General features: G+C 52.6%; 13 protein-coding genes and 1 long non-coding RNA gene across 40 annotated transcripts; 7 read left to right on the top strand and 7 right to left on the bottom strand.

The window, feature by feature from the left end:
- Positions 1-1,952: 1,952 nt before the first annotated feature.
- Positions 1,953-16,878, bottom strand: LOC127034061 (uncharacterized). 2 transcript variants are annotated; one of them, XR_007769281.1, is made up of 2 exons: positions 16,787-16,878; positions 1,953-3,229 (listed from the first exon to the last, which is right to left on the bottom strand). It is a non-coding gene; the product is annotated as an uncharacterized LOC127034061 (long non-coding RNA). The 2 variants fall into 2 exon arrangements; XR_007769280.1 differs by having other exon boundaries at positions 16,791-16,856.
- A 90-nt stretch (positions 16,879-16,968) lies between these two features.
- EDC4 (enhancer of mRNA decapping 4) lies at positions 16,969-72,790 on the top strand. Of its 3 annotated transcripts, XM_050922326.1 has the most exons (30): positions 16,974-17,061; positions 20,903-20,961; positions 23,100-23,256; positions 24,488-24,599; positions 25,719-25,818; positions 26,961-27,150; positions 28,490-28,637; positions 34,374-34,478; positions 42,717-42,826; positions 43,456-43,539; positions 44,115-44,210; positions 46,285-46,387; positions 48,405-48,585; positions 49,077-49,149; positions 49,730-49,821; positions 50,470-50,666; positions 53,367-53,455; positions 54,493-54,646; positions 55,749-56,212; positions 57,699-57,800; positions 58,590-58,820; positions 60,153-60,189; positions 61,522-61,702; positions 63,544-63,699; positions 64,750-64,865; positions 67,004-67,169; positions 68,130-68,316; positions 69,289-69,508; positions 70,220-70,383; positions 71,825-72,790. In XM_050922326.1, the coding sequence occupies exons 2-30, from the start codon at positions 20,904-20,906 to the stop codon at positions 72,015-72,017; spliced, it is 4,266 nt and encodes a 1,421-aa protein (XP_050778283.1). In that variant the 5' UTR covers positions 16,974-17,061; position 20,903; the 3' UTR covers positions 72,018-72,790. The 3 variants fall into 3 exon arrangements, with proteins under 3 accessions (XP_050778284.1, XP_050778282.1, XP_050778283.1); XM_050922327.1 differs by lacking the exon at positions 20,903-20,961 and having other exon boundaries at positions 16,969-17,061; positions 58,590-58,742; XM_050922325.1 differs by lacking the exon at positions 20,903-20,961 and having other exon boundaries at positions 16,969-17,061.
- Positions 72,791-73,611: 821 nt separating this feature from the next.
- Positions 73,612-107,321, top strand: NRN1L (neuritin 1 like). The gene is made up of 3 exons (XM_050923373.1): positions 73,612-73,888; positions 104,879-105,041; positions 105,721-107,321. Exons 1-3 carry the CDS (start codon positions 73,612-73,614, stop codon positions 106,007-106,009), a joined length of 729 nt encoding a protein of 242 aa, XP_050779330.1. The 3' UTR covers positions 106,010-107,321.
- Positions 107,322-137,230: 29,909 nt separating this feature from the next.
- Positions 137,231-204,263, top strand: PSKH1 (protein serine kinase H1). 6 transcript variants are annotated; one of them, XM_050922423.1, is made up of 5 exons: positions 137,238-137,300; positions 145,376-145,484; positions 146,589-146,706; positions 147,012-148,046; positions 198,477-204,263. In XM_050922423.1, exons 4-5 carry the CDS (start codon positions 147,099-147,101, stop codon positions 198,792-198,794), a joined length of 1,266 nt encoding a protein of 421 aa, XP_050778380.1. In that variant the 5' UTR covers positions 137,238-137,300; positions 145,376-145,484; positions 146,589-146,706; positions 147,012-147,098; the 3' UTR covers positions 198,795-204,263. The 6 variants fall into 6 exon arrangements, 5 of the variants coding, with proteins under 5 accessions (XP_050778379.1, XP_050778380.1, XP_050778377.1 ...); XM_050922420.1 differs by lacking the exon at positions 146,589-146,706; XM_050922421.1 differs by lacking the exons at positions 137,238-137,300; positions 146,589-146,706 and adding an exon at positions 144,321-145,227.
- An 8,249-nt stretch (positions 204,264-212,512) lies between these two features.
- Positions 212,513-218,961, bottom strand: CTRL (chymotrypsin like). The gene is given in 7 exon segments (XM_050923372.1): positions 212,513-212,773; positions 212,776-212,873; positions 213,550-213,657; positions 213,868-214,049; positions 214,687-214,768; positions 215,462-215,541; positions 218,884-218,961. Coding segments are annotated over 7 exon segments (711 nt in total). The 3' UTR covers positions 212,513-212,690.
- A 6,546-nt stretch (positions 218,962-225,507) lies between these two features.
- Positions 225,508-249,303, bottom strand: EXOC3L1 (exocyst complex component 3 like 1). Of its 6 annotated transcripts, none has more exons than XM_050923385.1 (13): positions 249,110-249,302; positions 247,098-247,258; positions 242,559-242,778; positions 241,133-241,811; positions 240,826-240,943; positions 238,248-238,373; positions 236,642-236,742; positions 235,618-235,728; positions 235,150-235,291; positions 233,065-233,187; positions 231,606-231,792; positions 229,390-229,514; positions 225,510-227,470 (listed from the first exon to the last, which is right to left on the bottom strand). In XM_050923385.1, the coding sequence occupies exons 1-13, from the start codon at positions 249,153-249,155 to the stop codon at positions 227,219-227,221; spliced, it is 2,391 nt and encodes a 796-aa protein (XP_050779342.1). In that variant the 5' UTR covers positions 249,156-249,302; the 3' UTR covers positions 225,510-227,218. The 6 variants fall into 6 exon arrangements, with proteins under 6 accessions (XP_050779347.1, XP_050779342.1, XP_050779346.1 ...); XM_050923389.1 differs by having other exon boundaries at positions 231,637-231,792; positions 249,110-249,301; XM_050923387.1 differs by lacking the exon at positions 249,110-249,302 and adding an exon at positions 248,063-248,230.
- Positions 249,304-259,934: 10,631 nt separating this feature from the next.
- On the top strand, positions 259,935-278,200 carry E2F4 (E2F transcription factor 4). 3 transcript variants are annotated; one of them, XM_050923381.1, is made up of 10 exons: positions 259,935-260,111; positions 264,783-264,892; positions 265,618-265,806; positions 266,500-266,576; positions 269,743-269,804; positions 270,092-270,377; positions 271,023-271,196; positions 273,601-273,648; positions 276,385-276,429; positions 276,727-278,200. In XM_050923381.1, the coding sequence occupies exons 1-10, from the start codon at positions 259,986-259,988 to the stop codon at positions 276,840-276,842; spliced, it is 1,233 nt and encodes a 410-aa protein (XP_050779338.1). In that variant the 5' UTR covers positions 259,935-259,985; the 3' UTR covers positions 276,843-278,200. The 3 variants fall into 3 exon arrangements, with proteins under 3 accessions (XP_050779338.1, XP_050779339.1, XP_050779337.1); XM_050923382.1 differs by having other exon boundaries at positions 259,936-260,111; positions 265,618-265,779; positions 266,533-266,576; positions 271,005-271,196; XM_050923380.1 differs by having other exon boundaries at positions 259,936-260,111; positions 271,005-271,196.
- A 2,937-nt stretch (positions 278,201-281,137) lies between these two features.
- ELMO3 (engulfment and cell motility 3) lies at positions 281,138-301,248 on the top strand. 6 transcript variants are annotated; one of them, XM_050923161.1, is made up of 21 exons: positions 281,138-281,272; positions 283,904-284,035; positions 284,193-284,233; positions 284,666-284,738; positions 284,826-284,876; positions 285,286-285,455; positions 286,427-286,526; positions 286,618-286,769; positions 288,524-288,602; positions 289,620-289,670; positions 290,001-290,123; positions 291,193-291,324; positions 292,481-292,585; positions 293,605-293,713; positions 293,996-294,132; positions 295,468-295,631; positions 295,907-296,019; positions 297,053-297,157; positions 297,854-297,936; positions 298,597-298,677; positions 299,777-301,248. In XM_050923161.1, the coding sequence occupies exons 2-21, from the start codon at positions 283,958-283,960 to the stop codon at positions 299,987-299,989; spliced, it is 2,160 nt and encodes a 719-aa protein (XP_050779118.1). In that variant the 5' UTR covers positions 281,138-281,272; positions 283,904-283,957; the 3' UTR covers positions 299,990-301,248. The 6 variants fall into 6 exon arrangements, with proteins under 6 accessions (XP_050779118.1, XP_050779119.1, XP_050779121.1 ...); XM_050923162.1 differs by lacking the exons at positions 281,138-281,272; positions 289,620-289,670 and having other exon boundaries at positions 282,020-284,035; XM_050923164.1 differs by lacking the exons at positions 281,138-281,272; positions 283,904-284,035; positions 284,193-284,233; positions 284,666-284,738; positions 284,826-284,876 and having other exon boundaries at positions 285,363-285,459.
- Positions 301,249-301,419: 171 nt separating this feature from the next.
- Positions 301,420-311,431, bottom strand: LOC127034384 (F-box/LRR-repeat protein 20-like). 4 transcript variants are annotated; one of them, XM_050923170.1, is made up of 8 exons: positions 311,386-311,431; positions 310,178-310,319; positions 306,282-306,383; positions 304,424-305,407; positions 304,004-304,207; positions 303,512-303,724; positions 302,723-302,940; positions 301,420-302,612 (listed from the first exon to the last, which is right to left on the bottom strand). In XM_050923170.1, exons 2-8 carry the CDS (start codon positions 310,202-310,204, stop codon positions 302,444-302,446), a joined length of 1,917 nt encoding a protein of 638 aa, XP_050779127.1. In that variant the 5' UTR covers positions 310,205-310,319; positions 311,386-311,431; the 3' UTR covers positions 301,420-302,443. The 4 variants fall into 4 exon arrangements, with proteins under 4 accessions (XP_050779127.1, XP_050779126.1, XP_050779125.1 ...); XM_050923169.1 differs by lacking the exon at positions 311,386-311,431 and adding an exon at positions 311,079-311,095 and having other exon boundaries at positions 310,178-310,382; XM_050923168.1 differs by lacking the exon at positions 311,386-311,431 and adding an exon at positions 310,659-310,675 and having other exon boundaries at positions 310,178-310,382.
- A 58-nt stretch (positions 311,432-311,489) lies between these two features.
- Positions 311,490-320,547, top strand: TMEM208 (transmembrane protein 208). The gene is made up of 6 exons (XM_050923180.1): positions 311,490-311,596; positions 313,100-313,195; positions 314,206-314,265; positions 314,673-314,809; positions 318,506-318,590; positions 320,087-320,547. Exons 1-6 carry the CDS (start codon positions 311,591-311,593, stop codon positions 320,222-320,224), a joined length of 522 nt encoding a protein of 173 aa, XP_050779137.1. The 5' UTR covers positions 311,490-311,590; the 3' UTR covers positions 320,225-320,547.
- A 328-nt stretch (positions 320,548-320,875) lies between these two features.
- MATCAP1 (microtubule associated tyrosine carboxypeptidase 1) lies at positions 320,876-375,354 on the bottom strand. 4 transcript variants are annotated; one of them, XM_050923173.1, is made up of 8 exons: positions 375,295-375,349; positions 374,437-374,607; positions 372,436-373,074; positions 360,604-360,747; positions 334,987-335,119; positions 332,257-332,562; positions 329,139-329,236; positions 320,876-322,016 (listed from the first exon to the last, which is right to left on the bottom strand). In XM_050923173.1, exons 3-8 carry the CDS (start codon positions 373,003-373,005, stop codon positions 321,852-321,854), a joined length of 1,416 nt encoding a protein of 471 aa, XP_050779130.1. In that variant the 5' UTR covers positions 373,006-373,074; positions 374,437-374,607; positions 375,295-375,349; the 3' UTR covers positions 320,876-321,851. The 4 variants fall into 4 exon arrangements, with proteins under 4 accessions (XP_050779130.1, XP_050779129.1, XP_050779131.1 ...); XM_050923172.1 differs by lacking the exon at positions 374,437-374,607 and having other exon boundaries at positions 375,295-375,354; XM_050923174.1 differs by lacking the exons at positions 374,437-374,607; positions 375,295-375,349 and adding an exon at positions 373,221-373,979.
- Positions 375,355-379,964: 4,610 nt separating this feature from the next.
- Positions 379,965-395,486, bottom strand: LCAT (lecithin-cholesterol acyltransferase). Its single transcript, XM_050923371.1, has 6 exons — positions 395,387-395,486; positions 394,436-394,592; positions 387,291-387,406; positions 383,661-383,756; positions 382,998-383,222; positions 379,965-380,712 (listed from the first exon to the last, which is right to left on the bottom strand). Exons 1-6 carry the CDS (start codon positions 395,484-395,486, stop codon positions 380,075-380,077), a joined length of 1,332 nt encoding a protein of 443 aa, XP_050779328.1. The 3' UTR covers positions 379,965-380,074.
- Positions 395,487-417,141: 21,655 nt separating this feature from the next.
- On the bottom strand, positions 417,142-435,895 carry LOC127034382 (SNF-related serine/threonine-protein kinase-like). Its single transcript, XM_050923160.1, has 6 exons — positions 435,823-435,895; positions 431,789-432,418; positions 422,793-422,934; positions 422,115-422,327; positions 420,857-420,994; positions 417,142-420,269 (listed from the first exon to the last, which is right to left on the bottom strand). The coding sequence occupies exons 2-6, from the start codon at positions 432,375-432,377 to the stop codon at positions 419,120-419,122; spliced, it is 2,232 nt and encodes a 743-aa protein (XP_050779117.1). The 5' UTR covers positions 432,378-432,418; positions 435,823-435,895; the 3' UTR covers positions 417,142-419,119.
- A 42,823-nt stretch (positions 435,896-478,718) lies between these two features.
- On the top strand, positions 478,719-481,973 carry AGRP (agouti related neuropeptide). Its single transcript, XM_050923181.1, has 3 exons — positions 478,719-478,893; positions 480,293-480,387; positions 481,782-481,973. Exons 1-3 carry the CDS (start codon positions 478,719-478,721, stop codon positions 481,971-481,973), a joined length of 462 nt encoding a protein of 153 aa, XP_050779138.1.
- The last annotated feature ends 2,344 nt before the right edge of the window (positions 481,974-484,317 follow it).

Raw genomic sequence — 484,317 nt, 5'->3', positions numbered from 1 at the left:
ACTACTCTAGGTGGGGAGAAGGATACATTCTATAAACCCAAGATTCTCTTTCCAAAAAGTCTGTCTTGCCCTGCCCCCCCAGATGAGACTTTTGGGATCCTCTAATGGTACCATACTTAGCTGGAATGTCATGTTGGCCTTAATATTAGCAGTGTTAATAGCCATATTAAAAAGATGCCTTAAGAAAATTCCCCAGATGTGATTCTTACAGACAACCCATCTTGTCCTTATGGAACATCACATGTCGACTAGAAGGTGGGAAAAGGAAAAGCATCTTCCTTGTCCCTAAGAAGGGAATGACTGGCTTCTGTTCGCACTGAATCACTTGTTTTGAACATCTGCCTCCAACCCTGCAATAACTGGCTTTTATAGTTTAAGAACCTTCTTGGTGGCACATATGTACTGCAGTTGTAGCTGCCTTGGACAGCTATCTAGAATTGTCTTGGCTGAAGAAAATGGGTTCTAACCCTAACTCAAATTGGAGGGGAAGAATTTCTAAGCTAGTCTGCACCATAAACTTTAAACATCTTCAGTTGTGTGCAATAAGCAGTGTTCGACCACCTAGGTCTGTATTCGCTATTACGCCAGAGCTGCTGTCTTGTGAATGGTCTGGAAGACCATTGTGCTGCTCACTACAGAAACAGGGTGACGTCTTTATCTCTTGATGCTCTAACATTGCTTCAAATGTGACCCACCTTGGAATACCTCTGGGTCGTGAGTTTTCTGTCCACTCGATGAAAATGTGCCACGAGCAGTTATCTGGCTTATCAGAAGAAAATGGAAAAAACCTGCTCCAGTCATTGAATGGCACAGACCTTACAAAATGCTTTGTGGCAGGAAATCTATGTGCTTACAGAGGAAAACGTCTTTTAAAATTGTAAGGTGCAGCCTATGTACAGCAATAGCCTTGTGGGTCAATTTAAGTCAGGTGAAGAGGTGTGTGGAGTAAGACGATACATTCAGTATATGCTCTACTGTATGATGATGGCTTGTTGTGATTGTACCTGTGACCAATGTGTTAATAAAGGTTTTCTTTAACAAATGTTGCTTGCTTAGGCTCAAGCCAAGAAACCAGAGACTAGATTATGGCTGGGTCCTAACACTGGAAAAGCTAGACCGGGGAAGAGTTGAGAACAGCTCAGCTTTACTGGAGCATTCCTGCCATTAGGTGTGAAATATTTCAACCTACCAACTCAACTGCTAGAGGGGATGCAAACCTCCTCGCCGCTCAAACCAGTGCACTGCTGGCAAGCTGAGTTTATTGGGTTATGATGCTTAGCCCACTCTTAAGGGAAGTTTAGACTCCTCACCACAATGACATCTTACAGGCTGAAGCTCTTGTTACCAAAGATCTTGGATCTCCCTAACTGCGTTAGATGTGACTTCTCCTCCCGAATCCTATTTGCAGTGACAAGCAGCTGCTTTCAGATTACATTGTCTGTGTGAGCTTCCTCCAAAGGACAGTGTTCCATTATTTCTCACATCTACCAGCTTTCACATGCCACCTTAACAGTGATGGATCTTACAATTGGGGAGGGGGTCTTGTTAATCTGTGCTCAACTGACAATTGTTCAGCCACGGACTCACATTATCCAATCTCCAGTTGGTCCCAAAAGAGTGACTAGAATTGAGGCTGCCTTCGGTGTGACAGTGCAGCCAAAGTGCAATGCCATAACCTTGGGTTTAGGATGAAGAGTGCTGTCTGGTCCCATCATGGACAGGGAGAGGGACCTTACTTGGGAAAGCACTAAGCTGTGCTCTGCTTTGGTTGGCTGACAGGAGCCCCAAGCTGACCTCATGTGAAGAATTTATTTGACTTTGACCCAAGGAAAGCTTTTCACTCCTTCGTCTAAAGATAGTGTATTTGGGTGAAACAGCGTCTCTGGCAATGGTCATAGCCAAGGGAAAGTTTGAAGTAACATGATTCCCCGCAGCATTTTTTCTTTTTAAAAAAAAAAAAAAAAAAGCTCAAACCTCTCTAAACTAGTGAAGCAGTCTGTTCTCCGCTGACCTTTCACCTCACCATTTCTCCCTATTTGTACTGATCTGTGCCACCGTACTTGTGTGTGGTTCTATAGCCATCCTTTACCTCCTTCACCCCCAGACTGCTGCACTGTTGTTGTTGAACACAGGCCCTGAGAAGCTCAGTCTAAATAGAATGCTTTCCCTCCTCCAAGAGCAAATCAGACCCCTCCAAGCCAGGTTGTTGTCATGAGTTTCAGGCCCCGTGTCTTCCTTAGCCTGATCTGTCAAAATGAAGAGCACTTAACTGCTTCTGGCTGGCTCAAGGATACCCAGGTAAGTGAAGACTTGCACCATTGTTGCCTTCCCTGTTCTTTATAGCAGTTTCCCAGTTGGAAAGAGATTGGAGTAGTGCATGTACCTGAGACCACCACATTCCCTGCTAGCCCAGTGCAAGAAAGAAGGGGCCTGTTTGGGTCTGAAAGTAGCTTTTGTATTAGCTAAGTCCAGGCACCCAAGCTTAGTGTGAGGGAGTGATAAAAGTTTATGCTTGTGCCTGGAAAGGATCTAAAAGTGGTGGAAGCTGTTAGAGGCAGAGGCTCCACTACTTCTGTTTAACTGGGAGGGGGCAGCCTATTATAGCAAGAGGAAAAGATGGTTTAAGTGTCACCCATCCTGCTCCCTTCGCTTTTCTTTGAGAAAATTGCCCCGTTTCCTTCCATTCCTAGTGCAGAAGGAGTCTCCTAGTGTCTTCCTGGCCCCTAAACAGAGCCCCGGGCTTCACACCTGCCACAGGAAGACAGGAGCTGCGACAGTGCTTGTCCTTGAAGCTGCTTCCGGAGCTCTCCAACAGGATTCACCCTGTGCCTCCTTGGTGCATCTCTCTTGGTCCACAGCACACTTGCTCCTGTTCCCTGGGAATCATCAATCTGCCTGTCCTACTTCCTCCCAGCACCAACTTCACAGCTTTCGTACTGTGGCCCCTGCTGGAGTTACCACAGTAATGTTCTCAAATGACAGAGGGGAGAGGGAGCTGCAGAGGTGACTGTAAATAACTCTGAACTTTATCTGCTGCTCATTCTCCAGCAATACAGCCAGGCTCGCACAATAACATACCACTCTGTTTCTACACCCTACTTGCTTTCCACCTGCTGGCAACTGAAGAGAGCAGAGTTAGGGGCTGTGGAGGTGCTATTTGGAAGAGGTAGTGGAATGTGCCCAACCACAGGCAAAAGGCTTTTCCTTTCAGAGCAGTGGCTCAGTGTGCCTAGATTAGGAAGAGAGAACACGGTTAGGGTGGGGCTAACACACGTGTTAGGTGGCCTTTCCTTTTTCTCAGTGAAGCTGCAAATTAACACTTTTTACCTTGATTTAGCTAATCTAGGTGAACCTTGACCAGTGAAATCAAGACAAAAGGTGTTAAGATGGGTCTGCAGCAGAGAATTTCTCATAGTTAGGTCAAGGTAGAAAACATGGTGGCTAACCCTGAGACCTCTCTCTTTAGTTCAGCCAACTCCTATAGATATGTCTACACTGCGATAAAAAATCTGTGGCTGCCCAGGTCAATGGACTTGGGCTCACTTGTCTCGTCCTGCAGGGCTGTAACATTGCAGTGTGGACATTTGGGCTTAGACTGAAGCTTGTGCTCTTAGTCCCCAGGGAGTGGGGTGCCAGAGTGCAGGTTCCACTTAGTTTTAGAATCAGAATTTCAGGGTTGGAAGGGACCTCAGGAGGTCATCTACTCCCATCCCCTGCTCAAAGCAGGACCAATCCCCAACTGAATCATCCCAACCAGGGCTTTGTCAATCAAGCCTGACCTTAAAAACCTCTAAGGAAGGAGATTCCACCACCTCCCTAGGTAACCCATCACAGTGCTTCACCACCATCCTAGTGAAAACCTAAACCTCTTCCACTGCAACTTGAGACCATCTCCTTGTTCTGTCATCAGGTACCACTGAGAACGGTCTAGATCCATCCTCTTTGGAACCCCCTTTCAGGTAGTTGAGAGCAGCTATCAAATCCCCCCTCATTCTTCTCTTCTGCAGACTAAACAATCCTAGTTCCCTCAGCCTCTCCTCATAAGTCATGTGCTCCAGCTCCCTAATCATTTTGGCCCAATCTTCTAATTTGTCTAGGTCCCTCTGTATCTTATTCCTACCCTCCCGCATATCAACCACTCCTCCCAGTTTAGTGTCATCTGCAAACTTGCTGAGAGTGCAGTCCACGCCATCCTACAGATCATTAATGAAGATACTGAAAAAAATCAGCCCCAGGACCGACCCTTGGGGCACTCCACTTGAAACCGGCTGCCAACTAGATATGGAGCCATTGATCACTACCCGCTGAGCCTGACGATCTAGCCAGCTTTCTATCCACGTTATAGTCCATTCATCCAGCCCATACTTCTTTAACTTGCTGACAAGAATACTAAAGCTTTGCTAAAGTCAAGGAATAACACATCCACTGCTTTCCCCTCATCCACAGAGCCAGTTATCTCCTCATAGAAGGCAATGAGGTTAGTCAGGCATGACTTGCCCTTGGTGAATCCATGCTGACTGTTCCTGAACACTTTCCTCTCCTCAGAGTGCTTCAGAATTGATTCCTTGAGGCCCTGTGTAATAACCTTAGTCCCAGATTTGGACCTTAGCGTCCAAAATATGGGGGTTAGCATGAAAACCTCCAAGCTTAGTTACCAGCTTGGACCTGGTACCTGCTGCCACCACCCAAAAAATTAGAGTGTTTTGGGGCACTCTGGTCCCCCTGAAAAACCTTTCCTGGGGACCCCAAGACCCAAATCCCTTGAGTCTCACAACAAAGGGAAATAATCTTTTTTCCCTTCCCCCCTCCAGGTGCTCCTGGAGAGATACACAGACACAAGTTCTGTGAATCCAAACAGAGTGAATCTCCCTCTCTGTTCCCAATCCTGGAAACAAAAAGTACTTTCCTATTCCCCCAGAGGGAATGCAAAGTCAGGCTAGCAATCCAACACACAAATCTCCCCTGATTTCTTCCTCCCACCAATTCCCTGGTGAGTACAGACTCAATTTCCCTGCAGTAAAGAAAAACTCCAACAGGTCTTAAAAGAAAGCTTTATATAAAAAAGAAAGAAAAAATACAAATAGTCTCTCTGTATTAAGATGACACAATACAGGGCAATTTCTTAAAAGAATATTGAATAAACAGCCTTATTCAAAAAGAATACAAATCAAAGCACTCCAGCACTTATATTCATGCAAATACCAAAGAAAAGAAACCATATAACTTACTAGCTGATCTCTTTGTCCTTACACTTAGAAACAGAAGACTAGAAAGTAGAACTACTTCTCCAAAGCTCAGAGCAAGCAGGCAGCCAGAAACAAAGACCTTAGACACTCAATTCCCTCCACCCAAAGTTGAAAAAATCCGGTTTCCTGATTGGTCCTCTGGTCAGGTGCTTCAGGTGAAAGAGACATTAACCCTTAGCTATCTGTTTATGACACGCCCCCCAAATTGCAGACAGTGGGGAAGCTCACTGGCGGCGATTTCCTTCTAGAACTTGAAAATAAACAGATTAATACAACACATACACCTTTACATATACTCCTAAGTATATAACTAACAGACTTCTACATTTTAAGAACACTTTTTAACTACTGAATTGTGGGAAACTCTCACGGGAGAGTGCATGAGCAACTTTATTAGAAGCTCCTGTGATGTGTTGAGAATTAACATGGTACACTTTAGGCTTTAGTGAGGAATTGGGAAAGGCTATGAGGTAGTTTACAGCTCCCAGGCGCTCTTGGACCGTGAATGGCCCTTTCCATGATGCTTTCATCTTATGGGCCTGTTGCGCCTTCAAGACCATAACCTGGTCTCCTACCTTGAAGGACCGATCTCTGGCATGTCTGTCATACCAGGCCTTTTGCTCTTTTTGAGCATTCTTTAGGTTCTCTTTAGCAAGGGCTAAAGATTGTCGGAGGGTGCTTTGTAGGTTGCTTACAAAGTCCAGAATGTTAGTTCCTGGAGAAGGCGTAAACCCCTCCCATTGCTGCTTCACCAACTGTAATGGCCCCTTAACCTCGTGACCATACACAAGTTTAAATGGTGAAAACCCTAAACTGGGATGTGGTACAGCCCTGTAGGCAAACAGCAACTGCTGCAACACTAGGTCCCAATTATTGGAGAATTCGTTGATGAATTTTCGTATTATGGCCCCCAAAGTTCCATTGAACCTTTCCACCAGGCCATTGGTTTGATGGTGGTATGGGGTGGCAACCAAGTGATTCACCCCATGAGTTTCCCACAGTTTTTCCATGGTCCCTGCCAGGAAATTAGACCCTGAATCTGTAAGGATGTCGCAGGGCCAACCTACCCTGGCAAAGATGTCTGTTAGGGCCAGGCACACAGTGTTAGCCCTGGTGTTGCCTAGAGCTACTGCTTCTGGCCATCGGGTAGCAAAGTCCACTAAAGTTAGTACGTACTGCTTTCCTCTGGGTGTCTTTTTTGGGAAAGGACCCAGAATATCCACAGCTACTCGCTGAAATGGGACCTCAATTATGGGGAGTGGCTGGAGAGGGGCCTTGACCTGGTCTTGAGGCTTTCCCACTCTTTGGCATACCTCACAAGACCGGACATACTTGGCAACGTCCTTGCCCATCCCCTCCCAGTGGAAGGACTTCCCCAACCGGGCCTTGGTTCTGTTCACCCCAGCATGGCCACTGGGATGATCATGGGCTAAGCTTAAGAGCTTCCCCCGGTACTTAGTTGGAACCACCAACTGTTTTTGCGGCTGCCATTCTTCCCGGTGTCCACCAGAAAGAATTTCCTTGTACAAAAGTCCTTGGTCTATAACAAACCGGGATCGATTAGAAGAGCTGAGAGGCGGTGGGGTGCTCCGTGCCGCTGCCCAAGCTTTCTGAAGGCTGTCATCCGCTTCCTGCTCAGCCTGGAACTGTTCCCTTGAGGCTGGGGTCACCAGTTCTTCCTCAGACTGTGGACTTGGGCTTGGTCCCTCTGGAAGCGATGTAGGTGATGGGGTTGTTTCCGTTGCTGGTGTACCGCTCTCCGCTGGTGCACCTGAGGGTATTTCAGGCTCTGGCTGAGCCTTTTGGGTATGGCTGTCTTGTGCTTCTGCCAGTTTTGGCTCGCTGGCGCCCTCTGGCGTTGAGTTTGAAGATGTAGTTGCACTTGCTGGTGCTGGTTGCTGTTCCAGTTCCGGGCCTGGGACTGGAGATGCTGTGGCTGTTTTAGTGGTAGGCATGGAATCCGGGTCCACTACCTCTGTCTGGGTCTCTGGTAACACAGACGGGGCCTCTGTGGACGGTTCAGGAACAGGAATGGGTCTGGAAGCTTGCCTGGTTTGGCTACGTGTAACCATTCCCACTCTCTTGGCCCGCCTCACCTGGTTGGCCAAGTCTTCCCCCAGTAGCATGGGGATAGGATAATTGTCATAGACTGCAAAAGTCCACATTCCTGACCAGCCTTTGTACTGGACAGGCAGTTGAGCTGTAGGCAAGTCTACAGCTTGTGACATGAAGGGGTAAATTGTAACTTTGGCCTTTGGGTTGATGAATTTGGGGTCAACGAAGGATTGGTGGATAGCTGACACTTGTGCCCCCGTGTCTCTTCACGCAGTAACCTTCTTTCCGCCCACTCTCAAATTTTCCCTTCGCTCCAAGGGTATTTGAGAGGCATCCGGGCCTGGGGATCTTTGGTGTGATGGTGGTGTAATGAATTGCACTCGCATGGTGTTCTTGGGACACTTGGCCTTGATATGTCCCAGTTCATTACACTTAAAGCATCTTCCATCTGATGGGTCACTGGGCCGAGGTGAGTTACTGGAGACTGGTGAGGTTGAAGGGTAGGGTATCTGTGGCTTTACTTGGGTGGTATGTGGGGTCTTTGGCTGTCCTCGGTTGTAGGGTTTATGGTCTGTGTGCCCCTTGGGGTAATCGTTCCCCTTGACAGTAGCTTTCTTGCTTTCTGCCAGTTCCATCCATTTGGCTCCAATCTCCCCCGCCTCAGCGATATTCTTGGGGTTTCCATCTTGTATGTACCGTGTGATGTCTTCAGGAACACCATCCAAGAACTGCTCCATTTGTATGAGGAGGTTCAGTTCTTCCAAGGTTTGAATGTTGTTTCCTGTTAGCCAGGCCTCATAGTTTTTTGCAATGTAGTAGGCGTGTTTGGGAAATGACTCCTCTGGTTTCCACTTTTGGTTTCTGAAACGCCGACGGGCATGATCTGGGGTTATCCCCATCCTGTATCTGGCCTTGGTTAGAAAAAGTTTATAGTCATTCATTTGGTGCTTAGGCATTTCAGCTGCCACCTCTGCTAAAGGTCCACTGAGCTGTGACCTCAATTCTACCATGTACTGGTCTTCGGGAATGCTGTACCCAAGACAGGCTCTTTCAAAATTTTCTAAGAAGGCCTCGGTGTCATCACCTGCCTTGTAGGTGGGAAATTTCCTGTGCTGTGGAGCAATATTTGGCGCTGGGTTGTTAGGGTTGGCTGGCACATGCAGCCCAGCTTTTACCAACTCCAGTTCATGTTTTCTCTGTTTTTCCTTCTCTTCATTCTCTTTTTGTTGTTTTTCCATTTCTTTTTGTTGTTTTTCCATTTCTTTTTGGTGTTTTTTCCATTTCTCGGTGGTGGGCCAACTCTTCTTCTGCTTGTTTCCTTCGGTAGGCTATCTCTTCTTCTTCTAGTTTTCTTTTGTGTGCTGCCTCTTGGGCTGCCTGTTCTCTTTGGAAGGCTGCCTCTTTGATCTGTTCTTCTCTTTCTTTCATCTCCATCTCTTTTTGTTTTATTTCCAGTTGTCGCCTGTGTTCAGCTTCTTTGATTTGCTCTTCGGCGTCAATTTTTGCCTTAGAAGTCATGGTTCCTGTTTTCTTGTGTTGGGGTGCCCTCCGGTGTTTATCTTCTGAACTGCAGGTTCTCTGTTGCCTCCTGAAGTCTGCCTAGCAACAGTGCCTTTAGCTAATTTTCCTTTTCTCTCTCTAGCTAATGTTCAATGAAGGGAAACCAGAAAAACCACTTTATTTGCATGCCTATAAGTGCTGGTACTTGACTCCTAATGGGAGGGCTATTGCATGACAAAAGACCCTTAACATGCAAGCCACAAACTGCGAGAGAGAGCAGAAAAAAAAAATTCTCTCTGGTTCCCTTTTAAAACCAACTGTTTCTCTCTGCTAAAAAGCCCTTAGCAGAGAAAAGAAAAATATAATATTCCTACTGGCTTCTGGATTCTAGTCCCACCAGCTGCACACCATGTAATAACCTTAGTCCCAGATTTGGACCTTAGCGTCCAAAATATGGGGGTTAGCATGAAAACCTCCAAGCTTAGTTACCAGCTTGGACCTGGTACCTGCTGCCACCACCCAAAAAATTAGAGTGTTTTGGGGCACTCTGGTCCCCCTGAAAAACCTTTCCTGGGGACCCCAAGACCCAAATCCCTTGAGTCTCACAACAAAGGGAAATAATCCTTTTTCCCTTCCCCCCTCCAGGTGCTCCTGGAGAGATACACAGACACAAGTTCTGTGAATCCAAACAGAGTGAATCTCCCTCTCTGTTCCCAATCCTGGAAACAAAAAGTACTTTCCTATTCCCCCAGAGGGAATGCAAAGTCAGGCTAGCAATCCAACACACAAATCTCCCCTGATTTCTTCCTCCCACCAATTCCCTGGTGAGTACAGACTCAATTTCCCTGCAGTAAAGAAAAACTCCAACAGGTCTTAAAAGAAAGCTTTATATAAAAAAGAAAGAAAAAATACAAATAGTCTCTCTGTATTAAGATGACACAATACAGGGCAATTTCTTAAAAGAATATTGAATAAACAGCCTTATTCAAAAAGAATACAAATCAAAGCACTCCAGCACTTATATTCATGCAAATACCAAAGAAAAGAAACCATATAACTTACTAGCTGATCTCTTTGTCCTTACACTTAGAAACAGAAGACTAGAAAGTAGAACTACTTCTCCAAAGCTCAGAGCAAGCAGGCAGCCAGAAACAAAGACCTTAGACACTCAATTCCCTCCACCCAAAGTTGAAAAAATCCGGTTTCCTGATTGGTCCTCTGGTCAGGTGCTTCAGGTGAAAGAGACATTAACCCTTAGCTATCTGTTTATGACACGCCCCCCAAATTGCAGACAGTGGGGAAGCTCACTGGCGGCGATTTCCTTCTAGAACTTGAAAATAAACAGATTAATACAACACATACACCTTTACATATACTCCTAAGTATATAACTAACAGACTTCTACATTTTAAGAACACTTTTTAACTACTGAATTGTGGGAAACTCTCACGGGAGAGTGCATGAGCAACTTTATTAGAAGCTCCTGTGATGTGTTGAGAATTAACATGGTACACTTTAGGCTTTAGTGAGGAATTGGGAAAGGCTATGAGGTAGTTTACAGCTCCCAGGCGCTCTTGGACCGTGAATGGCCCTTTCCATGATGCTTTCATCTTATGGGCCTGTTGCGCCTTCAAGACCATAACCTGGTCTCCTACCTTGAAGGACCGATCTCTGGCATGTCTGTCATACCAGGCCTTTTGCTCTTTTTGAGCATTCTTTAGGTTCTCTTTAGCAAGGGCTAAAGATTGTCGGAGGGTGCTTTGTAGGTTGCTTACAAAGTCCAGAATGTTAGTTCCTGGAGAAGGCGTAAACCCCTCCCATTGCTGCTTCACCAACTGTAATGGCCCCTTAACCTCGTGACCATACACAAGTTTAAATGGTGAAAACCCTAAACTGGGATGTGGTACAGCCCTGTAGGCAAACAGCAACTGCTGCAACACTAGGTCCCAATTATTGGAGAATTCGTTGATGAATTTTCGTATTATGGCCCCCAAAGTTCCATTGAACCTTTCCACCAGGCCATTGGTTTGATGGTGGTATGGGGTGGCAACCAAGTGATTCACCCCATGAGTTTCCCACAGTTTTTCCATGGTCCCTGCCAGGAAATTAGACCCTGAATCTGTAAGGATGTCGCAGGGCCAACCTACCCTGGCAAAGATGTCTGTTAGGGCCAGGCACACAGTGTTAGCCCTGGTGTTGCCTAGAGCTACTGCTTCTGGCCATCGGGTAGCAAAGTCCACTAAAGTTAGTACGTACTGCTTTCCTCTGGGTGTCTTTTTTGGGAAAGGACCCAGAATATCCACAGCTACTCGCTGAAATGGGACCTCAATTATGGGGAGTGGCTGGAGAGGGGCCTTGACCTGGTCTTGAGGCTTTCCCACTCTTTGGCATACCTCACAAGACCGGACATACTTGGCAACGTCCTTGCCCATCCCCTCCCAGTGGAAGGACTTCCCCAACCGGGCCTTGGTTCTGTTCACCCCAGCATGGCCACTGGGATGATCATGGGCTAAGCTTAAGAGCTTCCCCCGGTACTTAGTTGGAACCACCAACTGTTTTTGCGGCTGCCATTCTTCCCGGTGTCCACCAGAAAGAATTTCCTTGTACAAAAGTCCTTGGTCTATAACAAACCGGGATCGATTAGAAGAGCTGAGAGGCGGTGGGGTGCTCCGTGCCGCTGCCCAAGCTTTCTGAAGGCTGTCATCCGCTTCCTGCTCAGCCTGGAACTGTTCCCTTGAGGCTGGGGTCACCAGTTCTTCCTCAGACTGTGGACTTGGGCTTGGTCCCTCTGGAAGCGATGTAGGTGATGGGGTTGTTTCCGTTGCTGGTGTACCGCTCTCCGCTGGTGCACCTGAGGGTATTTCAGGCTCTGGCTGAGCCTTTTGGGTATGGCTGTCTTGTGCTTCTGCCAGTTTTGGCTCGCTGGCGCCCTCTGGCGTTGAGTTTGAAGATGTAGTTGCACTTGCTGGTGCTGGTTGCTGTTCCAGTTCCGGGCCTGGGACTGGAGATGCTGTGGCTGTTTTAGTGGTAGGCATGGAATCCGGGTCCACTACCTCTGTCTGGGTCTCTGGTAACACAGACGGGGCCTCTGTGGACGGTTCAGGAACAGGAATGGGTCTGGAAGCTTGCCTGGTTTGGCTACGTGTAACCATTCCCACTCTCTTGGCCCGCCTCACCTGGTTGGCCAAGTCTTCCCCCAGTAGCATGGGGATAGGATAATTGTCATAGACTGCAAAAGTCCACATTCCTGACCAGCCTTTGTACTGGACAGGCAGTTGAGCTGTAGGCAAGTCTACAGCTTGTGACATGAAGGGGTAAATTGTAACTTTGGCCTTTGGGTTGATGAATTTGGGGTCAACGAAGGATTGGTGGATAGCTGACACTTGTGCCCCCGTGTCTCTTCACGCAGTAACCTTCTTTCCGCCCACTCTCAAATTTTCCCTTCGCTCCAAGGGTATTTGAGAGGCATCCGGGCCTGGGGATCTTTGGTGTGATGGTGGTGTAATGAATTGCACTCGCATGGTGTTCTTGGGACACTTGGCCTTGATATGTCCCAGTTCATTACACTTAAAGCATCTTCCATCTGATGGGTCACTGGGCCGAGGTGAGTTACTGGAGACTGGTGAGGTTGAAGGGTAGGGTATCTGTGGCTTTACTTGGGTGGTATGTGGGGTCTTTGGCTGTCCTCGGTTGTAGGGTTTATGGTCTGTGTGCCCCTTGGGGTAATCGTTCCCCTTGACAGTAGCTTTCTTGCTTTCTGCCAGTTCCATCCATTTGGCTCCAATCTCCCCCGCCTCAGCGATATTCTTGGGGTTTCCATCTTGTATGTACCGTGTGATGTCTTCAGGAACACCATCCAAGAACTGCTCCATTTGTATGAGGAGGTTCAGTTCTTCCAAGGTTTGAATGTTGTTTCCTGTTAGCCAGGCCTCATAGTTTTTTGCAATGTAGTAGGCGTGTTTGGGAAATGACTCCTCTGGTTTCCACTTTTGGTTTCTGAAACGCCGACGGGCATGATCTGGGGTTATCCCCATCCTGTATCTGGCCTTGGTTAGAAAAAGTTTATAGTCATTCATTTGGTGCTTAGGCATTTCAGCTGCCACCTCTGCTAAAGGTCCACTGAGCTGTGACCTCAATTCTACCATGTACTGGTCTTCGGGAATGCTGTACCCAAGACAGGCTCTTTCAAAATTTTCTAAGAAGGCCTCGGTGTCATCACCTGCCTTGTAGGTGGGAAATTTCCTGTGCTGTGGAGCAATATTTGGCGCTGGGTTGTTAGGGTTGGCTGGCACATGCAGCCCAGCTTTTACCAACTCCAGTTCATGTTTTCTCTGTTTTTCCTTCTCTTCATTCTCTTTTTGTTGTTTTTCCATTTCTTTTTGTTGTTTTTCCATTTCTTTTTGGTGTTTTTCCATTTCTCGGTGGTGGGCCAACTCTTCTTCTGCTTGTTTCCTTCGGTAGGCTATCTCTTCTTCTTCTAGTTTTCTTTTGTGTGCTGCCTCTTGGGCTGCCTGTTCTCTTTGGAAGGCTGCCTCTTTGATCTGTTCTTCTCTTTCTTTCATCTCCATCTCTTTTTGTTTTATTTCCAGTTGTCGCCTGTGTTCAGCTTCTTTGATTTGCTCTTCGGCGTCAATTTTTGCCTTAGAAGTCATGGTTCCTGTTTTCTTGTGTTGGGGTGCCCTCCGGTGTTTATCTTCTGAACTGCAGGTTCTCTGTTGCCTCCTGAAGTCTGCCTAGCAACAGTGCCTTTAGCTAATTTTCCTTTTCTCTCTCTAGCTAATGTTCAATGAAGGGAAACCAGAAAAACCACTTTATTTGCATGCCTATAAGTGCTGGTACTTGACTCCTAATGGGAGGGCTATTGCATGACAAAAGACCCTTAACATGCAAGCCACAAACTGCGAGAGAGAGCAGAAAAAAAAAATTCTCTCTGGTTCCCTTTTAAAACCAACTGTTTCTCTCTGCTAAAAAGCCCTTAGCAGAGAAAAGAAAAATATAATATTCCTACTGGCTTCTGGATTCTAGTCCCACCAGCTGCACACCATGTAATAACCTTAGTCCCAGATTTGGACCTTAGCGTCCAAAATATGGGGGTTAGCATGAAAACCTCCAAGCTTAGTTACCAGCTTGGACCTGGTACCTGCTGCCACCACCCAAAAAATTAGAGTGTTTTGGGGCACTCTGGTCCCCCTGAAAAACCTTTCCTGGGGACCCCAAGACCCAAATCCCTTGAGTCTCACAACAAAGGGAAATAATCCTTTTTCCCTTCCCCCCTCCAGGTGCTCCTGGAGAGATACACAGACACAAGTTCTGTGAATCCAAACAGAGTGAATCTCCCTCTCTGTTCCCAATCCTGGAAACAAAAAGTACTTTCCTATTCCCCCAGAGGGAATGCAAAGTCAGGCTAGCAATCCAACACACAAATCTCCCCTGATTTCTTCCTCCCACCAATTCCCTGGTGAGTACAGACTCAATTTCCCTGCAGTAAAGAAAAACTCCAACAGGTCTTAAAAGAAAGCTTTATATAAAAAAGAAAGAAAAAATACAAATAGTCTCTCTGTATTAAGATGACACAATACAGGGCAATTTCTTAAAAGAATATTGAATAAACAGCCTTATTCAAAAAGAATACAAATCAAAGCACTCCAGCACTTATATTCATGCAAATACCAAAGAAAAGAAACCATATAACTTACTAGCTGATCTCTTTGTCCTTACACTTAGAAACAGAAGACTAGAAAGTAGAACTACTTCTCCAAAGCTCAGAGCAAGCAGGCAGCCAGAAACAAAGACCTTAGACACTCAATTCCCTCCACCCAAAGTTGAAAAAATCCGGTTTCCTGATTGGTCCTCTGGTCAGGTGCTTCAGGTGAAAGAGACATTAACCCTTAGCTATCTGTTTATGACACCCTGCTCCATGATTTTTCCAGGGACTGAGATGAGCCTGACTGGACTGTAGTTCCCCGGATGATCCTCCTTCCCTTTTTTTAGATATGAGCACTACATTAGCCTTTTTCCTGTCGGCCGAGGCCTCACCCGATAGCCATGAGTTTTCAAAGATAATGGCCAATGGCTCTGCAATCACATCCGCCAACTCCTTTAGCACCCTTGGCTGCAGCGCACCCGGCCCCATGGACTTGTGCTCATGCAGTTTTTCTAAATAGTCCTGAACCACTTCTTTCTTCAGAGGGCTGGTCACCTCCTCCCCATGCTGTGCAGCCCAGTGCAGTAGTCTGGGAGCTGACCTTGTTCGTGAAGACAGAGGTGAAAAAAGCATTGAGTACATTAGCTTCTTCCACATCCTCTGTCACTAGGTTGCCTCCCTCATTCAGTAAGAGGCCCACACTTTCCCTGACCACCACCTTGTTGCTAACATACCTGTAGAAACCCTTCTTGTTACTCTTAACTTCCCTTGCCAGCTGCAACTCCAAGTATGATTTGGCCTTCCTGATGTCACTCCTGCATGCCTGAGCAATATTTTTATACTCCTCCCTGGTAATTTGTCCAGTCTTCCACTTCTTGTAAGCTTCTTTTTTGTGTTTAAGATCAGCAAGGATTTCACTGTTAAGCCAAGCTGGTTGCCTACCATATTAACTATGCTTTCTACACATCGGGATGGTTTGTTCCTGCAACCTCAATAAGGATTCTTTAAAATACACCCAGCTCTCCTGGACTCCTTTCCCCTTCATGTTATTCTCCCAGGGGATCCTGCCCATCAGTTCCTTGAGGGTGTCATAGTCTGCTTTTCTGAAGTTCAGGGTCTGTATTCTGCTTCTCTCCTTTCTTCCTTTTGTCAGGATCCTGAACTTGACCATCTCATGGTCACTGCCTCCCAGGTTCCCAACCACTTTTGCTTCCCCTAATTCTTCCCTGTTTGTGAGCAGCAGGTTGAGAAGAGCTCTGCCCCTAGTTAGTTCCTTCAGCACTTGCACCACGAAATTGTCCCCTACACTTTCCAAAAGCTTCCTGGATTGTCTGTGCACCGCTGTATTGCTCTCCCAGCAGATATCAGGGTGATTAAAGTCTCCCATAAGAACCAGGGCCTGTGATCTAGTAACTTCTGTTAGTTGCCTGAAGATAGCCTTGTCCTCCTCATTCCCCTGGTCTGGTGGTCGACAGCAGATTCCCACTATGACATCACTCTTGTTGCTCACACTTCTAAACTTAATCCAGAGATTTTCAGGTTTTTCTGCAGTTTCATATTGGAGCTCTGAGCAGTCACACTGCTCTCTTACATACAATGCAACTGGCCCAACACACGCATTTTCGGCCATGCCTGACCTTCCTGAACAGTTTATATCCATCCATGACAGTACTCCAGTCGTGTGTCTGATTGCACCAAGGCTCTGTTATTCCAATCACATTCCTTGACTGTGCCAACACTTCCAGTTCTCCCTGCTTGTTTCCCAGGCTTCTTGCATTTGTGTATAGGCACTTAAGATAACTTGCTGATTGTCCTGCTTTCTCAGTGTGAGGCAGGAGTCCTCCCCTCTTGCGCTCTCCTGCTTCCTCCTGGTATCCTATTTCCCTCAGGGCTTTGGTCTGGTCCCCGTGAACCTAGTTTAAAGCTCTGCAACCTGAGTCAGCTGCCCTAGGTCCCCCTGTGAGTTAGCTGCACAGGTGACCCCTCATAAGCAAGGAAATGATGCCAACTTTCTCTTTGAGGTGGTAGCAAAATCTCCACAAGGGTCTCAGGTGCTGCCTCTGCTGGTTCCTAGGACCCTTGACCTTGATTGGGCAGAGGCAATTCAGGCAATACCCCCTACCCCACAACAACAGCCCCAAGCCCACCCTGGCTAACAATCCCTCACCCCGCCCCATAACAACAGCCCCAAACCCAGCCTGGCTAACAATCCCCCCCCCCGCCCCATAACAATCCCCGCCCCGCCCCATAACAACAGCCCCAAGCTCACCCCGCCTCATAACAATCCCCCCGCCCTGCCCTGGCTAACAGTCCCTCCCCCCGCCCCGCCCCCCAGCAATACCTACTGACAGACACACACACACACCAGGCTCCGAAGCCGGCCGGCAGCAGGGCGGGGGGCCGGAATCTCGCCCACGGCCTCTGGTTCGATCGGAACGTGACCGGGGCTGGATTCCGGGGGCCGCGGTGGTGGCGGACCGGAAGCGGAAGTGGAGTCGGCGGGTCGGACCGGACTCGGGAGCGGAGCGGGGAGCGGGCCCATGGCCTCTGCCAGCATCGACATCGAGGACGCGACCCAGCACCTGAGGGACATCCTCAAGCTGGACCGGCCGGCAGGTGAGGGCCCGAGAACGTCCCGCCCGGCTGCTCCCACCTCTCGCCCGTGCCCCGCGGGGGCCGCGCCCTCCCTGCCCGCTTCTGTCCCGTGGGGCTCCCCCCCGTGCGCCCCCTCGCCCGTGTCCCCGCGGGGGCCGCGCCCTCCCTGCCCGCTTCTGTCCCGTGGGGCTCCCCCCCGTGCGCCCCCTCGCCCGTGTCCCCGCTGGGGCCGCGCCCTCCCTGCCCGCTTCTGTCCCGTGGGGCGCCCCCCCGTGCCCCCCTCCCCGTGTCCCCGCTGGGGCCGCGCCCTCCCTGCCCGTTTCTGTCCCGTGGGGCGCCCCCCCGTGCGCCCCCTCGCCCGTGTCCCCGCTGGGGCCGCGCCCTCCCTGCCCGCTTCTGTCCCGTGGGGTGCCTCCCTGTGCGCCCCCCTCCCCGTGTCCCCGCGGGGGCCGCGCCCTCCCTGTGCGCGTGTGTCCCTTGGGGTGCCCCCCCGTGCGCCCCCCCGCTCATGTCCCCGCTGGGGCAGCGCCCTCCCTGTGCGCGTGTGTCCCGTGGGGCGCCCCCCCGTGCTCCCCCCTGCCCTCCCTGTGCGCCCCCCCGTCCCTGTCCCCGCTGGGGCCACACCCTCCCTGCCTGCGTGTGTCCCGTGGGGCGCCTCTCCCCCCCGTTCGCCCGCCCGTGTCCCCGCTGGGGGCGCGCCCCGCCCGGCTGCCCGCTCGCCCCCCTCCTCCCCTGCGGTGTCCCCATTATGAATTTCTACTTTCTGCTCTTCTTCCTCCAGCCCCCGAGCTGTGCCCGTGGCACTGGGCTCTGCTTCCCCAGCAGTGTCGCTGTTGTGTGCTGCGATATGTGGGAATCACTCTGCAGCTATCCTGGGCCAGAAGCCGAGGGGTGGCTGGGGGGAGCCGGGCTGCTGCAGGGGCCAGGCGAGGTGGGGGAGCTCTCACCTCTTGGGAAAAGGGCAACACTGGTGGAAGAGGAGCTGGGTGGAAATTTAGTTTCCCCCCAACACAGTTTTCTTGTTGACTCTGCTTCCCTAATCTCACGTGCTTGTTCCTAGTGTGGGGGAAGACATTAGATCTTTTTCTTCCCGTGTCAGTTTGGCCATGTCACCCCTCTTTCTGAGTTGCTCCACTGGCTTCCTCTTCTCCATTACATCAAATGTAAGCTGCTTGTCTTCAGTCTCGAGGCCAGTCACAGTCAATCCCCACCCTACCAGTCATCTCTCAGTCAGTATCAAGCTGTCAATGCTCACCTCGGACACCCGTAATGCCAGCCTCCATTGTGCATGTGTTACATTTTCAGACACCTTCATGCTTTTTCCCATGCAGCCCCTCATCCTTAAGTGGTGCTTCCTGTAAACATCCATAGAGCTACCTTGTTCTCCTCCTTAACGCTTCTTAGTCACAAGGGCTACAGAGAACTTGGCAGCGGCTAAACTACTGATGTGCTGAAAACATTGTTTCTCATGCTGACCAATATTGTCTCATGTATTGTATCACCTGTTGTGTCTCATCTTATACTGCATTTGTAAGCTTCTTGGGGAAGGGGCTGTCTTATTCTTCTGTGCGTTGCACAGTTGGGTCCTGGCAGATGATGAAGGCTTCTAGATACTACAGTAATAAGATCCTAGTAGTTAATAGGATCTTAAATGTAACTCTGCAATTGCCAGAGCAGCAAAGCGCAAACGATTTCTAGCAGCACAGCTGAACTGTACCAAAATGTTCTCTTGCTATGTTGGAGCAGCCACACTGTACTCCGGGAGATGGCTCTGATGTGCCTTGGGTAGTATCTGGTGTCATGGCATTGAGGATGGGCTCACCCTTGGGTTCCTGACCTGCACTGCTCCACTCCTGGGGTGCCAAAGCATGGCCACAGAGTGCTCATTGCCCCCAGCATACAATGTGCCATCTTGATCCATGCAGAAGCCAGGGTTTCTGTCACCCTTGGCTCCATACTAACAAGGAGGTTGCCTTCAGTCTGCCTGCCTAAGGCCCCGGACTCCTGCTCAGTTGCCAACGTGGGTCTTGGCTGGGTATAGTGTGGGTGTGTGTTGACGCACTTGCTGTGTGTTAGGAGAGGCCACTGGAGCTGCCTTTGCAGCAACTGATGTGCTCGCAGCAGAGCCCTGTTGGAGCTGAGCTCCTCGCAGGTCTCCATGTGGCCCTTTGGCAGCTGTGAAAAAGGCTTTGCATTGTGGAAGTGCAGGTGCTGCCACCCACGGTAGTGACTCTGCATCCTGCTGGGTTTCTTAACAGTTTGAAACTTAAAATCTGTGAGTGAAACTGAGGAGCTGATTCAGCTTAATCCCACCAGCTCCTCAGCCTCTCCAGCTACGTTCTCTCTTCATTCTTCTGTTGGATGTGTAAGTGAAGAGGGATGATTTGGTAAATGGTTGGTAGCAGCTTCTGTTTTCGAATAGTCAGCTACCAGACAGGGCTTTCCTGTGACTGTGACACCCAACTGCCTAAGAGAGGATGTATGGGATAGATTCTAACGTCCACATCTAATTCCAGTGCGGGCAGTTGTATGAAGGTTGTAGTAGACACACAACCGTGGTCTGAATGAATAGACAATCCTGCTGGACTCGGTCTCTGCACGACACTTCCATTTAGTGGTATAGTGGTACTGCCCTCCTGATTTGTGCAGAGATGCTTCCTATTTCAACTAGCCTGATATGATCCAGAGTTTGCTTCTTAACCTCTACCCTTGGGCTGTAGAATCCTCTGCTGATTCATTCTCCTACTGTCCTCTCTAGTGATACGAGTGCTTGAGCTCCATCTCTTTGCTGTAGTGAGCAGGCAAGTGGAGGTTGTCTGGATGTGGAAGGGTGAGCAAGAGACTATAGAGCTCAGATTTAAGGTTGGCTTGAGCTTCTTAACTGAGGCCTGGTGTACATCAAAGGGAAAAGTCAATCTAAGCTATGCAATATGAGTTACGTGAATAGCATAATTCAAATCAACATAGCTTAGCTCTACCTACCGTGGGGTCTACACTATCCGTCATCAATGGGAGACAGTCTCCCCTTGATGCCCCTTACTCTTCTCAATTAGGTGTAGGAAAGGAGTAAAGGGTGAGCGATTAGCAGTCGATTTTAGTGGGTCTTCACTAGACCCACTAAATCGACCACCGATACATTGATCGCTGCAGCATCAAGTGTAGACAGGCCCTGAGAACTTCCTGGCTTATTTGTTTTTCCTTGTCACCCTTAAAGGTTTTGCTGTTGCAATTGTTTGAGAGTTTTTCTTACCAGTGTGATAATTTAGTTGGATTAGTAACCTAAAGAAACTCTGCAACAGAGCTACCTTGAGAATGAATAACCTCCCATGTTCTGGAATGGGAAGTGTTATCCCTTCTGATCCAAAAGTAATCCTCTGCAGCTGTCTCCACAGCCTGTTTTCTGTGAGGTATCAGTGACTTTCAGTAGGCCAACATTGCTCCATCAGCAACTCAGATGTCACTCATTTCTATACCTTCCCAGCTCAGCCACAGATGGTTGGGTCACGCTGGTAGCTGCTGCCTTGCCTTTGGGAGTGCTGTCTCTTCTCACCATCTCCTAGCCTAACTTGGTAGTGCTTGGAGTCTCTTGCCCGATGCGTGCCCACTGCTGCTAATGGTGCCAATGTGTTAATTAGTAGAGCTTTTGCTAGAGAGCTGGGCAGCATTCCTTGAATCCTCATCCAAACCACTGCTGGCAGGAGACGGCACACCAGCCCCATCACCCTGTTCAAATGACTGACTTAGTGTGACACTCTATTTCATACAAACCAGTGTTCCTTTGCGTGGGGCAGCAGGAACAGTCCTATGCGAGGAGGTGAGCCTAACACCTGGCTTATGATCAGCTGCTTTCCTTTCTCTGCAGGATGGTGGTGAATGTGCCTGTCTCGTGCTTTCTCCTTGAAGCCATGAGGAAGGACAGAGGTAGTTCAGGATAACTCTTGTTCCTGTTGATGTGGTTGTTAGTGACCCTGTTCCCCCCACATATGTCTGAGTGTACTGTCCCTGCAATGCAGTTGGCTCAGGCTAGGAATGAGGTGCAAGGGACTAAATGTGATCCTGTATGCCGATGTGCGGCAGTAGGTCATTGTGCCAGCCAGCCATGCCCCCATTGCTATATGATGCTCTTTCTCTCTTCCCCCGGGATTGCATTTTTCTGGCACCAGCAGCAAAGGTGCATGTGAACCTCGACTATCTCCGGGCATAGAGAGAGCAGAGAATTTACCTCCTTTGTAGCATCTCTTGCCACAGCAGATCACAGCTGTGCTGCACAGAGCATTTTTCTGCAGGGGCAACAAGGAATGGCAGAGTGAAACCAGCTAGGATTGCATCTGTTTCATGGTGCTGCTGGACAAGTCACAATAGATGCAGTCCTGACCCTATGGTAGGGAGTGCAGTGCATTCTTTGGCCTGGAGTCTCTGTATAGAGGATGAATGTAGCTGCCATCTGCTCCATGTAATGCTGATTAGCTTGGCCCCTGGGCTTCTCCTGAGGGGCCCAGACATCCCCACACTGTGATAATGCAGCCCTGCATGCCTGTTTCTGGGATGTTGAATGTGCAGTCTCTGATTCAGCTCCTCTTGTTACATGAAAGCATTCTTTTAAATAAACCTGGAGAATGAATTCTAGTCACAATTACTTCTGCTGGCAGCAGCATTAGCTGCATTCCCTGATATATTAAAGCAATTAACCATCCTGTTTGGTAACTGGAAAGTTTGTCTTGCTTTCTGAGGACGTGCTGTTTGTGGATGGAGTTATATTTGGGTTCATTACCTTTGCCAATAATAAAGGAGCATTAACCTGTGGTTGCAGGAGCAGCCATTTCACAACAAGACCATTGCAGCAGTTGTTGCCAGGGCAACAATAAACCAGGTTTCAGTTTTCTGGTTCAGTGAAAATTTCACACAGCTGTAATAAAGAAAGTTTGCTGAGGCAAGTGACTGTCAAGTGGCAAGGCACAGTGCCAGGTGGTTTTGGTGCTCGTTCATTTCTGCTTGGGATTGTTAACCCTTAGCCCTACTTACTTGAGTAACTTTGACATGGGAATGTGTCCCTGACATTGCTGGCCTTCTGAAGGCCTCCAGCAGGCCTGGTGACTGGCTGTTACAAAGTGGGGTGGAGTTCCTCTGATTGAAAGGCAACATGTTCCAGGCCAGGCATACAAAGTTAAGGCCATATACATGCCTTGATTCAAAACAGAGCACCTGCTCATAACAGAGGGAGGTTTGCACAAAGGGTCGAGGTGCAGTACGAGCCTTCTGCGCCTAGTAAACTCGGGAAATATCATAGATACTTGGAGGCCAACTGCTATTTCTGCTGTTTGTGTTGGCAGTTGCACATGGGATTAGCTGATGTGGATGCAACAGCTGCAGAAGTTATCGGCACGTACTAGGTGCACGGTTGCGAACCCACATTATTTGATGATCTCTCTTTTAGTTTCATTAGGCTTCAGTCCCTCGCCAGTTGAGATGAATGTGGTAGCTCACATCTGTTGTTTCAGGCTGCCTGCAGACTCAGGAATTTACCACACATCAGTTACTTGGGTCATTTTTGGAAGGCTTCCTTTGCAGCCATAATGACTAGAGACCTGTTTTTCAATGTGATGCTGGCTAAATGGCTTGAGCTGGCTGCATTTGGTCCACAGGCAGGCATTTGACACCACTGCTGTGTTGGGCATTCGGTAACTTGAGTTTGATGGATTTCTTGGTTATATCCATTGACTTCTCCTTTTTGTTCACTGAGAAGATTTATCCTGATGGGAGAAGAGCTAAAGGACCTCTACACCAGTGTGTGGCACATGTTCTCTTGGAACATGGTGTTCTCTCCTACTGAGTCAGCACACCCCAGCAGGTAGGGCAGTGGCACCTGATGTAGGGTATTTCACACTGCTACTCCAGTGGGGTAGCCATGTTAGTCTGGATCTGTAAAAAGCAGCAGTGAGTCCTGTGGCACCTTAAAGACTAACAGATGTATTGGAGCATAAGATTTCATGGGTGAATACCCACTTCGTCAGATGCATGCTACTTCTGGATTAAATATTGCGCATGTTGTTTTCATTTAGGTTCAGTGAATGAAAACCAGAGGCCACCCAACTCGTTCAACGGGGACTTGAATGGACTGCTGGTGCCAGACCCCGTTGCAGCTGGAGATGGAGCTCCCTTGGCTAAGCCAATGCTCCGAACTGTTCCTCTGGGAACCCTGCAGGAGAAGCAAGTCATGTAAGTGTTCCCCAGGGAGGGTGGAGGCTGAGCACAGGGCATCGATAAGGGGAAGCTCAGTCTGAACTTGGTTCTGAGGAGAGTGGACAAACCTGGTTCTTAGCTGTGAAAATGAGGTTGAGGTTGTGAGCAATTCAGCAGCCAATCCTGTCCCTTCGGATGACCTGGGTCCATGTTTTTACTTGCCAGTGGGGAAAGGAGGAGTTCTGATGCTGAGTAATTCTGATGACAGGCCTGGAGCAGTAGGGCCTGCTGCATAGCAGGAATGAGGAGCATTGGTAGAGCTGTGTGGGGGAAGAAGGAGCAGGGTGTGCCGCATGTCAGGATTAAGGAGCATCAGCAGAGCGCTGTGATGAGTTCAGGACTTGTGTGGTGGGGGTGCCGGGGATCACCCATCTGCACTGGCAAAGGTATAGATGGAAACTTGCCCATATATGGAGACTTCAGCTACCTCATGCCCTCTGTCACTTGCATTATTAACTCTGAATTTTTCAGACTCTGCCTTCAGATATCATGCAGCAGAAGAACAGGTCAAGTGACTACCTGACCCTCCACTAAATAAGAGAATAGTTAGGTGTATCTGTGAACATACACAGATGTGTGTTAATTAGATAGAAGGGCGTGTCCGTGCATAGTGGATCCAAGGCTATTTCTCCAAAACATGAGTGACACAAGAAGTGCTCCTGGGAGCAACCCATTTGTCTGTCTACACACTCTAGTTCCCTGCCTTCTGCATTGACTCCTCAGCATTAGGCTTTCTCGCCTGACGAACTTACAGTTTGCATTTCTGAAGACCAGCTGTTGCCAAGTGCCTTGTTTCTGAGCTGTTGCTGGGGAATTGCCTAGCAGCATGTTTCACTGGCAGGATTAGTTGCTTGGTTGGCATTGAGCCAGCTGCATCTCAGAGGTATTTGGAGTGTGGCCCAAAGTAGCTCAGAGTAAATCTATCATTTGGAACAGGAGAACGGGTAACTTGGCTTTGAGAGAACTCTCTGAGGGACATGAGGAGGAGCAAGCCAGGCCTCTGTGCTTGATTCTGCCAAAGAGCAATCTTTTACAAGAATGAATGGCCCTCTTTGGTACTGGTCTTCAGCATGCACCCTGGAAGCTGCCCAGAAGTCTCTCTGAGTTATGGATTAAAATGGCTACCAGCAATACCTATCCTGGGTTCCCCTCTCACGGTCCCAGAGAGGCCGGGTGTGTGAGCTGAGCTCTTTATTTCTCTTAAAAGCTGCCTTTCTGGAGATGACAGCTCCACCTGCGTGGTGATATCGGCAAAAGACGTGGAGATTGTGGCCAGCAGTGACTCTAGCATCACCAGTAAGGCCAGAGGGAGCAACAAGGTAAAGGGGAGGGTTTATCTAACCTATGTTCCTCATCCCCGCAGTATCTGTGCACCCTCCATGGAGTGACAGACAGAAATGCCTCTCTTTCTGCCTGGCTTGGAGGAAGGTAACAGCTTGCTTGGTTATAAGGGTGATTGAAGAACTTACTAAAGGAAGCTGAGTCAGATGAGGTTTGCATGTAACCCTGACTGTGCTGGGACCTGTGCTCCTGTGTTTCTCTTTCAGGACTTAGTTCTATAGTCAGGAGCTAGCTGAAGTGCCCTTTCCTGCACTCACAAGCCTTTACCTATTGGCCAGTGGTTTCCTTGGTCCAGTGAAATGTAGCTGCTGTGGGAGGTCACGGAGGGAGAAGTTGCCTCTTGGATAGCTAGGGCCACTCCCAGGGAGGCTTTTGAATGAACTCTGTGCTGAGGGCAGAGCACCAGCATTTATTTGTGGCCACCTGTGTTGCTCAGCAGAAGCTTTGCATCGCTCAGCTTTTCCAGAGCCTGTGGCTTCATGTCTAGCTATTAGCTGCAGTGATGGAGCATATGAGTCCCCTTGGCCACCTCCGGTGTGACAGGATGGGAAGGAATCTGCCAGGCAATCTCACATGGAAGTGGGTGTGTTTGTTGCTCTGACTCTCCTAGTCCTTCTTAGTTCTTTACTTTGCACCTCCTGCAAGGATGGCACTTACCAAGTTGGGCCAGGGCCCTGTGTGAGCCCTTCCCGGATCCCCAAGAAGGGAATCCTGAAGCCACGGTGAAGCTGCCCTCACCCCAGGGACTGAATGGTGCCTTTATCCCAAACACCCTTTCTGCTGACTTTTAAGTGGGATCCCAGACTTGGCCTCAATCCCTGTGCTAGCATCTTTCCACACTAGAGAATCGTAGTGGCAGTTGCCCCAGTGCAAACAGCATTCCTCCCTGCAGGAGCAGGGATGCTTCAGCAGCTTCACTAGCAGTCTCTTCCTATACGCAGGGCTGTAGTGCGCCTGCTTCGCTCTGAAATCCCACTGTGGACTAGCCGACTGCCAGCCAGAGCATTACCCTTCTCTTTTGTTTGGTGTCTTTATTGCAGGTATTTCTGTTTCTTTCACTTTTCCTTAGCTGCTCTTTATTTCTTTCCTCCATCTAGGTAAAAATACAGCCAGTAGCCAGGTATGACTGGGAGCAGAAATACTACTATGGCAACCTGATAGCTGTATCAAACTCCTACCTGGCATATGCCATTAGAGGTGAGGACCAGTTCCTGCTGCTTTGTGTGTGTGATTTGTGTTGGGCTCCTCCTGTGTATTTCAGTTGTTACCAGTGCAACCAAACACTGGGTGTGGAGCTCACCATTTCTGGTTCCAATGTTGGGGCCATTATTGTTGGTTAAGTGGATTTGGGAGTAGGGATGGGGCTGGAGCAACAGGAATGGGTGGATTGAAACACTAAAAGTTGGGTACAGCCCCTGGGGCAGGAAGAGTCATTGGAGTTAGAAATGTGAGACCGGAAAAAGCCCAGGTAGAGGCAGGGAGCAGTGAGGGTGAAGCTGAGAGATTGTACTGGGATTAGCTGTGTCCCTAAGAGTGGACACTTTCCCAGGAAAAGGGGAGGAGGTGGGATACGCCCCGCAGAAGGGGTGCATTGAAACCACAAGATTCAGTAAGGCTTGGGAATAGCGTAGGGAGTTGCACACTTCCAGGCTAGCATGAAGGGAAACTAGGACATGTGTATATGAGTTAGTCACTACAGATGCTGCTCCTGTCACTCTGTTCCCCCTGGGGTAAGATCTGGATCCTGTTTGTTCTGGAGGTGGGGCTCGATGAAACTGAACAGAGTCAGTAAGCCATTCCAGAGCTGGGAGTCCATAGAAACATAATTCTATCCCACTGGAAGTTGGTCACTCCTCCAGGGTAGCCCTTCTGCTGTAAACAAACCTTTCTCCCTGGATAAGAACGGATACTCCCTGAGGACAGAGAGCAGCACAGACACATAGGATGAATTGATTTGCTTAAATTAAGAGCAGTCGTGTCATTTAAGATAAACTTTAGAAGAAACAAGCTCACAAAAAAGTGGCACAGTGCGGGAGTTTGGTACTGGTGCAGTTTATAAGCAAAGATCAGCTTCTGCGGGACATGTAGAACAGGCTTCTGATCATAGCTGATCATCTGCAAGAGTGACATCTCGTTGGGCCTGCTCTGTGGCCTCTTTCTCTGCCTCCACCCATCACTTGTTGGGATCGGCATGCGGACGGGACTCGGCAGTGCCTCGATACGGTTTGAGGGCCAGCAGGGATGCTGAAAACTGGAAGGTAGCTGCTGAGGCCAGAGGAAATCCTGTGAAGAAAGAGCTGACAAGCGTTGACTCCTCTCCTTTGTGTTCTCCTTTATAGGTGCCAGTAATGGCTCTGCTATGGTGCGGGTGCTGAGCATCAGCACTGCCGAGCGGACGTTGCTGAAAGGATTCACGGGCGGCGTGGCAGACTTGGCTTTCGCCCATCTCAACTCCAACCAGCTGGCCTGCCTGGATGAGGCTGGCAACCTCTTTGTCTGGTGCCTGGCCATGGACAATGGGAAAATCCAGTATCTTATCGGAATAAACTCTGTGGCAGTATTTGTGTAGCAGCAACACACTGATGGAACAGCAAAGCCAGGCTCAGTTTCAGGGCCTTTACAAAGGGACTTTTTATCTGGTTTCCCTGTGTATTTATCTCCTCTTTCCCTTAGAGCTTGGCAGGCAAGGAGCCTGGGTAGTCTTGCTCCTCCCATTAAGGATCACATGACAGTGGCCAGCCAGTGAATGAGAAATGATAGGTAGAGCAGAGAGAGGCCCCAAAATGCCTTGAAAGTGAAGATGAGCAGCATATGTTTGAGCCAATGAAGAGGGGGCCAGTGGTGAGATGCAAAGAGACGGGTGATATGTTTATGGCAGCATTCTGAATGGGTCTGAGCAGGGCAGGGTTGCATTTGTCAAGGCCAGAGGAAAGGATGCTGCAATAATCAAGATACAAGATGATGAGACTAGACAAGAGATTGAGCTGTGTGTTCAGACAGGAGTAACTGGCAAGGAGGGGTTTCACCCAGGAGCCCCATGGACTCCTGGCTCGCCCAGGCCTACTGTTCTGTGTTGCCATCTGGATCACGTTACAAGTACACTGGCCTACATCTGTCTGGCTCTATCTATATTTTTCCGCTTCCATGACTCTGGGAAAGAGCGCTGGGATGCAGTTACCCCAAAGCCCATCTTTACTGCTTTTTTTGGTCTGCTTGAAGTGAGTCACTGGATTTTAGTGTTGTGAACCTCTTCCTTTCCTGACAGAGTTACTTCTCCAGTGTTCCTGGGAAGCACGTTACTTTATACATCAGGTCACAATTTTCCAGCCTTATCATTGATGTATATAACTACTTCAAAATGAGGAGTGAGGGTGACCTGTGTCATATTGTGATTATTTAAAGTTCTGTGTGTGGGTATATGAATTGGATCACTCTGTGTGATTGGGGTGGCCTTCATGCATCTCTTGCCATTGTTTTTTTCAAGTAATACCACAGTGCTGGCTGAAATATTAAAACCAGAGTCAACTCAGATTCCAGCCCTACAAAACAAAAAAAGCTTAGAATTTTTCTGATAACATGCAAATGTGACCCTAATCAGTTTCTCTGCTGTGTCTGTTCATTCTTATATGCAGACAATAAGTGAAATTTACAAGGATCTAAGTGTCACTTGTGAATGTCACTTTCATGCCAGTCGAGGTAAGGTGACCTGCCTCTCTCAGCAAGGTCCTTGTAACTGGTTTCTGTGTATAGTAATTCAGAACTAAAAAGCACTAATTGTTTTAGACATCACAAGGATCCATCCTAAGAGGATTATATCTGAACTCTAGTAACAGCCAGAACTGTGTGTTTTCCTTAACGTGGTGATTAGAGAGGAGATCTTGGTGAACATAAAACGACCTGAGGGCACCCCGCTGAACAGCTTCCGGAGAATCATATGGTGCCCCTTCATCCCAGATGAGAATGAGGAGAGCGGTGAAGAGGGCAGCCAGACATTGGCGTTGCTGCACGAGGACAGGGTAAGAAGGCCTGTGGGTCTTTCTTGAAACGTTATCCCCTATTGTAATCCCAAGAGAGACTGTAATCCTCCTCTGGGTACCTGGATTGAAATATGGGTATGGTCACATGATGGGAATGTAATGGTTACGGACTACGCTGAATAGCAGAACCCTCCCATGTTAATGAACCATGTGTTCAGGAGAGGCATGAGGCTGGATTGGCAATGAGGGTGCTGCAGGTGTGTGGTAAGGTATATTGGTAACGCCGTATGCCTCTTCCTGATTTCTAGCCAGTGTTGTTAAACATTCACTGTTGTGAACATAAAACAGAACTCAGACTGTGGTGCCTTTGTAAAATAAAAGGGGCCTTCTGCTGAATTCTTCCTTTCCTGTCACTTTGATTGCAGTAAGCAGATGCTCTTGCTGACACAGCCTTCATAGTGCATATGGTACTGTTCATAATAATAAAAATGTTGGAAACCACAATTATATTGAGCACCTAAAGTGTTCTCTGAGGTGTGCAGGTATGGAAGCCCACGGCCCCTTCCCCCAGGAGCAAAGTCAGAGGGGGCAGAAGTGACTTTAGTCGGACATGCCTGACTCATATGAGGTCCTTGTGTTCCAGGTTCGTTGCTGAAGCGAAGTGAGTATGACGTGGTAGACAAACCGGACTGCTCCTGTTTAGGATCATGCTGGTTTCTAAATTAACTGTGGCCTCTGAGAGTATTGCTGTGGACAGTTCTGTGAAAACCTTTGCTCGGCATGCAGTCACAGTCAAAAAGCAAATGGGTTTAAGCTGTGTCTAGAAAAGGCTAGAGAGTAGTACAGAAAATATGCCACTCTTCAGATCAGGGGTAAAGCCTCTCCTTCAATAGGAAATGTTCAATTCTCAACACTTATTTCCAAAAAGGAAATATCAGAAACAGAGAGGGGAACTCAGATTAGATGCATGAAAGATTTCCACAAGAGGGAGACCGAATACCAAACCATTTAGTTTAGAAAGCTGAATAAGTGAGCCCAAGACCACATTCAAAGAGCCTTGAAACTGCAAAGCAAAGTGTTCAAAAGTCAGGAAATGCCCAGACTAACTTTCCCCTCTGACTGTGGGTTAGCATGACACAGTAAATTACGTGATCTACATTTCTCTGCCTGCTGAGTCCCCAGATCAGACAGTGAAGGAGGCTGGAGCCGTCAGCACCCCTTGTGCACAGCAGAAAGTGAGCAGCGTGTGGTGAATGAGGAAGGATGATCTTGTGGATGAGGCCCTGCAATGAATCTCAGAAGATATGGCTTCAGTTCACACCTCAGATCTGGGCCAGATGCTTAATCTCTCTGGACAAGAGTTTCAAAAGTATCCAGTCATTTGGCGTGCCTGCTTTCTTAAGTGCTTTAAGACACCTTGGAAGGACTTGATTTTCAGAAAGTCCTGCACACCAGCCATTTGAAAATCAGGCCCTTTTAAAGTGTGTCAAGTTAGACACCCAAAACTTGAGGCTCCCCTAATCGCAGCAGGTCACTTCTGAAAATCTTGGCCTCTGGGCCTCAGTTTCCCATCTGTAAATAGGGATGACACTTTCCTGCCTCACAGAAGCATTGAGAATAAATTCACTATGTGCTTGTTGAGAGGCCCTCAAGCACTGCAGTGACGAGGTTCATCGGACTCTCATTCAGGGAGGTGCTTGAATGGTGTGAAGTGTGAAATTAAACATGGAGTCATTGTGCGGAGCACTGCCTGTTCTGCGCCCTGAACCAGGTGGGGGCCTCGTTGGAACAGTACGTGATCTGTCTTGTAGTGCATATGCATAAGGGGGCAGAAGTAAGTTTGCTTGAGCAACCTCAATTTGGACATTTCTTACCTATTTATTGTTCACTTTGCAGCCTTTGTGTTTTTCTAATGGAGTTGTTTAAATGGAACTTGATTGAGGGCTTTTTTTTTAAAAGGAAAAGCAAATGCTCAGACATATTTCCTGGACAGCACTAGAATGCTGTGTGCTACACAGTCTCTGCCAATGACATGGAAGGAGACAGGACTCCCTTGGAGACTTTCCTTCATTCCATATGAATGCTCATCTGCTACAGGGAACATAAGAACGGCCATATTAGGTCAGACTAGAGATTCACTAACCCTGTCTTTCAACAGTGGCTGATGCCCGATGCTTCAGAGGGAATGAACAGAGCAGGACAATTATTGAGTGATCCATCACCTGTCATCCAATCCCAGCATCTGGCAGCCAGAGGCTTAGGGACATCTGGAGCATGGGGTTGTGTCCCTGGACATCTTGGCTAATAGCCATTGATGGACCTATCCTACATTAACTTAATCTGTTTTGTTTTTTTTAACCCAGTTATACTTTTGGCCTTCACAACATCCCCTGGCAACAAGTTCCACAGGTTAACTGTGTTATGTGAAGAAGTACTTCCTTTTGTTTGTTTTTAAACCTGCTGCCTGTTAATTTCATTGCGTGACCCCTACTTCTTGTGTTATGTGAAGAAGTAAATGACACTTCCTTATTCACTTTCTCCACACCCAGGTCTATAGGACCATGACTGATCATATCCCCTCTTTGTTCATCTTGGAAAAGAGATGACGATCATGGTTTTTTAAATCTCTCCTCATATGGAAGCTGTTCCCTACCCCAATAATTTTTGTTGTTCATCTCTGTTCCTTTTCCAATTCTAATCTGTCTTTTCTGAGATGGGGCAACCAGAACTGCACACAGCATTCAGGGTGGGGTGGGATGTACCATGGATTTATATAGTGGCATTATAATAATTTCTGTCTTATCTAGCCCTTTCCTAATGGTTCCTAACATTCCATTAGCCTTTTTGGCTGCTGCTGCACATTGAGTGCATGTTTTCAGATAACTATTCACAATGATGCCAAGATCTTTCTTGAGTTGTAACAGATGATTTAGATCCCATCATTTTGTACGTATAGTTGGGATTATGTTTGCATTTATCAACACTGAATTTCATCTACCATTTTGTTGCCCAGTTTTTTGAGCTCCCTTTGTAACTCTTCGCAATCAGCTTTGGACTTAACTGTCTTGAGTAATTTTGTATCATCTATGAACTTTGCCACCTCACTGTTTACCCCTTTTTCCAGCTTATTTATGAATATGTTGAAAAGGACTGGTCACATTACAGATCCCTGGGGGACCCCACTATTTACCTCTCTCCATTGCAAAAACTGACCATTTATTTCTCCCCTTTTTCTGCCTTTTAACCAGTTACTGATCCATGAGGGGACCTTCCCTCTTATCCCATGGCAGCTCACTTTGCTTAAGAGCCTTTAGTTGAGGGACCTTGTCAAAAGCTTTCTGAAAGTCCAAGTACACTATATCCACTGGATTCCCCCTTGTCCACATGTTTGTTTGAATAAGGCTTGACTGAACCGTCTGGTACAGGGGGTTCAAACATCATAGTGGATCACATTTTAAGAGAGTCAGTTTTGTATGACTCCCTCCAGTCCATCACAGGGTCATCCAGCCACTTCTCACTCCTGCTGGGGATGGAACTACAGCAACTGTGGCAACTACAGCAATTGCTTACATGGGAAACAAATATCAGGAAATACATAGTGTAGTTTAGTGAATGGAAACGGAGAGAGCTCGGACCATGTGACCAGAGAGCTCTCCATGGCCCACAGTTTGGGAACAGTTTAAGCAGGTATTACCATCAAAACTGGTGAACAGAGCACATGGGAGGAGTTGTTCATTAGATGATTGTTACCGAGGTTTGGATGAAATACACGTTTACTGTGCGAAGTGTCACTGTCCCAGATCTGTCCTGGGCATTTCTCGTGCTCCCATCAGCATGGTACCTAGATGCCAATGGGAAAGGTCTGAATGGAGATGCTTGCTTAGTAACTCTAGTGGGACTCTAAGAATAATGTTCATCAGCGTTGCATCATCTTTTCTAGGTTGCTACTGAATACCATGTGCTGCTTCACATTAGTCTCACTTTCAAGAGAGGCAAATGGAATGCTGTGTCAAAAATAAGATTCAGGTCTGAGGGATACTCACCAAAGCAGACATTAAAGGCTTGTCTGTACAAACACTTAGCTCCTAGCAAGCTGGGGGGTGAATCTACCCTGCACTAGTCTGGTGCAGACTGTCCGTGTGTACCCCACTGATGTATATTAACAGTTTGTTATTGTGCTTTGATCTCGGTCTCTTTGAAACAGGACTAGATCGACACGCATTCACCAACTGTTTGTGTACATCAGCAGGGTCCACATGGCCTGTTAGTCTATGTCAGACTAGTGCATGTTACAGTCGCACCCCCGCTTACTGCAAACTAAGTGTTCATATAGAGAAGCCCTTAGAGTGGATTCCTTGGATAGGAGTCTCATCTCCAGTCTGCTGCTAGGCAGGGACTATGCTCAGCATTGATATAATAGAGGGAGTAACCCGCACATCAGTGAAATGCGCAGATGGCACAGAATGGGAAGAAGCTGTGAACCAGAAGTATGGCAGAAAACTAATCTAGGGCTAGCAAGACTGGAAACATAGGCAGAAATTAATGTGAGACACAAGTGGGTGGGGGAATGCAGCTAATACATCAAGGGAAAAATAAACAAACCTCCTCTCGGGAGGAATCCCTCTGGAAAGCAGCAACACCAAAGGGCCCTTAAGATGGCAGAGGGCAGCAAGCAAAACACGGATTTGCAATGTGGTAGGACAACGAAAAAGTGAATGTGGCTTTGGCCTGTATGCACAGAGGCATCGTGATGCTGTCCTTTAAAACAGTTAAATCCATAGAGCTTAGCAGCGAAGACAATGTAATAGTTGAGGGGTGGGAATGCCAAGGAAGGAGAATGAGTGACCCGTGGAGTATAATAACAACGGGATTAAGTTAAGGGGAAAATAAAGGCTTTGTATCTGGAGAAACATTTCACTAGCGGGAAGTGATCAGGCTACAAAGGAAAGGAGTGGGAATCCACCACTTGGGACACTCCTAGTGCCAACTATAAAATGTACAGTAGGGAATAATCCTGGTGGGCTGGATGGGATGGACTAGGCCAGTCTTTCTCTGATCCCTGTGCTTTGGTCTCCGCTTTTCCCACTTAGCATGGTGGTTAACTAAAAGAACCCTCCTTAAGCACTCAAGTCGGTTATGCACCTAGTTTAGCTGTTCTCCAGGTTCTTCAGTCACTGCAGTAATGAGAAATCCGAAAAGGAACTGAATGCCTGGCTACTGGGGCTTCACTGTATCCAAATCTGCCCCCATGCACAGTGCTGAGGAGGAGCAATCTACCCATGAACGCAGGGCACTCAGAAAACTGGGTGCTTGAGTCTGATGTTGTCTTACTCACCACAGATGTCAGGACAGAGGGCACCATCTAACCTATGTAAGGGATACCTGTGCTGAGGATTGTCCTCTTACCCTGCACGCTCTTCAGAGCCCCTGCACTAGGCTGATAGGTTCTTCTGACTGACACTCCCCAGGCATTACGCACAGCACAGCGCAGGGATATCGGTCCAAACTTGGATTCCCCTACATGACAAGGCTTTTGTTGGCCCTAGGCCTCTGAGGCAGCTGCATGAGGCCGGATGCATCATTGCTGTGCCCTAAAGCTGTTTTGTGTTTGTGTAGCTCCGATGGAATATATTGCATGTGGCCCAGTGCTGCACTGGCCAGAGGTGGCAGCTGGACGAGAGGGTTCATGGCAGCTGTGACTGTGTTAGGAGCCGGGGAGGTCTCAGGCACTGGCCTGCAGGCATGCACATGTATTCATTTCTCCTTGTTCTCCAGGCAGAGATTTGGGATCTGGATATTATCCGAGCCAACAACAGTTCCTGGCCGGTGGAGGTGACTAACATCAAAGAGGGCTTCATTGTGGTGAAAGGCCACAGCACGGTAAGAGCACTGCTGCCTGTTATCTAGAGCCCTCTGGTGGATGATCTTCTCAGAAAAGCAGTGTGGGGACAGGTGAGTCACTGACACACCAAAGCCGATTGCTGGGGCACTCGGCATGTCATTTTTGGTGTCTGTGGCATATCTTGAACCCTTAGCTCCCTTGACTTTCTGTTCTAAAGAGTTGGACTGTTACCCACCTTAAGTAAAGATGGTGCCGCCTGTTAGGATTTAGATATTCAGGCCTTTCTGCAAAGGCCAGCTGTGCGGACTGTTGGTGAGGGGGACTTACAGGCTGCCACTCACCTATTCAATGCGATGCATCCGAGTCACGGTACCAAGATGTTAGGGGGCTTATTTTTTCACCCTCCTACTTCCCTGGTCCTTCTCGCATGAACAGAGAGCAACAATACCCCAAGTCCAAAGGCGCAAACAATTTGATGTTTATTGGGGTGAACCTCCAGCAAGCATGATTTCAGTTTCCTTCCTTAGTGTCTCCCTTCCCAGCTTTGATACCACAGAGCCTTGCCTGTGTCCCTGTTTCTCTTCCCATCCCCTGTTCCCATTTCCCCCTTTAGCAAAACATGACCCCAGTTCCCCCATCCCCAGTCCCTGTTCCCATTTCCCTCTCCCTGATTGACTGCAGACTGTATCATAAAACCTGAGTTTTGCTTAGCTATTCCTTAACCAATCATTTTACTGAAATTTAACTAACCAGTCCTAACATATTGTAACATGCTTATTTAACCAATTATATCCCACCACCTTAATTGGTTTACACCCAACAAAATTAATTATACAGCAGACACAAACAATCACAGAACCAGACACAGACCATGCAAATCAACATACAAAACAATACACAAGTGAGGATTTCACAACTACATCTATGCAGACATAAGGGTTTTCCAGCTGTCTATTGATAAGTGAGTTCTTGCCAGACAGGCTGCTATCAAACTAAGTTTCCTTTTACATCTTCTATGCTCTTCCCTTTCTCTGGAGGTGATAGAAATATCAGGACAATATTGTATTCCTAACAACCCAGTAGCACCTTATTTCAATGTAACTAGTTTAAAATGTAAGGATTTGACCATATACTTCCCAGCTTATGGCTGCCTTTGCTGCTTAGCCGAGGAACCAGACCTCATACTGTTACAGTAACAGAAGGCCATTACAAAAACAAACAGTAACTTTTAATTCTTTCTTCTATACCTCTTAACTAGCTAAATAATAAAAATATACCTAAATTCTTAAAAAATAGGCCTTTGCGAACAGGCCTAAATATTTATATCCTAACACCGCCCTGAGCTGCTGTCAGTGGCTTAATGTTGAATGAACGTCCCTGCCATTGCCAAGCTGCTGAGTCATCTGTCTGGCATTCCTGAACATTGCAGCATAAATACCTGCGTTCATATCACTTGTTGAAATCAAAGGCAAGCAGGGCTGTGATCATGTCTTTAGCTCCTTATGCCCATGGGTCCTCGTATGCATTGCCTGCGGAGCTGGTAAGAGCAGGCACTTCCAGGAGACAGACACCTGCTGTGTCCCTCATAATGGAGAGGCCGGGCTGTCACTTCTACAGTCTGTCATGCAGGATAAGCTCATTTGCACCTCGAGGGTAGGAGTCACTAAGCAATATGGTGGGGACGCCATTGTTCCTTGAAACACAACGGTGTTTAGTGGCTCAGCCATTTTCAGGAGAATCAGATTGTCCTGCAGTTTCTGCTTACGGCCTTAGTGGGCAGTTCTGCAAACATCAGAGAGTGGCAGGTGAGCCTACATCTCAAAGCAACCCTAATTTTTGTTGCAGCCAAACCAGCCAAAAGCCACCTCTAGAGAAATGCTGTGTTGGCCCATAAATGTTTTGGCTGTTGGCGATAATCAAAGGCCAAATTACTTACCCAACCCAATGGCTCTTGTGGAGCATGATACTCGGTCCTTTTGTGTGGATCTCTGTGATTACCTTAGAAGTGTACGACCTATCAGGTAGCTGAGCTGCCCTAGGGGTGTAAAAAAAGCATTCAGGCTCTTTGGCTTTTGCCTTCTCAACAGCAGCATCTCTTCTGATGCTCTCACACCTACCCTTCACCTTCTCAGACAGAATGGGGTAACTATGACAACAGGAAGGATAAGAATGTACGTGTAGGAGAAGTTATGAACTCAGTTTAGCAGACTTCATTGTGTGTGGTCTTTGGGGACCCTTGTCCTACCATTACAAGGAGCTGAATGGGATTGAAGGATCTCTTTCATCTCTGACTTCTGTATCACATAGGGCTTAGTTCTCATTAAACTGCAATCAATTTCTGAAATTATAGGAATGCAGAGAACTAATTACACTGTAAGGGGATGCTGTCAATGTGTATAAGATGCATCATTCGTAAATGCGCATATATAAGATTTTCAAAGGTACCAGAATGACTTGGGAACCATTCCCATTGGAAGTCACTTAGGTGCTTTTGAAAAACCCATCTGTAGACAATGAGTGTAATTTAAGATTTACAGATCCTATTCGTGATATTTCTAAAGGCTTGTCTAAACACCAGGTACAGCTTTAGCGATACGGGAGTAGTTCTGCTGGTACAACAGCTAGTGTGGGTGAAGTTATACTGGGAAAGCTTATTCCTGAGAAGTAAAGACACCTTTATGCTATTATAATTGTGTCTACACTAGAGGTTGTAGCAGTAGACCTACATTTGTACAAAATCACACCTCTGTCCAATATTTGTACTGGAACAAAACCAGTGTATAGATTAGGCCTAAATATCAGTAAAAACATTTCAAGTGTCAAACAGGTGATTGTGTGAACCTTGGATGCATTAGATCCTGGCAAGGAGTAACAATGAATGAGTTTGGTTTCACTCTCCATAGTGAGTGAAAGATGAAAAGTAAATAAAATTGCATCACAAGGGGGAAGTAAATGAGAATTGTACAATTTCTTCTTCGAGGGATGGTCTTTGTGTGTATTCCACACGTGGGTACACATGCGCACCACATGCCTGAGCTCTTTAGAAAGCGTGTCTGCACATGAGCAGTTCTCCTTGTGCTCTGAACCAAGGGCGTAAGGGGTGGTGCGGACCGGTGCCTCTCCAGTTCCTTCTGACCACTGCATGGCCTGAGTCAGAACCTTCTGCATCCACAGCTGCTTATTTTGACTGCTTCAGTCTGTGAATATTGTAAATAGTTTTAGTATTCTTTTAGTCTTAAGTATGAGTGTACGTCCGTAGCTGGTTTTCCCCCCACTTCAGGCGAATGCTCCCCAGGAGACTAGAATTATGCCCAGAGTACCGTGGTTTAAGAATTGCATGTCCTGCCCCTGCTCCTTTTCAATGAGCAAGGAACACCAACGCTGCCTTTACTGACTAGGCTAGGCTCACATCTCAGCTAAGTGCAGCAAGTGCTGCTCATTCCATGAGGGTCAAGAGTGAAGACTTAGTAAACATCTGGCGAAGGCCATGAGACCCCACTTATATCTCAGCTGGGGAGTCACCCACCCACACACACACATCAGCCTCAATCAGCAGGCAATGCCCTTGAAAGCACAAGCTCAGGAGTTGAGGACAAGACTTCCAAGCCAAAGGAGATGGATTCTCATGACAGTAAGGGGCACTCTCACAAGCATAGAGACAAACCCTCTGCTTCTAGAGCTGGCCTGAAGAAATGAGATCCCTCCTCGACTCCGCAGAGTCAGGGGAGTCCTCATGCACGGGTCCTAAAGATTTAGCCCTGAGTAAATCTCAGCAGGAGAAAGTTGCGCGAAGGAGCACACATCCATTGGTTCTGGGTCCAATGTGCAAACTGAAGATCGACATGCACCGCTGGTCCCTTCAACATCCAGATCAGACTGTGCCAATATCATCATGGCCCCAGAGGGATCGAACTTCCACTGTGACCAGAGAAGCACAGGATCCAATGGCTCCACCAATTGACTCACCCTGTACACTGGGGCAGTCTGAGACCTACTTTTCCCCAGAGGACGTTTTTGCTCTCCCGTGTCCTCACTCCCATTTCCTTTCAGCTCCTCTTTATTCAGACGCACAGTTACGCTCATGGAAGAAGCCATTCTGAGGACCTAGAGCAGCTCTCCTTTCCCACCCACGAGCCTGAGTACCCAGCCATTGGCATTGTCAGTTTTGCCAGTAGCTTAGCTTTTTCATCTGATGAGTCGGAGGTTCCAGAAGAGCCCCTACCCTGCCATACAGAAACGGGGATGAACAGAAGCCTAAGAGTCAAGGATTCTGGTCGTCGATCAGATGACTTTGCAAGAGACAGATGATACCCAGTGCCATGGGATCCTCCTCAGCTGACTGATCCTTCACGCTGGCATTATTGGTTCCCGTAGGATCTCTACTCGAAGCAGCAGGGATCAGTACATGAGCCTTACTTGCCATTTCTTGGCCAGCACCAACCGGCCCCATCAGAGTATGCGGAAGACAAAGTTGAACCAGATCCGACTAGTCCAACTGTTCTGGGAGCAATTTCAACTTCCCCAGATGAGGCAGTTACCCCATCTCCATCTGACGCCTACAGGAAATACCAGGAGCTCCTACGAAGGGTGGTGTCTGAGCTCCAAATGCAGCTTGAAGAAGTTGAGGAGCCCCTACATAGATTGCTGGAAACCTTGCAATCCGCGGGTCCCAGTCAAGCAGCCCTCCCGGTCATGGATCCAGTTGGACCAGTGTGGCACACTTCTGTTTCCTGTGCTCCCACCCCAAAGAGGATTGAGAAGCTCTACTTTGTCCCATCTAAGTGGAGGCAGAGTTTCTATTCTCAGATTCTCTGGTGGCACAGGCAGTCAGCGAAAGATCCAGGCTGCAACACCCCAAAACTGCACCCTTGGACAAGCTGCCGTACAGCTCGACCTGCTAGGAAGAATGGTCTTCTCTGCCTTTCTCCGTTTTTAGAATTTCAAATGATCAGCCCCTTCTAGCTAAATACAACTTCAATGATTATGTGACGTTGTTGGATTTTAAGGAAATGCTCCCTCAGGAAGACAGAGCTCAGTTCCAGTCCTTGCTTGATGAAGGAAAATTAATGGCCAAAACACTCTACAGGCTGCAGTAGATGCTGTGGACACAGCGTCCAGAGAGATGGTTACAGCCATTGTCCCGAGGAAAGATTCCTGGTTACAATGCTCAGGTTTCCCTAGGAAGGTACAGAGTACCATTCGAGATCTGCCCAAGGATACAGTTAACCTGTTCAGTGATAAGATGGATGATTCCTTCCACTCTCTGAAGGACTTGACGACAATGTTTTCTTCTCTGGATATCTGTACTTGCTCTGAAGAAGCGGCATCACAGAGCAAGACACTTCAACAATTTTACCACCAGTGCTCCCAGGAATCATCAACCAAACAGTAGAGGGTTCAAAGGTCCAGGTATACTGCTCCTGCAACGTCTACTAACACAGCTCACTCTAACCCACAGCCAAGGATTTAATTTTGATGGGACTGTTGAGACCCACATCCTTTTACTGATGTCACATCATCCTATCCCTCCATTTTTTTGGAGGCTTCCTTATCCGATTTGCCACGCTGGAGGGCTTTAACAACAGACAAATGTGTGCTAGAAATTATTCGCTACCGGGCATCTGATTGAGTTTGTCAGCCCCTTTGTGATCCATTTTCAGGGACCAATGTCACAAGGAAATTCTGTGTCAAGAAGTGGACTCCCTTCTCCACCAGGGAGCTGAAGAAGGAGTTCCATCTCAACTTGAAGGGAGAAGATGTTACTCCCCATACTATTTAGTCCCCAAAAAGAATGGGGGATGGAGACCAGTTCTTGACTCATAGACAAGACCAGAAGGGACCATCGTGATATTCTAGTCTGACCTCCTGCACATTGCAGGCCACAGAACCTCATCCACCCACTGCTGAAATAGACTCCTAACCTCTATGACAACTAACTCTAATTGTCGAAAAATCTAAAATTCCACATGGTCACATTAGCATCAGTAATCCCCTCTCTGGAAGACGGCACCAGGTTCATGGCTCTTGACATGGAAGATGTATAATTTCACATAGATACTCACCCATCCCTCAGAAGGGTCCTCAAGTTCTTCCTTTGTCAAAACCATTATCAAGTCAGAGTCCTTCCATTCGGGCTAGCTACGACACCCAGAGTCTCTACAAAAGAAGGAATCAGACAAGGAATCTGTGTTTGCAGCTTAGATGAGGAGAAACTGGTTTACCATCTTCCCATTCCCAACTGGTTTCTGACAGGCAGATTGTACAAGGAAGTCCAGTTTATCAACCAATTCCTCCTCTAACTACTATTCTTAGGACGGAAGAATCCCATTCACTGATACAGACTAGGGACTGAATGGCTAAGAAGCAGTTCTGTAGAAAAGGACCTAGGGGTTCCAGTGGACGAGAAGCTGGATATGAGTCAGCAGTGTGCCCTTTTTGCCAAGAAGGCTAATGGCATTTTGGGCTGTATAAGTAGAGGCATTGCCAGCAGATCGAGGGACGTGATCATTCGCCTCTATTCGACATTGGTGAGGCCTCACCTGGAGTACTGTGTCCAGTTTTGGGCCCCACAGTACAAGAAGGATGTGGAAAAATTGGAAAGAGTCCAGTGGAGGGCAACAAAAATGATTAGGGGTCTGGAGCACATGACTTATGAGGAGAGGCTGAGGGAACCGGGATTGTTTAGTCTGCAGAAGAGAAGAGTGAGGGGGGATTTGATAGCTGCTTTCAACTACCTGAAAGGGGGTTCCAAAGAGGATGGATCTAGGCTGTTCTCAGTGGTACCTGATGACAGAACAAGGAGTTTCACATGAGTCAAATAATCCACTTGTCCATATTTTTTCTGAAACCATATGCTTCTGAGGAGGAGAGGACACTTCAGTCTCTGAACATCTGAAAAGCACTGGTCCTTTATCTTTAAAGAACAAAAGCACTTAGACACCTAGACTTTTTGTTACCATAACAGAGAGATCAAGGGTTCAAGCTGTATCTGTGCAGACTTTCTAAATGGATCTCTGGCTACATTATCCTTTGCTACCAACTAGCTCACATTCCTTGTCCCCCAGAGGGGGTGAGGGTCTATGCCACCTGAGCACAAGCAATCTCTGCTGCAGCGCTGCAAGTCATACCTCGACTGAAGATGTGTAGTGTGGCTACCTGGAGCTGCTTGCTCATCTTCACAGGCCATTATGCTTTGGTCCAGTCGTCTTTTACAGATATAGCTGTGGGGACAGCAGTGTTACAGTCAGCCGTCACTTCTGCCTCCTCACACCTACCTCCTATATCACTGCCCTTGCTAATCTCCCACATGTGGAATACACATAGGGACCATCATTCCAAGAAGAAATGGAGGTTGGTTACTTGTAACTGGAGGTTCTTCAAGCTGTGTGGTCACTGTATGTATTCCACTACCTGCCTTCTGTCCCTCTGCTGCAGATCATAACTGGATTTGCGGTGGGAGAAAGAACTGGAGAGGCATTGGTCTGCACTGCCCTTTATATCCTTGGTTCAGAGCATGAGGAGAACTGCACACGTGCAGACCAACGGACACTGCTTACTAAAAATCTCTGGACTTAGGCATATGGTGCACATGCATACCCATGTGTGGAATACAGATAGGGGCCACACATCTCAACAAACCTCCAGTTACAGGTAAGTGATGTATTTTCAGTGTCAGTAACACAGGGAAGTTTTTGTAATGAGTGTTTGAACATTTCCTCTGACTGTGTTCATTATAGGGAAGCTGCTTATCATGTTTTCGTTGGCAGTTTCCATCAGGCTAAGCGGCGAGTGCACTCTTTGGTGTAAAGCTTTAGGTTGGATCAGAATTACAGGTTGGGTTGGGACAATTTAATATTTTGGCTATTTAGTTCCAAAAACTTGTATATTTCTCTCCACTTAACTCTTGGCAGAAGCAGGAAATGCAAAGTTGATGCTGTCGTGTATAAGTTAATGATTGTAGAAGTAGAGATCACAAAGATTTGGAAATAAAATTAAATGTGCTCTTAATATGAATTTCTTAAGAAAGGAGTGACATCAAATGGGGGCCTCAGTTGCCTACCAGCACAACCCCAGCATATTTAATTCGCTGTCTGGAAAAGGGGATTAATACCTGGGGTGGAAACATGTTGATTCTTTGGTGGGGGCATAAATCCCTGGTTACTTTCACTCACGGGCTTCTCTTTAGCACCCTGTCCTATCACACTTTCTCTGTGTTTAAATTCTGGTTTTCTGAGGAGACATGGAATGACTGGTTTGCTTTCCTCTTCCCTCTTTAGTGCCTGAGCGAGGGAGCACTCTCTCCAGATGGGACTGTCTTGGCCACAGCAAGCCACGATGGCTATGTCAAATTCTGGCAGATCTACATAGAGGGGCAAGATGAGCCAAGGTAACTTAAGAAGCAGAAAAGAAGGGATGGGTCGTGGAACAGAGGACAACTGGAACTTCCCCTGGCTGAGATGGAGAAGTTCAGCTCTTGGGGATTCCTTGTCTGATTCCTTCTCAGACCATGAGGAGGACCTGTAGGATTAATGTCTATATAGCGCCCTAGCATTGCAGAGCATTTTAGAATTGCTGAGTGTTGTAGGATGTGCTCAGCGCTTCTAAAAATGGGGGAAGGGAGAGAATCAGTTTACTGCTGGTGAAAGATTCACTTGCTCTCCCTGGAGACAGACGTCCTTTCCATAGAACAGGAACGTCCTGGGCAGTGGCAGAGCAAACGTCCTTCTACTGAACTGCTGCCACAGGAATCCGAGAGGCGGAGCTCAATCTCCATTATCCATTCTGGTTCTGGATGCTCCATGCAGATGCCCATCATTGTGGTATATTTTTTGTGGCAAAGTCCCTTGTTCAGTGCCAACTGGACTTGTTTCACGCAGGTCAGCAAACTTGATCACTGCTAACTCGGGCTCAGTTCAAACCGGCGACTGAGTAATGAAGCCTGTGAATTGTTCAGAGCCCTTCTGTTTCTGCTAGTTTTGGTGTACTTGTACCCTCTTCTCTCTGGTTCTTTCCTAGGTGCCTGCATGAGTGGAAGCCCCATGACGGCAGGCCGCTCTCCTGCCTGCTTTTCTGTGATAATCACAAAAAACAAGACCCAGAGTAAGTCTTGGTCCTGGATTTTGAGCCATAGGGTGTCGCAAACCCTCAGCTCCATGGGTTTAAGACAGGATCCTTGTAATTGTATTTACACACACAGTACTCAGCTATTGTAGCAGCAAGCGGACCGTGTCCTGTATGGAATGAGTTGCTCTGCAACCTGGGAGTAGTTGGGGCTCAGTGAGGCAGTGCAAAATTGTCCTATTCCTAGAGTCGGTTCTTGGGTGTGGAGAACTCACCAACGAAAGTGCTTCTAGGTAGAATAATACGTTTAGGCTAGTGCTGTTGGTCAGCCTAGCCTGGCTTACAATGTCTCAAGCTTCTGTTGTAGTTCCTGCTTCTGACCCTTTCTGACATTTGGGTGGGGTCTTACTGATTCCCTGGAGAACAGGGCCTCAGAAGGTGTGCAAGGTTCTAGCCTGCCCATGGTACAGAAACAGCCCTGGGAGTGTGGGACATTACTGGCCAAGTTTAGCCACAGACAGCCTCTGAGCAGTGCTCCTGCAGGAGGTGCTTGCAGGGAGGGGCTTCGCCTTCTTACAGCATTCCTTCCCAAGACTTCTCTGGTGTGCCTTCAGGGTTCCTTTCTGGAGGTTTCTCATCACTGGTGCGGATCAGAACCGAGAGCTGAAGATGTGGTGCACCGTTTCTTGGACTTGTCTGCAAACTGTCCGGTGAGTGGTGATGCACCTAGACCTGCAAGCTAGGTCTCTGAGAGATGGGGCTTAGTCTGCAGATTCCACAGGTCCAAGCAGAACTCGGGGACCTATTAGGATCCTGGCAGTATAATTACTCTGCAGGGGAAGAGGCTGTCAGTGATCTACAGTGGAGTCTATTCTAGTCCCACCTGGAGCCTCTTCCTGTGTCAAATTAGCATAGTTACTGAAAGGAATGTGACAGCCTCTGCTAATGTCAGTACTGTGGTGAGCTCTGTGCCAAATGGATCTAGGTGTCCATTGCTGATAGCCGGGCTTGCGGGGTTTGACCCTGAACAGCTTTACTCGGTCAGCTTTGCTCAGGTCTGTAGTGTACAAACGTACCCAGGGTCCCAGGAAAGCATTCTGGAGCCAGCGCATTGTCTGTGTAAATAATGACTGCTCACTTTGTCCGGTGTGGCAAGAGTTCCAGCATCTCTTCCCCTCTCGCTTTGTCTGCTTAGTGTTTTGTGTTACTGGGGCAGCACAGGACTGCTCTGGGGAGCCAGTCAGCACTGAGAACAGTTGCCCAATCCTGTGTGCTCCACCCCCCCACAAAGCTTCTGTCATAACTTTAAAGGGAAGGAAACAGCCTTCCTGTGTACAATACTATAAAATCCCTCCTGGCCAGAGACACCAAAATCCTTTTACCTGTAAAGGGTTAAGAAGCTCAGGTAACCTGGCTGACACCTGACCCAAAGGACCAATAAGGGACAAGATACTTTCAAATCCTGGTGGAGGGAAGGCTTTTGTTTGTATTGAACGCTAGGGTACAGATGTGGGGACCTGCATGAGAACCTCTAAGCTTAATTACCAGCTTAGATCTGGTTTTACTGCCACCACCCAAATCCTTTAAGAGTTATTTGGGAAACTCTGTCTACCTTCCTCCCAGACTATCTCCCTCCCAGTAGTCTTGAGAGACTTCTCCACCAAGTTCCTGGTGAACACCGATCCAAACCCCTGGATCTTAAAACAAGGAGAAATTAACCATTCCCCCTTCTTTCCCCCCACCAATTCCTGGTGAGTGCAGATCCAACTCCCTTGGATCTTAAAACAAGGAAAAATCAATTAGGTTCTTAAAAAGAAGGCTTTTAATTAAAGAAAGAAAGGTAAAAATTATCTCTGTAAAATCAGGATGGAAAATAACTTTACAGGGTAATCAGACTCATAGAGCCCAGAGGAACCCCCTCTAGCCTTAGGTTCAAAGTTTCAGCAAACGGAGATAAATCCTTTTAGCAAAAAGGAACATTTAGAAGTTGAGAAAACAAAGAGAAACTAATACGCGTTGCCTGGCTGTTACTTACAAGTTTGAACTATGAGAGACTGGTTCAGAAAGATTTGGAGAGCCTGGATTGATGTCTAGTTCCTCTTAGTCCCAAGAGCGAAAAACCCCAAAACAAAGAGCACACAAACAAAAGCCTTCCCCCCCACCAAGATTTGAAAGTATCTTGTCCCCTTATTGGTCCTTTGGGTTAGGTGTCAGCCAGGTTACCTGAGCTTCTTAACCCTTTACAGGTAAAAGGATTTTGGTGTCTCTGGCCAGGAGGGATTTTATAGTATTGTACGCAGGAGGGCTGTTTCCTTCCCTTTATAGTTATGACAGCTTCTGTCTGCTGGGGGATCATGGGCCTTGGAAGCAGCTCCAGTGAATGCAGACGTGAGAGCCAGCTTTGGAATCTCCCTCCCGCAACCCACCGAGTAGAACACAGCTGAGTGCTGAATGGTGACCCTGTACTCCAGTAGTGGTGTGCTTTGCCCAGCTGGTCTCTCAACTGCTAGGCTGTGTTTTAGCACACGATCCCAGCATCCCTCCTCTTACTGGCCTGGCATCCCGGGTTTAAACACTTTAGGCCCATGGGATAAATTTTGTTCTGCCAGTTCCCCTCCCATGTTTGCATGGAGTTCCATCGCTTCGGTTTCTGGGGGCAGCGGAACATCTGACCGGCACTGTGCTAAGCTGCTCTTAGTCAAACTGCAATGCTGTGCCATAGAGGCTTTCTGTTGTGCTAATGGCTCTTGCCTTCTGTGTATTCTCTCCTGTTGCGGAACCCAGCTTTTCCCCTGACATCTTCAGTTCCAAGAGTGTTCCCCCGAGTCTGAAAGCCTGCCTGGACCTCTCTGCCGAATTCCTGATACTGAGCGACGTGCAGAGAAAAGTAGGTGGCTCCCACTTTACTGGCTGCTTCAGCCACCCTGGGTGGAGGGAGATCGGGTCTCCTGTGCCGCCACCACAACTGCAGCAGGGTTGGCTGCACTCACTGCTGAGAAGAGGCAAAGTTGGCCTGCACTATTTCATTTTAAGGTGGAGAATAGTTCTGCTGATGCTGATTGGGCCCAAAGGAGCCTTGAGCGAGGCACAGGATTAATGCGAGTGTTAAAGTAAAAATTCTCATTTGAAAAGGAAGCTGACCCACCAAGTGCTGTAATGTTTTGACTGAGCTCCTCAAAACTGGGTGACTCAGAGATACGCTTTTGCTCTGTCATTAACCCCTCCGCCCCAGGGTTCCTGTCTAGTGGCAGAGCTCTCAGCGTGAGGGATCAGATATACTCTGCTGTAACAGGGTGGAGGGAAAAACACTGGCTTTCCTTCATGTTTAAGCTCCTTGCTTTTCGGAGGACAGAGAGCAATGCTAAGTAACCACTGCTTGGCAGCAGCACAGCTGTCTCAGAGCAGAGACTCTGCTTTGCTTTGAGAGGTCTGTTGGTTCTCTCTGGTGGTTAGGGCGGCCTTGATATCTAGTGGGAAAGCCCCGCTGGTGCTGTAGCCCAGTACAGGGGCTCTCTTCTTCCCCTCTATGCATCCAGTTTGGGGCCCTGTGACAATCATGGATTTTTAAAAAACACTTTCAGCAGCTTTGCAGGTGAATGTTCGAGTTTCATAGAATATCAGGGTGGCCGAGTGCCCCCCAGACTGCTGCGATTTTTCCAACAGCCACCAGGTGGAAGCAGACATCCCTGCTAAGGCTGTAGCTGCCTGTGGGCAGTTAGTGGGCCGGTCCCATTCTGGAGGACAGTGGGGAGGTGGCAGGTCAGTTGTCTCATTACATGGTGCCAGCTGGTCCAAGCTGGGTCAGGGATCAGGGCCAGGCTAGCTCCATGCCCAGGCTGCCACTGCTGCTTCCTGTCCGGCTGGCAGGGAGAAAGGGGTGGCACTGACAATGTGGCATTTAAGAGCTCCCTCCTACCCCCCAGCACAACCCAGAGGAGACAGCACAGACTGTTGAGGAGCTGAGACCAGTATCCCTCCCCCCAGCCTGATCCCTCTGCCAGAGCAGGGCTCCCGCCCACAGCTGCTTGTGTGCAAGCAGCAGCTGGGGTGGCTATGGTGGGGAGATGGAGCTGCTCTTGCTCCCAGGGTGTCTACTCGGGGGCTGCTGTGGGGTGGGACAGGTTGGGGCTCCTAATCGCCACATTGTCAATGCTATCCCCTTTCCCCCCTGCCAGCCGGACAGGAAGTCTTAGGTGTGGCCTGGGTCAGAGCTCACTGCAGAGTGCCTTCAACTGGGCTGGCCCGTGCCATGTGGTGAGACATGTTTCCTCCTCCTGCCCAGGATAGCACCATGCTGCCCCCTCCTGACCCACCTGCCTGCTTCCACTTCCCCGCTGCTGGAAAAATCACAGAATTGGGCTAATTTTGTGATTTCTGTGCTGTCCGTGAAATTGTAACTTACGCAGAACTTGAGCTCTGATGTCCTGGGCTGGGGTAGCAAGCCTGGATGCACTCTGATCGTTTTGTTGAAGGCTGCTGGAATGGGAGGGAGGAGGCAGAATTTAGACGGTGGAACGTAAGGTTTTGTTAAGCTAATTAAAATGTAATACTTTGTCACTAACGATAGGTGACATTGGGATGCTGCATTGGCAGTTGGCAAAAATGGGACATATTGTAGCCAGATCTAGAGCCCATGGTGATGGGTGACAAACACCTAGACAGGTACCTCTCTAATAGAGAGGGGCAGCTCGTGGAGACTACACTTCCCAGCATACATTGCTCTTTGCCTGGCTCTGGTAAGCTGTGTGTGGCATTCTGGGAGGTTGTGTGGGAGCTGCTCTTGGGTACCAGAGGAAGGCTGGTGGTGGGTTCCTTGCAGAACTCTCTGACCACACCTGGCAGTCCGCTGCCAAAGCCCCAGCGACTTGGGTTGTTGCAGGGTGTTTCTGGTGCTCTGCTTCCAGGTCCTGTATGTGATGGAGCTTTTGCAGAACCAGGAGGAGGGCAGAGCTTACTTCAGTTCCATCTCGGAGTTCCTGCTCACCCACCCGGTCCTGAGCTTCGGCATCCAGGTCGTGAGCCGCTGCCGGCTGCGGCACACAGAGGTCCTCCCAGCTGAAGAGGAAAGCGACAGCCTCAGCACAGGTGAGCAGCGAGGGGCAGCCAGCCCTTGTTTCCGAGGAGGCTCTGGGGGCTGCTTCCTGGCGACACGGCCGGAATATATTGATGATGAGCTGGCAGTGCTGGAGAACAATACTGACCTGCTTAGAGCGGCCCAGACTTGAGGGGAGGAGTAGGAGCTCGTGGCCAGGGCACAGGGCTTAGGATCACTGGGTGACTGCTACTGGGATCCCTCCGGAGGCCTCCGTTTTGCCCTCTGGCATGGCACTCGGGGGGCGGAGGGGGCATTCCCACGGATCTGTGTGGTGTGAGCGCACCGGCAAGAGGTGGCTGTTCATAGCAGGGGCAGAGTCCAAAAGAGTGCAAGGGGATTTTAAGAGCCGTTTTACTGAGATCTGAATTAGCACAAGGGAGCGCTCCACCTCAGACCCTGTGCTTCCTGAGAGTTTGAGGCCTAAGAGCATGTGCAGCACCCCATGCTACAGCTCACTTCATCTTTCTTGTCTCTATTCCAGAAGGTGCTCAGGGGGCTGGGGCTGTCGAATTGGCGGCAGGTGTGCTGATCAAGCTCTTCTGCGTCCACACCAAGTGAGTATGCGTAGGGCTTGGTTTGGACAGCTGTCCTGCTTGTCTCAGTGCGCTCCTTCACTAGCTGTTCTCTGCTTGCGGGGGGATGTCCTCACCCACGGTTCCTGCACACATCCCCCAGTCCTGTCCCTCAGGATGAAACCCACCTGGAGCAGTCGACCCGGAGAGTATCCTTGGCATGGGAGGCCTCTAGCCTGACTGGGTAGTGTGTCCTAGGTCTCTTCCTTGCTCCATTTAAAATGCTTCCTGTGTCTTTTCCTCTGGACTCTCGAGCTCCGAGCCTTTGTGCAATGTGTCAGCAGCTGAACGTTTTTGCTGACTTGGGGGCCAGGACTGGTTGGATTAGTGCTGACTTGCCATGTGGCTGCCTGGGGCTTGAGTTTGGACAGCTTTCAGGTGTGGTCAGCCCAGGAAGGGCTGAGCTGAGGCAGGACAGCACTGACTGGGGAATCCCACTTGGTCCTTAATAGGCAGAAAATACTTAAGCGCTTTCCAGGACCAGCTCCAGGAAGGGGAATCGTTGCGATTTATGGCTCTGTGGCTGATGTGTGAACTAACCCAGCATTTTGGAATGTTACAGGGCCCTGCAGGATGTGCAGATTCGATTCCAACCTCTTCATAGTCCAGAGATGGCTGCACCGATCCCTCCCCACAGCTCCCATGAAGATTTCGGTAAGTCCCTGCTGTTGGGGGTTCTGGCCAGGACCATCTGGTGCTTTGAGCTTCCCAACATCATGTTTCCATCATTGCTGGCAGCCTCAGCAAGGTTGGAAGGGTTGTTTGGTGGGCTCCTGGCATCCTTTGGAGGATTGACTTTGTTACCCCGAGGGCATCCTGACTGCTGAGCTGGGCGCGGGAGGCCTGGCAGGTTAAAGAGCTGAGGCCGAGCACAGAGCATGTTGAGCGATGGAGGTGCTTTGTGCGCTCTGTAGTGCCCCCTCTGGCTGGTCCGGGACTTCCTCCTGGGGAAGCTGCACTCAGGCAGGACAGGTCTTGATGAGGAGGGCAGAGGAGAGATTGAAGGCTGGCCCCAGGTGCTTGTATTGCCCTGTATTGCTGCTGTGCCACTCAAACCCATTTGCAGGGAAGCTTGCATGTGGATCACATGCGCCCTCTTCTCTGGCAAAGGCCGTGAGTCTGTTCCTCCTCCATCAGGCTGCTTCCGTGCCATAACCGTGACAGCCGTGGGCTTTCCAGTTCAGTTCTTTGGCGTCTGGGCTGGCGGAAGTGGTATAACTCGTGCTTTGCAGGAATAAAACCCTCCCTGCCTGGCTCCTTTGGAAGCTCTCTAAGCTCTAATTTGTACATCTCTCTCTGAAGCATTTCCAGACCACCTGGCTGACCTGGGCGCAGAAGGGCTGGGATCGGAGAAGGGGTCCGTCCATGGCTCCCAACCAGACTTACGGCGCATTGCAGACCTGCCTGTGCCAGCGGATTTTCTTGCCCTCTCCAACGATGCCAAACCCAAGCTGATGACCCCGGATGCGTTCATGACCCCAAGCACATCTCTTCAGCAGGTAGCCGGTGTGATGGGTGGAGCCAGTGCAGAATGTAGGGGATGGTCTGGGATTTTGCGCTCTGAGGAATCCCACCTGGGCTGTGGTGACTCTGGTAGTCCAGATAATCTAGTGTACAAAGCATAGAAAGCGCTCAGAGCTCTTAGCCTTTTCTTACCCTTTGCAGCTGGCATATGGAAAGTCCACCAGGAAATCTTGGCTCCTAGGACCAAACAACCTGAATCCCAGAGGTTTCCTGCAAGGGTTCTTTTGGGGAGGAAACTGCAGTACTCCTGCTTCTCGCAGGATTGAGATGCAAATACAGTAATGAGGAAGGGAGCCCAGAGCTTAGCAGCGTGGGCTGTGGCACCTTTAAAATGCCAGGCTGATCCAAACTCATGCTGAGAGAGACCTGCAACAAGCAGCAGGAAAATGGGACCTGAGCATCCTTGGTGCAAGACCCGTCCCCAAACCAGTGAGCTGGCGGTGTGGCAGCATATTCTAACTTTGTGGGGTTTAGTTTGTGGGGTGGAGATCTCCCAAGGGCTGTGTGCAAAGACTGCCCCTCTCTGAAGTGGCCTAGGTGTGCTCCCCAGAGTGTCTTTATTGCTGCTGTCTGCTCAGAGAGGACTCTGTCTGCAGAGCTGGCTTGCTTTAGAGGTGCCGGGGAATCTGCACCATTGCCCAGCAGGCTTTTGGACGTGTTGAAGGTACGAGCCCATTTTTAGGACTCTTCTCTGGCCAAGTAGCAAGGAAAAGCCCCAAATTGCTAAATGGCTGAGAGTGCCCCAGCAGGCACAGCGTCACTCCCCCAACTCTTGGCAGTGCCCACAAGGCCAACCTAATTAGGGAGCATGACAGAGGGCACGTGTGCAGCCTAGGAAGCCACTGGAGAGTGCACAATTCAGTCAAATCATTTCTGTGCCTTTTCTTCTGGGTGAGGCAACTCAGGTTTTGCTTTCACTTCTGTGACGTGTCTCGTACCAGGGAATGAGCACTCCCCAGAACCGTGCTCCACAGTGATAGGCCTTTCCGTGCTCTCATCCCTAGCGGGGGGAGTCATCCCAGTGGTGGTTTGGTTTGCGAAGGTGGGGCTCTTGGGCTCAGCCTCTTGTCTTCAGCGATCCAAAACCGTGAATTTCCTCCATATGTCTGTGTATCGGAGCTTTGCTGGGACAGCAGGAGGAAACAGACTGGATCTGATGCTTTCCCTCAGTGCTCCATCACGTGTAGAACCAATGGCTCTGCAGCATGGGTCTGTTAGGTGTCTCTGGAGCATGCCCCACTGACACTTTGGGGTGCTGCTCTGTCTTGGTGCCAGATGTACTGCCTCATGCTGATGCATAAAGCTGGCTGTGAGGAGTGAGCTACAAGATTCTTCCCCATCTTCCTTCAAAAGCTCAGGAGATGTTTCCGAGGTCACTATGCATGTCACTGGGTGACCTGTCTGGTGCTGCGTGTTGTCCCCAGCGTTCAGACTGCAGTGAGGGCTGGCTGGTGGGATGCCAGCGTGACAATGGCTACATGGCACCGCTTGCCGCATTGAGCAGCTCGACCACTATGTTCTGGTTTTAGAAGTGTGGATTCTAACCTGTCTCATATGGAAGGTTTGTAGCTGTCTGTCTACACCTGGGCAGACCCTTGGAATGGTTCTGAAACCAAGGCCTGAAGCCACTCCTGGCCACTCTCCTAGTTAGAGTTTCAGAAGTTCGTTGTACTACCTCTAAACAGGGTAACTCTTGCAGGTTACCTCTTCCTCTTAATTTCTTGTCTGGAAGATTCCACGGTCCGTCCTTAGCATTTGGTTCAAACTTGTGAGTGAACTTACATCCATACTTAATCTATGTGGAAACAAATGGAGAAACAGCTTTTCTCTGGAGGAAAACCTGTTTTTCACCTTTGCTGATGACCAGTCCCTAGGCACAGACGTTAAGAACTTAATTTTCAGTATACATACATACGCCCAGTGTGAGACAGGGTTTTATGAGAGACCTCACATGACACACTTTGGTGAACTTGAATGAAAATACCAGATCCAGGGGATTCCTTATGCACCCCTTTTGCCTTCTGCCACTTGGACTCAAGAGGTCCCTTGGTCACACTGCGAACTGTAACAGCAATGGTCAGACATACCCATCCCATAGAAGGTGGCCAGCAGTCCCCCATCAGTCCACTTAAATGCTTCTCTCTACTTGTTGGCAGCACTTATCTAAGTCAAGGCCAAGCCACTTGGCTTCCATCCAGGTCTGTTCCTGTAGCAGGTGCGGGGAGAGCCCAGGGACTACGCTATCCAGGATGGACGAGGGGATGTAGATCTAAGTGTTGGGCACCTCCAAGTGGAACAGCTTAGCCCCTTCTCCACTAGCAGCTGCGTGTGTGTGAACTGGATGGGTGACAGGGCTGAGCCCTGCCAAACTCCACCTGTGAGTGCCCTGCAGCAGGGAAAGCAAGTGGCGTCTTTGAGAGGAAAGGAGCAACCCCCCAGAAGGGCCTTTCCATCTGATGCGCGGTTGGGTCTCCAAAATCTCATGCCCAGTTCTGTCAAAGGCCATTAAGGGGCCCGGTCCTTGACTGGTGCCCTAGGCACATCTGAAATCTTGGGAGAGTCTTTGTCACCCTCTGCACACTCCGTAGCGGGACTGTGGAGGGAGCCAGGAGTTGCTCAGGAAGAGGCCTAGCAGCAAAGTCTCCTCTCAAAGCATGATTCTGTGTTTGTGCTAGATTGCCATGTCGCCGGGAAGCAGCGTCAGTTCCCTGACTGCAGTCACAGCCATGAGCAGCGCTTCCGTCACTGACCCTGCTGTGCCCAGGTAAGTGGAGACAGAGTGCGTGTCCTACCCAGCCGAGTCGGGCCCCATCTGCAGAACAGGCTGGGGTTATAAATTGGTTCCAGTTGCGGGCGTCTGAGACACTCTATAGCAGCGCTGAGCGAACCTGCCTCCTTCCCCCTCAGGAGTCCAGGATGGCACAGAGGCAGCCTGCTCTGTCTCCTGCCTCGGAGTGGTTCTCCCATTGCACCGCTGCTCGGTTGCTTTCCCTGCTCCTCCAAAGAGGAGGATGTGGTTTGCGAGCAGTGAAGAGAGCAGACCCCAAGGACAGAGAGGCATTACTGGGAGGCTGAGGGACACTTAGACTGAATATCAGGCACAGCTTCCTGGTGGTGAAGAGTATAATAGGGTAGAAGCCTCAGTGCTTGGGAGAGGAGGGCAAGGACCAATCCTGTCGCGTCCTGTTCTCCTCCCCCAGAGATTGGCTAAACTAGAAGTTCATAGAATATCAGGGTTGGAAGGGACCTCAGGAGGTCATCTAGTCCAACCCCCTGCTCAAAGCAGGACCAATGCCCAACTAAATCATCCCAGCCAGGGCTTTGTCAAGCCGGACCTTAAAAACCTCCAAGGAAGGAGATTCCATCACCTCCCTCGGTAACCCATTCCAGTGCTTCACCACCCTCCTAGTGAAAACGTTTTTCCTAATATCCAACCTAAACCTTGCAACTTGAGACCATTGCTCCTTGTTCTGTCATCTGCCACCACTGAGAACAGTCTAGATCCATCCTCTTTGGGCCCCTCCCCTTCAGGATCTGACCCCCTGGATTCTAACAGATTCCCTCTAGCAAGGTTGTGAAGCTCTTCTGTTCAGTCCCTAGTCTAGGAAGAGTGGTCACTCCAAGGGAAGGTCTCCCATTGGGTAGTAGGAACCACAGACCTTCGAGGATGCTGGGTAAACCGGGGCCAGGCACTCCTCCATTGACCAAGTGCAGCAGGGATCTCAGTTCCTGAGCTCAGGGGCTTTGCCCGAACCAACCCTACGAAATCTGGTGCTCAGCTCGTTCCATCTCCCTGTATAGGCCATCTGAGGACCTGACTTTGAGCCCAAAGATGCAGTTGGACACCAGCCTCACGCTGAGCAGCAGTGGCAGCAGTCTCCAGACAAGTCCTAGGAACCATTCAGTCCTTATTCCTGGACTCCCTGACAAGCTGACCCCAAAGGCCCCTGTCCCGGTAAGGCTCCCAGCACTGTTGCCACCTTCACTTTTGGCACATGGTAACTTTCCCTTTCTTTCCATGATCCTCTGCCAGCTGGAATGCACCAGGGTGCCCCTGCTGGCCCATTCGAGTGGCTAACAGGTCTGGTTCCTGTTCTTGGCTGGAAGATGCTGCTGTGCCAGCGCGTGTCGTCTCAGATTGCCTGTCCGTAAAAGTTATGGCTTTAAATACGGGGGCAGCTCTAGCACAGGATCACTTCTCTTATTCCACCATCAGCGAAGTTAGGAGCAGTCACTCCCTGTGCTAGGAGACCCTGTCACTGGGTGGAAGGGAGTCAAGGAAGCCCCCTGGGGAAAGCTACCAGACACTCAGAGGAAACACAGATGGCTCTGACATTGTCCATTTCCTGTCCAGGATTACACTGAAATCTGAGCTGAGTCTGCTGCTGCCTGTGTTTTGGGCCTGCAATAAGAAGTTCCTCTTTTAAAATGTGTCTGTCCCTGCTTCTGTAGGAAAGACCCCATTAAATTGATTGTAGCCAGTAAAACAAATGGAAGGAGGAACATTTCCTCAAATCTCTTTCAGTTCTGGAGAGTTTAGATGTTACTTGTAACAATCAGCATGAAATCTTCAACTGGAAACAGGTGTTTTAAGATGATGCCCCTTTAGCTAGTGAGAGAAATGTGAAATCTTAGACCTGGTCCTGCGGGCACTAACATACGTGATTCACCTGTGCAGTTCCCTGGACCTCTGGGACTGGCGGTGTTATGTGCTGAAGTGTTTGCAAACCCTGACTCAGTGCAGTGACACCCTGGTTAGTGAATGCTGCTCCTGACGGAGTTACCAGCACACGGGGAGGACAAAGCTGTCCTGCTGGACAGCTGGTTCTGTGCTGGCGGGTAGTAGGGGTGCTGGAGCAACAAAGGATCAAAATGCAATCAGGCCCAGATATCTGGGGGCCTCCCCCATCTGCCTGGCTCCTGAGCAGCCCTGGAGGGGGTCTCGCTGCTCTCTCCCCTATAGGCTGGCTGGCATGAGGTGCTGATGGTCCTTGAGATGGCTTATGTGGTTTGGGTCTCTGCATTACAGTGAAAATTGGCTTGTTTATGTTGGTCAGGTCGCTCCAGCAAACCCCACTCTGGCTCTGGAGCTGCAGGAAGTGGAGCCCCTTGTGGTAGCCCAGGCCTCACCCACCCGTGAGCGCTCCCCGGACGTCATTTCCTCAGCCTCCACAGCCATGTCCCAGGATATCCCAGAGATCGCCTCTGAGACGCTGCAGCGCAGCTTTGCCGCAGCCCCGGCCGGGCTCCCTGCAGAAGTGCTGGAGCCCAACCACCATGCGGACAGCATGGCCTCAGCCGCCTCGGCCTTGCACTTACTGTCCCCGAGGAACCGGCACAGCTCCGAGCACAGCCAGCACTCCCTGGACATGGCCCCTGTGGAGGTGGACAGGCTGACCACACCCTCATTACTGGAGACTGCTTTAACTCAGGAAAATGCATCTTCCAACAGCGTCGTGAGCCAGCCATGGCCAGCGGCCCCCGACATCACCAGGGAAACCCGGAACAGCATAGCAGACAGGTAACCGGCTGGGCAAGCTTTGCTCTGCTTTACTTGGGGGCACGTTCTTAGCCACTTCCAGTTGGCATGTTGGTGGAAAATTGGTGTTTCAGGGCCTCGGCCGTCCCTCCTTTCAGAGCTCCAATAAGCTGCTTGTCTCTGCACCCTGACTTTGTAGGCTCAGCATCACTGTCCCTCACCTCCAGGCCAGTTTTAACATTCACCCCTACTCTGCAACAGGGACTCCAGGATAGCAGGGGTGCGCCTGTTTCTTGCCCACTCCGGCTCGAAGGAGCGCAGCAACTTAACCCTTTTTCTAGCTGCTAGCCCCGCACACTTACCCTGTGTTCTCAAAGTCAAGCGGAGGGCTTTCCATCTTGTGCATGACCAGCAGAATAAAGGTTGTGCAGGCCAAATTCTGCTCCTGGCAACACCTGTGCAGCCCTGTTGAGGGGGACCTGATTGGCATTCGGGAGCCAGTTCTGCCAGTGCACGAGATTGACGAGTCTCTCACCTGTGACTGGTCTGGTTCTGCAGAGCCAGCAGTAACAGAGGTGCCAAACAAACAGTCCCTGAAGCGAGTAGCTGTGATTGATGCAGGACTGAGAGTACGTCTGCCCAAGCTGGGAAGCATGGAGATGTAGCCCGAGAGAAGGGTTATGTGTAGCCATGTCTTGGAAACAAACTCTTCCAGCCCAAGCAGCTGGAGTTGTTCCCTGCAGGTCTGGAATGTCTGGGCTGGCCAGATCCTACCTCCTCTGGCAGGAGTGGAGCAGAAGGTCATGATTTGTCTCCAGGCCTCTCATAGATTGGGAGGCAGCACCTCCCAGGGCCAGCCCTGCAGCCTCCATCCTTCTGAACGAGGCCAGCACCGCTCCCCCGAGCTACAGGAGACACAGCCATCCTTCCACCCTGGAGCTCCACACTGCTCTCGTGTCCCATATATCGACTGTCTGGATCCAGGGTGCGAGTTTAGAAAAGTCTTGCTAGGGTGGCTGGTTCTCCTGGTCCCCAGCTCGAGGCCTTGTAACTTGCTGCATTCTACAGACACACCAGTGTCCAGGCAATGGCCTCTTGCTGTTACCACAGATACAGAGTCTGGGGATCTGAAATACTCCCCTGGGCAGGAGAAAATACAATGGCTGGGGGGCGCGCTCTACCGTAGTGCACCACCTGCATGTGGGGCAGAGCAGCGGGGCGTTCCTGCCAGCTGCTTCCTGTTCACCGGTGCCCGTCCTCCAGCCTAGGAGCTTGTGCAGTTTCTTACCAGCCTCAGACTGACCTGACCTCTACAGACCCGCCCACGCTCTGAAGGGAGGCGTGATCGCACCCAAGCATCTAACCCCCAGGCACCCACTATGCCAGGGCCCGGCTGTCGGACCCCACTGGTTCTGTGAACCCCCCAGCGGTGTGGGCTCAGAGCCCAGCCTGCTGTCAGCGGGCCCAATCCTGTGCAGTTAACCAGGCCGGGAGACGTTTTCATGATGGCGTTTCCCTTTCCCCCCAGCCCAAGGGATGACGTTGCAGAGAAGCACAAGAGCTCTTCCTATCACAGGCACAGCTACCACCTGCTGCAGCACGACAGCCAGGATGCCAGTGCAGAGCAAAGGTACCAGCACGCGCAGCCCGTTCGTGTCCCCAGCATGGACTCTGTGCCTCTGCCCTTGGCAAATCTTCATCTGCTTTGCCTCCTGCCCCCCAGCCCTGGCACGAGGAAGGCCGTGAAACCTGTCCTAGCCTCGCAAGATGCTATCACCAAGGTCGGAGTGCTCGCTGGGTTGCTCAGGGGAGCGTGGGCAGAGCGTGGCTCGTGTCGCTTGGTGCAGTCATCAGTGCTAACCACCTAATGGGCACTGTTTGGTGGAGCCCAGCCCTTGAATTTAAAGCAAAGTAGATCGAGTACCCTAGGGCAGTGCTGTGCTCTCCAAGATCCTGCCAGTCACCACCCGCCCTTTGGCCCCAGGGGCTGATCCTCCATGCTGAATTCTCACTGCCTTCAATGGGAGAGCTGCCGCCAGAGGACTGGCAGGGTCAGCCCCCCATCCATGCGGAGTTCAGTTACTGCCTGGACTCCCTGGGTTATGGCACCTTCAGTGTCTCAGCTTGAGAGAGGTGCTGTGCTTGGTCCCCTCCTGAGTCAGCAAATTCCACACTAGGAAGCACTCAGAGACGTCTGCAGCCCGGCCTAATGCAGAGACTGCAGGTCCCATCATGCCATGCTTCATCTTGATCTGAGCAGCCTGGTTCCTTGGGTCACGGTGGAGCGCTTCATGCTGGGCCCTGCGGACTCCTCTGGACTGACGATCTGGGCAGCTGTAGGGCAGGGTGGCTGAAGCCCCATCTTGCTGGCTCTCCCCGCTACTGCTAGCAACCTCCTCTCCCTGGTCTTCTTTTGCAGTGACCATGATGATGAAGTTGCAAGTTTGGCGTCTACATCAGGTGGGTTTGGTGCCAAAGCATCTGCACAGCGGCTGCCTGTGAAGGACTGGAAAGCCAAGGTGTCTCCTCGGGCTTCCCCCAAGCTCAAACGGAAGGGGAAGAAAGATGACGGGTATGCTGGGCTTCCAGGGCAGACAGCTGTGGGATTGGCAGCACAGGGTCACAACCTGAGAAACCCGCCATCCCTGGTGTAAGTGCTGCATTGCCCAGTCAGAGTTGGGCATGGGAGCAGGCTCTGTCCTGCCCTTCCAGTGGGGCTGCAGGCCCAGCACAGGCTTCAGAAGAACTTGTGCTGGGCAGGCTCATGACAATGAGATGGGAGGGGTACACAGCCTTGTTTCTACTCCTGTGCTGCCCCATGGCAGAGCCGTGCTGCCCCACTTCAGGGAAGGCCCCTTCGGGACAGTCATTCTCTGAATGTTTTCCAGCACTCAGCATGACAGAGCTCTGATCTGGGTGGCTTCTACGGCCAACCACAGTGGCCACATGCAGTAATGTCTGGCACCTGCCTGCTGCGTCTGTGTTTGAAACTTGAGCGTATGAATATGCTCTGGCTGAAACTTGACCAGCTGAAGGGTGATTGGGTAGCGCAGTCCAATGTGCTGCGTCCTGTGTACAGGAAAATCAGTGCAACCTCTGCAAGTGGCGTTCTACCCCTCTGCTTTCATATGACTCCATGGACTGGTTTGGCGCTGTCCTTGCGTATGTCGTGGCTGCAGACCACAGGCTGGGGCTTTAGATTGCTGGTTGCAGGAGAAGGAGGCAGCGAACAAGGAATCTCTGCTGAGAAATGCCATTTTCCTTCCATGCCCTAGTCCTCTTCAGACAGTTGTGGTGCTTGTGGGCCATCCAGGCTGTGAGCCGCCAGTGCATGCCTCCCTCCTGCCAGGTCTGGCTCAACACGGAGTCATGGGTTTGCAGGAGCCAAACCGGTCTCTCCTGCTTAACAAACCAAGTCCGTGTTTTCTTTGTTCAGTCCATATTGCAGCGTATGGCTCCAGACAGTCACTACAGGCACTCTTTGAGAACTTCAAAATGTGCATCTGATTATTTTTTTCAATAAGAAACAGAGAAAACTGCCCCCTTGATGTTTGGGCAGATAACTTCAGGGGAGTGATTTCTCTGCCCCCAAATTCAGTCAAGGCTGAACAGCTTAGGCTGTGCTCATGCTGTGTGACCATCAGGGGAACCAGTGACCTTCAGGCCAAAGGGCCAGGCCCAGTAGGTGCCCTGTGTCAAACCAGCCCATCTAGAGGAGCAGTGTAGGGAGTCCCTTGCGTGTTACTCACTAGGGGTGGTAATTCTTGGCTTTGATACAGTTCTGTGCCAACAGGAACTCTGTACCCTCCTGGTGCTCTTGTGTTGGTGGTGGAACGAGAGAAAAGGAGGGCGGATGGTGGGGTGGTGAGAGTTATAGGTGGAATCAAAAGCCCACACCCAGCTCAGTCTGTGCTGGTGAAAGACTCTGACCCCGGGCTGGGTGCAATTCACATGGTTATGGTAACTCTTCTTTCAATTCCAGGGATGTGACCCAGTCCCCGAGGTCATGTGATCGCCAGGTTAGTCCCAATGGGGATCCGATGCACCATCACCTGCTTGCTTGTTAGCCAGCTCACTGATGACTTAAAGGAAAGCCTGTCGCAGAGCCTGGGGCCTGTGCTGCACGCGCAGGCAGGGCGTGCCAGCTGTGCTTCGCTGCTCACTGAGGCCCTGCAGAACTTGCTTAACTGTCTGGCTTGCAGATGGTCTGAGAGGGGTGCCCAGACTTGGTGAAACTGGCGGCTTCCTTTGCAGCTTACCGCATCTGATTCGCATATACATGGTCCTCCTTTTTCTGGTCCCAACCTGCTCAGCCACAGCTCTGGTATTTGCTCCTGCATGAGATGAATAGAAATCACGTTGAGTGCGCCAGCAATGGGAAAAGGAGGCATTCCTAGCCCCATTAGGGAAGAGCAGCTCTGGCCTGGTGGAGCACCTTATCTCTGCTGGTAGCACCTCTGTGTCCAATGGAGAGCCTGCTGGGACCATGTTGTAGGACTCATTGGGATGCCCTTGGAGCACTGTGAGAGCTCAGCCAGCCTCTTGAGTGGGGTCTGCTGTCTGTAGTGCCAGGTTGGCCTTTCAGATGGCTTCCCTCTAGGTTAAAGCCTGGCTCCAGCTGATGGGGATGAAGCACCTCTGTAGATTCCAAGATCAGAAAGGACCAATGTGATCATCTAGTCTGACCTTCTGGATAATATGGACCAGAGAACTTCTCCAAAATAACTTCCCCTTCCTCCAGACATGGAGCTGGGCAGAGCCACTTCCCCTCCTGAGGTAGAGGAAGTGCCATGGTGCTGGCCTATGAATGGCACTGCACCCCCGAAACAATGCATTGCTCCATCATAAGTGCCTGAGGTCAGCTGTTTAAATCAGGGACTTTCCTCTTCTCTGCCAGCACAGACCTACATCCTCTAAGTCTTGTAGGCAGCTGCAAGGATCCTGCGAGAGGGGGCTAGGCTCTGGTTTGCACATCACCTTTGGGGAGCAAAGGCTTTGGAGTTAGACAGCCTGGTAAGGTCTGGGCAAGGTTCGCTCCCAATCAGCTCAATCTCTGAGGGAACCTGGGACGTGGTGTGTTTTGCTGTCTCATCAGTGTGCTCCTGTAAAGGCAAAATGCTGATCCTGTTGGAGATGAGGGGAATTTTGCCACTTGGCTTTCTTGAGGCCTGGGACTGGCCCTGAATCATATCCCGGTTGTGTTGAGCTTTGCTCCTTGGCTTAAGTGGTGGGTGAACTGGCCCTGGGTTTCCCTAGCAGGGCTCAGGCTCTCTGCTGACCTCTGATCTCAGTACCGATGCGGTGGACAATGGTGTCACAGCGTATCATTTGTCTGCCTTGTCTGCGAACAGGTGACTGCCGAGTGCCAGGATGAGCTGATGTCCCTGCTGCGGAGCCAACAGAGGGAGCTCACAGAGCTGAGACAGAACCAGATGGAACTAATGCAGAGACTCACTGACCACCTGGATGCTGTGCAGAGCTCCCTCATGGGTCACATGGAACGAGTGATTGATTCGCAGCAGGAACAAGAGCGTATCCTTCTGGCAAACCCTCCTGGGGCCAGCGTGCCACAGGGCCGGCCCTTCTGGGGAGAGCGGAGCTGCAGGAGAGACGTGTCTCCCATCAGTCCCAGCAGCCATATGTCTACACCATAAAACCACCTCAGAGTTCAGCAGTCGCTGCTCAAGGGTCCCAGGGCTGGGATGGGGGGGGTGCTGTGGGCCGAGGTTGGGGGGGCACTAGAAGAGCTGTGTGGAGTCCCAGGGCTGGGATGGGGGGGGATCCTGTGGGCTGGGATTGGGGGCACGAGAAGAGCTGTGTGGGGTCCCAGGGATGGGATGGGGGGCTGCTGGGGGCCAAGGTTGGGGGGGCACTAGAAGAGCTGTGTGGAGTCCCAGGGCTGGGATGGGGGGTATCCTGTGGGCTGGGATTGGGGGCACAAGAAGAGCTGTGTGGGGTCCCAGGGATGCGATGGGGGGCTGCTGGGGGCCAAGGTTGGGGGGGCACTAGAAGAGCTGTGTGGAGTCCCAGGGCTGGGATGGGGGGGTGCTGTGGGCCAAGTTTGGGGGTCACTAGAAGAGCTGTGTGGAGTCCCAGGGCTGGGATGGGGGGCTGCTGTGGGCCGAGGTTGGGGGGCACTAGAAGAGCTGTGTGGAGTCCCAGGGCTGGGATGGGGGGGTGCTGTGGGCTGAGGTTTGGGGGGCATTAGAAGAACTGTGTGGGGTCCCAGGGCTGGGATGGGATGGGGGGATGTTGTGCGGGGTCCCGGGGCGGGAATGGGGAGATGCTGTGTGGGGTCCCAGGGTTGGGTGGTGCGGGGTTGGGGGGCACCAGAAGAGCTGTGGGGGGGATGCTGTGCGGGGTTGGGGGGATGCTGTGCGGGGTCCCAGGGCTGGGGAGAGGGAATGCTGTGTGGGGCTGGGGTAGGGGGAGATGCTGTGCGGGGCTGGGGTAGGGGGAGATGCTGTGCGGGGCTGGGGGGATGCTGTGCGGGGTCCCAGGGCTGGGGCGAGGGAATGCTATGCGGGGCTGGGGTTGGGGGGGATGCTGTGCGGGGCTGTGGTAGGGGGAGATGCTGTGCGGGGTTGGGGGGATGCTGTGCGGGGCTGTGGTAGGGGGAGATGCTGTGCGGGGTTGGGGGGATGCTGTGCGGGGCTGTGGTAGGGGGAGATGCTGTGCGGGGTTGGGGGGATGCTGTGCGGGGCTGTGGTAGGGGGGGATGCTGTGCGGGGTTGGGGGGATGCTGTGCGGGGCTGTGGTAGGGGGGGATGCTGTGCGGGGCTGTGGTAGGGGGAGATGCTGTGCGGGGCTGTGGTAGGGGGAGATGCTGTGCGGGGTTGGGGGGATGCTGTGCGGGGCTGTGGTAGGGGGAGATGCTGTGCGGGGTTGGGGGGATGCTGTGCGGGGTCCCATGGCTGGGGCGAGGGAATGCTGTGCGGGGTTGGGGGGATGCTGTGCGGGGTCCCATGGCTGGGGCGAGGGAATGCTGTGCAGGGCTGGGGCAGGGGGAGATGCTGTGCGGGGTCCCAGGGCTGGGGCAGGGGGAGATGCTGTGCGGGGTTGCTGGCCAGCCTGCTCTGCACCTGGTTCAGGTTACTGCTCTTGATCCTTTCTGGAGAGCAAGAGGGAAACATCGTTGCTTTCTGTTTCCCTGAGCCCTCCGGTGACCTGTTTGCTGGCAGGTAGGGTTATAAGATCTAGCACGGCCGTATCCTGGAGTCCTCCATTACCGAAGGCCCAGGCTAGCTCTTCTGGAAGCCGCAGTGGTGCCGGAGATAGTGTGTCTGGCCAGTGCCCATCACCAGGGGGTAGGAGTGCCAGGATCGGAGAGGGCATCTCCTGGAGGCTGTTGCTCCTTAACATGTGACCTCCAGAGCGGAGGCTGGACCGAGCTCTGACAGAGGGGCAGCAGCGGAACGGGCAGCTCCAGGAGCATCTGTCCCAGCAGCTCTCGCAGTCCCTCTCCACTGCTGCGTGCAATCGCCTGGAGAGGACCATCCGCGAGGAGATGAAGAAGACAGTGCCCCAGTGTAAGTGCCAGTTCTGGGTAGTTTGTACAGCATAGGCCCAGCAGGTAGCTGGGAAGCCGCATGCCGCGGGGCGGCGATAGGTGGCGCAGGACTGTGGATGCGGCATGCTTAGCCCTGCCAGCCTCCTGGCATCACACATCTCTGGAGACGGGGAGCTGTGACAGGCTCACAGGAGCTCCTGAGGGAGAGATGTGCTGCTCAGGAAGGCATCTACATGCCGAGCGCTATCAAAGACAGCTATGGCACCATAGTATAGACACAAAGTAGAGCGAGGAGGGTTTTTGCATCGCCGTGGGAGCTTCGTCTCCCCAAGCGACGGTAACTAGGCTGACAGAAGCATTTGTCCATCAACCTAGCCCAGTGATGGGCAAACTATGGCCCAGAGGCCACAACTGGCCCTCGAGCTCCCTCTGGGCAATGAGGTCCAGGGCTTGCCCCGCTCTGGCACGTAGGGGCAGCCAGAGGGCTCTGCACGCTGCCCCCGCCCCAATGAGAGCTGCAGGGGCGGCGCTGCCTGGCCACACCTCTGCATAGGAGCTGCAGGAGGGACATGCTGCTGTTTCTGGGAACTGCTTGAGGTAAGCACTGCCTGGAGTCTGCACTCCGACCTCCTCCTGTGCCCCAGTCTCCTGCCCAAGCCCTGATCCCCCTCCTGCCCTCCGAACCCCTCAGTCCCAGCCTGGAGTGCCCTCCTGCACCCCCAACCCCTCATCCCCAGCCCCACCCCAGAGCCTGCACCCCCAGACGGAGTCCTGCTGCACCCCAACCCCCAATTTCATGAGCATTCATGGCCCTCCATACAATTTCCATACCCAGATATGGCCCTTGGTTTGCCCACTCCTGACCTAGCCACATAGGCAGCAGGCGGTAGGTTGGCAGAGCTGTGGTGCCCAAAGGCGGATTTTTCACACCCCTGAGGACAATGAGGTTTTGTGTGTAGACCAGGCCTGAGGTGATACTGGGTGCCATGGCCCCCTCCCATTGCCCAGCAAGGGAAAAGCCAAAGCGCTCGGATGAACCTAGGTCACCATTCCTTTGTGTCATGCCCAGGTATTTCCAAGAGCCTGGACCCTGTCACTGGCCAGCTGAGCAATACGATTGCTGCCAAGCTCACGGCTGTCGAGGGGACATTGAAGGAAAACGTCACCAAGCTAGTGAAATCAAAGGTAAGGCCCAGACCAACAACCGCCTGGCCATCCTGCATTCCCCTTCTGGGGTGAGCCACGCGCAGCGGACACATTACCTGCCCCTTGGTGGGGGCTGAACACGGCTTAGCTGCAAGTGTAGGCAGATGAGACCCCTTGTCAGAATTGTTGTGGAGCCAGGCCCCAGCTCCCGCCAGTCTCCGCTCCTTAGGCCTTGCTGTGCCTTGTTTCCTTGTCCAGGAGGGCTCTGTGTGTTTGAACGCACAGCCAGCGACCATTCCTGAACGTGCCTTCGCCTGCCCTGGGAGCTGAAACCAGGCTCAGCTGAAAACAAGCTGGGCCTCAGTGTTGGGAATAGCCCCAGTGCAGCCAGCCTGGGTCGGCAAGTCTGCTGCTCCTGCACTTCACCCCCAGCCAGTGGGAGCCGTTGGCATGTGCAGGTGACAGGTGGCCCGTTTGCTGTCCCTTCTAGCACCAAGGCTGCCTCTCAGCGTGAGCAGGGCAACAGGAAGCCGGATGGGAGAAGGGTGTTTGACACTTTGCGTTGTCATCTCTCTGTCCCTTCGCTCAGATCTAGCCGGGTGGAGAGTGGTGGTGATCCGGGGCCAGGGGAAGCTGCTCTGTCCCTCGTCACATGAGTGTTTGGGGGTGTTTTTCCCAGTGCGGTTTAGCTGTATTTTTCCAAGTGGAATCTCCTGTTTCCTGCTCGTGTGTTGAATCAGAGCCCCGTCCGCATCATTCCTCTCTGCTCACGAGCATTTCAGCCGCCTCCAGAGTGTCTGACAAGCTCGCAATGTCCTGTCAGACTAATCACTAATGAAGATGTTAAATTGGGAACTAACCCCACCTCCTGGGGTCCCCCAAGACTTGTCGCAGTGCCGTTTTATTCATTCATTCCCCCACCACACCACCGAAGTTCACACACTGCCATGATCCTTGGTTTATGGCTGTCCAGCCGCTTTCTGTCAGACTGTGTTGATCTGAGCCAGCGGTTCTCAAACTGGATTGAGCCAGGGCCAGTATTAGACTTGCTGGGACATGGGGCTTGGGCTCTGTTCCCCTCATCCCCCACCCAGGGCAGTGGGGCTCTGGCCCTGGCCCCCTCCCCCGGGGTCATGTAGTAATTGTGTTGTGAGACGGGGTCGCGATGCAATGAAGTTGAGAACCCCTGGTCTAAGCTAACTTGAGTGAATTCCCAGAGTCCTAGTTCATGCTGCTCCATGCTTGCACTCTCAATGGGCAGCGATTTTCCTCCTTCAGCGTTGCTCAGAGTGGGGTTGCTGTGTGTGTGGAAGATCACTGCTGTGTTTGCTCCTCTTCGCTCCTTCAGCTCTGTTCTCACTGCTGCTTGCCAGCTCTCTACAGCTTCCTGCCTCAGCTGGAGCTAGTGGGTTAAGGGGGAAGAACCCCGCCTTTGTAGCCCAGGGCAAAGGGATGTAGGCACATGTATGAGTAGGGGCATTGCCAGCAGATCGAGAGACATTATAATTCTCCTCTATTCGACATTGGTGAGGCCTCATCTGGAGTAGTGTGTCCAGTATTGGTCCCCCCACTACAAGAAGGATGTGGAAAAATTGGAAAGAGTCGAGCAGAGGACAACAAAAATGATTAGGGGGTTGGAGCACATGACTTATGAGGAGAGGCTGAGGGAACTGGGATTGTTTAGTCTGCAGAAGAGAAGAAATGGGAGGGGATTTGATAGCTGCTTTCAACTACCTGAAAGGGGGTTCCAAAGAGGACGGATCTAGACTGTTCTCAGTGGCAACAAATGACAGAACAAGGAATAATGGTCTCAAGTTGCAGTGGGGAAGGTTTAGGTTGGATAGTAGGAAATACTATTTCACTAGGAGGGTGGTGAAGCACTGGAATGGGTTCCCTAGGGAGGTGGTGGAATCTCTTTCCTTAGAGGTTTTTACCGTCAGGCTTGACAAAGCCCTGGCTGGGATGATTTAGTTGGGATTGGTCCTGCTTTGAGCAGGGGGTTGGACTAGATACCTCCTGAGATCCCTTCTAACCCTGATATTCTATGACAGGGGGTGGGGGGTTAACTGCTTCTGGTTGCCCAGGGGCTTGCAGATGTGCAGGGGGAGGCGAAGTGCCTCCATCCTAGGTGTGCAGCAGGAAAATGCTAAGCTCAGGGTCTCGTGTGTTCTTGCAAGAACCTGACAGATGCCATTGCGAGGGCAGCTGCGGATGCTCTGCAGGGGCCCATCCAGTCGGCGTACAGGGAGGCATTCCAGAGCGTCGTGTTGCCGGCGTTTGAGAAGAGCTGCCAGTCCATGTTCCAGCAAATCAACGACACCTTCAAGCAGGGGACACAGGAATGTGAGTCCTGTTGGAAACAGAGATCTGCCCTCATGTAGTGAGGATCCTCGTCAGAGAGCTTTATGGAGAATTACTGCTCCTCATGGCCGCTCCATGAGGAAGGGAAGTGTAATCCCGCTTCTACAGATGGGGAAACTGAGAAAGGGGTGAGGGGAGCTTGGAGAGAACATTAAGAGCTCAGATTAGATCTGGGTTGTGCCTGGCTCCCAGTCCCGTTCTCAGACTGCTGGACCTTGTCTTTAGTTCTGCCGGCAGATTAGCCCCACTGTACCAGCCATTTCTCTTGCTCGGCTGCAGGGCAGGACTGTGTCCACGCTAGACCCTGTCTGTCAGGATGCTGCAGGAGGAAGTGAGCTCCCCTGGGCACCCCAGGATGGCTGGGGGGACTGTGCAGCGTTTCACAAGGGGCTCTCGTCCCTGCCTATCTGCACCCCCCAGCGAGCTGAGCCCTGGAGCTTGCTCCGCGGCGTGCTCCTCCGACCCCAGCTCACAGGCAGTGCTTGACTCCAGCCATTCGCCCAGCAACACGTTCCCCAGGCTGGCAGGACCCCTCCCTTCCCTTGCGAGCTCTCAAAGGCTGCTGCTCCTTTGCAGAGCTGGCGTCCCCATTGCCTCTGATCAGACCATCCTCTGAACCACAAAATCAGTCACGAAATAGCCCCCTGATCTCTGCAGGCCTCCCCGCTCCAGCTTGGGAAATGTCCCCGGTGCCTGTCCTGTGGCCTTATTGGGCTGTAGTTTACACCCTGCCTTGCCCTGCCAGAACAACCCAGCAAAGCCCAGCCAGTCAGAACCTATGGGGTTCGCTGTTCTGCCAGGCACATGGCCCTTTGCTCCTGATGGGGAGGAGGCTGGCGTTCACGGATCACATGCAGGGTTTGGTAGCCCCCTGGTGGCTGGGCTCTGCTGGGCGTGGCCTGGGGATTGGCAGCCCTCTGAAGGACTGTTTGGCGGCTGCAGATATCCAGCAGCTCGAGACTCACATGAAGAACAAGAAGGCGCGAGAGCAGGAGGCCCGAGACTCCTTGCTGGGCCAGCTCCGGCAGCTGATCAGCACCTTCCAGAGCAGCACAGATCAGCTGGCCTCCACCATCACCACCAGCGTGCACACCGAGGTGCAGCATCAGCTGCACGTCATTGTGGGCAAGTAAGTCGGGCCTTGGTCGGGGGCTTCCTCTGGATTGGATGGGCAGGAGGAACAGGCAGGGGCAGTGGGGGAGGGATGTGCCGGAGAGCCGGCTTGTGGCTCACTCCGTAACCTGCAGCTGCTCTTTGTTCTGAACGGAGGCTTGGTCCCTGGCATGCACACACTGCCACTGGGGCACAGCCACTCCCTTCCACAAGGACTCTGATTTGACGCTGCTCTTCACAGCATCTCCGTGATGCGCCATGTCCTCAGCCAGCCTGAGGGATTCCTCTCTCCCTCCCCGTGCTGCAGCAGCGCGTGCCTTGGCATCTAGGGGGACCCCAGGAGTGAAGCAAACTTGAGGATCGGCTTGCCCAGCTGCGACTCTCGCTGTCGAGAGTCCTGGAGGGCAGTGTCCCTGCGTGTTTCCAGCCAGCACAGCACGTACCTTGCCCGAGAGTGGATTCTCCTGGGTTCCAGGAATCTCCGCTGGTCTGATGTGGCTGCAGCTGGCCAGAGTTTGGCCTTTTATGCCCATTTTGAGCTGGGGCCCGAGTCCCGGCAGACAAGTGTCCACACGCATCTCAGAGAGCACCCTCTGCATTGGCACTAACTCTCCCCTATCAAGGGCTTGAGTGGAGACTTGGCCCCCCAGCATCTAGCCCAGCTGTGTGTGGTGGGACTGCTTGGGCAGGGATCTCCACCGCCTGTTCAAACATCTGATCCCTAACGAATGCGTCTTCTGCAGATTCCTAGCCCCAGGGCACCTGTGCGGGGGCTCTGCCGAATTCCAGGGGCTGGGTACAGATTTGGTCCAGGTACTTCAGTGTCTGTGCCTGGGCATTGAAGCACTTCATGTTAACCCTTGGGGCTCACGCGAACGTAAACCGTGAAAAGCGCCTATGCTAATAGCTGGAGCCCTGCTTGACCAGTGTGAGAGCAGCGAAATCCCTGGCAGCTCCCTCCTGTTCTCATGCCTCCCTCTGTTTCTAGCATGCAGGACTCTATTCTGACCCAGGTGCAGAGGGTCATCAAGGGAGAGGTGAGCCTGGCCATGAAGGAGCAGCAAGCAGCCGTCACCTCAAGCATCGTGCAGGCGATGCGCTCCGCAGCAGGCACGCCCATCCCCTCTGCTCACCTGGACTTCCAGGCTCAGCAGACTCACGTCCTGCAGCTGCTGCAGCAGGGCCGCCTCAACCAGGCTTTCCAGCAGGTACGCAGGCTGACACGTAGGCCAGATCCTCCCAGAGGCACCAAGATGTGTCCCCTGGCTCTGCCCAGCTGAGATGCCCCCTTGTTCTGCTGTAGCTTCTCAGGAGCCAGGCTTTGCTAAGACTCCCTGGGGTCGGCAGCTCTGGCCACTGCAGCATTGTGGAACCGGTGCTTCCCATTCTGACAGCACTGGGGTGGGGCAGGCACTGAAGCCTTGTAGTGCTGTGTATTAAAGCAGTTGATGTACTTGACCCCTGTTACTCTGCCACTGAGCCAGCAGGGGGCGCAGAACTGTAGTGTACAGATTCCTCTCCTGGTCCCACGTGGGATCTGAGCACCATGCTACCCTGTGCCAGGCCCCACAGGTCTGGTTTTCCCCCGCCCCATGCTCTGAACAAATGCAGGCCATACTCGTGGTGTTCCTGGGAGCAAAGGGCTAAATGCATGGATGGTGGAAGCAGTGTGCCGAGCAAGCTCCCCACGCAGCGGTGCTGAGGCCTGCAGTCTCAATCTGCTGCTCCAGTCTTGGGGCTCCTGAGTGCCATGGGTGGTGCAAGGTCCTTTCAGCTGGTGTATTGAGTGTGCTGAGACCTCTGGGCAGGAAGGCTGGCGTTCAGCTGTGTCCCAACATGCAGCAGGGCCTTGTCCCTCCATTGTGGTGCTCCGCAGTCCCCCTCCACCCCACACATCTCTAAATATGTGTCTCTCGTAGGCTCTCACGGCAGCTGATCTGAACCTGGTCCTATATGTCTGTGAGACGGTGGATCCTCAGCAGGTGTTTGGACAGCACCCATGTCCGCTCTCCCAGCCCGTCCTCCTGTCTCTCATTCAGCAGCTCTCCTCGGATCTGGGCACCCGCACCGAACTGAAACTGAAGTGAGTGTCATTCCGCTTCGCCCTGCCCCACCCCTAGCGACAGGAATACCAGCGTGTGTCGGTTGTAGATCCGTACCAGGCAGTGCTCATTCTGAGGAACAACTCGAACTCCTCAGGCATGTCACTGGCTTCTCAGCTCAGGACGTGGTTGTGGACAGCTCAGCAAGAGGCTCTGCTCAGAGCACGGACACAGTGAAAACTAAGGGCTACTCAGCCATAGGGTTTGCTTTAGCTTCCATCACCGCTGTCCTAATTGCTGAGCTGGGCTGTTGGCTGAGGGTGTTGGCTGGGAGGCTCTAAGCCAGTGATGTGCCCTCCCCTCAAATCCTGTCCTCAGTCCTGGTCACCCCATGGGCTTAGCCCCAGCTTGGCAGTCTCCAGAGCCGGGCTCCTGGATTCTGGGGCACTTCACTGTCACAGCCTGGAGGTTCAGCGATAAGAAAATGTGGAGGTGTCGGTTGAACTGAATCCACTAATGAACAGGACACTCAGCACAGTTCGTCTGGGCTGATTTGATAGTTATTATAACTTTACGCTGCCCCGTGAGCATTAATTTCCATGTGCCGATGGTGCCTGGCGGAAGTTGTTGGAGGGAGGGTTGGTTGGTAGCAGTTTGGGACTGGGGGTGTTTTTACTGAAGTGCTCCACACTGAAGTCGTTAACACTTTCGTGTAAAACTGACATCTTCAGGTTTCAGAGTCAACGTCCCACTTAGCCTGAAGCAGTGACTCTCAGGGGTGGGAACTGGCTCTAGGACAGCAGAGATCCTGGAGCAGAGAGGAGCTGAGTCCATGACTGCAGAGCAGCAGGGCACATGGCCTGAAATAAAAGCACTTGAGAAGGGCAACAGAAACGTCTGGAAGCCTGGGAAGGCAAATTCCCCTAGGACTTGATAGAGGGACTTTGAAAAGGGAGATCTAGCCACTGATTCCCACAACAGTCCTAAGTTGGCCGCAATGGGAGCACACATTAAAGTGCTGTCTGGGTCGAGGTGATTTCCTGCCGTACGCTCAGATTTGATGATAGTCCTGCTGCCTATTTCCGGTTTAATCGGCTTTCACCCTTCGCTCCCTGTCTAGGGCTTGAGAGCTGGGTAGGCAACATGTTGCCCCAGTGCCAAATAAATCTCTCATTCTGCTTGATGCAGTGGAAACCACCACTGACAAAACCCTTTGTGCTTTATCGCCCCGGCACAATGTACAGCCCAGGCAGCAGTCTCACCTGTGAGTCAGAGCGACTGTGCTGCACATGGAGCGCTGGGAGCTGTCTGCCAGCTGCCCCGTCTGCTGAAGTGGGGGGCTGCCTTGGACGCCTTGCGAAGAGGCAGATCAGGAGCTGGCACCTGAGCCGGGGCAGGCACAACAGGAGGGGCCTGCACGTTCCCTGGCTGGGGCTGCGCACTACATGGAGTCATAACTTGGGCTTTCCTTTCTCCCCTCAGTTATCTGGAGGAGGCAGTGATGCACCTGGACCACAGCGACCCCATCACCCGAGACCACATGGGGTCGGTCATGAACCAGGTGCGGCAGAAGCTCTTCCAATTCCTGCAGGCGGAGCCCCATAACACCCTGAGCAAGCCGGCCCGTCGCCTCATGATCATGCTTCAGGGCTTGGTCACCCCCAGCATGACCTAACGGCGCCCGGCTGCCCTGCGGGGGTGCCCGGCTGCCCTGCGGGGGCGCCCGGCTGCCCTGCGGGGGCGGTACTTACTAACCGCATGTGGCTTGTGTTAAGAGCTCTTGCCAGGTAAATGTGTGGTGTCGCTAAGGCTAACGCCAGCTGTGTATAGCCCCAAATAATCACTCCACGCGCACTTGGCTTCTTTTCTTAAACAGCCTCTTCTGGGAGCGCTAAGCCTCAGCACCCACCCCCGTCTGTCCCCGAGTCGTCACCACCTGGTCACGCAGCAGCGCGACCATTCCATTTCTTCCCCTTTAGCTGGGCATTGGCTCCCAGGAGTGGAGGAGAGGGGAGCAGGGGTGGGGCTGTGAGCTGGGCACGCATTCCTCACTCCTGGGAGGCGGCCCCAGGCTGAAGTCCACGAGCTCACAGAATCCTTCCCAGCCAGATACGGAGGGGGTGGTTTCTGTTAGCCCCTGGGTACTGGCCTAGCAGCAAGAAGCCTGGCTAGTCCCCCATGCAGGGTGAGTCGGGCACCAGCAGGGGGCAGTGCATGCACATCTACATCGATTCTGAAGGGCAGGCCAAGCAGGGCTCTGGGGCAGGTTGGTCAGGGAGCATCATGCTGTGAGCCCCTCCAGGCTGTTCGTTCCGCACATCCATGGATCAGACCTTTCCTTTAGTTTGAATTTTACACCTGTTTTTTTCTTTTTATCTAAAATTTGAATCTTTCTTTTTTGAATAACATTAAGAAATGTTCAATAAACAACTTTTGGAGAAAAACTGAGCTGCTGGCTCTGGCTCTGTTCTCATCCCTTTGCACGGCGTCTCAGGGCAGCTGCTCCCCTGTTGAGTGGAGGGACTCTAAGGAGGGAGGCAGTGGGATCTAGTGGCTGCAATGCGGGAAAGGGGGCCAGGACTCCTGGGTTCTCTTCCTGGCTCTGCCTCCAACTTGCTGTTCAACTAGCTTTGACCTACCTGATCAAAGCCACTAGTGCGATGGGGACAAGACCTTGCTCCAAGGAGGCGGCCCATTGATTGCGATCTGTGAAGTGCCTGATAGCAACTGCGTCACTGTAATTTAGAGTTTGGCTGCTCTGGTGCTGCCCTGTGCTCAAGAACAGTGGCTGGGTCCAGGAACACTCTCTGGGGCAGGGCTGTGTCTCCGTCAGGCCCCTACAGTTGCGGAAGAGCAGTTCATCAGCCTTGGGGCTTGTCTATCCTTGAAGCAGCAGAGCTGCAGCATTTCAGTGTAGACGCTCCCTGTGCCAGTGGGCGGGAGAGGAGGCCTCTTCCGTCAGTGTAGTTAATCCACGTCCCCGAGAGGCAGTAGCTAGGTCAATGAGAATTCTTCCATCAATAGTGCTGTCTACACTAGGGATTAGGTCAGTTTAACTAAGCTGCTCCAGGGTGTGGATTGTTCACACCCCTGAGTGACATAGCTAGGTCAACCTAATGTTTAGTGTAGACCAGGCCTTAGTAATAATTTCATGAGGGTGAACATCTGTGTCCTGCACCCTGCCTCTGCCTGAACGCACCCCATAGCCAGCTGCAGGCGTGGGACGCCTCCTGGCTCGCTCTGGCTGGCCAGAACACAGTGGTCTGACAATGGTGCGCTGCAGCTCCATGCGGAGAATCCAGCCCAGTTTGGCTAATGTGTGGCAGCTAAACGCAGCCTCAATGCAGCCGCTCTTCCTGGTCAAGCTGATGGGAGCATTGCTGCATGGCAGAAACCTGCAACGCTTATGTAGGAACTGGAAGCAAGAGAAGTTAGTGCACAATGTGAACCCTGAAGCTGTAGCTGGAGACATGGAGCCAGCCCCACTGCAGGCGGGCGCAGTGGCAGCTGCCCCATCCGCCCTTGCTGTAAAATCTCTGCCGTTGGGTAAGACCTGACCCCTGCATTCCCCACAGCCAGCAGGAGTCTCCACATGGCAATCAGCTGGGGCAGGCCTGGCAATACTATTCCCGCTGCTCCAGGGCAGCCTCGATGGGGCTGCTGCTCGGGGGGTTCTTGCAGCTCGATAAATCAAAAAGGCTTTAAGGATTAAAATACTGCGCAAGAAACTCTTGGGCTCCCAGCTGGCTGTACACAGAACGCACAAAGAGCTGCGGCCTGGTCCCTCCAATCCCCAGAGCCAGAATGGGCTGGCCAGGTCACCTGGAGAGGGCCAGCAGGATCAAAACCCAGAGCAGCCTTGATCAGCTGTCGTGATGGGACTCCAGTGCCCCCTTCCACCCAGGTCGCTTGGAGTTAGTTTGTTACTACTGCCCAGGTCCCTACAATAACCCCCAGTCCGACTGGTCTGGTCTTCCTCTCCCTCCCCCGCATGGTTTGCACAGTCTGTCCCCTTAATCTCTTCCTAGCTGATACCCTCTAATCCTTTTATCAGCTGTGCCCTCCTTTCTTGGAGTCTCTTACATGTCAGTCTTTTTCTTTCCGGAGGGCTAGCGTTGCTGTGGGGTCTCCTCTTCCAGGCTGCAGAGAGGGGAGGCCGGGCCCTCTCCTGTTAAAACCCCGTCCTATGCAGCCCCACAGAGTGTGGGCATTGTTAGCTGTTGGACTGAGCTCGTCTCCAAGAGCTCTGTTGCCATTCCTGCTACTGGAGGTCCCTCCCAGGACAGATATGAATTAACTTCTTGCTGAGTTCCTCTTAACTTGTGCTTCATTTGCAAATTCCCTTCGTCTAACAAGGAAGGGGAAAGAAGGGTGGGTTTGAACTCGTAATTTCTTGAGTTGTAAGGAGAGGCCTGGACTTGACATGACCCACAGCCGCCTTAGCATAACCTGCAACCATCGTCTACGTTTAGCCGCCATGAATGGAAAACAAAAACTAGAGAGTCAGGTGATTTCGGCCTTGATGTAGGCAGACAGATAGCAATGTAGCAGCTGCAGCACTGCTAACAGGGATAGATAGATATTCACCAAGTCATGAGAATGGGAGCCTTGAGTGTCCAGCGTCATCTTGATGATAAAAAGCGCAAGGTTTTGCTGGTGCCAGAGGATCCCACTAACGAAGCGTAAAGATAAGTAGACCTTGAGAAGTTTTTGCTCATTTTGAAATCAACAAAAGGGAATGAGTAGGTGGTCTTAGGCACGTGAATCTGTGTAGTGACAATAATTGTTACGTGTTTAGCATCGCTGTGCTTTGAGTGAAATAATTGGTTATGACATAGATAAGCAAAATCCTCATTTTAACGATGTAATGAGGGTCAGGAAACAAGCTCATTGGACCTTTACCCCGGGATACAGCTCAAGACCAAAGTTGGTAGGATTTTTAACTCCTGCATCACTAGACTGTGTGGAAGCCAGAGTCCGGGACGAGATCAGATCCTGACTGCCCATTGGGAGACATCAGTCTGCTTTACTGGGCCAGGTGAGCGTTAGATACTTGGCATGTGTGTTCTCAATGGCTAATCAATACATGTTTAAGAATATTTACTGTGTGATAAAGGCTCCTTTATTGAGACAAGGTCCCGTTAACTTATAGAGAGCCATTGTACCCTGAGGGAGAGGAAAGAGCCCTAAATTGTGTGGGTAACTGTGCCAGTAACCAGCTGGCGAAAGCTTACTACATGAATGTGTGCTTCTTTAAAAAAAAAATCAGTAGTGAAAAAGTGAATAGTGACATGTACACTGTCATCCTTAAGTTTCAGAATTAACCTTTATTTAAAAGGAATAAGAACATTGCCTGAAAAGAGGAGGTGTGAAGTCAGCAAATGCTGCACTGATTTCCTTCCCAGCGTGACTTCCACACACAGACACTTCCTGTTTTCTTTATGAAAGCTTAGATTAGGGGGGCACGATTCTGCAATGAATTGCACAGCCCTGGCACTGGCTTGCCCTGCTCAGCCCATGCCCGAATGCTGCAGCAGAGCCTGGAGGCAGAAGGTGCTGTGCTTCATTTCTCCGTAGAGTGACGTTAAAGCGACAGAGTAATCCACTGCCCTGGCTACCACCACCACTTGCCACATTCCCCTGCTGCGAGGATCTGACTCCAGCCTCTGTGGAGTGCGGAGAGACAGCATGCAACATGCCAGAGAAACTTCAGGTCTCATCAGAGTCAAGATTCCTAAAGTTTAACCAAGTGTCTTGAATGTCAAGGTTTAATAGAGGCAAAAGCCGTTTCCTCCCTGTGACAGAAATGGCTGTTTCGTACAGGAGCTGTGGGAGTGCTCCCTGCACTACGGTTATGGATCAGTGTGGGCCAGGGATTGTATGTAATTCCATGGGGGAGGGAGGGGGTGACCATAGCCCTCTGGGGGCTAACACCAGTGTGTGTGTGGTGTGTGTGTGTGTGTGTGTGTAGGGGAGGGTAATTAGGCAAATTACCCTGGTTGATGGGGTCTATGTGTGAATGGCTCTGGACCAATTCTGTAAACTCTGCCACCCTCCCCTGAACCTGCTTAACAGACACAACTCGCTGGAGCTGGAGCTGGGGAATGAGCGGCCCCTTCTGTGCGTAGCTGGCCTGGGTTTGACAGGAAACCGGAGAGGCTCAGAGGCCAGCGACCAGGCTGAAGCGGAGCCCCGGGCCCGGGGAGCACGGGGGCGGGTTTTAAATCCCCTCCGGGTGTGTTTTCACCCTCTCGCTGCCCCAGAACCCCGGGCAGGCGGGATTCTCCAGCCAAGGGCAGGACTTTGGGATGCAGCGCGGCCGAACCGCGGAGCTCCTGTCCCAGGGGAGGGGCTGGAAGGACGGACACCGGCTGGGGTGCCCCGGGGGGGGGCTGATTCGCGGGGTGCGGGGCGGGTGCTGTGATCGCTTCGAACCCGGTTCTCCGGGGCGGGGCGGGGCCAGGGGCGGGGCGCTCCGCCTTGCCCGGGGAGGGGACCCGCCCGCTCCGCCGGGGGCGCTCAGTGGAGGCTGGCGGCTGCTCGGAGCCGGGCGCACGGGGATCGGGGCACCATGGGCTGCGGCTGCTGGAAGCTGCCTGCTTGGCTGGGGATGCTGCTGCTGCTGCACGTGGGTGAGTCCCGGGCCGCGGGCAGGGGCTCCCGGGGCAGTGCTGGCGGCGTGGGGCTTCCGGGGCGGCGTGGGGGCCCCCAGACGTGGGGCTCGGGCTGACCGCGGTGGGGTCCGCTCAGGCTGGGAGTCGGGGCGCGGCAGGGAGCCCCCGGCCCGAGAGGAGCCGCCAGCTGCTGCGGGGCTGGTCTGCGCGTACCGGGGGGACCCCTTGGGGAACCGCTGCCCGGTGCACACGGGGGCTCCGGGCCGGGCTAGGGGGGCTGCGAGCGGGGGAATTTCCTCGCTTCCCCGTAACCAGCTCGCGGCTCCGACCCGGTGCGAGCGCCCCGGGCTTTGCGCCTGGCTCGTGTCCGGCTCCGGAGCTCGCGGCTCTTGGCGCCTGAGAAACCAGGATCTGGGGGCTTCCCGGTCACTCTGCTCCCCCGGGGCCCCGGCCCGGCGCTGGGGGTGACCCTGGTCTGATCCCGCCCCCGCTGCGGTCCCAGCACTCCGGGGGCCCTGGGGGGTTCTCCCAGCTGGATCTCTGCCCGGATCGCAGGCTCCAGCCCTTCCCAGCTGACTGTCCCCGTTCAGGAGCTGGGTTTGTCCTGCTACCCCCAAGTTCCACCGCACTGCAAACTCCTCGCTCGCAGCATCAGACCTAAAAGCACAGAAGTATCACAGCGCTCGCTGGAAAATCGCTGACTCTCGTTGTTACCAGATCGTTATAAACTACACCAGCTGGAACCGAACCCTTGTACTTACATTGCGGTGCGCGGCACACAGAGCAGTGTCAACAGGCATCCTCTGGGTGAAATGTTCTTGTATCCTGGCTTCGCTAGTGCTTCTTGTGGAGCCTCTTGGAAAACGAGGCAAATCTCTAGCTGAGTTGCTGTGCCCTTGGAAGCCCCCTGCGTACCCCCAGGGCGCTGCGTGCTCTGCATACCCCCAGGGCGCTGCGTGCCCTGCGTACCCCCAGGGCACTGCATGCGCTGCGTACCCCCAGGGCACTGCGTACCCCCAGGGCGCTGCATGCTCTGCGTACCCCCAGGGCGCTGCGTACCCCCAGGGCGCTGCGTGCTCTGCATACCCCCAGGGCGCTGCGTGCCCTGTGTATCCCCAGGGCACTGCATGCGCTGCGTACCCCCAGGGCGCTGCGTACCCCCAGGGCACTGCATGCGCTGCATACCCCCAGGGCGCTGCGTGCCCTGTGTATCCCCAGAGCACTGCATGCTCTGCGTACCCCCAGGGCGCTGCGTACCCCCAGGGCGCTGCATGCTCTGCATACCCCCAGGGCGCTGCGTACCCCCAGGGCACTGCATGCTCTGCATACCCCCAGGGCGCTGCGTGCCCTGTGTATCCCCAGGGTGCTGTGTATCCCCAGGGCACTGCATGCTCTGCATACCCCCAGGCGCTGCGTGCCCTGTGTATCCCCAGGGTGCTGTGTATCCCCAGGGCACTGCATGCTCTGCATACCCCCAGGGCACTGCATACCCCCAGGGCGCTGCATGCTCTGCATACCCCCAGGGCGCTGCGTGCCCTGTGTATCCCCAGTGCACTGCATGCTCTGTGTACCCCCAGGGCACTGCGTACCCCCAGGGCGCTGCATGCTCTGCATACCCCCAGGGCGCTGCGTGCCCTGTGTATCCCCAGGGTGCTGCGTATCCCCAGAGCACTGCATGCTCTGCATACTCCCAGGGTGCTGCATACCCCCAGTTGAGAACCTCTGCTGTAGCCCAGCACTGCAATGCCTGCGTAGAAACGTGCCTTGTAACAACACTTTCCCCTCGGACTTCGGAGCACTTGACACTTTTGAAGCCAGCAGAGCCCAGAAGCCCAAAGGTTCAGCACCCCATTGCGCCAGGCGCTGTACCGAGTGTGGGAAAGGGACAGTCCCTGCCCCGCTAGGAGCTTCCAGGCTAGCCTGACACTGCACCTTTTCGTGGCGGCCCTGGAGGGGGAAACCTGGGCTTGTCCCTTTCTGCTTCCTTCTGGTGGAGAAATAAAGGCTGATGCTTGATGGGTTATTTTCCCTGTCTTGGAGACAAGGTGGGCAAGGTACTGTCTTGTATGGGAACAACTTCAGTGGGGGAGAGAGACCAGCTTTCCAGCTGCACTAACAGAGGTTAGTCCAATAAGAGATATTACCGCCCCCACCTTGTCTCTTATACCCTGGAACCTCACTTAGAGGCAACCTGACTTTCCTTGGAGGGCTGGACAAGGAGCTTTCTCAGCCCTTAACTGAAGGGGAGGCGTGAGGTGGCTTTAACCAAAGAGCTTTTCTCCCAAATGTTGGGCTGGGGATTGGGGTTAAATGGACATTAACCAGAACAAGAAGCTCAAAACAGACTGAATGAAAAATCCCTTCCTCTCTCAATGAACCTGGGTTTCCGTCGTTGGTATTTCTGACATCTGCCTCCCACTTTTCCGGGGAAAACAGAAGAGTTCTAATGGAAAAAGATGTAACAGTTCCCCCCTGTGTGCACCTGGCCTCTGTCCATTATTTCTTGTTTAGTTCAGGGCCTCCTTTATCCAGAGAGGGGAAGGGCCCAAACCTCCTTCACAGGTCCCTTTAACCCCAATGGCCCATCTCCTGTTCCCAGAGGAGGCCTGTAGGAAGCGGCCCCACTAAAAGGCCAGAGTTCAGTTGTTGGAGGTTCTCTTTGTGAAGTTTGGCCCAGGAAGGAGATGGACGTTATTGTTCCCCGGTGGGAACGTTGTAAGCTCCTGACAGGCGCTCTCCCTGCGTTGAGAGGGACACCAGGCTTGGCTTTGCCCTACCTAAGGGGCTGCGTAATGCAAGAGGCCTGCGAGGCCACAGGTCTGGTCTGTGGGAAGATTGTTTTGCATGACGATAAGTAGATCTTATTATGGATGGATTATTTGTTGGACATTCAGGTCTTATTCCTGGTAAGCATATTAAAAATACAAATAAAAATACCATGTTTATCAGGAGGCCGTTCCTGGCCAGAGATAGGGAGGAGGAAGGGATTAAGTGGCAGGAAGAGTCTTGGGCAGCTTCTACTCTGGCACTCTGCCCTCTCTGCTGGACCAGGGAACTTACTAGCGAGGTTCCTGACACAGGGGATGTCTCAGAGCTGCAGACTGAGGCAAACAGCCTGTCATAATTCCATCAGCAATGGTCAGGTGAGCTGGAATGTGACTGGTGTGTGTTCGAGGGGTCCCTGGGCTCTTGGCTGCCCAGCTCATGAACACAAATAAATTCCTGTCTCAACAATTGCCTGCTTCTGCTGCCTATTGGTGTGGTTGTATTCAGGTTTCTTTGTGTGTTGATTTCTCCCTTCCCACCGATGCTGGGAGCCAGGATAACAAACCAGAGGAATTGGAATTGCTCATTTATTAGCATAACTTTGATCTAGATGATACTGCTGTAACCTAGGGGGACGAGTCCTGTGATTGGAATATTAAAATCAGTGGAAGGATCAGGTGTGCAAAAGGGAAAGGAAGTGGCATTCTGTGTCCAAAATGGCATCACCTGTTTCCGAGTCACTGATAACCCAGAACAAAATGATCTCGAATGCTTACGGATCAATGTCCGAACAGATAATGTGTGAGATGGAGTATTTGGTGTCTGCTGCAGATGCCCATATCACGCTAGGGAGCAGGATGACCGGCTCCTTACGCACCTACCTACAATGTGTAGGAAAAGATACTGGATGATCATGGACCAGTTCAATCTGCATGATGCACACTGGAGATCTCATGCTGCCAGTACTAAAATATCCCTGGAATTTCTAAATATGATGGATGACAATTTCCTAACTCAAAAACTGTCGCATCCAGCACAGGGGAATTCTATAGTAGACTGCTTCTTGACAGATAAAGAGAAACTGATCACAGAACTAAAAATTAATGGTAGCTTAGGTACATGTGATCATGACTTGATCATATTTATAATGCACAAATAGAATGAAGTCCGGATGAGTGATATATGCTTGGTGCTTTAAAAGTCTCAAATTACAGGGCTGAAAACAATTTATGAGCCAAATCAGCTGAGAGGAAGAATTTAATCAGAAAAAAATGTGAATGATCATTGGGAATGGTTTAAGAATACTTATTAGATGCCCCAAAAGCCACAATTGAGGAATAAGGCCATATTCGTTAAACTGACTTGGTTTAGAGGAGAAGTGAAGACAGCTATAGAAAAAAAATCATATATAACAAATGCAAGAAAAAGGAAGTTGATAATAATGAATGTCAGAAGCTAGGAATTGTAGAAAATTGATAAGGGAAGCAAAGGGATTTTTGATTAAAAAACTAGAACAACATAAAATTAACATGGCCCACATTAAATGTATTAAAATCTGGCCAACTGAAAGGTCTCAAAATGTAATTGTAAATGGGGAATCATCATCAAGTGGATGTGTTTCTAGGAGGATCCTAAAGAGACTAGTTTTTAGCCCTATGCTATTTTAAATGTTTAATAATGATCTGGAAGAAAACATAAAATCAGCACTGATAAAATTTGCAGATGATACACAAATTGGGGATGTGGTAAATAATAAAGAGGACAGGTTGCTGATACAGAGAGGTGTGGATTGCTTGATAAGCTGGATCCAAGCAAACGACGTGTTTTAATATGGCTAAATGTAAATTTATACATTTAGGAACAAAGAATGTAGCCATATTTCCAAAATGGGGAAGTCTATCCTGGGAAGTAGTGACTTTGAAAAACATTTGGGGATTGTGGTGGATGATCAGCTGAACATGTGCTCCAAGTGTGACCCTGTGGCCGAAAGGACTAATACGACCCTGGGATGGAAAAATGGGATGGCTGAGGGGAAGCAGAGGGAAGATTTTACCTCTGTGTTTGGCACTGGTGCAACCGCTGCTCGAATTGTGTGTCCTGTTCTGGTGCCAAATAACTGAAGAAGGATGTTGATAAATTGGAGAGGGGTCAGAGAAGAGCCACGAGAATGATTAAAGGGTCAGAAACCTGCCTTGTCGTGATAGACAAAGAGCTCCATCTATCTAGCTTAGCAAAGAGAAGTGACTTGATCCCAATTTGTAAGTACCTACACAGGGCGTCAGTAGTTAATAACGGGCTCTTCATACCAGCAGGGAAAGGTCTAACACGACCCAATGGCTGGAAGTTGAAGCTAGACAAATTCAGCCTGGAACGAAGATGTAATTTTTAATGGTGAGAGTAATTAACTGTTGGAACAATTTACCAAGGGCCGTGGTGGATTCTCCATCAGTGACAATTTTTCCATCAGTATGGGCTGTTTCTCTCGGGATGATTTCGGGGCAGGTCTCTGGCCTGCGCTATACATGATGTCAGACTAGATGATCACAGCGTTCCCTTCTGGCCTTGGAATCATCTCTTTGAACCCCCCTCCAGCCGTCCACTCCCCCACACTCCCATCGCTGTGTTGTCCAGTGCTGTAGCTTGGCCCAGACGAGAGTTCTGATGACCTGTGGTCTCCTGGTTGCTTTCCCTAGGGCATGTGGCTGCTCTCCAGTGCCTTTGGCTTCATGCCCTTCCCATGCAAGTCGTGATTTCCTGAGACTCCTTTAAACACAAGACAGGTGAACACTCCCGAGCTTTCCCTGAGCGGCTTGGGGCCAGCTGGCTGGCCTGGGTGAGAGCATCGAGGGAAGATGGCTGCTTGACCACCAGTGTTATCTGGAAGTGTGAAAGGCCTGAGCTGTTTTGCTCTGTGGAGTCTCCTTTGTGGGCCAGGGTGGAGCTAGGATTGAGTTACCCCAGGGCAGGCGGAGAGTCTAGTGTGCAGTCTGGTTTGTTTTGCATGTCCAGGAGAGCACCCCTGGGCAGCCTGATGGCTTGCTGAGGAGGAGCTGTCCCGCCCTGCCAGGACGTGCTTATGGGGCAGACCCGGTGCCGACTGGGTTTGGGGTCAGTTTGCAGGCAGAGGAGAGAGGCAGGAACAGAGGATGTGCTGAAGTCCAGTCATGGGGCCAGGACAAGATGGCTGTCTTGACGTGAGGGTTAACCAGTGTGAGCCCCTCGCCTTGGGTATGGCAGCGGCTTGAGATTTCCGACAAATATGCTGCTTCTGCTGAGGTGCGTCCCAGCCTGTGCCTCATTCGGGCCCTGCATGCCCTGAGGCAGCTCCCCGGACCGAACACACAGCCAGCCCCTGAGCCCTTTTCTCTGCTCAGCTGCTGTGTGCCCGCCGGGCTCCGATCTCACACGCCTGGCTTCCTTTGTCCCCATCCTGGCCTGAGCAGCCTTTCTGAGCCGAGGGCTGAACCATTCTGTCCAGCCATGTGGAGACGAGGGCTGGCTAGGACAACTTGGTATAATAAGCATCACAGAAACCTGATGGACTGAGAGCAATCAATGGGACACAATCATTCCGGGGTACAAAATATATCGGAAGGACAGAACAGGTCGTGCAGGAGGGGGAGTGGCACTATATGTGAAAGAAAATGTAGATTCAAATGAAGTAAAAATCTTAAGCGAATCCACATGTTCCATAGAATCTCTATGGATAGAAATTTCATGCTCTAATAAAAATAAAACATTAGGGATCTATTATCGACCACCTGACCAGGACAGTGACAGTGATGATGAAATGCTAAGGGAAATCAGAGAGGCTATCAAAATTAAGAACCCAATAATAGTGAGAGATTTCAATTATCCCCATATTGACTGGGAACATTTCACTTCAGGACAAAATGCAGAGATAAAATTTCTCGATACTTTAAGTGACTGCTTCATGGAGCAGCTGGTACGGGAACCCACAAGGGGAGAGGCAACTCTAGATTTAATCCTGAGTGGAGCGCAGGAGCTGGTCCCAGAGGTAACTATAGCAGGACCTCTTGTAAATAGTGACCATAATACAATAGCATTCAACATCCCTGTGGTGGGAAGAACATTTCAACAGCCCAACACTGTGGCATTTAATTTCAAAAGGGGGAACTATGCAAAAATGAGGGGGTTAGTTAAACAGAAGTTAAAAGGTCCAGTGACTAAAGTGAAATCCCTGCAAGCTGCATGGGCGCTTTTTAAAGACACCATAATAGAGGTCCAACTTCAATGTATACCCCAAATTAAGAAACACAGTAAAAGAGCTAAAAAAGAGGCACCGTGGCTTAACAACCATGTAAAAGAAGCAATGAGAGATAAAAAGACTTCCTTTGAAAAGTGGAAGTCAAATCCTAATGAGGCAAATAGAAAGGAGCATAAACACTGCTAGCTTAAGTGCAAGAGTGTAATGAGAAAAGCCAAAGAGAGTTTGAAGAACGGCTAGCCAAAAACTCCAAAGGTAATAACAAAATGTTTTTTAAGTACATCAGAAGGAGGAAGCCTGCTAAATAACCAGTGGAGCCCCTTGATGATCAAGATACAAAAGGAGCACTTAAAGATGATAAAGTCATTGAGGAGAAACTAAATGGATTCTTTGCTTCAGCCTTCACGGCTCAGAATGTTAGGGAGATTCCCAAGCCTGAGTCAGCTTTTGTAGGTGACAAATCTGAGGAACTGTCACAGATTGAGGTGTCACTAGAGGAGGTTTTGGAATTAATTGATAAACTTAACAATAACAAGTCACTGGGACCAGATGGCATTCACCTAAGAGTTTTGAAAGTACTCAAATGTGAAGTTGCGGAACTATTAACTAAGATTTGTAACCTGTCCTTTAAATCGGCTTCATTACCCAATGACTGGAAGTTAGCTAATGTAACACTGTGACGTTATTGATATAAACTGGGACCATATAGAACATGGTTTGCAACCAAGGTCCTGTAGTGGCACCAAATCCTATGTAAAGGGGGTCATATAAGGTGTCTAAGACCAGGTTATGGGTTACTGGTTATGATTATGCTGTCTGTATGCATGTATCGTTATGTAGTTGAAGTTATAAGTATTGGCTGTATACTGTCTGCATTTCAAATTGGTGCTGCAGTTCTGGGAAACACCCCAGACAAGTTGGTGTTAGTTCTGCTTAGCCTGTTTGATGGCCCATTAAGGACCATCAGCTACACAACTGACCCATTGAGAGAAGGCAGATACGCCTTGTAACTCAGCAAAGTATGCAGGGACTTGCCCATGTGACTCCAAACTCCATTTTGCTATAACTTTCCACAGTAAGAACAAAGACTTGTTCTTACACCTGGAAAAGCCTATATAAGGCTGATGCCTCATCTCCATCTTGTCTTCAATCCTGCTTCCTACCTCTGGAGGGACTTTGCTACAAACTGAGGCTCTACACAAGGGACTGATGACCCATCCCAGCTGGGGATGTTCTCCAGAGACTTGATTTGAACCTGCAGTTTACTCCATCACTGCTACAAGCCTGAACTAAGAACTTTGCCATTACTGTATGTAATTGATTCCATTTAACCAATTCTAGCTCTCATCTTTATCTTTTTCCTTTTATGAATAAACCTTTAAATTTTAGATTCCAAAGGATTGGCAACAGCGTGATTGGTAGGTAAGATCTGATGTGTATATTGACCTGGGTCTGGGGCTTGGTCCTTTGGGATTGAGAGAACCTTTTTCTTTTACTGGGGTGTTGGTTTTCATAACCATTCATCCCCAGGATGGGTGGCACTGGTGGTGATACTGGGAGACTGGAGTGTCTAAGGAAATTGCTTGTGTGACTTGTGGTTAGCCAGTGGAGTGAAACCGAAGTCATTTTTGTCTGGCTGGTTTGGTTTGCCTTAGAGGTGGAAAAACCCCAGCCTTAGGCTGTGACTGCCCTGTTTGAGTAATTGGTCCTGAACTGGCACTCTCAGTTGGGTCCCGACAGAACCACATCGTCACAAACACCACTATTTAAAAAGGGCTCTAGAGGTCATCCTGGCAATTACAGACCGGTAAGTCTAACGTCGGTACTGGGCAAATTAGTCGAAACAATAGTTAAGAATAAAATTGTCAGACACATAGAAAAACATAAATTGTTGAGCAATGCTCAACATGGTTTCTGTAAAGGGAAATCATGTCTTACTAATCTATTAGAGTTCTTTGAAGGGGTCAACAAACATGTGGGCAGGGGGGATCCACTGGACATAGTATACTTAGATTTCCAGAAAGCCTTTGACAAGGTCCCTCACCAAATGCTCTTATGTAATTTAAGCTGTCAGGAATAAAAGGGAAGGTCCTTTCATGGACTGAGAACTGGTTAAAAGATGGGGAACAAAGGGTAGGAATTAATGGTAAATTCTCAGAATGGAGAGAGGTAACTAGTGGTGTTCCCCAAGGATCAGTCCTAGGACCAATCCTATTCAACTTATTCATAAATGATCTGGAGAAAGAGGTAAACAGTGAGGTGGCCAAGTTTGCAGATGATACTAAACTGCTCAAGATAGTTAAGACCAAAGCAACCTGTGAAGAACTGCAAAAAGATCTCACAAAACTAAGTGATTGGGCAACAAAATGGCAAATGAAATTAATGTGGATAAATGTAAAGTAATGCACATTGGAAAAAATAACCCCAACTATACATACAATATGATGGGGGCTAATTTAGCTACAACTAATCAGGAAGGAGATCTTGGAGTCATCGTGGATAGTTCTCTGAAGATGTCCACGCAGTGTGCAGAGGCAGTCAAAAAAGCAAACAGGATGTTAGGAATCATTAAAAAGGGGACAGAGAATAAGACGGAGAATATATTATTGCCCTTATATAAATCGACGATACACCCACATCTCGAATACTGTGTACAGATGTGGTCTCCTCACCTCAAAAAAGATATACTGACACTAGAAAAGGTTCAGAAAAAGGCAACTAAAATGATTAGGGGTTTGGAGAGGGTCCCATATGAGGGAAGATTAAAGAGGCTAGGACTCTTCAGCTTGGAAAAGAGGAGACTAAGGGGGGATATGATAGAGGTATATAAAATCATGAGTGATATGGAGAAAGTGGATAAGGAAAAGTTATTTACTTATTCCCATAATACAAGAACTAGGGGTCATGACATGAAATTAATGGGCAGCAGGTTTAAAACAAATAAAAGGAAGTTCGTCTTCACACAGCGCACAGTCAGCTTGTGGAACTCCTTACCTGAGGAGGTTGTGAAGACTGGGACTATAACAGCGTTTAAAAGAGAACTGGATAAATTCATGGAGGTTAAGTCTATAAATTGCTATTAGCCAGGATGGGTAAGGAATGGTGTCCCTAGCCTCTGTTTGTCAGAGAATGGAGGTGGATGGCAGGAGAGAGATCACTTGATCATTGCCTGTTAGGTTCACTCGCTCTGGGGCACCTGGCAGTGGCCACTGTCGGTAGAGAGATACTGGGCTAGATGGACCTTTGGTCTGACCCGTTACGGCCGTTCTTATGTTCTAACTTCACACCCCCTGCAGAAAGATCTCCGCTTGCTCCTGATCTTTTTATTGCGGGGGGTGATGTTGTTTAGATAAATAAAAACAACACTTGTTTGGAGCCAATGTGTGATTTCCCCCTCTGCGCCTGTGGAAAAGCCCCATGCAGTGGGGCAAGGGCGAGGGTCTGTGCCCCAGGGTTGCTGACTTTGTGCTGAATGAGGCAGGACTTTGCTGGGCCTTTCCTTCCTCTGGGAATCATCCAGGGCGTGGCTTTGCTTGGCAGCATTAGGGGCTCCTCGCGAATGGGACACGGGTAGGGCAGGTGGGATTAGGGGCTGGCCGGTCCCCAGGAGAGCAGAGATGAGGGGAAGCAGCTGGTGAGGTTCACAGGGGGTCTCTGTTTTTGTGGCTTGTTTAAATGTCTTGGTCATGGAGCGCCAAGATCTCAATAGCCCAGCCTGTGCCTCGCTGTGGTGCCCCCAGGGACCCAGCTCAGGCTTGGTAGCTTTATCTGATTCCAGCTCCCTGGGGTGCTGTCAAAACCTGGCTTTGGTCACCTGAACTCTGAGCAGATTTTCCATTGCGATTTCGTTGTAGGGGGAAAAGTCACCGCCTCTCCCCTTCCTGATTTGCCCCCCCCACCAGTTCACTGCCCCATCTCCCCTTCCCCTCCTGATCACCCCACCTCTGTGCACAGCTCTATTCTCCCTTTCCTCTCCCCCTCAATCTCCCATCAGGTTTGCTGTGACTTTCCCCATCCTGATAGAACAGCGCTGTTTTAATTGGGTGAGGGAGAACCCAAAACTGCCCCCCCAGAAGTGTCTCGGGACTGAAATCCGGCACCCAGGCTGCGAGCCACGTTCTAAGCAGGCTTTTTCCTCAAAGACACGTGTCGTCCACCATGGGAAGGTCAAGACACTGCAAGTTCCCAGCTGCTAGTGGTTAGTCCTCCTCCCATTCTCTTGTACCTGCCCTAAGGTGCTGCCAATTTTCCTGCTTAATGCCTGTGCCAACATCCCATCAGTTAGGAAGTTGAGACTGAGCCGGCCTGGATGTGCTAAAAGCTGCTCCATTGACTCTAATCTGGCTGGAGAGGAAGGGTCAGAGCTAAAACCTTAAACAACTCTGGCTGGACTTTTGGTGCTGCTTTCCATGACTCTACTTCCACGCTTTTCTGCCGCTCTGACGCAGTGGGCTGGGACGTGCTCCCCTGTGTGGGTGCAAACCTGGATCTTGCACTGTAAATGTTGGGGACAGGGAAGGAACCGAGCAGAGTTTCAGCCTCTCCTTCCTGTTCTGGGTTCCCCTGGTGCCCTTTGTGTCTGGCCTCAGTCGTGTGGGTTAAGGAAGGGAAAGATTCCACAGCTTTTCTCAGTCACGTCTCGGCTTTTTCCCTTGTGTGGCTCCTGGTCTTTACTGGTAGTTAGATGCAGTCAGTTTTCCATGGTGGCTGTAGCAGCTCGTGATCTGCCCTGTCCTTCTGAAACCTCCCCCAGTTCCTTTTGTGACTCTCGTGCCTCTCTGTTGGGTCCTTGGTTTTTATAGATTCAGAGATTCCAAGGCCAGAATGGACCATTGTGATCACTAGTCTGACCTCCTGTAGAGCACAGGCCAGAGACTGCCCCACGATCATTCCTAGAACAGATCCTTTAGAGAAACATCCAAGCTTGATTCTAAAATTGTCGGTGATGGAGAATCCCCCACGACCCCTGGTAAATTGTTCCAGTGGTTAATTACTCTCACCATTAAAAATTGACACCTTCTTTCCAGTGCGAATTTGTCTAGCTTCAACTTCCAGCCATTGGCTCATGTTAGATCTTTCCCTGCTAGACTGGGTACATAAAACTGTGATCAGGTCACCCCATATCTTTGTTAAGCTAAACAGATGGAGCTCCTTGAGTCTATCACTCTAGGGCAGGTTTTCCAATCCTTTAATCATTCTCGTGGCTCTTCTCTTAACCCTTTTCAGTTTATCAACATCCTTCTTCAGGTGGATACAGGATTCCAGCAGCAGTCACACCAATGCCAGATACAGAGGAAAAATAACAGCTCTACCTCTGTATCCTGCTGATGCATCCAGGATGGCATTCGCTCTTTTGGCCAGAGCATCGCACTGGGGGTCACATTCAGCTGATTATCCACCCTCACCCCCAGATCTCTGTCAGATCTGGCTGGCATTCTTTGTTCCTAGATGTACATTTACATTTAGCCATATTAAAATGTGCATTGTTTGCTTGTGCCCAGTTAACCAAGCTATCCATATCGCTCTGCATCGGGGACCTGTCCTCTTCATTATTTCCCACTCCCCCAATGTTTGTGTCATCTGCAAATATCATCAGTGATGATTTTATGTTTTCTTCCAGGTCATTAATAAAACTGTTAAATAGCGTAGGGCCAGGAACCCATCTCTGCACGACCCCACTGGAAACACACCCACTCGATGACGATTCCCCATTTTCAGTTACATTTTGAGACTGATCCGTCAGCCAGATTTTAATGCATTTAATGTGGACCATGTTAATTTTATATCGGTCTAGTTTTTTAATCAGAATGTCATATAGTATCAAGTCAAACACCTTCTCTAAATATATTACACCAACACTATTGCCTTTGTCAACCAAACTTCTAATGTCATAAAAGAAATATCAAGTTAATTTGGCAGGATCTATTTTCCATAAACCCATGTTGATTGGCACTAATTATATCACACTCCTTTCATTCTTTATTAATCAAGTCGAGTCCCATATCAGCTGACCAGGATCGGTGTCAGACCTAATATTGGCACAGCATTAGCTTTCTCTCAGCTGTGTGGATCAGCATCACCTGCATGCTCAGTGAGACCTGCTGATGGAGACGCCTGGACGCAAGTGGAGAGAGTCTTCCTGAGAGGCCCATCAAGCACCTTTGGGAAGCTGGGGCATCCCTTGCTCATCACCTTGTCAATCAACCAACCATAAGGCTGATGGTGAGTTCAGACACCTCTTGATCTCTCTCAATGCACTTTAGGACGGCTGGCAGCTGTTGCTTTCTCAATGAGGTTTAAGAAGAGTGCTGAGCCCCCGGATGTCTGCATGTGAAGGGTTTGCTCGTCTCTTGCTTCATTTTCACTGAGCAAATGGCAAAGACTTCACGGCCACACTGTTCTCTGCATTCCTGACTGGTATCGTCAGCGTGTTTTCAGTTGCAGAATCAACAGCATTATGTAGGAATGTCTTTTTCTCTGCATGGGATGCCAGTAGCCATCACTGCATCACTTCCCAGCTTCAGCCCTTGTGCGTTAATAGCAATGTTGATTCTTTCAATTTGCTTTTAATTTTTCCTCCAGTTTCTCACAACACTGAGTAGTGGATTCAGAGCTGCCTGGAGGAGGATATCCAGGACCGAGTGCTTGAGGTGTTTCTCTGTCTCACTCTTTGTGTGCTGGTTTGAAGGTTACTTTTAGAATAAAAAGCCTCAAGTGTGTCATCAAGTTCAAATCTCTGTTTTCACTTTTGAACGCGCAGCTGCCAATTGATCTCTGCCATTTTGGGGGTGAAAAGCACAGAGACCTCCTGAAACACACTGGTGCTGGAGGGCTACTTGAAGGCTTGGAGCAAAGGCCAATGTCTCAGGGACACGTTTTGATGACTGCCTTGAAAATCTCGCGTGCATGGTCATCAGGTTCATCTATGTTCTGCTTTTGCTTCAGTAGCAAAGATTCAGTCCAAGGCACGTTTGGTGGAGCCAAAAAGCCTAATTTTAGCAGACGGGGGTGAGTGTGGATCCCTTCACGCCTGTTCCATGGGAATAAGCTGCTCTCCCTGGCTCAGCTAGTTCGTCCTCCGTTTCCTGCCACTCCCTGCGACTTCAGCCAGGCTGAGGCTGGTGCATTCGTTGGTAATCACTGGATGCTGATTGGCTGTTTGATCACACTGACTGCGGTTAGGATGAAATAGCTTCCTGGTAAACCTGGCGCCGAAGGCCAACGAGTGATTGTCCAGCCAGGTTCCTGTGGAACTGCACGATCAGATCCCTGGCCACCTTCTACCAAACCTCTCTTGTGGGTCACAGCTCCACTCTCTGCCCCCAACTTTTCAACAGCCAGGTGATTCCCTGCGCTTGCCCCTCTCTCCAGTGGCTCCACCCGTCCCCTTCCTCTCTAGGCTTCCCATCAGTTTTGTCATCCACTTCTTACAGGAGGCACCTCAAGCCCCTGGCTTTTCTCATCACTTCCCTTTGAACTCCTCTGATCAGTTCGTCTCCATTCACCCAATGAAATACGCCCCCGTTCCTCGTGTGCAGCCGTTCAGGTGCCCGGGGTAGTCGTGGCAATGCTCTGGGGGCTGCTCACACCGCGAGAACCTGGAAACAGGGTAAGGCACTTCGCATGTCTGCCTGGGCATCTCCAGCCCTTAGCCTGGATGGCTGCTTGGAAAGTCAGAAGCTTCACTCGGCATGGTGGGCTTGCCAGAGCCCGGGTGAGGGTAAGTGGGGTTGTGCCATGCGTCCCCGATGAGAACTGTCCGTCCTGCCACCATCTGTGCATCTGTCTGTGGCCCAGTCACCCTCTGGTCTCCCCCACCAGCCCCGAGAGAGGAGTGTTGCATTTCGTTCGGCTGCGGCACAGCTGTGCCATGGAGCGCACCTGGGAGATGAACCTCTCTGAGCGTGGTCTAAGCTGGGGTTCATCAGCTGCTAGCTCCCTCTTCGCCCCGCACAGCAGGTTCCTCCCACGTGTCCATGGGCAGCAGTCCCACTTAGAACTGGGCACGTGTGTCTGGGGTCCCAGCTGGGAGCAGGGGGTGCAGGCCTGGCTCAGGGGCTCTCTGTGCAGGGCTGGCTCAGCCCAAGGGTTATTCTTGGATCCTTTATCCTGGCTGGTTGAGTGGCGAATGCTTGGAGTGATATTTGGCTCCCATTTGACTAATTAATGCCAAGGCCAGTGGAGGGGCTTCACTCCGGCTTTGCAGGGCCCTGGCTCCTCTGGCTTAGGCTGGACCTGCTCAGCAGTCAGTGCTCCAGGCCCCGCTGCAGGGAGTGTTCCCACTGGGTGCTCAGGACAGCCCCAGAGAAGGGGGCTGTGGGGCTGGGAGGTCACTGCCCCTCTCAGCCCGGCCCAGGCAGAAACGATGGGGAAAGCAGAGCAGGGTTGTGGTGATCAAGGATCCAGTTCTCTAGGGCGTCCCATCTCGGACCTGCCCTCTAGGTTACAGATGCTCCCCTACTTCCCCAGCTCCTTTAACAGCTCCTCCCTGCAGTTTGAGTGTCTGCTTCAGGTACCCAAGCCCAGCCGTTCACTCAGCACAGCCGCAGGGCAGAATGTAGGGGTGCTGTAGCCTAAGTGCCGGGTGCTTCTCCGGGATCTCTCCGGTGGGCTGGAGGAGCTACCTTCAACTACTCTCCTTCCCCCATGAGTGTGCAGAGGGCGCGCTCCACCTGGCAGAGAAATCCCAGTATGGATTTCTGTGCCACCTGCCGTCCACTTGCAGGTGACCTGGGACCCTGTTCCTGCACGAGTGCCCTTTTGCTGGGTGTCTGTTCACTCTCCCCAGCAGGGTTGGGGGCACGCAATGGAAGTGACAGCACCGTCCGCAGCTCTCAGCCCTCCCGGGGCAGTGCCATATGACAGGCCCCTGCTGTCATCTTGTTACTTACCGTGGTGGTACTTCATGGCAGCTTTTCCCCTCTTCTGTAACCAGCTTCCCATCCCTTCCCTGGCCGCCAATGAAAGGGGACGCTCCAGCATCCCACTGCCACTGGGGTGGGCTTGGCCAGATCTGGGCACTTCCATACGTGCTGCGGATAACGGCAAGCCAGGAATGTGATCCCGGAGGTGCAGCAGGTGGGAGCCACTGGTGACTGTTGAGCGTTTGTGTCTGCGTCTGGGAACTCTGTGTCCCGGACCAGGACAGTGCCACGTCTCTCTGTAGGCACCTGCTAGGCCCTCCAGGTTCTCTGTTCACCCCCTTTTTGTCTTCGCATTGCTCAGAGGTCAGTCCTCGGCTTGGAGGGCGAAGGACAGCAGCAGGCCCTGGTGTAGCTGATTCGGTGCCGTCCTTTGTGCCCCATTGCAGCTCTAGGGGGTGCTGTTCTGCAGTGGGAGGAGGTCTTTGTTATAAATCCGCAGGCGCTTAAGAGTCCAGGTGTTAATCCAGTATCCTGGCCACGGTCCAGTTGGATTGATTCCATTCTGCCTCCTCAGGTGGCCTTGTGTTCCCCCATCCTTTCCGGGTTTGTCTGCTCTGCCCCGAGGTGGCTGGCAGTGGCGGGCGTTTCCCACTCTGCCAAGTGTTTTGTGGAGGAAGGGCCGAGACTTTGCTTTCCCTTCCAACAGCAGTGGGAGGAAGCCCTGTAGCGGGAGACTCCAAGTCCTTTCCTCTTGGGAGAATGAATCAGGAGCTGACTCTGCTTATTGCTAAACCTGCAGGGGCCAGGCTGTGCTATTTGGAAAAGTCACTTTAAGTTTTACTAAACAAATAGAACGGCAGCTCCTCCCCACCACTCTCAGGTTAACGTACTTCCCAGTACGGTTCACAGCTGGGGTAGCGACCGGTTTGTGGTGTGTTGAATGCTGCAGGCTGGGAAGGGATCCCAGGGCCCCGCAGAGCAGGGAATCGGGGGACGAAGTGGGTGGGCACAGCAGAGCACGGCTGAGTGGGCCTCTGATCTGCCTCTGGTGCAGGTTTTCTGAGTGAGGCAGAGAGGGGACTCAGGGCGCCCAGCACCTGAGGCCTGAAAAGCAGCCACATGAGTGTCCTGGCTAGCTAAGGAGCTCTTCCTCATGCCGCAGGGGGCTCCAGCTGGCTCCGTGATGGGGTGTGACACTCCCCTCTGGCAGGGACCCTGTGCTACAGAGCCACCGTGGAGCGTGGCTGCCGCTGGCACCCCAGAGATGTTCCAAGCCAAGGGGCCTTGGAAATATTCTGGCTAATTGACCTGCCACCAAGTCAAGCATGTTTGACTTTTAAAAAGCAGCACTCGGGTGCTGCTGGGCGGGGCGCAGGGCCGTGACTTTCAGCACGCTGTCTCGTCTAGCGGGTGCCCACCCCCAGCCACACTCCCAGGGTGGGTGCGCCCAGCAGGTGGGCTCTGCGTTGACTCTGCCACGCAAGGTGCCAGCTGCGGCTCACCTGCCCCCTACCCTTGCATAGGTGCTGTGGGCCGGGCAGGTTTGAGGCACATCAGCCTGTCAGTTCCCTGAAGGACTTGCCCCTGCTGGCTGGGCTGGTGGGTGAATCATTTCCCCAGCTGATGCTATTTCTGCCACAAATACCCTGGGCTGCCCTTGCCTGAGGGGAGTGGGTGTCAGCACAGCTGCCCCCCTCCCCAAGTGCTGCTGGGATCTACTGGTCTGCCAGCGTGGGCAGGGTTAGCCGCGTCCAATGGCTGGGATATCAAAGTGTGCTAGACAGAGGGCAGCGCCCGTCGTGCCCCCTGGAAACCTCCCCAGAGACAAGCCTGGGATGCCAGCTGCCCTTAGCCTGCCTGCCAGGGCTCCTAGCCCCCTGGAGCAGGCACCTCCAGGGCCGATGCCCAGGCCAAGTGAGAACTTGGAGTGGAAGGGCTTGTTGGGTCCCATCAGGCCCTTCCCAGGGGCTAGTGCAGGATTGTTCCTCTTCTGTAGTGTGGCGAGGTTCCTACCCGTCCCACGAGGCACTACCAGAACTGGGATGTTTCTCTCCCCCAGCTGGGAAATAGCCATTGCTATGGGCTCTGGATCTTCCCAAGCCTGCCGTGGGTCCTAGCCCTGTGCCCTGGCACCAGGCCTGTCCCTCCGCGACACTAGCACCTGTCATAAACAGATAGCTAACGGTTAATGTCTCTTTCACCTGTAAAGGGTTAACAAACAATGACCTGCAACACCTGACCAGAGGACCAATCAGGAGACAAGATACTTTCAAATCTCGGTGGAGGGAAGCCTTTGTGTGTGTTTTGGGGTTTTGCTTTGTTCTCTCTGGACTCTGACAGTGACCGCATGTACCTACAGGCTCTCTAATCTTCTATTCCCATTTTGTGAGTAAAAAGGTAGAAAGGCGGTATAGTCTTTTTATTTCTTTTCCTTTATTTGCAATTGGGTAGTTTGCTGGAAGTATTTTAAATTGTATTTGCTGCGGGGAGGCTTCTTTTTAGTTTCTATAAGCTGACAGACCCTGTAACTTTTTACCATCTAAATTGCAGAGATAGACCTTTTACTTTTTTCTTTCTTTTTATTAAAAGTTTTGCTTTTAAGACCTGTCTGATTTTTTCCCCTTGTTGAGGCTCAAGGGAATTGAGTCTGTACTTAACAGGCAGGGAGGGGAGAAGGGGGAATCCCTTTGTTGTAGATTCACGGAACTTGAATCTGGATTGCCTCTGGGGGAAGGTATAATTCCTCTCTGTGTGGTGATTCAAGGAGTTGAATCACGGTGATCTCCTAGTGTACCCAGGGCAGGAAAGAGCTGGGAGGAAGAAAGGAGGGGGAAGGAAAATGGTTTATTCCCCTTTGTTGTGAGACTCAAGGAATTTGGGTCTTGGGGTCCCCAGGGAAAGTTTTGGGGGAGACCAAAGTCTATCAGGCACTCTACTCTAAGTCCTGGTTGGTGGCAGCACTACTGGATCTAAGCTGGTAATTAAGCTTAGGGGAATTCATGCTAGTACCCGTATTTTGGACGCTAAGGTTCAGATTTGGGAATTATACTATGACAGTACCTTTCACAGCCGTGCTGGCTTGAACTGACCCCCCATACTGCTGTTTGGCTGAGCTGTTCAAGGTCTCTGCCTTGCTTCCCCTAAGCCAGGACCTGCACTCCCAGCCACTGTGAGGTGAAGATGAACATAAGAACGGCCATGTTGGGTCAGACCAATGGTCCATCTGGCCCAGTATCCTGTCTTCCAACAGTGGGCGGTGCCAGGTGCCCCAGAGGGAATGAACAGAACAGGTAATCATCAAGTAATCCAGCCCCTGTTGCTCATTCCCAGCTTCTGGCAAACAGAGGCTAAGGACACCAACCCTGCCCATCCTGGCTAATAGCCATTGATGGACCCATCCTCCATGAATTTATCTAGTTCTTTTTTGAACCATGTTAGTGTCTTGGCCTTCACAACGTCCTCTGGCAAGGAGTTCCACAGGTTGACATGAATTGTGTGAAGAAATACTTCCTTTTGTTTCTTTTAAGCCTGCTACCTATTAATTTCATTTGGTGACCCCCTAGTTCTGTGTTGTGTTATGAGAAGGAGTAAACGAAACTTCCTTATTTACTTTCTCTGCACCAGTCATGATTTTATAGCCCTCTATCATATCCTGCCTTAGTCGTCTCTTTTCCAAGCTTAAAATTCCCAGTCTTATTAATCTCTCCTCCTGTGGAAGCTGTTCCATACCCCTAATAATTTTTGTTGCCCTTTCTGTACCTTTTCCAATTCCAATGTATCTTTTTTCAGATGGGTAGACCACATCTGCACACATATTTAAGATGTGGGCATACCCTGGATTTATACAGTGGCATTATGATATGTTCTGTCTTATTATCTATCCTTTTCCTAATGGTTCCTATCATTCTGTTTGCTTTTTTGGCTGCCCCTGCACGTTGAGTTGGTGTTTTCAGAGAGCTATCCACAGTGACTCCAAGATCTTTCTTGAGTGGTAAAAGCTAATTTAGATCCCATCATTTTATATGAATAGTTGGGATTATGTTTTCCAATGTGCATTACTTTGCATTTATCAACATTGAATTTCATCTGCCATTTTGTTGCCCAGTCAGCTAGTCTTGTGAGATCCCTTTGGAACGCTTCGCAGTCAGCTTTCGACTTACGTTATCTTGAGTAGTTTTGTATCATCTGCAAACTTTGCCTCACTATTCACCCCTTTTTCCAGATCATTTATGAATATATTGAACAGCACAGGTCCCAGTACAGACCCCTGGGGGACACCACTATTTACCTCTCTCCATTCTGAAAATGGACCATTTATTCCTACCCTTTGTTTCCTGTCTTTTAACCAGTTAATGATCCGTGAGAGGATCTTCCTCTTATCCCATGGCAGCTTACTTTGCTTAAGAGGGTGAAGGACCTTATCAAAGGCTTTTTGAAAACCTATGCACACGATATCCATTGGATCCCCCTCGTCCACATGTTTGATCCCCTCAAAGAATTCTAGTAGATTGGTGAGGCGTGATTTCCCTTTGCAAAAACCATGTTGACTCTTCTCCAGCAAATCGTGTTCATCTGTGTCTCTGATAATCCTTTCTTTGCTACAGTTTCAAATAATTTCCCTAGTACTGAAATTAGGTTTACCAGCCTGTAATTGCTGGGATCACCTCTGGAGCCTTTTGTAAAAATTGGTGTCACATTAGCTATTCTCCAGTCATTTGGTACAGAAGCTGATTTAAATGATAGGTTACAGACTACAGCTAATAGTTCTGCCTTTCACATTCGGGTTCCTTCAGAACTCTTGGGTGAATCCCACCTGGTCCTGGTGACTTATCACTGTTTAGTTCACCAATTTGTTCCAAAACCTCCTCTACTGATACCTCAACCGGGCCGTTTCCTTAGATTTGTCACCCAGAAAGAATAGTTCAGGTATGGGAATCTTCCACACATTCTCAGCTGTGAAGACCAATGCAAAGAATGGCAGAGGGGAGCATGGCCCTAGATGCCCAAGCGGAGCACGTGCTGTGTCATTGCCAGCCCCCCAGAGGCCGCTGATGCAAGGCCCTGTTTACATGTTGCTCTGAGTCCCAGGAGGTTTGACACAAGGTGCCGGCTTGGCTGAGGAGCTGAGGAAGTGCATCTGTGAGAGCTGCCAGCCCAGCTGCTTCGTGGAAGGAGTCAGGCTAAACACAGCCTGTGTGCCCTCTCGGGGATGGGCGGGAGGCACCTGCGGGGGCGCTGGAAACTGGAGCTCAGTGTGGGGAGCAGACCAGGGTGTAACATGGACCAATGGCTGGAAGGTGAAATGAGGCAAATTCCGACTGGAAATCGGGCTGACTTTGAGCAGTGGTGCATTGGCGTTAGTGGCCGTTGTGGAATCAGGGCTGGATCTCTTTCGGAAAGCCCTGCTCTAGTTCAGCAGGCGTTACACAGGGGGCCGGGCTGGATGGTCCCAGCGATGCTGCCTGGCTCAGACACTAGGCACGTGGGCTGCAGGCAGCCAGGCTGGAAAGGGAATGTGGGCAAGTGGTTACAGCACAGGAGTGGGACTCGGGAAACCTGGAGTCTGTCTGTGATCCGTTGTCATGGAGTCCCCGGGTGATGCTCTGGAACTGCTCCCCACAAAGCCAGGCAGAACTTTGGGGATCCTCCTCTCCCTCGGAGCAGACTGTCTTCAGAGCAAGAAGCTCACATGACTTCACCTCCTGGGTCTGACCTTGGAGCATTCAGCATATGCTCCTCCATGCACTTCCCACAGCGAGTCCGCCCAGGCAGGGTCCTGGGGAAGCCAGAGGGTCCTGCACCCCCACTCTGCAGTCAGACATGACTCTTAGCCACCCAGTAAAACAGAAGTTTTTTAGATGTCAGGAACACAGTCTAAAACAGAGCTTGTAGGTACAGAGAACAGGATCCCTCAGCCGGGTCCATTCTGGGTCCAGCAAGCCAGACACTCACGTCTGCCCTCAATTCCCATCCCCAGCCAGCCCCCTCCAGCCCCTCCTTTCTGGCCTTTGTCTCTTTCCTGGGCCAGGAGGTCACCTGATCTCTTTGTTCACCTTCAGCTATCCCCTTGCAAGGGGTGGAAGGGCCCCAGCCATTTGTTGCTAGGATACAGACTGTTGGCCATTTATGCATGCTGGAGACTTTTAATGCATAGGGGAAACTGAGGCACCCACACAGTATTCAGAGGAAACATTAAGAACAGTCCCGCTTGGTCACACCCATGTCAGATGAGTTCGTGGGGAGACTTGGGGTGTGTGCTGGGTAGCCAGCAGGGCCAGCCCCTGGTGTTTTGCTGGAAAATATTTGCTGTCCCCAAGTGGTCGAACGCAGAAGAGCCCAGCCCAAGCTGGCAGCCAGGGTGACCACCCAGTTGCCTGTGCCTCAGCTCATTGGTGACCCTGGGCTACAGCCCTGTGGGGAGGGACATGTGGACCCTGGCTTAGTCACGGATGCATGGGCAGAGCTGAATGACTGACAGGCAGCCCCACTGCACTGGGCTGCCCCCTCGAGTCCCGGCCACCAGCCGGCTCGCGCCAGCAGAGGAGCCTAAGCAAACATTAAGGTTGTGGGAACGTGGATCTGATTTTACACGGGTGGCCTGGTGGCAAGCTGCCAGCCTGACCCCAGTGCCTCCCTGGCAGGCTGCACCAGAGGAACATGCAGCCTGTTCCCAGAGCAGGGGCTGGCCATGTGCCCCAGCTAATGATCTGCTTTCTGCCCTCTTCTCTGGCCAGTTCCTCTGTGCTCACTTCCCAGTGGGCTCTGGGGACTCCAGCTCGGCAGCTCGGCAGCCCTGCCCGTGTGGAGGAGCTGGGCTGCGGGGGTGGCTATTGATGTGTTTGATCAGGCTGAATCAGGCTAGCGTCCTTAAATTTTAATCAGCTTCCTTCTCGTCGGCGCAGAGCTCTGCGGAGCTCCAAAGCAAGCACAGGGCCGGTGAACTGTACCCCGGGGCTGCCTGCTCTTTCTCCTGACTTGCTTGCTGCAGGGGTGTGTGCAGGGTGTGACTCCCCACTGAGCACCTCCTGCCGCCTTCGCCATGGGGAGGCTGCCTGCCAGCCACCACATCCCACACTGATTCTTCAGCGCTGCATCTGGCCTTATGGGGCGGGGGCTCTGCCTGCTGTGAAAGGGACACCGCTGGGCTGGGGTTACTGGTGTAGAGAGCCGGTGTGGGAGAGGCTAGACTCAGGCTCTGGGAATCCCTGCCCCGCTCTCCACACTGCTACCTGTAAGTGGACACGACCTAGGTGCCACTGTGGGAGCCCCACCCCCTACTGACATCACCATGAATCAGGAAAACAGCTCCCTCCCCCCCCAGTGGTTAACCTCCTTGTGTCTAGGACATTTAATACAACTTCCTTGTAATTTGGGCTGCTTGTTCCACAGTTGGGGCTTGGGTCCTGCGAGTATGTGGCAGCAGCTGGCTCACAAGCTGTCGTTGAATTCAGGGCTTTTGCTGGCCCTGGTGGGTTTGCATGGGAATGGGGCAGTGATGATCTGTCCTACGGAGGTGAAGCACGTCTCTCCCAGGGACCACAAGCAGAGAGCAGTCTGACCCTTGTCCTAGGGTAGAGCCCTGCAGCGGGATTGGGGTCCCACAGGACCCACTGCCATAATAGTGGGAGCAGGTAAAATGTACTTTGTTGCAGGCAGGATTGAGTGGACAAAAAACCCCACAGACTGATATTTTGCGAGAAAACAAAATGCAAGTGCAGGTACATCTGCTGTTTAAATTGACCTTATTATCAATCACTTAGTTTGAGCCTCTTTTTAAAATTTATTTCTATCAAAAACCTAGTTCAGTGAACAGTTTTCCTGTTAAATGTTTGTCAAAAAGCAATAAGAATCTTGACATATGAATGACTTGAATGGTATATTTCAAAGTTCTAGAAAGAGTGCTTAAGCAGTCATGACTGTCTGTCTGTATTCCTATGCTCACCCTTTTTACAAACCTATAATGGATTTTGTACAATGTCCAAAGTGAGGTATCATTTGAAAACTCATAATTTGCTGATCATTATTGTCTAGCAAAATGTGTGGCAACATAAAGTTGTAAGATTCTACTGTATGACATTACTGAGACATATTCCAAGTTTAGAAAAGCAGGCATAAACCTGTGCCTCAAAGGCAAACTGACACCTCAGCCAGGTGTCCACAAAATAAAAAATGAAGTATTGTCTGGTTAAGTGGCCATTCTTTGGCAGGAAAAAGGGTGTGAGTAAGAAATGTACATTTTTGGCAAAGAAAAACCTGGAGGTTCCCATCCCTTCAGACCTTCTGTCTCCTGAACCTTAGCTGAAGAGATTCTCAAAAAGAGAGCTATAAAAGGGAACAGATGCCCCCAAATGCTCCTCCCTTTCTCTCTGCTCATGGCATCAACAACACCTGAAGGACAAGAAAATTAACACTGAACTGGGGGTGGGGTCTTGGCTGAAAGGTTTCCAAGCAGTAAGCCTACTAGAGCATGTGGTGAGAGAAACCTTTGCTATGAATTCATTTAGCTTGTTAAGTTAGGTATTAGATGTGTTTTATCTTCTTATAACCAATCCTGATTTTTATGCCTCTTTACTTGTAACAGCTTAACATCTATCTGTGTTTGAGCTAAACCAGTGTGTGTTTGGATTGAAGTGTTTGCGAAACTCCATTTGCGATAACAAGGTTTATGCATATAATTTTCTATTAATGACATGACGGCCTTTCTATGAGCTCGTATTGTACTGCCCAGCACCCTCCTGGACAAGATGCACATTGTTGGGGGAAAGTCTGGGACTGGGAGTTTGCTGGTGTTGCCTGGCCATATAATTCAAAAGTGGGTTGGCTACAGCACTCAGACAGTATAGCTGGGAGTGATTTACATGCTGGATGGAGACCAGGAGCGATTGCTCTCAGCAAAGCAGGGTACAAGACCCCAGGTTGGGGAATTGAGGGGACACAACTGTCTATCAATCCAGACTGTAGCCTGGGGAATGTCACAGCAGTTTAAAAATTCCCTTTTTTTTTTGTTTTTTTAAACAACTTAATTTTTATAATCATTAACAAAAATCTGCACCTTTTAAGGCAAAATTGTAGTGCAGTTTGTTTTGACATTCCATGGGCTATACACACAACAGTAGTTTGTCATAGATCAAACTTCAGCAACGCAAAGCAATTTTTTTTGTTTTAATTTTTAAATAAAGGTTTTAATACTTAAATTTAAGCAAGGGATTGAAGGAGCTTTGATGTCTATTTAAAACAAGAGTTAAAGTATTTTGTACGTGATTTAGGCAAAATTTGTTTATTCTTTTCGTGGTAAAAATTGTCTGAATTCCATTTATATCGATAATCTATTAACCGACCATTGTGTTTTTAGTAGCATGGGAGAATCTGTCTCTTTTGGGGGAGCAGCGGTTTTTGCCAGTGGGAGTGGGAGAAGAATGCAAGAACCAACGCAGAGTGGGTGGGTGTTGTGGGGCAGGATTAAAAATGTTCCACGCAGGGCTCTGCCCTAGGGTAGCAGTGGCTGGAGTCACATGATCTGAGCTTTGGATAGAAATGGCCTTTTATATATAAAATGCTAGAAACTCGAGCAGGGAAAAGATCCACCCCTCGGGCAGCTCCTTGCAGCACAGTATCTCCAGGGTGTGCCCTGTCCTGGAAAGCCTGTCTCCCAGCCCAGCAGATCTTCTGCCAGGGACTGCTCCCTGACAGCCTATATTTTCCTTTGCTCATTCCAGCCCCAATCCCATAGCATGCCAATGAATCCCTCTCCTCTGTGTGGTGCCCCCCCAGGTGTTCCTAGGCTGTTCTCACCCTGCCCTCCATCACTGGTTAACCAACTGTTGCCGATTTAGCTCTGTTGCTTTCTCCTCCTCAGTTGATCTCAACCATTTGCTGAGCCTCAGGGGTCCTGGGAATGGAGGGGGTGGGGTACTGCCCCGCCCCAGGGAGTGGCACTGCCAGTGTCCCTTGGCACTAGTGAGTGTGTGAGGCCTGGGATCGCTCAGCCCGCGCCCCTCGATTAGCCCCATTGCAGGTGTGCCAAGACTTGGAGCAGTGACCTCATGCTAACCGTGCAGCGTCTTGCTCAGCTGGTGGCAAAGGCAGGGAGATTTGCCACAGACAATGGCAGTGCCTGCACCAGCCAAAGCAGTTATCACAGCCTCGGGCCCAGGTGTCCCCTGTACCTGTGCTGGAGAGTGGCCTGTGGGCATGGCACTGCGTGGCATTTGCTGGGCCAGTGAGCCGGGCCGGGAGTGGGCACGCAGGGGGTTAAGGCAGGTGCCACATCCCAGACCACTAGGAGAGGGTCCCAGATGGTCAGATGGCCCCCCTCTCCTCCAGCATCGGCAGGGCAATGCTGTGCCAGGCCTTGCCCTCTGGTTGATGGTGAAGGTTAAATCCGCCTTATCCTGCAAGATCCCATAAGGCATTTTCTGTGGGGCCGGGCACTGGGAGTCCTGGGGGGTTCCCCCCTGCCCCTGGCTTGTCTGTCATTAACCCAACTTTGTTGCTTTAATAAAGAATTGTGAGATTGTCCCGCTCCCCTCCCTGTGGGAGGGGCAGCCCTGTCAGGGTGCTGCTTCTGCTGATGCCTGGTCAGAGCTTCATAGATTCACAGAGCAGCCTGCCAGGTGCGTCCCAGGAGCTGCTTACATCAGGTGTGTGGAGGCCGGCCTCCTCCCTGTGTATGTGGGGAAGTTCTCGCATCGTGGCGTGATGCAGCACCACACGGCTGGCATTCCTGCTCCCAGCTGGGTGCACAGCAGGACACCCACAATGCTCTGGATTTGCATGAGGCACCAGTCTCCAGTAGTGCCAGGCCAGGCCTCTGGGTTGTACGCTCAGCAGCCAGCACTTCAAGCCAACACCAGGCAGCCTGGACAGAGCCACAGGGTCGGTCTGCCTGCCCAGTGGTAAAGCATTCCCCATCTCGTTCGTCCCAGCCGGTCCCAGCCCTTCTCCATCCCAAGGGATGCTACTGCCTGGACTTTCCCTGCAGGACCAGGCTCCAGCACGTGGGACATGGGCCAGGCTCATGGGGAGCCAAGGAGCCCACTCCTGGCTTCTTGCAGCCCCTATGGAGCACCGCTTTGCCCACTGCAGCTGCTGCCAGCACCCCGGCCCCAGCGTAGGGCTGAGAGGGACCATGTAGGATAAAGGAAACTAACTGCTGTGCATCCCTCTCCAGGCTGCCCAGAGCAACGGGGGCTCTGAGGGGAATTTTCCAGCCACCTGCCATGGGTGCCTCGCCCATGCCAGGAGCCCCCTTCCTGTGGGAAGCTGAATGGGGAGACACTCCTGAGCTCGGCAGCTTTGGGCTCAGCTCATTGGCCAGGAAGGAGGCTTGGGGAGCGAATGCAAACCCCAGACACAGACAGCTGTGCATGGGTGGGGTGTTGTCTGCAGCTCCAGCTGCTCCCGTGGATGCCAAGGCTGGAGTGTGACGTGGACTGAGCTGGTCAGCAGTGGCAGAGCCCCCTGCCCAGCAAATGTCCCCCTGCTCGGGGCATAGAGGCTACCCAGTAGTACTAGTCTCCAGGGCGTCTTGGTGCCTCCCTTTCTCCTCCCAGCATCTGGCAGTCAGAGGTCTAGGGACACCCAGAGCATGGGGTTGTGTCTCAGACCATCTTGGCTAACAGCAATTGCTGGACCTGTCCTCCAGGAACTTTGCTAGTTCTTTTCTGAACCCAGTCATACTTCTGGCTTTCACAACATTCCCTGGCAATGAGTTCCACAGGTTGACTCTGCGTTGTGTGGAGAAGTATTTCCTTTTGTTTGTTTTAAACCTGCTGCCTGTTAATTTCATTGAGTGACCACTGGTTCTTGTCTTGTGTGAAGGGGTAAATAACACTTCCCTATTCATTCTGCCCACATCAGCCATGATTTTATAGACCTCAATCATATCTCCCCTTAACCGTCTCTTTTCCAAGCTGAAAAGTCCCAGTCTTATTAATCTCTCTCATATGGAAGCTGTTCCATACCCCTGTGGGGCCTGGGGGAGCTGGGGCCGGGCTGCAGACCTGCCTGGTGAGAGCTGAGAGCTGGGGCAGGGGCTAATCAGTGACTCTTGTCCCCTGTGCAGCTGTGGCCGAGGATCTGGTGAGCACAGCTGGGAGGAGATGTGACACCATCTACAAAGGCTTTGCCGAATGCCTCATCAGCCTAGGGGACAGCATGGCCCAGAGTGTCCAGAAGCAGCAGGAGGACAGTGGGCAGGATGGGCAGGAGCTGGACACCATCTGCAGGTGAGAGAAGCAGCACCCCAGGCTCCCAGCAGCTGCCTCCCCAGCCAGTGGGGATTAGGTTGGGGGGGGGGGGGGAAAGGGGGCAGCACTGGTGCTCTCGGCAGAACCTTCAGGTCGAGGGGCCCAGGGGACAGGGGGCAGATTCCCAGCCTGGCTCCCGGGGTGTGTCCTGTCAGCAGTGGGTCTCGCTGTGCGGGAATCAGCCAGCTGACTGGTGCGTGGAGGTGGAGTCTGGGAGGGCTGATCTGCACAGGGCCACGTCTCATCCTGCTTGTCGGCCAGGGCGGGACTAGCCATGAGCATGGGGCTCGTTGCACAGGGAGGCTGGGCAGCTCTTTCTAAAAGGTCTGCACTAGCCCAAGCAACCTTGCCAGCCTGGCTAGGGACAGGGCAGGGAAGGGCTGGCTCAGGGCAGGGCAGGTTGGGGGCCAGGCTGGCTAGCGGCTGGGGAGTGCTGGCTAGGGGCAAGGTGGGGCAGGGAAGGGCAGGGCCAGGCTGGTTATGGGCAGGGAGGGGCCAGGCTGGCTAGGTGTGGGGCAGGGCCGGAGTGGGGCGGAGCAGGCATGGGCTAGCTATAGGCATGGGGGCCTGTCAGTCAGTGTAACACACAGGTCACAAGGCCTGATCGCCGTGGACCCTCCTGGCTTTTGTCTCTGACTCCTCCCTCTCCTCGGCCCAGGTCCTGGGACGACTTTCACACCTGTGCCAACAGGGTCTTGTCCCGCTGCCCTGATGAAGCTGCTGCCATCTGGGAGTCTCTGCGTCAGGAGTCCAGGAAGATCCAGTTCCAAGGGAACCTGCATGACCTGTGCAGCGCGCGAGCCAGGCCGCCCGGCAGCGTGCGGGGCTCAGCCGCGGATGAGACTAACAAGGAGACCCTGCGGGGCTCAGCTCGGCTCCCCCGGCCGAGCCTGCTGGCCACCCTGCCACTCCTGGTGCTCACATCACTCCTGGTGCCCTTCGTGTAGCCAGGGAGCCGTGGCCAGGCACCCCCTGCCGGCACCCGGCGCCAGGCACTCCCTGCCGGCACCTGACACAGGCTCACAGGGCTGGTACCAGCACTGCGAGAGAGATCAGGGTTTCGCTGTAAATCCCGTGCGCCAGGAGCTGTGGGCACCTGAGCCTGCTGCCCACCGGGTGTTTCCAGCCTCTTTCCAGCCAGCTGGGAACTATGGGGCAGCCAGAGGCCGAGTTCCCCTGGCACAACCTGGGGCCAGGGGCATCGTGTCCCATGGGGCAAATGAGGCTGGAGCCCCTGGGGTCCTGTATTTCCAGGGAGATCTGGACCACAGTGACTGAGCTCCCCCTACCCCATGGCCCTGTGCGCACAGCTCTCCCTGCAGGGACCAGCCTGACCCCGGCCCCACTTCCCTTGGCCCGGCCTGCACTGGCAGCTCTCCTGTGCCCCCTACCCCCACCCCAGGGAGTTGCTTTCCACCTGGGCCTGTCTCAGTGCCCAAGCTGGATCTTTGGAAAAAGGTTCGGCCCATGATTCCTCAGGCCAGCTGCCCCAATCCCACCCCTACAGCTCTGCAGGCTCCTCTGCCTCCTCGTCCCTGACAGAAGCCTGAACGTGGCTTTGTGGAGGAAGCTGAGCCTGGGAACCTTCCCCCTGGAGCTGCTGCTGCCTCCAGGGGAGACATCCCTCACCTCCTTCCCCTTGGCTGCGGTCCTGCCCTCTGCCGTGTGCTCTGCTCCGCTCCTCGCTGTGCTTTGCTGAGGGCACTGGCATGGAAACAGACCTGGCCTGTCCTGCTGCCACAAGCACTGGGTGCCATCTCAGCCTGCTTGGTAACGGCCATGACAGCCTCACCTGCAGTGCTGTGCCCCCGGTCAGGCCACAGCCGCGGACAGTGAGGGGGCAGGGCACCCCCGCACAGAGCTGACTCCTGCCCAGCTCGGCTCAGGTGTTGGCACTTGCAGATGGGCATTGGGGCTGCCCTGGCCAGGGGCACAGCCCGGCAGGGGACCTGCACTCACCATCCAGGAAGGTACCAGCATCCATGCCCATCACGTGCGCCTGGCCTTTGAGGCCTGGACCCTGGGCTTTCAGCACTGCTCAACGCCAGCCCCTCCCATTGACAGCTGGAGAGGGAGTTCTGCTCGCTGTTTCCCAGGAGGCCCCGGGAAGCTGTGTGCCCCGGGCTATGTGTGTGTGGGGGGGTTGGTTTTTACTGCCACACAAATATTCTTTAGTTGATTTAAACATGCAAAGAGTGACCAAGCCTATGTGAGTGTCAGGGCTGCCTGTCTCTGGAGGCCGGGCTTATATTCTCTGTCCTGGACCCATTCAGATGTATCTATATTTATATTAAAATGCACTTTTACATTTCGCTCCCTGTCTCTCCTGCAGTGATGTGTGTGGCTGCTACTTGCCTCTGATTCCCTGGCCCTGGGAGGAGTGGTCGCTGCTCTGAACTTAGCACAACTTTTGAAAACCTTTAGGGGCCTAAATACCTTTGGCAGCCCGGTCCTGGGGAGGCTGCCTCCAGGGAAGGTGGCCAATGCAGGAGACGGTCCCACCCTAGGAAGAATCTGCGTGGGAGTGGTGCCCGAGGCAGGTGGCAGGAGCTGCTGGAGAGGTGACCCAGCTTAGAAGGTGAAAGGAGCAGAGACCCCTGCTGATTAGCTGGAAGTGAGGCGATGCACCAGGCTTAGCCGTGGGGGAAAAGGGGGAGTAGGCCTGGCTTTGAGCGGCTAAAGCTGATAACTAGCGCTGTTGGTGACTCAGCCTGTTTGGGGCACTGGGGCCTGGAGAGGAAGCTGGCTTGGGAGTGTTGCAGGGCTGGGGGAAGTTCGTAGCACAGGGAGGACAAGGCCACGGTCCCTGAAGAATGGGCCCTGCCTTCTCCCTTCCCAGGGGTGGGAGCAGGGAGAGGGTGGTATCTACACCACCTGCCCTGGGGCTCCCAAAGAAGGCAGCGGTGGGGTGGTGACATCTCTAAGCCAGGTGGAGAGAAGTTCTTGGAGTGCAATTAATCAGGTCCCAGCAGCTTTCCATGCCCCAGGGAACCACATCCCAGAGCGTGGCTGCCCCTGGCGTCTGCCTCCTGCCCTCAAAGCTGGCATGCTGGAGCTCCGTGTGCCCTGCTGCCACCTCACTTCCCTCTCAGCAGCACTTGCTGTAAATGGCGGGTGCAAAGGGCCTGCACTGCACTGGCCCATCCAGCTGGCTCTGGGAGGTGGCAGGGCAGCTCCTGGACCGGGAGAGGGCTGCTCGCTGCAGGTGGGTCCATGAAGCCAGAAGTCCACCGCCCCCTTCCTGCCTGCCGTGCACCATGGGTTGGGGATGCCCCAAGCTGGCAGCGGCTGGGGTCCTGGTGGGAAGCAATGAAGGCATTCTGGGAACAGCTGGGCCCTGCTACGACAATTTCCCCTGCCGACACGAAAGGCGCCAAGTCTGAGGCTCTGTCGGGGGTGGCGAGCCCCCTGCTGCAGCACAGGAGCCCCCACCCAACAGCAGCCAGTGACCCTCTTGCAGGAAAACTTAGATGTGCTGCTGCTAAATGCCCAGGCCTGGAGCCCAGAGGGAGCACCAAGTGTCTGTGGCCAGGCTCTGTCTCTGCCATGTGGGCCCTCCTCTGCACGGGTGCCAACCTGCAGCTGCTTGATGGGTGTTCACCCCTGACAGTCCGGTGCTGGGTGCAGGGCCCTGGCTGCCCCTGGAGCTCGGCTGAGATCTGAGACTGGGTATCTGGGGAGGAGGGGAGGTCAGTGCCTGCCCTGTCTCTGCCATGTGGGCCTGCAGAACGAGAACCCCTGCTAACCCCAGCGGAGGGTCTCCGCTCCAGCCCCATCACTCCAGCGGCCATAGACATGCTGGTGCCCCTGGCCCTGCCTGGCAGGCTTTGGTCTGAGAGGAGCGGTGCTATAGGGGACAGAGTGAGCTCCTAGTCCGTATGTAGAGGTGGGCTGGAGTTTCTGGCTGCCTGGGGCAGGATGTTGTGAGCTGTGGGGTGGGGAGGAATCTCTGGCCCTTAGCCAGTCTGAGGTGGAGCCAGCTAGAAGCAAGTTGGGGGGCTAGTGGGGAGTGTCTCACAGCTCAGCACAAGTGTAACGGGTTGGTTGCCCACTCGGCGGTCACATGGCTCTGGCTTGGGCAGGTGCCAGGGCCGAGTTAAGGCTGGTTGTGGCATCTGAATTCTCTGATGCTGCAAATGGCAGGAACCTAGCATAGGCCAGTGCCCTAACCACTGTACTCTTCCCCGCCATCCACCCAGGGAGGGCCACCAGGACCTGGGACTGCAGCCTGGGTTCCAGTTGGAGCTAAGCCCCATTAGGGCGTGAAGTCCATCACTTGGGGCAGTGCAGGAGCCAGGTCCCAGTGATGGTGCTGGAGCGTGACCAGGGGGCAGGGAAAGCCAGCCAGGCCCCTTTACCTCTTCCCAGGCAGGAGCATGTTCTGGGCATACCATGGGCAGTCAGGGATTTGCACTGCAGCATGATTTCCCCTTAAAGGGTATTAAGGGCTTTGCCTGGATTTAGGCTCAGCTTTGCCAGTGCTGCTTGCCCATAATGTAATTAATCTGCCTTCTTGCTTACATGAGCCTGAGCCCTCAACCCAGCCCCCAATTAGCCCCTGGTGCCAGGGCTGCCCCCGCTTGCCCAGTGCCCGATACCCACCATGGCAGTGCCATCTGCAGTGACACACCTAGCCCCTCGGGGGCCAGGTAGACATGGGGACACCTGCTGCATGGTGGGAATCGGGGGACAAGCTGACCCTGATGGGGAACTGGGTGCAGCCAGTCCCAGGTGGGCACAGAACTCCACTGCTGATTTCCTTGGGTCTTGTGAGCCAGGGCGAGGCTCCCCCGACACCTGGGAACCCTGGCCTGAGCTCTGCAAGGGGAAAACGTAATCCCAACTATACATATACAACAACGGGGTCTAAATTAGCTGTTATCACTCAAGAAAGAGATCTGGAGTCATTGTGGATAGTTCTCTGAAAACATCCACTCAATGTGCAGCGGCAGCCAAAAAAAGTGAACAGAATGTTGGGCATCATTAAGAAAGGGATAGATAATAAGACAGAAAATATCATATTGCCTCTATATAAATCCATGGTACACCCACACCTTGAATGCTGTGTACTGATGTGGTCGCCTCATCTCAAAAAAGATATATTGGAATTGGAAAAGGTTCAGAAAAGGGCAACAAAAATTATTAGGGGTATAGAACAGCTTCCGTATGAGGAGAGATTAATAAGACTGGGACTTTTCAGCTTGGAAGAGAGGTGACTGGGGGGGATATGAGCTCTCTGTATAATCGTGACTGGTGTACAGAAAGTAAATAAGGAAGTTTTATTTACTCCTTCTCATAACATAAGAACAAGGGGTCACCAAATGAAATTAATAGGGAGCAGGTTTAAAACAAACACAAGAAAGTATTTTTTCACACAACGCATTGTCAACCTGTGGAACTCCTTGCTAGAGGGTGCTGTGAAGGCCAATTCTGTAACAGAGTTCAAAAGGGAGCTAGATAGATACATGGAGGATAGGTCCATCAATGACTATTAGCCAGGATGGGCAGGAATGGTGTCCCTGGCCTCTGTTTGCCAGAAGCTGGGATTGAGTGACAGGGCATAGCTCACTTGATGATAACCTGTCTGTTCATTCCCTTTGGGGCACCACCTGCCATTGGCCACTGTCAGAGGACAGGATATTGGGCTTGATGGGTCTTTGGTCTGACCCAGTATGGCCGTTCTTATGCCGCTGCAGTGGGGCCGGAGAGCGCTGGCTGTGGACAGCAGGGCCATGCTCCCCCAGCCTGGTTTCCCCTCCCCCCGCCTGACCCTGCAGGTCGCAGAGCTTAGCACTGGGGTGCCTCGGTGCCCTGTGTGCTCTGTGCAGGCCTGTCCTGGGCAGGTGTGAGCCCAATCTCGGGCACCCTCCCCAGTGCCACCCCTCCTGTTGACAGCTGAGGTGAGTTCCTGCTTCCCAGTCACAGGGAGCCCTTCCCCAGGGGACTGGGAGTGGGGAGTAAAGCAGTGGGGCTGCCTGCTCTGATTTCACAGCAACTTCGCCTATGGGGCAGGCCCAGCCTTTGCAGCGACCAGGCAGCTCCCTACTGCTCCCCTCATCCCTACCCCCATGGGCATCTGGGCACTAAGGTCAATCCTGGGGCTCTGTTCTCCAGGGCCTCTCTAGCCCCGTGCCCCATCACCGGGGAGCAAAGCACGAGGCCCACATTGCCGGCTTCCCCCGAGTGAGAGCTGCTGGCGTTCCCCAGACCCCAGCACAACCAGGGCCCAGCTGTGCAAGTCTGTGGCTCGCAGTTCCTGTTCCAGGCTCTCCCACCATCTGCCTAGGGAGACGAGCTCACCTGCGCCCCTGTTCCCAGCTGAGTGCTCTTGGCACTGCCGATGCCACACACCAGCCATTGCTGTGCCCGCCCGCAGGGCCCTGTCCCCCCCTGCAGCAGAGGGGGGCTAAGTGGGTCCCCGGGAGCAGTTTGTATCTGCCATCATTGCTGGCTGGTGAGTGGAGCCCCTGGCACTGCAACAACCCACTCTCCAGTAGCAGAGCCTTTCCCAAGGGGCAGGGTGTGAGCCCAGGGGCCTGGATAAATGCCAGCTTGGCCCTTACAGCTTGCCTGCAATTGCCCCCCTCCCTAGCTTGAGCAGTTGCCTTGCTTCACCGCCTACAAGCAGTGCAGCTGGCTTAGCGTGACAACTGCGCTCCACCCCAGAGGTGGCTGTATTTTAGCAGTGGGTGAAGTGTTGATTTGTATGCAGTGGGTAAAGCGCTGGGAGATTCATCGATTCCGAGGCCAGAAGGAGCTATTTAGTTCTAGGCTGACCCCTCCTGGATGACACAGGCCAAAATAATTCCTGGAGCAGAGGTTTGAAACAAACAAGCAATGCAGAAGCAGTGCAGCCTGGCTCGCAGAGCTTTGCACCTTGCCGCAGCCCAGAACAGGAGGAGGGCCCTTTGCATTTCCAGGCTAAGGCTGAGCTGTTGGGCCAGGAAGGCTCCTATAGGACTAGACGGGGGTGGGTGAGTCACCTGTGCCAATCTCATGAGGGTGGTTAAGGCAGTTTCATGTCAGACTCCTGGCCCCTGGCACGCTGGGGCGGGTTAATTAGCAAATGGCCAAGCTGAGCCCGGTGATGATGACTCACAAGCTGCATCTGGGAGCCGCAAAGACCCCTGCCCCATTGTGCTCTCAGGAGGGAGGAGATGAACGGGGTGTTCTGCTACCAGCCCTGGGCAGCGCGCCGTCTGCCATTGCTGGGCCTGGGCTTCGGCGCCCTGGGCACGTTCTGGGGAGCAGCCTGTGGGCTGTGCTGGGAGGCACTGGCCGTGGGGGAGAGCACAGAGCGGTGGCCCAAGTAATGCTGCTGCGAAGGGCTGACACCCAGCTGTGCCTCCCGTGCCAATGCAGCGTTAGCAGCTGCCGGGCTGGGCCTGGCCTGACTTTGGAGCTCAGGGATGTCTTCCCCCCCATTACAGTATTGTCTGAGCACATCCTAGCCATTCGTATCTTTAACTGCACGACGGCTCATGAGGCAAGGCAGGGCTGGTCTCCCTGTTGTACAGATGGGGAAACTGAGGCTCAGAGGGCTAAGGGCCTCACCCTAAGGCACACTGAGCCTTGAGCCCAGCACTGGGCCAGCCTTCCTCACTCTGGCCCAAGCTGAGGTGAGGGAGCTCAGGCACCAGCTGGCTGGTGTCACCTGGGCTTGGGCACTCTGTGCTTGTGAGCAGGCTTCTGAATGCGGTGCCAAGGCTGCGCCTGGGCCCAGGGGGTGCAGCTTAGCGCCTGTGCCATGAGCTCAGCATTTCCCCCACTGAACAGCACAAACAACAGCTGGGTCTCGCTGGAGCTGGAGCCCAGGGGCCTCTGTTTCCATCTCGTAACCCGCCCTGGGGACGCATCAAGCTGGTCACAGCTCAATTTAGCAGCCAGCTGTGTAGGGACTGTGCCCTGGGGAAAGGCGACAGCTCCAGGGCCAGCTAATACGCCATGCCAGTGAGCACAGCACGGGCCCAGCCACGGGCCGGGGAGAGAGCTCCTGGCTGAACAGGCATTAGCCAGCCTCCCTTAGCGACACGTGCTGCTGCCCATGCAGCCACTGACACAGGCAACAATCAGGACAGGAGTCATGGAGTCAGTGTACATGGGTCTCACTGAGGGAAGACACACACACACACACACACACACACAGACAGCTGCCCCACACAGCTTTGTTATTGTAGGGTCACTGGGCAGGGTAGGACTGTACATGCTGGTTTGTTGGTGTAGGTGCTCTCTCAGGAAGGCCGGGCTGTGCGCACCGGTTTGTTGTTGTAGGGTCTCTCAGGAAGGCCGGGCTGTGCGCACCGGTTTGTTATTGTAGGGTCTCTCAGGAAGGCCGGGCTGTGCGCACCAGTTTGTTATTGTAGGGTCTGTCAGGAAGGCAGGGCTGTGTGCTCTGGTTTGTTGTTGTAAGGTCTCAGGAAAACAGGGCTGTTCACACTGGTATGTTACAGTGAGTCTCCCCTGCACCCCACTCTGATCCTCGCCAAACACAGGCACCTTCTAACTATCCTGTAGGGACTTGCAGCCCCCTGTCTCTTGGCTCATGCAGTACCAGACCCACCGCTGTCCGGCCCTTCCCTCCTCTGCTGCCCCATGGTTTCCTCCTGGTAGCCCCTCCTCTGACTGGCCCCCGCTGCCCTCTAGAGCCCATCATGGATCCGTCCCCTCCCCTGGTCGCCCTGTCATTGGGCAGGCAGCCCAGACCCACTGAACCAAATGCTGCTGGCCCCTGGCCCCTTCCCTCGTGGGGGCAGGGAAGCGGGGTGTGAGGCTGGGTCACTTGTTCCTAGCACAGCCAGAAGCCAGTGAGAGCCATGGCTGGGAAGCCCCTGCAGAAGGGGCTCCCCTGGGGCCAGTCCCACCTCCTTTATTCTAATACCCTGATCCCCTGCAGGGTTGGGTAGCGCTAAGCCAGGGACAGGCAGGATTCCCTGGCCAGCGGTGACTCTCCCTCTCTTTTGACTCTGCCTGGGGCAGGGAAGGAGCTGGGAGGGGCGAAGCTCCCTGCAATGCCCAGCCACCTGCTGCCTGCCCCACAGGCTGGCACCCGGCCAGTTGGGTGGGAAGGGTGTTCCACGCATCCGTTCTGCTCTCCGCTCCTCCGGTGCCCCTTAAGGGCTGGGCTGCCCGCCTGGGACGAGCCCCCTCCCGCTCCAGCAGGCCCCTGTGCAGTCACTGTCGTTCTGGCAGCCGATGGGGAGGATAAGCTGCTGCTTCGTTCATTTACTGTGTCCGACAATCCTGTGTTTAAGGGTGAATTAGTGCTGGATCCCTGCAGGATTGGGCTAAGAGGATCAGCTGCTGGCTGCACGGGCTGCTCCCGGCCGCGGGTGGTTGTTTATCTGGGCCCCAGCTAGGCTGGAACAAGTGTGGCAGGGGGCTCAGCAGAGCAAGCCCAAGGAGCCACGCTGCCCAGGTCTCATGCCCCACAACGGAAGGCAGATAAGGTCTGGGACAGGTGGAGTTATGCTAATGAGATGGAGCAATGTGGGAGTGTGCAGCCCCCTGCCCCAAACAGCACGGAGCTCCCCAGCTGTGGTAGATTAGGGGAAGCGTTGGAGGGGAGCCCCGGGAGGGGTTTTGCTAACTTCCCTCTTCCAGCAGCACAGCAGGGCTCTGAAGCAGGTTCACACAAAACCAAACTGGGATGGGTGAGATGGGCTTTGTCACCCACCTGCCAAGGAGGAGGGTCCCACTATCCTGAGGCTGTCAGGTTGGGGGCAGGGGGATGCGCTGAAATGGGGCCTGGACCCTCAGGCTCCAGAATCCCTGGCTTAGCTGCTTGGCAGCCCCTCTAAGTAGCCATTCTGCAGGGTCTGAAAACTAGGGCCAAATCAAGAGAGACCAAAGACAGGCTCTGAAAAGAAGAGCATTCCTGGGCGCTGCCAGGCCAGGGCAGACACTAGTCTTATCTCCTGCCACAGACAGCACCAGTGAATACCCTTCAGTGGGCAGCTCTGATCAGTACTGTGCTAGGAAGAGCTCAATATCTAGACTGCTCGCTTCGGCATGCCACACATAACTGCTCCAGGCAGGGACCAAATAAGATGGAGCCTCATTATCATTTTCATGCTTTTCCCCCTCAAATTGCCTTTTAACTTAGGTGAAGGTGCACTGGGCTGGGAACCCAGAGGCCACCAGGAGACGGTGTGCTTCGATCAGAAATGCTGACGTGCAACTTTCTGACATTTCTGAGGGGGAACTTTTTATAATGTTTGGTTCCATGAAAAATTGGATATTTTTTCTCTCCATTCAGGATGAAAACAAACATTGAAGAGTTAGAATTTCCTACAGGATGGAAGGTCTGAGGTTCACTTCGCTCTAAGAGTGAACGAAATCTTTGGCGGTCTGGAAATAGCTCCATCGCAATAACAATGCTGCGTGTTATTGTCCCTGATGTCCGCAGCTGACCCATGCCTGCTGATAGGGACAGAGTGAGGGCAGCCGGATTCAGCCGTGTTACTGAGCATGCTCAGTCTGCATGAGCGTGCTCCATACAAGCCAAGAAGCATCACCTCTGCAAAACCAGACAGGACTGTAAATGGAAAGACCTAGCTGGCTGGCTAAGATGCATGTCTGCCCCATCACCCTACCAGCTGATCACCTCTGCCAAGTTAGTCCAATGGAAGATATTACCTCACCCACCTTGTCTCACATGGGCCCATGTGGCTTTCCCAAGGTCACACTGGAAGTCTGAGGCAGAACAGGTGGGAACTGAGCCCAGGTCACTTACAGCAGTTCCCTAACCATTGGGCCACCCTTCCTCTCTGGCTGAGCCCACCCCCCCACCATCAGCAGAGAGCAACCATTTTATCACGAGCACCACAGTAGTTGTATTTGTCCATAATGGCCTGAAGTCAGCGGATTAGTAGACACTCTCCGCTTGCGTTGGAAAAAAGAAGGAAACATCTTGCCCTCATGATTGCAGGGGGGGAAATCCCGGAAAACAGGCCCAGACTGTGACCTAAAGGCTCTGAAACCAGAAGACAAGGAACCAGAACCAAAAAGGTGGGATTTTTAGAAACCTCTGGATTTTTTAGCCAAGGTGATGATTTTTGGGGCCCCACACCCCTGGTCTCTGCCCGGTTGGGGTAGGCTGTCCTGGTAATGTCGGTGAGCAGCCCATGCACTCTCTCTTACGCTCCTAGCAGCTGGGCAACGCCCCTCAGCATCTCGCTGTCCCAAAGCGAATGATGTAAGAAGCCTGAACAGTGATGCAGGGTATACTGCGCCCTGGGATTCAACACTGGGGAATCTGAGCGAGTTGGCACTGAAGGGGCTGTGGCTGGGTCTATGTAACAGGAGACCTGAACTCCTCTGACTCCATTGTAAAAGTTGAAAAAAGGCTCCTGTGTAGGACGTGAATCTTACAAGAGCCAGGCTTGCTAATGGGGCCCCAGCGCTGGGGGACTAATTGTCCAGACAAAGCAGTTCCGCTTTGGGTTGGCTAGCTAGCTCTGCTGCTTTCAGAATCATTCGTGTAACGTGTACCCACTCGGTCGCACACTCCACTCTGCACACCAGGCTTTGCTTGTTACGGATCGGGACGCACTTAAACATCCTCAGGTTTTGATTAGTTTGAGTGGAATGGGCTGTGATCCATGTGTAGGAGTTACCGGGAACTGTTCTTGAGAGCGGCTGTAGTTGGATAGACATAACGAGAACGGTCCACTGATAGCTCTTGATTAAATAATATACGTAAGAGGGCATGCAGTGAGTGCAAACTCTGTCTCCATAGCAGATGTGCAGTGATGGCTGGAGTGAAAACTGGGGGCTGTCTCTTCCCTCATCTCGTTTATGACCTGACCATTAGACTAGCTGGCAAATTTGAGCACGGAGCAGTGACTTGCCCACAGCTAGAAATGGAGCCTCCTGGATTTTAAATGGTAAATTCTTCAGGGCAATGGGAGTGTCTTCCTGTGTCTGGACAGTAACCGGCACATTTTACTGGGCGCTCTAACATCAGTGATTATTTATAGCAGTCCTGGCTTCCTGTGCTGTGTGCAGTATTTAAACAACATACCCAAGCTGGCACGTGTGGGAAAAGCCAGGGCCCCGGAGGAAGCACTGAGCAATTAGTTTGCCCCTTCTTTCTCCAAGCCAGTGGGTTTCAAAGGGATTTGATCAGGGGACACTGTTGCATAAGTCCCAGGGCTGCCTCAGCCCTCCTGCCAGGGGAAAAGGTGAGGATTATGATGGAGCACTACTAGCTATGGTTGAAACCATCTTACTGTTCAACGGTCAGTTTTTCTAAGTACTCTCAAATCCACGTTTACTTGGATTTTCTTTAACTTTGCTGAGCCTCCTGGGGATCTAGGGTAGGGTTAGTGGCCCAAATTTGAGGCTATTTGAGCAAGAATTTCCTGAGATATAGGCCCCCCCCCCAAAATCACATGACAAAAATGTGATGGTTCTTACAAGGGTTTTTGTATAGATGTGTGGGGGTCAAACTGTGACTCTGATCTTGCCATACTGAGGCCACCTGCTCAGGTTTGAGCTCTGCGAGCAACTGACACCCATTGTCTCTTTGAGGAAGCCCTGTTTGAAAACTGGCTTGACAAATGTGACTTGAGCTAAGTTAACATGCTGGAGAAAATAATTTACACTGTGCAGTCGGGTCGGGGCTGTGTTGCAAGCCAGAGTGTTTGCAGACAAGCTGCGGTTAGAGGAAGTTGGGGGCTCAAGGTGACAAGTTATAGCCCTAGGAATTACCTGGATACTGTGAATTCAAACCCTGTACTTGGCAGCTTTTGGAGGTAGTGAGTTGTGCACTTAATTACTCTCTGCTGCAGCAGCTCCACCTGGGAGTTTTGCTCTGAGCGAGGTTCTGGTCTAAGAGTTGATATGTCAAAGTGCTCTAAAATTCACTTGCCGGCTCAGATTTTGCTTTAGAAGTGTTAAGGAAAATAGCATTAAATAAGGAGAAGGCATAAGACTACCCTAAGCAACATTATTAGGGTTATGGACTCATGATGTATGTTCCTCTCCTCAACAGTGGGACTGTGTGTGATCAAAGAAAAGCAAGTAGCTTTGACTCTCACCAATGTCAGCATGATCAAAGGGGCTACTGAGCACAAGGAAATGTGCCAACACTAGAGAACCCTGTTCTAATGACTGGCATAAGGTGAACATGATTCTGGCCGCAATCAGAACAGTGATGTTTATTTATCATGAAAAATAAACTCAGAAAACAAATTTAAGCTATCTACAATAATTCATCCAATCTACACAAGCCAAAGATTCACACAGTCCATTTTATCCCTCAAAATGCTGTCGTTTATTTAAATAAGTGGTCCAAAAACAGTGTCAGGCGTTGGACCAATTTTAGTCACAAGGCCCTTTTTATAGTTGTCAAAGGATATCGTTACATCTTTTGACCAGAGCAGTTACCCAAAATTTGGGATCTTGTGGGTTTTTCCTATTGGGGAAGAAATTGGTGATGGAGTCAGGTATTCTTTTGATACAATCCTGTTTATTTACAAAGTCCTGTTTCCCTGAACACAGTAGGAATCATAGACTCATAGACTCATAGGTCAGAAGGGACCAATATGATCATCTAGTCTGACCTCCTGCACAAGGCAGGCCACAGAACCCCACCCATCCAATTTTATAACAACCCCTAACCCAGGACCGAGTTATTGAAATCCTCAAAATTGGTTTGAAGACCTCAAGCTGCAGAGAATTCACCAGCAAGCGACCCGTGCCCCACGCTGCAGGGGAAGGCGAAAAACCTCCAGGGCCCCTGCCAATCCGCCCTGGAGGAAAATTCCTTCCCCGACCCCAAATATGGCCATCAGCTAAACCCTGAGCATGTGGGCAAGACTCACCAGCCAGCACCCAAGAAGGAATTCTCTGCAGTAACTCAGTTCCCATCCCATCCAACATCTCCCTGCAGACCATTGAGCAGACCTATCTGGTGGTAATCCAAGATCAATTGCCCAAATTAACGATCCTATCATAACATCCCCTCCATATACTTATCAAGCTTTGTCTTAAAGCCAGAAAAGTCTTTTGCCCCCACTACTTCCCTCGGAAGGCTGTTCCAGAACTTCACTCCCCTAATGGTTAGAAACCTTCATCTAATTTCAAGTCTAAACTTCCTAATATCCAGTTTATACCCATTTGTCCTCGTGCCTACATTAGTACTAAACTTAAATAATTCCTCTCCCTCCCTAACGTTAACCCCCTTGATATATTTATATAGAGCAAGCATATCCCCCCGCAGCCTTCTTTTGGCCAGGCTAAACAAGCCAAGCTCTTTGAGTCTCCTTTCATAAGGCAGTTTTTCCATTCCTCGGATCATCCTTGTAGCCCGTCTCTGAACCTGTTCCAGTTTGAATTCATCCTTCTTGAACATGGGACACCAGAACTGCACACAGTATTCCAGATGGGGTCTCACCAACGCCTTGTATAACGGTACTAACACCTCCTTATCCTTGCAGGAAATACCCCGCCTGATGCATCCCAAAATCACATTTGCTTTTTTAACAGCCGTATCACATTGGCGACTCATAGTCATCCTGCTATCAACCAGTACCCCAAGGTCCTTCTCCTCCTCCGTTGCTTCCAACTGATGCGCCCCCAACGTATATCCAAAATTCTTATTATTAATTCCTAAGTGCATGACCTTGCACTTTTCACTATTGTATTTCATCCTATTTCTATTACTCCAGTTTACAAGGTGGTTCAGATCTTCCTGAATAGTATCCCTGTCCTTCTCCGTGTTAGCAAATCAAACAGCAGGAGGTGGTTTCTTTGCTCAGAGTTCCAAACCTCTTTCCAGGCAGCACTCTGCCCAACTGCTCTCTCCTTCCTCCTGTCGGTTTGTCACAGGGCAGCCCTGGCTGAAACATAGACATCCACAGGGGCACTTGCCAGCTGCAGGGGGCAGAGTTAAAGCTGTGGGGGTGGGGATGAAGGCCCTGGTTTTCACTGTTGTAAGCTAGGTGCCCTTCGCATTCTGGAAGGGAAGAGGGTACTGCCCGTCAGTCTTAACTTGGAGCTAACCAAGTTGTGGCACAGGGAGCACAGTCTAGCTTTGTGTTGGCTGGTAGCGCTTTTCCCTTGACCCTCCCTTGGTTCTTGTCACGCAGACCGAAAGCAGAAGACCATAGTCCAAAGTGCAGGCAATGCGATGTTTGCTGTGTTACTCAAGCAAGCGTATCCACAGCTCTGTACACTGCACTTTTCCCTGTTCCCCTTCCTCTTTCCCGGCAGGCATAGTTATACTGTAGAACACACCCTGGGTCCCACCCCTGACAATTTGTGGCCATGTTCCATTTGAGGTCTGTAAGTCTGGGGGCTTCGGCACCACCTCTTTTGTACCCCCTGGGAGGGGTAAGGAATGAGGTTAGGTTTCGCCCAGGGTCCCCTTTTCTCTGGCTTTTTAGCATTTCTTATGCCTCCCACCCGTCCCCATTTGCCCCTCCTGACAGGTGGCTTGACCTTGTTTGAGATAGGAATCGAGGCCGTCTTCAAGTGCACGTGCATATATTAAACTCCCGCCATACCCAGCAACACCTTAACTCTCTTCCTTGTCTCTTCTCATGGTGCTGGAAACCCCGTCTGGCTGGGCAGAAGCAACACACAGCGTCTTTGTTCTTTCGTCACACATATTAGTCAGGATATAAAAGTATCAAAAATCACCTCCCAAATTCTCTCCCAGCCTAAGAGACAGGCTTATATGCTAGAACTGGCCCTTGGCTATTGGGTGGGATAGCAGTGTACAATCAATAGAGGCCATTTAAATGGTTCTAGATTCCCCTGGCTGGGGGATCCTGGGGGAGAGGCTGTGTTGGGGATAAGCTTGACTGGCAGCAGTGGGAGCTGTGTCAGAGAGGGGTGACATGCAGGGCTACTGCTAATCCCTATATCCTGGCCCTAGTTCCCTGATGAGGATGTCGGTTCAAACAGGTTAATACCCTATTCCATGGCAGGGGATCAGTCGCCAGCAGCTGCTAAAGGTGGAATTGCTTTGCTAATTGACCCCCTCGCAGCCCCATCAAATGGGCTCAGAAATCATGGGCTGCAGATCAGCAAATGCCCTGTGGGCCTCATCTCTGCTAATGTACAGAAAGGGCTGAAGCCCTCTGAGCTGTAGGGTCAGTGGATCTCCTCCTGGCCCTGCCTCTCCCTGCTCGTCAGTCCCTTTTCCCACCTCTAGGGGAGGCTAGTTATATATATTATATATTTACTGGTCATTTTGGATGGACTTTTCTGTTTTACCAAGACGACACCAGAACAATGCCGGGCTGGAGTTTCAAAACCGAAACATTTCTCCTGAACATGTGATTTGAAAAAACAAACAAAAAACAAACTCTGAAACAAAACAAGACTGGTGGGAAATTAAATAAAAAATCTCCAATATTTCTCTAAAAAAAAAATTGGCATTTTCCCACCAGCTCAGCTGCTAACTGTCCCCTCCTCCCTCAGCCTGCTGGGCAGGAGAAGGAGGGAGCTGAGGAACCACGGGTGGGGCTGGGAACCCAGTGGCAATGCCCATGGGGGCAGGAATACCCTAGTGCAAGGGGCTGAGGGAGCCAAGACACCTGAGCCAGGGGAGGCTGGGTGGAGTCTGTGCATGGGGAGCTCAGAGACCAAGAAGAGGGGGAGGCTGACAGCCTTTGCAGGTGCTGGGGTGACTGGGAGCTAGGTGGGGGCACGTGGGGCAAGAGACGAACCAGGACAAGTTGCAAGGCGACAGTGGGGTGAAGGAGAAAAGCAAGCACCAGTGCAGGGCAAAAACAGAACTATGTTTCCTCCTCTCCAGTGCCCTGTCTCCCGCAGCCCTGTCCTCATACTGGATGATGCTGTCAGGCCTCACACAAGGCATCTGCCCACCAGCCTTTCCCCTTAAATCTGCCCCTGACTTGAAATGCAGCCTGGCTTCCTCCCCAGGTCGAGGTAGGTACATGTCCTCCCTGCCTCAAACACCAGTGCAAAGCCCTGCTGGCTCGGAACCCCAGGCTGGTGTGGGGAGGGCATGGTGCTGCATGTGAAACCAGCTGTGGGTTCATCCCTCCTGGGCACTGGGCATCTCTGGGATGCGCGGCGTGTGGTGAAAGCCCCTCTCACTGGTTATGAAACTTTTGCGACCTACTTTACGCTCTCAGCTTTTGTTCTTAATGCCTAGAAATGGCTGCTCTCCAGATTTTGCCCATCAAGGCAAATTAATTGGAGTTGATCCTAATTTGCTCTCTGCTGTTCTTTGGGCAGAAGATTAAATGCTTTGCAGACATTATCTCCTTCTCTTTTTTCTAAGGCCCAAACCTGAATTTTATAGATGTACACACACACACCGAGGGTAAAGACGGGAGAGTTAAAAGGAGCTGACGCATAAAGTCACTTTTTGTAATCGCAGCGGGAAATCGGGGCTAGTCCACTGTCGGGAGGCTGGGAAGCAGATGGTGAGACTATTCTAGGCAGCTGTGTGACAGAGGCGGCCATCACAGCCATCACAGCCCTCCCCATCTTAGGTTGTCAAATTTGTAATCCTTCTTCTATTTGCCCAGGATTTCCTGCAGCTGGGCTGGGAGCTCTTGGGCAGTGGCTCTCAAACATTTGTACTGGTGGCCCCTTTCACATCACAAGTCTGAGTGCCACCCCCCCTTATACATTAAAAAACACTTGCTTATATATTTAACATCATTATAAATGCTGGAGGCAAAGCGGGGTTTGGGGTGGAGGCTGACAGCTCGCGACCCCTCCATGTAATAACCTCATGACCCCCTGAGGGCTGCCAACCCCCAGTTTGAGACCTCCTGCTCTAGGGCAGTGGTTCCCAAACTTTAACAACCTGTGAACCCCTTTCACTAAAATGTCAAATCTCATGACCCTCCTCCTAAAAAATGAATATTTCCAGGGATTTTCTTCTTACTTGAGTATAAATTATAAAAGCAGTGATCTTGAAAATATAAAATTTGTTTTGATGACATGCTTATTACATACTATTTATTATTATTATTTATCATTACGGTATTTTTATTACATTATGAAAACGGCAACACTCTTCCAAGATCTCACTTTTGTAGCTTGTACCACTTTGAATAAGCCTGTTACAAGACAAGGCTGCTGTTGTTCCATCAAGGAGTATCAGATGTGAAACCAGCAGGAAGGGAATTAAGAAGCCAACTCAAAGAGTTCCTCCTACACAAGCATTCAGGTCTTGAGCAGTCCAGGCAAACAATGCATGTTACAACAAAGCTTAAACTTCTTTGTTCTTCTTCATAATTTAAAAAACAAGACTAGCTGCCTATTTAATTTTAAAAACAGCAAAAAATATCCACCTCCTTTTTCATTTCTTATAAGGAGTCTTGAAGTTGAAATCTCCTCAGTGTGATAGATAGCCTTGCTTAGCTCTTGGAAGTCTAGGGGCTTCGGGATGCTGGCCCCATGGTGCCCGGGATCCGGGTCCCTAGGGACAGCTCTGTCTGCCATTAGGGAATTTTTTCCCAATAACCCCCTGTAACATTTCACGAACCCCTGCTCTAGGGGATGAAGCCCACGCATCACCCTCATGATAGGTACAGCACAGTCAGGGGCAGGGCAAGTTTCCCTTACATGGCCCCTACCATGTGCTTTGCCTCTCCCCGGAGGGACCTCCAGGTGGGGCAGCAGTCCAGTCTTCATGGCCTGACTGGTCTTTGTCAAGGGCCCTGCTAATGTCACCGTGATGAGGAGCTGCAATAGTCTTGGGAAAGACTCCTCTGCAGGCTGCTAAGCTGGCTCACCGCAATGCCCCGCCATGCCATTGTGTGCGAAGACCATCACGCTGGAAGGCAATGAGGCTCCACAACCTCCCCCAAATGGTTCCATGGCAAGCTGCAAAGGGTAGGACAGTAACCCCACATCTGACCATTGGGAGGCAAAGCGGCGAAGTCATCGTCAACCTGGCAAGGACTGGGGTCCCTGATCAGGAGACGAATGGCCCCAGAGCCTCTTGCTAATTGCCTGCGCCACCAAGGGCTCCTCTCGGAGCTTTGCTTTTGTCTACCAGGCAACCCACCCCTAGAAGAGCCATTGCAAAAAGGCAGAACTCCCACCAGTGTGTTTTCTGCACAGCTGTGATCCTGCTGTGCTAATTCAGTGCACTGGCTCCCATGGCATCTCCTTTCCCGTGGCACTGGGTGCAGGGAATGGGGCTGCTACACCCATGGCATGGTGGCTACCAGCACATTCAGGCAGGAATCTTGCTGGTCCTCCAGCATATGGAGAGATGCAGGCTACCCTTGCCGATGACAAAGTGTCATGGTGCGGAAGTAGCCCTGGAAAACTCCAGCAGGTTGGAGCTGGCCCTGTTCTGTGACTGCTCAGGGATCTCTGCTGTGCCTAAATCCCCACAGTTCCAAACATGGGCAGGGAACAGCTGATCCAGACTCACCTCCGGCTCAGGAGGTGACTCCCAGGCCCCCACACTGGCACCCAGTGACACTGTTCTAAGCTCGGCTTCTGGACTATTTCCCCACTCGGGCATGTGTAAAGTGGGATTGCTTTTTTTAAGCAGATTTAATTGAACATGAATCCATCCCTCTTGGCCGCCACCCCGTTGTGCAGGCGGTGACCTTGAGCTTGCTCATTACAGGGCTGTTTCCTACTGGCTGATGCACCTGGCCAGCACTGCGTTGCAGCGCAGCAGTGGGCGTCTCAGTGGTAGGAAATGGGATCCTGCAGGGCAGTCCCTTTGAGTCAGCCCAGGTTCCCTGACAGGTGTACGTCTCTATTCATCTGACCACACACCGTGGGCTCCATTTGCTCTTTCACTCCTGCTGCCCTCATACTGCGCCAGCAGAGTGAAGGGGGTCCCAGGGACTGCCTCCAGTTTACAGGGACTGCACTGTGGCTGTGCTATGCCAGCCCTCCTCGCAGCCTCGGGTGCAGCGGGAGTGGCAGCCGTGTGCTGTACTGCAGCTAGTGTACAACCACTAGGGGGCCACAGCAACCAGAGCGTGAACTAGCTGGGGCTGCTCTAAGTTACACTGGGGCAGGGCCTAGAAGGTCTTATGGCACAAGGGGCACAAACAAGGCTTAAAGCCACCTCTTCCTCATTCCCACTCTGAGCATAGGAACAGAACAGGAGCCGCAGGAGAACTGGGGGCTGATCATTCCTTAAACTTTTCAGGGAGGTGGGGTGTAGAGTGCTTTGACGTAATGTGGAATGCTAGCAAGTCACGCTGCTTATTTGTACCAGAGACACTTTAATATGCGTAGCCTCAGTGTGAGGCACAGATCTGATCAGCACAGAGCTAAGCGATCACCACCAGTGCTTTCCAGACTTGTGATTGACAGCCCCCTCAAGCAGCCCATTGACACAGCCCTAATAGATCTTCATTGGTGTGATGGAATACACCCCCGTATTCACACCATGCACACTACTGTAATAATCTTTGTACAAAAGTATTGTTCCAAAACCCACAGCCCTGACCAGGCAGGAGTCAGGTCTGTCCTAAACAAAGGAAGGAATGTGTGCTTGCCTTAATTGGCATTTAAGCAGTGTCATCAAGGAGGAAGGGAAAACAAAAGAAGTTCAAACAGATGAAAAAACAGCAGAGAACATCCTTCCACATAGACTTTGATTCCTGCGTCTCAGCTGGAAATGCTTTTAAAGAGAGGGACAACAACTATCAAAAGGAGGGACAAACACCTTAAGGCACCCCTTCCCCTCCCCATTCCCTGCACCTGAGAAGACAAAAAGAAACAGCTGTTGGACTCTGTGGGAGGGGTTCTGACTTGAAGGGTTTGGTCAGTAACCTTGCTGGAAGTATGTGGTGAGAAAATTTGCTTTGCAACTAAAATAGAGTCTTAAATAGATACTAGTAAGTGTTTTCTCTGTTTTTTTGTAACCATTTCTGACTTTTATGCCTCATTGTTTGTACTCACTGCTTTGTAATTAACAAACTTGTTTTACTGGTTTATCTAATCTAGTGTGTTTAAATTGAAGTGTCTGGGTAACTATTTAAGGTAATAAACTGGCATATTATTCCCCTAAAGGGATAATGGACTGAATATATTTGTACTGTCCAGGAGAAGGCTGGGCAGAGTAGGACATGCATTTCTCAGGGAAGATGTAGGCCTAAGCGTGTGTTGGCTTCACCTTGAAGAATAACTCAGGCTGGTGAGAGCCAGAGTGTAGCTGGGCAGACTGGCAGACACAGGATGTGACGTGCATGCTGGAAGCCTGTTTGAGAGCTACCCAGGTGGGAGCTACTTCAACAAGGCATTGTAAGGCTCCCAAGATTGCAGGGCAGGAGTGGCACAGCCTCCCCCACCACCGATCTGACTTGGACCCTGGTATGTCACACAAACAAGAACCACAGGATTTACCAGACTGGATCAGTTCATTGGTCCAGCTAGTTCTGTGTCCTTCCTCCAGCCTGATGCTTCAAAGACAAGCAGAAGCCTCTCACTTCATAACTGGCCAGCTGTGAAGTGCTGGATGTGAGTGAAAGAGGTTTTCCTGCCCCAGGAGTTCTGATTCGCCTTAGCCCAGATACCTACAAGTGTCCGTAATGGTCAGAACATTCCCAGCCCTATTCAAAATCCTGGCCCTGCATTTGACTCAGTCCCTGGGAGCAGTGTCCATAAACTGGTGATACAATTAATTCCATCGCATACCCCTTGTTTGTCCATCACGGAGCCCCAGCCTCTGCACTCAGGTGACAGCGGATGCTGCAAGTGGGTTGGTGGGCAGGGTGCAGGATTGGCTCCTGCATAAATCCCAGGTGGTCACAAGGGAGCCCAGCAGTGGTATTTGAGTAAACCCAAGCCAGGGGTCTATAACATGCAAGAGATCCCAAAAACCTGAGGTGCAACCCTTGTAGGAAATTAGGCATAACTGGGCAAAATGCCTAATGAAATGAGGATTACCTGGAACAGAAGACCTTGCACACTCTGTCCAACAAAGAAAGCAACCTGTAGCTCCAGCTCAGAGTGTGAGCTTCTGAGGGAAAGCAGGCACGCAGCCAGTTCCTCTGGGGCAGTGTGCTGGCAGACTGGCTCCTGCATACATAGACTCATAGAATATCAGGGTGGGAAGGGACCTCAGGAGGTCATCTAGTCCAACCCCCTGCTCAATGCAGGACTAATCCCCAACTAGCCCTCTTAAGGATTGAACTCACAACCCTGGGTTTAGCAGGCCAATGCTCAAACCACTGAGTTATCTCTCCCCCCATGTCTTGTTGTGCTCTCCTGGGTCAGACTCCTCTGATCCCCAGCAGGAGTGGGAGGGAGTCATTAATGGGAAAACATTCATGGGGTGGAGAGATTCTGGGACAAAGAGAACCCTTGTGAAACCCTGTGGGGTAAAACCCCATTCAATGCTGAAAGGATGTGAAACCTGGGTTAAGGGTCCAAATGTGAAGCCATTTTTTTTGCCTATGGCTCAGATCCCCAGCAGATACAGGAAGGATCGGGGTGGCTGGTAGCTGGGGTTCTTCTTCGAGTGCTTGTTCATGTCCATTCCAATCAGGTGTATGCAAGCGCATGTGCACGTTGGCCGGAAGATTTTTCCCTTAGCAGCATCTGTTGGGTCGGCGTGGTTGCCCCCTGGAGTCATGCCCTCATGACGCCTAATATAGAGCCCTGCTGACCCACCACCCTCTCAGTTCCTTCTTACCACCCGTGAAGGGCTCTGGAACTTCCCTTGGCTCTTTGCTCAGTAAGTTTCCTGTCTATTCCACTGTATATAGTTAGTTCTTAGTGTTGTTAGAGTTACTAGAGTTTAGTACAGTGTTTGTTGGGGGTTTTCCCCCCATTCCGGTTCCTGGTGCCTTTGGCATGCTGCGATCCCCGGGTTTCAAGAACTGTGTGGCCTGCACCAAGTGCATGCCAAAGAGTGACCAGCACTCATTGTGTCTACGGTGCCTAGGGGAGACCTCTCAGAAAGATCACTGTAAGATCTATCACAAGTTCCACCCAAGAACTCTTAAAGAAAGGGAACAACGGCTTAAGGTGATCTTCATGGAGGCAGCTCTATGCCCCCACTCCGACCCAGGCTCGGGAGATCCAAACCCTAATCCGTCGTCCTTAATGTGGAGTGCCCGGTGCCATCAGCAAGTTCAGCGCCGAGGAAAGACTTCTCCAGGGATGCTCGGCACCACTATGGCTCCTCACGGGGCCTGTCTGACAGCAGGCACCACTCCCACTCGCCAGTGCCTCAAAAGAAGAAGAAGCCGGATGATCATTCTCCTCCGGCTAAGCCATGAGATGTGCATCCCCAGGCAGGCCACACCTCTGGATCTCCTTCCAGGGCCATGTCGACTCCTGCCCAGGTGCGGCAGTTGAGTCTGGCCCCACCTCGATCACTGGCACCTACACAGCAGCTACAGCTCCCGTCCACGCCAGAGGCATACCAGGCTGCTTGGGACCTCCTCCATCTGACGGCACCATTCTTGCCTGCCAGGGAGGAACCCTCAGCGCCGATGGAGCCGTGTCCTCCAGTGCACTCTAAAGGGAAGCCAGCTATGATGTTGAGGCACTTCCCCTCACCTTGCCCATTGGCGCCTACCCGCTCTGACAGACAGCCTTCCCGGTCCCCAAGCTCTCGACATTCCAGGCATCGAGGATCGACTCCTCCATGGTCTTCAATGTCTGAGATCTTGGAGTCAGAGTCCGACTCCTATCGCTCTGGTAGGAGCAGAAGTCATAGGTCGAGGTCCGGTAGAGACAGAAGAGAGCCCAAGGCGTGACCTCTGCAGTGGCAGAATCCGCCTCAGTGGCCCTTCTGGACCCCCTGGGTTTTTCACCAAGGCCAGGGAGGAACCCAGGGCCCACGCTCAGCAGCATCTTCTCTTGTCTCCACCACTTTTGTGCCACCTTCCGCTGCACATCTGCTCTTGGCACCTATGGTCCCGACATCTTTGCTTCTGGTTCTATCGTCGACTCTGGCACCATGCTCGGCTCTGACCTCGATGCAGGCACCTATGTCTCCGGTATTGATGTCAGCACCGGGCCTCCCAACCCCAGCAGCTCCTGTCAGCATGCCGACACACTCCCTCAGGTGTGACTGATGCCGATGCCGACGCCTGTTCCAACACCTATGGCCCCGGCACCGTCAGCGGCACCACCTCCTCCAACATTGCCCTGGGAGTCACGTGACTCCTCGGGAGCAGATGGTAGAGAGCTTCCACTACCAGCACACGCTTCCTCCTCCTCGTTGCTGGACAAAGGGTTGGCGGGGACGGCCATAGCCCCTGTGTTAGAGGACAACATAGTCTTGCAGTAGTTGCTCTGCAGGGCTGCCCAGGGTCTGGGCATCAAGGCTGAGGAGGTGGTAGAGGAGGCAGATCCCATGGTGGACATCCTCGCACTCTCAAGACCTTCACGCCTAGCCTTGCCCCTTATAAAGACTGTTGTGGACACCACTAAGACCCTGTGGCAGACGCTGGCATCCTTGCCACCTACTGTCAAATGCAATGAACAGGCATATTTCGTGCCCTCCAGACAGTTCGAGCATCTGTACTCCCACCTGCCTCCAGACTTGCTGGTGGTCGATGTGGCTAACCAGTGGGAGAGACAGGGCTTCCAAGGTCCTTCCCCAAAGGATAGGGACACTAAACGCCTAGACCTTGTGGGTAGGAAGGTTTACTCAACTGGTGGTTTGCAGCTCTGTATCGCTAACCAACAGGCCATTGTGAGCAGGTACTCGTACAACACCTGTGCAGTAATGGCAAAGTTCATGGAGCTCGTCCCTTCAGATTTCCGGTCAGATTTCACAGCCTTGGTGGAGGAAGGGAAGCTAGTCTCTCGGGCCTCCTTGCAGGCAGCATTAGATGCTGCAGACACCACCACTAGAGTGATGGCAACGGGGTGGCTTTGAGGCATGGTACTTGGCTCTTGGGGTTACCCTACGAGGTCCAGCAAATAATTCAGGACCTCCTATTTGAGGGTGAGACTCTGTTTTCAGCGAAGACAAAGAAACGGCTCCACAGCCTAAAAGATTCCCGAGCCACCCTCAGATCTTTGGGCCTGCACACCCCCGCCATGCAGCGGAAACACTTCCTCCCCAACCTCCTCAAAGGTTCCAGCAGCAGAACCGCCAGGACAGTTCTCGGAGGAGGACAGGAGCAGCAGGAGGTGCGATCAAGGATGGTGTTCCAGACCAGAGACTGGATCTACCCTGCCATACCTTTTCCTCCCATCTATCCCCCTTCTACCGTGCATGGTCCTATATCACTTCAGACCAATTGGTACTTCACATGGTAGAGAGGGGATACTCCATCCAGTTCTGTGTCCTCCTGCCCTTCCACCCCCCTTCCCCATCCCTCCTCGGGGATCCTTCTCTTGAGCAGCTTCTCATTCAGGAGGTGCACTAGGAGCGTTGGAGGAGATCCCTCTGGAACACAGGGTCAAGGGCTTCTATTCCCGCTATTTCCTAATACCGAAAGCCAAAGGCGGCCTCAGGCCTATCCTGGACCTGCGTGACCTCAACATGTTTGTGAGGAAACTCAGGTTCTGCATGGTCTCCCTGGCCTCCATCATTCCTTCACTGGATCTAGCAGACTGGTATGCTGCCCTTGGCGTGAAGGACGAGTACTTTCACATCGCAATCATGCACAGCCACAGAAAGCAACACTTCAGGACTCTCCTAGACATTATTTCAGGGAGAGGGATAGCTCAGCGGTTTGAGCATTGGCCTGCTAAACCCAGGGTTCTGAGTTTAGTCCTTGAGGGGGCCATTTAGGGAACTAGGGTAAAAATCTGTTCTGGGGATTGATCCCGCTTTGAGCAGGGGGTTGGACTAGATGACCTCCTGAGGTTCCTTCCAACCCTGATATTCTATGAAAGTTCCTCAGGTTTGTGGTCAATGGTTCCCATTACCAATCTGCTGTCCTCTCGTTCGGCCTGTCAGTGGCACCTCAGGTATTCACCACATGCATGACAGTCATCGCCGCCTTTCTGCGGAGACATCAGGTTCAGGTGTTTCCGTACCTCGACGACTGGCTGATCAAAGGCTTCTCCAGGGTATAGGTGGAAGCTCAGGTTGCGTTTATCAGAGCCACCTTCAAAAACCATGGCCTGCTCTTGAACGAAGCAAAATCGACTCTGTCCCCCGGCCAGAGGATAGAGTTAATAGGGGTGGTACTGGACTCAACCCAAGCCAGGGCCTTCCTCCCACAGACAAGATTTCAGGCCCTCAGCAGCATGATTCTGTGACTCATGGAGTTCCCCATCACCACCGTGAGAAATTGCCTGAAGCTTCTCGGGCACATGGCAGCCTGTGCATATGTGGTATGACACACTAGTCTCAGGCTACGGCCGCTTCAGTTGTGGCTAGCGTCAGTACACCGACCTGCCTGGGACAGCTTGGACAGGATCATGATCCTGCCTCATCCTATCCTCGACTCACTCCAGTGGTGGACAGATGTTCAGCAGGTTTGCTTGAGGGTTTCCTTCACTGCCCCATAGCCATCTCTGGCGCTGGTGACAGACGTGTCAGATTTGGGATGGGGAGCTCATCTGGGGGACCGCAGGACTCGGGGCCTCGGGTCGCAAGCAGATCTCTGACTCCATATCAATGTCAGAGAGCTCAGAGCAGTGCGTCTAGCAGGTCAAATAGTCCGCCCCTATCTAACCAGATAATGTGTATCCAGATAATGTGTATTGGTCATGATGGACAATATGACTGCAGTGGTCTATATCAACAAACAGGAGGTGCACACTCCTCTCTCCTGTGCCAGAAAGCCTTCAGGTTATGGGACTTTTGTGTAGAACACTCAGTTGACCTACAGGTGTCGTACCTTCCCAGGGTCCAGAACGAGTTGGCAGACCACTTCAGCAGATCATTCTGCAGTCACAAGCGGTCTCTTCACCCGGACATTGCATGTTTGGTCTTCCAGAGGTGGGGATGTCCCCTGATAAACCTCTTCGCCACACGATGCAACAGGAAGTGTCAGCAGTTTTGCTCCTGCCAGAATCACAGCCCGGGTTCCACAGCAGACACATTTCTCCTCCATTGGTGGGGGGAGCTCTTCAACACGCCTTCCCACCTATACTGCTCATTCACAAGGTCCTGCTCAAGATCCGCAGAGATCATGCTTGGCTCATACTGATAGCACTGGCCTGGCCCGTCAGCGCTGGTGCACATCCCTCCTAGACATGTCCGTGAGAGCTCTGATTACCTTACCACTCTTCCCGGACCTTCTAACACAGGACCACGGACGTCTCCAACACCTGAACCTGCAGTCGCTCCATCTCACAGCATGGAAGCTCCATGGTTGAATCCATCTGAGCTTTCCTATTCCGACCAGGTCAGATAGGTCCTCCTTAGCAGTAGAAAACCCTCGATGAGGGCCACGTACCTTGCCAAGTGGAAGAGATTTCAATCTGGTTGGCACAGTGCGACTTGCCTCTGATGCTAGCCTCAGTGCCCCACATTTTGAACTATCTTCCACACCTGAAGCAGGAGGGTCTCCTGTTGCCTTCTATAAGAGTGCAGTTGGCTGCCATCTTGACTTTCCATCCAGGGGTACAGGGACGCTTGGTTTTTGCTAACCCCCTGGAGTCAGCCACTTCTTGAAGGGACTTGACAGGTTGTACCCACACATCCACCAACTGGTTCCTGCCTGGGACCTCAACTTGGTCCTCTCTCGAATCATGGGGCATCCTTTTGAGCCTTTAGCAACGTGTTTCCTGCTCTACCTCTCTTACAAGGTCATGTTCCTGGTGGTAATAACCTCAGCCCAGAGGATGTCTGAGCTCAGGGCCCTAACTTCAGAGCTGCCCTACACCATATTTTATAAGGACAAGGTTCAGCTCAGACTCCATCTGGTCTTCCTCCCGGAGGTGGTATCACAGTTCCACATCAACCAGGACATTTTCCTCCCAGTTTTCTACACTAAATCTCATTTGAGCATCAGGGAGCAAAGGCTCCACTCTCTGGACGTCAGCAGAGTGCTGGCTTTTTACATCTAAAGGATGAAACCGTTCAGAAAGTTGGTCCAGCTCTTTGTGACAGTGGCGGACAGGATGAAGGGTCAGCCAGTTTCAGCCCAATGCATTTCATCATAGATTGTGGCCTGTATTAGTGAGTGCTACAATCTAACGGGTTCCCGCGCCCCCGATAGCAGCTCACTCTACCAAGGCACAGGCTTCATCAATGGCATTCTTGGCTCAAGTTCCCACCCAGGAAATCTGCAGGGCAGCAACGTGGTCATCCATACACACTTTCACCGCATACGGTGCAATCACTCGGCAGGCCAGAGATGATGCGGCCTTCGGAAGAGTAGTACTCCAATCAGTGGACAGCTCTGACCCCACCTCCCTAACTTTTGCTTGGGAGTCAGGGGTGGCTGTAGACATTTCGCCACCTCAAGCAGGGCAGCATGCCATGGGAGGCGCTCTGCTGGTCGCCGGTCCCGCGGCTTCGGCGGACCTCCGGCAGGCATGCCTGCGGAAGGTCCCCCGGAGCCGCCTGCCACCCTCCCGGTGACCGGCAGAGCGCCCTCCGTGGCATGCCACCCCAAGCACGCGCTTGGCGTGCTGGGGCTGGAGCCACCCCTGCTGGGAGTCACCTGATTGGAATGGACTCGAAGAAGAAAAAACGGTTACTCACTTTTCTCTTAACTGTTGTTCTTTGAGATGTGTTGTTCACATCCATTACAATACCCACCCTCCTACCCCTCTGTTGGAGTAACTGGAAAGAAGGAACTGAGGGGATGGCCTGTCAGCAAGGCTCCATATTGAGTGCCATGAGGGCATAACTCCAGGGGGCACCGAGGCTGACCCGACAGATGCTGCTGCTAAGGGAAAAATCTTACGGCCAATGTACACATGCGCGTGCACACACCTGATTGGAATGGACATGAACAACACATCTCGAAGCACAACAGTTATGAGAAGTGAGTAACTGTTTTTTCTCCAAGATATCAGCTTTGATGTCCTTTTGGGCAATGACTGTATCCAATCCACATGGGAAATGTGTCACGCTGCCTCAGGTGTAACTTCTCTGATGCTGTGACTACAGCAGCAAGCTCACAGCCAACCCTCACTGGGGAAGCAGACAGAGAGCTAAGCCGCCTCCTTCCCCCCCGGTGACCGTGGGGAGCACAGGCAGGGAAGGAGAACTGCCAGACATGCACTCTATCCAGGGGTGAGAGAAGCCCCATAGAAGGGTAAAGCAGCTGGAAGGCTGTTACCAGTAACAGACATCCGGTCAGAGGTTGGCCACGGTCATGTGGGTTTCTCTTAACCAAGAGACGCAGAATCAGAACCCACTGGGAGTGGGGGAGACTCTGTCCTGGGGGTGAGGGCAACACATTAACCCCAAAAGGGGAAATGGTTTCCTTGCATATGCACAGCTCTGGGACTGAGACACAACTCCACAGGGAGCCTACCAATGTGGGGGGCAGCCTGCATCACCAGACCCTGGGACGCCAGAGTCCCAGAGATAAGGCTGGAGTGACTCACCTTGGGCAGGGGGACAAATATACACTCACCACCTCCCACCCAAATGCTCAGGAGGTCACTTCCTACCCCAAACAAGGGGTCAGGACACCCCAGGGTGCAGCCAAGATGTCTGACACATGGAGGAATGTGGGGTCACTGCCCTCATCACTCACTGGAAGATGGTCAGGACTTCATCCAGTTTCAAACTCAAAGGTTTTTGGGGTGGCAATAGGGTATGGGGCAGCATGAAAACTCTCCATGTGCCCCCTGCTAGTATCACCTCACAGACCAGACCTAAGGGAGGATGTGAAACTGCTCTGAACTGGATACTGGAAACTATAAATTTGGTTAATTAGAAACTGTGCTGTATGAATCTTGGAAGTGCCTGGTAGGATAGCTACCAAGATGAGAAATATCCTGTGGCAGCTATGGATAGCATGTGTGGGTTTGAACTTCCCCTGGTCACTAGTTAAAGTGACCCGCGTAGTTCAGTCTTGCAGGAGGAAGAGATGCGACAAAGTGGGAAAATTTTTATGAATCCTATGTGTGCCTCAGTTTCCCCCCATAACGTTATATTGCTACCCAATGAGGGGGAAAGGATTGTTTGTCTCAGGGCAGACTGAGACATAGGTGTGTCTGTTCATTCCACCCAGACAGGGATGTGACATAGTGATTCAGCAACTGGCTGAAACTGACTCAGATCAACAATGGGTCCAGCGAGACAATGCAAGCTCCAATGACTCATGAACTGACACTTAACATCAGGAAGCTACAGTGAAAGAGGGGGGTGGTTGACCTCAGCATGGCCCAGACTGGGAGAACAAAGGACAGACCCGTCCAGCAGAAAATAAAGAGGTGGCTTCTGGAGAAAGCTGAATTGAGGCTTGACTAGAATGGACGATGCTTTGACTTTTATTTCTCTGTGCTAACCTCACGATTTCCAACGCTGTGTTCCACCTAATAAACCCTGCTCTGTTCTGAAAAGGCTATTTAAGGTTTCACTGCAAATACTGGCTGGGGTGCTTAGTCCCTGAAGAGCACACAAGTGTCTACCAGGTGTCTATATTTGCTGGGCAGAGCTCAGCGCTGGACCCCAACAGCTCAGTCTAGGGGAGCGGTGAAGCTGTGTGCCTACCCTAACAGAACAGCAAGACCCTTTGGGGGTCTGGCACACTGAAGGGGTTCTTCAAAGATACTGTTCAATAGCTGGGATGTATCACTGGCCCCATGGATCTGAGACTTGGGCACTTTGCATGACTCCTCTCTTCCAGCAAGCTTTCTGGCAATGAGCTGCAGAACCCTGACGACGTTCTTTCCGGAGAGTCTTCAAGGCAATGACTGTCTTCCAGGGCATCTGTATCATGGTTAACACAATGAGGTCTCAGCCTCTGAGCACAGCCACAATATAAATCATACAATAAGGAGCCACCACACTGCATCTTCTGAGAAGTGTGTGATTTAAATCCTGGGGAAGAGAGAATCTGGCTCCTCTCCTAGCAGGCACTGAGGCTATCCCCTTTTACATACTAGCACCTAGAGATGACCATGATGGGGAGCTATAAAGCTAATAAATAAACAAACAACAATTATCAGCCAATCTTTGAAGGCCTTCCTTGGAGTTCATTTATTTTCTTGCCCAAACTCTCCCTGGTCTCACTGACTCAGGAAGGGGCTAAGCCAATGTGCACAGACCACAAAGGGAGTTGGACGGAGTCCTAACCAAGGCCTTTGGGATGTAGCTGAGTTGCTGAATATGGTCTGTGTTGGTTATATTCAAATTATCCACCAGTCTTAATTGAGGGCTGCAACAACTGTCTTTATTAGATACATATTGACAGTACATTTTAACTCAGATCAATCTAACCTAAAACCAGCTGCCTCCTCAAACTGTCAGCTCCTGAACTGGAGACTCCATTCTCTTAAAAAAATCACAGTAACACCACACCTTCCTTTTTTATTTGTTTACCACAAATTTATGTACTGGTATTGTCTTAATAGCTGTCTTTTAAATGTGGGTTGGGGGGGGGGGTTAAGGTTGTGTGGAGGGGTGAGTGTCAAGGCTGGGGAGTGTGTGTGGTGTCAGGATTTAAGGGTTGGGGATAGGGCTGTGTCAGGTTGGGGGGAGGGGGAAGAATCACGCCGGGCGGTGGTCTGTGTGAGGGCTGGTGGGGAAAGGAGGAGAGGTATGGCTGGCGGGGAATGCTCAGGGCTCAGGGGTGGGGGTTGGCCAAGACTCAGCAGGGCTCAGGGAGCTCTCCAGGCTCTGGTGTAGGGGCTCAGAGGGGGCAGGGGTGGGTGAGGCAGGTCAGGCCGGGGGGTGGCGGCTCAGGGAGGTATTGGGAAGTTGGAGGGTGGGGGGATCGAGTCACGCTGGGGCTCAGGACTCCGGCGGCGGTCGGTGTCGGGGCTGGAGGGAGCAGACTGGGGCTGGGGGCGGCCCCGGGCTGTCGGGCCTGGTGCTGGGGAGGTCAGGGCGGACTGGGGGGGTCTCGGGGCGGGCTCAGGCTCGGCCCCAGCACGGCGGGAACAGCAGCGCCCCGGAATCCGGCCCCGCGCATCGCCCCGGGAGTCCCGGAACCCGCCGGGGGGAGGAACCAGGCCGGGCTGGGCGCAGCGCTGCCGAAGGACCGGGGACACCGAGTGGTGCCAGTTCCGTCCCGTCGGCGGTTCCCATGGCAGCCAGGCTAACCTCTGACCTCTGCCCCATGAACCCCGGGGCCCGACCGTCCGCCAATCGCAGGGCGGGGCAGCAGGCCCGCCCCGTGGGCGCCCCCGGCGCGCAGTGGTGACGTCGCGATGACGCGGGCGGCGGGCCGTAGCCCCCAGCCTGGGCCGGAACCGCAGCCGCCGTGGGCTGAGGTGAGTGCGGGGCCCGCCCGGCCCCAGGGGCCGCCTCCCTCGGGGCCCCGCATCCACCTGCCTCAGGGAGCGCGCCGGGGCCCGCGCTCTGCCCGTGTCGCCCCTCAGCGGCGGCGCCGCGCCAGGCTCCCCCCCCCCCCGCACCGGCCCGGCCTGTCCTGTCAGCCTCGCCCCCCCCCCGGAGCTCCGGGGTCCGCCCAGGGCCGCGGCAGGAAAGCGCCTCCGGACTGCAGGCTCCTGAGCTTAGGGCTGGGAGGCAGAAGCCCCCTCTGTGGCTGCCTTCCCGGAAGGGTTTCCCTGGGAGTGCCCTGGGCGGGAGCACGTGGACAAACCCCGTGCAAAACCTGCTCGGATAGGGCCCCGCCATGCCCTGGCTGGTGGTTCAGGGCTCTGAGTGGTGCGAGCCGGCAATAGCCTAGGCGGTAGCAATGCAGCAGGACAGAGCCGGAGCATTGTCCATCTGATAAGTACTGTAGTTAAATCTCCCAACCGGTGCACTAATAGCAGGTGGGTAGCAGGGATAAAAAAACTTGTAATTGACAGGTTGACAGAGGAAACAGCAGAAGAATCTCATTTTGTTCCTATTTATTTGGGAGAGTTGTCCCTAGGTCCCAAAGATTCGTGATTTGTGTGGGGTAGAAATGACGTAGAAGTCAGTTCTTACTGTCTTTCTCTAATGGATGTTTGTGCAATGGGTCTGTTTTTATGTAATGCGGTAGATGGGGTGGAGGGCGGGAAGGGAAACAGGATGTCAGTGGGAGAGTTGCAAATCCAGACATAGCAACAATCAGTGTTTGAGGGTCGCTGTATCAAAATGAAATACTTTAACTATGTTCTTCTGTACGTGTCGTCTTTCATTTGGCTTAGGCACAACCTCCTTCCATCAGCATTCTCTGAACATTTTTAAGAAGTTCCTTCTCTTTTGATGTGTGAAAGAAACCCCTAGACTTTGTTTTTAAAGCATTTTTTAATAATCACTCGTTCAGTTAGTCCTGATACAGAAAGCAAGCATAGACATATCCTAGTATGGGACAATTTAAAATAAACACAGAAGCAGTGCTGGCTAACATAGCAATCTCTTAGTTCAATGGTTCTTGACCCAACACAGTTCAGTATAAAAGACAAGAGAAAATAAAACCATACTGATGAATTATGCAAATGATGCAAAGACTGGTGGGGTGGCACATAATGACAAGGGCCCAGCAGTCGTAAAGAAATACATTAAATGCAATCAAATATGATTTAATACAGCTAAATGCACGGTAATACACTTAGGAACAATGTATGGGGGCCGTACTTACAGGAAAGGGGATAGTTTTCTGGAATGCAGTGACTCTGGAAAGGATTTGGGATATTGCTGAATATAAGTAACTGAACGTGAGCTCCCAGTGTGATGCTATGGTAAAAAGGGTAAACACTACCCTTTGGTACAAACGGGGCAGTAGCAATGAGGATGGGTGGTGCTATTACCTGTTTATATTGCATACTGTGCTCAGTTCTAGTGTCCATACTTGAAAATGATATTGAAAAGCTGGAATGGTCTGTTCAGAGAACAGTCATAAAAATTTATGAGGTCTGGAAAACCCACCTTATAATGAGAGCCTTAAACAGATTGAATCTTCAGTAACCTAGGGTGCTCAGAGGCAACTCGATCAATATAAGTACTGACACGAGAAGCTCTGATATTGGGGGCCCTTTAATCTAACAGACACTGGCATAACAAAATCTGATGGCTAGAAGCTGATGTTAGAGGAAAAAATCAAAGTGGAAGTAAGATGCAATGTCTTAACGGTCAGAATAACAAATCACTGGCGCAGCTTCCCAAGGGAAATGTTAAATTCATCATTACTTGAATTCTTTAAATCAAGATGGGATGTTTTTTTAAAAGATAATACTATAGTTAACCACAGGTTACTCATCTCAGTAGCGTTCACTTACATAGAAGGGATGAATGGTGTCCTCAACTGCAGGAATTACTGGGTGAAATTGCACAGCCCTTGTTAGATAGAAGTCAGGATAGATTATCATAGTTGTCCCCTCTGGCTTTAAACAGCTGAGTCTGTTTAGTTAGTTTGGAATCTGACTTCCCTGACAAAGTTGCAAAAAACTTAAAGCCAACCTAATCTGAATGGTCTTTGGTTTCCCTTACCAGCACGAGGGTCATGGTCCATGGACTTTGCTGGCAGAAACCTTTATCTTTTTTGTCTGCTTTTAGCTAATATCTGATATATTTTCTAAGCCCTACACAGAGTTCTATATAGCATTATTTGGTCAGCTGAAGACGCGGCACTTCGGTGGGTTCCGGAGCGGAAGGACCCCCCTGCTGCGGGTCTTTGGGGCACTTTGGCGGCGGGTCCCGGAGTGGAAGGACCCCCCGCCGCCAATTTGCCGCTGAAGACCCGGAGCAGAAGCAGCTCTGGGGGCCCTGGCTCCGTGAGAGTTTTCCAGGGTCCCCAGAGCGAGTGAAGGACCCTGCTCCAGGGCCCTGGAAAAACTATCGTGGGGGCCCCTGTGGGACCTGGGGCAAATTGCCCCACTTGCCTTCCCTTCTGGGCGTCCCTGCTAAGCAAGCTTCCTATCCTAGCAACACCACACTCCAGTGTATGGACATCTATAACCAATGGTCTCTAGGGCCATTAACACACATGCCAAACAAGCAGGGCAACTTGTCAAGACCAGGAGCTGTCTCTGACATCTCCACTTCCAGCACATGCTGCACAACTTCAGACACTAACATGGAAGCTGAACTTTGCCCACTGGGAAGCCGCAGATAGAGGGTAAGGGAGGGCAGAACACAGAAGCACTTTTGCAGTGGAAGAAAGAGACAATAAAAAGTATGTGAACAGCACCTGTTTCACTTCTGTGTTTTCAGGTTGCATGAGATTTAGTGAGATGTCCCAGGCATGTGGATTTATGCCTAAGTCTTGTATATTTTGGGTCTTGTCTACCTTAGGTTGATGCATTTTGAGCCTGGAGTGTGGCTTACTTCATAAAGCACCATATACCTGTGCAGCAAAGATTATACTGAGATTATACTTCTAGAAGGATTTTCCATGAGTGAGAGATTTCCACAGATGTGTTCCTCATCACACCTGATCAACAGCACCTGGCCTTGCAGATGAACTTGTATGATGAAAGGATGATCCTTTGCTGTGTTAGTGTTTGTAGGCATTAAAGACCCTGATATTTCAAACTTTGATATTAGTGTATCACTGAAAAAGTGTGTGTGAATTTAAATTGCTTTACTCTGTTTCAAGATGTCTCTGATTTCATTTGTGTGACTGAAAGCCTTCAGTATAGCCTCAGTGTGGTTACCCAGTTGTCTCAATGTTTATCTTCTAGGGCACCCCCAAATAAATTATTAATCAATAGGGGTTGGCTTTGGAGATGTTGAGAACACTTAGTGAATCAATGGAAGTGGTGAGTCCTCAGTACGCTTGACAGTTACCCCACATGATCTTAATGGAGCTACTAGTCTGAGGAAAGCAGTTGCTAGCTTTTACAGCATTAAACTAATACCAGCTCATGCTAATTACAACTGTGGCTAAAACATGCAGCTACCACCCAAACTATGTGGATAGGCTGAATATGTGTTTACTACTCAAGGCACTCCAAATGCAACAGTTTCTTCTTGCTCGGCTCTGTATTCAATAATATATTCCACAGCACCATTTTCATGCAGACTATGGCACACAAGCAGTGGAGCGTGGGCTTAGACTAATAATTCTGACTAGAGCAGGGATATAGTCCTCCTCTCTTCTGGACTGTTCACTGAATTTCTCTGGATTGGACTGTCACATTGAAATGTATCAGAGGGGTAGCCGTGTTAGTCTGGATCTGTGAAAGCAGCAGAGAGTCCTGTGGCACCTAATAGACTAACAGACGTATTGGAGCCTGAGCTTTCGTGGATGAATACGACGAAGTGGGTATTCACCCACAAAAGCTCAAGCTCCAATACGTCTGTTAGTCTATAAGGTGCCGCAGGACTCTGCTGCTTTCACATTGAAACGTGCATCTAATGCGTTTTAATGCCCCTGGCTGTTCTTCACGTGCTCTAAGGGCACTTAGGCCTGACGATATTTTAAAAAATCCACCCCATGTTACTAATAATATCAGAGATTATTTAATATTCTTTCAGGTTGAACATTGGATTAGGCTATTTGTTAACTTTTGGACACTTCACTCACAATGACCAGTGAAACTCAGGAGGTCATTTTCACTTTTTCTGTAGCTGGTTTCCCTTTCTAGTTCTTGTGCCTAGGGCATGGCCTGTGTAGCTGACGTTCGAATATTGCCAGGGAAAGGTTAGATAGAAGGTGTTTTTTCGCTGATATTTTAATAAGTCTCCTAACATTAGATTTTTCTAGGCCTTTGGTTTCTTTTTCCAAACTGAATGTTGGACCTAAACTGCTTCCTTGTGTCTCTCTTAAAAATGTTCCTCTTTCTACCCATAATCCCCTTCTGAGTGAGGACTAATTGGGGCTCCAATTCATGCCAGCTGTGCTCCATAATTGGCTAGAGATTCCAGTGGGTGATGGTAGGAGGTGTGATCAGGCACAGAGGTGAACAGATTTCCTGTAGTCCCCTGTGCATGCTCAGGCACGCCACCACCAGACTTTGAGACAGCGTAGTAATTTTAAACCATCAGGCTAATTGCCAAAATGTGTGTAGGCAGCATCTCCAACTCCTAGCCAGTCATCTTGTTTTAATCTGCAAATGCCATAAAACCTTGCTGAAGTGCAGCAGATTTCACTGGTGTATTAGAATACAGTGTGGGGAGTGAAAGCTGCATTCCCCTGGGTGTATGGGAGCAGTTTCTGTTCCAACACAATGAATGGAACGAGTTCCAATTCACTGCAACTAAAACTTTCCCATGCTCCTGTGAAAAGGCAAAAGTGATGTTTGGTTCTTAAGAACGCAAAATAAAACACCTCTGATCACTAGATCTTGACTATTGGAATTGGAAAGTATTAAAACCTGCCATGGGATTTCCTGGGGTAGAGAGAGAGAGAGAATGGCTGAATGTCCCCCTGCATCCCCAATCCATCTTAACTGCTGATCTTAAAGATTGTTCCAGCGTAATAGTCTTCCACTAGGTGTTTGGAATAGCACTTAAAATACTTCTTAAAACCCATTTTCCACAGCACTCTCTCTCCTCTGTAGGGCTGGGTGACCCTTGCAAACTGGCACTGTAGCAGAGATGAGGTTTGAATGAGAGTTTATTCACTAATCTCCCCTCCAAGCACAGTTTGTGTCTTCAAACTCTAGTGTGTCCTGCCCTGCTATTTATGATGAGTCTTCCTGGGATCTGATGCTTTGAGGAACAAAGGTTACTTCTCACTTTATGTTAATTTAGTTGGTGAAATTAGTGCTCCTGAAAACAAATGGCTGACAGTAGTGGTTGGGCTTGGGCTGTGCAAGAGTTTCTCAAAGCTCTGCTACTGCGTCTCAGTCCTGATTTTCCATCCCATGGGGTTACTCATGTACCGCAGTCCTGAGCTGCAATGGTTACTACTTTTTCTAGTCCTACTCTCCTCTTTGCCCTACAGCTCTGTCAGTGCGCCTCAGAAGTGGCCTGTATCACACCCTACAGTTCCAGTTTTGGGCTTCCCATATGCAACTCGGCCAGTCCTCTTTAACCCTGAACTGTAGCTATTGCAGTCCTGTATTTCTGTAGATCAGAAACTGCCAAATTATGCAGTAGTTCTGAGCTGTGCAAATCGGGATTGAGATGGGGGATTGCTTAACTTGTGACCACAGCTTGAAGCCTAGCCTCTGTAGATGTTAAAGCTGGTTAATTTCTTGAACCCTATTATGTCTGTTTGTCAATGTCCTTTCACTGAGCTGGGACCGCTGGCTGCAGGGGGATGTTGGCAGAGGGAAGTTTGCTTTTCTTCTCAGAAGTGATTCCAGTTGTGGTCCAGTTGAGCCACCTGACTCTTCATTTGAATGCAGAAAGGACTTTTTAAATGTGATTTTAAGTGAATAGCAGTAGAAGGCATACACAGCCTAATGTCTCCCATGCTGTTAGCAACAGGGCAGCAGAAATATCTTCCTGCTTCCGAAAATGTCAATATGCTACATCAAACCATTAATCCTAAACCAGACTTGGAGGTGGGGTAGAAGGGAAAGACAGGTCTGATAAAGTGAATGCTTCATTTTAATTTGCAACAGACTTGGAAGCCACATGTATAGCGATTGCTTTGAATGGAACTCTGTAAGGCGATTTATTTAACAGTAAATCTGTTCCCCTATTTGGAGCAGGATCAATGTGTAGACATAAACTTATACATAGTTATGGATTTCATTTGAAATTGGTTCTTCCTTTGCCTACTTGTCAAGACTTATGTTCGGGATTCTCTGTTTCCTCTGTAAGAGCGGCTGCCTTTGTGAGCTCTTAAACCAGAGAATTTTCCTGCTCTCCCTGCTGTGCATCTGCTGATATGAACAGCAACAGGGCAAATGCTGGGTCACTACAAAAAGTAATTTTCTCTCTGTTGATATTCACTCATTCTTGTCAACTGTTGAGAATAGGCCACTTCCACCTTGATTGAATTGGCCTCGTTAGCACTGCCCCTCCCCCCCCCCCCCCCCCCGCTTGGTAGGCAACTCCCATCTTTTCATGTTCTGTAATATATATACTACTTACTCTATTTTTCACTTCAGGCATCTGATGAAATGGGCTGTAGCCCACAAAAGCTTATGCCCAAATAAATGTGTTAGTCTCTAAGGTGCCACAAGGACTCCTCGTTGTTAGGGCAAATGCAGAAGCAGTTAGAGAGCTAGCTCTTAGGCTTTGTTTTAACATGTAATTATTATATACTTACGTCTATGTAACTATGATCTTGTATCTTTTTTTCCAAAAGCTTTTAGGTCACCTTTAAAGGTAATTTGCAAAGGAGGAAACATGAGTATGTTTGTTTTTTTTATAATGGAGGGGGAAAGCCTGAAAGAGTTGTTTGGTTTTTTCTTTTTCTTTGTTCTTTTTCGTGCTTACACTTTGCATTAGAGATTCAAGTCTTGTCTACACTGGTACCTAGAAGAATCTGCAGAGGATGGGAGTACTATCCTATTAGTAAAATTATGACATCACACTCTTGATTGAGCAGGGAATAGATTTTAAAACTTTATATACAAACACCTGTTTGACTCTAGTTGCTAACTTGCTAACTGTTAGAACAGTGGTTCTCAACCAGGCATTTCATATACCCCTGGGGGTACAGAGAGATCTTCTGAGCATACATCAACTCTTCTAGATGTTTGCCAAGTTTTACAACAGGCTACATAAAAAGCACTAGTGAAGTCAGTACAAACTAAAATTTCATACAAACGACGACTTGTTTATACTGTTCTTTATATGATACACTGAAATATAAGTACAATATTTATATTCCAATTGATATATTTTATAATCCTGTGGTAAAAAGGAGCAAGTCAGCATTTTTTCAGTAATAGTGTGCTGTGACACTTTTGTATTTTTATGTCTGATTTTCTAAGCAAGTTGTTTTTAAGTGAGGTAAAACTTTGGAGTATGCAAGACAAATCAGACTTCTGAAAGGGGTACAGTATTCTGGAAAGATTGAGAGCCACTGTATTAGAAGGAAGGCTGAGAAAGCACCCTGTCTACTTCTCTGGGCCCATCAAGGAGTTCTCCAATAAACACAGAGAAGAGAAGACTCAATATTTCTAAAGTAAAAAAGAAGCAGAAGCTATATATTTTTGACATGAGGATGGAGATCTTTTAGGCCTTCTCTGTATATCACAAAATGGTACAAACTCATTTTGTTCTTTTTTTCAGATCAGCTTTTTAAGGACTCATCTACGTAGCTACTTTCACAGATTCATAGTTCCCAGCATGATAAGACTGCACACTTTTGTCTACTCTGCACAGGCAATGTGCAATGTAATTGTGTTAAGCTCTGGTTATGTGCGTGGAAACATCATCTTCCATATTTTCAGGAAACCTATTCAGAATTCCCTTCCCCTGAATGAGCCAGTCAAAAATCTAATACAAGGCAACACCTTTGTCTCTTTCCCAGTTGATCCATGTTCTTGTGTGTGTGTTTACTACACAGGGAAGTGATTTTTGTGTGTATGTAAAAGACCTGAATCATTTTGTAAATGGTCCTGCACCATAGAGGATGCACCTTCTGAACAGCAACTCATTGCGCCAGTTGGGTACAGGTGAGGCTGGAATCCTACACACAACATCTCATCAGCATTTGTTATTGAGACGCCATATGAGAGACTAGTGACAGAAGTGAATAATACAAATGCTCCACAGAAAACATTTCTCATTGGCTCTATCTTCTAAAATGGCTACACAAGTGCTTAAAAATCAGAGCATGGAGTAATGATGAATAGGTCAGTGATACATTAGGAGGAATTATCATGGGTTTTCCACAGGGGTCGTTCTAGGTCTGGTACTATTCAGTATGTTAGTTGAAGCCTTGGAGGTTGAAGCAGTCAATGTACTTACCATCCTTTAATCTGATACAAAGCTGAAAGGGATCACCAATACCTGGGAGGACAGAAACAGACTACATCGGCCTGGGTAAATGAGTGAAGTGGGCTGAAATGAGTCCCAGGAGATTCTATCAAGGGAAGAAAACAGTTGAGGTACAGAAGGGATAATCAAATTTGCTGTTATAGAATAGAGGATAATGGCTGGGCAGTTGTAGCGGAGAGTAGGTAATTGTTGAACCACATTTACTTTCATAGAATATCACATCTGAAACAAGCATGAGATTTCTTCCACACCATATAATGATGCGCATGTGTTAGCTGGAGGGCTGTATTCATATCTGGGCAGCAATTTTTAAAAAAAAACAACCAAGCATATCAGAGGAGACGAGCTAAAGTGATCAAAGATTTGGAAAATAAGAGCTGTTGGGAATGTTCAGCGGGTCTTGGCATGGAGAAAAGATAACTGCATAGAGACAATGACCTACTGGTAGAGTGATGTTATAAGAGGACAGGTATCAGCTATCACTAGTCAGTGAGGATGGAATGAAAAGTAACAGACTTAAGATACATTTTCCCAGTTAAATATGAGGAAAAAGTTTAGAAAGAGTTCAGTGAGAGAGAGCTTCCAAGGGAGGCTGTGGTGTTCCTGTAATCAGAGATTTGAGGTTACAAATAATATCCAGAAAGTAGGTTGATGGGTGCCTTACAAAAGCCTAAGCTAGACAAGAGAGGCTACCTTCCATTGTTGTTTGCAGTGTAGCCATGTTAGTCCCAGGATATTAGAGAGACCAGGTGGATGAGGTGATATCTTTTATTCTTCAGGTCCGAGGAAGAGCTGTGTTTAGCTGGAAAGCATCTCTCTTTCACCAATTCATTTTGGTCCAGTGAAAGATATTACCTCGCCCGCCTTGCCTCCTCTGAGAGGATACCATCCTATTAGGTATACTCTGCTCAGGCCTACCATAATGCTGGGAAATGTACTAACTAACTCTGACCCCAGTTGGGGTCTCCTCTGGGGCTTACTTCGGCCTGCTAATGTGTTTAACGTATAACTGCCTTATGCACACAGTGATTTTACCATGTTAGCTAATGCATCATAAGACCCACCTCATTTACTAGTGTGGCTGTATCCTTCATCTACAGCTGTGTCTTGAGCCAGGGGTCGCTTGCATGATGTTTGATGTTATAAATCTTCATTACTCTTAATTCCTACTTCTTAGCTCTCTTCTCTCTGTTTTTTGAAAGGTTCGAATGTGGGAGTTGTCCCAGATGTGGTTGCTGCTGATGTCGCCCTGGGAGAATGCCTTGATGGGTGATTAGCACCATTCAGTGATGGGCTGTGGGACAAGCAAAGTGCTTCCCGAGCCCCCCACGGACGTTCAGTTAGATCTGGTTAAAAAGGTTGAGCCTTACACTGGTCATAAAAATGACGTGTACAAGCACTTCATCAAGGATGATGGTGGAGCTGCTATCAAAGCCGGCTCCCCCTCGCCCCCTCGCCACACCAACCCCTATTCCAGTGGCCACCCACCTAACTACATGGAGCAGCCTGAGCCCCGCAAGAACAAAGTGGCTAAGTACCGTGCCAAATTTGATCCCAGGGTGACCGCCAAGTATGACATCAAAGCCCTGATTGGCCGAGGCAGCTTTAGTCGTGTTGTGCGGGTGGAACATAAGGCTTCCAAGCAGCCATATGCAATCAAGATGATAGAAACCAAGTATCGGGAAGGGAGGGAAGTGTGCGAATCAGAGCTATGTGTGTTGCGACGGGTCCGGCACACAAACATCATCCAGCTCATTGAGGTGTTTGAGACACAGGAGCGAGTCTACATGGTGATGGAGTTGGCCACTGGAGGGGAACTGTTTGATAGAATCATTGCCAAAGGCTCTTTTACTGAGAGGGATGCTACCCGAGTGCTGCAGATGGTGTTGGATGGGGTAAAGTACTTGCATACACTGGGCATCACGCACCGGGACTTAAAACCAGAGAATTTGCTGTATTACCATCCTGGAACGGATTCTAAAATCATGATCACAGACTTTGGGCTAGCCAGTGCTCGGAAGAAGGGAGATGACTGCCTAATGAAAACCACCTGTGGGACACCAGAGTATATTGCTCCAGAAATCCTGGTCAGGAAACCCTACACCAATTCTGTGGACATGTGGGCACTGGGTGTGATCTCCTACATCCTCCTGAGTGGAACTATGCCCTTTGAAGATGACAACCGAACCCGCTTGTACCGGCAGATCCTGAAAGGAAAGTACAGTTATTCAGGGGAGGTGAGTGAGGCAAAGGTCGAACCAAAGGGGACTCCAGACAGAGTCTGGACCATCAGTGCTGTGATGGGAGCCCTGTGATCATAGGCAGTGCAAGGTGACTGTCTTGAAAGGGGTTTCCTTTTGCCTTTGCCATGTTCAATAAGTGTTGCATAAGGTGACTTCTTTAACAGGTTCAGGTCAGATTTCTGTGCCACGACTGTGTAAGCTGTTCTGGACTAGCCATAGGTGAATTCAGGGCTGGGAATCTTACACAGGATAGTTCAGTGCTGGCTCTTTTTAGGAGTTGACATCGTTCTCCATTCCTGACCCATTAAAATCCCTCCTGTCCTGCAGGGACACTGAGGAACAGTGAGTTCTTTTTAAAAACAAAGCAAAACAGCCTCCCCGCCTCCACTCCCCCAAGACAGCACAGGAAGAACATTAACTGATTAGGACACTGGTTGGTATCTGAGTTTGGGTGGTGTGACCCAAAATGTGTTATGCTAATTTTGGACAGCAGAATTCTTATTTTGTGATGGAAACAAGACCAGGGTAAAATTTTCAGAAGTTCCTTTTCAAGAATGACTTAGGAACATAAGTCCTATTGGCTGTCACTGAAACAGAGTCTCCTTAGTCATTTTTGAAAATGGGACTTAAGCACCTAAATGATTTAAGAGCCTTTGGCAATTTTGTCCTAGAACCGTGTTAAGACTTTTTTAATGGTTGGCTTAGTGCTAGGCTCCATTAGATTTGGTACCTCACTTCTTTTACACACACCATCCTATGGCTTAAGAGGATAAACAAGATGTAGCAGGCACCTGTCTGCTTTTTGTTTCCGATACAAACTACATGTTTGTCTTGAAAGACTTGACTCTTGAAATTCCTAGAGTTCTCACGCAGTCTTTAGTTGCACTGTACAGCTGGTCACCTCTGGTTGGAGCCACAAAGGCCTTTGGGTGCCTAATTGCCACGTTAGGTGCTTAGTTTCAAAACTTGGATCCTTAGAACCCCATGCAGCTGCCACCTAACCCTGGAGGCATCGAAAGTCCCTGGGCGCTTAAGTTTCAGCTGGTGAGTATAGACAAAGCTCCCTTAGTCTGACACTGCTGAGCTGCTGGACCTCTTCTTTATGTCTGAGCCTCTGTGGAACCCTCAAATGCAGAATTCTGCCCCCTCTCTTCTCTGAGGGGCCTGATTTGGTCGGTGGGCTCAGAAGCTGCTTTAGAGCACACACAACACAGTTGAGGAGCAAGAGGTGATGTTGCTGTCTTTATCCAGTAGCACAGTGATTAGAGCTCTCACCTAGGCTGTGCAAGACCGCAGTTCAAATCCCTACTCTCCTGTATTCAGAGCACGGACTTGAACCCAGCTTTCCTGACACTCAGGTGAGTGCCTTAACCACTGGACTATAGGATTGTCACAGATCTGGTTGGGCTCTCACCAGACTGCTGTGAAGTTACCAAGGCCAGGCTCCCACCTGTGGGGCCCCACGTGTGTCTCTGGAGCTGAGCCGCTTGGGACTGGTGCAGAAGCCTGGCCAGTCTCAGACAGGTGTATGTGAGTGGGTGGGCAGTGTGGTGGGCTTGGCTGGGCCTCTCCATGCAAGTGGGTCCTGAGGGAGCCCAGCTGGGGCAGGCCCTGGCTTGGCTGATTGTGCCACTTCCGAGAGAGAGGAGTGATTCTTGCACCCGGGACCAGCCCTGGCTGCGCTGTTGGCTCAGCGTGGCAGACAAAGTCACCTCCCAGCAGGGTTTGTGAGTGCAGCCGGGAGGCAGGCTGTGGGGCAGTGGGGGTTCTGGGGAGATGCTGGGCTGTGAGGGGGCGGGGAAGATGTGTGTTGGGGCACTAGGGAGTGGAGGTTCTGAGGGGGTGCTGGGCAGTTGTGGTGGGGCTCTGGGCAGGGATGGTGATGTGCAGGGTTACTATGCACGTGTGGGGGGGGGTTGGAGGGGTGCTGGGCATACCCCCATTGCCCCTGGCTGGCCCCTCATTCTGGGGACTGACCTCCTCATTACATGATCCATTGCCTCCATGGGGGCCCATAAATATGTTTGGCCCCGGGACCACAAAAGGGTCATCTGCCCCTGATCATCCCAGGGGCATTCTGAGGTGAACATCTCAATCTCTCTCGTTGAAGCTGTCCCATTTATTATCAAATATTTCTTGGAGCAGAGACTGGAACCTGGTCTCCTAAGAGTGTGCTAGCCAATAGGTCAGGGGTTGGCAGCCTTTCAGAAGTGGTGAGCTGAGTCTTCATTTATTCACTCTCATTTAAGGTTTCACGTGCCAGTCATTCATTTTAACGCTTTTAGAAGGTCTCTCTCTATAAGTCTATAATATATAACTAAAATGTTGTATGTAAAGTAAACAAGGTTTTTAAAATGTTTAAGAAACTTCATTTAAAATTAAATTAAAATGCAGAGCCCCCCGGACTGGTGGCCAGGACCCGGGCAGAACCCCAGATGGGCAGTGGCTCACCTGCTGCTGGTCTGGGGTCCTGCCGGCTCTTGCCAGCCGGGGTCGCAGTCGCTGGCCCCTCAGCCCGCTGCTGGTCTGGGGTTCCGTCCGCTGGCTCCTGCCATCCGAGGTCCTGACCACTGGCCTCCCTCAGCCCGCTGCTGGCTTGGGTGAACGGAACCCCTGGCCAGCAGTGGGTTGAGCAGGGCCAGCAGCTGGGACCACGGCTGGCAGGAGCAGGCGGACAGAACCCCAGACCGGCAGTCTGGGCTGCTGCCGGTCTGGGGTTCAGTCTGCCACCCCGCTCAGCCCGCAGCCGGTCTGGGGTTCCGTCTGCCGGTTCCTGCCAGCCAGGGTCCTGGCCACCGGCCCTGCTCATCCCGCTGGCGACCTAGGGTTCCGTCCGTCAGTTCCTGCCAGCCAGGGTCCCGGCCACCGGTCCCATTCAGCCCACAGCCGGTCTAGGGTTCCGTTCCCCCTGGCAGGCAGCAGGCTGAGCGGGGCCAGCATCCGGAACCCTGGCTGGCAGCAGCGTGCCAGTAGAAATCGTCTCGCACTTCGCCTTTGGCACGCATGCTGCAGGTTGCTGACCCCTGCAGTAGGTGATAGTAATTCTCTCTTTCTGGCCCAGCAGAGTGGAACAGCTTCATCAAGTGAGAGTGAGACACCCACCCCACAATACCTTATAGCCCAGGGTTAGGGCACTCACCTGGGAAGGGAGAGACCTGGCTTCCAGTCTCTGTTCTGAATCTGGCAGAGGGGCAATTTGAACCCAGGTCTCCCACATGCTGGGTGAGTGCCCTAGCTATTGGTTAGGAGGAGGACACCACCGTCACCTTGTTCTTTTGCTTTTAAAAGGGCTAACCTGGCTTTGGTGCCACAGGAATGGGTTTGTGGCTATGAATCCCAAGCAGAGAGAGGTGCCTCCCTCCAGCTCAGAGTTCGGTGCCTAGCTCCCTTTGAGGCCCCACCCCTTCTCCTCGGCATATCCTGCTGACTAGCTTAGGTGTCTGTCTCCCCACTCAGCGTCCTGACTTCTGTGAATTCCGGCTTTAGGCATGCTATTCTCCCCAGGCATTGCATAGGAGCATGGGCACCTAACTTGGGGCTGTGGAGTCCACAAAAATAATTGGCAGATATTGCTGCACTGAGCCGTAGTCACCTTTATGGATCTAGCCCCTAGACTTTAGGTTCTGAGGACTTGATGGTTTCTAAACTTGGCTTGGCATTTTGTCTTTGAATCTCTGTCACTCTTCATGCTACGGTTATAGGGGGATGAGGGCACCCAGATTTGGAGGCAGTCTCACTGCCTACGTCCCTGTTTGAATTACCACTTCCTTTCTGAATACTTCCAGCTTAGACTTTCCTAATAGCATGACTTTGTGAAGAGGGACCGAGTGGGAAAGGAACCAAGTGCTAACACATGACTAAGTTTCTGAAGCAGGGAGTTGTGGAGTGACAGTAAAATAACAGTCTTAAAAACAGCACATCATCTCAATTGTTCTGTCATTTTTAGAAATGTGAGGGGAGTGTTGGCATTTCAGTGATGGATGGAGCGAGTCTCCTCATGTATTGCTCAGATTGTAAAATGTTTTGGGCTCCTTCAGAATAAAAGGTGCTATAGAAACATAAGTCATCCTCCCTAAGGATGCTTTGGAAGGTGTAAGCGTGTGTACACAGGCCCACACGCCAAAAATAAACTTTTATCCTGTCAAGGTGTGGTTCCCTAAACTGACCTGCAGCAGCCATATCACCTGGTGCTGTGATCTGGTCAGATCTTGCCAAGGTGGGTCAGAACTTGCATAGGCAACCTCCAGGGATGTGCTGATGGAAGTGTCATTGGTAAGTGGTACTCTTCCCTCTGGGTCACTAGAAGAACAGTCTGCCAGAATGGAGGAAGGCACTGGGCTTTCAGGGGTATCATTATTTCAGATGAGACCTAAAGCCAAGATTTTTACCTTTTGTGGTCATCAGAGAGCCTGTGATGGGGGGAGGGGGAGGGACAGGAGGCCCATTGCTTGGTGTATTTAAAACTAGATTGGACAAAACTTTTGAGAATGTCCTGTAGGGAGCAATCTGCCTTAGGCAGAGAATGCAGGGATGGACTAGACAGGAGCAACCAGTTTTTTCTCAATTCCGACTTCGAGACTCTGAAATGAGGGTGCATTTACCCAAAGGGGGAACTCTGAAGAGAGATCTTTATGGGTGTTTGCCAGAAGTTTATAGCTGGAGCTGTGCAGGAAAGACAAGTGTCAGTGGTGAGGGATGTTTGGGGGAGAGGAGGAAGCTGCATCCTAACCGCAATCTAGTCAGGTGGATAAAAATCGATGATTTTTTTTTAATTGGATTTTTCTGATTTAAATTTGATTTTTTTTAAATACAACTTAAATGCACTTTTAGAATCATATAATAGAATATCAGGGTTGGAAGGGATCTCAGGAGGTCATTTAGTCCAACCCCCTGCTCAAAGCAGGACCAATCCTCAACTAAATCATCCCAGCCAAGGCTTTGTCAAGCCTGACCTTAAAAACGTCTAAGGAAGGGAATTCCACCATCTCCCTAGGTAACCCATTCCAGTGCTTCACCATCCTCCTAATGAAAAAGTTGTTCCTAATATCCAACCTAAACCTACCCCACTGCAACTTGAGACCATTACTCCTTGTTCTGTCATCTGCTACCACTGAGAACAGTCTAGATCCATCCTCTGCAAACACTTGGAAGGTGGTAAGGTGATGGGGAATAGCCAGCATGGATTTGTAAAGAGCAAATCATGTCAAACCTATCTAATAGCTTTCTTTGATAGGATAATGAGTCTTGTGGATAAGAGAGAAGCAGTGGATGTGGTATACCTAGACTTTAGTAAGGCATGGTTTACTTTAAAAATATTTGAAGTTATGACAACCTGTGTTAAGGCCTACGTTTATAATCTATTAAAATAAATTAAATTAAAAAATATGGAGCAATACCTGCTTGCTGCCAAATCTTAAAGAAAGTCAAATCGCTGAACTGGTGGGAGTCACTGACTAAGCACCTGGAATCAGAATTTATTGATGTACTAAACCAGCTTTTGACAGTGGTAATCTTTTCTGCAAGTGCTGAGAAAATGTTTTCTTAATTTCAGTTTATTCACTAGTTCATTCAAAGGTATGAAACCAATTATAGTTGAAAAAGCAGAAAAACTTGTTTATTCATCGACTGGAAAACACGACGTGAAAGGATGAGATCTACTAGTTTGAAAATCTTGAAGGAGACAATCATTAGCTACAGATAATACTTCCTTTATTTAATAAATCAATTAGTTTTAAATGCAAACATGGTTTGATAAACTTTTTGGTACTTTCTTCTTGTGTATCAGCAAACGTTTATTAATTTTTAAAAAGTTGTTTTTGTGCCTTTTAACTGACTTCAAATTTCCCTCCAAATATAGCGTGACAAAATCACAAGTAAAAAAAAAACTCCTCTTCTAGTAAGAAAGAAATGCCTCATTTACTATTTTCTAGCATAATACAAAATGTAAAAATTAAGATAAGCTATATAATTTCTTAAATAAATGTGTATCACTACAGCATATTCTCCAGGTTAGCAAAAAGTTGCACCAAATTTAGTATATAGGCTATATTTTGTTGCAAATCATGTTTTAATGGTTATCAGCCAATGAGAATCAACTTTGCTTTAAAATAAATAACTAAAAGGTACAAATGCAAAACAAGGTTAAAATCAGTGATTTAAATCAAGGTTTATGCTTTCTGATTTAAATCTGTGACTTTGTTCACTTCAATATAAATCAATCCACCCTGATTGCAGTAGAATTTTGTTGACTGTGGCAAACACATGGGTTTGGTGAGAATTAGAAAAGGTTGAGACCTACTTTCTGAGATGTGGCTGGGCTCAGATTCCAAGCAGAGAACACAACACCATATTGAGAGAGGAATAAAAGCCAGAATGCATGCTGGCCTATGAAGTATTTCCATTTTCTTGACAAGAAATGATCTGACACTCAGCTAATGGAATTGCTGTCCGAAGGATAGCTACTTACCAGTGGAGCTCTATTCATGAAGCGGTGGGATCTGATTGAAGAGGCTATTAGCAGATCAATAGTAGAGATATCCCATAATAGCTCATTCAGGTACTACTGACATCATTACTCTAATTATCACTCCAGTCTCCTTTGACAGCTCCTAAACTGTTTGGAGTGATGGGAAGAGTAAGGCACGAAGATGAGAGGCTTTGGGAAAAGGAACTTGGCAAGCTTCTCTAATAATGCCAAATCTCTGAATAAGAGTTATTGAGCCCATTAAAGCTGGTTTGGTACAGGCTGCCCCATTAAACACTCAACCTGTCTCCATTTGCCTTATTAGGATGGTCTTGCTGACTAACCAGAAGACGTGAAATATGCCAAGGGGTTGACATACTGGAGGATCTCTATGTGGAGTAAAGAACAGGCAGTTTGTTACAGGGCTAGAATTTCATCCTGGGTTTCTGTGGTGATGACCTAAACCAGAAGAGCAAAGCTCAAGTCACTGGCATCCCCTGAGAGGAAATCAGAACTATGCTGTTCCAAATGTGGCCTTTTATGATGATGTACTGACCTCCCCAGTAGTGTTCAACTGCCCAGGATACTTACAGCAAAAAAAAGAACATGGTGTAGACCAGGCGTAGACCAGGCCTGGGAGTAGGACTCTGGCTCTCACACTGACTCTCTGAGATCTTGGGCAAACACTTAACTGCTGTATGCCTCAGTATTCTAACCTATCAATTATTTTACGTATTTCAATTGTGCTGTTTACTTTTCTATCTAATGTGCTGGGTTCATTTACACGTAAACTTAACAGCAGTTAAAAAAAACCACAAAAATATGGACATAAAACTGAGTGAGGGTTTCTGAATAGTGGTTTGTAAAGTGCTCTGAGAGCCTTGTGGGAGTGGTTCTAGAGAATGGCAAAGTGTTACTTGAATGGAAAAGTCCTCAGTTTCTTTCTGTGTTAAGCTTTGTTTCCTGTTCTTCATAAAGTCCAAGGTCAGAGGAGACCATTCTGATCATCTAGTCTGGCCTCCTGTATAACACAGGCCAGAGAACTTCCCACTAATAATTCTTAGAGCAGATCTCTTAGAAAAACATCCAAGCTTGATTTAAAAATTGTCTGTGATGGAGAATCCACCACAGCTCTTGGTAAGTTGTTCCAATGGTTAATTAATTACTCACTGTTAAAAATTGACACCTTATTTCCAGTCCGAATTTGTCTAGCTTCAGCTTAAGCCATTGGTTGTATTAGACCAGGGGTTCTCACACTGGAGGTTGGGACCCCTCAGGAGGTTGCGAGCTATCAGTCTCCACCCCAACCCTGCTTTGTCGCCAGCATTTATAATGGTGTTAAATATATAAACAACTCTTTTTACTTTATAAGGCGGGGGTGGGGTGGGGGAGTCACACTCAGAGGCTTGCTGTGTGAAAGGGGTCAGCCATACAGAAGTTTGAGGACCACTATATTAGACCTTTCTTTGCCAAATTGAAGAGCCCATTATTAACTATTGCTCCCTTCTCTTTGTTAAGTTACATAGACTCAAGAAGTTCAATCTGTCATTGTAAGGCATGTTTTCTAATTCTTTAATCATTCTTGTGGCTCTTCTCTGAACCCTCTTCAATATATTAACATCCTTCTTGAATTGCGGACACCGGAACTGAACACAGTATTCCAGCAGCAGTCACACCAGTGCTAAATGGAGGTAAAATAACCTCTCAGCTCCCACTTGAGATTCCCCTTTTCATGCTACAGCATCACACTGGGAGCTCATGTTCAGCTGACTATTCACCATGACCCCCCAGGTCTTTTCAGAGTCACTGCTTCCCAGGGTAGAGTCCCCTATTGTGTAAGTACTGCCTAGATTCTTTGTTCTTAAGATTTGTTCATTTACATTTAGCCCAATTAAAATCCATATTGTTTGCTTGCACCCACTTTACCAAACGATCCAGATCTCTCTGTTCTCTTCATTATTTAACATGCCCCCAATTTGTGTATCCTCTGCAAATTTTACCAGTGGTGGTTTTGTTTTTTCCAGGTCATGAATAAAAGCATTAACGAGTGCAGGGCCAAGAACTGATTCCCGAGGGACTCCACTAGAAACCCATCTGCTTGAGGATGATTCCCCACTTAGTTACATTTTGAGACTTGTCCGTTAGCCAGCTTTCAATCCATTTAATGTGGGCCATGTTCATTTGATACCTGTCTAGTTTTGTAATCAATGTCATGTGGTACCAAGTGAAACGCCTTACAGAAGTCTAAATATATTATATTAAAACTATAAACTTTATCATCTAAATGTGTAATATCAAAAAAGATATCAAGGTTGTTTGGCAGGATATATTTTCCATAAACCCATGTTGATAGGCATTCATTATATTACCCTTCTTGAATTCTTTATTAAGCAAGTCCTATATCAACCGCTCCATTATCTTGACCAGGATCAATGTCAGACTGACAGGCCTATAATTACTAAGGTCTTCCCATTTACCCTTTGAAATATTGGCAAAATAGTAACTTTATTCCAGTCTTCTGGAACTTCCCTAGCGTTTCAAGCCTTATTGAAAATTAGCATGAACAGTGCAGCAAATTCCTCAACCAGCTCTTTTAAAACTCTCAGATGCAAGTTATCTGGACCTGCTAATTTTAAAGATGTCTACCTTTAGTAGCTGTTGTGTTGCAGCCTCCTGAGATACTAGTGAAATGAAAGAGTGTTATCATATAACTACATCATCTGTGTTTTCCCCACCTAATACAGAAGGATTATATGTATTGAATACTTCTACCTTTTCTGCATTATTATTGATAATTTTACCATTTAATCTAGTAATGGACCAATACCATTGTTAGGATTCTTTTTGTTCCTAATATACCTAACACCTCCCCTCCCCCCCATTGTCCTTAACTCTCCTGTCCATAGCTTTCTCCTTGTGTTCTTTGCTTCCCTTATAATTTTTCTACAGTTCCCTGCTTCTGATTTATAATAATGACTAGCAACTTCCTCTTTCGTACATTTGTTATATATATTTGATAGTTGCTTTTGCTTCCCCTCTAAACCAGGTCTATTATTAACCAGTATGGCCTTCTTCAATTGTTGCTTTTTTGGGCATCTAGTAAAGTGTTCTTAACCAATTCCCAATTATCATTCTCATTTTCCTGAATCAATTCTCCCTCTCATCTGACTAAGTTCATGGTGTTTTTTGCTTTGTGAAATTGCCCCTATTAAAGCACCCTGATATATAGATCACTATTGTGGACTTTATTCTGTTTGCACACTATAACTGTAATCAAGTCATGATCACTTGTACCTAAGTAACCATTCATTTTTAGTTCTGCAGTCAGTTACCTTGTCTGTCGAGACCAGGTCTAATATAGAATTCCCTCGTGTTTGATGCAACACTTGTTGAGTTAGGGAATTGTCATCTCTAATATTTAGAAATTCCAAGAATGTTTTAGTACTGTCAGCATGAGACCTCTAGCATGCGTCACTCAAACTGAAGTCCCCCTTGATCTTAGAGATTTTTTTTACCTTCACATTAGAGGTAGGGTGCGTAAGGAGTTGGTCATCCTGTTCCCTTGTGTAATTTGGTGGTCTCTAGGAGACACCAACCAGTACACCATCTTGTGTTTTATCTCTTAGAACTTTGATCCAGAAGCATTCAAGTAAATTTTCTTCTGATTTACCACTGACTCAGAAACAAGTAATGCTATTTGTGACATGATGTGCCAGGTATCGGTATGTGGAGAGACTACTGCTGTCATAAGCTGGTAGCACGTCAACAAACTCTTGTTCCAGGAGCTTATCCAGTGATTCCATCAGTTCAGTGGTATGACTTTCTTTAAAACTTCAGCAGCAAACATGTGCTGCTTGAATATTATCTAATTCAAATGATTTTAATAATTATAGTAAGTCTAGGCCAGGGGTCAGCAACCTTTCAGAAGTGCTGTGCCAAGTCTTCATTCATTCACTCTAATTTCAGGTTTTGAGTGCCGGTAATACATTTTAACGTTTTTAGAAGGTCTGTTTCTATAAGTCTGTAATATATAACTAAACTACTGTTGTATGTAAAGTAAATAATGTTTTAAAAATGTTTAAGAAGCTTCCTTTAAAATTAAATAAAATGCAGAGCCCCCCGGACCGGTGGCCAGGACCCGGGCAGCGTGAGTGCCACTGAAAATCAGCTCGCATGCCGCCTTTGGCACCTGTGCCATAGGTTGCCTACCCCTGGTCTAGGTCTTAACATAGGTTTTCATACCTTCACATTTAATTTTAAAGAGGTCTATTTTTTAAAAAAAAAGTTTAATTTTAATTGATAAAATCCAATTTACATAAAAATATCCATGTTTTTTCTTTCTTTTTTTGAATCTACTTTTATCTATCCTGCATGGAAGGGAGGGTGCAGTATCCCGCATTTTAAAGATCTGTGCCTGACTGAATGTAGGCAAGCTGGTGATAGATCATCACTTACAATATGTGCCTGGAGCAGGAATGCCACACCACACCACACCAGCAGGCCCGCTTACATGTCTGTGGTTGCATAGGGACAGTTCCCCAGTGATGGAACAGAAAACTCTACTCTAGTGTGGTCTTTGGCTTGTTGATTGGGGGCAGTGTGGCTTTAAATGAGAAATCAATCCAGTGCTCTATTAGCTCACACAGGTTTAATTTCTTTAGGCATTTTTTTTTAAATAAAAACACAGCCCACACTTCCAGCATCCCCAGGGGTGCAGAAGAGGGAGAGAAACTGCAAACCTGTAGCATTCTCAACTCTGGGGAGATGTTTGCATAGCTCAGTGAGATTCCTCTCCTAATCATGGTCTAATGGTGGAGTCCTTAGAAAAGGCAGTACAAATGCAGGCAACATACATAGGCTTGGAGCTTAAAAGTTTGTGTTTCATAGGTTATAAAATTCCAGTTTCATTTCCTCTTCTATAGTTGTGTTCTGAGTGGGTGGAATAGATTGTCTAGGGGGAAAGTGAGTCTTGTTTGACGTTGCACATCTAGAAAGGAAAAACTGGTGGTGTCAGTTGTGCTGCATTTGAGATTTTTGCTCTTCTCTCTCTGTGGTGACTCACTCATACAATTTGAAACACAAGCATTGTACCCTCCAGTTAGCTTTCCTGGGTCATTTATTCAACCAGAGGCATTAGTGTGATGGCTACTTCCTGTCAGAACCCTCGCTGCTGGCCTGCTCCGCTCTTTTTTTTTGGTATGCTTCGGGATCTTTCTTGTTTGATACTCTTTGACTGCTCTTCCTATTAGGCTGGGTCTGCAGTAAGATTTTTTTTCCCCTGTTGCTACTACCATTGCAGCTTCATGGCTGGGAGCAAGGCTGGAGAGGGTCAGCATAGCCAAGGCTCCAGGTGTCCCTAACTTTCTTAGCACTGTCTTGTGTAACCCGGCTCAGAGCAGGTCTGCCTATGGACCTGTTAGCACAGCACATCTTTGCTTATCTTGTTCTCATGGCAGTGCTGTGCACCCTACCTATCAGACTCCTCTACTAACCTTGGGAATGGGATAGCTGTTCAAAGTCAGCCAATTACTAACCTCCCACCACAAAAAGCTGCATTGCTATGGTATGTTACTAGAATCTTGTAGGGCAGCTCCTTCTGTCTGTAAGGAGGGCCCCAGCAGAGTCTAATCTGAGACCATGTGAACTCTTAGGGTATGTCTACACTGCAGTTAAAAACCCCATGGCTGTCTCATGCCAGCTGACTTGGGCTTGGGTTAAGGGGCTGTTTAATTGCAGTGTAGATGTCCAGGCTGGAGCCTGGGCTCTAGGACTCTGCAAGATGGAAGAGTCCCAGAGCTCAGGTTGCACCCAAGCCTGAATGTCTACATCACAGTTAAACAGCCTCTTAGCCCAAGACCCACGAGCCCGAGTCAGCTGGCACTGGCCAGCTGTGGGTGTCTGTGATGCAGTAGGGACTGTCTGTGTGGGGAGCGGGAGAGCAGGGGAGGACTTTAGGGGATGGACGATGCCAGGGCCTGTAACCTGAGCTAGGTAAGGGAGGGGAAAGGTCAACACCTTTGCCCCGGGAAGGGGGACAAAGGAAGGGAGTGGCAGGAGGGAAGCAGTTTGAATTTGGGCTTGGGGCTGTGTGGGCGGAATTCAGGGTATCCTAGCTAGGATCCAAGCACCCTGAAAGCCCAGAAGGACTCGGTGGAGGGGTCCTGACTGTGCCTGCAAGCCCTGCTGTAACCTATGTTCCTGTTGTCCAATAAACCTTCTGTTTTACTGGCTGGCTAAGAGTCACTGTGGGTCCCAGGAAGAGGGGTGCAGGGCCGGACTCCCCCACACTCCGTGACAACTGGTGGCAGCGGCGGGAGATACTGCACCCCGTGGACGGCGCTTCCTGCAGTAAGTGACTGGGGAGCAGTAAAACGAAGGGGTGGTTAACCCCTGGGAGTGTGTGCCCAGTGAGAAGGACTTTGCAGTAACAGGGTCCCCCGGGGGATTGCAGCGAGCGGTCCCAGGGGCGGAGGAGTCTACAGCTCGACCCTGGCAGAGAGGTGGTGACCTCAAGAAGGGCTGGTGCACTAGGGGTCCCCCTGGAAACCGTGGGGAGCGGCGAGCACCCCGGCCTGTGAGTGGCCAGCAGGAAGATGTATGCCAAGCGGCGCAAGTGTGACCTGCTGGAGCTGTGTAAGCAGAGGGGGCTGCACCCAGGGAGGCTCAGCAAGGACCAGCTGATTGCCCAGCTGGAGCAGGGAGACCGCATGAATGAACGGAGCCGTGTCTCTGAGGGAAGCAGCCGGGCAGATGCAGCCAGGCACCAGTGTCTGTCCCCGCTGGGAGTGGTCAGCCGGCGGACGAGGGCTTCCCGAGACCCCCCCTTCCTAGGCCTAGGGGAAGGGCGGGGAGGAGCCCAGTGTATACCGAGGGCACCGTGACACCCCCGGCCAGCAGGGGAGCCTCACGGCGAAGCCCACCCCCCCGCAGGGGATCCTCCCGGCAACGCTCGGCATCCGTGGAGCGGAGGCGGCTGGAATATGAAAGGGAGCTGAGACGGGAAGAGCTCGAGTTAAAGAGGCGAGAGCTGGAGGAGAAGGCGAAACAGCGTGAACATGAGGAGAACCAGCGCCAGCGTGAGTGGGAGGAGAAGGAGAAACAGCGTAAACATGAGCTGGACCTGGCCCGGCTGAGGAGCAGTGAGGCCCCGGCTGCGGTGAGTGAGGGGGGACCCAAGCCTACAAAGAGCTTTGATAAGCACTTGCTGCCCCGGCGTAAGGAGGGGGAGGACATAGATACCTTCCTGACGGCCTTTGAGAATGCCTGCGAGCTGCACAGGGTTGACCCTGCAGACAGGATCGCAGTTCTCACCCCCTTACTGGACTCCACAGCCGTGGAGGTGTACAGCCGACTGAAAGGGGCGGAGGCAGGGGACTACGAACTGTTCAAACAGGCCCTGCTCCGCGAGTTTGGGCTGACTCCTGAGATGTACCGGAAAAAGTTCCGGAGCCAGCGTAAAACCCGTGAGGTCACATACCCACAACTGGTCAACCGGGGGCAGGGGTATGCCCGCAAGTGGACAGCTGGGGCCCAAACTAAAGAGGACCTGCTTGACCTATTCATACTGGAGCACCTGTACGAGCAGTGCCCGTCCGACCTGAGGCTGTGGTTGATGGACCAGAAGCCGGAGAACCCGCAGCATGCAGGCCAGCTGGCCGACCAATTTGTGGACAGTCGGGCAGGGGATGGCAGGAAGGAGTCTCGAAGGAGCAGGCCTGCCTCAACGCAGAGAGAGAGTCAACATGGGACCTCCCAAAGGGGGCCTATGGAGAACCCCCCCAAAAGGGGAACATCCAGCGGCAGGTCCCTCCGACCCACTCAAGGGGACCCACGAGATATGGGCTGCTATCGCTGTGGCCAACGAGGTCACATACGGGCCCAGTGCCCCAAGCTCAGGGACAGGCCAAGCAGACCCAACCCGCAGAGGGTGGACTGGGTAAAAACCCAATCGGAGGAGGGGCTACATTCCCAGGAAAGGGGGGTTGGCAACATACCACCTATGGATGCTCCCGGTTCCGGGTTTTTGGTTTACCGGGTGGGCGCGGGGCTGCCCCTCCGGAAAGAGTGCATTGTTTCCCTGGAAGTGGATGGGAGGAAGGTCACTGGGTACTGGGACACGGGTGCAGAGGTGACGCTGGCCCGGCCCGAGGTGGTGGCCTCAGATCAGATGGTGCCCGACACCTACCTGACCCTGATGGGCGTGGGCGGGACCCCATTCAAGGTACCCGTGGCAAGGGTACACCTGAAATGGGGGGCCAAGGAGGGCCCCAAGGATGTGGGGGTACACCAATATTTGCCCACTGACGTGTTAATGGGAGGGGACCTTGAAGACTGGCCTAGTAACACCCAGAGTGCCCTGGTCGTGACTCGTAGTCAGAGTCGGCAAATGGCACTGCTCCCCGACAACGGGGAAGGTACTCGACCTGAGGTGCAGGACCCTAACTCAGGGAGCGGGGAACGCCCAGGGGCACGGTGCAGAGAGGCTGCGGCCTCAGACCCAGCCAGCAAGAGAGAGCCGGTCCCCATTCCTGTCCCAGCTGCTGAGTTCCAGGCCGAGTTGCAGAAAGATCCCTCCTTGCGGAAGCACAGGGACCGGGCTGACCTTAGTGCAGTACAGACCATGAGGAGAGGTTGCAAGGAGAGGTTCCTGTGGGAGAAGGGGTTCCTGTACCGAGAATGGGCTCCCCCAGGGGAAGTAGAGTCATGGGGGATCAGGAGGCAGCTGGTGGTTCCCCAGAAGTTCCGTCACAAGCTGTTGTACCTGGCCTATGACATCCCTCTCGCAGGGCACCAGGGAATCCGGCGCACCAGGCAGAGGCTGCTACAGAACTTTTACTGGCCTGGGGTCTTTACCCATGTCCGACAGTACTGCCAATCCTGTGACCCCTGCCAGAGGGTGGGGAAGGCCCGGGACAAGGGGAAAGCGGCTTTGAGGCCTTTACCCATCATAGAAGAACCTTTCCAGAGGTGGCCATGGACATAGTGGGACCCCTCAGCAAGACGACCCAGTCAGGGAAGAAATACATCCTGGTGGTGGTGGATTTTGCCACTCGCTACCCCGAGGCGGTGGCCTTGTCCTCTATCGAAGCAGACACAGTGGCAGATGCGCTGCTGACAATTTTCAGCCGGGTGGAGTTCCCCAAGGAGGTCTTAACGGACCAGGGGTCCAACTTCATGTCGGCCCTGCTCCGGTCCTTATGGCAGAAATGTGGGGTCCAGCACAACTGGGCCTCAGCGTATCACCCCCAGTCCAACGGGCTGGTAGAAAGGTTCAACGGGACGCTGAAGATGATGCTAAAAACATTTATGAACCAGCATCCGCAAGATTGGGACAAGTACTTACCTCACCTGCTGTTTGCGTACAGGGAGGTACCCCAGGAATCTACCGGGTTTTCACCTTTCGAACTGTTGTATGGAAGGCGGGTGAGGGGGCCCCTAGACCTGATGAGGGACGAATGGGAGGGGAAGGCCGCTCCCGAGGGAGAGTCAGTGGTGGAGTATGTCCTGACCTTCCGGGAAAGACTGGCCGAGCTCATGGGCCTGGCCAGGGAGAATCTGGCCCGAGCCCAGAGGAGGCAGAAGGTCTGGTATGACCGCACAGCACGAGCCTGTGCCTTCGCCACCGGGGATCAGGTGATGGTTCTCATCCCCGTGAGGCGAAACAAACTCCAGGCCGCCTGGGAAGGGCCCTTCAAGGTTATCAAGCAACTGAATGAGGTAAACTATGTGGTGGAGCTGTCAAACCGGGCACATCACCGTCGGGTGTACCATGTGAACATGATGAAACCATACTATGACAGGGGGAATGTGGTGTTGGCCGTGTGTGGACATTGGGAGGGGCAGGGAGATGACCCCTTAGTGGATCTATTCCCTGGGACAAAAGCTGGTTCCCCCCTGGAGGCGATTCCCCTCTCTGAGCAACTGACCCCGGGCCAGCACGCTGAGATCAGAGGGGTGCTGCATCTGTACCGACAGCTGTTTTCCAACCAGCCTGGATGCACTAATTTGACTGTCCACCGGGTGGAGACCGGGTCACACCCCCCTATAAGATGCTCCCCTTTACGGGTCACTGGGAAAACTGCCCAGGATCTTGAAAGAGAGGTCAGGGACATGCTGGCTTTGGGGGTGATCCAGCCGTCTTCCAGCCCTTGGGCCTCGCCAGTAGTGCTGGTTCCCAAGAAGGATGGGTCAATCCGGTTCTGTGTGGACTATCGAAAGCTCAATGCCATCACCGTATCTGATGCCTACCCTATGCCCATGCCTGACGAGCTCCTAGACAAGCTGGGAGGTGCTCGGTACCTCACCACTATGGATCTTACCAAAGGCTACTGGCAAGTGCCGCTGGACGCAGATGCCAGGCTGAAATCGGCCTTTATCACCCCTCTGGGGCTCTATGAGTTTTTGACCCTGCCCTTCGACCTCAAGGGAGCGCCGGCCACCTTCCAGCGCCTGGTGGATCAGCTACTGAGGGGGATGGAGAGTTTTGCCGTGGCGTATATTGACGACATCTGCGTCTTCAGCCAGACCTGGGAGGACCACGTGTCCCAGGTTAAACAAGTCCTGGACCGACTCCGAAAGGCTGGGTTAACAGTAAAGGCTGAAAAGTGCAAGGTGGGGATGGCTGAAGTATCTTACCTGGGCCATCGGGTGGGGAGCGGCTGCCTGAAGCCGGAACCAGCCAAGGTGGAGGTGATCAGAGACTGGCCTGCTCCCCAAACCAAAAAACAGGTCCAGGCCTTTATTGGGATGGCGGGGTACTATCGAAGGTTCGTGCCCCACTTCAGTGCCATAGCCGGCCCCATCACTGAACTGTGCAAAAAAGGGAAGCCAGACCAGGTGATCTGGACTGAGCAGTGCCAGGAGGCTTTCCGGGCGCTGAAGGAGGCTCTGGTTAGCAACCCAGTTCTGGCAAACCCAGATTTTGACAAACCCTTTATGGTGTTCACCGATGCCTCAGACACGGGACTGGGGGCGGTGTTAATGCAGGAGGATGAAAAGGGGGAGAGACACCCCATCGTGTACCTGAGTAAGAAGCTGCTACCCCGGGAACAAAGCTACGCGGCCATCGAGAAGGAATGCCTGGCCATGGTGTGGGCCCTTAAGAAGCTAGAGCCATATCTCTTTGGGCGACACTTCACCGTGTACACCGACCACTCTCCCCTGACCTGGCTGCACCAGATGAAAGGAGCCAACGCAAAGCTCCTGAGGTGGAGCCTGCTCCTGCCGGACTATGACATGGACGTGGTCCATGTGAAGGGAAGTGCCAACTTGACAGCGGATGCGTTGTCCCGGAGAGGGGACCCTGAACTTCCCCAGGTCACTGGGCAGAGTGACCCCGCTCAGTTCAGTCTCGAAGGGGGGAGAGATGTGATGCAGTAGGGACTGTCTGTGTGGGGAGCGGGAGAGCAGGGGAGGACTTTAGGGGATGGACGATGCCAGGGCCTGTAACCTGAGCTAGGTAAGGGAGGGGAAAGGTCAACACCTTTGCCCGGGAAGGGGGACAAAGGAAGGGAGTGGCAGGAGGGAAGCAGTTTGAGTTTGGGCTTGGGGCTGTGTGGGCGGAATTCAGGGTATCCTAGCTAGGATCCAAGCACCCTGAAAGCCCAGAAGGACTCGGTGGAGGGGTCCTGACTGTGCCTGCAAGCCCTGCTGTAACCTGTGTTCCTGTTGTCCAATAAACCTTCTGTTTTACTGGCTGGCTAAGAGTCACTGTGGGTCCCAGGAAGAGGGGTGCAGGGCCGGACTCCCCCACACTCCGTGACAGTGTCTAACTGCAGTGTAGACTTACCCCAGCCTTGTTCTGAAAATACCTCTTGGGCTGCGTTTGGTTTGTTTGATTGTGCCAGCAAGGTGGCTGACCCATGCCCTCTGGCATTCCCATTCTGCGGTTTTCTCTTTGGAGAGGTGGATGGTTTTGACAAGTGAGTTATAAATGATTAGCTGAGCAGCCAATGGACTTTAAAGTATTTTCGGATGCGCCCTATAGCTTGCTTACTCTTTGTTCCCTGCTGAATTTCAGAGCAGCCATCGTGGAAAGGCTGGTTACTGCTTTACGTAACTCTCTTCTTTTGTCAGGCAGGTGTCCAGCGGTTCCGTGCAGAAATTGCATTTGGTCGGTTGGTCTGAAATAGAGCAGGTGACTGTCTTCACGTTCAGACCTAGAGAGGGGCTTGGCTTTTGATGGTAATACAATACATGTAGCTGCTGGTTTCACAGAGTTCAGATAGAGGCCATTGTCTCTGCATATCATCCTTCCTTCTAAATCTATCCCTGCCTCCTCTGGAAAATCCTCTGCTTCCTCTGATGACCCCCAGCCCCACATTATACCCTGACATTCTTCTTGTATACCACAGCAGATTCATCCTCTTCCTCGAGGCCCTACATATTCTCACTTCCACTTAGTTTGCTGCTCACTTCCTCCTTCCCTCAGGCCTGTTTCCTCTCAGTTCCCTTCATCTCCTCCTCTCACTCTTTCTTCATTACTCACACAGCCTGTACTCTTGCATCAGCTTTGCCACCTTTTATCCATGTTCAAATCCCTCCACTGAACCTGCTTCCTTTGAGAATCCTTCCTGTCCTGCTCTCTCCCTAGGGCTGCCCTGTCATCAGTTTTGTCTGTCTTTGCTTGTGAGCTCTGTGGGGTAGGGGCTTGGGCTTGTTTTTCTGGTGGTGCTCTCTCTCTGTATAGGCTGCGATATAGACTGTTGCAGGGCAATCAACATTAAAGTTTATCTAAACTGAATAAAATAAAGGCTTTGCTTGCTGTGATTGTTTCACATTAACTCTGTTCCAGTACCAACCCTTAGCTAAGACACAGGGCACTTATTTGTCCAGAGAGAGCCTGGCTCTGTTAGTGTGCGGATCCTGAAATGTTTTACAACAGCAACTAGAAATCAAATCAAATCAAGCCTGAAATGTACTTTCTAAACTCCTCCCATTATCACATCAAAGCAGAGGCTGCATTATCCTCCTTAATGGGTAGAAGGAACCTACTGTCATTGGTATTTCTTTTTAAAAATACTTTCTTCTCACTTGGGAAAGTGGCCCACCAATGTCTGCCCTCTCCATCTGTTTTCACCACTGTTGATGGCTTTGTGAATCACACCAGCTTTTATCCTCTGCTGAACAGCCCTCCTTAACAGCAGATGGCCTGAGAGTTAAACCACTTTGATATACAGTGTCCTTCCTAAGGTCCCTGGAACAGTGCTTGTTTGGCAGCATGATAGCTTGGCATGTCTGTTGGCAGGCGTCAGCTGGGGGTGGGACTTACATTATGTGCACATGTTTGAGCAGGGTAAGGAATAACTAAAAGAGGATAAAGGACAGAAGCTATGGTGTTTGCCTTCCTGCAGCATGTTACATTCAGGAACACAGTCTCAAGTGAGCCACAATAACATGAAAGTCCAGAACACAGCGCTGGTTACAAAATAGTTTTGCTGTGTATGACACATTGATACTGGACACTCTGAGGACTGAAAGTGTTATGTTTCTCCATGGAACAGGGACCACTTGGGTACTGGCCAGGCAAGTTTCTCCACCCTGCCAATATCCATGGTCAGTCCCCTGAATCATCTACAACCCCATAACACTCTGCAATAGAGTTGTTAATGGACTAAATTTGTTTGTGCTGGCTGCAGTGAGTTTTAACAGATGTCCATATTATTTATTCATTTGTATTACAGTAGAGCCTAGCAGAGCCAAGTGATGTGTGGATGTTTTCTTACTGAGCCCCACAGAGAGCAAGGCAAGTTACAGAAGGGCTGGCCAACGCCTTAATAAAAGGGGTAGGGAAGAGAAGCAAGTGTTTGGCCAGTAGTCACCTCATTGCCAGCTTGTTCTTCTATGAATATGTCTACTCTACCCTCGGCGGGTAGCGATTGGTTTATCGAGGATCGATATATCGCGTCTCATCTAGACACGATGTATCGATCCCTGAACGCGCCCCTGTCAACTCTGGAACTCCACCAGAGCGAGCAGCAGTAGCGGAGTCGACAGGGGGAGCCGCGGCCGTCGATCCCACGCCGTGAAGACAGGAGGTAAGTCGAAATAAGATACTTCGACTTCAGCTACGCTATTCATGTAGCTGAAGTTGCGTATCTTACATCGACCCTGCCCTCTAGTGGAGACCAGGCCTATGTCTCAACTGCTCTTATGCTCATTCCTCCCTGGCCAGCTCTGAGGGGAGAGTGAGGAAGTGGAAGGGCATGGCAGCCAGCAGCCGGGGATGGTAATGGAGGCTTTCTTGTGTGCCTTCCTGCTCTCTTGGAACTAATGAAGGAGCATGGCTTTGTAATGTATCAGGAGAAGAGCTGGCTTAACCCAGCCCCATAGAGCACAAGGTCTTAGAGTGCTTTGAAGACAGCTTGTTATTATAGGAGGTGGAGAAGGTGACTAGACGAGCAGCTATTCTGGATTTGATTCTGACGGCTAGTTGAGAATTTGAAGATGAAAGGCAGCTTGGGTGAAAGTGATCATGAAATGGTAGAGTTTGTGATTCTGAGGAATGGGAGGAGGGAAAACAGCAGCAGAAGTCAGTGGACTTCAGACAGGCAGACTGTAGCAAACTCAGAGAATTGGGAGGTGAGGTCCCATGGGGAGCAAGTCTAAGGGAAAAAGAGTTCAGGATTGTTGGCAGGGAGTCAAGAGAACAGCATCAAAAATAATAGGTTTAGAAAACCTAACTTATGAGGAAAGTTTAAAAAATTGGATATGTTTAGTCTTGAGAAAAGACAACTGAGAGGTGATCTGATAGGTCTTCAGATATGTTAAGGGCTGTTATAAAGAGGACAGTGATCAATTGTTTTCCATGTCTTGAGCATAAGCAGCCTGTTGACAGCAAGGACTGAGGCATTAGCCATTCTTACTCAGATATCTGAAGAGTTGGGTATGACTTTTTTTCACAGCCTTGAGTGGTGTAGCTAGGGCGAGCTAAGTTTTAGGTGTACACCAGGCGTGATTCTTTTCTGTTAGAATTAAGTCTCAAATGGCCGTCCCCTGGTTTACTTCCTCCGTCTTCAGAAACAAGAAGTTATCCCCAATACATTCCAAGAATTCATGGACGTTTTGTGTTTTGCTGTATTACTTTTCCAACAGATGTATAGATAGTTACTCCTCCATTACTGCCAGTCTTGTGTTTTGGACATTTGGACATAGAAACGCTTCATCTGTCCCTACAGTGACATCGCCTGTGTTCCTCCCTCCTTTAATCTTCACCCAGAGACATTTTCGTCTGCTCTGTCTCTCACCTCTTGTTGGACTTTGGCACAATCGTATGTGGTGGTGATGTGTAATAGAACAACTCTTCCCATTTTCCCCTGCCTGTCTTTCCTGAACAAGCTATACTAATATTACAATAGTGAACTGTGTTCCATCATGTCTCAGTGATGCCATTTAAGTCGCAATTTAGGTCATGTACTGATCCCCCCAGTTCTTCCTGTTTATTCCCCATACATCTTACATGTGTGTGTAGACATCTGAGATGTTGAGCAAGTTACTCCACTAATTTCCCTCTTGTTGCTCCTATGACCCTATAGCAATCCCCCCCCAGCCCGAAAGAGTCCCCCCTAAAGCCCATGGGGCCTTCTGTTAACTTTTCCTTGCTTGTCATGTTGATGTTGTCACCCCTCTTGTTAAATCACTCCAGTGGTACCCCCTTCTCTATACCATCAAACATAAGCTACTTGCCTTCACTTTCAAGTAGGGTGACCATATTTCCCAAAAGGAAAACGGGACACCACGTGAGGCAAGGCTGAGCTGTTCATCCGAGCCCCACAGTCTGCGCAGGTCTGGGCTTTCTCCCTCCCCCCTGGTGCGGGGCTGGCCCGAGCTGCTCCCCCAAGCTCTGCCTCCCTCTCCTCGGGTGGGGCTGGCGTCACTGCTTGCCCAAGCCCTGCCTGCCTCCTGTGCGAGGCTGGGGCTGGTGTCACTGCTCTCTGGAGTCCTGCCTTCCCTCCTGCATGGGGCTGGCATTGCCATTTGTCCCCCCCATTCCTCTGCACCCCATTTTTTGACAAAAGTGGACATTTGTCCTGTTTGCTCTTGTGAACTGATCAAGTTGGCAAGAGCAAATGGGACAAATCCCCACTCTTGCCAAGCATCAGAGGAGAAGCCGTGTTAGTCTGGTTCTGTAAAAGCAATGAAGTACTGTGGCACCTCATAGACTAACAGACGTATAGGAGCATGTGTCTGATGAAGTGGGTATTCACCCACGAAAGCTCATTCTCCGATACGTCTGTTAGTCTATAAGGTGCCACAGGACTCTTTGTCACTTTCGCCAGAAAAGTCAGGCTAGCCAGGACAGGGCTTAAAAAAGGGAGTGTCCTGGCCAAAACGGGATGTACGGTCACCCTACTTTCAAGGCCCTTCACAAATTATCCTCTCTCATTCACTATCAAAATGTTGACTCCCCCTTCCAGTCAATCCATGATGCCACAGCAGCCTCCATTGCCCACTTGGTAAATTTTCGAACAAGCACCTTCATACTTTTTTTCCATGCTGCCCCTCACATGTGAGAGGAGCTCCCTGTTAACATCTTCAAAGCTACCTCATTACCCTCCTTCCAACTGCCCTTTGCTGTGATACCTTCAAAGAACTTGACAACAGTTTAGACCCCCAGTGTGCTGAGAATACAGCTGATCTTGCTGACCAATATTATCCTTTATACTCATCCATCTGTATTGTATCCTTCTGTGTCTTGTCTTATATTTAGATTATAAATTATTTGGGGCAGGAACCATCTTTTTGTTCTAATTGCACAGCACCTAGTCTAAGGGGTCTTGGTTCATTACTAGGGCTCCTAGGTCCTATCATATAAATAATTATACAGGCTAGGTGTGCAGTTGTAGCCTTTGGCAATAGGGCACCAAATGCGTATTTCAAGTGTCACATTGGATGCTGCTGCCCCTTTCTGGCCACAATCTTTGCAAATCCCATTGTAAAGGACTCTGTTGTGCAGAAGAATGTATGCAAGCTTACTTGACAATTTCCTTTTTAATAGGAGGAATTTCCACAGATTGGTTCTCACTCAGAACACATTAAGCTTTTGCCCTGTATCTTAGGCTATGTCTTCACTACCCGCCGTATCGCCGTATCAGCAGGTAGCAATCGATTGCTCGGGGATTGATATATCGCATCTCATCTAGACGCGTTATATCGATCCCCAAACATGCTTATATCGATTCCAGAACTCCACCAACCCGAACGGAGTGGCGGAGTCGACATGGGGAGCCGTGGACATCGATCCCGCGCCGTGAGGACGGTGAGTAATTTGATCTTAGATACTTCGACTTCAGCTACGTTATTCACGTAGCTGAAGTTGCGTATCTGAGATCGAGTTTTCCCCCGTAGTGTAGACCAGCCCTCAGTAGCTGTCTTAACTGGTGACAGAATAGGTGCACTGCAGGAGCCTATTGCACTAGGGAATCTGAAGCAATCCTTGCTAGTAGCTTCCAAGCTAAAGAGAGGAGCTAGTTGGGAACAGCTATTGGAGTTAGCTCAAATTATCTTGGGCTAGGGGAGTGCCCCTCTTCCCTGCCAGTTACTGACATGTCTGCTTCTGCCTGTTGAGTTCTGAAAGGGCTCAGCACCCATTCTACAGGATCTGAGGACCTTGTGCCAGAAGAAGGGAGACTTTTTTTTTCTTCCAGGCAAGGGTAAATTTTCTTTCACCCCTTGAAAATTCAGAATGCTGTAGTCAGGCTGTTCTAACTCAACACAATGAAGACAGCAAGCAGAGGGCAGCCGAAAACCTTTGAAGCACCTCTGCACATTGCCCCCTGCCTTGAATGAGCGTACGGGCCTCTAGCCCACTGTTCCAGCCTTCAGTTCTTCATATGGAAAGAGATTGTTCTACGTGAGCTGCATTAGCCAGCGCAGCCACTGTACAATAGAGATCTCGGTTAAAGCCTAGAGGTGTGCAGAAATGCATACGTGGGTCTAAAAATCCTAGACAAACTTTTTGTGAGAGAAAGAAATTTTGTTTTTAAATACACGTGAGTCTCTCCTCCTGGAAAAGGAGAAATAAATTTACAGAGGAATGTGCTTTTATGTTTCAGATAATCATAAAAACGTGTAGTGGTTTTAATAAAGCCCTGAGAGCCTCAGTAAAGCTGTGAGCAGACCAAAGGCTCTCCTCTGAAGAGGCACAGTGTTCTTTGGAGAGCTGGAACATTCAGCTGGATTAAAATAGGCCTCTTGCAGCCTGGTGCGAAATGCTGAGGTCAGCCTGACAACCACACTATGCTCTGCTGCTCTTGAAACTTCTAGCCTCTGCTTTCTCTTTTCTTTTAATGCACTACCTCAGCGAAAGTGAGTGCAGATGAATTCAAGTTGTTCCGTGCACACTTGCTAGCTGAAATGCGTGGCCAGTTGTCTCCCACTGGAGGAACTGACATCTCAGACTCCCTAAGGCACATCATCCACTCATTACAAACTCAGAAAATCCTGTCACCTCTTGCCAGGTACACATTGTGACCTGGGGCCTATGGTGCGGAAAACATAGTGTATGTAAATAAATAATTCTCTCCTGCGTCAGTAAAAGGATATCTGCGCAGGCTTAAAACCAACGCATGCATTTGAAAAATCAATTCCCTTTCACTCGCTGCTGCTCGAGTTCAAGAGGCTTTTCTCTGAAAGAAGTGATACATCACAAGCACCTATTTTGGAATGTCCTCTCTATCCCCTTCACTTACTTCAGTAGGTGCTTATGCTGTGTCCAGTTCTGCAAGGTGAACTCAGAATCCTGAAGTTGGTAGTCAGCAGGGTAAGTGAAATAGGAATTGATTTTCCTGTGTTTTGCTGTAAATGGATCCTTCTTTTAATATACATACTCCCTGTTGCAAACATAGACTCTTAAATACGGTTTAGATTGTTTCAGTTCCCAGTTAAATGTGAAGGGCCAAACCCAATGGAGTCGAGCCACTTATGTCAGGACTGAAGTCAAGAGGCTTTTGCCCATTTTGGCCTGCAGTGTCTGTGGGTCAGAAAAGTGTGCTCGTCTCTAGGTGTCTTCTGAGATGGGTGTTGCATCTTAACAACATCTTGTGCCATTCTGAAGACCATTCTTAGTTTGTGTGCATGTACTGGTGTATTTCTTCCACTGTATTCAGCAGAGAAACAGTAGCCCAGGAATGAAGCTAATGTGATTCAAGAACATGTGATTCATTATTAGAACAAAGGAGAAGTGGGCAAGTTATTGAGGGTAAAAATACCAGGAGTATGTATTTGTGTGCAGCATCTTTCTTCCTGACCCCCTTGCCACAAGTATTAATACAGCTTTCCATACAGGTAACAACCATAGGTGCAAACTAAGGTGGCCACGAAGGAAACTGGGGACCAACAGCTGGGCATTTTCATTGCTTTTTGAGAGAATGATGGAGCTTGAGGGAAGCTAGGTGCTTATGGTACAGGATGTAATTGTTTGATGGTTGGAGGAGGGCAGAAATCATTAACCGAAGGAGAAGACATGGGCATTGACATAATGCTATAATGCACAGTATTACATTTTCATTTCTGCAACTCAGGGCCCTATAAAATCTTGTTAATGGCTGAGTAATACTGGTGAATTAGGGATCAAGGGACGCTGTCGAGGTAAAAACAAACCCCAAACACATTAACCTCTGCCCTCCTCATGTTATATCCTAAATTATTAACAGAAAGGATTTAAACGATCAACTTTCGGCTTTGTTTTGTTTGTCTCCTTTGCATTTCACTAGGCTGTTTCCCTTTTGTTTCTGGCTGGCTCACTTTCTGGTTCTTTTGCCCTGGCTCAATTCTGTTGTGTTTGGGTTTGAGTTTCCAGTACTGCAGCAGAGCTAGATTTTCACTAACTCACACATAGCAGTGTGCCCTGCCAGCATGTTTAGGGTCTGTCTTCATTGCAGCCACTTTAAAGTGTCTCTTACGTGGGATGTCCTAACGCAGCTTCTAGTGATGCATGCACGCATACAGTGGTGTTTCAGGCTAGCAGGCCTGCTTGGGAGCAGAGGCTAAAATCAGAATGCTGCTTTTGCTCAGGCTTGTAACCTGCCCACTTTGCAGTGAGGATGCAGGGTAAACGACTTGATTGCTGGTAGCTCTCTGGTATCTGGCCGTGCTTCCCCCCATGTGCCGAGGAGGACAGGCAGTTCCCTTACAGGTCACTGGGAAAGAATTATAGAGTGGCTCAGCTTACAATAGCTCTCAGAACCATGGAACTTCCCTTTTCTCTCCCTGCAAGTCCTAACACACACAGCGACTGGAGCACCGGTGAGGACACAGTAACTCTAGTTTGGCCGCTAGCACCTGGAGCTGAGTGCCAGTCACCCAGGTTAACTCTGCAGTGAAGATGTGGTATTCTGTTCACCTTAGCCTCTCTTGGACTCTGGAGAAGGGACTCCACCTATCTGCAGCTGGGGCAGGGAGGGGCTTGCAGTCCCTGAAGAGCAGTGTCTACCCAGTCACAGGAGGCTGAAGAGGAAGTCAGTCCATGTAGGAGGAGGAAGCTGCTGAAGAACCTGCATTCAAGGTCCCTGCCTCACCTAGAGTGAAAGGACAGAGATGAACAGTGTTCACACAGACATGTTCCTCCCGCTTTCTGAGGAAGATAACAAATCCCACGCAGGATCATGCTACTCGCTCCTGTGGGCCCGTCCTCACCCTGTGTATTCCAGCTTCGCTCTAGAGCAGAGGCACGTACAGGTTCATAGATTCTAGGACTGGAAGGGACCTCGAGAGGTCATCGAGTCCAGTCCCCTGCCCTCATGGCAGGACCAAATACTGTCTAGACCATCCCTGATAGACATTTATCTAACCTGCTCTTAAATATCTCCAGAGATGGAGATTCCACAATCTCCCTAGGCAATTTATTCCAGTGTTTAAGCACCCTGACAGTTAGGAACTTTTTCCTAATGTCCAACCTAAACCTGCCTTGCTGCAGTTTAAGCCCATTGCTTCTTGCTCTATCCTTAGAGGCTAAGATGAACAAGTTTTCTCCCTCCTCCTTATGACACCCTTTTAGATACCTGAAAACTGCTATCATGTCCCCTCTCAGTCTTCTCTTTTCCAAACTAAACAAACCCAATTCTTTCAGCCTTCCTTCATAGGTCATGTTCTCTAGACCTTTAATCATTCTTGTTGCTCTTCTCTGGATCCTCTCCAATTTCTCCACAGCTTTCTTGAAATACAGTGCCCAGAACTGGACACAATACTCCAGTTGAGGCCTAACCAGCGTAGAGTAGAGCGGAAGAATGACTTCTCGTGTCTTGCTCACAACACAGTTGTTAATGCATCCCAGAATCACATTTGCTTTTTTTGCAACAGCATCACACTGATGGCTCATATTTAGGTCCCCTCTAGTGCCCTGGTTAATAAGCCTTTATATAAGCGCACATTATTTTCAGGTTCTCCTATTCTAAATTGGAATTTTTTGCAGTATTTAATCAGAAGAGGGAAATAAGAATCCTTCCCCAGGGAGCAGGGCCATGGCAGCTGCAGAAAGGGTGCTGATGGGGGATGTGGGGATCCAGGACAGTGGTACAAGCATTGAAAGCTAGATTTTATGTCTATATATTGCTGCACACGAGGCAGTAGTGTACTTTGTAGTTTCGTAGCTGTGGAATTTTCTCCAGAATCCTTCGCCTTTGGGGCAGAATTGGGCTCTAGAAACCAAGCTTTTCTTTAAAGCAATGGTTCTCAAACTTATTTGATTGGGCCCCCCTTCTTTGTGTCTGTAGTCGTTTACACCTCTTCCCCCCTTGCCCCTCCCAGTACATGTACCGCCACCCAGCTCTGAAGACAGAGCGGAGGGCAGTGCGTGCTGGCTGGGTGCCCAGCTCTGAAGACAGAGCGGAGGGCAGTGCGTGCTGGCTGGGTGCCCAGCTCTGAAGGCAGTGCTGTGCCAGCAGTATACTCCTGAGGGCATTCTGCACTAAACAATTAAAAATTCTGCACACAATGTTTTAAAATTCTGCAAATTTTATTTGTCAAATAAATGTGGAGGCTCCAGTATGGCACTGGGGAGCATAGGTCACTTACTCCACAGAGGTGGGAGATGACTGCATTTCCCCCCACTCCCTGGGACACAGACTTAGCAGTGAGGCTGCATCCAATCATGGCACAGCGTAATGACCAGGCCTGCCCCAGAAACCGCCCCCAAGGTCCTGCCTCTCTGAGTCAGGTGCACCAGGTGTGGGCAGGCAGGCAGGCTCGGAAGGGCAGAATCCAAGTGTGGAGGGGCTTAGTGGGGTGGGGGGGAATCCAGGTGTGGGTTGAGGGTTCTGTGTGGGGCAGTCTGGGTGCGGATGGCTCAATGGGGGATCTGGGAGTGGGGGGATATGGATCCACAGGGGCTTGTTGGGGAGTTCTGGATGCAATGATAATGAGACTCTGTAGGGGGGTCCAGGTGAATGTGGTTGGGGCTCAATGGGGAGGGTCTGGGTAAGGCTTGGCGGGAAGGTCTCGGTATGAGGGGGTCTGGATGCCCAGGGGTTGGGTGGATGGGGGAGCAGCTCTCCTGTACAGGGATCCCTCCCCCTGGGGCTCAGGAAGTGGAGGGCTGTGGGTATTTGCAGAGCTTCCTGCAGCTGGGGGAGAAATCTGTGGGTGGGTCTGACCTGGCCCCTGATGCTGTGCAGGGGGAGAGGCAGTCCCATCCTTCCCAGCCCACCTGAGACTAGCAGCTGAACCTAGGAGCGAGCACCTGGTCTTCCCCAATCCCGCCCCCTGCCCCACAGTGATTTACCTTTCTGCTGGTTGCCCTGAGCACCGGAAACATATTGCTGGGAAGGGTCACATGACCGCTCTTGTGGCTTTCCTATCAGAAAGACATTTTTCTGCAGGGAAGCAAAGAAATCTGCAGGAGACACAAATTCTGCGCATATGCAAGGGTGCAGAATTCCTCCAGGAGTAGCAGTAGCACAGAAGTAAGAGTGGCAATGTGAAAAGTGATATTTGTCAATATCACTTTTCACAGCAGACTTAGCACCCCTTTGGCTGGACAAAACACCCTCTCTGTAGCCCCTCTTTTATATACTGATACAAACAGGTATGTTTTACCCCTCTGACATAGTTAGTTACCACCCTATACCTTGTACCTGTTGGTTCGATCAAAATATCTCCATCCGTTATCCTGTCATCCTAACCTTATCTTTAGGAGAGGTCAGTGTGCCCTTGTATCATCTTTGGGGAGTGTGTTTATACCATAACATTGTATCAGGGTGCTCTGGTACAGTAGAACCTTAGAGTTACTAACACCTCAGGAATGGAGGTTGTTCCTAACTCTGAACAAAACATTTTGGATGTTCTTTCAAAAGCTTACAGCTGAACGATGACTTAATACAGCTTTTAAACTATAGTATTCAGAAGAAAACTGCTGCTTTTAACCATCTTAATTTAAATGAAACAGTGCAGAAACAGTTTCCTTATCTTGTCAGATCTTTTTTTGAAACTTTCCCTTTATTTTGTAGTCGTTTACATTTAACACAGTACTGTACTGTATTTGCCATTTTTATTTTATTTTATTTTATTTTATTTTATTTTTGGTCTCTGCTGCCTGATCGCATACTTCTGGTTCCAAATGAGGTGTGTGGTTGTCTGGTCAGTTCGTAACTCTGGTGATTGTAACTCTGAGGTCCTGCTGTACTACCTTTCTCGAATGTGCTTATGTGAATACCGAGTGCCTAGTTCTTTAGCACTGCTTGTGTTTTTGCAGCGCCAGCCCAGTTTTTGCCAAGTTCATGTACCAGACAGTGAACCTGCAAGCAGGCATCTGCTTTGTAGCAGGGCCTGATATTTGCTCACTTTAGTTCAGGCCTTACGCCTTGTACCAGGCCCCATGCTTCAGGATCTCTCTGCTACAGGTATCACTGCGTCAGTTACGCTTGGGTGACATTGTCAAGCTCTTCTTTGCGACCATGAGGGCTAGAAATGTACTGAATGAAGGCTGGGATTCCGATTCCATCACATGGCTGTGGGCAATAGGGTTGCCAACCCTCCCAGTTTCACCAGGAGTCTCCTGGAATCAGGCCCTATCTCCTGGAGGCTATTGCAACCATACTGGGAGATTTTGGGTGCTGACAGTCTGTCAGTGCAGCGGGGCTAAGGCAGGCTTCCTGCCTGCTCTCGCTCCACTTCCAAAAGCAGCCAGTACCGTCCCTGCGGATCCTGAGGGGGCAGGGCGTCTCCGTGTGCTGCTCCTGCCCCGAGCCCTGACTTTGCAGCTCCCTTTGGCTGGGAACTGCAGCCAGTGGGAGCTGTGGGGGTGGTGCCTGTGGGCAGGGGCAGCGCGTGGAGATCCCCTGCTCTCCTCCCACCACACACACACACCTAGGAGCCGCTGCCAGAGGGTGCCAGTCGCTTTTGGAAGCTGGCCAAGGTATGCACCATCCTCTCCCTCATCCCCAAACCCCAGCCCAGAGCTCACACCCAAACTCCCTCCCATATCCCACACCCCAACGCCCTGCTCCAGGCTCAGCCCAGAGCCACCTCCTACATGCCAAACTCCTTGACCCCACCCCCTAGCTCAGAACTCACACTCCATCCCGCACAACCCCTTGACCCAGCCTGGTGAAAGTGAATGAGAGTGAGGGAGAATGAGCGACGGAGGGAGGGGGCTGGAGTGAGTGGGGATGGGGCCTCAGAAGGGGTGGGGCCTTGGAGAAGGGAGCAGGGCAAAGGTGTTTGGGTTTGTGCCATTAGACGGCAGCCCTACTGGGCAATGAGTCCCTAGGCACCTGCCTGTTGGGCATAGACCTTAGTGTGCCCATGGGGGGTTATTAGTAGTGCATAAGAGAGAACAGCTCTCCCCCACCCAAAAAAAAATCACTTACACCACTTTTTGTGTCACCTTGGGTTTTTCTTGGAGGTCTCTGATCCAAATACTGAACAAGCCAGACCCTGCTTAACTTGTGTGTAAAGATCCTTTCTAGCATGAGCTGAGTGCAGACACAAGGGAGCTGTTAGCCTTTATAATCTGTGGTGTTTTTAGGAGACTTCTCAACAAAGTGTCTGAGCTTTGGGAGAGGTTTCTTGGGGTTTCTGAGTGTGTGGTTTAGTAGCTGGTCCTTCCCTTTCTCTCCCTCCTCTACCCCTTTTACACACACCCCTTCCTGCTGCTCTGTGTGAGTGCCCAGCTGGGGATTCGAAACACCTTCCCAATTCACTCTTTATCTTGACTTAATTCTTCTATGGATTCTGCTGAAACCTGAGACTCTGCTATGACAAGAGATCAGCGCTGATTGGTGAAATGGGAGCAATGCAGACGTCTGTGGTGAGGCGCAGGCATCCTGCTGTTGGTTATTAGCCGTCCTGCTGTTATTGCTGCGTACACCAGCCTGCTCCTGTGGTTGTATGCCTGACTGTGTGTCTACAGCTTGTGAAGTTCCATCAGCATAATATGCTCCACACACTGAGTGCACCCCTATTTCAATGTATTTCGAATGATTAACTTTAGAGTTATCAGTATAGGGTAGGACTAAGCCACCCCTAAGAATTATCTGAGAGGGAAACGATTTGCCCTTTTCATACCGATTGTCCCTTCATCCCTGTCTGTAGAACGAACTTTCAAAGGAGATTAGATTAGTCCAGAATCTGACCCCGTTCAGGACATGCTTGCGCTACCCGCCACTGTCAGAAAGCCTGGTCGCCATGCTTAAAGATATGATTGCCCATTGCTTTATACTAGAAGCCCCTGTTTCCAATTGGTAACTTTGCCAAACTTCAGTGCTTCTAGTTGAACTTTTCCATGTTTGCTCCCTGCCTCATGCTGGTTTTGAAAGTTTCACAAAAAATGGTTCAGCTTGAACAAGGTTTGGAAAAAAGGCCAGTGTTAATTTCTCCCCCATTGCTTTGAAGAACTCTGCAACCTCCAGTGTTTGAAGCAGGAATTTGAAGTCTGACTGAGGCCAAGTCCTGGGGTCAGAGATGTGCCTTTTGCTTCCTCCATGAAAATCTACCCAGCTTTGACTGAGCTGTAAGTCTTTTGGAATCACCATTTGCATATGCACAGGGTCTGAAATCTGGGAGTATCCATCTGCACTAAGTATGTGCCAGCCCCACAGAAATCCCTGTTACACCAGCCTCGCTGAGCATGATCCCAGGCCCAGAGCTGGTACACCAAATGGGGGAAATGCCACAGCAGCTGCTGCTGGCTCTGTATACCCTGCCTCCCCCCATGGGCTAAACTAAGTGGGACTAGGGGGAGTGCAGCTTTGCTAAAAGTAGGGTGAGCTCCCGCCTCTGGCTTGGTGGTAGTGTTCCCCCACAGCTCCCCCATCCTTGGCTGATCCTGAGGGACCTAACCTTTCTGTTTGTCTGTTGACCCACGGGGGAAGGAGTTCTGGGCACCAAGCACAGACTGAGTTCCAGTCTCAGCTCCTCACTGACTGGTGTGAACGGTTGTGTGCACTTCGCAGCCATTATAAGTGAGCAGAGCATGCTGCCCCTGCCTCGGGAGGCAGGCATGTCGCAGTCTGTCCATTGTACAGGTGGGGTAACTGAGGGGTTGCACAAGGTCACTTCTGGCAGCTCTGGGAGTAGAAGCCGGAGCTGGATTCTAAGCATCTGAGAGGCTCAGTTGATGAGGTGGGGATGGGAAAAACCTTCTTTGTGCTTCCCAGAACCTGAGTTGCTCTTGGGGCCAGTGTGGCTCCCCTCAGAGTAAGTTAGCAGCCGCTCTGACTTATGGCAGCTTTACATAACTGGGGGCTTCTGCCACCCAGATCTCTGGGCGTTCCCATCAAGGCTGTTCTGCACCTGTATTGTCAAAAAGGGGTCAAATGGTAAGTTAGAATCTGCCCCAGGTCTCTCATATAGTGGATTCCAGTCTAATTAATTTTGCTGTGCTGCCTTGCAGAATGAATGTGCCAAAGCTATGTGCTTGGCTATGTTATCTGTAAACACTAGACCACAGTCCCTGCCAGAGCCAGAAAGGTTCCTGAGTCCCCATTTTGTGGTGTCTGACAAATATTCTGTGGCACATCTCCTTCTAGTGTCTTGTTCACTAAGAGGATAGCAGCCTACTACTGATACCAGTTGCTCCTTTAACTCAAGGTGCACAGGTCTGTGTTATGGATCTGAAAGTCAGGTGGTGATCCATGCAAGGGTCAGTATGGTTCTACATTGGGGTAAACTTTTTGACCCGAGGGCCACACATTGGTAGGGAAATTGTATGGCGGGCCATGAATGCTCATAAAATTGGGGGTTGGAGTGCTGGAGGGGGTGAGGGCTCTGGCTGGAGGTGCGGGCTCTGGGGTGCGGCCAGAAATTAGTTCAGGGTGCGGGAGGGGGCTCCAGCCTGGGGCTGGGAGGGAGTTTGGGTCGTGTGTGTGGGGCGGGGTGAGGGCTTTGGCTGGGAATGTGGGCTCTGAGATGGGGCTGGGGATGAGGGGTTGGGGGTGCAGGAGCGTGCTCTGGGCTGGGATTGAGGGGTTTGGAGGGCAGGAGGGGGATCAAGGAGGTTGGGGTGTGGGGGAGAGTGAGGGCTCCAGCTGGGGGTGTGGGCTCTGGGGTAAGGCCAGGGATGAGGGGTTGGAGGTGCAGGAGGGGGCTTCAGGCTGAGGGGTGAAGCTGAGGGGTTAGGAGTATGTGAGGGGGCTCCGGGTTGATGCAGGGGGTTAGGGTACGAGCTCTGGGGTGGGGGCTGGGGATGAGGGGTTGGGGGTGCAGGAGGGTGCTCAGGGCTCAGACTGAGGGGTTCGGAGGACAGGAGTGGGATCAGGGCTGGGGCCAGGGGCTGGGGCGCAGAAGGGAGTCAGGGGTGCAGGTTCTGGACAGTGCTTACCTCAAACAGCTCCCAGAAGCAGCAGCATGTCCCCCCTTCAGCTCCTACACGGAGGCACAGCCAGGCAGCTGCATGCTGACCCGTCTGCAGGCGTCGCCCCTGCAGCTCTCATTGGCTGTGGTTCCTGATCAGTGGAAGCTGTGGGGGCAATGCTTGGGGCGGGGGCAATGTATGGAGCCTCCTGACTGCCCCTATGTGTAGGAGCCAGAGGGGGGACATGCTGCTGCATCCAGGAGCTGCTCAGAGTCCTGACACATGCATAGCAGGGCAAGCCCCGGACCCTGGTCCCTGGCGGAAGCTTGAGGGCTGGACTAAAATGTCTGAAGGGCCAGTTGCGGCCCCCCTGGCCATAATTTGCCCACCCCTGTTCTACATGGTAGAACATCTGTTCTTCTTGGTTTGCTTTTTAAAAAATCTAGGAAATGACCTATAAAAACTACATTAAAAAGAACATTAAGGTTGCAAAGTCAAGCACTCAGAAGTTTGGAAATGCCAGAATTAAGGTTGCCCATGTGACCTTAACTCTGCTCCCTTGTGCATGTCCCAGGGGTGGCCAAACTGTGGCTCGCAGCTCTTTTACCATTCAAGTGCAGCTCACAGACCCCCCCCCTTCTCTATCTACCAGTCTGGGGGTGCGGGAGCTTGGGACCTCTGCCTTACAGTAGGGTGGTGAGACTAGGGGCTTCTGGCCAGTGGGGAGGAGGGTCTTGGGGCTCCAGCCCCGCGGGGTGCACCTGCCAGGGCTTGGGGCTTCAGGAGATGTGGGGCTGGAGTCCTGGCAGGTGCCTCCCATGGAGCTGAAGTCCCAAGCCCCGGCAGGCGTGCCCCAGCTCTCGAACTTCTGAAGAGTGACATATGCGGCTCGGAGGGTCAGTAAGTTTGGCCGCCCCTGGCATATGCAGTATGAGACCATCTTGAATTACAGGACCCCTGCCTCATTCAGTGCACAGGATGGACAGTATATGAGGCAGATGGTTGCAGTAAGAGAAAAGAGGCTTGCTTGTGTCTGAGGCACTAGAGTGGGACCTGGGACAGCTGGGATCTATTCTTGGTCGGCCACAGACTTCCCATATGATGTATTGTAATGCAGACCCCAAGGAGGGGCTGAATTATGACTTCACATAAAACCCTAATTCTGTCGTCTCCGAACTTTTGAGGGCCCGTCTTCCAACTTAAATGTCCTTTAGCTGCGGTACATTGTATATAGGTATAGATACGCCAAGCAGAGTTCCTCCAGGCAGGGCTGGGCGAGGAGTAGAATGTGAGGTTCACTAGGACGTCACTGTGTTGATCTAATTACCTAGGAAGTGCTCAGAGACTACAGTGATGGGTGCTAAAAGAGCTCGGTGGGCCCCGTTTCCTAGCTGTGGTGCTCATGTGGGTGGCATCACCTAAGTACTGACGCAGTGACTACTGTGAGCAGGTTGTGGAATCAAGGAAGTTTAGACGTGCGAGATAGGTGGGGAGGGGGAAATCAGGGTTAAGATGCTGATCATGGAAGAAGCACACTAAGAAGAAATAATAGGCCCTTCCTTCTACAGAACCTTTCAACTCAGAATTTCAGGTGGTAACTGAGCAGAACCCCTCTTTGTTTTTGTTTCGTTGTACAAGTGGGGAAACCAGACAGAGTATGGAACAGAACCCCAGGGTCCTGACCTAGTGCAGACAGCTGTAACGAGGAGCCTAGGCCACGCTGTCACTGGAGAGGGGGATTGCCTACCCTAAGGTAGCTGCTGCGTGAGAGATGCACAGCGTTAAGAGACTGGTTGGACCGGGTCCTGCAAACTGACACCCAGTAGCGTTTACTCAGGCTAGTAGTCCCAATGACTGGCAAGGGGCGGAGGGAAGATCCTAACTGTGTGCACTCGAAGCGGGAGTGTTTCTGCACTCCCCAAGGTCGGACCGTGTGATGCATTCAGATTTAGGTAAAGTGAATGCATTAGTTTTGTCACTCTCTCTGGCGCTGGTGCTACCAAGTTCTCTCTGTACAGCTCCTCCCAGAGACTCAGGATCGTTCACAGCAGTGAATGCCCCCCTAAGACCGTACTGCCTAGCCCCACAGATGAGTAGCTACCTGACAGAAGGGTGACAGGCTGTAGTTCTTCCAGAGGAGGTTTGAGTAGCTTCTAGATAAGACTGACTGGAATTCATTAACTTCCACAGGATTCATTGCAAGGGGAGCTGACTCACTTCTCAGACCGCGCACTGTCCATCCCTTCCTCGTTTCACCTTTGAATTAGTACGAGGCGGATGAGCAGCCCAGAGGCGCAGTGCTTGCTGGATGGGCTGGTGGTTAGGGCAGTAGTGTGGAGACTCGTGAGGAGTCTCCCTGTGTGATCTTGAGGTAGATAGCTAGTTTGTCCCAGTTCCCGGCTGCTAGGTGGGGACAACAGCTCTGCTGCACCTGCGTGGGGTTTTGTGGGGGTAACTACGCCAAAAGTTGTGAGGGGCGTAGCTCTAGCAAGGGCTGTAGCTGTAAATGTTGTCAGGAACTGGGATCCCTGTTAAGTCACTGGCTGCTCCCCTTGCTTGCCCTTTACAGACTCTCCCCAGCTCATTAGCCTTCTGTTTCTCAGCATCTGGTCTCTAGGGAATTAAATGTGTATAGCTGTTTCCAGGATTCCTACCCTTGAACCTTGTCCGGGTATGGAGTTACTTGAGTAGGGAGGTGCTTAAACCTAGAGGCCCCCTAGGGCTAACCACAACCTGCTCACATGTTTTTAACCATTTGTCCACACTGGGTTCTAAGCAGTGGTAAAAAAATAGGTTCACTGAAATGTGTGTGTTAACATGTTTCCTTTCCCCAGTGCCGACCGGCTGCAGCCCAGCTAGGAGAGTGCTGCAGGAGGGGTGGGGTGCTGGTCTGTTGAGTCTGGAGCAGTGGTGTGTGATTCTAGCTGGAATACTCTGTGCCTGTGCAAGGAGCGTCTGCTGACTGTTTCCATTTGAAAAATCTGGATTATAGGAGTTCATCGCACCAGATGGCTGCACATACTTAGAGGGCTGTGGATTATTAAAGGTCTATTGTGTATCCCTCCCTCCTCCCGGCATCATCAAATTACTATTGAATGCTTGGGAATCTGTGTGGCACAGTTTAGCACATTGCATCTTTTCATTTGGAAACATTTTTTTCCAAGCTTTTTGAACTGGTCCCTATTCTGATCACTCCTGTCATGCTGCAGTGGGCTAGGTAATGAATTGGCCTGAAGCACTAGCGTTTTGTCACAGGATGGCAGGACCGGGGCAGCAGGGGGTGCTGTGGGGCAGGATTGACATGCACTGGCAGAGCAAGGTGGCAGGATCGGGGCAGCAGGAGTACTGTGGGGCAGGATTGAGATTCACTGGCAGAGCAGGACTCTGAAGTAGCAGGGGTGCTGTGGGGCAGGATTGACATGCACTGGCAGAGCAGGGTAGCAGGACCAGAGCAGCAAAAATGAAACTTTTAAAACAATTCAAATGTGAAAAGTTATTTTCTTTCTGCTGTTTCTTTGGTGCAGTGATCTGAGGCCTAGTAAAGTGACTTCGGCCCTGGAATGATTTTACAGGGTTCAGGCTCACTAGAGAATGTGGAGTAAGGAACATTTTTAATTTGTTTATTTTGCAAATGCCCCATCCATGTCATCTATAGATCAACTGCCAAACACATTTTAATTTTTACAGTTAAAATGCAGTTTTCTTTTGAAAAGTAACTGTAAAATGGGTATTCACGTCCAGTAGACCTGCAGAGCCCCCCTCTCGCAAGACGGATGTCTGCTGGATGTAAATATTTGTACTGCTCTTTTCATGTTAGTGAGTCAGTGCAGATATGGTGAGCTGGATTGTACGTGCTGATAGAATTGTTAATGTATTGAAATGCTCACATTGACTGTATATCTCTGAAATCCTCTGAAAGATGGAAGCGTAGCAGAAATGCATCTGAGGGCAGCATGTGGGCATGAGAGAGAGTCTCCAGTGAGAGTCTCACACCCCAGGCTGAATTTGCAGGGCTGGTGGGGGGTGATGGCCCTTGTCTCACTTGTAATTAGAGCACGTTTGGTCTGGACTTTCTGGATCCTGGTGTGGCCAATTTTAGAGTCACTTTTCAGAGCACAAACTGCAGTTTGAAACTTCCTTACTCCCCTTTTTGTATGTTGTATCTTTGGCCTGTATGATGCCAAACTAAATGAAATCACATTTTCTGTGTGGTTATTTCTTTGTCCCAAGTGCCAGGTCTGATCCTGAGACAGGTTAGGATCCAAATAATGAGCATCCAAACAGGCATTGTAAGGTGCAGTTGGCCTGCTTTACTAGTAAGGCGGGAGAGTATGATGGAGCTCCCCTCACTCCTGCGTGAAGAGCCATGTCTGTCCCCTTTGCTATTTGAAAGGGTAAGGGGTAGCTGGAACTGAATGTAAAACTTGAGTTTAGTGACATCCTAAATCTGCGTTAAAAAAAATAAAGGGACGGCACCATCAAGTAATCTAGGCTCCAGACTTGACGATAGTTAAAAATGTTTTCCAAACCTGGATATAATAGAAATGTTTTAAAAAACTGTCATGGAAATTTTCTGTTTGGTTGCTTATCGTTTGGTTGCTAGATGTAAAGCTTCTCCTGTAATATTAGGAGCCCACCCACAATAATTTAGTGCTAGACTAGTAGGTGAGCGTAACATGGATTAGAAACTGACCATCTTTGTTTTGCTGCTGAGCTGAACAGAGTGATACAAAATACAACACCCAATGGCACAAAATGCAGCAGCCAATCTTATCACACCATGGTTGCCCCGAACACGTCACACCAGTGCACTGCTCTCTGCGCTGAATATAAAATCATGTTCAAGGTCCCTGCCGGCTAGTTAAAGCCCTCCAGGGGATTGACCCTAGCTACACCTCTACCTCGATATAACGCTGTTCTTGGGAGGCAAAAAATCTTATCGTGTTATAGGTGAAACTGTGTTATATCAAACTTGCTTTGATCCGCTGGAGTGCACAGCCCCACTGCCCCGGAGCACTGCTTTACCGCGTTTTATCCAAATTCGTGTTATATCAGGGTAGCGGGTGTACTTGTGAGCTCCTCTCCCTCCATGACCAGGGCTTTCCGCAGCAGCTCTCTTAGGTATGTTTAATTTTGTGGGAGGACTCTGGTATTGTGGTGCTAAGTGGCAAATGAATACCTACATAAAGTGATCTGTGATTGTGTTAATGCAGATCAACATTTTATTTTACACACGTGAAAGTCTGATCAGATTTATGCTAGCTCTGGCTTCAGTTTGGATTGAAAGAGAGTTGCTGTTTGTTGAAGCCAGGGAAAAAATAAATTTGAGCGTTTTCTTTTTGAGTGGCATGATCGGCATTAACTGTTGGAAATAAAGCATTGGCTTGAATTTGGTGCGATGCAAGTGCATGGTGAGGTGGAGGGGCATATCCCCCCGAATGCGGCCAGGTTTGGGGTGTTTCCTGAACTGTGGGACACAATATAACTACAGCTAGGTTTGTGGGAGGAGATGGACTCTGAAGATGCTCTGAATCTGAAAATGAGATAGATCTATTCTGAACATTGTAAAAGGGATTTAACATCTCTTTCCTGCTCTTTTGTTTTTCACAATGGAAGGACGCATTGAATAAAACCCTTCTCAACCCTCGAACTGGTTTTAAAAAGCCTTTTTGAGGGAATGAAATGTAGACTGACATTCCGCAGTGGAAAAGCAATAAGCCAGGCCAGAGTATGCATTAGTGTCTATTGAGGAGCTCTCTGGAGATTGAAAGCACAAGGTAATGCACCTGAGAAGTGCCCATGCTGGCCCGGCTTATTGCTATAATCTAAAACGGGAAGCTGGTGTGTGTGTGTGTGTGCGCGCGCGCCTGTGCAAAAACGTACATGATTTGCTACACAAAGGAAACTTGGCCATCTTTTCACAAGAATAGACAAAAGAAGCCACAATGAGCCATAACAACCATGTTTTGTCCATCTCTTTCTGTGGCTGAAGCAGAAAAATAGTCACCCTAACTGGCCTTCACTATTACTATAGAGGCATGGTCCTGCCTTTATATTAAGGTTGGGTCTGGTTTCTCACTTAAAGCACAGATTTAACTTCTTTGTTTTGTTTAAACAATATAGTGTAGCTTCCCAAAATTTACAGCATATAAATATTGAATAAATAATATTGTAAATATTGAATTTTCTGTGGATTTTCATCTAACTCTGTTAATTTGAGTTAAAATGCATTTTAAAATGAAAAATGTTAAGGAGTTTTTCATGATCTGATCCATTTTCAGATTCCATTTGCTAACATATGGCTGGTTTGATGCCATTCATGCTTTCCATATAAGGGCTCTGAAATGCCTGCAAATATAAATAGCAGTGAGTGGACTAGGTGAAATCTGACCTCCTAGCACTGTGTACCATCCCCTAGGCCAGGGGCCGGCAAACTTTCCGGCCTGAGGGGATGGCCTTTTTGTGCCTCACCAAACAGCCAGGCATGGCCTGGCTCGGCCCCTTATCTGACCCCCCCCCGCTTCTTGCCCCCTTATGGCCCCCCTGGGACTCCTGCCTCATCCAGCCCCTCCCCGCTCCCTGTCCCCTGATGCTGCCCCCCCTGGGACCCCTGCCCCTTCTACCCTCCCTCTCTCCCCCCCCCCCGCTCCCTGTCCCCTGATTGCCCCCAGAACCGCTGCGTGGAGACTTCTTTGATTTTTGTGGCTGAATTTAGTGATCACAGAAATGAAGGATTAATAGCAATGTCCAGAGACTGGCAGAATGGTGACAAGATTGTGTTATGCAAGTTTTCCCCACGGTTCTGCCATGGCACTTCAGTCCTGACCTGCAAAACACCAGGGTCTCCCTTGACCAGATACTGATATCGTGCCAACTGGTGTGGTACTTCTGTGAAATGAACAAACTTCATGAACAGACTTCTCCAGGGAGTAGGACCTGCGAAGATACTAAACTCATGTCACTTGTGGCCTCAGCGGTATATATTCTTATTTCTTTTTAAAGAAAGGAGTTTAATTAAATAAAATCAAAGATCTGTACAGTACAGCAGGTAAAACCTCCAGTAGCATAAACAGATCAATAACTGGTTTGTGTTTGCTGACCAGAAGAGATTTCTAATTACGAGTGTTCCATACTCCCTGTTAGTGATGGAAGTAGAATAATTGGAAGGATAAAAAATCCAATTTGCTTTTGTTTGGAGTTTGTTTTTGTTCAGTTTAATTTAACTGGCTTGGTGAAACAGGCTCTTCTGTTGCAGGTGAGCTTGGCTCCTTTTTAGTCCCAGTTCCGTATTCAAAGAGTGAGGTTGTTTACAGAGTTCTTCAATGAAATGGTAAAGGTTCAGGTATGTCATCTTCAAAAATGACATGAATTGACCCAATTTATGTTTGTTCCTGTTTTTTAGAATATGTTCTTCTGAGACACATCCCTAGTTCCCCCATTCTGCATTGGGCAATGCCTCTTAATTTGAATAATTCATTGGAGTTTAAACCCGCCTGAATAACAGAACACCTCTTAGGTCACCCCAGGTGACATGGACATGTGACTGTTAACAGTCCTGCATGAGAATTGACACTCAATGCATGACCTGAAGCTTTATATCCATGCAAGCGTCTGCTACATGTCAACCCCCAACCTTATTGCCCAAATGCATCTTCAATATATGTTTTTGAATTTACCTGTCCTGGAGATCTTGGAGTCATTGTGGATAGTTCTCTGAAATCATCTGCTCAATGTGCAGCGGCAGCCAAAAAAGCAAACAGAATGTTGGGAATCATCAAGAAAGGGATAAATAATAAGACAGAACATTTCATGTTGCCTCTATATAAATCCATGGTACACCCACACCTTGAATACTGTGTGCTGATGTGGTCGCCCCATCTAAAAAAGGACATATTGGAATTGGAAAAGGTTCAGAAAAGGGCAACAAAAATGATTAGGGCTATAGAACAGCTTCTGTATGAGGAGAGATTAATAAGACTGGGACTTTTCAGCTTGGAAAAGAGGCAACTAAGGGGGGATATGATAGAGGTCTATAAAATCATGAGTGGTATAGAGAAAGTAAATAAGGAAGTGTTATTTGTTCCTCCTCATAATATAAGAACAAGGGGCCACCAAATGAAATTAATAGGGAGCAGGTTTAAAACAAACACAAGAAAGTATTTTTTCACACAACGCATTGTCAACCTGTGGAACTCCTTGCTAGAGGGTGTTGTGAAGGCCAATTCTGTAACAGGGTTCAAAAGGGAGCTGGATAGATTCATGGAGGACAGGTCCATCAATGGCTATTAGCCAGGATGGGCAGGGATGGTGTCCCTGGCCTCTGTTTGCCAGAAGCTGGGATTGGGTGACGGGATGGATCGCTTGATGATAACCCATCTGTTCATTCCCTTTGGGGCACCTGCCGTTGGCCAGTGTCAGAGGACAGGATATTGGGCTTGATGGACCATTGGTCTGACCCAGTATGGCCGTTCTTATGTTCTATGTGACAAACCGGTGTTGGGCGGAAGGCTTACCATTAAAGCCTCCCAGCTGGAGGGAGGATGGCTGTGCTTCTTCAATGTCCAGGACTCTTGTCTTGGGGATCAGAGCAAATCTGTCTGCCAGGTGACCAGAGATGTGCCTTTAGATGGCAAGAGGCAGCTTGAATATGGCAGGCAACCTGTGAGCTCCAGGTACTTGTGTGTTTAACTCTGGTCTTGGGGGCCTCCTTCTTCGCTGCTGTACAGTCTCTTTGTGGGCTTCTGTTCTCTACTTCCCATCACAGTTTGTGAAAATGGTAAAAATGCCGAGGAAGATACAAGGGGAGTACTGAGTGGTAAGAGGAATTAGTTAATGCCTGTCCACATGAATTGCAATGGCTCGGACAAGAAAGTTTTCAGTCAGGAAGCCCTGCTGGGGCCACCTAGCGAAAATACATTGGGATTTAGAAAATAGTTAGCCTTTGCCATGGGGATGGAAGGAGCCTCAAAACGAAACTGTTCAAGAAAGCATCACTGCAAACAACTTGTATGCACAGGAAGCCGGAGCCCCTCCAGTCTTATGTGAAGTGTAACAACTAGTGATTGATTTCCCTCACTTTATAGATTTAAGTGTGGTACAGTTGTTGAAGATTTAGCACGATGGATGTATTTGCGATGAACTATAGCGGCTTGCTTAAAAGATGGGAGCAATATTTTCAGAGGCTATTAACTTTATTGGTTGTAAGCCTCCATTTAAAAGTGAGAGGATGAAAATCCTGTTGTTGTCAATGATATCTGCAACAGGCAGTGTTCACTAAGGTCAAAAGGCTTTACAGTAACTCCTTGCTTAACATTGTCATTCTGTTCCTGAAAAATGCGACTTTAAGCGAAACAATATTAAGCAAATCCAATTTCCCCATAAGAATTAATGTAAATAGGGGGAGTTAGGTTTCAGGAAATTTTCACCGGACAAAAAACTATATATTATATAGATATACACACAGTATATGTTTTAAACAAACAGTTTAGTACTGTTCACAGCTATGATGCCTGTGAAGCTTGGTTGAGGGGGTGGAAGAGGGAGGGCTATTTCCCAGGAAATGCCTTTCTGCTAAATGGTGAGCTAGCACTTGGCTGAACCTTCAAGGGTTAACACATTGTTGTTAATGTAGCCTCTCACACAAGGCAGCACAAATGGGGAGGGGAGACAACATAGCAGACAGAGACAGACACACACTGTGTGTGGGAGAGAGAGAGAGATGCGCACTGCCCCTTTAAGTAAGCTGACCCACTCCTAAGGGCAATGTTTTTTTAAGTGGATCAGGAAGTTGAGACAGCAGCTGCTGCCCCAAGCGCTCTGTTTTCCTCCCTCCCTGTCCCGTCCCTGCTCTATATGGAGAAGGGGTAAGCGGGGTGCAGGACCGGGGGAGGGGGACACCCTGATATTAGCGCCCCCCGTACCCTCCCTGCACAGTGAGCAGGAGTCTCTGGGAGCAGCTCCAAGGCAGAGGGCAGGAGCAGCATGTGGCAGTGGGGGGAGGAACAGCTGAACTGCTGATTGCTAGCCTGCTAGGCGGCTGCAGCACAGGAAACTTAGGGGTGCGGGGAGCTGAGGGGGGGCTGCCGGTCTACCCTGGTTCCAAGCCCCCACCAGCTAGCTGCAACAGGCCGCTCTTCCTGCAAGCAGTAGACAAAGCAGATGGCTGCCAAACAACGTTAGAAGGGAGCATTGCACAACTTTAAACAAGCATGTTCCCTAACTGATCAGCAACGAAACAACGTTAACCGGTACGACTTTAAGTGAGGAGTTACTGTACATGAATATGAACAAATTCCCCAGGAGAAACAAACAAAACTGAGGTCATATGATTCCTTGACTTTTGGTCTCCAGTCACCAGAGGGAATAGAGCTGTCCCAAGATAGATGATAAGGAATCACAATTACTAGTGACGTTGAAATAGGTAATGATGATAAAGATAAAGAGGGATTTTTTTTGTAAACTAACCAACTCTCCCTTCCCGCAACACTGCAGGGAAATGGTGCAACCACAAACCAGGTATATTTTTATCTCCATGTCCATTAACATTTGATAATAAGTTCAGTAAAGTGAGTGGCGTCAGACATGTCTGTCCCTAGCATCAGCACAACGTTGTTTGCAATGCATGACCTAAGTTGGAGCACACGGTGTGTTTGTCTTTAACTATAACTGTGTTATGGCAAAAGGTTCTAGGAAAAAATGCTCCATCTTGGAATGAGAAAGGAAAACATATAAACTTACTGGATATATTTGTATCAGAGGGGTAGCCGTGTTAGTCTGGATCTGTAAGAGCAGCAAAGAATCCTGTGGCACCTTATAGACTAACAGACGTTTTGGAGCATGAGCTTTCGTGGGTGAATACCCACTTCTTCAGATGCACCCACGAAAGCTCATGCTCCAAAACGTCTGTTAGTCTATAAGGTGCCACAGGATTCTTTGCTGAATATATTTGGTCATCCATAAGAATTCAAGAGAGAACAAATCGAGATTCCCATGGAAAATAACTGTCCCAATGAAGGACTCGGTCATTTGCCTGAGGACCTACATTTTTCAGTTGCTCCAAACTTTTCACCTTGTGAGCTTCTATATCAAGAAGCAAATGCAAGGTGTCTTCCTATTTCAGTGTGGATTCAGTTTTGTGAGTGCTAGGTAAATCTTAAATGTAAAATGAATCAACCATTTCTGTTATCGTCTCTTGGTATTTTGAGTCCAGCTGATATAAGGAAGTTTCTCTTATCAGGAAGACAATATTCTTTGGTTCACAATAGAAATTGTCTTTATAGCAGTCAGTCAAGACCAGGGATGCTAGAACTAGGAGTGCTGGGCGTGCGGCATCACCCCCTGGGTTGAAGGGGTTTCCATCATACACAGGGTTTACGGTTTTGTTCAATGGCTTTTAGTACCCCCACTATATACATTGTTCTACTGCCACTGGTCAAGATGGTTTCTTGGATGAGAGTCCTTCTTTTGGGTTTTTAAATATAGTGCTTTCCAGCCGTTGCTCATCAGCAACCACAGCTTCAGCCTCTTGGTTCAGAGGTTTTGTCAGTTGAATTGATAATTTCCCAAAACTTGAGCTTGGATTCTACACAGAACTATTGTGTCTGACAAAAGGATTTCTGGATATGCACAGGGTCTGGGGTTTTCCCCATCTCTGAATTAGGTACCAGATACTCATCAGGAGATTCTTTGTGATAAACCAGCATTAGCAAAGTTACCATTTTAACTCTGCTGGAATCTCACCAGGGACCTACATTTAGAAATGACACAAGCTTAAAAATTCTCCCCTTTTCCAAGGGAGACTGGAAGGAAGGAATCCTCCCGGGATATCAGTCAAGAAAATTTTAATTGGATCTGTGGAATCAGTGGCGGCAGCATCTAAATAATCAGCCATCTGTTAATCTAGTCCTAGACGACTCTGATGTTACATACACTTTCACCACAGTGCAGGAGTCCGAGATTTTTCTCCTTTATATTTTTGTCCCATTTTTAAGTAACACTAGCTGTATTTTTAGCCTTCCTGATCCTGGGCTGCTCTGGGAACTAGAGAGTTTCCTGGGAGCCTATGTTACGGCTCCATCCTCATAGGGCCCTGTGGGCTGCAGAACTGCCTGGAGTCTTTGCATGCTGGAACCCCCTATGCCAGGCTTGGGAGGGGATTTGCTAGGTAGCCTTATTGCTGTCTCCATCATGCCTGTAGGTAAACCGGTGCAACTTCTGTGTGTGGACAGGGCCTTAATTTCCCATTGGTAAAATGGGCCTAAGAACCCTTTCTCTCTCCCACCCTTGTCTGTCTTGTCTAGCTAGACTGCAAGCTGTTGGAGTCTCTTCTGTGTGCTTGGACAGTGCCTAGAGGCCCTTAAGTTGGGGACCAAATGGAACAAGAACAATAAATGGCTTTATTTAACCTTTTCTCTCCTGGACAAACCCCCAAAATGTCATGGTTTATGGACTATGACGTGGATATTATTTTGTGGTCGTCTCCTCCCCCTCCACCCAGCTAATGCTAAAATGAATTCTTTCTTATTGTTTGCTACCGGCTGGAGTTATGGCTGCTCCTGGCGCATGTCAAGGCAATCCCTGGTCCGTGTCAGGTCAGGTTGAAAAGCAGGATTGGAGGGGAAGCGCCTGTTGTAGGATGAAATTTTGTCTTCTCTTCTGGTGGTAGGAGCCAGAGTTGGTGGCTTCAGATGAGCAAACGAAGACCAAATCAGGGATGAGGCCTGAGGTTCAATGACTTTACATCCAATAAACTCATAGACTTTAAGGCCAGAAGGGACCATTATGATCGCCTAATCTGACCTCCCGCACAACACAGGCCACAGAATCTCACCCACCCACTCCTGTAATAGACCCCTAACTGCTGGCTGAGTTACTGACGTCCTCACATCATGATTTACGGACTTCAAGTTACAGCGAATCCACCATTTACATTAGTTCAAACCGGCAGGTGACCCATGCCTCCTGCTGCAGAGGAAGGGGTAAAACCCCTAAGGTCTCTCTGCCAGTTTGATCTGGGTGAAAATTCCTTCCTGACCCCAAATATGGTGATCAGTTATATCCTGAGCATGAGGGTGAAACCCTTCAGCCAGACACCAGGGAAATAATTCTGTGTAGTAACTCAGAGCTCTCCCAGTCTCTGACTGTTGGAGATGCTTGCTAAAAGCAGCTGCAGATGGGCTGTATGACATTCTAGGCACTCTCCTGAGGTCACACAGGGAATTGAATCCAAGTGTCCCAAGTTCCAGCCTAGCCCCCTGCTGTATCATCCTTTGCCCTCTGGTGATCCCTTCTGGCCTTAAACTCTCTATAAATCTCTGTTAGTTTCTCTGATTAGCTAATACTTAGGTTAGCCATAATCTGAAGGCTTTGTATCTTTCATGCGAGGGAGAGAGGATTGCTTTTGGCAGAGATAAATAACAGGCCTACGGAGTTTCAGGACATTTAAAATCTTTCTGACCATTTTGCCCAAGAAAGAGCATTCTGTCGGACTGTGTGCAATAAGTGGACTCCACATTTTCAAATAGCTGGGTTCTTCTTTCCTGCACAAGGAAAGAGCGAGAAGCAGAAGATAGATACATTGGTCATCTAGCAGACTTTACATTTACTTTTATTGTTTAATAGACGTATTAACACCAAGTAGTTACATGTCTGTGCATTGGCCTAGTTGTGATGACTGTATCTGAATCCTTGTCTAGCGCATTCCGTTACTCACATGCTAGGGATCTGGCCCGGTGTTTCTTGAATGCTGCTGTGTATTTATTCACCACATACTGTTTACAATACTACAGTGATGAAAGTAACAAAAACCCTGGGGTGGGGAGAGAGAGACAACCTGTGATTTCATAGATCTGCCATCGCGTTGATGGAATCGGCAGATCTCAGTTTTATCCCATATCATGTGTCGGCTACACTGCCTCCTCCACCTGATTTCTGCCATGACTTCTGCTCAGATTTTTTCCTTCCTCCTTCACCATCTGTCTCCTTAACCTTCCAGCACACAAGGAATTTTCAAAATTGTCCATTTTGTGCTGTTACCATATTTTGTCACACACAGAAATCTGAATACATAACGTAAAGCATTACAAACAAGAGTAGCTGCATGTGTTTGTGCTGCTGTAAACTTGCATGGCAGCACTTTCATGTGTTCCTGGGAAGGAGGGGGCGGGGTATTGGATTATTTACTGGGTTACACACTTTTCCTTCCAAATTGCAATGTTTAGTGGATGTGGGTTTTTTTACAAAAATTCCTCATATTTGCAGCATCAGCTGTTGACTTGAGAACACAATCTTTGGAATGTGTATATGATTTGTCAGCTAATATTGAGTTAATTAGTGACATACTTTGTCATCTAGACATAGTCAATCCCAGTAACGTGTTCAGATCACAGATAGCCTGAAGTCTTGTCTGTTTTATGCATGCACGGGAGTAAGACTAGGTCTCAGCTGAAGACCTGCCTTGTCTTGGCTTTGAATTTCATGTGGAGCTCAGCTCCTGTTCACTAGCTATGTTCTTCATGAGGGGGGAGCAGGAAAGGGATTGTGACTCTTGGCAAGGGTGTGTCCAAGTCACAATCCTTCTGGAGCAGGGCAGGCTACGTGTTCCTCTCCCCCTCTCCCCCCCGGGCTGTGCCTAAAGGTGCAGTCTTGCCCCCAGTGTGCATTTGGGGCTGGTTGCTGGCACGTAGTGGCATTTGGCACAGAAATAAAGCTGTGGGTAGGGAGCTGAGTCATTTCCCTGCTGGAGCTGTCCAGCATCTGAATAAACAAACATCTGAGTGACCTGAAAGGTATTATCATTCACACACATTCAAACCAGAGTAACGTACTCAAAGTAACAGGCATTTGTGTGACAGGGATTGGGGCGTCTTGGGTACGATCAGAAAAGTTTATTCTTAAAAACATGAACAAATATTTTTAATTTTGAAATTGTCATTTTAGAAGGTGACATCTAGGGAAATAAGTAATAACATCACTGGTACATAAGAAATTGGAGGTAACCTGCCTCAGCCTTACATTGCATGGCGGGGTGTGAGAAAGAGAGCGCGCACTAACATAGGCAGTATTAATACCCCCTCAGTTTTGATTTATGTCAGTCTCTCCTGAGATTTCTTAGTTACGCGACTGATGAGAAGAGCAGAGTGAGTTACGGGAACGTGCATTGACAGCCAATCGCATGTGCTACCTGTTTATGTTCCAGGAGGCGTGTTTTCGGCCTGTGACCAATATTGGTTTAATCAGCAAACACAGTCTGTTTTGTGCAGCAACTGAAAGAACTTCAGGTGGGAGCACAGTGGTATATGAAGGCTAGGCCATGGAATCAGGGGATAGGAACAATTGTGCATGCTTTAAATTGTAAACGGTTTAAATGGTGAAGTCCACATTACTAATACTCAAGCAGATACTTGCCATGGGTTATTCATTAACAGCTCATAGGCTGAAATTTGGTCTGATAAATTATTTATCCCCAGAACTGAAAAATGAACAAGTTTCTAGAAATCACGCGCTGCCAGTGGGCAGGAAAAAGGCTGTTTGTTGTTCACAACAAACAATTCAGCTGACCCTGCTGAGGAACATTTAATTAATGGGCTGTGTCAAGTGGGGAAGATGAATTTCAGGGGACTCTGCAGAATGGTGGGAGGCTTTTCTGAGAGTCTGTTGGAAGAGTGATACATCAGAGCAGATGGCTATTGTACGTTTGTCAGTTGTAAAGAAATTGTGCCCCCTGGCATACTGAAAGGATTGTGACCCTAGCCCAGAGCACTGCCACTGCTAAAGGGTCGCATCCTCTGCCCTAGCTCCACTGGGGTCGTAGTGATTCACATCACCTGAGAACTGGGCCCAAGTATGCGTTGTGTTGGTAAGGGCAGGGGAACAGAGTTCAGGATCTGGCAGGTGCTTCAGTCTTCGGGGCTCAGAGTCCAGCGGAGGAGGAGGAGGAGTGGTGATCTGCAGTGGACACCGGTAGCCCATTTGGCAGTGTCATTTGGTGGGGGCTGATGGAAGCCTCCTACGCTCTGTGGCCTGACACCGCACTAGTTATAACTTTGGGACTTGAGGATGGATGAGTGAGGGGAAGTGGGAGAAGGGAAGTGCCCTGGGGATGCCTACAAGTGAAATAAATCAGTGCCCGGCACTGCGGAGCATGGCTGGCTCTCTTTGGGCAGAGAGGGGTGTTGCATGTCTAACAAAGTCATGGCGAATATTGTTTTCTCATCGTTTGCTTTTAATTTTTCAGCCCTGGCCCAGCGTGTCCAATCTGGCCAAGGACTTCATTGATCGCCTGCTCACAGTGGATCCCAGTGACAGGATGACAGCTCTTCAAGCCTTAAAGCACCCCTGGGTAGTCAGCATGGCAGCCTCCTCATCCATGAAGAACCTGCACCGCTCCATCTCTCAGAACCTCCTCAAGAGGGCGTCCTCTCGCTGCCAAAGCACCAAATCGGCCCAGTCCACCCGTTCCAGCCGCTCCACCAAATCCAATAAGTCGCGGCGGGTGCGGGAACGGGAGCTGCGGGAGCTCAACCTGCGTTACCAGCAGCAATACAATGGCTGAGAACTCAACAGGAAACTGCCAGCTGTCTTTCCAGGTGCACTTCCTGTGCTGCAGGTGTGCAACGCTCCCACGCGGCGGGCAACACCCAGGCTTCTGCTGCAGGAGTGACCCTCCATGTGCACGAAGCTCGTGGAAAATGGAACCTTTGCTCCCAAGCCCCCAACAGTGGGCACTCCTCACTTGGGTGGGCTGCGTTTCGGAGCCTGATGCAGGAAGTGGAGCAGTGAAAGCCTTCCTTATGCTCATTCAGGTCCAGAGTGAAGGTCAAAGTTCAGGGCCTCAAGTAATCAGCAAATTAGGGAGCCACATGAAGAGAAGAGCCCCCTCCCCAGCCCAGGAGTTTGGCTTCCTTTAGTTATTTATTGATTCCAGAATGTTAAGTCCCGCTGCGCGCTTGGACAGTATTTATATTGGACTCCATTGATGCCGGTGGGAGTCACACTCACAGCTCGGGTTGGGATTGCTGTGTTTCAGCTGCATGAAGGAAATGCCAGGCAGGAGTCTTCAGTAAGGAGCATGAAGCAGAGAGGTTTCCCCCAAGGGCCCCGGTGACTGTGACAGCGTCACAGGTTACTCGTGCTGGTTAAGGATTGATTGAGGTATTGGCGCCCTGGAGCGCAGATGGTCTGCAGTCCCACTTCCCCTTTGCCCTGACTGAAGGTTCCTAACTGTGGGGAGGGGAGAGGATGCGAAACCTGCAGGAGCAAAACGCTTCGCAGGACACCTAAAACCATCTTTTCTAAAGCGAACCCCGTGGCTAGCCCTGGCCCCCACCCCTGTGCTAGCACTCAGGAAGATCTCCTCTGTCTCGGGAAGTGTAAGGCTTGTGAGCCAGTGCGGAGCAGCTGGGGCAGGCACAAAGGGCGGGTGCAGCGGTGTCAGGAGAGGCCACTTTGGACATATTTTGAGGCAAAAAGCATGAGGATAAATGGAAGCAGAGGTTGGTGCTGGCAGGGGCCCCTGTGATCTGGGCGTCCTCAGAGGCGAGCTGGCGTTCCTTCTTGCCGCTGGGTTTGAGGTTTTTGAATTCTTCACCCTAGTGTTGCACCATGGACCCAACAGACGAATGGTTCCAACTGTGCCACGTTACCAGGCCAAAACTGTGACTGCTCCAGCCATTACCCACTGCCTCCCATTTGGCCACCCACGCTGATTCTGCCAGCGCCTGGCCTGCTTGGCACCCCAGGCCTGCCTTTGGGATAGCTTCATGGCAGGTTACGGTGTGCATAAGGGAGTGGGATGGGGGCAGTCATGTTGCCACAGAAACTTCTTGTTAACACTGGGACGGGAGCCTTTCCTACTGGAGCATCGGCCCTGGTAATACATGCCAGGCCTAGAGAATCACTGCTCCAGGAGCTCCATCAGGGTCACTCGGCTCCTTGTTTTCCTCCGTGGACTTAAGGCAGAGTCATCTCTGCCGTGACCTTGTGCAGGATGTGTCATTCCCTGTGGCTAGGAGGCAATAAAACACTGATCTCCAGAGTCCCAGATTGGTGCCTTACCCACAAGCCCTTCCAACGGTTTTCTCTTCCCTTGTGTAGGATAAATGAAGCTGCAGATTGCCACATACTGACTTCTGGTCTAATCCAATGTGTTCCCTCCCCATCTCAGTTCCTGACTGAGCCAGAACCTGCGGGAACATCTGTCTCACCTTGGAGAGTCTTCCCTCAGGGTTGGTAGCCATTACTCTTCAGAATGCTGCAGTCGTAGAGCCCATCTCCTTGGCGATTGAGTTATCATGGGATGCGTCATCCGGAAATGTCCCGTGTGACGTCACTCATGGCAGATGTAGGGCCTAATGCGTTTTGGGAAACAAAATGCTTTTATAGAGGTCGTATCAGCTCTGCACAAAGTCAGTTCTTGGTGACTCAGCTTGAGGCTAACAAGGTCTGTCTGACTTTCGGGTGTGTGAGTGACATGCATGATGGTGTGACCTAGGCCTTGCATCTGTGATGCAGGCTGTGATCCTGAGGCCAACTGACCTCTCACTGGTTTGATTAGTGTCCACACTTCTTCTGGGCTTCTTGTAAGCAGAGCTCCAGTTCTCACCGATGCAACCTTGTCTCTTCTGTGGGAAACCTCCGAGTATTCTTGGGCACATGCAACAAGAGCAGTGCAGATCGTTGTGTTGGCCTTTCACCTCTTGGTTTCAGTTGGGCGGGTCACCCCCTCTTAGTTCTAACATGCTTATGCCCAGGCAGTAGCCATATGTAAGCAAAGAAGAGGATGGTGGAGATTTCCCGGAAGGAGAGGGAGTCCAAGCTCCTCTTGGAACCTCAGGCAATCTCCTGTCCTTTGTTTTGTTTTGTTTTGTTTACTTTGCCTTCCCAGTCCCCAGGAGAGGCAAGTGTCAGGAATTCGACTAGCTGAGTGCAGGTTACAAAAGTTGCTTGGGCTGGGTTGTCTCTGGAAATGTGCTGCAGTCGCAGATCGTTCTGCTAATGAGGCCAGTTAGTCTGCTGTGCTTTTGAGCAGCTGTGCACATGCCCTTGATCTGCTCTGCTGGAATTCTGCCTTGCGTGCTCTCTGGACTCTCTGCCTTTGTATATTTCACACAGACATCTCAACTCTCTCCATCTGACCTGAGACGCAGGAGTTTCTGCCTTCAGAAATTCCTCATTTGTGGATTTCACAGGTTAAACACTGCCCCCATTGCCCCACAATCTGCCTAGGAGTCCCTGTGTGCATTTTACCTGTCTCCCTCTTTTCCCTCTTAACTAGGATTCTTCAGATTTGGCCTAGTGTGAGGTTGGGGCACTTGCTCTGGTATTGAATAATCTCATAAATAATGCAGTGATTGTGTATCTGTGTCCTGGGTGAGCTCTGCATCTCGCTTGTCTGGGAGCTTTGTGGGACACATTATACCCAGAGAGAAATCTCCTGCTTAGTAAGTGAAAATTGTCCCTCTCCCCGCATTTGAGTGAAATATGACTGAAGTTAGAGTGACACCTAGTGGCAAATCGCAGTATATCATCTTGCAGAGAGAGAGAGCTCTTCTCATTTTGTTTCCTTATACAGTAACTCCTCACTTTATGTTGTAATAAATGCAACTCTAAGTGAAACAATGTTAAATGAATCCAATTGTCTCATAAGAGTTAATGTAAAAGGGGGGGGTTAGGTTCCAAGGTAATTTTTTGGGGGCAGACAAAAGGCATTACACTGTATACTGTACCGTGCCCCTGGCTTACCCCACAAGGCACAGCCTGCTACAGGCAAGGACACTAGGAAGCACCTTTGCAACAGAAGTGGCAACTTCCCCAGAGAACAAGCTCGGATTTTGCTGGGAATGCTCCAGGCCCACCTCTTCCCGCTGCTACTCCACCTCCTCTCCGGAGCATGCCACATCCCTCCCCAAGGCTGGCTATAAGGCAATTCCACCAATTCCCCCATTTTGGGCCTCACGCCTAAGAGGGCCCCGTGCCCAGTAAGAATCTCTTCTCTGGCTAGAGGCGCCTTTTTAATTTTTACTCACCTGGCAGTGCTCCGGGTCTTCGGCGGCACTTCGGCGGTGGGTCCTTCGCTTGCTCTGGAGCTTTGGCGGCACCTCGGCAGCAGGTCCTTCAGTGCCACTGAAGACCTGGAGCAAGTGAAGGATCTGCTGCCGCAGTGCCGCCAAAGACTTGGAGCACCGCCCGGTGAGTACAAGCCCCATGTGGGTTTTTTACATGTTTTTTTTATAGTCATCCCTGCCGGGGCCCCATCAAAACTGTTCGAATTGGGCCCCGCACTTCGTAAACAGCTGTATGATGGCTCTTAGGACTTTCTGGGAGGAGGAGCGGAGATGCAGCGCTTTCCCGCTCCTGCCTGACTCTCCCAGAAAATCATAAGCGTGAAGTACTGGGAGGGAGGAGGAGGAGCAGGGAAGCCCCAGGTCTCCACTCCTCTCCCACCCTCCCAGAAAATCCTAAGCACTGCTAAACAGCTGTTTGGTGGAGCTTAGGACTTTCTGGGAGGAGTGGGGAGACAGCGCTTCCCTGCTCCTGCCCCTCCCTCCCAACACTTCACGCTTAGGACTTTCTGGGAGGGAGGGGGAGGAGGTGGAGAAGCGGGACTTGTGCAATGCTTCCTTGTAAAGTTGCTGCTCTTCCACAGAATCTTACAAGCAGGCAGCCAAACCACGAGCATTGCACAACTTTAAACGAGCGTGTTCCCTAATTGAGCAGGGACGTGACATTGAAACAACGTAAAGTGGGACAACGTTAAATGAGGAGTTACTGTAGTTACAAGTGAGGTGTCTCCGTGTTTGGTATGCAGGGGACTTGGTGAGGTGGTGTGTGGGGGGGGTGTCCTCATCAAATCAGACAGAGCTTGTCAGAGCCATTGAATAATTCCTGTCTTCAGCGTGAGCACATCTCCTTTTTTATTCCTTTGGCGAAACTGCCTAGATGATATTGCCCAGTGGCCTGTCCCCTGGCGGGACGTTGTCCGTAGCAGAGCAGCGTGCTGGCCTGGTGAGGCAGGGGAACGATTCTTGGCCACACGTGGTTGAACCATTGGCACAGAAGTTGTGATACACCTTTTAGTTTGGAGTATTTCTGTCTGCCACTGGGCTCTCCTCAGATATCTGAGCAGAATCATTACAATTATGCAACTTGATGTCTCTGATAGCCACCCCAGCCTTTCCCTCTATCCACGTATGGGCCAGTGTTTGCTATCATAGGGTGGTGGTAGGCTTGTGGAGTCATGCAAATAGTGAAGGTAGCTAGCTGGTTATCTGAGAGGCTAATGCAGGGGGAGAAGGGCAGAGAGCCATTCGACTCCCTTTCCACCTCTGCCAGGAGAACGTTAGCTTGTGAATGTTGCGTTTGCATTTTGTACCTGAAAAGGTTTTTCTGCCCAACTGTGCCTTTTTCCCTGTGAGTAGAGGTGGCTGGATTATTCGTACAGATGGACAATCAGATGAATTTGTCCCTTCCATTCCCAAATCGTTGATTTTTTTTTTACAAATGTGCTTTCTGTAACTGCTCAGCAAACTGTTTGTGGGAATGAATTTTAGCCAACGGGTTGTTTGAAAACTTCACTTTGACAGCTTTGCTATTCATTATAGATTCATAGATTCATAGACTCTAGGAGTGGAAGGGACCTCGAGAGGTCATCGAGTCCAGTCCCCTGCCCTCATGGCAGGACCAAATACTGTCTAGACCATCCCTGACAGACATTTATCTAACCTACTCTTAAATATCTCCAGAGATGGAGATTCCACAACCTCCCTAGGCAATTTATTCCAGTGTTTAAGCACCCTGACAGTTAGGAACTTTTTCCTAATGTCCAACCTAAACCTGCCTTGCTGCAGTTTAAGCTCATTGCTTCTTGCTCTATCCTTAGAGGCTAAGGTGAACAAGTTTTCTCCCTTCTCCTTATGACACCCTTTTAGATACCTGAAAACTGCTATCATGTCCCCTCTCAGTCTTCTCTTTTCCAAACTAAACAAACCCAATTCTTTCAGCCTTCCTTCATAGGTCATGTTCCCTAGACCTTTAATCATTCTTGTTGCTCTTCTCTGGATCCTCTCCAATTTCTCCATAGCTTTCTTGAAATGCGGTGCCCAGAACTGGACACAATACTCCAACTGAGGCCTAACCAGCGTAGAGTAGAGCAGAAGAATGACTTCTCGTGTCTTGCTCACAACACAGTTGTTAATGCATCCCAGAATCACATTTGCTTTTTTTGCAACAGCATCACACTGTTGACTCATATTTAGCTTATGGTCCACTATGACCCCTCGATCTCTTTCTGCCATACTCCTTCCTAGACCGTCTCTTACCATTCTGTATGTGTGAAACTGATATGTTCCTTCCTAAGTGGAGCACTTTGCATTTGTCTTTATTAAACTTCATCCAGTTTACCTCAGACCATTTCTCCAATTTGTCCAGATCATTTTGAATTATGACTCTGTCCTCCTTGGTGTGTGATTGGTCACCTAAGTCACATGGCATTGTTGCGCCTCCTATAAGCAGGAGAGTAGTGCCTAGGGAATGACATGTTGCCTTCTCCTCATGTGGTTATGGGTATAGGTCTGAAGAGCAGCCACTCGCCACGTATGGGTGCAAAGAAATGTTCACACGGACAAAAGCAGGAAGCTGGCTGAATAGGACAAATGTTCAGTCTTGCATTGCCTACTAGTGACCCCCAGCATTCAGCTGGTTCTGCCCTGTGGCAGAAATCTCACGGGATGTGAGGAGAAAGCAGAGAGTAAACGGGCTGAGACTGGAAGCAATCACTTGGTGACCTAGTACATTGTCCTCCTGGGTCTAGCTCTCAAATTGCTGCTCTCCACCCTATTCCCTGGGCAAAATGTTCCTTTAAGGAGTGAATCGAAATACATGTGTCTGTCCATTGGAACTTAGCAATACTGTGTGAAATGGCATTTCAGCTTGCTTGCTCTTTTGCGGGAGGTGGATCTGACTTCGTAGAATGCTGTCCATTGGATCCTGCATATTTTGGAGCTTTAGTGGAAATAACAAAGGGCTTCCAAGGAGAACAGTAGGTGGGTTTCAAACAGAGGATGCAACTTTGGATCCCACTTTTGAATGTATTGGAGTTGGACTTTCTAAAAGCCTTTGACAACGCCCCTCACCAAAGGTTTTTAAGCAAACTACGCAGTCATGGCATAAGAAGGAAGGTCCTCTCATGGTTAAAAAATGTGAAACAAAGTGTTGGAATAAATAGTTTTCACACTGGAGAGAGGTAAAGAGCGGCATCCCCCAAGGATCTGTACTGGGACCCCCACTGTTCAAGACATTCATAAATGATCTGGAAAAGGGGGTGAATAGGGCGAAGGCAAAATTTGCAGATGATACAAAATTATTCGAAGAATTACTTGTGAAGGCTAAAATTATAACTGGGTTTAAAAAGTGGCTATTAGCCAAGATGGCCATGGTCAGCCATGATTAGTCTACTCCTGACGCCTCCCAATGCAACGCCAGACAGCTAAATGCCAAGCTGATGGGAAAGAGGCCAGTGGTGCTTCATGAAGTATTCCAAAATAGTGGTGATATCTTATGTCATGTTCAGATAGCAGTAGAACCCAGTGGCCCCAGTGAGATTTAGGGTCCCATTGTATTCGGAGCTATGCAAACACAGATGAAGGCATGGCCTCTGCTCCCACGAGCGAGCGTCACAGGTTTAAGAAGTAGGTGAGATCAGCTAGGGAGTGCTGGCCTGCTGCTTTGCGTGGTGACTTGAAAGCCAGCTGCAATGAAGTTCCCGCAACAGGTTTGGGAACAATCAGCCTGCAGACATTCTAATCCCTTTGGGCTGGGGGGTCTCCAGACATCGGGACATGTTTTCTCTAGTTCTTCTAATGTCTTCTCTGGTAACTTTCCTTGCTTCTTCCTTCCTTCCTCCCTTGTCCCACATTTTGGGCTCTGCGCTCTGCTGTGTGGGCGTTTGGTTGAAATACTGGTGCCCGACATACTGTATTAGGGCTGTCAGGTGGCTGAGGCTGAGCACACAAACATGCACTTCTCTAGTGACCTAGCATTTACGGGGAAAGATGTGAGTTTCTAATGTCCTCATGTGGCCCCCCCCAAATGATTGTGGCTGATCTGGGCAGGACAACGGGCTCGCTCTCTCTCTGATGCCTTCATCAGAATCTAGGCTAACAACGTGCATGAAGTGAGGCACTTGGAAATTATGGAGCGATCTTGAATTTACTGTTTCTGGGGCTCTGGGCTCACTAAGGAGACCCCATATCACTTACCGATTATTGAAAAGGGCTTCAAATCCCCAAGCACGGCTCCTTCCTTCCTTCTGGGGCGGCAGCTCACACTGCATGGTGGAGCCAGCTCCGAGGGTATTCCCATTAAAGCTGCCCTGTTGACTGCAGTTTTGCCATAGGTGCCAAGATATAGCTATAGGGGCAGATTGTTCCCTGTAGCCAGACTCTGCTCATGCCAGGGGAGGAGAGGTGGACAGAGCTCTGCTCTGCTGTGAAGGGGGGGAGTAGCTAGCATAGGAAGACGCTATGTCACCTCTGCCAGTTTCATGCTAGCAGAGGGTACCCTGCACAAGAGGAATTGCCTGCTGCTAATCTCTGGCCAGTACAGTCATTATGTGATGTCTGAGCTGCACAGTAACAGACTGGAGGATCTGGCCCAACATCTTGAAGAACCAGCCAGGCCACCCTTGGAGCCTCCATGCATTGCCCATTCAGGGGAGCACATGGACTCTCCTAGGGCATGCTGTCCTTATTAACGTTTACAGTAGGATGGGAAGGGCCAGGATCAGTAATGATTCTTGTATTGCTACCAAAGTGCCCATCCAGAGCATGAGCATCCCTGTCTCTGCTCACACCCACAGATCATCTCTCCTCTGATCCTGCCTTCTCTTTGTCCAGGACCTATGTGGTAGGAGGGAGATAGCTTCATGTCACAATATATAACCCCTCTTGTCCTTTATGCAAATCAACCACCCAACCCAGCCTGCATGATGTGGGTAATGCAGCCCTGCCATTACACTGGCTGAGGCCATATCACATCTTACATGACGTCTTTCTGCAAACTCTGACTTTTGATTGATAGCTCACATTCATCTGATTTGCTGTAATATTAAAAATCCTTAATAGTGTGTGACTAGAAGAGGCAGGAGCCAACAGTGGCTTCCTAGAGAATCAAACACTTGGAAAGCATTGCAGAAAATGCTCCTTACTGCATACTGAAAGGGCTGTTGCGTGTGCCCAGTGGGCGTGTATGTGTGTCACACATGCCTTTGCAGTTTTCAAATCTGTATCTCTTACAAAGCTATCACGAAGTGCCTGTGCTATTTGATGCCTCGTACCAGACTTTGTGTGGACTGTGTTTGATGCTTTCCCTCTCACAAGGCTTCTGGTGCTTCGTCCAAACTATTCATCTCCACCCCCAGAAAGCCTAGATAACTATGCAGCCCTTAAGCGCTACAGGGGTATGTCCCTGTGTGTCAGATGTGTGCATTACTAAGCAGGGGCATTGCCAAAGACGTGCAATAGGAAGGGTGTTCTCTGATGGTGCTGCGTGCCAAGAGCACAGCTTTGTCCCTTGCCGCTCTGACCACTCCTTTGGTGAACAGGGCCTGGGAGGAGAGGCCACTGCCTGCCTGACGATATTCCCATCTCCATCTGCCTTTCCCTCAGTCCTCCTATGCACAACATACTGTAGATTCTCTCCTCGGTACCAGACGAGCTGCTGGCTGTGTTCTGAGAACTTTGCACTGTGGTTGCCTTTTGACTTTGGAAGAAATCTGGGCCCAAATGTAGGTACCCGGTAGGCGGAGCACCTGCCATGAGCACACATGAAGATGCTGTGATCCTTCCTGTTACCTTTCATGACACACAGAAGCCCTCAGGACTGGAGGTCTTGATGCACTGGCTCCAATTTTGTTGCCAGGTCTTCTCTTGCTGTGTAGGAGCTGCTGAAGGTACTTGCATCATGTCCCACTTTGTCTCCTCTCAAAAGGCTGCGCTGTTTGTCTTGAGAAGTGTCCGGTTCTGTGATTTACCTTTGACTCCTTTTGTACACTAAGGAGTCTCTTGTAGAGTGAGATCTGATCCATGGTAATTAACCTGTAATGTTAAAATGAGTGTATAGTATTATTTATTTTGTGTATTCAGTCTGTTACATGTGTAAATGTATCCGGTGTATCCAATAAACCTTTTGTCCTTGTTCCCTGGCTGGGGCCTGCTCTCTGCCGGACACCCAAAGGAGGGGGCTTTTCTGGGGTTACAGTTGCTGAATGTATCTGGGGCTAAGAGCGATGCCCACCTGGGGCATTTCCCAGTGCTCCACTCCTCTCCCAAACACACCAGGTGCGGTAGTGAGTCAGGGACCCTTTACGAGGAGACCTTGCTCCTTCCCTTAAGGAAATGTTGCATTGTCCCCATTAAAATAATAGTGGTTGCCATTTCTGTAGGCTGTCTTCGGCCAAGGATCTGCAAGCACTTGGCAGCAGAGGGAAGGCCTGGAGACGTGAGATCTTCAAAGGGAGCTAGGCACCCATCTCTCACTGAAAGCCACTGGGAGCTGGGTCTCCTTCAACATACTCTTCATGTTGTGTAGGCAGGACCTAGGATCGTGTGTTTGCGGAAGCACCCAGCAGATCTTTGGTGCTCACCATTATTGCTAGTAGATAACCTGCTGTCCACACGCACCCCTCGCCAGCAGCACGAAGTCTTGGCTTACCCTTCCCGGCGGCATTGTCCCAAGCCAGCTGGAGCTGCCTAGGAGAGGGCTTTCTCTAATAGACAGAGCTCCCCTTCTTGCTTTGATCCCATTGCTCCTATGTCACCCTGACTGACTCCAAGGAGGCCAAAGGGTGGACACGCTGAGTTGGGGGCAGGTTCACCTCAGCCCTGAGCTGTAGCTTAGCCGCAGGTTGTGCTCTTTGTCTCTCCATCTCTCATCCCGCCAGACCCCGCCTCAGGGCAGCTGCTCTTTGGCGAGTTCCCTCCATTCTGTCGCTCCTGGCAAAGAGGACCTGGATGTGAACCCCCATTCCAGGTGGAGCTGCAGCACAGCCCTAGAGAAAGGTGCTGGCCCCGGCCTGACTGCCTACACAGCCCTCCCCGCACAGGCCTTTGCAAACTCCTGCCTCCATTACTCTCCATTAGTACCGGTGTCTCAGCCATTGCTGCTTGCTGGGACTGCCTCAGATCCATTAGCTGCCTTTCCCCAGGATGTCTCATTGGCTCGGTTCCTGCCCCTAGGTCCTGCTGGGTAGCTCTCTCGCCTGATTCTCTGTGCTCCGGAGATGTTAAAGGAACCAGTCCAAAGCTCACTCCCTGTGGTTGCCCCCAAAGCCTTCCTGTTGCTTTTTGCAGACAGACGCTTGGCTGCCCAAAGGCCTTGCCTGGTCCATGACAAGCTGGAAGCTGATGGGTTTCACAAGATGATGTGAGATCGCTGCAGTTCTTTGCTCATTTCCCAGGCTGGCCCCGATCCTGTGCTCCCACCCCTCTCACTCTATAGCTCTGCTAAACACAAGCAGTCATCTTGCTCTGGTCTGATGCTTCCATTCCCAGCAGGGAGCCCAGTGCGTAGTTACTAGCCCGCAGGGCAAGGACTTTCCCATGCTCCTCTGCACTGCTCTCGTTGCCCATTGGGGAAGGCCTGGCACCCCTGCCCCAAGCTGGGACACCCTGCCCTGCCCCAAGTTGCTGGGAGCTGGGTCCTGGCTCTGGTGTAAATAAATGCGCTGATGCCAGTAAGAGGAGACTCTAATAAGCAGACTCGGTATATCCTCTAGGGCTAACCCAGGCAAAGCAGCTGGGGGGCTCCTTGCTTATGCCTAGAAACCTTCACCCCTCAGAGTTCAAGCAGCATAGGAATGTTTGTATTCCCCCAGTGTGATGGGGCTTGGGCACGTCCCCTCTTCCAGGCTGTGGGGAAAGCAGTCAACAAAGTCTTTTGTGCAGTGTGTGTGTAGAGGGCATAAATGCCCTGGCCTGGGGGCTTTTGGGGGGCAGTTCTGTGTAAATACCTGGCCCAGGTGTGTGCGTGCTCTGTAAATACCCTGGCCTGGGCGTGTGTATGGGGGAGGCAGGGGATGGTGTGTAAACACCCTGCCCTGGGGTGTGTCCAGGGTTTCCTCTGGGGCTGGCTCTGGTCCCCCTGAGCCAGCTACAGGGGCAGGCTCTGAGAGCTGGGGCCCATCCCTGGTTTTGTTCAGGGCAGAGGCCTGTGATTTGGTGCCAGTGACACCAGGTTGGGGTCTTCTGGTGACTGTCACATGCCTGGTGCCCAGAGAACTGATGGGGCTGCAAGCAGCCAGTGTCACCTCCCCTGCAGGTGGGTGTCATTGTAAGTGGGGAGCTTGGTAAGGGATGTTATTTTGGGGGGAGAAGTGGGCACCCTTTTCCCCCTCCTGCATGGGAACAGGACTCCTGGGCAGCCCTAGGGGCAGGATGGAAGGGCACTGTTCCTCATCGGTGCTTCCACCTAGCCCCAACCTTTCCCTTGGCTAAACCCTCTCCACCCCAGCTCCAAGGCCCCCACTGTCTCGCTTCCTGCCTAATTCCTCTGAGTCACCCCCCTGGCCTGCACCCACTCCCACAGCCCTGCAGGCTCAGAGCACCCACCCCACGCTCGGCGTTCTACTGTGGTGACCACCAGCCCCCTCTCTTGGAAGCCACCTCCCCTGTCAGCTGGGACTGGAGAAGCCCATGGACTCTGGGAACCAGGGGCCTATGGAGAAACAGCCCCCTAAAACCTGCATTCCCTGCTCGGGACTGCAAGGCAGCAGGTGGCACTGCACGAGGTGCATAGCGCAGCTGGGTGGGGGTGCTGGTTGCCTGTACTGAGCCGATGCCCTGGGGCTGTCTGTACATGGCAGCTGAGTGGGATCCTGAACTCCTGTTTTATCTTTCTCCAGCGGGTCCATATGGGCTGAGCCGGAGCCAGGCTGGGCACTTCCTGGGAATCTACCTGGCACTGTGACCTCCCTGCCCTAGGCCCCCCACTTGTACCTGGGCTATGAGCGGAGTGGGGAGGGTGGCTCACGAGCCAGGCAGCAGCTCAGCAGGGCTGGGGCAAGGGTGCCCGGTACCGGAGAGGAGCCTAGAGGCTTGGTGGTCAGGGCTGGGGCAAGGCGGTCTGTGCAGCCCCCAATGCCCTAGGGGCAGCCTGGAGTTAAAGCCTCAGAGCCTGGCCCAGGGCCCACGTCCTTCATCCAGCTCTGCCCATGCACCCCCGCTTTGGTGCTCTGCTGCTCCCGGCTCGGCCTGCAGCTCAGCAGCTGCCAAAGTGACTGCCCCACCGAGTGTCCCCATCCCACCCTGGGCAGTGGGCAACGTAGCCTTTCCGGGGAGCCCGGCCTGCATGGACCATTCCTCTGAGCCCCTGGGGAAAACCCTGGGCTGGAGCTTCCCTGGCATGGCAGGGTGGGGGCAGAACAGGCCAGCAGGACGTGGGATGTGCCTCTGCAGGCTCCTAGGGGGTTAACTCTAGCATGAGTAGTGCCCATGGGGCTAGCATCTGTGGGGGCATCAGGAGGGCTCAGCTGATTGATGGACCCCCGGGGATGGGCAGGTGGGTGACTCCCTGGGACTGATGGACCCCCCCCCGGGATGGGCATGCGGGTGACATGCTGGGACCGATGGACCCCCCCGGGGATGGGCAGGTGGGCGACGCGCTGGAACTGATGGACCCCCAGGGATGGGCAGGCGGGTGACGCGCTGGGACCGACGGACCCCTGGGGACGGGCAGGCGGGTGACGCGCTGGGACCTACGGACCCCTGGGGATGGGCAGGCGGGTGACGCACTGGGACCGATGGACCCCTGGGGACGGGCAGGCGGGTGATGCGCTGGGACCTACGGACCCCTGGGGACGGGCAGGTGGGTGACGCGCTGGGACCTACGGACCCCTGGGGATGGGCAGGCGGGTGACGCACTGGGACCGATGGACCCCCGGGGACGGGCAGGCGGGCGACGTGCTGGGACCGACGGACCCCTGGGGACAGGCAGGCATCGCACTGGGACCGATGGACCCCCCCGGGGATGGGCAGGTGGGCGACGCGCTGGGACTGATGGACCCCCAGGGATGGGCAGGCAGGTGATGCGCTGGGACCGACGGATCCCCGGGGTGGGCGCCGTGCTGGGACTGTCAGAGAGGGCAGAGGATCAGGTCTCACCTGAACCCCCGCCCTAGCTGCCTCTCTTGCCCCAGGCTCCTCCCACACCTGGTCCCTCCCAGCACAGTGCTGGGCTCGGCGTGGGTAGCCAGGACCCCCCGGCGCTGCAGGGGCTGAGCACAGAGGAGCTGGACAAAACACCGGCTGCACAGACAGTTCCTTTATTCCTTTGTACAGGGCCTGCAGGGGGAAGTCCCGGGCTTTCAGTCCAGGGCCCCAAGCAGCTGCCCACAGGCCCAGGCCAGCACTGCTCACTCTCCCTGGCGCTCCACAGCAGCGTCTCTGCCAGCCGGGCACTAGTTGGAGGCCAGGACGTTGTCGATCCAGGTGCGGAAGGCGCTGACTCGGCCATACATGGCGGGTGTCCGGACGTTGCAGTGCTAGTTCCCCAGGAGACGATCCCGATCAGGGTCCAGGCCCCCCCTTTCAGGTACGTGAGGGGGCTGCCCGAGTCCCCCTGGCAAGAGAGCAGGGCTGACGCGGCACCATGCCAGGGCCCAGTGCAAGAGGGAGGCAGTGCCTGGGCACTGGCAGGGGGAGGGCTCCCTGGGGCACTAACTGAGTGGGGGTGAGGGGCTCTAGAGGGATCCTCCCTCTCTCTGGCCCAGCTGGCTGTGCCCCTCCCCACCCCCTCCTCTATCCACCCTACCCTGTGCCCCATCCCCTGCCTGTCCATCCTGCCCTGTGCCAGTCCCCCTCCTCTGCCCACCCTGCCCTGTGCCCCTTCCCCTCCCCCTCCTGCCCTGTGCCCCTCCCCTCCTCTGCCCACCCTGCCCTGTGCCCTTCCCACCTCCTCTATGCACCCTGCCTTGTGCCCCCCGCCAGTCCACCCTGCTCTGTGCCCCTCCCTGCTCCTCTGTGACCCTGCCTTGTGCCCCTCTGCCCGCCCACCCTCCCGCCCTCCCCATACCCCTCCCACCTCCTCTACCCACCCTTCCCTGTGTTCCTCCCCCTCCTGCTCTGTGCCCCTCCCCTCACCTGTCCACCCAGTGCCCCTCCCAATCTCTGCCCACTCTACCCTGTGCCCCTGCCTTGTGTCCCTCGCCTGCACATCCTGCTGTGTCCCTTCCCCTCCCCCGCCCTTCCTGCCCTGTGCCCGACACCCGTTGTGTGGGTGACATTACAGATCTTTCCCTGACAGGAGGAGGCGCCGGCCCCCCAGCACAGATCATGGAGCTGGTGATGCTGCTGCCTCAGTATTGCTGGCACTGGCTCACTATGACCAGGGGCAGGGCCACCTGCTGCAGCCAGACAGCTCCACTGCTCGCTGGGAAAGAAACCTCGGATCAGGGCCAAGGGTGGAGACCGACAGATGCAGCCAGCCACCCAGAGAAGTACTTGCTAGTTGCCTGCTGGTTGCATTGCTATGCACTGGCCTGGTGCCCCAGCGCTGGGCGCCGCATGGAGCCCATATGGGTGGGCGAGGTCCAGGCTGCCCCCCTCTCCCAGGGGCTGGCATCGCGCTGTGCGTACGTACTGGTGCCACTGGTCTGTCCCCAGCTGGTGGTGATGCAGGTGGGATTGGAGGCGAGCGACTCGCTGGCTGTGGCCAGGCAGACGGGGGACACGCGGGCTCCCAGCTGGGCGGGGGACGCGAGCTTCAGCAGGGTAATGTCATTCATGGTGTTGGCGTTCCAGTAGGGGTGGGTGATGGCCTGGATGGGGGAGGGAGGGACAAGCAGCCCTTAGCGCCGGGGGCGGGGGGCAGGCTGGTGTCACCCCAGGGGAGCGCGGCCTCGCCCTCGCAGCTCCCCTAGGTGTGATGCCATCCCGCCCCACTCGCTCGCTGGAGCCTGCCTGCCCTGGTGCTGCCCCAGTGCTGCCTGAGGGACAGGGCTGAGCTGGGCATGGGGCCTCCAGCCAGCTCCCCCCCTCACCTCACTAACTGTCCGCTCCAGGGGCAATGGCCTGGGGGAGCACAAGGGACTGGGCCACACTCCCCAAGGGCTCGCTCCAGGCGGGGGCCTCTATGGCTCCCATCGCCATGGGAACATGCCCATCTCCAGGAGGCGCAGGGCGCCTGACCCAGGGAGCCCTGGGCAGAGCTGGGCAAGGAACATGACTCTGCAGAGTCCCAGCCCAGCGGCTTGTCCCTACACCCATCCCTGCTGGGTGGAGAACGGGCCCCCATGCCCAGGGGTTTGCCTCTGCCAGCCCCTTCTCTTCCCCCAGCAGGGCACAGCCCCAGGCACAGAGCTGGGGTGCCTGTCCCCCACCCCTGGGCTCTGTGGGACTGCCCAGCATCTTCCCCCCTCTCTGCAATGCCTCGGATGGCGTTGGGGGGTGGCTCACCTTGGCAATGGACTTGACCAGGATTGGCTCAGCTCCGGAGCTCCTGTTGTATTCCCCAAGGATGGCAAAGTGAGTCCCGGCTCTGCAAGGGACAGAACCAGTGGGGCTGGGCACCTGGGCAGAGGGGGCCGAGCCCACCCCTGAGGATTCGCCCTAGGAGCCCTCACTAGCTCCAGGATCCCCTGTGCCCTCCAGTGGGCCACCTCTGCTTGCCCTGCCCCAGCCCAGCGGAGCTGCCCTGTGGCACCAGCAAAGTGTCTCCTCCTCTGAGCCCCAGAGGGGCCAGGCTCCAGCCAGAGGAGACGGCACCAGGGAGGCTCAGCAGGGGTGTTTGTGAACGGTGGGTGGAGCAGCAGCGTCCGGGTCTCGGGCCCTGGGTTGGCATCAGGGAACTGGCAGGAAGGGCTGGGGCAGGGGCAGCCCCAGAGCAGGGGGCAAGTCAGCTCTTTGGCTCCATTCTTCCCAGGAGAACAACCTCAGCACTGGGTAGCGGCCCCTCTCCCAACCTCCCCACTCCCCAGGTAATGCCCAGGATCTGGAACCCTCTGCTCACCTGGGGAGCAGAGCCATGATCTTACCCCTGTGCCCAGATCCCCCATGCCCTGGGCATGCTCTGCTCAACCCACAGTGCCCCGCTGCCATGCTGGGACTGGGTGTGGGGCAGCGCCAGGGGTGTCACTCAGTGGGGCTGTCCCTGTGCCCAGACAGAGCCGTGGCACCAGCCGATGCAGAGCGGCTCCTGCAACTGGCCTGGCCTGCGGCACCGTCTCCTTACCTGACTTAGCAGTGGGCAGCCGTCACCACCCAGTTCTGGTTGATCAGGGAGCCACCGCAGAAGTGGAAGCCATTTCTGTCCTGGAACGAGAATGGTGGGAGGAGAGGGAGTCTGTGACGGGCTGAGGGTCCTACCCTGGCATGTGCCCAGCGCTCCAGGCTTGGGGGACCCTGAGCTGCCTGCAGGTTGGCACTTAGCCTGCCATTGGCAGCCTCTGCTTCTGGGTAGCTGGCACCACCACAAGCCAAAATACCACCCAGATCCTCCTGTGCTCTGTGCCCTGCCCCTACTCCTGATCCGCAGGCTGGGAGCAGCGTCCGGCCCCTGGGTGTGGGGCCCAGCTCCCTCCATTATTCCTCCTTCCTGGCTGTCCCTGGGATCCTGGCCCGGTGCCACAGGGCATGGGGAGTCCCTGGAAATCCCACTTCAGCCATTACAGACCCCGCCAGGCCCAGAGCCACATGCCGGCTCAGCACTCATCAGTCCTAGCTGCACTGTCCCAGTCTGGCCGGGCGTGCCCAGCTGTAGTGCACAATGCAGTGGGTGCGCCAGTTGGGCCCCCACCCCGCATGCTTGGGGCTTTCCAAGCGATTGCCCTTGGACAGAGCGGGGGCTCTTCCCAGGCTTGGGCGCTGTGGGCCGTGCTCGTGTCTGCACGAGCCAAATTGCTTTGGATTTCTGCCTAAGCTGCGTACAGGGCAACGATTCCCCATGCACAGGCTGCTCCTGCTCCTCCTCCTCCTCCCGCTCCATGGGCCCTGGGCAGCACTTCTTAGCTCTCGTTCCAGGGGATGAACTGGCTTGTGGATTAGTCAGGCCATTGAACATGCACATCAGAATATCCCTAGGGGGGCCCAGCCAGTGCTGAGCCCGCGGCAGAGACCCTGACGGCTGGAATTTCCCACCCTGTGAACGTCTCTTATCTAGGGAGACCGTACGGCCCGTTTTGGCCGGGACAGTCCCTTTTTTAAGCCCTGTCCACGCCGTCCAAACCGTTTTTGGCAGAAGTGGGCACTGGTTCCATTTGCTCTCGGTGGGGAGGGCAGGGCTCAGGCAAGCAGCAATGCCAGCCCCATGTGGGATGGGGGACTCGGGCCCTCTGGGATCCTGGCTGGGTCAGAGCAGCGGTGCTAGTCTCCCCAGCCGTGGGGCTCAGTGCACAGTAGGCATTGCTGGCACAGCAGGAAGGCTGGTCCCCTTGCCAGCTGGCTGAGCAGAGCAAGGGAGCCCCTCTGGCAGTGTCCTCTCGGACAGCAGTGCTGCTGGGGGGGCCTCTGGCACCCAGGCAGTGCCAGGCTGAGGGCACTCAGTCTGTGTGAACAGGTGCTGCCCAGGCCCCTGACGCTAACAGAGCAGCAGTACCCAGCACTGCCCCATGGGGGTCCCACGGCGCTGTCTCCTCACCGCCCAAAGGGGCAGACTAGCCGTTTGCCCGCGGTGACGAACTGGGAAAGTTCTTGATGTTTCCTCTAAATACTGTGTTGGTGCCTCAGTGTCCCCTATGCAGTTCTTAAGTATCCAGGTGGTGGGATAAGGGTGTGTGATTGCTGAAGAGCAAAGGGCCAGTGCACCTAAATACCTGGCACTCCGTCTCCTAGCAACTGATGGCCTGGGCCCCTCCTCTGCAAAGGTGCCAGCTGAAGGTGTTGGAGACAAAGGGATCAGGTGACCTCCTGGCCCGGGAAAGGAGCTGAGCAGAGAGGAGGGGCTGGGGGGGGTTGTGAGTCTGGAGCTGGCTGGGGTCGAGGAGTGAAGGGCAGATGTGGGGGTCTGGCTCACTGTCCCCCAGAATGGACTCGGCCGAGGGGTCCGGTTTGCTGTATCTACAAGCTCTGTTTTAGACCCTGTTCCTGTCATCGAATAAACCTCTGAGAGTCACATCTGGCTGCAAAGTGGGGGTGCAGGACCCTGTGGCTTCCCCAGGACCCCGCTGGGGTGGACTCGCTGTGGGAAGCGCACGGAGGGGCAGAGGATGCTGAATGCTCCAAGGAGAGACCCAGGAGGTGAAGCTGTGTGAACTTCTTGCCCTGAACAAGTCTGCTCTGAGGTAGAGGAGGCTCCCCAAAGTCCTGCCTGGCTTGGTGGGGAGCAGTTCCAGAGCATCGCCCGGTCACTCCGTGACACCCGCGTAGCCCAGGGTCGGGGTCCCTCTTCAGTGGCTACACCCAGCTCCTTTAGCTTCCACCAGGTCCAAGCCGGAGAGGCCTAGCTGCAGGGTGCTTCCCCTGCACTCAGCCAGGCTCCAGCCGCAGCACCCGCTGATGGGCATCGCTTACCGGAGGCGCTTGCCAGGAGGGCCAGGCAGAGAGTCACGTGCAGGAAAGCCATGCTGGGTCAGTGCTCACAGCTGTGCCGGGCTGCCAGAACCACACGCTTTATACCTGCTGGGTGCCTTGTGACCGCCAGTCATGCCCAGAGCAGGGCTGGGCATCTGCCCCACCTGCTCCACCCAGGCCTTTAGCTGACAGGTCCCTGCCCCATGTGCGCTGCTAGGAGCCAGCATCGGCTGCCCCTTCCCAGCCCCACCCCCTGCCACCTGACATGGGGGTTGGGACACATTTGAAATGAGTTGGTGGAGTCTCGGCCTAGTCCTCAGTTTGGCACATGGGGTATGACTGGCAGAGTCTCACCAGGTGGGCCCAGGGCTGGACTAGCAGGGGACAGGCAGGGTTGGTCCAAGAGACGTTGGCAGAGACATGAGGGTGCCCAGGGCTGGACTAGCAAGGGGCTGGGACCAAGGGACAGCTGCAGATCTGTAGGTGTTGGGGCAGGGCTCATGCCTGGCCGAACTGCATGGGGGAGCCAGCCAGTCCCTGCCCTGACTGGGCCTGGCATATCGTCCTGGCACGAGCACAGATCTCCTCCACCAGGACAGTTACAACTCTGCGCACTTGGACACCCCCCTGCACCCGATTTGGCCCCTGGCAGGTGGAGAGTGGTGCAGAGCTTCTCTGGCACAGGACAGCTCAGAGCAGCCTTGGCGTTGGGCTGCTTTTCTCTGGCTCATGTCCAGTGCACCTGTGGGGGCCTCACACTGGCCAGCAGGAGCAGGTGGTGGTGGCACCTTCTTCCCAGGGGCTGCGAACTCTCAAGGCTGAGACAAATCTGCTGGGTTTGCATGCTCAGGGACCTGGTGTGTTGCTGGCAAAGCAGGCACCAGCTTATGCCAAAGTCCCCATGCCCAGTGGTGCATTAGCCACTGGGCCAATGGGGCCTGTGCCATGGGGCCTTGGCCAATTGGGGTGCCCTGGAAAAATGGGCACCCCCACACCCTGACCCACCCACCCACCTGGTGCTCCTGCCAGGGGGCGGGGTTGGGGCATGGGGACAGGGCAGGGGGACTGCTGGTAGAAGGGGTGAGAGGGGGCCCCCACTTGCTCTGGCCCAGGGCCCCACAAATCTCTAATATGCCCATGCCTCACCTGGCTAGTGACAAATCCAGCAGGCATCACGCCGATGGCATTGGCAGTATGAAAATGAGCGTTGAGTTCAGATGTCATCGAGGGCTTGTGAGTTGCTGCCTGCGTTAATTTCATGTAACCGCTGTAGCCCACACTGTGAGGTACTGCTGAGCATTTGCCCTGGGAGCCCCCGGAGCTGGGAGTCACCAGTCAGGAGAGAGACGTGAGTGAGTGTGAAATGCTGGCTGCCAACAAAAGGTCTGATCGTCTGCCCAGCCGAGCCGGCCCAGCGACACCAGACCAACTGTCGGGGAACATCAGTGGCCAAGAGACTCTGTAGACGGCTCTTGCCCCGTGCAGTGGAGATGTGCTAATGAATTATTCCGTGACAAGGGGAAACTAACTCGATGCTGCTTGGACTCTGGAGACCAGGGTTTCTAGGCATAAGCAAGAGATCCCCAGTGTTTAGCCTGGATCAGTCCTAAGAGACATACACAGCTTGCTTATTACAGAAGCTTTGTTATACCCTTTGCCAATTAAGAGTGTAACTCATTTGTGTGTGTATTTACCTGCTTTAACCTTGTAAAGACCTCTCGCATTTCCTTCCCCTCGTTAAGAACTCTGTCCATGGTTTGTTACAGGATTCGCTACAAGCCTTGTCTTTAGTGTCAGATCTAAGATGCGATTGTCCTGGGGTAAGTGGTGAGTCCTTTGGGACTGGAAGTAACCTGAGTATTGCTGTGATCTTTGGTGTAGGGGACCATCTCTCACAAAGGTGGGCTCACCCGGGTGACAAGACAGACCGAGTGCCCAAGTTAAGGCTGTTACGGTGCCTGAGACATTCGCACGTGATACCTGATTGGTGAAATCTAAGCACAGACCCCCCCAAGGCCCACACCCTGCTCAGCCTCCTCCCCCAGAAGCCCTGCCCACATTGCACCCCCAGCCCTGCTTGGCCCCCTTGCCCACGCCTTGCGCCTGTTCAGGCCCTTCCCCAGACGCTCTCCACCCACTGCTCACACCTCTGCACCTCCTCCCCCCAGACCTCTCTGCCCACCGGCCATGAGCCAGCCGGCTAGCCACTCATTCGGGCATTCCTCTCGCCCCAGCCCCCCTCGCCTGCCAGCCAGGCCAGCTGGCTGCTCACAAGCCTCTGCCCCCTCCCCTAGGTGCTCCCCGAGCCCAGCCACTCATGTGCTTGCCCTCGCCCGCCTGCTCGCCCGCCGCTCACATGCGCCTTTTCACCCTCCCCTGCGAGGCTCCCATGCGGGGCGGAGCTGGGATGGGAAGAGGACAAGTGGGACAGGGGTCTCGGGGGGGGAAGCGTGAGTGGGACCCCAGTCGGGGCTCCCACCCTTTTGGCGATGGCACGCTCCAAGGGCTGCGGGTGGGCTGCGGGCACGCTGTGTGGGGAGGCTTCGCCTTCCCTGACCTTTTATACCCACTGCCTGTGCATCGAACTGCCAGCCGGTGCGGGGTTTGTGCCCTGGCTCACAACAGCCTGCCCTGAGCAGGTGCTTGTGCTCGTGGGCCCCTGCAGGGCAGCGTGACAGCTGGGCCGGCTCAGCACAGGGTGTGACAGGCCCATTGCATGAAGTGAAGGTGTCCCCAGGCCGGCACCCACTGCACTCAGTGACTGTCACCCTGGGGGCATTCCAGGTTCCCACTGGGGCCAGGGCAACCAGCCCAAATGAAGGAACCGATCCAGTGCGCCAGGCCCTCTGCCATTGCTGGCGCCCTGGGCTGTTACCACGCGCTGGATGCAGCTCCCTTTGCTATTCCTCTGCCCCAAGCTGGCCCCCGATTTGTGGGCTTTGGGCAGGCCCAGGGCGGGGTAGAGCCCTGCTAGCACATGCAGGGGCTGTACTGAGAGGTCCCTTTCGCACAGCCCCTGCCAGGGTGCCCCAGGACCTGGAAGAAAACAAAATCATCACTGGTGAAGTGTCCAGATGACACAAACCCTGGGGGAGTGGCAAACAATGAAGAGGCCGGGGCACTGATTCACGCCAGTCTGGGTCGTCTGGGAGGCTGGGCGCAAGCAAACGGCTCAACGTGAACGTGTCCGTCTAGGAACAAAGGACATAGCCAGACCTACAGACAGGGGCATGTATCCTGGGTGCAGTGACTCTGACAAAGATTTGGGGCGGGGGGATGGGGGATAAGCTGTTGAGCAGGAGCTCCCAGGGGGATGCTGTGGGCAAAGCAGCCTTGGCTGCATGACCAGGGCCCTGTCAAGCAGGAGCAGGGCGGTTATTTTACCACTGTATTCGGGGCTGCTGGAACCCTACGGCCAGTTCTGGGGTCCCGATTCAAGAAGGAGGTTGATGAGGGGTGCCATTTCAGGAGGGCAGGGCACCTCCCACCCCCACCCCCCGAGTTGTGGACCTTGTTATAATTTTAAGAATAATTTTACAAAGTTTGCCAATGGATTTATCAGTGTGTCTGTAAAGGGCTGAGGGCTCCCTCCGGTGGCCATCGAGCGAGCCCCTGAGCTGGGCTCCAGCTGCTCTGTGTGTGTGTGTGGGGGGGGGGGGGGGGGGGGGTGTCACACAGCGCCTCCCCTGAGCTGCGCTCCAGCTGCTCTGTGTGTGTGTGTGTGGGGGGGTCACACAGTGCCTCCCCTGAGCTGGGCTCCAGCTGCTCTGTGTGTGTGTGTGGGGGGGGTCACACAGCGCCTCCCCTGAGCTGGGCTCCAGCTGCTCTGTGTGTGTGTGTGTGGGTTGGAGGGGGTCACACAGTGCCTCCCCTGAGCTCCTTTGATGTCGACAGCCCGTGGCGGGGGCTCCTCTGCCTGTCTCGCACACCCCGTTCTGGGCCTGGTGGGCGCTCTCTGCCATGCCTTGGCCTTGCACTACCCCAGGCTGCTACTTCGCTGGACTTTCCTGGGGAGGGGACGGGGGTAGATTGCTGGTCCCTGGATCCTGAGGCTTCTTCCTCCTCCAGGCTGCGGACTGCACCCCCCTTTCCCCACAAAAAGATTTGATCTAATGCTCTCAGACCCGTATCTGCCCAGTGGATCTATGTCACCTTTGGGGAGTTCATCGTATTTTTGAAAAGTTTTCTAATCTTTCCCAAAGGCTACTGCTCTCCGCCCTGCCATCACTAGACACCAGTGCTTTCCCGGATGTGATGTAGGATTCTTTCTATAATGCCCAGGACAGTGCCCCAAAGAAACGAAAAGGAAAAGACCAGAGTGGGTAAGTGATGCTCAGTGGGGTAGTTTGGAATCAGCCAGAGGGATTCTTTTCAGAGCTTCTCCACTTCTAGCTTCATCTCCAGTGTTTCAGCAACCAGAGCAAGAGCCACCTCCAGAAGCCCCTTCGCTGACGGTACCTATGCACAGGTATTGCCTGAGAATAACTTGTGATCAGGGCACCAGAACTGGGGGTGCCCGGGTCCATGGCCCCATCACTGTTCCTTTTTACCAGCTGTAAGGGCATGCGACAGGGGAGGGGGGCAGAGCAAAGCGAGTGGGGGGGACTCTTGGGGGGAAGAGGTGAGGTGGGGCCTCGGGAAGGGGCAGGGACTCAGGGAGAAGGAGCAGGACGAGGGGCAAGGGAGTGGCACAGGGGGCCATAGTTCAGGCACTGGTGGCGCTCCACTTTTATGGAACATTTGCCGCTCCTGCTTCTGCTGTGTGTGTTTAATAGGTACCGACATGGGGAAAAACATTAATAACGGGCTCTTCAGTTCAGCAGAGAAACGTCTAACACGAGCCGGGGCTGGACGCTGAAGCTAGACAAATTCAGCCTGGAAAGGAGGTGTCAATTAGTAACCGTGAGAGTAATTAACCGTTGGAACGATTTACCAAGTGTTGGGTTCTCCAGTCCGACCATTTTAAAATCAGGACTGGCTGTTTTTCTCAGAGCTTTGCCCAGGAGTTATAATGGGGCAGGACTCCGGCCTGGGCTCTGCAGGGTCACACTAGATGATCACAATGGTCCCTGCTGGCCTGGCAATCTCTGACAAACGGCCTGTTGATCTCCAGTGCAGCCAGTGGGTTTGCACCCTCTGATTGCTCTGTAAGCCCGTTTGCTGGCAGCTGTGCAGCCCTGCACCTGCCCCCTTCCCCAGCAGACAGCGGGATGCAGGGGCCTTCATGTGCTCCATTTCCGCCCCAAGATTTGGGGCTGATCTTCACACAGATTTGGTACCTAGACATTTAACCCTTTGGCTTTAGAAGGGAGTGACCCTGGAGCAGCCTCGGATCGCTGCGAAGCCGGGGGATGAGCTGTAGTTGCAACCCTGGGTCTCTCAATGCCTGGCAGGGATGGGATTTCAGCCCGCCCCACTGTCCTGCCTCCTGGGGTAGAGCAGCCAATCAGGGCTGCTTCAGGAGGCAGGCAGAGTTCTCTCTCCACCCCTCAGGAGCCCAGCAGCTAAGGGTGGAGCTGCCCCTTCTCCCCCTGTGAGCAATGGGGATGGGACGGCGCTTCCGCCCCTTCTCCCTCCCACCTACACGCACAAGCACAATCATGCACCAACCCCACCCACACACCTCCACCCCTGCACTTGTTGTTGTGTCTGCATGGATGGTAGGTCAGTGATGCTTCCCCATAGAAGGGAGGGCCCAAGACCCAGACCCATGAATGCGACTCACGTGTCTCTTGTGTCTAGTACAGAGTCAGACACCAAGATGAACTTTGTAAACGCTGAAAAAAGAAAAAGATTGACCAACCACACTGCTGTGAAAGCTTAGCAGCAGGCCATGTGCTTCGGAAACATGGGTTACCTCTTGCTAGCCCAATGGCCTTCGCGCTCTGGCTTTCTCTCCTCGGCCTTATGATGCCAGTTTAGCGAAAAATTAAGACTAAGGGTGCGGGATGAAGGTAATTTACCAGAAAAGTGTCTGTACCTAAAACACTCTTCTTCCACGTTAAGCTATGCGATGACACCATTTCCTGGCGGGTGGGGAAGCCGACCAGGCGGAGCAGGGTCAGGGTGTGTGAGGCAGGACGTAGCAAGGTTACGGGCTGGCTCTATTTCCATGTGACCATGAAGAGGACTGGAGAGCCTGGATAGTCTCTGACATGGCCTTTGAGCACCAGAGGTGGAGATAAAAGCCATGAGGCAGAGAACCAACATGATAGTGTCTGTACAGTACCCTGGCAGGTATAACCCACACCTCGGTGTAGTTCAATGCTTCATTTCAATACTTACCGGCATTCGAATCAGTTCTGGGTTGGGTAGTCTCCAGAGATTCAGGCTCATCCTCCAGCTCTGGAAGGACGTGGTCTGGGGACACTGTGGCTCTGTCTGGCTCAGGGTTCACCAGGCTCTGGGTCGCCCACATCCTGGCCTTGCGGTTCAGTCGGGGTAGCCACAACAAACGGCAGTGGTGGCACATTTACCAACGATACGGTCACGCTTCTCATAGTCAGAGCAGACCGAGGTCCCAATCTGTGCAATCAAATTGTGCTTGGCGTGTCTGCTGGCCAGCCAGATCTCCCTGGAGTGTCCCAGCTGCGTCCTTCCTGAGCACTGGAGATGATCCCTCTTGTGTCCCTGTGCCAAGATACTGATGGATGGATGGGCACTGTAATGAGTAGCCTCCTCCCAGGCCCCACAAGTGGCCCCTTGCCTCAGTTTCCTCTTGAGTAACCCAAAGGACTCCATTTCAGGCTTTGACTTCAACAAATATCCCTCCTGGGACCAGTTTATTACAAAAACCTTGTGCAAATAGTCTAACAAAAGTCCCAAACCGTAGGCCCTGTCAGCTCAATACCTATAATTCTTGTTCTCACCATGCCCCAGCGTCCTCCATAACAGCCAGGCTCCTTATCTGACCTCTTCCATTTTTCTCAGGTGCACTGACCATCTACACTAATATAGTCACCGCTTTGAGAAAATTGTGATACTTCTTGTACGACGTATGCCCTGTGAAGCATCGCTGGAAAAGCTATAATCTGCTGAGTATTAGTATCTTGTTATAATGTGTATTGACATTGTGGGTGGAGTTATTAAATGTTGCTATATGTTGTGAGTCTGAGACATGCCCATAAGTTCTCTCTTCAGGAATAACAAAGGAACTGTAAACAAAAGCCTCTGTGTGTCACTCCTGGAGACACCTCAGATGGGATGTATGCATTTCATATGAAGCCCTGAGGGCAAAGTGCAGACACCCTGGAACTGTCTGAGCCCATGACACAACCAAGATTTTTCCAGCCAGAAGGGTCAAGGTATAAAAAGGGAGAACAAAGGCCTCTCTCTCCTAACCCATCTCGGGACTGGTGAATTCGGATAGGGGAGATTTTGAACAAAAGGACTGAAATCCCCCAAAACCCTTTGGGCCACCCAGGGAGATGTATAGAAAACTAGCAGATTTCCCACCCCTGCTATCATTTTGGACTTACAAACTTGAATTCACCGGTAACGTGTTTTACCTGCTTTAACCTTTGACTAACTTTCCTTCCTTTTTCTTAGCTAATAAATCTCTAGCTAGTTCCCCAAAGAACTTGGCTGTCAGCGTTGTCTTTGGTGTGAGATTCTGAGCATCCATTGACGTGGGGTAAGTGACTGGCTCACCCCGATGGGTGCTCAACACCCCTCTGCCCCTGCCCCCCATCCCAACCCCTTCCCCAAAGACCCTGCCCCAACTCCACCCCTGCCCTGCTCCATTCCAACCCCTTTGCCAAAGTTCTCACCTCAACTCCGCCCCCTCCTTGCCCTATTCCGACTCCTTCCCCAAATCCCTGCCCCCGCCCCGCCTCCTCCCCTGAGGGGGTTATGTTCCCACTCCTCCTCCCTCCCTCCCAGAGCTTGCTATGCTGCCAAACAGCTGGGAGGGAGGCGGCGCGCTCAGGGGAGGAGGTGGCGGAGGAGGTGAGGTATGGGGGAGGGGAGCTTGGCTGCCGGTGGGTGCAGAGCACCCACTAATTTTTCCCCATGGGTGCTCCAGCCCCAGAGTCGGCGCCTCTGCTCCTGGCAATGGTATTTCAGCACCCTACGAAAACCCAACATGTCCATTGGGGAGAACTTCCTCCTTTTACTCCATGTAGTGGGGCTCCTTCCTTTTCCCTGCCCTGCCCCATTGCTGAGAGACACCTACCCTGACCGTGCTGAGTAGCAGCACGACATGTTATAGCCATGCTATTTCAGGATGGATCATCCAACCTCTGCACTAGGCTCTGATTACTGCCATTCCCATGATCCCGGGCACGGGAATAGCAGGGAGTGACGGGGGAAGAGAAGTGATGCGGGTGGGGCCTTGGGGAAAAGAGGTGGGGCAGGGGTGAGGCCTCAGGGAAGAGGTGGGGCAGGGGAGGTTCCGGCACGCCAGCTGGAGTGTCTGATTTAAATATTACAAAGTCGGCAACTCTAGCTGCAAGACTGTTTGGATTTGTCTATGTTATAATAACTAGGCCGGGAAGGAATCAATTTGAACTGGTAAATGTCAGTACACATTGATTTCACCCCACTCCAATGAAAAACATTTCCCTCGATAATCACTGAAATGCACTGATCGGCAAAGGAAGAACAACGCTGCTGAAGTTCTTCTTTGAGTTTGATTGAAAGGTCTTTACTGTGTATATTCTGGGATGTTGACGGGTTGTCTCATAATGGCATTAAAGCTTTAACTGGGGGAATCTCAACGTCCACTGTCACTAAATAATTGTTGTCTGACCCCTCCACTGTCTGACTCCCCCCTTCCCCCCTCATTTTCTGCAGCTGTGAACATTTAAATAGATCAAAATAAAAAAATGCTTCAACATCAATGTTATGCATCAGAATTATAAACCAGGAACTGAATTCTGCCCAGCCCAGTTAGACCCTGTCAGGCCCTGCTCTGAGCTGGCCTCCAGCACAGCTTGGGAACAGACTGCCCTGGGCACGCTCCAGTGCATGGGAGTGGGGAGGGGAGGGGAAGGGCAGTTGTGGCTGGACCTGGGGAAGGAATCCTGGGGAAATTCCCTTTCTGCTCCCATAGCTCTGTGACGCTGCCATGCTTGCCTGCCTTGGTTGGCCCATCCCCACTGCAGGCTCTGGGCTGCACATACCCTGGGAGGGCTGAGCAGAGGGGGCAGCTGGGAAGCAGCCTGGAGCAGAGGGCTGGAGACCCGAATGGACAGAGCTGAATCTGGTGGTTTAGTAGTTTAGGGCCAGACCTACAGCTGGGTTCAGCCCATCCAGGGTTATGTGGCCCAGGGATTAGTGGGCTGAGGGCTCCCTGGCGCCAGCAAAGCAGGTGCCAAGGTGTCGGCCACTGGGGAATGGGTGTGGAAGCCTCTCCTCTCCTCCTTGCACAGCAGGGCTGAAGCCCAGGCTTTCCCTGCCACGTCTCTGGAGCCCAGACAGTGCCTCATACACGGCAGAGACCCAGTGTCTCTGCCCAGCCCCACCCAGGGCCTCTCAGAGGTCAGTTATTCAGAGACACCACTGGCCAGGGCAGGCTGCAGACAGCCGGGCTGCGGCGTGCGTGTCTCAGGCACACTTGCCCTTGCGAAGGCAGAAGGGAAGCTCCGGAGCTGGGACCAGGATGTTGCTGAAGATGGGCTGGTAGTTTTCGGGCAGGGACTGTGGATTCTGTGCCATCATTTCCAGCACCACGTTCCGGACTTCCTTGGAGACGTCGCCCCGCAGATCCAGCAGGATGGAGATGTGCTCGTCGCTGTGGGGAACAGGAAACCAGAGACTGAGACACCGAACCCCTTACCTGCTGCTACCGCCTGGGCCCCGGGAGCTCACATGTGGGACCTCCTCTCAAACCCACACCTCTGAGGTCCCCCTGAAGTGACTGACAGCACGCTGCAGCACCTGGAGTGACGGGTACTGCACTGAGGGGAGAACCCCACAGCATCGTCTGTTTCCTCCAGGTGTCCTGTGCAGGGACCTACAAAATTCATGGCTGTGAAAAACATGTCACGGACGGTGAAATCTGGTTTCCCCCATGAAATCTGGCTACTGTAGGCAAGGGCGGATTTCCAGTAAGGCACAGTAGGCACATGCCTAGGGGTGCCAGCGTTCTAGGGGTGCCTAAAAGTGAAAAGTGGGTTAAAAGTTTCAGTTTTTATGGAAAACACAGAGGTCAGTGAAGGCGGGGGGGGGGGGGGGGGCGTGAGGCGCTGAAGATACTGTTCCTAGGGATGCATAAGGTGTAAATCTGGCCCTGATTGTAGCGGGGCCGTGGTATTGCCACCCTTACTTCTGTGCTGCCTTCAGAGCTGGGCAGCAGGAGAGCAGTGGCTGCTGGCCAGGCAGCCAGCCCAGAAGCCAGCAGCAGTGCAGAATAAGGCCGCCAGCAGCAGTGCAGAAGGCCGCCAGCAGCCAGCCCAGAAGCCAGCAGCAGAGTGGCCGCCAGCAGCAGTGCAGAATAAGGATGGCATGCGATGGTATCGCCACCTTTACTTCTGTGCTGCTGCTGGCGACGCCGCTGCCTTCAGAGCTGGGTTCTTGGCCAGCAGCTACCACTCTCCAGCCGCCCATTCTGAAGGCAGCACAGAAGTAAAGGTGGCAATACTGCAACCCCCCCCGCCCCTCACTAGCCTTGCAGCCCCCCATGTGACCCTCTTCTGGATCAGGCCCCTCATGGTTACAAACACTGTGACATTTACAATTTCAGTATCTCAAACCCTGAAATTCAAGTGTTTTGAAAGGCTCTGACCATGAAATTTACCAAAATGGACCATGACTTGGAAAGGCCCTAGTCATGCGGCTGCATCCCTCCTTCTGCGTCCGGTGTGCTGGGGCAGGCTGAGGTGCCCAGCCAGCAAAGCCACAAACCGAAGCTCGAGCATTTGTTGCTAAATAATAGACTTTTTGCAAAAGCAAAATCACCCTTTTTTCTTTCTTCCAAATGTTCTCATTTGGGCTGATTTGGAATATCGAATGTTGGCCATTTTGCTTCTCTCCTTTCAGCACTTTGGCCCCTGAGCACAAGTGAATGAAAGGAGGAGTGGGGCCTCTTCAGAGAAATGTCTTTTCTTTTCTTTTATCCCTCCATTTTTTGTTCGGTGCTGGGAGTTTTCAAACCGCCCTCGCCGCCACCAGAAGAGTCAGAGCGTAGCACAAGGAAAGAGAGGGTGAGATCCACCCCCCACCCCACCCGTGGCCACCAGTCATTGCTTTATCTCGCATGGGGCCAAAATGAACGAAAGGGGGCGGGGAGCCCAAAAGGTCAACATTTGGAAATAAAACCAAACTCTTGTGAAAATCATCGCATAACGGGCACCTGGCTCTGGGCTGGGCTCAGCAAAGGGGAAACAATCTCCCCAGGAGCCAGGGGCTGCTCTCTGCCAGTCTGTGCCGCTCCGATTCGGTGACTCTCTCTTCTGTGCTGCCCACAGGTGAGCCTGGGTGGAGTGGCCAGCGCCAGCCGGCCTGTCCGTAGCTGTGCTTAGAGGCTCTGTCCTGTGGCTATCAGGGATGAACAGGATTGCGAATACCTCTGGAGAGGTGCATGCCATGGGGTGGGGGTTCAGGCTTACATGGAGACAGCCTGTGTGAAGGCAGCTCCCCCTACTGGCAGGGCAGGACTGCCCCATGGCCGCCCCATGTAACGGACCTTTCCCGCCGCGCTAGGTATGTTACCTGATGTCGGGGTATTTCTTCATAAATCCCAGGACCTCCAGGCTGAGCAAGGCTGGGTCCTGGAGGCGGATGAGCTCCTGGAGGGCAATTATCACCTCGAGGGTCTGCTCGCTCTCGGCCAGGCCCTGCAGGAAGGAACCAGCCAGCACAGGGAGCATCAGGAGCAGGCCAGACACACAGCACCGCCCCAGGGAGCCACAGAGCAGCATTGTGCCAGCAGGCTGGCCCCCAGCACCGGCTGGAGAGAACTCACCAGACACGCTCAGCAGCCAGGCCTGATGCCCATGGATGCAGCTCAGTGTCTGTCATAGAGTCATAGACTCTAAGGTAGAAGGGACCATTATGATCGTCTAGTCTGACCTCCTGCACAACGCAGGCCACAGAACCACACCCACCCACTCCTGTAACAAACCCCTGACCTATGTCTGAATTACTGAAGTCCTCAAATCGTGGTTTAAAGACTTCAGGGTGCAGAGAATCCTCCAGCACTCTCTGGGCTGATGTGCCCACGCCTGACCCCCGCCCCACAGGCCTAAGAGAGGGGCGATCCAAACTCCTGCAGCCAGCTCTTGGCTCGGCCTAGCATTGAGGGGGCGCCTCCTAACCCGATCTGGGCAAAATGGTTAGCTGCCGAACAACGCAGGTTTGGATTCGTGAATCTGTGTCATGGTCACCGAAGAGTTTCGACTGAACCGAACCAGTGGAAAGGTTCCAGGCATGTCGAAAGGCAACGTTTCGACCCGATGAGAAAAACTGGTTTTGATTTCGGGCATTTGGATAGAAGGCAAAGGAAAGGAGGATGTGTGTCAAAAAACGGCCGGTGGGGGAGGCGGCCAGAGGTGACTGTATCAGCTTAAGCCTGGTGGGTAGCATGTGCCCCTAGCACATGGGAGATCCAGTTTCAGTTCCCTGAGGCAGGGTTTGAACTGGGGTCTGCCCGGTTGCAGGAGTGCCCTATCCAGTGGGCTATGGGATATTCTGCAGCAGGGCTGTCTCAAGCTGTGTTACTTTGTATATCTCAGTAGCACATGGAGCAGGGACTTGGGTCTCCCATATCCTAGATCAGGGCTGGGCAAACTTTTTGGCTCAAGGGCCACATCTGGGAATAGAAATTGTATGGCAGGCCATGAATGCTCACAAAATTGGGGCTGGGGTGTGGGAGGGGGTGAGGGCTCTGGTTGGGGGTGCGGGATCTGGGATGGGGCCAGAAATGAGGAGTTCAGAGTGTGGGAGGGGACTCCAGGCTGGGGTGGGGGAATAGGGTGCGGGGGGGCTGAGGGCTCTGGCTGGGGGTGCGGGCTCTGAGGTAGGGCTGGGGATGAGGAGTTTGGGGTGCAGGCGAGTGCTCCAGGCTGAGACCGAGGGGTTTGGAGGGCGGGAGGGGGATCAGGGCTGGGCAGGAGGTTGGGGGTGCAGGAAAGTGTGCAGGCTCAATCTTGGGGTGTGGCCTCTGGGGTGGGCCTAGGGGCGAGGAGTTTGGAGGATGTAGGGGAGTGAGGGCTCCAGCTGGGGATGCAGCTGAGGATGAGGGGTTTGGGGTGCAGGAGGGTGCTCCAGGCTGGGATTGAGGGGTTTGGAGGGTGGGAAGGGGATCAGAGCTGGGTCAGGGGGCTGGGGCGGGAGGGAGGCTCAGGGGTGCAGGGTCTGGGTGGCACATACCTCAAGCAGCTCCTGGAAGCAGCAGCATGTCCCTTCTCCGGCTCCTACGTGGAGGCGTGGCCAGGCGGCTCAGCACGCTGCCCCGTCCGCAGGCACCTCCCCTGCAGCTCTCATTGGCCGTGATTCCCGGCCAATGGGAGATGCGGGGCTGGTGCTTGGGGCGGGGGCAGCTTGTAGGAGCCAGAGGGAGGCTGTGCTGTTGCTTCCGGGAGCCACACATAGTGGACCCCAACCCTGCTCCCCGGCTGGAGCACCAGAGCGGGACAAGCCCCAGACCCCGCTCCCCAGCATAAGCTCAAGGGCTGGATTAAAATGGCTGGATCCAGCCTCTGGCCCATAGTTTGCCCACCCCGTCCTAGATCCACCAGGCGAGAATTGTTCTCACATGCTTTCCCTGGCCCCATGATCACCGCCTGCCAGTGTGAACGACTATGAATTGCAACTGGGGAGGGGAGCAGACAATTCCCTCTCCCTGTGTGGCTGAAATGTTTCTGTCTGCCTCCATCTCAGCTGGCAGCCATGACCGCCCACTGGCGGTACTGACCCACAGGCCTGACCTTGTGTCTCTGGGGCTGCAGCTTCCCTCACCAGGTTGTGGAAAAGCTCCTGCAGCTGGGAGGCATCCTGGAGCAGCTGGGTGGAGAGCTGGATCCGCTCCTCGGCGCTCCGGCACACCATCTTCTTCTCCATGAGTGCCCGCACGTAGTGATTCATGACCAGGTGCTCGCTCTCGGCCAGCAGGAACTAGACCCCGGCAGGAGGGGAGAGCGGGAGACAGAAAGACATGAAGGGGAGAGGGGGGACATGGGGCAACCCTAGCCAGCAGCAGCATGGACTGAGTGGGTTTCCTGCCAGGCAACATGGCAGCACAGGGCAGGGAGCCATGGCAGCCCCTAGCACCACTCAGCAGCACCTGCAGCAGCCTGGGTATCTCTGCGTGAGGAGGGCAGACAGGCCTGGCTCCGCGGGAGGGGAAGGGCTACATGTCTACAGCAGCTTGGCTGGGTGGCCTACAGGAGGGATGAAGCTGCAGGGTGATCCCGGCAGGAGGGGGAAGGAGTGCGTAGGGCACCCCCAGGGGTGGCGCTGGCAGCACTGGGGTGCGATTTGGGACAGGAATGGGTGGCTGAGCGCCGGGGGCGTCTCCTAGCAGTGAACCGAGCTGTCTCCCAAAGCTGAAGACCCGAGGAAGAGCTCTGGGGAGCTGGAGAGCTCATCTTGCTCACTTCCAGAAGCTAGTCTAATAAAAGATATGACCCCCCCAATCTCCCCAAGGCAGGTGCAACGCCCCATCAGCCGGGACAGGCCAGGAGCCCGGCAGGCCTCCTGAAGGTTACAGACAGCATCCATGTCTGCATCTGTGGGGCATGGGGAGAGAGAGCCCTCCAGCAGCTGGGCACTCTGGGGCCAGGAAGGAGCAGCTGGGGCAGGTTATTCCAGTGCTGCCCCTGCCCCCCACTTTCTCCCCTCCTCTCTCCAGCCCCAACCTGCTCCCCCCAGCCTCCTTGCTTTCACTGTCCAGCCCTGCTCCCTTCCCCGTGGCCGGGCTATGCCAGCTGACTCCATTACCCACGTGAGGCAGGGTCTGAGGGTGGAGGGCAGGGCTGGCTTGCTCTCCAGCCCTTCGCTCTGGGGCTACCCCTTGTGCCACTGCTGCTCCTGCCTGCGGAGAGCTGCTGCCTCCACGGTCACCTGCTCCTCGGAACGTAGCCAGGACGTAGGAATGTTCTACCTCGTCTAGCCCCCGCAGAGGGGCAGCTCCAGTCTGAAAACCAACTGCTCTGACCCCCAGGAGGCCAGTTCCTCCCCATCAGCATCTCCAGGTCCCACTGGCCCTGCTCCCACCCCACCAACAGGTACAGGGCTAATGCAGTCCCAGTGGGAGGCACCCTGCCTCCTGGAGTTCCCCAGTGTGCAGAGGGCATGCTCAGCACCCCGCCAAGGGGAGACAGCCACACCAACTCCACGCAAACGGCTCGACAAGGAGAGGCCCCCGGCGCCTCTGGAGCGCCATACCTTGAAGACGGGGTTCCTGACGTGGGAGAAGTCTCTCATGTACTTGTCGATCACCTCGCACATGCTGTTCACCAGCTGGGCCCCAGACAGCCACTTGCGGGACGGCAGCTGCACGTACAGGGGCTGAAACATACACAGCACCCACACGGCATCACGCGGAGGCTCAAGCCCATCCAGATCGGCTTGCTCCTGTTCCACTGGTATCTCGGTGGGGGGTTAAACAGCAGCTACTCAAGACAGGTACTTTTAAATCAGCAGGTCCAGATAACTTGCATCCAAGAGTTTTAAAGAGCTGGCCGAGGAGCTTGCTGGCCTGTTAGTGTCGTACCCCTCCCCCCTGCACTAGCAGGACCGAATGCTGCCCTGGGGAAAGAGACAGCCAAGGAGAGGGCAGCTCGATCCGGGAGCTGGGTACATGAGCAGCCCTATTAGAGCAGGGCCGGAGAGGGAAATAAAACCTCCGGCCACGCTGGAGAGAGTCTCGAGGCAAAAAGGAACGGCAATGGAACCGGTGCGAAGGGACCGAGCGGAAAGCTGTGCTGCCTGCAGACAGATCCTGGAAGCAGCAAACGAGACCCACCCACAAGGGCCCTAAAGGACATGGACAGACAGAGGGACCGTTTGAACGTCTATTGATGGATATAGTTCAAAGGTCCCTAAGGGAGATCAGGCGTCTCGATAAAATTGGGACCGTCCCGATATTTAGGTGTTTGTCGCGGTCTGGACACAATTTGTCCCGATATCTTGCTCCACCGGCAGCACTCGGCTTCTTTTTTCTCTCTGCCAGCGGAAACACTGGCCCCCACCCCCCCATGTGTCCTGATATTTTCTTGCTCTCACCTGGTCACCCTAAAGGTGCCTAATGGACACATGAGGGCCGGCGAGGTGAAGAGCCCCCGCCTGTGGATAAACTCAGTGGAAAGAGGTCCAGGCACAGGAATATCGAATCTATGGAGCACTTCAAGCCGAAGAGAAGCAAAAAACAGGCCAGGATTTACAGCCCTGGAGAAGAAAAGCTGATTCTGCTCCGAAGTGACACAGGCTATTGGTAAGAAATGGCTTTTGTTCTTGTTGACTGCACTGCATTTGGTACTAGCGGCACAGGGCGTACACAGAGGTTAACGAGTGGGTAACCTGTGCTGTAGTAAGGCTTTGCAATAGTCTATATTATTTATGCTCCTGGTACAAGATGGGAGTTTTCCCTTATAAAGTCCTAAGAATTTAAAAGGATCCCTTTTGTCTTGGTTGACTGCCTCTCCTCACAGCGCAGCCTAGCCTCGCCGGGTCTGTGGGGCAGCACATCCATGTCCATTTTCTGTAAGTTTGGAGCAGTGGGAACACTCCAGATGACTGGAAGAAAGCTATCGCTCTGCCCTATTTTAAAAAGGGTAAAGGGGCTGACCTGGGTTGCTATCGCCTGCCATCAATTGCTAGGCAAGATAATGGAGCAGCTGATACCAGACTCAGTAGGGAATGAAAGGAGGGTAATGTGATTAATACCAATCAACATGGGCTTCTGGAAAATTGATCCTATCAAAACTAACTTGAGCCCTTTTGTTGATGTGGTCACATGTTTGGTTGACGAGGGTAATGGCGGTGCCGTAATATACTTTGACTTTTTGAGGTGTTTGATGTGGTACTGCACAATGTTTGTTTAATAAACTAGCGCAGGGGTAGGCAACCTATGGCACGCGTGCCGAAGGCAGCATGTGAGCTGATTTTCAGTGGCACTCACCCTGCCCGAGGGGCTCTGCATTTTAATTTAATTCTAAATGAAGCTTCTTAAACTTTTTAAAAACCTTGTTTACTTTACATACAACAATAGTTTAGTTACATATTATAGGCTTAGGGAAAGAGACCTTCTAAAAACGTTTAAGTGTATTACGGCAACACAAAACCTTAAATGAGAGTGACTAAATTAAGACTCGGCACAGCATTTCTGCAAGGTCGCCGACCCCTGAACTAGAATGATCTAAAATGAACAGGGCCCACATTAACCCGGTTGAAAACTGGCTAACTCCTGCAGGGAATCACTTCTTGGCCCTACGCTGTTCCCGGCCTGCAGCCCCTCCTGGACGTGTGTACCTGCAAATCCAGCAGCAGCTCCTCCAGCAGCAGCCGGCAGGCCTTCTTCTGGGCCCTGTCCAGCGCAGTCTGCAGGGAGGAGGGGATTTCAGCGGGCTTGGCCAGAGATGCACTGCCAGGGTGCAGAGTGGAGATGGAAGAGCTGGAAGGAGAAAGAAGGAGCTGAGGGATGGACAGCTGGGGCAGAGGGCCTGGGAGAAGGGGAGCACGGTCTCTGGAGAAAAGGGAGAGGAGCTCTGGGGAACAGGGAGTGGAGGGCAGGGAATCAGGCCTAATGGTGAGGATATGGGCTCTGGGGAAGGGGTCAGAGCCAAGACGGGAGTGCAGGGGCTTTGGGGAAACAGTGGGTCTCGTGTCCTTGGGGGCGGGGGCTCTGGGGTAGCAGTGAGAGGAATCTGTGCCCAGCGTGGGGGCAGAGGGGGGGATTTGGGTCGTAGGGAAAGAGCTGCCAGTCCCCTGCCAGGTTACCTCAGCGCCATGTTGTTGTTGAGCAGGGCCAGCAGGTAGGAGATGTAATGCTTGGGCGTGGATCGGTCCTTCTGGTGCTCCTTCCCGCACTCCCCCAGGGCCTCTCGCAGGCTAGGACGCAGCACATGGGACCGTGAGGGCTGGCAGAGAGGGGACCGGCCCTGGAGCTGAGGGCACCAGAGACTCTCTCCATGGGAGCCCTCTGCCCCTGGCAGCAGCCGCTGGGGGCCCGGGTTTTCCTGGGTGAGTGAGGCTGTGAAATGGGCTCTGAGCCCTGCACAGAGCCCAGCGGCTGTGCAGATCAGCCTGGTGCCCCTCGGGCATTGCACAGCTTGGCATGTGCTCAGCCTGGGCGATCCAGACTCTGTGGTGCTGATGTCTGGAAGCTCCTGGCGCAGGGCATCCCAGTGCGGGGGGGGGGGGGGGGCTGGGCAGGCTGGAGCACAGGGCCCCGATCCTGAATCAGCTGGAGCAAGCGATGCTGCACAGTCACCAGGGAGCTGGGGGAGCAGGGGACGTATCCCGCTACAATGAGGGTCACATTTCCTCATTCCCAGCCTCACCCTGCCCCACCCACCCATGCAAGGGACAGGACACGCCATGGGGCACACCTAGGGCTCCTGACCCCCTCCCATGCAGCAGTCAGGCTGTCCCCGCTGTGCCCCACATAGCGCCAGCGCCTGCAGGAGAAGGCCAACAAGGTCCATGGAGGGAGAGGGAGAGGGGCTGCGGAGAGGTACCCAGGGGGAGGGTCCTTAGGGTCCTTAGGAGCCATGGCACGAGGCTGGGGGGACGTGGGCTGAGTACCCAGGAAAGGTGTGCTCAGTGAGGGCAAGATCCAAAGGCGGCCCCAGCCCCTGGGTGCCCGACCCTGGAATGGCCCAGCACTCCAAGACACTGCAGTACCCTGGCCTGCCCCCCACCCGAGATGGGCAGCATGGGATTCCGCCAGCCTTTGCCATCCTGTCCTGGAAGGCAGGCCTCAGGAAGTGGGGTGGGGGGGCACCCCAAGGACACCACTGACCTGATCAGAAAGGCCTCCAGCTCGTCCATGGCCATAGCGTAAACTTTCTGCTGCAGAGAGTCCGTGACCAGGGACGCCACCCGGATGTTCTCATCCAGCATCTGAGCAGGGAGAGCAGGAAGTGGGGTTACTGGCTCCCCCCACATCCCCAGCCGGGGCGCCGGCGCTGCTTGCTTGTCAGGCTGGACGCCTTGGCCCCCAGCCCTGGGCTGGCTGGCCTCACCCCTGTGCTGCCCCAGTGCCAGGCAGGGCAGAGGGCAGGGGAAGTTGATGCTGCTCAGATCCTCCAGGGATCTGAGAAGCCATGAGGGCAACCTCCCTAGCCCAGCACAGCCCAGCTACCGCAGGGGAGAACCCCCCAGCCCAATCAGTACAGGAGCGGCAGGACTGACCCTCCAGCAGAGTCACCTCCCGAGGGGGGAAAGGCAGGTCCTCCGGGGAGCCCAGAAATGGGCCAGCCCAGTGCAAGGTCTAGGGCACAAGCATGGAGGGAGGAGCAGGTGCCCCAGGGTTCCAGGTGACCCCTAGCGATACGGGCCCAAGGCACAGAACAGCTCTGCAGGCGGAAAGCCCGATGTGCCAAGAGCGCTTGGGTAATGAACAGCGGCTGGGGGCAGCACCCTGTGCCCTGCCCAGCTTCTCACAGGGCACTACCAGCTCCCTTGCCCTCCTCTGCCCCCTCATAGGGCACTCCCAGCCCCCTGCCCAACCCCGTCACAGGGCACTCCCAGACCCAATGCCCTGCCCAACCCTCTCACAGGGTATTCCCAGACCCCTGTCTGACCCCGTCACAGGGCACTCCCAGCCCCAATGCCCTGACCAACCTCCTCACAGGGCTCTCTCAGCCCCCTGCCCAACCCCCTCACAAGGCACTCCCAGCCCCAATGCCGTGCCTGACCCCCCTCACGGGGCACTCCCAGACCCCTGCCCCGCCCTGCCTGGCCTCACAGGATATTCCCACCCTGATGCCCTGCCCGACCCCTCACAGGACACTGCCAGGCCCCTTGCCCTCCTCTGCCCCCTCACAGGGCACTCCCAGCCCCCTGCCTGACCCCCTCATAGGGCACTCCCAACCCCCTGCCTGACCCCCTCACAAGGCAGTCCCAGCCCCGATGCTCTGCCCAACCCCCTCACAAGGCACTCCCAGCCCCTTGCCCCGCCCTGCCTGACCCCTCACAGGGCACTCCCAGCCCCCTGCCTGACCCCCTCATAGGGCACTCCCAACCCCCTGCCCGACCTCCTCACAAGGCAGTCCCAGCCCCGATGCCCTGCCCGACCCCCTCACAGGGCACTCCCACCCCGTCTGGCCCCCTCACAGGGCACTGCCAGGCCCCTTGCCCTCCTCTGCCCCCTCACAGGGCACTCCCAGCCCCCTGCCTGACCCCCTCACAGGGCACTCCCAGCCCCCTACCCCGCCCTGCCTGGTCTCACAGGGCATTCCCACCCCAATGCCCTGCCCGACCCCTCACAGGACACTCCCACCCCCTGCCTGGCCCCCTCACAAGGCACTCCCAGCCCCCTGCCCCGCCCTGCCCGACCCCTCACAGGACACTCCCACCCCCTGCCTGGCCCTCTCACAGGGCAGTCCCAGCCCCCTGCCCCCCACCTGCATGACGATGATGGGCAGGGCAGACTGGAAGAAGCCCAGATGGTCCATTTCTGGTTCCTCCTCTCGGAACCACTCCTTGAGCTCCACCTCCAGCGTGCGCCGCATCCACTCAGTCACGCTGGCCTGCCCGCCGGGAGGACAAAGAGGTGAGACGGGAGGCCAGGACCCTGCTCTGCTGCAGGATCTCTGAACGCCCTGGGGTGGCCACAGCCACCCTACTGCTGAGACTGCAACGGGGCTGATGTTTAAAGCCGAGCCGCTCTACAGACACGCGTGTACAGTGAGATGGGGCTGCAGACCAGGCTGCCCCCTCAGGGGCCAGGTGAACATTTGGGATTATTTGCTCAAGGGGCTCCTGAGATACGGCCCAGCCCCCTCTCCCCCAAACTGATCTGCTTTCTCATAAGCCTTGGTTTGCAGAGCTAGAGGAAAAGCTTCAGGCAGGAGCCACGTCCAGCTACACTTCCTGCACTGCCTCCGCAGAGCCCCCATGTCCGGGGCCAGGAACCGGCTCCCAGCGCCGTTCACTCAAAGCTATAGGATTCCCTGCTTGGTTCTAGGGAGTGGTGCACAGGGCTGCGGTGAGCCAGGCCTGGAGTGCCAGCGCAGGACAGCCGCCGGCCAGGAGGGCAGCCCAGCCTTGGCATCCCTAGCTAGGGTGGCCTGGCCATCCCTAGGCAAAGCATGGAGCAGCCTGAGCCCAAAGACGACGGCTGGCGACTGGCACGGGCCTCTCCTCACAGCCAGTGCTGTCTGGGTGCCAGTGCCTGTGGGGCACCCGGCTGGATTCAAAGCAGAAGGGCACGAAGCTCCCGGTGCCACACCTGGCAGAGCTCGCCGATGTGCCTCCCTGCGTGCCCTAGCACCTGCTAGTGGAGGTGTCTCCCACCACAGGGGCCTGTGCCCATGGGGGAAGCCAGGGGATGGGGGCACAGCAGGAGAGAAGAGGATGGCTCAGGCTGGCGGGTAGGACTGTCTCTCCAAGCAGCACTACCATGTGCTGCGAAAGGAAGGCATCCTGCTGACGTGGCGCTGAGGGAGCGGGCACAGGGCAGGCAAGGTCAAGGGCATGTTCTTTAGCTGGCCCGGCTCAGGGGGCAGCAACATTTGTCTCTGTTCCCCCGCAGTCGCTCTGGCCTAGGAGGGTGAGGCCGTGGGCTGGAGGGTGCGCAGGGCAGAGAAGCAGCTCCGGAGCAGGGCACAGCTGCAGTGACAGAGGGGCTGTGCCCACGGGGGGCAGCTGGGGACGAGGCCACAGTGGAAGCTAAGGAGGAAAACTCTCAGCAACGACAGCAGTTGCAGAAACTCCACGTTTGCCTTAGTTGAGAGCTGGCAGAACCCTCCTGAAGGATCACAAGAACTTGTGGTGGTGGGCAACGGCGCGAAACGAGCTGGAGCCTAAGTCCACCCAACCCAAGCGCCCGGTTCGTAGAACTCAAGGCCTGTGTCGCGCTCAGGCCTGGTAGACAAGAGAGCTGAGTAATCAATTAACCAAAATGGGCTTGTCGGAAATGAAGCCTAATTAGTGCACAGAATAATTCTGGGCTGGGCTGTTCCACCCACTGCTCCCTTGGGGGCCTCCGAAAGACGCTGGGGGGAAAGGGAGGGAGTGGGCTTCACCATCATGGCTGCCACCCCTGCTGTCTCCTGGGCTCCCGGGATCCATCGTGATGTAATTGTGCCGGGGTTCTGACCTGACCGGGCCAGAGGGAGGGACCCAGATCAATCCCGAACACCAGCTGGGAGGTGAGAGTTTGTCACCTCCCCCTCCCCTTTTCCTTCCCTCTTGAATTTCCTCTTCCCTACCTCTCTCCTCTTCCCTTCTGTCCCACAAGTATCTGGCTTAGTCGGCCGACGCGGTAGAGTTTGCAACACTGCTGTTAGCCAGGGACCAGGGAGGCAGTTAAAAGCAATGCCCTGCACAGCCCAGTGCTAATACCAGCTTGCCAGATCTCGGAGTGGCTGATCGGCCTGTGGGCTGGGCCCGTGTTTCTCCAGCAGCCAGGCTACCAGTGAGAATCGGCACCCGAGACACATGCTGCATTTTCTCTCTTTGCTGTTCTGTCCTCTCCCCTTTTGTGTGTCTTGCTTTGTCTTCTCGCAAACAGGATCGGACTTTACCAGCAGCAGCAACAGCTCCAGCCCATCCCTACTAACTTCTGCTCTTTGCCCCGGAAGGACAGTTATTCCCACCTTTCCACCCTTCCTTCTTGTCTGTCTCTTCAACCAAGGCTTACAACGGTTGTCACTGCTGAGTTTGCCGTGGGACTAAGCAGGCCGTGGTCTCTGTGTGCCAGCCCCCGAGCCTCATGTAACGTTATCTAAGACTAGATATTAACACAGCTGAACCCGGGGGCAGCGGAATGGGCTGTTCCTGCAGGGAGCTTGGCACGGGGCAGAGGGCAAATGAACGAGGGGGAGAGGCCCAGCAGAGCACACAGCGCTCTGTGTGGCGGGGGGCGGCGGGCGGGAGAGACACACTGTCATGACTTGACTCTCAGGTTTTGCTAGGCCCAAAATGGGTAACTAGCCCAGCGTGGGACACTTGCTAGCACATCCTCCCTAGCTCACTCACCTTGACTTTCCCCACATATTTCCTCTCCATCTGCTCCACCACCTCTGGGGACACCAGGGGGCCCAGAGTTGACACGTCCACCTCGGGGAGAAGGTCTGGGTGACCCATCATTTCCGGGCTGTGGGTAGGAACAAGAGGAGCCAGTGAATAACACCACATGCTCCAGGCGGATGGATGACTTCCAAATCAAACTTTCACATGCCCACGGGTGCGCACACACACACACACACACACACACACACACCCTCTCCGCCAGCCCAGGGCTCCTCACACACACGCTGAGCTCCCCTCGCAGCCTGGCACTGACCTCTGGTACACATGCAGAACCCAGCTGAGGAGCATGAAGATCTCTTGCTTGTCCAGGTCCCTGCTGAGGATGTCCTGCAGGTAGTCGGAGAGGCCCTGGTGGTACATGTGGGTGCAGATGCTGAGGATGTTGTAGTGAGGTGGGCAGCACTGTACCATCAGGTCTTTCACCACACGCAGCTCCACCAGGATGTTGCTCTGCAGCGTGGCCAGGTGCCGGCCCAGTCCCAGGCCCTTCACGTCCACATGAGCAGCCTTGAAGTGGGCAGCAGCGATGGTCTCCTGCATGACCTGGTAGAAGCGCTGCCTCCAGGCTTTGGGGCGCCCAGGGGCGGGGAAGCGGTTGGCATGGGGACCCAGCAGCAGGGCATCATCGACGCTCTCTTCTCTCTCAATGATCCGCACGGCGGAGACGAAGAGGGCTGGGTCTTCCCGCACCAGCCTCACGCCGCCGCCCACGATGCGCCACAGCTGCTGAGCCAGTGCGTCGCTCAGCTCCTGCAGGCCAGCGAAGAAGGACTCCACCACGCCCAGGGCCTGGTCGCTCGGGAGGCTACCGCTGCTGTGCAGCTGGGAGGTGATTTCCTCCCGCAGGCGCTCCAGCGCCATGAGCCCGGCGTGGGCCTCCAAGAGCTGCTGGCCGTGGAGGAGACGGAGGGACTGGGCAAGGAGCTCGTGTACTGCGCGGAGAGGAGAGATCCAACAGTCTGGACCCCACGGGAGCTGGCGCCCGGCTGCTCTGCATGGATGGCAGCAGGACTCAGCGCTGGGCACATGGGATCCCACGCTCAGCGCAGGTGAGGAGGAGAGACACCCTCTGAGCAGGCCCCCTGCAAACCTCCTGCGGCCCCCCACAGGCAGTGTTAGCTGCCTGCCTGTGCCCGGCACCACGCTGGGCAGCTGCTCAGGTGGTGGGGTGGGCACAGGACAGGACTGGCACTCCCTGAGCAGGGAGCTCCTGGCTAGAAAACCTGGGTCCTACTGTCGCCAGACAGGCAGCAGCACTCTCAGGACGTGCTTGGCCAAAAGGGCCCATGCCTGGGACTCTGTGGGAGCAAGACATGCCCCTGGCGGGCGCCGCTGTGCCCATGCCCCTCTCCTTGCCAATGGGGACTTTGTTCATAGACCCGCGTCCGTCTGCTGAGACCACGTGGCTACAAGGGCGTAGCCAGGCCTGCGCCGTTGTGGGGCAACTCTGCGGAGCCCTGGGAAGCCTTGGGCCTGGGGATGCCCTCGTGGGGCTGGGTGCTCTTGCTGTTAGGAGCAAGGCTGGGCCTTCCCTCCAGCCACCTGCCTGACAGCGGCCCAGGACCTGGCTCCTTCAGCCACCTGCGGGGCTCAAGGCAACAGGGCAGCCAGGCCCAGCGCCCGCGCAGGAGCTGTGCCGCACACCAGGGCACGCTGAGGCCTGGCTCGGTGCCCCTTACCTGAGGAGAGCTGGGGCAGCGCCCGCACGACGGCAGCCAGCTGCGCGTGCTCCGTCACCACAGCCCGCAGCGGCGCCAGCCTCTGGAAGCCCTCGGCACTGCCCAGGAGGTGCCATCGCACGGCACAGAGGTCCTGGCGCACACTCCGCACGTCCCCAGCCGCTGAGCGCAGCTGCTCCAGCCCGGCGCTCACCCCCTCGAGGTGGGACTGCACGGTCGACTGGCAACACACAGAGCAGGGATGGTGAGCGATGTCCAGCCCCAGAGATATGGGGAGAACCTACCCACCTCCACCATGCTCCCCCAGTGCCCCCTACACAGCCCCTCCAGACCTTCCATTCCCCTAACCTCACACTACACGTCCCTTCCAGACCCCCCGACCCCCCCACTCCCCTAACCCCACCCTACACAGCCCCTCCAGACTCCCCCACTCCTCTGACCCCTCCCTACACAGCCCCTCCAGACCCCCCACTCCCCTCACCCCACCCTACACAGCCCCTTGGACTAACCCCACCCTACACAGCCCCACCAGACCCCCCCACTCCCCTCACCCCACCCTACACAGCCCCACCAGATCCCCCACTCCCCTGACCCCACCCTACACAGCCCCTCCAGACCTCCCACTCCCCTAACCTCACGCTACACGTCCCCTCCAGACCCCCCGCCCCCCCCCACTCCCCTAACCTCACCCTACACAGCCCCTCCAGACTCCCCCACTCCCCTGACCCCTCCCTACACAGCCCCTCCAGACCCCCCACTCCCCTCACCCCACCCTACACAGCCCCTTGGACTAACCCCACCCTACACAGCCCCACCAGACCCCCCCACGCCCCTCACCCCACCCTACACAGCCCCACCAGATCCCCCACTCCCCTGACCCCACCCTACACAGCCCCTCCAGACCTCCCACTCCCCTAACCTCACGCTACACGTCCCCTCCAGACCCCCCCCCACTCCCCTAACCCCACCCTACACAGCCCCTCCAGACCTCCCACTCCCCTAACCTCACGCTACATGTCCCCTCCAGACCCCCCCGACCCCCCCACTCCCCTAACCCCATCCTACACAGCCCCTCCAGACCCCCCACTCCCCTGACCCCACCCTACTCAGCCCCTCCAGTCCTCCCACTCCCCTAACCTCACCCTACATGTCCCCTCCAGACCCCCCCACTCCCCTCACCCCACCCTACACAGCCCCACCAGATCCCCTACTCCCCTGACCCCACCCTACACAGCCCCTCCAGCCCTCCCACTCCCCTAACCTCACACTACACGTCCCCTCCAGACCCCCCCGACACCCCCACTCCCCTCACCCCACCCTACACAGCTCCTTGGACTAACCCCACCCTACACAGCCCCACCAGATCCACCACTCCCCTAACCCCACCCTACACAGCCCCTCTAGACCCTCCCACTCCCCTAACCCCACCCTACATTGCCCCTCCAGACCCCCCACTCCTCTAACCCCTCCCTACACAGCCCCTCCATACTAACCCCACCCTACACAACCCCACCAGATCCCCCACTCCCCTGACCCCACCCTACACAGCCGCTTCAGACTCCCCCCACTCCTCTCACCCCACCCTACACAGCCCCTCCAGACCCCCACTGCCCTGACCCCTCCCTACACAGCCCCTCCAGACCCCCCCACTCCCCTCACCCTACCCTACACAGCCCCTCCAGCCCTCCCACTCCCCTAACCTCACCCTACACGTCCCCTCCAGACCCCCCCGACACCCCCACTCCCCTCACCCCACCCTACACAGCTCCTTGGACTAACCCCACCCTACACAGCCCCACCAGTTCCCCCACTCCCCTGACCCCACCCTACATAGCCCCTCCAGATCCCCCACTCCTCTCACCCCACCCTACACAGCCCCTCCAGACCCCCCACTCCCCTCACCCCACCCTAGACAGCCCCTTTAGACCCTCCCACTCCCCTCACCCCACCCTACACAGCCGCTTCAGACTCCCTCCACTCCTCTCACCCCACCCTACACAGCCCCTCCAGACCCCCACTGCCCTGACCCCTCCCTACATAGCCCCTCCAGACTAACCCCACCCTACACAGCCCCACCAGACCCCCACTCTCCTGACCCCTCCCTACACAGCCCCTCCAGACCCGCCACTCCCTATGCAACCCCTCCAGACCCCCACTCTCCTGACTCCAGCCTACAAAGTCCCACTAGACCCCCCACTCCCCTGACCCCACCCTACACAGCTCCTTCAGACCCCCCCACTCCCCTCACCCCACCCTACACAGCCCCTACAGACCCCCACTGCCCTGACCCCTCCCTACATAGCCCCTCCAGACTAACCCCACCCTACACAGCCCCACCAGACCCTCACTCCCCCGACCCCTCCCTACACAGCTCCTCCAGACCTCCCCCACTCCCTACACAACCCCTCCAGACCCCCACTCCCCTGACCCCACCCTACACAGTCCAACTAGACCCCCCACTCCCCTGACCCCACCCTATACAGCCCCTCCAGACTCCCCGACTCCCCTCACCCCACCCTACATAGCCCCACCAGATCCCCCACTCCCCTGACCCCACCCTACACAGCCTCTCCAGACCCCCCACTCCCCTCACCTTACCCTACACAGCCCCTCCAGACCCCCCCACTCCCCTCACCCCACCCTATACAGCCCCTCCAGACCCCCACTCCCCTGACCCCTCCCTACATAGCCCCTCCAGATTAACCACACCCTACACAGCCCCTCCAAACCCCCCCACTCCCCTCACCCCACCCTATACAGCCCCTCCAGACCCCAACTCCCCTGACCCCTCCCTACATAGCCCCTCCAGACTAACCACACCCTACACAGCCCCACCAGACCCCTACTCCTCTGACCTCACCCTACACAGCCCCTTCAGACCCCCACTGCCCTGACCCCTCCCTACACAACCCCTCCAGACTCCCCCACTCCCTACACAACTCCTCCAGACCTCCACTCCCCTGACCCCACCCTACACAGTCCCACTAGACCCCCCACTCCCCTCACCCCACCCTACACAGCCCCTTCAGACCGCCCACTCCTCTAATCCCGCCCTACACAGCCCCTCCAGACCCCCTCTCTCCCCTCACCCCACCCTACACAGCCCCTCCAGACCCCCCTACTCCCCTAACCCCACCCTCCACAGCCCCTCCAGACTCCTCCGACCCCCCCACTCCCCTGACCCCACCCTACACAGCCCCTCCAGACCCCCTCACTCCCCTAACCCTCCCTACACAGCCCCTCCAGACCCCCTCACTCCCCTGACCCCACTCTACACAGCTCCTCCAGACCCCCTACTCCCCTGACCCCTCCCTTCACAGCCCCTCCAGACCCCTGCCAACCCATAATTGCTCTCTGATCCAGAGACTTCTTTATGGTAACTGGTAGTGGCAGTATAATGTGGGTGTGGGAAGCATGGGAGCAATACTGGTGGGGCAGCAAGTGTGGGGGGGTGGACTTAACACTGGGAGAGGGGAGTGTTGGCACAGGGAGGGTCAGTGTAATACCGGGGGAGGGGTCGGTGGGTGCAGGGAGGTTGGGAGTAATACCAAGGGAGGGGCAGGTAGCTGCGGTACTGTGTGGGAGGGGTATGTCCATGGGGAGGATGTGTTGGTGGGGTAAAGATGACGATTTGGGGGGCTGGGGAGTGGGCTGCCCCCTTCAGATGTTAATCGTGAGGTGCATGTCGTAGCCACAGCCGCCATGGCCCTGGGGGAGTTTGCCGTGTCATGGCAGCACCCAGAAATCCCACCCCATTCCGTACCCACTCTCTTCCGCATGGCTCCTGGGTTTAGACATTAGAGCCAGTCCAGCCAGGAGATTGTCTCCAAGAAGAGCAAAGAACAGCAGCTCCACGCCCCGGCATCCCCCTGCCCGCTGCCCCAGCACAGGAACTGCGGTGTTCCGCTGCCTTGGCACGGGCCCAGGGATGAAGCCTGGGTCTCTGCTCATTCTGGTGAGGAGCCGGTGGTGGCAGTGATGCTTATTAGTCAGTTGCCCCCTCCCCCACCCCTTTTTTCTTTTTACATTGCAAGGTTGAGCTCACAGGCCAGTAAGTCAAGTCACGGGCACGTGATCAGAAAGCCTTGGCCTCTGCCATGTCATTGTGATTCGGGACAGACGTGCGTTTTGGTCATGGCCCCAGTTCAGTGCTATCGCTGCAGCCTGCCCTTGCTGTGGTGGGAGAGGTTCCAGCCGGAGAGCAGCGGTCCTTTTCCTACAAGCTGCGACTTCTTCCAAAAATGCCTCTAACTTTAGGCCTGCAATTTCTCCCACTAAAGGCAAGTTTCCTGAAAGAACCAGAAAAAGCCCTGGGCTCGGTTCTGGGAAAGCTGAGCAGGGTCCTGGGGTGTTTTCGTGCTTTGTAATGGCTCCGGTATGTTTCTGTGCTCCCGCCATGAACAATTCCAACCTACCCTGCATAGCACCAGCTGAGAATTGGTTTCAAATGGACTAAGTATTGGTAAATGGCATAAGCTCCCCTGGGGTAAGGAATCCCAGGCCTCTCTGGGCCTAAGGCCCCCTGCAACGAGCACCCACCTTTAGCCGGGATTGGATCGAGCTGTTCCGCTGGGCTTCCCGGCTCCGGTAGTGTCCCAGACCCTCCAACTTGTCGGGGCGGTAAAACACCCCCGAGGCCCATTTCAAAGCAGCTCCTCTTGCTAGCTTCTCAGCCTTCTCCGCTTCTGGCCATTCCTCATCTAGGGGCAACATTATCAGTTAAGAAAACAAACCGGAGTCTCCTTCACAGACAGGAAGAGCATTTCCACTCCAGCTGCTTCCCCAGGACGGAGGCACAGGAAGCAGGGTGTGGATGTACACACGCCTGCACAAACGGACATGGGGACAGGGACAAACAGGCACACATGAGGCTGTGGGGACACACGGGCGCTCAGCTACTACCATGGTGAGAGACCTTATAAAATCCTAGAAAAATGAGCCTAAGGCCAGCCAGACGCACAGTAGGGGACGGGGACAGACAGGCACACGTGTGCACAGGCACACCCCAGAGGGTATGGGGACCTAGGGATGGACACATACACATGGGGACAGCCAGACGGAGTTGCTAAGTGTCCCTCCGCCTGCCTGTGGGCCCTACTCCACACAGCCCCTTCCTGGCTGCCCCAGAGCTCGTGCGCCCAGTATGATGGCTGCACAGAGCACGGAGGTGCCCCGTGCTGTGGCTTTGCCGTCTGGGAGCCGCCGATAGGGGCCTGCAAGCGAGGTAGTGACTCAGCAGGAAAGATACAGCCGCAGCTGGCAAGGACTAAGTGACCAAGCAGGGAACGGGGCAGGCTGGGGTCAGTCCAGTCCTACCCACTGGGCATGGAGCCTGCCCCTCCCCCGGCATCACCCACCGCTGCCTCTCCAGTAGCTGGTTATGGCCTCTCCCCTGAGCACCATGCCAGGGAGGGGCAGTTCAGCTGAGCTAGAAACTAGGAGTGCCCTGAACGCTGCCCCAGCTCCAGACACAGTGGGGGAGAAATGCAGGTCCCCGAACCAACCTAGAGGCATGTTGGAGGACGCCTGGCCCTGGGTGTCTCTTCAGGCTCTTAACAAGCCTGGTTCTGTGTGCCTGACTCAGACGGGATCTGTGAACCAGAGCCGCCCTCCCCAGGTCCTACGCCCCTCGTCTGCGGAGCAGCGCAGACCCAGCTGGGGACGCTGCCTGGCGCCTGGCCTCTCCCAGCACTGCTGCTCTCCTGGCCAGGCACTGATGATGCCATGGGTGTGCGAGGGGCTGGCACAAGGTTCTTCCCCAAACTCGGTGCTGCCTCTCCTGTCACTTCCATGCCCCCGCATTGCCAGCAGCTCCCCCCACGCAGCGGCCCGTGGGATTGGCAGTAATTATTGACACGGTGGCCACGCCTAGCGTCTGCCAGGGCAGGGCACCGCCAGGCCCAGGAGAGTGGCAGAACGGCAGCCCAAGGCCTGGGGGCAGGAGGAGATGGATTTGTGAGGAACGTGAGAGAGCTTTGGGACAAACTGGCTGACACGGGGCAGAGGTGGCGGCAGCTCGCTGCCAGGTGGGAGCGCTGCGCAGGCCGAGGGGTTATTCACAGGGTCGTTCACGGGGCTGTGATTAGGGGCAAGGGAGGACGCAGGCTGGCTACGGAGGAAAGCTGCTTGCCAGTGAGACTGTGGAGTCGCTTCCCAAGGGAGCCCCAGTCCTGGGATATTTAAATAACACCAGCCTAATGCCTTGACCTGCACTGTAGGAATAGATGCTTTGCCATATAAGCCCCCTGCTCCATTCCATCGCTCTCTTCCCAAGGGCAGGGCACAGGCAGCGATCCTAAACGTACCCAGATGGCAGGCAGGGGAGATGTACACCTCCCCCCCAGGGGCAGGGGATTACCCCCCATCCTCACTGCAAAGGGCAGGAGAGCCTACCCCACCCTGACTGGGAAAGGATCCTGGCCAGGGACAGATGACTGAGACCCCCCACCCCCAGACTTGGAGCCAGGTTTCCCCATGGTCACTCCAGTGCAGGGAGTCCCTGCGTGAGCCCTGCGCCCTGCTGCCCTCCCTCGAGCTGCAGTTCTCCTTACCTCTGGGGCTGCGGGAGTCCTCCTCCTGTTCTGCAGACATGCCCATGGCTCCAGCCGCTGTGTGCAGGGTTCAGAGGACAGGGCTGGGCTGAAGAGAGGAAGCACAGCCAGCAGTTTCCTTCAGTGATTCCACTCACAGCTCCTCAGGGGCTCATTGTGTTACTGCAGACACACTCAGGATGTCTGGGGGAGGCGGGGGGAGCGGGGAAGGGGGAGGCAGCTCATGCTCTTGACATTTTTCACTCTTTGTGAATGTAAATCGTTCCATGCACAGTGTCTCGCTGGGGGCAGACTGTGTGTGCATAGCTGTTTGTGCATGCCTGGGTGTACATGTCTTTGCATGGCAATGTGTGCCTGTCATGTGCACATGGCTATAGGGGTGCATGCTACATGTGCTTGGCTGTGTGTACATGTCTGGGTGTGCAGGGTGTTGTGGCTGCCTTTGCAGAGGCATGTTTCCCGTGATGTACCATGTGCACCTGTATATTTTTGTGCATGGATCCAGGTTCCTATGCGTGTAAGTCCGTGGTGGATGTCTCTCGAGATCTCTTATGCCTGCTATGTGCTGTTGCCATATGCTTGTGTATGTGGCTGCCTGACTGTACAACGTGTGCATCTGTCTGCGTGTGGCTGCCTCTGTTCATATCACATGTGCTGTGTGTCTTGGAGCGTGCCTGCGTTCCTACTCTATGGGCATGTGTCTGCGCCACTGGCTGCTTGTGTGTATATTGTAGTCCACCACAAAAACCTGCCTAGCATGGAGTTCAGGTTGCTGACATCCATCCCAAAATAACAGACAGACAGGGAATCCCAAGGTAAGGGGCTTTCAGCAGCTTGAGAAGTCACTTTGGGAACAGGAGCTGTTCCTAACCTGCTTTCTGAGTCCAAATCCACCCCCTTCCCAGGGTTTGGTTTTATGAACATGGAAATGAACAACAACACAAACTTCTCCCCAGGCTGGGATGCTCCTAGAGTTCCTCCCTCAATCAAAACTGCTAAGCCCGCACCCTAGATCCTCTTTTCCCACTGAGCCACTCCCATCTCCTGGATGGAGCAATGAGTCGCCTGCATCTGCAAGTCAGCAGGATTCATTTAACCCTTTCCCAGAACCCCTGCTAAGTGGGCACGATGTTTCAGGCAATTCTGGAGAATTACACCAAAATAATGGTGAAAAGCTATGGATACTACCACAAAATTATCACAGAAAGGGAAAGAAGAAATGCAGAAGGCCTATTGCAAATATGTACACAATGCCAACCAGAAATATCTGACTTTTACCCTTTTTGCATGAATTGTAAAGATACCTTCATACTTCAGAGATTGTATTTCGAGCTATCCCACTAAATACACAGCATCACCCAAACACAATACAGTATTCCTCTGGAACAAACAGCGCTTGTTAGGATAATTGACCAACTCTAAATGTGACACAGAAACTTGTCAACCAGACCTTGAAGTGCAATATTATTTTACAAAATATAAAACTGGGCACAGTTCCTAGATTCGTAGATCTTAGGAGCAGAAAGGATCACATGGGATCCCCTTGTTGTTCTTCCTGCATCACATAAGGCAAAAAAACCCCATAACTTGTAATTCCTGCATTAAGCCCAAGAATTTGTGGTCATCTCAGGAAGTCGATGAGGTTTAATGGCAATGTTTTCAGTGATGGAGAATCCACCCCTGAAATGGCAGGTAGTTCTAATTATTAATTCCCTTCGCTGTTCTGTGCCTTATGTCCAGTTTGAATTTGTCTAGGTTAACTTCCAGCCACTGGATTTCGTTCTGCATTTATCTGCTAGATTAATGAGCCCCCTGCTTTCAGAAATCTCCCCATGTAAGTACTGACAGACCATGAGCACGGCACCTCTTCATCTTCTTTTAGATACAATACATAGACCAAGCGCCTTAAGCCTCTCACTCTAATTATTCTTGCAACGTTTTCTGAACCCTTCTTGAAATATGGACACCAGAACTGGACACCATATTCCAGTAGTGGTCTCACCTGTGTTACGCACATATGTAATACCCCTGCTTGATATTCCTGTTCATACGTCCAAGAATCGCCTTAGTCCTTTTGGCCACAGCGTCACCCTGGGAGCTCATGCTTGATTGGTCTCCACCATGATCCCTAAGTCCTTTTCAGAGCCACTGCTTTCCAGGATACAGCCTCCCTTCCTGTAAGCATGGCTGGCATTCTTTGGTCCTACATGCTGGACTTTGCATTTGACTGTATGGAAATGTGTATGGTTTGATTGCACCCAGCTAAGCGAACCAGACCATGCTGTATGAAGGTTTACAGGTATAGCCATACTGGCAAACCCTCCTATAGCAGATGCACTTTATACCAGCAAAGGAATGCATTTGCTGATATAGTTCATACTTGTTCCCTGAGTGAGATAAATTTTAGACCAGTATAACTGTGCGGAAATATCGTAAAAAAAAAAAATCACGTGCTAACCAACAGTTCTATTCCGGCAAAAATTTTTAGTGCACATCTGGCCTTCCTGACCTGTCGTCCTCATTATCTACCATTCCAGCAAGCTTTGTGTAATCTGCAAACTTTATCAGCGACGAGTGTATATTTTCTTTTAAATAATTGATAAAAATAACAAATAGCATTGGGCTGAGAACTGATCCCTGAGGTTCTAAAAACTCTCACATTTGGTGAGGATTCCTTTGAACAATTCAAGTCTATCAGTTAGCAGGTTTCTAAGCCTTTTAATGGTTGCTATAATAGGTTTCATGTTATACTGGTTTTTAATCACAGTTGAAGGTATTTAAAATTTGATTTCTCCTTTGTATTTATGTGAGTGTAAGACTTAAAATAGTATGTATGAAAGGGGAAATGATTTCTAAAGTTTGTGAAAGAAAACTCAACTCAGGACTTTCTGTATTTTTATGTTTTGTGCTCGTTAGGAATTTTGGCCAAAGGGAATCACTAACCTCACTGGACACAACTTCATCCAAGGAGATGTACATAATGGATCTGGTATTTTTCATGTGCACACGCTGGATTTGCCCCGGGAAAAAAACTGTAAAAACGAAGAGTCTAGCTAGCCATAAATCTGTATTCAGCAAAAGAGTTTGCTTCATACAGGAGGCATTTATCAGAGTAAATCACACCCTGGAGCTCAACTTCCAAAACTTTGCCAGGTGCCAGATGTGCTCCAGGACCAAGAACTAACACAAGACCAAACATGAAATATCCAAGGTGGACATCATTAGCCCTAAGCCCAACCCAGAGGTGTCAAACCAAATATGCAGTGGCTGTGAGGTCACAAAAACCAATGCAGAGATGACAAAAGCTACCCTGGATCCACGGGGAAGACTTATTTGTGATCTTGGCAGCATGCACTTGTTTCAGTAAGCTTGGTTTGTCAAATACTTCCCAGTGACTGGAGCCAGATCTGGACTCTGAGGGGACTTGGTTATAAATACCCACTGAGAAGCAGTGGCGGATAAATGATTTGCTGCCCCTAGGCCCCATTTGAACTTGTTTTAGTTTTTTTACAAATACGTTTGAACTAAAATGAATCTAAATATAATTGAAATAATTGAACATTTACAAGTTTTATTATAAATAAAATTACAAGTACAGTGAACCCTCGCTTGAATGCGAGTCTATATAGCGCGATTTCGCTTATAGCCCAGGACTACGCATGGATCCAAAACTGAGAACTGCTTAATTTCTTCCTTCCAGTCATATTATTAACATTTAGGACTCTCGCGAGTATGTTTACTAAGTGGCATTGCGCCGTCATTGGCGGTTTCAATACGCGCTATGATTGGTAGAATCGCTACATCACTGATGCCGTGATTACAAAAATTCTGCTATTATAAATTTGCCACCCCTGCAAATTTGCCACCCCAGGCCTAGGCCTCGTCGGCCTAGGCGACGACACGCCGCTGCTGAGGAGCTGCGCAGGTATCACTGCTGCTTCCAGGCTCTGGGTCAGCCTGTGACAGACTAAGCTTTGCAGGGACTCAACCGTGAAGGTTGTTTTGCTTGGTACCAGCTAGAGCACAACAACGCTGAGGCAAAACACCTGCTCATTCTGGCAGCTGTGCTTAGTTGTCTAGAACAGAACACAGGCTAACGGTGCAGCTTTACCACCAACTATTGAATATCTGAGACACACCCTAGAGGCTTACGTGTTGCACGGCACCCAGATGCTGACAGGATTCCACTCTGGCTCAGGCACTCGAAAAAACTCCCTGAACTTTGATCATTTTTAAGTCCAATAAATTACTTTTTGGAAAGCCCTTTAACTAGGTCTTGCCAGTTACTCTGGGGAGACTGGCCCTGGAAATGGTCTCAGGAGCAGGGGTGTTTATGATAAATACAGATGACAGCTATTAGGTGATAATGTGTTGATCAACTGCAATACCCACAAGCACCCTGCCTAGCATGGGAAGCATCACAGAGCTTAATGGGGCTGTGAGATCACAGCTGATGGAAGATGGCCAGAAAAACCAAAGCATTTTGCCTCTAGGTATATAATGACTAGTGAAAAGAACCATGTACCAGGGCTGGGCTGGGAAAACAACGAAAACTATATTTCCAAATACTGGGCCAGATCTTCAGCTGGTGTACCTCAGAAAAGCTCCATTGATTCCAGTGTATTTATTTTATCTGAAAAATGTCCTGAGATCTATTTCTATTTGTGAATTCTCCCTCAGCCTGTATAAGACAGAGGCATAATTTACAAAAGTGTTAAATATTTTTTTAGGGCTTGTAGCGAGGCGGTGTGGCTCCCCTCCCCCACAGGGAGGGTCGAGCCCCATCAGTCATCCATGGGGGTGGGGCCGCCGAGCGGAAGCCCCGCCCCTCAGAGGGTCAGGCGGCGATCCGGAAGAATAAAAGCCGGGCCCCAGCCTTCAGTTGCGGGTCTGCCACCGGCAGGAGCAGACGTATCCGCCGACGCCTGTAACTGGGAGACTGCCCAAGCCAGAGGCCGAGACCAGGAGCCGCCAGAGCTGCCTCGCCCCTACTATGGCCCCGAGGAACCCCCAGACCAGGCTTGGCCCACCTTCCCCGAAACATTATGGGACCTGCCGCCCAGCCCAGATTGGGAGGAACCGATGGTCCTGGATGTCCCTGGAACGGAGGCCCCGGACCAGGTAGGAGTAGAGGGGGAGCTAGGAAGTAGCCTGGGGGCACCTGACTCCAGTCAGGCTGCAGAGCTAACCTTGCCAATGTCAGTGTGTTTCGGTCAGGATCCCCACTGACCACTGGTAGCGGTGACGGCCACTACCAGGGCCCCGGGCTGGAACGCAGAGGAGTGGGTGGGCCTGCATTCCCCCTGCCACCCGTATCCGGGTGGCAGACTCCCTCTGTCTCTGGCCTAAGGCCACTGCTCGGCCCTGCCCCAAAGGGCCAGAGCTAATTGTAACTGTGTTTGGTGCTCTGCCCTGCTCCAAAGGCCAGAGCTGATTGTACTGTGTTTGGTGCCCTGCCTGAACCAAGGGCTGAGCCCCTTCTAACTTTGCCACTGCTCTGCCCTGCTCCAAAGGGCCGAGCTAATTGTAACTGTGTTTGGTGCTCTGCCCTGCTCCAAAGGCCAGAGCTGATTGTACTGTGTTTGGTGCCCTGCCTGAACCAAGGGCTGGGCCCCTTCTAACTTTGCCACTGCTCTGCCCTGCTCCAAAGGGCCGAGCTAATTGTAACTGTGTTTGGTGCTCTGCCCTGCTCCAAAGGCCAGGGCTGATTGTACTGTGTTTGGTGCCCTGCCCGAACCACGGGCTGGGCCCCCTTTGACGTTGCCACTGCTCTGCCCTACCTCAAAGGACCAGAGCTGCTTGTTACTGTGTTTGGTGCCCCGCCCGAACCAAGGGCTGGGCCCCTTTTGACGTCGCCATTGCTCTGACCTGCCGAAAGGGCCAGAGCTGATTGTGATTGCAGGGACGACAGCGAGGCCGGTGTGGCTCCCCTCCCCCTCAGGGAGGGTCGAGCCGCGGTGGAACCTGTCCACAGGGCTGTCAAGCAATTAAAATAATTAACCATGCGATTAATTGCACTGTTAGTGAATAACTGAATACCATTTATTTCAATATTTTTGGATGTTTTCCACGTTTTCAAATATATTAATATCCATTACAGCACAGGATACAAAGTGTGCAGTGCTGACTTTGTATTTATTTTTATTACAAATATTTCCACTGTAAAAAACAAAAGAGAGAATAGTTTTCAATTCACCTAATACAAGTCCTATAGTGCAATCTATTTATCATGAAAGTTGAACTTACAAATGTAGAACTATGTGTTAAAAAAACCTGCATTAAAAAATAGAAGAATGTAAAATTTTAGAGCCTACAAGTCCACTTAGTCCTACTTCTTGTTCAGTCAATTGCTAAGACAAACAAGTTTGTTTATATTTGCAGGAGATAATGCTGCCTGCTTCTTGTTTACAATGTCACCTGAAAGTGAGAAAAGGTGTTTGCATGGCACTTTTGTAGCTGGTGTCGCAAGATATTTACATGCCAGATGCACTAAAGCAGGGGTCAGCAACCTGTCAGAAGTGGTGTGCCGAATCTTCATTTATCCACTCTAATTTAAGGTTTCGTGTGCCAGTCAGACATTTGAACGTTTTTAGAAGGTCTCTCTCTATAAGTCTATAGTATATAACTAAACTATTGTTGTATGTAAAGTAAATAAGGCTTTTAAAATGTTTAAGAAGCTTTATTTCAAATTAAATTAAAATGCAGAGCCCCCCAAACTGGTGGTCAGGACCCGGGCAGTGTGACTGCCACTGAAAATCAGCTCGCGTGCCGCCTTTGGCACCCATGCCATAGGTTGCCTACCCCTGCACTAAAGATTCATATGTCTCTTGATATTTTAACCACCATTCCAGAGGACATGCATCCATGCTGATGATGGGTTCTGCCTGATAACGATCCAAAGCAGTGCATACCGATGCATGTTCATTTTCATCATCTCAGTCAGATGCCACCAGCAGAAGGCTGATTTTCTCTTTTGGTGCTTTGGGTTCTGTAGTTTCCACATCAGAGTGTTGCTCTTTTAAGACTTCTGTAAGCATGCTCCACACCCCATCCCGATCAGATTTTGGAAGGCACTTCAGATTCTTACACCCTGGGTCAAGTGCTGTAGCTATCTTTAGAAATCTCACATTGGTACCTTCTTAATGTTTTGTCAAATCTGCAGTGAAAGTGTTCTTAAAATGAACAACATGTGCTGGGTCATCATCCGAGGCTGCTATAACATGAAATATATGGCAGAATGTGGGTAAAATAGAGCAGGAGACATACAATTCCCCCGCAAGGAGTTCACTCCTAAATTCCCTCTAAGCTGCAAGGGCGGGTGGCTATGCAGCAGCCTATTAAGCACCACGCAGGCACTCAGGGCTGCGGCGGGGAGAAATGCCTCTCCTCCAGCCCTGGACCTGCCACAGCCGGGGGAGAGGCACCTCTCCTGAAGCTCCCACACAACCCAGCCCAGGTGCTGCTGCAGGGAGAGAGAGATGGGGAGAGTCCTCTCTCCTTGCTGTAGCCCTAGGGCAGCCTGCACCCCAAACTCCTCATCCCTGGACTCAGGCCAGAGCCCACACCCCAGCCAGAGCCCTCACCCCCCCACACCCCAGCCCTCTGCCCCAGCCCTGAGCCCCCTCCTGTACTCTGAACCCCTTGACCCCACCACCGCCACATGGATTTTGTTATGTGCACCAATATGGAGGTGATGTATGACACATCACCTCCATATTGGTGCACATAACCAAATTCATTCTGCACATGCATGGGAAAAATTAGAGGGAATACTGGTTCAGTCACAAATTTAATTACCCCGTTACTTTTTTAATGAGCATCATCAGCATGGAAGCATGTTCTCTGGAATGGTGGCTAAAGCATAAACAGGCATGTGAATCTTTAGCGCATCTGGTACGTAAATACCTTGCAACACCGGCTACACCAATGCCATGTGAATGCCTGTTCTCACGTTTAGGTGACACTGTAAACAAGAAGTGGGCAGCATTATCTACTGCAAATATAAACAGACTTGTTTGTCTGAGTAATTGGCTGAACAAGAAATAGGACTGAGTGGACTTGCAGGTTCTAAAGTTTTACATTGCTTTGTTTTTGAGATCCGTTATGTAACCAAAAAAATCTACATTTGTAAGTTACACTTTCATGATAAAGAGAGTGTACTATGGTACTCGTATGAGGTGAATTGAAAAATACTATTTCTTTTGTTCATCATTTTTACAGAGCAAATATTTGTAAAAAAATAGAAAGTGAGCACTGTACATATTGTATTATGTGTTGTAATTGCAATAGATATATATGAAAATGTAGAAAATCATCCAAAAATATTTAATACATTTAAATTGGTATACTATTGTTTAACTGTGCGATTAATCACAATTTATTTTTTAATCGAGATTAACTTTTTTGAGTTAACCACGTGAGTTAACTGCAATTTATCAACAATTTTAATTTTTTTTTTTTACAAAATTGTCAAAATCAGGCTATTAATCTTCAATGAACATCATCTAGAAGAGCTCTAGAACAGTCAGGATTTTATGGTTTACCCTGTGAGAAATGGTAAGGTGTTTATAACAAGATGGGGAGGAGGAAGGAAGTAATTGATACACGTACTGGTTTGAATGTTCTCTGATGGGAGTTCTAACTTTATGGCAATACCACTCAGTACAGGACAAGGATCAACATGGGAATCAGAAAGAGGGGCTGGGATCACCCTGCCCTTCCTATATTTCTACATGGGTGGTAGGTCCTGGCCTAACTGAGAGAGGGTCCAGGGAGGCTTGGAGGAGAAGGGGGGGTCCTTGTGTGGCAAAAGCTGAGAACCACGGGACTGATGGACTACACTAGCTAGAAACCTTAGCAGAAAGTTTGGTATTTCTGTATTTGCAGGAATAATAAAGCACGGTAGTTTCATAAGAGCAAAATTCAAGGTTTGCATCTTTTTCTTCCAGACAAAACCCCGTGTGTTCAATATACCACACTGAATCCCTCTTAGGGCCTGGTCCAGTGTCCATCACCATCAGTGCAAAGACTTGATTCACTTCAGTGGGCTTTGGACTGATCCCTCACTGACTCCCACAGACACATACTCCTTCTCTCATGCTCCACCGCCACCCACATGGACCCTCCCTCTCCCAGATGCACAGGCCTTAGCTGCACTGGGGTATTTTGCTAAAATTTCTCACAGTCCTCACCACTGGTGGAAGAATTGGTGGGAGTGCTAGGCAGGGTGACCAGATGTCCTGTTTTTATAGGGACAGACCAGTTTTTTGGGACTTTTTCTTATATAGCCACCTATTACCCCCCACCTGCATCCTGTTTTTTCACAGTTGCTGTCTGTTCACCCTAGTACGAGGGTAGACAAGATATTGGTGGCTCCTGACATATTAAGCACTACATTGTGGTCTATATCTAAAATGCAGGTTGACCTAGCAACATTGCTCAGGGAAGTGAAACATTCACCCTGCAAGAGATGTAGTTAAGCCCCCAGTATAGCCACTGCTAGGCCAACGGAAGAATTCTTCCATAAACCTAACTACCACCTCTCGAAGGGGTGGGAAAACCCCCTTTTGTCACTGTAGCAAGTGTCTACACTACAGTGGCAAAGCTGCACAACTGCAGCAGTAGCTCTTACAGTGAAGTCATGTAGGCCTGCTCTAAGCAAGGTTAGATGACACGGTGATTGAAGTAATTCAGAGATTCCAAGGCCTGAAAGGACCATTGTGATCATTGTTTGATCTCCTGCATAGCTTCCCTGAATTAATCAGACAGAAGTGCCAGCAGTCCCTGGAGCCGTCTACACCAGCACTCTCACCGTCCTTAACAGCAGCCAAACTAAGCTAGAGGTAGCAACGGTGGAAAACTTTAGGAAGGAATTCCCCGTAACAGACACAGGCGTATTAGAAACACGCCCACATGCCTCTCGTCATCCCCAAACAGATCCTGCCATGGCGAGAGGTCCGTGGGGCCAGGACTCAGAAGTGCCGCTACACTAAATCTAGCCAGGCCTCGGGCTGGCAGGGAAAGACAGGCGAAATATCAGCGGTGCCAGCGATGAAACCTGTGAGATCAAAGATGGCACCGTGGGCTCCATCAATAAAGGGAAAGGAGAGTGGCTGATGTAAACATGCCGTGAGGGGTTATCGGAGCCAGAGTATATAGATGGGTGTCAATGCTACCAGCTAAGAGTGGGTTCCAATGGTTAGAGTGGGGGGCAGGGCTGGAAGTCAGGACTCCTGGGTTCTATCCCAGCTGGGGGGGAGGGGGGCTGGGAGTCAGGACTCCTGGGTTCTATCCCAGCTGGGGGGGGGGGGGAGGGGGGCTGGGAGTCAGGACTCCTGGGTTCTATCCCAGCTGGAGGGGGGCTGGGAGTCAGGACTCCTGGGTTCTATCCCAGCTGGGGGGGGGCTGGGTCTAGTGACACGCCGGCCGGCGCCAGGAGGCGCTCGGGCAGCCCGGGCACCGCTCCAGTGCCCCAGCGCAGGGGCAGCCCGGGGCGGGCCCCGCCGAGGTTTGCCCGCTGTGACCACAGGCGGCTCGGGAAGCGCCCGCGCACGGGGACCTCTCGCACGCGGGCGCCGGGCGCTGCGCCAGCTCCTGCTGCCGCGGAGAAACGGGGGCGGGGGGCCGCGGCTGCGAAGGCCGAGAGCCGCCGGGCTGGGTCCGGGCAGCGCCCCGCACGGGCGGGGTGAGACGAACCCGCAGCCCCGCGCGGAGCAAGGCCCGGCCCTCGCCATGGCAACGGGCTGGACCCGGCTCCCTAGGCCCCGCCCCCCCGCCGCGGGAGGCGGGTGTTCCGGACGGCTCCCGTCGTGCCCCGCGGGCGGAAGCGGAAGCGGATGCGGCCGGGCTGACCGGAGCGGCCGGCGCGGGGAGGCAGATGGCGGAGTCCGGGCCGCAGCCCCTGGGGGCCCCGAGCCGGCACGAGAAGAGCCTGGGGCTGCTCACCACCAAGTTCGTGTCGCTGCTGCAGGAGGCCAAGGACGGCGTGTTGGACCTCAAGCTGGTGCGGCCCGGCGGGCGGGCGGGCGGGCGGGCGGGAGGGAGGGGGCTATCCCGGGGGGCGGGAGAGCGGGGGGGAGGGGGCTATCCTGAGAGGGGGAGAGCGGGGAGCGGTGCTATCCTGGGGGGGGAGTGAGAGCGGGGGGAGGGGGGCTATCCTGGGGGGGAGTGAGAGCGGGGGGGAGGGGGGCTATCCTGAGAGGGGGAGTGAGAGCGGGGGGGAGGGGGGCTATCCTGAGAGGGGGAGAGCGGGGAGCGGTGCTATCCTGAGAGGGGGAGTGAGAGCGGGGGGGAGGGGGGCTATCCTGAGAGGGGGAGTGAGAGCGGGGGGGGAGGGGGGCTATCCTGAGAGGGGGAGTGAGAGCGGGGGGCTATCCTGAGAGGGGGAGAGCGGGGAGCGGTGCTATCCTGGGGGGAGTGAGAGTGGGGGGGAGGGGCTATTCTGGGGGTGAGAGCGGGAGGGAGGGGGGGCTACCCTGGGGGGAGTGAGAGCGGGGGGCTATCCTGAGAGGGGGAGAGAGAACGGGGGGGGCTATCCTGGGGGGAGTGAGAGCGGGGGGCTATCCTGAGAGGGGGAGAGAGAACGGGGGGGGCTACCCTGGGGGGAGTGAGAGCGGGAGGGAGGGAGGGTGCTATCCTGGGGGGGTGAGAGCGGAGGGAGGGGCTATCCTGGGGGGAGTGAGAGCGGAGGGAGGGGCTATCCTGGGGGGAGTGAGAGCGGGGGGCTATCCTGAGAGGGGGAGAGCAGGGAGCGGTGCTATCCTGGGGGGGCTAGCTGAGGGGTAACTCTCCATGGGGTGTTGAGGGGGTGGTCTGTAGGGGTTGGGTAGCTATTTGTGACCAGGCAGGGATATCAATCCATGGGGGGCATCCAGAGGGGGTAGGAGGATATCTGTCCATCAGGGGGTATCTGTCCATGGGAGGTTGCAGAGGGGTGGGGGTATCTGTAGGGTGTGAAGTGGTTACCTTAGTTGCCAAGTGGGGGCTGTGTAGGGCCCAAGCTGTTGTGAGGCCAGGCTGAGGTGTACCCTATGTCTCCCGTGGTTGGTGCCCTTGGGTGCTAGGCTGGAAGGATGTGCACTGGGGGAAGTAGTGATTAGTGCCATGGGGCTGGGTGCAGGGCTGTGGGCAGAAGGGAGGAGTGCAGGGCCTGGGTGGAGCCCTCAGTGTCAGCCATATTACTAGGGGGTATTTATAAATATGTAAGTTTACCTATCATAATTGCATAGTGACACAATGTGAAAGGAGTTGCCCCCACCCTTGCAAAGAGCCAAAACCCTGCCCCAGGAAAACTCTTCCAGTGTGCCCTGAAGGCCAACACACCTGGTTCGTGTCCCACCTACGAGGGAAGCAATTTCCAGAGCCAAGGGTCCCATCACTGAGAACATAAGATCCCAGACCAAATCTAGGACCTGCCGGCCCTAGCACAGCAGCTCATTTCAGGTTGCAATGCAGAGAAACAGCACTAAATTAAGCAGACCCCAACTTGAAACGGATACACAGATCAAAATCAACCCTTGTGTTGTATCTGGGACCTGACAGGAAACCAGTGCAATCTGCAGGTCGCAGGGAAAGCACTGCTAAGCAAGCAGGGCATGCACTTCTCCACCAGCTGAAGTTTCCAAATGATCTTTAGGGTTAGCCCCGGTAGGGCACTCTGTCTCCTCCGGCCTAGAGCTGATAAAGGCCTGGATGCTTGGGGAGTGGAGGAGCAGAGAGGAAATCAGACCATTTCTGGCTGAAGCATTAGAGATTACATGTAAGTGATGAGATGAACATGCATTTTCTCACATCACTGATACCAAGCTGCATGTTTATGCATCACAGAAGTGCACTGCACAGTCTGTCCCCAAAGCTATCTCACCCCACCATGTCCTAGATCACTAACGTGCAGCTCACAGCGCCCTGATGAGCAGCCTTTTCAACATATACGATTCTGGGGGGAAGAGAGGGAGTTTCAATATGAAAAAAGTTGCTTTGGATAAATTGAAGCTCAGGATGGGGCCTGGAGAGAGGTAGAATGGGGCAGGTGATTGGGGCTGCAAGGGACAGATTGGAGGGGGTTAAGCTGAATGTCCTTCTATGGTGCTGGGCTGCAGCCTGCCTCCTGAGCATCCTCTACCCCGGGAGCTGCTGCTTATCATGTTGGGATTTGTGTGTGTGGGGGGAAATAGGGTGCAGAAGTGACATTTGGGATGGGCATCTGCCTCCCAGAACTGTTGGCACCTATGAGAGGCTACCAGCATCCTCCAGGTCAGTAGAGGTGACGTCGTCTATCTCAGGTGGTGACCATGGGGAGAAGCTCCCAGCTGCATTGCTGTCCAGAGAACTAAGACAGTGGAATGCTCATTCTTCAGAACTGGGTCTCTCTCTGGGGGTTGCCTGTCTGTGTAGAGGCACTCTAGGAGCTGGATGTATCTCCCTGGGATCTGCAGTGCTGCAATTGCTGCTCTAGGCAGCAGGCATGGATGTAGGCATTCACTTGGGAGCCCAGGGTGGGATGACTGAAAACAGGAGGCTTACTAGATCTGGGAAGGGCTGTGGCCTGCTGGCTGAGTGCCGATAGAAGAAAGCACTTTTGCATCCAGGCATGACTAGGATGCAGCAGAACTCCTCTCAAGCTGGTCAGAATTTCTTTGATCAAAATGTGGGTTTTCTTTTGTTTTTTCTGGAACATGCTGATTGTCAAAAGTGAAACTTTTCACAGAACCTGTCCGTTTTGAGGAAACTTTTGTCAGGCAGGTTTTTCAGAACCAGTCCGAGAGAGAGACCTCAGCGTAGCCAATAGCATGCTGGTCAGAACTGAGGTGAATGCCTGAACCACTGGGCTATAGAGTCATTCTCTCTTTCTTTGGCCCAGTGAATAATTCATGGAGTTTAAGGGCGGAAGGAACCACTAGATCATTTCATCTGAGCCCTTTATAGCACAGGCCACCCAGCCCAAAATGGAACAGCTCCAACAGATCCTCTCTGCTGCTTCACCCTTCAGTCATATTTGGATCTTGCTCTCACTGAGGCTCCACTCATGGGCAGATAGTGGGAAGTCCAAGTGCCTGTACAGTCCAGGTCCAGTGAATAAGAGATGCAGAGTGACCTGTCTTGTGTATCCTGTTATCAAATACAGCCCAAAGGCTGTTGCTCGCTCGCTCGCTCCCCAGAATTCTGTGGTACCTCCATCAGGGAGCCCTTGAGACAGATCAACAATTACTCATTACTGCCTTTCTGACCTGGGAGGGAAGATAACCGAGCTAGGCAAACACAGCCATACCTACAGCAGAGGAGTCATCTGTGCCTTGTACTGTGTGGTATTGAAGGTAGCTTGTGGATGGAGAATTGGCATAGGCACTTTATCCTTGTCCATTGGAGATCTTTGTTCAAAGTAAGCAACACAGTCTCCATGTCATACCCAGTGCCTAAACCTAGGTCTTGTCTACACGTGAAAGTTCTACCAGTGCAACATGCATCAGTGGAGTTACACCCATATATATCGCACCAGCTGTGTGTGTTCACACTGGTGCCTTCTGTCTGGCTTCAGGTATATGCAGGAGGTGACCAAATATGTTTACGTTGTGTCAGAAAAGTGGTGTGTGTTTGCTTCAGCAATGGCTGGCAAATGGGAGTCATGCTTGTCAGCATCGTTGGAACAGACGTGTGGCTTCGGGAGCACTGCTGTTTAGAAAGGTGGCCAGACATGTCTGTTCTGCAATATCCAGTGCAGTGTGGCACTGGATTTGTTAGTACAGACAGGTTATGCGTCCACATTGGCCCAGCACCGATGTAATACCCACTTATGCGGGGTTACTTGGGATGGGAGCTGGAGTCAAGGGACTCGTGTTAATGGGCAGCAGTTCCTGCCAACCGAAGGACAGTTCCACCAGTGGAACCTTCTTGTGTGGACACTGGGCCCGACGTCCAAGGGAGTCAAGGAAATTGGAGGACTTTGGGTAGTACAAGAGCTGCCTCATCACAGCCTCCCTAATCTGCTTAAAAAAAGAATAGCCTGGGGCTGAAATTTTGAGAGCCAAAGGGTGGCTTTTTGTGCATGGGCTGAACAATGCCCATTTGAGAGATGCTGGCAGCTCACCTGAGGGAGGCGGTGACACTTTCCACCCAGCGTCATGGAAGTCAGGGGCAAAAGGCCTGTGGGACTGTCCAGCCCATCTCCCTGACAGTGCAGAACTGTTGCCTTTAGTAGACCCAGTTTCTTCTTTCTTTCCCACGCCTCCCCATTCCTGTCCTTCTTACCCTCTGGGTCTGAGCAGTCAAGAGCATGCATCCAGTTTGCAGGTCGTCACACAAAGCTTCCCTAGAACACAGATGTAACATGTATTCCCCTCCCTCCCAACATGGCATTGTCATGGAGATGAGCCATCTGCATGGAATCCAAAGGAGCTGGGGAGGTGTCTGGGTTTGGTCTGTGATTGACGAAGTGCTAGTGGGATGAGAAATTGGATTGTGGGGCAGATAGTCAGTAACTGTGGGGCAGATCAGTGATAGTTTTGATGTCCCTGGGAACGGTATCTGATCTGTAATTTGAGAAATGGGGGCACAAAGGAGATGCGGTTGGAAGCAGGGGGGGGCTGATCTGTAGTTGGGGTGATGTAATGTCCGTGGCCGTGGGGGGCAGAGCATAACTGGGAATTTCTGGAGTCAGCCGTCCACCTCTAACCCCCAGGCAGCGGATACCTTGGCGGTGCGGCAGAAACGGCGAATCTACGACATCACAAATGTTCTGGAGGGCATTGGGCTGATTGAGAAGAAATCCAAGAACAGTATCCAGTGGAAGTGAGTGACTGAGATGCTCTGAGCAGTGTGGGAAAATTCTGGGAGGAGGGTTCCTCTCAATGCTCCTTTCACTTTGAGGCCTTGCCCACAATCCACTCCCCGTTTTCCCCCTCTGAAGTTTCCCACCCTTGCTACTGCTGGCACACCTCCACCTGCGGCGGGAATGGTGGCAGAGGTAGCAGAGCCGGGACTTCAAGCTTTGGTTGGCATTCTGAGTGCAGTGTCTGCCAACTGGTCTGCACTAGCGCTCCCCTAGCTGAGCAGTGCCAGTAGCGACTGTGGGGAATTTGAGGCGGAAATGCTAGTATAGACGCGGGCCAGGAGCCATTTCTCCAGCGGCTGAGGTATGTAGCTGTTGCTTTGGGTGCTTGCAGGGGCTTTGACCAGAACAGATGCCTCCAACCCTTACCCTGGTGTTGAGAGAGGAAGGAGTCTGCCCCCAGTAGGAGGGTAGGTGTTGACCCTCTTGTACTGGAAGGAGGCTTTGGTGGGGAGATGGGAGGTCTGGGGCCTCTGACCCTGGTGTACGATGGGAGACGGTGAGGGGAGCTAGGGGCTCTAGCTGTGGTGCTGGTGAAGTGTGAAATAGCTGGACTCCAACCTGTGTGTCAGGAGAGAGCTGGGAGTGGCACCTCTTTCCAAGGCAGTGCAGTCGGTGCCCTCTGCAAATCGTATTTTCTCCCTTAATGAAGCTGGGCCACTCATTCCTCTCTTTGTCTGCGCAGAGGTGTGGGCCCGGGCTGTAACACTCGTGAGATAGCACACAAACTCATTGAGCTGAAGGCAGAGATAGAGGACCTGGAGCAGCGCGAACAGGAGCTGGAGCAGCAGAAGATGTGGGTCCAGCAGAGCATCAAAAACGTCACAGAAGACGTACAGAACAGCGGATATCCTTTCAGCACACCCAGCTCCCGGTTCAGTTCCTGCTGCTCTCCCTCTTCCTCCCCCAGGGCTGGCTGCAGGCTGGCTGGGCCTGAAGGGACGGTTGCCTCTCCCTCCAGTACTAATGAGCTTGCATTTCTATAGCACTTTCTCATCAAATCCTGCACAGCATCGCACAAATGTTACTTGCACAGCACTTAGCAGGATGGGCTCCTGGGAGTATGCTCATACAAATAATTAATAATAATAGCCAGCCCTGAATGCATCCACGTCTGTAACATGACCCAGCAGCATACAACAGCAAGTAAAGCAAACTATCCATATGCCACTGCAGGGAATGTGTGGGGAGGCAAGTGTAATCATCTGGGTTGGAATTTCACCAGGACTGCTCCACCTTTGGGGAAGATGTGTTGGGATGTTTAGAGAGCATTTCACCCAAAAGGCCCCACTTCTGGCCCTGTGGTGTCCCCTAGCACCATGTTGAGGCATCGCTTCAATACAGACTCAGGACAGAAATGCCTCTTTCTGAGTCATCAGTGCTACGTTCTCAAGCATGTAGCTGTTCTGGCAGGTTTCCTCTGAGTGCTAACCCTGCTGCAGGTAGACCTTCCCTCCAGACCACTTCAGAGGCTCTGGGGCAGGCATTTAGCTTCTAGGAATTCCATTATCTGCATGCAGGAAGGAGACACTACACCAGGTGCTCTTTGAATTCTGTGTGCCCACAGGAAGCTGCACCTTTTCTCCTTAACCGCGGGAACGTTAGCCTATGTGACGCACGAAGATATCTGCAAGTGCTTCACAGGTGAGGCGATGGTGCTGGGCCCCTACTGGTTTCCCATGGCCTGAGGCAGCAGACCTTCCTGGCTGTCCCAGCTGTGCTCCCCCATTTCCCAGGAGGGAGATGGCTGTAGATCCTAGCTGGTCCCCAAGATGTGCTCTCTGTGTCCTCCGTGACATGACAGTCCTGCATCTTCTCCCACAACCCCAGGAATCAGCTGCCACTAAATTCAAGCTGTATCATTGCAGTCAGAGGAGTCCCATCTGGGAATGGGACCGTTCTGTGCAAGGTGCAGACCACAGAATTCCCTAGAGCACACTTGCAGTAAGGGGCTGTCTGCTCTGTCCCTTTGTATCTGGGGCCATGTTATCCTATGGGGCAAGTTTTTAATTGCAGGATTTCAGCTTTCCTTGGCAGGTCATCCCTTCCTAGGGGAGCCGTAGCAGAGCCCTCCCCAGGGCTGAGATGTGCTGCTTTGCATATAATAATAATATAATTGGAGATATACCAATCTCCTAAAACTGGAAGGGACGTTGAAAGGTCATCGAGTCCAGCCCCAGCCTTCACTAGCAGGACCAAGTACTGATTTTTGCCCCAGATCCCTAAATGGCTCCCTCAAGGATTGAACTCACAGCCCTGGGTTTAGCAGGCCAATGCTCAAACCACTGAGCTATCCCCCCTGACTGAGAAGAGCCAGCATTCCTTTTTCTTTGCCTCATTTGTACAAATAAATGCCTTTATTTCAAAGGCCCTGGTCGATCCAAAGCCCTACATGATTTCGCCTCCCCCTGACTGTTTGCTCCTATTTCTTTCAGCACTCCTCCCCGTCCCTTTTCCTTAGTGCACTTCCATTGTCCTCCCCTCTCTCGACTCTGCGCCTGACCTCCTGTTGCTTCCTGGGCTTGCGGTGGTTTCTCTACCTACTCACCAAGCTTTCTCTCTTCTCCTCAAGAGCCACCTTCTTCCAGGAATCTTCTCTTGTTTTCCTTCCAGTAACTTGTGCACAGCAATCCTCCGCTTTCCTGCTGTGCCATGTCTGGTCTCTGTCTCCTTGTGTAAAGAACCAGGAAGATGTAAGGCACCAAATAACTTGTAATTGCATGGGAGGATGTGATGGAACAGAAGTAGACAAATGTTGTGTGGTAGCCATTATGTGTGGGAGGCAATTGGGGTGCAAGAGCCCAAGTCTAAAAGAGTTCAGAGGTTGCTTGTCACTCCTGCTCTTCAGAGCAGATTTACATCTGAAGCCAAACCTCACTCTGCAGTGGGAAGGCTTTGCAGCTGGACTCAAGGTCACGATTGTCTTTTTGGGAGCGGATCTGAATTATCCAGCTGTTTTAAGACAGACATCTCAGCCTGTCTCCTCGTGGTGTTACAGGGTGATCCCAGCTGGCCTCCCAGGGTGAAGCTGATCTGTGTGTAGCCAGAAAACATGCCTTGGGTAGGAGACCTGACTTTCCACTCTCGATGGTCTTTGGAGAGCTGCTTTGCTCTTGTATCGCAGCCTTGTACTTCAGGCTGAATTCCAACTTCCATTCCACCATGTCCCCTTTTTTCAGTAAATACCTTAGGGCCAAAGAGGGAAATTTCAGCCCACATCTCAAATGTGAATTTATTTTTAAAAACTGAATGAAAATAGGTTGCGCTGTTTCTTAGACTGAGTGGAAAAAATATTTATTTACCTTATGTCGCTATCTTAAAATTTTCACTCAGAAACTTGAAAAAGATCAAGGCACAAACATCAGACGTGACTTGTTTCTTGAGATTTAAAGATCAAGGCAAATTTGAAACATGTTTCAATAGTTGTAACATTGAACGTTTGGAATTTAAGCATCTACTTTAGGACTCTTCTTTTCATATTTTAATCTGTTGTATGCGGTAAAGATAAATTGCTGAAGATTCCCCACTTTACAAACGCCACAAGGATTGGCAATAACTTTAGTAAGCCATGTTGCTTTGGGCCAGGGAATTTACAAGGACAGCCGTTCGTTACCGGGCTGAGATCAAAGAATGTTCTCTCCCACTGTTCTTCCTTTCTAGTGACTTTTGGGATTTTCCTCCCTTTCACCTATTTTTATTAATAAACCATGTGACGTTAAAGGCAAAACACTAATTCATGCCATGTAAAGGCTGAGATGTCAGTCACACGGGGGCCAGCATGATACTTTTAGTCTTATTTTCTGTGTTCAATATGAACTAAGTGCACATCTTTGGAAAGAAAGGGGTTAAATGTCTAAGATTCTGCAAGGCGGTGGCATTCCTAGCTCAGCTCGGCACATGCTGGGCGTGGGCCCCTACTGCTCCCTTTGTGGTGTCCTTTCTTGCTAACTTCAGTAACTCACACAAACTTTGACCTGAACTTGGCTGTTTCTGGGGTCATTCCCTGCACAGGTCTCTGTCCCTGCACCTAGCTCCCTTTTCCTCTGGAGATGCTCAACCCCTCTTTTCTTGCTACTAGAGTCCTAGCACTCGACACGAGCTCTGAATCGCTGGCAGGGTCCTAGGACAGCTACCTGGAATCTGATCTCTCTCTCTCAAAGGATGAAAGCTTTGGAGTCAAGTGTCTGCGATCCTGTGTTGGCCCTGCTGACAGCTATTGCTAGACTCAGTGTCTGTCTGATTTCTGAGCTTCACTCACTGCCTGCCTGCCTGCTTGCCGTCCTGTTGGCCGTTTCATTAGTGGCTATGGGGCTTATTTAAAAACCAGCGCAAACAGCGTTAATCCACATATCTCCCTGTTCCTTTGGCTCAGCACTTGGTGACTTTGGAAACTGAACTGGGGCCTGGCGCAGAGAATAGCCCTTCCTTGGGAATCAGGCTGTGTTAGAGGGCTGAGCTGCAGTGGTGGGGAATCTCCAGGGAGGAGGAAGGACAAGCCATTCAGGATGCCCATACAAAGTGTTCTCAGATCATCCTGGTCCTGCCCTGGGAGGGACCTCCATGACATCTGAGTGCGTGCGCTCCTACCCGTAGCACTCTGTTTTCTGTGTTTAGTTTCCCTGGGGCCGTGTGTTGGGCCAGGGGTGCGTTGTGAAGGATGGATGGTGATTCCCCAGTAAGGCAGGGTGGCCAGTCCTGGTTGGTGAGAATGCCCAAGAGTTCTCCCTGGAGGGCCTGGGTGAATGACTGCTCACACTGGGCCCAGCAGCCAGAGACGTCCCTTCGAGTGCTGATCAGTCTGTTTTCACAGGAGACACCCTCCTAGCAATTCGAGCACCGTCAGGCACTCGGTTGGAGGTTCCCATTCCGGAGGTGGGTGCTGTGTTTGACCAGGCTGGGATGGAGATGGCCTGGGTTGGCTGGAGTTACTGGAAGGATGTGGGCATTGCTTGCTGTGCTGTTGGGGAAGGAGGATCACTCCGTTTGAGTGTGCTGGAGTACAGGTAGCTGTGGGAGGAGAGAGAGCAGCTATCTGAGGGAGGAGCTCCTGTAGCATGCTGAGCCATTCCAGAGCGCGGATCTTGCCCTGGGAAGCTAAAGTCCTGTTTTGAGGACTGCTGTTAATTGTATCTGGGTACTTTGCTTCCTGATTTCCTCAGGGCCTGAATGGACAGAAGAAATATCAGATCCATCTGAAAAGCACTAGTGGTCCAATTGATGTCCTCCTTGTAAACAAAGATGCTTTGAGCTCCCCCCCTGTGGTGCTCCCTGTCCCTCCCCCTGAAGACCTCATTCAATGCCAGCCAGTCGTGCCCGCTAAACCACAGAGATCGCCTGTTGCCCACTTCCAGGAGGCATCTGTCCCCAGCAGTACGCACCCGTCCACGCCCACGCCGACCAGCACTCAGGACCACAGCCCAGCTGCACAGAAAACAACGAGCCCAGGTGAGCAAGGAGTGGGATGGTGGCCGGGCGAGTGGGAAGGTACCAGCTAGCAATGAGGGAGGCTTTTTAGAAGCACTTGGAGTTCGTATGGGAATGCTTCCGAATGTCCAGATACAGCTAAACGTGGATCCCCCCCCCCCCCCCCCCCGGTCCCTGCCAGAGTTGTTCTCTAGTCCATTGGATCCTCCCTGCTCCTCCCTACACCTTCCATGGCTGTGGGCGTATATGGGAGCTGAAGTGCACTGACTGAGTCAGTCAATTCCAGCCTTTACCTCCTGTTCTGATTGGGGCCAGGCTGGCCGTCCCCTCACTGCAGTGACCCCTAGGCTGGGCTGGAGACAGTGCTCTCAGCCAGCAGGTGCTGGGGGCAGTAGGAGAGTTTAGATAGCGAGTCTGTGTGTGCTAGGGACTCAGGCTCGTCCAGGGAATTGAGAACCAGGCAGAAAGCCCTCTGTCTGTGGACATGCCAGTGTCTGTTGCACTTAGGCCAGGTTTGTTAACAAGGGGGCAGCGGCTGGATTTGCTGGGGGCTGTGGCTGCTGCTTTGGGATCATGTATTCTGGAGTCCCCTGAAATCCTTCCCCCTACTCCATCCCTCCCTCGTGTGTGTGTGTGTGTGTGTAACAGAATGCAGCGTTTCTGCAGCAGAGTCCAAGAGCAGCAGCGACTTCGACCCTCTCAGCTCAGTGGCCGCGCCAGCCAGCCAGCCACCGGTATTAGATACGCAGCCGCTCCAGTCATCTGCCTCGCTAGACAGCAGCTCCGTCCTGCCCAATCCCTCTACCTCCTTTGAGCCAATCAAGCCAGATCCCACAGAGAGTGAGTATAGCCTTGGGCTCCTGGGGGACTCTGCCGCAGGCGCTGCCCAGACAGGGCTGAGCTCTGCTTTGCTTTCTGCTGAGAGGCTTCAGTCAAGCCATGCAAGCTGGGATCTAAAGGAAGGGGCAGGCAGATCCCTGCACCCCCAGGGGCACTGTGTGCATGGCGGTGGCGAAGGTGAAAAAGCTGGCGGAGATGGTTCTCTGGTGAGATGCTGTTTACTGTCTGTGTTCTAACGCTGGTAGCAGACGCTCTGACCCAAGAGGTCCCTTCTGGACCCCCATCTATCCCTCCTGTTAACAGCCAGCGGTGCAGGGTTCTCCCCTAACAGTCCCTTCTGCAGTCCTGTGTCCAGTTGAGTGCCTCAGTCCTTTCAGCTGTTCCCTTGGGAGGGTTCTCCTGATAACTAGTCTCCCTCTCCGCTCTCAATTTCATCCCATTCCTCAGGGTTACAGTCAGACTGAGTCTCTCTGTAGGGACATGCATCTCAGGTATTCACACTGCTCTGCTGAGAGCCATGGCCCCAGGAGAGCAGCCTGCTCCGAGGTGGGACCTGCCAGCTGTTTCATGCAGTGTAAGCAGGAAGCGGAACCGTATCCCTCTAGGGACGTGAGAGAAGCCGAGCTGGACTACAGCCAGGCACCGCAAACAGCCTGGCTCTGTGGGGAAGGGCTCGGGGCTCTTTACTGGCAAGCGGCCAGGATGCTCGTCGTTTCCTTTCCAGAGCACAGCTCCCCTGCTGCCCTGTGTTGGCTCTGGAGTCACCCCAGGGGCAGAGACCCTGTGCTGAATTGCCAGCCCCTGGAAATTCCACAGGCTGAGCAGGCAGGGTTTGAAGAGGCAGGGGGAGGCGGCCCACGCTGTTGTACCTGAAGCAGGCTGAGAGGAGGCGATGGGGAGCTGGGAGAGGAGGGAGTGAGGCGGGAGAGCAGAGACACAGGTGGAGTGAGAGTCTCCACTGCTTCCATTGATGGGCCTGGTCAGGAGAGACAGGCCATTGCACGGACCCCGCCCGGTAGTGTTGGTATTCCATGCTGTGGCCAGAGGGGGTGGGGGGGCTAGTTGCGAGGGTGCTTGCCTGGGACTCTGGGGGTCCGGGTTCAGTTCCCTGCTACACTAAAATCTGCGCATGTGACCCTGAGCCAGTCACTCAGCCTCAGTTCCCACACCCGTGTGATAGCTCGGCCCTGCCGCGCTGGGGTTGAAGAGACGTTCGTTAAAGAATGCGAGGGGCTGTGGGGGGCTCGCGGAGTGGCCCGTAGATAGGACTGGGCCGCACGTGAGGTCCAGGAGCTCGAGAGGGACCAAGGGAGGGATTCCCAGGGTTGGGGTCGCACCATATTACCTGATGGCTCCACAGGCCACAGCTGTGGGAGCTCCTCAAGGTTTAGGCCTTGTTGACTTGGTCTTGCGGTGTGTCCTGGCGACTAATTGAAGTGCCAGTGGCTGTGGTGAAAGGACTAGGACGTAGGGCAGGAGGGCCAGGGGAGAACAGTATAACAGGGGAGAATGGGGAGGCTGAGATAAGGAATGGCTCCAGTGTCTGGCTGTGGAATAGTCTCCAGGGATCTGCTTGGTTTGCTGAAGGCCAGGCTGGACAGAGCACTAGGTGAGCAGAACTCTGTGCAGGGTGACCAGATGTCCTGATTTTATAGGGACAGTCCCAATTTTTGGGTCTTTTTCTTATATAGGCTCCTATTACCCCCCACCCCGTCCCGATTTTTCACACTTGCTTTCTGATCACCCTATCCGTGTGCTCCTCCTTCCTTTGACATAGACTTGTGCTCCCGAATCTGAGCTGATGTTTGGGGGGGAAAACACACTTCCCCTCCTGGTTGTGACGAGAGCCTTGAAAACATGACCCAGGTGTCATTGCTGCAGTTTTGTGTTCCTGAGTCTGCAGGCAGCCTGAAACAACAGCTCCGAGAGTAGTAAACCTCCAGCTTTTTAGTGGAAATGAAGCTGCTACAGAATTTTCAGCTGGCAGCACCAGCGTGGGCTGGAATGCCGGGTGCCTGGTGCCTACTTTAGGTGCAGCTGGTCATGTTGTCTGGCACCCTCACTGTATGGGAGGAAGCAAGCTGTCCAGGAAGGAGGGGGGCTAGCTCTTATGGGTCACGTCCCCTCTCGTTTCTCTGAGCCTGGGACCCTCCCTCTGTAGAGCCCCTGTTTCTGAGCAGGGGGTGGTGCCCCCCTCCAGGGACGTGGGTTGGTGGTTGCCTGGGTGTGTCATGCCCAGGTGTGGGGACTGGGATGAATGGGAGAACGTGTCCTGGGAAGTGTGCTGGGTCACAATGTGGGTGACTGAGGATGGGCGCCCTAGGCGGGGCCGGCGTGTGCTGTTGTGTTTCAGACCTTGCATGGCGCAGTGCCAACCAGTCTGGTTCATTGTCTGTCTTTACAGTGCTGGAACTTCCCAGAGAACTCTCGGAGATGTTTGAGCCAACACGAGGTACACTGATCATCCTCACCCCTGCTGCCCTCTGCCTGCCCTCCCTGTGCTCAGGGACGGGCTCTGTTCTCCCTTCCTTTCTCAGCTCTCTTCTGCTAGTCCTTAGCACTGGAAGGAGACCGTGCACAGGAGTCCTTTCCGGTTCCTCTAGGGACCTGGTTCTGTGAGGCACCTGCAGTCTCTATGCTTACTAGATGCTGAGCGACCTCTGGTGGAGGCTTCTGGGGTGACAACAATTAATCTGTTCAGACCCCGTCTATACTGGTGACCAGTGCTGCCAACAAATGGTTATTGCCAGCGCATCAGACATGGGCCCAATCTCCCCCACGACCCCCATACTAACATAAAATGGTGTCCTAGGCTCCCCTCCTGCCTGCCCCCGTCTGGTCTGTAGCATCCAGACTAAGGTGATAAGTCAGACCCTGCTGGTCTGGTTTCAGTTGTGCACACAGGGCTCGTGTGTACAAATAATCTGGAGTTGGGGACCGGCCTAGACTAGTCCCTGCTCTCTGCAGTCCCCCACGGTGCTTGTATTGGTTCTGCCAAAGACTGGCCATGGAGTTTGTGGCTCTCATCTCGCCCAGCTCAGAGGCTGCTCCGTTGGCACCATGGGTTAAAAAGCCTGGGGCCATTGGCTAGTCCCCCGCAACGCTGAGTGATGCAGCTGAGACAATGGTGCCAAGGGTGAGGAACGCCAAGGAAGTCAGGCTAATGTAGGCAACAGGGCTTCACATTGCTGGTTCTTCTCACTGGGGCTTCTCTCCTGAGCCCCTGGCATGGTGCTTCCTAGCCTTGCTGTGAAGATGCAGCTGGCCTGGCTGCCTCCAGAGAACAAGCTGAGCACACGCCGCTGCTTTGCAGCACTGGGGCACGTCCACAAGTGCAGCACATAGAGAGTGTCCGGCTGCCATTCGGCAGGTCACTGCACAAGAGCGGTCTCCATGAAGGGCTCCCCTCACCCTCCCGGGCCTGCTGGGTGGGCTTCAGTCACGTGTTGTGGGCTCCTAGAACAGACTCCGCTGGTGACCCATGAAACCCTCTGTGCTTTGGGCTCCCCTCGCCAGAGCATGCGTGCGTGACTCGGGTGAAATGCAACCAGGCAGCAAATCAGGCTGTGCCGTATGAACAGCTGTAGCACCCTAGCCTGTCCTTCCTAGCCTACTGCTGGCAGACAGTCACGCAGATGTGCTGTGCTGGTACACAGGGAGCGCCATGCCAGTGCCCGCAGGAGATAAATACTCCCTGTTCTGTGCGATGTTTACCATGATGTGGAGAGGGAATGCCCCAGATCCTGCAGGGAGGTTAAATGCAGCAGCAGGGGACAGGTGCAGTTGACCTCGGGGGCTGCTGGTGAGATGTCCATAGAACAGTCTCTTTGCACGAACCAGTTTGTGTTAAGGCATAGGGTTTGACCTGCGCCGTGACTATGGGACCCAGAGAGATGGGGCCTGCAGCAAATATCCCTCCGACCTTCGTGTCTCTGCGTTCTAACAGTACCGGGGCCTGGGTGCTGGGTTGGTGCTGATGGCTGGGGGGTTAAAGTTCCTGCCCACTGGCATGCAGAGGAAGGCCAGGAGGCCTCCTGTTTTTCATTTGATATGTGTAGCTTCATAGCTTACCATTTGGTTTTCACACATCCCACCAAGCAAGCAGGACCTCGGCAGTGCCCTTGTTACCGTTGCTGTAGGAGACTTAACGACACAGATTTTGTATTTAATTTCCCCTTTTTTAAGAAAAAAGAAAAAATCCTTCATGGTTTTGGTTTTGCAATTCCCTCTTCGCCATGCTGAATCGGCTGGGGGAGGGGCAGTGCTTTTGCGGCTGTTTGCAGACCATCTTCTGGGGAGTGGGGAAGCAACGCATCATGGGTGTGGCTGACCCGGAGTATTGATTGTCCTAGGGGCTAGTTGGTCAAATCTCTTTGTAGGTGCACATGAGCACAGCTTAGGTCCAAGCCTGTTCACATTTTGACGACTGTCTTAGTTAATGGAGAGAGAGACAGTGATCAGACGTGTTTTTTTAGTTGCTTTGTTTTTTTTAATCTCTCCCTCCCCGGTAAATCCCCTGCCCCAACACATGCAAGCAGTCACTTGTCCTCAGTGAGGACTGCGAACTTGCCAAGTTTCAGTGGGCCAATTTTAGTCACTTTTGCTGCAGTCTCTTTTTAAAGAAGTGTTTGGAATATGTTCAGGCTGGGGAAAATGTACATTACTGGTACTGGGCCGGCTGGGGCCGCTGTCGCAGGGACGAGGCTCAGTCCCTGACCTGGGCTGGCTGGGGGCTCTGTCGCGGGGACAAGGTTCAGTCCCCAACCTGGGCCGGCTGGGGCCGCTGTCGCAGGGACGAGGCTCAGTCCCTGACCTGGGCTGGCTGGGGGCTCTGTCGCGGGGACAAGGTTCAGTCCCCAACCTGGGCCGGCTGGGGCCGCTGTCGCAGGGACGAGGCGCAGTCCCCGACCTGGGCTGGCTGGGGGCTCTGTCGCAGGGTTTGTCATGCTGGAGCAGGCACAAGAATCTTGCAGGATTTTTTTGGCCCAGTTTCCCTCTGCCACAGAGTTAATGTCTCGAGTCCTGCCCTCCTGTTTGTCTGCTCCAGAGCTACCTGTAGTTCAGGTCTGGGACTTGGCTTCCGTGATACTGAGAGGAAAGAACTCGGGGGAGGGGAAGGGCATTGAGGAAGAACTAGACTAGGCGTTGGAAAGCAGAGTGCGCCCCTCACCCTGCTGTCTCCCCCCAGAATGTGTGAACTCCGAGCTGCTGGAAGAGCTGATGTCGTCCGAAGGTGAGTTGCGGGGGTTCGTTGCCTCTGAACTTTTTATTTTTGGGGTAGGGGGGCTGTCGTTTGTACGATGTCTGGCATTCCGGGGGCAGCCCCACACTGTCTGGCACTCAGTCCTGCCTCGCTTCAGGCAGAAGAACTCTTCAGACAAACTCTGCCCTCAGTTTCCTCCTGCGGACGAGGAGTGGGATGTGAGAGCTGAGGTCTCCCTGTGACGGGGCTTGGAGGCTCCAATCCAGGGGTGGTAGGTGGGATAGTTCCCAGGCTTGTAACAGTACGGCCCTGCTTTCTCTTCAACAGTATTTGCTCCCTTGCTCCGCCTCTCCCCTCCCCCCGGAGACCACGACTACATCTACAACCTGGATGAGAGCGAAGGCGTCTGCGACCTCTTCGACGTGCCTATCCTCAACCTCTGACTCCCCGGCGTGGCGGCCGGGCTGGTGAACGGACTGTTTTGTAGCTGGCTTTGGAAAGTCTCTTCGGATTCCTTTTGTGCTAGTGCTGGATGAGTCAGAGGGGCTCTTGGCAAGACATGGACTTGCGGACTGGGAGCCTCCCCGTAGCTTCTCTCTTCCCGTGTTGCACATGCCAGGTCCTTGAGTTACCTCACCCTACTACATCTCTGTCTCTCCACTGGATCCTAGGCCTCTTTTGAAAGGCTCCGTATTTGAATCTTCCCTGTACAGCTTTGCCCATGTGCCTCACAGAGCTTCCTTCCATCCGCATGCCTTGGATTTCCTGCACTTCCACAGGCACTTTGCATCTCCTAGGCATCAGCTGCCAGAGGGCATCTTAGTATGATGGTCAGTTAGCAAGCCCAGAAGTAGTTAGCTGAACCCATCAGTGGACGGCAGCCTTGGCCCCTCTCCGATTAGGGTGGGTGTGCTCGGCTGTGAAAATTGGCCCTGTGAGCTCTGGTCCTCAGTGACTCCAGCTAGTTCATTTGACAAGTGAAGAGCAATTGGCAGCTGCTAGCTGTGCTGCTCGGGCCCAGGAGCTGAGCTGAGTCATGCATTCCCCCTGCTCTCTCCCTGGTAGGGTTGGCGATCCTGCATCAGGCCTTGTTATTTAAACCTCTGTGCTGAAACATGAAGAGGCTCCATTTCCACTCCCTCTCCTGGAGCTGTGCTGAGGGGCTGTTTTTTCTGACATCTGGGAATCAATCTGTCCTCCTCACCTTGTGCTCAAGCCTGGGTTGGCGTGGCAGGAGGCAGAGGTGGACCCATTCGGTAGCACTTTGCCATGACAAGTTGCTTCTGTTTTGCTGAAGCACAGACAGCAATGTCCTCTGAGGCAGACCAAGCATCTGCTTCAGGGTGGGGTTTGCCAGTGCGTTAGGGGTTCTTCCCCTGTGGCCTGATGGCCTTTGCTTTCCTTCCTGATCTGGTGGCAGGGTGCTACCTGGTGTGATGCTCTCTCTGCGTCTCCCCTCTCCTGCCCAGTTTTTCCTCCTCCCTTGTTAACGGAAGGTCTTCTGTAATTTTTGGCGATTTGAGGCTCTCTCTGCCTTGCATGCCTCTGAATTTTGGTCATGGGAGTAGAAAACCCCTCTGCAGGTGGTGCAGTCAGTCTCTGGGTTTGCACTGTGTTTGCCAGGCTCCACCTCCCCTGATTCGGGATTTGAGAAAAATCTTAGCTTTGCACCTTTCTTGAACATCCGACTGCAGCAGCTCCCTTGCTTCTGCTGGCTGCAGAGCTGCTAGTGCTGGGGCTGGATCTAGAAGGGCCACTGCCTGTCCTCTTGCAGCTCTCAGCCACCCCCTCCGTCCCCCCCCCCCCCCCCCAAAAATAAAAAAAAAACAAAACAGAACAAAAACAAGACAGTTGACTGCTCCCATCAGCCGCCTGGTCTGTCTGTAGGATAGAGCCAGCTCTGACTGCTGCCCAGCGAGAGGGGAGGAGTCAAGAGATCCTGTGGGGAATGGTCCCTTGGAGAACAAGTACTGGAAACCCTAGAGGAGCAGGCAGGGGCCTGGGTGTCTCCTTTTCTGGTTCCACTGCCAGCAGTGAGCAGCTAGTACTGGAGACAGAGGGACAATAGGCCTCCAAATCCACATGCACCAGTTCCTAAACCTCTGTCCTCTCTTGCATGGGAGCTGCTTGGAACCTGGGGGGCCAGCGTGTGTGTTAGCCAAAGGCCATGGCCTTTATGAGTAGCTAGAGTTCTCTGTGTACTGCCTGGCCTTGCTCTCTCCTTGAAGCTGTTGATCTCTTGCCATCAGTTAGATGATGTTTGGAAAAGATATTTAGTGAGAATTTACAGTAACGAACTTGGATTCGTATATAAAGATTATTTTTATACCTTTTGCAGCGAAAGAAAATTGCCTGTAATATTTGTACAGTGTTCTCGGAGTGAATAAACTGAACCTTTCAGAGCCTCCTGTCAGCCCTTGAGCATGACCAAGCATTGTCCAGTTGGCCATTTCTTCACCCAGCTGCCCTGTGGGTGCTGCAGTGTGGTGCTGGGCCCGCACCCCTCGAGACAGTATGCCCTCACTTCCAGAGGGCTCCTGGACCTGCTGCTGTTCACCAGCGGCGGCCGGTCTATAGTTGGGATTAGTCTGAGCATTTTAGAGTTGTCAGTTTTGTGTGTTGGGACATATCCACCGGTCAGATAAGAAGTGAGGAAATCCTTGGCCTGGGGCCTGTGTCCCAGTTCTCTCCTGGAGCTCTGACCATTAGGGACAGGCCAGCAGGGCCATCTCCTGCGCATGTGCTTTGCCCCGTGCACCCGTGCGGAGGTGCTGTCTGCTCTGTGCCTGGCTGTGATGGCCTGCGGGAGGGGGCTCTAAAACGTGTTTAAGAGCAGCTTATCTGGATTTAGCGGCTCCTAGCTCTTAACCAGTTGAAGCCAGAGGTCACTGGCCTGCCTTATGCTGAAGAGCCGTGTGCAGGTAACTAACTGGGTATGGATCCGCCCTCCCTTCCGAGCTGAGAACAGTCCTGTGCCCTGGGGAACCTCAGCCCCCTTTCCCTGACTAGGCCTGAGCGCTGGGCAGCGGGAGCAGGTGGCCATGACAAAAGAGGGTCCTGACTTAGAACTACTCCTTCTGCCGCAAGGGGCTGGGGCAAGCACCCTCCTCACCTCCACCATGGCCTTTCCCTGGGGGAAAGTGGGGGAGGACTGAGCCCCAGACCAGCCCATGAGGGAGCCAGGGCTTGGGCTAAGTGCGAGGGCTGCCCCAGGATGCATGGAGATCTGCAGCTGAGAAGTGGTTTTACCCATGGAAGCTTATGCCCAAGTAAATCTGCTAGTCTTTGAGGTGCCACCAGACTCCTCATTGTTTTTAAGAAACAGCTGGATAATCACAGGCATTTGTGTACGTGTCAGTGTCGGCAAGATGGGGATTACTTACAGAAATACGGATTTTTAATACATTTTGAATTCCCCGGGGAAAGAGAGGGAATCATGTTACTAGAATCCAGAACAGTATTAGAGGAGTCTACATCCCTGTTGGAGATACAGATCCCTTGGGGGAGGTAACAGAAGTAGGAAAGCTCGTGCAGCCTACAGGCTCAGAAACAAAAGGGCAAAGTGCAAGAACCCAAAACGTTATTTATTTCATTTAATTACTTTCATTTCAGGTGCACAGCTCCTGAGATTTGCAGTCTTGTGGTTACTCTATTGTGGGGTTGTATATAGTAAAAATTACAGTAGAAATTTGCCATTGAGAAGCATCATATAAGATAATATAGGGGCCTTGAGGCAGGGCTGGCTTTATCATTTTTGCTGCCCTAAGCCAAAAAAAAAACCAAAAACTGCTCTGACTGGGTCAGCCCAAGAATGGCCAGAATACTGCCCCTTAGCACATGCCGCCCCAGGCAGGTGCTTCCTCTGCTGGTGCTGGGAGCTGGCCCTGCCTTTAGTGAATATTTGAGACCCAAGGTTTGTGCACCAATGAGGCTGTGACGAAGCTGGGGGGGGGGGGGTGCTGCTGGAGAGAAAGGTAACATTGGTGGATCAAAGGAAAGCGAAGGAGTTTCGGGAGGAACGGGGGAACTCAGCCTTAAAGTCACATGATCCCAGAGAATAAACTTCGATATTGGAAAAAGCAAACAAAATGTAGCATTAAAGATGCACGTTGCCCTGCGCGTAGGAAGTGCTGGACTTAGGGTGACCAGACAGCACGTGAAAAATCAGGATGGGGTGGGGGGTAATAGGAGCCTATATAAGAAAAAGACCCAAAATCGGGACTGTCCCTATAAAAGCGGGACATCTGGTCCCCCTAGCTGGAGCAGACCCAGGGAGCTGGGAGTGCCGGAGCTGGGCGAGACCAGGGGGTGCAGTTGTGCCTTGCCCCGCTGAGCCCCAGGGAGCTCGCCCCAGCTCCAGGCCCGGGGGCCGCGGCCCCGCTGGTCCGGCACACAGTGGGAGGCCCGGCTTCGGCAGCGTGCGGGCCTGTGGACACCCCCGCAGGCACGAGCCGGGAGTCCCGCTGGCCAGGCCGGGCTGCTCAGCGGCTGAAGACGGGCGAGTTACCGGCCGCGGTGACGGTGGCTCAGCGCTGCGCCAGGCCGCCCCTCGGAGCACGGCGGGGCGCGGGGCTGCCGGGACGGGGCGGGGTGTGCGAGCGGCGCGGGGCTGCCCGGGGGGCGGAGCGGCTCCTCCTGCGGGGGGGCCGGGGCCCCGCCCCCGCCCCCTAGTTCTGCAGCCGCTGCCGGCGGCGCAGTGTCCGGATCTGGGGTAACCCCCGGGTAACCCCCCCCCGCCCCCACAGCAGAGCTCGGCCCGGTTCGGCTGCCCGCGTCCCCCCCGCCGAGCGACTCCCGCCCCGCCCCGAAGGCGGAGACCCGCGGCACGACCCGGAACTGCAGGCGGCGGCGGGTCCGCGGGGTGCCCGGGCCGGTGAGTGCGGCGGGGCGGCCCCAGAGCCCTTCCCCGGGGGCCCATGCGGGTGGCCCAGGTGCTATGGTCCCAGGGGTGCGGTGACTCCCTCGGTGCTATTGCCCCGGGGTGGGGGTGGCCCGGGTGCCATGACCCCTGGTGTAGGGGTGGGCGGGGTGCTAGGTCCCAGGGGTGGGGTGGCCTGGCCTGGGTGCTAGCTCCTAGGGGTGGGGGTGGAGGTGGCCTGGATGCTATGACCCCTAGTGTAGAGGTGGGCTGGGTGCTAGGTCCCAGGGGTGGGGGTGGGCTAGGCGTTATGGCCCCAAGCGTGGGGGTGGGCCGGCTGCTAGGGCCCGGGGGTAGGCTGAGTTGGGTGGCCCTTGGCATCGGGCACACCAGCTGTTCCTTTCCTCCAGCTTCCTGCTCCATGGTGGGTCCCAGTGTCCCCTCCACTCCTCTCCCTTTCGGGGTTGGTGGGTGTAGCTGAGCTGGCACCCCGAGGCTCGGTTACCCTGCCTGGCTCTGCCTGGCCCAGGGCACACATGCTCTGGCAGGTTCAGCTGGCTCCGTGCCAGCCGTACACTCCCAGCCAGGTGTTGGAGCTAGCTGGGCCTGTCAGCCCCGTGACCCGTTCCTGCCGTGCCCTTTCCCTGCCCGCTGTGGTCGTGCTCTGCATTGCAAACATACCAGTTATTCAGCCAGAGCCGTAACTCGTTCCGAAAGGCCTGCAGGTGAGCGGCAGAGCTCACTGCAGAGCTCACTGCAGAGTGTCTGGCCCCACCAGACATTGGAAGGAGAACAAACCAACCTACCGCAGCCAGCGTGGTGCGAGGCCGACCATGGGCACGTTTAGGCCACGCCGTCAGGATAATATGGCCACCACCGGGGAGGAGACAACGCGGGCGACGTTACGCCGAACGCTGCAGAAAAGAAGCCACATCCATCAGCCATCCGCTCGGAAGCCTGGACGCGCCAGCAGGAGACCGAAACACATGGCGAATGCCGGCAGACGCTCTGAGGGCGTGGGAGGATTACCCCCCCCCAAACTCTAACCCCCTCCTCAGGCTGGCTGCTCGGCATCCGCGGGCTTGTGCTCTGTCGATTTAAACGCCGAAGGGGGTGTCTGCACAGGGACAAAGAACCCGCTGCTGGCCCTGGCTCAGCTGTGTAGATGCTTCAGCTGGTGCTCTGGGACCCTGCGAGTGTGGGGGAATAAGCAGACTAAGCAATTGCTTAGGGCCCTGAGCAGCTCTAGGGAGCCCCTGTTTGCTTTGGGGTGGTGGGGGGGAATATTCCTGCTTCGGGCCTGCAATGGGCCGGCCTGAGCCGGAACCACTGCACAGCAAATTTTAGCTTCACCTCCTGAGCCTGGCCCAGCTGCGGCCGAGCGGTGGGACTTTTAGCTCTGTGTGGACCTGTGCTAACGAGCTCTTTGCTGGAGAGGATTTTGCTATCTGGTCAAACCCCACAAAACCCCATCTATGGAACCCAGGCTTGGCGATTGGCAGAGGAATGACTAGTGGCGTGGGTTTGCAGAGCCCCGCTTGACAGTCGTCGTGGGTTCCTACTTCACTTTTGCTGTCGCTCTTCCTTTTTTCCCTTCCTGGCTGCCCTCCGCTTTTTCTTTCTCTTTCCTGAAATAGCTGGGGGTCTCTTTTCTTGCAGTCTTCAGAGCCAACTTCCTCTTTTCTCTGTCTCTGCCTCCTCCCTTCCCACTCCTACGCCTCCTGCCTTCTAGGTATTTTCTCTCTCCCTCTCACCCCCCTATCAAATCCTACCAGCCTCTCCTACCCCCTGGAGGTGTTAACAGAGCCCTGCTGAGCAGCTGACTAACTCTGCTGGCTGCAGGGTGATGGCAAAGCTGGGGGAGCTCTGATCAGGGCAGTTCTCTGCCCTCTCTCTGGCTTCTGCCTTTTCTGCTGCTTTACCACTTCTCCCGCCTCTCTCTTTGAGTTCCCTGCCACTGCCAGCCGGTTCTGGGGCATGCCAGGAGCTTTCCCAAGTGACCTCTGAATGAAACTGACCGGCTGCTTGAGGGCCAGTTTCTACTTGGCTGCCGCTTGTGGATTCTCTCAGGCACAGCTGAGGTGGGGGAGATGGAGGCATGTTTGCACTACTGAGCTGATGGCCCCCTGGGTGCGGTGTACGTCCATGGAAAGGGTTTTTCTGCCGGCGTAATGACTTGCCTCCCTGACCGACGGTAGCAGTGCCAACAGAATCTCTGTGCTCCTGCATGATCAAACACAGGCTTGGATTGCGCAGGAGTTGACGGGAGTCGCCCGAGAGAGCGTTCTCCCCCTGGCTGAATGGGGTTTTCAGGCTGTGTCCCTGGCCGTAACGGCACCTGATGGCCCTTAGCATCGGCTTCTGTGTGGAGCGCTGCTGGTGCCGCGTGTGCTGATGGCATGTGGCTGCTCGCATCTGACCGGGATCCCGCTGGTCTCCTGCCCAGTGAGCGGGACCTCTGAAGGACTGTAATTCTGTGGTGCATTTATTAGGACCTTGTTCATCTTCCCCCTGCCCATGTGCATTCCCAGTGGTGGTCATGGTGCCACCTGGCGCACTCGAGGGCGTGCCAGTCCCACGAGTGTGATGCAGGTGGGTGACTTCTGAGCGGTTGTCGCGACTGAGTGCCCCCCCTTTCTCTTTCAGGAGTTGCTGTGTGGGGCGGGGAAGGTTCCGCACAGGAGCTGGAGAACCAGGACCATGCCGCCCCCTAAAGACGTGGTGAAAATTGCCATTCAGATGATGGGAGCCATCCCGCAGCTCATCGAACTCAACCAGGTAATCTCCTGCCTCCTGGAAAGCCCAGCTGGCATAGTGGGGGGGTCCTGCTACTGGAGGGGCTGGCAGGGCTGTGTCTCATGCTGTGTGCTCGGTTCTGTGCCGGGGGGCGACGCCCGAGCCACGCTCCCCACACGCTGTTTCTCTTTGTTTTCAGACCAAGCCCCTGGCTGCGGTTGTGAAGGAGGTTTGTGACGTGTGAGTAACTCTCTTGTCTGCTCTCTAGCCGTGGCAGTTTGGGGGCTGCTGTCCTAGGCTGTGGTAAAAGTCACGTGGGCAGCTGTGGGGAGTCCATGGCTCTCCATCTGCCCTGGGGGGAGGACCCGAGTGTTCGAGAGCAGCCTCTGGCCCATGTCCCTGCCCTGGCGGTGCACCCGCCAGGGCAGATGGAGAGTCCAGAGCTGTGAAGGGCCTCAATAAATCTTAATCTGCCTCTGTTGGGGACCATCTCTGAGAATGAGCAGGCCCTCTGGGGGCTGTTCTCCCCTCCCCCAGCTTTTTGGCTAGTCCCTCTGCTCCCCACCCCAGAGCGTGTGCCCTTCCCTTGGCGCAGCTGTGTGGCACGCTGGGCAGCCGGCAGGCAATGAGCGTGGGCGGAAGGGGGGGATCTGACTCTCTCTCCCGCTGCAGGTGGAACCTGGGCAATGCCGAGCACTACGCCCTGCAGTATGTGGACGGGCAGCAGACGTACATCACTGAGTCGGTGAGTGGCCGGCAGTGCGTGAGGCCCTCGCTGGCCAGTTCCGACCTATGGATTCTTCATCCCGTGTCCTTGTCTGTCTCCTTGTAGAACCGTGCGGAGATTAAGAATGGGAGCATTCTGCGGCTGACCACTTCTCCAGTACGTCCCGCCCGTATCCTCCTCCCCTCTTTGTGACTGAAGAGTCAGAGCTAGACACGGATCCTGCTGCTGACTCACCATCGATCCCCCGTGCCTCGTTTTCCCCAGCAGTAATGTGGGGATAAGGATACTGACCTGTCTTAGTACAATTGCAGGGGGATTTGAGGTTTGACTAGTGTTTGTAAAGTGCTTTGAGATCCCTGGTGCCAAGCAGTTGCTATTGCTCAGGTCTGGCTTCCTGTTTCAGCTCCCGCCGTGGGACTGCTCTGGCCTGACCCTGCTATAGTGTAACCTCTTCACCCAGTCTCTCCTTATGGGATTGTCCTGGCCCAATTTCCCCCTTCACCCTGTTGGAATTCTGAATCCCTGATGTCCTCTCTCATGCGGTGGTCTGACGCTGGTCTGGCAGGATCAGGAGGCTGAGCGGCTGCACAGCGGGATCCGGAGTCACAACCTGGACGTGAAGGCAGACTCCCTGAAGAAGCTGGCGAACCTCTCCCGAGACATCACCTTTGCCCAGGAGTTCATCAATAGGAACGGCCTGAAACAGCTCTTCCTTATTGTGGAAGAAGGGAACGAGTGAGTGAGTTGCTTCTCTTTGCCCCTCCTAACATCCGATGAGTTCCCCTCTCTGCCCCCACGTACAAACGTGCCTGGCTTGTCCTTTCCCCAGCCCCCTCCCCGGCGAGGCTGTGCAGCCAGGGGAGGTAGGATGCCTTTGCAGTACGCGCTCTGCATGCATTGCATGCACCCTTGTGCTCTGGAAGTCTAGAGGACAGGCCTCTGCCTGGGGCCCTGGCAGGGCGGGACTTGCCCCTGGTAGGTTTGTCCATCCCAGATGTTCCATCCCTCCCCTGAGGAGACTGGATCTCACTGCCAGGAAATCTCCTGATGATCATCCTGCGTTGTTCTGCGCCCCATTGCTCTAGTCACTGCCTCCCACGTGTACCCCCCTAACTGATCCCTCGCCTTCCTTCAGTGTGACCCCCCAACCTGGATATTTGCTGTGTCCTTCTCCGTCATCGCTTGGCCAGGCCAGACAGACGTAGCTCTTCAGCTTCTTTCTCGGTCTCGGCTTCTCTTTCAGCAGGTGTCAGTGTTCCCTGGGGCCCTGCCGGGCAGCCTGCACTTTCCTGGCTCCACGCCGGGTGTCGTGTTGTCTGGCAGCGCTGCATGTGCGTGTCGTTAGACTCCATTGTAGAGCATGTGCCTGAGGCAGCAGAATTCAGGGTTACCCTGGATTTCCTTGACGCTTGTATGCTTAACTGTGCAACCTTAAAGTCCTGTGTCCTTGGCGCTTTCCGGGTCTCCAGACTCCTCCCTGGGCTAAGCCAGAGGCTGATTTCTTGTACCAAGTGTTCTCTCTCCATTGCTCATCCCCTGTCTCTTTCTCTCGCCCTCTCCCTGTTTTCTGTCTCTCTAGGTGTTTCTAATGTGCCCATCGCTGTGGTGTCTGGGTGGCTTTGTCACTGCTGCCCCGGCCTGTTGAGCGGCGTTTCTGTGGGGTTCCCGGGCCCCCTCTCACCATGTTTGCTGTTCTGTTGCTCCAGTATAGGGGAGATTCTAGCTCACACCCTGAAGGCCTTCATGGAGCTGATGGAGCACGATTTTGTCTCCTGGGAGACGCTGAGTCCGGCCTTCATCAAAAAAGTAGGTGCCTCCCCGGGGCCTTTGCGCCCCCCGCCGTGCCGTGGCGACTGAGCTCGGCGTCTCTGACCTCCCGTTGCTCCCGTTGTTACAGATAGTGAGGTACGTCAACACGGGTGGGATGGACGCCTCTGTCCAGCAGCTCTCCCTGTCCATCCTGGAGAACATGGTCCCGAGCAGCCGCCTCCTCTTTGAGCTGGTCAAACGTGAAGTGACCCTGGATCGCCTCCTCACCCACCTGCAGGTGTAAGTACAGCCCCAGGCACCGACTTTCAACGTTCACCCCCGCTTGGCCTTGAGGCCCCGCCCCCTCCCCTAAGGCTCCGCCCCGCCCTGCCTCTTCCTTGCCCTGCTCCTCCCCTTCTCCCCAGGGCCTCCCACCCGCCACCGAACAGCTGATTGGCAGTGGGCAGGAGGTGCTGGGTGGAGGGGGAGGAGCTGATGGGTGGGGGCTGCCGAACAGCTGATCAGTGGGTGGTTGCTGACCATGGAGCCGGCACCTATGAGTACAGCACAAGCCATGATCCCATCCTGCCTCTGCCGGCCTCCATCTCCTCAGCCTGCCCCACTTTCCTGGGGAGAGCAATCTGCAGCCTACTCCAGTTCCTTGCTCCTCTGCCTTCCTTCTCCACTATGATCTCAGCCCAGCCTGCTGGGCTACGGCCGGGCAATGCTCTCTAACCCCCCTCCCTCGTGGGGACTCGCCCCTTGGATGTTTGGTCCCCACGTCCCGGCTTAGCTACATGTAGTTCTATATCTCCGTCCGCCTGGCTCGCTCCGTGTCGCCTCCTCCGAGTTTTGCTGCTTCTCCAGGCTTCCCATCTAGCTCCAGTTGGGAACAAGCTCCCCAGTAGCCCCAGCATGCCGGCTGCACGTGCACTGTAGCCATTTAGAGACAGGCAGGCCTGTTTGCCCCTCTGCTCCGGCACATCGCAGAACCTCACTCCTTTGCTGGGTGTGCTCATTGCAAGGTCCCTCAGCACTGCCGCTCGCCGGCTTGCGCTCTCCCGTGGAATCTCTGGCGCCAGTAACACACTCAGCATTGGGGTGCTGTTGGAACTGCACCCCTGGCCGATCTCGGGGGGATCTGAGCTGGTGGAGCTGTGTGCCAGCTCTGAAATGAGCCGCAGCCTCTAGGCAGTTACAGCCCCCCAGGAGAGCAGAGTCTGGGGGTTCCAGCGGCGCAAGCTGGTCCTGACTTGTTCCTGCCCTCGGTCCAGCCAGGTCTGTAGCGAACACTCTCTGGTTTCTCCTTTATCCTCTTTTCTCCATTCCTGCCCCGGCCAGCTCGACTCCATGCGGCTCTGGGAACGCTGGGCGCGTGGCATCGCCCTCTCCTGCCCCCTGATGAGCCCAGCCAGCCTCCCCCGACACTGGCTGAGGGGGCAAGCCTGGCTGACATGACAGCTCCTTGCTCTGCTGTCCCTCGCCGGTTCTGGAACAGGCCCCTTCTGCATGGCTAGGCGGCAGGAAGTTCATGCCCTAGCGTCAGGGTGCGGGGAGCTCCCCCTCCTGCCTGGGTTTAAATCCCTCCTGATAAGCCCTGCCAGCATGGTGCAGGTGCTCGGCGCCCGTCTGCTGATGCACAGCCTGTCAAATGCAGGCGTTCGCCTCCCCCTGCCCACCCCAGGCCCCCTTCTCTCTGCACTGTCGGCTGGGTCGTGGGCCCAGCAGGGCTCTGCTCTGGCCTTCCCCACCCCAGTTCTCTCTCCAGGCCCCTGAATGCCCTTCAGTCTCTTCGTGCCCACTCTCTGCAGGGAGCCCGCTGCCCTTACGGTGCCTGCCTGTGCCCTGGCACCGGGCGCCAGTGGAACATCCCCTGATCTGTACCTGGCTCGCAGATGCCTCCGGCTGGCTTCCCTGCTGGGAGCTGCCAGCTATGTGCAGCCCGGTTACGTGGGGCTGGTGGGGACAGCTGGGCTGGGAGACAAGCTGGGGGTGGGCGGCTCAGGCCCACCCTCCGGGCTAGTCACGCTAGTGGTTCGTTTCCTTGCCCCTAGGACCAACCAGCAGCTGCAGCTCAAAGCCATGGCGCTGCTCATCGCCCTGCTGCTGAATGCCAGCGATGCGGAGAGGAGGGTAAGGTCCCCCAGAGCTGACCATGCCCCAGGGGGCACTGTGGGGCTTGGGGCAAGGAGGAATGCAGTCTGGGGGCAGTCACTGGTCTGCGAGCCCTCTGGGAAGGGCTGTTTGGGGCTGGGGTAGGGGAGGATGGAGGCTGCCTGTCCATGTTGGAAAAGACAGTGGTCAGGTCATGGGAGCTGTGCCAGGCTCGGCTTGCTGCCTGCCAGGGGTGTCGCCCTGCTGGGCTGCTCCACGAGGCGCTTTGCCTAGGTATGTCCCAGTGCTGCTAGTGCCAGCTCAGCTCCCTGGAGGGGGCGATGCTGGAGTCCTGGCATAGAGACGGGCCAGCGTTTTAACTGCCGTGGTGTCCGACCCCCCTCGGGCAGGTCGAGAAGACGCAGGGCATAACAGCAGTAGCTGGTGCCTGTCTGCACTAGGGCTCTGGCTGGCAGAGCTCCACGACCAATTGCAGCCCAGGGCGCTGGCTGCTTGCCTGGAGCATCCTGCTGAGTCGCACTGAGCTCCCAGCACCACAGCCCGGCCCCCCCCCCGGCTGCTACGGAAGGAGATGCATGTGGCCGAGGGGATGGACCAGGGCAGCTGGGCCTGGGCCTGGGCCTTTGCTCTGCCTGCCCCACCTTTCTCCTTTGAAGAGCTGCACTTCTGTTGCCCTGCGCGGTGCCGAGAATGCGGCAGGGACTAACTGGCCAGCTGCTTTATCGCCCTCTGTGCCCTGCGCAGAGCCCCGCACAGACAGCCCCCGCAGGGTCAGGCCTGGGCTGCCTGCCCTGTGCCCACCCCTGGGCTCTCTGGACTCTTCCCCCCTGAGCAGGAGGCGCCTGGGTGCTAGATCCTTTCGTTCCCTGCACGCCCGTGTAACGTTCGGAGCCTGGCTGTTCTCCCCCCTGCCCTGCCCCGGGAACTGGCCTCGCCTGGTGGGTTGGTGGGGAGAGCGGCTGTGGGGAGCTGGTGGGGCTGGGCTGGGCGGGGCTGGGCTGGGCGGCGCGTCTCACCCGCTCTCTCCCTTCCTAGGACATGATGGGCTATCTGGGTGAGAGGAACATCCGGCAGTTCATTCACAAGGTGGGGATGCAGAGAGCTCCTGGCCTCACGCCCCGCCCCGCCCCTGTGGTCTGCCCCCTTGCGGCTGGGCTGCCTGACCCCTAAGCCAGGTGTCTGTGCACCCAGAGCCTCCACCTGCAGAATTTCTGTCCCCTTCCCCAGCTTTGTGCCAGCCTCCTGCCAGTGCTGCTGTGCCCTCCCGCTCCTTGCCCTGGCACCTGGGTGCCTGCAGCTGTGTCTGTCCAGTGCTGGTCCCAGCAGCTCTGCACCCCGTCGCTCTCGCCCTGGGAGAGGGGCATGGAAAGCTGGGATCTGGCTGGGGTCAGTGACGGCCTTTGGGGGTTCCCGTAGAACATTATCCACGCCTCGGAGCCGATGGGGGATGAGATGGCCCATTATCTCTACGTGCTGCAATCCATCACCCTCAACCTGCTGGAGCGGAGGATGCGGACCCCCATGGACCCCTACTCGCAGGTCTGCCGGGCTCTTCTGCCCTTTATCCCCCGCGCGGGCCTGTCGGGTGAGCGCTCTCCCTCTCCTGGGTCTGCCCTGGGTGCTCTCCTCCCCGGAACTCCTCCGCAAAGTGTCCCCCTCCCACCTTTCCTGCCTCTGCCACTCCCCCTGCCCTAGAGAGCTGAGCCCCTAGGTGGCCCCGGCCTCTCTGCCATTACACCGCTCCTCTTTGCTTCCAGTCCTGCTGAGTGTTGGCTGGAGGGGATGGCGCTACCACCCCCTGCTGGTGGAGGGAGGCAGGTCGGTGCTATCCCAGGGGTGCCCAGGTCGCGTAGGGCTGCGTTTGGGTGCTCAGCACCCATGGCTGGAACTGGCCTTTCCAAGGACTCAGCTCCTGGTCTGATGAGTCTTGCCCACATGCTCAGGGTTTAGCTGATCACCATATTAGGGGTTGGGAAGGAATTTTCCTCCAGGGCAGATTGGCAGAGGCCCTGGAGGTTTTTCGCCTTCCTCTGCAGCGTGGGGCATGGGTCACTTGCTGGAGGATTCTCTGCACCTTGAAGTCTTTAAACCACGATTTGAGGACTTCAGTGGCTCAGACACAGGTTTGTGGGTGGGTGAGATTCTGTGGCCTGTATTGTGCAGGAAGTCAGACTAGATGATCATAATGGTCCCTTCTGACCTTAAAGTCTATGAGTCTATAACAGGGTTCGTAAAAGAACAAGCTAAGGATGAGGGGGGTGTCCCTCTGACTGCCAGATGCTGGGACTGGATGATGAGATGTCACTTGATAATTCCCTGTTCTGTTCATTTCCTTGGAAGCACCTGGCGTTGGCCACTGTTGGGAGACAGGACACTGGGCTTGATGGACCTTTGGTCTGACGCTGGGCCTCCCTCCCCTCTCCTGGGTTGGGACCCCGCAGAGCTCTGGTGGTGGTGTTTGCTAGCTGGGGGGCTGTGATCCCAGGGGCGCTAGATGGGGAGGCCTGGTGGGGCCCATTTATTTCCCAGCAGGGTCTGAGCTCTGCCTGTGGGATGGGGCTCGGGTCGGCTGGACTGAGGCATTGGCTGGGCCCTGCTCTCTCTGCAGGAGCAACGGGAGCTTCTCCAGTTCCTGCGTCACAGTGCCTTCGAGTTGGAGAGCGAGCCTTCTGCCGGCACCGTCAGCGCAGAGCGCCGGCGCTCTGTGTGTGTCACGGAGTTCCGCAAGCTGGGTTTCCAGGTGAGTCGCCGCCCAGCCCTTCTGCGGGGCAGGCTCCGAACCGCCCTGCCCCGAGAGCTGCAGGGGTCACGTCCTCCTCGGCTGGCGGCGGGCAGGAGCTAAGAGCGGGTTGTGGCTGTTTCTCCCCCAGCAGCCCCCACCTCTCTTGCTTTGGCAGGGGAACCGCGACCAGTGCTTGGCTTCTGGCGGCGTCGGGACTGCACCAGGGTGTGCTGGCCCCTTAAGGGAAGGCCTCGCCCCCTCCCACCCTGTTTTGGCCCTTCGGGTAGAGGCGCTGTGCGAGTGGAAGGTGGGGGCTGTGGGCAGGAAGCAGTGCATGCTGGGAAAGGGAGAGGGGTTTAAAAACTCACCTTCCTGCTCTGGGTGAGAAGGCGTCTAGAGAGCCCAGCAGCAGCGTGTCCTTCTCCCAGGCCCTTGCGCCTGGGTACAGGGTCTGACCCCAGCCCCTATAGAGGGCAGCTCACTGCCCACCCCTCGAGCGTGGGCTTGGGCCTGGACCAGGCACTGGCACGACTGTCCTCTCCAGACTCCGCTGTCCCTGCTGCCTAGGGCTACATCCTTCCCTGGGACACTTCAGCAGCGCCCTCCCAGCTCTAGTCCTGGCTCCATCTCCCTGACACTGGAGAGCCCCCCGGCAGGGGAGAACCCCTACCTGGACCGTGGCCTTGCACCACGTGAGATTGCAGGATCCTTTACATCAGCCAAGAGGTGCTGGAGGGCTGGGGCTCTGGGGCCAGCCTGGGCACCCGGCGCAGGCAGGAGAACATACAAATGACAGCTCCTCTCCATGTCTGAAAGCCTCGCTTCTGTGCGCTGCATGTATCCCAGCCCATCTGAGCTCAGCATGCCCCACCAGGGGCCTTCAGTATGCGCTGCTGGCTTGGGGAGCCTGTGCCCTGCCCAGGCTGTGCGTCCTCATGAAGAGATGGGAAAATCTCATTTGGTTCTCACTGAGCCGCCTGGCTTCATCTCAGCCCCTCGTTCTCCACTGCGCAGCACAGCGAGGTCTGTGGAGCCGTCAGGAGTCCGTGGGACAGTGACGGATACGAATCGACTGTCCGTATCGGCGTCCGCCACGGCAGCCCTCTCCTTTGCACTGAGGGCTTTTTGCCATTATGATCAGTCACGAAAGCTGCATCCGCTTGTGTCCTCCCAGAACTACAGTAACCCTGCCCAGGACCTGCACCTCGCGCCTCCGGGACTGCTGGCCCTGGACAACATGGTCTACTTCTCCAGACACTGCCCGAGCGCCTATAGCAGAGTGAGTGCGTGTTCCCGGCTCGCGAGCTGCGCCCCAGGCACAGCCCTGGGAGGTTTCTCCCATCTCGCCAGGTTTGCCTACATGTGGAGCTATTAAGAAATAGTTAATTCACTTTAAATTCCCTCCCTACCTTAATCTGAATTAACTTTCCAATGTAGACGAGCCTTTATTTCTCGTAGCTGGAGAGCCAACGCCCCCTAGCAGTAGGTCTGCCTGGGCCTTCCTATCCTAAGGCCGTATTGTCAGTTATTCGTAACATCCTCAGCTGTTCGGCCAACCTTCTCGCTGCTCTTTGTCCCTGCCTGAGGCTGGCTGGTTTGGGGAGGGGGGTGTTGAGCCAGGCTATTTTGGAGTGCAAGGAAAGCAGCAACTACACTTTGGGTACAGATGTTGGCGGTGCTTTTGTCCTGCTCTCGTGCTGAAGCAGGCTGGGCAGCTGAAATTTCCTGTGGCCCTTGGGCAACCAGTGGGGTTTTCAGCACTGCTAAAAACTGTCTCTGGTTTGGCCAAAATAGAATAGTGTAATTATCTTCACACGCATGGAGTAAGAGAGCTCAGGAGCCTGGGCTCATCAGGACACAGGGCGGGAAACGCGGGCAAATTCCCTGACGCAAAGCGCTGGGTTCTTTGCTTTGTGCTGTACAGGGGGTCAGACTAGCTGAGAACAAGGGTCCTTTCTGTGTGTCTGAAAAACCTACAAATAAATGCAGCTCGGGTCCTGATAGCAGCACACCATTCCCCTGGGCACTGAGCAGCGCTGGCGCTGGGGGCTGTGATGCAGTACAGATGGTACCGTAGCGCCTTGATTCTGGAGCTGGCCGAGATGCCAGTAAAAACATTGTGTCCCTGACCATGGTACAGCTATGGGAGCCTTTGGGCTTGGAGGGGGTATGTGGACCCTACCCGTCACTGCCCTCACTAGCCCTCAGAGCCGCCCCTGCCGGGAAGAGCTCTATGGCGGCTCTGCTGCCTGGGGGCGTGTGCGCTCGGGGAGCTGTGACGGGGCCTGTGTCTCTCAGTTTGTCCTTGAGAACAGCAGCCGTGACGATAAACACGAGTGCCCGTTTGCCCGGAGCAGCATCCAGCTCACCCTGGCCCTCTGCGAGATCCTGCATGTCGGGGAACCATGTGAGTGCGTGGCCCCTTGGGTCTGCTAACGTAGCCCATCCAGAGCCCCACGATGCCCAGCTGAGTTAGGGGGTGGGTGCAGCTGAAACCGGTGGGCATCACAGATCCTGGCTGGGTTAGGGGGTGGGCCCAGCTGAAACCTTGTGGGTGTCCTGGCTGCAGGGGGGATGAGTGCAGCCATACCCTGCGGGCATCATGGTCCCCGTTTCCGGGACCTCCTGGTTGTTGAGGTTTTCCAAAAGAGCAGGGAAACCTGATCCCATTGTGTCCTCCTTGCCTCAGGCTCGGAGACGGCCCAGGCCTTCTACCTCATGTTCTTCGGTCAGGACCACTTCTTCCAAGAGCTCTTCTGTATCTGCATCCAGCTGCAGAACAAGACCTGGAAGGAGATGCGTGCCACGCAGGAGGACTTCGACAAGGTGAGCCCCACGCTGCAGTGTAGCGGGGTGTCCAGGGTCTCACTGGGCAGATAGGATCTGGACAGATCTGCACTGTGGAGCGAGGTGGTACCATGTGCCCCGCAGGGGGCTGGGGGGGCTGTGGAGCGGGTCCCGTGCTGGTGGGACGGTTCTGTGTGCTCTGCAGGGGGAGTGGGGGGGGGGGGCTGTGGAGCGGGGTACCGTGCCGGCGGGACGGTTCCGTGTGCCCCGCAGGGGACATGGGGGGGGCTATGGAGCAGGGTACCGTGCCGGTGGGACGGTTCTGTGTGCCCCGCAGGGGGCATGAGTGGGGGCTGTGGAGCAGGGTACCGTGCTGGCGGGACGGTGCCGTGTGCCCCGTGGGGGACTGTGGACGGGGTCCCGTGCTGGCGGGGCAGTGCTGGGTGCCCCGCAGGGGGCAGGGAGGGCTGTGGAGCGGGGTCCCATGCTGGCGGGGTGGTGCCGTGTCTCCCGCAGGGGGCGTGGGGGGCAGTGGAGCGGGGTCCCGTGCTGGCGGGGTGGTGCCGTGTCTCCCGCAGGGGGCGTGGGGGGCAGTGGAGCGGTGTCCCGTGCTGGCGGGGTGGTGCCGTGTGCCCCGCAGGGGGCGTGGGGGGCTGTGGAGCGGGGTCCCGTGCTGGCGGGGTGGTGCCGTGTGCCCCGCAGGGGGCGTGGGGGGCTGTGGAATGGGGTCCCGTGCTGGCGGGGTGGTGCCGTGTGCCCCGCAGGGGGCGTGGGGGGCTGTGGAGCGGGGTCCCGTGCTGGCGGGGTGGTGCCGTGTCTCCCGCAGGGGGCGTGGGGGGCAGTGGAGCGGGGTCCCGTGCTGGCGGGGTGGTGCCGTGTGCCCCGCCGGGGGCAGGGAGGGCTGTGGAGCGGGGTCCCGTGCTGGCGGGGTGGTGCCATGTCTCCTGCAGGGGGCGTGGGGGGCAGTGGAGCGGGGTCCCGTGCTGGCGGGATGGTGCCGTGTGCCCCGCAGGGGGCGTGGGGGGCAGTGGAGCGGGGTCCCGTGCTGGTGGGATGGTGCCGTGTGCCCCGCAGGGGCGTGGGGGGCTGTGGAGCGGGGTCCCGTGCTGGCGGGGTGGTGCCGTGTGCCCCGCAGGGGGCGTGGGGGGCAGTGGAGCGGGGTCCCGTGCTGGCGGGGTGGTGCCGTGTGCCCCGCAGGGGGCATGGGGGGCTGTGGAGCGGGGTCCCGCGCTGGCGGGGTGGTGCCGTGTGCCCCGCAGGGGGCGTGGGGGGCGGTGGAGTGGGGTCCCGTGCTGGCGGGATGGTGCCGTGTGCCCCGCAGGGGGTGTGGGGGGCTGTGGAGCGGGGTCCCATGACAATGCCTTGTGCCCACAGGTGCTGCAGGTGGTCCGGGAGCAGATCACCCGGACCCTGTCCCTCAAACCCACCTCCCTGGAGCTGTTCAAGACCCGAGTGAATGCACTTAACTACAGCGAGATCCTGAGACTGCGGCAGACGGAGAGGATGCACCAGGAGGAGACGTTGGCCGTGCCCGTGCTGTGAGTGGGAGCGGGGCCGGGGCACAGGGAGAGGGATCCTGGCTCTGTAGTCGGGGCTGCAGAAGGAGCCCCCTACTCTGCCAGCTGGGCCCTTGGAAGTCTGGGGTCCCTGCTCTGAGCATTGGGGGGGGGGGGTCTGCAGTCCCTGCGCCGAGCGCTGCGGGGGCAGGGCGAGTCCCTGCGCTGAGCGCTGCGGGGGAGCCCTGCCCGTCCGCTGGGGCTCAGCGCTGCGCTCGGGGTGTACCTGCCCATGTTCTATCTCACCCGCTCCCCAGGGAACTGCGAGAGAGGCTCAAGCCTGAGCTCCTGCAGCTGATCCGCCAGCAGCGGCTCCTGCGGCTGTGTGAGGGGACCCTCTTCCGCAAGATCAGCAGCCGCCGCAGACAGGGTGAGGTTAGGGGCAGTGCCACGTCCTGGCACGCTGGGCCCTGACACCCGGGGGACGGAGGGGGTGTGGCGCTGTGGTTCCCAGCCTTTGGGGGGAGTGATGAGTGTCCCTCAGGTGGTGGGGGAGGGGTCCGAGGTGCCCCAGGTGGGCACGCCTGCGGGGGGCTCAGAGAGGGCACTGAAGTACATTCGCTAAACTCTGAAGACCAGCGTGTCTGAACTGGAGGAGCTAAGGGAGACGGAGAGGTACGTGAGGAGACCCCCTGGGACGGTCCCACCCCTGGGCTGGCAGCCCCTGTGCTGTTGAGGAGGATGAAAGTCTCAGGGTAGGAGAACTTCAAGCAGGAGGGTGAGAAACGATCCCAGACTTGGGACCCTCCCTCCAGATGTTGCCATAGTGTCCTCTTGCCCTGAGGATACCCCGCAGCAGCGCAGAAGTAAGGGCAGCGTGGTATGGGGAGGTCATCACAGCCTGAAATATTTCCAGAGGGGGGTCCCAGCAAAAAAGTTTGAGAATCCTGGATCTAGACAGACTTGCGTGCAGTGCTGGGGAGGAGCCGGTGGTCATGGTACGTGTCGGTACCAATGATACAGGGAAAGGTAGAGAGATCCTGGAGGTCAACTTCGGGTTGCTAGGTGAGAGACTACACTCCTGGGCCTCCATAGCAACATTGTCTGAAATGCTCCCAGTTCCATGCGCAGGGCCGGTTAGGCAGGCAGAACTGCAGGGCCTCAATGCGTGGATGAGACAATGGTGTAGAGAGGAGGGGTTTAGATTGATTAGCAACCAGGGAACCTTTTGAGAAAGGAGGAGCATATACAGAAGGATGGGCTCCACCTCAACCAAAACAGAACCAAAGTGCCAGCAGGTAAAACTAAAAAGGTCGTAGAACTGTTTTTAAACTGAGGGCTGGGGGAAAGCCAACACGTGTGGAGGAGCACACGGTTCGGACAGAGACACCCCTTAGGGGAGGAGGAGACGTCCATCTGTGGGTGAGCTGGGGGCCCTGATTGCCGCTCCCTTCCCGTTCCAGATAAGCTGTGGTACTGCCGCCTGTCCCCCAACCACAAGGTGCTGCACTACGGAGACGTGGAGCAGGGAGTGCAGAGCGCCCCCATCGAGAGCCTGCCGGAGAAGAGTACGTGACAGCCAAGAGGGGGGTCGTCCCTCAGAGGGGATGTGATCGCAGGGTGCCAAGTAACAAATGGGGGAGCGGCGATCGGGGGCTTCTGTTCTCTCCGTAACACAGAGCAAGGGATGCTTGGTGACGGTGGGAAATTCCAAACCGATGCTCTTCCCACGGGGCGGTTAGCCTCTGGAACTCATGGCCACAGGAAGCTGCTGAGGCCAAGAATTTAGGAAGATTCCCAGAGAGCGACTATGGAGTGGCCAGAACTGGCATCGTTCATGCCAACACTCAGCCTAGACAGGATATTAACTGTCCTGCTTTTGGGCTTCAGCTGGTCTCTGTTAGAGAGCGGGGGCAGAGTGTCCCCATCTGCTCCTGGGGTTTGGGCACTGCCCTCTGAAGCAGCTGGCGTTGGCTACTGAGAGAGATGGGACTCTGGGTAGATGGGCCTTGGCTCTGAGCCTGCCTGGTGGGGCCTGGGCTGCTGATTAACCCCATACTGCTGGCATGCACCCACCCTGCTCAGCACCCAAGGGGGCTGCCTTTCCTCCTGTGCTTGTCTTGCCAAGAGAGCTGTGCTGGGCTCCCTCGGGGCGAGTCTGCAAGGGCTTGGGCTGTCAGGGACTGGGTAGGGCTGTGAGGCAGGGGGTGGGGGGAGCATGCTGGGCTCTGCTGAGCGCCCCTGCCATGCCTCTGTCCCTCCAGTTCCCGTGGCTGACATCAAGGAGCTGCTGGTTGGCAGGGAGTGCCCGCACATGAAGGAGAAGGGCTCCGGGAAACACAACAAGGTCAGCAGCTGCTCCCTGCCCGGCCAGTCACCCCCCTATGCTGGGCTCTGTACAGGCATGTGTCTGTCCATGGGGTCCTGGAGGTGAGGCAGCCTGATGCCTCCCTCTGCTAGTTATCCACTGCACTGGTCCAGGGAAGGCAGAGAGAGCTGGGATCTGGGCAGGCGCATGCTGCAATGGCAGTGGTGAAGGGCCAGCAGCCGCCCTGCGTTGGCCACCGTCAGGGTCTTGCACCCCCTGGGCTGGCTGGCAGCACAGGACCCAGCGTGGAACCTGAACAGGGCAGAGCATGAGAGCCCAGCAAAGAGGCGCTGAGAACGAACACAGCTGGGTGCTCCCCCACGGCCCAGCGAGTTCACCGGCTCCTTGCCCCGGGTTTTCCCTGCCTGGAGATTGGGAGTCACTGACACCACGTGTACGTCTGGCAGCTCTCCAGGGGCTTGTCTACACAGGCATTACTGGGCAGCCAAATAGCACCCCAGCTTGCTGCACGGCATCGTCCCGGCATGGCAGCCCAGCCCTGCGATCTGTCAGCGCAGGGTACAGCCCTATCCGCTGCCTTCCCGGGCCTCGTGCTCTGCACAGCCCTTCCTGCCCTCGCTGCAGCCGCACCCAGGACTGGCTGCCGAGAGATTGAGACGTGCTGCCGTTTCCCCACAGGATGTCCTGGACTTGGCCTTCTCCATTAGCTACGACGTGGAGGAGTACTACCTGAACTTCATCGCCCCCACTCGCTATGAGGTGAGCCTCTGCCTGGGGTCCGTTGGGCCGGGTTCTAGCTCAGGCTCTGCCGTTGGCTTGGCGGTGATCTGGGCAGAGTCTCTGCCCCTTTGTCTGTTTCCCCATCTGTGAAAGAGGGAGGTGGCTCCCCCTTGGCACACCCGTCAGGCTCTGAGTGGAGGGTGCGTGGTAGGGATGGTGGGGTCCGTGCGGATGGACAGCAGGAAGCAAAGTGGGCCCAGAGCTTGTTCCCCAGAAACGGTGGTCTGAGCTGTAACTCTCTGGGTGAGCTGGCAGTGCCCACGCTGCTCAGGGCAGTCCCACCCCACTGCCGGGGTGCAGGCAGTCATGCCTTTGTACGTCGATGTGACTGTGCCTTGGGGAAGGCAGGTTCTGCAGTTCACTGCCCAGGCGTCCTCAGAGGCTCACAGACCAACCTGGATGAATGGGAAGTCAGTTTCCCTCAGCCTGGGACAGAAGTGAGGGCCCTTGGGGATGGGCTTGAACAGACATCCAAGGGCGAGGGGTGTTGTAGGATCAACGGGGGGGATGCGCATGGCTTAGATCAGATTGGGATGGGAACACGGCCTAGGCTGGGAGGAGATGGGCCTGGCCCTGCATCGGGAAGGGATGGAGGAAGAGTTGTGGTGATGGATGGCAGGGGAGTGTGGTGGATGGACGTGGAGCTAGGAGGAGGCGATTGAGATGCCAGATGCCTCTGAACGGGGGGAGGATGCATGGTGGACTGGGTGGAGAGACGAATGCAGTGAGGGGGGCGCACTGGGGGACAGGCATGGGAGGGGAACAAGGCCTTAGCACTGTCCCTGCCTGGACAAGACACTACACGCCGCTGGCAGTATTCCATGCAGGACTGAGGTTGAACCAGTGTGACTTTGCCACTAGCCAAGGGCCCGGGGGGTCAGACCTCCGCACAGATGCTGGGGGCCGGGGACTGAGCTGTGGCTGCACAAAGCCAGCTGCTGGAGCCCTCCCTGGCCTGCTGCTGCCCCCTGCCCTGTCTGAAGCATGTGGGCGAGGGGCACACCGGGGGTATGGGGCAGATTGGGGTGGGCGGGAGCGACTACCCCAAGGCTGAGGCCAGCTTTCGGTTACCCCTCAGTTCTGCCTGTGGACGGACGGCCTGAACGTGCTGCTGGGTCGGGAGATGACGAGCGAGCGAACCCAGAGCGAGCTCGACATCCTGCTCTCCATGGAGCTCAAGCTGCGCCTCCTGGACCTGGAGAACATTTCCATCCCTGACACCCCTCCCCCTGTCCCCAACCCCCCCAGCAATTTAAACTTCTGCTATGACTTCAGCCCCCATGAACAGTGAGGGCCTTCGCCCCGGCCATGGTGCTCTCGCTCCCCTGAGCCAGCCCCAGCTAGCGGTAAGTCTGGGCCAGAGGCTGCACTGGAAGGGGGAGGAAGGGAAAACCTGGCTCCCCACCGTGGCCCCTCTTGCTGGGCAGAGAGCGAGTGGGGGAGGAGACTCACTCTGACCTGGGCCCTGATCCCCTTTCCCCCCTTGTCCTGGTTCTGCCCCGGCGGAGCTGCTGAGCCTGCCCCTTCCCCCAGGGCAGCCTCCCACCGCTTCGACTTGCTGCCCTGACCGAGCGGGGCTCACCGCAGTGTCTCATTGCCCCTCACTGCACTGGTGCTGCTGCTGTTACTGCACCATGGGGGGTGGCCTGGGGCTCCCCGGTCCGCATGGCAGCCTGCTCCTGGGGGGTTGACAGAGCCTTTGGCTGGTGCCATCCTCCCACAGGAGTCCTCAGCTGCTGAGCTGGTACGATACGGGACACCTGGGCACGCCCCAGGGAAAGACGCCAAGGTGGCGCCTGAGAAGGTACGATCCTGTGCTGCCCCGCGCTCCCCCTGCCGCTCTCTGGGCACGGGAGGCACAGTGATAAGTGACAGCCTGGGCGGGGGGGGCTGGTGCCTCTCCCTGGCCCGGTACCTGCTGAGGCTCTCTCTGCTGCTGGCTCATCAGCCAGAGGCCTGGCTGACATTCAGCACCGCCTGAGGAAGCTAAAATGTCACACTGCAGGGTAGGGGCCAGCTGTTGCCCTGAGCTTTGACGTGGTGCTAGCAGCCCGTGTTATTCTTTATGGACAAGAGGGCGTTTGGGGGGAAATCTGCCTTCCAGCAGCTACGGTGTTAACGCTGCTGGGGCCAAATGGCTGAGCAATTCACTGAGTACAAGAAAGGGGAGTCCTGCCAGAGCCCCACCAGGCCTGTGGCGCAAGCTGCATGAGGTGAGCCGAGCTGCCCCTGGTCCCAGCCCAGCACTGTCTGTCTGGCCCCGGGATCCACTGCCCCCTTAGCCAGAATGCTGCACTTACTAACCGGCCAGCCTGCTTCCCTGGCCCCTCACCCTGCTCTGTACCGCTCCAGCCTGGGGCCTCTACTGAGAGGGACCCCATGGCACCAGCCCCCCTCCTCTGGTATGTGGCACTGTAATAATACTAAGGGGACCTGCCTGATTGTCTCAGCACTGGACCTGCACTGTCCCCTGCCCTGGGGCTGGAGAGGGCTGAGAACAGATCCCTTCCACCCCCCAGCGTTTGGGCAATAAACACTTGTATGGAGAAACCCACGGGCTGTTTTCTTAAGGGGGGGGAGTTTGGGGTTTCCAGCTCGATTCCTCTGGCCTCCCTGGGCTGGAGCCTGGTTACGGGCAGAAGCCGCGTCGCACCCCTCGCCCTCAGGCAGCACTGGCAGAGGGGGGGCTGGGCCATTGCACAATAGCACAGGGCAGGGGGCTGTTTGAATTCGAGGCTTTTATTAGAGCACTGGCCGCATCGCCGGGTAAAGGTGCCACACGCCGCTTTGGTGGAGTCTGACGCAGGGCGGGGTCCCAGGAGGGTCGTGGTGGGTGGTAAGGAACGCCTGAAACGGAGGCCAGTGTGCTCTGGAGGCAACTGATGGGGCCTTGCCTGCTGGCATGCTTGGGGCAGGCATAGGCTGGCAGCACCGAGCTTTGTCCTGGCACAGGAGAGGGAGTGGTGAGCCATCCCTGCCCCCTCGCTGCTGGAGGGGGAGAGCAGGCTGTGAGCCATCCCTGCCCCCTCACTGCTGGAGGGGGAGAGCGGGCAGTGAGACATCTCCCCTGCCACTCTGTCTCCCAGAGAGCAGGGGGTGGCTTAGGCAGTGAAGTTCCCCCCTCCCACCCTCTTTGCAGCACTAGGCTTAGTCCTGAGCTGCAGCCTGTGCTGGGGAGACGGGGCAGGGGGCTTGGACGAGTCGCTGGCCTCGGCCTCAATCACAGCCGACTGCATGGAACAGCAGCTCTTGCTGCCCAATGCTGCTGAGGAAGGAAGCACCCAACCCCTTCAAGGGGCTTTATCACCCTCTCCCCCTGGCGCTTTCGGCTTTTCCCACTGTCTCAGCCCTGCGTGACCAGCTGGGGACCCCTGGAACTCACTGTGGAGGTGCCAGGGCCCCAGTGGAGGCAGTCTGCAAACAGCCCTGCAGACCAGCATATCCCAAAGGCACCCTGGGGGCGTGCCGGGGAGGGAGCTCAGGGCCGGGCCTGGCCTGGGTCTCTGCACACCTGGACCTTGGCAGTGGCCCAGCTGCACTTGGTGTTGGACACTAGAACTCTGGCCAAGGGGTGTCACAGAACCACCACTCGCCCCCCAGCCCAGGCCAAGACACCGTGGAGTGTGTCCCCCAGCTGGGAGTGGGATGCAGCAGCGCACCCATGGGGAAAGGCCTGAGCTGCAGCATCAGCCGTTCTCCGAACTGCCCCAGACAGGAGGGATCTGAGCCTGCCGCTTGGCCACGCTCACAGGGTGAAGGAAAGGTCTGCTCCACCCACAAAGCGTGACTGGACACACGTCTGCAGGGGCAGCTGGGCCTGGAAAAGCGCAATATCAGCCATGCTGATCCCATGGCACATGGAGACATCCAGGCTCTTCAGCTGTCTGCACTCCCTGCTGATGGCCTCCAGTGTCCTGCAAAGGAGACAAGTCAGGACTCTCTTCCTCACTCCTCCCAGCCTGCAGCAGGCAGGGCGACTCCCCCCTTGAAGGCCAGCATCAGAGGAAGGCCTCGCGATACTTACTGGCCTGTGAGCTGGCTGCAGCCAGAGATGACCAAGTGCTGGAGTCTCCGTAGAGAGCTAGCGGCCTCTATGAAGCCTTTGTCAGTCAGCTTTCCACAGTGACTCATGGACAGCCGCTCCAGGCTCTGGCAACCCCTGGCCACCGCTACCAGGCTTGCGTCAGTGAGCTCCGGTAGCAAGCTGAGGGACAGCCGCCTCAGGGCTGGGAAGCGGATAACCTGGATGGACAGACGGATGAGAGCCCATCGGGCAGAGCCGGCCTGAACCTTTCCATAGTATTACAGCCATTGTGCCCACCTGAGTCCCAGCACATCTTCACCACCAGCTCCCGGCCTGGGCAAAGCTTGCACAGAAAACTTCAGAGCAGAAAAGTGTTTGGCAGGAGAGAAAAGGCGTCCTCAGCCCAGCTCCCACCCGAGCCGTGGCTCCAGGGAGCTCTGAGGAATGAGGTCTTACCCCCAATCTCTCTCTGGGTCAGTACCGCTGCTGGCAGGGCAGCTTCTAACCCAGTCAGCCTGGCGTCTGCCCGCTGCCCACCCAGCCGCACGGCAGCTCCCCAGCAGCACTCAAAGCTGGAGAAGCAGATCGGAGCCTGATTCCTCCACCTCGGCACCCTGCGTCACATGGGTGCCTGGTGGGCAGTGGTGACGCAATCTGGTGCCGAGAGGGAGCTGTTAGCACCCAGCAGCGTTTCACCTGGTACGTGCACAGGAACACGCAGCCCAGGAGGATTTCACTGGACAGCCACTGGGCTGGGCTAACCCCAATCCACGGCTGGGCTCTCCATACCTTGGTAATGCTGCAGTCAGTCAGCTTGCTGCAGGCCATGAGGTCGAGCTCTTGCAGCTGTTCTAGTGCCTGCAAGGAGGCCCGGTGCTGCTTCCGGGACTCGTTCGAGGCAGAGTCGCTGAGGACCTTGGGATCCTGCTCCAGGTTCTGCAGGGGCGGCAGGAAGAATCCCATGTTACCGAAATTCCTGCTGAACTGTGGCCCTGCGTCCTTCTGCCAAGAAAAGGGACACGTTGCTGAGCCCGGGAAGCTCTCGGCCTCCCATCCTCTGAGCTGTGTCAGGGCCTGGAGTCCCAGAGAGAAGGAACAGCCCCACAGACGTTCCCGTTCCATGCTGGCCCCCTGCAGGAACCTGAGCTGTGACTGCGCTGCCACCACCTCCATGCATCCTCGTGTCTGGGCACAGGCTGGCCCTTGGCAGCACTCAGAGAGCCCCTGCTGCCTTGGCTTTCACTCCATGGGCATCAGCCAGGCTCCGGAGCAGGCTCTCACCTCTCTGTGATGGTTACGCTCCTCTATGCCCAGGAGGCCCCAGTCCGTCAGCTCCTTGCACCAGGCCAGTCTCAGGACAGTCAGCCGGGGGAGGTGGGAGGCAATCGCTTGGATGCTCACGTTGGTGATGGAGACGCAGGAGGAGAGGTCTAATACCCGCAGACTGGGGCTTAGGGACCTGGCCAGCGAGAGGACAGAGCTGTCCTGGGGAGGAGAAGGGAATGAGTGAGAAGCCAAAGAGCTGCACTGAGCAATGCCAAGCCTGCCCTATTGGCCAAGGCTCTGTGCAGGAGAGAGCCCCACGCGACCAGGGCCTCCCCGGTGGGGCAGAGCCTGGTGGCCCGGCTGCAGGTGAAGGGGTCTGGGACCGAAAGGCAGGGCCCTGCTCCCTCTGCCAAGAGCAGGAATTGGGGAACTTACTCTGAGCAGACAGCAGAAAGCAAAGCTGAGGGAGGCCAGGTTAGGCCGCAGCTCGGGGGCGGAGCACACTTTCACCAGCTCACTGCCGCTCACGAGGCTGCACTCAGACAGGTCCAGCCTCTGCAGGCTCCGGAGCTCAGCAATGCCCAGGAAACCCCTGTCCGTCAGCCGCTGGAGCTTCCCCAAGCACAGGCTTTGCAGAGCTCGCAGCCCCGCTGACACAGCGAGGGCGGCCTGGTCGGACAGCTCAGAGCACCCAGTGAGGTCCAGCGCGGTCAGGTGGGGCTGGTGCGTACAGAGGAGGCTGATGGCCTCGTTGGAGAGGTCCCTGCAGTTCTGCAGCACGAGTTCCTGCAGGCACAGCCCCTCCACTTGCACCAGGGACCTCATCGCTGGCGAGGTGATGCTGGTGCCGCTCAAGTCCAAGGCCCTGAAGCTGCTGGCCCGCTCCTTCAGGAAGCGCAAGAGGTTGCGGAAGGACAGCAGGGCAGAGGAGTTGTAGTTGCTGGACCCGCGGTAGGGGTCAAACCCAAAGGTGAGGTGGCAGCGAGCCAGCGAGAGTCTGGCCAGGCGTGGCGCACAGCCTGTCAGCCGGTTGAAACTGAGATCCGACAGGTAGCGCAGGCTGGCCAGGTTCAGCTCCTGGAGGTTAGTCAGTGCTCGCTGGGCTTGGCCGATGGTCTCTGGCTTGGAGAGCAGCGTCCCGGACATGAAGAGGCTGTTGCAGCCACTCAGATCCAGTGAGGAGAGGCAGGGGCAGGCAAGGAGGAGGTGCATGAAGGATGTTTCGGTCAGGCTGCTCCCACGCAGACACAAGCTCTGCAAGTGTGGCCCCAGGTGACAGGAGACAGCCTGGATCACGTCCCGGGAGACAGTGGAGCTGTCGAGGCTGGTCAGGCTGACGCAGCTCACGCGCCGTCTGGCCAGGCTCTCAATGGTAGCCAGGGAGGAAGAGGTGGCTGGGATGTTGTACAGGATGTTCTCCTGGAATCGACAGGAGAGTGGCTATGGGGGAAGGCAGAGCAAAGGCGCTCCCCCATCCAGGCCTCTAGCAATGCCCCCAGGAGGGGAGGCAGGACTCCAGGGAGAGATGGCTTGGGGGAAGCATTGGAGACACAGGCTAGCACAGGCCTTGAGGCTCCAAAACCTGGGTCTGGGGGCAACAACAGAGGTACCCTAGGCTCCAGAGACACAGCCAGGGAACAGCCCCTTAGCTGGGGGCAGACTGAGCATGTGCAGAATGAGGCAGCGAATGCAGGTCCCAGGGAGTGACCACAGGAGTGCAAGCCTGTGCATTGCCTGAGAGCTGTGGGGAGGAGGGGGGAACTGCAGAGTGAGCCTGGAGGGGACTGAGTGCTGCAGTGAGCTGAGGGGGTGGGGGGCGGGAGGACTGCATTCAGGTATGTGCTTGGCCTGGCTCTGTAACTCTCCTGTGCTGTCTAAGAGTAAAGAGGGGGTGTTAAGAAGATCCTTGCAAAGCCACTTCCCTTGCTCTACCAGCCACATGGTGCCACCCAGAGAGCGTACAGGTGGATGAGGCTCTGGGGGACTGTGCAGAGTGGCTGCAGAGGCTTGGGAACTCTCAGCATTAGCTTTGTGGCCTGAGGCTGTTGGCTGTGGAGTCCTTCATCCCAGGAAGGGGGCCACATGGCAGGTCTTCCCTGAGGATGGTGCCCTAGAAGTCCTGCTGCTTGAACCAGGGACTGGACTCGGCCCAGAGCCAGCTGACTGGGCAGGTGGGATCCAAAGGTGGGGGCCGATTAACACAGGCTTGTAGCTGGTCACACAGGGGACTCAGCAGGACTGGGCCAGTGGGCACACCGCGCAGATGAAGGCTGCAGGGAGGGGTAGGCTTTACCTGCCGCAGAGAGTCCTGGGCTGCAAAGTACCAGGTGTGATTCACCAGAGAGGCCTCCTTCCTGTCAGCAATGGGCAAGAAGCTGAGGATGTAGGTGATGACCTGGGAAGAGAATGGGAGACGCATGAGGAAGGGCCCCAGAGCAGGATTTACGCAGCACAGAAGAATTAGGGCATGTGCTGGGGAAACTGTGACTGGAGAACAGCAGCAGTGAGATACTGCTGTACAGTCTTCTTTAAAATAAGAACACAGCATAATTGATGCCATGATGTCTGCCTGTGTCTGCAGCCAGCCTGAAGCAATAGCTCTGAGAGGTGTGAACTACCTTCTTTGTGCAGATGATGTGTGAGCTCTGAAATGCTAATCTAAATGTCAGTATGATGAACTGTCTCACTCCAGACAATTTCAGCTGAAACTTCCAGCTCACGTTTGTATCCCACAATCCCAAACTGCCTCTCCCTCCTTCCCAGCTGACAAAAGCCCCAGCTGTTCCTGACTCTGGTGCCAAAGGAGCCAGCTTCCCTCAGACAACTTCCACAATGTCATGCTATATGATCAACACAAAACTCTGAGTATGCTGTCAACTTAGAGACAGCGCAAAATCAAATGATCAAATTCAACAACCCAGAGACACTGCACTGGTTCTGTGAGTCATTGTCCTCTTTAATGAATCAATAGACCACCTCCTTGTTTTAATTTCTCAGAAGCTTCTGCCCAATTCCCAGGCTGCTGCATGGGAGTGCTGAAGAATTCAGATCAAGTTTGCCATGCACATGGCCCCGAGGAGAAATGTGTGTGACCACTTCTGTGGTGGGACACAGCAGCTGGGCATGCACAGAGACGCTGCCCAAGCATTTAGGACAGGAAGTGAGGAATGCTTTATCCTAGTATGCGTGCAGGCACAGTTCCCAACCTTCTTTTCACCCTGTAATATTTCACGTGCATTTTGGCCGGTGCTGTCTCAAGGGTGCGCACTGACAGAACGGAAGGAATACTCTGCACAGCTGTAGTGGGAGCAAGGCCAGCTGGGATCAGGATTTTGTTTGGCTCCAGCAGAGAAGTTGTAGTTACATCTGTGTTGTTTTCATTCATTGATCAGAACCTCGTGACTCCACACTAAAGGACAGAGAGGCCCAAGAGTGGTCAGAAAAGCCTAAGTGAAAACAGCGTGGCCTGCTTACATGAGGAACAAACCTACATGGCCTAGGATGGGGCTGTGACTGATTTGGAGCTGCCTGTTTTCATGGATCCACTCCAGCTTTTAAACAGCTCCTTGGAAGGACCCCTTCACTGTGCCAGATCCGCAAGGGGTCTCACTGTTTCTTCAGGGTAGGCCAGGCAGCCTCAACGTTTCCACGACTGAGCTTTGGGCTCCAGCACTCCTGCCTCACACCATGAGCTCCACCCAGCGAGTCCAACTGAGACAGACTCCTGGTCAGAGACCGTTACACTCTTCTGGGACCAGCGTATCTCAGCCAGTGTTTGCAGTGACACCAGGCAGAGGTGGGTTTGTTAGTCACCCAGAAGACAGCATTGGAAAGTCCTTAGGTTAGTACAGACAAGCAACGGTTAAGACATGGTCCATCCTGGCCAAGCCAGCGTTCACCCAGCCATGCTGCCTGGAATCCATTTCTGGCCCTCTCCTCAGTCACCTCTTTGTCAGTCCCAGGTGAGAGCTGCTGAGCCTCTCCAAAAGTCAGCTCTGATCCCCTTTCTGCCAACCCATGCTGAGGTGAGGTCACATGTTCCACCTGCCAGAGATTCCAACGTCCTTGGGCCTCCCATTGTCATTCTGGATCCTCCACTGATATGGGTCAGCTTCAGCCAGTCCTTTAACACCCGATTCATCCCACCCCAGCCAGTTCTGTGACACACACACCTCACGGCTCCTGCTCTGCTCTAGGTGTAGAGTTAACCCTTCTGCACCATGGGGTGGCAATCCCACGTTCAGTACGTTACTGCCATTCACATCCTTCATAAACATATTAGACCAGTCCACTTCGCCACACCTGTGATGCTTCCTGGGCACTGCATCAGGGCCAGGCCACTGGGGGGTTTCCCCAGGCATCTGCTGAGTTAGTTCAATGGCAGCATTGTCAGAAATGCCCTAGGAAGAGGGGATGGGTCCCTGCAAGCATCTAAGAGCCAAGGCAAGAACCCTTCACTTGGCTGTTCCAGCCTGGCCGCTGGCAGAGCTCACCAAACTGTTCCAAACCCACGAAACTGCCAAGAAAGGATGGGGCGTGCAGGGGGGAAATGTTATGGGGAACAGTCCCCCTCCAGGTAAGGACTCTAGACGTGTAGACTTTTGTTGTTGTAAAATCCCTTTTTCTCTTATGCTCTGCTTGGATCCTGAGGTCACACGAATACTGCTGTGGTCCGAGAGAAGGCTGTTTGGTCACTAGCTCCCCAAGGGAATACCCACAAGGGCCGAACCCCATCACACAGGCAGGGTGAGCATGGTCAGTCCACAGGGGCCTGCAGCCCAGGGCCTGGTCTAAGAGTGACAGTATCATCACCAAGTCCCACAGGGGATCAAAGGCATTGAGGGAAGCTGAGGGAGGCCAGGTAATAAAGGCAGATAAGCAGTCTAGAGAATTCTAGCGAAACTGTTCTGCCAGTCTATTGCTTGTTACTGTTAGGTACTTTGGACTTTGGGTCATAGCAGAGCTGAACGTTAGCTGCTCTTATCAGCATCCTTAATGACTCCTCTAAAGGGTGTTTCCACAGCAGCACTATCCTCACTGTACAGAAGATGGCTGAATACTTTATGTGCTTTTTAAGCTCACACCAACCTCTTGATGCAAAGGTTTCTAACATAGAGCCACATCCTGCAGAATGCTGAGCACTCCCAGCTCCCTTGGAAGTCAAAGTTATCCCAGTGAAATCAAATCCCAGTGAAACTAAGGCTGCTCAACACCCAATAGAAACACCCAACGGTAAGTTTGGACCACAGAAGAGGGTGTCTCAGGATTTCTCCTTAGTTCAAAGATCTGCACCTCTCGAGTGCTTTACCAGCAGAGGTACTGTGGCCAAAAATTCCTTGGCTCAGCCTGTGTTCCTTGCTTTCCCCTCACATTGTCCCCGAAGGGGTTAAACTAGAAGCCAGAGTACCCACAGCTAAGGTGGAGCTTGGGGGCTGCGTGGGTATAGAGTTTTATGTTTCTTAATATAAACAAGGCTCTTTACAAGGAAAAAACCAAGAAAAGAGATGCTGGCTGATTTGGAGTTTTGGTAATGGGAATCCTGGGGGGCTCAGGGATGGGGGGGGCAGCATCCCACATCCCAACAAGGGCCTGAGACAGAAGGTCTGAGCCCAGAGGATAAGCTGCCTGAGCTAGAAGCAGCGACTCAATTCTACCCAGAGCCAACTGGCTGGGAAGCACATGGGACTCTGCTTGCAAGAGACCTAGTGATCATAGAGAAGGGCCCTGTGCCAGGTTATAACATTGTCTTCTCCAAATGAACAGCTTACTGGAGATTATAGCAGTTGGCTGTGAACAGCAGCATCCCTTCAAGCACTTCCACAGAGGCATACACATTTGTCCTATAATGTGTGGTAAAGGTGCGATGAGCCCTGAAGAGCCATTGCCCTCTCTGAAGCCATGAGGAAGCAGCATCTCTGGTGGAGTGAGTCCCTGTCCCCGGAGAGCAGGACCGACACTGGTAACACACACCCCAGCAATAACACTCCAGCAGCCCATTTAGATGACATAGGCTGGGCCCTGCTACCAACCTAGAGCCCAAGGAAACACAGGAGTGTTGTCCTAATTTGAATCCCAGTTCTAGTCATATGAACTCCTGTGACCCTCCAGACACTGACGGGACTAGGAAGTGCCACAGGGGTCCCCCATCCAGCCTGCTGCTGTCCAGCCTGAGCTATCAGAAGGTGTTACCTCCACCGGGAGCCTTTGCATCTCCATGTCGGTGTCCAGGGGACAGCAGCTGCATCTGCCCCTTCTTGGGACCCCCAGCACGGATCGCTCCTGCTCAGGCCCAGCTGCTCCCCTCGGTTTGTCCAAGCGAGGGCCTCAGTCTCTGGAGTCCAGACAGAGCTATCAACACCTGGCCCTCTCCAATGCCCCCATCCTGTCTGTCCTACTGCCCCCACCCCCCCGTCTGTCTGTCCTACTGCCTGCACCCCCTGTCCTACTGCCCCCACCCCCGTCTGTCTGTCCTACTGCCCCCACCCCCGTCTGTCCTACTGCCCCCACCCCCCCGTCTGTCTGTCCTACTGCCCGCATCCCCTGTCCTACTGCCCCCACCCCCGTCTGTCCTACTGCCTGCACCCCTCTGTCCTACTGCCCCCACCCCCGTCTGTCCTACTGCCCCCACCCCCCGTCTGTCTGTCCTACTGCCTGCACCCCCCTGTCCTACTGCCCCCACCCCCGTCTGTCTGTCCTACTGCCTGCACCCCCCTGTCCTACTGCCCCCACCCCCCGTCTGTCTGTCCTACTGCCTGCACCCCCCTGTCCTACTGCCCCCACCCCCCGTCTGTCTGTCCTACTGCCTGCACCCCCCTGTCCTACTGCCCCCACCCCCCGTCTGTCTGTCCTACTGCCTGCACCCCTCTGTCCTACTGCCCCCACCCCCCGTCTGTCCTACTGCCTGCACCCCTCTGTCCTACTGCCCCCGCCCCCGTCTGTCCTACTGCCTGCACCCCCCTGTCCTACTGCCCCCACCCCCGTCTGTCTGTCCTACTGCCTGCACCCCCTGTCCTACTGCCCCCACCCCCCGTCTGTCTGTCCTACTGCCCCCACCCCCGTCTGTCCTACTGCCTGCACCCCCCTGTCCTACTGCCCCCACCCCCGTCTGTCTGTCCTACTGCCTGCACCCCCCTGTCCTACTGCCCCCACCCCCCCGTCTGTCTGTCCTACTGCCTGCACCCCCCTGTCCTACTGCCCCCACCCCCCGTCTGTCTGTCCTACTGCCCCCACCCCTCTGTCCTACTGCCCCCACCCCCCGTCTGTCTGTCCTACTGCCCCCACCCCCGTCTGTCCTACTGCCTGCACCCCTCTGTCCTACTGCCCCCACCCCCCCGTCTGTCCGTCACTCACGCGCTCCCCTGTCCCTTCCATCCTATCCCGGTGTCCGTCCCACTCACTGCCGGTCTCTGTGCCCGCACTTCCGGGTTCACCATGGCAACGCCGCAAAGGATGCTGGGAATGGTAGCCTGGTGCGGGGTCAGACCCCCGCCTCTTTCGCACAGCGCCGGCTCGTCCCTTCCGCTTCCGGTGGCGCGGCCCCGGCGCCGGAAGTTGCGCTACTGCTGAGTTGGTGTCTCTGCTGCCGGGGGAGCTGGAGCCGCAATGGCGGTGAGGGGCTGCGGGGCGCCTGGGGTCCCGCAAAGCGCCGGGCACGCGCTGGGGGCGGCCTGAGCCCCTCCCCCCGGGCCTGGCCCGAGCCCCCCGCCTGGCCCCTCCCCCACCTATGGCCTGAGCCCCCCTGTCCGCCCCGCCTGGCCCTGGCCTGAGGGGACCCCCCCATGGCCTGGTCTGAGTCCGCCCACCCTGGGCTTGGCCTGAGCCCCCGCCCGGCCCCTCCCACACCTATGGCCTGGCCTGGCCTGAGCCCCCCTGTCCGCCCCGCCTGGCCCTGGCCTGAGGATTTCCTCCACCCCCCCGTGGCCTGGTCTGAATCTGCCTGCCCCGGGCTTGGCCTGTGCCTCCCGCCCGCCCCCCTACCCTGTACCCTGAGTCCACCCCGGCTTCCCCCTCCTGGGCCTGGCCTAGGCCCTCAGCTTCGACACTCCTGAGAGCGAAACAGGAGGGTGTTTCCCTGTGCGAGACCCTATCGCTGCTCCCCCACGAGGGCTGCACAGCAGGGTGGGGGGGCGGTGATTGTAAAACCACAGAAAATGGTGAGGGGATCTTGGGGGTGGATGTAGAACGTGATGCTTGTTTGTTAAATTGACATGAGTTCCATTGACTATCTCTTTAGAGCTGTGTATGGATCCCTCAAGGGTAGGGTTATAATAGACAACATGCAGATAGGGGCCTTCAGGAAAGAAAGGGGAGTGACAGAGATGTAGCTGTGCCCTGTCCAGCCTGTAAACATCAATGACTGACCAACTGTCGCAGAACAGTTCTCCAAACCAGGGCTGCAACTGAACAACAGAGGTAGAAACTGGGGATGATATGCTCACCCACATAAGCTGGCCTTCAGAGAAACTGACAACAGTTAGAAGCACATGGCAATGCTTGGACTTTGCAGGTCAGCTTAGGATAAACAAAAAATGTTCGTCTACAAAATGCCCAAAGACCAGCAGACTAAACTATGCTTTATAAATGCTGGGGTAGAACCCACGTGGCGCTCTAGATTGCTGACAAACACAGGAGCAGAAGAAGCCTGTAGGGCTTAAGTGCCATTAACAAAAGCCACAGGATAAAGATCGACCATCCGAAAACTGCTATGAAAATGACCTGACAGCATAATCCAATCCATCCTGGAATATGGACGCAAAGCCAAGGGCCCAACCTTAACAGCCATCTACAGCAGCTGGGGCAAGAAACCTACAGTCCTGCAAACAAATGATACACGTGTACAAGAACTCGCCCAATGACGGCTGGACATAATGGAGATTTTTATTTTCCCTTTAGCACTATATGAAAAGAGTACTCAGTGTCTGGTGTCTCCACACTCAAAGCAGCTAAATGTTTATGCTCTTTAATTATTCCAGGCCTCAACAGCACTGCCTTTGGGATCAGTGACAGTGGGTTGGGGGGGGGGGTTAGGCAGGAGGAGCTTTGGGGAAGGGATTGAGATGTGAGCAGAGGGGTGTAAGGATGTATGTGTTAAAGGCTGCGCTCTTTTTCCAGCCAAAGGGGAAGGTGGGAACAAAAGGGAAAAAGCAGATTTTTGAAGAGAACAAGGAGACGCTGAAATTCTACATGCGGATCATCCTTGGTGCTAACGTGAGTGTCTCTCTCCATCAGTCTTCTAGGGCTATGAATTCCTGTCTGCAGCTACTGGCTGGAATGGCAAATCCCAGCATGTTGGGCAGGACATTGCTTCCTTCTCAGATGCCTATTCTGTCCCATCCTTTTGTGAGGCCTGATAGCCCTAAATCCTGTGTGGCCTTGGGGATTGAAGGGTTGGGGGAGATGAAGAAGGGATTTCTTCCCTGGCTAGCAGCTCCATTTCAGTCAGGGCCAACATGAAAAGGGCCGTACGGCCTCACGTAACTTCTGCACTTAAGGGCTGCAGGGGGAGTAGTGACACACCTTGCTGAGTCCCCAGAGACCTGGGGAAAGAGCTGACACCTCTGTCTATCAGTGGAGGTGGAGTGGTTTTAACTTCCAGGAATGGATTAGCAGGGAGGGAGTTGACCCAAACCTGGCCTGTAGTGAGGAATTGCAGGTTGGGAAGTGCACCTTCTCCCACCCAGCGCTCTGAAAGCTCGGGGGTGGGCAAGACTTCCTTTGGGTATTTATTTTCTGGGGAGGAGGAGAAATGTACAGCCCCACAAATGACAGAAACAGTCTCCAAAACTCCATATATGTCTTGGCCTATGGCGTACTGTAAAGGCACGAGTGGCTAGGAGGGATGAAGGAGCTAAGAACTGGCACTAGGAAAACAAGGAGCTCTCCTTTGCCTTACAGCTTTCACCCCTAGTCAGACTAACATTTCTGCTCTGCTGGAGCCAGCTCATAGGCCTGGGGCTTTCCTGGCTCTGAAAACTGTCTGAATCCAGCTTCAGCTTTCTGACGCCAGGGAGCTCTCTGAAGCTTTCCTTTTCCAGCGTCGTAGGGCAATAGATCTTGGAGAAGCAGGCAAGGTGCAAGCAGGGGTGACCCTCTGAGACTTAGGCCATTTTTCATGATAGCAGATTGGGAGAAGGCCCAAAGCTGTCCCGTCCCTGAGGTGTTCCTTCCCCTCACACTCACTCATTCTGGCTTCTTGGCTCTATTTCCCTTGTCTTCAGGCCATTTATGCAGTTGTGAACCTGGTGATCTTCTACGCAACAGCCTCCTCCTGGACCTGGGTAAGTCCCTAATCTCTGACCCTTCTCTGCTCAGGGTGGAGGAAGCGAGGGTGTAACACCTGGTGGGGTATTTGTTCCATTCTCTCGCCCTTCCTTCAGCTTCTCCCTGGGGCTATGAGGAATCTTTACTGGCTGTTCAAACAGCGACCCTCAGATCTCCTGTTGGGGTTAGTGTGGAGTTTGGCGTTCACTCACACTGTCTGGGGCCCCCATTGTTTCCAGGTTGCTCTGATAGGCAGTGCATAAGCCATGTTTCCCTGGACACACAGACCCCGTGAGGGGCTTTTACCCAGCTGAGACGAGAAGATCTTCACTGATCAGGAATGTCAGTAATCATTGCTCTGGGGCTCTGCTCCTCCCCTGTGGACGGGTTGCTTTCATGGCTGACCTTTGTTTGCTTGTTGCAGGTTGCGTTTGTGTTTAGCATGGTGATCTATGGTGCCAGTTACCGCTCCATGAACTCCATGGCAAAGGCCTCTTTCACTGACGATGGCAACCTTGCTGACGGGGGAATTGACCTGAATATGGAGCAGGGGATGGCAGAGTGAGTGTCCACACCCACCCGAGTCCAGGTGAGCAGGACCTGCTGCCTGAGCGCGTACACAGACCCATTTACCCTTGAGAGCGTGGGAAGAAACAGAGCAGAGCCTCAGCTCTGAGGCCGTCCCACAGAGTTCACTTGCTCTCCCCAGTGGGAAACTTCCTAATCATTCTTGTCATTTGCCAAGAATCCGTCAAACTGTCCTTGTTGCTTGAACGTCTAGCTCTGCCTCCAGGAAGTGAGGAATGGGCACCCCAGGAAGTGTGCTAGGCTGAGACAGTGACTTGCACTAGGCTGGCTGGGCAACCGTACCCAGCTGCTCCGCCAACTCCTCCCTAGCCCTTTGGCCTCTCTCCTGGGGTGTTACATTCTCTAGCAGAGGACAGCTCTTCCCCTGCCCTTTGACTGAGGGGGATGTTTAGGGTGCATAAAATCTTTACCCTCTCCAGAGTTATAGGGTTCTTTTCCTTGGATTGGCTGCCTGAGGCACCTACACAAGAGTTGTTTCCTTAGAACAGAGCAAGACCTATTAAACAGAGAGACAATGTAATTAAAAGCTTGCTTAACAGACCTGGATTTATACGTGTGAGCTAAGCTAATTCAGGCACCCTCAGCTTGCTTACAGGAAAGACCAGGCAATTGTGTGTAGTCAAGAGCAAGTCCTTGCTCTCTGGCCTCTCCTCGGAGATCCAGCCCCACGCTGTGCAGAGAGAGTCAGTCCCCTCCCTCGATCCACTCCACCTGTTTGTCAGATCTTTGTTAAAGGTCCTCCTCATCTGAGGTGAGGCATTCTGGTTGTGTGTCTGTCCCTTCCCCTACCCTGCATCTGCCTGCTCTGTTTTGATTGTCAGCTCTCTGGGGCAGGGACTGAGTGTGTCTGTACATGCTCAGTGCCCAGCCCTGTTCTTGGGCCCGGGGTACTCCCAGGAGGAAGAGAGGGGCTGGGGAAACAGGCAGTCTGCTCCAGGGGTGAGCTGGGTAAGTGTCAAAGTGGGGGCAGTACAAACAAAGTCTCACTCCTAGGGATGGAAATATCATTTAAAAAGTTAACCAGTTAAACAATTAAAATTATATCATTGAACCGGTTAACCGAGGAGGCTCTGGCGGGGCGGGGGCTGAGTGTTAATGGTTACGGTCAGTTAACAGTAAGCCTAATGTTAACCGTTGAACCTTTTACATCCCTAACTCCTTCACGTGGTGCCCCGTACGGTACGGAGATGTCGCCATAGGGGTCTGTCGCGGCATGTCGGCTGGGGCCAGGCCAATCAGAGGGGGTTCACATGCAGGCTTGGGCAGATGGCGGCACATTGCTGTATGTTCAGGAGGCCCCCTTCTGCCAGATAGGCAAGAAATGGCACCTTTTTAAACCTGGAACTAAATGTTTTCCACAGAATTTGAGGGGAAAAACTGAATTCCACTGGGAGGCCCAGGGTGGCATCCCCTCCCCAAGGGCATGTCTGCAGCATTGAATGTTAAGGGCCCCGCTGAGAGGTGGGAACGTCAGAACCATCCCAACGTGACTGCACTGTTGCCATCACCACTCTGTGACTCCTCCTGTTGTCTTCTGTGTCTGTTGCTCATGTGAGCAAAGTTGACATTGCAGTTAAACCAAAGACTTTCTCAAACTTTATGTGCAAGGGAGGACTCAGACAAGGAGAGGTAAGGGAAGAGGAGGAAGTTGGCTACTACCAGAAAAAGAAACTGCTCGTGTGTTGGTGCAAGGGCCGTTTGCACTATAGCTTCTGGCGCAACTGGCCTGGGTATCGCCACTTCACCCACTTGGTTCCTCTCGTCTCCTTACTACTTAATGTCTCTCTCACTCTCCTCATTGACCACTTACCTCTGGAAAGCTTGCTGGGGCCTTTGTGTGACGCACACTGTACAGGACAGAGTGATAGTGAAAAAAAAGCACCACTTGATCTTTTCTGAAATCCTTCTAGTACTATGGGAAATTGTTTGGCTGGATAATGATGTTGCACCAGATGTGACACATGGCCTGGTGCTTCACCATACAGCTGAGTGATTGGGAATGGATTGGCAGGGATGGGACTTTTATTGGCTTGTTCTAAAAAGTGTAGGTAAATGATTGTACATGTCCCTCGAATCCACAACTCATATAAGTTCTATCTTTCCTGGTACAACTGTCCTGAGTTACGTTTGCCTGGGCAGTAGAGAGAGTTTTTACTTGCCTGATATACTACAGTTCACCGCCTAGAATAATTTTTGTCCAAGATAAATAATAGTGCATGCAAAAAACCACTATTAATGCAGCATAGATGTGCTAAGAGACACCGAAGTCACGAAATGCGGTTACGGTTTACTGCTCCGCTCTGCCCCCTTGTGTTTGTGCATTGGAATAGTCTCCCATGATGCGATCCCTGGGTTTTCCAGTATTTTCCTGTGCACTTTTTCCCAGCAGGGTCAGAATAGGTGCACGGTGTTAGAACTAATGTGCTGTACTCTCAGCTGCTCAGTTCATGTCAGTATGCCATTTGAAACACTCCAAGAGCCATTGTTACACTCCCCTTTCACCTGACAGTCCTGTCACCTTTTACTTTGCCACGGGAACAAACGCTGACTTGAAACTGCTTTTTGTGCAGTACTGATTGAAATGTATTTCCAGCGTCTCATCTAACCCCGAATTGGATTTTGTACGTTCCTTGAGGGTGTGGTGTAGGCAGTTGTTACTTGGGAGATCTAGGTTCAGGCCCTGTGGTGAGGCGAAATTCATTCCCGTTTGCGAGGTGCTCACGTGCTATGTGGTCAGGTCCCCAGAGAAGCTGTTTCCAAATGCTGGACAGCTCCGTGCGGCACTGCATACAGTGAGACATGCTGATTCCCGCTGGTGCAGGGTCTGTGTGCCAGCCTGTTGGTTTCTTACTCCAGTACGTGTTGTTTCATGTGAGTGCCGGGGGACTGTTTCTCTTCTGTGCACATGACAACAGTCTGTGTGTGTCTGAGCTGTGTATATCATGCTGTTGTGAGAGCTGCAATTCTGTAATCAAAGCTGGTGTTCAGCCCACCCTTGCCAATGGCTCTCGCCGTTTGAATGTTACCTCAATGGTTTTATGTGTGGGAAATCAAAGGGGTGGGGGACCTGGCCTGGGGTCAGATGAGTAATGCGTAGTTGTCCCTGTGGCTCAGTTTGTGGCCGTTGGGGTATGTTTGTCCATGGGATGCTGCATTGTCAGCTCAGCCGCTGTGTATGGAAATGGAGAGTGCATGCGGAGGGGCTAGCTGCTGTGGCATGGGATTAACAGCTCTCAGCGTCCTGTGTGCGAGCAGGCTTCGTGCAGAACACAGGCCAAAATTCCTATGTAGCTGCCTGTAATGGCGTTGAACATTTTTTCTCCCATTCAGCCAGGCCTGCCCTACCCCTCCGCTGGGGAGCCCAAGGCCCTATTTGAGTCTTCAGCCAATTGTAGTTAATCCAGAAGACACTATTTCTCCGAGGCCCTAACTCACCTGGCAGAATGGGGAATTTAACACACAATTCCCCTGTGGGCTAAGGCTAAGCCAAAGCCAAGGAACTGTTCCTGCCCAAAGGAGAACGGGGAAGGGCTAGAGGGGAGCCCAGTAGCTTTGCAGTGGCAGCAGAACTGGAGTGTTAACGACAGGGTTTGCGACTACCGATGTTCAGTACAGAAAACGGGCCCTGGCTCAGTGCAATTAACCTGTTGCTTTTCCTGTCCCTCTCAGGCACCTCAAGGATGTGATCTTACTGACTGCCATTGTCCAAGTGCTCAGCTGCTTCTCCGTCTATGTCTGGTACTTCTGGCTCTTGGTAAGTCGTTCAGGCCCTTCTCTCTATGTCCAGATTCAACCCTTGCCTTGCTCTCCCTTCCAGCTCTGCTCCATTTCATAGACTCCAAGGCCAGCCTAAGGACCAAGTCTGCCCACCTGTAGAGCACAGGCCAGAGACCTGGCCCAGCAGAATTCCCAGAGCAGATTTTAGAAAAACGGCCAGTCTTGATTTAAAAATGGCCAGGGATGGAGAATCCACCACGGCCCTTGGTAATTGTCCCAGTGGTTTATTACTCTCACTGTTTACCCCTTATTTCCATTTCATTTCTCACCTTCCCTTCCCAGCCTGGAGCTGGGTTTTGGTAACCCATGCAGCCCTCCCCCAGTCTTCTCCAGATGAGAGAGTGCTGTTATGCATGGGAATGCTGAGGCCTGCTGGGGTTTGGGTGCCACCTGTCTGAAAGCCCTTGGACAGTGAGAGGCCCAGAGGGCAATGATAGATGGGGCAGAGTCCAGGCTGTCTTGGGATGCGCATTGTGATACTTTACATCAGTGTGGTGGCGGGGTGAGCTGTGAGTACTTATCTGTCTTTGCTTGACTGTGTCGGTGCAGGGGAAGCCCTGCCTGAACTGGGGAGCTGCTGAGCACTCAGCACCCCTGAAAATCAACTTTTTTTTGACCCTTCTAACTTATCAATGACGTTAACACTTGGCCCAGGGAGACGTACATCAGAACAGAACTTCCTGCATAGACTGATTAAAAATCCCAAGCTGATTAGTACCTAGCTTTGTCACCAGTGGGTCTGTGTGGCAGAAGCCACCCGTTATAAATGGCTGGCTGGCTAAAAGGTAACTCAGAATATTTCCCTTTGTCGGCGGAGCAGCCTCAGGTCTGACCCCCACACTGGGCGTCTTGTCAGGAGGAACAGACTGAATTGAATAAGCACTGAAATGGAGTAGCCCACATTCTCCTGTTCGAGGAGCAGTCCTCCTGGAATGGGGGTGAGCCCGTTGCTGAGAAGTGGGGCCTGGTCTGTGGAGGTCTTAGGAACTGAAGCCAAGATTTTCATAACTAGGCTCCCATCATGGGGCCTCAAGTCTATATTTAGGCCCCTAAAGAAGTGGCAAGTATCAGAGGCGGAGCCGTGTTAGTCTGGATCTGTAAAAGCAGCAAAGAATCCTGTGGTACCTTATAGACTAACAGACGTTTTGGAGCACGAGCTTTCATGGGTGACATGCATCTGACGAAGTGGGTATTCACCCACAGAAGCTCATGCTCCAAAACGTCTGTTAGTCTATAAGGTGCCACAGGATTCTTTGCTGCTTTTAAAGAAGTGGGTGGTTCTCAAAAGCGCTGAGCCCCTGCAGCTCCCATTGCCTGCAGCACGTATCTAGGGGCACCTTTCACCAGCACTAACGTCACTAAAGACCTAGACTCAGGGGTCATGTCCAGTTCTGGATGTAGAATCAGCTTCTCCAGAGCTCTGCGGTACCTGGTCCTACAGTAACTGAGTTTGCTGCCTGTTGTGCTTTGTAGGCTCCAGGACGGGCTCTCTATCTCCTGTGGGTGAACATCCTGGGGCCCTGGCTCACGGCTGACTCTTCAGCTGCCACCCAGGAGCCAAATGAGAAGAAGCAACGCCGCCAGGAGCGCCGCCAGATGAAGCGCTTCTAGCTACACACGTGGGGGTGGATTAGATCTAATTCACCATCTCCACCTTGTTACTTCATCAGGGATGCGATTTAAACCAATCAGAAACCATCACAGTGTCTATCACCCTCTCATCGATCCATTCCACTATAAAGGCTGCCAGAGACTTCCCTTGACTGCTTCTGATGGTCACATCAGGGGCTGCTCCACCACTTGGGGCCTTACTTGACAAGGGGGAGGGAGGTTGCAATGGGATATGTGTAAATAGCTTTTTCGAGCAATGGTGTAAGGAGTTTGGGGATTGGAATTGCCTTGTTGGAGGAAATATATTAAAGAGGAGAATGTAAGCGCTGGGACTGGTGGCCGATGTTTGCTTCAGGGTCAGACTTTGCAACAAAAAAATCACCAGCAGGCAGAGATGAGAGCTGGAAAATGTCATGCTGCCAAGTGAAAGTTTGACAAAGTTCTAAGCAATGGAGAAAGGACGTTCAGAATGGAACTGGCCACTCTCACTGAACTACCACTGACTGGGCAGGGACCATCACAATAGTCCCCCAGCACTGCCAGAAAGCTGGTGCTCAGATTTCAAGTTCTTGGGTGACACCATCCCCCGTTTCTTCGCTAGTCCCCCAGTGAGGCCTCCAGCATCACTGACACTTCCCATGTAAACACGAGTGGAAAAAAAATCTTTATTGGGGGGATTAAAATCTTCCTTACAGCTGAGGAATGGTCAGGGGCAAAGGCATTTTTACAGGCAATGTCTGGGTGGGAAGCAAAGAAGCAGCTGACTGAGTTCTGGTGCTGACCAGAGCACCTCCTGATGAGGGAATACCGCGCTGGCAGAAGCTTTTCATGGCATGCAGCCTACATTTGATTTCTTTAATAATATCCAGTCCCTTCTCCCCAGCTAGAGAAGTCACTCCTAGCTGTATGGTTTCCCCTCTGCCCAGGTACTGCAGCGATGAGCACAGGACAAGAACCGATATAGATGAGAACAGCCCTGGTGCTCCTTCACCCTCTCCTGGAGTGCAGCACTCGTCCGGCTGTGCTCCTCCAACACCTCACATCCTTCCACCCTCCCTGACCAGTCCACCGCTTCCTCCTAGGGTTTTAATCTATGATCTGCAGACTTCACCGTCCTCTCAGTGATTCCTATAGAACATTTCTGTTCTCCACCTTGGATTTGTTTAACTATCTTCCATCATCCTTCCTTGCGCCCTCTCCCAGCAACAGCATTTAAAAACACCACCCCCAAAGCACCTGTGGTGCTAGTTCCCTCCTGTGGCATTGCATGCATCTTAGCCATCGTCCCCTCCCCCCACCCTCACTGCCGCGTTCCATACTGCTAAGCCGTGGCCTGCTGCAGGAACCCACACCCGACCAGCTCTCCCTTTGCAGGACCCAATGCTGAATGGCTGGGAGGAAGCTCTGAAATGGCAGCCTCCTCCCGGTCAGGACTGACCTGCCGAACAGTCACAAAATGAATAATACACAGACCCCTGGGCACCCTAAATGCTTTGGACGGCTGCAATCAGACATGCACACAAGACAACTCCCTTTTGTGCCTAAGGCTTCCTGTCCGCAAGGCAGTGTGGCCTGGGAAGTGGGACACTGCCACAGGGGCAGGCAGGTCAGGACCCTGCAGACCTGGTCAGCCCGGCAGCAACTGCTCGAGCTCCTCCTCGTTCAGTCTGTTGGTGGCGACGATGTGGTCAAGCTGCTGCCTGTACCGTTCCATGTCCTGCATGAAATGGGGGATTCGTGCCTTCTCCAGAACCCCAAATTTCTTCAGCTGATTCACATCTTCGTAGGAGACCTGGTAGAAAGAAAACGGATGTTTTAGGCCATCCATCCAAGGCGATCTCTGCACACACGCAGCCCTGAATGCATTCTGATTCACTCACCTCCTGCTATAGCATCTGGGGGAAGGCTGCTAACTTAGCTACACTAGCCTGGGCCTTACTGAGAGGGCCCCACATGGTGGCAAGAATAGATGGGACGTTCTCTGGAATTCCAGGCACCAGAGCTACATGGTCACACTCTGGCCAGGAGGGCTGGGTGGCTGTGAACCACCAGCTCCAGACTCTAGGGTCAGGGGTGACATGGAGGGGTCATGGAGAGGCTTCCAACAGATACTCTTGTTTCTCACTGCAGTGCATGAGACCCAACGAGCTGTGCAGATATTGGAGCCTGGCAGGTCAGTTTCCCCTTTGGAGCAGAAATTGCTGATCTGGAGGCACGTGACACAGAGCACAGGCAGCTCCTGTGGCCTGACAGGAACTTTGCTTCAGCCCTTGAGCTTGCACCTGCTGGGGCTGCAGCGAGGGCAAGGTCCAGGGTGGGACGGCACAGCTTTGCTCAGCCATAAAACAAACAGAAGTAAGCACGCCCATATCACTGTGGCGGGGACCAGAGCACCTACCCTAGGCCTAAATCAGCAAATGTATTGACACAAGTCATGCAGTGAGAAACGGGGGTCAGGCCAGAGCTTCAGAAATACACATTAGCCTCTGGAGGCCCAGGCCAAGCCAAGCCAAAGAAGGACCAACAGAGTCTCTGGGGTGTAGTTACAGTCTTGGGAGAATCCCCAGATAGGCAGGGTAATGTGCTGGGTTTTGTCACCTCACACCGCTGGTTCCTCATCTTTGTGATCAGGAAAAACGCAGGCCCAGGGTAGCAAGTGACACCTGTGTCTAAAAGCTCTTCTGTGCGGTAGAAATATGGGAGCGCGACATGACCGGTTTCACCAGGTGAGAACCAATGTTCACGTGGCCAGGCTTGAGCTATCAAAATTAGCATGGGGCGAGCCTGTCCGAGTCTGCTCAAATCAGCACCATATGGAGGGGGAGGGCACAGGTGCCAACTTCCCCTCTTTTCTGTGGGTGCCTGCCCCTCCCCTGCCCCCAACCCCTACCCCCCACTCTGCCCCTTCCATGAGGCCCCACCTCTTCCCCATTCCAATCCCTTCCCCAAATCTCCACCCTGGCCCTGCCTCCTCCCCTTCCCTCCCTGTTTGGCAGCTGCCGGTTGGGAAGCGCTGGGAGGTAGGCAGAGGAGTAGGGACAAGGCATGCTTGGGGGGGGGAGGGGGGGGCTGAGGGAGGGATGCTTGGCTGCCGGTGGGTGCAGAATACCCACAAATTTTAACCTGTAGGTGCTCCAGGAGTTGGTGCCTATGGGAAAGGGGGAGGGGGAAAGTATAGCGACATTTCCCCTTCCAGGGGAGTAGAAAGGTGTGTGACAAAGCACCCGGGCTGCAACCTGGTCTGGAACAGAACTGCTGATACTTCCTGATTGGCGGGTGGTGAACAGGTCTATTGTTGCCATTACCCACCTCCAGAAACTGGCCTCTGCGATGGTGAGTCCGAGGGACCGTTTGTGATCACTGCTGAGATGGTTCACTAGACATTTCTGAGAGCTGGGGGGGGGGGATGCTTTGAGCACTAGTCCATTATTGATGCAGAAAGTCCCCAGGTTCATTGGACAGGCACCTCTCTGCTTGTTTAACCAGATCATCGCAGCAGTGCTCTCCATGGACACTTGCACAGAGTGACCTTTGATGTGAGGCAGATACGCTTAACTGGCTGGGTGACTAGCTGGAAGCTCTTAAACTCTGATGTGGAGACAGAGCTCCTGAGCTGACCAGAGATCCTAAGCCTGAACGTCCTCCCTGGCCAACAGATGAAGTATCTGTGACTAGGGTCACTGAGGGGAGGGTTGAGGAAAAGGGAACCCGTTGTGTACACTGGCAAGATCCATCCACCAGTTCAGGGATGTACATGAGTCAGCACGTCCTGTGGATGCCAAGTGGGACAGCAGGCACACGTCAACCACCTCTGCAGGACTCTGCGGAGAAGTCTGGCACGCTGAGCCACGTACGTGCAAGCTGCCACATGACCTAGCAGTCTCAGGGAACCCCTCACTGTCATACAAGCATACGCTTTGCAGTCTTTGTATGAGACTGATACTGCCTGAAACCTGGCCTGAGGTACAGAGGGGCTCAGTGTGATCTGCTCAAGAGACACTCCTGTGAATTCAACTCCCTGTACAGGAGGAAGAGAGTTACCAACTGTGACACTGAGACCCATTGGCGCCTGCCAGGAAAGGGGTCACTGTCCTTTACAAGCAATGCCTGGCTCAGACCTGACAAACTCACACTGCCTCCAAGGTATTTATCCACGAAGGGCAGCTTGTGAGGTCTCTGCTGAAAGCTTGTAACTTACCAATCCTCAATCATTGCAAGATGTGTGCATGGGTTATATTTAAGGGATAATGTAACTAGATTGAAAATTAGGCCCTTATGGGTCTTGAGGAAAGCCCATTAAAGTGGGAAGTGATTGCCGCCGCCCCCCCCCCGCTGGCTAGCCAATTACATACTGTATAGTGCTCTTGTCCACCACTGCAGCAGCCCAAACGGTCAGTGGCAAACCATCAACGATAAACCATAAGTCCACTGAAGTGAGATGGGCTGCTATGGCAGCGAGGAGACGCCTTCCGCAGAAAGGCAAAGGACTGATTCAGTGTCTCACAGGGTGGAGAGAGACATGCTGCAGCATCCAGCCACCGAGAAAGAACCTGGGTGAGGGGCGATGCTGCAAGGAAGATGCTGTCCTAGCTCCTGGGGACTAGGACAGGAGAGAATCTACTTGATTGGTTAGGAAAGGTAACGAGTACTAAGTGTCAGCCCTAGTTTGTGTTCTATGGTTGTTTTATGTCATCATTTGTTTCCATCACTCACACTTGTTTCTATTCTCTCTCATAATTCTTTTTCATAGAAATTCAGGACAGGAAGGGACCTGGATAGGGCATCCAGTCCAGTCCCCTGCACTGAGGCAGGACTAAGTATTATCTAGGCATCCCTGGCAGGTGTTTGGCAAACCTGTTCTTAAAAACCTTCGACAACAGAGATTCTATAACCTTCCTAGGCTATCTGCTCCAGTGCTCAGCTACCTTCAGTTAGGAAGTATTTCCTAATGTCCAACCTAAATCTCCCTTACCGCAGTTTAAGTTCATTACTTTTTGTCCTGTCCTCAGTGGTTAAGGAGAACAATTTTTCACCCCTCTCTTTATAACAACCTTTTATGTACTTGAAGACTGTTATTATGTCCCTCTCTCTCAACCAGGCTTCTCTTCTCCAGACTAAACAAACCCACTTTTTTTCAGTCTTTCCTCACAGGTCATGTTTTCTAGACCATCATTTTTGTGGCTCTTCTCTGGACTTTCTCCAGTTTGTCCACATCTTTCCCAAGGTGTGGTGCCCAGATGTGGACACAATGTTCCACTTAAAGCCTTACCAGTGTAGAGTGGAAGAATTACTTTTTGTGTCTTGCTTAACAATACTCATAGAATCATGGAATATCAGGGTTGTCAGAGACTTTGGGAGGTATCTAGTCCAACTCCCTGCTCAAAGCAGGACCAATTCCCAATTAAATCATCCCAGCCAGGGCTTTGTCAAGTCAGGCCTTAAAAACCAATAACGAAGGAGATTCCACCACCTCCCTAGGGAACCCATCCCAGTGCTTCACCACCCTCCTAGTGAAATAGTGTTTCCTGATATCCAACCTAGACCTCACCCACTGCAACTTGAGACCATTGCTCCTTGTTCTGTCATCTGCCACCACTGAGAACAGCCAAGCTCCATCCTCTTTGGAACCCCACTTCAGGTAGTTGAAGGCTGCTATCAAATCCTCCCTCACTCTTCTCTTCTGCAGACCTAATAAGCCCAGTTCCCTCAGCCTCTCCTCGTAAATCATGTGCCCCAGCCCCCTAATAATTTTTGTTGCCCTCCGCTGGACTCTCTCCAATTTGTCCACATCCTTTCTATAGTAGGGGGGACCAAAACTGGACGCAATACTCCAGATGTGGCCTCACCAGTGCCAAATAGAGGGGAATGATCACTTCCCTCGATCTGCTGCTAGTGCTCCTACTAATACAGCCCAATATGCTGTTGGCCTTCTTGGCAACAAGGGCACACTGCTGACTCATATCCAGCTTCTTGTTTAGTATAATCCCCAGGTCCTTTTCTGCAGAACTGCTGCTTAGCCAGTCAGTCCCCAGCCTGTAGCGATGCAGGGGATTCTTCCTTCCTAAGTGCACGACTCATAGACTCATAGACTTTAGGGTCAGAAGGGACCAATATGATCATCTAGTCTGATCTCCTGCACAAAGCAGGCCACAGAATCCTACCCATCCACTTCTATAACAAACCCCTAACCTATGTCTGAGTTACTGAAGTCTTCAAATTGTGGTTTGAAGACCTCAAGCTGCAGAGAATCCACCAGCAAGTGACCCATGCCCCACGCTGCAGAGGAAGGCGAAAAACCTCCAGGGCCTCTGCCAATCTGCCCCGGAGGAAAATTCCTTTCCGACCCCAAATATGGCGATCAGCTAAACCCTGAGCATGCGGGCAAGACTCACCAGCCAGCACTTGTCCTTGTTGAACCTCATCTGATGTCTTTTGGCCCAATCCTCCAATTTGTCTAGGTCACTCTGGACCCTATCTCTACCCTCCAGCGTATCTGCTCCTCCTCCCAGCTTAGTGTCGTCTGTGAACTTGCCGGGGGTGCAATCTATCCCATCATCCAGATCATTAATAGATGTTGAACAAAACCAGCCCCAGGACTGACTCCTGGGGCACTCCTCTTGCTACTGGCTGCCAACTAGACAGCGAGTCGTTGATCACTACCCGTTGAGCCCGACGATCTAGCCAGCTTTCTATCCACCTTATAGTCCATTCATTCAGCCCATACTTCTTTAACTTGCTGGCAAGAATACTGTGGGAGACGGTATCAAAAGCTTTGCTAAAGTCAAGATATATCACATCTACCGCTTTCCCCATATCCACAGAGTCAGTTATCTCATCATAGAAGGCAATCAGGTAGGTTAGGCATGACTTGCCCTTGGTGAATCCATGTTGACTGTTCCTGGTCACCTTCCTCTCCTCCAAGTGCTTCAAAATGGATTCCTTGAGGACCTGATCCATGATTTTGCCAGGGACTGAAGTGAGGCTGACTGGTCAGTAGTTCCCTGGGTTCTCTTTCTTTCCTGCGGCACTATATTTGCCTTTTTCCAATCGTTCGGGACCTCCCCCGATCACCACGAATTTTCAAAAATAATGGCCAATGGCTCTGCAATCATGTCAGCCAACTCCCTCAGCACCCTTGGGTGCGTTAGATCTGGACCCATGGACTTGTGCATGTCCAGCTTTTCTAAATAGTCCTTGTCCTGTTCTTTCACTACTGAGGGCTGCTCACCTCCTCCCCATACTGTGTTGTCCGGTGCAGCAGTCTGGGAGCTGACCTTGACTGTGAAGACCGAGGCAAAAAAAGCATTGAGTACTTCAGCTTTTTCCACATCATGTGTCACTAGACTGCCTCCTCCCCTCAGTAAGGGTCCCACACTTTCCCATACCACCTTCTTGTTGCTAACATACCTGTAGAAACCCTTCTTGTTACCCTTCACATCCCTTGCTAACTGCAGCTCCAATTGTGCCTTGGCCTTCCTGATTACATCCCTGCATACAATATTTTTATATTTCTCCCTAGTCATCTGTCCAAATTTCCACTTCTTGTAAGCTTCCTTTTTGAGTTTAAGCTCACCGAAGCTTTCACTGTTAAGCCAAGCTGGTCGCCTGCCATATTTGCTATTTTTTCTGCACATTGGGATGGTTTGTTCCTGTGCCCTCAATAAGTCTTCTTTAAAATACAGCCAGCATTCCTGGACAACTTTCCCCCCCTCCTATTAGCCTCCCAGGGGATCCTGCCCATCAGTTCTCTGAAGGAGACAAAGTCTCAAGTCCAGGGTCCATACTTTGCTACTACTCTCCTTTCTTCCTTTTGTGAGGATCCTGAACTCAACCATCTCATGGTCACTGCTGCCCAGGTTGCCACCCACTTCTACTTCCCCTACCAATTCTTCCCGGTTTGTGAGCAGCAGGTCAAGAGGAGCATGGCCCCTAGTTGGTTGCTCTAGTGCTTGCACCAGGAAGTTGTCCCCAACATTCTCCAAAAACTTCCTGGATTGTCTGTGTGTTGCTGTATTGCTCTCCCAGCAAATGTCAGGGTGATTGAAGTCCCCCATTAGAACCAGGGCCTGTGATCTGGAAACTTCAGTTAGTTGCTGGAAGAAAGCCTCGTGTACCTCATCCCTCTGGTCTGGTGGTCTATAGCACATGCCCACCACAACATCACCCTTGTTGCTCTTGCCTCTAGACTTAATCCAAAGACTCTGAACAGGCTCTCTTACATATAGTGCAACTCCTCCGCCTTTCCTCCCGTACCTGTCCTTCCTGAACAGGTTATACCATCCATGACAGCGCTCCAGTCATGTGAGTTACCCCACCAAGTCTCTGTTATTCCAATCACATCATAGTCCTTGACTGTGCCAGGACTTCCAATTCTTCCTGCTTGTTTCCCAAGCTTCTTGCGTTCGTGTACATTCACCTGAGATAACTAGCCGATTGCCCTACTTTCTCAGTAGGAATCAGGAGGCTTCCCGTCTTGCACCTTCCTCTTTGTGTTTCCTAACAGTATCCCACTTCCCCACTCCTGCTAATATAGCCCAGAATGATGTTCGCATTTTCCCAGCAGTGTTACATTGTTGACTCCTATTCAGTTTGTGATCCACTATAATCTCCAGATCCCTTTCTCCAGTAATTTTCTATTTGGTATTTGTGCTAAATTCCATCATTTAAGAACAGGGTTAATGACCACAGCTGGGTTTTTCATGTTAATCTCCTGAGTATTTACACTAATCAAATAGCAAAGTTTACAATTACGTCCCTGAGACCAAGGGGAAGAACCCTGGTTATCGCACTGGCTGGGGGTGTAAAAACACCACATAAATAATCTATAAACTGTGGCCCATCCTGCAGCAGAACCGTTCCCATGTACTGATTTCACATCAGGAAACAGGTTCTGTCCATCACTCCAGGCTGTTACCTTGCCCAGTGCTGCCAGCAACCGGAAGTCAATAGTCTGCCGATGCCTCAGGATGCGGAGAATTCCATCCAGATACACTTGATCCTTACTGAAACAGCCTGGAAGAGAGCAAGGAGGAGAAGTGGGAACCCAGCCACCTACCAACATGCTGGCTGCCATGGACCTAATTTTCATCCCACCCTGGTGCAAATCAACAGCATTTCAACAGATGTCAGCTGGGGTGTGTTTGCACTTGGAGCGAGGGGTGCAGTGCCCAGCTCACACAGACAAGCCGTGCTGGCTCTCATCAGCTACAAGGATCATAGTGCAGCTGCAGTGGCACAGGCTGGCCCCCTCAGGTACAAACCCACCCAGGCCCCGAGTATGTACATGGGGCAGCTAGTGCTCCTGCGGCTACACTCCTGCTTGTAATGCGCTGGCTTGATGAGAACTACCGTGAGTACGTCTACACACACTCAGCACTGGAGCCCTAGCTCCAAGTGCAGACATCCCTTAGAGTTAGACTAGAAAAGAGCTGGTGTAAGTGAGGTCAGAAGCAAGTCCAGTGGGCTGGGGTCAGTACTAGGACCAGCCGTCTCCAATATATTTATTACTGACCTGGAAAAGGGGGTGAAGAGTGAGGAGATGAAATCTGCTTAGGAGAAAATTAAAGCTCTCACTGTAAACTAGAAGGGTTTCCTGAGCCTGCTTGCAGGTTAGGAGGCTCTGAGAGAAGCTGTATGATCTGGTTTCTTCAGACCAGTGGTTCTCAACTTGTGGTCCAGGGACCCCTAGTGGTTCACAGACTATGGCTAAGATCTCCAAAAGGGTCCGCACCTCCATTTGAAATTTTTAGGGGGTCTACAAATGAAAAAAGGTTGAAAACCACTGTTCTAGACTTTCCTTTATACTCCAGCTCAGCAGGTTTCTGTGGACAACACAAGCTTAAGCATGGTAAATGTCATTTTTCCCACCAACATTAGGAAAACAGCCCTCTGTTTATCTGTGTCCTCTATAGCATACACGTAAAAATACTGCTCAAGTCTCTGAATGTATGTTGCAAAATCTTCCTTTCTTGCCCCCGTTAAATTGGAAACTCTCCAGACTGCAGTAGGTAGCCATTTTATCTCTACTCTTCATCGTCCTCTTTATTTTTCTTTCCTAAAGAAGCTGTCCTAGCGTTCTCTGTTACGTTCACGGCGCGCGCGCGTGCGCACACACACACGCGCACACGCGCATAGAAGAAAACCAGACATACTCTTTCTGCAGGCTGCCATGTAGTGCTAGGTCATTTCTTAGACTATGTCTACACTTCAAGCTGGGGTGCAGCTTGAGGAGAGACAGGGTGCTAAAACCAGAGCGTAGCTGTGGCAGTGCAAGCTGCAGGACGGACCAGCCACCCCTAAGTATGTACCTGTCTGAAAGTCTGGCACATACTCAGCACGCCTAGCTCATGGCTACACTTGATTTTTAGTGCGCGAGCTGGGTGAGAGCTACCTCGAGCTGGGAATCACACCCCTAGCTGCACATGTAGAGGTACCCATAGGGTCCAGATCCCAAACCCAAAACAACCAAAAAAACCCCAGAGAGAGACGAAGCAGGCTGCTCCCTAAGAAAGAGAGAGGTCTAACTCACCCCATTTTGCTCTAGGCTGGCCTTCCACAGACTGACTGCTGCTATGCCCAGATCACACACTTCCCTACCGAGCCCCCTAGCCTGCAAGCAGGAGCAGGAAACCCATTATAATTTAAAGTGGTAGCGCTGGTAATGGTAACACAGTTTTCAATACCCCACAAGTGAAGCACTAGTAGAGGACTCTAATGTAGCAAATAAAGTCAGAACAAAATCCAAGGGCTGGAAGTTGAAACTAGATGAGGGTAATTAATTGGGGGGAGGGATAGCTCAGTGGTTTGAGCATTGGCCTGCTAAACCCAGGGTTGTGAGTTCAATCCTTGAGGGGGCTATTTAGGGATCTGGGGCAAAAATCTGTCTGGGGATTGGTCCTGCTTTGAGCAGGGGGTGGGACTAGATACCTCCTGAGGTCCTTCCCAACCCTGATATTCTGTGATTAACCGTTGAAAAAACTGACACAGAAGTGTGGAGCAGCCGCTCAAAAGTCAGTGAAACCAATGGGAGTCAAGCATCTAAGTCCCTCTGAGTGATGGGGCTGCCACAGGGATCCCTGGTGACATTCTCCAGCTGTGTATGCAGGAGGGATGGTCAGTGACCCCTCCTGGCCCGAAAAGCATCAGCAGCGGCAGCACTCTTTGTAATCTCGGGATTTCGACAACCCTCTACAAGAGTTCTGCGTGTTAAGTGTAAGTATCTGTCTGACAAACACACAGGCTGGTTCCCCCAGCTGTGAGGCATGGGAATTGTTACTATCACCCAAGTTCAGGGCTCCGGCTACTGCAGCGCTGCCTTGGACCCTGCGTAACGCTTCCTGGACAGACCCAGCTCTGCAAGAGCTACAGCAAAAAAGCAAGGCTGAGGTGTCAGAGGAGTTGTGCACAGAGACTCCGTATCCCACAGTCCATCTAGTCAGTTTCACAGTTACCCCTCTACAAGCAGCCAGTTTCTCTTCTGGCTCACGTGGGTCTCTCACAGCCAAATGACAAGGGCAGAACGGCTGGGCTAGGACCTGAGGCTACTTTTTAACTCATTTTTGCAGAGAACTTAAAGGGATAGTGTCACCTTCAAAGCTAGTCAGAGTGACACAAGAAAGGCAGAACTCTTCAGGGCAAACACCGCCCCCGCCAGGGTGGCCCCTTCCCCAGCCATGTGAACTCAGCTTAGAAAGGAGGGGCTGGCAGAGGCCACCACGGATGCCACAGCCAGAGCAGGGCCCAGCTGTGACACCACGGCCTTGTACAGTTCTCATGCTGGAGCCTGTGCTGATGGGTGTCTGCACCATCCCCCTCCTGCCACCTGCCCTCCATGCTCACCCTCCCTTTCCTGCCAATCCTCACCTAAAACAGCAAATCCCCAGCCCTGCACAGCCACAGCAAGAGACCCTCCATGCTCTGATGAGGAACAGAGACTCACCCCTGGGCAGTAGCAGAACTTGGAGCAGACCCCAGCCTCCCAGTCCAGTCACCAAGTCCCATTCCCACCCACGGCAGTGGAGCCATCTGCCCACCTGGCTGTGAGGTGTCAGTCTGGCCTCGTTTTGCCCGCACGCAGTACTCCCACCGGACGAGGGCGTCCTGCACATACTGCTCCAAGTGCTGGAAGAGCGCGCTGAAGGACATGTGAGTGGCCTGGTGGACAGTGTAGTAGAGCAGTGCTGCCCGCCACAGAAAGGGCTGCTTACGGAAGAGGACACTGTGCAGACTAGCCAGGCCTTCTTCTGTGGGGTTAGCAGGCTTCAGGCCGTACCGCTTACGGCCCTCCATGCTGTGCCAAGGCTGGCGGGCATTATTCACCCCACGGATGTAGTGAGTGCCTAGAGAAGACAAGAGAGAGAAATCAGTCACCTACAACCCGTGTCTCACGCACCCTGTGCAAAGCTCCTGGGTAATGCCGCTGGGAAATCAGGCGCATTGGGGGGAAATCGTTCCCCATGTTGATAAGGGACATGGCAAACTCCCCCTACCCCACAGCTGCTCTTTCAGCAGATAAAAGTCTAAGAAAAGCTGGTCTCTCTCACCAACAGAAGTTGGTCCAAGAGAAGGTATTACCTCCCCCCACCTTGTCTCTCTGACAAAACCTCTGCCATTTGATCTTCTCCCTCAGAGCTAAGGGGCACAGCAGTCACTAGCTGGTGGCAGGAGGGCTGGAACAATACTCAATTAATCCTTTGATATCTAAACTGTCCCCCAGGGCCAGATGGCTTCACTGATGAGATTAACAAACTTTTACAAAATCTAGGCTCCATGGTTCAATAACTAGAAATGAACAACCCTCACTCAGGCCTCTCTCTAGAGCAGTGCTTCTCAGCCAGGGATCTGGGGCCTCCTGGGGGGCAGTGAGCAGGTTTCAGGGGCTCCGCCAAGCAGGGCCAGTGTTAGATGTACTGGGGCCCAGGGCAGAAAGCTGAAGAACCATTGTGCAGGGCTGAAGCCTGGTGCCCTGAGCCCTGCCACCTGGGGCTGAAGCTGAAGCCTGAGCAACGTAGCTCAGCAGGGCCCCCTGTGGTTTGGGGCACCGGCAATTACCCTGCATACTCCCCTCTAATGCTGGCTCTGGCTTTTATATGGCATTGGTGAGCCATGGAGTTTTTATAGCATGTTGGGGGAGGCCTCAGACAGAAAAAGGTTGAGAACCCCTGCTCTAGAGCCCCCACCACCACTTGCATTTGGGATGCCAAGGTGGCACTGGCACCCCTTCCAATGTGTGTCTTCTCCTTGCTTGTCAGGTTTCTCCTTGCCATCTCCCATCCTAGCCCTGAGAAAGCACCTCCTGGGAGGGGACACCTTTGTCTGGACCCTTCTGGCTGAGAGCTCTGAATGGTCTTTCAGCGGGCACCGAATGAGGCAGGGTCCTATGGAAAAAGTAGCATGTGATCCTGTATCCTAATGCATATGCACAAGGAGACCAAAGGGAGGTTGGAAGGGGAACCCTAATTCTAGTGCTTCTGAAGGCTTGATTTTGCAACCCTGGTTTAACGAATCATAGAATATCAGGGTTGGAAGGGACTTCAGGAGATCATCTAGTCCAGCCCCATGCTCAAAGCAAGACCAATCCCCAGACAGACTTTTACCCCAGATCCCTAAATGGACCCCTCAAGGATTGAACTCACAACCCTGGGTTTAGCAGGCCAATGCTCCAATCACCGAGCCATCCCTCTCCTTGGGTGTAACTGTGTGTGACTATAGTGGTAGTGCTCCTACACTGCGCTACACCACCCTAGCACCATCCTGCCCTGTCCTAACACTACACTAACACCTTTTCAACTAATTCCAGCACTGGCGTTAACCCTCCCTCACAGCAATGGGCATGGCCGAGGGTGCTTCAGCTCTTCCGGCCATCAGTGCCACGTGTTCAGTGCCACCTGGGGGGGCTCCTGCTCCCCAACAGACATGGCTTCGAAGAGGGCTCTGTGCTTGCCGCCAAGGGGCAACTCAAAGCTACTGACGATAAGAGGGAGGGAGGAGAAGAGCCAGAGGTGGTGAGGGGCTGCAGAGCCTGACCAGATCCAGTGCCAGGTCCCCTTTGAGCTGGCTCTGAACAATTGTGGGTTGAGGACTCGGCACTGCATGGAGAATTTTTCACGGTGGACATTTTTTTCATTGCAAAATGGCTCTTTCTTCTTCAAAGGCCCCTGTGATACACGGAGGCCTTTGAAGAAGAGCGAGACACTTTGCAATGAAAAAAATGTCCACTGTGAAAAATTCTGAGCAGTTTTTCTTGGCGTCCTACCCTGGCCTGCTGCCCTAAACAACCCCCTCTGTGCCTCCCTCCATAGGCATTCTCCATGAAGTGCCGAGTCCTCAACCCACAATTGTGCAGAGCCAGCTCCAAGGGGTCCTGGCACTGGATCCGGTCAGGCTCTGCAGCCCCTCACCACCTCTGGCTCTTCTCCTCCCTCCTCCCTCCCTCTTATCGTCAGTAGCATCCCAAATGCAAGTGGTGGTGGGGGCTCTAGAGCAGGGGTTCTCAACCTTTTTCTGTCTGAGGCCTCCCTCAACATCCTAATGTTGAGGTGCTCCCAGTTCAGGGTATTATTTCCAGTGTGGTTACCCCAGAGACCTATAGGGAAGGACGGCTGCCTCTCGGCTCTGTGACGTGATAGGCTCCAGCCTCCTTCTGCCCACCTCACCCCACAAAGGCCATGCAATATGCTGCTCCATTTTATTCCCTTTCAACAGCAGGAGTGTTAGTTCCAGGCGAGTCCCTGCATGGCCCATGCCTCCAGCCCGGCTCTGACCTATTTCGTGGCGCAGCATGCCCTCCAGCCAGTATTGCCGGGCTCCAGACAGGTTGATCGCCAGGGTGGGCCGGCTGTTCTCCACCATCATCACAGCTTGGGACAGGAGGTCCTCGGTCAGATGAACGACCACCTGGGGGCAGATGGAGAATAAGGGTCAGGATGATGGCATGGTCACAACTGGCAGCCCCATGCACACCTAGGTGATACTGTGCACTCCCAGGAGGACTATCAAAGTTTAGGTGGGCCATTATAAGACAAAAGCTTTGTTAACTGCCCAGTCCACTCATGGAGCCTCGTCCATTGGCTTTGAATGCTGGGAGCAGGAAACAGAAATAGTTGATGGGGAGATTTTTCATCTCTTTGCTGTTTGAACTCTCACAGGGCAAGAGAAGCCAAACTGAAGCCAGAGGTCCCCAGGGGCTCCCTCCTGGGTCTGCCCTGAAAGACACTTGGAATTGACAGATCACTACAATTCTGTCACTCTCAGAATCTAGATGATAACTCATTTCTTTGTGTTATTTTGCTTGCTTTAACCTGTAAGTAACTCATTTCTTTTTCCTAGTTAATAAACCTTTAGATAGTTTATTACAGGATTGGGACAGGCCTTGTCTTTGGTGTAAGATCTAGGTAGCAATTTATCTGGGCTAAGGGACTGGTCTCTTGGGACTGGAAGCAGCCTGAATATGGTGTAATTTTGGGTGTAAGTGACCATTTATCACTAAGTTCAGTTTGTCTGGGTGGCAAAATAGACTGGAGAGTCTCTCGGAACTGTCTGTGCCCCCATGGGAATACTGGTATGGTGATCCAGGAGTTCATGTTTGGTACGAGGTTGGTGAAATCTAATTATAAAACATAGCACCAGTTTGAGGGGTCTGCCCTGTTTTTGACAGTCTGCCCTGAGGTAGGCACTCACAGTTGTGAGCCACTCCAGGCAGCGTGACAACTTCTTCTTGGAGCAGTTACTCCTGGAGCCCACAAGGGGGAAGGGGGGAGTTCTTGATTTAGTCCTGAGTGGCACAGGATCTGGTCCAAGAGGTGAACATAGCTGGAACTGCTCAGTAATAGCAACCACAGTGTAATTAAATGTAACAGTCTTGTAGGGAGGAAATACCAAAGAAACCCACCACAGTAGCACTGAACTTCAAAAAGGGGGACTACGCAAAACCAAAGAATCTAGTTAAATGGAAATTAAAAGGAACAGTCACAAGAGTGAAATCCTTGCAAGCTGCATGGAAACCTTTTAAAAACACATAAGAGAAGCTCAAACCACACCTCTACCCCGATATAACACGACCCGATACAACACGAATTTGGCTATAACGCGGTAAAGCAGCGCTTCGGGGGGGCAGGGCTGTGCGTTCCAGCGGATCAAAACAAGTTCGATATAACACGGTTTCACCTATAACGCGGTGTGATTTTTTGGCTCCCGAGGACAGCATTCTATCGGGGTAGAGGTGTATATGTATAGCCCAAATAAAAACAAAACAGGAACAGGACCAAAAAATCTTCACCACTAGACAACGGAGTAAAAGAGGAGATTACAGACAAAAAGACATCCTTTCAAAATTGGAAGTCAAATCTTACTGAGGAAAACAGAAAGGAACATAAACTCTGGAAAGTTAAGTGTAGGTATAACTAGGCAGGCCAAAAATAGAATTTGAAGAGCAACTAGCAAAAGACACAAAAACTAACAAATTTTTAAAGTATACCAGAAGCAGAAAGCCTGCCAGACAATCCATGGGGACACTGGATGACTGAGGTGCTAAAGGAGCACTCAAAGAAGACAAGGCCCTTGCAGAGAAGCTAAATGAATTCTTTATATCACTCTTCACAGCAGAGGCTGTGAGAAAGATTCCCATAACTGAGCCAATCTTTTTAGGTGACAAATCTGAGGAACTGTCCCAGATTGAAGCATCAATAGAGGAGGTTTGAGGAGAAATTAAACAGTAATAAATCACCAGGACCAGATTAAACTAGCTAGAGACATAAAGAGTAACAGGAAAACATTCTACAAATACATTAGAAGCAAGAGGAAGATCAAGGACAGGGTAGGCCCATTACTCAATGAGAGGGGAAAGACAATAAGAGAAAACGTGGAAATGGCAGAAGAGCTAAATGACTTGTTTGTTTCAGTTTTTGCCAAAAAGGTTAGTAGCGATTGGACATCTAACATAGTGAATGCCAGTGAAAGTAAGGTAGGATCTGAGGCTAAATTAGGGAAAGAGCAAGTTAAAAAAATTACTTAGACAAGTTAGATGTCTTCAAATCGGTAGGGCCTGATGAAATACATCCTTGAATACTCAAGGAGCTGACTGAGGAGATATCTGAGCCAGCCACAGATTATCTTCAAAAACTCACGGAAGGCAGGCAAGATTCCAGGAGACTGGAAGAGGGCAAATATAGTGTCAATCTATAAAAAGAGGAATAAGGACAACCCAGGGAATTACAGACCAGTCAGCTTCACTTCAGTCCGGAATGATAATGGAGCAGATAATCAAGCAATCAATTTACAAATACCTAGAAGACAATAAGGTGATAAGTAAGTCAGCATGGATTTGTCAGGAACAAATCACATCAAACCAAACTCATAGCTTTCTTTGACAGGCTGACAAGCTTTATGGATGCGGGGGGTGGGGGGTGAAGAGCAGTGGAACTGGCCACCAGTTCTTACTCAAGCTTTGCCAGTGGGGCTTGAATTCACAGTGGAAGTCTGAGAGCTGGCATGGATTCTGGTATCACTGCATGGAAACCCCGCACTATCGTCCCTCTGCTGAATTCTCTTTTTGAGCTGCTTCTAGCTTACATCATTCTTCACTGACAACAGTCAAATCACCTGCTAGGATTCTCTCTTTTAAGACCAAGTCTTTTGGTCTTCATTTTGCGGTGAGGAAGAGAGCTGTACCCTGGGGGACTGCAGTCTAGGTCCAAGTGCCCTGGACTTGGCTGCGTTACCTCAGGCAGCTTCCTTCCTCTCTTTTTTGTCCTCAGTTTTCCACTCTGCAAATGGAGGGTGATGACAAATCTATAAAGTACTCTGGGAGTTGGTAATGAAGTTTGCTATGTGCCATAAGCAGAAAGCGTCATTCAGTTTTTGCAGCAACAGAAACAGAATCTCCACAAAGGAGATTCTCAGAATGGGATTTGGGTCTTTCTAATCTTTAATGGCAGAAGTGCTTTTGTAGTTTTCAGGCGGTTTGTAGCAGGTGCAACAGTGATAAGATGTTAGCTTCAGAACACATTTCTGTAATTCCGAAGCTGCTAAAACCGGCCGTCCCATTTTGGAGTCAAGAATTGTGACCAGTGATTCTGTGTCTGTGATTAAAGTAGAATTTCTCTCCTACAGAAACTCCTGGAATTTCCTCACTCCAAACAGAACGCCGTGCTACAGCTGAGCACATTTTTTTGTCACTTGACTTGAGGTTCTGAAAGTGACTGGCTGGCCTTTTGGTCCCACCTGGACATCTAACTCTACTAGCACCTTTAAAAAAATGAGGCTATTGGTCTGCATCAAATGTCTTGTGACATTCTTCACTCTTATCCGTTCTGAACAACCACAGCGCCGGGTTTTAGTTTGTGGGATTTTTACTGTAGACAGGACAGAAGTAGTTTTCCAGTTAAGGAAGTAACCAGAGCTCACTAGGATCTCAGCAGTGACTTGTGACATTCTTAGTAACTATTTTCTCTGGTAGAGGCCTTAGGGGCTAAGCTCTATGACCCACTAGTGAAAAAAACCCTTCTGTCCCAGAAATAGAGACCCTTCAAACCACGGCGGCACAGGACTAGGTCTCTCAAATTAGCTGCCTCATTTACATCTCTAATAAGTATTTCATCCAGGCAGCCAGTAGAACTCTGTCACACTGGGTCCTTTCTGTGCGAAAACACAGCCAGAATGTTGGCTGCCTCATACGGCAGCCTGGTATAATGGCCAATCCATGATGAGAATGAATTACACGATTGTTAGATTCTTGTTTGTGCGCCATCTGCTGGTGAACTTGAAACAACCAGGTGGCCCATTCCTGCTCTCTCTGATAGGAGCAGCAGCATTGGCTCACCTGGCTTGGGGAACTTTTGTTCTAAGTCCAGCCAGAAGTTCCCAATTACCTTACAGTCCCCACAGCCAGAGACATGGCTAGCCTATACTGAAACGCTCTCTGGTGCCGCCCACTCCAAATATTCATAGCTGATTGGCAGGGCCGGCTCCAGGCACCAGCTCAGCAAGAAGGTGCTTGGGGCGGCCAAAGGGAGGGGCAGCACGTCCCTCAGTCCCTCTGGGAGGGAAGGACCTGCCGCCAAATTGCCACTGGAGAAGAACGCGGCATGGTGGAGTTGCCACCGATCGCAGCTTTTTTTTTTCCCCCTGCCGCTTTGGGTGGCAAAAACCCTGGAGCTGGCTCTGCTGACCGGGCACTTTGGCTCCCCAGCTCCTGGGTCAGAACTTACACAGGTTAACTTTGGCCCAGTGGTCTCAGCCTCATCAAAAGGCCACCATGGGGTAAACAGAGTGGCAGATCTAAGACGAACTTTCAATAGCGTTGTTGGGTCTAAACTTTTGGTGAACTTTGGGGAGCCAAAACACACCCAGACTGACTGTCTCTGCATAATCCTTCCTGAACCCTTTTAAACAAAGCACTGACCTGCAAACTACTCATGACACCCCCTTTCCCTAGTAGCCATTAGCCTTTATCTCTATGCATTTACTTGTTAACTTGCTTTTCCTGTAAAATCTTAATTAATTATGCATGACCATTATCTTTTGTTAATCACTTTGTTTACTTCTGTGTATAAATATTGATGCTCACCCCTAATAAAGGGGCCACACTTAATCTAAAGCTTTTTAAAGCTAAAAATAGTGTGAGCCCGTTGATCAACGCATTGGTGTCTGGTCTCTGACAGAATTGTGTGCCCCATACCAACTCCGCACGAACTCGGGTGCTGGAGAGGTGAGTGAGAACTTGCTTTATTACCTAACAATTTGGGGGCTCGTCCGGGATTCCTTCTGGTGCGGTACCTCTGTCCAGTGGTCAGACCACTCATATATGAATTGGCAAGGCGCCACAGGAGATTTCTCCCAGCCAATTCAATATTGAGGGGTCGTGTATTGGACAGCAGGGTAAACGCCAGTTGGAGGGCTCCTGTCAGACACCATGGGTCAAGGAACTAGCGTGCCTCTTGAGAGTCCGTTGGGGATTGTAAATAAGTTATGGAACGAAGGGAAACTCCCAGTACAGACAGGAATGTCTAGAAAGAAGTTGTACACACTATGTGTAAGGAATTGGACTGGGTATACCGCGGTATTGGCCGACCCGGAGATGAGGTGGCCTTCGTATGGCTCTTTCGAACAGGCTGCCTTAAGAGGAGTAAAGAGCCAGATCGAAAAAGACCATCCGGGACAGTTATGTTACTGGTTTTGTTGGGACACAGCAGCAGAGCTGTGGAAATCTTTAAAAATTATGGCAGTCAGGTACTCTCCCGAGAGTGAACCCCCTCCAGGTTATTTCGATGAAGGGTGTAGACCACGGCGTGTTTTGACTCGTCAGCTGGTCCCCTCTGCACCTTCCCCTATTCCTCCGCAGGGGGACTCTCTCCATGTAGCAGAGGGGAATCTGCAGAATCCCAGATTGGAATTTCTGCAGAAGGATGAGGAGGAAATGGAGGGGCAAACCTCGGGAGGAGTAGTTACTAGGCTAATGTCCAAACAGATACAGCAGGGTGCATGCCCCCCCCCCCCCCGAGGATAGCCCAGAGGATGTCCCCGTCAAATCTCTTGCGAGTAATAAAAGTATAGTTAGAGAGATGCCTTTACAGGTGCACCACCAGCTCAGCCCATTCCCCAGGCCTGGATCAACTACGGGAAACAGCAGCAGCCGCAGCAAACTCAGCCTCCTCAATGACGGTACCCCGGGGGCGAAGACAAACAATGTGATGGTCTTATTTCCTTAATGTCTTTAGCCGGCTCCTTTCTCACTTTCTCCCCTCCCAGCAAAGAGCCTCGTTTAACCCTTTCAGTCCAGGGACTGCCTGTCTCTTTCCTCATTGATACTGGGGCTACTTTCTCTCTTTTAAATCATGCCCCCTCTCCCTGGCTATCCTCTGAGGTTAAAACTGCGACTGGGGTGGAGGGCAACCCACAGTCTCTGGGACTCACTTTGCCTTTAAATGTTATTTATGCTGATAAATGTTTTCCTCACCGTTTTCTTTTTTCCCCAGCTTGTCCGATCCCTCTGATGGGCCGGGATTTACTCTGTAAGCTTAAGGCTACTTTAACCTGCACTCCTGAAGGGGTAGGATTATTGATGACAGTGTTAGAAGATTCGGCCCCTACTCAGGGTAATTGGGAAACACCCCCCTCTCTCTCCCCTGACCTCACTGACTTGCCTTCAACCCTCTGGGGAATTTCTGACACTGATGTTGGCCTGCTCCTTTCGGCAGAGCCCGTAAGGATTCAGGTGAAGCCTTCCTTAACCCCCCCGTCAGTCCCTCAATACCCCCTGTCGCTGGAAGCCCGGGAGGGCATCCGCCCCATTATCGAGGGATTCATTGCACAAAAGCTAGTCCGCCCTCAGCGCACTCCCTGTAACACCCCTATACTGCCTGTCAAAAAGCCTCCTAAAAAGGACGGAGACCCTGTTCGTTGGCGCTTTGTACAGGATCTACGAGTTGTTAATCAGTATGTGGTCCCTCTTCATGCAGTAGTTCCTGACCCAGCTACTATCATCAGCCAAATCCCCTGGGATGCTGAGTGGTTCACTGTTATTGACTTAAAATCAGCTTTTTTCAGCATTCCTGTGCACCCAGACTCTCAGTATCTCTTTGGTTTCACCTGGGAGGGACAAAGTTATGTCTGGCAACGACTTCCTCAAGGCTACAGAGACAGCCCCACGATTTTCAGCCAGTGCCTCCGCCACGACTTGGAAGGTTTCACCAGTCCGCAGGGATCCACATTGGTCCTATACGTAGATAACATCCTATTAGGTAATCGCGAAGAAGCTGCCCTCCGCATCGATGGTAAGGCACTTTTATTATACCTACACACCAGAGGCCACAAGGTAGACCCTAAAAAGATTCAGTGGGTCTCACAAAAGGTCCGATATCTGGGCTTCCTGTTAACCCCAGAGGGAAGACAGATGGACCCAGCCCGCATAAAGACTATTCAAAACTGCCCTCTACCGAACACCAAAAAACAACTTCAAGGTTTCTTAGGATTAATTGGCTTCTGTCGCCCCTGGTTGCCGTCCTGCGGGGAGTTAAGCAAACCGCTCCACCGACTCACTGCTAACCTTGCTCCTGACCCTTTGCAGTGGTCCCCGGACACTATTCAAGCCTTTCAGTTACTCAAGGACAGTGTGGCCTCCTCCATGTCTCTCCGCCCCCCCAATTACAGCAAACCCTTTCACCTTTTTGTCCACGAGAGGGGCGGAATTGCTAGTGGTGTCCTTACCCAGCTGAGCGGGCCCCACCATTTCCCGCTTGCTTTTTACTCTCAGCAAATCGACCCTGTCGCTCAGGGAACCCCATCCTGCACCCGGACTCTGGCAGCAGCTGCCCTGCTAATCACAAAGGCAAAGAGCCTAACCCTGGGTCATTTTACCACGGTTTGGACCTCTCATGCCTTGTCAGCCCTTCTGCGTAGGGGCACAACCCAAGTCTTTTCGGCCCATCGTCAGCAACAGCTAGAGGCCGAACTCTTAGAAGACACTAACCTAATTTTTGAAAGGTGTGGACCCCTTAATCCAGCTACCTTGCTTCCTGACCTGCCAGTCCTCCAGGATCAGCACAACTGTGTGGAAGTAGTTTACAGCATCTTACAGATAAGAGACAACCTGTTTAACGTGCCACTGGACAACCCCGATTGCATCCTCTTCTCGGACGGAAGCTCCTTCTATGTTAATGGCAAGCGTTTCACTGGTTATGCTGTCACCTCTGAATGGGACATTCAAGAGGCCGCCTCACTGCCAGGCAACTGGGGAGCCCAAGCCGCTGAACTCTATGCCCTGGCCCGAGCTTGCCAGTTGGCCGCTGGTAAGACCGTTACCATTTTTACTGATAGCAAATATGCTTTTGGAGTTGTGCATTGTCATATCCACCTCTGGAAGTTTCGAGGTTTCCAGACAGCTGCCAGTAAACCCATTCAGCACCTCCCCCTCATCCACAAGCTTTTGGACGCCCTCCAAAAACCCTCTGTCCTGGCTGTAGTTCACTGCCGGGCCCATACTAAAGATAGTAGCCCCGTTACCCGTGGGAATGCCCTGGCTGACGCCTCCGCTAAGAAGGCTGCCACCTTACCTTTAGCCATGCCCACATTGGCTATTGCAGCCTCCTCCTTTACTCCACCGCACCCCGTACCAGTACCCGCTACTAAACTACAATCGTGGGAGAGCCTCGGGGCCACTCTGGTCAAAGGGACCTGGCTTATGCCAGATGGCCGAGCCTGCCTCCCTCGCTCCACATACCCCGTGGCAGTTCGCTGGCACCATGAGAAAGGGGGTCACTACGGCACGCACGCCCTCGTGGACACCATCGCTCGCTTTTGGTATGCTCCAGGCATTCAACCCTATTGCCTATCAATAGTGAAAGCATGCAGCACATGTCAGCGTAATGGACCTGCTCCACCTCTTAACAAAATTAAGGGTGGAAGACCTCCGCCTGCTGCTCCATTTCAACATCTTCAAATTGACTTTGCAAATATGCCAAAGGCTTTTAAAAAAAAACACCTCCTTGTTTTGGTTTGCCCTCTGACTTCCTGGGTCGAAGCTTTTCCTACTGCTAATTGTACTGCTGCCACAGTGGCAAAAATTCTCCTTAGAAACATTGTACCCCGTTTTGGCATCCCTCTTGTGCTCGACTCAGATCGCGGACCTCACTTTACTGGTCATGTCCTTGGCCGTTTAAAACAAGGACTGGGCATTTCACACTCCTTTCATACACCCTACCACCCCCAGTCTAGCAAAAAAGTTAAGCGTATAAATAGGAAACTTAAGTTTACATTGGCTAAATACTGTCAGGAAACAGGATTAAAGTGGCCTCAGGTACTTCCCTTGGTCCTGTTTCACCTTTGTACTCGCCCAACCCGCGCATTAAAATTATCCCCCTTTGAACTGCTCTATAAACACCCCCCTTTCAAAGGCGGGGCGCTACCACGTGCTGATGTTTCACTATTGGGAGGGGATCATATGACCGCGTGTCAGTTTCTCTCCCTACAGGCTCGCCTCCGTACCCTTTGGAAAGCCTCACAGTTTTCCCAGACCGTGCCGCTGGAGGAACAGATCCACCCGTTCCAACCAGGGAACTTCGTCTGGGCCAAAAAGTTCGTTCGTGACGACACCCTCCAGCCAAGGTTTACTGGACCCCACCAGGTTCTTTTAACAACCCAGACTGCAGTGTTCCTGGAAGGACGCAAATCTTGGATCCACCACTCCCACGTCAAGCCAGCCGTAGTGGACCACAGTGACGGACCAGCAGCTCTTGTCACCACTGAGGACACTGCCTTCGACCAGTGGACCAGCTTACCTCTCTCAAACATTAAACTTAAATTGACTCGAAAAAAATGAGAGGACCCTTTATTCTGACAACTGTATGGTTTTTTTTTTTATGCTTTTTTAGTTTATTTTCTGCTTATGAAGAATGCTGTGTTTTTGTAAATGACACCTACTCTGACACTTTTCAACGTACCAAACACCTAAGGGAAATGGCTAAAAACTATTCCTCTGGCCAGCCACCTTATAATTGGTGGAAAGCCTTATGGAATTGGCTGCCCGGATTTGGGTGGGTTAAAAAAACTCTTGGTGGGTGTTGTTGGGGCCATAGTAGTCCTTATAATACTGTGTTGCTGTATTCAGTGTATCCCCTCCCTCATAAACTCATGTAAGTCAGTTTATTCTTTTCCCACTTCAGCTAAAAGCCTTACTCTCTTCGAATTGGCCCAGGCTGAAATTGCCAAGCGGCCCTTGAGATCTTAAAATAGGGTGTAGCTTTTTGATTAATAGTTATCTCAAAGCTACAAATGGAGGAATGTTGGGTCTAAACTTTTGGTGAACTTTGGGGAGCCAAAACACACCCAGACTGACTGTCTCTGCATAATCCTTCCTGAACCCTTTTAAACAAAGCACTGACCTGCAAACTACTCATGACACCCCCTTTCCCTAGTAGCCATTAGCCTTTATCTCTATGCATTTACTTGTTAACTTGCTTTTCCTGTAAAATCTTAATTAATTATGCATGACCATTATCTTTTGTTAATCACTTTGTTTACTTCTGTGTATAAATATTGATGCTCACCCCTAATAAAGGGGCCACACTTAATCTAAAGCTTTTTAAAGCTAAAAATAGTGTGAGCCCGTTGATCAACGCATTGGTGTCTGGTCTCTGACAGAATTGTGTGCCCCATACCAACTCCGCACGAACTCGGGTGCTGGAGAGGTGAGTGAGAACTTGCTTTATTACCTAACAGCGTATTTGCCTTTGCCTGATTTAAGCATAAGCCGCAATGATGGACCAGTTACAATGAACATAGTAATACTGTTCACCTTATTATTCCTCCTTTATCTTAATTTCCCCACACACCTCCCACCTGTCTTTTTTTTTTTTTTTAACAGTCTCCAGGCATGTGGAAATGACTTTTTGAGGCCTAACCCATGAACACGTGAGGTTGCTCCCTGTCACAATGAACTATGCAGAGTGAGGGGGCAATATGGGAAGTGGCCCAAGTAGAGGATTTGGGTCTGTCCTCCCCAAGCAGCCATGTATGTACCAGTGCACGGCCCAACCTCACACAAGCAAAGAACTCCTCCTCCTCCAGTGCCCTCTGGCACTTGTGCCAGTGGCTACAGCTAGAGGAAGGAAGTCCTCTGCTCATTCAGGTTCTGCTTCTGCTTTAATATTTCTTATTCACTGTGCGTCATGGTCCCAAAGCTACAGATTCCCCTGCAGTAACACATCCCAGGCAGGGACTGCCGCCTTGAGACCCACTTTTATCCGTACTGTCTTCCATCTCTCGTGGTCTCCTGTTTAGGAGCAATGAGGGCTGAGATGTGCAGGCTGATTTCCCTTTGGCCTTGCCTGTGATGAGGCACCCACATGGCAGAACTTACTCTTGGGGACTTAGGGAGGAACATACCCTCATGGTACATTTATAAAGATTGGTTTGGGGACCGAAGATTTGTGGGTGATGCTCTGGGCTCTTGCTAATGTTTGTCTCTCCTATGCTCTTCTTTCTGGGGACTGCAATGGAGGGGCTGCTCTCTGAAGCCTGCAGGCACATGGTATTTTAACACCTTCATAAAGGGCAAAGCAGTTTCTTGGGGAAAACGAGACTACCAAGTGTGACCCTAAGAGCCCCTCACTGCCAACTAGCAAAGGGTTCACTGTTCTGTAACAGTAACTCCTGACAGGCTGTGACCATGCTGCCTGTGGGAGCCAGCTGAGGTCACTCAATTAGGGTAAACTGCAAACAAAACGGGGCAGACAAACCCCAAACGCTGGTGGATATTCCAATACTTAAATTTACCAAGCCAGCACAGAACAGCTTCTACAGTACCTCACTGGTTACTCAGAAGTTCAAACTACGCAGTTCCCTTAAAGTGCCCAGCCTCAGGCCTCCATCCAGACACATGTCAGATATGATGATGATTCCTGAAAATCTTATCTCATCATATAAAAGAAAAGGTTCTTCCAATCCCAAAGGGTCAGCCACATACCCAGATCCAATTATAACTTAGATCTTACCCAAAACACACCCCTAATGCCAATTCTTATTAACTAAGCCAAAATTTATTTAAAAGGAAAAGAGAGAGAGAGTTGGTTAAAAGATCAATATACATACAGATTTGAATTCAATTCTTGAGGTTCAGATACATAGTAGAGATGAGTATGTAGTTGCCAAAAGTTCTTTTAGAAATAGTCCATAGGGTACATCTAATGTTCCTATTCAGGGTGACTCCAGTCAATGACTGGGGATCTCAATCCTTGTGGCTTAAGGTTTCCCCCTCTTGAAACCCAAAGCAGATCTGAGATGAAGCAGGATCGTGTCCCAGGGTTTTAATACATTTTCTGCAGCCTTTTGGCCTGAGAAAACAATAGGCTTAATTTCCCTTCTCCTAAACATTATGGCAATTAGCACAGGACAATTTATCCATTAAACAGTTCAGATACAGGTTACCACAACCTTCAAAGAGACATATAGACAATAATACTGTTTCACTTAAGTATCTTTCTAAATGTCAATATTCCCTTTTTATCTTTGAATCAAAGCTATAGCAATAGACAAGATTTGTTTGCTTATATCACAAGACCTGAGCAAACTTCTAACTCTAACAATGCAGACTTGCATTTCAAAGCTCTATTCATTTACGTATCTTCCTAACCAGTTTCTAAAGTTCGGCCATGGGTCAGGTCACTCTGTGAGATAACTAACTCTTTCTGGCCCTGTCACCTTTCAATGAGATATTATATTAACCTCATAACATCACACAGGCCTCACAACCTCACCACCCCTAGCACATGGCTTACATAGTATTTATCCATACAGGTGAGGTCTTCAATAAAAGCCAGGGTCACATTGGTCATTAACATGGTTGTGACATATATGTACAAATACCATGTACAATGTTTTGTGTGCGCGTGTGTATACCGAAAATATATTCCTAAGGAAGTCTGAATCAAGGAAGGATTGAGAAACAGGTTTCAGCCAGACAAAGGATATACGTTCACCTCTCTGCCTCAGGTTCTATGTAAATGAAGCATTGTAAGTCCCTTTACCCTGGGGACGAAACAATGAATTTTGGGGGTTATAAGGAGAAGGCAAAAGGACACCTCTTTATCCTGCACTGGAGGAAGGAACTGGACAGTGTGATCACATTCATGAAAACAGGATGCCAACCTGCCCTGGTTGAGAGCACTGTGAAGGACATACAAGTGAGGTAAGGCTCCTTTTAGACAAGTGGTTAGGCTGTAAAAGTTAGGTTTGGTCTCTAGAAAGCGTGTATGGGTTCTGTTTTATATATAACCTTTCTGTTTCCATTATCCTTACTCAGTATCTCTTAAATATTTGTCTTTGATAAAAAACTTGTTTTCACTATAAATATATCTCAGTGTTGTGATCTTATATAGGAGCTGATCCTCAGTTGACTCAAACAAGCTGGGGTGTACGCTGTCCCACTGGGGATAGCAAACCTGATATTTCTGTGAGTAATCAGTGACAGGAGCTGGATATCACAAGGTAATGCTTCAAAGGGGTTCACCTACTGTTAAGGCAAAGTAAGGGCTGACACAGCCCTGAGATTGTGTGGGTGGCTAATGGGGTCAGGGAGCTGACATCCCTTTAAGCACAAGGGGACTGACAGTCCTGGGAACTCAAAGAAAACATCACACCGAGGCCCTGGGAGCCACATGGATCAAGCACAATTGTGTAAAGCCATTTTTCAGAGCATTGTCTTTCGCTCTTTGGGCTGGCTCTCCTTGACCAGCAGCTGTTTTACACTGTCCTAAGCTCCACTGATTGCAGTGGGGTCACAGCCCAGTACGGACTATGAGTCTCTTTGCCACAGGTTTCTCCAATACAGCCTGGCTCAGCCGAGTAAACGAGGGTTGGAGCTGTGAAAGCAGAATGAACTATATTGTAAAAATAGGAATAGATTAAAGAAATGTTGTACGTACCTTTAAGCAGAAATACGAAATGTTGAAATACAGGTGCCAGGAAAAGAAACATTAGGCATAAACAAGGGTGCTAATGGTGAAACATTAACAGAAGATCGGTAATAGTTAGTAAGGAAATAAGATATGCATGCCTAGCCCAGGTAAACTTATCAGATTCTGCTTCCTTTGTTATCTTGTTAAGTTCTCGCCCTTTTATCTGTATAAATAAGATAGTTTGTGTCTTGCATGGGGCTCACATGATCTGGGTGTTATTAGCAGACGCTGTGCTAATAAAACAGAGTGGCCTGACAAACTGTGAGTCCTCAGTCTAACTTTGACAGAGCTTTCAGCACGATAGTCCACATCTTTCTGCTCACGGAACCATTGCACACATCAGACAGGGAAAGGAACTAGAGAAGCAAAGTTGTTACTTCAACTAATGGCGATTTATTGGAAATCCCGTGTTGAACAAGCAATGGTTTGACAGACACTGCAATACAAAGGGAATGATAACAGTAAAACATATTCTGATGAAAAGAACCGACAGCAAACCCACCAGGGTGTCCCAAAATGTCAGTGCTCAGTGACGCGCCAGCTGAACTCAGCACTTTGGGTTGCAGTGACTGCTGGAGCTGCAAGGCACTTACAGTTAAGGTTGCTGACCATTTCCATTAAAAATCCCCTCTTTCCACTGGTTTTATTTTGGGGTGAAGCTTCTCAGGTTGGAAAGTCAAAGCCTGCTATAGTCCTTAGTGAGGAGAAGGGCCTTTCAGTTTTCCAGCAAAAAATCAACTTCAGTTCAGCTGAGCGATGAGGCTGTAATGATACTTTGCACCTGCACTGCACCTACTCTATGAGTCTCTGTGTTTCATGCACATGCATGTGGAATTCCAAGTCCTACAAAAAACACTGTGAGCCAGGTTTCATTCAGTGGGCAAATGTGAACTGAATGAAATGGCACTTTGCCTTAACCAACAGGATATTTTGAGATGAATTCCGATCTTGGCTTGCTTTTTGAGTTCTTGTGTTGGTCTAGCCCAGGAGTCAGCAATCTCTGGCACAGGGCTCACCAGGGTAAGCACCCTGGTGGGTCAGGCCAGTTTGTTTACTTACCACGTCAGCAGATTTGGCCAATCATGGCATCCACTGGCTGCGGTTTGCTGTCCCAGGCCAATGGGGGCTGCGGGAAGCGGCGCGCGCCGAGGGATGCACTGTCTGCGGGTTCCCGCTGCCCCCATTGGCCTGGGATGGTGGACCGCGGCCAGTGGGAGCCGCGATTGGGCGAACCTGCCGACGAGGCAGGTAAACAAACTGGCCTGGCCCGCTGGGGACGGGGGGGTTACCCTGGCGAGACACATGCCAGAGGTTGCCGACCCCTGGACTAGCCAAAGCATCTAAATAAAAGAACCTTAAGGTTACAAAGTGGAACACTCAAAAGTTTAGAAATGCCAGGAAGTTAAGGTTGCCCGAGTAACCTTAATTCTGACCCATGTATGCGTGTGCGTTACAGTACTACAGTGCAGTCTTTAATTACATGATCACATGCTATTGTTTCCCACAGGATTGCTATCTCATTCAGTGAATAGGATGGATGGGGATCTGGGAATGAGGCAAGGGTCCCATAGATCCCTCACTTGTTCTAACCCAAATCTGTTACAGCAGGACAAATCTGAAGTAAACCCATTAAAGTCAATGAGCTTCAAATCTGCACCAGCCTCACTGAGAGAAGCATCTAGTTCAGGAGTGCTGGCAGGACAGTGTGCTGTCACAAGGCTGGGCTGCACGCATTTAATAGAATAAAAACCATCCGTTGCGGAATGACAGAGTGAAGAATAGTGTCTGGAACCTGCAGAGAAAAGGGTTGATTTCAGTTTCGTTTGGCCACAAGTATTCTGTGTGCACTTCTGCTCTACTAAGTTATTTAAAAATAAATGTAGCAACTTCCTTCTTCCACTGTGCAATGTCCAACCTGCACATCGAAGCAGTGTCTCAGAACAGCACTTTAAGCATGTGCAATAGGACTTATGTGTGTCCATAAGTGCTGCCTTCACTAGGGATGCTTTCCTGAATCGGGGCTTGAATGACCCCATGATTCAGCAGAAACAGCAGCATGTTGTTGTGCAGTTAAAGACTGCCTGATCCCCCACTGTCTTCATCATTGACACCTGTGCTAAATGGCTGTAAAACACTCCCACGGGGGGAGTGGACAGTTCTGATCTGACAACATTTCACTCCACTTTGTATTTATTTTGCACACGTCTAAATGGTTAGACAAGGTGGAGGGCAGTGCAGGGTCAGAACCTGTATTAGAATGTCTATGCACAAGAGGACCGAGTTAAGGGTGCATGTGCAAACTTATTATAGCTATTTCCTGATTTCTAAGGGATTCACTTTGCAATCTTAACATCATTTAACCAAGTTTCTGTCTGATAATCCAGTGTCCCATGCCAGGTCTGTGTGATGGTGACGCTGTGTTCCAGCTGGGGCTGAGGTCGAGGTAAGATCGGCCAGAGTTAAATGGAATGGAGCCAGAGGACACTGCATCACCAAGGTTGTTCTCCTGCTGCCCATGCAGGGATGTCCCGGTTCAATGCCAGCAGCAGTGTCCTTCTAAGGAAACTTGGTGCCTGCAGTGCAGCTGTTGACTCTGATGCCAGACTCAGTCCTAGCCTGCTCTTCTGCCCATCTGGTGTCCAGTGCACTGCCCAGACATACATCATATTTCTGACACTTATGATCCGCTGGTTTTGTAGGGGGAACGAGCATGACATTCTCTCATCAGCCTGCAGATCTCCATTGTCAGGCCATCAACAAATGAACACTTCTCTGCTGGCAGGGAGGGCTGGGCAAGGTGCACATGTGCTGTCTTGTCACTCGCAGTTGGCCCTGTATGAAGGAAACAAGGAGGACTGAATTTAGAGCATTAAATCCTGGGAACGTGCAGGAGAATACAAACTCCCAACCCAGGATCAAACTTCTCCTGTTCTAACAAGAAGTGCTTTCCCCCGGCCGGGCAGTCTATGGTGGGACAAGAGCTCACCTCTGTGCCAGTCTTCTTTGCCTGCCGAATTCTCTGTTGTTGGATGAGCAGCTGCAGTTCACACTTTTCCTGGATCAAAAAGCAGGACTCTTCCACAAAACGCAGGGCACCGCTGAAAATCCTCGTTATCTGAATGAGCCCAGGATGGCTCTGGCTGGGCTTGTGGGGAACAAGGAACCAATTTTTTTGACAAGTTCCCCATGTAGCTGGGCAAGTGGCTTTCCAGGGAATCAGGGAGCCTCAGCCACTTGCCCAGGGAGCCTGGGGTCGTGGCTCATGGCAGCCCGCCAGAAGGACCCAGGATCCTGGGAGCCCTGGTGGCACCTGCAGCCGGCCAAGTGGGCTCCTGAGGAATGGGAAGACAATCTGTCAAAAACATTCTGCTGGAACATTTCTGATCAGCTCTAATACAAGAGATTGTGACTTATAATATTCAGTGTGACATATTTTCTACTTTCAAAGAACCCACCTTTGCGGGCTGCATCACAGGAAACAAAAAGATTTCTTTCTGAGTAGGAGAACAACCCTTCTTTGAATTTTTCCCTACAAACAGCAGGATACTCGTGGCCTTTACAACCCCGCTCTAGCTTAACCAACCCTTCTTCACACAGATGTGGTTCATGCAAACTATGGTGTTTAAATGGAACTTGTAAAGATAACTCATTATCTGCTTCGTGCCAGACTAGTCTGATACCTTTCTTTGATAACTGAGTTTTTAGACAAGGGAAATGCAGTAAATCTAATATAAAGCACTGACATGGCACCATGTGGGAAACTATTAGTTAAATTGGAGAAGATGGTGATTAGTACAGAATTGTGAGGTGACTAAGGAGCTGGCTAAAGGGGAGATGACAACAAGTTGTGCTGAAAAGTGAACTGTCAGACTGGAAGGAAGTTACGAAAGCTTATGCCCAAATAAATCTGTTAGTCTTTAAGGTGCCACTGGACTCCTCATTGTTTTTAAGGAACAGCTGGACAATCAGAGGCATTTGAGGGTGCAATATATACAGCTGAAACCACCTTGGTTACCGAACAGCACAAAGATACCTCCTTTGACCAATGCACCAGGGGCTAAAGCCAAGAGTGAAGCATTCTCTGATACTCCATGTTCTGGATATGCAGCGAAGGGGTGGCTGCTACCTGTAAAGATGCGCGGGGGAGTTATTGACTGCTGAGGGCTAGAAACACAGGACACGATTCTAGATACTAACATGTCTGAGCGTATTTTGTCAGTAGTCCTGGCTGATCAGTCCCCAAGGGGGGAATCCCTACTTTCTGTAAACTGTACAGAACTGTTCCTGTCTCAGGCCTATATCCTGGAAAGTTTGGGCCACGTGAGATTTTTCCCAAGGTACCACAGAACAGTGGGAGGATCACACAAGTGTTAAAGCAGAACTGATAGAGTCACCAGCTCTCACAATTTCTTCGAGTGACGGGATTTCAGCCAGCCTGGAGCCAGTCGGCAATGCTGCAAAAGCTCCACTTCCTTATGAATTTCAGCCCTGTCTGAGAGAACCCCTCCTCTGACTGGCTGCCTTCCCGACTGCCCCACCTTCTGGGCAGGAGCAGCCAATCAAGGCTGATACAGGAAGCAGCCAAGGATATTTCACCACCCCACCCTTCAGGAGCTGAGAGGAGGGTTGCAGCTCAGGTGGTGGCTTGAGTCCAAGTTTGCCCGGCTCTGAGCTCAGGTGGTTAGCCCATGCTGCAGTGTACAGCCTGCTATTTTTAGCATGCTGCCTTGAGCAGAGCTAGCTCGAGTCTGTCTACAGGGGCTTGGAGGCACGCTCCCAGCTGCAGGGTAGAAACACCCAGTCAGTCCTGTCCTGTCCTTCGTACACCAACTGTCTCCATGGGCAAGGCCAGCACAATGCAGAACCTGACTGAAGCCACGTCAAAGACCACTTTAGCTGCATATCATAACAGTGCAGTAAAGTTATACTCACCAGTATAGGCAGAGAGTTCCTTTGCTGCAGGGAGTGGGAGCAGCTAGAAGAGTCATGGACAGTGTGGGGAGGTCTCTATGAGCTCTTGCAACATCACCTCCGCCCTGAGCCAGAACAGAGCCAGATAGGGTCAGGATCTACGGCCTCAACTATCCTGAAGGAAGTCTTTAATACTCAGCATCAATTGTAAGGCAAAAAGACTTACCAGTGGAATGCTCCTCGATGTGCAGGAACCCGTGGTATTCTGCCTTCCCAGATCAGTATACCCCTTGATGCCCAGAGACCAGGGATAGAGGGAGGATGGGAGCTACGCCCTCACTGCTCTGGAAGCCACTACCACTGCTTGGCCCAAGCAGCCCATTAGGGTTCTCTGCAGTCAGCTTCTCACTGGTCAGGGCAGGGGTGGGGGAGGTGAGAAAGCTGGGCTGCTGCAAATGCTAATCTAGACACTCACAAGTGCGTGGTCCAGGATTTAGAGTGCTCTGGCTTAGTCTAGATTAGCATTTGCAAAGGTGTTAACTGCCAATCACCCTGAGTTCCAGCAGGCCCAAACTTCAGTTTAGACACAGCCTAGGTGGGGAGGAACCCCCTTTGCAGCCCACTTGCAGTCCATCACTGTGGCGTCAGACCAGGCTGTTGGGTGAGGCTGAGCTCTGTTTCTAAGACACGATCAGTGGTGCTTCATCGACACGTCTGACTGTATATACTACTGCTATTGAATGCAGCTCCTCAGGAGACCCCAGAATTGCAGGCAGGGATCTGGCTGGGGACAGGCAGCTAGAGGACACTGAAATTGTGTCCACACTATATTAGTTCCCTGTTTCCTGGCTTTCAAGTATTTGAATTTTCACTACAACGTTCTGATCATGTTTTAAATTAAATGGTGTGGCTGAGATTCTGTGCTGCCACTGGTGGAGACCCAGCATGCCTGGCCCAGGCCAAAGGCAGGGCGGCCTCCTGATTCTGATCTGTTCTGGGAGCACTCTCCATTCCACCCCTGGTGTAACTCAGGCAACAATGGGGGCTTCTGTAAGTTATGGCAGCCTCCCAGGAATACCTCAGCAGGGTATAGCAATGGGCAACATGGCTCCACCCTGACTCCACCCCAGCTCTTGGAGGGGTGCCAGTGTAGGGCTACCTAAGGCAGAGCAATGTAGTGCCTGCACGGGGGGAATGGGGGGGAGGGTGGGAGGAGGAGATACTCCACTGAGCCCCTGCGAGCTGTGTATGCATCCTACACCCTGCCGGAGTGGCATATAGGGCTGGAATCCCACAGGGTCTGTTCACAACCTCAACTGTCCAATTCCACAGGGAAGGATAGTGGGATGCCAGAGAACTGAGCGATGTTGAGGAGCTCCTAAACTCTGCAGCTATGAAAACATACTACTTCAGTTAAAAACCCATCTTGACAAAAGGGACACGAGCTTGTGGAATCTCTGTTCTCATTTTCACCATCTGGAAGAAGGGGCTGAATGATACTTGCTTCCACTAGGTCAAATGGTGATCTTTATTTATTTATTTTTTGTGGGGTGCAGGTGATTAGTGAACCAATGGGTCAGTTGGTGTTGGATGTTCATGTTGAGTCGATAGGAACCTTCTAGGTAAAGGCGTTACCTCTTTGGATCAAACAGCAGAAATCTATGCAGTGGTGCTAGGAGTCCTGGCTTTACACACTGCTCTGATGAACAAGGACAGAGAAATGAGCTTGGAGTCACAAGCACCAACTTTTTTCAGCACCAGTGGATGCTCGTGCCCCACCCCCTGGCCCTGGCCCTGCCCCTGCCCCAACTCCACCTCTGCCCCAAAGTCCCCACCCCAACTCCGTTCCTCCCTGCCCCTATTGGACTCCTTTCCAAATTCCCACCCCGGCCCCACCTCCTCCCCCAAACGTGCCACGTTCCTCCTCCTCCCCTCCCTCCCAGGCTTGCCACACAAAACAGCTGTTTTGCGGCACAAGCACTGGGAGGGAGGGGGGAGAAGGCAGACCCGGCGGCGTGCTCAGGGGAGGAGGCAGAGGCAGAGATGAGTTGAGGCCGGGGGGGGGGGGGCGCTGCCAGTGGGTGCTCAGCACCCACCAATTTTTCCTCGTGAGTACTCCAGTCCCAGAACACCGGTGGAGTCAGCGCCTATGCTTGGAGTATATTGTCGTATATTGTATTGAGAAGTAGTAAGAGAAAGGATTGGATCCAAAAGACACATGGTATATTATCTTCAGGAAATTTAACTCCTAAAACCACGACAGTGTGAACTAGTTGGTTTGTGATGTGCTTACATGTCTGAAAAACTCGGTCATTGCAGTTACAGAGACATTGGACAGATTAATCTGCAGGACAGTTCATCTTTTAGACCTGCTAGCTTTGGGTGTGTATAAATGTCACACTGACTGGGCTTGTTCCAGGGCCTCTGGGCAAAAGCATTGTAAGGCAATCCAAGGCCTACTCTGTTACGCTACTGGTAAGTACAGCATTCACCAAGGAGTGAGAGTAAATCTTATCTTGCCCAATTACATTCCTGATGGTTGGCCAGTGCCAAACAGAGGAATGGGAGTCATGTCTAATCCAAAATACTCTTACACCCAAATCTTCAACACCAAGCTACATACCACCTGATCACCTACAAAGCAAACACTCTTGTCATACCAGGAGGAATTCTAGCACGTACAGACCCTGTCAGCTGGCTACACTCTTCAATCAGCCTATGCCAATGTCCGCACAATCAAACGCTGCTGTTGGTCTGCAAATTCTTTATAAAATCTTACAAATTGTTTGAATTTCACCACAGAAGTGAGATAAAGCTCACCAATGTTATCTCTGGGGGAACATGCAGCGGTGAGGGGATGTTACTTCATTTAGAGCTCTGTAAAATATTTTTAGGTGAGCTGTGTCACTTCCGCGTATTGGAACATGAATTACATTCATAACTTCACGCCTTAAAGTGAACAATCAGCCCCACTGAACAAACCCCAGCCGAGACTTGTATTTATTGAAGCAAGTTTCCGCCCGCAGTGCTTTCAGGCCCTTGCCCCTTGATGCTGATGTTGCTTTTCTAATTTCCAACCCATTCACGAAGAGCTGCAGCTCACTTCCCTGTCACCCCAGCAGTCTCGTGCAGCGCTGCAGCTCTGTCACACTCTGACATTTCTCCAGCTTCCAGCACAGTGACTCACTGACCTCAAGCCCTAGCAAGCCTGACCACTGCTAACTGATGTTAATTACTGTACAGTGTCACAGGTGAAACACATTACCATAAGATATCCCACTGAGTGGGCCCTGGTGACTAAAGATAACAGATCCTCATACGTTTTGTATATGGCATGTCTGATACAATATACACTCTCAGTTATAATGCTCAGTGCAGGACTCAGAGTGGGGTAAAGATAAAAGCAGCTTTATGCTATCTTGGTACATGACCAATTCCAGGGCTTCCAGAGGGCAGATTCTGACCCCTGGCACAAATTATGGCAGTAAGGGCTGCTCATATATATGTCCTGCTCTTTAATGGCTCCAAAAGGGCTCTTACCTACCCTGATGGCGATTGCTGGTGCGTGCCTGCTCGTGAGTTCCCAGTGTGACACTGTGGCCGAAAGGGCTAATGTGACTCACGGATGTTTGAACAGGGGACTCTCAAGAAGGAAAAAGGAGATTATTTTACGTTTGTATTTAGCCCTGGAGTGACTGCTGCTGGAATACTGTGGTCAGTTCTGGTATCCCTAATTCAAGAAGAACGTTGAGAAACTAGAGAGGGTTCATAGAAGACCCACAAGAACGATTAAAGGATTGGAAACCATGCCTCACAGCAATAGGCAAGGAATTCAGCCTATTTAGCTTACCAAACAGAGGTCAAGGGGTAATTTGATTACAGTCTAAGTCCCTACGTAGGGAACTGAAATTTGATAGAAGGCTCTTCAATCTAGCAGATAAAGTTATAACAATGGCTGGAAGCGGAAGCCAGACAAACCCAGACTAGAAATCAAGGCTCAAATTTTTAATAGTGAGAGTAATTAAGCATTGGAACAACTTATTATGGGCTGTGGTGGATTCTCTGTCACTAGAAATGTTTAAATTAATACTGGATGTTTGATTCCAGGAATTAATTTTAGAAAATCTTAATTCCTGGAATAAAACAGGAATTAATTCAGGGGACTTCTCTGGCCTGTGTTATACAGATCAGACAAGATGACCACAGTGGTCCCTTCTTCCTTAAAAGTCTGTGAATCTGCAGCCCCTATGGTATGGGGCCAGGAGGGAGTGGCGCAGAGCTGCACTAGCTGAATCCTCAGCAGTCTTTTTAGGGCAGTTTTCTGCACCCTGCGAGCCATGAACAGAGCTCAAGATGGGCCAGTATTGGCTACATTTGGTGAGATCTTTGGCTCCCATATTTAATAGGAGGAGCAGCTTTATAAACTAAGATAAATTTGTATCTTTTTTTGCACGTTTTACAGCTGCCACTGGGCTCATTGATGCTCTGGTATAATTCCACTGTAGCCAAGACAAGGGTGCTTGCTTCCACGAGAACTGGATTTAGCGCACAAAGGGTGAAAACTCAGCTTGGTAACATTGTGTTTTGGAATCAACATATCTGATTTATGTAGTCACTCTGGATATCACTTTTATGCCAAAATGCCTTGAGCCTTTCCTGTGCCACACTCCTAGAACTGTTTGTGCTACAGTTTGTTAACATCTTCCTGGTTCTGAAGTGCTCAGAAGAGAAAACAATATTTCCAGCTGCAGACACCAGAGCCTTATAGAGAAGTGCTGTTAAAACCCTGCTACTCTAAGTGATACTCCTGCAACACAAAATTACATCAGATTTGTTTGCAGCCACTTCGTGTTGCAAGCTCATACTTACTTACTCACTCTCATGGGTTCCCAAATGTCTTCCTCTCAATCAATAGCTATGTTTAATTTTGGCTTTGTCGGTATATGTGACATTGCACTCTATACGATTTTATGAAAATATGCTAATATAACTGGAATATGCTTCATGCAAAAGGTCTCTTGTAAGGTATCATTACAAAGCTTATAATCTACTGAGTGTGCTCATCCTATTTGTATAAATGTACCACTCTTGTATCTGAAACTAGAAATATGAAATATAACTCAGAGTCTATTGTAATTATGCAAAGTGCAGGTCATTAATGGTGGTTTGAAATCTTGATGACTCCCATTAACCAAGGCAATTGACTGCAGATGGCTCCGTTTTACCTGTAAGTCTTCCTGTAGACATGCGTGCTGGCAAGTGGGCAATGAGTCTTACAGTGACATGTGATCATGTCACCTGAACTGGAATCCATCTTTAACCTGGTGCTTTCCCGTCGAGAAAGGGGGAGTAGGAACCCAGCGGGACAAAGGATTCCCGCCTTATGCAAAAGATATATAAAGGGGCGGAACAGAACGAAGAGGAATCCCCTAGCTACCATCTGAGCTGGAACAAGGGCTGTACCAGGGGAATGGATTGTGCCCAGACTAGGAAGGCATCCAGTCTGTGAAAGAAACGTATTGAAACATCTTTCAGGGTGAGATATTATCTGCAATCAATTTTATTACTGTATTAGGCTTAGATTTGCATGTTTTATTTTATTTTACTTAGTAATTCAATTTGTTCTGTCTGTTACTACTTGAAACCACTTAAATCCTACTTTCTGTATTTAATAAAATCACTTTTTACTTATTAATTAACCCAGACTACGTATTAATGCCGGGGGGGGGGCAAACAGCTGTTTATAGCTCTCTATCAGTGTCATAGAGAGTGAACAATTCATGAGTTTACCCTGCATAAGCTTTATACAGGGTACAAAGAATTTATTTGGGTTTAGACCCCGTTGGGTGTTGGGCATCTGAGTGTTAAAGACAAGAACACTTCTGTAAGCTGCTTTCAGTTAAGTCTGCAGCTTTGGGACAAGTAATTCAGATCCTGGGTGTTTGCTGGAGCAGACGGGCATGTCTGGCTCAGCAAGACAGGGTGCTGGGGTCCCGAACTTGGCAGGGAAAGCAAGGGCAGAAGTAGTCTTGGCACATCGGTTGGCAGCTTCCAAGGGGGTTTCTGTGATCCAACATGTCACAGTATACATCAGGGGTTGGCAATCTTTCAGCAGTGGTGTGCCAAGTCTTCATGTATACACTCTAATTTAAGGCTCTGCGTGCCGGTAATACATTTTAACATTTTTTAGAAGATTTCTCTCTAAGTCTATAATATATAACCATACTACTGTTATATGTAAAGTAAACAAGGCATTCAAAATGTTTTGGAAGCTTTATTTAAAATTAAATTAAAATGCAGATCTTATCAGTTTAGTGTGATCCTTGCCCTTGCTTTTCCTTGCTGAGTCTTCCAATGTCTGGCACATATTTGGATACTTTAAGCTGCACACAGGCTTCTGCGTGATCAGTTGTTAACCAGCTGACACCCTAGATTGGCAACTGAAGTGAGTAGTGCTGGCGGCTGGTAGGGTTGAGCAGGGCTGGAGGCCTGGACCCTGTCTGGCAGGGGGTCTGTGCTGGAACTCCAACCGGAAGCAAGGTGAGTGGGGCTGTGGCGGGGACCCCGGCTGGCAAGGGGCCAGCAGCTGGAACCCCAGAGCGGCGGCAGGCTGAGGTCAGCCCACCCAGCTCTGGGGTTTCAGCGGTGGACTGAGTGTCTCCACCCACTCCCACTCTGGGGTTTCAGTCGCCGGCTCCTGCCAGACAGGGTCTCAGCGCGTTGCCAGCCTGGGGTTCCTTCACCCAGGCCAGCAGCAGGCGCTGAGTGGAACCGGCAGTGAGACCCCAGCTGGCAGGAGACAGCGGCAGAAACCCCAGAGCGGCGGCAGGCTGAGTGGCTCAGCCCGTGTTGCGTATCATCAAAAATCGGCTCACGTGCAACCTTTGGCATGTGCGAGCAGACCCCTGGTATATATCATACTTCTGCGTCCAACTCTTCTTTTCTCTATTATCCCTACTGAGCTGTGCTAGCAGTGGTTGTGGTGAAGGTGCTTCATAAACAAATGAAGACAATTGTTACCTCTCCCACACAGCCCTCCTTCTGCATGTACTTCCGGATAATAGACCAGATTTGGCACTTGCTCAGCACTCTTCCACCAGTAGCCACTTCAAAGCGCTCATAAGAGCCGTACTTCTCCAGGACGGCATGAATGATCCCAGTTGCCTGCCACACACACATAAAAGAGAGTTAGTCTTACCCCAAGCTACCTCCTACAGTTTCAAGTGCAGCCTCCATAGCTATACACAAATTTCCTTGGGCTACAGCCAGTTAAAGGAATACTTGATAAAAGAATCAAATGGCTGACCGCTTCTGATACACAAAGACATTGTATATATTTTTGTGTTATCTGATAAAGGAATAACAGATAGATAAGAGTTGGTTGGGAATTTTCCAACATTTTGGGGTTTTGGTCAGAAAATGTTGATTCTTTTGGAAGGTTTCTCAGGTCCAGGAATGAATTTCTGGTTAAACCAGAGAGAAAGCATGCTTCTAGAATAGCCAACTGCCTCCTGTGGTTAGGGCACTCACCTGGGATGAGGGAGACTCAGGTTCAAGTCTGATTCAGAGCAGGGACTTAAACCTGAGTTTCCCACATCCCCGGTGAGTGCCTAATACCAGTGGACTAGTAACTATAACAGGTCTCCCTCTCCCTCCCTCCATCTTTTCATGAAAAATTTCCAAATGGCTCAGGTTCATCCTGTATTAGACAAAAAACGAATTCAATCGCAAATGGAATTTTGTTGCAGCTGTGAAAGTAGAATGAATTATATTGTAAAAATAAGAATGGATTAAAGAAATGTTTTATGTACCTTTAAGCAAAAATAAGAAATGTTGAAATACAGGTGCCAGGAAAAGAAACATTAGGCATAAACAAGGGTGCTAATGGTGAAACATTAACAGAAGATCGGTAATAGTTAATAAGGAAATAAGATATGCATGCCTAGCCCAGGTAAACTTATCAGATTCTGCTTCCTTTGTTATCTTGTTAAGTCCTCACCCTTTTATCTGTATAAATAAGATAGTTTGTGTCTTGCATGGTGCTCACATGATCAGGGTGTTATTAGCAGACGCTGTGTTAATAAAACAGAGTGGCCTGACAAACTGTGAGTCCTGAGTCTAACTTTGACAGCCAACAGACAAAAAACATCACGATGAGTGGTACCTGCCATCCCCCTCACTCTAGAGCATGACTGTCCTGACATGCTAGTCCCAAGCCCTGGCCAAACAACTCTTAACTTTACTGGTGCTTGGAAATAACATCTTCACAGCTTAATAGCACAGGCATCATTTTTTTAGCTCCCTTGAAATGCTTACCAGGAGGTCATTTAGGAAATGCTTACCAGGAGGTTGCCTTCCTGCTAGTTTCCTAACAGCCCTGCTCCACTATTAAATTAAGTCCACTCAAGCACACAGTGCACAATCCAATCACTCAATACAGTCCTACAGTAACTATCCCAATAACCAGCTCATTTGTGACAGGTTTCACAGTGGTAGCCATGTTAGAACTGACCCCCTACTTGGTAAGGCAACTTCCATCTTTTCATGTACTATGTGTTGTGACAAAGTTCCTCCTCTACCTTGGTGGGTCCTGTGCTTATTGGCAGATTTGCTCACCTCAGTGATCTTCCCCACAGTCTGGGTCAACTCCTCCTGTGTCTGATCAGGAGTTGGGAGGTTTGGGGGGAACCCGGGCCCGCCCTCTACTCCGGGCTCCAGCCCACGGCCCTGTGGATTGCAGCTATTTATAGTACCTCCTGTAACAGCTGCATGACAGCTACACCTCCCTGGGCTACTTCCCCATGGCCTCCTCCAAACACCTTCTTTATCCTCACCACAGGACCTTCCTCCTGGTGTCTGATAACGCTTGTACTCCTTAGTCCTCCAGCAGCACACCCTCTCACTCAGCTCCTCTCACACACTTCCTCTCCTCTGGCTCCCCCTTCCTGACTGGGAGGTGAGCTCCTTTTTAAACCCAGGTGCCCTGATTAGCCTGCCCTGATTGGCTGCAGGTGATCTAATCAGTCTGGCTGCCTCAGTTGGTTCTAGCAGGTTCCTGATTACTCTAGTGCAGCCCCTGCTTTGGTCACTCAGGGAACAGAAAACTACTCACCCAGTGACCAGTATATTTGCCCTCTACCAGACTCCTGTACCCCACTGGCCTGGGTCTGTCACAGTATATATTTCTGCCTACTGTATTTTCCACTCTACTGCAATCAGGAGAGTGTAGGTATTGGGGTGGGGAGAGATAGCTCAGTGGTTTGAGCATTAGCCTACTAAACCCAGGGTTATGAGCTCAATCCTTGAGGGGACCACTTAGGAACTGGTGTAAAAATCTGTCTGGGGATTGGACCTACTTTGAGCAGGGGGTTGGACTAGATGATCTCCTGAGGTCCCTTCCAACCCTGATATTTTATGATTCTCCCTGCATCTGATGAAGTGGGCTTTAGCCCACAAAAGCTTATGCACAAATACATGTTAGTCACTAAGGTGCCACAAGTACTCCTCATTGTTTCAGGTCATTTGTAGTATTGAGACGTTATTACAGATCAGCCCCACACCCTTCACACTTAGCTCTCCCACTTGCAGATCTCAAAGCAGTTGACAGACAGACACAAATAGCCCCACTTTACAGACAGCATATCCAACCACCCACATGTGAAGTGCTTTTGCTCAAGCAATGTCATCTGGTGGATCAGCTATGGGTCTATTAATGCAGTGATCTTGGTTCTGTACTCAGATCTGCCATAAACTTTGTGTGACCTCGTGCAAACCACAGGCCACAAGGCTGCTGACGTTCAGAGTCTAACTCGGTCTCAAGGATATCTCTGCACTGCAAAATAAACCCCACAGCAACAAGTCGCAGAGCCTGAGCAGCACACTTGGCCTTGTGGGGCTCACACTCTGAGGCTAAAAATAGATGTTTATTCATTTCCACTCAAGTGGGAACTGGGGCTCTGAGACTCTCTCCCCTTCCTGGGTTCCAACGTGGGCTAGAGACCAGGCTCTGAAACATCCACGCTGCTAAAACAGCCTTGTAGCACCAGCCCTGGGAGCCCATATCAGTGTAGGTGTACCCAAGGTGTCTACCTGGGACCTGATTTCTGGAAGTGCCAAGTACCCACAACTCCAGCTCAAGTCAATGAGAACTATGATTGTTCAGTAACTCTGAAAAAAATCAGGCCCAAGCTGTTACAATTAGCTACCTAAATAGTGAAGGATCCCCAATTAGTGGCCATTTTTTAAAGTGTTGGTCTTAACCTTTTTGTGCCTCAGTTACTACTTCATCTGAAAAGCGTAAGCAACATATTTTGCCAACCTCCCAGGGAAGAGGTTTGAACTGCAGACAATGATTAAGACCAGCCAGTGGAACCCTAAACTATACAGGAAGGACAGGTCAGGTCAGAGGTGCGGAGTAGCACCTCGTTGATTTCATAGAAATGAAAAAGAAATGTTTTGAACTGACAGGACCTACCAACTGCAAATCCTAACAATACACCTCTACCCCGATATAACGCTGTCCTCGGGAGCCAAAAAATCTTACTGCGTTATAGGTGAAACCGTGTTATATCGCACTTGCTTTGATCCACCAGAGAGCGCAGCCCCCGCACCCCGAGCACTGCTTTACCGTGTTGTATCCGAATTCATGTTATATCGGGTCGCGTTAAATCGGGGTAGAGGTGTACACATATACTAGTGGCCTCCTGATGAGGAAAAGGGATAGCATAATGTTGTAGGAGACCAGAGAGGCAACCATCTCCAACAATGCAGCGATAACAGGTGACTTCAGTTCTGCATACGTGTCACGTCTGTCACAATGGAACAAGAATTAAAGAAGCAACCACTCACCATTACAAATCATTGCTTCTTGGAACAGCTAGTTTTACACCAGAAGAGGAGAGGCTATTCTTCCATTAGTCCTAAGCAACACACAGGACTGCATATTTCTTGAAGTGGCAATTATATTATTTAACTATCAGTAAAATCAACATCCTCAGGGAAAGGATCGTAAAATTGTAGGAAGATGGAAAGTATGATCCGATTGACTAGCTGTGGTTCTCCTTTTTAAGCCAAAAGGAAGGAATTAAAAAACCACGGTTTGAGCATGTAAACGAATTCTACGACCATAACCACAAGAGGCACGCGGAGCTCTCACTGAAAAGGAGGCAAGAGAAGAATAAAGGACACGCTTAACTGGTAAGGTTGGAGAGATTACCTGAACCAAACAGGTTACCTTCTAACAGTGGATATCCAGCCCAAGGGAAGCAATGGACAAACAGAACATAAAACTGTAACAGCTAAAATGGAAAGTCAGAGGAATAATAGGGAATTTGAAGAGCAAACACCCAGCGACATAAGAACAATAAATTCTTGAAGTGTATTAGAAGCAAGAAGTCCTGTTGACCACCAGAGGTAAAGAAAGCAATTAAGGGGGTAGGAACATTGCAGACAAGCTAAAGGATTTATTTGCATCAGTCTTCACCATAGATGACGTTAAGAACATAAGAACGGCGATACTGGGCCAGACCAAAGGTCCATCTAGCCCAGCATCCTATCTTCCAACAATCACCGATGCTGGGTGCTTCAGAGGGAATGAACAGAACAGGTTATCATCAAGTGATCCTTTCCCTGTCGCTTATTCCCAGCCTCTGGCAAACAGAGGCTAGGGACACTACCCTGCCCATTCTGGCTAACAGCCATTGATGGACCTATCCTCCATGAATGTATCTAGTTCTTTTTTGACCCTGTTATAGTCTTGGCCTTCACAACATCCTCTGGAAAAGAGTTCCACAGGTTGACTGTATGTTGTGTGAAGAAATACTTCCTTTTATTTGTTTTAAACCTGCTGGCTATTAATTTCATTTAGTGATGCCTAGTTCTTATGTTATGAGAAGCAGTAAATAACACTTCCTTATTTACTTTCTCTACACCAGTCATGATTTTATAGACCTCAGTCATATCCCCCCTTAGTCATCTCTTTTCCAAGATGAAAAGTTCCAATCTTATTAATCTCTCCTCATACGAAAGCTGTTCTATAGCCCTAATCATTTTTGTTGCCCTTTTCTGAACCTTTTCCAATTCCAATATTTTTTTTTGAGATGGGGCAACTACATCTGTACACCGTATTCAAGATGTGGGTGTACCATGGATTTATATAGAGGCAATATGATAATTTCTGTTTTATTATCTATCCCTTTCTTAACGATGTCCAACATTCTGTTCACTTTTTTGACTGCTGCTGCATAGTGAGTGGATATTTTCAGAGAACTACCCACAATCCAAATATCTCTTTCTTGAGTGGTAACAGCTAATTCAGACCCCATTATTTTATATGAAGAGTTGGGATTATGTTTTCCAATGTGCATTACTTTGCATATATCAACACTGAATTTCATCTGCCATTCTGTTGCCCAATCACCTAATTTTGAGAGATCCTTTCATACCTCTTCGCAGTCTGCCTGGGACTTAACTATCTTGAGTAGTTTTGTATGTTGGGGAGTTACCTATTCTTTTTAAGTAATAAATATTAAGTTATCAAAAGAGGAGGTTCTGAAACAACAATTACAGAGCAGCGAGTCACCAGGACCAGACAGTATTAATCCAGGAAAGAGGAATGTGCTTCTGAGGTACTACCAAAATTATGCAATATCCTAAAAACTAGTAGCTTATACCAGAAGACTGCAGAGGAACAAACATTATACCTATCTTGAAAAATAGTACTGGAGGAGATCCTATGAATTATAGGCTTAGGAGCCTTAATTCAGTGCAAGGAAAACTGGTTAAAACTACACATAAGGAGAATTATAAAACCACATAAATAACACATGGTAGAGATGGCACAGCTTCAGCTGCAAATGACAGTCTGTGTCTGAACTATTTTTACTTTTGTTATGTGGATAAAGAACTAGTTTACAAGATATAAAAACAAAATTGACAAAGAAGCAAATTACATAGTCACGAGGTGAGAGGCAACTACTCATGCTTAAGAACTTGGCTGAGTGAGAAAGATTCTCAGGAGTAGGAACAGATGGTCAATTTTCAATACTGAAAGTGATCACTAGGATATCTCAAGGTTCTGTACTAGAACAGGTGTTTAATATTTATTATCTGGAATAATGGGAGAGCAATGAGATGGCTAAAGTTTCAGATAAAGATATATAGGTCAATCAAGACTAGAAAATTCAGATTGAATTGAACACTTAAAATTCAGTCTTACAATGAAAAGATATGCGCATTGGATGGAATAATCTGAATTATTCATACACTTTACTGGGCTGTAAACTAATGGTAATCATCCAGAAAAAAGACTCGTGTGTCACTGCAAACAGCTCAATCTGCAGCATCAGTCAAAAGAAGCAAACAAAACATTTAGATGCAGGAAGAATGAGAGAAAATAAAACTGAAGATCTCACAATGACATGTCATAAATCAACACTTCCTCCCTTGGGATACTGTGCTCACTCTGGTCTCCCTGTCACAAAGCTACAGCAGAAATAGGAGTGGTGGAAATGACGAGAGGCTGAAAAGTTGTCTGTATAAGGAAGATAGAAAAGACTGGGGCTTATTAGTTTAGGTCAGAGGTCCCCAACACAGTGTCTGTGGGTGCCACGGCACCTGCCAGGGCGTCTAAGTGCGCTCACGTACTGGCCAGCGGACGAACATCCGCCGAAATGCCACCGAATTTCAGTGGCATTTCGGGGGTGATGCCTCTGGATGACACCGCTCATTGGCAGCATTTCGGTGGATGCTCGTCCACTGCCACGGTCCTCCGTGGCTCATCGTCTGGTGCTCGCCAGATGAAAAAAGTTAGGGACCACTGGTTTAGGCTATATCTACACTATGCACCTTTCAGCGACACAGCCGTGCCGCTAAAAGGTGCACAGTGCAGCCGCTCTTTGTTGGCAGGAGATTCAAAGAGGATGAGATATGTATAACAAAAACATCCAGAGTTAGAGCAGACAGATTTAATAATATTTAGGGATCAAACCCACCCTGCTTCAGCCTATAGATCATGCACTAACTGCTCTGAGTTGGGAAGAAATGTCTCTTCCATGCAGATTACATAATTGTCTGTTGTTATAGAGTTTCTTCCACCTTCTTCCTCTGAAGTACCTGGAACTGGCCATTGTTTGAGACAGGATGCCGGACTAGATGGTCTGATCCAGTATTGCAGTTCATAAGATGGAAGAATAGATCTCAGGACCTCCTGGATCCCAGACCTCCTGGACTAAGAGATAGTGTGGGGAAGAACTCAGAAGCCACTGTTGCCCTTCTTTCACTAGAACCTAGATGGCCCTGAACCTTGTGGAAATTATTCTTTACAGGTTCTGGATGATTCCAGGGACTATAGTTTGTAATTACATGTGTGCAATGCAATCACTTATCTTCCGAACACTGCTCTGAAAGAGGAATTAATTGTATTTCAGATACAAAGTATACATTTTCAGATCCTCATAACTTGGCCAATCTGCAATCAGTTCTCACAGGAACACTTAACTTCTCTTTGAGGGAGGGCTATCTGCATATCAATCATCAGCCCTTGATCCCCAGCCATCTCAGCACTAAGGCACAGAGAAATTTAAGAGTGTGTGTGCGTACGTGTACACAGCACATTTTTACCTCAGTCTCCTCTCATTCAAATGACTGAATGTTATTTGCTCAAGCTTATATATTCAATGACCACGTGTGGTAGACACCAAGCCTAGAAAATTTCAGCCCATAAAGTGAAAGTTTCAGAAAGTTACAATCAATCAAAACAGGAGGCTAGGCTAGAAATTGTTATACAACCTTAACTATAGCAGGTCACAATCATCAGCTGCTAGAACACTCACTGAGAAAAAATAGCAGAGTTAAGGTTGCTGCCACCCAGTGGAGCCTTCTGCTCTTAATATCTTTCCCCAAAGAGATAAGAAAAAACAACCCCCAAATTTAGAGCTCTGCATACAAAAGCAGCACTATTAAGGTGCTGTTTCACACACAAGACAAACACATCTCCCTCCAGCTCCTAGATGCACCATTCATTCTTCTGGGAGCCGAGCATATTTACTTAAACTACACAGAAATTATTGTAAGAAAGCCCCTAATGCATGGTTAGTCTTTAACAGCGATTATGCCGCTGGAAACAGTAGGAGAGGTAACTTGTGTGCAGCGTGATCTGTCAGCCAGTAGCAATCACTCCCCATATCAAGTAAGGAGTTCTTATTTATTATTTGTATTGCAGTAGCAGAAACACAAACAAGGGAACCCAGGCAGACACATCATATCTTGCCACAGCACTCTTACTGAAGGCATATCAGAACTCACAGAAATCGTCTTGACCACTCACCACACAAAAGACCAGCTTCCTCCAAGACACAAATGACTTCCTCCACAAACTCCACATCATTAACAGCCTCCTCAGAACACCATCCTCACCGCCAGGAATGCCACTTCCCTAAACACCAGCATCCCTCAAAATGACAGCATCGCTGCCTGCCTCAAACATTTACAAGACAATGGACATCCCTCAGATAGCACCAAGATACATGGCCGAACTCATCTATTTCATCCTAACCCATAACAATTTTACATTCAACAAACACTTTGTCAAAACCAGGGGAACAGCCATGATGGCTAGGATGGCTCCCCAATATATCAACCTCTTCTTGGGTTCTTCTTGAGGAAGAATTTCTGGACAAATGCACCATGAAACCAATGATATACCTGAGACACACTGACGATATTTTCATCCTCTGGACAGATGGCTTAAACTCGCTCATAGATTTCCATCATAATTCCAACAATCACCGCCAGTCCACTAAACTCTCTCTGAAACATTCCCACACCAGCATCAACTTCCTGGACACTCCCACCAGCTTCAACAATGGAACTCTACAGACAATTATATACAGGAAACTCACAGATCACCACACTTACCTTCATAGATCCCCAAGTACACCAAGAAATCTTATCTACAGACAGTTGCTAAGATACCACAGAATATGCTCCAAGGAGAAAATCTGGGATATATACCCTAACACACTTAAAAACACCTTCATCAAATGAGGATGCTCCACCAGAGAAGTAGATTGCATCCTGGAACGGGCCATCTGAATACCTTGAGAGAACCTGCTTCGGTACAGAAATAAAACCCCTTCCAGCCACACACACCTAGTTGTCATCTACCACCCCACACTGGAACCTATACAGGATATTATCAAACAACTATAACCCATCCTTGATGAGGACCCTATCCTGAAAGGAAGAATCCTAAATTCATACTTTTGGCCTTCAAACAACACCAACTCTCCAAGCTCATCATCAGAAGCAAGCTCCCCACAGACCAGAACACATCAACTCAAAGCAGCACCAGGTGCTCCCAGAACAACAGCTACAAAACCTGCAGACAAATCATCACTGCTACAATGATCAACACCTCACAATACACCTTTCAAGATCCGTGGGCCCTGCACATGCCTATCACAACACCTGGGGTACCCCATCCAGTGCACGTCCCTCAATCTGCTGGCAATGCCCCTACTTATACAGCCCAAAATGGACGGAAGAATCCCATTCACTGTTACAGACTAGGGTCCAAATGGCTAGGAAGCAGTTCTGCAGAAAAGGACCTAGGGGTTACAGTGGACAAGAAGCTGGATATGAGTCAGCAGTGTGCCCTTGTTGCCAAGAAGGCTAATGGCATTTTGGGCTGTATAAGTAGGGGGATTGCCAGCAGATCGAGGGATGTGATCATTCCCCTCTATTCGACATTGGTGAGGCCTCATCTGGAGTACTGTGTCCAGTTTTGGGCCCCACACTACAAGAAGGATGTGGAAAAATTGGAAAGAGTCCAGCGGAGGGCAACACAAATGATTAGGGGGCTGGAGCACATGATTTATGAAGAGAGGCTGAGGGAACTGGGATTGTTTAGTCTGCAGAAGAGAAGAATGAGGGGGGATTTGATAGCTGCTTTCAACTACCTGAAAGGGGGTTCCAAAGAGGATGGATCTAGACTGTTCTCAGTGGTACCTGATGACAGAACAAGGAGTAATGGTCTCAAGTTGCAGTGGGGGAGATTTAGGCTGGATATTAGGAAAACCTTTTTCACTCAGAGAGTGGTGAAGCACTGGAATGGGTTACCTAGGGAGGTGGTGAAATCCCCTTCCTTAGAGGTTTTTAAGGTCAGGCTAGACAAAGCCCTGGCTGGGATGATTTAGTTGGGAATTGGTCCTGCATTGAGCAGGGGGTTGGATTAGATGACCTCCTGAGGTTCCTTCCAACCCTGATATTCTATGATTCTATGAAAATGCCATTAGCCTTTTTGGCAACAAGGGCATGCTGTTGACTCATATCCAGCTTCTCATCCACTGTAATCCCCAGGTCCTTTTCTGCAGAACTGCTGCCTAGCCTCTTGGTCCCTAGTCGGTAACAGTGTCCTTGTGGAACCTCATCAGATTTCTTTTGGCCCAATCCTCTAATTTGTCTAGGTCCCTCTGTATCCTATCCCTACCCTCCAGCGTATCTACCACTCCTCCCAGTTTAGTGTCATCTGCAAACTTGCTGAACTGGCCCCATGACCGACCCTTGGGGCACTCCGCTTGAAACTGGCTGCCAACTAGACATGGAGCCATTGATCACTACCCATTGAGCCCGACGATCTAACCAGCTTTCTATCCACCTTATAGTCCATTCATCCAGCCCATACTTCCTTAACTTGCCGGCAAGAATATTGTGGGAGACATATCAAAAACTTTGCTAAAGTCAAGGAATAACACATCCACTGCTTTCCCCTCATCCACAGACCCAGTTATCTCCTCATAGAAGGCAATTAGGTTAGTCAGGCATGACTTGCCCTTGGTGAATCCATGCTGACTGTTCCTGATCACTTTCCTCTCCTCTAAGTGCTTCAGAATCGATTCCTTGAGGACCTGCTCCATGAGTTTTCCAGGGACTGAGGTGAGGCTGACTGGCCTGTAGTTCCCCGGATCCTCCTTCTTCCCTTTTTTAAAGATGGGCACTACATTAGCCTTTTTCCTGTCATCCGGGACCTCCCCCAACCACCATGAGTTTTCAAAGATAATGGCCAATGGCTCTGCAATCACCTCCGCCAACTCCTGTAGCACCCTCGGATGCAGCGCATCCGGCCCCATGGACTTGTGCTCATCCAGCTTTTCTAAATAGTCCTGAACCACTTTTTTTTCCACAGAGGGCTGGTCACCTTCTCCCCACACTGTGCTGACCTGGTCTGTGAAGACAGAGGCTGTTTGTACTGCTAAAACGCATGTGCACCCGCTGTTTGTCGGGAGGACAAAACACTTCCACTCTCAACAAGCACCACATTAGCTCTCCTGCCGACAAAATGCTGCTCAAACTGCTTGTCATCGGTAAAACTTCTGTCTTTCGGGGAGGTGTTTTTTTTTTTTAACACCTCTCACAAAAGTTCCGTTTTTCACTTGTCAGTTTAGACAAAGCCTTAGTATGAGCCCTTCAAATGAAGACATATTCCAGAAAACCAGTCACACGATTATTTAACTGTTGCAGTATGTGATAGACTCAGGGAATTGCTCTGACAGAAGGACATCCCCTCGCCTACCAATGCTGGAGGAGCATTATTCCCTGGTTCAAGCCCTGGCTGTACTTAGGGGAAAGCTATCTCCCAGGTGTCAAACCAGCCCACCTCCTTGCTAGACGGGGGAGAGGGTTATCCCCTGGGTATTGACTTAATCTGACTCCTTGCTGTGTGGCGGCTTTAGTCTCAGGGCAAGAAGACAGTCTGGCGTTTTGCTGTAAGGGGTGGGTGGGTTTGTGTGTCCGTCCCTCAGGGTAATGAGCCAACCTGCCTGTGGGAGGGGTGCTCAAGGGAATGGTTTCTACCTGTGTAATGAACTGGTCTGATGCATGTCTGTATTTCTCCAGCACAGCTGTAGGGACAGGCTCCTCATACTCAAACTGTGGGTTGTAAGTATAACAAGACTGGAAGAACTTCTCTCTCTCCTTGTCAACGTTCAAAGGCCTAAGGGCCACCAGCAGGCAAGGACTCCTCCTGCTGACGCTGATCTCCTCAACCTTTGGCCTGGCAATATGAGGCAGGGAAGCTGCACTGCGGATTTGTGCACGTGCCCGGCCGCTACTATTCACAGTGCAGGTGCTCTCGCTACGGCGCATCCAGCTGCAGGGGCTTGGGCAGGCAGAGCAGGTTTCCGACAGCCGCCTGACCTCAGGCCTTGCTTCTGAGACCTTGGAGCACTTGAGCCTAGGAGGCATTTTGAGCTTTTGGCCCAGGTGGGTAGGGTCTGAATCTGGAGATGGCGAAGGGGAGAGGTAGGAATAGAGTCGCAGCCCATTGTGTTCAGAGAACTTTTTCCCACCCCTCTCACGCTGGGGGCTGGCGCTCAGGACATTGCGATGCCGCTCATACGACTGCGTCCCCGAGTCCAGCACCATCTTCCTTGACCAAAATCCTTGTCGAGATTACATCAGACCAGGCGCTCTCCTCTCATCTCAGCCTTGTACCTACAGACACACACAAAGAGATGCAGGAACTGCACAAATAACCTCAAAAGAGAAGTCTCCTAGACACCAGGATGCTGTAACTGTGATGACAGCATAGTTATGAGGAACAAAATACCTCTCTTCTTCCCGAGTAGGTTGGCTCTTACCTACATCTGCAGGTAAATTCTCCACATCCAGAAGTTCAGTAACCCCAGACGCGGAGGCGAGCCCACCCCAGCCACCAACTCTCCAGAAGAGATTAGACCAAAAAGCACCAGGTGATTGACAGCCTCACCTTCATTTTCTCACTCAAAATTGCAACTTTGGATCTAAGGTTTTATTTGCTTGTTATGTACCAAGAGGTCATTTCCACAGTCAGCGCAAGTATATGCACAGCTTGTGCACCAATCTAGTTTCTAAATGAACCTCATTAAATCAGTGCAAACCATGCCCCCAGCCCCACTGAGGGTTTAAGTGTCCACAGAAAAGATTTGCTGATTTAATTAAATCGGTGCACACACTGCACAGATACAAGCCCTAAGTGTGAGTTATGGGAGTGGAGAAAATGTGCTTTTCCTATTGTTAAAAAAACCTCAGTATTTCAATATAACTAGAGCTAACTTGGCCCTGACAGAGTTCTCAATGAGGAGCATGGATTTGGTTTGGTTTAAAGGAAAAATTAAGAATAGAATAAAACAAAACTATAAGGTGCAGATGTCTGCCTTACTGCAGTGTTAAGATTGCGGAGTTAAAACCAAGTCAGGAAGTGCAGACGTTACAGTTCTCGCATTAATGAGAACTGTACAATGGCATGCCATAACATTTTTATATGCAGTGCGGTTGTAGCCACGTCAGTCCCAGGATATTAGCAAGACAAGGTGGGTGAGGTAATATCTTCACTAGACCAACTTCTGCTAGTGAGAGAGAGAAGCTTTGGAGCTTACGCAGAGCTCTTCTTCAGGTCTAGTTAACTTATTTCAGGTCTAGGTGACCTGAAGAAGAGCTCTGTGTAAGCTCTGAAGATTGTCTCTCTCTCACCAACAGAAGTCGATCCAATACAAGGTATTACCTCACCCATCTTGTCTCTCTAATTACATTTTTAGCCAGGCATGCAATTCTGCACTTATGCAAACAGACATTCTCCATGCAATGTTACATCACACATATGGCGCATGTGAGGTCACGCTATGTGGAGGACACTGTTCTTTTCTCCAAAACAGCATCCTTCATGCACACTCAGGGGCCAGACATAGTCATCCCACAGGCACAGCTTTCCTGGGGCATGCAATGCATGCCTTGCATATGTGCCACTGGAACTATATGCACTGAGAGGGCATTTCCCAGTCTTGTTTTCTTGCACAATGGGTAACTAACATCCCTCACCCAGGCTGTGTGGACACTTGGGGCAGCAAGCGGACTGAGGAACTCCTGCTTCTTTCACAGAATGGTCCTGCTGCCACTCATTTTGTACTTTGCCCCAGAAAAGAGTAGCCTAAAGTATGCTGGGAAGCTGATCAGGCAGCTGCTGCTAGGAGAACAGCCTGTGAAGAAGTACTGGAGGGCGGAGGCTTTTTTTGTGATGATGGAGATGTGCAAAATGTTAGGGTGAGTTAAGGACAGGAACAAATGAAATAACTGTTCAGGTCACGCCGTCAGCAATCAAAGGTCAGGAAAGGTCAGAATGAAGTTTACCCGAGGACCCTTAATGCTCCCCCCTCCCCTTACGATACAGTCTTTCCCTGCACCGTCCCACACGTGTAGTTCCCAAGCCTGTGGGGCAGCCCCCCTGGGCGCAGGCTGGTGTATGGGGCTGCAAGCCTGGCAGACGGGCCTGGGGGAAGGGGACCGCCGTGCGGCAGGGGGCGCTGCGGGGGTGGCGGAAGGCACTGGGGGGGGGGGGCGCTGCAGGGCGAGCACCGGGCGGGGTCGGGGATGGCGGGAAGGCGCGAGGCACAAAGGCCTGTCACGTGCTTGCCAGGGCCCGCGCGGACCCGCCCCGAGATCACAGGCCCCGCCCCGCCCCTAGGCCGCCATGCTCCGCCTCCCCCTCCCGCCAGGGGGCGCCACAGCGCGCGCGCGGAGCCCTGGCACAGCCGCCCCCCGCCTCCTCCCTCGCACGGAGCCGGCCGCGCCCACCGCGCGGGAGACGGGCTGGGGCAGCCGCACGGGTGGGAGCGAGACTCAGTCCGACCCCAGGGCCCGGCCCCACCACCCCGCTCACGGCCCAGCCCCGCGTCTCACCCCGGCCAGGCCTCGCGCAGCCCGCAGCCCTCCGACATCCCGGCCCCCCTCACCGCCTCCAGCCAATGGCGGGCCGACCTCGAGTGGAGACCCAATGGGAGCGACTCAGGGGGAGATCGCCCCGCCCCTCATTCCCATTGGCCAGGCACATCTGCGGGGCTCCCCCTCCCACCGGGGCCGCGCGAGACGCTTGTGCTGCGGAGGGGGGCTGGGGCGCGCGCTTCTGCCCCTTGCTTCAGTGTGCGCGCGCCTGTCCCCGGGGCCTCCTGAGGGGAGGGGCGGCAGCCCCCTCCCAGAGACCCTGCCTAGCCCTGTATGGAGCCTATAGGCTCTATGCAGCCTGGAGCCCCAACCCAGCCTAGCCCCTCTATAAGCCTCTATAGACACTATGCACTTGGCCTGTAGCCTGTATGCCAGGAGAACACGCTTTCCAGTCCACTGTGTGTCAGCAGGATGGTAAACAACAGCTGCTAAAGTTGGATGTTTTTAGGCTGCAAGTCTGGATAACTTTTCTTCAAGAGTTTTAAAAGAGCTGGCTGAGGCGCTCACTGCTCCAGTCATGTTGCTTTCCAATAAGTCTTGGAAAACCAGGGAAATTCCAAAAGACTGGAAGAAAGCTAATGTTGTGCCAATATTTCAAAAGAGTAGATGGGATGACCGGGGTAATTATAGGCCTGCTGGTCTGACCTTGATCCTAGGCAATATAATGGAGCGGCTGATACAGGACTTGAACCCCCCACCGCCCCGCTTGCTTGCAACACAAAGGAAAGGCTGTGAATCTCAAGACAACTTTCTGTCTGTAGCTAGACACTTGAATCTGAGTGGGGCAGAAAAAAGACCTGAAACCCTCTCCCCTGGCTGAGGCATCATTGCCTCAAGCCTGATGCTGTGACTATAGGAGCAAGCTCATGGCCAACCTTCACTGGGAAAGCAAAGGCAGCGTTGAGCCCTGCGGTTGCTGAGCCCTCAATTGAGTGTGGGAAGACACAGGCAGTGAAGGGGTATTGCCAAACATGGTTGTTCTATCCACAGGTAAGAGAAGCCCCATAGAAGGGTAAAGCAGCTGGAAGGCTGTTGCTGGTAATGGACACATGGTCACAGTGTGGTCAGGGCCATAGTGGATTCTCTTAACCAAGAGACTTTGAATCACAGCCCATCCAGGGGTGGGGAGGACTCTGTCCTGGGGGTAAGAACAACATATTAACCCCAAAATGGGAACTGGGTCCCTTGCATATACACAGCCTGGGGTTGGAACACAACTCCAGAGGGGGCCTGCCAATGTGGGGGCTGCTCTGCATCACCAGAGCCACAGACATATGGCTGGGTGAAGACCTACCTTGCAGAGGGACAAATCTACACTGATCCCCCCTTCCCCCACAAATGCTCAAGGGGTTATTTCCTACCCCAAGCAAGGGATAAGATAAGAACACTCCAGTATACAGCCAAGATGGCTGACACATGCAGGAATGTGGGTTTACTGACCTCCTCGCTCCCTGGCAGATGAGTACAAGGAGGCAGTGGCAGGACTCCATCCCAGTTTCAAACCCAATGGTTTTGGGGTGGCAAAAGGATGAAAACTCCACATGTGCGTCCTGGTGGTGCCATCTAACAGACCAGACCTAAGGGAGGATGTGAAACTGCTCTGGATTGTGTATTGGAAGTTTGATTGATTAGAAACTGTGCTGTAAGAATAATGAAAGTGCCTGGTAGGACAGCTACCAAGGGATTGGAAATACAGTGTTTCCAACTCTCATTATTTTGTCATGTGTCTCATGATAATTATTGTTTTCCTTAAAGCCCCACCTCCTGAGGTCAAGTGGAGATGTGATGAATCCAGCCTTCATTCTTAAAGAAAAAGTAAGTTTCTAGCCCTCGTGGCGGTAGAGAAAGCTTCCAAATGTGACCCCAGTGCACCCTAAAGGCTCAAAAAGCAAGAGGCAATAAGAAGAACACCGAAGCTATTATTTTTACATAATCTCATGATTTTAAAGCCAATCTCATGATTTTTTGTGCACCTGACTCATGATTTTTAACATTTGGCAATACTAGAAATAGGCTGTGGCATCTATGAATGTTTGTGTGTTCAAACTTCCCCAGCTCACTGGTTAAAGTGACCCTGCTCAGTTCAGTCTTGAAGGGGGAAGAGATATGACAAAGTGGGAATTTCTGGTAATATTTTTATAAATAGTATGTGTGCCTCAGTTTCCCTCTATGTTGCATTGCTACCCAGTGGGTGTGAAACGGCCAACACTGCTCTTGGAACAGCACAGGAGGCAGGAGGTGTGAGTGTCACCTCGCTGTCTCTGGAATGAAGAGAGTCATTGAAGAACTGGCTCAATTCAGGGGTCCAACAAGACAGAGAGACGCCCCAAGGACTGAATGATCAACATCTAACACAGGAAACCCAGCAGGTGGAGCTTGGGAACTGAGCTGGAGAGAAGGGTGTCAGAAGGCTGGAATTGGGGTGGCCGTTTTGGAGGGACTCAGGAACAAGTACAGAGACTAGCACCAGAGATGAGCCCACCGCAGCTTGGCTGGCCCATCGTGGCGCTGGCTTAGGCAGGGTGGACTATGGCTTAACTCCTGCCTATCTGAGCTAACCCCAGTGCGTTCAGGTTCTGTAGCCAGGTGACCAGTCAGTGGTACCCTGGTTTGGAGAGGCTGCCTGTGTCGCTGTGAATACTTACTGACAGCACTGCACCCTGATGGGGGACAGCACAGATCTCCCGCAGGAGTCTGGCTGAGCTGGATTCGGTGTAGGGAGCCACGAAGAGAGACGGGGTCACTGGTGCCGACAGCCCAGTCTCTCCGTCTTGGAGGGCACAGGCCTGCCCCGGTGGAACGGTGTGGGGCCTTGGGGCCTGGCCCACTACAGAGGCACTCCCAGCAGACTGGTTACAGGCTGGGGCATAGACCAGACCCAGGGACCTCATGACAGGCTAGGCTAAGGAGCTTGGCTGAAGCTGGAAAATCAATTTCCCCCAAGCTTGTAAGAGGGGGCTTGCATGTGAAGAGTGGAAGACACCCCCCCACAGCCCAGAAGAAAGCCCCTAAGGTGTGGATGCTGGACCTTAAAACTCACAACGTTTGGCATGGGTCAAGGGAATAGTTACAGAGCTGCACAGGGAGTTCTTGGCAGGAGATAGAAAGAGACGCACAGGCTCCTAGCAGTGGGATGGGAGCCCGGTTTAGGTGCGGGACGCCCTAAGGTGAGAGCATGCTGACCTGCATGGGGAGCGAGACCAGCCTTGCACTGCAGGAGAAGGACCCTGGATGCCTCTAGACTAGAGGACTGTGACCCCAGCTCAAAGAATGCTCGGGAGTGGTGAGGATAGTGAGGCAGGGAACAGCGTGGAGGTTTAGTGTTTTTGCATAGACCTGTGCATTTCTAATGCAATTTAGTAAAGAGCAATGGCGAGGGGGTGCTAAGACAGAGGATCTGCACCCCAGGAGTGGGTCTAGAGACCCCCAGTAAGGGCAGTCCCTGGGCTCTGTTCAGACTCCAGCAGCTTAAAGCACATGGGGATTCAGCATTTGGATACTCTCAGCAGTATGCACAACAGGCTCTCCTGGGACTCTGACACCTTCGGAGAGAGAAACGGGGGTACCTTTGGCAAAGAGATGTTTACACAGCATTCCTCACTGCCCTGGGTAAGCACGTCAAGGCCACTGCTTGCTCTGCAAGCCCCAGCCTGGGCTGGCTGGAGTGATCCTAGCCTGGACTCAGTGCTTTATGCAGGGGCCAGCCCCCTGCTCCAGCGGATCCTTCCAGGGAGGTGCTTCTCCCACAGGCCAGAGGCAGCTCTCAGTCTCCTGCAGCAATGCTTCCCACTAGGCCTAGTGATGGTAGGCTTGTGATGGCCGCAGTTAGCAAAGGCCCAGCCTCAGAGGTGTGTGCCGCTACAGCCGGCAATAAGGGCATGCCTGGAAGCAGAGCGCTTTGGACAGTTACTGCAGAGAACAGTGACCATTTGTGCAATGGCAGATGCTGTCTGAATGTCACGAGGGAGAGTGCTCCCTTTGGTCCCTGTGCACAGCCTGGTGAGAACCCAGACGTGGGACACTGGCCCCTCACTGCAGTCAGCTTCAGTCACAGACCTTAAAGGGCCTGGCACATGCACTCAGTTACCCAGCTGCCTGTGGCTCTCTGGCTCTAGGATGGGGGCAGGATTCGTTCTCTTTGAGCTGAACAGCTCAGCTTCTCAGTGAGGCCCCTGCTTTGCAGCGCCACTGGGGTGCAGATTTCTGGGGTGCAAATCCAAGCCTGGCTGCTGCAAGCCCAGCACAGGGACCAAGGGGGCACAGCTCAGACCTGGCACAGGCTGGGACTGTCCTGTGGCCAGAGTGGCTTGGTGAGTGTGGTGTGCTCTCTCCGGCTAGTGGCACCTAGATCACCTAGAGATTAATGAGTCTGCTACAGCCTTGGCTAAGAGCCACGTGGCTTTTAGCTCATGCAGTAGAGGCTCACACACTAAACTTCGCAAGTCCCAGGTTCGATCCCACCTGCCAACAACTGGGGTCTGTTGGCATTACACTAGCTGGCCAGTGATGGCAGTGTCATGGTGACACCTGCCAGCGTGATGGAATTAGCTGGCAATGTAGTTAATTACCCATCTGATAATATGCAAGTAACAAGCCTCTAATGTGTAATTAATCACCATTCACAAAACAAAAGCCAGTCATAGCAGGAGTGGGTGCTGCTTTGCCCTCCACAGGCACTCAGATTTGAACCCTTTGCTGGAGGGCAGCTGGTTGGGAGCAAAGCTGACCCTCACTGCCTTCAGTTCATTTTGGGGTTCTTAGTGGCCCTCCGACCAGAGAGGTTCTTCCTGGCCCGTGTTGGTTCCGGGTTGGGTGGGAAGAGGGTCTTTTGCCCTCGCTGCTCTTCCGCACTGGCCTGGGAGCTGCCCAGCAGAATCTCGTTGATGTAGCTCAGTGTTTGGTTGTTGAAAACCATATTGAGGTGATCCACTCCTGGCAGCTCCATCACATGCACTCGCTGCTCCTGCTGCTTGGCCCATCGGTTGCACAGCTTCATGCTGCGGGTGCTGACGGTGTCATCCCCGTCCCCATAGACCACGTCCACGGGGTCCTCATAGGGGAAGTGCTCGTCATAGATGTAAGTCTCCACTGTTGGGAGGCCTGTGCCGTAGAGGCAGTAGGTCTCCACGCCAGGAGGAGGCAGCCCCTTCAGCAGGTCCTTGGTGTCATTCCACATGTACCAGCCATCCTCAAAGTTGACATCGAGGAAGAAGCGCCGGTAGTCCCGGTATGTGTAGTTGTAGGATGGCGTGGAGATAAAGACATGTGATTCGGGCCAGGCTATGTTGGTCGGGAACATCCAGGGGCTTGTGGTGGCCATGCGCTGTTCCTCACGCAGCTTGATGCTTGTGACCATCGGGATGCCCTGGTTATCTCCTACAGTTCACAAAGGCACTCGTCAGGAACAGCAGCTCTAGCAAAATTAACAGATGTCCCAAGGGTCCCAAAGCCGTGTACAGACTATATATACAGAAAACATTCACTACTGAAATGCAGCCATCACTGGGGGCGGGCAAGGCTGCTACTCAACAGATACGCTGTAATTCAGGGCAGGAGGCCAAGAGAAATATTGTTTTGAGGTAAAACTATTGAATTATTGGCTAATCCAAATGATGGAACATCCTGCAGCACAGCCCTCAGCACCTTGTAGCACTGGGGTCAGTTCTGACTGCATGGGGAGGGCGCCCCCTACAGAGCTCCCTGCCCTGCTGCAGCACAGTACCCTGTAGCGCCGCACTGGGGCATTGGGGTCAGCACTAACTCTAAGGGGGGAGCGCTCCCTATGAATCCCCCACACCACTCCTTCCCTGCTGGGCATCTGTCCCTGCTTCTCTAAGCCCAACCAGAAGTGTGTGTGTTGGGGGTATGGGGACAAGGTTTTGTGCTGGGGGAGTTTCTCAGCTGGTAGTGCTGGGTGTCCAGCAGGAAGAGAAAGAGTCCTAAGCCTGTGTTAGGTTTTCTAAGCTGTCTCTGTGTGTGTGTTGCAGGGGGAGGGTGTTTCCAAGGGTGTTGGTCAGAAGAGCCAACTCTCCTGGTTTTACTGCAAGTCTTGCCATATTTGGCGTATTTTGAAAAGACCCTGCTCATGGAGTCCTGTGATTATTCCGGAGAATGTCAGCATCCTTTAAACCAAAAGTAAGTTTCTGACCCTCCTTGTTGTGGAGAAAGGCATGAAAACATGACTCTAATGCAGTCCTAAAGGCTCATAGAACAGAGGGCAAAGGAAAAGCACCTACAATGTCTTTTTTTTTCAAAATGTCATGATTTTTAAGCCACTCTCATGACTTGTTCAGGTCCAAATCATGATTTTAGAACTTCTGGGGTTGACAATACTGGGTGAGGGCTCAGTCGTGTTCTGAATGGGAGAGAGACTGGGTGGGAAGTAGAGAGGTTCTGCCTCTCAGGGAAGGTGGTGTGTGGGGAGGTGTTTCTGAACTCGTGCGGGTAGGGCTAGGGGAGGATTAGAGTGGGGAGGTGTCATGTAGAGGAAATAGTTTAAAGGACCTCCCTGTCTTCTGCAGCAGAAGCCACCAGAGCCCTGTCAGAGCAGCAGCTTATACACAGAGCTAGGCCTTGCTTAGTTCGTTCTTTGGACCCTAGCTGCATCTGTTGGTTTCCTCATCTTCTGAACGTGGTATAAAGAGAGTACAGACACAATGGAGAAGGGACCGACTGTGTTGGCAGGGTTGGGTGTGGGGGAATGGAGCCAGTTGGTGAGAGAGGGTGGGCATAGGGCTGGTCAAAAAAACTCTTGACAAAATTTTTTTTTTGATAAATGTCAATTTGTTTCAATGGGGACTCATTGGCTGTGATGCAGGTTTCATCAGGAGAGGACTCTGGTGCATGATGGAATTTCTGGTGGAGTGAGAGACCTACCCCAGACCAGCCAATGGGCCACGTTGTATAACTACAAGTCATCAGGCCAGAGAACAAAACCGCCAGGCTCTGTAGGCCGCTGGGGTGGGTGCACACCTGGGATGTAGGAGACACAGGTTCACGTCTCTGCCATTCTAGGGGAGTGCCCTGATGCAGGGTTATAGAGTCAGTTTCTCTGGCCCAGGGATTATTTACACAAAGTGGAAGAACTTCAACAAGAGAGTCTGAGAGAGGCATGCCCCAGAATAGCCCCTGGCCTGCTGATTAGGGCTCTCACCCAGGAGGAGGGAGAGCTTAGTTCAAGTTCCCCAAAATCAGGTAGAGCAGGGTCTTGAACCTGGGTCTCCTGCATCCTACCTGCCTGCCCTAACCACCAGGCAAGGGGCTATTTTGGGGTGAGGGAACTGTTTCCCAAGGAGCTGTAAGTGGAGTGAATTGGGAGGCGGGTGTGCATTGTGCGTGCAGGCAATAGCAGGTAGAGCTTCAGTGGGAGTCTTTTTACTGTTGTTCTGTTTCTACAACAGGCGTTTCCTCCCCTGTCTGCTCTGAAGTGCTCGTCCCTGGCCAGTGAGGCAATGCTACCCACAGCAAACCCTAGACAGGCTCCCTGTGACTGGACGCCTGCTCCTTCAGGGGCACTGCGGTCAGACTCCAGGTGGTTGGCGAGCTCCTGATGGAGCCGTTTGCAGACCTTTGCCCACCCTGGGGGCTCTACAACAGATTCACACCTCCCCATTGCTCCGTGAAGGGAAGGCAGGAAGTGGACAGTGGGAGCCATTACCCACCGGAGGCCAGGACGAGCATGGCCTTGACGGCCCCACCCCAGGGGGCACCGAGGGAGATGAAGCCCGCAATGAACCGATCTTTCCAGGCCTGGGGCTGCTGCAGCAGGAAGTAGAGGATGTTGAGGTTGCCCATGCTGTGTCCAAGCAGGAAGACCCGTTTCTGGTAGGTGTCATGCATCTCCTCAATCAGCGCCTTCAGGTTCTGGAAATAGTCAGGCTGCTGGTCTGGGGAGAGAGGGGCATCGTGCCATGGGCCAGCAGGAGCCCAGCCGGGGGCAAGTCCCTAGAACCCAGCACAATGAGAGACACAGGAACCCAGGCCTGGACCCTCCAGTGGAGGCAGAAGAGGAAACGCACTGGGGGGCACTCATACAGGCCCCCCCCATGAGAGAATTACTCCCTGCTGGGTCCCCCCCTGTCCCAACGATATGATCATTCCCTGCGGGGTTCCTCCTCCCACATCTCTCCCAGCATGGCCCCCCCTCCCCTCAAGGGTGTCTCTTTCAGGCGCTCTCACACTGCTCCCTGTCAGGCTTTCTGGCCTGGTCTCCCTCCTGGGCACAGGGCTCTCCCTGGGCGCCAAGATACCTGTGTGGGTGCCCTTCCGCCTCCCTCCCTGACTGTCTGGACTGAGGTGGAAGCTGGTCCCAACCCTGCACTTACTGGGTCCAATCCTCCAGTCGTAGGGGGCAGCCCGTATTGTCTGGTCCCGCACGTAGCCGTTGTTCACCAGGTTCTGCACCAAGGTGTATAGGTAACCTACAGAGAGACAGCACGGAGATTGGAGGGACCCCAAGAGAGACAGCATGGAGGTAGGGGGACCCCCAGAGATACAGGGCAAGGCTTGTGGGGCTCCAGGGAGGTACAGGGTGGAGGTTGGAAGGCTCTAGAGACATAGCATGGGAGTTGGCGGCAGCCCAGAGAGTGAATGAGTGAGGGGGAGACAGATAGCACTTCCTGGTGCAGACACAGCGTGGGAGCTGGGGGTCCCCAGCCACGTACTGCTGCCATGATATTTATTTAAAAGGTGACACGTAATAGATCATTTGGAATCTAACAACACTCCGGTTGTTAATACCACTGTGAAATGTATGTCACAAAGCTGTAGGTGAAATTACGGATGCTTTCTGATCTTACCTCTTGGAAACTGTAACAAGACAAAGCCAGACACAGGTGTAGCATCTCATGAGGGTTTTGATAAGGTGAAGAAAACCCTCTTCTGGCTAGTCCAGATTTTGAACTCTGTACAGATGCACCAGATGTTGATTTAGGTGCTATACTAATGCAATCAAAGGAAACTAACAACCCTTCCCCCCTGCACCCGGTTAGGCTATCTGCACTCAGGCAGCTTCTCTTTAACAAGAAGTTCAGGGTCCCAACTGACCACTCCTCATTGCTTTGCTTGCACAAAACCAAGGGATCCAATTCCAAGCTGCTATGGTGGAGCATGACACTGCAAGAATATCACACATAACGAGGCAGCAGATAACCTGTCCTGCATGCTTGTATGGAGCTGGAGGCCAGGCTTGCTGACCAGGACCAACGCAGGCAGCTCACACAGAAGAGGAGGGCCAAGTCCCTCCCATGGGACCCAGGAGGAAGGACATAATGGCATGCCTGATCAGGGGCTAGCAGACCACCAGATGTGTGTATGATGGACCCCATCACTCTGCCTGTAGCCTGAGGCATTCTGGACACTAAAGGTTACTCTGGGATTCTGATGGGGGGAATGTGGGAAGTGATTTTTTTGATGTGTTGTTTTCTGTAACAATGTGACAGGGTTGAGACTGAGGGCTTAGATACAAGCCTGCCACGGCCAGACTCAGTGGTCGAGGGGGCAAACCCTCACCGGGGAAACTGAGTCTGGGTTGAGTGTGTCTGTGGCAGGATCTGCTAGGAGTGGGGGACCCTGCCATAGCTAAGTAAATAGCTGTGGGTTAATGCCCCACTGAGGATAGGGAAGAGTGCTGGGAGTGGTAAGACTCTGGCACAGCTGTGGGCCAGAATGCCACTGAAAGCAGGGAAACTGAGGCACAGCTGGATGGTTCTGTGGCTCAAAAATTGTAAGGTGCAGTGAGATGCTGGCACAGCTGAGGGTAGCCAGGGGCCAGCACTCTGCTGTGAGACAGAAGAGTCAGGATGGTAAGAGACCTGGTTTCCCACCTTTAGGGGTGGCAGAACCCTCTACTGGCCTGGGTGACCCAGATGGGGGAGAAGCAACCACTAGGGGAGCACGAATGCTAAGCGCAGGAAAGATGCCCCTCAGTCTGTGGGCTCAGGGGGACTTTGAACCAACGTCTGCAGAGTAGCCAGTGACTAATCCTACGGGACGGGTGACAGACTGCTCTGTGCCAGGCCTGAGACTCAGTTATCTAACTCACTGTTGTCATAACCTGTACATACAACCTGGTAACACTCTGGTTCCGACACTCACTGTGTGGTGTACATACGGGGTGTGTACACAGAGTTATAAATGTGTGCGAGAATAATGTTCTTAACATGTGTTTGGTAAGCAACGCATAACCCGCTCTGTCCCAGACAAAGGAACATGGATTTGCTTGTCTGGTCATCAGGCAGAGACAATGAAGGCACCTTTACAGGAAAGGTAAACAAAGCCATCTGGAGGGTACCTGGGAAAAGACCACTCCACGGGGAATGAGAGGAGAGAGAAAAAGCCATTTTAGCATCTATCACGTGAGGGAGTAAGTGCCAGCGCTCTGAAATCACAGAATGTTGGATCCTTCCACCATCTCTGGGAGCTGAGGCAAAGTGAGAAACCTGCTCAGGCAAAGCCTGTCACTTGCTGGAATTAAGTTTTAGTCTCAGAAATGTATTTTTGCTTTTGTTTGCTTGTAACCCTTCCTATCTGTATCCCTTCTGCTTGGTAAAAGCAGCAGAGAGTCCTGTGGCACCTTATAGACTAACAGACGTATTGGAGCATGAGCTTTCGTGGGTGAATACCTACTTCGTTGGATGCATGTGCATATTCACCCTCAAAAGCTCATGCCCCAAAACATCTGTTAGTCTATAAGGTGCCACAGGACTCTTTGCTGCTTTTACCAAGTAGAAGGGATACAGGCAGGCCAGCAGACGGCCTGCATGCCGTGGCCCCATGCCGCTCCTCGAAGTGACTGGCTGCTGGCACGTCTCTGTGGCCCCTGGGATGAGGGGGAGAGTGTGTCTCTGTGTGCTGCCCACACCCACAAGTGCCACCCCCAGCCAATGGGAGCTGCATGGGATGGTGGCAGCGTGCGGAGCCACCTTCTGCCCACCCCCCGCCCCCACCAGGGGACTCAGTGTCATACCAGCAGCTGGCCGCGTGGGGCCACGGCATGCAGGCAGCCTGCCTGAGCCCTGCTGTGCCAAGGCCTTCCTTAGCCTGGGGCCGTGGGCTGCAGCCCCTAAAGTCCCGAATTTCCCCCAACCCATCAGCCCTGCACTTAACCCTATGGCTTTTTGTTTAATGTGCTTGTTTTTTTTAAAATATGATCTGACAGTGCTGTGATTGGCACACGAGTGTCAGACAATCCCTAGTTAAATTAAGGAGCTACTGTTTACTGTCTCTTTAAAGGAGCAGCAAACTTGATTACTTCTGTGAGTGCTCTAGGAATGGGCTGGGCAGTGCAGGGCAGATGGGTTGGGGGAAATTCGGGGCTGGGGGCACCCTGTGGAAGCCAAGGTGTGACCTGCTGGCTTGTCTGCTGGCTGTGGGTGTCCAGATTGTGAGCCACACGGCAAAGCATTCCAGGCACCCAGAGTTGTGGGGCATGTGGTGACGTAGTCTCTCGCTGGCCTGGGTTGAACCCCAAAGCATCACAGGGGCCCCTGGCCCTTCACCCAGACTGCGTTCCTCCTCACTTCCTGGCTGTGGGCAAGCTCCTGTCTGGCCTGCCCAGTGTCTGGGTTCCTCTGGGCAGAGATGCTGGCTCAGTGCGTTCTGGGCACTGTGCTCTGGGTCCCCTCACTCCCTAGTGGCATTGGACAGCCCTCTCCTCTCAGACACAGGTCACTTTGCAGAGATCTCGCCTCCCCTGGCTTTCAGCTTCCCACCGCCCCCTCCCGGCTGTGGGGTCTGGATGTGCAAAGGTCCCAGAGCTGGGACAGACTCAGGGATAAGGGGTAATAGTCCTGTGCTCAAGAGAGCCCTGCAAAGCCAGGCCTGGGAAAATCCTGCAGCAGCCAGGACCCTTTTCTACTGCTGGGCAGCAGCAGCAGGATCAGCACCCTCGGGAGCTCCCCCCAGACCCTGGTGATCCCTCACCTAGGACACTTTGGGAGAAGGGCGCCCCTCACCTGCCAGCTTGCTCTTGTCCAGGTACTCCACAGAGTAGGTCTTGCCAAAGCCAGGCACACGGATTTTCACCCCGGGCGCGTTGGACATCTTGCCGGTGCTGCGGTTATACACCACTCTGCAGGGACAGGACAGGAGATGGCAGGTGGGTGGCAGATCCTCTGGGTGGGGACAGAAATCCAGGTAACCCCCATCCCGCACAGGAAACACCCTGCTTGGGAATTCAGGCTGGGGGTTGTGAAGAGGGCTTGTTTCTGTGGCCCATTGCTCGCCACAGGGCACGTGTCAGCCCTGAATAGCCGATGAGGTGGCTGTTAAGAGTTTGTGTTATTCATGGGTATTCAGGCTCCAGGAGCACATTGTGACCAGTCTGTAAATCACGGGCCAGAGGATCTCACCCAGGGATTCCAGCATCGGCCCCAGCCCTCCCAGGTGAGCTAGAGCGGCTCAGGTGCGTTGCAATGGGCAGAGATGAGTCCTGGTCAGCTAGAGGCAGAAACCCCTGGTGACAATGCAGGAGACCTGCTGTGTGGGGTTAAGGGATGGGGAAGAGGTGCCCCATAACTTGGCATTTCCTGGCTTTTTAGGGCTTGCCACACTGACCCAGCCTGACTCGTCAAAGGTAAAGGTTTTGTTTATGTAGGAGGATTTCAGGTCTGGGGGGGCAGGGATGCCCTCCAGACTCCCCCTCTGGTGTGTGGGGACAAGGAAGGAGCACCTATGTCTGAGGTTGCAGGGAAGAGGGGGTTCATTGCTTGCATGGAGAGGCCTGGTGAATCCATCTCTACCCTTCCCAACTCCAGCACAATGGAGCCTGTGCTCCGGGATGGGGGAGCTGTCGAGTGCTGAGCTCTGACCTGTGGCCGCCGGGCCAGGCCTGGCTCTCAGGGCAGAGGACTCTGTCCAAGCTGCACAGCTTTAACACGCTGGAGAGCCCCTGGCCCTGGAACTCAGAGTGTCTCAACCCCGGGAACCCTGGCCATCTCCTCCCAGCTGAGCTAAGCGCCGTCACATGGGATCTCTTCTGACAGCTTCCTAACCCTAGAACACAGGGGGCAGCCCTCTTCCTCGAACGCAGTCTGTGGCTTCGGTCCCGCTGGAAACAATCCAGCAACCTCAACTCAGCAGCGGCCTCACGTTCACACAGCTAGCGGAGCCCTCACGTGTACCACAGAGTAACCGAAGCAGGTTCCCTGTTTGGGGGAGGAGGAAGCAGTCCTCATTAAAACAGCCTAGGGGAAGGTGCACTGTGGTGGGAGCCAGGAGACCATGAGGTCAATTCTGGAGTCATCGTCTACTCACATCGAGCAACACCTGGGGATAGGTAAGAGCCAGCCTCCCTATCGTACAAATGAGGTAACTGAGGCGATCGCCAGTCACTCTGGGAATAGAAGCCAGGTCTCTAACAGCAGACCCCAGTCGCAGACATGTTACCATTCAGAATACTGCTGCTAACCACTAGCCCATGCCCCCTCCCAGAGCCAGGAATAGATCCCAGCCCAGACCTCTATCACCTGAGCTCGAGGAGCTACGGTGACCCTCTAAACATCAGCTTGTCCAATGCTAACAGTGAAGATACTGAAGGCAGAGAGCTATACCAGCGAAACCTCTGAGGAATGGGAGCCATTTTCCCAAAGGCAGCTTGTGGCACCAGTCCCATTGGAAACAAAGGGAAACAGCAGCTATCCGCTAGGGATGCCTCTTCCACTAGCCACATAGTGTCCGTCTTCACTGCGGGCAGGAGTGTTGTCACAGACTCGTAATTTTCCAAGGCCAGAAGGGACCACTTGGGTCATCTAGTCTGACCCCCTGTAGAGCACAGGCCAGAAACCAGCGCAAAATCATTCCTAGAGCAGGTCTTTTAGACAAATATCAAATCTTGATTTAAAAATTGCCAGTGATGGAGAATCCACCACGCCTCTTGCTAAACTGTTCCAACGGTTAATTATCCTCCCTGTCAAAAACTGACCCCTTATTTCCAGTCTGAATTCGTCTGGCTTCAACTTCCTGCCATCAGCTCGTGTTAGACCTTTCTCCACTACATTATTAAATCATTGTTCCCGTCTCTTTGTTAAGCTAAATATACCAAGCTCTTTGAGTCTATCACCACAAGGCGGGTTTTCTTATCTTTTAATCATTCTCCTGGCTCTTTTTGGGCCCCTCTCTAATTTATCAACATCCTTCTTGAAGTGTGGCTACCAGAACTGGACAGAGGATTCCAGCAGCGGTCGGACCAGTCCCAAATACAGAGGTAAAATAACCTCTGCTCATACTCAGAATTCCCCTGTTGATGCAGCCCAGGACTGCATTAGCTGTTTTGACCACAGCCTCACACTGGGAGCTCATGTTAAGCTGATCATCCCCACAACTCCCAAATCTTTTTCAGAGTCACTGCTTCCCAAGATAGAGTCCCCCATCCTGGAAGTGTGGCCTACATTCTTTCCTCCTAGATGTATAAGTTTATATTTAGCCATATTAAAACCTATAGGGTTTGCTTGTGTTTTTATACGACTAAGTTTACTTGCCAGTTTACTAAAAGATTCAGATCGCTCTGACTCAGTGACTGGTCCTAGTAATTATTTACCACTTCCCCGATTGGTGTATGAATTTAATGTCCTTCTTTTCGGCCTTCAAAATGCACCCGCCACCTTCCAGAGGCTGGTAGATGGTCTACTAGCAGGACTGGGCGAATATGCAGTTGCCTACCTCGATGATGTGGCCATTTTTTCTGATTCCTGGCCCGAACACCTAGAACACCTGGAAAAGGTCTTTGAGCGCATCAGGCAGGCCGGACTAACTGTTAAGGCCAAAAAGTGTCAAATAGGCCAAAACAGAGTGACTTACCTGGAACACCAGGTGGGTCAAGCAACCATAAACCCCCTACAGGCCAAGGTGGATGCTATCCAAAAGTGGCTTGTCCCAAAGTCAAAGAAACAGGTCCAATCCTTCTTAGGCTTGGCCGGGTATTACAGGCGATTTGTACCACACTACAGCCAAATCACTGCCCCACTGACCGGCCTAACCAAAAAGACCCAGCCGAATGCAATTAAGTGGACTGATGAGTGTCAAAAGGCCTTTACCCAACTTAAGGCAATGCTCATGCCTGACCCTGTGCTAATGGCCCCTTTCACAAGCCATTCCTAGTAACCACATATGCATCTGAGCGTGGTATAGGAGCAGTTCTCATGCAGGAAGCAACAGATCACAACTTCCATCCTGTCGTGTTTCTCAGCAAGAAACTGTCTGAGAGGGAAAGTCACTGGTCAGTCAGTGAAAAGGAATGCTACGCCATTGTGTACGCCCTGGAAAAGCTACGCCCATATGTTTGGGGACGGCGGTTCCAGCTACAAACTGACCATGCAGCGCTAAAGTGGCTTCATACTGCCAACGGGAACAACAAGAAACTTCTTCGTTGGAGTTTAGCTCTCCAAGATTTTGATTTTGAAATTCAGCACATTTCAGCAGCTTCTAACAAGGTAGCTGATGCTCCCTCCCGTGAGAGTTTCCCACAATCCAGTAGTTAAAAAGTGTTCTTAAAATGTACAAGTCTGTTAGTTATATACTTAGTGGTATATGTAAAGGTGCATGTGTTGTATTAATCTGTTTATTTTAAAGTTCTAGGAAGAAATCGCTGCCAGTGAGGTTCCCCACTGTCTGCAATTTGGGGGGCATGTCATAAACAGATAGCTAAGGGTTAATGTCTCTTTCACCTGGAAAGGAGTAACCTGAAACACCTGACCAGAGGACCAATCAGGAAACAAGACTTTTTCAAATCTGGGTGGAGGGAAGTTTGGGTGTGAGTTCTTTGTTCTTTGTCTTGTGTCTGTGCCCTCTCGGCTCTGAGAGTGATTTTTCTATCTCCTGGCTTTCTAATCTTCTGTTTCCAAGTTGTAAGTACAAGGATAGTAAGACAATAGGTTTATATTGTTTTCTTTTGTATTTACATGTGTGTAGTTGCTGGAATGTTTTAAATTGTATTCTTTTTGGATAAGGCTGTTTATTCATTTTTCTTTTAAGCAATTGACCCTGTATATTGTCAGCTTGATACAGAGCCTATTTTTAATGTCCTTTTTTCTTTCTTTTTATATAAAGCTTTCTTTTTAAGAGCTGTTGGAGTTTTTCTTTAGTGGGGACTCCAGGGAATTGAGTCTGCAGCTCACTAGGGAATTGGTGGGAGGAAGAAGTCAAGGGGAAAATCTCTTTGTGTTAGATTTACTAAGCCTGACTTTGCAACCCTCTGGGTGAGGGGGAGAGATTAGATCTCTCGGTACTTGTGTTTCCAGGACTGGAAGCAGGGAATCTCCTAGGGTCGTCCAGGGAGGGGAGCCTGGGAAGAAGTAACAAGGAAACAAGGGGAGGGGGTTATTTCCCTTTGTTGTAAGACTCAAGGCATCTGAGTCTGGGAGTCCCCCAGGGAAGGTTTTGGGGAGCCCACAGTGAGCTAGGCACTGTATAATTCTTAGCTGGTGGCAGCGTTACCAGGTCTAAGCTGGTAACTAAGCTTGGAGGTTTTCATGCTAACACCCATATTTTGGACGCTAAGGTCCAGATCTGGGAAGAAATGTTATGACAGTACGACTAAGTTTACTTGCCAGTTTACTAAGAGATTCAGATCGCTCTGACTCAGTGACTGGTCCTAGTAATTATTTACCACTTCCCCGATTTTTGAGTCACCTGCAAACTTGATCAGTGATGATTTTATGTTTTCTGCCAGGCCACTGATAAAATTTTAAATAGCATAGGTCCAAGAGCTGATCCCTGCTGGACCCCACTGGAAACACACCCCCTCAGTGACAATTCCCCCTTTACAGTTACATTTAGAGACCTATCAGTTAGCCAGTTTTTAATCCATGTAATGTGGTCCATGTTAATTTTACATCATTCTAGTTTTTTAATCTTCAATCCTATTTGGTAGCTTTGGTTCCTGTGATGGGGTATACAGACCCCACACTGGGTAGCACAGAGTTAATGAGTTCTTGTGGGCTCGAGTGGCCCCACTCTATCACACCTGTGAGAGGCATCAGAGTTGGAGGGAGGAGCTTAAAAAGGGCAAACCCAGCATAGCTGGTGGGTGAGCAGATCTTTGGTCCTCAGCCCCTGGAGCAAGGCAGGAGTTCCTCAGCTGACCACTGCCTCCCAACTCCTCCCTGAAGAAAAGGAGGGTCACAATGCTGATCCACTTTTGATGGGACTATTCTTCCGTATTAGCCTGTGAGCCCAATTGGGGCCAAAGCTTCCCAGAAGGAGCTGAAGAGAGAGCCTTAGCCCCCCCTTGGGGCAGCTCATGTCTGTCCATGTCTTTTGTCTTTGTTGATAGCCCCAGAAGCTGTACCAGCATGGTGGAACAGCCATGCAGCACAGGGTAGAGGCTGGGAGAGTGCAAAGCCTGGCCTAGAGTGTTCCTTGGGGAAGGAATGCAGAGACAGCCCCGTTGCAAGGAATGGGAGTCAGGGCAAATGGTGACCAAGATAGGAAAAGCACCGACTGACGTTGCTTAATTACAATCTAACTTCCTTAGATGAACAGTCAAGGAATGTTAGTGATAAATTTTACTGACATGGAAACTGACTGATAACAAACCAGCCATTTGGGAACTAGAGGGTTATGGGAAAAGGATCAGATATAGAACATTCCTTAAAAGGCCCATTTTAACAAGGCAATGGGTTCACTTGCAGATCTCCAGGAAATGCACCTCGCTCCCAGATGGTGTGATGGAAGCTGGTGAAGAGGCAGTGTATTCTCCATGCAAATTGAGAGCTTGAATCTCTGCTGCATGGGAACAGCAGGACCCTGCTTACAGCCCCTCAGTCCTCCTGACCCCGCACTGGATGCAGATGGGAGGACACGGAATTGGGGCCTGAAATGGTATATTGGAAACTCTGTTAAAATTATAAGCTATCACATTATGTTCTCAGGGGTTTTCCCCAGGCTGCTTGCAGGGTAGAGGGCACGGTAGGGAAGTGTGTGATGAGGGTCTTCAGCAGCCAGACTGCAAAGAGCTGACCTAGAGTAATTTGGGCCCCTCTGCCTTAGGGAGCAGCCTGCTTTGTCTCTCTCTGGTTTTGGTGTGGTAGGGTTCTGGAGGCTAAGAAATAAAGCCATGTCTAACTTCAGTTTGTGTGCTGTGAATATAACACCTGCGGAGGTTAAGAAACCATTCAATGACGTGGGCTAGTCAGAGTTCAGTGGCCTGCCTTTGCAAGCCCATGGCTCTAGATTTATAAGCGCTAGATTTATGGGAGCTCTCACTGGCCAGGAGCTTTCCTTAATTCCACTTCCATTTTCCTAGTGCTCATTTCTAGGCCTCGCCGCACCCCATCTCGCTCTACAGACCTTCTCCCTGCTGTTCAGGTATTTGCAGACCCTCGCCGTGTCCCTCTGAGGAGCCCCCAGTCCCAGCCAAGTAGCCACACTTTGCCCTTCCCCAGAGCCCATCCCCCCCGGCCCGTGAACCTCCTCTGCTTCCCTCTCCATTGCGCCCACCTGGGGATGGCTTTTCGGGATGGAGGTGCCCAGAAGGGGATGCAGCATTTCAGGCATGGCTGCACCAGGGCCGTACAGAGGGATGGGGCAGAGCTGCTGCTCTTTGGGGGGCTGTGGCTCTCCCAGCTCCCCTGTCCCTCCCAGGAGCAGGGCTTTTACCCCAAGCACTAGCTGAGTGCTCAAGCGACTCCCAGTGCAACAGAGCTCTTTATTTGCACTTTAACCTCCTTCCATGCAGCCTCCCTGCATTCCTGGGGCTCAGTCCCCAGACAAGGAGCCTGCGCAGCTTGGGTCCCGAGCAGGCTGCCGTGGCCAAGGCTCCCGCCCCGGGACTCTGAGCTGGTGTCAGAGGTCTGTGCTCATAAGACAATCCCAGAAGAATCCTGTCTTCGCTGAGGTAGCTGGGAGTTCCAGGAGGCCCTGGCTGCTGGGTTCCCCGCAGCCCTGACTAAAGCTGCATCTCAGACGCCCTGGATGGACCCGGCCTGATGTGGCTGCGAGTGTGGAGAGAGGGCAACACTCAATGGCACTGGGTGAGTGGGTCCATCCAATGCCCCGATGCCAGTCAAAGGGCTCCCCTATGGGGCCAGCTGGCACAGTGCCAGCGAGCTAGGGCTGGCAGGGACCCTCCAAGAGGAGCTCCGGGGTGGGGTCGGGGAGGTACCTGGTGTTGTCAATCCAGCAAGCGACGCCAAGCGGCAGGAACATGTGCAGGTTTATCCAGAGGGTGAAGTAGTCCTCGGTTTTGCGGTGGCACATCCAGTTCACTACATTTGGCTTGTCCAGCTTGGCCTCCAGCTGGTTCCCCAGGCATGCGGGCACTGCAGGAACCAGAGACAGAGAGGAAGCAGCCAATCAGACCCCAGCGCGCAGCACGACAGGCCCTGGGCTCTGCTGCTTGGGGTCTGCCGGGCTGCCTTGGTTCCACAGCAGCCCTCAGGAAGCATTGGCAGTGCCAGGAGGGCTGCATCAGCCAGACCCCATCCCTGCTGCCCAGGAGCGGCTCCAGGCCCCAGCATGCCAAGCGCGTGCTTGGGGCAGCATGCTGCGGGGGGCGCTCTGCCGGTCGCCAGGAGGATCTGCAGGTCCCACGGCTCTGGTGGACCTCCCACAGGCGTGCCTGCAGAGGGTCCGCTGATCCCGCGGCTTCGGTGGAGTATACCTGCGGCTTCAGTGGAGCTGCAGGACCAGCGGACCCTCTGCAGGTATGCCTGTGGGAGGTCCACCGGAGCCGCGGGACTGGCAACTGGCAGAGCACCCCCCGCGGCATGCTGCCATGCTTGGGGTGGCGAAATGTCTAGAGCCGCCTCTGCTGCTGCCTAGTGTCACCATGGGGCTCCCTCAGGCTAGGGCTCTCCTAGGTGAGTGGGGCCTGCACAGTGCCAGGCAGGGACATGTTCAGACTGGGACACCTGTAGGGGGGCAGCAACCATACGGGTGCCTGGCAGGGGTGCGCTCAGGCTGGGGCTCCTCCCCCAAGGGCATGGCTGCACAGGGGTTGCACCAATGTAGCTGCCCCCCTGCAGCCCCTCAGTGTAGACACGCAGCACTGGTATAATAATGGGTGCAGCTCACCCTGGTTTGAAACCCTACGAGGGTGTGTCTCTCTGGGCACTGGTGCAGACCACGGGCTCTGGCTGCACTGTGGTGGCCCGCTCTCCCCAGCAGCACTTGGGTGTCACTTTGATCCTCTCCCGGATGAGCCCCAAAGCCATTTTCGGCAGGCCAAGCATCCCTGGCTCCCCTAAAAGCCAGGGGGAGGGTTGGGATTAGTCAACCGTTGAGGGGACTTCAGAAAAGCCAGTGGCGCAAAGCTGACAGCCAGACTGTGACTGGTCAGAGGAGCTGGGGCTCCTGCCACGGCTAATGGACTCCACCCCATTTCAGCCTGGCAGGAGGAAAGCAGCCCAGGGCTGACGCAAGGGGGCCCTTGGGTGGGGACCGAGGGCTGTTGGGTGGCTACAGTTGGGATTGAAGGGCACCAGCAGAGCTGTGGGTGGCGATTTAGCTGGATGCAATGCCACCAGCCCACCAGCCTCTAGCTATGCTGTCTGGCCCCCATGAGCCCCAGGCTCGCCGGGACACAACGTCACACAAGAACATTAGATAATTATTAAGGGAATTTATAACAGACTCCAAAGGTTATCACGGAACTCAAGGGTGGCGGGCTGGGCAGAGCTTCTGCCAGCAGCCCAAAAGTGGGGATGGGCTGGCAACCCAAGGATCTGTGCCTGGGGATGCTGACAGGACTGAAGACTCAGGTCTGGAGTTGGGACCCCAGCGCTTGCCCTGTGCTCCCAGCCTGTTCCGAGACTCAGCACTGAGTCTCACTGGTAGCACGGACTGTCCTAGGACACCAACTCCTCCAGGGGGGTTTAGGGTGCTGTGACACCAGGGCCACAGGGAGACCAACCCAGGCACAGGAGGGGCCGAGGCAGGAGGCTGCTCTGGCTACAGTGTCATGACTGGGACGAGGGTGGTCAGACCTATAGGTCAGAGCAGGGGTCAGGTACCATGAGATCACTGTGAGGCGGGTCAGAGGGTGAACTGAGTCAGGCATCAGGAGGGTTACCAGGAGACCAGGCTCCAGGTTACAGACAGCAATCGAATAGCAAAGTCAAGGACAAACCGGGGCCAGAAGCCAGAGCACAGGGTCTGGAGTTCAGGTAGTCAGTCTGTGTTGGTACTCAGTCAACTCCCTTGCATGGCTTCCTGGTTTATATACTGGTATCGGCCAATCAGGGGACTGTAAGGGGCTGCCACTCCAGTCCCATTGGGTGGTACTTCCTGCTGAGCTCAGCCTCACAGGGTCCTCCTGTGGGTACCTCACCTAAGCCTCCCATGGCAATGTGGAGGTGTCGGGAACCCAGAACCTCTACGGGCCTCAGTTCTAGCTCTATAGTGTCTAACACCCAGCAATTGCGCTCCAAACCAGGCCCTCCTGGGGCCAGGAAGGTTCCCTGAGTGAAGCCCAGCCTGTGGGGAAGTGTACCTTTAAAAGGCTCTGGCAAGAGCCGGTTGTTGGAGTGTGCAGAGGCTCATGTTATGCAGTGCTGAGCAGCTAGAGCTCAGACACTGCCTATAGCAGAGTTCTGACAGGCACCGCATGATCACTGAACCCCACGTGGTACAAACTGAGAGGAGACCCTGAGTAGAAGAACGGAGCAGGCCAAAGCCCCACCAGAGCTGAAACAACTGGAGAAGGTTTAAACCAGGCTTGACTCTGTCTGTGGGCGATGGGCACCAGCAGAGAAGAAGGTAGCCTTATTTCCGACAGCAGCTGGTTCTGCAGCGCTGTTAGCTCAGGCAGGGGAGGCTAACTATGGAACTGTGGCACAGATAGGTGAGGAGTGGTGCACTCCAAGTCAAAATGAACCCTAGGAGAGATGGTTTTAAGCAGAGAGAACAAAAAGAAGAGTGAATGCAAGAGGAGTTTGTGACTGATCTAAGACTGAAGAGCCGGTCTTGCCATTTTAACTGAGCACCTGATAAGAGACCAGATCACAATCGGGACCTGGGACAAAGGACTGTCCAGTCCCAGATGCAGTGTGGACTGGGCTTGCTGCACCTACGGCTCAGGATGAGGCCCTGCAGAAAGTATTGAAGGCTATTTCCAATTGAAGTGGGTTTGTCACTACTAGGTCCTGTTTAGCGGCACCAGGATGGTGATTCCTAAAGTGTTGCAGAAGAATATGCTAAGAAGGATACATGAAGATTATTTAGGGACTGACAACTCTAGGAGAAGGGCCAGAGATGTATTACACTAGCCTCAAATGGACAGTGACATTGAAGAACCTGTCAAGGCTTGTTGCATGTGCCAAAAATACAAGCTAAGTTAAGCAAAAGAGCCTATGTTGTGGCATAGGAAAAACTGGCCCCCTGGAGCATGGCAGGCATTGATTTGTTTACATTGGCTGGAAAAAACTTAGTACTTGTCCTAGAGGATGATTCTCACTTCCCTAGGGCAGCCTTACTAGAAGATACTACAAGTAAGCAGGGTCATAGCAGGTGCATATCAGATTTATTTTTGCTAGACAGCTGCAGTTTAGTGGGCATGAATTTAAGAAGTTTGCAGTGAGTACAGGTTTAGACGTGTAGCTGCTAGTCCCCACAGTCCCTAATCCAGGGTTTTAGGTGGAAGATGGTGTCAGAATTATAAAGTGCCTACTGAAAAAGGCTGCAAAGTCAGACTCTGATCCATATGTTAAATTATGGAAAGGCACCAGGGAACATAAGAACAGCCGTACTGGGTGAGACCAAAGGTCCATCCAGCCCAATATCCTGTCTATTGACAGTGGCCAATGCCAGGTGCCCCAGAGGGAGTGAACCTAACAGGCAATGATCAAGTGATCTCTCTCCTGCCATCCATCTCCACCCTCTGGCAAACAGAGGCTAGGGACACCATTCCTTACCCATCCTGGCTAATAGCCATTAATGGACTGACTTAACCTCCATGAATTTATCCAGTTCTTTTTTAAACCATGTTATAGTCCCAGCCTTCACAACCTCCTCAGGCAAGGAGTTCCACAGGCTGACTGTGCGCTGTGTGAAGAAGAACTTCCTTTTATTTGTTTTAAACCTGCTGCCTGTGAATTTCATTTGGTGGCCCCCTAGTTCTTGTATTATGGGAATAAGTAAATAACTTTTCCTTATTCACTTTCTCCACATCACTCATGATTTTATATACCTCTATCATATCCCCCACTTAGTCTCCTCTTTTCCAAGCTGAAAAGTCCTAGCCTCTTTAATCTCTCCTCATATGGGACCCATTCCAAACCCCTAGTCATTTTAGTTGTCCTTCTCTGAACCTTTTCTGATGCCAGGAAGCACAGGCTGTCACCTGCTGACATTTCATCCACCAGAAAACTGAAAGCAAGAGTGCCTGCACTGTTAGAAACTGATGTCAGAGTCACTGGGGACTCGTAGTCCCCAGTGACTCTGATGTATAAAGAGACAGATAAGGCAAAATAAAAAACTCTGCATGATTTTGGGTCATAGGAGCTACCACCACTTCATTAAAAATGATGCAGTGCTTCTCTGTGAAGGGAAACAAAGGTTGCAAACAGCTGTGGGGTCCCAAGAGGTTTCCCTGTGGTCATGTGAGGCTGTCACCACAGATGGACACATACTATGTGTGTGGGCAGGAAGCAGAGTCTCTTGCCTAGCAGTTAGGGCCTAAGGTGGCAGGTACACCCGATGGCTCATCTCTGGTGGCAGCCCCACCTATTAGATGCTGCTTTCGAGGGCAGCGCTGACTAATGGGTACAGTTCTCAGCAGCAACCCCAGCTAGTTTGTTCAGTTCACGGGCAGCAGCTCCACCTATGGGTGCAGTTCTCAGGTGGGCTAGGGGAACCTGGGCCCTCCCACTCCACTGGATTCTGACCTAGGGCTCTGGGAGGCTATTGCTTACCTCATGATGCCTTGCATCAGCTTCCCTGAGTCACTTCCTACCTAGCCCTGACCGAGCTGCCCAGTTGCCTTTTAAACCTTGCCTCCAGCCAGAGCATGCTCAGCATGGGAGAAGTGGGTCCTCCTGAGCCCAGGGTTGCTTCTTTCCCCCGTCCTGTCCAATGAGGGGTTAATACGCCTTGTCACACCTCCCTCCCTCAGAATCGGTGCTGGGGCATGGTCCTGTGGTTCTTGTGCACACAATCTCTCAGGAAAAAAATCTGTGTTTTCATGATCCTTACCCGACCTGGTGAAGGCTTTCAGAGCTGTACAGCTGCCGGGAGAGGTACCACCGCATAATCCAGGGGTTGGTGTCTTTCATGGTATTCAGCCATTGTAGCGGCACATGGTCAGTCACTAGCTGAAAGGCATTCATTCCCCAACAAATAGCACCTCAGAGCGTCCATTTCACTGCTAGGGCCTTCTTCTTGATGACTGAGTAGGTGGTTTCTCACAGGAACAACTCCCTGCTGAGGTACACTCTGGGTGTTTTTCCTCATCCATGTTTTGGGGTAGCCTAGGCCCACTTCGGAGGTCTCTGTTTGGAATGTAAACTTCTTGGTGAAACTAGGATGGGTGAGCATGGGTTCTCAGCTCAGCTGCTCCTTTAGCTCCTGGGAGGTCCTCTCGCAGGTCACCGACCACGGGACCTTCCTTGGGTTAGTGTTCCTTGCCAGGTCTGTCAAGGGCCTTATTGGAAAACCTGGGAGGTGGGTGGGCACAAGCCCACCCACTTCTAAAGGCCACTCCCCCAGCCTAGCAAGAGGGACCACTGGGCCCAGGAACCAACTGATTGCATGGGGCAACTAATGAGAAAACAGGGTAGGGAGTGGTGGTCAAAGGTTCAAAACAAGGGTACCGGATGGGGACACCAAACAGAGGAGCCCGGACAGTGCCCACTGCTCCTCAAAGCTGTCAAGGAAGCCAGTGGATGCTGCCCAGTGGAACTCTGCCCAGCTGCATGAAACCAGGGAGGAATGGAAATAGGCCCCACAGTCGCAGAGCACCCCCCTCATCCAGCATCCTCCTCCTGGTGTTATAGATGATGACTTTGGCCAAGGCCAGGAGGAGGTTGACGAGGAGGTCTCGCGACTTTGTGGGGCCGTGGATAGGGTGTGCAAAAAGGGTATAGGTGCGGGGGGAAGTGCCAGAATAGGGGCTGCAACCTGGCGCATTCATGATAGCTGTGTGCCAAGTTCTCCCTCACACAGTAGAAGGGGCAGGCCTTGGATGTAGGGATGAACTGTGCCAGATACACGCCTGTGCTCATGGTTCCATGAAGGAGCCGTCAACCAATGTCCCCAGCAGGCCTTGGAACCAAGGTGGAATAGAGGCTAGCCCACCTGCGCTCCTCACCCTCCACAAGTGGTTAATAGTCCAGCCACTTTGTGTCAGGGCGGGACGAGAGGGTGAGGAAATGCAACGTGTGGAGCATGAGCGTGTACAGTTGGTTCCTGGGCGTGGTTCGGAAGCAAACTGGCCACAGGGTGCACAGCCGGCTGGGCATATAGGAGTGGAGAGGCTGGGGAGGCTCGCGGAACAGGGGCCCGATAAAAAGGTCCGGAGGGCCTGGGGTGAGGGGTGGGCGGGGAATGCCCTGTCGCAGGGCCCACTGCAGGAAGATGAGAGAAAGGGGCGACAAGGCAGTGCCCACCCTCCGGAGTACGCACAGGGGGGTCTGTCAAGGGCACTGCGATGGATATGAAGTGCTGATGGTAACCCGCGAGGCCGAGGAAGTGCTGTTGTCACGGAGTCACCGGGTGATGCTCTGGAACTGCTCCCCACCAAGCCAGCCAGGACTTTGGGGAGCCTCCTCTCCCTTGGAGCAGACTTGTTCAGGGCAAGAAGCTCACACGTCTTCACCTCCTGGGTCTCTCCTTGGAGCATTCAGCATCCTCTGCCCCTCCGTGTGCTTCCCACAGTGAGCCCACCCCAGCGGGGTCCTGGGGAAGCCATAGGGTCCTGCACCCCCACTTGGCAGTCAGACGTGACTCTCAGCCAGCCAGTAAAACAGAGGTTTATTCAATGACAGAAACAGGGTCTAAAACAGAGCTTGTAGATACAGCGAACCGGACCCCTCGGCCGAGTCCATTCTGGGGGGCACTGAGCCACACCCCCACATCTGCACTTCACTCCTCGTCCCCAGCCACCTCCAGAATAACAACCCCTCCAGCCCCTCCTCCTCTGCTCAGCTCCTTTCCCGGGCCAGGAGGTCACCTGACCCCTTTGTCTCCAACACCTTCAGCTGGCACCTTTGCAGAGGAGAGGCCCAGGCCATCAGTTGCTAGGAGACAGAGTGTCAGGCATTTAGGTGCACTGGCCCTTTGCTCTGCAGCAATCACACACCTTTATTCCACCACCTAGATACTTCAGAACTGCATAGGGGACACTGAGGCACCAACACAGTATTCAGAGAAAACATTAAGAACATTCCTAGTTCATCACAGCTGTACCTGGTATTTTGTCATGGGGGTGGCACATTGCGCCAGGGCCTGCTTGTTGTCAATGAGTGGTTTCAACCGCCCCACTCCTACTTGGGTCACCTCTCGCCGGGCCAGCTGGCATTTGGTTGGGTTGGCTGTGAGCTCTGCCTCCTGAAGGGCTTGTAGTATGGCTGATATGTGCCTCGGGTGGTCTTCCCAGCCCTGCCTGGAGATGCTAATGTCGTCAATGCATGCCAGAGCGTGCGACCCGGGTGGGGCATCCTGATCCCCCTCTTGGACAGTGTGGCTGGGTGCTCGCCTTCCAAGCCGCTCCTTGTAGCTCTGCAGCATGCTGCCTCAGTTTCCCCTCTCATCTGTCTCCTCAAATGCTCCAACCAGGCCATAGCATTTAAAAATAGTCCCCTTCTGGAGTGGGACCCCTGATGTAGATCTTGGAGCACACTGCTGGCCTCGAACAGCTGCCCCGTCTCCTCTGAGCAAGTCTGACAGCAGGCTCAGAGTTCTGAACTATACATAATGGGCACACAACCCTCCTGCCCAGCCTGTACCAGGGACTCACTAGGGCAGGCTGGGCCCCCAGCCACTGCATCTCTCTGCCTCCCCACCGGAGACAGGGCACACAACCCTTCTCTACACACACACACACACACACACACACACACACACACACACACACACACACACACACACACACACACACACACACACACACACACACACACACACACACACACACACACACACACACACACACACACAACTTGCTCAGAGGCAGCATGCCATCCACAAGCCTCCCACATGCCAGCCACGCACTGCCCACACACCATCCACACACCACTGGCATGTTGCCCAAACATGTCACACGGCCTTCACATGACACCCAGGCACCTCCCAAACACTGCCCACTCACCTCCCATATGCTGATCATATGCTTCCAACACGCCTCCCACATACTGCTCACACAGGGAGCTCAGAATGGTGTTTTCTCTCATGTCAGTACATGTCAAATACATGGAACATGCCACTCACATGCCATCCCCTCAGGGGAGATAACAGCGTCCCAGGGGTGGCCTTTCTGACACACATGACCACAGACTGAGGGCTTTCTTCCCACACTCTGACTGCAGAGACAGGCTGTTCTAGGATGTATCGGGCAAGGCATTTCCAGGAGAGATAGGGAAGTATTAATGCCATTGTACAAGGCACTGGTAAGGCCTCATCTGGAATAGTGTGTGCTGGTCTGGTCACCTGTGTTCAGGAAAGATGAATTCAAACTGGAACAGGTGCAGAGAAGAGCTACTAGGATGATCGGGGAATGCAGGGCCTGTTGTATGAAAGGAGACTGGAAGAGTTTGGCTCGCCTAGCCAAAGGGGGGCTGAGAAGGGCTGGTTTGAAGCTGAGCTTTATGAGTGAGATGATATGATGAGGCTGCCTGTGATAGCAGGGACTGGATTCAGTGACCCAGCAGGTCTCTTCCAGTCGGATGTTCTCACCTCTCCAGCTCAAGCTGATCTCTGCCCTGGGACAGCGTGATTCATCAAACACAGCCCCTCCCTGCTGTGCATGGGGTTGGACAAACAGTGCAGAGTCCAGCAGCAGTGTGAGAACAAACAGTGCAGCAGCTTCCATGAAAAATGCCAGCCCAGTCCCACTGGGCGACATGATGAGGCAGGCCTCTCTGGCTGGCTTCCCTTGTGGAGCGTGGGAATGCTCCTTCCAAGCTAGGGGTGGGCGAGACTTTGGCTAAGAGAGTAAGTGCTGCACATGCAGGGCGGAGTAGGGAGGTGATGTTACCTCTGTATATGCCACCGCTGGGACCATTACTGGATTCTGTGTCCAGTGATTGTCCACACTTCAAAAAGGATGTTGAAAAACTGGCAAGGGTTCAGAGCGTAGCCATTTGAATGATCTGAGATCTGGAAAAACCTGCTTGAGAGTGAGAGACTCAAGTATTTCAATCTATAAGAGAAGGTGAAAAGGTGATTTGATCATGGTCTGTAAGTACTTGTGTGGGAAGGAGATTTCTGATCACAGAGGGCTTTTTGATCTAGCAACCAAAGGCAGAACAAATTCCACTGCCTGGAAACTGAAACTAGACACATTCAGACTGGAAATAAGGTGTAATTAACCACAGGCCCCTGGCCCTGACTGGAGCAGAGCCCCCATGGGACAGATAGGGCTACCTGTCATCAGATGCGATAACATGCTGTCAGTGGCTGCAAGACCTCTTTCCATTTGTACAGCTGCCGCCTCTTTCCTAGGTCCAGGCCAACTCTTCTGTCACCGAGTGCTGTCCTACACAACTCCTCTCGTCTAGCGCCCGGCTCCGGCACGTTACACCAGTGGAGAAAGGAATAGCAGAGCCTGGCACAAGTGAACTTGGTTAGCTGGAGAATCCAGCTCCAGTTTTCTAGTAGGGCAGATCCAAATTGCCACCACGTTGCCTTTCAGACCAAATGTGCCAAATCTATGTGCTTGGCTGTGCTGTCTTTAATCACTGTAACTTCAAACCACTAGAACACAGAGCCAGGACTGGAACCCGGGGGTCCTGAGCCCCAGCACTCTGCTGCTGTCTATCAAATATCTGTGTAACCCACTGGCAAACTGTGGGACCAGGCCCCCTGTGCTCCACCTGATGTGTACCCCTTTAGTTCACATGCAAGAGCTCTGTGCGGATGATGTGAAGACTGAGGGTTCAAACTCTGCTGGCTGCACGTGATGGAATTTCTGGTTGCCCGTTTTCTTAAAAACAAACAAACGAAAACACCAACATCTGTATAATTAACAAATGGAGAAAACAGCTTTTACAGTTAAAACTGTCAGTGCAGGTGCAAAATACAGCAAAGAACAGTGACCCCTAGGGTTTCAGTCACTTCTCTGCCACAGACTTTCTGGGTGATCTAGGTCACTTGCTGTGTGCCTCAGTTCTCCATCTGTACAATGGGGCTAATGGCATCCCTTCCCCCGATTATGAGGTGCACAGATGCTCTGGAAGTAGGGGCCTTATAAGTAGTTTAGAGACATGGCAGCCATCTTCCCTGAGGTTGCCCATGGTATCAGCCCCATTGGAAACTATGAGAGACAGTAACCACTAGGGGGCACTCGCCCCCAGTAGCCGTCTCTGCTGAGTAAGCTGGAAAGCTTGTCTCTCTCACCAACAGAAGTTGGTCCAATAAAAGATAATTTACCTCACCCACATTGTCTTTCTACTGAGAGCCAGAGTAGCTACAAAACCAATGGGAAATGTTGGACCTCATGTAAATTATGCGAAATTGCAGCCATTTTTGTGTAAGGGAAAATTGAATTTAAGGGTTTCCAGTGACAGGAAACAACCACTAATCAATTTGCTTAATTGTGCCATCATTTCTGCAAGTGCACTTTTATCACGAGCGCACTAAGAGTTTGGACAACATGAATAGGAAACCAGTCACTTGCTGGTGAAAGAAAGTCGGAAAAGGGGAAAGACGGCCACCAGGATTTCTTAACACTCCCATTATTAATTAATGGAGGAATCAACCTAGCTGACAATCCACAGAAAGTTCCAACTTTACGCAGCTAACCCGGGCAGTAAATCCTGGGGAGAGACACGCTCTTCTTCACGCGAACCAGAGACATACAATCCCTGCTGTGAGTGACAGCTGGAACCTCATCGTAACCAGTCAGAGACACCACCCTGGGCCTGTAATGGACGTGCCACTAGTGCAGATGAGCGAGTGGAGGGGAAGAAAGGCCCAGAGCCACAAAGGTGCCTAAATACCGATGAGGATCTGGGCCAGGTGCCAAATGCCTTTCCTGCCAAGAAACAGTGGCCTCGCTGTCAGTGTGGGGCTCACGCTGGCATAAACACAGTTGTGACTGACCAGGCAGGTATGTGTGCTAGGGAGGTCAGTAACAGAGCTGTTTTCTCTCTACTGCATGGCATACCATGGAGAGTGGGAGAGGTAGATATACTGGAGGGAAGAGATAGGGTCCAGAGTGACCTACACAAATTGGAAGATTGGACTAAAGAAATCTGATGAGGTTCAACAAGGACAAGTGCAGAGACCTACACTTAGGACGGAAGAATCCCATGCACTGCTACAGACTAGGGACTGAGTGGTTAGGCAGCAGTTCTGCAGAAAAGGACCTAGGGGTTACAGTGGACTAGAAGCTGGATATGAATCAACAATGTGCCCTTGTTGCCAAGAAGGCTAATGGTATATTGGGCTGTATTAGAAGGAGCATTGCCAGCAGATCGAGGTGATTATTCCCCTCTATTCGGCACTGGTGAAGCTACACCTGGAGTATTGCTCCAGTTTTGGACCACTCACTGCAGAAAGGATGTGGACAAATTGGAGAGAGTCCTGCAGAGGGCAACGAAAATGATAGGGGGGCTGGGGTGCATGACTTATGAGGAGAGGCTGAGGAAACTGGGATTGTTTGGTCGGCAGAAGAGAAGAGTGAGGGGGGATTTGATAGCAGCCTTCAACTACCTGAAAGGGGGTTCCAAAGAGGATGGATCGAGACTATTCTCAGTGGTGGCAGATGACAGAACAAGGAGCAATGGTCTCAAGTTGCAGTGGGGGAGGTTTCGGTTGGCTATTAGAAAACACTATTTCACTAGGAGGGTGGTGAAGCACTGTGATGGGTTCCCTAGGGAGGTGGTGGAATCTCCTTCCTTAGAGGTTTTTAAGGCCAGGCTTGACAAAGCCCTGGCTGGGATGATTTAGTTGAGGTTGGTCCTGCTTTGAGCAGGGGGTGGGACTAGATACCTCCTGAGATCCCTTCCAACCCTGATATTCTATGATTCTATAAGTGGCTCTGGGACAGAGACAGGAATGGGGTGCGGCATGGGGAGCAATTCAGGAAGAGGGACAGGCCGGGGGCACAGTGGAGGAAGAGCGACAGGCTGGGGGCACAGTGTAGGCAGTGGCTCAGGAAGTGGGACAGGCCAGGGGCGCAGTGCAGGCAGTGGCTCAGGAAGAGGGACAGGCCGGGTGCGCAGTGTGGGGAATGGCTCAGGAAGTGGGACAGGCCAGGGGCGCAGTGCAGGCAGTGGCTCAGGAAGAGGGACAGGCGCGGGCGCAGGGGATGAAGAGGGACCGATGAATAACTGAGCAGCAGGAGAGAAAGAAAAGCACAAGGAAGGCCCCGCACCAGTTCTCTGTCCTGTCCCCACGCTGGGTCCCAGGGCAGAGACCTGCCTGCTCGGTGACTGCAGCACCTGGCATGCGAATGAAACAATCCTTCCAAAGGATTGTCCTGTGCTGGCCAGGCTGGGCTCCTTGACCTGCTCCTTCTGCCCCAAAGCTCTCCGAGCACGAGGTGCAGGCTGCCCCCAATGCTCAAACAGAGCCCCTGGGGATGGTGAGTGTCTCCATGCTGCCGTGCCGGGGTAACCTTACCGAGTACCACGGGCGGGGTGCTGTTGGAGGGGGTTGCTTCTGGCGTGGCACTGGGAGGGAAGAGCACGTTGAAAAGCCAGAAGTGGGCTGTGGGCTGCGGGAGCAGCAGCAGCAGCGCCAGCGCGAGCAGCGGAGCCCTGAAGCCTGCGCTCCCCATGGCAGGTCCGGCTGGGATCCCTTCTGCACCTCCAGCAAACAGCCTTTTCTTTTATCAGAGCACCAGATCAGGCCAGGAGGCTCGGGGGGAGGGGAGAGCCGCAGGGGGACGGCCAGGGGGGGAGGGAGAGCGGAGGGCAGAGTGACTGCACTGCACACACCGTCCCCAGTCTCCCGCTGCAGCCAAGGGCTCTCGGCTGACCTGAAAACCAGCCCTCGGCCTCCCAAAAGCAGGGACACCCAGAGTGGGCGCCCACCTCTCCCTGAGCTGACCCCCACTGAGGGCTGGGGACAGCTCCCCTCCCCTGACAGCCCTGGCCAGCCCCACCACAGGTCACGGCCATGGGAACGCAGCGACTGCAGGCTGGCACTACCGAGTGGAGCCCTCTGTTACCCCACGGGGCAGGGCGCTGGGGCAGCAAGGATCCGGCCCTGCACAGCGCTGGTGTCTCTGGGCCACGGGTCACTCCCCAGGAGCCCCTGCCTGTGGCCTTTGCACTGACTTGTCCTGCACAGCCCAGGCTCTCGGCAGCTCAGCAGGGGCTGTTCTGCAACACAGCAGCCAGACCCACTGCTACTGCCCACGGAGGGCAGGCCCCATGGTCTCCACGCTGCTCTACAATGGGTAAGTAAGGGAGGTGGAGAAGACTCCTGTCTGTGTGTGTCTCACACACACACACACACACACACACACACACACACACATACATCTTCTACACATCCCTTCTATACAGACCCCATTCCACACTTATACACACAGCCTTCTACACCCCCCCTTCCACACCCAAATCCACCCAGCCTTCTACACACATACACCCCTTCTACAATCGCACACGCATGCACGCGCGTGCACACACACAAAATGGATTTTTTAATTTTGTTCTAAATTTTCTGTAAATTTTTTGGATGAAAAATTTGGACACACAAGATTTTGAAACAATTCATGTAACATTAGTGGGGCAAATTCTGGGGAGTCCGTCAGGGACGTCTCAGTACTGAGGGCCCAAAGGCGGGAGCTGCACGCTGTGGTCAGCATCAGGCTGTGGCTTCGTTCCCATTGGACTTACATAATGGGTTAGTAAAGCCGCCTGAGTGGCTGGCGGCCCCACTATCCCCCGGCACACCACGCTGGCGGACCGAGCGCTCATGAGTGCCGGGATTGGGAACTGGTTCTTGGGGCCAGACCTCAGATCTCCGCTGGGGCAGCCCCCTGGAGCCAGAGATGGATCTGGCCACAGATTCTTCCCTCCCTTGGTGCAAAAAACAGGGTTTGAGACAGGCTGCATCAGATCAGTGGCCCTGGGGCCAGGCACCCAGCCAACCTGCAGATTCTGCGCAGGAGAATGAGCCAGCCCAGACCCACCTGTGCATCGTTAATTGCCGATGTAGCTGAGCAGCAATTAGGCCAGGAGCAGCTTGGCTAATAAAGGCTTATGAGGGCTCAGTCCACAAGCCACCCAGCTGCTGATGGTGGATGTGCCTCAGGGAAGCTGGGTAGGAAGCTAGTTCCTGAGGCATCTCCCTGGAAAGCAGAGGCTCCTGGAGAGAGGAACAGGCCTAGGCAGATGATGCACCCAGGCAAGGCACTGGAGCAGCCCAGCAGAACGAACTGGGTATGGGATCTCCTGGGGCAGTAAAGAGTAAAGCGCTGTTGGAGGATGACTAGCATCTGCCCAGAGACCCAGGCTGCAGGCAGGGATCTAACCTGAAAGTGCCCCCAGGCTGGGCTGGCGAAATAGAAGACTGATTAAGATGGGGCAGAGAGCTGCCAGTTGGGCAGCTGACTGAAGCTTTCCCTGAGGTTTTTGGGTTGCCCTTGTCTGTTAAATGAAGGGAGCCCTCTGACGAATGAGCTCTTTCATACTAGAAAAGCCACCGTGGACTTTATCCCCTGGGTGAGGGGAAACTGAGGCTGGGACTCCCCTGCAGGGCTGCGCCTCACCCTAGGGGGTATGCCAGGGTGCTCTCCGTGCCATTACAGGCCCCGGATTCCCCTTCAAGCGCTAAGCTGGGCCCCACAGCAGCATATCCATTTCATGGCACCTGATGTGGCAGATGTGACTGTGGAGAGGTGGATTTAAACAGGAACTAAATACTGCTTGACCATTAGTCAGCCCTGCATAGGCTAGATGCTGCCAGGGGCCCCATCACTACAGGACTCGCTTCTTTCAAACCAGAGCAGTAACAAGCTCTCTACCCAGCCCACCTGAGGGAGACCTTGCTGCACTGGCTGAGTTTGCTGCTTGCTTGTTTGTGAGTGTCTCTGTGGGGAGGCAGGGGGCTGAGGAGGGCAAGTGGGGAAAGCTGTCACGGGGGCAATTGCATTTAGCTCTGGACACAGTGATTGCAATTTAGCTCTGGCAGGAGGGAGCCTGTGGTCCGGGGCCTTCCCCATGGCAGTTCTGTCTCCCGCACTCACGCTGGTCATCCGTTGTGCCATTCCTGGGGCATTTATCTAGACTAATAACACAGCCGTGGTTTACTGCGGTCAGGTCTGTATTAGCCAGCCTTGACCTCAACTCGGCGCCTCGGCCGTGGGTCACAGGGAGGGGAGGGTGATCTCTCCACTTCCCAGCCGAGTCCCACAGAGGGAGCTCAGAACCAGGACAGCCCTTGGCCCAGGCTCTGGCTTCAGTGTGGAGTCCCTGTGCAGAGCAGCACCCTGGGGTGGGGTGTTCATGAGTCCTGCACTGCCAAGGAGATGGGTTCCACATAGTGCCATGAGGCTACCTACAGCTAATGAGTGGTGCCCAGCGGCCTGGGGGCAGGCAGCTGGGATGCCCTAGCCAGGTCAGGGCCCAGTCACAGCAGGGGTGGCGCTGGTGGTGGGGGGTCATGTGAGCTGTGGCTATCTGGGCAGGTCTGCAGCCCAAGGGCTGGGGTGGCTGGGAGGAAATCAATCTCTGCCCTGTCTCTGGTGTGTGGGGCCGGACCAGAAAGAGTGGGGACAGCTGGCTCTGGTGGGGACCATCTAAGTGAGCTACTGCAGCCTAGGACTCCTGCCATGGGGGCAGTGGTGGGCTGGGCTCCAACCTCCTGCCAATGGGGAAGGGCTGGGTTTGGCATCCTCTAGCAGAGAGCATGGGGGCAGAGGGAGTTCCTGGGAACAGCAAACATCCCTTCTGGGGTGTTTGGGAGAGAGAGTGGGAATTTGCTGCGATCTCCCAGCCCCTCCCTGAGCCATGGTTTTATTGCTGGGGTGGGGGACAGATGGTGACCCCCAAAGTTACTTCTCCCATCAGTCCCTGGCTTCAGCTATTTTTCACCCTGAGGGCGTCTTCATTGCAGACGTAACCCGGGCTCCTGCAGTCTACTGGGCCGAACAGAACCGAATCCAGTCCACATGGCGGGGGTAGGGTCCCTCTGTCTGGCGGGGGTGGGGGTGGGCATGGAAGCGGGCAGGATGTACACTTGAGTGTCAAGATGTTTGAGAACATTTGCCAGGTCTAAGAATGTTGGCTCAACAGTTTGAATGGCATGGGTGATACTAACGTGCCCTTTCTCGTGAACAGAGGATGCAATAGTTTATTTTTAATGCACAGTTGGCTTCATCGAGCAGTTTTGTACTCCTGAGACAATAATGCCAAAGCAAAACTGTCACAGGGTCCCCGGGCGATGCTCTGGAACAGCTCCCCACAAAGCCAGTCAGGACTTTGGGGAGCCTCCTCTCCCTTGGAGCAGACTTGTTCAGGGCAAGAAGCTCACACGTCTTCACCTCCTGGGTTTCTCCTTGGAGCATTCAGCATCCTCTGCCCCTCCGTGTGCTTCCCACAGCGAGCCCACCCAGGCGGGGTCCTGGGGAAGCCACAGGGTCCTGCACCCCCACTTGGCAGTCAGACGTGACTCTCAGCCAGCCAGTAAAACAGAGGTTTATTCGATGACAGGAACAGGGTCTAAAACAGAGCTTGTAGATACAGCGAACCAGACCACTCAGCCGGGTCCATTCTGGGGGACAGTGAGCCAGACCCCCCACATCTGCCCTCCACTCCTCGACCCCAGCCAGCTCCAGACTAACAACCCCCCCAGCCCCTCCTCTCTGCTCAGCTCCTTTCCCGGGCCAGGAGGTCACCTGATCCCTTTGTCTCCAACACTTTCAGCTGGCACCTTTGCAGGGGAGAGGCCCAGGCCATCAGTTGCTAGGAGACAGAGTGCCAGGCATTTAGGTGCACTGGCCCTTTGCTCTGCAGCAATCACACACTCTTATTCCACCACCTAGATATTAAGAACTGCATAGGGGACACTGAGGCACCAACACAGTATTCAGAGCAACATTAAGACCATTCCCAGTTCATCACAAAAACTCTTTTTGATGAATAATTCAATCCGGCTCTTTCCCCACAGACAAGCCTGTGGATAATCAGGGAGAGCCAGTCAGTGTGTGTACACGAGGCCCTATGCCAGCCCCAAGCAGCCTAGGAACAGTTCAGAGTAGGCTTCTTGCATGTACAGAATGACAGTGCAGTAAACGACGGTGTCTGTCCTGCAGGCTGCAGGACTCCGGCACCAGGCAGCTCAGTCACAAAACAAGTCACCCATGGAGTGCAGCTCTCCATGCAAGCGATGTCCAGGGGAAGTTAAGAGAGAGCATGGTGTCCAAGTTCTAGGAGAGGCTGGTCCCAACCTTGTTCCAGCCCTGTTATGCTGGTAAAGGGGCTGGAGTGATGGAAAGGGCCCTGGAAAGCCCGGATTTGACTAGGGGAGGAGTCCCTGGGGCAGGCTGTGTGGCAAACATGTGCAGCTGCCTTCCGAGGCCTCCCCGTTACAGGGGCATGCTGGGGTAGTGTGGCCGCATGCAGCATTGTGACCTGCAGGGCTGCCCCAGAAGGCTGCTGGCATCTAGCCAGGCCCTCGGGGCTGTCTGGGGCGGCGCAGGATTGGAAGTCGCAAGGGCCTCCTCTCCGAGGTGCAGCCCCGAATCTCTCGGGGTGCTGAGTAAAGTAATGGCTGAGGGGGATGCTCACAGATTCCAGCCCCTGCTGAGTGTGTCGGGGTTCACCGGTTAGGAGAATGGCAATCACTGGAGGCATCTGTAACTGTCCTGCCACGCTCGTTAACCCAGGGCCATCAGTGGCAGCCCCACACTCTGCTCTGAGTTATCTCTAGCAGACCTGAGGCAAGAGAACCAGCGGCAGACCCTGGCTGCAGGGAACTTGCTCTCTCAGTGGGATCAGTCCCTCTCCTCTCCTCTCTGCAGGGTCCCCAGCAGGAGCTTCACACCAAGTCCCTGGCTGCAGGCACTGGGCGAAGGATGGGCTGGCCAGGCCAGTTACCTGCTGCTGCTGTGTTCTGGCCAGGTGGCAAGTTCAACAAATGCTTTGGATGGACCTCAGGCCTGGGCAGGGGGAGGCTGCTCCTGGGGTCTCGTTTATTTTTCAAACATCAAGCGATCAGATGGCTTCAGCTGCTCCTGCCAGTTCTGGGGATGGAGCCAGTGCTCTCTGTATCACTCGGTTCCCTGGCCCATGGGAGGGAGGGTGCCTGAGCCACGTAAGCCGACTTCTGCCCTCTCTGGGTCCCCGCTTCACTGTAACAGCCGATTCCCCGGGGCTCTGGGAGCCGTGTGGCCGGCACTGGCACCTGCCTGGTTGATTCCCTGCAGGAAGGCGCCACTCACAGCCTGCTCAGCCCCAGCTCTGCTCAGCTCAGCGGCTGCTCTGTGACCAGCTGCTGCAGAGGCTTGATTGGGTCGGTGGATGGGACCCATGTGTCTGATGTCTGCCCTGCCCTGAGCTGTTGAGTTGGTCCACAGGAAGGGCTATTTCTTCCCAGCTTGGCAAGGCCCGGCGGACCACGCAGCTGCCTCACCAGCAGGCACGTGAGGGGCTTTGAAGAGTCTCTGATAGCGGGACCCAGGTGTGGCGAAGAGGACCTACTAGTGTGGGCTCTGGCCTGGTCCTCTGCCGGGATTTCAGCCAGGTCACAGCCCTGGCTCAGGCTGCCAGCGCAGTGGGAGCCAGGTGAGCGTTCGCTCTCCCACCACAGCAGGGATGGAGTTGCTGCTGCCGCCTGTGGTGTCTGGGTCCTGCCCTGCCCGGCTCGGCGGGACTGAGCTTTGCCCAGGCTCAGCTGCGCCCCCGAGGGACTGGCTCTTCCTGCTCTCTGAGCAGCTGGGGAAGACACAGGCCCTGCCTTCTTTGCGCAGGCACCAGGCCTCACCCTGGGAGTGCCCCATGTCTCTCGATTGTTCTGAGAGCTGCTGGTCCATCTTAGTGTCCCAGTGCAGTGGGCCTGGCCATGGTCCTTCCCCAGAGGGCTGCAGCAGGGGACCACATGGAGGCAGGGGCTGGCGGTGGTTTCTGAGTCGTGGGCATGCAATGGAAGTGAGCTCCAATAGGAACCTTGGGCCGCCTGCATGTTGCATTTGAGCCAGGGGCCAATGTGCAGCGTTGCCATGGGGCCTGGTCCCAGGGTGGCTGCGTGTGCTCCAGAGGGGAGGCACATGGGCCAGGTGACTGCAGAGCAGCGGTGTGCAGGAAGGGCAGGGCAGTTCAGGTAGGAGCTGCTGCCACAGGGGATAGTGGCAGGAGGACAGTTGGACCCCGCATGGTTCTATCTGATGAGCAACAAAACCTGTGTAGCTCCCCCTGGCGTGACGCTGGTTGCAAAGAAGGCGATGGGGCTGATGTAAGCATGGTGGGACAGTGAGCAGAGGGGGCATGAGGGGGACACAAGCAGGTCCTGCTACAATAGGGGCGGTTCTATGGGCACACTGAGCTGGCATGGGCCATCCCATGTGTGGCTTGGCCTGTCTGCACTAGGGTGACCAGATGCCCCAATTTTATAGGGACAGTCCCGATTTTTGGGTCTTTTTCTTATATAGGCTCCTATTACCCCTCTCCCCCCATCCCGGTTTTTCTCATTTGCTGTCTGGTCACCCTAGTCTGCACCAGGAACAACCTGAAGGTGCTTTTTAGATGGATTTTGCTAACATGAAGTGGAACAGCATCTACCAGCAAGGACCACCTACCTCCCCTTCCCCCCAGGGGACCTGGGCAGGCAAGCTCACTGCACTCGTGTGGGTGGGGATAGCAGGCCGAAGCCCAGAACCCTGCGTCTTGGGCTGACAGTGCCCGAGGCTGAGGCTTCCAGGGCAGACAAGCCGTGGCGCTGCTTGAGGGGGGTGCAAAGGGCTGCTGGGAGGTCTGTCCAATGGGCATTTTGTGCCTGTTTCTCTGACGCTGTCTCTCCCTCAGCAGCCAGAGGGAGGGCTTAGCAATTGGCAGCCGCCCACCCTCCTGCCGCAGGCCTGGGTGTGGCACCGCAGCCAGGAAAAGTCGGCAGGAAGCAGCTGCTCGGCCAGGGCCGAGGGTTAGGGGCGTTCCTCGACTGCTGTTGTGCAGCTGTCTGGGATTTCCAACAGTTCCCCAAATCCTCTCCTCACCCCAGATGTTACTGCTGATGGCTGGGATGTTCCAGCCTCTGGCTTCTGGAGCGTGAGCCCCTCTGCGTGGTTGGGCTGTGACTCCTGAGCTGTGAATGAAACATCCTCGCTGGGGCCCCTCTGCCTGACAGCTGCCCCTGGGACCCAGCATGCAGGTGACTCCAGCTGGCCTGGCCTTCTGCTCTCTGCACCTGAGCTTCATGCTGCCAACAGGACAGGTGGCTACTGTCCGTGGACCCCTGCACCTGGCAACGCAGCACCTGGCTGCATGACGCTCCCAGGGCGATCATGCCTTTGAGAAGGGGTAGCAGGCCCTGCCCAGGGGTGTTGGCTGAAGGGAAGCTCGCCCCTTCCCAGCTGCCATGGCTGCCATGAGAAACTCTCTCCCCAGTGTCTTCCTGCCAGCAAGACCCTGCCCAACTCCATCCAAACTTTTGCCTCCTTGAAACTGCCCCAGGGAGGGGCTGGCACAGGGCTGGGGGAGAACAGGTGATTCGTGCTCAAGATGCCTAGGATGGGGAGTTGCTGTGTCCCACCCTGCCTGGCAGGACTGAGCTTTGCCTAGGCTCAGCGGGGCCCAGCGCACCCTCCCCAAGGGACTGGCTCTTCCTGCTCTCTGAGCAGCTGCCCCTGCCTTCCCCCATCCCAGCCTCTGGCTCTCGCGCCAGCTATTTGAGCCAGGCCCCAGCCTTGCGTCTGACTTGGCTCAGACGGTTCTGAGATTCTCTGCAGCTGCTGCTCCCCAGGCCTCCGGACTGCCTGGCCCTCCCAGCCCCACGAGTTGAGGGGTGCCCCTTCCTCAGGGCTCTTCCCACAGGGCTGTCCCTTAGAACCCCAGGCCTGGCATGGGCTAGACACGAGACCTCGAGCATTATTACCTGCTGGGTGGGGGAGCTGATCTTGGCGGGAGCGCTGTCCCCTCACCCTTATAAAGGATCAGCCAGCAGGGACAGTGCCATGCACAGCACAGCCAGTTGTGACACTGATGTGTCATGCTGGGCGCAGGGAGGGAGCTCCCCAAAGGGGTCAGCTTCTCCCTGTAGAGGAGCCCTGGCACCTGGCCTGGCAGGGCAATGTGCACCACCAGCTGTGAAGAGAGGGCCATCAGCCATTGCCATAATCTCTCCCTGCCTCAGCCAATGTCCAGGCTCCTGAAATGATTTCTTCAAGTGTTTGTGCAGCAACAACAAAGCATCCAATTTTGTGTCCCAAAGGTGGCACCACTAATGATAGGCAGGATCATGGCTGGAGGGGGCAGTGCCCTGATCCACTATGACATGGGGAGGGGGGCTGGGCTGGGGGTGCAGTGGCCTGATGCAGTATGGCATGTGGAGAGGGGTTCCTGGGCTGGGCTGAGGGGGGGGGGCAGTGCTCAAGCCACCGTGGCATGAGAGGGCAGCGCTTTGATTTTAAATTAATGTAAGAAAAAGCAAAAGGAAAGGAAATGTGCTCTGGCTGTGGCAAGGTGCTGTCCTTGGCCCCTCACCCCATGCCTGGCCCTGCAGGCCCCCTGCCTGGCCCAGTGTGGCCCTGCTCCATGGCACATCCCTCGGCCTGGGCTGTGGTGCAGGCAGCTCCCTGCCGTGCCGCCTCCAGTACCCATTGCAGGGAGACTCCCCCTCACTCCCATCATTCTGCCTTCCCGGCTGGCTGCTGGATTGCAGGGGTCCAGTGCTCCTCCACCCCTCGGAGGCCAGGGCAAACCACCCCCTGCTGTGAGGGTCTCCCTGGCTCAGAGGAGAGAGGGGAGCTGAGCTCCACAGTTCCTGGGCCCCAGGCACAAACAATCCCCCTCACTCCTCCCAGCACCTGCCTCTCCATGCCTAGTCCACCTCTGCCCCTAAACCCTTAAAGGACCCATGATGTCCCAGAACAGGGGTTGATGGGCCCCATCCCCACTACTCCTTAAAGGCAACAGACCCCCCCTTACCCAACCAATGACACTGTGCACACACCTTTGCCCTTCTAAGGGGAACCTCCTTCCTCAGCGCCTGGCGTCCCTGCTTGTTGGTCCTGCCTGAATTTGGGCTCTAACCCCCTCAGAACAGGGAGTTTCTCTCCCCTGCCCAGCTCACCTTTGAGAACCTGAAAATAACCTTTGGTGAACAGCAGGGGGCGCTGGCACACATGGCCTGGCACGGCAGTTTCCTCAGAGGTTGGGCACCAACCAGCCTCTCATGAAATGCTGCACTGGGAATTTTTTTGATGTTTCTTTTACAAGGAGCTCTGGCAAGCAGCAGTGACGTTTGGGCTCTGCTTAATATAACTAGGGTCGGTTCTTGGGGCAGAGTTGTTCTCTGGCAACTGGGGCTTGCGCCCAGCCTGCATGCTGTTTGTGACCACCTCTGCTCCAGGCCTGCTGTGTAAAGTGAAAATAATCAAACTGCATTAATACTATACCCAGACTCAGCATCACCCATATCTGCTCCAACAAGAAGCCAACTCGCAGAGCCCTGGCATCTGTTACTGCTTGGCAGAAGGCAGCAGTATAAAACAGGACATTAATCCTGGTTGTTTCTCTCTCTGGCAGCCCAGCAAAGGAAACGGAGACACAGTTTTGAAATCAAGAGCTTATTTTACTGGACTGACTTGCTTTGCTTCCCAATTGGACCCGATCCATTCAGTGCACATTATGCAGAACTCAGCAGTGAGCTCTGTCTTCAGACTCTATTCACAATTCATTTCTTGCCAGCAAGAAAACAAAGAGATAATAAATAGAAAGCTTATCGTTGCAGGGGTCTGGAGGGAACAGATTAGATTGTATACGTGTGTGCGTGTGCATGACATACATCCTCCCCCGTGTCCCCAGAGCAGGAGCCACTTTGCAGACAGAGACGCTGTCGGCCGTGGCATGGCCCCTCTGGCTCCAGGGTGGGTGAGTACGGGGACGGGAAACGCTCCTGGGGCCATGCATAGCTGGGGCTGGAAGCGCAGTGTGGTGCCCCGGCGGGCAGGGGAGGGGGATATAGCAATCTCTATTTAAATTCCATTAAAATAGACTATTTTAAAAAATTATTTCTAATAGTTATAAAAACACCCCAGGCAGAGCCAAGCGGGTGGAGGCAGCAGCTGGCTGCCTGGGCACTGAGAGCCACCCGATGTGCCCCCAGGACCAGCCTCTGCCTGGCTGCCAGAGAAGGAAGAGGGTGCATTGAGGGCTGGCAGGCCTCCCCCAGCGAGGTGGGGCTTCGCCAGCCTTGTACGACCCCGTGTGCCCAGCGCACAGCATGCTGGCATCACTGCTACACACTGGCAGGTGTCTTGGGGTGCCGCCATTTGGGTTCCATAAGCACCTTCCTTCCTTTGCTCGCAGAGGCAGCCATGGGCTGACCCAGCTGAGGGCCCTGGAGCCGGTGGTGCACCGGGGAGGAGGCTGTGCATGGCACGAGCACGGCTCCTGCTGAACTCTGTGGCACTCTGCGCAGACCGTGCTGCCACCGAGGAGTCCCTGGTGCAGAGACTGGGGGAATATGGCTGTTTCCTGGGCTGCCGGGGCCAGTGGAGCAGGTTAGAGCAACTCTGAGGTCACCCTAACTTGTGCCCCAGTCACCATGGCCCTCTCCAGGGTGTTGGACTGCCCTGCACGAGCCCAGAGACTCACCAGCATCTGGAGATGGCTCTGGGCCAGCTGGAGAGGCATTTCCCAGGGTGCTTTGCAGCCCCAGTGCATCCTTTCAGCCAGCAGGTGTGAAAGGGTCCTGGGGGCAGCTGAAGTCTGGCCCTGGGCTGCTTCTGGTGCGTGGCTGCAGTGGAAAGGAGGTTGGGTTCCTCCCCAGAAAGGAGCATTGGCATCCGCTGTTAACCCTTTGGTAACTGGCCCAGATTCTGCCCCAGCAGAGGCCGTCCCCAGGGAGAAGCAGTGCAGCTGGCCCTCGGTGCGTTCCCTTAGGGATCTGGGTGGCTGTGCTTCTTGGGGTCCCACGTTCTATTCAGCCTCCCGGGCTCTGGTTTGGGAACAGAGAAGCATGGCTGCTGGCCCGTGCAGCTGCAACCACACTGGTCTTTATGACAGGCCAGGGCTTCCAGGAGACCATGCAGCCATGCAGCTTAGCCCCTGTGCGGATCCCAGCCTGTGGCTGCCCTTTGCCAGCTGCTGATGTCGGACCTACCTTTGTGGGGGCTCAGGGGTCAGCACGAAGGCAGGAATTTTGCAGGAGCCCAATGCGCCGCTGCAGGGGGGAGCTGACAGAGCATCAGCAGCCATCCCGGGTGGGCGAGGGGGACGCTCTCCGTGAGACCGGCCAGCCAGGTGGCTCCCGCCCGGCCAGCACACACTGTCGCCGTCTGAGGGCCCACATGCATGGCTACGGGAGGAACCGGGCGCTCAGCGTGCTCCCAAAGCAGGGCCCCGGGGCGAGGGAAGGGAGTGTGGGCAGGACTGGGTCCGAGTCTGGCCCGAGGGAGCCAGGAGAACAGCTGCTCTGTGGGAGCAAGAGACCGAGAACGGAAGCAGCATGTTGTTCCTTCGCCCTGCACCTGCCAGCAGCCCCTGGCCTGGGACTGTGCACCGTCACTTTCCTGCCCGGGCCCCAACTAGATGACGTGGCAGCAGTTGAACTGCCCCAGGGACAGCAGGCTCTCCTTGGAGCTGGGCCGGATCTTGAAGGCCAGAGCCTTCTCGCACAGCGGGAACTGCAGGAGCCTGTCCTTCAGGTGGGTGCTCTTGTTTTTAGCAGGGTCTAACTTGATCACGTTGTCAGCCGTGGTTTCGCCGCCGGCGGTGCTGCCGCAGTGAGTGCTCTCAGCTGGGTGCCTGTTGCAGGAGCCGGTCCCAGGGGGCCCGTCAAGTTTCCTGGACTTGTCTTCTGGAACTGACATCCCACTTGAAGTGGCCTGGAGGCTCCCAGAGCTCACGGCAGAGCCAGCGACGGGGCCCTCGCAGCTCCCTGGATACAGGGCCTTGCCCACTTGCCCCAGGCTGCCCCCATCCTCCATTTCTGTGGTGGTGGTGGTGGTGTTCTCCTCCGGCCCCGAGCTGCCTTCATCCTGGCACCTCTGCAGACCCACTCCCCCACCCTCTTGGAGCTCTGGGTCCCCCTCTGCTGCCAGTGTCCCCGCACGGAGGGGGCTGGGGGCATGCTCCCCAACAGTCACGCTGAGGTTGTCCATAGCCTCCCGTGCTGCACCGTGGCTTGTCACCTCTCGGGGCTGACCCGGCTCGCTCCTGGGACTTGGCGCCCTCCTGAGAGGCGGCAGCTGCCAGCTGCTCCCCAGGCCCTGCTCCAAGAGGCCTGGCTTGGTGGCCGCAAAGCTCTTCTCCCCCTTACTGTGGGCCACAGTGCTGCGGCAGAACAACAGGGAGACCTTGGAGCTCTGGAAATCTCGCATTTGCTCTTGGTTTAGCGAGGAGCTTCTCCTTCCCATTGCACTGGCCTTCCCCTCCTCCTCCTCTTCCTCCTCCTCCTCCTCGCAGATCTGCTGCAGAGCCGGGGTGCTCTTGGCCATGGGGGCATCCGCCAGGGCGGGACTGAGCAGGGCTCGGACCAGCTGCTCATTTTCATGGGGCGTGTTGTCATCCCCCAGGGCAGAAAAAGAAATGGGTCTGCCATCTCTTTTCCCAGAATCCTCGGCGGCAGCCTGGGGCTGGGGGTTGGAGAAAGCTGCCAGTCTATCTGGCATCTCTGCAAAGGGCGAGAGGTCCCGGGTGTCGCCCATGGCGCTGAATGGGTCCGACAGGTTGGCGCTGAAAGAGAGGGGAGCGTGCCCAGGATCAGGCCCAGGCTGGGAGCTGCCAGCCGGGAGTAGCTGCGGCAGGGGCACTAAGTGACTCTGGGCTACCCGCAGCATGGATCCAGAGCTGGGGCCGAAGAGCCCATCACTGTGGTAGCTGGGGCAGGACTGCGAGCGTGGCCGCTCAGGCTGAGGTGGTGCAGCAGGCCGGAGCCAGTGTCGGATCAGTACTACAGCTGCCCATCCAGGCCTCCCAGGCCCTGGCACGATCCCCAGGGCCATGGACAGGAAAACCTGGGGGTCGGGTACCCCACACCCGGCTCTGTGCCAGGCCGGATGCCATCCCCCACAGACAGGAGTCTGGGAGAGTTTGGGCCCCAGTGAAGTGACACTAGAGTCAGTGTGGCCAGGATTTCATCCCACCTCCCTGGGCAGCTCCAGTGAAGGGCTGTGGTGCCATGCACAGCACTCTGCTGCCGGCGCCACGGGCCCCCCCCCACAGCACACCTGAAGGGACCCTTGCCGGCGGGTGGGGCCGGCTGTGCTTGTGGCCCCTGGTGCTGAGCTGTAGCCTGTCCCAGCCAGAGGGCGCGGGCTCACCCGTTCTGCACCTGCTGGGCCAGGTTGTAGACCAAGCTGAGCTTGTGGCTTTGCTTCTCCTGCTTCTCCCGGAGGATTCGCTCCGCCAGCAGGAAGTACGTGGCTGTGATGTGGTTGTAGCGATCGGCCTCCAGGGCCCTGGGGGGATGCAAGGCACAGGTGAGAGCCGCACCCCGAAGGAACCCAGCAGGCCCCAGCACAGGGCTCTGGGCGCACTCCAGCGCAGCGCTACCCAAGAGCAGCATGCTGGCTGCTCATGGTCTGGGGGACACCAGAGCACTGAGCTCCACGCCCTGGGCATGGCCCCACTGCCCCTGGGTCTGCAGAGAACGGCCTGTCTTGCCCTCCGCCTGCGCCCCCTCGGTCTGCTGGGAACCTCCTGCTCTGCCCCATCCCCTGCCCTGCTCCCTCAGTCTACAGAAAACAGCCTGCCTTCCGCCCCACCACTCTCCTGGCCTGTCCCCCGGCCTGCAGCGAACCCCCTGCTCTGCCCCCCTCAGCCTGCAGGGAACCCCCTGCTCTGCCCCCCTCAGCCTGCAGGGAACCCCCTGCTCTGCCCCCCTCAGCCTGCAGGGAATCCCCTACTCTGCCCCCCTCAGCCTGCAGGGAACCCCCTGCCCTGCTCCCTTAATCTGCAGAAAACAGTCTGCCTTCCACCTCCCGCATCTCTCCTGGCCTGTCCTCTGGCCTGCAGGGAACCCCCTGCCCTGCCCCATCCCTTGCCCTGCCCCCCCAGCCTGCAGAGAACCCCCTGCCCTGCCCTCTCAGCCTGCAGGGAACCCCCTGCCCTGCCCTCTCAGCCTGCAGGGAACCCCCTGCCCTGCCCCATCCCTTGCCCCGCCCCCCCAGCCTGCAGAGAACCCCCTGCCCTGCCCTCTCAGCCTGCAGGGAACCCCCTGCCCTGCCCTCTCAGCCTGCAGGGAACCCCCTGGCCTGCCCCCCTGCCCAGAAGGAAATGCCTCTCACATCCGAAAGAGCAGCTGCCCTGCTTTCCAGGGGGAGGAGGGTATTGCTGGTGCCAGAGGACCTGCCCCTCTCTTTCACAGGGTCTCCATCGCTCCGCGCAAGGGCCGGGCTGGAGATAAGTCACTCAGCCAAGCCCTGTGCAGAGCTCCCTGCCCTCTGTCCATGAGGGATGGGGAGATGCCAGGCCCAGGACACCACACAGACAAGAGCCTGCCCAGAAATAGCCCAGCGGGAGATTGGTGCAGCGACTCTGCTGCCTGCCTCCCCCCACATCCGCCCGGCCGGCACTCACTCCTGGATGACGTCCCGATCCGCTATGTTCCCACATGTCATGGCCTGGATGATGATGTCATGTTCCTCCTCGGACACCCGCTTGTGCGATGTCAGGGGCAGCAGGCAGCGGCTGGCTGGGGAGGGGTCCACGCCCTGCAGCCAGGGGTGCGTCTCAATCTGCTCTAGGGAGGCCCGCTGCTTGGGGTCCCGCTGCAGCATCCTGCCGATCAGACTATCAGAGAGTAGAGGGGGGCAGGGTCACAAGCTGGCCCAGGAGTGAACAGCCGGGAGACGCTGCCCCAGGCCCGCAGCAGCACCCGCAGCGGAGATGCACAGAGCCACAGGCTCTGAGGCCAGATGGGACCATCAAGTCTGAGCTGGAGAACCCACCCAGCGATCCCTATCTCCAGGCCTCCCATGGAGGCTGGGGGTCTTTCTCCAAGAGATGGAGAATGCACCACACCTCTGGGACAATTGTTCCACTGGTTCCCCGTCCTGGTAAAAATCTGCACCCTTCTTCCCTACTGAACCTGAGCCCTCAGATCTTCCTGGCACTGAGCTGGGTTGTGCAGGGGTGTGAGCAGCCAACCCCATGCCCCCCGCATGCCCTTGCAGACGGTGGCACCCATCTGGCTGGGCCCCCGGAGCGCCGGGCAAGCCCGGAGGAGAGGGGGCGGAGGAGGCTGGGGGTGCATACTCAGAACACTGTGAGGACACGTGAGGCGGGATGATGTAGCGGCAGTCCATGATCATGGTCAGCGTCTCGCTGTCATTGGCCTCCTGGAAGGGTGGCTGGCCGCACACCAGCATATACAGGATGACGCCCAGGCTCCAGACATCTGCAGAGAGAAGGACACAGAGAGCTCAGCCCACATCGGCATCGGGCCACGAGTGTCCAGCTGGGATGGGGCACAGGATCCAGCAGGGGGGATGGAGCCAGTCACTGGTGCCGAAACGGCCCTGGCACACACGTTTCAAGGTCTGCTCCCCTGCAGCCACGGCCCCGTCTCCGCAGTATAAACAGGTGTGAACCAGGCAACCCCTGGGAGGCGGGAAGCTTCCCGGAGGCCTGGAGCGGTCTTAGGTCTGACCTGCACAGTTGAGTTGTGTGAGGAGCATGTGATGGGGCCAGTGAGGGGCTCCCTGCCCCGGCCCGTGGCCTGGTTTGAGCCTCTGTATTCTCAGCTCTGTCTCCCTCCAACCAGCACGCTGCTTGCGCCCCACACAGCGCCTGCTGCATTGTAAGATGTATTTGGGAGCCCTGGGCCACGACTGCGTGACCACGTGTCTCCGTCTTTGGCCTGGCCCTGCTGGCTTCCCAGTCCATCCGGCTCTGCACGGACATTTCAGAGCACTTTGCAAAGTCACAGCTGGTCCCTTCAGTCAGCTGCATTTGAGCCAAGACTCGAGACCTGTATCCCCAATTTGCAGGCCCCCAGCTGGGCCAGCCATTTCCAAACTGATCTGAGTCTTCCTAGGAATAGAAAAGCATTTGGAAAATTAGTCCTTCAGCAGAGTTGCTGCTGCAGCCTCCATCTTCACCAGCTCATGCCAGGCTAGGTGGGTGCCCCAGGAAATACCTGCAGCAGCCTGGTACACTGCTCCAGAGACCCCAAGGGGAAGAGCCAGGAAGTCCAGAATGAGTGGGCTTTGCAGTGGCATGGTGGTGCTGCTCACAGGGTAAAGCTGGTGCTGTCATTTTGATGCCGTAAAAGAGGGAGCTACCCTAAGTGCAACTGACACTGCCTGAGTCTGCAGAGAGCCTGAGTCCATCACTCTGAGAGAGGGGAGCTGCCCCGAGTGTAACTGACGCAGTGACACTGTCTAGGTCTGCAGAGAGCCTGAGTCCATTGTTCTGAGAGGGGGGAGCTGCACTGAGTGTAACTGACTCAGTGATGCTGCCTGGGTCTGCAGAGAGCCTGAGCCCATTGCTCTGAGAGGGGGGAGCTGCCCCGAGGGTAACTGACGCAGTGATGCTACCTGGGTCTGCAGAGAGCCTGAGTCCATCGCTCTGAGAGAGGGGAGCTGCCCCGAGTGTAACTGACGCAGTGACACTGTCTAGGTCTGCAGAGAGCCTGAGTCCATTGTTCTGAGAGGGGGGAGCTGCACTGAGTGTAACTGACTCAGTGATGCTGCCTGGGTCTGCAGAGAGCCTGAGCCCATTGCTCTGAGAGGGGGGAGCTGCCCCGAAGGTAACTGACGCAGTGATGCTACCTGGGTCTGCAGAGAGCCTGAGTCCATCGCTCTGAGAGAGGGGAGCTGCCCCGAGTGTAACTGACGCAGTGACACTGTCTAGGTCTGCAGAGAGCCTGAGCCCATCGCTCTGAGAGGGGGGAGCTGCCCCGAGTGTAACCGACGCAGTGATGCTGCCTGGGTCTGCAGAGAGCTGAGCCCATTGCTCTGAAAGGGGGGAGCTGCCCCGAGTGTAACCGACACAGTGACACTGCCTGGGTCTGCAGAGAGCCTGAGCCCATTGCTCTGAGGGGGGGAGCCGCCCCGAGTGTAACCGATGCAGTGACACTGCCTGGGTCTGCAGACAGCCTGAGCCCATTGCTCTGAAAGGGGGGAGCTGCCCCGAGTGTAACCGATGCAGTGACACTGCCTGGGTCTGCAGAGTGCCTGAGCCCATTGCTCTGAGAGCGGGGAGCTGCCCCAAGTGTAACCGACGCAGTGATGCTGCCTGGGTCTGCAGAGAGCCTGAGCCCATCGCTCTGAGAGGGGGGAGCTGCCCCGAGTGTAACTGACGCAGTGATGCTGCCTGGGTCTGCAGAGAGCTGAGCCCATCGCTCTGAAAGGGGGGAGCTGCCCAGAGTGTAACCGACGTAGTGATGCTGCCTGGGTCTGCAGAGAGCTGAGCCCATTGCTCTGAAAAGGGGGAGCTGCCCCGAGTGTAACCAACACAGTGACGCTGCGTGGGTCTGCAGAGAGCCTGAGCCCATTGCTCTGAGAGGGGGGAGCCGCCCAGAGTGTAACCGACGCAGTGACACTGCCTGAGTCTGCAGAGAGCCTGAGCCCATTGCTCTGAGAGGGGGAAGCTGCCCCGAGTGTAACCGACGCAGTGACACTGCCTGGGTCTGCAGAGAGCCTGAGCCCATCGCTCTGAGAGGGGGGAGCCGCGCCAAGTGTAACCGACGCAGTGACACTGCCTGGGTCTGCAGAGAGCCTGAGTCCATCGCTCTGAGAGGGGGGAGCCGCGCCAAGTGTAACCGACGCAGTGACACTGCCTGGGTCTGCAGAGAGCCTGAGTCCATCGCTCTGAGAGGAGGGAGCTGCCCCGAATGTAACCGATGCAGTGACACTGCCTGGGTCTGCAGAGAGCCTGAGCACATCGCTCTGAGAGGGGGGAGCTGCCCCGAGCGTAACCGATGCAGTGACACCTGTCTTTTCATTTCCGTCCCACTCACATCACACATAAACACTGAAGAACCCCAGTGCCAGTGTGACACCAGGGGCCCCTTCCTGTCGCCTTTCACCAGGAGGAAACTATATCTTCCTACCCTTGGTTTGCTGGTTCTTGACCCCGTCCTGCTCTAGAACCCAGTTGGGATAAAGTGGGATGGAAGGACTGGGGAGGGGGGGAACCGGGGCAGGGGGCTGCGGATGGGGATTGAGGAGCATCTCACAGAGCAGTGAGAGGAAAGCCTGCTGCATTTCACCTAACTGCATTGTGCCTGTCTCCAGCCAGCCTGTTTCAGTCCCATGTCCCACCGCCCCCCCCCCCATGGACATGGACTATTACTGAATCCATCCCCAAGGGCTGCCTTGAGGCACAAGCGGGAAGGGCTGCGGGGGGGGGGGCGGGGAGGGGGAGTCAGAGTCCACCTCCATCTGAAGAGATTACCAGTTATTTATAGCACGGGGCTGTCTCTCTTAGGGGGTGGGGGCAGCTCAGCTGTCCAGGCCCTGGGACTTGAGCGTCTGCTCATGCTCAGTGTGCCGAAGGCTTTGCTGAGCAGGGGTGCGCGTGTGCAGTGGGAACTGCTGGGGGAAGTCTCCAGGGAGCCGTGGGGCAGAGCAGCGTGTGTGCGCCCCACACAGCTGGGAAAAGGGATAAAGGAGCAGGGATTACGGGGGCCACAAAGCCGTGGTGCTGATACGTCAGTGCCTCTCAGGGCCTTAAGCTGCTCAGGCTCCCTGGGAAAGCAGATTGCGTCCCGGAGAGCGAGGGGGTGAGGGGGGGGGTGAGGCCTGGGGGGCCAGGGGGAAGGGCAGCAGCATCACACACAGACCAGGCCAGGCCCCCAGGGGAGAACGGGCTGGATCCTGGCACCCACTATTGGAGCACTGCTCAGGGGCATCTGTGCCACCCAGGCGCTGTTTGGTTCTGAGCCAGTCGGGGGTGTGGAAGGGGACTGTGAGGGGAACAGTGGGGCTGGAGGCTCTGTGGCAGTCGGGGGTGTGTGGGGGGGCTGTGAGGGGGACAGTGGGGCTGGAGGCTCCGTGCCAGTTGGGGGTGGGGGTGGGCTGTGAGGGGGACAGTGGGGCTGGAGGTTCCGTGCCAGTCGGGTGTGGGAGGGGCTGTGAAGGGGACAGTGGGGCTGGAGGCTCCGTGCCAGTCGGGTGGGGGGGGCTATGAGGGGGACAGTGGGGCTGGAGGCTCTGTGCCAGTCGGGGGTGGGGGGCTGTCAGGGGGACATTGGGGCTGGAGGCTCCATGCCAGTTGGGGGTGTGGAGTGCAGCACTGGACCCCAGAGGCTGTGCAGGAGCACGAGGGGCCCAAACCCATCCGTTGGGGAGCTGGCAGGGCTGTTGAGGACTGGCGCTTCCATTCCCATTCAGGGTGCTCGGGAGGGGCAGGGGGTCATTCCTGGGCGATGCAGAGCTGGGGTGGGGGGCAGTGGCCTGGGGCTGGCTTGGGTGAAGAGGGGCTCTGTTTGTTCCCCCTATGGACACCAGCCTGGCCCCGTACCTGCGCCGGTCACAGAGACATGGAGACCACCAGAAGCTGGAGCTGCAGTTCTGTGCCAGGGCTCATCCCCCATTCATCCCTCCCGGCAGCACCAACTCCTGCCCCCCTCCCCACACGGCCACGGCCGGGGGATCCCTGTACATCAGCAGAGCTGGGGAAGGGCAGGGCCCAGCTAGGTCCACCGAGCTGTTGGGGCCTCACTGGGCTGGGCCAGCTGCCCAGCCAGGCTCCTTGGAACAGGAAAGGCCCTTCCTGCCATAACCCTCCAGGCTCCGCTCAGCACAGACTGTTCCCGAGTGCTTCCCCTGGCCCAGTGACCCCATCTCCAAGTGGCCCCATGGCCAGCTCCAGCAGACGTGCCGGGCTCTGCCCAGACCCTGCCCACACCCCCGTGCCACACAGAGATGGGGTCACTGCCACAGGGATGGTGCAGAGACAGGACTGGAGGGGAGGGGGCAGTCAAGGCCAGGTCTTTTTGCAACACTAGGGATGCCCCTGCGACTGCAAGGCTTCAGCTCCAGGAGGCCAGAAGACTGGGCCAGGCTCTGCATTACTGCCAGCAAATTGGGGCCCTGGCCACAGGGCCCCACCTCGGGAGTGGTGAGAGGGTTGCCTTCCCCCCAGAGGCAGGGGAAGCAGCAGAGTCCCTCTGGCCGGGCACCCTAGCAGCTTGGGTGTATTGACATGGGGGGTGGGGCCCGTTGTGTGACTCTTCCTGCTGGGGTGGGGCTGGCGGTCCTCCCCCCCCCAACAGCGAGACTGGGCGTTACTAGCTGGTGAGGTGCCAGGGCAGCTTGCCCCTCTCGCAGCTGCTACCTGCTGCGTACAGCCTCCAGCAATGCAGGGATCTGGGCCGCAGGGGAGGAACCCGGCCCCAAGAAAGGCAGGAATCAGGGCTCGGAGTTAGCCCTCAGCAGGCAGGCAGCAAGCTCTCGCCCCAGCTGGCCACCTTGAGCCAGCCCCTGCGTCAGGGAAGCGACAGCCTGGAGGGGCCAATGCCCCCATGGGCACCGCAGCCTGGAGCAGGAGGGACACTGGGGCCTGGCTTGTGTCACAGCATGTGTGGGAGGGGAAGCATCTCCCTCTGCGCCTTTTGGGTGCCACACGCCTCCCTGGGCCACCAGCGAGGGGGCTTAACCCTCCGAGTGCCAGCACAGCCTCCTCCACCCCAAGCCAGCCCCTCACTGGGCTCCACACACTAGCTGCTTGATTGGCCTTGGCTACAAACTGCCCCGCCCTGCCTCACCTCCCACTCCCTGCGCATTCCCCATACGCCACCTGCACGGCCAAGCCCCCTCCTGTCCTGTCCCCTCCTTGCATGGCCATGCTCTGCTCCTCGCCACGGGGTGGGGCAAGTGCATGGTGAGCTCCAGCCCTGACCCTCTCCCTTGCAGCCCAGGCCCAGCCCCCTCAACCTTTCCATTGAGTGGAGGGGCAAGGAGGGCCTGTCACCTCAGCCTCAGCTCAGCTCCACCTGACCCTCCCCACCCCAGCGCAGGTTCTACGGGCACTCCAGCTACTCTGCCGTGGCTCTTTGGCACAACGGGCCCCGCTGGGGAGGCACCCGGCCGGTGTCACACTGCACTGTCCTCTTTTGGGCTGCTTTGTCCCTGGCCAGTAAGGGGCCAAAGCCGGATGCGGTGGAAGATGGGGGGCGAGGGTGCAAACACCATTTCCAAGAGTGCCCTGCTCCGTTCCCACCACGTGATCCAGGTGCAAGGTCAGGCCGGCGGGGACGGGCGGCACCCTCTTGGAAACGGCATCCCCCGTGTACATGAGGTCGCACTGGGGGTGGGGCCACAGTGGGAGGTGGGGGCCACGCAGTTCCCGGAAACGCCCGCATGTCTGGTGTTCCGGGCACAAGGCCGCAGCCAACCTAGGCACTCGCCAGCTCTTCAGCCCATCCGCCACTCCCCATCGAAGAGTCCAAGGGCTCGCCCCCTGGTCTTCATGTGCTCTACCACCAGGAGGAAACAGAGCTTCCTCAGGGGCCAGCCCCAAGCTGTGGAACGAGTTCCCCCAGGGCCATCCCAGACCTCCCACTCCCAGTGCTGCTCTGATATCAGCCCAGACACATACAAACAAACCTCCCAGAGCCCGCACAGCTCTACCCTGGCACACGTAGAGAGAACGAGCCCCAAGTCACTTAATGCAGGACTGGAGAGCGTTCAGATACCACGGGATAAGAGCCTTTGTAGAACTGAGCAGAGTGGGCCTCAAAGCCACATGCCCCTCTGTGTTCCCCCAGATCGCCCCCCCCCCCCATAGTTAACAGCACCTGGCCAGGCTGCACCCCATGGCACTTGGGTTCCCTGCATGGCTTTGTGCCAGGGCAGCATGGGCGAAACACATGGGCGCTCCCCCTCCACGCACATGTCTGCGGTCATCTCCATACTCTGCCAGCAGTGATTTTATGTTTTCTTCCAGATAGCTGATAAAGGTATAGAGCAGCACCAGCCCAAGAACAGATCTCTGGGAGACCCAGTCACAGTTACGTTTTCAGATCTATCACTTAGCCAGTTTTTAGTCCATTTACCATGGGCTACACTTATTTTGAAGAGTGCTAATTTTTTAATCATGTGGAACTAAGTCAAATGCTTTACAGAAGCCCAATTCAGTTATATCCACACAGTTATTGTATCAACCAAACTTGTGATCTCATCAAGAAGCAAAAACGTCAACTTGGTTTGGCAAGACCTAGCCTCCATAAAACCACATTGACTGGCATTAGTTATGCTGCCATTCTTTACAGATTGGATCCCATATCAGCGTCCTCATGATTTCGCCAGGGATCAGAGTCAGGCTAACTGAACTGTAGTTTCCCGGATCACCATATTTACCCTTTTTAAACATCAGCACAATAGCAGCTTTTCTCCAGCCCTCTGAAACTTCCCCAGCATTCCAAGTTTGGTGAAAGTGAACATCACTGTCCCAGACAGCTTTTCAGCTAATGCTTTTTATATTTTTAGGTGCAAGTTATCTGGTCTTGCAGGTTTTAAAGGTTTTACTTTAGCAGCTGCTGTGAAATATCCTCCTTAGTTACTACTATAATAAAAAAAGAATTTCATTACCCCTGTGAGCCATGAATACATCACCCAGCTTCTTCCCAAATACATAACACAAATATGTTCTGAACACTCTTGCTTTTTCTGCATCATTATTGACAATTGTACCATCCCCACCTACTATCGGACCAAGACCACTACCAGGAATTCTGTTGTTCCTGATCTAGTAAACATTTCCTTTTTATTGTCCTTAACTTACTGGCCACAGATTTTTCATTGATACTTTTAGCTTCCTTTTTCAATTGTCTGCATTTCATAACTGCTGATTTATAGTAATTGCATCAACTTTCCCCATATATATTATTATTGCTGCTTTCACCTTCCCTTTTAATCTGTTTTTTTGTTTTTGTTTTTAATCTGAAGAAGCCTTCTTTCATGATTTTGGGATTGTGGTTTTTTTAGGCATCTAGTAAATTATTTAACAGCTCCCAATTACTGTTCATGTTCTATTCCAATTTTTCTTCTCACTCAGTTTTGCTCATGATTATTTTCAGTTTGTGGAAACTGGCCATTTCAATCACTAAGTACATACATTCCTGGAGAGGACTATTTTCTGCTTGAACATAAAGGATTAAATTAGATCATAATCATTTGCACCTAGACAACTGCTAATTTTTAATTTAGTGATCAATTCTTTACCTGTCAGAATGAAGTCAGATACAGAACCATCCCAAGTTGGTTGCAATACTTTTTGAGTCTGAAAATGATCAGCTATAATTTTTTGAAACTCCCAGGAGTCCCAATTATCATTCATATTTGCATATTCAAATATCTCCTCCCACTCTGTTTTGCTCATGATTGTTTTCGGTTTTGGGAAGTTGGCCCTTTTAAAGAACCACGTACATATATACACCTGGATGGGACTACATTCAGTCTGCACCTAGCCTATAACATTAAGTCATGATCGGTTACACCTAGACAACCATCAAATTTAATTCTCTGCTCAATTCATCTGTATGAGGAATGACCCCAAGTTGGTCGTAAGAATTCTTGAGCTACAAAGTCATGTATAATTTTTAGAACCTCCAAGGATATCTTACTAGTGGCAGCATGAAAGCTCCAGCATGTCTCCCCCTCCACAGACAAAGAAATCCTCCTCCCCACCCGACAACACTGTCTCTTTTTCTACACATTAGGGATGGGTGTTTAAGCAGCTGCTCATCCTGCTCCCTTGTCCGACTGGTCTCTATAAAAGACGCCACCCAGTATCCTGCCTTGTGACACGTCATTAATAGGCTGACCCAGTTAATACTCCTGCCCCTCTGAATTCAGCTGTCGGTCACTAGTGTAGGGGGCAGGATCTGTGATGTCCAGGCCACGCCCCTTCTGCTCACTCTGTCCTCCCTGACCAGAGTGCATCCAGTGACATTAACATCCCTGTCGTGTGACTCCTCCCACAGAGCTGAGTGACACCAATCACAGCCAATCTCTAATTCCTCCCTTGTTGCCCATGCTATATTAGCCTCTGCATACCTCAGGCATCCCCAGTGGGACAGCTGCCCCCGTCTCGCAGGGACATCGGGAGGGGATGTCCATAAACGTGGGCGAGACGCTCAGGTCCCAGGCTGACCGGAGCCTTATGCGCACATTGGTAATGAGAATGTGGGACCTGTCCCTAGTCTCCCATCACCAACCCTCACAGACATGCCCGCTCAGCGCTCCGGGCTGTGCCAGCCTCACCCAAGCAACCCGATGGGAGCCAGAACCCTGGTGACGTACCTACGGCTGGGGCGTCGTACTCATCCCCCAGCAGGATCTCGGGTGCTGAGTAGGCCAGTGAGCCGCAGCTCGTGGTGAGCATCTTGCCGGGCTGGAAGCGGTTGCTGAAGCCGAAGTCGGTGAGCTTGACCACGCCCTGCTCCCGGAAGAAGACCACGTTCTCGGGCTTGAGGTCGCGGTGCACCACGTGCAGCTTGTGGCAGTAGGAGATGGCATGGACGATCTGGGCGAAGTAGTGCTTGGCGCGCCCCTCGGCCAGCCCGCCTTCGTGCCGCATGATGTGGTCGAACATGTCGCCGCCGTCCCCCAGCTCCAGGATGAGGTAGAGCTTGGAGTGGGTGTCGATGACCTCATAGAGCCGCACCACATTGGGGTGCTGCACAAGCTTCATGCAGCGCACCTCCTGCAGCAGCTGCCCCGCGGCGCTCATGTCCAGCTTGCTCTTGTCGATCACCTTCACCGCCACCTTCTCCCCCGTGAAGACATGCCGCGCCAGCTTGACCACGGCGAAGTGGCCCTTGCCCAGCGTGCGCTCCAGGTCGTACAGGCCGGCGATCTTCCCTTCATAGCAGCCCCTGGCCCCCGCCATGGCTGCACCGGAGCGTCACAAGGGGCCGGGCATCAGGGAGGCTGGGCACAACAGAGAAGCCACTCAGCACAGGGGGCACCAGGCACACTCCCTGCCCAAACACCCCACTGAGCACGGCGGCCATCCCATTCCCCAGACACCCCCCTGAGCACATGGGGAACCCTGACCTTTCCAGCCCCACACCCATCCATGTGCGCAGCCCTTTGCCCCTAGAGTGCCCCGAGCAAAGGGACCGCACCCCCTTGGCCTACATTTGCACAGATGGAGCCCAACTCTCCTTCACAGAGATCCTGGCTCTCACACACGCCACATGTTGCTGACTCTCACAGTGCAAGGAGCTGCCCAGGGCCATAGGAACATCCATACTGGGTCAGACCAAAGGTCCATCTAGCTCAGTATCCTGTCTACCGAGAGTGACCAACTTCAGGTGCCCCAGAGGGAATGAACTGAACAGGGAATCATCAAGTGATCCATCCTCCGTCGCCCAGTCCCAGTATCTGGCAAACAGAGGTTTAGGGACTCCTAGAGTATGGGGTTGTGTCCCAGACAATCTTGGCTAATAGCTATTGCTGGACCTGTCCTTAATGACCTGATCTAATTCTTTTTTGAAACTTTTTTTCATACTTCTGACTTTCACAACATCCCCTGGCAATGAGTTCCACAGGTTGACTGTATGATGTGTGCTCATGCCCATGGCCTGTGCAGGATGGCATGTGGCCAGGTGCCCCCATGACTCTGGCACTGGGCTGCTGCCCAGCTCAGACCAGACCTGAGCTCTTGCTCTGGGTTCCCATGGGGGTCACACCTTGACCCCCAGAGCCTGGGGCCTCCTCTCCCCTCTGGGCTGAGCCTATAACTGCCCCAAGCTTCCCAGCCAGTAATCTGTACACGTAGCCACGCTGGATAGAGTTTCCAGCAGCCGCACAGCACGTCGGCCCAGAGGCTCCCCCAGCCAAGCCAAGGGGCAGCCGCAGACCCCCCATGGGGCATTACTGATTTACATGAGCCACAGTGCTGGCCAGGTGCCACTGGGGGAGGGGTGTGTGCACACAAGAGGCTTCCCCCCCCTTGCAGGTGCCAATGGAGTGGGGTGTTTAAAGGTGCTCCCCTATCCAGGCTGCTCCAGCTGCAGCCCACGAAGCCAGCAGGCTGTCCCAGGGGGCAGGGGCCCAGACCGCGTGGTTCTGATTCCTGGTCACACCGGGGAGGGTTGGGGGCTTTCAATATTTTCCCCAAACAAACCGCTGGCTCGAGCAACCTTTGGCAGCAGAGGGGCAGGGGATGGCAGCTCTGCCGCTGCCCCTCACTGTCGACCTGCAGCTCCCCTACTGCCCTGGCACTGCCCACCCTCCCCCAGCTCTACCTACAGTCCTAGCTCTTTGGATCCCCCTAATTCCACCCCAACTATTCTCAATCCTAGCACCCCCCCAGTCAATGCCCCTCAATTCTGACCTGCAGCCCCCCCAATACCCCAGGCATTGCCCTCATGTACGCTCACAGCTCTGCTGACACCCCCCAGCCCTGCCAGGCCCCTCGGTGTGCAGGGCGGCGAGGTGTTTTCAGACTTAGGGCTAAAGGCAGTGAGCACCTCGGTGCCAGACAGGTCATGCCAGGCTGCCAACAGCAAGAGCTGGTATCACAGAATATCAGGGTTGGAAGGGACCTCAGGAGGTCATCTAGTCCCACACCCTGCTCAAAGCAGGACCAACACCAACTAAATCATCCCAGCCAGGGCTTTCATAGCGTCATACCAAGTAGGGGGTGTTCACAGGGCCAGGGCCCATGCCTGGAAGCCAGTGGTTAGCAGGTGGGGGATGTGGCCAGTTGCATGGTACCCAGAGTCATCCACACCACAGCTGTTGTCAATGACCATCACCTGGGCACAGCCTGGGTCACTTGGGGCTCTGGGGTCACTGGGAGATGAAGGGGAGTGAGCCCAGCACAGGGGAACCCCACAGACAGAGGGGAGGGGGCTGTGGAAATCCCTCGCTGCCCTGGGGCTCTGACTACCCCTGGCATCACAGCTGCGTGTCAGGGAACTGGGGTTCCCCAGGAGGGAGAGGCATCGTCTGGGGGCCGTGCCCCGGGAACACCGTGTGCGGTAGGGCCTGCCACCCCTGAGACACTAATGCAGAACAAGCACAGCTCCTTGGGCTGGCAGCGTGCCCATGTTTGGCTGGCGGGTTCCTTGTGTGCAATGTGCTGGTACACACGGCACACGCTGCTGGGAGGGGGACTTCCTGGCATCCGCCAGCTGATTTCCGTCTCCAGCACTGGCTGCAGTGCTGCTCCCCCATCACAGGAATGAGGCCGGGTTCTCCTCCCGGGAGGGCAAGGGCACAGCACCCTCTGGGGCGGGCTGAGCGCCAGGTTGGGCCCAGTGCATGGCACAAGCATAGCCAGGCTGGGTCAGGACTTGGGCAAGGGCCTTGCCTGGAAAGCCAGGGTCCTGGGCGGGGGGCAGTGATTCCGTGGGGGGTGCGCCTCTCTCTGAGCGAGTGCCCAGCCAGCCCCGCAGGGCTCCCGGACACTGCCACACACCCCGAGCACGGCCCCAAGAGCCGGGCTCCCAGCCTTGCCTTCCCCGCCTCGCTTCCCCATGGAGCAGGCTCCATTCCTGCGCTTCCTGCTCTGCGGGCCGGGCAGCCTGGCAGGGAGCCCCGGCCGTGCCATGCCCCCCCGGCTGCAGAGAACCCCGGCCGTGCCATGTCCCCCTGGCTGCACGAAGCCCCGGCCGTGCCATGCCCCCCCCCCGGCCGTGCCATGTCCCCCAGGCTGCACGGAGCCCTGGCCGTGCTATGCCCCCCCCCGCCCCCGCCCCCGCCAGCCGTGCAATGTCCCCCCGGCTGCACGGAGCCCCGGCCGTGCTATGCCCCCCCCCAGCCGTGCAATGTCCCCCAGGCTGCACGGAGCCCCGGCCGTGCCATGCCCCCGGCCGTGCCATGTCCCCCAGGCTGCACGGAGCCCTGGCCGTGCTATGCCCCCCCCCCCCCGCCAGCCGTGCAATGCCCCCCGGCTGCACGGAGCCCTGGCCGTGCTATGCCCCCCCCGCCCCCGCCAGCCGTGCAATGTCCCCCCGGCTGCACGGAGCCCCGGCCGTGCTATGCCCCCCCCCCCAGCCGTGCAATGTCCCCCAGGCTGCACGGAGCCCCGGCCGTGCCATGCCCCCCCCCCCCCCCCCGCCGGCCGCCTGGCAGGAAGCTCCGGCCGTGCCATGTCCCCCGGGGTGCATGGAGCCCCGGCTGCGCTATGCCCCCCGGCTGCGCACGGGCTGCAGGGAGCAGGGCTATAAACAGCAGCCGCGCAGAGCCCCAGGGCCGCGCAGCGCAGATCGGCGCGCAGCAGCAGGCGAGCCCGCGCAGGTCCCAGCGCACCGGGCAGAGCAGCACCCCCGCGCCAGACCCCCCCGGGGCCCAGGCCGCGCCGCCCGTAGCCCCCGACTCACCCGGCTCCCAGCGGCGGCTCTGGGCAGGGTCCCCGGCTGACGTCGGGCGCCGGGCGGGCGGGGCTGCGCGCACAGGCCGGGCTGGAGCCGGGCGCTCTGCGGGAGGCGGCGGCGGAGTCCCGGGCTGGGCAGGGCTGAGCCCGCCCCTGCCGCGGAGCTGCGCAGAGCAGGGGGCAGGTGATTTGTCCGCTGCGCCTGGCGCTGCATGGACCCGCGCAGCGCCCCCAGGCCCGGGGGCCGCTGCCAAGGGCTCGGATCGCCCCCCAGGGACAGGCAGTTCCTGAGTGACACTAACCTTCACGTTCACTGAGCAGGAGCCCACGGGGCTCCCAGGCTCCTGGATGCCAGGCAAACAGCCCAGAGAGCAAGGGGCCAGGAGTCTGGAAGCCTGGGGTCTGGCTGCCCCCGAGTCTCAGGCACTAGGAGCCCAGGCCAGGACTTTCAGCCTCCCAGCTCCATGCCAGGAAGCCCTGAGAGGCCCCAAGATTTCTTGACTCCCTGCTGCAGAGCCAGGAACTGAACCCCAGCTAGAGTTGGGAGTTCCTGGGCTTCCGTCTCCCTGCTGCAGAGCTGGGCACCTGGAAGTCTTGAGAGTCCAGGCTCCAGGTAGGGCTCCCAGGGTTTCTAGGCTCACAGCTTCACAGCCAGGAACTTGGAAAGAGTGGGGCTGCCCCAGAGCCAAGGCCCCTAGAATCTTGCAATCCCTGGCTCTGGGGCAGATGATGCCGCGGGGCTCCCCTGCAGCCAGCCAGGTTCCATTGGGATCCTGCCTGGGAGTCAGAAAAAGTTCATTGAACCCAACTTCTTTTTGTGAGAAATGTTGGGTTGGACAAGCCAGCGTTCTCCAGCCAGAATCTGTTCAATCAGAAAATCTTCAAGCAGCTGGAGCTGACTGGTCCAGACAAGGACAAGCACCGCAAACTAGACCAGGGATTGGCAACCTTTCAGGAGTCGTGTGCCGAGTCTTCATTTATTCACTCTGATTTAAGGTTTTGCGTGCCAGCAATACATTTTAACGTTTTTAGAAGGTCACTTTCTATAAGTCTATATTATATAACTAAACTATTGTTGTATGTAAAGTAAACAAGGTTTTAAAATGTTGAAGAAGCTTCATTTAAAATTAAATTAAAATGCAGAGCCCCCCAGACCGGTGGCCAGGACCCGAGCAGTGTCAGTGTGCCACTGAAAATCAGCCATAGGTTGCCGACCCCTGAACTAGACTGAAATGGCTGAAATGCCACAAGCACTTCTGTGCTCAGAAGAATCAAGTGGAAAATTGGGGCTTTTGTATGTGGCGGATGATGGACTGACACACAATGCGATAGACCGTTCCAGCCACAGGCCTCTTCCAAGGAGACAAATAGCACCGTCCATCTGGGGATGGTTTGAAGGGTGTGGATACCTTCCTGGAGAACATCACTTGGAAATCAACCCTGGGGTGAAACTGCAACGAAAACCACCTGGCAGAGTAGTGATTCCTTTGAAGAAGAAATGTAAAACATATTGACAAGGAGTTTTAAAGAAGTTACACACCAACAGACAGGAACAGCAATATGGTAGCTATTAAAAACCAGGTCTCTTCTGTGTTTATATTGACTCCTTCCATCTCTGCAAAGCTCTCCAGTGTTCCATTACCCCTTACCAACAGATGAAGAGATCCAGCCCAGATTCACAAAGTTAAGATGTGTTCTGGTTTAGGTGCCAAAGGGGGTTTCAGGCAGGTAAAACTTGCTGAAGAAAGCTCGGGTGACTCTGGGTTTGTTCTGGCAGGCAGAGATGACTGCAGATGCTATTTGGCTTTTCTCTTTCCCAGAAATGTGCCTGAGATGTCACCATGCAGCACTAATGGGACTAGAGGGGTTGGTGTATTTGCACTTGAGCATTTGGTTGTGCAGACGCTCCTGATCATGGTCCTAACCTGATACAGCAGAGTGCCCTATGTGAATCCCACACCGAATAAGAAACACATGAGACTGCCTGGCAGCTGTGCTGTGTATTGGACTCCTGCCAGGAGAGGGAAAAGTTGAGCAGTTCTGGGTGTGCCCTGTGCAAACAACGTCCAAGACACACACAGCTCTGGGGGATTTGCTAATGATCTGTCCGAGTTCCTGACACACCTCCCTGCTCAGGGAATCCACAAGGAGACTGATCAATGAAAATGCTAGATGATGTTGGGAATTTCGAACAGCTCCAAAAGGTAGTGATTAGCCAACTGGTCCTGCAAGAGTATGATGCAAAGGAACCTGTAACTATCACGTGGGATGCAGTGAACATGGATTGGGAGCAACGTTATTACAAGATGACCAGTCTGTAGCCTTTGCGACTAGGACACTGTTTGTACCAGAGCCAAACTGTGCTTGCACAGACAAGGAAAGCCTCGCACAGACAAGGAAAGCCTAGCCATTGGTTTTGTATGTGATCTAAGCCATGTGGGCACAGGCCGCAGACCTGTGGAGAACAGCTTTTGGAAGATGTTATCAGCTCCGGAACATCTGCCAAAGCACGTCATAGAATCACAGAATATCAGGGTTGGAAGGGACCTCAGGAGGTCTTCTAGTCCCACCCCCTGCTCAATCCAAACCATCGCATGCGTGCACCATACAAACGGGCTCTGTGATGGTCGGGGCAGACTGTCCATCTGGGGCAGCAGGAACATAACAGACAATGGTGCTGATCAGGGCCGGCTCCAGGCACCAGCTCAGCAAGCATGTGCTTGGGGCAGCCAAGGGGAAGAGGCACCTCGGGCTCTTCAGCGGCAATTAGGCGGCAGGTCCCTTGGTCCCTCTCGGCCACTGAAGAAGAAAGCGGCACAGTGGAGCTGCCATTGATCACGATTGTGGCTCTCCCCCCCCACCCCGCCCTCTGCCGCTTGGGGCGGCAAAAACCCTGGAGCCGGCCCTGGTGCTGACTCCCTTGAATATGAAATCCTCCCAATACACCAAGAGGAGGAATTTCCTCAGGAATCTGAATACCGCGGCCACGTAGAATTTCCTTCACACGACAGCCCAGGGGCTTCTGCAGACACAGAGACCTGTCTGCAGCCAGTGCACTTCCAGCAAGCCACTGGGCCAGGATGGCACTACAAGAACGAAGAGAAGCCACTTAGTCCTGTATTCCTGAATATTGGTCACGCAGAGAACTCGGAGCAGCAAATGGTGCCCCCTAGAAAGGCAGTAGGGTCAAAATGCCTAAAGACACAGGCGCTGACTTTTGGTTTTGCTGGTGGGTATTTTCCACCTTTCAGTTTCACTGTGCGCCACGTACATGCTCCTGCCACCTACTGGTGGCTCAGGAGTGCTGAACAGCGCCGGTTTCTTTCTTTATTTTTTTGGTGGGTGCTTGAGCCCCGGAGCACCCACAGAGTCGGTGCCGATGCCTAAAGACGTGCATCCCAAAATGCTCGCCCCAGCCGTAGGTGTACGAAGCAAAGCCAGGGAAAACCCTGTATTGGCCCAACATGAGCCGTGAGGTGAAAGACTTCATAAGCCAGTGCAGTCTCAGCAATGAATTCCTTGCAAATCAGCAAACGGAATTACTCGTGGTGCACGAAATATCCGATCGAGCCAGGCGTGGGCTGCTGTACAGGGGGAGATCACGTCTCCCTGGTGACAGCTGATCGCTATTTGGGTTATTGGGAAACAGATCCCTTCTGCTATACACAGCAGCGTCCTGCTGCACAGCTGCGCTTGCCTAATGTGGCACTCCCGAGGCTGTTCGCCTGTTGGGAACGTGCACAGTTTGTAGCCTCAGCAGAACGGAATAGATCACGCGCTCCCTGCGTCTCAGCCAGTCTAATGGCAAAGCAGGAGTGGCTCTCATAAAAAGGCATGATAGAGACCCCTGGAGAGCATTACCGGACTGCAGAAATATCCGCATAGCAGGCCCGGGCCCGCTCTGTGCAGCGCCTCATGTCACGTGGCACACGCACTGCACTGCCTACCCTCACTGCACAGCAGCTGCAGGAACAGCAGCTGAACAACTCAAACCACGGTGACAGCAAACCACATCCTGCTGTGAGAGAGGCGCCAGAGAACCCCTGGGACAGCTGATGGCAGCCACTCAGCTACGGCCAGCATCTAGTGACACAGACAAGATAGAGGGCAGGGACACGGCACACCAAGGTCATACACGGTAGAAACACAAACACGCCAGTGCTACTGCCACCATTCGCTCCCAAGAACAGCTAAGGAAGAGTTGCTCTCAGGGGATTCCCCACATGGATGAAGGATGGTGTGTGCCTGATTTCCATGCTTTCTGGCATTCAGAGTTTAAGTTTAGCCAACTCCACATTCTGGGGTGGGGCCAGGAAGGCGGGATCTGCCCTCCAGGGCACAGATGAGGTGGGGGACGGGTGGCCTCTCGGGAACGTTCAGCCTCCTGGAGGTACAAGTCTCCTGGTTTGTGGCCAGGGCCATTTCTCCGCTGGAGCTCAGCCGCGGGGAAAGGTTCTGGCGGTGGAAACCGAGGTGTCTGTCAGGCAGTAGGGCTAGTACTTGGGGGCTTTGAAAATCAGTGCAGGGGACTCTGGTCACTGGGAGCCTGCGTAGGGAGCAGTGAATTGGGGTGATGTGTTCCTAGCAACCTGTTAGTGACCAGACGAGCCGCAGTGTTCTGGACCAGCTATAGCTTCCGCAGGGCATGGGGCTTGTGACGAAATGGGACTGTTCTTAATGTTTCCTCTAAATACTGTGTGGGTGCCTCAGTTTCCCCTATGCATTTCTTAAGTCTCCAGTGTGCATAAATGGGCAACACTCTGTATCCTGGCAACAAATGGCTGGGGCCTTCCACCTCTGCAGGGGAATAGCTAAAGGTGAAGAAATGGATCAGGTGACCTCCTGGCCCAGGAAAGAGACAAAGGCCAGAAAGGAGGGACTGGAGGGGGTTTCAGTTTGGGGCTGGCTGGGGACGGGAAGTGAGTGCAGATGGGGGTGTCTGGCTCTCTGTACCTACAAGCTCTGTTTTAGACCATGTTCCTGTCATCTAATAAACCTCTGTTTTACTGGCTGGCTAAGAGTCATGTCTGACTGCAAAGTGGGGGTGCAGGACCCTCTGGCTTCCCCAGGACCCCGCCTGGGCGGACTCGCCGTGGGAAGCGCATGGAGGGGCATATGCTAAATGCTCCAAGGTCAGGCCCAGGAGGTGAAGCTGTGTGAGCTTCTTGCCCTGAAGACAGTCTGCTCCAAGAGAGAGGAGTCTCCCCAAAGTCCTGCCTGGCTTTGTGGGGAGCAGTTCCAGAGCATCGCCCGGGGACTCCATGACAGGGCTCCATTCCTGGATCTGATAGAGTCTAGAAGCTGGATCACCACAGCCAGATCTGGGAGTGATGGACAGGCTATGCCTTGTGGCCAGCCACAGATGGCTTTGGGTGCTCCGTGCGACAGGTGCTGTTTGTCCAGGTGCAGTCCAGTCTTGGGGATGATCCACAGATGCCATCGGGATGGGAGCTGTCATGGACGAGGTGAGCTTTTGGAGCAGCATGGCCTCCATCCTGTCTGGGTTCAGCTTCACCCAGCGTCAATCTCAGCCGTCGGTCTCCCCATTTGGGAAGCTGGGACCTGGTGCTGTTGTAAGGGGGATAAACAGCTGGGTGTCATCTGCATGCTGCTGGCACATCAGCTCCTTTTAGCTCATTACCTCGCCTGGCTGCTTCAGCGTGGAGGCACCGGTCTCGGCCTGAGCTGGTTATGTCTGAAGAATAGCATACCCTCCCCAGACTGACCGCACTTCCTCTGGGTACTGAACAAGTGACTTACAGTCATCTATGAGTTAAAGTCAGTTTTAAAACTGTCTCTAAGAAATTTAGCATCCTGTATCAGCCTGTTTGGCACAGGTGATCTCCACTGGCTGAGTGGTGACTCGAGTAGATTTGGGTAGTCTGGGGCAAAAATATGGTTAATGGTCATTTTTTGCTGTTATTCTTCATAACTGAAAGTTTTGTCGTCAGCAGGGACTGGTGAGCGGTGTTCTCTTTCAGAGAAACCCACAGGGTTTCCACCATCTCTCATTGTTTTCAGGGTGTCTGAGACCCAGTGTTGACTCTCACAATGCAAGTCTCACAATATTTGTTTTTGTTTTTGTTTTATTTTTCAAGCCCCAGCTCCAGGAGTCAGATGATTGCAGGTGAAAATCTCTACTTGCATTTTGCTTAAAGTGAGGTTCTAGCCTTCAGGTGGCAGAAATTAGCTTGGAAACACCATCTCCAGGATCTGAGACCAGAAGGCCAATGAAAAGATCCCAATTTTTGTTGTTTTTAAAATTCTCTTGATTTTTAACCCAGACTTATGGTTTTTGGGATCTAACTTGTGCTTTTGGAGTGCTTGGAGTTTGCAATACTGCTCCCTTAGCAAAGACAGCTGCGGCATCCGTCCCCTTGCTCCATATAGTGCTTCCTGACAGCATATGAGCATTGTTATTTATTTGTAGTACCATAGCATCTAGGTGCCCTCGTCACAGACCAGGGCTCTGTTGTGCTAGGTGCAGTACAAACACAGAACAAAAAGCGGTCCCTGCCCCTAGGACCACTTTCTTCCCTGAGGGCAGCTTGGTTTCACTGGTATTGGGAAGATTAAGGTCTTGGCTACACTGGCGCTTTACAGCGCTGCAACTTTCTCGCTCAGGGGTGTGAAAAAACACACCCCTGAGCACTGCAAGTTACAGCGCTGCAAAGCGCCAGTGTAAACACTGCCCCAGCGCTGGGAGCCCGGCTCCCAGCACTGTAAGCTAATCCCCACGAGGAAGTGGAGTATGTGCAGCGCTGGGAGAGCTCTCTCCCAGCGCTGGCGCTGCGACCACACTCGCACTTCAAAGCGCTGCCGCGGCAGCGCTGTATGACTGCAAGTGTAGCCACACCCTAAGGGACAGTGGCCATCTTTTGGAAAGGCAATGTGTGGCCTTAGTCCTCTCCCCTAGCAACACCATGAAGGAAAAGAAGTGAAGCAAACTGTGTGTAACACTCAATTTGTTCTGATCTGGGCCTACAGGCCGTGATATCCTGTCATTCTATGACTAGTGAATGGCGGGGCAGTGTTAAGGGTACTGGAGTGCATTTACATCCTTCACGTGGTTTTTTTAAGGTTACTCAGAACTGAACTCCTTCGGGTTGTAATGCTTGTTTGGGATAATTACAACCCCCCTGTAATGTACCTAAGTCACAGGCATGGGCTCTCAACCTTACCTCCCTGCTAAGATCGTTTGGGAACATAGCTGTTGAGTGGGTGGACAGGAGGAAGACTGGCCTGCACAAGGAGGGATGTTTGCCGATCAGCAGAGTCAAACGCTGCAGAATGGCCTAGCAGGATGACCTCCCATTGTCATGGCCACCCACCCACATGCCAGGTGCCATGCCCTGGCCCGAGGCATGGCTGGGCTAGGAGTCTGGCAGCAGAGAGGTGGCCTTTGGTAGCTTCTTGGGGTCTTTGCTGAGGAAAGGAGGGCAGGACCCTAGGCAGGAGGGCACAGCAAGGAGTCGCTTAACACAGAGCTCCTCACTCCTAACGCGTGGCTGCTTTGCACGGACGGGAGCTGCGGGGCTGGGCTGAGACCGGAGCTGAGGGCTGTCAGTGGGTGAGCAGCTACTGGGGAGCAGGAACACCTGCCACCTTCAAAGGTCTTCAGACCCTTCTGTGGCAGAATCCCCCGGGGGTCACCAGGGAAATCCTTTCTGATTGGCTGCGCTTCCTCATTTCCCCACTTCCTGAGTAAGAGCAGTCAATCAGAGATGCTCCATGTGCCAAGTGACCGCCTGTCCAGCCGAACTCCTGTTTTCCCAGTGGATGGGCAAGAGACGCCACTCAGAGCTGCAGCCGGCTGGGAACTGTTGCTCCCCCAGCCTGGAGGAGGCTCCTTGGAGTGTGGGAGAAGAGCCTACCTGTGCTGCCCCCACCATGAGGGAGAGAGATGGGACTTTTGGAAGCTCACAGAAAAGCTCTTGCCATCCTAGTGCAAATAGTCCCTCACTGAAGTGCCAGCTACTGGGCCTGCTATGTCCCCGGGGAGCAGGGTGGGGAGTTCCCCAAGGCGGGAATTTCTGGTGGACTCTGTCCTGTGTGATGTGGCCTTAACACCAGTAGGTCGATGCGCAAGACCCCAAGGGGTCATCACCCAGGCATGCAGGATGCCTGCCACTTCCACAGTTTGCCTGCAGCCCTGGGAACGGCTAATTCCTGCTCCGCCCTGCGTGGCCCCTGCATCCCAGGCTCATTAGGAATGTTTTCGGCCCGTGCTGCGGATGTGCTGCAGGGAGGAGTGGGTTCGGGGAACACATTAATGCAGTAACAAGGGAGGCGGCATGGCCCTGCTCTGAAAGCTTTTTAATTTGCGGGAGAAACGTCCACCTCCCCAGCATCGGTAACGAGCTAAATGAACCTCCACCCGCTCTCTAGTCGCTTCCAGGAAAAGCAGCCCCAGAGAGTGGGGACAGCACTGGCTTTGTCAACACAGTCTGTTTTTCTGAAAGCCAGTGGGAAGGGGAGGGGAGGTTCGTGGTGACCCCACACGGCAATGCTTCCCCATGGTCTCTGCTCCCAGCTGTGACCCCAGGGCTTCTCGCAGGGCCCTGCTGTGCCAGCGCTGCCCTCTGGCCTGCTGCCTCCTGCTCAGCGGCTCCAGCCGCTGCCCCCTGCCTGCAGCAGCTCCAGGGAGCAGAGCGCTGGGCGGGAGCTACACCTGCTCCAGACACAGCTGGGAGGTCCCCTGACTCATGCCAGCACCGCAACATGGCAGCTGAGTGCCAGTGCTGCTTGGCACCACCACGTACTCCCCCTGCCCCCGGTAGCTTCACAGCCCCATTACCACCGGCCTCCCCTTGGGAGTTCTTCTCTCGGACGCTGGCTCCAGGCTGCGCTGACTTTCTCATGCCCTCACTCCTGGGGCTTAGAGTTGCCACCTCTCTGGATTTTACCTGGGCAGTCTGGTTTTGGCTTCTGTGTCTGGTGCCATTAAGGGTTGCCAGGTGCCTGGGTTTTGACTGGACTTTCCAGTCAAAACCCAGGCACCTGGCAGCCCTAAACAGCACCTAAACCAAAAATCCAGTTACCGCAGGGCGGGGGAAGGCTCCAGGTCATTAGCCCGTGTCAGCCCCTGCTCAGTTGGGGCTGTCTCCTACCTGCAGGCAGGCTCCTTGAGATGATCCAGCGAATGATGATCCAGTGCATGATGGGGGTGAGGAGCTAACGATGGGGCAGAGCCTTGGGGGCAAGGGGTGAGGCAGGAGGTGGGGCCTTAGGGGTCCAGTTACCAGCAATGAGGAAACTGGTAACCCTACTGTTGCTGTGGACCTTAACCTCCCTCACCATCACCTTCGTAGCCTGCTCTTCCCTTGTTCATCGCCTCTCCCTTCTCAGCATCCCCTACCCCATCTCCTGCAATGCCCCTCCCACAACTCTGCTCCCTCTCCCGGCAGCATCCTTGCTTCTCTGCCCTGTCCTGTCCTCCTCCCTTCTCTCCCCACGGGAGAGCGAGACCTTTAGCACATGAACCTGACACAGCACTGCACAGGACTAATGTGTTCATGTGCCTGCCCAGCTTTGACCCTGTATGAGGGGGCATCCGTCCCACATTGGCATGCAAGGCGTTAATAGGGCCTAGAGAGGCTGTGCAGGAAGCGGCCAATCAGGGCTCAGCAGGCCCATATAAGAAGAGCCGCAGGGCAGAGCAGAGGCAGTTACTCCCTGGAGCTCAAGGGGGGAGACCTGGGTGCCTGGCAGGCAGAAAGAAAGAAAGAAGCTAGCTCCCTGGACAGAGTAGTGCTGCTAGCAGGGACCAGGGGAGCTAGAGAAGAGCTCCTGGTTGGCTGCTGGGATTTGCAGGCTGAGGCCCTGAGGCAAGGGCGAAGAGGGTGCTGGGGCTAGAGGGAAGTGGTAGGATAGTTGGACTGCAACACTCTCCTCTGGAAGGTGGGAGCACAGATCCCAACACGACCACAGGGTTGTGTCATGAAGAGAACACCACAGTCCATGGAGTGACGTGGGTCCAGAAGCAGGAGTGACAGTGGATGAGGCACCCCTGGGAGTGGGTGTACCGACCTGCAGAGCTAATCCCCAAGACCAGCAGAAGGTGCCAGCGTGATGAGTGGAGCTAGACGTGGTGGAGAGCATGGGTACATGGTAACTCCTGCTATACGATTGCCCGTTACAGGAATTTGAGAGACTGAGGGACAGTGAAGGTTGAGACAGTGGAGCCTGGGTTTGCAGAGGCCTCCTTTATTGAGGGTTCTTGTGCATTGCCAGGCTGGACTCCAGAGCTGGTGCCCCTGCGGAAAGGGGCTGGCAAGCAGCAAAGGCAGCTTCAGGCCTTGCTGTTTCAGGTACTCGAAACCCACCAGTGACAATGGGAGGCACAGGAGTACTTGCAGGCCTGTATGGCACAGCTATCTGAGCAGCAGCTGTAGCAACTCAAACTCTTGCAGGAAGGGGTAGCCGCAGACAACAAGAGGAGAATCAAAGCCCCAGGGTAGGGCCATGTTATGCCTAGGAGCAACACAGGCCCCTGAAGAGGGAGTGCCCCTACCAGGATGGGGGACAGAAGCCTCACCCAGAGAGCGGGAAGGATCAAGAGCCCAAAGGAGTCTCACCTGTGAGGAAAACAGGGAGAGATGTGCATGTTGGGCCTGTGGGCAACTGGGGCACTTGCGGAGACAGTGCCCTGGCATGAGTTGTAGGGCCAAGGCTAGCCCAGGGGAAGGGGCTGAGCAAGGCAAGGACAATGGGAGTCCCATGGCCAAAGAGAGGCAAAGAGTTTGCTTTCGGTGCCTCAGTTTCCCTGGTGTGTTGTATAGTGGTGGGAAAAGGTTGTTTACTCTTTTCAGAGACCTAGAGATACAGATGTGTGACTGACACCCAGCATCTGAGGCCTGGGCCCCATATCCATAGACAGTCTGAGAAGACAATGCAACTAACCACCATGGATGGCTCATCATTCTGCAGGAAGCCAGCCATGTTTGCCCAGGAACAAGAACAAAGGACCAAGGAGGAGCTAGGTAAGGGGGTGTTAAGTGTAGGCTGATGGAAGCTGGAGACTCTCCTGAATTGGGACTAAAGAAGGCTTTTGGCTGAACAAGATGGCCCATGCTGTAACTTTCTGTTCTCTTTGCTAACCAAGGACTTTCTACCCTATGTTCCAGACATCTAATAACCCTACTGCTTTTACAATGCCAGCTGAGAGTCACTGCGGATGCAGAATGTGGGGATGCATGGCTCTCTTGGGGTGTACAAGTCTCTTTCAGGTCTCCAACTTAGGTGGACTTGCTGAAGGGAGCTCATGGTGTGAAGCAGGGATGCTGAAGGTGGCAAGGTTTGGTGCAAGGAGATGGTGAAGCCAAGTGGCTAGCCCTAGTGAAAGACTGAGACCCTAAGGATGGTCTGGCACACCTCCAAGGGCTGTTCCAGAGCACTGGGCCTGTGGATCTCTGACAGAAGTAAACAGCCTTTCCCCACCACCTCGTTAACCTCACAGCACATAACACACAGTTTTAATACAAAATATTACAGAAAATTCCCATTTTGTTTGAAAAAAATCTCTTCTCTTTCCTATCAGATCGCCAAGTTTTGTTTCTAAACGGCATCTTCATTTGGTTGGCTTCAGGTGATCGCTTGCTAACGTTACTGCACAGGCCATACATTAAAGCATAATTTCTCCGTTAACTGCAATGGAAGTGAAACCAAAATCCAAATATGCTTCATCGTCTTTTCTTGGTTTTGCAGAAGTTTTTCTCTGTATTGACTTTAGTTGTTTCAGCCTCTGCCGTTCGTTTCGGAACACGACCAGCTTTTGGCAACAGGTTCCAATCCACTTTTCACCACGTGATTTGAAGACATAGCAAACCACCAGCGGAAAAAGCACTGCACAACTGTTTGTGGAAGGACAGGACAGGAGATACTGAACCGGAAGGTGGGAAAATAGTTGTTGCTATAAAAAGGCTGGAAAGGTAGTTGTTGCTCTGGAAAAGATTGTGGGTTCCACCACAATTTTGTCAGCTGTAATTTTGTGAGCTCCCACTATCAGCCCCAAGTGGCTGCGGGCACCTCCCCCCACCCTGAATGTTCCTCCACGCAGGGTCGGCCTTAGGAAAAATGGCACCCTGAGTGAACTGGGATTTTGGCGCCCCCCTGAAACACTCCTGGCCCTCCCAGTCTTTAATTTGTATTGAAAGAGATGCCAGAGGCTAGAGCTGAGCCCTGGCACAAATTAAGCAGTGACCGTGCGGCCTGATGCTGGCTGGGCAGCCAGCTCTGAAGGCAGCACCACTGCCAGTAGCAGTGCAGAAGTCAGGGTGGCCTGATATATGGTATATTGACACCTTTCTGTGCTGCTGCTGTGGCTTGTGATGCCTGATGCTCGGCCTGTGGCTCAGGGCTTCGTGCTGTCATGTGGGGGCTGCATCTTGCCAGAGCCCATGCTCTCCTGGCTCACTCAGGGCGCCACTTCAGATTTTGGGGTGGGTGGGAGGAAGGGAGAGAGGAAACTTGAACTATGATTCCAGGGACTACTTAGGCACATGAAATTTTTGCATATAACAACTTAGTGCTGATCCTGCACTGCAGTGTGTCCCGGTCATGGCCCCTTTCTCTCATGCATCATGAAATCTGTCCGTAGGTCTCATCATTCCTACGGCTGGAGCGCAGCTGGGACTGGACAGCCTCCTCCCCCCAAATGCCGATGAGGTCCAGCAGCTCAGCATTGCTCTAAGCAGGGGATCGCCTGATGTGTGGAACAGGTATGGTCACCTGGAAAGATGCACTGAGATCACTGCACATATCACCGAGCAAACAGGAAGGGGACTTTCAAATTTGCAAAGGAATGTATGGGGTGGGGCTGACGGTTGGTCATCTGAAGGCAGGGCAGTAGAGTTCAAACTGATGACCAGAGAGGTGAGAACAGGCATTGTGGGACACCTTCCGGAGGCCAGTTGCAGCGCTGTAATTGACCAGGGTGTCTACACTGGCACCTGAGTGCTGTAGCCCCAGCGCAGAAAGCTCTATGCCACTCGTTGAGTGGTTTTTTACAGCACTGCAGCTGTGCAGTTTCTGCGCACTCAGTGGCTTGGCAGCGTGTGCACCTCGGGAGTTACAGCGCTCAAAGCTGCTTTACTGTGCAGAAACTTGCCAGTGTAGACAGGGCCTTAGATACAAGAGATTCAGAGATTCCAAGGCCAGAAGGCACCACTGTGATCAACTAGTCTGATTTCCCAAATACCACAGGCCACAGAACTTCCCCAGCAGAATCCTCAGAGCAGCTGTTAGAACATCCGTCTTGATTTCAAAATTGTCGGTGATGCCCCTTGCTACATTGTTCCAGTGGTTAATTACTCTCACCATTAACAATTTAGACCTTATTTCCAGTCTGAATTTGTTTAACTTCAATTTCCAGACATGAGATCGTGTTAGACCTTTCTCTGCTAGACTGAAGAGCCCATTGTGATGTTACACCCCATACTTTTCATAGAAATATGGTTATAATATGAATATGGAGCAGGAGGGGCTCAGTGAAACCCCAGTACATTAGGTGGCATCCCAAGAGTGGAGGTCCAACCCGTCACAGTGGCGTAGTCAGCAGTATCCGAACCTGTGCGGGAACCCCAATGGATTTCCAGTATTTGTTTCCCATGGAGGAACTTAGAGATTGTGATCAAATCACCCCTTAACCTTCCCTTTGTTAAGATAAATTGACTAGACTCAAAGAGTTCAGTCTATCACTGTGAGGCAGGTTTTCTAATCCTTTAATCATTCCCATGGCTCTTCTCTGAACCTTCTCCAATTTATCAACATCCTTCTTGAACTGTAGGCCTCAGAACTGGACAGAGGATTCCAGCAGCGGTTGCACCAGTGCCAAATACAAAGTAAAATAACCTCTCTGCTCCTACTCAGAATTCCTCTGTTTATGCAGTCCTGTAATATCCTGAGTCTTGAATCCAGCCCTGGGCATCTCCCGAGAGCTGCCACACCCTGGCTGCCTGGGCTGAGAAGCTACAAGGACTATAGTCCCAGCCAAGGCTTTTCCCATGGGAGCTCTGACTGGAGGGTCACCTGGCTCCACGTATTTGTCTAACCACAGAGGCCGAGGAAGTTCATTTGAGCAACAAAGTGGTTTCCTGTTGTGGCTGCATTGAGTACCCCCCCTGCACCCAACCCTGTTCCTGATTCCTGCTCTGCTCCTGCCTTCACTCCTGTCCCCATTATGCTCCTGTTCCATGCTTGATCCTTGCCTCTCCTCCTGCCCTTACACCTTGCCTCCTGTCTCCAACCCTGCCCTCCAGCTTCTGACTTTGGCTTGCCCCCTGGCTCTGATAACTGGCAGCTGACTCTGGTGCTGACCCTTGGCTTTGTTCCTCAGCCTGGATGCCTGACTCCTGCTCCCACTCCTAGGCCAGACTGCCTACATCCCAGTCCATAACAATACCAGGGTATCATTAGCTCTTTTGGCTACAGTGTCACACTGGGCGCTCATGTTCAGCTGATCATCCACCACGACCCCTAAATCCTTGTCAGAGTCACAGCTTCTCAGGGTAGAGTCTCCCATCCTATAACTATGGATGACATTCATTGTTCCCAGATGTACACATTTACATTTAACTGCATTAAAAGGCATTTATACTGCCTGCTGGCACCCACTTTAACAAGTGATCTAGATCGTGCTGAATCAGTGACCTGTCCTCTTCATTATTTACCGTTTTCCCCAATTTTTGTCTCATTTGCAAACTTTATCAGTGATTTTGTTTTCTGCCAGTTTATTGGTAAGGATGTTAAATTGTGTAGGGTCATGAACAGATTGCTGCAGGCCCCCCCTAGAAAGAGACCTGCTCAATCACAATTCCCCATTTACAGTTACATTTTGAGACCTATCAGTTAGCCAGTTTTTAATCTGGCTACTCTGTGCCATGTAAATTTTATATTATTCTAGTTTTTAAATCAAAATGGCATGCACTACCAAGTCAAATGCCTTACAGAAGTTTAAGTATATTACATCAACATTGTTATCTTTACAATGTAACTTCTAATCCCATCAAAAAGATACCAAGTTAGTCTGAAAGGACCTATTTTCCATAAATCCATGTCAACTTGCTCTACCTACATTACCCTCCTTTAGTTCTTTATTATTTGAGTCCCATATCAGCCACTCCATTATCTTCCTTGGGATTGATATAGGTCAGTCAGCCTGACAATTACTGTGGTTATCCCATTTACCCTTTTTAAAAATAGGCACAATATTAACTTTCTTCCCCAGTGCTTCAAGACTTACTGACAATCAGCATTAATGTCCATCAAGCTCATAAACCAGATCTTTTAAAACTCTTGGATACAAATTATCTGGATCTGCTAACTTAAAAATGTCTAACACCAGTAGCTTCTGTTTAACATCTTTCAGAGATACTAGTGAAATGGACAAGTGTTATCATCCTGTTTGGTGAACCACATCATCTGTTTTTTCCCCCAAATATAGAACAAAAATATTTTTGAACACTTCTGCCTTTTTCTGCATTATTATTGATAATTCTATCACTTCCATACAGTAATGGACCAATACCATTGTCAGGATTCTTTTTGTTCCTAATCTACTTAAAAAATTCCTCCTTATTGTTCTTAACTCTGCTGGCCATAGATTTCTCCTTGTGTCCCTTTGCATCCCTTATCAATTTTCCACAATTCCTAACTTCTGATTTATATTCATTGCTGTCAACTTTCCCTTTCTTCCATTTCTTATGTTTTAGTTTTTAGAGCTGCCTTCAGTTCCTCTCTCAACCAGATTGTTTTTTTTTAATCAGGTCAGCCTTCTTCCTCATTTGTGGGATTGTGGCTTTTTGGGGCATCTAGTCAAATGTTCTTAAACCACTCCCAGTTATGATTCAGAGTTTTCTCGTTAAGTTCTTCATCACATATATGATGTGCAAACTGAATTAAAGTTCCAACCAGCAGTAAAAAGACAATTGACGCTTTTATAAGGCCCAATTTCCCAAAGCCGAAAACAATTATGAGCCAAAGCAGCTGGGAGGAAGAATCTAACCAGAAAACTCTGAATGATAATTGGTGAATGGTTTGACTAGATGCCCAAAAAGCCACAATGCCTTCATCAAGAAAGAAGGCTACACTGATTGGCAAAGCGTGTGTCACCATTCGAGTGCCTCCCTGTAGCTGGGCATCCCATAGTGGCTCTCTCCACCTGGTGCACCCAAGGGTCACTCTAGTCTTCCAGCGGTTTGCCTCTTCCTGTGACGTGGCCCTCTGGCTAGGTCACAATTTAAGTCCACTGCTTCCATGGTAACAAAGTCCAGTAATCACAAATAAATAGTCCAATACCCTTATAATAAGCTTTCAGCTCCCCCGCTCCAGGACCTGCTGTCTTCACAACCTTCTCTCAAGGCTCTCTGTCGTCCTTGCCCCCTTCTCTGGACTCATTCCACCTTGCCAGTGGTGAGTGGGGGAACCCAGCCCTCCCACTACACTGGGTTCCAGCCCAGTGACCATATAACCAGCTTCCAAGGCCTGCTCAGCCCAACTCCTTGCTGCTACTTCCCTGGGCTTCTTCCTGCTGTGGCCTTCTCACACCTGTCTGTAGCATCTCCAATCTTACCCTTTGTATGGGGCTCTTCCGTGGAAACTGCCTGCTCTCCTGAACTCCTTTTTCCCTTAGATTTTCTTCCCATGGGACCTTACCTACCAGGTCTCTGAGTTTGTTAAAGAATGGGGGACTGTATCCTGGAAAGCAGTGATTCTTAATGGGCAGCAGGTTTAAAACAAATAAAAGGAAGTTCTTGCCTGAGGAGGTTGTGAAGGCTGGACTATAACAGCGTTTAAAAGAGAACTGGATAAATTTGTGGCAGTTAAGTCCATTAATGGCTGTTAGCCAGGATGGGTAAGGAATGGTGTCCCTAGCCTCTGTTTGTCAGAGGGTGGAGATAGATGGCAGGAGAGAGATCATTTGATCATTGCCTGTTAGGTTCACTCCCTCTGGGGCACCTGACATTGGCCACTGTCGGTAGACAGGATACTGGGCTAGATGGACCTTTGGTCTGACCCGGTATGGCCGTTCTTATGTTCTTATGAAAAAGTTTAGGGGTCCTAGTGTTCAAGAAACTCAGCATAAACTCCTTGTATGATTCTGTGGCAAAAAGATCTCCATGTGGACATAAGACCGGCCATACTGGGTCAGACCAAAGGTCTATCTATCCCAGTATCCTGTCTTCTGATAGCGGCCAATGGCAGGTACCCAGAGGGAATGAAAAGAACAGGGAATCATCAAGTGATCCATCTCCTGTCACCCATTCCCAGCTTCTGGCAAACAGAGGCTAGGGACCCTGCCCTGCCCATCCTGGCTAACAGCCACTGATGGACGTATGATGGTTGGATCCACCTATTGATGGCTCCTTGGATGTATAAACAGGGGAGCAGTCTAGAGGGAGGTAATTGGACCTCTATATACAGCATTGATAAGACCCGTATTGGAACCCTGTGTACAGTTTGGGGTTGGTTTTACAAAGGATGTTGAAAATGGGAGAGTGAAGAAAACAAACACAAAAATCATTCACGGGCTGGAGAAAATGCCCCCTCAGAGTAAGAGGCTTAAAATGCACAGCAAAGAATTGATTTTTTTCAAGGGCTACACTGAAACATCGGACGGGGGGGAATGGCTTTGATGGAACCAAAACTGGAATTTGTCTGGTTTCTCACCAAAACCAGACCCTCTCCCCCCAATTTAATTTTGGAAACATCACCACATGGTGTTTAGAAAATGAAATTTGCTCAACAGCACCAGCATGTGCCTTGGATTTTCTGAAAGTTCACCAAACCAAGATATTTCAGGCGGAATATTTCAGGCTTGATAAATCGGCATTTTCCAACTGAACTTTCCAACCATCTCTATTAAAGTGCTCAGTCTGTTCAGTTTATTACATAGACGATGGAGAGGTGACTGGTTGGAGTGTATAAACACCTTGCCAGGGAGAAAACAGTGGGTACTAAAGGGTTCTTTAATCTAGAAGAGAAAGGCACCTATGGCTGGAAGAGAAGGCCTGACAAATTCAAGTTAAAAAAAGACAAAGATTTTTAACAGTGAGGGTGATTAACCCTTGAAAGAAACCAAACTACCAAGGGAAATAGTGGATTCTCCATCTCTTGATGTCTTCAGATCAAGAAGGGACGCCTTCCGGAAGACACTTTAATTGAACACAAGTTATTAGGCACAATACCAGGGTAACTGCATGAAATTCTCCGGCTTCTGCTGACAGCGGGTCAGAGTAGATGATCTAATGGTCCGTGCTCGTCTTAAATTCTCTGAATCGAGGAAGGGTGTGATGTGGTGCTGGGGTGCCAGGTCGGCGTACAGTGACGACACACTGCTGATTCCTGCAGTACAGGGGCACTGCAGGAGATGGGCCAGGGAATGCTGAGAAGGGAGAGGCGATGAACGGGGGAAGAGCATGCTAAGAGGGCGATACTGAACATTGTTAAGGTCCCCAGCCCCAGGAGTGAGGGCATGAGAGAGTCAGCGCAGCCTGGAGCCAGCGTCCGAGAGAACTCCCCAGGGGAGGCCGGTGGTGATGGGGCTGTGAAGCTACCGGGGGCAGGGGGAGTACGTGATGGTGCCAACCAGCCCTGGCACTCAGCTGCCATGTTGCGGTGCTGGCATGAGTCAGGGGACCTCCCAGCTGTGTCTGGAGCAGGCGTAGCTCCCGCCCAGCGCTCTGCTCCCTGGAGCTGCTGAAGGCAGGGGGCAGTGGCTGGAGCCGCTGAGCAGGAGGCAGCAGGCCAGAGGGCAGCGCTGGCACAGCAGGGCTCTGCGAGGAGCCCTAGGGACACAGCTGGGAGCAGAGACCATGGGGAAGCGTTGCTGTGTGGGGTCACCACGAGCCTCCCCTCCCCTTCCCACTGGCTTTCAGAAAAACAGACTGTGTTGACAAAGCCAGCGCTGTCCCCGCTCTCTGGGGCTGCTTTTCCTGGAAGTGACTGGAGAGCAGGTGGAGGCTCATTTAGCTCGTTACCCATGCTGGGGAAGTGCATCGAGTGGACGTTTCTCCCGCAGATTAAAAAGCTTTCAGTGCAGGGCCGGGCCGCCTCCCTCGTTACTGCATTAATGTGTTCCCCGAACCCACTCCTCCCTGCAGCACATCCGCAGCACGGGCCGAAAACATCCCTAATGAGCCTGGGATGCAGGGGCCACGCAGGGCGGAGCAGGAATTAGCCGTTCCCAGGGCTGCAGGCAAACTGTGGAAGTGGCAGGCATCCTGCATGCCTGGGTGATGACCCCTTGGGTCTTGCGCATCGACCTACTGGTGTTAAGGCCACATCACACAGGACAGAGTCCACCAGCAATTCCCGCCTTGGGGAACTCCCCACCCTGCTCCCCAGGGACATAGCTGGCCCAATAGCTGGGGCTTGCACTAGGGACTATCTGCACTTGGACAGCAAGGGCTTTTCTGTGGGCATGTGGGGTTCCCAAGAGTCCCTCGTCCCTCCTGGGGGCAGAGCCCTTAGTCCTCCTACCTACCTCCTGAATCCTATTTCCTCACAGAAACAACTGCCCCGGCACATCACCAAGTTGTTACGTCAGAGCAGAGTGGCCCCTGCCTTGATTCGGGGAATCTCTGTCCTGAATCACAAGGCGTTTAGTAAGGAAACCAGCCATGGCCTCAGACAGGCTTTTGCCCCCTTGGGAAATAGGTGGGTTAGGGTTGCCACTTTTCTAATTGCTGGTAAGTGGACCCCCAAGGCCCCGCCCCCTGCCCTGCCTCTTCCCCCAAGGCCCCGGCCCTGTTGCTTGCTTCTCTCTCTCCCTCTCCCTGTCACTCACTGGATCATCTCAAGGAGCCTGGCTGGATGGAGGAGGCGGCCCTGGCTGAGCAGCATCTGGTGCATGTTGATGACCTGGCACCTCCCTCTGCTCCAGGGTAACTGGGCTTTTGGGTTGGGTGCTGTTCAGGGTTGCTTAGGCCCCAAAACCAGACCCCTAGCCCGCTTAGCAATTCAATGCAGCAAACCAAGATGCGCAAGCTGCGACTTCCCACCCTGCGGAAGGAATTCAGCTGCCTCATTTCTATCAATAGATCCACAAATTTTTAAGGCCCAAATAGCCCCTTTAGACCATCTAGACTGACCTCCTGCATAATACAAGCCGGAGAATTTCATCCAGGGATTCCTGCAGTGAGCTCATAGCTTTTAATATATTAAGAGCAGAACTTTTAGAAGAAATATTTCATCTCAATTTTAAAAGACTTCCCATGATGCCGAATCCTCTGCATCCCAGGTCCCTTGGTCTAAAGGTTAATTGCTCTTATTGTTAAAAATGTGCACCTTCTTTCCAATTGGAATTTGTTCAGCATCAGCTTCCAGCCACTGGCTCTTCTTCTGCCTTAGCTCGGTTTGAGAGCCATCCGCTCTCAGAAACCTTCTCTCCACGTAGGTACTAGCAGACTGTGGTCAAGTCATTTCTTAAACTTCTATTACGTAAGCTGAATGGATAAAACTTCTTACACCCCTCACCGTAAGGCAGGTTTCCCAGAGCTCAGATCATTCTCGTACGGCTTCTCTGAGCCCTTTCTGACTTTTAACATCTTTTCTGAAGTGTGGACACCCAAAGTGCATACACGTCAGTAACTGTCTCACCAGCGCTGTGTACAGAGGTAACACTCCCTTCCTCTTCCTACTTGATACTCCCTTGTGAATACGTGCAAAGATTGCATTTGCCCTCTTAGCTGCACTGTGGCCTTGGGAGCTCATATTTAGGTGCTTCTGCACCGTGTCCTTGTCAGAGTCACTGTGTCGCAGGATATAGCGCCCCCTCCCGTATATGTGACTGGACTACATTCTTTGCGCTTTGTTGTGTGACTTTGCATTTGGCTGTATTAAAATCCATGGATTGTGAATAAGCCCAGTTTATCAAGTGACCCACATCGCTCTGTAGAACAGACCTATTCGTTATCATTATTTACCACTCTATCAGTTTTGATGTCATCTGCAACCGTTACTAGCAGTGATTTTATACTTGCTTCCCAATCATTGATTAAGGTGTTGAATAGCTTTCTAGGGACCCTACTCAAACCCTCCCCTCCCTGGATGGTCATTTCTGTTAAACAGTTACTTTCTAGCTATAGTTACCCATTCTCTAATCCATTTCATATGGGCTACGTTGATTTTCTATAAGGCTAATTTTAAAAACAGTATTTTAATGGCATTTCTGCATTTTAATCCCGTGTAGCTTTGAAAAGATCCACCTTACTGGCCCACTAAAATACCAAGATCAAAAACATCACATCTTCCACTTTTGGGATTTGAACTCATGACAGATGCTAGGGAGATAGATGGACGTTAATGAGAGAGACAAGGTAGGTGAGGAATATCTTTTATTGGACTAACTTCTGCTGTGCAGCTTTCAAGCTACACAGAGCTCTTCTTCTGGTCTGGGGAAGGAAGTGAAGTGTCCGAACCAGAGGCGGCTCCAGGCACCAGCACGCCAAGCGCGTGCCTGGGGCGGCAAGCCATGGGGGGTGCTCTGCTGGTTGCCACGAGGGCGAAGGCAGGCCTGTGGCGGGTCCACTGGTCCCGCTGCTTTGGCGGACCTCTCGCAGGCATTCCGCTGAATCCATGGGACCCAGAACCTCCTGCAGGCAAGCCGCCGAATCCGCGGGACCCGGGACCTCCTGCAGGCAAATGGCTGAAGGCAGCCTGCCTGCCATGCTTGGGGCAGCAAAATACCTAGAGCCGCCACTGGTCTGAATTACATACAAGTTGGGACAAATTGTTAAGCAGAAGGGGTAACATGTGGAGGCAGTCACTTGAAATGAAGTGGGCAGTTGGGGGTTAGATTGTTATACTTAAAGGGCTTGAAATGGGCAATTAAGGGTAATGGGCTATGAGACGTGTCACAAATTGTTGTCATGAGCCATAAAACAAGCGTCTTTGCTAAGTCCATAGCTTTTGGTGTCTAGCAGAGTTATGAACTGATGTTCCCAGGCTCATCTTTTGAAGGTGTTGTGCAGGTTTCCCTTGAAGACAAGTACTGAAAGATCAGATAGGGAGTGATCACTCTGTGAAAAGTGTCTGTGGATGGGTGGTAGAGTGTTTTTGTCTTTTATCATTTTTCTGTGTGAGTTCATTCAATAGCATAGTGACTGTCTGGTTTCACCCACGTAGTTATTGCTGGGGCAATTGAAGTACTGGATGAGGTACCCCACATGTTGTGATAAGCATCTGTAGGACCCTGGATCTTGACAGGTGTGTTGTGGGGGATCGTTGTAGCAGTGGAGATATTTCTGCAGGTTTTGCATCTATTGGACTTAAGAGGGACACTGATTTTATGGCTCATGACAACTTGTAATACGCCCCACAACCTGCTACCATTAATTGCCCACTTCAAACCCTTTATGCATAACAATCTAACCCTCAATTGCGCACCTTATTTCAAGTGACCATCTGCCACGTGTTAACCCTTCTGCTAAACAATTGGCCCCAACTTGTATTTAGCTCAGACACTCCGCTTCCTTCCCCAGCAGTGGCAGATTAACCACTGGGCCAATGGGGCCCATGTTCAGGATCCGGGGCCAGTTGGGGGTGTCCCTGGAAAAATGGGCACCCCCACACCCCAACCTGCTCTTCCTGCCCGGCACTCCTGCCAGGGAGCAGGAGAAGCCCCTGTGCCACGACCCCAGTCCCCAGCAAGAGCACTGGGCAAGCGGGACAGGGCAATCCCCCGCACCCTGACCCCGCTCCGCGACAGGAACATGGGGGGACTGCAGGCTGAAGAGGTGGGAAGGGGCCTCCACTTGCTCTGGCCCAGGGCTCCACAAACACCTAATCTGCCTCTGTTCCCCAGACTAAAGAAGACCTCTGTGTAACTCAAAAACTTGTACGTCTCATCAACTGAAGTTGGTCCATTGTAAGTTATTACCTCACCCACCTTGTCTCTTTCATATCCTGGGAGCAACACGGCTACCACAACACTGCAAACCCTGTGCCTTAATAACAGCTGTGGGAGCATCCTATCCTTTTCAAGGTTTATTATCCTATGTGACCCAGTTGCTTCTGTGCCATTCAAGTTTCCCTTTCAATCCTTCCATGTGCAATTTCTACAGAAGGGTCAGAGGTTGCACAGCCACAAATGCTCTCTGGCTGGTGGGATCCGGCCCCGCTGGGTGTAGGCACCTGGAGAGCAGACTGGGCTAGCAGACTATCACCAGGGCCAGGCAAGTTTTTACTCACTGTTTAGCAGGGTGGGATAGCTCAGTGGTTTGAGCATTGGCCTGCTAAACCCAGGTTGTGAGTTCAATTCTTGATGGGGCCACTTAGGATCCAGGGCAAAATCAGTACCTGGTCCTGCTAGTGAAGGCAGGGGCTGGACTCAATGTCCCTTCCAGTTCTATGAGATACGTATATCTCCATATACTACAGAGGGGAGGGATAGCTCAGTGGTTTGAGCACTGGCCTACTAAACCCAGGGTTGTGAGTTCAGTCCTTGAGGGGGCCATTTAAGGAACTGGGGTAAAAATCTGTCTGGGGATTGGTCCTGCTTTGAGCAGGAGAAGGGACTAGATAACCTCCTGAGGTCCCTTCCAACCCTGATATTTTCAGTATCCTCATGCAAGAGAAGCCTTGCATATCTCCAATCCCTCTTTACAGTGCTCTGGTCACTCTGTCTCATGGGATCTCAATGAAATGCTCTTCTCTCTCACTGCAGCTGAACTCACCCATCCTTTCTCTCCATCCAGTTCAGCTCTTACTGCCTCTTCCAGATGCCAACACCCCTCCAGTGCAGGGATTGGAGCCATCTGCCCATCGCCACTGAGATGCAGCTGCATTAACCACAATAGCCCTGCAGCTTAATAAAGCTAAGACACGGTCTTCCGGACACAAGATTCCCTTTCTTGCCCGCCCGGCTCTTTCAGCATCTCCCTGTGCTTGAGGGCAGTGCGGGAGCTGCGATGTGACTGTATCTTATCAGAAAAGCCTTAGAGTCCTGCATGAGGTGCGGGGCAGTGTCTGTGACGAGCTCCACCCAGAGCCCCCAAAGAACAAACACAGACTTCACCTTCCTGGTGATGTGCTGGCAACTACGCAGTCCCCGGGTAGGTCGAGTAACAGTCAATGGCTATGGGTGACTAGGTGACACAGACCAGCGCCTGCCCTCTTCCGGAGCCAGGCAGGTAAGGGTGCTTGTGTTGGGGTGCACAAGCCCTGCACCAGCCAGGGGAGAGCTAAGTAAGAGCTGTAGCAGCCCTGCCCTGCCATACCCACAAGGTGTATCAGGCCTGGAGGGAGACACTAAAAGAGGCAAAGCCCCGCTCGGTTAGCAGCCGCCCTGGGAGGAGAACAGAGAAGAAGGAGGAGAATCTCCATTCCTCAGTGCCCAGAGGAGAGCGCAGCTGAGAACAGGGACAGCCCATCTGAGCCCCCCGAGGGGAAGTGGGTCTGAGTCTGAAGGATTGCTCTGGAACCCTTGCCAGCCCCACCGGTGGGTGCTGGACGGGACCCAGCCTGACCGAGGATCCTTGAAGGAAGGGAGGGAGTCCCCAAGTGAACTCGCATCAGTTTATGTGTTTTCAGGTGGCTCCTGCTGGACTCAGCTGAAGAGCTGAGTCTCCCCATCCCGGACCTGCTCTCTGTCTGCCCGGACACTGAGGACCGAAGGCAGAGTGAGTACAGGACACTGTTGTATCACAAGGGGGCTCTGTGGGAGACCATGCCCTGACAGTGCCGCTATTCCAGGGTGCTCCAGTGGGCAGGCAGGACACGGACGGTCACTACTCTCCCAGTATCAGAGGGGTAGCCGTGTTAGTCTGGATCTGTAAAAGCAGCAAAGAATCCTGTGGCACCTTATAGACTAACAGACGTTTTGGAGCATGAGCTTTCGTGGGTGAATACCCACTTCTTCAGATGTTGATGGCTCCGACCTGTAGAGACATGGTCAGTATTATTATACGAAAACTCTGCATATGGCAGGAGCATGGACTAGTTCTCTTGGTGCTAATTTACAAAACACTTCAAGGTCTGCTTCTGTATCAGGTTCACTCTTTCGCAGGGGCAGCAGGTTATATGAGTTCAAGGGGCCCGAGCACCAGGAATATTCAAGGCTGGGGGCTGTGCTCCACCAATATTTGGAGCTGGATTGCTCCCCTGGCCCTGTCTGGAGTGGGCCCTACCCCCTCTCCCCCGTCCCGGAGCTTCCCTGCCTGAAAGAAAACAGCCGGTGCCTCTCTTCCTTGCTTGTACTGCCAGCTGCCTGCCGCTGCTGCATCTGAAGAAGTGGGTATTCACCCACGAAAGCTCATGCTCCAAAACGTCTGTTAGTCTATAAGGTGCCACAGGATTCTTTGCTACTCTCCCAGTGGCTCTGTTTATTCTTGGCCAGCAACCGCTCAGCCTAACTCATTCATTGCGCGGGCTAATTCCCTGTATTCTACAAATGCTGTCCCTTGGGGCTGAAGGCTTTGTTGTCCTGTCCCCCGCAGTGACAACCCCCGAACGCAGGTAACCAGTCTCTTGGCTGGGCTCCAAGTTGCAGCGAGGAGATGAGTAGCAGGGCGGGGCTGAGCTGGGTCAGGATGCCAGGGAGTCTGGGTCTGGCACCAGGTTACAGAGTCGGGGACAAACCAGAGTCAGGAGCCGAGGTCTAGGGTCTGCAGCAAGACACTGTCTGGAGCAGAAGCAAGCAGCCATGTGCATCATTGTTCAGACAGCTCCCCTGGCTGCCTTCCTGGTTCATAGACAGTGTGAGCCAATCAGTGGGTTGCAGGGGGCTCCCACTCAAGCACTGTTGGTGGTACTTCCTGCAGTGCCTAGCTCCAGCAAAAACCCAGCCTAAGCTTCCAGTGGTGATGTGGACATGTTTGTGGTACACAAGCCCCATGGTCCTAGGGTCCAGTCCTGCAGGTTCTTACATTGTTCTGCCCATCAGGGTGGTGCTGGTCCAGATGTGTCTGGTGGAATTTCCCCAGCACAGCAGGGGCATGGGAAGCAGGTTGCTAAATATGGTTCTTGGGGCTGTAGCCTTCCCAGTCCACCAGACAGTACAGGCATCCATTGGGAACTGAGGACAAGATGCACTTTGTACTCCTCTTTATCCTGGATTTCAGGGGGTGGTGTGGTTCAGTCAGGGAAGGGTTCTCAGCTCAGGACTTCAGAAGAGAAGCCTGAAAAAACCTGGGTTCGTTTGGAGGTGGGGGAAGCTGTGGTTTAAAGGTAACTGGGTTGATCTGCTGGCGTATTGGACTAATAGTCCAATTTCCGGGAGGGCTGACAGCTCTGGAGATGCTTGTCAGCAAACCATGCCTACTGTGAACACAGAAGCTTCTTGTCCCTGGTGGTCTGCATGCTTCTTATAAGCCTTCTTCACCTCTTCTAGGATCTGCAGGACCCAGTTGTGGTGGCTGGGTTTGGGGAGGCTGCTGGTAATGCCAGGTGAAACCTGGCCTGGAACCCATAATTAGCGAATGGCTCCGACCTGTAGAGACATGGTCAGTATTATTATACGAAAACTCTGCATATGGCAGGAGCATGGACTAGTTCTCTTGGTGCTAATTTACAAAACACTTCAAGGTCTGCTTCTGTATCAGGTTCACCCTTTCGCAGGGGCAGCAGGTTATATGAGCTCAAGGGGCCCGAGCACCAGGAATATTCAAGGCTGGGGGCTGTGCTCCACAAATATTTGGAGCTGGATTGCTCCCCTGGCCCTGTCTGGAGTGGGCCTACCCCCTCTCCCCCGTCCCGAAGCTTCCCTGCCTGAAAGAAAACAGCTGGTGCCTCTCTTCCTTGCTTGTGCTGCCAGCTGCCTGCCGCTGCTTCTGCCTAAGGCTATAGAGAGCAGTGGCCAGCAGACTGTTGGAGCACCTCAGGAGGGGTGGGGGGAAGGAGGAACCAGAGGTCCCTGTGCCCCAACTCTGCAGTCAGACGTGACTCTCAGCCAGCCGGTAAAACAGGTTTATTAGATGGCAGGATCACAGTCTAAAACACAGCTGGTAGGTACAGAAAACAGGACCCCTCAGTCAGGTCCATCTTGGGGGGTGGGGAGCCCAGACCCAAATTCTGGGCCTCTCCCCATTTCCCCAGCCAGCTCCAAACTGACACTCCCTCCTCTGGCCTTTGTGTCTCTTCTGGACCAGGAGGCCACCTGATCTCTTTGTCCTCAACACCTTCAGTTGGCACCTTGCAGGGGAAACTGAGGCAGCCACACAGTATTCAGAGAAAACATTAAGAACATTCCCACTTTGTCACAACAGGTGCAACAAAATATACCACCATATATTGAAGCAGGCAAGTGCTGCTTCTGACTTTCCACTTTTAATTTACCCTTGTAATCTTGTAGTGCTGACACGTTGTAGCTTCATTTTATATCGACTTGCAGGGGGAAGCGGGGGGGCACCACCATTTTGGGCACCACCAAAAATTATACAAACCTGCTGCCTATGCTTTCAGTTTCTCCATCTGTTTGTGGGTGAGGTATGTGGTGGTGGTGGATATGTGGCTGTCCAGTAATCTGAATGCTTCATGCCAAAAACAAGAGGTGGACTGCAGGCGTGGGTCCGAAACTCTATGGTCTGCAAGTCTGTGGAGCTGGACCAGGTTTTGCACCAAGAGTTGGGCAGTAGTCTCAGCAGAGGGCAGGTGGTTGCAGGGATGAAATGGGCCATTTCAGTCAGATGATCCATGACTGTTATGACTGTGGTGTGGCCAAGTCTAGGCTGATGGCAGACTCAGGCCTAGCTGGGTTCTCCAGGGTCACTAAGGTGCCGAGCGGTCTGGTCTGGGATGACTTGGTACATGCACAGCCCTTGCAGGAGTCCACATAAGCTTGGATCTCAGCCTACATTCAGGACCACCAGAAAACACGGGCGACCATATGAGAGGTCTTCTGGCAGCCAGAGTGATCCAGGCATTGTGACACAGCCATAGGTCCTCCAGTCTGGGGCGTCAAGGTGGGACATTTATGTGCTGCAAGTATGTTATACCATCCCAGACAGAAAGGTGCAGCTCAGCCCCTAAGGGCACAGACTGTGATCCTAGGGTAAGTGGGTCTTCTTTCAAGACAGACAGGGTGAGGGAGAGCAGGTCTTGCTGGATTGCAGCATTAACACAGTTACTAGGCTTGAGGAGGTAGGGGAGCTCGGAAGAAGGTTCCTCGTTTTCCCTGTAATAATCCCCCTTTAGCAATTGCACGTTGGTGTTCCCATTTTGTTTTCCTGTATGGTAGGTAATCGTAAACTTGAATTGAGAAAAAAACACCTTACCTGCCTCTGGCTCAGAGCTTAGGCCTTGTGGAGGTACTCAAGGTTTTATGTCAGTGAAAACCAGCACTGGAAGCCAAGGGGCGGCCCTAGACATTTCGCTGCCCCAAGCACGGCGGCAGCGGGGGGCACTCAGCTGGTCGCTGGGAGGGCGGCAGGTGGCTCTGGTGTGGACCTCCCACGGGCGTGCCTGTGAAGGCTCCGCTGGTGCTGCGGTCTGCTGGTCCTGCGGCTTTGGTGGACCTCCCACAGGCGTGCCTGCGGGAGGTCCACTGCAGCTGCGGGACCAGCGGACCTTCCACAGGCACGCCTGCGGGAGGTCCACTGAAGCCACGGGACCAGCGAACTCTCCGTAGGCACGCCTGCGGGAGGTCCACCGGAGCTGCCTGCCACCCTCCCGGAGACTGGCAGAGTGCCCCCTGTGGCATGCCACCCCAAGCACAAGCTTGGCGTGCTGGGGCCTGGAGCCGCCCCTGAAGCCAAGCTCCCTCAAGGTGGTGATGTTATTCTTCAAATTCAGTTTTGATGGTGAGCATCTCCTTGTCCAGCATTCCATAGTGCATCTCTGCAGTGGTGAGATTCCAAAAGTAGAATGCATGAGGATGCAGAACGGACTGAGATCACTGTGAGAGTATTGACCTGCAGCCCGGGCTGGATGCATCTGCTTCCATTACAAATGGGTGAGTCGGGTCAGGCGGGTGTGCCAGAATCAGGGCTGTGATGAAGGTGGTCTTGAGCTGGTGGAAAGTGAGCTGGGCTTCAGGCAACCAAATGAATCAAATGGCTTTATGAAGAAGGGAAGTCAGCAGGCTGCTTGTTCAGAGAAGTGGTGATGAATCACCTATAAAAATTTACAAAATCCAGGAAGCTCTGAAGTTCTCAGAAGGTCCAGGGTGCTGTTCAGTTGCAGATGGCGCCCATCTTCTGCAAGTCTATCTAAATGCCCTTCGGGGAGATGATGTAACCTAAAAATTCAATGGTGGCCTGGTGGATAGTGTACTTCTCTAGTTTGGTGATCAAACCGTGCTTCCATAGTCTGCCTAGGCCTGATGACAGTGCTGGTCAGAGTTCTCAGAAAACACCAGTATATCATCAAGGTAGATGATCGCGTACCGCTTCAGGGTGTCCTTGAACACATCATTTACAAAATGTTGAATGTTGTGGGGGGATTGGTTATGCCAAATAGCATTACTACGCATTCAAAGTGCCAATATCAGGTTTGAAAAGTGGTCTTTCGTTTGCTCCTTGGCCTTACGTGCACTAGATTGTATGTCCCCCAAAGAGCTAGTCTAGTGAAGATGCTGGCAGTCCTCAGGTGTCGAACAATTCCCGGATGAGGGGTAGGGGGTACAGTTACAAATAGTCTATGCCGAGACATAGTGGCCCGACCTTTTTTCACACAAAGAGGAGTGGTGCCCCCGCTGGGGAGGTGGATCTTCAGATGAAGCCCTTTGACAGATTTTCCTGGGTATACACACATAGTGCCTCCAGCTCTGGTTCAGACATGGTGTATATCTGACCACTGGGTGCTTTTGCCCGGACTGTAGGTATATCTGACTGTCATAGTCTCTGTGTTGAGGTAGTGAATCTATGTATTTCTTTTCTAATACATTCAAAATGTCTCAGTACCTGTTGGGAAACTGAGGTTCTGGTCTGGAGCTGCTTCCTTCTGGCTAGACCCTGTCGTCTGGGGTCTCATTTCCGAGCACCTTATCCAATCCTGGGGCCGGGGGTGCAGATCACCAAGCTGGTTTGTTGGTTTGGTTGAGGCAAGCTTTCTGGCAATATTTGGAGGAAAGTAATGCACCTCCACCACCAAGAGAAAATGGATCATGCTGCTCCAACCAAGCAATGCCAAGATTTATTGGGAAGAACGGAGAGTGGATCACATCAAAGCATATTATTTCTTAGTGCTTTCCACTACAGCCTCTAAGGGGATGGTTTCTTGGGTCACTAGTCCTGATGATAGGGGTGATCCATCAGTCATCTCCACCAGGTCTGGGATGGTTTTTGGCCAGATTGGGATTGGGAAGGTTTGGACTGCCTTAGAATCTGGGGCTACTGTCAACTTTATAGATGCTATCATCATCATTTACAGGGGGATCTGCTGCACCTGCCCCAAGACCCACAACCATAGCAGCAATTGAAAATGCAGAAAGACCCCCTGGTTCATGGGTTGGATTCTACTTGGGGGGGGTGGTTCCAAAGCATGGAGCTCTGATGATGTCCAGGCTGTACCCCCAACTGGGACAGGGCTGGTCCATTTCCCAAGCTTTTTTGAGGTGGGCGGGAGGTGAGGTCATGTTGTCACGCTTCCGGAGAGCAGGCTTTGCAGACCATATGTGATGTGGGTCATCAAAGATGGTTGAGAAGGCTTGCAGGAAGGCGTCCCAGTCAGGGGGAAGCCCAATCGAGTGATTTGTTGGTGAGAAGGCTGACAATTGGCCCCACCTTTGTTTAGACTGTGGGGTACTGTAGTGGAGCAGAGTGGGAAGAGCAATCTGCATTAGTTCAGGAGCCCCCAGAATTTCCCCAGAGGACTGGAGAAGGGCAAACACAATACCTCTCTTTAAAAGGGAGAACAAAGAGGACTGGGGAATTATAGGCCAGTCAGCCTTACTTCAGTTACTGGATAGATCAGGGTTCAGCAACCTGTGGCACGCGAGCCAACAATGGCACCCAAGCCAATTTTTAATGGCATGTGGCTGCCTGCTGGGACTCCGCGTGCCATTAAAAATCCTGCCGACGCGGCAAGCCACCGGCCCCTCCCCCACCTTCCCCCAGAGCCCTGCCGCCGCGTGCGCAGGGCTCTGGGGGCCGGGACTGCGCGCTCCCATGGGGCAGCGTTTGGCTCGGTGGAGAGGTAAAGACGCTCCCTACTCGTCCGGAGCCCTGCTGCTGCGCGCACATCACTCTGAGGGGCAGGGCAGGGCTGGGCTGCGTGCGCGGTGGCGGCAGGGCTCCAGATGAGCAGGGAGTCTCATGGTAAGGGGGCCGGGACAGGGCAGTCAGGGGACAGGGAGCCGGGTGGGTTGGATCAGGGCGTGGGATCCCGGGGGGGTGGTTAGGGGTGGGGGTCTCTGGAGGGGACAGTCAGGGAGCAGGGGGGTTATATGGGGCATGGGAGTCCCGGGGTCTGTTTGGGGGGTGGATAGGGGTCACGGCAGTCAGGGGACAGGGAGCAAGGAGAGTCCTGGGAGAGAAGTTAGGGTGGGGGGGGGGGTGTCTCTGAAGGGGGTGGTCAGGGGACAAGGAGCTGGGGCGGTTGGATGAGTCAGGAGTTCTAGGGGGGCTGTCAGGAGGCAGGGGTGTGGAGACGGGTTTGGGGCAGGCAGGGAGCAGGGGCGGGGGTTGTATGGGTCCAGAGTTCTGGGGGTCCTGTCAGGGGGCGGGGAGCAGTTAGATAGGCATGGGAGTCCCGGGGGTCTATCTGGGAGCGGGAGTGTGGATAAGGGTTGGGGCAGTCATGGGACAGGTAGGGTCCTAGGGGGGCAGTCAGGGGATAAGGGGCAGGGAGGCTTAGATAGGGGGTGGGGTCCCAGGAGGGGGTAGTCGGGACAAGGAGCGGTGGGGGGTTGGGGGTTCTGGGAGGGGCAGTCACCCAGCCCTCTGCCCTGAGCCCTGACCTCCCCCCACACCCCCAGGCCCCTGCCCTGAGCCCTGACCCCCCACACCCCCCCCCCCCCCAGGCCCCTGCCCTGAGCCCTGTACCACTCGGCCCTCTGCTGACTCCTTCCCCTCCCCCATGACCCCAGCCCTGACTCTGGCACCCCCACACATACCCAGCCCCCCTACCCTGACACCTGCACCCCCTCACATGCCCCCAGCCCTCTGCCCTGACTCTTGCACCCTCCACATCCCCATCCCCCCCATCCCATGCACCCTTCACATCCCCACCCCCACCCTGAGCACCAAACGGGAGTCACATTCCCACCTGCACCCCTCACACACCAAATGGGAGCTGCCCAGGTAAGCGCCCCCACACCCAAACCTCCTGCCCCAACCCTGAGCTCCCTCCTTCATTCTAGCTCCTGGCCAGACCCTTCACCCCCAGCCCTGTGCTCGGTCCACTCCCAACCTCAGCTCAGTGCAGAGAGGAAGAGAATGGGCCAGAACCAGGGAGAAGGTAGGTATCCACTGTATGTGGGCAGGGCCGGGACCCCAGACAGGCAGGGGGCTGAGCGGGTCCGGCAGCCAGGATCCCGGCTGGCAGGAGCTGGAGGATGGAACTCCTGAGCGGCAGTGGGCTGAGCTGCTCAGCCCGCTGTCGGTCTGGGGTCCCTGCTGCCAGCCCCACACAGCCTGCTGCCGGTCTGGGGTTCTGGCTGCCAGACCCTTCCCAGCTGGGGGGCCCGGCCGCAGGCCCCACTCAGCCCACTGCCAGCCTAGGTGAACAGAACCCCAGACCAGCAGCGGGCTGAGCAGGCCGGCGGCGTAAGATCAACATTTTAATTTAATTTTAAATGAAGCTTCTTAAACATTTTGAAAACCTTGTTTATTTTACAATACAACACTAGTTTGTTATATTATATATTATATATAGACTTGTAGAGAGAGACCTTCTAAAAAACATTAAAATGTATGACCGGCACGTAAAACCTTAAATTAGAGTGAATAAATGAAGACTTGGCACACCACTTCTGAAAGGTTGCCGACCCCTGGGATAGATACTGGCATAAATTATTAAACAATCAATTGGGGAGCACCTAAAGGATGATGGGGTTATAAGGAATAGTCAGCATGGATTTGTCAGGAACGAATCAGGCCAAACCAACCTAGTTTCCTTCTTTGACATGGTTTCTAGCCTAGTGGATGGGGGGAGCAGGAGACATGTTGTCATAAACAGATAGCTAAGGGTTAATGTCTCTTTCACCTGAAGCACCTGACCAGAGGACCAATCAGGAAACCGGATTTTTTCAACTTTGGGTGGAGGGAATTTTGTGTCTGAGGTCTTTGTTTGTCTGTCTGCCTGCTTTCTCTGAGCTTTGGAGAAGTAGTTCTGCTTTCTAATCTTCTGTTTCTAAGTGTAAGGACAAAGAGATCAGATAGTAAGTTATATGGTTTCTTTTCTTTGGTATTTGCATGAATATAAGTGCTGGAATGACTCTCAATGGGAGTGCTATTGTGTGACAAAAGACTCTTAATAGCACCTTAATGGTTTCTTGCTTATTATGCAAGCCACAAACTGCCAGAGAGAGCAGAAAAAAAAATTCTCTCTGGTTCCCTTTTAAAACCAAACTGTTTCTCTCTGCTAAAAAGCCCTTAGCAGAGAAAAGAAAAATATAATATTCCTACTGGCTTCTGGATTTTGTCTATCATCCCACCGCTGCTACTCATATCATAACCTTAGTCCCAGATTTGGACCTTAGCGTCCAAAATATGGGGGTTAGCATGAAAACCTCCAAGCTTAGTTACCAGCTTGGACCTGGTACTTGCTGCCACCACCCAAAAAATTAGAGTGTTTTGGGGCACTCTGGTCCCCCTGAAAAACCTTCCCTGGGGACCCCAAGACCCAAATCCCTTGAGTCTCACAACAAAGGGAAATAATCCTTTTTCCCTTCCCCCCTCCAGGTGCTCCTGGAGAGATACACAGACACAAGCTCTGTGAATCCAAACAGAGTGACTCCCCCTCTCCGTTCCCAGTCCTGGAAACAAAAAGCACTTTCCTCTTCACCCAGAGGAAATGCAAAATCAGGCTAGCAAATTCAACACACACAGATCTCCCCCTGATTTCTTCCTCCCACCCATTCCCTGGTGAGTACAGACTCAATTTCCCTGAAATTTCCCAGAAAAGAAAACTCCAACAGGTCTTAAAAGAAAGCTTTATATAAAAAAGAAAGGAAAAATACATACAAATGGTCTCTCTGTATTAAGGTGACGAAATACAGGGTCAATTGCTTAAAAGAATATTGAATAAACAGCCTTATTCAAAAAGAATACAAATCAAAGCACTCCAGCACTTATATTCATGCAAATACCAAAGAAAAGAAACCATATAACTTACTATCTGATCTCTTTGTCCTTACACTTAGAAACAGAAGATTAGAAAGCAGAGCTACTTCTCCAAAGCTCAGAGAAAGCAGGCAGACAGACAAACAAAAACCTCAGACACAAAATTCCCTCCACCCAAAGTTGAAAAAATCCGGTTTCCTGATTGGTCCTCTGGTCAGGTGCTTCAGGTGAAAGAGACATTAACCCTTAGCTATCTGTTTATGACACATGTATAGCCCTTTCGGGAGGGGTGCTCCTGAAATACCACATGGATCATCTGGGGCAGTGGTCCCTAACCTTTTTGTCTGGCGCCCGCCAGACGAAGGACCGTGGCAGCAGTCGAGCATCCGCCGAAATGCTGCAGAAATTTGGCCGCATTTCGGCGGCATTTAGGCGACGACGCCTCTCGATGACATCACTTGTTGGCAGCAAGCGGCGTCATCGAGAGACGTCGCTGCCGAAATGCCGCTGAAATTCGGCGGCATTTCGGCGGATGCTTGACCGCTGGCCAGGACACGGGCACATTTAGATGCCCCCGCAGGCACCATGGCACATGCGGGCCCCGCGTTGGGGACCCCTGATCTAGGGGAATCATCCCTCGACTACAACAGCAATGGTAGCAGAGGTTCAGGATTCCATTTCCCAGATTGTCTAGGGTCCAGGGCAGAAACAGAACTGGACCAATCATGAGCTGGAACTCAGAGGCAAATGGGTTTGTTTTTACTTTCGGTTTTGGCTGTGTTTGGAGAGTAGCAAGGAAAGAAGCATCACAGTCAGAGAGGATCCTTCTCCCCTCCACATTCCTACCCCAGGGAAGACTCTGGGTCCTTTTGAGATTTTTGGGACATTGAACAGTGTCATCTTAGCAGGGACCAGAACCCTAGGAGGCTGAGAAGAGTAACAGTTGGGCTACCATGAGCCAGGCAAACTACACATTGGAGTCCAGACCAGAGAGCCCCTGGGATGACCTTACAAGCCTTGGTGGGAATACTTTGTTAGAACACCTTTGTTTATTCTGATATTTTGTTCTAAGTCCGCCACCAACTCCAGTGCTGCACCACCCACCAAAACCCGAGCCTAAGTTCACTATTTGCCTGGGCAGGTACTAGAAGGGAGCACAGCATGGTCGGTACTGGCTGTAAATGTCGGGAGGGGTAGAGTGTATGTATTGGTGTTTTTATTTTTTCTTATCCTGGTTCTTTTTTCCCCATTGTCCTGTATCTTGAATTCCCCATAACCAATAAAGCTCTGGATCCTGTTTTATTACTCTGGAAATGGTGAGAGCTGTTTTATTCACGTGTGCTCCGACTGACACTCCTCTGTATGAGATTATATGTGGAATATTTTCTCCAGGGACAAGCCCTTTGTGTTCTGTGCACAAGGAGGGGTTTCCTTGGGTGGAGGCACCAGGTGCCTTTAGAGATGAACCCAGGACCCGTACCCCTGAGGAGAAAAGGGGTAAGGCTGCAGCCATGATTCTGGGATGGGTTACATGTGATAGATCTTGATTTTAGTGAGGCTTGTGACACAGTCTCACATGATAGTCTCATAAACAACTAGGGAAAAGAGGTCTAGATGCAAATACTATAAGGTGGGTGCACACTTGGTTGAAAGACTGAACAAGAAGAGTAGTTATCAACAGTTCAGTGTCAGACTGGGAGGGCGTATCTAGTGGGGTCCTGCAGGGGTCTGTCCTGGGTCTGGTACTATTCAATATTTTCACGAATGTCTTGGATAATGGAGTGGAGAGTGTGCTTAAAAAAATTGTGGATGACACCAAGCTTGGAAGAACTGAAAGTACTTTGGAAGACAGGATTAGAATTCAAAATGACCCTGACAAATGGAAGAAGTGGTCTGACACCAAGAAGATAAAATTCAATAAAGACAAATTGGAACAAGTGCAGAGAAGGTCTACTAGGATGATCAGAGGAATGGAGACCTATCTTGTGAGAGGAGACTTACAAATCTTGATTTGTTTAACCCAACAAAATGGGAGGGGGAGATATGATTGTGCTCTATACATAAATCACAGGGATAAACACCAGGCAGGGAGATAAGCTGTATAAGTGCTGACACAAGAGCTAATGGCTATAAACTGGCCATCAACAAGTTTAGGCTTGAAATTAGGTGAAGATTTCTAACCATCAGGGGAGTGAAGTTCTGGAACAGCCTTCCAAGGGGAGTAGTGAGGGCAAAAACCCTATCTTATTTCAAGACTGGGCTTGATAAGTTAGTTTATGGAGGGGATGGTATGATGAGGTTGCCTACAATGGCATATGGCCCATAGTGTGACTGCTTTTAGCAAATATCTCCAGTGGCCAGAAATGAGACGTTAAATGAGGAAGGCTCTGAGTTACTGCAGAGAATTTTTTCTCAGGTGTCTGGATCTTACCCACATGCTCAGGGTCTACCTGATTACCATATTTGGGATTGGGAAAGAATTTCCCTCCTGTTCAGATTGGCAGAGACCTTGGCCATTTTTTGCCTTCCTCTGTGGTGTGGGGCAAGGGTCAGTTGTTGTTGAAACTAAAGTAAATGGATTCCCTGTAACTTGAAGTCTTTAAATCAAGATTTGAGGACTTCAGTATCTCAGCCAGAGGTTAGGGGTCTATTACAGGAATGAGCAGGTGAGGTTCTGTGGCTTGCAATGTGCAGGAGATCACGCTAGATCAGTGGTTCTCAAACTTTTTCTTTCGCGGACCTCTTGAAAATTGCTGAGGGTCTCGGCGGACCACTTAATGCTTTTTCCAAATGTTGTTTGTACCATTAGCTAAATATTGTAAAACGCTTTGAGTAAAAGCGCTATATAAAAAAAATAATAATAATTAACGTTTTTTGTTCTGTGGATAAAAGCACACAACTCATCTTTTAATATCAGTAGTCTTACCTTTCTAATGTGATGGATGTGCCCTCTCCCCCGCCGCGACAGCCCCTGAGCTGGGGATGGGAAGGGGGGGGACTCTCCCCCGTCACAGCAGCCCCTGAGCTGGGGCTGGGAAGGAGGGGGTCTCTCTTCCACTGCAGCAGCCCCTTAGCTGGGGATGGGAAGGAGGGAGTCTCTCCACTGCCACAGCAGCCACAGAGCTCAGGCTGGGAAGGAGGGCCGTCTCTCCCTGGCAGCTGCAGCCCTGGAGCTGGAGAAAGTCTCCTCTTTCTCTGGCCACCACAGCCTTGCACATCCCAAATTCTCCCCACCCCTTCTTCTCACTCCACTGTCCTCTCCCACCTACCCCCTATTCCCCCCAAGGCCATCACCTCACCTTACATGTACATATTCTCAAGGGTCCAAGCACCTAATTAGCGCAGGGGTGGCTCCACTAATTAGGTGGGTGGCCCTTCATTCTTTTGTGTGCGGCCACCCAGGCACACACCTTAGAGGGAACTATCCGCAGACCACCTGAATGGAGCTCACAGACCACTGGTGGTCCATGGACCACAGTTTGAGAACCTCTGCACCATCATGATGGTCCCTTCTAACCTTAAAGTCTAGGAGTCTTAGTGCCAGATCCCTAGTTGGTGTAAACTGAGGTCTCTCCTTTAGAGTCAATGGGACCAGTCATCACTGGAGTTAGTGGAGCACCACTGATTATACCAATTGAGGTCTGGCCCTTAGTTCTTTAGATGTTCCTTCACACTGTCAATTTCTGTTGCTCTTCTTAACTCTCCCTGGATGACCCTATATTTCTGGTTAGGTGGTGCCCAGAAAGAAATGCAGGATTTCCAGCAAAATCATGGTGGGGATAATGCCTGCCTTTGGCATTGTGTGGACCAGCTTCTGAGATTGCAGTATATCCATACATGCAGCAGCTGGTGCCGAGACAGGACTTGTTTGAATCAGTGAGAGTCTGTGATTGAATTTGGTGCATATGGCAGTGAGGGAGCCAGTCACCCTCCTTGGAGCCAGAGCCTGGCAGGGTGTGGAGAAGTATACAATTCTCTGTCTCCCTATCCCCCCACCTCCACCCCTCCCCAGCCCTTCCCCCAGCTGCAGAAGGATATGGACATAGATCTATTTGCGGAGAAGCCCACCTACCTGGTAGGTTAGCACAGTCATGTGGCTGGAGTACTTAATTACAGAAAGCCGATATAAACCCCACTCTACTAGCAGAGGGGAAATCTAGACATAAAGGCACGGCACCTTTCCCAGAGAGATCAGCAGAACGGAGCCTGGTAAGTCCGGTGACCATGTTCAAATGCCTGTGTTGTGCGATGTCTCGGATTTGTGGCATGTGCAGATTGTGTGTGAAGGTGTATCTGAACGCGTGGTGACCGTGCTGTGGGCGCAGTGGTGTTAAACTCCTGGGGAGATGGTGTGCGGGTGTGCATGTGCATTTCATAGGGGTTTGCAAATGCGTGGCGACCATGCTGTGGGCACGGTGGTGTTACACTCTGGGGGAGATGATGTGCATGTGCATTTCATAGGGGTTTGCGTGCCAGTCTCAGATGCTCTCTCGTGTGGAGGTTCCCTGGAAGCAGGGCAGGGCTCTGGGAGTTCTACAGTGAATGGGATGAGGAAATTCTGCTGGGAATGGAAATGTTCCAAGAGGACAGGTGAATTTGCACTCTGACAGCTGGACTGCAGAGAGCCGGGGGCTCCATGTGATTCCCACTCCAGTGCTGCTTACACAGCTTTTCAAACCACCCCGATCTGCACAGCAACAGAGAACTAGTTCCATGATACTTGGATGCAGGGGTCAAAGAAGTGAAAGTGAGGTCGGGTCAGCCCTGTTTGGTGCACTTTCATCCATCCAGAGGCCAACCCAGGGTTCTGCCACCAGAGGGATTTTGTAGTGTTCTCTCTGCCATGCAGTAGTGCCCAAAGGGACTGGTCCAGGGGCTGGAGCCCATTGTGCTGGGAGCTGCATAGATACTCAGGGAAAAGCCAGTTCCTGCCCCAAAGAGCTCCTGGTCCAGAGCACGACAAGAGGCAACAGGTGACTGAGATGCGCCCACCAGCGGGGGATGGGGATGGGAGCTGGAGGGCTTTGCCTAGGCTTGTTTTAAATATGCCAAGCAACTCGACTTCCACCACTTCCCTGAGGAGACAATTGATCGGCTCAGTCCGATGCCCTGGTGGGAAGGTTCCCCTGGATTCGGTGTCTATTTTGTTCACCTTAATTCCATCCCATTTCTTCACCTCACTTCCTGCCCTTCTCCTGGGATCTTCCCTTACTTCCAGTCTTAGAAATTCCTCCTGCACCTCTGGGCTGATTTACCCGCTCAGGAAACGTGCCTGTCCCTAGTGCTCTGCTACCGACGCTGCCGAGCTTTACTTGGTTTCCTCTTTAAATAAATCCATTCTGGCCCCTCGTCGCTGCTTCGCGCCCTCAGAGCTTTCCTCACGCTCTTTATGACACTCAGGCGCAGAGGCAAGCTGAGCCTCGTCTGCACCTGTATGGAGTGAAGCAGATGGGAGCCTTTTACCAGAGTACGTGAGACGTGAGAGACGGGCTTCGGGGAACCAGGGACAACGTGAGGGGTGGGGGACCATGGGGAATCATGGACGACACGAAGGGCAGGCCATGGGGTATCAGGGACGATGTGGAGGGAAGGCTGCGGGGAATCAGGGACAATCTGAGTGGTGGGCTGTGTGGAATCAAGGATGACGTGAGGGGTTGGACAGGCTGCGGGGAATCACCCCATAGTCTGCCCCACGCCCCCTCTCTGCCCTGCTCCACAGCCTGCCCCATATCCCTCCCTCCTCAGTCCCACGGCCTATCCTATCCCCTTCCTTGTCTGGTCCCACAGCCTTCCCTATACACTCTCTCTACCCCGCCCCATACACCCTTCTCTGCCCTGCCCACAGCCTGAAAGATGATGTGTTTAATTTATGGGAGTCGGGGGACCCCTGAGGGGTTAGCACTGAGCTCGGGGGCTGAGCAATTGCACCATGGGGTCTCCGCTCTCAGGAGGGGGTGCAAGACAGGTAGTGAGAGGTACAAAGGCCGTGAAGCAGAAAGCACTCTCCCTGGCTCTACTCCTCTTGGGGGTAGGATGAATTCCCCAATACTGAACCAGCTGTGCCCCCTGGAGCAGAGTCGGGCATGCGTTTGGGAAGGGCGAGAACCCACTTGTGAAACAGCTGAAGTGAGCAAGAACTCTAGGGACTGCCCCAGATGAACAACACTCCCCCTCCCCATTTACCAGCACTAGAACAGACCCAAAGGGAGGACACCACTCGGCCAAATCCCCTGGGGAGATGCAACTTTTCACTGTGATGTGGTGCAAACAGGCAGGGAGGAGGCCTGTCGCAGGCTGGCCACTCACTCGCTGTGGCTTCTGGAGGAAGGGGTACTTGTAGCCTGCCCCGCAGCTGTACCTCGGCAGGAAACAACCCCCCTTGCATTTCCACACTGAGCAACTGGAGGCTGCCAAGGTCAGTGCCCTCATAGGAGGCTGGTGCTGGGGGTCTCCCACCAAATGGAGCTGTGAGGTCCCGGGTACTGGACTTGCAGTCCGTATCCCAGGTATGGAGCCAAGTGTCCTCTTCACAGCATCAGGGGAGAGCAGCATGAGGCACAGGGGACATCACATGAGATGTCCTAAAAAGAGGCACCAAGCACCAGAGCTGTCTCTATTGTGAGCGAGTCAAGGTGTCTGCATTTGTCCTATTAACGTGAGTCAATGCCTGGTGACCCCAGTTTGTCAGGAAAATGGGGACGAAAGCGTGCCTACTCCAAGGTGACTCCAGGGAGCGTGGCCTTAGCAGTGGCCACACCAATGGAGTGGGTCTGAGAGCCGGATCGCCTCATAATCCCTCTTCACCAGGACGTCTGTTTGCTTGTCCCTTAGAGCTTTCTGGCCCACCAGGACAATAGGTAGGCAGTGGACACCAGCAAACATCTCAGATGTGTCCTATGACAACATGATGTGGCCGAATGCGCCCCTGTAGTCACACTTGACACACTATTGTGCTAACCCTTGCACAAAGTATGCATCGTAAGGTATCATTTGAAAACTTGTAATTTGCTGGTCAGTATCGTCCCGGGAAAATATGTGTGGCAAGATTGTATGTGAAGTTGTAAGCAGAGCCGGCTTTAGGAACTGCGGGGCCCAATTCGAATACCCGGTGGCTGTCCAGGTCTTCGGCGGCACTTCGGCGGCATGGGGTCCTTCACTCGCTCCGGGTCTTCCACGGCACTGAAGGACCCCTAGCTGTCAAAATGCCTCTGAAGACTGGACTGCTGCTGGATATGTAAAAAAAATTAAAAAGGCACCTAGGGCATGGGGCCCTCTGAGGCACGGGGCCCAGTTCCGGGGAATTGGGGGAATCTGACCAAAGCTGGCCCCGGTTGTAAGATTCCACTGTACGGTGTTATTAACACATGAGCTGGCAAACAGGTCTGTTGCAAACAAAGGAACGTGTGCTCTGCTTAGTATGCCTTTAAGCAGTAAACTGAGTCAACAAGCAGGAAGGGGAGACAAAGGAAGTGCAAACAGGTGAAAACAAAGCTGCAGGGACCATCCTTCCACACAAACTTCTCTCTCTCTTCTCAGATTAAAATGTTTTTCAAAAGGGGGACTGAAACTATAAAAACAAGGGGCAAACACCCCTACGGATACTCCTTTCTCCCCCTGCTCATTGATTCAGTGCACCTGAAGGGATATAGAGGAAGAAGCCGTTGGACTAGGAGGGGGGTCCTGCCCTAAGAAGTTTGGTCAATAAGAATGCTGAAAGCATTTGGTGAGAAAACTTTGCTTTGACTTTAACATAGTTTGTTGAGTTAAGCACCAGTAGAGTTTTATCTTTATTTTGTTTATAACCATTTCTGACTTTTATGCCTCATTACTTATACTCACTTAAAATCTCTTGTTTTATTGTTTTATCTAATCCAGTGTGTTTAAATGGAAAGGTCTGGGAAACTCCATTTGGGGTGGCAAGTTGTGTGCATAGTATTCCTTTTAAAGAAATAACAGACCTAACTTAGCTTGTATTGTCCAGGAGAGGGCTGGGCAGTACAGGACATATGCTTCTGGAAGAAGATCTAAGACTAGGGGTGTATTGGGGTAACCTGACAGTATAACCAAGGCTGGCTGGCAGGCTGCAGTCACACACAGACACTCAGGGTGTGGCTTGCACGCTAGAAGGCTGTTTGTGAGTGGCCCAGGTGAGAGCTATTACAGCAAGGCATTGCGAGGCACCCAAGGCTGCAGGGCAAGGGTGCCACAGCTGCCCATTGTACCCTGGTATGTTACACATGCTGGGTGAGCTGCACATCTTCACAGACACAGCCCAGGCTGCATTGTTCTCTAAGAGGAAGAACAGTTTCCAGTGAAAAGGGCTCCCCTAAATCTAAGAAAAAGAGGGCTTCAGGAGTCCCCTAGACCAATTCTTGTTTCTCTAGAGAGTCAGGGCTGGGGTGCCAATCATGAGACTCATGCTAAAATCTGGAGAGTTGCCTGAGAGTGCAGGTACTGTATCCAGAGTCCATTCCTGGTGCACTGAGCAATCCAGCTCAGGGTCTTCTCCTTTCATTCAAGTGAATAAATGTGTTGAGGGACTCTAGGACTTGCCTGTTTGCAGGCAGCCAGCCACCTTTCCCCTCGGTACAGTGTCCACCTGAGATGATCGGTTCCCTGATTACCAGGAAATGGAGCTTGTGTTGAATCCATGTTCTATCATTCAGCCTGCAGGGTGGACGTTTTGAACTTTGCCTTTGCCCAATCCCTGATCCTCCTCCTGTTGTGCAGGTTCTGGGGGATCATGCTGAATATGCTGTTGCTGAGTTGGGGGGTGCTGCAGGGAATCCAGACCATCCTCACCTCTGACCTCAGCAGCAGTCACCTGTCAGAGATGCACCGCAGTCTGGATGGGGCAGACAGGTCCAGCTACCCTAGCCTTCTGCAGAAAGTCAAGGAGGCACCTGTGGGGCCCGCAGGTGAGTGTTTCCCTCCCGCAGGCTGCTCTATCTCCCTGATGAGAGCAATGAACAGTGAGCTAGTTGGCACATGGCAGTGGCCACAAGCAGCGCTGCCCCCTGTTCCAGTTTGCAAGCAGGAGGTCAGACTAGATGATCGTGATGGTCCCATCTGGCTGTAAAGTCTATGAGCCTAGGAAAAGAGAAATCATTTAAAGAAATGCAGCCCCTCGTCCTGGGAGAGCCCAGCTTCCCTCGAGGGGCGTGATGTTCAGAACCACACCCAGGGTCTGCTGTGTCAGGAGAACTGGCTCACCCCTCCGTTACTGCCCCAGCTAGGGGAATGTCTCACTCCCATTGGGCAAGAACACAGTTGGTCCCTGGTTGGCACAGCATCCCTCACAAACGTAGTCATTCCCATGGCAACACTGCATCCCCTAATTAGCATAGCCACGCCCAGACTTGTAACTTGATACCTGGCTGACTCTGACAACTTACTGCATGTTATCCTATGGGGTAAATACGGACCGTCCTGCCCTGCAGGGTCTCCCCTATCCCCTGTGTATGGGGATCTGCAGGGAGCACTGGGCAGCGACGGAGATTCCCTCCTGCCCTGCAGGATCTCCTCATTACAGCTGTGACTGACAAGAACTAAGAGTGTAACAATATTGGACTCTTTTTCCTTTGTTTGGATCTGTCACTCCCAAGCCTGTTGGGCATGGGAAGTGCCACCGGCTCCCAGCTAACACAGGAAGGGCATGATAGAGATCTTGGGGGCTTCTTTCCCATGGGACTCAGCTTGGGGCATTGAGCTCTGCAGGCTGCGCCCAGTGAAGGTGAGGGGCAGATGGGAGCCGCTCTATGTGTGTTTAGGCACATCTCAGATGGGTGAGTCCTTTGCACCTCTGAGGCACATAGACTCATAGACTCATAGACTCATAGGTCAGAAGGGACCAATCTGATCATCTAGTCTGACCTCCTGCACAAGGCAGGCCACAGAACCCCACCCATCCAATCCCATACAACCCCTATCCCAGGACCGAGTTATTGAAATCCTCAAAAATGGTTTGAAGACCTCAAGCTGCAGAGACACCACCAGCAAGCGACCCGTGCCCCACGCTGCAGGGGAAGGCGAAAAACCTCCAGGGCACCTGCCAATCCGCCCTGGAGGAAAATTCCTTCCCGACCCCAAATATGGCGATCAGCTAAACCCTGAGCATGTGGGCAAGAGTCACCAGCCAGCACCCAAGAAGGAGTTCTCCGCAGCAACTCAGTACCCATTTGTGACCATTTAATCTCTCCCTGTCCTCCTTCACTCTGGATTGTAGAGAAGTGGGTGGGTGGGTCAGAGTGGAGCTCTGGCTCAGCCAGTCCCCTGGAGCCAATCAGCAGCGCCCTTCACCCTGTCTGTATTTCACAGGGACTTTACCAAGGCCTGGGTTTGACAGGATGGCTATGGAGCTCCGCGTAGCTGATGAGGACTTCATAAAGGAAGCCAGTGTACTGGAGCCAGAGGTAAATTCCTATGATCCCTAGGGGGTTACTAACATTGTCTCACTGACTAGATGTATTCTGAGACATGTCACAGATTCATAGATTCTTATGCCAAGAGGGACCACTGTGATCATCTAGTCTGACTTTCTGCAGAACACAGGCCAGTGTTCTACCGCTGAGCAATTCACTTCTTGCCACACTTTTGTGCTCCAGAAGCTGAGATTTCATTGCTACTTGTACTTCTCATAGTTGTGAAGAAATCTTAGACATGATTCTAGTGTAACAGATGCAGTATTGTCTGCCTGAGTCTGCAGGGAGCCTGAAGCAAGTGCTCTGTGAGGTGCGAACAGCACCATTCATCCCTATGACGTGTTCATTCCTAAACCTAAAGATGACAATTTAAATGTCAATATTGTTCACTGCTTCACCGCTGATCATTTTAGCAGAAACATCCAGCAAGTGACTTCCCACATTCTCCTTGTACCCCAGGCCCTAACTGTCCCTATCATCCTCTGATGCTAAAACCTCCAGCTTTCCCATGCCTGGCAACTGCTGAGGTGTTTTTATGGGTTATCAATACAAAAATCCATGGCACACTCAGGGCCGGCTCCAGGCCCCAGCGCGCCAAGCGCGTGCTTAGGGTAGCATGCTGCGGGGGGCGCTCTGCCGGTTGCCCGAAGGGCAGCAGGCGGCTCCGGTGGACCTCCCGCAGGCGTGCCTGCGGAGGGTCCGCTGGTCTCACGGCTCTGGTGGAGCATCCGCTGGCACGCCTGCGGGAGGTCCACCGGAGCCGTGGGATCAGCGAGCGGCAAAGCACCCCCCGCGGCATGCCGCCGTGCTTGGGGCGGCGAAATGGCTAGAGCCGGCCCTGGGCACACTGAAAACTAAAATGTGAGGTGAGTATAAAACAAACTGAAATCAATAGCAAGATAACCATCCAGAGGCTGCTGCATGGATTGGGTCATTATCTGTTTACATGGTTAATTCATTACAAACCTCACTATTATCTGAAGCTACGAATGTCACCAGAGTCCAGGGACCTTGCTGCAGAGAACACAGGGCCAGGACTTTCAGGTCAGACTCACCAGGTTTGTGTAGCCTCCCCTGGAGACAAGGGGACATACCCTCACAGAGTGCGCCCTGGTGCAGGTGTAGTTCAGACCCTCTGGAAATGGTTATCTTCAGGGCACACTCTTCCCCCACCCCCTGGAGCCAGTTATTGCATATGTCTGTGCACCTGCTCCATGTCCCCTTCTGGAGATCTGATGAAACCCCTAAATCAATCCAACTTCAGTGCAAGCACAGCAAATGTTTAATCCTCTGCCAGTGGGGGTCCCAAGAACACACTGAGGGGTTCACCATTCATGTGCATGGTTGTCCTGTATGAAAACCCTTCTCGTTTGCTCCTCCTGCAGGTGTTGTCTGCTGCACTGGAGGCTCAGGGCCGAGAGGAGCGCTCTCCACGCAGATGTGTCCGCCTGCTGGAATCCTGCCTTGGGCACCAGCTCCCTTGCTGTGATCCTTGTGCCACCTGCTACTGCCGCTTCTTCAATGCCTTTTGCTATTGCAGGAAAATCAATGCCACATTCCCATGTGGCAAGAACTAGCTTTGGCTTGTTCCCCGCCACTCCCTTTTTTCGCTCCATGGATTAGTAACTGGTTTTCCTTATGCCCATGTGCCCTTTGCAGGTCCAATAAATGATCTACTAGTAAATAGTGTCACCACGTTCAGTTGTTCTGCCTCTGGCTTTTTCTTTGCCTCTCACAGGGATATTCTCCTTTAGCAGGAAACAGCAAATATCTTCATGACCATTAGCAAGAAACATGTTAGAGAGACCTTCTGTGTCTGATTTCTATCTCAGAGAGGTGACTGCTGGGAAAGGCAGGGGCTATCTATCTAGTCTTGTGAGAGTGCTGACAGCCATGCCATCCATGTCCTGTTTCCACCAGATTGCCTATGGCATGAGAGTCTATGGAATTTCACAAAGTGCTCTCTCCACATTGGAGGTGGAGCAGCTGGAAAGCAGAAGTGGTTCCCATTTCGGGGGAGCAGCAATCCTCCATGGCACACAGATGGTCTCATACAACAATGTTTGAAATCAGGTGACCTCAAGAAAATCCTCACAAGTCCACCATGGTGATGTAGAGCAGACCAGTCGGGCTCATAGACCATAGTGTTTAAGGCCAGAAGGGACCATCATGATAATCTAGTCTGACCTCCTGCACATTGCAGGCCACAGAACCTCGCCCACCCACTCCTGAAACAGACCCCTAACCATTGCCTGAGTTACTGACGTCCTCACATCATGGTTTAAAGACTTCAGGTTACAGAGAATCCACCATTTACACTAGTTTAAATCTGCAAATGACCTGTGCCCCATGTTGCAGAGGAAGGAGAAACCCCACCAGGGTCCCTGCCAATCTGACTTGGGGGAAAATTCCTTCCCGACCCCAAATATGGCAATCAGCTAAACCCTGAGCATGTGGGCAAGACTCACCAGCCAGACCCTGGGAAAGCATTCTCTGTAGTAACTCTGAACCCTCCCCATCTAGTGTCCTAGCATCAGCCATCAGAGATATTTGCTGCTAGCAGTTGCATGCTGCCCTTGCAGGCAATCTCGTCATACCATCCCCTCTGTAAACTTATCAAGCTCAGTCTTGAAACAAGTTAGTTTTTTTTGGCCTCACTGCTCCCCTTGGGAGGTTGTTTCAGGACTTCACTCCTCTGATGGTTAGAAACCTTAGACTAATTTAAAGCCTAAACTTGTTGATGGTCAGATTATATCCATTTGTTCTTGTGTCAACACTGGTGATTAACTCAAATAACTCCTCTCTCTCTCCCTGGTATTTATCTCTCTGATGTTTTTATGTAGAGTAATCATATCTGCCCTCAGCCTTCGTTTGGTTAGGCTAAACAAGCCAAGCTCTTTGAGTCTCCTCTCATAACTTACGTTTTCCATTCCTCAGATCATCCTAGTAGCCCTTCTCTGCACCTGTTCCAGTTTGAATTTATCTTTGTTAAACACGAGAGACAAGAATTACAAGCAGTATTCCAGACTAGATCTCACCAGTGCCTTGTATAACGGTACTAACACTTCCCAGTCTCTAGTGGAAATACCTCCCCTGATGCATCCTAGGACTGCATTAGCCTTTTTCATGATCACATGGTGGCTCGTAGCTATCACATTGGCGGCTCATAGTCATCCTGTGATCAGCCAATACATTCAGGTCTTTCCTCTCCTCTGTCACTTCCAACTGATATGTCCTAAGCTTATAGCAAAATTTTTTGCTTTTATCAAATGCCTTACTGAAATCCAGATAGATTAGATCTACCGCATTTCCTTTGTCTAAAAAAATCAGCTATCTTCTCAGAGAAGGAGATCATGTTGGTCTGGCACGATCTACCTTTGGTAAATCCATGTTAAATTTTATCCCAATTTACCGTTCACCAGGATGTCCTTACCTACCTTCTCTTTCCACATTTGTTACAAGACCTTGCACACAATTGGAGTCAACCTAACAGACCTGTATTTTCCCAGATCGCTTTTTCCCCCTTTCTTAAAAACAGGAAAAATATTAGCTCCTTGAGACTTAACCCAGGAGCCATATTACGAATCTACCAATGGGGCTCATTATACAAAGTGAGGATACTGATGTAAGCACCTTTAGATGGGTGTGACTGTGTCCACAGTAGGGGATGGTGCCAATTTAACTACATCAGTTTCTAAAACGTTGAAGTGGTACAAACGCTGTGAGAGATCCCCTCTCCCTCAACGGCTGTTGCACCCAAGGCTAATTCTGCCAGGAAGAAAGAACTGGTTAGCACATGTATAATATAAGCCAATGCTGCCAAGGACAAATACTAATGTGCCTAATGTATTCATGCAAGGATTAATCTAAAATGGCAAGTGAAAATGAACTTAGCGTTTCTCTCAACCTACTTCCTATTTG

Source organism: Gopherus flavomarginatus, chromosome 14, assembly GCF_025201925.1.
Source record: "Gopherus flavomarginatus isolate rGopFla2 chromosome 14, rGopFla2.mat.asm, whole genome shotgun sequence".
NCBI lineage: Eukaryota > Metazoa > Chordata > Testudines > Testudinidae > Gopherus > Gopherus flavomarginatus.
Note: the sequence above shows the minus strand (reverse complement) of the source record. Positions and strands in the feature narration are given on the sequence as shown.

Bases quoted from the DNA above. Each gene is read 5' to 3' on its own strand.
- E2F4 (XM_050923380.1), top strand. From the start codon at position 259,986: ATGGCGGAGTCCGGGCCGCAGCCCCTGGGGGCCCCGAGCCGGCACGAG. The intron at 264,893-265,617 runs GTGAGTGACTGA...TTGTCTGCGCAG, and splicing joins AAGAACAGTATCCAGTGGAA to AGGTGTGGGCCCGGGCTGTA. The intron at 271,197-273,600 runs GTGAGTATAGCC...CTGTCTTTACAG, and splicing joins CAAGCCAGATCCCACAGAGA to TGCTGGAACTTCCCAGAGAA.
- AGRP (XM_050923181.1), top strand. From the start codon at position 478,719: ATGCTGAATATGCTGTTGCTGAGTTGGGGGGTGCTGCAGGGAATCCAG. The intron at 478,894-480,292 runs GTGAGTGTTTCC...TGTATTTCACAG, and splicing joins GGCACCTGTGGGGCCCGCAG to GGACTTTACCAAGGCCTGGG. The intron at 480,388-481,781 runs GTAAATTCCTAT...CTCCTCCTGCAG, and splicing joins CCAGTGTACTGGAGCCAGAG to GTGTTGTCTGCTGCACTGGA.
- EXOC3L1 (XM_050923385.1), bottom strand. From the start codon at position 249,155: ATGGGCATGTCTGCAGAACAGGAGGAGGACTCCCGCAGCCCCAGAG. The intron at 242,779-247,097 runs GTGGGTGCTCGT...GTGTGTTGCCAG, and splicing joins CGATCCAATCCCGGCTAAAG to TCGACCGTGCAGTCCCACCT. The intron at 238,374-240,825 runs GTGAGTGAGCTA...CCCGGCGGGCAG, and splicing joins AATATGTGGGGAAAGTCAAG to GCCAGCGTGACTGAGTGGAT.
- NRN1L (XM_050923373.1), top strand. From the start codon at position 73,612: ATGGTGCGCTGCAGCTCCATGCGGAGAATCCAGCCCAGTTTGGCTAAT. The intron at 73,889-104,878 runs GTAAGACCTGAC...TCCCCTGTGCAG, and splicing joins TGTAAAATCTCTGCCGTTGG to CTGTGGCCGAGGATCTGGTG. The intron at 105,042-105,720 runs GTGAGAGAAGCA...TCCTCGGCCCAG, and splicing joins GAGCTGGACACCATCTGCAG to GTCCTGGGACGACTTTCACA.
- TMEM208 (XM_050923180.1), top strand. The intron at 313,196-314,205 runs GTGAGTGTCTCT...CCTTGTCTTCAG, and splicing joins GGATCATCCTTGGTGCTAAC to GCCATTTATGCAGTTGTGAA. The intron at 318,591-320,086 runs GTAAGTCGTTCA...TGTGCTTTGTAG, and splicing joins TCTGGTACTTCTGGCTCTTG to GCTCCAGGACGGGCTCTCTA.
- MATCAP1 (XM_050923172.1), bottom strand. From the start codon at position 373,005: ATGGTGCTGGACTCGGGGACGCAGTCGTATGAGCGGCATCGCAATGTC. The intron at 335,120-360,603 runs GTAACAATTGTC...ATCTGCCCCCAG, and splicing joins AGGAGGGCTGTGTGGGAGAG to GTGGTCGTTCATCTGACCGA. The intron at 322,017-329,138 runs GTAACAGCCTGG...TCTTTCTACCAG, and splicing joins TGCTGGCAGCACTGGGCAAG to GTCTCCTACGAAGATGTGAA.
- LCAT (XM_050923371.1), bottom strand. From the start codon at position 395,486: ATGGCTTTGGGGCTCATCCGGGAGAGGATCAAAGTGACACCCAAGTGC. The intron at 387,407-394,435 runs GTACCTCCCCGA...CTGTCCCTGCAG, and splicing joins TGCTGGATTGACAACACCAG to AGTGGTGTATAACCGCAGCA. The intron at 383,223-383,660 runs GTAAGTGCAGGG...CTCTCTCCCCAG, and splicing joins CGACTGGAGGATTGGACCCA to ACCAGCAGCCTGACTATTTC.
- PSKH1 (XM_050922422.1), top strand. From the start codon at position 147,099: ATGGGCTGTGGGACAAGCAAAGTGCTTCCCGAGCCCCCCACGGACGTT. The intron at 148,047-198,476 runs GTGAGTGAGGCA...TTAATTTTTCAG, and splicing joins AGTACAGTTATTCAGGGGAG to CCCTGGCCCAGCGTGTCCAA.
- LOC127034384 (XM_050923170.1), bottom strand. From the start codon at position 310,204: ATGGAGATGCAAAGGCTCCCGGTGGAG. The intron at 304,208-304,423 runs GTAAGTTCCCCA...TCTCCTCCCCAG, and splicing joins CTTTCTGCTGTCTGCTCAGA to GACAGCTCTGTCCTCTCGCT. The intron at 302,613-302,722 runs GTAAGTATCGCG...TCTCCTTTGCAG, and splicing joins TGCAGCCAGCTCACAGGCCA to GACACTGGAGGCCATCAGCA.
- EDC4 (XM_050922325.1), top strand. From the start codon at position 16,986: ATGGCCTCTGCCAGCATCGACATCGAGGACGCGACCCAGCACCTGAGG. The intron at 54,647-55,748 runs GTAAGGCTCCCA...TATGTTGGTCAG, and splicing joins CCCCAAAGGCCCCTGTCCCG to GTCGCTCCAGCAAACCCCAC. The intron at 64,866-67,003 runs GTAAGGCCCAGA...TGTTCTTGCAAG, and splicing joins CCAAGCTAGTGAAATCAAAG to AACCTGACAGATGCCATTGC.
- ELMO3 (XM_050923161.1), top strand. From the start codon at position 283,958: ATGCCGCCCCCTAAAGACGTGGTGAAAATTGCCATTCAGATGATGGGA. The intron at 284,877-285,285 runs GTACGTCCCGCC...CTGGTCTGGCAG, and splicing joins TGCGGCTGACCACTTCTCCA to GATCAGGAGGCTGAGCGGCT. The intron at 297,937-298,596 runs GTCAGCAGCTGC...GTTTCCCCACAG, and splicing joins GCTCCGGGAAACACAACAAG to GATGTCCTGGACTTGGCCTT.
- LOC127034382 (XM_050923160.1), bottom strand. From the start codon at position 432,377: ATGGCGGGGGCCAGGGGCTGCTATGAAGGGAAGATCGCCGGCCTGTAC. The intron at 422,935-431,788 runs GTACGTCACCAG...TTCTCTCTGCAG, and splicing joins GTACGACGCCCCAGCCGTAG to ATGTCTGGAGCCTGGGCGTC. The intron at 420,995-422,114 runs GTGAGTGCCGGC...GCATCCCCCCAG, and splicing joins GATCGGGACGTCATCCAGGA to GGCCCTGGAGGCCGATCGCT.